Below are 561,039 nucleotides of genomic sequence, written 5' to 3'. Positions count from 1 at the left end.
GTTATGAGAGAAGAAGGGTCAAAGTTAGATTGTGTAAAGATTAGGAGACTTCAATAAAATGCTGTAGGTTTGAAGCCTGTGAGGTTCCAGTGGTAACAGGTCCCTAAAACTTAGGTGCTTTAGGTGCATGTAGTGCGGTCGGTGTCCGTCGCACTTACTTTAGTTGTCTTTAGTTGTTAGGTACCTAGGTACCTTATAAACTCCCGTATAACCACGAAGACAGACAACTTATAGAAATCTTATAATCCACTATCCCAATTCATCATTTTATAAATTAATTCATAATAATCGTAAATTTCTGAATATCCTAGACATATAGACCCATCATCGTCTCAAGTCACCCACCTCAGCAGCAATAGGCGGTACACTCACCACAACCGTCTCATTCATCTTGCCCCCACGATACGCATACGTAAAAGTCCAGCCGGACCCAGCACCACCATGATCGCCTTTACTATTCACAACCACAATACCGCTCTGCACATCCGGATACTTCCGCAGCATGCGCCGAACAGCGTCTTCGGCCGCTTGCTGTGGACTCATGCCCTGCCGCAGATTCTCAACAGCTTGGTAACAGGGCAGAAACCGCATCATGATATCCCCGTCACCCGTGGCGCCGCACCCGCCAACATCTCCGTCGACGTAGGAGCCGCTGCCCGTGATGGGCCCGTCGCCGACGCGGCCGGGTACTTTGCGGCCGGCACCGTTGGTAGAGGTTCCTGCTGCCATGGTGCCCGAGGAGTGCAGCGCGATCATCGAGATCGTGTCGTGTCCCTCGGGCTTGTTTCGCGGCTCTAGTGATGATGTATATGCGGCTGAGTTTGAATCGAGGGCAAGTGGTGTGTAAGGACCACAAGAAATAGACGGGTCGGGTGATACATTGATGCGATAGTTTGGTTGGCAATTCTCGGCCTTCCATTGCTCGCACGAGGCGGCAGAATTCTCCGTCGTCAGATTTTGCACAGTAAACCCATTTGCAACTGCAAAGTCAGTCGCAAAGTCACCAGCAAGTAGCGTATGTGTTGTATGTTCCAGCACCGCTCTCGCGACTGAGATTGCTTCCTTGACGCGCCGAAGAGCTGCGACAGCTCCTGATTTCATGCTCGTGCCATCCATTATCATTGCGTCGAGGGTTGTCTATTCATATCAGTTTGACTAGTACAGCGGGCATTTGACGAACCAAGTGTAGCTATTCCCTATCTTACCTCACAATTTTCATCAGGAGAGCCGCCATAGCCTACACTCCCATCACACTGGTTAGCCTCGCAGGCAGAACACCCAAGTTCAACAGCATCGAGAGCCGATGTCTCCGGCTTCAAAAGAGACAAGTATGCCGCATCTGTAGCTACAGTAAAAGGGCCGCCCCAAGTGTTAATTATCATCGGCAAGCCAGGCGAATTGTCAGTGTCCTGCCCACGTGTGGTGACAATTGACGTTGTCAACCAGACGATCAAAGACGTTAACCCAACTCCACGGAGGTGAGCCATCATGGCGATTAAGCATAGGGCCAGCGGGATGTACCAAAATTTAATGAGCGATACTGCCCCCTTAAACAAAGAAACAATCAACATTAATACCACATATTCAACCAACGTTGGTAGAAATCTAATATCTAAGTTGATAACAATGTTCCAGCAGCCAAGCTTTCTCCAATTCCTTATCATTTGGTGATGGGGCAGCCATATCATCAAGCTAACCCGCCAAAGCAACTGAAAAGATACACTTGGAATGCCCCCGCAATTGACCTACAGGCGATATCGATCAATCATAGTCGTTATATTACATTCCTATTTTATTTTTTGCTCATTCATCGTCTCAGGCCAACTATTCGCTTCAAGGATTTATCTTCTAGATTAATATATTCTATATAAGCTATGTTCCTTCACAGCATTAATTTGTTAGAGCTGTTCTGAATAATATACCAAGCTTGATTGAATGGCACTTCCGTGCTTCGCTGCAAAGTATGACATGCTCTATGTGTAGGTGTTTTGAGCAGTAAAGAAAATGGTGCATTGGACGTAAACAAAATACGCTATGGGTATAACTTAACGTGATTTGCTGGCCTAGACCTTCTTAATCCAATTCGACGCTAGCAATCGCTTCTTTTACGAATATATCGTCACCTAATGTAGGTTTTCGTTCAGCTTGGGCATTCGCGGAACCAGGCGTGCCTGGAATCGACTCCCGAGACTCAATGCTTGCCCAGTCGGTTTCCTCGTCAGCCTCACTCCTACTAGCCTCGCTATCTGTCTCGAGGACGGCATCAGCCCCGCGGTGTCTCATATTGCGTTTAAGTATGCACATCTCAATGGCGATTCCCGGGCCAAAGGCACACCCCACCACATAATCCCGGACCCGGCCACCAGGGGCCATTGCGTCCATATCTTTACTTCGTAGGCGGTCCATCACGCTGAAAATAGTAGCCGAGCTCGAGTTTCCGTGATTCATGTATCGGTCATAACTTGCGCGCATGTGCTCTGGCGAAATACCCATTACTTTTTCAGCACCCGTTAAGATGGTCAGGCCACCTGGATGCAACGCCCAATCAAAGTCGGATGCCTCTTTGCATTCAGCAGGGAGACCAGGAACATTTTCCAGTAGATCGACGAAACTTGGGCGCAGTATTTCGGTTGCTAGTTTTGGCACTCGAGGTGAGAGTATGACCTTCCAGCCAACCGGGTCTACGTCAAAGCCAAGATCGGTCTCTGTCTCGGGGATGATCTTGTGTTCCCACCCAAGTAATTCGTAGATTGGTTCGGCTGTTGGCCGTCCGATTCCGTTACTGAGAACTAAGGCGGACGCACAATCGGAAAATAAGCAAGCCCCAATGCGCGTTTCTTGGAACTCGTCAATGCTGTCCAGCTCGCTGCGAACCATCGTTGTGCTCACTTCAAGAGCAACACATAGAATCCTAGCAGCTTTCCGTCTCATTGCGTGACCCAAAGCTAAATTAGCAGCAGTGCGTAGTACTGCCAATCCACCTGCACAACCGACTCCGTGCAACAAAACCTTCTCTACTTGGTGGGTGACACCCAACCCCTTCGCAACGAAATGATCAAATCCGGGGTTAGCACTGTCAGTACACGTTGTTGAAACTATATGAGTAATCTCAGATAGATCGATCCCAGCTTCTAGAATTGCTTTCCTAGAAGCCTCAATGGCGAGCGGAACACCATCTGACATGAAAATTCTGTGGAGTTCTGCTATTGATGGTGCTTCACGTAGGTTTACTGACGGATGATCTGAGGTACCAATAGATGAGCGCGTGTCGATACCCGTGTATCTATTTATTGAGAGCACCTTCTGCATACTTAAGCAACCGTCTATTAGTACATAAAATGATTCATTTCCGGGGGCAACCTACGCAGGAGAGTCAGGATAGTATTTTCTTGCGATTTTGTCCACCTCAACTGATTTGAGGGAGTAAGGAGGGTATTGAGCTCCTAAGCCGATAATAGAGAGACCCAGCTCCCCGAACGTATTTGACGATGCCATTACTCTTAGTCGTACGTCAACTTCTCTTGTTCGATTAGGTATTGAAATCTATCGTGATGTAAAAACAACCGGATGGTAGTGGAAGAATGTAGGTTAAGATTCTAGCCTCGGTAACGTTTGTTCAACGCGGTAACGCTAAGCGCCGACGGTTTAGAAGAATATAACACGAAGTTCTTTTGTAAGTTATCCCCTGCCTAGACTAATAAGCTAATAAGCTAATAGAAGAAAAAGAGAGTATGATACGCCAAGAGATTTAACCACAAATATCACAAGTAGGTATATACCATAAACGATTTACACATAATAGGTTAAAATAAAAGAGGAAGAAAGTTGAGAGAGCCGATCATTTGGTAAGTACTGATAATAGAACTTTAAAGCGTCTGGTGTTTCGTCCGACAGGTGCTACTGATACACTAGGTACCCAGGTAATATGTCTAGCGTAACCCGAGGCACGATTAAAGGATTAAAGGGTATAGTGGTTGATCAGGGTCACTATCAGGGCTATTAGGGTATGACGTCCCAGTTTGAAACGATTATGACACAGACGATAGCGGGTGGTAGCAGCGAGGTAACAAGGCAAGCAGTTGCCAAGTACTTACCTTAGGTACTTACCTAGCTTATTTATATATCTGGGATCTACCTGCAAAGTACGTACATATGTTGAGAGCTAGTGGTTATTAGTGTGGTCCAGCTCGTAAACCCGGACAAGATGAGAAAGTATTTTTCATAATTGATATTGAATGTACATACTATATAAGGCAATAAGACTGCGGGTTTGAAGATCTTGAACGGGATAGAAGATTATCTAAGATGTCTATTTTGACCCGCATCGTGCGAATTGCGCTCCTCCGCCCGTACATATGCTTATACTCCATCATTATGTACCATAGCGGAGGAAGGGGGTTTGAGGGAATCATTCCGTAAACCTAAAACTATTGCACTTAGTAAAATCATTCCACCTGACGAAAACAGGGGAATCAGCTTGGTGCATTCCAACGTCATGGAATGATTCTATTACTAGAATGATTCCGTAAAATAGAACGATTTGCCTTTTCACGTGACTTTCACGTGATATTCACGTGAAAAAGTGGGGTCAAAAAGGAAAAAAGTCAAAAAATTAGAAGGACTGGTCCTCGAACCCACCACTCTTGCGTTCGTGTAACCATAAACCCCACCTTTTATTATTAAGGTTAAAGTTTAAAGTGTAAACGTTTGAGCTAATGGGACGAGGTGGCCAATCTCATCGAATTATTTCATTGTGGAATTTTTCCTGTTTTTAGGCCTTATAACCTTTACATCGGAAAAAGTAATATTTTGACTTAGAAAAAAAAAATTTTTTCATTTTATTTTTTTATTATTTTTTTTATTATTAAAATTTTGTATTCTTAGTAAAATTGTTCCAAAAGTTGGAACGATTTTACTGGATGGAATGGTTTTACGGTTATAGAACGCTTTCTTTAAAATAAAATATTAAAAGTGGGTACCTAGACCCACTATACCCGGATTCTGACCAATCAGAGCCCTTAAAACCCAAAAACGTTCTACCGCACGGAATCATTCCAGTTTTAGAATGATTCCGCCAAACCCCCCTCCTCCGCTATGGTATCCATGTAACCTCCGGTCTAGAACGGGGCAGTTACATAGTGTTTCCGTTTGCCTCGTCGATACCAAGACATATATATAGGTAAAGATGGAAATAGAGCCTTAGGTAATTCGTACAACGCTCATACCTTATCTTACTTTGAGACGGCATAACAGGTACCAATACTATTGTTTACATTTTTAAGAAAGAACTCTGGGGTAACATCGTAATAAGCACTATTAATGTTGAGCACTTCGTATCCTAGATACCAGGGTGGATTATACCTAATGCACATACAGAGTACATACAGATTCCCAACCGAATGTATATAATATTAGCTTACTGTAGCCCACGCCAATTCCAATATTCAAAAAATCATGAATCATCATTGCCGCTCAAGATATCTCGGTATCGAAATTACCATACTAGCGAAATATTGGCAAAAATACACCGCAACATTTGCACAGGTTCAAAATTACAAAGTACAAGACGTCGCTTAGAATCTAGACACCTCGCGCATGGCATGTAAGACAAGGCTTATGCAGGGGATATGCTTGTACGTGCCTAGTGCAATTCGTAGAACCTTTTCACATGCAACGTTCGAATGCACGTGCGTCAATACCCCTTCCGAAGCATGGGCTCAGGAACAATCGGCTTTAAGATTTGTATCTAGACGGTGTTTGTAACAAAATAATAACATCTCACTACCTACTATCCCACGCTTAATCACATACAACCTAAAATCTACCCGTAACAATGATTCTAGTCAAGTTACCCTTCGCCATACATGCCCTCGTCGAGACAGCGGCGGCTCTATCATTCATATTCAATCCAGAAAAACAACTCCCAGGATGTAACACGGCCGCAAAGCTCATCCTGCGCCAGTACGGCGGCTTACTGCTATCAACTAATCTTATCTGCCTTGTTATTCTCATCGAGCCCAGCTTCACTGACACGACTCGCCTACTCGCGGCTGCGTTGGGAACATATCACATCTGGCCATGCTATCGAGCTTATGTTCGAATTAGTCAAAATATAGAGGGAACAAACAAGGAAAAGCCAGTTCTAGGCGGACCTCTATTACATTTAATAGTTCACTTGACCTGTTTTGGGATGTTTATATGGACTTGTGTCTCCTGAAAGACGCTCCGTCACAATCTGCTCATCATGATGCAGTCTCATAATTACTGGCATAGCATTCTAAGATATCAATCTAAGCAAGGCGGAACTTTCGCTACATGTGTGTTCGTGTTGAACCACTCATGATCAGTGCAAACACCATTTGAGTCTACAGACCAGGTTCCTTCTTCAACTAGTGATGCCCAATGACGAAGGACCTCGGCAAGTTTAGGATCTCGAGGCGGACCCCAAGCAAACCTATGTCGAAATTCGCAAGCATTAGGCAATCCTGAACTTGCGATGAGACGTACGACATCGGAGTATTTCGTGTCGGCTATCACATACAATCCACTCTGGCGATTAACTGTGAACTTCCCGAAACCCCAGTCGCGATCGAAGGAGTTAATGTACATATTCGGATTATCGCTAACATCAAGAGGAACTGTGTCTATGCCGGGGAATAGGAGAGTAGGCCAATCCTCATCTCCGGAGTCCCCCAGCCAGCGCGTCTGGCGCGTCGATCCGGGTGCCTCCGCTGTATATGTAACGACAAATAATTCCGGCGTAAAAGTGTTGATCCCCGGTGCATTAAATGAGAATCCGGGCCGTTGCGCTCTAGTGAGGAATTCGGCAGCGAAAGTACTAATATTAAATGGAGCCAGCGACTCAGAACTCAAAGGTTCAAGTCGGTGAGGGGCATTCCCAGTCCCAGAGGATATGCGTAGCTCAATACTAGAAAGGAGTCGGTTCCAAGCCACGAGAGCCTCCTCAACATCGTTCTGCGTCCAGGATCTAATAGCCATAGAAGCCTGTCCAACGTCCCAATAAAACTTGCCCGTCTCCCACGCATCAAGTGACCTTTGGAGTAACACTTCCAACGGCAACCATTGATCAGCGGGTGGGAAAGTAAGAAAATCCCTTTCATGCCATACGGCCTTGTATGACACTATATCAAGAAAAACGCCGCCGTCCATAGGTGCATCACCGCTGTTTTGTGCATAGAGCAGGATGAAGGACGGTTCGTCCTCGAAAGGTTCGCTCCAGAAAATCGTCGGATCCGGTTGATACATATACGGCGTCAACATATCCACGACCCGTCCGGGGAAGATAGGCGTTGTGTCGAGTAGTGCGAGAAACCGGTAAAGGGGCAGCTCAGGAAGAGACGGAATCTCGGCAAATTCCGGGGCGGCGTCTAAGAATCGCGCTACGAGATTCCTCTCAGTCCGTCGCGCGGGGAGATGCTCGATGGACTTTGCCAGCAACCGATTATGCAGGTCCGCGCAACGTTCTGGAGAGAATGATAGACTCGGTAGATCCATTTTAGTGGAAGTGGACGGGTTTGAAGATTGAATATGAAAGATATCGAGATACAGAATATTTAAGAAAGTTCCCCGTTGTGCTCTTGGGGAATCCACAAAACCGCCGTCAAACCTCCAGCGACTTTCAACACGATAGCCTCTTCATATATTTACTTAGGCATAGCATTCTCCATCCCAATTAACAAATTCGTCAAATTCATTCTCACCGATATCATCCTCTATATCATCAAGCGTTCGTAACTCTCCATCGTCCTCTAGATTCGGCCAATCGTGGATTAAATCAGCAGTCGGGAAATGGCCCTCCTCGCGTGCCATTTTCATTGCTTTATCGAGCTGCGAGCGATCTTTGCCGTGGGATGCCGCGCCCGCCTTCAGGAGTATATGTACCGTATCCGTCCGCCCATTGAAAGCAGCACCTTCGAGAGCTGTCATCCCCCTAACCATTGCCGCCGGAGCATCGACTTTGGCTTTGTGGTTGAGCAAATAGCAGACTATGCGATTATAGCCACCGATTGCAGCTAGTTGGAGGGCAGTCGCGCCACTACTAACAGCCGGCAGTGCGTTGATATCGGCGCCGAAGTTATGTAGTAACTCTACCATTTCAAAACTTCCAATCTCGGCCGCCCGCTGCAATGGTGTACGTCTTATGCACCCGGTAATAGTTGGATTAATAATGGCACCATTCTGTATGAATAAATCCACCATCTGAATGTTTCTTGTGCCAACAGCTGCAAGGAAAGCTGTGATTTTTTGGGTAACCTTAGTAATATCCTTGCGCCTCTGGATAGATGATAACTCTGCCACTATACCGTTAGGATCGCAACCAGCTTTCAAGAACAGCTCTACCAAAGACAAGCTCCCAGTTTGGCTTAGACCAATCGCTTGTCCAAACGGGCTCATCATCTCGTAGACGTAAGAGTACTCTTTAGAACATCGTCCATGGTCAAGCAGTTTATTTGGATCAACTCCGTGATCCAATAAGTATTTTACCTCAAGCTCGTCATGACTCTGAATAACACTGCAAAAAGCACACGACATCGATCGTCGTCCTTTTCCGTAGCGTACATTGTCATTTGCTTTTAAGAGTAGTTCGAACATCGGTCTGTATTCCGATTGAACCTTTTGAATGGTCTTACATGATATGTGGGGATCTGCGCCGTAGGAAATGAGCAGCTTAGCCATATCGAGGTTCCGATGTCTAATAGATTCCTCAAGGTTATGTTCGTTGAATATAAAACCCTTATAGTCACCTTCGTGAGGTGTGTCTGGATATTCCTCTAGTAACAATGATGCTAGCCAGACATTATTTGCCTTGACGGCCCATGAGAGCTCGCAATGCTGTCCCGACGCTAGCAAAATCCGAACTATCGCCTCCTTACCTAGCGAAGCTGCCAGCATCACTGCATATTGAGGGGTAATATCAGATAATGGCAGGGATATATCTCTATCCTCTGTAGGATAGAGAGATATTGGGTCGGTAGGGGCTTCGAGCATATAGTGAGTAGCTGCTACCCTGTGGTAATCATGTACCCCAGAGTAATCGGTATGGTCAAATCCAAGAATTAAGTGCACAAGACTCTCATTACCTCCTCGAATAGCCTCAGAGAGCGCAGGTTCAAATAGCCTGTCACCTATTGGTAGGTCAAGTTGCGTAATGTAGTTAAGTAGCATGCTCGCAACCTCGTAATCTCCAGTCCTTGACACTTCCATAAGAGCGTGGTAGAGAAATTTGAAGGTCGTGATGGGGATATTCAAATTCCTCAATTCCTCGGTCAGCTCTATAATAAGACTTGTATCAACCTTGTCGACTGCTGCCACCCATCGGGCGCACAACACATCAAGGTTCCTTGGTGACTCTTGGTATGCCAAGACACTCCTGCTTGAACACAGTTTATTTTGAACTGCTGTCTCTACAGAAGTGCCAAGACCCTGTATGCATTCTTCAGGGGGGAATCCAAATTCAGCTTCCATAAGTTTGGACGAACCTCGACCCCCATGAATAAGATAATATAGACTGGCCTTATCAGGAACCGTACCATAGTCTAATAATATCTTAGCTAATTCCCAACTGGTCTCCAGATTGTCCATCGAGACAACCGCCGTGAATATATCCTGGTGCGTGAGATCTACTCCATTGTGATGTAAAATATGTAAAAGACGCACTAGAACATCTTTATGATTTTTCTTGAATTTCTCGATGGCACTCCTTAGTTGGTAAACTAGTCCACTGTCGGTTAACAACAAATTCTTGGAGGCTATTTGACAAGCAATGTCATCTTCTCCCAGTTTGAGGAGTGTGCTAACCGTATCCAAATCGACAATACTTCCAGCATCTAGTAGTATCCGGATAATCTCGGCACGGTTAGATTTGGACGCCATGCCTCTACCAATTTCATATCCCAAAAACGCACGTTTCAATGCACCATGCGACCCAATGCGACATCTTCGTGGGTAATTATGCTCACAACAAGAGCCTTGGTATGTTTTGTTTACATCTGCGCCATTACTCAGTAGAACCTTAATAAGGCTCTTGTGCCCCATTTCTGAGGCTCTTTCAATGAGTGTGTATTGGTTCCAACTATCGAAGTAAAATTGTTGGTTGACATCAATTCCCAAATACTTGTTCGAAAGTATGTATTTCGCAGTTGCTGAATCTCCTATTTCGATAGCCCCTTTAAGAAGATTCTGTGCAATAGAACGAGCAGAATAGCGGCTAGAATTTCTCGATGGGGATAAAATCAGTGGATAGAGGTCTGTATTGGTAGTTTCATTGAGGATCTGCAATATTTTTCCACCAGGAAAGGAGCTAAACCCGGAGAAGTTATTACAGGCAGAGTGTAGAATTTGGCGGTATAATGGTGGGCCCAGGATAGTTGTCTGGTGAATTATACAAGGGATGATAGAACTCAAGGCATTTGGATCCGCGGTGGTGAAAGTAATTGAGCCCCTCGAACTATAATATTGGGACATATCCTCGATGCTCTTCTGTCGTGGTATCAGGGCGTTTGCGGGGGTTGTTTGCTGGTCTGTGAGAAGTCGGGCGTTGACCATCACGTTGGGAGCAAGATCAGAAGCCAATTTTCTATCGCAAATAGACCTTTCAAACTGGAAAAATGGAAGATCATGAGTAAGCGAGAAGGTCAGATCCTCCGCTGGCGTTCGGATAACGAACTGTGCTGGAAGTTTTTGGTTTCCTATGCACGTCTAATAAGTATAAAAATTTATCTACTCGACGAGTTCATTTAACTCACCGATAAGTTCCAACCGTCGGAGAGTGCTGGGAGTACTCCTCGCGACTCTCTTCCTTAATTCCTCCTCTCCCAATAGCCTTCCCCATTCGAAGACATTGCTTTCTTTGCCATCACTCTTTCTCTGCTCTATAAAAATTGAAAGCATCTCCGTATCCTCGACCTTGCTGTTCTTGATCCATTTCGGACCCCATTTCTTGAACTGAGTGCGATACTGGCTTTCCCTTTTCATGGTTAACTTTGTGCTTCTAGTTCGAGACTTATTATCACTTACGTAGCTTCGAAGTCCCTCCGGATCATCTCCGTCCTTACATCCTTTAATGATTTATTAAGGGTAAGATAGAGGTACTTGATATCTGGCTTTGCGGCGGCCCATTCGGCCTCTGTGATCTTAGAGGGCATCGTAGTTCAGCGAGGGAGACTGAATAAGACAAGGCAGAATAGAGTATAGAATATAGAGAATAGAGAATAGAGAAACCAGAAATGATGGGACATGCTAACAGATATTACTTCGTATATATAGATACTCAAGCTATGATGAAATGGCGGTTATAACATACCACCGCTCCAGCCTGCAGTGGTATCGGCTCTTAGTTGGCTAATAACATTTTGCTGCCAAGGAGTCACGGCTATGTAGCATTTTGTGATGGGAAAATGACAACCACTTATATCAGGTATGCCTAAGGCAGTGCTGCGCCCAATTCAAGCGATTACAGTTTATGCAGGAGATTCTCTACGCGGATCAATCGGCGTTAAACATGTCAGTACAAGACTCCGCTATTAAATGCGCATTTTACAAAGATGATTGCATAGAGTAGCGTTTGTGTAACACCATATATCAGAAGATACTGCTCAGCCTCATAGATGAATGTAGTAAAAATAATTCATTGGCTAACGCCTAAATGTCAGTCTGACTTGGTGGTACTTAGCATTTTGACCGGAACCCTGAAACACCGTAAGTCGAGAAGTACGTATTTACATTCTGAGTGCTTACGTTGTCAAGATATTAAGTCTAGATGCTGTAGAGGATAACTATGATGACAGAGCTCATTTTTACTACATCCGTCTTGCCATTCAACCGAGTAGCCGTGTAATTGGATAGGTAAACTTTGATGGCGACCTACCTCCCTGTGTATCAGGCTCTCTCCCATTTGCATCTTGCTGATGAACTTTATATAGAAGACTCTTATTAAAGGGGCTGTTAATCATAAATAATGAAAATTAGCTATTCCTTACCCCTATGATTCACTTAAACAGAGATAATTCAACAGCAAAACTGTTTATTGCCACGAGTCCCTACTATTCTATTACACTCGCGTCGTGCGGCTAGCCTCATGGCTCTTCCTATTGCAACAATTGTGGGCATTGTTAGTATGACATTGTCATTCCTAATCACGGCTATGGCTGCTTGGGAATGTTATCGCCGTCAAGTTCAGAAGTATCGTAAATCAAGTGAGTCTATGATTCAATAATAGACCCACCTCTATATAAGATCTAGCAGCGTGTGATAACACCAGAAACCCTCAGATCATTCCGTCGAAGGTGGAATTGAGATGCGAGGCGGCAATCCTAGTGGTACAAGCGATGAAGACCACCATTAGTTGCTCGTATCAAGGTAAGTTTTCAGTTCAAATTCAAGATATATAAATACTAATGTGTGAAGACAGTCTAGTAGTGTACTACAGCAGCAAGACCTTATTATAGGTGGCGATAAGCGGCCCTACTTAACACCTGGACCATGATTACCTCTTATATGATGGATATGTCTTCAGATATGGTTATATGTTTTTGGGTTGTATTAGTATTTGTAGCACAAACATAGCACTTGACTAAGAGTTTAGAATTTAAGAGCAGACTTTGAGGGAATAGTAATAGTAGCAACTACATCATCATGATATATTCAAATATTTAAATATTATGCTACTATTAATTAGCTCCGTTAGAGCGAGTCTCCCTTTCCTTCAACGCTTCGCGTACCTTAGGTAGCACGTAGCGTCCGTAGTCAATGGCATCGTTTAGATTATCATAACCACGGATAGAAATAAGCTCAGCCCCCAAGTCGACATAGTCAAGGAGCGAGTCGACTATCGTCTGTACCGAACCCACAAGCGCTGTCGATGCGCCGCGCGCGTTAGTAGCCGTCACAGTCGGATACCACAGCGCACGGTCCTGTACTTCGCCGCGCTTCGCAATGTCGAGGAGCCGCTGCGAACCAACATTCTGCGGCGGAGGAGCACCGGCCGGTACTCGGCTTTTGCCGTCGGCCCGGTTGGCGTTTAGCGCGTCGAGTATGCGATGCGCCTTGGCCCACGCTAGCTCTTCCGTCTCGGCAACGATGGGTCGGAACGTAACCCAAATGCGCGGCCGGTCTGTGCGTCCCGCCTTCTCGGCCTCGGCATAGATGCGGTCGATCTGCTCCTTGGTTTCCTTAAGAGGTTCTCCCCAGAGACCGAAAATATCGGCTAGGCTTCCGCCGATGCGGTACGCCTCATCTGACGACCCACCGACGGAAATGGGGATACTGGTTCCGTTCACAGGGCGCACTTTGTTGCTGAACCCCTTAAACTGATAATACTTGCCGTCCCAGTCAAAGGGATCGGTGGACTGCCATGCGCGCTTCAGGATCTTGATGTACTCTTCAAGCCGAGCATAGCGCTCATCCTTGTTCAGGAAGTCGCCCTCTCTTGCCTGTTCGACATCACTGCCACCGGCGATGAAATGTACTACGGCTCGGCCCCGGCTGAGCTGATCCAGAGTGGCTAGCGACTTAGCCGCTACCGTGGGGTATACTGTGTTTGGGCGGAGTGCAATAATGACTTTTAGATTCTTAGTCGCGGCGGCAATAGTAGCGCCGGTGGTGAAAGGGTCAAAGTACGACGAGTCGTACGGCACAAGAGTATAGTTGAATTCATAATCATCCAGGTTCCGGGCATACCGTTTCAGGAAGTCCGGGTCGATAGCCGGGTTCGGGAGCGGGTTGAGCTCCGTGGATGGGTTCGGGAACGTCAAACTGATGAATTCTGTAGGCATCTTGATTATCACGTCCGGAGATTCCAATATTCCAAAGATCAGATAAGATCTAAAAAATACTTACAGGTATGGTGTTTTATACGGATATACCGGTAGCATCCCCGATGGCGACAACTGCTCTAGAATCACGCAATACCCCTTGGGCCGGTGCCGGCCGGGTATACTCCTCATCTCAACCCCGACTTTATATATAGCGGGCATAAAGAAGTTAGCATCGGCTGGTTTTTGATTTATAATCGTATGGCCAGACTGAATGGATTTAGTTAGGGGCATATGTTTGGGAGTAGGCTAGCCACATTATGTTAATGTCACATTCTATAATATTGATATCGTTTAGTTATTACTAGAGAAAAATTACACACTTCCAATCAGTTATCTGTGTAACACGCGGTCGATAGTTTTATATACTACTCCAGTTAATATATCAAAACTCCTTGTAGGGGGGTTAGAGAAATAAGCTCAAGCAAAAAGATTTTCATAATAACCTAGGATATAAATATAGAAGAGGTAAAGAGAGAACATGCTATTATGGAATCCGGATTTAACTAGTATAAGGTTGTATTTTTGGCAGCCAGATCATAAAAGGGTAACAACTAAACGGTTATATCGAGTATAATACACCTAGACGCACTGATAGTTAACGAGAACCTACACTAGCACAATCAATCCTTACGTAGGTCCTGCAACTGCGGTATCGGGAGAGGGAAATAGTGAAAATTGCGTACCACTCGAAGGATCTGCGGGATGAATCAAGAAACGAGCACGGCGCGAGGAAGCCGGAAGCATAGCTTGGTAGGGATGAGATATGGATACCTCCTCGACCTAGATAGACGATGAATGCAAAACAGGGGCTTCGTAGGGCTGTGACCCTCGTCGAAAAGTATGATGATAATTGTCAAGAATATATTCAGGGAATCTCTATATCGAGTGTAATAGCTTACCAACATCCCTTACCTCGTCTATACCCTACCTCAGCTCAAACCCTCGCTCCTCTAGCACCTCACGGAAGATATCCCTTCCGTGCAGCGACTCTACCGTCGCTATGCGATGCGCCGACCGATAAGTCCACGCCGGCGCATCGCCGCGCCCCTGTTTCGCATTAAAGTCAGCCAGCGCCTCGTCGTACGCCGCCAGGTTCGCTGCCTTTCCCTCTTGCTGCCGCGGCCCATCACCGCCGGGCTGTCCCCACGTCTCCCGATGCACCACCTCATCCTGCGCCAGCCGCGGCTTGACCGTCGCCGGCGGCGCTCCCGGGTCCGGCCGCCCGACCGCCAACCCGAATAGCGCGACTACGCGCGGCGGCAAGGAAAGCAGGGAAGCCAGCTCCCTCGGCCGGTTGCGCGCCGCGCCTACGTAGCACGCACCCAGGCCAAGTGACTCAGCGGCTACGCACGCGTTCTGCGCGGCAAGGGATGCGTCGATCGTGGCCATGGTGTACATCTCGAGGAACTCGAGGCCGGTCCCGGGAGTGCCGTGCTGTGCGCACGTGGTGGTTAGGCGCGCGAGGTCTGCGCAGAAGACGATAAACAGCGGCGCGGCGCGGATAAACGCTTGGTCGCCGCATAGTGTGGCGGCTTGAGATTTGAGGGAGGGAGTGGTGATGGCGACGGCGCTCCAGGGTTGAAGATTGGACGATGTGGCGGCGCTTTGGGCCGCGGCCGTAAGAAGCTCGAGGGTGCCCGGGGCTAGGGGTTCCGGGAGGAAATTGCGGACAGATTTGTGCTGCAGGAGAGTTTCGATGGTTGAGTTCGCGGCGGTGGGGGCCGCGGGAGGAGCAGCGCTACCGTTACTGGTGGTGCCGTACCGAGCTTCGAGCAGGGAGGAAAGGTTCGCCATTTTATGATTTGTTATTTCTATATGCTCGTTTCAGTCCCTAGGTTAGGTACATAATCTAGATTTATAACCTCCAACAGCCCCTTTTCTCTTTTCATCGTAGCCAAATATAAGAGACAATCAGTATAGACGTAGGTGGGAGATAGGCGTTATCCGGCGGCCGTATGGCATGATAGCGAATCGGGACTTTGAAATACGCCGTTTATCGGCTCGGCTTTAGACATCGCCAATCCCCAAGTCAACTTACAGTTCCCTTACCGCTTTACTTACTACCCCTCCGGCGCCGCGGAGACGGCAGTTCATATTATCAATGTGTTATCAATGGTTGTAACTAGAACATCTTAGTTTAGAACCCAGTAAATATCTTAGCAAGGAATATGGGATAAACGTGAATGAGCATATTATAACAGCACTTTATAGACGAACCCCTATTAATATAAAGCCTTGGTTGACGAAGCATAAAATACTAACAGATAGTTACTTACGAGCTTAACCGCTAGTTACACTATAAACCTTTCAACTGGAAGCCACCTCTTAATTTGGATACACTTGATTACTTAGAATATATCATATTGATTTAAAATAGAACTGAATTCGTTTAAATATTAAAGAACAGGTATATAATATTTTCTTAACAACAACCAAACAATTGAAGTAAATAAACCCCACGAGAACTGGAGATCAGGGGTTGATGCACTAGGCTCTAAAAGCTATTCCATAATGGATTATATATAATATTATATCGTAGATGAATTAGTTTATGATACCTTTCTATCATTACACCGTTTTAGCAACAGGACTATGACGTGTGCCTTCAGCCAAAGCATTAGCTGAAGCACTTTTATTTCCTCCCCTATTCCCAAGAAGGAAAATTTTCATTATCTGTAGTGGTGAGCGAGTCATGAGGCTCTACCTACGCAACCTCCGCACATACCTGAATCTATTCGGTGCCGGATAGGTCCAATTAACCGTAGAGAGAACGGAGTATAGCGTATAGACGGACTTGAATGACGCAAACACGTGGGGGCCGGCAAAAACTACCCCCAGTGGATTAAGATGAGTATTTCTTCATTACCTCTAGAATTATATAGGATTGCATGGAATTGAAGAGGTGGTAGGGATAATCTTAGAGAGTTAAGTTAAATTTTAGATTCCCGCATCCGCACATAGTTTGTTACCTAGGTATGTAGTAATGAGAATGCGTTAGGGTCGATCCGAATCCTCGCGGATATGACAATCGGATCCGACGAATTTTGAGTAAAGATATGCGAATACAAAGTTGTATTGTATAGGATATCTTGCAGGAAACATACTGAAGGCATATTATTCTTCCTTTCAAGGACGGCGTTTACAAGAGTTTTATTACAGATATCTCGATGCTTATTTTTACTTTTCCTATTCATAGAACATATTATCTTGGAACATACGAAGTACGTACGCCTGAATAAAATTAATTATTATTTGTATAGAGTAAAGTCCCCTGAATATGTGCCGTTATACACGAATTTTACCTCAAGTCTATAAAAAAACGAAATATACAAGGTCCATACTTGCCAGACCCTCAATCTATCCATAGGGCATCTCGGATCCCCTTTCTGATATACGATCAGCGCAAACCCAAACCCAGCACGGATCATTGGATAAGTCTCGATCTTCTTACCGCATCCAGGCACCCGAAGTTAATCAATTCGCCCCTTAAAGCTATCCTAAGCGGCAATTCCTACCAAAAGTTCACCCACTCGACCAGATGGGCAACTATTTTAGAGCCCGCAGTCTAAAACAGCCCAACTACCTTTCTTCAACTAGGACCGCGTTAGACTGGCAATTTGGCGTCCTTCTTTTCACTTCAAGGTTTAACGAACGACTTTCTTAGGTAATGAGAAAATACTCCGGCGCCTGAATTCTTAGTCCCCCCTTTTTTTATCATCCTCTTAGTGCTGTTGCTGAGAAGCCCCTGACGTATGATGAGCCGCAAAATTATAATAGCGGAAGAAATATGCAATCGCCAAGCATAATCCGCCTGCCACTTACAAGAGTAACCTTTCTAGTATCACTCTACTGGAGAAGTTTCAAGCACGTGTAAGTGCAGAGTTAAGTGATATTGCTGCTCCTAACCGCAGAACTAAATTGCTACGTAGTAAAAGGCCCTGGGGCCGGCCCGGTACGGCAGGTTGTAATACTCTGTAACCGGCATCATTTTGCTTGACGTATCGTTATCCAGCCCTATGCCAATGGCCGCAGCAAGTATCGCAACCAGGTGTCTGGGATGTGAGACACAACAGCCTATCTAAGCCATGAGAGACAAGGGTAGGGAGAGATGCTTCCGAAGGGAAGAGCCGACAAGGGATTCAACCTTCACGCGTGAGTAAGTAAATCTTTATGTAGCTTTTGACATGAGAAAATAGATATAGTACACGTGTATATCCCTGCATGACGCTCGTCATTACCAATATTTTCTCCATGCCGTAAGAAACAGCCCACAAGGGGGGTGGTGAACCAGGGATATCCCATAATAAGTAGGAATCAAACCTCCTACCTCGCAGATGTTGAAGAATCTAAAAATCGCCGCTACGCCCATTTTACGAGCTATCTCTAGCGCGCCGGTAATAGCCATGATATTCTTGACCGGTGGCCACAACGACTGACTCGCATCCCCAGTCTCTGCACCAAAAGCACATATGTCATCAACTAGAGCGAAGAGAAGTTTCTGAAGCCGTAGAACGTAGCTACTGGTGTCGTAGTTAGGTAGGTCAAATCGGCCTAGCGTGTCGTCCGCTTCGAAACGTCTCGATCTAGTTCTCAGAGCAGTGTCATAGGTCGAATAGACGTCACTAATATAGCCGTCGTGGGCTAGGGAGCATATTGTATATAAGAGTCTCAAAATGGCCGTTCTAGGGATATGCCGATAATTTCGAGCATTCCTCTCAACATCCCTAACCTAGGCATCTCATTGCCCATTAATTAGTTAATTCCACACGTATTTCTCCTCGAGGCACAACACGAGAATCCCAAAGAACCATGATTGCCTCTCAGACTCCCCTCTGGGCAGTCGTCCTGACGATACTATCGACCCTAACCCCTCAAGCAGCCGCCGCCGCAACCCCCAACTGCCACTGCTACCTCACCAACGGGTCGGCGCCCAAGTACTTCGCGAACCAAAAGTTCTTCGACTTCCGCAACATAGCGAACCCGCGAGTCCCGCCGGCCATCAACAACCGGGACGGCTCCACCAACGCCCCCGTGACCCACGCCTACTTCAACACCACCAACTTCACCAACACGTGGTCCATACAGAACTGGGTCGACTCGGGCGCCGTCTACAACACCTACTCCAAGAACGACGTTTACATCGAGAGCAACACCGACGCCAACCCGTCCTCCCGCACCTACCTCACGCTGCGCACGTACCGCCACCCCGCCGGCAACTTCCAGTCCTCGGCCGAGATCCAGTCCATCTCGCCCAACTACAAGTACCTCTCTATGCGGATGTACTCGCGGACGCGCGGGGCCGCCGGCGGCGTGACAGCCATGTTCACGTACCGGGACGCGGCGAACGAGGCGGACGTGCAGGAAGCCGACGTGGAGATGCTGACGTCGGATGCGACCAACCAGGTGCACTACACGAACCAGCCAGGGACGGTCGACGGCGTCGCGCGGCCCAACGCCACGCACCAGGTCGCGATCCCCGGCGCCTGGACGTCGTGGCGCACGCACCGGTACGACTGGACCCCCGGCACCAGCACCTGGTACGTCGACGGCAAGCTCGTCAACACGAACCAGTTCCAAGCCCCCGTCGACCCCGCCACCATCCTCTTCAACGCCTGGTCCGACGGCAGCAGCTGGAGCGGCACCATGGCTTCCGGACAGAGCGCCCAGTTGCAAATCCAGTGGATCGAAATCATATATAACAACACGGCCGAGCCCTCGCGGTACGCCCATTGCGCCAACGTGTGCAGCTTCGATCGCGGCACGCAGCCGGGTGTGCCGTTAGTCATCAGCTCTGGTCCGTAGAGCCTGATTTATTGAAAAAAAACCTATCTCTTTCTCCATATTTTCTTCGGTTCAAATCTAGAGGCGTATATCAGCGAATTCATGTGAGATAATGTAAGACAATAAGCGTATATTTAGATGGCATAATTATTAGAACCCCTTTTTGTATATAGTTTAGCAGCAGATGTTTTGAGTAAACCCGCGTCAGGTATATATACTTCGATGTTATAAACATATTACAACAAGCTTGATATAATTATGTTGTTTGTGACTTAGGTAAACCAGAATGTCAGCATAAACAATCCCGAAAGGGGCTATAAGGGGCTACAGAAAACTTCAAATAACATTTTAATAATGCATCGCTTGTATATCACTGGGAGACCTATGCTGCATGATCACATATTTACCCGAAGATCTCTTTATGCGATCGAAAATGCATATATCTAATCTGTCGTCAGCAAAGCTCAAGAGAAGCGAAAGTTGAGTAAGCTTACCACAGGAAGCACACAGTATCTCAACCAGTACCAGTACGGATATGAAATCAACAAGTTCAATTGATTGCTCACTGCTACATGACAGTCTTCCCAAAACCATTCGTCCGTGATCCATTCATTCATTCATCCATCCAACCTCGCAAATGCATTTTGCTTTTCCGTCGAGGACAGCACCCCGACCCAGCCAGCGAACCCGATTCGTGATGCAGGGTATCCAGTAACGACAATATCGAACGGCCCCCAGCAAATGCATAGCAGATGATCTCTAGATAGGGTATCAGAGACGACAAGATATGAAACAGGAATCAAAGGAAATAAGGAGATAGTATGCTAAAAAAAAAACCTCTCCAAGATATTGCCCGTACCCAAGGGATATATATAATGGAGTATCCACGGATCCGGTTAGTCGTCAGATTTCGTGCCTATGGCGTGACCTTGCCTCATCCCAGTCTTTTCTATTCCTACTTCATTCGCAAACCCCCGTTCTACCATGATACCTAAAAAGCTAGAAAATAGAAAAAGAGTATAAGAAATGCTCGCGTGACATCCTCAGTCACCCATGCCAGCCAGCCCAGCCATTGGGGCAAACGTATCATAATCCTCGTCGCTGCTATCGATTTGACTTTCGGGACTCTGGATGCTGCTGATGTCTGCGCTGACCATGCTGCTATATTGCTCTCCCAGAGTGATGCCCATGCCCATAGAGAATATGCTCTGACGCCTGCCGGCTTCGAATTCGATAGCGCTTCCGCTACGGCTCAGTTCCGGCTTCTCAGGGAGTTGCTTCAGCAGTCCGGTCGATATATCAAGCATGCCCATCGCAAATTCAGTGAGACCTTTGGATTCACCGGGCTTGCTGCTAACGCTTAGTGTCCAGCGATACTCTCCAAGTCTGCGTCGGTACCAGTCCGCCTCTTCGCGACCTGGAGAGGTAGCCCAGAGAAGTGACCCAAAGGTGCCAATTAAAGCAAAATTAGTCTTTGAAGCGAAGTACCAGAAAGATCTAAGATGTTGAGGCGTCAGCCGATTAACAAAGTCCATAGCGGATATCAGACGGGCTTTCGCAGCGCTACGGCAAATATGTTGGACGTAAGGGTCAACAGCCTGCGAATCCGTCTCTAAAGATCGGATAATCCGGCGATGGAGGGTGATCTCCGTTGCGAAGTAAGCCAAGTGCAGATATCCAATGCTCGACAGCCGCGTGGATGCGACGGCGGGGGCAACGGTACCAGACTGAAAAGAAGAATCCATACGGATTACGCCTGGGAGCGCAGCATACCACTCTTTGAGCTTAAGCTGTATGGGTTTCGCCAGGCCCAAAACAAGGTGAGTGCCTTGCGGTCCTGCATCGGTAACGTTCTGCATAGCCTCAAGCGTGTAAAAAGTCTCGAGGATCTCGGCTAGCACCTGAGTAAGATAGATCATTTGAACAAACAACGTTCGACCTCGTTCTATATCCATCTTTTCCTCTGGATTCTGTTCGTCTAATTCTGTCTCTGGAAAGTCATTTGATGCTAGAGGCAGCACTACCCAGTTAGAACTGAAGATATGTGACGGCCGTCCATGGACAAGAGCTCCCCATTTATCTTGCATATACAAAGCCCAAGCAAGTCTTTTCCTAAGTCCCTTCTCCCAAGGCGGTATCTTCCAGTGCGTACAATCTAGGTGGAGGCCGAGTTCTTGAGCGATCGCCACGATCTGAGCGGTCGGGGCCCATTGGTCACCCTCGGGTCGTTGCGAGAGTAAAAGTCCGGCTTGCACGGTAGAGAGCTTCGGACGCCACATAGCATCAGCCAAAGAAGACCGTATTATCCTCTCAATTTCTCGCACGTTTGGTCGCTGGGATTTGGATAGCTCCTCCGAGTAATCCCACCAGTTAATAGCAAGGATGTAAACAGCAGCGAGCAGCGGCGGCGAGAACTCCCGGTAGTTTCGATCGTATTTCTCGTAGAAGACGTTCTTCTGAATGATGGGAAATGCGGGATGTACAACTTCGAAATAAAGATCAATCAGCTTGCGGCCATAGGGAGTCACAAGTCGCTGGAGTTCGTCGATATCGTCGTATTGGCGCTCGTGACCAGGAGTCGCAGTATCAGGCAACATCAAAAAGATGTCATTGTCGCTAACTTTCCTAAGAGTCCCTCGAGCGAGAAGGCTCTCATCTTGAGGGTCAAATGGAGAGAGGTTAATCAAGGACGGCTCAAAGTCAGTGGTCGGTCCTATGTACTGGCTATACCGGTCTTCCTGGAGACCAAGCGTGCGCTTGAGTAATGTTGGACCACCAAAATTAGCCATCTCCTCGATTAAAGAAGTGCTTGCAGTTGTACTTGACAGACTAGCTTGACGTTGCCGCAGTCTTCTGTTATCAGACCTGACAGGCGAGCTATATTGGCCAATCGTATGTCAGCGATTTTTTCTCTCCTTTGCGTCGGTTGACAGTGCTGCAAGGTGATAACGTAAGGTTGGGGGTTCAGCGAATGAAAGTATCGGTGAGTACTCACCCTCTCTTCCCGTTGCTCTCTTCGGTCGAGTCACGCGCTAGCTTTCTTTTACGAGGCTGAGGGCTCTGATTTAAAGAACATGCGATCCCCCGGACTTGGCAAGATACGCAGCTGTCGTCGTCATCTCCAACAACGCACTTGAATCGCCTTCTTAGACAAGATTCACAAGGCGTTGAGTTTGCACTTACAGCAGAATCTGAATCAGTTGAATCATTACTGTTCATACTATTCAGAGATGCGTCGTTGATAGGATGGCGACTAGAAAATAGCTGAGAGGGTTTAGGCGCAATGGCAATGGGAGCCGTCCTAGGAACAGTACTAAGGTTGGACATGACTGAAAATATTAGGCGGGTTACACACAACGCCGCTATCTGCTCCTTTGAGGTCGGCTTCGCCGTATCACTATCGGGGCCCGCCTAGATGCCCAATGACGGTGAGTGAGAGAGGGGAGGGGGATGCTAGGGTAGCCGAGTACCTAGACAATCCGTGGTAGCTTCTAAAGAGACAGGGTCTGCTGCCACAGTACGACCTCTAATCGTAATAAGTAACGCTGATCTCTGCAGATAGCTCTCCACTGCCTTCAGGAAAGCCTCTTAAGGTATGTGTGATAAGGGATAAGGGAGGGTGTTTAGGGAGATAAGGCTGTTAGTGGCACGGGAGGCGTCAAGGCGATGCAGATTAAACCCACGCGAGTTCCCGCGTGCTTCAGCAATCCAGTCCAGTCTGGTGGGATCTGCTTTATCGAAATGAGAGACCGGGGAAATCAGAGATACCTTGAGGCTGGGACCTATCGGTTTCTAGTAAATATCCGTCGGATACAGGTCGCATGCAGACCCAAATGGCGCATGCAACTCGTGATTCTTCCGATTAAGGGACGGGGGCCTAGAATCTGGGAAAGCCGCCGTGCGATAGGCCAGATTAAATGATATGATGATATAATTGCTCCGGTTGCCGACGCTGTGTGATAGGTACTAGGTAATGATAGACGCAAGTATCAAATAAGCTTGGCTTACTTTCGTCATTGAAGAACCCTTTAAGGTGAGTTGATATTGAAGGGGGGAAAGGTTATCTACAAGAGGTTGTATGAAGTAATAGAGACAGATACCATGGACCATGGATCATAGACCGTGGACCATGTAAATGCCGGCCGGGTAAGATGCAGCGAAGTTCAGACTAGGTAGGTGGACTTTGAAGGCGGGTCAGACAACGTTAGTTAATGATGAAAGCCTTGTAAAGTTGCAACTAGCCTTGTCATTGAGAATTGGATATTTTCTTCTTTCTTGATCTTAATCCTTTATTCCGAAGAATAGAAGACAGATCGAAGTCGCGTACCTTTTTTTGACGTTTACGCCAAACTTGGCACTCCCAATCGTACAGTACAGAAATAATACCCCCAATGGAAGTTGTACAGAATCATCCGTAGTCCGCAGTAATCAGTGATGCTATTCCATTTATTAGACTTGTGGACTTATGGACTTATGGTTTGGATTATGGTTCAAGAAAAGCAAATGACTTGTCATTAAGCTTGGGAACAAAAACAAACGGGCGAATTATAATGGAGTAATTGATAACCCAGAGATAATCTTATCTTTGATCGAATGACAGAAAATAAATTGTAATAATGAGAGTTTCGGGAAACGCTTCCATGAAGTTAGATCAGAGGCATGCACCCTACCCGTGCTAGCTTGCGTAAGGTAAACGGTACTTTGAAAGCACATAAATGCAAGAGGGACAGCCTCAACTAAGATGAGGTGGTGGCTTACCTAGGTGATAGGGCAACTATAAAAATACTAAGGAAGTAAGGAGCTGCGGTATGACAAAGCCGCACATGGGATACATGGGATCGGAGCTCTGAGTACCTTCTCTGTATAGGGTACTTATGCACACTGATCTAATCTATGGCTTTAGGGTTTAAAAAAGAAAAGGTAAATTAGGGGAATTTCAGGGACAAGGCCAAAGCCTGTTAGAATTCACTACCATTACCAAATAGAAAAGACGTCTTTGGTGGAATACGGGCTAGCTGCCTGAATATATTTAACGTAATCGTTCGACTTATCCCGAGTCATTACAGGGTTCTTTGGGTGAGAAGGACAACAAGACAAGTGGGACAATATGGGAATTTGGGAATTGTTAATTGTCAATGGATAACTTTTTCTAAAATTTCGGCCATAACCAGAGTGCCATGTACGCAATCTACGTGCCAACAGATTAAAACTCCGTCCCGATCGGAGACTGCGTCCGCGTATTTATATTTTATTACAAATCGCAGTCGCCGACATTATAGAGTTATATAAAAAAGTATATCGCTTATCTATTACGCTTATATTTAAGTGTGGTTGTACATATAAGAGATCTGGTGGCGGGGTAAAAGTCTATTATCGTTAAAGATTTAGGTATCGTGAAGAAACAAATAGTTACATGATTTTCTGCAAACAACCTTGGACAATACAAGCAAATAACTTTAATATTTCTCTTGACGTTATAATTTTAGTAAATAATATATAACAAACATATGTTAGGTAGCGCTACAGTTGCAACACAACATCGAATAATACCTAATAAATATCTTAACGCCTACACGCAGCCAAGACTTACATGCGTATCTCATCGTTTTTTTCTTTCTTTTTCCACTCATCACGAGCTTCTATCGGCTGCAAGTCAGCAAGCATTCGCTTCCGGAGGATTCGGCTGCATTATCGGAAGAGCCAATGAACCTAGTGTTAGCGTCTTACAGGCATGAAGGAATTATGTCACCGTCTCGGGCCTAATAAGGCATGGCGTTTTCTTGGGACGTCACCGCATCGTCGGTAAAAAAAAAAGAGAGGTAGAAAGTGAGGGAGAATTAAGTAGAAGAAAACATAATGATAATCCCTAGCGTCCTTTAAACAAACTGATCTACCTTCACAGCCCCTGGACTTATCCCCCACGATCCACTATCAATCACCATCTTTATTTATCTCCCGCCTATGATCTTTCTCCCCGCGTATCAATCAAATCTAACCTAGTTCTAACCCAGTTTCAACCCGGTCTGACCAGCATGCGATCCCGCTTGTGGCTTGCGAAAGCCGGTGCAGATTTACTTTTTAACCTATCCCCTGCCGCGGGGCTCATATCATATCATATCATATCATACCTTAGGTACCTTGGGTATATATCTGATTAATGAACAATGAGCAGTGACCATACATATATGTGAGTGCACACTTACGTACATACATACCTATACTAGTACATAGTAGCATATCATATAACAAAAAAGGTAAGACAAGGTTGACTCGACATGCAACGTTTATACCTAAAAGAGTCGTCTACTCCATACGCCCTGCATCGCCGCCGACGTACTGGACGGCTCTGTGCTGTCTCGTGATGCGCTGTTACTACATATGTACGACGTACGACGTACGTCGTGGTAAATATGTAGAGAGGTAGAGAGGTAGAGAGATTTTATCCTCGACCCATGCCCGCACCCGCAGAGCCTCTTGGCGCTCAGGTACTGATGTCGGTGGGGAATCGGAAAAGCCTCAAGCCCACCTAACCTATTTATTTTGATTTGGTATGCGGGTATCATGGTATGATGGTACGTCGAATTAAGACGAGTTAATAAAGAGGCTCACATGTACGACAATGCCACAACTACCACGACCAAGAGTCATGAGCCAATGCCAGTCAATGCAAGATATAATGGTTTCCAATGTTTCTAATAACAGAAATCCATGGGAATATCTACCGGTCCGTCATTTCCGCATTGGCAACGGCGACCTTCTACATCGGTAAAGTCCATAGAATGACTGATCATCTTATGGTTTAGGTATGTTCGTGGGGTGCATATCAGCGTTGGTAACGTTGGTTACCGTCAACCTATAAGGATCTAATAAGCACCCGTCTCCAAATCATCAGACGCGATCACTTTTTACCACGCGCGCCACCGCTGCCGAAATCTATACGCAGAGACGGTCGGGCCATCTCTTGGGTTTCTTGGCCTGCTCGGCAATCAGATATTGATATGAGATGTCGACTTCTAGCTCCATGCACGTTTACGAAAATCAAACGAGAGACGAACCACACGGAACGCCTTCCAGCCAGTTATAAAAGCGAAAATTTTTCAACGAACGAGGGAATGACCTAACGACCTTTCTCAATTGTCATAATTAGTTGTAATTTTTACCAATTGGTACATCGACGACTACGCGAGCAAATTAGCCCTATTGAGATTGGCATCAGAAGAGAATTATCCAAGACACGTTCTCATATATCATAAGAATAATGAAGTGTGCATACTAGTATGTATCGAACTCACGGTAAAACTATCATCTCTTTTTATTCCATATCAGATGTCATTGACAGAGATGAAATGAGCGAGTGGCAGTGAAAGGGGTAGTTCAGCTTAGGAGAACCCTTCTTGTCGTCATGTCTCCCTATTTATTTCCAATTTCTCCATTCGAGATTCTTTGGTTTATCCTCCATAGCACAGATAAAATAACCTTTAAGTCTGACTGGCTAAAATCACATGTGTTATTCCCCAAGTATGCATATCTCAAACCTTTGTTGAGTCTTAATTTGATAAAATACGCCGGAAACTTCACGGCAACTTCCTCAGCACGTAATACCTCAAATAATTTCAATTGCCTTTATACTTCAAATTCCAATAGCTCAAGTTAGTATGTATAAATATAAGATCTTCGAGAATATGATGTCTTATAGTAGCTGCCATATCTCATAAAGTGTCGGGGTATAAGTGGGTTAGGGGTAAATTCAGGGGTAGATTTTAAGATCTTTTAAAACAACTTAATATTTACCAGTTAAGCTTTCTCTCTACAAATATAGCACTCCAATAGTGAATTAAACCATGCCAAACTCAACCGCTTAACATACTCATAATTTTTCTTTATATTAACGGCCTTATGAATGTGAAGTAAGCGTTACATCTCAACCCGAAACTCCAACCCCTATTTCTCCATCCAATGATAGTATGAATGAAATCTTGTGTCTATATTAAATATTCCCCATTATGATAGGCTTTCCATCTTCAGAAAATTATCACCTAGCTATACCCAATGTTACATATAGCATATTTGTCGTGCTAGTATAGTGTTAGGTCTCTAAGGAACCCCGTAGGCCAAGGTACTCCCAACTATACCAGTAGTGTAGTAATAGCTGGTTTAATAGTTCCTCGTATCTTAACAGTGATACGTATATTCCCTTTTTGCTAGAACACTCACATTAAGTATAGAATTTAGCTATCGACTCATTTTACCTCTAGTGTTGCTATTATCCTGTCTTTGAGAGGCATCCTAATTTCCTAGTAGTATACATATCCAGCATTGGAGTTTCCTCCTACGGATATTAATATTGACAGCTAGCCGAAACTTTACGAGGAAACACCCCTACTATAGAGAGCATGACCGACAAAGCCAGTACGTCTCGAAACTCGCAGTTACCCGAGCAACTACTTCAGCAGCTATACAAATACATCTCATCACCAAACCATATCGACCAAAGTTCTTCCTGCTATACAAGTACATACTATCAAAACTCTTACACCCACTCGATCAACATATATCTCAAATACGGAATAACAGAACGACCACACATATCCATCGCCATCCCGCCAGTATTTTCACCAAGAGCTTACCAAGGAAAAAAACATAGGTAGCCATCTCAGTACCAGTCTGTCCTCTCACCCGCACCCACAATGTAGGTACCTAACAAATAACCAAAAATGACAGACCACCACCCCCTATCCGTCCACGACTTCCATAAAGCGATCGAAACCATTTCCCTCGCCATCGTACACATATTCCAGGTAGCCAGCGTCCTATTCCCCGCCGCCGCATACGCCTCGGACTTTCAAAGCGGTGATATCGTCGCGATGTCTTCGTCCATACTTCTACTGGCCATGATAGAGTTCTCCAGCTACATACTACACTTCACCGACAACGATGACGCCGAGCAAGCAGTGCCGATGCTGTTCGCCGCGTGGGTGGGCTTCCTGGCTGCGACCTCGTTGTGGATATACACGCTTGCAACCGCTTACTGGTTCGGTGCCGCTCCAAGCACGAGTGCGAGAAAATTCGTGAGAAGGCTTGCATGGGCAGTTGTGTGGTATTAGGCTGGCTACGTGCTCGAGTGCAGGCTTTCCTACGGTTATCATTTTGTTAAATTTGTAGCCTCCTATCTCGGTATTTGAAGCTCTAAGTATAGACGGGCGACCGAGGTATTACTAGGCTATCCTGTTTATGAGCGATATCGAATAGCGGATATCTGAAAAAGCTATATCCCAAGACGTAGCTAGTCTCTTTCTTGAGAGCGACCAGTATGAATAGCCCCTAGCTAGTTGGAGTGCCATGCGTATTTAATATCTTTACTACAATCGAACTTAGAATAATACACGGATAAGTTGCAACGTAGAATTTCCATATTCAATGATATACGAGTAAACCGAATAGTAAGCCTTGAGCCGCACCCGGTTGGAACTATACCTCAAATGTAGAAGCCCACGTCTTGTACATGACATGAAAAGTGAGAAACTCAAATGATCAATAGAGTATCATGACCCATCCCATCTTGTACGGGCAAGAGACGTTGGGGAAAATAGCATTACCAATTATAATCCACTTTGGATGAATTGTCTCGTAATTTAAGGTAAATAGTCTCATCGTGTTCCCAGCCGGCTCGAGGTTATGCCCGAAATCAAACGCCTCCCTAATAGAATCAAATCAGTCCTGACTCGCGCTAAGATCCATGCTCTTGTCCCAGAGATTCCGCAGGATGCCTGCGACGCCGTCATCTTCCCCATCTGCGTAACTAGACTCGCTTATCCGCTCGTGGATTCTTTCCTCATCACCCTCAAACCCAGAATTCGCCCCGTTCAATCGTATCGATGTTCCTTGTGACGGCGTCGTAGGTCTCGATTTCGCCCGATCCGTAAGACTCTGACTTAAGCCAAGACGGCTTGCGCCACCTAGGCCTGATGTTCTTTTCCCGTTTGCTGTTCCGTTGCTTCCGTTCTGATTAGGTATATGCTGATTCTTTTTTGCGCTGGGTAGATGCGATAACCTCGCTATTGAACGCGCGATCGGATTCTGATATCGCCTAACCACAAGGTACTCCATACCCGTCCGCTCAAGTAGCTTGCCCATGCGCGGATCCCGGTTGTCGTAGCTATAACCGCTAGCTAAGGGGCCTACGCCTACGCCCACAACCCCAACGCCGCCGACCGGTTGCGATGGTTCGATAGATGAGCTCGCTCTTTGGAGGTTCAGTTTTTGCTGCGTCCGCGATTTTTCCGCTGGCGCAGGTTTATACACAGTCTTTCTTGTCCGAGGAGCTAAAGCACTGTCGGTCTCATCGTCGCTTATCGAGATTCGATAGTTTTGGTTTAGGTTACCAAGTGACTGAGGCCGCCGTACACCCTCAGGACGGTGGCTCGGATTTCGCGTTGGCGGATAGAAACCCCCATTCTCAACATTTGGCCCAGAGCCGGGACCGGAACCGTTAACAAAGCGAGAAATTAGTTCTTCCTGCCCACTGCCTACCACGGCGGTATTCTTGGGCGTCCCGTACAGGCTCGTTTGGCCGTGGCTAAGTTGGGACTCGGGCGAGCCCGATTGATGGCGCACGGATACGGTCTCAGTGGACATCTGGGGCGGAGCACCAGAAGAGGGTGTACGTTGTAATAGTCGCGAAGTTAAATATTGGTTGTGCTGGGCAGTTTCGCGACGCGGCGAAGATTCCCTTTTTTGAATTGATATATCTTCGTGGGGAGTTTGAGGTCGTGAATTATCGCGGCTGTGCGGCGCTTTTCCTTCGCTACTAACAGCCGAGCCGCGTCTTGACAAATATGGCGATGCGGATGTGCTTGCATCAACCCACTCGTCTTCTTGTTCGCTACCGAGATCGAAATGGACTTGGTTCTTTGCGCCTTTTAGCTTATTAACGTCCTTGTGGGACGAAGATCGCTTAATGCTTGTTGTGGATTTGGGTCGCTTTCCTATTTCGACATGCGAACGGTTACGCTTCAAACTCGACTGCGAGGGATTCTTGTTGAGATTAGAGGATGACGGGTCTTGCTGCAGTTTAACATCTGAATTGGAGTTACGGTGTGATTGGGCGGCTACAGGCGCGCGCTCGGGAGAGGGAGAAGAAGGCCGTCGTATCAGTTTAGAAGTGGATTTGTGTAATGTTTTAGACGATGGTACGCGAGGGTGAAAGCGTCCAGTGGCTCCTACAACGTGTTTTTGGGGTTTAGATCGGTGGTGTTGGTGGGATGCATGGTCGCTGACTTGAGAATCGCTGTCATGGCGGTTGACGGGCGGCCTTTTTGATTGGGGGGGATTTGCGGCGGAATTGTCATTATCCTTAGCCATAGTACATGCAATTTGCTAATTCGCGCCTATGACAAGATTCCGTCTGTCAGCCAGTGCTCAGCTGCCCAAGTGGGCGTGGGTGTGTTCCGTCGGTGTACAGCCAGACGGCCGGGGGAGGGGTGTCCGGGGATAAGGTCTCGGAGGTCTGAAATTTTTGGAGAAAAGATGGGTAAGAGTAGTAGAAGGACTGGATATTATGGCTTGGGGTATTGTCGTACACAAGTAGAATACAACGCAAGATGCGCAGGTTGTATGATGTACTGAAGTACTGTCGTTTGGTACCGTTCCTTGGGTCGTTATATCGTTTATGTACAGTCGTACTAATTGTACTGTAAACCTGGTTTGACAAGAAATGTGTCGGCGGGGGAATGGACGATGTGGCTTAACAGACAAGTCTTAGATGTTTCTTTTTGACTGGGCTGTTCGATAATCCCAACTCGGTTGGATACTGAATAACTGGATGAGGATAGCTATTACGAAATGGTAGTATTAATATGTGGGATGGAAGATCAAGTAACGTGCAGTGTATGCAATGCAAGCTCTATTAAGATGGCAAGCTATGTCCGCTACCACGGTAGCTGCCAAACAATTACTGCGTAGAAGGGATAGATGAAGACGAATATTAAGGGTATGGGGATGTGAAGTAATGGATTTGATGATTTGATGATTTGATGATTTGATAATTTGACGATCGGGAAAAAAAAAGAAAAATGAATTATCTAAGATTGATGTCTACCAGAAATAATTACGACGCACTGTTCACATCAATGACTTTAAGTTAGATTAGAAGTTAGACCCAGTTAAGGTTCAAGCGGTTCCTAAACTAGAGATATCCACCTACGATATAGAATTCGCTTTGAGTCTAGGTAGGTCCATTACCTATCCGGACCGATCATCGGATCCGGAATTGGCTTTGAGCTAAGATATGAGATGTATCTCATCTATCCAATTGTATTCCGTACCTCTTCTTACATCATGCAGGTTACCTCATGTATATGTAAGTAATTCCACTACGCCTCGTACGTCAGTAACACAGGGCGTTAAACTTATGCAGTATCGCCTCGAAAAGCAAACGAACATCGGTATCTCAAATCACTTAGCTAAAATGGCTGAATGCTAAATGGGAGCAATCAAATATATCACCAGGAATATCACTATTTTCGATGAGTGGCGGTGAATCCCCTTTTCCTCGGTAGACGGGCAGACGGGATTAACTTTGTTTCTTAAATTACCACGTGTAGTAGGTAAGTGGGAGACCGGCTCACTCCGAAGGTGGCTAACTGGAACGCGACGCGGGGTTTTTCTCGGATTATGAAAAGGTACAAACATGAAGACGGGACGTTGCGCACATTTTATACTTATAAGTACCTCAAATACATAATACATACAGGGGTACCTAATGTAGTGTAAGTGTTGTACTACATGCACTAACACCCGTGGGGTTCGCCCGAGAGCTTTCCCCGTATTTCCTCTTTCGGCTTTCCAGAATCGATTTTGTGTTTCCTCGTCAGTGTTTCCTTTCCTCTAGCAATTCACTACAAACTCGCTATACACACATAACCGGTTGAATAGAGCCTCATTTCGTATGCGATCTACATCTCATCCTTCCTTAGATGTTTTGTTTAATAAGATCACGGGTATACTAAGCAAACATACCCGTCAACATGGAACAGATTTCCAAGTTTCTCGAACGTGTCTCGTCGCAGCACCGTTACGCTCGACCCTCACCTCCGGGTAATTTCAAACGACAAGTGTCAATTTCGTAGATGTTTATATATGCTATTTCTTAAAATAAAAGAGCAGCCATAGTATCATTTTTAACATCATATCTCACATCTTAATATGTTAAATTAGCGTCAAGTTATAATCAATTTGTTGACGGAATCTTGACAAATTGTATATCTAGACATAATACCGTCAACATGGGCTATTACGAGACTAGCTTCTACGGTTTACTTACCCTCTGTGCAGGTTTGCTTGCCTCTCAGCCCACCCGACGGAATGAGTTGAATAAGCGTGCCGAATCGCGAAAGCAGTTATCGCGATATGATGTACATCCTGAATCAAACTGGTACAAGGCCTACGCTCTCGTTATGGGCGCTGACTGGCTTCAAGTATGTTATAAAGGAACGAGATGCTCGTACTGCCATTCCCATTAGCTAATTTGGTACCTTCATAGGGACCGTATTTGTATTCCCTGTACCGCGATGAGCATGGCGTGTCTGAACGCTTAGTATCTACTCTCTTCGCTACAGGTTTCTTATCTAGCGCCATCAGTGCATACTTCATTGGGGCTTTAGCAGACAGACACGGCCGTAAGGCAGTCTGTATGATCTTCTGCCTCCTTTACGCCATGTCGTGCTTTTTTACCGTCATTCCGTCCATAGGATTCCTTTTTCTAGGACGTATCCTCGGTGGCATCAGCACAAGCATCCTCTTCAGCGTCTTCGATAGCTGGATGGTAACTAACTTCCGGGAACGTAAACTGGTCGAAAATGGATGCGACCTGTCTAGGACTTATGCTACCACTAGTATCGTCAACAGCCTTTCGGCAATTGTGAGCGGAGTTGTCAGTGAATGGCTTGTGAGGGTGACTGGTACCAGAAAGGCACCATTTCTACTCAGTTCTGTTTTACTTTGGCTGGCCCTCCAGCTCATCTGGGCTCATTGGGTACGTAATATGTCTCTATTAACTTGAGCCTTGAGACTAATGTGCAAGAAGGTCGAAAACTTTGGTTCAAAAGCTTCCAAGTCTTCAGACGAACCCAAGACGTCCAAGCTCTGGTCTACATTGAAACAGCCGTCAATCTTAGCTCTCGGCTTTGCTTCGACTATGTTCGAGGGATCTATGTACCTTTTTGTGTTCTTCTGGACACCGACTATCAAGTCCGTACAGAAATCTACAGGGGAGCTTCCTTATGGCTACATCTTTTCCAGCTTCATGGCGTCATCAATGGCAGCAGCATTAATATTCAACATTGTCATGCAGAAACGGCCCTTTAAATATTCCCGCCTTCTTATCGGAATCCTCCTGGCGGCCAATTTCTGCTTTGTTAAATTAGCCGGTCCCAAGACCGAGGATGCTACTTTCTGGCTCTTCTGCCTTTTCGAAGCTTGCGTTGGTATGTATTGGCCCTGTACCGGCTATTTGAAAGGACGTCTAGTGGACGACGATGTTCGTGCCGAGGTTTACAGTATCCTACGAATACCGTTGAATATCTTCGTCGTCGTGGCACTATCCGTTGCTGGTGACAGCCAGCATTTCGGTAAAGTGTTTTCAACATGCTCGATGTTGCTAACGGCATCCTTTGGGGCAATTTGGGCAGCAAGCCTAAAAGAGGACATACCTTAAGACAGGGTGCGGTGGGAAGCATTCCAAGGTCGTTCGATTTTGGAGGTTTGTTCAAGTCAATTGGACTTTAGGGGCAAGTTTTTGGAGTTTGTATATATGTGCGCCTTAGACCTAAAAGTTATATTGCAATTTTTTAATAAAATCCATTATCATTAACCTAATATCGCAAGACTTGTCTAAATCACTGTTTAAGGCGAGTTTACCAAGTTCGATTTAGCATAAAAATAGCGTAGCTTCACGAAATTCAAGGTCATGTCTGCTTTCCAGCGAGACGTAATTTACATCTATCCATATAACATTATACTCATCCATACTTTAGACACCACTCGGGACTGGCTTTTTCGAATATATCAGGTACTAGAAGGTTTCAGGACGTAGTAATTACTTCAGCTACTATGCTATGGTGCAGAGGAATATAATTAATATTCAGGGGTAAACTTGAGTAAAGGTCAACCGTGAGAATGAAAATAAGGGGGCAGTTCATATCTAGGTAAAAGTCATACTTATTTCTCTATTATCTTCTTATGATATATACCTGGCCTATCCCGATCATGAGCGCTTCGTAGGTGAACGGAGTCTTTATTTTAACAATCATTTACATATATCAATAAAGGGTACCTATAGTTATAGAAACTCTGTAGACTTTCTAGACTCGCGCATATGTCGAGCAAGGAGACCAGAGGGAAATATAACCATGAATGTCGAGCTAAAGAAAGCATACAGATCCTAAGATATCAAATTGAATCTCTCTTCGATCATCTTCAGGGGGTGTATTGGAATGTATCTATGACGGTCATTATTCGACCCCTTTCTCAGTTGAACCAGCCAAGGTATTAGGACTCAGTCATAGTCAGATAGTTAGCACAGAAAAAAACTATGTTCTTAAATAATTAGATGCACCTCTAACGAGTATATAGTGCGCTATATCATCTTCCACTCTGTACACCATATATGGCATGAGACGTAAGAACTGTATCATTGGATATCTTATCCACCAACCTCCTTCTTTTTAGCTAGTTGATACATAACACTCCTTCCAGTATCACTTGAACACGTTTGCGTTAGAACGAAGCATGCACTTCTTCATCTAGTGGCTCTACTTGAATACTTAGGAGGAATCCCAAGAGCTCATCAATAAGGCAATTAACTCGGACTTATATTCCTGTAGTATAGCTTAACACTCACCGCGATGGATGAGTCTATACGTAGGCTACTACATATCAATAGCACAGGATAAATATCAATGACCCTACCAAAAACAACAAGGCTCAATAATGTCAACACCAACTACACCAACTACATTATAAGCCGAAGTCAGTCAATATATCCAAGAAAAAAAAAACATCTTAGTTACCAACCTTCCACACCGCCCCCCAAAAGTCGCAGTCCCAAGTAAACAACACGAGAACGCAATACCCGCTCACCTCTGCGCCAATCCCTCCCAACCCATTCCACTCGCCCTAGCTTACCGAACATCCCATAGGACAAATCAGCCAAGTATTCCAAGAGAAAACAAGAACTTGGCGGAACCAAGTAAACCCGAATCAAATATCTAGGCCGTACCTATTCTCGTATTATAATCTACCTAACTATTAGCCAATGATCGCCGTTTCCCCAGATCAATTACATGCCCAGACACCTTAGGTAAAGTAGTCAAGTCGTAGCGAGGCGATTTTCGCGCCAGGACGCCGGAGCTAACCAGCCTCGGGTGACCAAGCAGGCAGGCAAACACCCCCTATCCAAGACTTCAATTTAATGAGCTTGATAAAGTCCAAGCGCGAACTAACTTGGCTGAGCGAGCTAAGGAAGGATTCATTGGTATCCTGGTTAAGATGTTATTAAGTTTAGTATGGATTTCTAATACCGCCTTGTATTAACGTTCGGAACGGCTCCGTGAAAAATTCAACGTCGAAACAAGAGCTGTAATCTATCCGACAACTGATAAATCAAGTTTCAATGATATCACGATTGCGGAGTATAAAGAATGACTGCAAAATGAACATTTATATTGTCTGTACGTCTTGGTATCATGCGTTGGATGGCAGCACAGCCATTAAGCTTGCAAGATTCCGCCCAATCCTATATATATAACTCGTCCCCAAATAACCTCCGCTTAGGTATCGTCTCTTCAACTCCATATACATGCAATTAATCGTTCCGATGACTGACCCATCCCGTTCGCCGGAGCGCCGCGGCGACCGGTAGTCTGCTGGACGTCAAGCCCGGGTAATCCACGTGAACCGTAATTATAAGCAATAATTTGGATGTAAAGAGGCAGATTGTTTTTCCCGTTACCTTCTACAAGGCGCGCGGGAGGGCAATCGAGCTCTAGCTATGTGTAAAAGGATCGTTCAGAAGAAGTAAAGACGGCCGGTTCGTAGTAGTGGAAACCACAGATCACCAATTCACCAATGCCTAAAAGGGCGCTATTCGCAAAATCTAACATAAGATGCATTTATAGCACGAAAGCGGCCATCAGGCAGGCACCGATAGCACCAGCGCTGAAGCCAACCTTCATACCAGCGCCAGTAGTAGGCACGCTAGCAGGAGGAGCAGTGGCAGAGGTGCTGCTGCTGCTGGAAGGAGCGGCCGAGGTATCGCTGCCACTGGAAGATGCGGACTCAGAGGCAGAAGCGGAAGCGGAGGCGGAGGCGGTAGCAGAGGCGCTGGCAGTAGAGGTGACGGTGGCTAGGGTGCTCTTAGCAGAAGTCTTGGTGGAAGTGGCCTCGGAAGAAGTCTTGGTAGACTTGGCAGTGCTGGAAGCAGAGCTGCTGGTGGTAGTCTCATCATCGCTGCCGTCACCAGTGATAACCTTGATGCTCTGGTAAGAACCGTCGGAGCCGTCAGCCCATGAGTACTTCTCAGCGTTCTTAACACCGTTGCTGTAATCTTGGATGGTAAGGGACTTGTAGTGAGCGACGAAGGGAGCCTGGCTGAAGTCGGTCTTGCCACCAGCCCACTGGACGGTACCCTCAGGAGCATCAGAACGACCAGCAACCCAAGTACCAAGCTTGATCTGCATGGGAGTCTGGGGGAATCGAGTGCCGCCCTTAGCATCGGCATACTTCAACTCGCGAACCTGCTTGTCGTTGATGAACCAGCGGACGTAGTCCTTAGTCCAGTCGATAGAGTACTTGTAAGTAGTGTCCTGGGGATTGGCGACATCGTGGTAGGCACCACGGTCGTAGGTGGTAGTATCACCCTTGCCGAAGTAGTTGGTCTGGACCTGAGCCTTGTCACCACCAAGCCATTCCCAGTCGATCTCGTCGAGGTCGTCAGACTGTAGCACGAAGCTAGTAACTACACCGGTGCCGGGGGCAGCCTGGAGCTCAACATCGATCTTGCCGAAAAAGATGTATTTGCTGCTGGTGATGGTAGGAGCATCAGTCTCCTTGTTGATGGTGAAGACAGCACCCTTAGTGTCGTAGGTAAGCTTCGTACCATCGGCAACCTTGAAAAAGTCGTTCTCGCCCTTGGTGAAGTCAACGGTGATAGTAGAGCCTAGAGCAGGGTCATCGGGGCACTCTGATATTAGGTTAGCAATTAATACTCCTAGGTATGGTTTTGAAGCTGAACTCACTCTTCTTGGTGGGATCGCAGTCAGTATGGGTCTGAGCTGAAACGAGCTGGGTGGCTGCCAGGACCACCGCAGCGGTAGACAAAAGCTTGGAGAACATTTTGGTCGGTGCTGAAGCGAGTGGGTATCTACGATTGCTCAAGTCTGTGTGATCGTGAAAAGATGAGCAGAAGAGCACAGGGTTAAGGGAGGCAGGAGTAGATTTATTAAAAAGTTGAGTATTAGCTGAAGGGGTCTGTTTTAACGAGAGACAGAAATTGTTTTTTAATAAAACGAAGTGGACGGACCACGCTGCACAGTAAGACAGACAGCTGTAGAGAGGAATGTGTTGTTTGGTAAACGAAGGTGTGGGAATAATAGAAGAAAGGGGGACATTTTACAGGGAAGTGGGCGCGGCTATGATTTTATTTACGAGCCAACGACCGAGTAACCAGCTCTTTCCATTGAATATCCTTTCTCGTTCTTACTCTGTACCCGAGTCACTGCCTGTCATGGACCATTCTAGGACGCCGAGCCTGCTTGTTTGGGTAGGTAAGGCCTCTTCTTTCCCCTGTCTAGGATGGGTCTAGGAAGTCCAGACTCGGTAAGTCTACTAGTCCACAGAGAGTTAGAGCCGAGACTGCCCAGCAGGGAGTGCTCCAGATTTGTGGCTCTGCTGAACAGTCTAAACCAATCAAATATTTAGAATATTGATGGTCCTAGAAAATGACAGGGGAGACCCCTGGCTGCGCCCCATCATCTCGCATCGTAATAGTCCCCTGTTCGTATCCCAGGGGCTATCATGGGTCACAGTACATAAGAGAAAAAAAAATTAATAATAAACGAGCAGATCGTATCACCCCATCGCCATCCCAAGAAAGTGACGTTGCAACTTCTATAGCATCGCGGTTAAACAATGATCGTGACCTTTGTGCGCACATTGCTCAGATGACCAAATAAGCATAAGTGGACTTTATTATTGATAAAAAAATTGATAAAGATGAGCAAGGAAAAACACGTCAAAGAGTAAAACGATAGATGACATATCCTACCATCTCGCCATCTCATTAATCATCAATGCGTGTTGCGCATGTTAGTGTGTCCGTTCAACCGGGGATGAAGTGGATATAGTATGTTGTTGTCGCTTCGGCGAAGTCCAATGCTGACCTGACACTGAACAGGCCTAATAATATTTCGGCTTTTGACAAAATCCGCTATTAACACTTATACGCAGTACTAAGTCAAAAGACTATGAAACGCCGACACTATGTACGGAACAGGCAATAAACTGTGCCGCAAGTTCTAGGGTTCCTTAAGTTTCTTGGGTAAGTTAGAATCTATTGAATTCTTGTCAGGAGTTAAATGGAAGGTTTCTATGAAAAGAGCCATCATCATCTTGGATTAATTGATCCGGACCCAGAAAAGAAGTTGCCAAATGATGCCCGAATCCATCTTCCTAAATTCCCAAATTCCCAAATTCCTAAACCCGAGGTAACAATAGCCATCTTCCAAGACGACAGGGTATTCAAGCCCCATATTCCCCATATTCAACCTTTTTGTTAAGTAACAATATAAGTAACAATACATCCTTCCTCCTAAAATCGACTTCAATAGCCGTCTTCATCTCACCTTAGCCCTTTATGTTATTTAAAGATGCATACCTTAAGTATGTATACGGTTCTTGGCTGCGGCGCGGCGCTTTCTGGAACCAACCGTTTTACGGTTATACGGCAGCTATTGGGACCAGCCTAGGTTCAGCTGCAGCAGCTAATTCAACGCCAAATCTCAGCCTGCATAAGGGGTCCCCCCTTCTAGCGACCACGCCCTAAAATGGTGTAATTTATGCCAGGTACAAATGAAATGCGCGCTATGCAGGGATCATAAAGGAATAGCCTATCGCAGAATTAGCTAGCAGTAGACGGTTTAGCTTGACAGCTTCACAATTTTTGACAGGCTGAATTGTAAGGCAATTATAATTGCTACCTCTTGAACAAAATTCTAACAAGGTTTCGTGGTGTAGTTGGTTATCACGTCAGTCTAACACACTGAAGGTCTCCAGTTCGAGCCTGGACGAAATCAAATATTTCTTTTTTTATTGTAGATTTTAACTTGTATCATCTTTTTTGCATTTTTGACATGTTTGTTTCGCATTCGCAATTTATAGCCCGAATATCAAATAGTACAATTTTGTTGATTTTCTGAAATAAGTACTTTTATAATTCGTAATTCCCACGTGAAATTTGTTACCTATATGTATGTGATACCTGGAATCAATATCAACCAATTGTTGTTTTTGGCATGTTTTTAACAAGAACCCCTCCAGACCGCCAAGAAACGCCACAAACAGACCGAGAACCGATCGGTCGTGCGTTAAAGATGGCGCATGCAGCCCTGTGACTGTGCGACTATGCTACTGTGTTGTACTACCTATGATATCGATCCGACACTCTGGTTGAAACAACCCTGATTGTGTCAATCAATCCACCGATTCCCTCTCCGTACTTCCGCCAGAACTGCGCGACAATTCCGAAACCTGACTTGCGCACAGCCCCTTATTATTCACTATTATATACAATGCTATCTTCAGATTTTTGAATTATAAAAGAAAAAAAAAAGAAAAATAGAAAATTTCACACTTGCAAAGTAGCTAAGACTAAGGTGCATAGATGTGCTGACTTGCATAGGCGGTCGCCGAATAATAAACAGACAAGAAGCCGCCCACGTCGCGAGATGGTAAGCAATTATTTGATGCCGCCGGGGTAAGCTTCGTATTCCGTGTCCATATGACCGAATATGGCTGAACACGGTCTCGGGGGTTCCGCCATCACGAGAGGCTTGGACGGAGGGGGGGAAGGGAAAAAGAAGCAAAAAATGAAAAGGGCTTAGGTTAGGCAGGTACCTTAAATTAGTCATTTGTATACTACGTAGCAGCGAGCGTATAGGCCGTAACTTCAAAATATAACCGCTTTAAGCAGACTTGCCAAGGAGACGGGAAAGCGGGTAGAGCCATGTATTAACTCTAAATTTAACTTTTTCGTCATCCTTCTTTCCTACCAGCCTCCACACATCTTTATACATTCCTTCACGGCCACGCAACTTCTGCGTATTCTCCGCCAAACAACAAAGACACTAGAATTCTAACCTGCGCAACAAGTTCAACACGTCATATTATATAGTTACTCTATCTTATAAAGTATTAACTATTGCGTACCTAACTAGACTTATTTCCAGTTGCAACTATATAGTATAGGTACTTAGCACTAATTTTTACACGACTTCGTTATTGAAGCCCAAATAACTCCGCCTCGATTATGGATCTCTTTAGTTTGATTTCCCCACGATATACTATAGGCTATGCTATGTCTATACGTTAGACGGTATCCGCAAATACTTCTCGAATATTCTTCTAGGGATACTCTCTTCGATAGTACAAGTAAAATAGCTTTTCGGATATGACCGCCTTTACACGTGGCGTGACTCGTGTCATTAGCAGTAATGATCTAACTAGTATATATTTTATCGCCTTCATACTATTATTACTAGGCGCGATATACGATACATGATACGATATGGATAGTATCGGATAATACTTACCTATTATAAGGTATAGTTATTAGATATCTCATTTCACTTCTAAAGTGAGATAGAATTAGTCTCCGATGACTATTAAGAGTCCCTCTCACACAACTATTGGCTGTCTAGAATCACGAATAAACATTACCTAAGGTATATTACGAGGAAGCTTTGGCGACGAAAAACGGAGCAAGAAATAATAAATGTCGATAGCATAAGTCAGACGTTATGCGGGTACGCTCCTTTACCCTAAGTGATAATATGATGGGAAACTAGCAACGGCTAAGAATATAAACCCATACTACCCGAGTCACGAATATAGCTCGGGCTTGGTAATGTCACCCATAAAGCCCCGTCTTAACAATCACATTTCATGATCTCTTGCGTTGCGCGAAGCCCCTCACAAGTTATGTCTCGATCTAGGTGGCTTGTCTGTCAGCTGTGCAGATCAGTGTAACTACCCAAGCATTAGGTACACTTCAATACACTACTCCGATGAAATGTCTATTACGGAGGAACAGTCCGAAGAGTTCGGCGCCATGCATTAATCATGAACTATTGACCCCTTTCCAACTTGCTCACTTTAAGTCTCATGATAGCAACCACCTGCCATGAGAGTAGGATGATAAGACTCCTTTGATGAGGATGTTCAGCTCCGGCGCCCGTTATCTCAGCCATTGTCTCAGATGATGCATGATGGCAACTGCCAATTCGAAGTGCTTGATTTTAGTTCAATAAAAATTCGAATATGTGTTAAACTTGCAGTCGTTCTAGAAAATACTTATAGAAAACTAACTAATTCTAGTTGTTTTTATTTATTCCGATCGCAATGTTTCAGTATAGTTCATAAGTATATCGACGCCCGCATAATTCTAAGGCGGCGCTGTAATAAATGCTAGAAGCGAGATGCGTGTAAATGATGTTATTGTAGGAATCATGCCTCTTCCTTCTGGTTTAGCTCTCATAGATTTGTCTTCTGGACTTAGTATTATTATCCGTAGTTCATGATCAACCCCCTTTAAGGAAGACCACCCTTTAATAAAGTCCAATATGCTATTCTTCGGGCTCTCGCTATTAAATACCCGGAACCCTATGGTCTTAATGGTAGTGCGTATGGTTCTATTGATCGTACCTAACCTTAAGACAATATGAAGCTAATAGCAACTCTCGGGTTATTCGGTGCGGCGATATTAGCTGTGGAAGCGAGGTCTGTCCATTTACCACCAGATGAACCATCTAAGATACAATCTAATGACAACAGTGCCGAGATAGATATAACCGTCCCTCGCCTTCCCAAGCAGAATAACTATCCACCAAGCGGGTCTCAGCTGACAGCTAACCCACCTGGAAACAAATCCTATGAATATATCATCGTAGGTTCTGGCGCCGGGGGCTCTCCCCTTGCAGCCCGGTTGGCACTCGCGGGCCACAGTGGTATGTGTACCGTCATCTATTTTCTCTCCTCTTCGTCTTGAGATAAGAGTGCCACTTCGAGATCTTTTCATGAGCCACTAGCCCCTGTTCTCTCGACATGTCTAAAACATAGCCAACCGCTAAATCATGCCATAGTTCTGCTGATCGACGCCGGTGGCGACCACGGTAGGTTACGCGAAGTCGAGATCCCAACTCTCTATATCGGGGCATCGGAAAGGACCGAGCTGAGCTGGGGTTTCTTTACTCGACACTATGAAGACGATGCGCAGACCAAGAGAGATAGAAAGTTGACGTACCTCACCCCAGATGGAGATTATTACAGTGGCGTGAACCCCCCGGAAGGCTCCGAGGTGCTCGGGAACTACTACCCTCGCGTCGGCGGGTTAGGGGGCTGTACTCAACATCTAGCTCTGGTGCCCCTTGCGCCAGCGAGAAACGACTGGGACTATATCAAGAACCTGACAGGTGATCAGAACTGGGGCGCGGAGAACATGAGAGGTTACTTCAGAAAACTAGAAAAGAATCAATATCTTTCTCCCAAGGATGATACCACCGAGGCCCATGGATTCAACGGGTGGTTCCCGACAACTATCGAGCCTCTGGCGCTATACACCAACGATTTGAATTTCGTCTCCATTATCCTCTCAGCCGCCTCTGCTATGGGAATTCAGACAGATAGTACCTTAAGCTACATTCGAAACTCCATTAGGGGTAATGGCATTGCCGGGAAAGTAAGTGCACAACATGCGCAGGAGGCTGTAGCAAACTAATATCCTTGATGTAGGTATTGCCACCGAGGATCGCGCAGAAAATCGCAGATCGTCTTGATAAAGTGAGCATCCCTTATTTTATTTGTCTGCACCCCAACTCACCCCCCCAAGCCACACTCTCACAGCATACGCGTACACATACGCATGCGCACACGCACTACGTCTGTCTTACGCAAGCTCCACAGTATTAACTAGATGATAGCTCCTAGAGTACGACATCAACAACAACTCTCCAGACCGCGACGGCATCTCGGTGTTCAGCCGTGTCCCCCTATCTATCAGTTCCCCCGAGTGGAAGCGCTCGACGCCACGGAACTGGATCTACGACATAGCCACGGCTAAGAACGCCGACGGCTCGAAGAAGTATCCCTTAGACATTGCGCTGCATACTCTCGTTACGAAAGTGAGCTTCGATACTACGGGCGATAAACCCAAGGCTACCGGTGTCGACTACCTATATGGCGAAGCTCTATACCGGGCCGATCCCCGGTCTAGACCCACCGGAAAATCCGGTACTCCCGGATCCGTCTCGGCGACTCGCGAGGTCATCGTCTCAGGGGGAGCTTTCAACACGCCACAGATCTTGAAACTCTCTGGCATCGGTCCCGCTACGGAGCTAGAAAAACTCGACATCCCAGTTATCAAGGACCTCCCCGGCGTCGGCGGCAACCTACAGGACCGATACGAAACCGGTGTAACGGTCGCATCGTCGAGTAACTTCACGCTCTTCCAAAACTGCACATTCCTCACAACAGCCGACGACCCATGCTACGAAACATGGGCGCAGCCAGCTTCCAACGCCCTAGCACACGGCTCGTACGCCACCGACGGCATCGCCATGGGCATGTTCCTGCGATCGTCGACTGCGGGCCCCGACCAGGACCTATGGGTAGGCGGCGTCCCGGGTCTATACCAGGGGTACTTCCCGGGCATGGGCAGCACGGTGGTCACGCCGGCCGAGAAGAACTACTTCACGTGGCTGGTGCTCAAGGCGCGCTCGCGCAACAACGCCGGCACCGTAAACCTGACTAGTGCCGATCCCCGCGACACGCCGCGTATCACGTTCCGCAACTTCGGCGAGGGTGACATTTCTCGCGCGGCGGACGCAGATAAGGACTTGCAGGCTGTGGTGGTATGTAGCGCCGCGTTTTCTCCCCCCTGACCCGCTTTCCCTTGCCTTTGTCGCATTACTCGGCCTGTCTCGGGAGCTGGTGCTTCAATCAGGCAGTCAATCAATATAACCAAGGAGCCACTGCCGAGACACGCATACCTAACCTCCCAGACCAATATCTCACCTGCCAAAAGAAGGAACTGCTAACTGCTGTTATTGTAGGACGGCATGCGTCTAGCGATCTCAATCTTCGACAACCTGGAGCCTCTCGAGACTGGCGAGTCATTCGAGCGCGTGTGGCCACCTGCTGAGATACGATCAGACGAGGACTTGAAGCAGTGGGCGCGCGACGAGGCGTGGGGTCATCACGCTTCGTGTACTTGCCCGATCGGTGCGGATGACGACCCCTTGGCTGTTTTAGATGGCCAATTCCGCGTTCGCGGGGTGGATGGGCTGAGAGTCGTGGATGCGTCGGTGTTCCCGAAGATCCCGTAAGTCTTTGTTTTTACGTATGTGCGTATGAGTGAGTGGAAAGCTAATATTAAATGAGTATAGGGGGTTGTTTCCTGTGGTGGGGATTTATATGTTGGCTGAAAAGGCGGCTGATGATATCCTCGCGGATGCAAGATAAAGAGTTGTATATTTAGGTGCTATACATTAGGTACCTTTGAACAAGATGGAGTGCGTACTTAAATGCTGGCTAGGTTAGATGTCATAAGGTCTAAGAGTACTCTATCATTGTTCCTATTTAGTTCGTGTATATACCTAGGTAGATATGTCCTAACTTACTAAGGACATACTCTCTTTGAGACAATAATAGTTACTCTTCTGTATTAGATTCACCTTTATACAGTTCCACAATCCTCTTGCCAACCGACTCCCCAGAGAGATACGCGCCAGCAACAGTACCAGATTCCTCGAAAGGGGCTGCGTGTTCGCCACAGAACCACAGTCCGCGGTCGACGCATCCTTGTCGGATCGCAAGGATATCCTGATCTGCCTCTTCAACGCCGACCTGAAAATTGCAGTAGCTCGCGTTACCGCACAGGTCGTCTTTAAACCATTCGGTAGCTAGGATTGCTTTTGGAACACAGGCCTCACTCGCAACGTCGTAGCCGGGAAGCCGTGAGTAGTATGGCTGGAAGAAGTCCCGTAGGAAAGCAAACTTCTCGGCGCTCGATAGGCCGTATACTGTGTTGACAATGTGTCTTGAGCAGTCGCCGTATAGGTAAAAGAGGATAGTAGGGTGATTGTTAGGCGCGGCGAGAGCGGCCAGGTTCCAGATCTCCTGGGGCCAGCCGTGTGGATTGGTATCCTGCGCATACGATGGTGTAAGCCAATTTGTATAGGCAGGGAATGGTTCAGCCGCTGTATCTGAGATCCAGAATGGGGAAGGGAACGTAATGAAGACTTTCTCAAGTTGTGAGAGCTTCAGATTGTGGAAAGCAGAACTCAACCTCGATGGCAAAGCGGGTTCGAATGTATCCATATTCTTTTGGAGCCATCCTAACGGTGTCGCCATCACAACCTGGTCAAATTTGTATTCATTCCCGCTCTCTACTCTCAGAATGACCTCTTTCTGTGATTCATCGTGATGCGAAGTATTAATTGATATGACTTTAGAATTAAGTATGACCTTGGCCTGTTCAGTTGCTGCCTTCGCAATTCTGTTTAAAATCGCAGAGTAGTTCGACTCGACGAATACCTCTTCTATCATCTTGTTAGACCCTGAGGATATGTGTTTTTCACGTAAACTTACCACCGCCACAGCATTCTTCCATCCAAGCGAATCTTAGACTTTGCTTCCAGACAGGCTCGCCAACGTAGGCACCCCACATCTCACTCATTTGAATGAGGACTTGTCGGTCTTCCTCATCTTTCAGCTCCTCTACTGCTCTCTTACTGATGAAATCATGTAGAGACTCTTCTCGTGGAATACTCTTCCCCTTATCCCTCTCCCGAGCTGCCTCACTAGTCTTGAACGCCTTTTCGATTATCTCCCACAAGAGAGTTGAAAGCCTCTCAGACTTCTCCTCTGGCACTTTATTGCCCGACGAGTCATAGATGAGTTGCTTTCCGTTCCAATGGTGAAGAGGCGTCTTGGTTTCGACTGCAAGTTTTAGGATTGGGTGTACGTCGCCGCTATCCCAGGTGTGAATCCAGTTTGGGCCACTATACTTAGAGAATGAGAAAATCGTTTCAGCGAATGCCTTTTTTAGGGACACCAATATGGATGGTTTAATCACATGTCAACAGTGTAGCCCAACTCATCTGATTGGCATATCTAAATAGACTTGGTTAGTTTTTGCTCTAGTAGCTGTAAGGGATTCACTCACCCTCCCACCGATCCTATTTCTGGCCTCGAGAATGGTTACCTTGAAGCCGTGAGATAAGAGAATATCTGCGCATCGAAGTCCGGAGACACCCGAACCTACGATACCTATATGCGGTTTATCGCCGTTTTGACTTTCCATGGCTGAGGGTGACTTGCTAACCTACTATCTGTCGACCTGAACTGAATTATAAATATTGAGAGCTACTGTTCTCTACGTAAGATATCCTCAATCGTGGATAGAAAAGGGGAATATTCAAAGAACAACTTCATGATAGAAGCAATTATCCCGCATAGGTCTGGACGTACTCGTTATTGATTATTGACGAAAGAGGTATTAAACATCAAGGCAGCTTGCAAGGCAGATTATGCCGAGTCTACGCGTGAATCGACCAACAGGACTAAAACGCTGGCGCTTATTTGAATTCTACGGTAGGTCATAAATGCCACCAATTCTTGGCTAAGATTCAGCTCCCCGTATTTTAGATTAGACGCTATAGCCCACTCGACTACTACAATAACGGAGAGATACGTTGATATAAACGATGAAACGCTTTTTTCATAAAACGCTGAACTATGCTAAGTATGATGCAAGATAATCTATAAAACAGGGAAGAGTAATATATATAATTATCACAAGCTTAGTGACCTTTCCCAGTAATATGTCCCCTTTATACCACGTGCTATCTATATATAATAATAAGTACCTGGTATATGATTAATCCCTCCCTTTCTACCTTTCTATACACGTAACCGGCTTCCTACAAGCAAACCAAGATACGCAAGGACGCGGTATATAGAACCAATAGCAACTAATAATCCTATATTACGCCAATTCCAGTCCAGATGGAAGCCCACCTGTTGCGCAGCCAACTCCACATTGTAGAGATACCGGAACGGGTTGACGAGCTGGCCAAAATACAGCTCAGCAAGCCACGTACCCGGCGACGCTCGCCATAACCACTCCATGTGCCAATCCTTCGCACTGGATAAAGGCGGCGCGGCGCCTGATAAGATACCGACGATCAGGCTGATCATAGTCGCTATTAGAGGCGCGTCTTCTCGTCGGACTATCATGCTGATGCAGCTGGCGAGGCCGTAGATGCAGTAGAAGTAGACGAGATTTGCGAGGAAGGCCGTGCCCCACGGGATAATAGGCACGGAGAGCAGAAGGATCACCGTCGAGAAGTGCATGCAGCCGAATACCATACGAGGTAAAACAGAGATATTCTTCGCGAGGTAATATGCGATGCGCGAGTGGCCTGCTTCGGATTCTCGGCGGTATAGCAGCATCTCTTCCGAAAAGACCTTGACACCGGGTGCAGCGGCCACGAGACCAATGGCAATGGCCATTAGAAGCGCGAGTTCGGGAACCGACTTGATATCCGTTGCTAGGGATAAGACATCATACGGCGCGTTATAGATTCCAGTGAATAGTACACCCTTTTTCGAGTTCTCGGCCAATCCAAGGAGTAGCCCTGCCACTGTAGCCAGTCCCATCTCGAAGCAGAATGCCGTCTTTGTTCGCCATTGCTGGAGCATAGCTCGCGACAGACATAACCAAAGCTGTTTCCAACGCGGCGCACCTCTCTTCCTCAACAACTCTCGACCCTTTGAGTTATTTTCCGCGATAGACGTCCTCGAGTACCTGACCGAAGCATGCTTTTCCTTAATCGACGCGTTTCTACTCGACTGTGCCCAATTTGCAATCAGTGCTTCCTTCGATATGTCGCCAGTCCGCTTATATATCCTGCCATTTCCAGTAATAATATCCGTAACGACGTCGCCGAAGTTACTGTGCGGGGGGAAGCTGAATCCGACAGTTTCGAAGAATTCCTGCACGCCGGCCTCCGGTCCCTCGTAGATGATCTGGCCGTTTGCTAGTAAGATGAGGTCGTCGAGCATTTCGAAGATCTCCATGCGCGGTTGATGGATGATCACAATAACAGATATACCCAGTCGCGCAATCGCTTTAAGTGTTCGCATAATAGAGGACGCAGCCGTGGCGTCAAGACCGCTCGTAGGTTCGTCGAGAAAGATGGCCATAGGCGCTGCGGCGAGTTCCATTCCGATACTAACTCGTTTCCTTTGACCACCACTAATAACAGGCTTTCCAACGCTGCCAACTAGCGAGTCATGGACATGAGACAGTTCCAAGCAGTCGATAACCGAGTTGACGTGAGCTTTTATATCAACATCCTTCCAAGTTTGAGGTAAACGTATCCTTGCCGAGTGGAGGATATTTTCGTAGACGGTTAGTTCAGGTAATACTATATCATCTTGCGGCACGTAACCAATGAGCTTCTTATATCTCTTGATCTTCCCAGGCACGTTGTTAATCATAACTGAACCGCCGGTATTAGTGGTTTTCCCCATAAGAACGTTTACGAAAGTACTCTTTCCGGCACCGGAACCACCCATGACAGCTGTTAAAGAGCCACGTTCGATAGACCCCGTAACGTTTTGTAGAATTGGCTTTGGGTTTCCCTTGGGGTGAAAACTGAGGTCAGAATAGGCAAACGATAGACCGAAACGAGCGCCGTCGGTTACTCTCCGCATAGACTCAACAAATGCTCGTAGCTGTGGTGAGAATCCGCTTTCGGTAATGTTTAATGTAGAACTCTGCGGTGTTGGGAATTCCAGCGCAGCTTCGAAACCAGTCCACGCATCTTGACCCGGCATGTATGTCGCCTGCATCGGCACCATCTCATGGTCATTGTCTACGTCGCCAGAGATCTCCTTGTAGCCTGTGACCTTTCCCACGAAGGTAGTCCTCCTTTTCAACTTGTTGCCGATGGATTGTTCGCGGGCCCTCCAGAAGCGCTTGCGGATGTAATATAAAACGAGTAGTATAGCTATGACGATGTCGACGAGGATTAAGACGAGGATCGGGATTAGGAATGTTTCGTATGACGACCCTTCGGGGCATCTGCTTCCAACGCTGCACGGTGTAGGCGAGGGAGCACCAGGTTGACAATACGAGCCGGCTGGACAGGTAATCATTTCGTTGCGCCCGGGCGGACAGTAATACCCCTGTTGGCAAACGACGGGCTCAAAAGGGCCCATCCCGAAGTTTTTACCATTGTAAGTACAAGTGAAACCTGCTAGTCTCGCTATCTGGCACTCTGTTATAGGAGGACAGAATTGTGGTAACGAGTTTACGGTGTTATTAGTACCTAGTTCGGTCATCAGCACGCCTTCTGTCTTAAAACTATTTGGACTTCCAACTTACATAGAAAACCCTCATTACACCCGACCGTCTCCCAGCTCGACGCGTTCTGAATCGTGATCGGAAGGGCTCCGGGTCGCCAACAAGGGGCGGCATCGACAGGCGGGTCATCTTTTTCGAGTTCTGCTGCAGCCCTATAGTAAGAAGTAGAGAAAGATGTGCGATTCTCGCCCGTGCACGCTCGATCCCAGACGCTAAGTTTACTGGGGTTGAGATCGATTAAGGCATGAGTAGAATTATCTACCATGAAAGCCTTGCTAGTATCGGGATGATTCGTCGCATCTGATATGAGGAGCTCCTCAGGTATCTTAGAAGGCCCTACACTGTTAAACCACTTCCCGGTCGTCACATTATAAACACCTTGCGTCTGGTTTCCTATACACTGCCATGCTATATTACTGTCTGAATTCGTCGTTCCCCGTAGAGCGCAGAGACATGCTTGCGTATCGAGGAAAAGCGGCCCTCTGGATGGCTCTTGAGGTAAGAAGGGGTCTTGCGGGAGGGCGAGAATCGACATTGTGACAATTTCGCGTTGCGTCTACCTTAGCGGGATCCGCCTCTATGAAATAGTCGGTGTAATATCTGTGTCGAATCAACTCGATGTGATAGACCTATTCATCGCTAGTCGGTAGTACACAACAAGTTAAACACGGTTTAGTCTAAGTCGGATTTAACAAATGCTATACTTGAGTAACAGTATATAAAAATAAAAAACTTGGACAATGTTGTTACTCGACAAGTGCAGTTTGCCTGAGACAACTCCTCAATAGACTGCCTGACATTTTGGTAACTAATCCTAGAGACCATAGAAGGTGGAATAGGCGGCCACGACATTCTACATAAAGGGCCGGTATGCTGATCCCGTATAGGATGATACGGGTCCTTGGACCTGCGGGAAGTCATCCTGATCGGGAAATGACCTATCGTGGCTGCGCATGGCGATGAAGTTGAAAGGATCGACAGCGGAAGGACTTTCTTCCAACGCCTTAGACTCCTACAGCTAGGTAAAATTACAAAAACCATAACTGTCAGCCTTATCGACTCCTTGCTTCTTTGCTTCTCCCTAACATCCCTAGCGGCTCTTGTGCGGCGATGCAACTTTATAATAGCTTGGCGGTGCTGAGCTCGTGGGTCCTATTAATGGAGGTGCTACGTCAGGCTTAGCATATCGGACAGTGTGCATATTAGGCTGCAGTTTATTTTTCTTGAAGAATAAGACCTAATGTAGTGACTGAGACATGGTTTTATTAATAGCATGATGCCAGCTCTTGGACTCTTGACAAATCATACCACCACGGTTGACCCTCCATTAAGACTGAAAAGTCGAGAATATGAGAAAGACAAAGGAATGCATAAATAAAATAAAGCAACAATAATATAAAGAATTGTCCTTTGAACAAACAAACTCAAGTCATAATGTCTCAACTATGTTCGAGTTTTAGCGGGTATGCGAATCATCCGAGCTACATCATGAAATAAATTCTTCACCGCGCTAATTGAGGTGTGGCTGACGCGGGTAGAAAGACTGCGGGTTCGCAAAGCCTACCAAAACCAAACCAAACCCTTGTTGTTTTGGTTCATTTTGCTGTTGGCTCAGCATCTAATTCCCGAGCCAGGCGATCTCTCTCGGCCTGTGCTTCATCAAACAGAATGACTACTTCCGAGTGACCGCGGGTTGTAGCTATCTGCATCGGTGTGTCACCGTCAACATCGACGTTGTACAGGTCAGCCCCGTGCTCAAGGAGGAGCCGAGCTATGGCGAGATGTCCTCCATACGCACACATACTGAGTGCCGACCAACTACATAGTACGTGTCAGTGTGTCTCAAAACTGCACCCTCGGGATTTACTGACCCCCATCGATCTTTTGCATTTACGTTACACCCGATGCTGAGCAACTTGGCAACTTTGTCAATGTCTCCATCACTGGCTGCTTGCACAAGTGCATCATCCTTCACAAAGAGCTTTCGGATAAGTCTAGTAGGGTCTGTGATTGACTTCTTCCTGACCGATGGAGCGGTGGATTCAACGGTAAGTGGTTTGAAAACCTCGTCTAGAGGCCTTTCGGCCTGCTTCTTTCGCATCTCCAACTCGAACTGTTCGTTCGCTATATTCATATCAGCAGACGAAGAGACGATACTACCACCATAGCCAGAGTCGGGGGAGACTGTCTTATTTAGTTCTGCAACGGGATCCTCATTAATGAGACCCTGTGCCAGAACTGACTTCATCCAGTTCGATATATATTCGTGATGTTCTTCCATGATGGCCGGCGAGATGCCAATATCCTCGAGTTCACGCCGCAGTTGGGCCCACACATCGGGAGATTCGATCGTCTCGACAACGTCCGGGGTGGTAACAACGGATCCTTCCCGATATCCGGCACGTACTTCGCAGATGAACTTGTTTAGCTTTTTTTCGATCCTCGTCGTCGATGAGCTTTTCACCAGTGTCAGTTGCTATTTAAACGTGTGCGCATTTTGGCATTACGGACCTGACCAGAGTGCTGTTAAAGGCTGTCAAGAGTGTTGCATTGCTCACCAAGCGAGATCTAATATCAGCCAGGTCTTCTAGGCCGAAACGCATCCGGTCCCAAGTCCTTTGGGATTGTGTTCCAAGTCGCTCATATGACTTAAGCAGCTTCTGCAGATCTTCTAACGTCGCGTTGCAACCATCGGTCAAAATGTTTAAACGATTCTTTCGAGAAGTGTCCAGCTTCGAGAATTCATTGATATAGTCCTCGGTCTCTTTGAGTACGACGTGTAGGGAGGCTACTTCGCTTGACAAACGTTTGAAATTTTCGCCCGAATCTTTACATGCTTTGTATACATTCCAGGCCAGTTTGGAAGCGAGCACTAAATCACCGAAGCCTACGCCAAAACTCATATTGGCTTTGACAACCTAAAAGCTGTCTTAAGGTAGAGACCGGTCTGAGAAGTAAATAATATGATAACATGCATTTTACGCAAATTTCTTAGATGTAGGTTATGCATATCCGCTAATATTTATCACACTGGCTGGCACGCGATAATACCATAAATCATTCAAAGTTATCAGCTTCTCACGCTTCGCGAGTAAAGCTAGCCTCAACTCGGAACCACTTGGCAATCCATGAGGGCAGGGCAAGGCACTCGAAGTTATCACACCTGAAGCTCTTGCATTTGATGGTGGCTAGCTTTGCCGCCGTGGCGCTCGACTTCAAGGAATATACATATTCCTACAGAGAATGCCAACACTTGTCGACCAATCAGCTAGTCTAGACTAACCAATAAATGATAAGGCATTCTCGTCCAGCATCGGCCACGAAGGTGAGGATAGATTATCCTAATATCGAGTATATTCCGAGATTAGTAAACTTGATGTACTAGAGTTGTTATTAGTTATGGGAGCTTTAATGATAGTAAACTCGTTACTTGAAAAAATAAATGTAATTCAACCAGACCGCTAAATTCTTAGCCATGGCCGATATTGCAGCTGTGAATATTGCGTGGATATTGATTGCACTGTGCTCCATGGTGACGACGATGAGCCTTGCACCGGAACCAAACGCTTGGGTCTTGGCAGCTTGAGTTTATCAAATTCCCGCTCGAACATCCTGTTACCCCAAACTAAACGGTATTTTCTCGGCCGTTGACTGGCTGCTAGGGTATTCAGCTGGGTGGGACCGTACAAGGGAATGATGAAGCCTGGGGGCTGAAGGATCACACCCTAGGCGCAGCACGTCAAAGGGAGATTAAATAAGTTGGTAGGACTTTTTGTCAAGATTTCCATTCAGACGTATTCAATACGGACGCTAGGTAGTTTTCTGACTGCAGTTTGCAGTTTAGGATTACACCCCTGTATGTGATTCCGTAGGTGGAGTTGGAAGAAAATAGGGGAGGGTTAGGTGAGGTTCATTTTAGGAGGTAAATAATAAATGGTTATCCGTTTAAAGTGTTAACAGGGATATGATATTATTAGGTTCGCGCTTGTTCGGATTCAAGAGCGAAATATTAGCGAAAGGTTAGCGAAAGGTTAAAATACATATCACATGATTAGCACGTGATAAAAGAGAAAATATTGCCCCGCGTTTAGACGCGACCTAATAATAGGCAATTGACATTGGCGAAATCGGTGCGGTGACTCAATATCAATTCGCAAAAAATTACCCCGCCATCAACTCACAAAAAATCTACGTGGGGCCAACTTACAATAATTCTGCCAACTAAACACAATATCGCAACCACATTCAGTCACCATGGCAGATCAAGCACCTACTGCAGAGGTTGCTAACCTGCATCTGGATGAAGTCACCGGAGAGAAGGTGTCTAAGTCAGAGTTGAAGAAGAGACAGAAGCAGCGCGAGCGAGATGCTAAGAAGCAAGAGAAGGCTGCAGCTGCTCCCCCTAAGCCTGCCTCTGCAAAGAAGACGAATGCTGAAGCTGATGAGAAGGAGTTGACTCCTAACGTTAGTCAATTGAAACTATCATAGTATTAATATTAATATTAACTAATTTGAATTAGCAATACTTCGAAATTCGATCTCGCGCCATCTCCAAGCTTATCGAATCCAAGGAGCCCTATCCCTACCCTCACAAGTTCCATCGCGACTATGACTTAAACGATCTAGTCAAGGAGTACGGTCACCTCAAGTCTGGAGAGCATGATAAGTCTAAGACCCTGCGCGTAGCTGGAAGAATATACAACAAGCGCGCTTCAGGTAGCAAGCTGCTCTTCTATGATATCCGCGGCAACAATGGCGTCAAAGTGCAGATCATGTGTCAGGCTCAAGAAATTAGCGAAGGAGCACCTGCTTTCGAGAAGCAACATGATCACATAAGACGTGGTGATATTATCGGTGTCGTTGGCTACGCTGGTAGAACTGCCCCCAAGACCAAGCTCGAAAAGGGTGAAGAGGGCGAGCTTTCCGTCTTTGCTACAGAGGTGATCCTTTTATCCCCCTGTCTGCACCAACTGCCCGACGAGTACTACGGTTTCAAGGATCAAGAGCAGCGTTACCGCAAGCGCTACCTCGATCTCATTATGAACCCTAAGACCGCTCAAACCTACCGCACCCGTACCAAGATTATCAAGTACATCCGCAATTACCTCGACAATGCTGGTTTCGAAGAGGTCGAAACCCCTATCCTAAATCAGATTGCCGGTGGTGCCACAGCCAAGCCCTTCCAGTCTCACCTTAACGATTATAACATGGATATCTTCCTGAGAATAGCACCCGAATTACCCCTCAAGATGCTGATTGTTGGAGAGTATGACAAGGTTTACGAGATTGGCCGCCTATTCAGAAATGAAGGTGCCGATCTGACCCACAACCCGGAGTTTACGACTTGCGAGTTTTACGAGGCCTATGCCGACTTCAACGATCTCATGAAGAGAACTGAAGAACTTGTTTCTGGTATGGTGAAGCATCTTACCGGAAGCTACACAACTTCATTTACCACACAGCATGGCGAAACCTACACAGTTAACTGGGAGGCGCCGTGGCGAAGAGTGGAGATGATCCCCGCCCTCGAAGAAGCAACCGGAGAGAAGTTCCCTCCTGGCGACCAACTACACACAGACGAGACAAGGGAGTGGCTCAAGGGAGTTTTGAAGAAGGTCAACGTTGTTTGCCCCGAACCCCAGACTACCTCTAGGATGCTCGATAGATTGACTGGCGAGTTCATCGAGGAGACCGCAGTCAACCCGACCTTCATCACAGAGCACCCCAAGATCATGTCACCATTAGCCAAGGACCACCGCACCAAGCCTGGCCTAACAGAGCGATTCGAGGCCTTCGTCTGCAAGAAGGAAATCGCCAATGCCTACACCGAGTTAAACCAGCCGTTCGAGCAGAGACTGCGCTTTGAAGAGCAGGCCAACCAAAAGGCCCAAGGAGACGACGAGGCCCAAATGATCGACGAGACCTTCCTGAACGCTCTAGAATACGGTCTACCCCCGACCGCCGGCTGGGGTATGGGTATTGATCGACTTACTATGTTCCTCACAAACAACTACACCATCAAGGAGGTGTTGCTGTTCCCCTTCATGAATCCCGAACAGAAGAAAGAGAAGCTCCCCGCCGATATCGAAGAGGCAGGTGCAGAGGAGCCCCATGTTAAGGTTGAAGGAATTCGTACGTTTTGCTCGTCCTAGTTCTCCACCTATTGATGTATCGTAACTAACCACAACCTCCAGCTCACAAATAATGAGAAACCTTTAATATTGTTGAAGGACAAACCCCGTTTATACGGGTGTTGGCTTGGAAAGTATACTGTCTACGGTGTTTGTACAGTACTTAGCTAGATATTCCAGGCAAGATCAACGCTATGATCGGTACACCATAAGGTGGAAATGAATATAAAAAAAAGTTGAGACTCTACGTATAATACATGGTATCTGTCTAGTGAACAAACAACGTCTTAAGCATCGTACATTCGTTAGCCTAGCATATAATATGGCCGGATTACCGCGGCTGAGTTGCCGACGTTAACCTCTTCTGAACCTGCGCGATTGTCGCTTTTGGTACTCGTAGACGATGACCAAGGACGAGAACTCCGGTTAATAACGCTAGACTTCCCGCTTGATGCGCGGCGGCAAGCGAAATAGGAACCATGTAGATAAGCGTGCTAATACCAAGAGCGACCTGTAAACATACGAGATGCACAATACCCGTCGTGCCATTCTTCACATTCTTAGGTAGGACGGTGGCAAGTCGGCCAGACCGCGAGTACGCAAATAGTGCGAGAACAGCACAGAAGGTAGTTGTGGCGAGGATCCGGTGGTCTAGCTGTACTAGACTAGGGTTCTCTAATATGTTGCGCCACCATAAATCGGAGTTGTCTTCCTTTCGCGAGTAGAACTTATCCCAGAGCTCAGACTTTGGCGGGGTTAGGCCTAGGCCCATCATGGGGAACTCGTTGTAGATAAGTCCAGCGTCAAGGCCAGCGACCAGGGCCCCCGAGAGCACGGTCGTAAAAACTAGTACAGTAAGGGCTGATACGTAGCGTCGGAAGGGGGCGATGCCAGGGTTCTTCAAGGCGGAGATGACTTTGCTAGCGGCGGCGGGGTCGGCAAGGAGACGGCGGGTGCGTAGGATGCTTAGGCCTGTGAGCAGCATCCAGGAGTAACAGACGAAAGCCGTAGCTAAATGCGTAGCAAGTCGGTACTGCGAAACACGGGGATGCGATCCCGGTGCGAACAAATCGTCTTTAAGCCCGGACTTCACCATCCACCACCCTATAAACCCCTGGAAACCGATAAGCGCAGAGATACCGACGAGGTGTGCGGCGACGCGGGCGGATACACGACGACGGGCAATCAGATACACGGTCGGCACCGCAAATGTTAAACCGATGACACGTCCCCATAGCCGATGCGTCCACTCCATGAAGTAGATTTTCTTGAACTCATTGAGGTCCATTTGCGAATTCAGCATGTGGAACTCGGGTGACGCTCGATACTTCTCGAATTCGGCCTCCCAATCGGCCTCGGTGATGGGCGGCCGTGACCCAGTTACGGGCTTCCATTCTGTTATGCTAAGCCTGTTTTTGCGCAATTAGACATTTTAGTCCTAGTACAACGCGAAGGAAAGGGTAATATATACCCAGACTCCGTTAACCGTGTAAGCCCACCAAACACCACGATACCAAAGACGCTTGCAGCACTCCCAATCAGCCAATACGCCACACCCTTAGAGCTCGTCTCAGGGAACACCCTCTTCGTAACTGGCGCCGCTTCAGTCGAGACAGCTGCAGACGTGAAATACCGAGCAAACCGAGCTTTCGACTCGCCACCAGCACCGGTACTGGCCTGTCGCACCTGTAGAGCCCGGAAGATCCGCGACGAAGCAGCTGCGCGAGGCTGCTGGCGGAGGCATTGGCGGCAGACGAACTGACTAGGCGTTAGCCTGGCCGTCGCCCTGCGTATCCCCGGGAGAAGAAGCGACATTTGGGGGGTGTTGTGAGGATTCTTCCCCTTCGAGAGATCAGAGTTGAGGACGCAAATGGGAAGGTTTTCATTTCCAATCATACGATAAGATACCGAGATACAAAGGTGCTGTATTATGTAAGGAGGTAGTTAACCTAGAGGTTTAGCTTCCCGCTAAGAGATTCAATTGTTGCTAGTGTAACTTTTGTACGACGTCAGTATAATCGCCTATCGTATCAATTAAACTTAATTTCTACATCTCAACTTCTTTTCCTCTTTTCATTTTGAGTGCGCGGTCGAGATGTTGCGCAATTAGAAAGTTTTATTATTTTCTTACTACATTTATGGTATATATGTGTATATGAATCGCTCATCGCTCGTCGCTCTATTATACAGAAACTAAAATCATCGCACTTATTATAGTCGTATACTGGTGTTCGCACTGTTTGAATAGCCTCACCACACCTTTGCTTAGTGGTGTAAAACCGCGGCTCTCTATTTTCTTTATCGTCCCTCATGGCCCTCTTACCCCCCTATACCCCCTTTCCGAGATTCAAAGCGTAAAAAGTTGACGGGGGTGTCTTATCCCGACATCTCCTGTCTCCTAAGTTCCTCTTCCCCTTCTTTCTTTCGGAAGAGCAAGATGTCTTTCAAAGTTCGACCCTGCTTCTTCTCTTCGTAGAGGGGCTTGTGCTCTTCGTGGATGTCGTGGTCGTCGTTGTAGTCAACATGGACAAACGCTCGTTCGACATCACCTAAGCCTAGAAAATTCTCAGCATATTGCGTATACTTGCCCGGCTCCGAATACATACCCTCAAGCTTTCTCTGCAAAGATTGGCTCACATCGTGTGAGATCTTCAGCGGGATATCTTGATCCATAACAATATCAACTTCGACATAATATTTCTGACCGGCATGGTATGCCCGGCACTGAAACTTTTATTAGTATTATCTCTACTAGGTTCAGGCTGGCATTGACTTACCGTGTCCACCTTCTGAACTAGGGGATCGTGGGTCATGCTTATGTAGATGAGCTTAGACACGAACTCATTTGGAGCCGACTTGCCCACGAGTAGCCATACTTGCTCGAAGGCGTTGGCAATCCAGGAAAAAAGAATCAGGAGCGCGATGCATATAGCACCAATAGGATCTAGATACCAGATAAACCGGTCACCGACTACTGACATGACCAGACCGAATATGTTGACAACGATATCATTGCGATGGTCGATCTGTACCTAATCAGTAACATCACCCCAATAGTCATCAAGGGGCTAAACATACGAAGAAGACATGGACTGATGGGTATCTGCGGTACGCAAGACAGTAAAGCATCAGGCTGCCTTTTGCAAAGACTAAATCCTTGTTAACCACAATATACAAGCACGTGGATAGATTCCCTTACTGGCAATACCCACGAATACGATGGGGATGATTTGGAGGTCTTTAGATTCGGATGGCCCTCCGCCGAGAGTACGTGCCGACTCGACCTATAGGCCAAGAATTAGAACCGCAAATCCCGACGGGCTGAAACGCCATGGGGGTGGTAAACTCACGAGAAGTTGGATTGCAACGGTAGTCATCAGCGCACAAAAGAGGATAATTCCGATAGTCTCAATCCTTGTGCGGCCCTACGTGGCTATGAGCTTTACAACCTTGATGGCCATTTTGTTGATAGGTACTCACTACTGGATATTTATAGATGCTGGCTCTGGCCGCCATACGTGAAGTTATGAGCATTACAAAAGACGAGACAAGGTCCATCTATCTCTATGGTCAACCGGCAGCACTTCATCAGCAATTTTAAGAGGATTACGAACAAAAGCATCAGCAGCAGTGGCGAAGAGCTATTCAGACGGTCAACTAAGTTCACATGAAAGGACAATTCGCACCCAGGGTCATTTACCGATAGCGACCCAGTTGAGACAGCAGCGTATAACTGAATTACGAAAAGGCAAAAGTTCACCGTAAAGGAGGCATTGACGGCGAACTTGATCTTTGGAGCCACTCGGGCGTCTTCCTCCACTTGCAACCGTTCCTCATCGTCGGCACCCAAGAATTGATCGATAAGCTCATTCTGTCGGGAATAGAACTTCTTAAGCTCTTTCTTGTTGCCATTGGGATGGTCGATTTTCATCTGGCGCCGGCTGACATTTTCACGTCGATGGCGACCGAAATTCAAGGGGTCAGTTGGGTTGACTTCGGCTGCGGAAGACGTTGCCGCCCCGCCCGCCTGCGTCGCTGACGACTCCTCGACTGATGTCGAAGGCGAGCCGTCGTCCTTTTTGGAGTCACTTGCCTCCTTGGGCACTGCAGCTGCAGGCGCAGGCGCAGGCACAACGGGACCGGCGCTTGCTGGAGTAATGTTGTCTTCACCTCGGAGTCAGTTGGTATGCTTGTCTCAAATCTTTGGTCGCATTCCTAATTGGGGATAAAAGGATTCAAAACGCTTGCGCGTCCGGATGTGGATGTTTCCATGGAGCCTCATAACAAAATCAGACGAGAATGACAGTAAGAAAACGACTGACCTGATGGCTGAGCGGTGTTTCCTGGTTCCTGATTCGCCATCTTGATATTCGTGCTCTGAAAAGCCTTTAGGGTGCAATACAGAAGATGTTTCTGAATGATAGTGGGAGAGGGCGATCGCTGCAAGACGGCTCATACATAATTATATCCAACCTGGCTCGAATACAAATGTGAGGGAGCCAACCGTGGTCATAGGTTGCATTGCACTCCATCATACTCCACTGACACCTTGACGAAATACAACACCATTTCGTCTGCCAAGAAAGCTTTGCTGGTTTCTCCTCAGAAAACCCCCGCGCAGAAAGCGAAAGAAAAAAGCTAAACAGGGATTCGATATGCCGGCCCCGGTTTGTCAACTGCTCCGCTTAGACCGCAATTTTTCTCCGTCTCAAACAACAACGCTCTTGGCAAGGGATTTCTCGCATCGGTAGAGAGCCGATCACTATCAAATGCGGAATGCCCCATTGGCCCAATTTTGTTTCGATTCAGGCGGACTTAACCTTTGCCGCGACTATCATGTCCTATCTGTCACAGCTTAGATGGCAAATGCTCCTCGCCCACCAAACAACATAGCCGGGAAACCAGCCATCCAGCCATCTTACCCCGGACTCTCGTCTGCCAAGCCGCATACTGTTTTGGGCAACGTTTAATCTTCCAGCTTCATATAATAACTACGCAGGCCGCATTAAAGTAAACCCACAATACTTGATACTGCCAAGAGCCTCCCCATACATCTACGACTCGAGGAGTCTTATTCCTAACAAGGCTGCAAGGTAGTGTCGACTATCAGACAGAAACCCCGACTCGCTGAAGTCATAACAGCCGCAGCTATTGACGCCTCTTCTGCATACTGTGGAGTTGATCAGGAAGGTCGACTCTCGTACATATGTATGTGGCTACGAAGCTTACTACGAGCATACTGATATATCAAAGTAAATCCCCTAGGGTAAGTAGTGGGCCTTGTTTCAATCCTACAACCTTTACTATTTTCACTATTTTCAGCGTCATCTTAGCCACAATCGTAAAGCTTAATTATTCCTTGTGTATTCAGACAAGGCTAACAGTAATGGAGCGACGTAGTAGCCATGAGAGCGTAGTAGTAATTTATTAAGTAATGAGATGGAGCTTCACTGAAGCTGTAGGTGGAACCTCCGGGGTGAGGCTCATGCCAAGCTCTCATAAGCACGGGCGTGATCTTCCACGTCTAAATGCCTACTACAGTAGAGATTGCACTATTATTGGGTTTCTGCACGATGCAGACAATTGCTGTGAAACAACCCTGACAGCATTGACCAAGACGATCTCTCATCCAATACAGATAATGAACTCGATTAAGACAAGGGATCAAGGAGTTGGCTGCTGCCATACGTTTGTACGAGCAGAAACGTCAAGAATAGTCGAGGATTTCTATTCTAAATCCATGACAGTGCAGATGCATGCAATTTCAACATCGCGTACCATGGATCTTCGTCTCGTCCCTAGCCGAGATCGCCCGGCGAAGTCTTGTCCATAGTAATGCATATTAAAGCAAAGGCCCAGCCGGATCTTCCAAGACTTTTGATCGATATTCATATTCTTCTGTGCTGTGTCTTGGTCGAGTGTTAGGGGTCTTCGTTCTCTTTCACATTCTCTTCTTTTTTTACTTACATTCTCTTCTCTTGGCGTGGGGATTGAAGCCTCTCGTCTGTTATTTCTATTTCTACACCCAGGAGTCGCCGGACGTCTTCATATTATCCCTTTTTTTCTACTTTCTCTTAAACGGGGTTTCCAGTCGCCGGATTTTCGACTTCAGCCTTTCGCTTTTTTGTGTGCTCTATTTGGTTAACTAAGTAACTTGGGTATTTGAACATCATGTCGCAAGATATGGGAAATGCAAAGCCCGCATGTGGCGGCGGCAAGGAGGCCGGAGAGTACGATCTTCCTCTACACACGGTTGGACTGTGTAAGTGTTGAAGCCGAGATAATCCGAATCGCAATCAGCTAATAGTCTTGTAGTCCTTGTCCTGGCCGCATCAATCTTCGGTATGCAATACTTTAGATGTTCATAATCTCCATAGCGCAATATTAACAAGTCATTTTAGGGGCTGGCTTTCCCGTGGCCGCGAAGAAGATCAGTTGGTTGAAGGTACCAGAAAAGGTGTTCTTCGCCTGCAAACATTTCGGAACAGGTGTCCTAATAGCAACGGCTTTCGTCCATGTATGTTATACCAGAGGATATCTCAATATTTCTATCTAACATATATCTCAGCTTCTCCCTACAGCCTGGTTCAGTCTTTCAGACCCATGCCTTCCGGATCTCTTTACCGAGCAGTACCCCCCGCTTCCTGGTGTCATTATGATGACTTCCCTCTTTATTCTGTTTGTTATTGAGATGTGGATGAACAACAAGATGGGCGGACATTCCCACGGCGGCGCCGCGGGCTTCGAGCATCACGCACCCGCCCCAGTTATGGTTTCTCAGCCTCAGTCTCAGTCTCAACACCGTGCACAACCATCTGATGCGACTATGGTGGGCTTTGAGGCCGAAGACATGGAATACGAGAAGAGGATGGCTAAGGAAGTGTACGAAAACCCATACTCGTACCATGAGAACGACCTAGACCTTCCCCGATCCGAAATGCCTCCATGGTTCGTCGTTTTCTACGAGCAATATGTCCGCCAACGTCTCGAGCTCGTCAACATGATCAAGGCATCTGGTGGCAACATGCCAGTACAATCGGATCCCAAGCAGGAAGTAGTGGTTAGCGAAAAGAGCATGTTTGACGAGGAGGGCCAGCCGGTTGACCCCATGGTCTACAAGAGGATGTCCATGAACATTACACTACTTGAAGGTGGTATCCTTTTCCACTCCGTCTTCGTCGGAATGACTGTTTCTATCACTATTGAAGGCTTTGTCGTTCTCCTGATCGCTATCCTTTTCCACCAAATGTTCGAAGGTCTTGGTCTTGGTTCTCGTATCGCCGCTGTTCCGTACCCTAAGGGCAGCATCCGACCCTGGCTATTAGTGTTCGCTTTCGGAACAACTGCACCTATTGGACAGGCCATCGGTTTGGCTGCGCGTAACAGCTACGACCCTAACAGTGCCTTCGGCCTGATTATCGTCGGTGTCTTCAACTCTATGTATGTGACCTTTTGTGCTAGCCTGCTAAGATTTAACACTAATATATTGCAGCTCTTCTGGTCTTTTGATCTACGCCGCTCTAGTTGACCTACTCGCCGAAGACTTCCTCTCTGAGGAATCCAACAAGGTGTTGACGATGAAGGACAAGAAGATTGCTTTCATGTTTGTCATCTTAGGAGGTAAGTTTTCATACAGTCCGCTCTAATTATTCTTACCTAACTTGAAATAGCTATTGGCATGTCTATCGTCGGCGCCTTCGCTTAAAGAGCAGCCATGAGAAGTGCGAGAAGATCCGGGGGAAACGAAAACATGAAGCCACGATATTAGAGTAGTAGTATTATCATACTACTTAAGCTGCGCTACTTGACCGGGATGGCATAAGTGAGCCATCAGGCAGGTAGAGAATAATAGGGCGACGGTCATGGCAGGAAACTAGGACATTGGAAGTTGCATGAAAAGTCTCGTCAAATTCTCACAAGTTGTTTCCGTACATGGAGAGTAATTTTACAACACAGTCCTTACCGCATGCACCAGTATTAGCATCATCTACGCAAGCATTCGGTTGGTTTGAGCATAGGAATAGAAGGGTCTGAGCTCTTTAAAGAGACGCCCTTAAATTAGGTAGAACGACTGACGTCCACAGGACTTCGAGTCGAGGAGAGGGGGAAATGCTGCCGAAAAGATTTCGGGCATACGAAAATACCGAACCTCTGCCAAAAATTTCCAGAGACGACGGCGACGACAGGGCCGAGTCGGAGGATTAATTATCAAGCTATGACAAGAGCGCGGAAACACATTAACGATTCTCATTAGAGCGAAAAAATGTATTACTAGAGCGAATTCAGAGGCTACTCTGTAATTATTAGTGCGCCATCTATATAGCCATGATAGCATATGAAGAATACCAAAATCAAGTCAAACTCAATCTCTATTCCCATTTACCCCCTCTTTTTTTTTCTTTCCTTTCCTCCTCCAAAGAAGAGGGGGAAAAAAAGACCAAGACGAACTGCCAAAATAGGAACCGCCAAGGTTGGATAAAGGGTCCTATTCTATCTCCGAAATCTGGCATTGCTGGTTCGGCTGCATGCACGTAGTCAGCCCGGAACCGGGATCCGCTGGTCTGCAGACTGCAGTTGAACGAACCCCGGACCTTTCCTGAAACGAAGGGTTTCGTGGAGCCGCGCATCGTGATACAATGCCCAGAACTTTACGTCGACTACCAACGTACGACGGGGCACGTGCCGCGTTGCCTAGTTTGGGGGGGGGAGGGGGGTATTACCTTATATTTACTACCTAATAACACTACGCTTGTCTGTATGTATGTATGTATGTATGTATGTATGTATGTATGTATATATGTGTGAATGTATGTATGTATGGTTGTAGGATGAGGTTTCATGGTTCCGGTGGTGGAAAATGTACGGGTGGAAACGGAACGGGTTCTGAAGTTACATGCCATGATGGTGCCAAGATCGATGCGAGGAAGGGATTTCCGAGGAGGCGGGGTGTTTTTGTTGTTTTTTTGGTGTAGATTGATAAGGAAGTATACTTTTACGAGATAGTTTCTATTTTTATGGGTGTTTACCTAAGGGCTTGGTGTAGATGATACGTTTCGAGTTGTTGAGGTTTGCGTAAGAGGTAGGTAGGTAGTTAGGAGGTACGTAGACAACTTGAAGCTCAATGCTGGTTGGTGGATTCGTTACGATATTGGTTATAAATTCGAGGCATTCGCTCTTCTGTTATTTCCTCTCGGTCTATGGCCAAGTTCTTAAGTTATACTGCTATCGTAGTCTTCAACTTAGCTTTCGAATAAAGTAAGTTAAGGTAGGTGTCAAGTATATCATCCAGTTATGACACCCAGGATCTTATCAGTGTCTACTCTACAACTATAGCGTGTTCAGGTTAAAGCCCTGCTATAGCATCATATTTTAGAGAGCGAAAGCTTACAACTCAGTTGGAATAGTATGATATTTCAATACTAATGCTCTAAGAGCTTCCCAGATACCTAATGAGTGACAGTTAAACTCGCCCCACGTCTCCTTTACCAAGAACATCTTCTTGTACCTACCGAGCGGTTTCCTGTATGATATAACAAAGTAGTGCCTCTCCAATTGCTAAAACGAACGACTTTGGTAAGTGGTTCCAACACGATCCTTAAAAGTAAGAGCTCTCGTTATACATATTCACCACCGTCCCTCTGTCCGCCTATTCCTTCTAATATTAGCTCCTTTTTAAATAGTATCTCTTGACTCATTACAAAACTGTCATTCATATACTGCTTTCCCAGCTTGACTATAAGCTTTTCGTCGTTGGTTACCTGTTATAATGAATTGCTTTTCTATAGTTTTATAACATTTAAAACGGTTTGTATAACTACCGTATATAAATATGTATACGGTTATAGTAACTTTTTATATAAACACCAAATGGTTTATATATCCAACTATCGCATAATGTAAGCAGTTTTTTTTTTTTACAAAATCTGGTTTAAAATCACCTGAGATAATCATATATTTAAAGCATACCCCGCAATTATCTAACCAGGTAAGTTAAGAGGTAAGTATCTTTCCTTCTCAAACGTTTCTATTTAACTATCATAATTTGTTTATAAGTTTTTTCTACATACCTTAGGTAGTTAACCCATATCAAATGCCACCTATCTCCACGATGAATAGTACAACGGGACAAATCAAGGATATATCTAATCCGGACCAAGGTCAGGCAATGTTTCAAACTAGCCTTGATATCGATGCTCTCTCTATCCTATTGCTACTTGGTGAATCTACCATCTGGTCAGCGATATGGTCGCGTCTACGTTTTCAAAGATGGCATTGGACCCATATGATATTCGCCACGTCGCTCGGTTGGGCGCCGCTGGCGGGTACTGTCTTTGCAGCAATGGAAGGGAGTAGAGGTCCTCCTAATCTTATATTTGACCGAATTCCCGAAGGCATGCGTGTTCCAGGCTTGCTACTTACGAATCTTAATTCTGGTGCTACTCATCCTGCCAATCATGTTATTCTTCAGAATATATGGCAGTGCTGGAATCGCGGTCCTCGAGCAGCCTACCAGCGTTCGAAGGGGGAGGCCTATGACCATTCCAGAGAATGTGGCATTGTTGATGTCAATGTCTCAGATATCAGATCGTCTTATCGTTGGCCTTTTTTTATTCATTTTGCTAGTCTCTGTCTCCAAGTAGCTACGGGAATTGCTTTAGGGCTTTGTGGTTACTCTTTTGAAGTTTTGGTATCAATATGCGTTACGTTGGCGGGACAGTGGATTCTCCTCTGGGCGGTGACCCCCCGCAAAGATTCATGGGATAGGCGAGATCTGACGGTTCATCGCCGGCCACCCATAATGCTACATAAAGGTCTAGAAAGTACTGCTGTCTTGTTCATCAGAACGTCAACGATCGATTTTACGTCTCCTAATACGTCTGGTAATACGTCTAGTCAGAGGACGCGGAAAGAATTCAGCCTTGAAGAATATACATTTGAGCCTCAAGCCGTACGCAACTACAAAGATACTATCAAAATGCTAGCTGCGGGCTTCGCTTTCTCTGTTTTGTTATTCCAGATCATTCTCGTTGGGTGGATGAAACCTGTTAGTAGAGTCGCTTATTGTGCGCTTGGAGGGCTTGGTCTGCTGGCTAATGCGCTCGAGGGGGCTTCTCAACCGAACTGGTTTTCCATGTATAATATGGCATTTTCTGGTGAACCTTTTTGTGAGCCTCACGCCAGCACTTTGATGGGCGCTGTAGGTTTGTTGCTTGCAGCGGATCCTCCCGCAGCAGCTTCTGCTGCAAAACTACTTTATCCTGATAACCGTCGATTTGGTAACTCTACCAGTGCAATACGCCAGGTATTGCAAGACAAGCTTTGTGCATCTTGTCGAGCACATTTTAAAAAACACAGCTCCGCTCAGTGTATCCGCGAAGGTGGGAAAAATTGTGCGACTATTCTCCGTGAAGCAGTCCCAGAACAGGAAAGCAAACAGATCAAAGATGCTATAGCGTCTTGCGCGCATTTCCTTGAATGGGCTGTCGGTGATGAGCACCAACTCAAACTAGATACGAGAGGAACCTTTCAGCAACATGTTTGGGATGCTGAACGGTCTGGTTAATTATTACAAATCTGCACCCCTATCGTTTATATGTGGTACCTAGCAAGAAGCCATTAGTCTGGAACTGAGAGTATGGAGATCTTCCCAATCACAGACTGTTTTCTTGAATTCTTTCTACATAAGGGACCAAGAGGAATTACCAAACAACAGAGTTCCTCTCACCACTTTCGGAGATAACATCTCTCCTAATAATCCAGATTTCATTAGCCGTATAGGGCATAGATAGTGTCCCCTACGTACAGAGCCTTTCTGTACTTCAATCTTTTGCCCTCGATATTCAACAAGTGCCCCACGGATGTGCTGTAGGCTCGAAAAGTTATCAGCATTTATACCGTCTTCGAAACAAATCAAGTGACGCGCGCCTTGTGTTTGTCTTGTTTGTTTCCTTGTCCACCTGACGAACTGATGACCGCACAGGTTGAAATTGTCGTTTTTGACCCGGATACCGATTCGTGCTGGGTTTAGCTGCAGTTGTCGTAAATCATCATGAAATGAGCTTTCCAGCCAAAAGACTGCCATGAATGTACACAAAAGCCCGTGTCTCGACTGAATAGCCGACGACGTTCTAGTGCCGTGGAAGTCATGCTGTTGCCATATAAGAGTGGGTGAATGGAGCCATGAGAGTGGCGCCCAAGAGTAGCTATCATCTGCTAGTCTGGGCACATCTAAGAAAAGAAAGGTTTTTGGGAAATGAGTGAAGAGGCTTAAAAAGGCTTTCATACGAGTATTAGGGCTTTTCCTCAATATAACGTTTACATCCTTCGTTGAAACCCCCAGAATATTAGCCATGCAAATAGTTTCGTCCGGTGACCAGCTAGTATGTCTCCATCGAAGCAACACCCAAAGACGCGTCATGCTTTCTGCTCCATGAGGTTCTGTCTTCAAGCGGGCAATATAAATTAGTAGCCAGCTCACTTGACGCAATATAATTTGATGATACGAGATTCGGTCTCCGGCTATACCATGCCTTCTCTTGATAGTTGACTGGGCATAGCTCACCAAAGAATCCATATCGCAGATACCATCTTTGAATTGAAAGAATAGGTTGCGAGAACGAACCGATTCGTGCAAAGTCCACAGGCGACGCATCCATCCTGCCAAATTGATGCTCATTAGCACTTCCAGAACTCCCCGTCCATGTAAACTAATCTGTTGGAGCTCTTCATCTAGAACAAGAACTCTATTGGCACTTTCGTAAATATGCCGTATGCCTTCGATAGCACGCCGTCGAAGGCGCCGTGGGTAACGTGGCACACAGAGAGTGTCAAGCCAGATCAGAGTAGGCTTCCCAACGAGTCTAGATACAAGTGAGTTCAGTTTACGCAGCTGACAAGTTGGAAGTGAATTGTCGGTTGCATTTCCTATCCCGTGGGACCAGACGTGGGAAATTGCAACAAATTCGAATCCAGCGAGATGTTCTACAACTTTGACCATAATTTGACCGTTTCTTTCAGTAAGATCGATAAGCGGTATCTTCTGAGACCGGATTATTCTTCGCAATGCATTTTTGGGAGCTGCAACGTGCTGACAATTACAACCAGGTGTTGCGTGTAAAGTTGCCTTAGTTTCGTCTCGAAAATGATAAGCCCGACACTCCTTTTCGGAGCAATCTTCGTGCGTGCGTTGATGAGGTCGTTGGAAATGAGCACAGAATATGGTCGGAATAAGCCCAAAAGTTGTAAGACACATACGATACTGATTTGGACACCACCCGCTTGAGATTAACGTGTTTTGAAGAGTTTGGCCCCCAAGCGTAGCTCCTAGATAGGAGAGATGCCCATTAAGATCGAATTGTAAACTCCTTAGCCAAACATGACTCATAAATAAATACGTGCTTGAGTAAATAACTGACGACTCTTGCAAATAGTCATGTCTTTTTGCTTTATCGAGACATTTATCTTCGCTTAAAGTCGATGAGTTGCAGATTTGAAGCTTCACAAACATATTGGCATAGAGCCGAAACCTCGTATCTCTTCTGCTTTCACTATTTGACCAATACATTTTTTAAGAATGTGGTTTAAAATTGAGTTAATATGCATTCCGTAATTTCTGCATTAAGAAACAATTTGTCTTGGATACTTAAGGTAGGTGGATAATTATTTATAACTTCGTCCTTTAATAAGCATCAAGTCCAGCCTTACCTTGAGCTGAAGCTACTGTAGAACACTACTTTAAGCTCTCCCCCCCTTACCCCCCTACCCCCTCCGGCTGATGTATCACCCAAGAAAAGAAGGTGGTGCGGCATTAATTAATTAACGGAACTGTTAAGTAGGCGGGATGCCTTATGACAACATGCAGCTCGAATAGGTGCAATGAAGCTCATTTCGATCAATCAATCGAGTCTAGCAAATGATAATGCTTATAAAAATTGCTGATATATAATAAAAGTAACTTTTGTAATTTCTTATAGGTATAAACATAAATTGTTATTCGATAAACCCAGGTAAATTTTATTATAATAAAAAGAATGATGTGGTTAAAAAAAAGGACACAACCCCATAAACGAATTTCAAAAGATCTGGTCTAAGGCTAACGTTGCCTGAGATAATTTTTATAAAACGTTAAGCTTGTGACTTATAAATACAATAACATCAGCCATACGTTGCATAACGCAGGCAAGCCCAGCCTGTCTCCACGAGATCCAGTCTGAAATTACCTGAGATAATAACTTCATATTAAACACTGCGCTATTTCGTTATTCATTACTCATGAAAGAAGTACCGATTTACCCCTGAAAGCAAGAGCCTTTTCTGAACATATCCAATGCCGTCCCTCCATATGTTTGTTCCCTCTAGTTCCTCAGCTCTTTCTCAAATCCGAACGCCATCACCAGTTCAACGTACACCCATCAGATTATCTCAAGTCGTGCCAGTTGGTCTATAAGCTCTGGGTCGACTATAACATGTTTTCCTTGCGCATCCCTACATTCCATATAGTATCCACACAAACCACCTCTACAGACGTAGAACAGCTTTCCCGGATTTTTGTTATCGAACCCCGAAATCACCCGCTTGCTTGATAATCCACATCCGCAGACTGGGTTCGTCGGGTCGTTGCCGCGGGCGTCGGCGAACACTAAGAACTTACCCATCGTTGGACATGTGAAATATGGGCGTCCTGCGTTCCCGTTTATATTCGATGACGATGTGATGCCCATGGAGGCAGCTGAGCCACAGTGAAGACATGGTATTGGCGATTTTGGGTAGGGAGCCGAAGGTCGTAGTTCGCGTAGGATCAGTTGCAAGTCAGACCAGTCTGGCGCCCGGCCCTTGTGGGCGTCTATGGCAGTGTCCTAGATAGGATAATATCCGATTAGGACATGAAGTGGGCAAGCCAGGACCATTATAAGGTTAATGTATACACTTACATCTATGTCTCGACCAAAAAGGAATTTAACAACGTCTTTCAGCGTCTTTAAATGCATAGTTGTCGATGTTTCTGAACGATACTATTTGTGTATGGTAATAGTAGGATAGGTTTCTCTTGATCAAACGGTTACAAACGACTGAGAGGCCAGGCTATTATAGCAAACGGTAATCTAATAAAACTCATTGGCTACATGTACCTCTAGGTAGGTAGTTGTCCGCCACCGACAAAGCGATCTGATTGGCCTATCATTTGTATACCTCAGGTACTTTAAAGCCTTTACACTTTATTCAACTACCTAAATAGGTATCAATTCCACCAGGCAAAGCAATATCCTAGTATTCGATTTGGTTCTTGAAAAAGCCAGGCGCTGTAGTCCTGAGATATAACATGACGAGGCTGGAAACAAAGGTTACCTCTACCTAAGGTAGGTACTAATACTGCCTCTTATATTAGGTACTTAATACAACGATGTCCCTTGCTTTTTGTCATGTCTAAGATCTATATAATAACGAAAATAACTAAACTAATATTAATAGACTAATAGTAACAAGTCTCAATGAGATGTAAATCGTTCAAGTAAATCATCAAACCACATCATCTTACATCCTTGAAAAAAGATGTTGAAAAGAAAGTTTAATCTTACTGAAGGCTTTAATACTATCACAACCTAGTAATAACCTAACTATTAAAGTCATATATATTGAATTTCTAGCAGTTAGTTATTTCTAAGTTCGTACGTAAACTCCCCCCTAGAAGGCGGCAAAAGGCAAAAATGAGGTAGTTTATTTACACAACTGCTTAAACTCGAGACGTGCCCCTCGTTCTTGTTAGAGGTTTTGCTGGGTACCTAACTTCACGTTCTACTTATGCCCTATATGATAATATTCTTTTGAGTAGTATGAACTTTGTCGACTTCGTTTAGGATAGCTAATAGTATAGTTACTATGCTAAGAATACAACTAAGAAAGGGTACTATTCCAATAACAATATTCAGTCTTCAAGCTACTTAAGCAGTCCAGGACAATTTTCCTCTCTTCCTTACTCTCCCTTTACCCACCGATAGTAATAAATATCGTCATATCTCTAATGAGCATTTCCATAATCAAGATAACGAACGAATGCCTCGATGGCTGCTGAAGGAAATGATACCGGCGTGAAGCCCCCATATCTGAATAACAATCTGTACCGTTTCATTCTCTGAATGTATCCGACGTCATCCCTCTGTGCTCTTTCTTTAATCCGAAAGCCTCTCGTAGGTCTATTATATAATCCTCAAATTATACATAGCTCTACCAGGTTGCTTCGAAGTCCTGGCGCGATTTCGACTGGCGCGATTTCGATGGCTTTTCCCTGATTCATACATGGTTCCCAATGAACACATCTGCCTCCTCTACAAACATAGACTAGCTGTGCGGGGTTTGCTGTCTTCTGTCCTCCTAATATCAGTTTGGCAGGAAGCTCGCATTCACAGAATGTGTACTGAGACATGTTGCCACGGGCATCGGCGAATACAAGGAACTGTTCGCAGTCGACACATTTGAAGTATGGGCGACCCTTATTGCCATTAGGATTATTCATATTCGTGAGGCACCAGATACCACGTTTGTGGCATTTGAAGCATTGTGGCGGCGTTATTGGGTAAGGAGCTGAGGGCGATTGTGCTTGTAGGTGACTTCGTAGCCTAGTCAGTCCTAGGTTGTCTATGGTGGTTTGCTAGACTCATTAAGATATAAGCTAGGTAAATGAGAAATTGTATTACACTTACATCAATATTTAACCCCAAAATTATTTGAAGAACTTCCACCAAATTTGTAAAAATTATACTAGTAGGTGTCTCGATCATAGTGCCGTTGCCGTTGCCGTTGCCGCTACTGCTAATGATGATGAATTCTATGTGTATGATGGCAACAGGATGGCTTGCTCTTGAAAAAAGAAAGACGGAAACGCCACTACAACACATACAAGTATTAAAAGCCTTGCAGAATGGCATTTGTTAGGCATTGTTTAGGCAGCTACAACTAGCATAGCAACTTGACTGGTCAGCCATCTACGTATCTACTTCGAGATACTGTAGTACATGCCTGAAGCACCCCTCTTTTGTAACACCACTCTATCACAACACAGCAATATTCTACAAAGCGACTCGACTCTAGAGAATCATATCTTCCAGTACTAGGATAGTACCTATATAACTCGATAATGGGGGCTATGCACTAGCTATACTCATATTCTTACTACGATCAACAACAGTGGCCCTTGCAATTTATCCTTAATATCTACGATTATTATAGCAGCAAGCGCGGCCGCACAAGTATTAATACATTAACAATAGAGTCTTGAAGCCATGCCTGGGATGTCAAAATACGTAGGGATAGAATTTAGCTGTTGAATGGTATTTCTAAATTCGTACATACTAAACTCCTTCTTTTCGATACCCCTTTTCGCCCTCCCCCACAAAAAAAAGGGTGACAAAAGGCTGGAAAAGGGGTAGTTGAACCAAGCTTCTAAACAAGTAGGTATAACTACCTTAAATAAGTCAATAGTATAACTTAATTACACATTGACGATACTAAGTCCATAAAGTATTTATCTTAAGTAGGTACTTTTATAAAATTGGAAAAAACATAATGCAAAAAAAAAACACTTTCATCTACTTGAGGATAACAGGTAGTAATGGTAACGGTACTCCAGATTTAGCAAACCTAGACAGGTATGTATCAAGTATTCTACAACTACCTATCTACTTGATGACTGAGTTTAAAGTCTTCAGTCTTCACTGGTCTGCCAACTTTAGCATATTTCCACCGGAAGTATACTCCCAAACCCCCAACACAAACCCAACTTCATACCATAACATACAATACACGATAAACTCCCACTTAAACACCAACACTTAATTACAAGAAAGAGCCAGAAAATCAAAGGATAGCTCAAAAGCTTAAGATTACAAGTACAAGAGACAATGTTTTAACAAAATTCATTAGCTACCAGACGTGAGCTCTACATAATCTATTAACAAGAAGCCGCCAGTCCTTTTCGTTGCCATTTTCGCCGTATAACACCGCCGCGCCCGCCTATTTTCAATCCATACACGTACAACCGGAGGGTAAGGTCCGAAAGAAGACTCGATATCGCACTGAATCAAGGCTTGACTTGCTTGTTCAGTCTTGCGTGAACATGTACATAGAAACCAAGTCGTTGGCATGATTTGTGCTGCTTTTCCGGAAAGGGTCCTAGATGGATACTGTAACTACATCGGCAGTGTAGTTTTCCGTGTCGTATATGGGATATAACTTTTGTCGAAAGCTGATATAGAACTCTGGATACCCCCTGACCCTTAATGAGCACATTACTAAAGTAGATGTGGAAATGATAACTTTCATCGCAAAGGGATATCTGTTACTAGAAAGAGAGTGCCTACCCAGGAATGATGTTGTGGGCTGGGAGGCGCATAATACAAATTTCGGCGGTCTGCGCACGGTTGGCGACAGATTATTAGACATTTGCCGATGAGTGATGAGAATGGAAGGTTCCGAGTCGTGTACTGGGATAAATCTTTCAAACCAGACTGGACAAGGTTCATGGAAATTAAAATTGTCCCAAAACAACAGCCAGATAGATTGGTGTTATGGTAGAGTCAGGAAAGGTATGTAATACTTTTTCGAGACCATGTGGATGATTTAAGATTGAGATAATATCGGTATAGCAGGCTTTAGGGGAACTGGTCTGCTATGTAGGACTCTACGCAAACTTCGTGAAGAGTTTCGGTATTAACACAACCTATGGTAGTCCTAAGTCGAGGTGCCGATGTTGAATAGCAATGATAAAAACCAACTGGAATTTCGTGATCGTTTTGAAAGATTCAGGACCGGTACCGTGTCGTCAGAAAGAAAATCATTCCACGTGATTCTCATATGCTCATTAATTATGAATAGACAATAGGAGACCCAAGCTTTCAAAGACTTGGAAGTGATTGTCGTGGGGGGTATCTGTTGAACAATGTAACTCACGGTAGGCCTAAATGCGCTTTATAGCCCATGGCTGCTATTGGACTCCACGACATTATCAGAGAGGTTAATCAATAGCTGGGCGAGACAACGTTTGGTCGCCGCATCGTCACGGAGGACCGAGCTAAAGGTGGCATCGCGAAGCGGTTCCGGGAGGCACTGGCGGAGAGCCTCGCGAGCGCGGGCGTTATCGCTCAGGCGGAGGAAGCAGCGCACAACGTGCTTAAGGAGGCGAGCAGTCTGCTGCTCGACAAGCTGAGCAACCATATTGCTTAACACTGTTCCGACGGCATAGAAGCGTTCATACGTGGCGCAGATATAGTTAAGACCATTATCATCCAGTAGGATCTTCTGTACGATGAAAATGGCAACTGTCTTACTAAGTTCAGACCCAGTCTCCATGATTCTGAGGCAAAGGGGGATAATTTCGGTCGTGAGTAGAAAGTTGATCACCTCACTAGAGTCATTTTTAACTAAGGCTCCGATCACACCCAGCGACGTCAGACGGAGATACTCAAACGGACGAGACTTGGATGTAGTATTCAGGAAAGGGTATAAGAAAAGAGGGATATGGGCTATATTTCATCTCATTAGCGTGTTATAATTATCTTGCCCGAAGATCAACATACCATTCAAGAACAAGGTTCTAGTATCATTATGCGATGCCACGCATTGCAGGAGTGCAAGCGCATTGCAGACTCGGTTAGAAGCAGCAGCGGTCAACTGCGAAGGGTTAAGGAGGTTGTAAACCGAGATAATCTCTTGCATAAGAGAAGTCATCACACCTGGAAATTGGATTAGAATTAGCCCCTGAATCGGGTTGAATGCAGGGAGCTACTAACCAAATGAATGCCACAGGATGAGGGCGAGCTCAGGCACTTGTTCTCGCTTCTTGCTCAGTTCAAGGAGAGCTGCCTCGCGCGTAGTCTCATTAAGTAGGTCGGCAACGAAGGTCAACGTGCGACGATTATCCTCTGACACGTTTTCTAAGCCGTTATCCTGAACATGACCACCAACTGATGCGCCGATGTTCGTAGATACATTATTATGGGCACCTGCTAATCGATTATAATGCTGCTGCTGAGCTGCGGCTGCGGCGGCAGCAGCCTGTTGGGCCTGGTGCTGGTGGCTTTGCTGTTGGTGCATCCATGACTGGTCGGCATGTGGGTTGTATTGGTGGTGATTGTAGAGGTTCGGGTTTGGCAACATGGTGGCGGTTGATGATCGCGATCGTTTGAATTACTCTGGAGTACGGCGTAACTGGTTCTTGAGTATTGTTTCCTTGCTTAACTCCCTGCTTCGTCAGGCTCTCTGCACTTTTGGCCGGATCCAGGGTCTATATTTGCAGTCAGTACTCTCTCCTTTCTCTTTTGTCCCTCTCGATTAACCTACCTACGGTGTGTATTTACTGGACAGACTGAAGTTTTATGTCTTCGTAGATTTTGACGAGGCGAAAAAGAGGTTTCCGGTTGGTCGCATAAGTTTTGGGATCAATAAATTAGGATCGGTTGGAATCGGTTGATCGCGCTTCTCTCGTGTCTGTTCGCCTTAACTGTTGTAATATGAGGGTAAACCTGTAATTCGGTGACCAGCTAATTCAAGTGTTGTTAAGTCGTGTATAGAACTTAGAATTGAGTTTACTGGAAACCCGACGGCCAGGTACGCTTGGGCAACCAACTGTTAATAGCCTCTTCTCGGATAAGTAGACGAAGGTTCTCGCACGAAAAAAATACAATCAAGCAGATTAGTACCGTACGTAAGAGGGCGCTGCACTATGAAGAGAGGATATGGTGGTATGGTATGGGAAGAATTACAGGCTCAAATCTGGATATCGATAAAAGTTGAAGAAAGTTGAAGTGGTTGCAGGGCTTTGCTGTTCCCAGCGACGAAGCACCGCGTCGTATTTTGCCGAACGGAATGGGGGTCTATAGGTACGTACCTATCTACCTAAGGTAAATGGTCAGTGCTTCTTTACCTTCTCAGCCCTAGCTTGGTTGCGCCGCAGCGGGGTTGTGCACGGACTATAGATATCTACCTATGCATTCAATGATATCTATACTGTATTAATACATGAAATATCATTCACTAGGATTAATGCACTTAATGCAACTGTAGACGTCAAGGTTCCCCCCTATTCCCCTCAGGTCATCCCACCTATTAACATCGTTTTCGGTACTCCCCACCTAAGGATTCTATGTCTACGAAAATTCAATGATGCTTAGGTAGCTGACGTCAATTAACAAAGTAAGAACTTAACACAGTTAATTATATTTACCTAAATAGAGTGTACCTCTTTGCACTTTAACAGATACGTGTATAAGGTATCTATTAAATAGAGAAATTAAAAGCACTGAATTAGGCTTGTTCTAGTATTAGTATTAGTATAAGTAGACAATACACAAATTCCTTGTACATGACGAATGGACCATTAAAGGGGGAAATAAGAGGACTATCTCTAATCTTAATAGCATAGAAAACTACACAGTACCTAACTAACGTTGAGAGTAAAACGAACATAGTTCGTTTTAAGAAAAATATTACTACATTATGTCCATCGCGGATAATAATAACGTGATTAAACACCGTACGTCAGCCCAAACAGCTGCTGCCACTATGCCATTTATCTACCCGTCGCCGAAGATGTACTGTCTACATTACTACCTGTATTTGCTATTAGGAAAACATCAATCGTCGTGAAGTCCATTCGCCAAAACCTGCCAATTCCATCATATCCTTACAACAGGCTCTAGGTACAGCACATGTCCTCGAAGAGCCCCTATTGACAGCGACACAGCCCACTCTTCAAGAAGGGATCGAGAATCAAGATGTATTCCAACACTAATACACGGCCCTTGTTTCATAGGGGGGTGCCGCATATAGAAGACACGCATTATAGTACGAGGAATTCATGCGCTCCGACCCTTTCGATCACCTTCCACCAGCGGCCACCCCGAAACAAATCCAAAGAATTATCGACTCATCAAGATACTCGCAGTACGTCTTCAAATCATAGGCGCAACTCCTTTAGAATCTGGTCTGCCATGTTCTTGAACTGCCACGTATTTCCTGCCATACGCTTGAACTGGATTCCATGCAACGAAAGCAAGGGAACCTTCACAATGAAGATTTCAAATTCCAAAACCATATTACCGCCTAGGTCGCTGTGCACGTGAGTCGTTGTTTCGCCGGGAACTCTCCTCGACGAGGCGGTTGCATCCCGGTGAATACTTTCGGGGTCGGAGAGTTCCGAAGTAGAGTCGCTTCGATCGGCAGGCCCCTTTCCTGGCGTGCGTGGCGTAGGTGGAACACGATCCATTTCTCGAAGCTCCTCGCGGTCTTTATCCGTCCTGATACCAAAGCTGAACCTACGGCGGTGATTAGGCATCGGGGCCGGGCTACCTGGTGCGTCTGATGCCTTCTTGAGATCGATGCTAGGTGCGTGGCGACAAGAAAAGCCACCACGAATCTCCGTATAATCAACTCCTAGTTGTTTTAACACCCTCTTAACATCTGTACGGATAGCAGGCACTGATTTAGTCGATGTTGTGGAAACGCTGAAGAGACCCTTTAGGAAAACCGGCTTTGCTAGCTCCGAATCGTCCAGACGCTCCGCTGAATTTCCGCTTGCTTCACCAAGTTCCTGATCCGTCTCTTCGGGCACACCAGCGGCACGAGCACCTTCCCTACGCAATCTCCTTGCCTGTATGCTCTCACGACGAGCATGGCTTAATGGCTTTGCCCTCATAGATGTAGCTCGAAGGTTCAAGGAGGTCTTCGGCTCCGGTGGGACTTTATCGGTAGCTGCCGACTGATCGGATCCGCTAGTTGGTGGCGGCTCCTTGTTGATTTTGTTCGCAGATCCGAATGGCCGTCTTCTAAACTCTGCCGAGCTCACACTCGTCGACCTTCCCAGGCCCTTGTTACTCCCAGACAAGTTAGCACCGGCAGAAAGAGGCGGGCTAAGTAGATCTCGATGCTGTGGCTGGCTGCTCCCAGACCGTAACCTTGTCGGCTTATGCTCGTCTCGATCGCGTCTAGACCTACGTATGCTAAAGCTCTTTCGCGGTGATTCTAGCGCATCGGCTGGCGAATGAACTTGGACTACGGGCGGATGTGAGCGATCTTTATCGAGCCTTTCTGGTTCTTTACGACGCCTAGTGCTGAACCGTCTAAGGATACCGGCAGCAGTGCTTTCCTTCTTCGGCGGCGGATCTGTAGGTATCTCCGGAGGTGCAAGTGTGCCCTGTGGTGCCTTCTTAAGTTCCTCCGGGGCATCATCTTCCCCGTGAGTTCTGGCACGAGGTCTCGACCTTCCCCCTGTAGTCTTCTCTCCAGCCATTTCATACGTTGCCGTATTAGTGTGAGCCTCGGGAGGTGGGATAATTTCTGGCATCGGCGAGTCTGCCACATTCTTCGGTGTATGAGACTTCGGTACAGCATCTACCTTGTCTCGGTCTTGTTTCTCTTTCACTAGGTAGTATATAGATACCAGAGGGCTGAATGCATTAAGCGGATCGGCGCCGATCTGGAGCGCATCCGAGCTTGGAGTCGTCAAATTATCGCGGCTACTCCCGGAGTTGCGTCGCTTGTAGAAGTCGAATCCAAATCCACGCTTCTTCTCTACATCCTTGGGCGCAGGTAGCACTTCCTTTTCCTTCTGCAGAAGCGTCACAGCGCGTTTATAATCTTCGGATTCGATGACTTTAGTGAGCTGAGCTTTAATCAGGTCTGGAGGGCCAAAGTTAAAGCCAGTCATAGCATTGATGACTTCTGGTTCGAGAGGGAGTGTTAGAGGCTCCCGAGCGGGGAGGTAGTTCTCGGGAGGACCGCCATAACCTTTGATCATCCAAGGGTGGTTCATGACTTCGTACATAGTGGCTCGTTGTCTCGGATCGGTGACAAGCATGCGAGAAAGGAGATGTCGGCATTCTGGATCCATGTTAGAAACTAAGACAAACCAACCGAAATTAAATCACTTGCCATTAGATAGCCAGCTAGGATAATCGACAAGCCCCTTCTTAATCTTTGCGTGGAGAGCTGGCATGCTCTGATCGTCAAAGGGGACTTTACCACACACCAACACGTATAAAACAATACCAAAGCTCCAGACGTCAACCTCGGGACCAGTATAAGCCCGTGCCTGAAGGAGTTCAGGGGCGGCAAAGTATAGACTGCCGCAGAAGGTCTTAAGGTGACCACGGGGGGCAAAGAGGTTGCTGAGACCAAAGTCAATGATTTTGATATCGCCGGTCTTACTAATAAGGATGTTCTCGATCTTGAGGTCGCGGTGTACTATGCTATTTCGATGGCAGTAGTCGAGCGCACTAGCGATTTGTCTGCTGAACTTCCTTGCTTGCTTCTCCTTTAACTTCCCGTGAGAGATGATATAATCTAACATCTGTCCGCCATTAACGTATTCGAAGAGCATGTACCAATGGTAGTTAGTTCGAACCACATCACGCATACCGCAGATGTGCGGGTGCTGTAGGAGAGTCACAATGGCTGCTTCACGCGCGGTTCGTATTTCTTTCGATTGATCAGCCCTCTCCTTATCAGCTCGGCTGTGGTGGTTATCTTCGGTAGAGCCTCGAGGAATAATTTTACAAGCAACCTACGTAATCATAGTTAGATAATGGATTGGGAGATCTTAAAAGATTAAAGGAAAATAAGAATGCTAACCTGTTCTGTTCCATCTTCTTTACGAGCTAGCTTGACCTTACCCATGCTACCAGCACCGATGGTCTTGCCTAGAATCCATTTTCCAGATTGGGTAGGGATAGAGGTTCTCGAAGTTCTTTGCTTTGTAGCCCGGGCATCTACTGCTGCTTGCATAACGGGCGGGATAGCAGCAGGGCCGGCATTGTTTGCGACAGCAGTTGGGCCTGCCATATCGCTCTGAGCGTGGGTTGACCGAGTGCTGCTTCGACGGTGAACTCCTTTAGAATCGTGACCACGCGAGACTAGAGGAGGGCGATCTTTGCTAGAATTTCGTTTTGATTGATGATGAGTAGCAGCTACGTCAGAAGTCTCATAGTCTTTCTGTGGTAGAATGTCTTGAATAGGACGACCGGAAGACGAGGTCTGACGGCTATGATGGCGGTGATGATGGGAGGCCGAGGTAGAACGAGTTAAAGGTTGACCGGAATTGTGCTGGGAGGTCGAAGCAGCAGCAGCAGCGGCAGCAGCAGCAGTAGAGCTTGTCGGACGTGAACGAGCCGAGTGAGTGCGCACGGGTGGCTGGGTCTGGTGTGACCTCGGGGATGATGAGGAGGAGGAGGAATGACGGTGGTGGTGATGACGATGCTGATGTTGGTGTTGTTGTTCAGTTGCCGAAGTGGACATCGCTTGGTACTGTTATTGCTACGGCTACAACAATATTGTACAGTATAATTGTTGAATAACAAGTACAAGGGGGACCAAGCTGATGTGACAGCGCCTTATTCAAGGGCCGATGCTTCTTCTCCATAAAAAGCTATAACGAGAATTGGTTCTTTGCTGGGCAGTTTCCAGAGATTTGGGCAGCGGATGGCGGGCAGTGGACAGTGAGTGAACAGTGGGCAGTTTAGAGGAGTAACCAACCTGCAAATGGCAAATAGCCTGGGCAGACAAGCGGGCAGGCGGGCAAGAACCCCTGGTTTCTTGGTTTTGGTTCTTTTGCTTGGGGTACGCCGCAGTTATTGCAAGGTTGCTTGGTTGCTTAAATCGCTGGAGCGACGTGGTACGGTTGACGGTTTGACGGGTGGAAGCCTCGCATCAATTCGTAGTCCTCGTTACTTCTTCTTTTTTCCTACCTTCTTAACCTTCCCACCTTCGTACCTTCCCCCCCTTTAAAGAGTTGTTAATTGGCTCCGGTGATGTGTAATGCGTTAGCGTATGAGACGCTAATACACTACCTTTAGGTCTACTAGCTTATTGACCGAAGTTACTTAACACTGTAGGTGTACTACGGTATATTTAGGTAATCGGTGTCGCATGTATTGTACCTTACGGTTAGCTCCTAAACCAGGTGGGCTCTTTGGCAGGTTGGCTTGTATCAGGTGTACTTACCCTGCCTACGTGTAGTAATAAGAAACGTCAAATAAGGGACAACCTCCACCGGCGAATTTAGTACCGGCGACCGTTCTAGTACAAAAAATACGTGTGAGGTAGTACCTGGATTTACGTGCCCTGCATTCAGCATCCAGCGTGCCCCCAGAACACGAGACCAATCAACGTCCGATGATACAGTGGCAAGGAAAGAGAAGATCACAATTGAATTTCACCCCGCAGCTTGTACGGAAAGTCCGTAAGGCAAAACTGATATATCAAGATACAACAATATCATATGAGAACAGTATCATATGAGGGGAACGAAGAAAATAGGATGAGTGTCACACCCATATATTTGACTCCATCGCCTCCGTTAAAATATTCACGTAGGCTGGTAGATAACTCAATAATTCATTAGAAAGACTTGGGTGAACAAAAGCTGGGCTTGACCGAAGCTTCACTAATGCATTCTTTCCACATAGTGCATCGAACTTTCCCTAGCCGCATCTCGCTACCACGTACATGTCTTTAGTGCGGACCTTGACGAGCTTGTTAGTGGATGTTGTGGCTTAGGTTTAAACAGAATGACGAAATAAAATTTAACCCCTGGAACTAAAACATCAACTGTGCCGTATTCTTTGACATGAATTCGCACAGCTGAAGCCTCAACTAAGAATTATTATATACAATTTCATTAACTTTAAGATGGCATAATTATTAAGTGATCAATATCGTTCGAAACCCTCTTCTAAACGAGGTTTCCTTGTTACTGTGTTTCAAGTGCTGGATCCTCTACTTACCATAGCGAGCTGATCAAGTTGATTTGTACATATCAATGTGATGATTGGAGGGGTATGACGACAATACCTGAGTGCTTTCGCCCACTGGTCGACAAGGTTGTATTAAAAATCGAAGCTTAACAGATCAGGAAAACAATCCCATTTTCGTTCGGTCAGTCAAGGACGATGATAGGTTGAATATTGGCGACCATGCCGTTTCCGTTGAGTTATTGAATGGGGAGAGCTTGATTGGACAGTGTAGCGAGTTGGATCCGAAGGAAGTAATCGCAAAAAAGTACCGCTGTTCAACTGCAACAGGACGTCCTACGTATCATCATATTCTCGGTAACTGTTAAAAGATAGTTATATTTATTAACTACCTAAGTTGTCTTACGATAAACATACTAGTTATTTTTTCTATGCAAGTTTAGAGGTTATTGTTAAACGTTGTACAAGTGCTCATTTCAACTCAATATATCTCAAACTTGATGATAAGCCTAAGGATAACTATCTTGACTTGAGATCGTATAATTCATATCTATCAAATACTTATAGCCAACAAGCATCCGCGGGTAGAACAGGGGTACAACAAGCCGCAACTATTCCTCTCGGGAATCTTTTAACACGAGCTATCGGTAGAAGACAATGAGTTTAAGTTTGGCATATCTCTCTAAATAGTAATCAAGTGCATTGCTAAGAGGTAGCTATAGTGCAAAAGTAAGATTCAGGAACAAGACTGAAAGTTCTATCAATAGCCACTTACACATGATATGTGCTCAACATGAGTTGCCAGTGTACGATATTATCAATATAGACTTAGCCAAGTTCAACATAACTCCTTTCCATTTCTTAGGTTTCCCCGGCTATTTTTATATTAAGTGCGGGAGTTGCCGTTCATGATAGCTATTATTATACGGATAATGTATTCGTAGACGATCAATGGCTGAAATATATGATTCTTTTCTAGAATTAGAAGGGAAGGGATAGTATATTTTATTAATATATGCTCCTTACATTATCTCGTCCGATGATGAGCTAGGATGACCTTGGAGCGGTACGGTACTCAAGATCGAATATGGAAGCTGACTAGGATAGCTACATACTGCTTTAATCTTGTACTACAGAGTAAGCTGCAGCGGCGCGTACAGGGATGACCCGATATGAGATCTGACATGCGTTTCTCATCACGTTTCTTATTACGTTTGCATATTCTATTAGCCGTTTCCTGAGAAATATCTCGTAGGCGTAAGATTTGTCCTGCACTGTGATTCTAGATCGATACATGTAGTAGTGGCACAAACTTCCATATTCATAGGTAATTTGATATGAAGGACGGCTTACTTACTATTTGTTTCTATGTGGAGCGGCTACAATCCTCGTTTAAATTACTGCCGAAGCTATCGGTCGTTCACCCGGTATCGTCTAGATACCCGTTCTTTAGCTTGACTTGCGGGTTAATAGTTTGATATGATTTAGTTTTTCATAATTGCTAGCATCCACCGTGTTCATCCCTTTTTAGGAACTATGGACCCATTTCGCTTTTGCGAGGTTTATTATATACCTAAACTCTCTAAGTAGGGAATGAAGGAATTCCAATTGATGAGCAGTGAGTTATTGTATACGGGTGAATACTTGAGATTATAACATTGTTATACTTTAAAGGGTCAAGTTGAAGAAAGCTAAATAGTCTGATAACTTAAACTAATAACCAAGAACTACATAGTTATCTCTTATCGCCGATTATTTATCGATAAGTGAATTTAATAGATCTACAAACGCGCATGTACTTCAACTAGGTAACATGTTCGTGTACGTACCTTACCTATGTAGAATACATTCCTCTTCTTACACTTAGACATCGATTTGATAACTTCGTTCCCTCTTCTATACTTCTTTATTGCCAACGTCACTAGATTACTAACAAACCCACAAATTGCGCGAATGCCTTCTATCCCCCCTTGCAGCTAATTAGCCTCATGTCATTCAAGCGATCCCGCGCCACCTTCGAAGCCGACCTCCAAGCTCAGCAATCGCCTTACGTTCTCTTCGGCACCCCCCTACCACCTCTCGATCCCGAAGTCCGCGACGACGGTTCTTACGTCCCGGTATGGAAGCAGGAAGTGCGGGATGAGCGCGGTCGAAAGCGTCTCCACGGCGCCTTTACAGGCGGCTGGAGTGCTGGGTACTTCAACACCGTTGGGTCAAAGGAAGGATGGACGCCCTCGACCTTTGTCTCCTCGCGTGCGAATCGCCGCAAGGATGATACGGCCCCTAAGCAGCAGCGGCCTGAGGACTTCATGGATGAAGAGGATCTAGCTGATGCGGAAGAGACGCAAAAACTACAGACAGCACAGGAGTTTGCCGGCCTGGGAGCTACGGATGAGGATGGCTTGTTGCGACGAGGCGGCGGGCTTGCCGACTTATTCCGAGTTCAGGGTGATACTATGGGTGTTAAGCTTCTACGAAAGATGGGTTGGAAGGACGGCCAAGGAATCGGTCCTAAGGTCCGTCGAAAAGCTCGACTCGATATCAGTAGTAAACCTGGCAATTCTACTCAGGAAGGAGGAGATACGTATCTCTTTGCGCCGGATGACGTGGCTTTGATATCTTTCACAAGGAAGCTAGACCGCAAAGGATTAGGCTACGAGGGAGAGGCTAGATTGGCGCCGATGAAGTCGGACACAAGAGTGGAAGCCGGCTCGAGTTCCGACGAAGATTCGCACAACGGACCCTTAATACGTCCAGGCGCGCTTAAGAAAAAGAAGCCGAGTAAATTTGGAAAGGGCGGGATCGGTATTGGTGTTTTAAATGACACGGGATCCGACGACGAAGATCCATACGAGATCGGACCGCGAATATCATATAATAGAATTATAGGAGGGGATAAGAAGAAAAAGAAAGCAGCGAACATAACGACATCAGCTAATCCGGCATTGCGCTCTGCACCTGTTTTCATATCCCGAAAAACCGCCCTCGCGCAAGCAGGCAAGAACCTACGAAAATGTCACGACGGTCGGCTACACCTTGACGGCTTCGTCTTTGGAATCGAGACGGACGACCTATCATCTACCATCAACACCGAAGTCAACAAATACCCGCCTCCCGAAATACCACCAGACTGGAAATCCAGCAAGCAACGCGAATCCGACACATCAGCAGCAGACTACGTATCCACCGCCGACGCAGCCAAAGCCTCAAAACTAGACCCTAAATCGCGCGCCGCGCTCCTAGGTGAGGCTCAACTCCCTGGTAAATCCGTCTTCGATTTCCTTTCCTCCTCCGCGCGCGACCGCCTCGCCACCGCAACCGGAAAGACTAATCTTCCTCCCGCCCTGGGCGAGATCCCCGAGGGATACGCTTTAAGCGAGGAGGAGAAGCGGCAGGAGCTCTTGCGCCAGGTCCCCGAGCTCGACAAGATGACTGCCGCGGCTGCGATAGCTCGCGGCGCAAGCGGTGGCGCCGCGCCATATGCAGATAATGAGGCGAAGCGCGCGCGATATAGGGCGTATCTCGAATGGGCCGCCGGGTTTAACGCAAACCCACCGTCCCGACTCCCCAGCGTCAGCGCAGAAGATTGGCTGCGCGAGCTGCACGAGTTCCGCAGCTGCGCGCTGATTTTCAAGCCCATGACCGGCGCCATGGCCTCGCGCTTTACCACCTCTTCTTCGTCTACTGCCTCAAAACTAGCTACCGGTTCCTCCGGCACCGTCCCCTCGAGTCGCGATCTACTGTCCGTGCCGCCGCAGAAACCGGTCGATCCTGCGGAGCAGGCTGCAGGTCTGGGCATGTATGGTTCTATGACGAGGTCTGTGGGCGACTTTTACCCGACGAGGCTGCTGTGCAAGAGGTTCAATGTGAGGCCTCCTGCGCATGTGCAGCCGGACCAGCAGTCGGAGTCGGATAGGGGAGCAGCAGCAGCAGCAGCAGCGTCGAAGAGCTCGTATGGCTCGAGTGTGGGTGTGGGTATGCCTGGGTTTACAACAGGTGCAATGACGTTAGATGAGCTATTGCAGTCGGCGCAGGCACAGACTAGTAGCAACGCAGATATAGCGGTACCAGCGCCAAAGGCAATTGAAGCACCGCCACCGAAGACAGAAGAAACGATGATAAACGCCGAAGTCAACGAGGCGGTAGAGGGCAAGCGAGCGCAGGACGATGTGCTAAGGGCTATATTTGGGGATAGTAGTGACGAAGAAGACTAGACCAAACTGCCTTAGGTAGGTACTTTAGGTACCTAAAGGACGAGTACTGGGTATGAGATAGATAGATAGATAGAAGATATGTATGATGGAAAGAAATAGTTGCTGGTTGCATAGTTATACCCCGCCGAGAACGATTCTATACGATAAGAAAGCACACGAAGAATATTTACCACACAGGTCTATGAGTGCTTGGTATTGTGTATATGTTATAATACGTGATGCCGCTTTGGATATATGGTCTATTAGCGATCTATGTTCGTAAGACAGGAGGAGATTAAGATAGCTTTCCGGGCATCTTCAACCCCTTTCTACGGTATCATTGTGGTTATAATTCATGGCTTGTATAGAATCACCATCACAGATTTATGAATAAATCAATACCATATATCCATAGAGACCAACAAGCTCTGTTGCTCTATTTTATTTTTGAGACCACCCCATCATGATACCCCGTTCCTGGTATATCATATGGATATATCGACACAACCTCCCAACCCATGCCACGCAAACGCTGCTACGCATCACAACCGTCCTACTTAATGTGTAGGCTTCATAATAGGCGCAATAATACCCTGCTTTATCAAAATCCTCGGCTTCGTCGCCTCCTGGAACGTCTCCTTGGTCATCCACTCGGGGCCCACGGGAAGCCTCAGCGCGCGCTCATACTGCAGCCTGGACTCGTAAGGATGCGGTAGCTGAGAGGCCATGAACTTGTCGTTCTGTAATTAATCAATGTTAGCCTCCATTCCATCCCCGGAATATAATAGAATTGGTTAGTAAATAGGGGGGGAAAATAGCATACCTTCTTAATCCTCTTCTCATTAACAATAACGTTCTGCATCCCCATGTCCTTGCGGTCCTTCTTCTTGACGCCCTCCTGCTTGGTCAGGAACCGCCCCTGGTGCCGCTTCTTCTCGCGATTGCTGACGCCGTCACCGACCCAGCTACCCCAGCCGGGAAGCGTGTTGTCGATGATCTTGTCGTCGTCTTCCTCTTCGATTGCTGCTTTTTCTTGCTCGAACTCGGCGACTACGTCTAGGCCGCCGAAGGCTTTCTCGATGAGATCTTGCTCGCGGAACTGGATGGGTAGGTGGCTTGTCTCGTCGTCCGAGGAGTCGTCACCGTTAACAATCACTTGTTTCTTGCTTGGCTTGGGTTTCTTGGCCGGTACTGCAGAGGCTGCAATAGCCACCGAATCGATTCCAAGTTCTAGCACTTCTGCGCTGGACCCTGTCTTCTTGCCTTTTTGTTTCCTTGCCGGACCGGCTATCGTAGGCTGACTCCAAGCACCCGCTATGGAATTTGGATCTGCATCTTGTGACACTGGGGCTGAGAGGCCCTTTGATCGACCGGGCTTTGTGGCTGCGATGTTGTCCCTGGCTGTTTGAAGGTCTGTAGCTTCTGCCTTGTCCTTCTTGCTAGCTTTAATGAGCTTCTCACTAGATTTCTCGAACCTGCTTCCTGATGGCTGGCCAAATTTTCGTCGACCAATATCCGCGCCTTCGTCATCCGAGTCTACAGCGTCCTCGTCATCTGAGGCTAGGTCCCGCCGTATTTCGGCTATTAGTTCATCATTGGCCTTTCTCTTAGCTGCCTCTGCTTTCTTCATGAATTCCATATTCATTAATTTCGACTGTGGCGCATCGTCATCGTCGGAAACGTTGTTAAGCTGCTGGAGTAGTCTCTTCCGCTCGTCAACATCATCCGACCCGCCCGAGTAATCAGAGTCCTCATCTGAGTCGCCGTTCGTCTTTGCTGGTTTCCCTTCGATACGACGGCGCAACTCCTCATCTCGCCGGGCCATATCAGCTATACCCACTCGAACATCGTCGTCCCATGCGGCACGCTTATTCTTATTAGACATTTTAGCCCATTTGCTTTCTCGATGCCGGGCACCCATTCTCTCTACAGCTCGCTGTCGGTCTTGAGCCTCACGGTCATCTTCCGAATCGACCTCCCCAGCGGCAACCATGGCTTCGTGCTCCTTCATTTCGTCTCTTTCCCTTTGCTTTCGGTGCACACGATGGTAGGCCTTGCTCTTAATCTTTTTAATACGCTTTGATCTTGCATCCTCTCGGGACTTGAGCTCCCTTTCGCGACGCTTCTCCTGCCACAGAGCCTTGAGGTTGTTCCCTGACAAGCCTTCGGCATCTGCGGATTCTAGGTCCTCCATCTGCTTGGCCTCTTTCTTGGTACTTGGCCCAAGCCCACTTTCTTCCATAATTGCGAGGATAGTCTTTTCTAACTCTGTCCCCGGCGCTTTACGATTCAGGGGTTGGATTTCGGTGTTATTATGCCTGGCAAGACCGGTCTCTGTCTGGGGGAGCGGAAAGACTAGATGGTCTGCTCTTCTGTTGTGCTTCACAGTTTCGGTCCAACGGTCCAAAGATTCATTCGTCTTCTCGTATGCGACAGTGCGATCTAGCTTTGCCTGCTGGCGTCTTGCGAGGGGCACCTCTAATTTCTGCGGCTTGCTCGATTTTTCTTCTTTGGTCATAAGCTTAAGGGACTTCTTTAATTGGGGATCTTTGATTCCTAATAAGCCTAAATCTTTCAACCCAATCTTTGGCTTCTTAGTTGGCACGACGTCTTGATCGTCTGTATCTTTCACCCCTCCGAACTTGGAAACCCATGCATTAATTCCAGAGTCTGATACATCATCATCTTCGTCGTCTTCAATGTCGGAAGATTCGTTGCCGGATGCCGCATCGTCTTCATCAGATTCTTCGTCAGAACCAGACTCGTCGTCAGCTCCAGGCTCCCCATCATCCTCCGACATGGACATATCTAGAGCTGCGGCAAGATCAATGGCATCGGATCCGAGAGAAGCACCGTCAGCATCGCTAATGTCCTCATCGCTATCGTCGTCATTATCATCATTGTTCTACAAGTTTCGTTAGTTATAATTATCAAGGAGATACCTAAGCTATCTCTCATTACCTTTTTCTTCGGCTTCTTTTTACTTCCACGGAAAGCGTAGTCCTCGAAACGTTCCTGGTCGCTCTCCCCAAAAGCATCGTCACTTTCTATCTCCGAATCGTCATCTTCGTCGACGCCAACTCGCCATTCGTTCCCGCTGCTGTCGCTCCCGTACTCGACATTTTCATCGCGTTCAGCGCCACGACGCATCTTCCTAGGCGGTCCTTCATCTTCATCTTCATCCTCGTCCTCGTCATCATCATCGTCTCTAGCATGCTTGCTGCCGCTACCACTTAACGGCACATCAAGTTCGCGATTGCGGGGCGTGCGCTTCTGACGGTCGGCATATTCCTCGGATGCGATAGCGAAGGCGTTTAGGGCCTTCTTAGTAGATTTCGATTTCGACCTCTTCTTACTTTTGCTGTTGGTAGTTGTACCGCCGCCAACGGGTCGTCCGTGGGCTTGCCGGCCTGGCATTTTGAAAAGCGAGAATTTGCCTAAGATTTCATAGATTTTGAAGGTGTCTATAAGCTGTAGTATATCGCGTGCTATACTATAATTTCCCTCTCAGAAATTGAGTGTAGACGACGAAGCTATGCTCAGTCCGTAGAATAGATAACTTTCAAGGTTATAGGTTCTAATCGATAATGCGAATTCTTACAAAACGAAAAGCGGTGTCTAGACTTTTTTTCTGCCGCGATAGTGGGGGAGCTCTAACTTTCTAACTTGCAGGGTTCAATTTAAACTGCAACCAACAAACTTAGAGTCTAGTAAGTACCTAAGTACCTATGCGACCCACCTACTTCGACGATTTTCAAGATCGCGAACTTCACAAAACAGCTTTCCAACCCGTGCGACACTTATACCCATCCCCACACCGATCAATCGGGCGCATTGCCACAGATATATAAATCTCATCTAGTTCTTCTTTTCTCTATATCCCATCGAAGAGAAAACCAGCCACGATGCAGCCCACCCAAGCGCTCCTAAAACGTTATCGCAAGCTCCCTCTAACAACCAAGGATATCAAGAAGGGTTTCTACAAGGGCACGCGAACAGGCAGCATGGGTCAGCACACCAAGTTCGGAGGATACGTTATCGACTGGGACAAAGTGCGGACATATGTCGTGCCCGCGGGGCTTGAGGCTTTCAAGGTATGCTCATATATATATATATCAATCGACAGTGATAAACCGGAGATGATGAACAACAAAATGGTGGCCAAGAATAGAAAACTAACGTACTATAATAGTTAACCCCATTCATCACGAGCAGGATCCGTCCAACAAGAGGCCGATACGAGGGCTACAGCATGGGCCCTAAGAGCCCGGAGCTATATTTAGAGAGGTGGAAGGCAGAGAATGGATTAGACTGAGGGGTCTATCAACTGAAAGGATCAAAAATCAAAAATAAAATAAAACGGTTGCTACTACAGGTTGACCAGGAGGGCCTAATCGGTAGAGACGTGCTTACGACTTATGGCTAGGACTGATCGAACCCCAAACCGCCATAGTTATGGATATGGATATGGTGGTGGTTGGCGAGTCTTTATGCCCTTCGACTTATACAGTACGAAAGTCATGATGATATTAACCCCAAATTACATTTAAAATATGTACCATATAAATCACGTACATCCATATATCTATAAAGCACATACCACCATTACTTCAAGTTGAAAAATTCAAGTTCAAGTCCAATTTCGAATACAATTACTAACTAGATTATTATTAACGAGGGTATATAAAAATAAGAATCAAAGGACATGACACTATCCAAGACTGGACAAATGAGATAGGATACCGGGTATATCGTTGTTTTCCTTCTCGCTAACACCTCAATTTTAAAATGATCATTTCCTGGTAGGTAGATCCTCCTGCGCGGTAACGAATGTCTCTAGTGGTGGCCTTTGTTGGCTTGTACCGGCCCCGTCCATAGTGACTAGCGGTGTTACTGGTGTACTGGCGGCCTCGCTACCTGGCGTAGGGTAAGCAGCCATAGGAGTCTCGGGACCGTCCGCCATGTCGGCGGTTATAGAATTAGCTCCTCGTTGCTTTAGCAAGTTAGGGTCAACTACTTCATCCCTCGCCTTTTCGGTGACGGTAGCGACAACCGCGGCACTGGTTGTTGCCATAGCATCAAGCTCTAGACTCAATGGCCTAGGGCTTGCAACCCGATCTGGGTGGTCGAAGGCTGAAGTCAGTGTGATCATACTGGCCGTCTCGGCCTCCTTATTGAGGGTGAAAGGTACAGCGATGCCGCCTACAGTAGGTCGCTTGCCCGCGACACCCGTCTCATGCGAAAAGTAATCTGGCGTGAGAAGACTGCCTCTAGGAGACGGCAATGATTCGGCTTGTCTCGATTTCTCTTCCCGCTGAGCCATAAGCATATCAATGGAGGTACTTTCGTTGATTTCGTCATCATCAGCGGTCTGCTGCTCATCCCTGACTATCTTCGTCCTTGATCGGCTTCGATTATGCCCAAGTTCTCGCCTGGCTACTTCCTTCCCTTGCTTTTGAAGATCATCTGGCGAGCGGGCTCCCTCCCCTTCTTCGGTAGTAGCAACTTTGACTTCTGGGGCTCTATCTGCTTCGTCTTCTCTGATCACTGTAGCTTCGTCGTGTTTAGAACCCCAGAGCGACCATAGAGCAAGTCCTACACTCTTCGTCTTCTTCTTGTCTGCGATATCCTCAGCTCCCCTACGCCTACTAGCAAGAGCAGCTGGAGGCGGTGTCTCTCCGTCAAACCCCACGTAACCTGCGGCCATCTCCTTAAGACGCTTCTTGTGTATCTTTGTACGGATGCTACCATAGCGCTTGTTCCATTGAGCTCGCGTTTCAAGCCACCTTCGTACTGGTGTCTCCTTGACAACGCCTATGATATCTCGGTCCATGGTGCAACCAACCAGCTCGGAGGCAGGCTCTAGGTGCCTAACGACTCCATGGCGGCTGACACGCTGGCGGATCATATGATTTTTGAATGGCGGCAAGGGGTCGCCGGCCTTTCCTACCTCAATCCTAACATCACTTTCCGTTTTACTTTTCTCCTTAGTAACTGTGTCTGTAGCTTCATTATCCGAACTCAAACTAGAGTTCGATATAACAGAGATATCATCATCGTCTTGGATCTCAATTCCTGTCTTCTGGGCTCTCGCCAAAGCCCAAGCACCAAATTGGGCTATTGATCGGTACATGAATTTTGCCGGCCTAGTGAAACTCAGAGTTGGTGCGACATGACACAGATCGTCCCAAACTTGAAGCTGAACATCGGTTGGTTTGAAACGCTTCAGTTGTTCGTATGCTGACTCGTGCATCGAAGACTCTGGAGGTAGGTACTGGGATGGATTGGCACATTTATGTGCTAGATATATTTGTTCATCTCGAAGGATTTCCCCACCACCCGTCATGATAAGTAGAGGTGGTAGTCCACCAAGGGTAGGCTGCATAACAGGGCTAACCAAAGGATGCGATAAGAGCTCGTTGGTCGTATACATCTAGAAGGATGTTAGCATATATTTGCCGGCCCTTGCTTTGTATTACATACCTGAAGCTGATCTTTGAGCTTAACTTCTTTACCATCGAGATTAACCGAGATATATGAGGTTTCAGCAAGAGTAGCGCCTTGAGAGTCACTGTCTGTTGCCTTTGTCGTATTAAGCTGCGCGAGGTCTTGAGGGAGAGACTTCGTTTCCACCGAGACGGGCTTCATTTTAGCTTGGCCCTTCTTATTGTTCTTATTTACCTGCTCAACCAATTCCGCGTACTCATCTGCATTCAAAGGAGGCCACGCCTTGGATGGCCTATGGTGAAAGCCACATTGAGGAATATAATCTAGAGGGCAATCCTGAGAAACGCTAGGAAAGGAATGTGTCAAGTCCACCCAAGGACTAATAAGAATGGCACCAGCAGGCAAAGGGATACCTCTATCCCTCATGGTAATCAGCATGCTTAAAACCATCCCGCCGCCAGCTGAGTCTCCGGCAAGAATAATTGTAGTTGGGTCTTGAGTCGTAAGCAGGTATAAATACGCTGCTAAGCAATCCTGGAGGCCACATGGAAAGGGAAACTGGGGAGATAATCGATATTCGGGCGCGAAGACCCTAGCTTTTAGTTTCCGCGCATGTCGCTGCATCTGGTACCGATGCTCATCAACACTTCCAAAGAAATAAGCACCACCGTGAACATAGAGCATGACTCTCTTGCCTGGGTCACCTGTCTTCTTACGCTCATGATAATCAGCCTTCATCTCGATCCATTCCGCCTTGAGGGGGCTACCGGGCTTCCGCCATTGCCACCAATTCCGACCGCCGACCTTCCTAATACCATCCGGTCCTAACTGCGCCTGTAAAGCACTCGCAGCTTCTACAAGCTTAGGCTCGGGGATCTCTACTTGATCGACTTTAACCCATTGCGGGTGTGGTACCCATTGCGAAGTGAAGGCTTGGATATCTTCGACCGTGTGATGCGACGCGAACGAAAGGAAAGATCGTATGAGATGTAGTCCCTCGTCGTACGAAAGGTGAGCAGTTGGCCGTTCGCGTAACGGTTTACGATTGAGGTACTACAACATTATCACCGTCTTAGCATGAACTCTCCTTATGAAGACGGTAGGCAACTTCGAACGAGGAAAAGTAGGACAGGAAGGTATTCCATTGGGCACCTACGTGAGACAAAAAGGTCGACAGGACCGTTGGCGTAACCGCCATAGATACGGTAGCCGTATTCATGGTCGCGTGTCTACGAGCTTAGCTTAGATTATATAGATGTAGCTTGTAAAGAAGCAGCTTTCTATAAGCTGTGATGACTCTTGTGGTTGAAGCAAGGCATTGGGCAACTAAAGTAATGGTGAGATTAGGGGTGGGTTACAAAATATACGCGAGTAACAAAGAGATTAAGTTATGTTCATGTATCTCGACATCTATTTCCTGTAATTCCTGTAATTCCTGTAATTCTTATAATAAGTGGATAGCTACCTCCTGGATTAACCTCTGGTTTACTTGGCAGTTGCCCGAATACGCATCTTAATTTCACAGGCCGGTCATTGTTGGTGATGTCATTGCGCTGCTTGTTTCAGACGATACTGCCATTTCGTTCCTCAGCGAGGTTAGCTGCAGCTCTAAAAGGAGAATCTGCCCTGAAACGGGAACGCGCATGATAAAAAAGGTTAGCGTAGATCTAATATCGAATCTCTGCTTTGCGTAACACAAATGCGGGTCAAGCTCGGTAGAATCGATTAAAAAAAAGATTGAAGAAATTGTTATCAAATGCCCCTCTATTGTATGTAAATGCGACGCTCAGGGTTCAGCAAAAAATATATCACCACTATAAAGGTTCCCACAAGATGGAGTCGACAGAAGCAGGACCGTCGCCGGGTATGTTATATATTCCCTGATTTATCAAATTTGTCTTATTATTACGCTAAATACTAACCGGACTAAATTTTATAGAAACCCGACAGCTTCAATTTGAGCAGGGTGTAGCTATCTCGCTACACCTATGGCTCTCGCTAACAGTCGCGGTGCAAAACGGACTAGGCGGTTCCGACTCCGAGGATAAGCGCGACTGGTTCGCCGGTGCGATCGTCGACATGTTTCCTAGTTTCGTCGACCTCGCCAAGCCGCGCAAGCCTAGTCAAAAGCCCCTTGCTGAGCCCGACGCTGAGGATGTTGAAGCCACCCTGCTACAGGTAATGTGGGACGAGTTTGAGACGAATGTCGACGATGACTCCGAGGTTGAGGTGGCCGAGCGCATCGTCAAGGTCCGCACTCAATGCGCCGCCGGAGATTTCGAATTCATCGAGGAACTAAGGCGCAGATGGCTAGCTACAAAGGGCAAAACAGTCAAGGTTCAGGAAGTAGATGCCGGAGATCAAGAGACCGACTGGGAGAGCGAGGACGACGAGGATGATGAGGATGATGATGTTGAAATGGATGAAGCGCCTGCTCTAGTTGCAGCGCCTAAGGAGAAGCCACCTCCAGAGGTAGACGAGGACGGCTTTACAAAAGTTACACGAAAGAAGCGCTGAGCACGATCATGCCATGTCAAATTTTGAACTGCAGACTCTAGGGGAGTAGAGTTGCAGGTAATGACACAGCAAGTTTGAGACGAAGTATGCTTAAAATGATATAAACAGGGCAGGCAAGGCGGACAAATATATCATGCGTTCGGAACCAATCCAACAAAAGCCAGCAACGCCTATGAGAGCACCAAATCCGAACAGCCCATACCAACAGGAAGAGCGGCAGTATGCCAAGGATCAAATAGTCGCATTACTCCCATTCATCATCATCGCTGTCATCGCTATTATCCGCTTTCCGGGCCTCCTTGGGACTGTTCGGGGCCTGGCTTGGATTTCCGGACGCCGCGCCTACAACATCGTAGCTCGTATCGCTGTCAGGTTGAGATTTCTCATCGTTGGACTTACGAGGTTCGGATGGCTTCAAACGGTTCTTGTCCGAAGTGGTAACTGCCGGCGGGTGGATTGTTGTAGAGGACTCGGTAGAAGCCGGCCGCGCGGGCTTTTCAGTCGGCTTTTGCACCGGCTTAGCTGGCGCCGTATCTTCGTCGGACTCTTCGTCAGATTCTTCTTCCGATTCCTCCTCGTCGGATTCCTCGCCCCATCCAATCTCTTCTTCGGCGGAGGCGGCTAAATGCCAGTATATTAGCTAGATCCAAATAAGCGTAGAAAAAAAGACAAATCATAACAAACCCTTTAATAAATCTCGGCGACGTGCTTCAGCTGTCTCGATACTATGTCGGAGGAAACAGTATCGCCTCCAGAAGTCTGCATAGGGAACCTTGTCGGGAACAAGCTTTTCCATGTTCGCTCGTAGGTCCGGATACTTGGCCAGGGCAGCGCTGATAACCTCAGTCTTGCTTTCTACATCGAAAGTCTTGGACCATGCAGCATATTCGGCGCCGGTTGGATCTTCTGTAAAACTCTTCTCGGTCGTGTGTAAGACATGAAGCTGTGCATCGTATCTCGAAGTGTGAATTACTCGCTTTCCGGACTCATCCTTACTCTCGAACCGGCGGGGAGTTCCCTTGGAGTCGTCTGATTCTGAAGCAGGCTTTACAATGATAGCTTCACGGAAGAAGTCTCGGATGTTTCCACCAAACTTTAAGAGCGCCTCGTCGGCAGCGTCTTCGGCACGTTGGATATCCTTCAAGCGTTTTGCGGCCTCGGCCTTCAGTCGTGATATGACCGTTTCAGAGTCCTTAGCCGTCTCATCGGAACCAGACGCTTTGTCCGTTGTCGGGGTTCTCTCCGGATCTTTATCTTTATCACCAGACGGTGGCGCCCTCTCCGTAACGGGAGGTGTTGTGGTTAACGAGAGAGCCCTCGCGCGGAGGTTTGCCAAGCTTCGGGTAGCATCTACACCGAGCGATGTGACCTCTTGCTGTGCCTCTCTGTATACAGACCCGCCCTAGAATAAATGTTGGGTTATTCAATAGGTCTTATTAAATCCAATAATTAACATACCTGTTTGATAACGTTACCGACAGTTCCACCAAGCCATGTGCCCCAAGAGCTGCTGGAGAACGCACGGTATGCGTCCTGAAGGTCTTCATTAAGAGTATGCTCGGGTTTCTGCTGGGAAGATTCTGCAGCCTGATTGCTAGTGTTGCTATTCTCCTTGCTATCCTTCGGAAGGCCTTCTTCGACTATGTGGTCGTATGCGAAATCCATAGTGGCGTGGTATCAGGGGTATAAAATACTATAAAACTAAATGACTAACAGACAAGTAATCCCGTAAGACCCCTCTTCCACAATAGAGATGGAGGGGTACTACGTAAATCACAAGGAATGTTGTTAATGGCTGTTGTGGCCGAGGAAATGTACTGCCGTTGCTATCGAATGATGAAGTCGGTATCGGTGTTTCTTGAGTATTCTAGGATTGGGTGACAAGTTGACAAGGCTGACCCGTTTCCAATCTGCCGATTGACGTATCGAAAGGCTACGCGGTCTTTCCCCCCCTTTGCGAATCATCGTTCTGTACCTGTCCCGCACATTTGGCACAAGAGATACTTTTCTAACCTGAAGGTGCTTACCCCTTATAGTTTAGCTCGTGTTGGTAGAATAGGTACACAGCTTTAACAAATGCGGGGAATAGCGGACATATATAGCTCTTCACCGCGATTATTCAAATAACTGAATACATGTACCTAAGTACTACGCTGCCAATGGATGGCAGGCACATTGCATGCAGTCGTCGTACGTATAACCTTTAATATCAAGATATGGGAAATCGCTACCGCGCTTAGAGTTTTCTGCCGTCTCTCCTGCCATCTACATAGACAACCTGCCAGTCAGACTACAAATGAAAGGATCATCATGTATCACGTGGGCATAATCCCGAACCGGCCCTTGCCTATTATGCACATGTCCACTAGGTATTACTTTATTACTTCGTTCACACCTTGAGTTTGGTTATATGCCAGTATGCCAGTTACACAATGTATGTGGATTTAAGTTCAACTTACATCTTTTAAATCCGCAAAAGAATCCGCATATTTGCTTCGGGCTTTGAACTATTTAATGTATATCTTACATAGTTCTTATTTTTATATTAAAGCAGCATTTGTTATTTCGTCATTCAGATGCAGAGTCTCCAATGCTATTCACCGCTCGATATCGGAGTTGCTGCTTTTGTAAGGTATTTATAGTGGACAACTTACACTTACATGCCCACCCCGAACTCCCCACAAGCTTTCTAGAGCAGCTCGTTATAAGACCTAATATCGAAATTCATGCATTTCCAAGAATCCCTAAACGCAACTCAGTTTAGGGCTTATCGCTTATGCCTCGAAATAGCGGTGCTCATTCTAGAATTCTGGAATTCTTACCCCAACGAAAATTATTTGCAGAGAACTTGCTGTAGATCGGCCGGGTTGTTACAGTCTACGGATCCGTACACAGTACCTATTATACATAACAGTATTATGCAGTACTTGCGCAGGTTATGAGGCTGTCAGCTCGGTATTAACGTTCGTTGGCAAGTACTGTAGGCATGGCATTCTTGGGTATCCCGGCATTGATCGGTACATCGATATAATTTATTTTGTTCTACGAACTTCTCTATCCAGATCTGCCCACTGCTTTGGGCCTGGGCTGGCCGGTGGCTACATATCGCTACAGATTGTTACAATCGTACCTCATCTTAGGAAGGTATTATGCTGATCACCAGGCACCAGGTTGGAAACGAGTCATCATCCAGCCACCAGACACCAGGACACCAAGATCCATTGGATTCCCGAGCCCCGACGCCCGATGGGTGGGTATCAGTCACACAGTGAAGAATGGCGAAACTGAATCAACTTCGCCTCTCCAATAAGTACTTTAAGTACTTTAAAGGCTAAATTCGTGCATACATAGTACTATAGTACCTACTCGCCTACTACTATACTGTATGTAGAAGTAAAGAAGACAACTTGGAACGTGACTCGGTTCCATCAAACAGCCCGTGGCCGCTGAGCCGTTTCTGTCCCACAATGGGCCCCCATGTCCCCATGTCCCCAAACGGTACGACGGTACCATCTTCTCATTAGAGAAATCTCACGCCAAGATGGCCTTACTAGCGACCTACGTACCTCATAACATGTACGGATGTCCCTTTCAAAAGTTTTTACCATAGGGAACCCCTGTCAAGATTGTCGCCAGCTGTTTGATACTTGGCCAGCAACTGTCGGGTGATTTAAAGATGTATACATTATTATCCCTAAGTTTTACTACTAGGTTTTACAGCCAAATATAAATCTAAAAAAAAAAAAGAAACTATTATATTAAAATTAAGTCTTTTATATTCATAATTTGTATTTTTGGGGAATTTTGAAATTTAGTTTAAGAAAGCTATATCCTATTGAAATAGCAGAGTAAAATAAGATACACATGTTAGAAAGGTGAGCAGTTGTTGCCAAGCTTGGTCAAAGCTTGCCGGGGGTGACAAGGGTCTTCCTATGGTAAAAACTTTTGAAAGGGACATCCGTATGTACATACATACAATACAACTCTCACCTCTCACTTGACCCAACCCGAAAAGCTTGCTCGCCTGCTATTTCCCAACATCCCATATGGCATACATATGGCACATCGAAGTGTGTATTCCCCACTGGGTTTGCAACCAGGCTTACCTTGTTCCTATCGGTAGTATCGTATATACAACAATATAGGTACAATGCAAGCTATTGTAGGCTAGTAGGCTAGTTCCTGGACGAAGGAACACTTCGAGATCCGAGGCGTCCTCAGGTGGGGACGGCAAGGAGAGACATGTCCGCTTGTCTGAGGAAACATGGTGTGAACGTAACATAAAGAATACGCAAAGGGCGCGATCAGCCACAAGGTAAGCTCCGCTAAAGTCCGAGTACAAAGAACGAGGAAATGTTCCCCGCCACAATGACAGTCTTTGACATATTCTTATATTGGACCATATAGCGCTTACAAATCGGAAAATTGCCTGTCTTCTACCCCCCTCTCTCGAATTCCTTCCATCGTGAAAACGTACACTCAATCTACGCTCGTCACACAGTCCGTTCTTTGCATACACATACCTATTACACGCCTCTCACCTTGACACGCTGTACCTGTCCAAAGAGAAGGGGGGTGTGCGTAAGCAAGTGGTGGTCCCTACGTCAAGTCTCTCTAAAAGAATATACGAAAAAAAAAGACGCCTGTTTTGTCCCTTCCCAACCCTCCATCTTCAGCCTCAAGACCCTAGGAGGCGAATATTTGTCCTTTCCTTTCAGGCATCCTAGCATCACTTACAAACATTGTCCGAGACTGGTCGTGGATACCCGAGACCTTCAGGACTATCAATATTCTGAAATTTATCTTATCTGATCTTTGAAGAGTTACGTCAATCATTAAGCGCAGCAATCGCTGCATTGCGCTTCAAGCCATCTCACATCCAGCTTCGCTTCCAAGCCAGTGTCGTTAGGAGCGTCGACTCGAGCTTAATCAACGTCTTTAGTCCGTTAAGAAGAGACGTCAACATATTCAATTCATATCTACCTTGTCTCATACCTTGTCGCTGTTCCTAATTGTGATCATATTTCATATTTCTCTTAATTTATACCTATAAATAAAAAACCTCGTCACAATGGCTTCAGCTCATTCTCAAGCTCTCCAAAACTTCATCCTCACACCTCAGCAGCAGAACCTGCTCTTCCGCGCTCTTACTTCGAATCAGCCAGGAGGTAGCAACAGCCCAAACAATGCGCTGTCCCTTTCGCCCGAGTCTTCAACAAAGTCACCGGTTCAGAATCAGAAAGGTACTCCAAATATGGATGTCCAGAACGGCATCTCCAATGGCATCCAAGAGAGTCCCTACTTGGATTATGACTACGATTTGGGACCCGATACTAGTTTCGACTTCGACTTTACGCATGATGGCCAAGCAAAGATGATTGGAGATCTCCCAGGCACCTCACCCAAGGAGAATTCCAAAGCCAGCTCCCCTGAGAACGATAGTCCCGATAAGAGAAGTCATCCAGATGATGATGAAGAAGACGACATGGAAGAGGGAGGTGGCAAGCGGAGAGAGAGCGAGGGAAAGATACCCAAGAAACCCGGCCGCAAGCCACTTACGAACGAGCCCAGCTCGGTAAGTCGCAAGCGTTAACCCGGCAATCCCAAAGATTGTGCAATGTCTAACGTTTATTATAATAGAAGAGGAAGGCCCAAAACCGCGCTGCCCAGCGCGCGTTCCGGGAGCGCAAGGAGAAGCATTTGAAAGACCTCGAGACGAAGGTGGAGGAACTTGAAAAGGCGGAAGCAGCGACAAACAACGAGAACTCTCAACTGCGTTCCCAAATCGAGAAGCTGACAATGGAGCTTAGCGAGTATAAGAAGAAGTTGACGCTATTGAGCAATCCTCATTCAGTCTCTAACCCCAAACGAAGCTCAGTATTCGGTCAAGCTGCCATACAAAATCTCAATGATGTCAACTTCCAATTCGAGTTTCCCAAGTTCGGCGTTCTCCCTGGTCCTCAGAATCCCCCAAAGAACGGCTCCAATTCTTTGTATTATTCGACACCATCTAACAACAGCCCTAATAACCAGGTCAACTCACCGGACAAGTCCAAGGACCAGGCTACCCCTAACTCCACGAAGAGCCGAGAGAACTCGGACGCTTCATCCAAAGACACATCGTCCAAGTCTTCCGGGTCTCCCTACGATAGCACATTCGGTGCCAGCGCATCGAGAACCAGTCTGGACTCGAGCCATTATAGTGTGAATGGGGCTAATACCGGCTCGCCTTGTTCGTCGACAGCGAACTCTAATATGGGACCCAGTTCCTCGTGCGGAACCTCCCCTGAGCCACTGACCCAATCGCCGCTAGGATTTAAGCCGGTAGATACCTTAACTACAATCGGCGAGGAGCAACCGTCGCTGACAAGCGATTCCATGTCTCGTATGTATTACCGATATATTTGAATGTATGCTACCAAAATCTTCAGGGCTTGTAAGCTAACCCTACCAGTAGATTTCAACAACTTAAGCAATATGGATTTCTCAAGCCTAGATTGGCTGTCGCAACAGAACGGAGGCCAGTTTGACCCGCAGCTCTTCGGCGACTACAGGGAGCCGCAGGACAATATCTTGGCCAGTGCTACTTTTGATGACAGCTTCTTCAACGACGCCTTCGACGTTGACTTCACTACACCGTACAACGTACCGTCGGCGTCTAATAACAACAATGCTCACAAGAAAAACCTGATTGCCGAGATCGACGCTAGGAAGGAGTCAGAGGACACTATCCTATCCAATGGCAAGCTGCTCACATGTAATAACATCTGGTATGTTAACCCACTTCTCTCTTTGCTTTTCATCACTCTAGATAAATAAATCAATAATGATATATATATATACTGACATCACATAACAGGGAGAAATTGCAAGCCTGTCCTAGGGTCCAATCGGGTGACCTCGACCTCGATGGATTATGCTCTGACCTACAGAAGAAGGCTAAGTGTGGTGGCTCTGGCGCCGTGGTCGACGAACATGATTTCAAGGCAGTTATGACCAAATATCTCGGCTCCGACGCCGGGAAGTGTACCGCGTAGTTCCGCATCCCACTGCTAGAACTCTCCTATGTCTACGAACATAGGAGGCTAGGGGGCTCTCACACAAAAACAAACAGATCTCCCTACTCTTGTGCCACCACCATCACCGATCATTGGGTAACGGCGGAAAGGAGTTTTATCATCAGGCGGCGCGACGGGGATTACGGCGAAAGCGGGGCAATGTAAACCAAATACCCCTGGGTTACGGCAAGAGAAAGACAGAGAAAGAGAGTGCAAGGCTATTCACCACATCTCAAGATATCTGGACAACCGAATATCTAAATCTCATGCCATCTCATCATTCATCGGGCACCGGAGTTTGTTGCATGCATTTGCGACAGAGAAAGGCGGGAAAATCACTGAAATACAGTTCTCCTTTCATCCTTTTTTTTTTCCTATTTTCCTATTTCCTTGGACCGTACGTGCCCCTCGTCCGCTGATACGGGAGGATAATACGTGGCGGTGACGATATGACATTTATGTATGGTAATGAGTATGACAGCCTATGACCATACCACAACGATGATCAAGGCTAAGTACTAGGAGTTTTACCTAGGTAGCAAATAAGTAAAGGGAATGTAAGAGGTATTCTCACGAGGAAAGGAGGGAATGATGACAATGATATCGATGACCGAGACGTTTCGGGGAAGATGTGTATGCCGTGCCTGCTTACCTGTTTTTCTCGACCACTTTAATACCATTTACGTTGATTTAAGAGTGGTCGAAGCAGATCTCCTAGAAACGAAACTTGGCGTAAACACATTTTCAGATCGAGATAACGTCTACCTGTCTCTCTTTATATAGAACATTAGTAGTACATACAATAAGAGCCGTGGGTTATAACAATTACTAAGCTAGTTGTTTTTCGGTGATAGGCAAGGCAAATAGTGGTCTCGGCGGCGAGATTGGTAAGAGGTATTATTAATTCCTTGCTCCGCCGCGGAACTCTCGCGTGTAGGTCCTTCACGAAATATCCTACTATCAACGTATCCATATCCTTACCTTGCCCAAGCCTACATCGACTTGTTTTAAACCTATCTCATTTCATATAGAACGAAGTCAATACTTGATACAATAGCTCTATAATGTCATGTCATCCGAAACCATAGGCTACTAAGATGAGCAGAATATATTTTTGAAAACATTCAGCCAGAAGATAACGACTAATACCGGACCAAATCTGACCAACTTACATATACAATACCACGGCGTTACCCCCATCAAATAGTCCCAAAACAGGATCAAACAAGCGTAATAGTCTCAACAGGAACCCCACGCTCCCTAAACGCTTCCGGAAAGAGTCTCGGGTCCGAGTTAATCACCTCGCCCGTCTCCTTATTATAGAACCTCTTACAATACAAGGGGTCGGCCCGGGACTTCTCCCATTCGGTAACCTCTTCCCACCCCAGCGGCACCGGGACCTCCTGTAGCCGCTGGTGGTCTCTATACAAATCTCCGGTTTCCTCGTTGTAGTACATCACTCGGACGCGGTTGTCTTCGCCGGTTCCTATCTGCGCTGTCCAGGGTGGGGGGATCGAGCCGAAGAGGGCTTCTCCGTCCACTGGGGGGAGGGGGTTAGTAATATTTTACTAGTAGGAGGGTGGGATGTTTGGGATTTGGCATATGGGTAGATGCTATGTAAGTTAGGTAGCTTGATGAGGGGGTTTTCTGTCTGCGTTCTGGAGAATAGGGGTAGGTGAGATAACTCAAAGATTTAAATACTTACTAATACCGTGTACTGTAATTACAATAGTTAGCAAGAACTTTCTATAAAGGGGGGAGAAAGGAATTATAGTTCGAGGACCTTAACTTGAGCTCGTTCCCAGGAAAGTCTGCAGGGCCTATACTAAGAAGATAAAAGGAGTAGAAGCATCTTTAAAAGAAGAAACTCACCGTAGCAGTCTCCAATAACCTCGTACTCCCCACTCGCCGTCGGTCGAAGAAGCATAGGCATATTACACCCAAGAACCACAAAGATCTCATCGCCTAAACATCCCCTATGTCAGCAACCCAACCCATTCAACAACACCAACAAAACGACTAACAGTGCTCTCTCTAAGACTCACCCTGCTGCGGCTCCCCATTTATCATGCCCACATATCCATTCTGCATACTAAAAAGATAACACCCATTAATCCGCCCAATCGTCCAAATCTTCCACCCATCCGACAACGCCTTCTCCTTCTCCTCTGCCTCGCCGCCCTCCGGCGCAGCCACCATCGCCGCCAGACTAGCCAGACTAGGATACCCAATGCCATAATACCGATCCTCGACTCTCCCCAGCGCCAGCGTCTCCAGCCACGCGTCGCGGTACGTCCCGCGGGCCGGATACGGGGGGGCCGTCTTCCCTAAACGACCAAGACCCATCCGCCGACACGTCCTGCGGAAATCTGCGAAATTCTCCGTGCTGATTCTCGCGCCGACGCACGACACGCTGGCGAAGTATACCCCCGCGACCTCGAGACGTCCGGGATCGACGTATTTCGCGCGCGCGCTAGAGATCCCGCTGGCGCAGAACCCGACGTGGTGAGGCGCCGTGACGCGCAAGTAGTGCGACCAGTCCGGCAACCAAGACGGCCACTCCGCCGGCGCAGTCGTAGTCGTATACCTCCGACCCGCATACGGTAGCAGCGAGACGCGCTTCTCATGTCTCACAAACGCCCAAAAGACGCTCCCGAACACGTCTCGCGGCGACAATTTGTAATCGGGGGTGACGAAGGTAGTGATTTCGGGCGGCGCGAGGCTCAGCAGCCCGTAGATCTTATCGCGGGCGTTGAGGCACGGACGCATGTGGTGGTTCTTGAGGACGTCGACGAAGGCCATGTCGGCGAGGTGCTCGCATAGGAACTTGATTTCCTGGGTTTTGTGCCAGAGCGTCTGGGGCACGCCGACGTCCTTGGCGTGGATGCAGATGACGGCGCGGCGGAAGGCCGCCCACGGGATGGTGCTGTGGCCGCATTGGAGAGCTGAGTTGGCGTTGCCGAGATGGATTTCCTGCACGATCCACAGCCGGGTGAACCAGTCCCGCGAACAGGCCGAGGAGATGGCGTCCCATGTGGCCGTGTCCCAGGGCAGAGCGTGCTTGCTCGAGAACCATTGCTCTTCCGTGCAGCCGGGTGCGGAGAGCATTGTGCCGTCTTTAGTGTGCTCGATTTGTCGGCCGAGATATGCCAGCTTGGAAAATGCAAGGTCGCTGCTTGGAGACCCGGGGCCCAACCATGCTATAACCCTATGAGCAAGCGTGTATATCAACCCCATACGCTTGACCTGCTCGCTCCGCTCATCGAGGTCATCTTGGTTGATACAAAGAGCATCGATCCACATGACCCGGCCCTTATCCTCATATCGGAGGTGACGTATCGCTTCCTGGAGGTTCCCCTGAATAGGCAGACGCTGCGTCCTCAACGCCTTCAACCCTCTAACCTCCTCCTCGCCCAGAACCACCGCCTTCTCCCTAACCTTGGGAGAACCCCAAGTATACGACAACGCCTCGAACTTGACACTCGTCTTCCCGTCTTCGGGAAGTTCATACCTGTCGCGCGGGAAGTTAGGATCAGGATGGTCCCAGGAAGAATACCTCCCGTCGTAGTTCCGAAAGATAATACGGCCCTCTAAGGTCTCGCGGGCGTTCCAGCTCTGGGGAATAGTTCCCCGTAGAGCGGCCAGGGATATCCGCTTTGGTTTATCATCTTGGGTAGGCGGGATGAGCGGGGCGTGGGTGATTTTGATCTGGATGGGGTCGTCGAATTTCCCAGGGAGAATGGTGACCAAGCGAATATCTTGCGACGCTGGGTCGAGTGGTGTATACTCATACTTCATCCTTATACAACCTTCAGGAGTTTGTTTATATCTAGTGATGTAATAGAGTTATGTTGACTTCTTACTCACTTATAAGTATACCTAACTCAGCGTCGACACATTCTAGGACTATACGCCTCGTACATGCATAGAAAGCCGGGTCTTTCATTGGCTCAGCCATGATCCTAATGCTTGCAAAGACTCACATCAAACACATTCTCTAACAAATATTTTGTATTAATGATAGACGCCTCTTCTGATTGAAGCAGCCATCAAATCCATATTATTCCAAAGTTAAGAAGTTAGATGGCCTGTATTATTTTTGGTTTCGAGTTTCAGAGACTTGAAAAAGTAACCAACCAATCTAAACGCACAACTGCTATTTGTTTATATATATGCGCCGACAGTTACACCAATTATAACACGAATCCACATAGCCATGCATTATTAATATAGGATAAATCAAAGGTAACTCGCAATAGATCAAAATAAATCATTCATAATTATGTATATTTCATGTTCTCTACATATCAAGCGTAGGGGTTGGATATCCCATTCTTCACCATTATAGAACACTGATTGTAGTTGTTTGTGCACTGCACTCGCCACTACCCAAATATGGACGTTGCCACCTCGCATTCCTCGCAGATTACTTTTAGCGGCGGGTATTATAAACTATACCACCTAGGAATGTTGTAAAGCCTCTATTCTGAGGTCTTCCAGTGGAGAGTGCCTAATGCATTTGTCGTGCCGACTTCGAATAAAGCGGACAGAACCACCTAGAATTCGAATCAACTCCCAAGGAGAATATGGCCACTGGGCGATAATTCCGTATTATAACATGGCCTAGGGCGAGCTCACTTAAAGGAGCTCATGGAGCGGGTATTGAAAGGGGTCGGTTAAGTCTGTGTCAACTCGCTCCAAAAGAGTTTGACACAGCTTTTGCTTCAACGAGGCTGTTTTACTCGTTTTCATTCGTAGTACATGGTATCCGTAAAACTCGGGGCCGCTGGAAATACTGTGATCCGCCAAATCGACGAGTCTGATATGGTTCGCCAGTGATATCGAAATGATTCGAAAATGCCACCCAGCTTAGCTGACATGCCAATCATCGTGAAAGATTTCTCCCTACGATGAGGAGGAAATTGCGTTGTAATAAGCCCACAGTAGTCCTAGTGGCCCGTTCCTAATACCCAGAAGACGCCGATGCGCCCAATAATATCCAGTGCGGAGGTGACATCAACCAATTATCTGTCGTGCCCCTTCTTTACCCAAAACTCCTCTTTCTTTTGGCTTTGGACTATGGCCCCTCTTCTTTCGGCCAAAAAGTCCAAAGACGCCGCCACCCCCAGACGACTTATCCTCACTCGTGACATTAGCATCAGCCGGTAACGTCGTATCCCTACGCGCTAGATCCGACCAGCTGCCTGTATCCTCCAACGTGACCGATATGCCGCCGCTGGGAGATTTGACTTGCAGACCTGAAGACTGAGAAACGCTCTTGCTGTATGTGCGGTGATATGATGGAAGCGGCGCTGGGGGTCGAGGTGCGCTTTTGGCTGCGCCGCGGTTACCGCTCGTCGTAATACTCTTATCTGACGGGGGTTTATTTTGTACAGGTGAAGGTTGGTATAATTGCTGCGGAGCTCTATTATTGCTCGGGGCCGGTTTCGCCTCGTCGGTACTGATGGCTCGAGCCTCTTCATTGGCTGGGCTCAGAGCAGGACTATTATCTCCGGTTCCATCCGCCTGCTGTGCCGTAATTCTGATTCATGGTTAGCGAATAGGGTAACTGAGTAGTAAAAGACACTCACTTCTTATAAGCTGCAACAGTGTAATCGAACGGCTGAAATTCCCGCTCGATGGTACGGTATAGCTCCTCTTCCCGGATCTCCTTCTCGGTGGCGTCATCCTTTAACCTCTCTCTGGGTTTTTGTCTCCGCGCCCTGGCCTCTAGTGGCGCCTCCTCTAATAACAATTCTTCGAGGTCGTAAGTAGCATCGAAGTTGGTCTTGTCTGCCGATGGGATAAATACGGGTTCCAGTTCTTTTCTTTCTAAAGCCTCAAAGTCAATGCACTGAAAGAAGGACTCGTTTATGAAGCTTTCCCAGGTATGACCGAGCCTCTTGTCGGTGTTCGGATTTAGAGCAGAACCGATGGCGTACAGACATGGTAGTGAGACTGGAGGTTGAGTGACGGGGAATTTCGGGTTTGCTGCAAGGATGACATTCGTTAAGGTAGATTCCGAATTACCCTCAAATGGGCGCTATAATCACAGTAAGCACATGACTTGACCGTCAAGTTTCGAAAAGATGGGTTATCCGTACCTTGTTGTAGATACATTCGTAAAACAATACCCCCAGCGACCACCAATCGGCCCTTACATCGTAGCCTTTACCTGCATATACTTCGGGGGCGAGGTACGCAAGAGTTCCCGATTTGCTCGTGAGAACCTTTCCGGGTATAACGTCTGAGGCAACGTTCTGGATAACAAGCTGTTAGCCGTTGCGAATGGCGGGGTAAAGGTAAGGCAACTTACGAAATCAGTCAAGTGAACATGGCCGTCAGCATCTAGTAGCACGTTGTCTGGCTTCACATCTCGATGTATTATGCCTTGCCCGTGTATGTATCTGAGCGCACATCCCAATTCCGCTATCCAGAAACGCACAGCATCTTCAGTGAAAGCCTTTCTCGATATGTGAAAACGCAGGTCGCCTCCGCTCATTAAGTCAACCACAAGGTACCTATTATTGTGCAAATCGAATTAGACGGGTTGTTTTGATATTGAGGATAGTGGTTGATGCGTACATATACTCGATATCTTGGAAACTATATCGCAAGTTACAGATAAAAGGGTGGTTCACATGCTCGAGCATGCGTCGTTCTCGTATAATATTTCGGACGCTTTCAGACCGTACGACTACAGAGGCAGAGTAATATTAACATCCGTTGACTCTCTCATCATTTAAATATATATATGGATTGGTTTTTAGAACTCGACGCACCCTCATCTTTACGAATGTACTTTAGGGCAAACGATAGGTTGGTATCTTTTCTTTCGACTATTCGCACTTTACCAAAAGCACCGCGACCGACGACTCGTAATAATCGGAAATGGTTTAGGTTCACTAATAAGCAATACAAAATAGCACTCAGTTAGCTATTGAAATCAACATGGCAAACGGTACTGCCGAGACAACGGGTAGAACCCGTACCCCTTTTGGTCATTGAAGGGGGAGAAACATACCTTCGCCGTTGAGATCAACGGGCTTGCCTTGACTGTTGCCCATAGGGAAACTTGGGGGTATCAACACCCGGCTTCCGCAATTCTACTCGTGTTCAGCCGTAAGAAGACGGTGAATAGATGCCGATTTAACGATTTAACGATTTAACGATTTAGCAATGGATGATTGGAAAAGACCAAGAAAGATAAAGCAGTTATTAAGCGCAAGGAGATAAAAATAATGATAGGGAGAATGAGATGTCAGGAGGTCAGAAAGATCCACTCTTAGATCCCTACTAGGTTATGAATGTCTGAATGTATCCTCAGCCTGGCCAAACCGGGCAAGTTATTGTTATTATTAGCTGTTTTTAGGAATGTATGTAAGTAATAACTAGTAGAAAAAAACAACCAGTCTAATAGAAAGATGCAATAATAAGCAGCGCTAGGGCCCGGGGAGTAGAGTGAAATCAGGTAGTTAACAAAACAATGAACAACAATAAAGGTTTCAATGTTATGTATGTAATAATTGTAATAGGGAGGGAAGAGGGAGAACATTGGAACTAAGAGTAAAGAAGAAAAAGCACTAAATTGGGTTTGGTTCAAATCCAATAACCTTACTTCCTTGCATGTAGGTACTTCATGTAAGTACTCCATGTATGTACCGTCGGCGATTGGCAATTGGTACGGCACCGGGCAGAACAGGATAGCGTCTCACAAGTACCAGTACCGGTACTTTGTCGTATCGCGGCATAGGGAGATTACAGTAGGTCGCAGTATCCTATACAATATACCGATAAGCCCAAGTCAAGTCTAGTATAATAGGTACCTACATATAAAATCATGCAGCTACATTAAGTACTATGTATGTATGTAGGTAGGTAATTAGGGGACTTGCACCATAATACCTGCCAACCTGCAATCATGTCACTAGTCATTATTGCCTGTATGTATGTAACTTGCGTATGAGATGAGAATGAGAAACCTGAGTTTTTATGGAGACATCTTAGACCTTACTTTAGACTTTGCCTTATGAGGTAAACTTGCTGATAGGTAACATGGCAGGATCGACGCCGCTCAGCTGCGGACTTTCCATGTGCTTGCTGCCTCGTGCGTTCGAACTTGTGGCTTTCTCAACTCCACCTTCATCCCGCTTGAGGTCCAGGAGGCCACGCACTTGCCACGGAGATAGAGTACATGCATCTTGACCTAGCTTTAATGGGCAAGGTTCTAATGTCGAACAGTGTTTCAGTCTGGAGATATCTATAAGAGGTACCCACTATTTGTGGCTTCCTGCGTGGCTACCTAGTCTATCTTTTCCCCCTGTTCCCCCTTGTTCCCCCCCTATCCCATCTCTTATTTTTTGCATCTACCTACCTATGATTCTCATCATCAGAAGCCAAGATCACATAATACTGTTTGTTTAACCATTCACCATACCATCCTAATTATGCATCCTAACGTACCTAACGTAACTTATTTGAACTTCATCCCGTAAGCCTCAGCAGATTACATACTCCAAGAAAATAGTATATATTATTTTCGTCTGTCATTGTCAGAATTTCTTAATTCTTACCACTTAAATCCCGCCGCTGCATACCTTATGGTATATGCTACTCGGGATCCAAACAATTGTAAACAATTGCGCGCTCTACCATATACGATTATCGCGAGGCGGAATCTACCTGAAACAGTCTTAAAGCTACCAAGACATGGAACTATTCCAGAATGTCATCTCCAAACCCCGTATCCACGCACGTCACTGGAACCAACGTGCGGAAACAGGCTAGCTCCGATCGGCCATAAAATGATCAACGACAAATTTAAACATCCTGTCCATGTCCTGGTCTGTGTACTAACTGGGCAGTTGGAAAGCTTGAAAGATGTCAATGTCAACCCGGCTTGTTAAGATGATAAGTGACGGTTTCGAATATTCCTTTACATAGCACCACCGACACACTGGATTAAGCAACTGTTGAACGTCGTGCTCCATGCTTGTGCTCGTGCTCATGCGCATGGATTGCACGGCTCTTCGGCTTTAGTTGCCTCGTGGCGCGCAAAGACGTCAAAAATCAGCCGCCACGTGTAAGTCTTCTTTCGGATTGTCACTCTGTCGGCCATGCCGTACCACGGAGTCTAAAGTAAAGGTTGACCACGCTATATATAGCAGGTGTTGTCAACTACTCTCCCGATTCAGTATCATTCTGATACTCCGTCTTAGAGCCTCGATAACTGTTCCCCCTTGGATGACGCAAAGTCGAACCCAAATGTCCAAGTAGGATCGTGGGGATTCGTTCTAGAAGGATGAAAAAAGACCAGTGCATGGCTTCTCGCACGCGACTTCTGAAACCAATCCCGCGCGGACACAGTCCGTCTCGTGTTCTAGAAACGAAGGAATGCCATTCCCATCGCGATGGAATTTGGGGTAATCGGGTCCAAGCTTCTATCCTACATACAGGTAATTTAATCTCGTGACCAAAATAGACAGACAATAGGTCGCTGTCATCGTTACTACGCCGCATCCGACACCGTAAAGAGTAATCTGGGACGAAAGAATAAAGGCTATTGCCATCCTTTGTGTGCTAGTGTAGCCCTGTTTCAGCCCCATCCTACAGCTGAAGCTCGCCTATAGTCGAACGTTGGTCATACAACCAAATCAACATCATAACGCGAGATTATGTTCTCAAGTAGCTGAAAACCGTGCCATAAACTTCAGACAATGTCGTCTTGGCCGTATGTATATACAAAGATGCTCTATGAGGTATACATGCGCTACACATGTACAGATAAATTATATACAACCATGAGATAGATAACATGATTACCATTCCGGCGCAGTACCACACCCTCCACCGCTCGGCAACACTTCTACGGGTTTCCTCATCGACAATTCTGCGTCACCCGTCGCTGCTGGCCTCTTTCCCCGGCGCCCCTTGAACCCAATCCGGCGATCCAGCTCGCCGAACTGACCCGACCCTCCGTCTTCTTTCCGCACCATCCACTTTGTAGTTCCTAACGCCGCATCCAACTCCTCAACTGGGGGCAGCTTTAGGTACACCATACCGTCGATGCGCTCCTCCACGGCGAACGTAGCGATCGACATAGAAGAGTCGTTGCGGCATGCTCCGGAGTCTAGGTCGAAGTTGCGCTTGTGGAATGGGCATGAGACCCACGGTGCTTTGGGGTCGTTACATGGCTCTTTCTTAGTAGTGGTAGAATCGGAGGAGGGGGATGAGGGCGGTGATGGCGGAGGTGATGGCGGGGAGATGTCCTGCCCGATGAGCCCGTCCGACAACGCAAAGGACCGCTTGTGCGGACACATTTGCTGCGTTGCGTAATACTTCCCCCTAACCCGCCAAAGCGCAAGTTGAGTGTCGCCGCGCTTTATATTCGCACTAATGCCGTTGGGCGTGGCATCGGCACCAGCAAAGTAACTAGCCTCAATGACAGGCTGCCAGGCGGTAGATGACCAGCGGTCCTTCAGGCCGGCGAAGTCCTCGGCTGCCGCGTCCTTGGGCCAGTACACGGGACGTGTCTGCCCGCGGTCCTTCTCCGTCTCCACGGTCTCGACTGTGTCGTCCGTGTTGGCGAACTGCTTGAACTTAGAGGCGATTATCGGATTTCGCACGGCTTCAGCCCATTCGTCGAAAAAAGAGTCTACCAGCTCTTGCATCTGAGCTTCAAGAGAGGCGCAGATGCCAAGCTTGTCCTCTAGGATGACCTCTTTTAGGTAACGTAGACCGCCTGGTAGGTTCTCTAGCCATCGCGCCGTACGTTGGAGCTTATCTGCTGTGCGGATGTAGAACATCAGGTACCTATCTAAGATCGGAACGACTTCTGACGGCGGGACATCTTTGGCGAGAAGTTCAGAGTGTTTGGGCTTTGCGCCGCCATTGCCCGCGACGAAGATGTTGAAGCCTTTTTCTGTGGCGATGAGTCCGAAGCTGTCAAGCCGTTAGTATGGTAGTATGTCTAGGTTGTGATATTAGGTGAGATGCTTACTCCTTGTTCTGAGCCTCGGCGCACTCGCGCACGCAACCACTAACACCCCCTTTTATCTTATGCGGGCTACGTATACTCTTATACCGCTCCTCTATACGCACCGCCATACCCACACTATCTCCCATACCAAATCTACACCACGTCGTTCCAACGCAACTCTTAACAGTACGTAACGATTTAGCATAGGCGTGCCCACTTTCCATACCGCCCTCTATCAATCTAGTCCATATGTCAAGCAGATCCTGCTTCTTAGCACCAAACATATCGATACGTTGTCCACCGGTGATCTTAGTATATAAATTGTACTTCTTTGCGACCTCTCCGATAATAATCAGCTTTTCCGGCGTGATCTCGCCGGCAGAAACACGAGGGACCACCGAGAATGTGCCGTTTCGCTGGATGTTACCTAAGAATCTGTCGTTGGTGTCTTGCAGACCGTGCGTAGTCTTGTCCATGACGTGCTTGTTCCATAACGACGCAAAGATGCTTGCTACGGCGGGCTTGCAGGCTTCGCAACCGTCCGAGTTCTTGTCGTTTCCTGCCTCTCGCATCACATCGGGAAGAGTCTTCAGTCTCTTAACCATGATGATGTTATATAAATCGGCACGAGAGTAGCTGAAGTGCGCGCACAGGTAGTTTGTTACCTCGGCGCCCATGTCGGTCATAGTCTTGGTGAAAATACTTGTGACGAGCGGCATACAACCACCGCAACCCGTACCGGCCTTGGTGCAAGCTTTAACATCCCCTATCGTCTTACACGTCCCGTCCTTGACACTCTGGACTATATCCCCCTTTGTGACGTTGTGACACGAGCAGACTTGCGTGTCGTCGTCAAGATCATCGGCGCCGTCGTCACCTTCTTTCTTCGCCCCTAGAATGAGCTCGGCTGGGGGAATGGTGAGTTCTTTCTGGTTCTTGACCATAGGCACTAATTTTATATAATCGCTAGTATCTCCAATCATCATCCCGCCGAGCAGGTACTTTCCATCGGTTGTGAATAAGTATTTCTTATATACCTGAGCGAATGGATCCTTGTATATAAGAGCCTTGACCGGCGGCGGCGGAGGCCCGCTGACCACTGTCTTGACGGTGCTCTGGTCGTCCGTCTTTTTCCTGGCTGCTTTTGCTGGTAGGGAACTGGGACCGTCTCTATCGGCGAAGAAGTCACCGAAACTAGCGACGTCAACTCCGAGGAGCTTTAGCTTGGTGCTTAGGTCAGGCCTCTTGAAAGTTCTCGGTTGGTGAAGCTTGGCTTGTGTTAGGTTGAATGATAGCACGTCAGCCATCTCGACACCGGGGGCGATGAGACCGAACGTCTGGTTTTTCCAGCTCGCGCACTCCCCAATAGCGTAGATATTCGGAATACTCGTGCTTAAGTCGTCGTTGACGAGGATTCCACCGCCCCGATCAGCACACTTGATGCCGGCGCTTCTTGCTAAACTGTCTCGTGGTCGTACACCGATGGCAAAGCAAATAGTAGAACAGTCCATCTGTTCGCCATCCTCGAATATGACGCCTATTACATTATTTTCCCCGTCTGTATTTATCTTTCCCACTCTCTTACTTAGCAATATATCAAGTCCTAAGGCTGTTACTTTCTCAACGACCAAGTTACCAGCGTCAGCATCTAGCTGTCGACTTAGAACCCATCGATTCCTCTCGATTAGTTTTACCTTTTCGTAGCATTCCAGATCCATCATGGCATTCGCCGCTTCGAGACCGAGCAAGCCACCGCCGACGACGAGTCCGACTGTCCCCTTATGAGACTCTCCGAAGGTAATTAGTTTTTCTAGGTCTTCGATGGTCCGGTAGACGAAGACGCCATTGGCGTCGTGGCCGGGAGTATGCCTTGGAAGAACGGCATCGGAACCGGTTGCTAAAACTAAGATATCGTATGAGACCACGTCGCCGTTGGCGCAAGATACCGTCTTATTTGTAGAATCGATGTTGGTGACTAAGGTGTTCAAGTGATAATTTAATCTGTTGTCCGGAGCTTGCAGCGCATACTAAATCTTTTATAAGTAAGGCCGTTTGGACATAGGATCTGTCTTAAAGCAGAGACTTACCCATTCTTTCGGGTTAAGATATAAATTCTCGACTTTCCGGTGGCTAAAGAAGCTCGTGAGACCAACTCGATTATACGCGAGGTGGGGTTCTTCGCCGATGACAATAACATCATATTCACGAGTCCTAGCATCGAGTTTCAGGAGTTTTTCTCTATAAGCTGGTTAGGAAACTTGATACAGTCATGAGTTCTGAAGACAAGTATTTCGCTCACATGAATGCGATGCCGACCATTCCCAGGCCGACAACAACTAGGGTTTTCCTCTTATCGACGGCCATCTTGAAGGTGAAGCAGACAGGATGGATGGATGGATGGATTCGTCGAAACACTACGTCACAGACCCCAACTCTGCTTACATATGCCGTGTTACAATGTGTAAAAAAAGGGGGGGGGGACGTCGCTAATACGATCAACGATGTTTTTAAATATATATATATATATATATGTATAAGGGGAAGTATTACACGACGAAGGAGACGGTAGGGAGAAATCACATAAAACTACGGAGCAGGACAGGCGGGTTATCCAACGACCAAATAGACGACGGGATCACATCCCATACATAGATAGTTAGTTAGTTAGTATACCGCTGCTCAGTGAGATAGATATGTGCATCTCCGAACCTATCACTAGGAGGTAAGAAAAAGCTGACTACAGCCAAGATCTCCAGGACTCCTATTGGATATTCCCTATATATCCATACGGGAGCTAAACTAGAATTACCTAACCCGCTAGTTATTCTCGTCCGACTATGTACTAGGTATGCCCCATCGTAGATATCACCACGATATGGCAGCACTTGTATAGGTATACCATACATAGGTGGTAGGTATGTTAGTACAACTAATGTTTGTTAATGGCTAAGCCTGAAGCTCGCAGGGGTAAAACCGACAAGCTAGGTACTTAAAAAAGGGGAGCCTTTTCGATAAGACAACACGCGATTGACCAATTAAAAGAGACCTGACGGCCGCGGAGAAAGATAGCGGCGCTTGATTCGTTCCTATTATTCAACTACTTATTCGCTGGCTCTCCCGAGGAGTTCTGCATCTCCGGCGACGTTGGTTTGTTTTATTAACATATTTTGCTCTCTCTCTCTATTTCTTTTTCCCTTCTATTTCTCCCCCTCTCGTCTCATACGATTTATAACCAAGGTCGGCCTAGAATACACATGATGTTGGGCTTTTATGTATTATGTTATGGTATTATGCGTTAGGTAGTTAGACGATGTATCGGCCTGTTTACGGACTAGATTCGGTATTTGGGCTTAACCTAGTATCTATCTATCGTCGGTTGATTCGTGAGGCTTTTTATAAATGTAAATTACTCGGAGATAGATGTCTTGGAGTGGAAATATGAGGTTGGTTTCTATGGTGATGCGTTAGATGCCGAGATATATGTCTTGAATTGTCGGGTTCTCACATTAAGTAGAGTAAGACTTGAAATGAATAAATATCTGCATCCAAATATCAATATTTACAGATTTGCTTTCATCTTTTCTTTTCTTTTTTTTCATCATCTCATCTCATCCCACCCCATCCCATCCCATCCCACCTCATTAACGCCCTCTCTTTTTTATAATATCTTCATTCATCCATCCTTCCCTTCACAATTAATTATCCTCTAATAAGCACTCCCCTGCACCTGTCTCACGCCCTCCGCCCCACGCAGCCAACCAACCCGATCCTTAACATACTGCTCCACGCGCGGCTTCAGCTTCGTCTCGTGCAGCGCGAAGTCGTCCACGGTGCCGAGCCGCAGGGCGCTGTGGCCCGGAAATCCGGCGCTGACGCGGTACATGAGGGAGCCGCAGGTGTTGCAGAAGTAGTTTGTTGTGCTGGGACGAGTTGAGTTGTTAGTTACTAAGTTAGCCCAAAGTACCTAATCCAGTGAGGAGGTGCCTAGGTAGGTAGGTAAGTAGGTAGGTATGTATAAAGACGCACGTGTGTCCAGAAGCAATAGTCCTATCCTGTCCATACGTCTTCAGATTCTCCCGTCCCCGCACGTGCTTCAAGTGCGTATCCTTGACGATGAAGCCCGTCGTGAACATCGACGCTGTGATCTTCCGGCAGTCGGAGCAGTTGCACACGAACACGTCGACTAGGCCCGGGCCGTGGGTTGGCTTGGTGGTGTTAGATGAGATGTAACTATAGGCATGGCCATGTAGAAATGGGTAAGTAAGGTGGACTCGGATGGACTTACGAAGGACAGCTGCACGGCGCCGCAGTAGCATGTCGCCGTAGCTTCGTCCTCGGTGGACCAGCCGTCGTTGGCACCTCCGGCCAAGGGGAAGTGCGACGGTTTGGGCTGGGAGTTGTCGTTAGTGATGGAGGTAGCCATGGTCATATAAGTTATATATATCTCTCTCTTTCTCTTCCTTTTAAGTATTCTAGTTTATAAGCACTCTAACTAAATTTGAGAAGTGATCGGTCCGCAACTTATAAGTCAATCTTATGATATCTATTCAAGTAGGCATTATCCAAATTATATACTTGCTACATATCTACACCCGTATACAGTAAATCAGTAACTAGTTCTTTCGTGAGCAACCTACACAGGTCAACGCAATTCCATCCTGCCATGCCGCGTCTCTATTATTCAGCATAGTAATCGGGAATAAGACCCACCGACAAGCTAGCACGATGCGGAGTTTATAGTCGATTAATACTAAAAAGAAATAAGGGATATAAGTTATCCCAAGGGTGAATGACTAAGGGTATTAGATTTAAATTTCGGTGTTTACTGATAGCTCCTAAGGATTCCGTATAATTATATGGAAAGCCTAGAATCGCTTTTCTCGCTTTACGTCATGGAAGTGCCTGGTAGTAGACTTATGATTAATAATAAATCGAGAGAATCCAAGCTATTTACGCACTAATATAAATAACCGGACGGGAGTCTACACCTCATCCCAAAGATATCCTAGAACCTCAGCCCAAAGTCTAACCCGATTTGGCAAAAGCTAAGACCTTGGATCCAAAGGTTTGATTGGTTACAATTGATAGGGTTCCCGCTTTGGGGTGAGCTTTACATCAGGTGACTTTGGGGTGAGCTTTCGTGTCTTATTAAAATATAAGCTTAAATGCCTTGTAATTACAGCGCATTACAATCACTAAGTCCCTTATATTATAGCGTTTGACATTTAATCAATTAAACGCATACTTTTACCTATTCCTTATTTTTTACTTGATTTATATTAATTGATTATAAATTAATTAAAAATTAATACGTAATTAATTAATAATTAATTATTAATTAATTTTTATTATTTTAATATGTTAAAATTAAAATTTAAAAAGTGGGTTTTGCTTTTTGTTTTTCCTTCTTTTTGTTAACGTTATAAGCGTTACGAAACCTTTGGTCCGTGTGTTTATATTTGTGGGGCGTAAAAGAAGCGTTTTTCGAATTTTAATTTTAAAAACGTTTAAGGTTTTTAACCGCACCTAGTATATATTTAAAGATTTTTAATAAAATTATATTAATAATAATATAATAAATAATAATAATGTTTAAAATATCTTTTATTTTAATTATTTAAGGTTAATTTTTTGTTTTAATTACTTTTTTATCTTTTTTATATGTTTATATAACATTGCGTTATAATATTATAAGTTTTAACGTTTAAAAATACGTAATAGCTTTAAAAATATATAATAATTTTAAAACGTTATATTTACGCGTTTACACTTATACGTTTATATTTATAATTATTTATAATTACGTTTAAAATATTTTTTATTTTAATTATTTGGGATTAATCTTTTATTTTTGTTACTTTTTTATCTTTTTTACATGTTTATACGGTATTACGTTATAATATTATAAGTTTTAACGTTTAAATAGTTTTAAAACGTTATATTTACGCGTTTATACTTATAACCATTTATAACCACGTTTAAAATATTTTTTATTTTAATTATTTAAGGTTAATCTTTTGTTTTTACTATTTTCTTGTTTTTTTTACATGTTTATATAATATTGCGTTATAATATTATAGGTTTTAACGTTTAAAAATATGTAATAATTTTAACGTTATATTTATAACCACTTATAATTACTTATAATTACGTTTAAAATACCTTTTATTTTTTAATTTAAAGTTATTTATTTAATTGTTTAAATATTTTAATCTTTTTTGTATATTTATAAAATATTACGTTATAAAGTTATAAGTTTTAACATTTAAATTATAACGTTTGTTACGATTGGTGTTACGACCGGTATTATAGTTAATTTTAACTTAAAATGTATACGTTTTATTTAATAATTTATTTAAATAATTAAATTAATATTTATTTTTTATATAAAAATTTTATTTATTATAAACTTGTTAAAATTAATATTTTTAATTAATTTAATTATTATTGCTATATTAAATGTAAAAAAAATGTTTAAAGTTGCTTTAAACTAAAGATTGGAAAATGTTTTCGGGGGGGTGTGCCGGGGTGTGATTGGTTAAGGAAGGTTGTAATTAAAAAAAATATTTTTTTCCGAATTATTTTTCCAATTTTTAGTTTAAGTTAATTAAGATAAAATTTTTAATTAATTATATAAAATTATTTATATTTCATTAAATATCATAATAATGTATAAAATTATATATTTGTATAAATATAATGTTAATGAAATGGTAGTCGAGTTTTGGGTGCGCTAGTACTATTGGAGTGAAAAAAGGTCCACATTTGCTTGATTGGGTTAGACTTTGGGCTGAGGTTCTGGGATAGCTTTGGGTTGAGGTGCGCCCTCACCGGACGGTTATTCCTTTTAGTTCGACTAGAATACGCCCGTGCTCGTGTATGAAGTAGCCATACAACAGGAATTAACTTTAGAAACGTAGAAAATAATTACTAGTTGGTCTCGAACATATAGCTTCCTATCAAGATATCTATCTGTCCAAGACTGGACTAAACCTTCAAGTCAGCCATATATAGATACCTAACGCATCACCCTTCACAAGCCGAAATGGAACTGTATTACGGGCCTCACTAAATCCGAGGCCAAGAATAGCAAGTAATTAGTACAAGACGATCAATTATTGTTCTTGCTACTACTAATGAATAATTTTTCCTTTCTCTCCAGACACACACCAAAGAGGTATATCTAACAAGCCCCGCAGACAGTTCAATTGACCACGATTGATCAATTTCTTATTAAGGTACTACTATATCCATTGAACGTCTGGGTAACGAAGGGGGCGTGAGAATAGTATAGGGAAGCGGGAACCACAAAACCGTGACATGCCTTAGTCACCCATCCGTGCCGTGCCACCATTCCGTTGGTTGCCGCTTATGGATATGGGGTATATGACGGAACGCTTACTCCTCCTCCAACGGAGCCTCCTCCTCAAACTCCTCTTCCTCCTCGTCGACACCGGCATCCTGGTACTGCTGGTATTCGCTGACCAAGTCGTTCATGTTGGACTCGGCCTCGGTGAACTCCATCTCGTCCATACCCTCACCAGTGTACCAATGCAAGAAAGCCTTTCGTCGGAACATAGCAGTGAACTGCTCGCCGACACGCTTGAATAGCTCCTGGATAGCCGTCGAGTTACCGACGAAGGTAGAAGACATCTTGAGGCCACGAGGAGGAATCGAGCAGAGAGCGGTCTGGACGTTGTTGGGGATCCACTCAACGAAGTAGGACGAGTTCTTGTTCTGAACGTTGCGCATCTGGTCTTCGACTTCCTTCATCGAGACCTTGCCACGGCTAGAGAATTTAAGTTAGCAAACAAGTAGTGTATAAAATTTTAAAGGGGATATCATACAAGATGGCTGAGCACGTCAGGTAGCGGCCGTTACGGAAATCAGAAGCAGCCATCATGTTCTTGGGGTCGAACATCTGCTGAGTCAATTCAGGGACGGTGACGGCACGGAAAGAGTGAGCGCCACGGCTGGTCAGAGGGGCGAAGCCGACCATGAAGAAGTGGAGACGAGGGAAAGGAACCATGTTCACGGCAAGCTTGCGCAGGTCAGAGTTTAGCTGACCAGGGAAACGCAAGCAAGTAGTAACGCCGGACATGACAGCAGAGACCAGGTGGTTCAGGTCACCGTACGAGGGGTTGGACAGCTTCAGCGTACGCATGCAGATGTCGTACAGAGCCTCGTTGTCGATACAGAAGGTCTCATCGGAGTTCTCGACCAGCTGGTGGACAGAGAGGGTGGCGTTATAAGGCTCGACAACGGTATCGGAAACCTTAGGGGAAGGCATAACGGAGAAGGTAGCCATCATGCGGTCGGGGAACTCCTCGCGGATCTTGGAGATCAACAGGGTACCCATACCGGCACCAGTACCACCACCGAGGGAGTGGGTAATCTGGAAACCCTGGAGGCAGTCACAGCCTTCAGCCTCACGACGAACGACATCGAGAACTTGGTCAACCAATTCGGCACCCTCAGTGTAATGACCCTTGGCCCAGTTGTTTCCGGCACCGGATTGACCGAAGACGAAGTTGTCGGGTCGGAAGAGCTGACCGAAGGGACCAGCACGGACGGCGTCCATGGTACCGGGCTCGAGATCGACGAGGACGGCACGAGGAACATACTTGTTACCGGAAGCCTGCACGCGTAGAGACAATTAGCAATCATCTTCATTTATTTATATTTAATTTCTATAAATTCGTACCTCGTTGAAGTAGACGCTCATGCGCTCGAGCTGGAGCTCGGAAGTACCGTTGTAACTATTAATGATTAGTTGTGATATTCTTGGTAATAGGAATGGACAACTCGAATACATACACGCCATTGCTGTCGAGACCGTGCTCGCTGGAGATAGTTTGCCAGAAAGCAGCACCAATTTGGTTACCCTATCATCTTCATGTGAGCCCCGCTGCATTTTATATCCATGGTTCTTCGATGATCGTTGTTACTTACACATTGGCCAGTCTGAAGATGAACCTATTAAAGAAATACGATTAGCTTTGAATTTTCCGATACGTTGTTATACAAATAACAATTTGATGTAGTTGCGATATGAAATGTAGATGTAGTAGCATTATGTGTATGAGGGGCAGAGAGCTAAGGGGGGTTTGGAGGGTTTGGAGGTTTTTTCGGACGCGTTCAGGGGTTTGTTTCTCTCTAGTGATACTGGGCTTTGGTTAGGGGGTAAACAAGAATTTTGATATAACTTACGATCTCACGCATTTTGACGGTGGTTGATTATGATAGTATCGAACACGACTGAAGGAAGCTGACAAGCAAGGAAGAGGTAAGAAAAGGATGCGTTCCTGAGAATAGTAGTTGTAGAAGTTTAAAGGAAGAAAACTAAGAGGAGCGGTGTATGGTTTGAGGGAGAGAGAGTTGTGTTGTGCCTTGCAGTTTTGGGTGGAAGAAAGTTGAGGGCAGCTTTTTTTTGCTTGTAGATTTCTAAAACGGAAAGGGTCGCTCCAATCTTTCCCAATCGTTCCAATCGCTCCAATCGCTCCAATAACCTGACAAGGGGGTTGCCCCTCTTTTTTCTCAATGTTGCCCACTTCTGCCACTGCTTTCCTACTGCGCTTGCTGTTAACTTGCTGCACTTGCTTTAAGGGGAACATAGCGCACAGACCATAATCTCGGTATATAGGCGGAGAAAGTACATGGTACATATACACTAGTCTAATTACGTTTAATTTACCATGTATTGTGTACCGTAGCTGCGGGCGCTTGGCAACCATCTTTTTTAGGCTTGCATCTCCTTATCATCAACATCAACATCAACATCAACAACACTAACACCCTAACACCCTAACACTACACTACACTTCAACTAACGCGGCGGCATCAATATGAGAATATGGGGGCATACGTGATCCAATCAATTGGTTATCCTGCTGCCTGGGTTTTTCAAGTAGTATTAGATACATAAACAAGGCAAGCTATTTAACTAGATGTAAGCATCTCGGAGGCATCGATGATAAACCGATTGTCTATTCTGTTGCCTAGATTCTCCTCGATTATAACCTAATAATCACCTGATGGATACGTACATGAAATAGGTATCTAGCTAATCAATTTTCAACTTTACCAACAGTATCCTTGCCACGATATTTGGCGGTGTAGACATCTATATAAGACGTGGCTGTTCCTACGATGAGTGGGTTAAACCCCATAGTGACAACACGATCCTATCATATCATATCAAAAACAATCTGGAGTCGTACATAAGCAGGACATATCTCGAACATGAAAGATGGAAAGACCGTAGCGGAATTCCTAACAAGGTCGACCAAATCGATCGCCTAGTATTTCCTATTTTCTACTTGTTTTTGTTCAGCCAGCCAGCCATAACCCAAGCCGACCTGTCTACCTGTACAATGAATGCACTCCTAATGCCGTATGCCTGTGCCAGACCGTAGTACCATGCCAATGCCGTACCTTTTAAAAACTACGGAAAAAAAAAAGAAACAAAAAAGAACTAATCAATTCGTTTTTCTTTCATCCATGCTGAAATCAAATACAAAGTGATTCGTCACACCGAGCTGTTTTCCGGCACCATCAACATCGCAAGGTCGAGACGTCCAAAAAACTCGTGGCATGTCTTAGACAAACGAGAACGCATATATCATTGGAGGTTATCTCGGTTTCGGTATCCCTCCTTTTTTTTCATCTGCCTGGGGAAAGGCTATGCGTAATGCGAGGCGGAGGCGACTTGTCAAATCCCGTTGAAGTTTGCTGCGTTATTGGGATTAGGCCTCTGCCCACAGTCCCCATCTATGTATAGAATTAAGATCCCTTGAAAGATCCATCTCGTGCATTACGGTTGATCAGACCGTCGAATTGTGCGAGCATGGTCCGGGCATGCAGCAGTCGTAATTCGTATTCATAATACTCCGTGAGTCTATAGGTGCAATATATCGTCATGTGCAGACGTACCAACGCCAATGCATTCGGAGTCGTGGTAGAAAATTATCGGCCAATATTAATAATCCTTCGAGGAATCCGCATTAAGGTGTACCCAGGTTCAGACCCTGGGAATATGAATCAAGTAGAACAACCCAAGTTCGTACTCGGGTTAACAATCGACATCAGGCCAACAGACATCTCGTTTGGCGTTTCCTCGACGTAATTAAGCGGAAATGCAAGGTCTCCTTTGTATGTAATCTTGCAATAAAAGAAAAGCTAATAACCGACCATACGCTATGCAAATCATACATGCGTTTTCACATATACAGTTCCCATTGTAATTATACCACGAGGGTTCGAGAATGGGGAGGATCGGGGAGGTTGTCGGATGCGCGAATTCTTAGTACGGGGCTCTTTAGCTAACCGTCATCATCTGCATGCGCTGGTTTAGTCCATTAGATGGAGACGCCCCAACTGAGCCGCTACTAAGAATCGAGGTGCTGCTTTGACTATGGGGTATCCGCCTTGTAGGACTAGACGTTGGGTCGTCAAAAACTCGCGTAAATGCAGGGCTTCCGTCTGACCTTGTGTGCTTCGGAGTTCGTACGGGACTCTGAGTAAGGTGATCTGCTTTGCGGACGATGTCGGATAAACCATCTCTCAAATCGCTCGCACGCTTGACCAGTTCTTTCAGACTGTTCGTATCAAAGTTTAGTTTTCCAGATGACTCGCGGCCTAGATTCGTCCTTGAATGTCGAGGCTGCATAGATTCCATAACAGATCTAGCAACACTGATCGATCCGAATTCGGGATTGACTGCTTGGTTTTCTGGGGTCTTCGGTCGATCAGGGACCGGTTCATCAGCGTGATCCCAAGTACCGAAGATATCATCCTCTGGTGAGAAGACGGATCGACGGCGGCCAGCAGGACGATCGCGAACAACCGCATTTCGTTGGCTCTCTGTTACCTTAGCAGTTCCATTTGAATCATGCGTAGCCCCTTCAAAGTCCTGGTCGATGATTCGCGAAGTCGTGTCAGAAGAATCGGGTTTAAAATCGGCAACCTCTGCTGGATCTTCGTCGGGCGACGCCAAGGCAATGATGCCCTCGGCTTCTCGCCAGAGCTTTACAGACGACCCACCAAGCATGTCCATGTCACGACCAAGTCGACACAGTCGCTTTAGATCGTTAACTAAAAGCGAAAGCTCTCTAATCTGTCCAGAGTGAGCCTTGATTGTAGGCTGTGTAGCCTGAATCGACGCAGGCACAACCATTGAGACCTTTGATTCTTCGTTTTTCCCGACAAGTAACCCATCAATATCTTCTTCCTCAAATTCAAAGTCATCATCCCAATCTTCGCTCGCATTCTTCTGGCCTAGCCCCCAGGTTCCGAACTTAGGAGTCGAGGTCGCGGTCTCAAACAATTCCGGAACGAGGGGAACACTTTGACTTCTCACATGAGCGGGAGTGGGACCCCTACGACTCGCAGTACGCCCGCCTCTAATATCGATTTCCTGCTTGCCATGGACGGTTTTCGGTCTCATATGATTACCAATGCCGTCATGCTTCTCATGGGCTACAGGTTCAGTCCAGTCAAAAACGGTGCTCCTAGGTCGTTCGCTCGTGGGATCGATCCGCGCCTTAGGTCTCGCATTGCCGTTGATATTGGACAATGCAGTTCGGGCATTTGGACTACCTCTTCGAGAATTCATGGAACCAGGAGGAGATAAGTGGTTATATATTCCATTATCGTCCTCCTTATCCCAATCGAGATCGTCATCGTCGTCCAGCGAAAATCGAGAAAGATCTCCACGTGTAGTAAAATTGGGAGAAGCTGGCGTAGAGCCAAAACCATCCTGGTTTTCAATATCCGCTGCAAGAAATCGTGATTCGGCTACAGTATATACTCCCCGAACAGGCGTAGGAATGCTCTCATCCTCCTCCATAATCTTATTCCCACCGTCAAAAGACGGTCCTAGAATATCCTGAATCGACAATCGTTTCGGTTTGCTGTTATGAGCAGTAGTACTTGGGGGCGACTCATCAAACATTGACTCTAATGGGCTATCGAGGGCTTTTGGGCATCCTGACGCTGCTGTCCGTATCGAGTCAAACGGCGTATCCGTCTTGAAATCGGTATCATCATCATCACCAGACGTAAACCCGCGGTGGTATTCAGAGCTACCGGTTGTAGAAGCCCGGTCCAATGTCCGAGCCTGTGATGTATTAGAGACAGTTCTTGGGGTTGTCGCTGTATTGGTTCCAGATTCGTTAAATTGGGTCTGCAGGCCTGGCGATAATGAGCCGAACTTATTTAAATCGATATGAAAACTCGAAAGTCTTGTTATGGGCGGTAAAGGAGATGAAACATTTCGCTTGCGAGGTGCTGGCTGAAGTGCAACGGATAACTCTGTGCCGGAGTGGCCTAGGTATTCGACATCCTTCGAAAACTCTCCATGACCTGCCATATCGGAGAAAGTTGACGAGTCCGTGCCTGTTGCGGCCGGGGCAGATACGTGCCGTTTGGTTTCACCCACAGTCTCACCGCGCTTACGTCGTCGTATACTCCCAGTTTTCGGTATCCAGTTCGAAGTTGGACTGAAGTGCATCGAAATAGAGCGTCGAGGTTGTTTAGCGGGCGTGCCTTCGGGGGACTCTGAAGACTTGGTCGAGGACTGCGGACTGCTGTCGGTGTTAGACTGATTCTCTGATATAGGAAAGTCACCGGTCGGAACCTCCAAAGTGGATGAGCCCATGGCGAGAGAGTCGGGCGTCACTAAGTAGACTCGTCGACGACTTTGCTGATCTACACAGATTCGCTTTATACCGGGCGCACTGGCGCTGTCGTTGCCTCTCAGCGGCGATAATTTGGCCGGGCTTCGAAATATTCGAGAGTGCCAAAACGACTTCCACCTCGATGGCCTGTTGCTGGCACCGAAATTAGGCTCAACTGGACTGGTCAGTGTCTGAGCCCGAGGGCGATTACACTGCTCAAGGGTTATATCTGGTAACGGCTGCAACGTTTCGCTGTTGATCTGTTGATTTAATGTAGCGGATCGCTGGTGGCTTGTAGCTGGTCTGCGCAGCGTCATCTGTGTTTTTGACCCTCGCCGCACCAAAGGACCCGTATTCCCACCGTTGACAGCCGATGCACGCTTAACCAGTTTATTCCGAGGTGGTTGAGGAGGTGGATGTCCCACAGGCGACAGAATCGGCGCCCCAGAGCCGTGGGAAAAGGTTATGGATGGTGAGTCGGGGCCGACGCTTGACCTAAAGCTTCCGTGCTGGGAGAGCGGTCGTATAGATAATCTTCGTATCCAAGAACCGTTCGAGGACAAGGAATCTCGTGAATCTTCGACGATAGGCGTGCCGGGCGCAAATTCACCTTGTCTAGTAGATGAGTGTCTCGCGAACGAAGACTTGGTATGTATTATTTGGGTGTGTGAAGAATGTCGAGGATTTCGCGATCGGTTCGACGTACTCAATAATGAGGATTGTTGGCTCGAGTCTTGCATAAAGTCATTATTAGAGGTAACGGGGATAGCGGAGCTCGTTGTCCCAGGTCGAGATGAAAATACGCCTAGAAAGTCTCTGTCGGTTATCATTGACCTTCTCTTGCTCGTGTTTGGGCGCTGAGACTGCTCGTCCGTCAGTTCACCAAGTGCCAGACCCGTTGCCGCGGTGGCAACCGCAGTGCCGGCTCCAATGAGCTAATTCACGTCAGTAACCGTCCCAATTATAAGCCTGACAAGACGTAGGAGACCAGCAAACCAGAGGGGCACCGGGGCAACGCTAAGGAGAGTCGAGGGGTGACAGGTCGAGAATCGTCTCGCATAGCAACGAGTGACTAAGGAGTTATCTGCAATACACTGGTCCTTTACACATGGTGGAATGTAGCAAGCAAATTACTTAGGCAAACATGTTAAACTTACACTCGGAACAGTCTGCATCTTGAAATACAGGCGTTAGGAGAACAGAGGAGAGCTGCCTGCTGTCGAGAGGCGGAGGGAAGAAAAGTCGACTCTCAGTGACGCTCTCGTGACCATTGTTCATCGAGACATGAATATTTGGTGTTTAAGAAGTCCGGGGGATACAAAAAAGGCTAGTTTTTATAAAACTTCTGTATCGAATGCGTGTACACTGAAAATAGCTAGTCGGCGGTCGAAGTCCTGGTGGCCTGGCGCGACGATTTGGCAGTTGTGCGGATGGGATGGGCCAATATTTACTTTGGGTGCCCCTACGGATGGCCCAGTGAAGAGCGATTGGACAAATTGGTCGACTCCAAATTATATAGTTCTGATATAAGGTAAAGACTGCAGCCTCTCCCTTCAAAGTAAAAGTAAATGCGTTGAAAAGAATAAAATTAAGGCAGTTAAGATGTTGCTACTGTTGTTGTTGCTGCTGCTGCTGCTGCTTTGGAATTAGTCGTAGTCGTAGTCGTAGTCGTCGTTATTGCTACAACTCCTAATAGCATATATCTCTTCCTATGCTATGCAAAACAGAAGGAAGAAGAGACCTCTCCTCCAACTACAACAAGAAGAAAATAATAATAATAAAAATAAAAAGAGAGCATAGAAAACCTCTTAATCCCGGGAGGAGGGTAAGCTGCAGCAACAGAAACATACAAGGTATTGTATAGCAAGGTACTGTAGTAATTATTACGGGACTAAACCTGAATCTTGCTTGGAACGAGGAAAAGAAGACATTGGTGAGCGAGGATTGGGTTCTTTTGATTACCGAAAAAATAAAGTCCCTGGGATGTTTACGGAGCTGGATACTAGAAGCGGCCCCGGCTGGCAGCTGCAAGTATGTATTTCAAGTACATTTACCTACTGCAAGTACACTCGACGATCTAAGATTAAAGCCACAGATTCCCCAGTAAAATGAGAAAGTCTAAAAGTAGGTACATATGCTAACCCTGTCATATACATTACATAAGGTATCCCCAGATACCCATCTTCAAGTACACTCTCATGTATATTACCTAATTAGGTTATCAGTATACTCGGGCGTGTAACAACAATGAAAGGCAGGCTTCTCCAGGCAATACCTAGATACCTTAGGTACATTAATGTACGTATGTAAATGCGGGTGCTATTTTTCGAAAGAGCGCGCATCATGTATTCATGTACCTGTTACACGACACGCAATACCTCGACAAGTTCGTACAGTGCATACCGTGCGAAATAGTATCATGATCGTCTGAGACGCCTAACAAAACCAGCAAAACAGACGGCGAGACCGTGTGCCAAGGGCAAGGCCTGTAAATGTCTGTCCTGCAATATGCAATGCGGGTTTCCCTAACACGCACAGTACAATAATACAATAATACAATAAATGGCCCTGGTCAACAGTGCATAAGGAATTGTTTTAGGATACCTAGGTATTCGAAGCTAACTAGAAGCATAAGAAACAAGGCCATGTTTAAGATGTTTTAATGCTATGGATCCAACAAACGCTCAACTAAAAAAACTTACATAAGAAGATTTCAATGTTGACAATATTATTGATGTAATTGAAAAGCATCAAAAGAGTACCTATTCCCGTATGTATATATGTATGTATATATGTATATCCTATGTTACGTAAGATGACATTGACTTAGATTGATTTATGCTTAAGTTAATTCTCCTTGGCTTCCTTTTCTCGGCATTGCTGTATGTCGTATATTTATTCGAAAGTACATTGAAGATATTGAAATCATACACAATATCATACAATATATTTATTCTCTTGTATCAAAATCATACCCAAAGAGCAAAGGGCAAAGATCATAATCTTGGACTCGATCAAGTCAAGTGGACTTTTTTTTTTTGGCCTTGTCCACTTTTCGGACGCGCAACTCCGCATGCTGCTCGCTGCTTGCTGATGATGATGTTATTATTATTTATTATTGTCGCCCTTGTTGTTAGTCGTCTTGGATGGGACCGATGCAACTTACTAGCGCCATTTCACTATCCGAGACCTTTAGTCGTCTCTCATTGGCTTCAGCTACAGTACTGATTTTTTAAACGACGAAACGTACTACGGCACTGGACGGCTTCCAAGCTAAGCTTACATGCCAGTCCTAGCTGGATTCTAAGCAGGCTTCGGTGTTGGTCGGTGTTGATTCTTGAAAAGCCTCTTAATCAAACCTCTTATATATCACTCTTTAGAACTTGCATCAACCGGCATTTCGGGATAGCGAGCTAAGAACGATACTATGAACAATACTACGTGAGCACTCCGCGGTTTGAAATTACAGCCCTAAATAATAATGCATTAGTTACATATATGATCCTTGTATCTAGGTACGGTAGTTCCAGATGTTCGGTTCGTGTATAACAATAAGTCTGTATAACAAAGACCTCTTAGACGCCGCTAGTTGTGCAGACTACTGCAAGTTTACGACACTTTCTTGATTTATGCTACAGTTGCTACAATAGCCGGATATTGATACATCCTATGCTTCGAACTACCTCTAAGAAGTTGAGATACATTACACATGCAATATTTTCTTATTTCACTAACATACCTCTCCATACTCTACTGCAGTTCAAGCATCTATCTCGTCTAAGCATTGGGTTATTTTTATTATTATGATTATTAAAGAAAAGCAAAACTGCACGAATATCTATACACGCCTCATAAGTGTAGGAATATATAACCCCATAATGTAGATTAATTCCCAGAAACTGTACTTTAGTTGCGCAAGTGCTTATTCCAAGTCTTACAAACAAGGCAGGCTTATCATACTTGTCATAATATAATAAGGATCTCTCCCTCGAGTTCGCCCGGCTTTGTACGTCCGACATACATTAAACCCGGAAGCAGAAGAGCCTGCGAGATATCTCGCATTTCTTACTCTAACACACTTAGGTAGTTGATAACCACCAAACGCAAACAATCTCAACAATTAGGCCTCACCGTCACCCCTTTTTTAACTCGCAATATTCGCTGTCGGTGCCGTATTAACATATTGATGCTTGCCGCTTCAGTGTAAATTCTTGTGCTCCCTTCCAGGGAACTCCGTACCCAACCATCTACCATTGCAACCAGTAGCTTGTCGTCTATCATCGCCTGCTGCCACGAATCACGACATGAGCAAGCTGTGCCCATGGGGAACGAGCAGGTCGTACCACCAATTATCAACGACGTCTGGCACATCCCGTCATCCCATAATTACACATCACATTTACACCTACATATTGATCTAATTGCCATCGCCTTTTGTGTATCCATCCGCCTAGGAAAAACTCTGCTCGTGGTTCGCCTTATTCGTAATTCTCCGGTCTACCATTATGTATTCCTACCCTCGGAAAGGCTTACTGGAGGTCTGCAAATGAAGACAAACGTGGGAAGCTTCTTTTATCCACGTATCACAATACCTAATCCTACTTATAATTATGAGTTATTTCAAAGGATAGATAGCAACGACTGAAAAGCTGCTGGGTGGCGAGACACGCATACGAGTGTTACCTAAGTAGATTGCGGCGCATCCCAGTTGTGTATTGTAGAATAATAGCCCATGAACATTGGAGCCAATCGAGGTTGAAACACGAGACAAGGCCCTGCTTGCTTGTCATGGATAAGGCGTCTTGCCGTGCCGTCACGATCCGACGGCTCCTATCACGAATTACAGCCGTCTTATTATGCCCATGTAGTGTCTATGTAGTGTCGCTTATTCCTTTACCTCGGTCTATCAACCACACAAAACTCCAGAGCCCGCCCTTTCTACTAGGCAGTGCAAGAGTGATAGTGGAAGCTTTTGAATTCCTCTAAATTATTCAGACCACAACGGAACGGATGCAAACATTTGACACCCGAATCACATATATTTACAATGTAGCTCGCCTTTTTCCTTTAGGCACTTGACATCTTCTAAGAAGAGACTCCCTAGTTAAGTATATATCTGCTATCTAGCTAGTAAAATAGTGGGCGCGTGTAATGACCTATCAACGAGCAAGGATCGAGGCTGTTCGCTACGGACTAGTGAATAGCACTATCTAGCTACTAGCATAACAATACTATACCTCAGTTGGATTTGTAAATAAATATATACACTGATAACTTACATTAGCCGTGTGACGATGAAAGCTGGAGATGTGGGGATCTATTCCTCCTTAAAATAGCTACAAGTGCCCAGTCTTTCTTTCGTGTTACCCCTCAGCACCCCTCACTCCTATCAATGCCATTGATCAATGGAACTTTGGAGGCGTCGTGTACCTAGCACGCCGAAGAGGTTTTGACGTGATGTGGCTTATAAGCGAAACCTGCTCCGTCCCATTTTGCAAGAATATGATTTGAGACCAAAAACTCGGTAAAAGGAAGAGAGCAAGTGTAGCATGATATATCACTTGCGCCTCTGATATTCCTACATAATCTCAAAGTGCCGCATTATGTGGGCCAATTTGATAAAAACACCACCATGAACTTGGATCTATCAACATGAGCCAAGTCGAGCCACTTACTCCACAAGCGGGGGGCCGAAATCAAGAGCACTAACAGTAACAATAACAATGAACTATTTTGAAAGTCGCCTACACCAGGTCTAAGAGACAACTAAGAATTTTTTCATAATTGATCTATAAACGCCAGTGTCCGCAACACTATGTCGAAAGATAACTATATACATGAAGACAGAGTTAAATAAGAAACGAATACATCAGTCCACCAATATAATTATCCAGTCTAACACTCGGTAGAAATCAGTTATCTCAGCAAGCTCAGACCACAAGTAGGTATTCGAGATTTCATACGAATTATGGTCCGAGGCACTGAGATAAGAAATCATCCGATTTCTCGAGATCGCTGCGGAGAATAGGCAGCCTACGGTAGTTAGTAGAGTGCTAAGTGACTAGTAGTTTTCTCTCGGAAATTATCTACGAGCATGTCAAGATGCATTTTACTAAATATTAGACGGGACACCCTTGGATCAAAATATGTCAACCAAACGCCAAAGCCTGATTATGACCTCATATATCCTCGGTGCAGAAATATCGAGTTACATGTACACGGCAACGGGTTAAGCTATATTGTTAAGGTATTTCAGCTTATGCCAGTAGATGGCTCACTCGATGACCTACGGCCGAGCCCAGCTACCTCCATTCTTCCTAGCAATGCAACCGGGCGGCGTACCGACGCCGATTAATCAAAAGTTCTCCGCAGCATCACGTCACCTGCGAGCCACCCAACAGAGCAGAAGTGAAACCTGGGCTCTCCCAGGTGCGGCGGCGTCATGCCGTGTTGAGGCCCGTCATCTAGGTGCGGGCCGGAGATCATGCTACTAACAAGTTGGCGTCAGGTCGGACAAAAGCAAGGAGACGGTGAGCAGCAGTTCTCCCCCTTTATCCTGCTGTTACGACGGATTTATGACTGCGACATGACTTAATATAGCAGTTTGCTAAGTTGAAATGCCTACCTGCCAACACGGGCTACGAACCGCCACAACTCGTACTCGGTCGCTACAGCAAACACCCTAAACAAGCCTCACATGCCTGGGCAAGACAAGAGAAATCGGGTGCTTGAAGCTTGATTTACGGCTATGTCTCAAATCGATTATTACCTGATGATATGACGTTGAATCCCCCTCAAGAGGCGAAATGTAACCCCCACACGAGCAGACGTGTTCGAAGATATATTAAAAAGCATAGCACCCAGGCAAGGTAAGAAAATCGTACAACAATCCCACTTGTGCCGTTCGCCATACCTCTTTCAGCGAGAAAAGGGGGGCACATTACCGACATCCCATATTTCGTCACGACTCAATGAAAGAAAATGAAGATATCGTATATCGTAGTATAACGAGGTAGACTTACGAAAAGCGTGTAATGCGATATATACTAATACATAGATCCAGCTTCGTCCTACCCCGGACATCCAACCTAATAGGGACCAGCATAATAGATGCATCCCAGCATTACCATACTCAAATAAGCCCACCAAGGCTTCGCAACTGCCCACAAGGGAAATGATAGGGCACGACGAGACATTGGCTGGCTGAAGAATCCCACAAGTGGCTTGCGATAGCTAAGTGCGTAGAACAGCCAATGAGAATCGGGATATTTGCCCGCGACGGAATGGCGCCGCGTTTCAAGCTTCTTTCCAGGTAGGATTGCGATTTTCCGATCCCAGAGCGCGTCCGCGGTTGGTGCGTCGCGTCATCCCACGCGCTTCGCTTCTCTCCGCACGGCAACCGGGACAGGATAGGCAGAATATCCTATTGGCAGAATATCCTATTGGCACGCGCGTAGGTATGTACCTATATATGTACTCTAGTATTAGGACGAGATCGATCCGACAAGCCCATCCAGTTGCGACGCTGATAGCTTCGCCGATCACTGTGGCGCTGACAACACAATATATACATACGTACCTACCTATCTTAGCATAGTAAACTCCGAGGCTTCATATATAGTTAAGGTAACTATATAATGTAGGACTTTTTTAGTTTGTTTTGTTCTTAAGCTCTTAGGGCTAGCCTTGCGCTTCTCATCTCCCTACTGCCGATGTTGATTTATTGGCTGGGATGTCGTGGTTAAGCACTTTTTGAGATATAGCCGGGTCCTATCCCTTCACGTCGGTAGCCTATCATATTATGTTATCCCAGCATATATCAATCGGACCTAGCCGTCGACTGATCGAGAAGAATAAGGTAGGTTTTCCAACATCGTACTATGGTAAGGGATATACCCCTGAAGGAACTTAGTATAATTGAAGAGTCGTGATCTTAATGGTTAATGTTATAGCGCCGATTGATTCAAACATGACTTTGACTACCTAGTTGAATGTATTATTAATGATCGACTTTCTTATTCAAACGAAGAAGAAAAATTGAACCCATACCTCATATCACGGACACTTACATGAAAGTTGGCCGCTTTTACATGTCATGTACGTACCTCATTTGTACGATGTACTTGCTACGTGTATATTGATACAGACGTCAATAGACCGAGGATAAACCGATTAAAATGAATTACATAAGGTGCATGAATTATTTATGTAAACAATATACTCAATACAGTGTTATTATTATTTGGGTAACCATTTGCTTACTGTGTCGCTATATCCGGATCCACTCTTTTTTAATCCATACATTTCAGACTTCATTTTTTGATAATTGTGCCTATTCTATGTAATTGTACAGATCGTCATAGTCCAAGCTTTCAATCCGTAACCGCCGCTCGGGGCAGCAAAAGGAACATCCTCAACTAGGTACAATACATAGATACCGGATCGGACATTCCGTACCTTGGAAATTAAATCTTACAACCAGGGATCCACGTTGTTAGAAGCCCGTGTTTCTTCCAATTCCAGATCCCAGGGGGGGCCGGCAACGAACCAGGCTGAGAGGTCTTCGCAAATTGAGTTCCGTTTCGAGAAGTCCCACGGACTACTATTTGCTGGGATCGATAATTCCTCGATAATTCCTCCACACTAATTTCCCGTTCCATCCCGTCTTTTAAAATGGAGGCCGATATCAGAGCCGCCATCCCGGATATCGATCCCGTTGTCTCCGAATATTCGGTAGGCTATCTTAGACATGCATCCACCGCGTGGGTAGGAGACGAGGAATCCTCTGGTCTGTCTCCGCTAGCCGAGGCCGCTGCTGCTATCACTGAGCTCCTTTTGTCCGCTTCCGGTGATTCGGCTGGGTCCAACCAGGACAAGATTCGATCCATAGTCTCTAAGTGGGTTGAAAAGTATGAGGAAGTCAACAGTAGCAATGGTGAGAGACGGGGACCGTCCGCCGTGAGGCGACTAGACCAGGCCATCCAGGTTGGTGCTCAACGAAACATGTCCTCGACTCTAGCTGTGGCTACCGGGAGTGTTGACCTTGAATCTGCCAACGCTCGTAAGGTGGAGTCTAAGGTTGACCGAAAGAAGCTTGAGAAAGCAGAGCGTAAGATCGCCGCCAAGCAGAGCAAGAAGCAGTTCAAGACGGTTGAGTATGAAGCATCTAAACTCATCAACCAAGCAGAGGATGCTCAGAGCTATGAGGAGTTCTACATGGCTGTCAACCCCTTACAGCTTGGTTCCGGCAGCGGTGCCGGCAAGACAAAGGATATCAAAATTGAAAATATTGATGTCGGTATTGGTGGTACCCGTATCTTAGCGGATACGGACTTAACACTGGCATACGGGCACCGTTACGGTTTGGTTGGTCACAACGGTGTTGGTAAATCCACGCTGCTCAGGGCGCTCTCAAGACGAGAGTTACCAGTGCCTACACATATTTCTATTCTCCACGTCGAACAAGAGGTATGTCACTTATCTCAGCTAAGTAATACGTTCTATACGCTAATATACGCCAGATCACCGGTGATGACACATCCGCCTTACAGGCTGTCTTGGACGCCGACGTTTGGCGAAAGGTGTTACTCAAAGAGCAAACAGTACGTTGTCCCTTCCATGACTCTAATAGCAGTCGCTAATGTTTTGTTTCTAGGAGATAACAGCTCGTCTTGCCGAAATCGAGTCACAGCGATCGTCTATGGCAGATACTGCCGTAGATGCTGCGAAGTTGGACAATGACAGAGAAGCGCTTGACCAGAAATTGGGAGAAATCCAGGCCAAGTTAGCTGAGATGGAGTCAGACAAGGCAGAGTCCAGAGCTGCTAGTATCCTAGCTGGTCTGGGTTTCTCTGCTGAACGACAGCAGTTCGCAACCAAGACGTTCTCCGGTGGTTGGCGTATGCGTCTGGCCCTTGCCAGAGCCCTTTTCTGCGAGCCCGATCTACTACTTCTCGACGAACCGTCCAACATGTTGGACGTCCCCTCGATTGCTTTCCTTTCCAACTATCTACTCACATACCCGAGCACTGTCTTGGTAGTCAGTCACGACAGGGCTTTCCTAAACGAAGTCGCGACAGATATTATACACCAGCACTCGATGAGGCTCGATTACTACAGGGGAGCCAACTTCGAATCCTTCTACGCTACCCGAGAGGAGCGCAAGAAGACTGCAAAGCGAGAGTACGAAAACAACGTGGCGCAGCGCGCCCATCTGCAGGCCTTCATCGACAAGTTCCGATACAACGCTGGCAAGGCTGCCGAAGCACAGTCGCGTATCAAGAAGCTGGAGCGTATGCCTATTCTCGAACCGCCAGAGACAGAATACAGCGTCAAGTTCCGGTTCCCAGAGGTGGAGAAGCTTTCGCCTCCAATCGTGCAAATGTCAGGGGTCACGTTTGGGTACAGCGAAGACAAGATCCTACTACGAAACGTGGACTTGGACGTGCAACTGGACTCACGTATCGGTATTGTTGGGCCTAACGGTGCGGGTAAAACTACCATCCTAAAGTTGCTTATTGGCAAGTTATCAGCAACCAAGGGTCTCATTCAACAGAACTCGCGTCTGCGCATCGGTTTCTTCGCGCAGCACCACGTCGACGCGCTCGATCTCACCGTAAGCGCCGTCAGCTTCATGTCCAAAGAATACCCTGGTCGCACGGACGAGGAGTACCGCCGGACACTCGGCGCGTTCGGTATTACGGGCACAACCGGCCTGCAGAAGATGGAAGTCCTCTCCGGAGGTCAGAAGTCCAGGGTTGCGTTCGCATGCTTGGCCCTCACGCAACCGCACATATTGGTTCTTGACGAACCGTCCAATCATTTGGATATCGAAGCTATGGATGCCTTGTCCGAGGCGCTGCGGGAGTTCCAAGGAGGTGTGCTCATGGTTTCTCACGACGTGACGATGTTGCAGACGGTGTGTACGAGCTTGTGGGTTTGCGAGAATGGGACGGTTTGGAAGTTCCCCGGTGATGTCCAGGCGTATAAGAAGAGGATTGCGGCGCAGGCGGATGCGGCTGGTGTGGTTAAGGCGCATTAGGGGGTTGTTGAATAGGATAAGGGGGGGTATGTAGGGGACATAGGTTAGGTAGATGGGTATATGTGAATGGGATATGATTGAGATGTTGAAATATCGATTATGTGCTTGACTATTGGTGTGCCGTGTGGTATTGGTGATTTGGAGATGAGCATGGCGTAGTTGCCTATCTATTTGTAGGTATCTATGGTCTTTTACCATAGTGTAGAAAGTGTTAATTATGCTCGTATATTTAGAAAGTAACCGGCTGTCTTCGTAATACGGTTAGGAACACCCTTCCTAATCGTAAACTACAAAAGGATTACGATTTAAACATAACGATATACGTCACCTAGTCTAAGATATCGAAATAAGGTAGGAAGGGAAGGAATATAGAAGCATAAAACAGCAATACATAGGGTTATCTGTTCACTTAAAAACACGATATCTAAACTACGAAGGGTGAGCTTAAAGGTCAAGTACCTAAGTATTTTATATATAGTCACAGGAGTGTAATATCAAACCCACCCCCCCTAAATAAGCCCCTCACCAACCTCGCCGTCGCCAGGCAACCACCAACACCTGTACGTACCTACGTACCAGCCCGCATTTCCCCTAAGCAACCCGCAGCAGCCTTAAAAGACCAATTAACAAACCCCTCTATCACTCCTGACCTTTAGATACACAACCCAATGAGGCCGTGGCTTAGTGGTTTTCTAGGTATGACGGTGTAGACAAAATCCGTTCGCCGGGTTTTTCGATGGTGTTTCCGGGTTCGAGCCCAACGCAGGGCGGGCAAGATAGGCCTTCTTGCTCAGTTTAAATGCGGTGGGGTCGGACCTTGGGGCCTGCTTTTTTGACTTTTTGTTATTCTGTTACTTTTTTTTTTCGCTTTTTTCTTTTTAATTTAATTTTTTTCCCTTTGAAACTCTTTCAAGATCTACCGCTATATTCGCTTCCGGATGATATTCTATCCTTTTCATAGGTAGCTTGCTTCCTGGAGTTTCTGAGACTGGGCGTAATGCATAACACGATGATTTTTTTCTACGATTTTTAGATGGGAAAAGTCCAGTGCTTTGCTTAACCGACTCTGCGATATCTAAAGGGGTCACTCGGGTCTAGAAAAATAATATTATAGCCATAACGCCATCTTCTCTAGTCACTTTCCTTCTTAGAATCCTGGATGTTCCTTTCACTGACAACATTTGTATATAGATCAACATGGGTATCATATTATATAGGGTTAAGTGCAATATATCAATCGTTTTAGGGGGGATCTGGTTAATACATATATGACGTTCCTGAGTGCTATGCCTAGAATCGCAGAATAATAGCCAGGAACTGTAATCTCAAACAAACGGCATAGTTATACTAGTTACAAGTTAACCTCGTCTTACTTTCAAGGCTGGCCTATACTACGAGACGGTCCTAGAAAGAGTACCTATGATTATCTCTAGTGACCTCGTTATTTAAATTTGTATGTGACTAATTCTTTGCATAAGTAAACCAAAGCTACGAGTAAACCAAAGCTACCTATGTATTATCGATCAAATAACTATAGATGAACCATATATACACGTACTGACCCTTCCTAAGATACTAGACTCGATATTAAACAAGTCAAAGCCAACGCCCCTCAAAATGTCACCAAGGAGTAGTCTATATCATCTACCTGCTGCCTCATTACCTTCTGGCCAGACTCTTTAAACCCAGCGGTGTCTCGCGCTGATTACCTAGGTATAAAATGACTAAACATAGTACCGTGACTGGCTATATAAATGATACGCATACCATATATATAATCACAACAAAGAACTTTAAAACTACCGTCTTTTTAACCCCCCCTATCTGGACCTATATTGGCAAACCCAATTACAAACCGGCAGCGTGACTACGGAATAGAGTAAAAGGAAGCAAATAAAATATTTAGACGATTGCTAGTCACAAGCTGCCCATGGAAGCGAATGAATCTATGTGAGCCATGCTTGTAGTAGATACATCCCTACATGATATAGACTTATGTGGCTTCTGTTTCCACGAGAAAACTACCATACAGCCCGCTCGAATGGTAGACACAAGCAAGCAAACGCTATGCTTAGACATACAAGTATAAAGTAACCAACTGAAGTCTAGGAAACGTTACCTGTCATCTTAGATCGATCGATACTTGGATTAATACGACGTGGAACGAATCACGATGATACGGAATGCACTGGTTAACTTGATTCGAAAGGACATGGTGAACACATACGCTGAACTCGCTGTATTGATATCTGGCCCAAAAACCCCCAATGGGAAGTGGCGGAGACTGTTTGACTACTGAAAACAGACACTAGGAAATACTGACCACCTGTTTTGATTCGTTCCTCAACTGCGGGAACCCCCAAAATACGCTTATAAATGACATGTAAGAACTCTCTAATATATACCCACGGCAGATGGCGTCTTATCCGATTGCGCCGATAGTACCAACTTGATACTGCTGCCTCGCTGAAAGTGGATGGGTTGCCATCATTGGGCTACCCTCCAGTTCGTTTCGTGCAACACACATCCCATAATGTTACCAATATTAACCAGTTTGAGATTCTAGTGCTTCGCATCTCCTCTTCCAAAAATCACGCTCTTTCTCAAGACCAGCGATCTTCGCTTCAAGTTCCTCAAATCGTATCGCTTTACGCTCACGAGACTTGCGAGCTGCCAGTGTGTTTCGCGCTCGCTTCATGGCAACCGAATCGTTCGGATCATCAACTACGATAGGAGGAAGTGGCTTGTCTCGACGACGAGGATTCACACCAGAGACTGAAGAGTGTCTGCCATGATTCCCGGACGACGGGGAGTGACCAGATTTGCGACGAGGCTTAGAAGCGGTTTCCGCCACCTCTAGCTCATCAGACTGCTGTGCCGGTGACAATTCGTCGCCGGTAGAGGCAGTATTGACAACTGGGGTTTCCTCGGGAAACAAAGAAGGCCATGCCCTACTAAAGCCATGGTCGAAATCGTTATTACCAAGATTCGGGGAGAGTTCAAACTCATAATCTTGAAGCTCAGGAGACCCGTCATACATGGAAGGTGACGTCAAGTTCGTGATCGCGGTAGAGTTCGGGGCAGACGTGGTGGGGTCGAGGAACAAGTCTTGGGGCGAAATGGTCCCCATGTTGCTAGCAGTGCTAGAGGCAGAGCTCACACTCACGTCGTAGCCGGGAATTCCAGGGGAAGAGTAGGCAGTCGTTGGCCCCTGAAAGGCCGTGAGGTCTTCAAGGCTCAGAGCGTCTGGGTTGTGTAAGACAGGGATGCAATCAGAGAAAGAGGTTGAGTAATTACCTTGAAGATCCATCCTGGCCGCCTGTTGATTACTACCGCCCTGTGTGAAAAGAGGTACAGGTGGACGAGCAACACGATTTTGGTTCGCCGCAGCGGTAGAACGTAAAGGAGAAATTGATGCGTAATACTGTTGTAAGTTCTGATTATGCACAGAAGAATTAAACTGATTGGTAAATGCCGTAGAGGAAGAAGTCTGATGTCCTGTTGCCCGGATAATCTGAGCCACTCGCTGATTCTGTATTGAAGGTGAAGAACCGTTTGAGATATGCGGAGAGCGGCTAGGGTTGACGTTAAGAGATCCAAAGGCTGATACTGCTACTGAGGCAGGTGAGGATACAGAGCGGTTAACGTTCTGTCTCTGAGGCTGGGGTTGATCGAACAAGACAAAGTCCTGTTGCGGTGGTGGGAAGCTGGATTGCGCGGATTGTGCCGGCAGGCTCGGGGAACTGGAGGGAAGCCATGTTTGCTGTTGAGAATCCGTGGTGAAGACTAAAGAGTCTTGCTGGGGAATGTTGGCGGTGGTGAGGGAACTCGGAGAGCTGTGAATAGCTTCGTTTGAGTTCAGTTCTTCCTGGAAAGGGAGAGCTGAGAAGAAGGGTTGAGTGGGGAGATAATTGTTATTCTTTGGAGACTGAATTTTGACTGTTGCTACGGAGAGCACATGAGAAAGAGAAGAGACACGAGGTCTGGTTTGCTTAGCGCATTTTGATGAATGCTTTAATGTCTGCTTATGATATTGTTCTGTAATTGTGTGGAGGGGGATATAGAATAGAAGAGGGGAGAAAAGAAAAAAAAGATTCGTGCCTGAATTTCGGTGGGAGAGGTGAGACTTTAGTAATTTTTCAGGCAACAATCCATTAGCCAAGAGCGAAAGCCAAAAAGACAAAAACCCGTGCCTCGCAACTTCTCAACTTTGTAACTTTTACAACTCTAGCAAGAAACGGGGAGGGGCGCAGGGGGGTCTTAGCGTTACTTGTTAGGCGTACGCGTGGGTATATTTCTAGGAGCCAAGGATACCCGGGTGCGGCTAGTTAGATCTGACAGTCACTTGCTAACCATTAACAATTTTGATTGTAAGCAATTTCTAAGGCAAGCTTGACGGGTGAAACACATGTTTAGTTAGGAAAGAACAAAATATGTTCGCTTGAGAGCGTGTGACTCATACCTGATGGACCCATAGTTCCGTTCTACACTAACGATCCCTGCCTCCCAATGTTCCTCCTTCAACTAGCGCACAGCCTTCTTCCGTATTTCCTGCCGCTGTAATTATTAAATTTTTTTTTTTAGTGTGTGTTCCGTAGATATGAACCTTGTCGCAACTGATGGAAGTGTATATGGAATTTAAAAAAAAAAAAAAGAAAAGAAAAGAAAAAAAGCATCAATTTGCAACGGAGACAACGGTATTATGCAGCAAAAAGTATGCAATACTTTGCGAATCTAGACTTTCTCTATGTAGGTTACGTATGCAACTTGAAAAAAAAAAGTCTGACCGTTGCAAAAATTGTCTTATCACCGCGAATAGTCCCTAGCTATTGCGGATTTGAAATAACTACATATGCTAACACCGTTTTTAGTTCTTAATTCCTGTTTCAATTAAAACCGTGCATCTCTCTGTCCGTCCTGCCGGTTTCTCGGTTTCTGGGGGCTGCATCGCCAAGACTCTAAACCATTTAAAGCCAAGGCTTGTGACGGATTACGATATTCCTATTATTGTCTGTTCGCTCCTACATGTCGCAAATAAATTCTATTGGTTCTTTGGTCGTCGGCCAGCTAAATATGGAAAGGTCTTTTAAGTCTTCTTATCCATAGGAAGTAGAGATTATCCTCCTCGTGATATTTAGCGACGACAAAATGCCTCGAGAAGCCCGCTTTACATACATTGTAGTGCGCAGGTATCCATATTAGATAGAACATTTAAATGGGCCTGGAATGGAGATATTGGATGCAACTTCGAGCTAAACGCCTAGCTACATGACAATTACGAGTCTTTAAATTCTGTCAGTACATACAAGTCGGGCGTCTTTCGGTCTCGAACTCGATTTTTCAATTGTTCATTATTAATCTATCATATACGGTATACTGCCCGTTGTATATGGTAGTATATGGTACCGTATTCTTCTTTTAGAGTCTTGGATGGTCAGCTTTTCATCAAACGGTTGTTATGTTGATCAATTCGCTTATTTTCATCTCCGCTAACTTTTCTTTTTTCTCGCTTTATTTAAAAAAAATTACCATCTCACTGTCTCCACTGACGATGATCCATCGATGCAGTTGCAGGAGATTTAAGAACCAACATATGGTTAATGCTTGATGATACAGATTTACATGACGTCGCAGACCCATTGTTAGGTACAATTTTTTCGCATATGCGCAGTCGTCAACTCAATTGCGTATACTTGAGGATTCGCAGACGCGTGCGCAACGCGGGTTGCATCGAAAAATTAAAATGCCCATCCATTCCATTCTCGCATCTTTTCAACCCCACAGTGTTCATGGGCATGGGACGTTGCAAAAAGGAAAATAAGCTCCCCGCGCTCTGTCTCTGGCGGAATCGAATCTCAATTCGGATAGGCCATGGATCAGCGACATGGGTAAATAGATCAGCGACAGGAGCATTTTCAAGCAATCGGATCAACCAATTCCAACGCATAGTTGCAGTTTCAGTGTTTCTTAGCCCTGCCATTCGAATTATGACTCATACTCGATTTCAACGCTTGACCCTCCATGCATTGGACTACATATGTAGAGACTACACAGACTATCTAGACTACATACACACAGACTATACTATCGACTATACCATAATCTCTCTATCGTACATAACAGATTATTCGGTGAGGGTTGTTCTCGCCATGTCCTACCTTCTTTTCGTTCTCTAACCGCACCTTAATACATACCGAAAGTGGCTATATCGTGTTTCACGGCACGGAGAGCCGACGTACAAATATCCTGTGATTAAAAAGTTATTTGAAACGGCAAAGGAATAAAAACGGAGATATTCGTATAAATCAGTGTCTTACGGAAATCTCACCAAGATTGCCTACTTTAGGGACCCTGTCTTGCATGGTTATCCACAGTAGGGTTGCATATTAGGTGGATAGCAGGCTCAGATGCGTTTGTGCGTTTCCATCCTTTCTACAAGACGCAGGGCGCAGTCTTTTACGCCGTTGCTTTCCGGTTCTTGAGGACCCGTTTCTACTACATATGATATACATTTAGAATATCAAATGAGATAATACCATTGGTAATCCACATGGTTGAGACATTTCACGACATCATAGGAGAAAAAGGACCGTATCCGCATCTTTGCCAGGCCGACATGGCACGCCTTATCAGCCCTATGTAGGATCCCCAGTCCTGCATACACAAGTCTTCCCTTTCGTTCCTAATTCTTGGTTCACTCGTCACAACGCCAAACCAAGATGGGTTCTTCAACGAGGCCACGTCGCCTCTCTGCATATTAGGCAGAGTTCCGATCTAATACCACAAGGCGCGCGGAGCCGCATTAGTGCTCTACGAATTCATCCGTGCTTATGGGCCTAACAATATCGGGTTACGAAGGCATTGTATATTACTACCTTGTGGCCTACGTCCGTGGAAATGCTCGATACCTACCTACCTATGTATCGGTTACCTTACGCCTTATGGCCCGCTTCACGCGTCGTCCATATTACGTAGCGGCTCTCGTCAGCCGCTCATAACCTCTTAGACATGATACCAAGCATAGGTATGTACCTATAATAGATCTTGTGCATATCAGTATATGTATGCAACCCCGACATACATGCATTCAACTCCCGTAAGTCCGACCCCGAAATACATACTATACATAGGTAGGTAAGGTACCCAGCATTCGTTTTGTTTTTCTTCTTCAGTGTTCATGTAAGCCACCTGCAGAAATCACGGCAACTAACCGGGGGGTGGGAAACGCAAGACAGCCGCCTTAGGACACCCGCAGCCGCGTGGCGAATATTATATTTGAACTTTGGGTGGACGCCTTACCGCCGGTGAGGTCCGCGGGCTCCGCATTGGTTGCCTTGTCTCGTAAGTGTATGTGAACCGTCGCGGCACGGTCGGACCCGGAGCAGTCAATGCGGATACGACGCAAGGCTGCAATCCGAGTTGACACGAACTCTTTTATTGGACTCTTATTATGAGCACAGCCACCCCTTTCATCGGGTATGGCTTCTCTTGCGCCTTTTTTTGTTTGGCTACCATTTATAAAGGGGAAAGGGGTGAGCGGGTTATACGGGAATTATATTACCCCTTATTCGTGATATCGGGATCTCGGGCTGGCGTCAACGTCTCCTTTCCTGTTCCCTTACTCCGAATACTACGGTTCGCGAGCATCGGTAGCACAAAAGTGATATTTATATATGTCATAAACAAGCCTCCCCCCTAAGCATGAGGGTAATATTGTTTGGAATTAAGAGGTAAACGTGGCTCATATATAGGTAGGTATATATAGGTATATATATCATGGCGCCAACTAGAAGATATGAGAAGTACATATAGACCTATAAGCGATATCCGCATAGAACTTACTTAATTATAAGATATCATGAACTACGACTCGTAATAGGGAAACATGCACAGGTAATAATAGAACACACCACTATAGGGTATCATGATGTATGTTATTTCTACATACTAGTAAAAATCAATGCGTGCCTGTAAAACATCCCGCTCCTTAACCAGTCCTGGCTCTACTCATGAAGATGAGTCTTCGACAGCAATGGGCTTCAACGCCACCTTCTCTTTCGGTGACGGCGCCTCGGCGTCGGTATCAGCAATCAATATCAATTTAGTTAGTATTCTGGAGAGATTCAACCAAGTTGTTATCCCGAACGACCAGCTCCTGCGCTGCAATCCTCTGCATCATCTGAATGAAGCCAGAGTTCTTGAACTTATCAGACTTGTTCCCCGAGACAGAATCTAGGATCTGCTGCGCGGCCATAGCCAATTCCGAGTCCTCTTTGCCTTGAGACTGGACCGGGTCCTCCTTCTCAGTTGTTGATTCTGTCATATTGGTCCAGGGGTGCTCGGCTGCTAGGACGATCTCTTGCTCGAAGGTAGTTAGATCCGCCAAGGTAGGTTGATGAGAATCAGCCGACTGTGTAGTGGCCTGCGTGTCGCGAACATGACTGTCTACACAGACATCCTCGACACGAAGCCACGCGTTAGCTTCAGCTTGCGTCTCGGGACTGTTGGCGGCTGCCCAGGCACATAGCGCGGCATCGAAGTCGAGATCGTCTTTGGGGCCGGAGACCTGGTCACGGAGGATGCCCATATGCTGCCGCAACATGCTTTCGCCATAGGCATTCATAGGTGGTCTGAATGCCTGTGCGGGAGGACTGAAGCTTGTCATCTGGTTGAACTCGTGATGGTCCATCCTCAGCCTGAACTCGTTGGCCCAGTCTCTGAGATCTACAGGGACGAGGGGTGGGAAATGAGTCGCCGTGGAAGGGCCTACAGGAGTAGACATGATGGGTATAGTGGGAAAGGTGGGAAAGGTGGGAAAGGCGGGAACGGCAGCACCAGTTCGAGAGGAGGTATTGAAGCGCTCGGTGGCAACTCTGGGACGCGTTGAAGGATTGACAGGCGAGAAGGCTTCATCGTTGGCATAGGTTGGGTAAGGGACTACTTGGTGATTGTGGTTCCAATTTCCAATGTCTGAGGTGTTATCAAGAAGGGATGCATTTTGGAATCTTGAGAAATCCGACGTGAATCTGTTGTCGCCTAAGTTAAGGCTGCGGAAGCGCTACAATAGTGTTAGAAGAAGACATTGAATCATCTAAGCTGAGATGAATACTAACCTGCGTCGCATCGTGAAGGCCACTAGAGGGTCCGGCAGAAGAAGCGAATCGGTCTTGCTGTAGAGAACGGTCCTTTTCAAAGTGACGGGATAGTGATTTGGGAGCGGTCGAAGGACCGCAGAGATTGTCCGCCATTCTGATGGACTAGTACAAAGTGGCGATGCGATATAGAGGTTTAGTTATTGTTGAGGGTATGGTACTCGACTGGTCGGTTACTTTTTTGAGTGAAGGTCGAGTTTTAGTTGAGGAAAGAAGAGATTTGAGAAATTGGCGAAGATTTCAGTGTGCACCTGAGGTACCTAATGTATGTGCGCGCGTGGGCAAAACTTGAAAGTGGTGGTGACCTAAGAGATGTTTGCCAGGTGGACAAAGGAACAGATGAAAATAACGTTCTCAGTTGGACAGAACCTTGGTATCTTAGGTTACTGAGTCAGGTTATTAGGGAAGTTACGCAAGATAGATAGGCGCGTAGGTATAACTAATAATACAAGTCAGGGAAAAGGCGAAATTGAAGAAATAATGACGACCCTTTCCACAAATTGCAGATGTTAGATTTTGAAGTGATTCAAATCAGCATCACGAGGAAAGGTACCGTTCGGAGTTCCTTTGCGATGTAAGCTTTAGCCTCAGCAGACACGGTTCAATATACCGACAGGCCAACCATGATGTCAATTCTTCTCTTATCGGCTCAAGATTCCTTACTAACGCAGGTACGTACCTAGAAACAAAATCCCCACAGGACCCCGCCATGTGCATGTTAGTGGAACCTTACCTTGCCGTGCCCCTAAGTTAGGTCCACTCTATGCCATTGAAAAATGAAAAATATTAATCCGAAAAAGCCCTGATAGAAGTGGAGCTCTACTTAATGAAATCTGGACTGATCCACCAACCAGTAACATTGAATGCATGCCATTGATCTTGTAGTGTAACTAACACTTGATGAACTTTGGTGGAGCTTTGGAACTTGTTTACCTCAGCTGCCAAGTTAAGGTGAAGGTACGGGCGACTTGACAGCTTGAACATCAAAGCCAAGGTGACCCTATCAAGAACTAAATCAGATAACAACACGACTTTCCTTGGTCGAGTCCCGAGCTCTATACTCCCTATAAGCTATCTCTTTATATCCTCTTCTCAATATGGTATGTTGGCTAGTTAAATCTATAAGCTGTTTAGTCCATGACTTACTAATGTTTACTCTCCTATAGGCGCAAGTAATAACCAACTCTGGCCACGATGACATGATTGTATGTAAAATACCGAGCAAAACCCATACCACGCCTCGATTCTACTCGATACGATAACTCTACCTTCAACGTCCGCTGCGGCTATACTAAAGCTTTCGCTAACATCCTTTAGCATGATGCTGTCCTCGACTACTATGGCCGACGGCTTGCAACATGTTCCTCGGACAAGACGATCAAGATATTCGAGATCGAAGGCGAATCTCAACGGCTGACGGAGACATTAAAAGGGTATAGTCTATTCCCCCCTATCAAAACAACAACACCCCTAACAATCATTGGTATAGTCACGAAGGCGCAGTATGGTGTGTTTCGTGGGCGCACCCTAAATACGGCAATATTCTTGCCTCGGCAGGCTACGACGGCAAGGTCTTTATCTGGCGCGAACAATCAAACCAATGGCAAAGAATCTTCGACTTTGCTCTCCACAAGGCCTCGGTGAACATGGTCGCATGGTCACCGCACGAATCGGGTTGTCTTCTAGCGTGCGCGTCATCTGACGGAAACGTGTCCGTGCTCGAGTTTAAGGACAACAACTTCTCCCACGTCTCGTTCCCGGCACACGGTCTTGGTGTCAACTCAGTTTCCTGGGCACCTGCCACAACGCCTGGTAGCATTGTCTCTTCTGCACCCCCAGGGCCGGGCGCTCTTGGTCAGCGCCGTTTCGTTACGGGAGGTTGTGACAACGTGCTTAAGCTGTGGGCTTACGACCCTGCCACGCAAGGATATAAGCAGGAGCGGGAGCCATTGGCAGGGCACACGGATTGGGTACGAGATGTGGCATGGAGCCCGACAGTACTACAGAAGAGCTATATTGCATCGGCATCGCAAGATAAGACAGTACGAATCTGGACAAGCGATAATGCTAGTCAGGGCCAGTGGTCGTCTAAGGTCTTGAACTTTGACGCAGAGGTGTGGCGCGTTAGCTGGAGCCTTAGCGGGAACGTATTGGCCGTTAGCGGCGGCGACAATAAGGTTTCGTTATGGAAGGAGAACTTGCGAGGCGAATGGGAATGCGTCAAGACGATGGAGGAATGAGAACCTAGGCCCAGTAGATGAAGGGATCGATTACGGGGACGAGTCGAGGATGATTGTCATGAAGCCCGGCGTTCATATGTAGAAGAGGCATTGATTTGACAGGACTGTTGGTCACTAAAAAGCAGGTCTACTTGCCTCCTGCGGCGGCCTTAAAACTTAGGAAATAAACATGATATCTTATAACAGTTGTAGATATGGTAATACGAGTTTTATTTCACGGGTGCGATACTATGACTTGTTAAGGATGTGTGTGGATGCAATTTTTTATCTTCCTTCTATCCTTAGGTATTTCATGATATTCGCTACATCCGAGCTGAGAAAGGAGGATATACTTCTATTTACTATGGTATCACTTAGACCAAGACAACCACAATCGTCTATCAACATTGATTAGCTATTTAAATATTCTCTATGCTTGTTCTATTATTGGAACCTCGTATTTGTTAAACAGCACCTAGATATCTACACCCGCGCATTCACATATCTCTCTTACCTATCAATATGCTGGGTACACATATGTAAGGGCTATAATATTGGACATGTTGGTCGCCCCTATAAATATTCATAAGTCAACATACATATTTCAAGCGTATAAATGGATTGTTGCATAAACTGTTTCAACATTTTAGGGTTCAATGTTGAAACATCAAATAACAGGTAGTTACATGTACCTGTTAGTTAACCTTGAAAGTAGAATTGTTCAAGGCAAGAGTTATACAAATAATAAGATGGCTGTTTCTTTAATCGTGGTTCTGGACTTAATTATGCTTGTAATTCTAAATGTCTATCATTTTAGCGCCTAAAGCCGTTGACGTATCGTAGAAATCCATGGATAATCTAGATAGATCTCTCGGGAACCAGGTTCAATTATTCGATGGAGAATAAATCAAAGCTGTTCCAATGGACATATTATCTACCTACCTTAGGTAGGTAACCATGTGATTGATATACAATATACAATAATAGGATGTCTTATCGATTGGATATCGTTATGGATAACTCTACTAATTAAATTGATTGGATTGACTAACAATTGGCGGTTAGTCAACCAGTCATAATGTTGTGACCAAACATGGAAGGCGGCACCCCAGGCTGTTGGTCGTACCAAGATTGCTAAGTACCTTTTCTGCCAAATAAAGCTTTAAGATACATCTGTGTACTCCAGCTTCAGGGGGCCTTGCCGGTACCAATAAAATTAAGGAAGTCGAGCCTGAGATTCCCAGAATCATCAACTTCATAATTGCAACTTACCATTCTTGAACTTGTTTGACACTTTTGATCTTGTACAATTACGACCACTTTTGATCATCAAAGTGATGCTTAATATCTAAATTTAGTGTCCGATTCCTTATGCGACAGAGACATCAGTCCACTTGCTGCCGTGTGTAATCTTAAAGCGACAACACATTCGGCCGTGAATAACATCAGCGCCAACAGCCGCTCACCCAAAAAAAAGGAGCTTTCCACTTCGCAGCTTACACCGCCAAGTTGTCTGAATTGCAGGAGGAAAGTCACGGACAGTCCGTGTCCGCCGGGCTCCCACCGACCAATATCGACGAAGACGAAGGGAACCTGAGATTCGAAAACGACGAAGTAGACAATCTAGACAATCTCAGCCGGGGACGTTCACCTCCTCCGCAATATCCCTACCCGACTTCTGAAGCTTCTGCTTCTACATCGTTCTCGTTAGCCGCCTCTCGTCCAGCCCCACCGCCGTTCTCAAGTCTATACACCGTAGACGACCACTTCAAGCTTGCGCCGACTACCTGCGGACCTACTTCCGAAGCCGGTGCATCATCTGCGACTGCTGCTCCAGCCTACGCACCCTCTGACTCTGCATTTGACAGCCCTCTCGAGAGGTCTAGTTCATTCAACGACACAGTCGCAGAAACTAAACGGGCGCTCCCACAAGACGTTAAGGGCGAGTCGAGTCAGAAAGTCGACGATCCCAACGAACCGCCTCCCGCATATTCTGAAGGATATAGTCCGTTACTCTCATTTACGTATCTAATGGCGGCTGCCGGTGGTGCGTCGAGTATTATTACTCAAGTCCAGCAAGGAGGTCCTCCTGTCAATTCTATCGGAGGTAAGAGGCGCAAGAAATAGTACCCTCGAATTGAACAAGGAATATTAAAACTGGATTATAGATGTCGGCGTTGACGAAACCATCACTATGGACCTACGGTAAATCATTCTTACTAGATAATTCTTCGATTGGATACTAATTGGGTCTCCTATGTAGTGGCACGCGCTTCATACTATCTCGAGACGAACTGCTGACGCTACCTGAATTTGTCCTCCTCTCCTTATTCCCCAACGGCCTCTTTCCTGAAGGCCATATGGGCGGCTTCTCCGAGGGTGATGCCGTTCAAGTCGATGTCAGTACACTCAATGATAAACCCCCTACAAATTTCACTCAGATTACCTCAAATATTACATGCGAAGCGTCTACTGTGCCGCTTAACGCATGTCTTCCTGCTTCTACACTTCGCAATCTTGTCTCCAACATAAATATACATATCACTGACCTTATTTCCCAGTATGATCCTGCATCTCTACAGTACATGCTAGACTTCTTCCGGAATGTAGCCCAATCTATCCCCAATGAAGCCTCCCCTACTGCCTCACCGGAAGGCGGTGCTGTTCCTATCGACTCGTTAGGTGGCCGAGGTGATGACGGAAGCAAGCGAGCTGGTATTATTGTCCTGCGAGAAGACCTTGACTTTTATGCGATTCCCCCTCGACCGGACATTAACCAAGCTGAAATGATTGAGGTCAAGCGTGCTGCTGCTAGAGCTTTGCTCAAGCAAGACGGGATCTTTTCAGGCCTGAAGAGAAGTGACGAGCCTGGTACGACCGAGGCGCACTTGATCGAGATGCTGACAGCTGGGTAAGTGGCATTTCTTCGCGTCTCGTCCTGATCTAATTTATGAGTTGCTTTTTCCTAACGATTAATGCAGCGGTTTCAACCACGATGATAGGTGGGGCCATCGTGCTGGCGAGCCTAATAAAGCTGTGGTATGCAGTTTGGCCCTTGCTCGCCTACGTAGCGATATACGCGGTAACGACATGGGAAATAATGCCGTTGGAATGGCGCAGAAATTGCTGCTCTTCTGGAGAAAGCCAGCGCGGCGTTGCTGGTGGGAAGGAGTGGATCTGCAAGACGTGGAGGGTGTAGAGGGCACTCTGAAAGTGTGGATTCGGAGAGTGTGGACACTTGAGATGAGTGTAATTGGTTTGCGCTGATAATGACTTCTTCTACTAGGCGAGCGACAAGGCGTTCGAGTTACAATTTTTTCTTTTAACCATACTTTTTCTTCTTCCTCAATACCATGTAGGAAGATGAGGCTCTTACACATAGCGGCCTCTATATTCACGTCTACATTCACCACCGCAACTATTATCGGTCACCCCTTGTTTATACCGGTTTAATTGTTAAGGCTAGGATATCAGACAGCTGTTTGTCCTATGCTTATGCTTTGTTGTACGGTACACACCATAGCGCGCATATTCTATGTAGACCGGGGGGTAAGAAGAACATGGAGAGACCCTCTTGATTGCGGAATGGAAAATTAGGATTTCTTCTTAGAATTGGAATATCACTTATTATAATAGGTTTGCTTCGTGATGTGTCGGGATGTGTTTTTATTATTATTGTAGATTTTTGTATAGCTGTGTGCTATAGAAGTAGGTATGCAATGCATATATTTAATATTTAATATTTATGGGAATTTGGACAATACGGTACTTTGACAAGTCAAACAATAGGGGCCTCTCGGGTATCTTTGTTTGGTCAGCTTCTAAGGTTTGAGGCTATTTACCTTGAAAAAATAAAACGGATGGGTACAGATCCGGACATGTACCTGCGTATTGATGTTTGACCAGCTAGCCTACCCCACTATGAAGTCTCGATTTAGGTACAGAGGTGGAGCAAATGAAGTCCCAGCAGCTTCGGCTTCTATGTATGGGCATATGCATGTACGTTAGGTACTTGACGTATAATAGAAATAGATTCAATGTACATGCATGTACATGTATCCATCGTACGAATATTTTGTCTAAGACTGGAAAATATCATGCTTCAACTTCCGCCACCCATACTAATTTTATAGATATTTATCTACGTGCACAAGTTATAATTCAATTCGCCTAACTGCGTTTAATTTCATACTCTCTTATAAGGTATCTTTGCTCGAAAGCGCCACTTAAAAAGTTCTCCAGTTCTTCGAGCCCGTCTAATTTTTAGGGTCTATCGCGACTTGGCGTGGGGCTGTCCATACTGTCCATAACATCTAATACAGTAGTATTTACACTTCTCTACCATCATACCAACATACCAGCAATACATACTCGACCCGCCTTTGCCTCTAGAGCGTCAGGGATAAGCCATCGAGCACCCGAGCGATTGAGATCATCGTCGAAACTATCGTACTTACACGCCAGCATTCCAGCACGCCCGCTCTTAATATCGACCAACGCTATCGCGATACCGACGATAAACGCATTGGTACCCAAGCCGTACCGAACCATTTATTAGCACAGACATTGGTACTGACGCTGATACTCCACCGTCATAATGCGTCAACATGGCCGATGATTCTTCTACCGACTCTGCCTTCGATCCCCGTCTTTTTCCTATTTCTCTCACCGCAAACTCATCCTCCTCATCGTTACACCTAATGCCACGAACTAGAAGACTACGTCTGCTGGTTGCCGCAAATGGCCAAAGAGATGTCGCCTACGCTCAGGCTATCGCCGTGCGTCTCCTCAAGGACGCCCAGATCGAGACCCGTGCCTTAGTCGACGAGATACCCGTTCGGCTAACTCATGATATTATTGTCATGGAGAATAGGAGTTTGGCTACGTTGGCTATCGACGCCGACCAGAGGACTAGGGATGCCATAGAATCAGCCAGACAAACCGCCTTCGAACTCGTCGAGTGGGCTGACCTGCTCGTCCTAGCCCCTATCGATGCTGACCACCTTGCCAAGATGATGTCTGGCATCGCCGACACTACCCTTCTAGAAATACTAAGAGCGTGGGATGTCTCCAAGAAGATTCTGCTAGTACCTGGCATGTCGATGCAGATGTGGGAGAATCCTATGACGAAGAAGCAGCTGAGCAAAATCAAGCGCAAATGGAATTGGGTCAAGGTTATGGCCCCTGTATTATGGCATTATGAGGGGCAGAGTGCGCATAAGCGAACAGTATTATGGGATGGATTTAACGACCTCGTTGGCATAATAAAAAACCAAGCCGAGTTGATGAGCCTGGGACACGATGTCGAAGTTGCCACCCAGCAGGCCTTGCATACAACCGCTACCAGTCGATCTACCAAGACCTTACCGCCGGAGATATGGTCTATTATATTTGAACACGTTGGTGACTGGGAATTAGCTACAGCTCTTAACATATTTACGAACTTAAAGACGCCACCGGAATGGAGAACTGATCGTACAGCCCTATCCGACCCTATTGAGCTATATATACACGATCTCGAGTGGTTGATTCTCTCGTGTCCTGGAACGGAAGCGATTTGTCAGAAGCTGTCAGAGGCGCCTAAGGGGCTCCGCTTCGTGTCTTATTTGGCGGTAAAACTTATCATTAAGTTTTCGCTTACAGATGTTCTCACCTACCTAGAAACGCACCTCAGTAAGGTCTTCTGGGCGTCCTTCAGCTCTAAATTATTGCCGAATAAGGCTTCCGGAGTATATGGGCGGACGGATATTCTCGACTGGTGGAACACGTCTCCTTCGTTTCTGAAGAAGGAATATGACGCCGAAGCATTAGATAACGCTTCGCGTATGGGTTACGTTCACGTTTTGGACTGGTGGCTCCGGTCTGGCCTCACGCTTAAGTATACGGAGGCGGCGCTCGAGTCGGCCTCGGCAAAAGGACACCTTCTTGTCTTGGAATGGTGGAGGGATGCCGCGCTGAAACATGATAATATCCCGCTTAAACCCGGTCGTAGTCTCCTCACTGCCGCTCAGTATGGGCAGACGGCAGTACTACGTTGGTGGGAAAGTTCGGGAATTCCGGCAGCTCATAGCGAGGGCGTCTGCAAGATCGCTAGCGCGCACGGACAGACTGCGGTGCTGGATGTGTGGCGGGAACTCAAGGGAGATAAGCTGTCCTTTGACTCCCAGGTGTTAGTCGCGCCGACGAAGCAAGGGTACGTCGATGTGCTGGAGTGGTGGAAGCAGTATGCCCGAGGGGAGTACCAAGTCGATGGAAGATCGCATAGGGTGGAATATAAAACTTGTGATATCGAGGAGGCGCTTGAGGATGCCATCGGGGATCCTAGACCGGTCCGTAGATGGTGGGCTCGAAATGGCTTAAACTTGGGGCTGGGTACGAACGAGTGGATGAAGATCAGACGGCTATAGCTATAACTGCGAGCACGGTCATACGGTTGACCATTCGTGTGTATATGTTGATAATAATTATATGAAGTAAAAGTCTAAGATAACTGGAGGTGACATGAGGGGCGTATCTGGGTATGTTGTTGGATGTAGATGCTGCCCGACCCCCAGAATGAAGTAATGCACAGGCTATTGTGAGTATAGCAAGTTTATAGACTAACTTGGTCTGAACAAGGTTAAATAGTATAATATTTGCGCATTAACTAATACCTTTCAAGTGCCTTTATCGTGTCTCTTCTCCAGTCAGATTTCATGTATTGTTACCAGGTACCGAGGTATCTCATCCCGAACTAGGCTCATGCCACGAAGAATTTGTAAATATCAATCTTGGAATTTAGTATGTACTATTATCTGGTGTAACTCAAAGTATGCTACTGTTTTCCCTACTTAGATCTTGATATACAGTCGCTTTAGATGCAAAGTATATGCAGCACCACGATGCTTACCCGTACCTATTTAATGCTCCGCCGTAATCATTAAATGCGTAAGCCCCCCCTTTTCCCATCCAATTCTTTCTTTTCCAACCTAGGTTAGGTACCTAGGTACCTATCTTTCAAGCGAGCTTTGCCCCTTTCCAAATCTAAATCTTCTCCCCCTCCAAAATCGGCCGAGCCTCCTCGGTCCTCCACCAGCTTACCCCCTCCTCGCCCGGGTAACTATACCGATCCATGCTCTCCGCCTTCATCTCCACGCTGTACCCCGGCTCCGTCGGCGTCTGGTAGTAGCCGTCCTTGACCGCGGACGGGTGCAGGAAGTGCTCGTGCAGATGGTCGACGTACTCCAACACGGAGCGCTTCCCGCTGACGACCACGTAGTCGATCGTGCTCAGGTGCTGGGTGTATTCGGGCAGGCCCACGCCGCCCGAGTGCGGGACCACCGGAACCCCGAACTTCGCCGCCATCAGAAGCACCGCTAGCACCTCGTTCACGCCGCCGAGCCGGCACGCGTCGATCTGGCACACGTCGATGGCGCCGCTCGCGAGCAGCTGCTTGAAGACGACGCGGTTCTGGCACATCTCGCCCGTGGCGACGCCGATGCCGTGCGGCCGCAGGGCGTCGCGCACCGCCTTGTGGCCCAGGATGTCGTCGGGCGACGTCGGCTCCTCGATGAACCACGGCTTGTACTCGGCCAGCTGGGTCATGTGGGCGATGGCCTCGGGCACGCTCCAGATCTGGTTCGCGTCGACCATGAGCACGTTGCCGCGGTCGTAGCCGATGATGTCGCGCGCGATGGCCAGGCGGTGCTTGTCCTGGGCGACGGAGCCGCCGACCTTGAGCTTGAAGTGCTTGTAGCCGTGGGCGAGGGTCTCGCGGAGCAGCGCGCGCATCTTGTCCTCGCCGTAGCCCAGCCAGCCCGCGCTCGTGGTGTACGCGGGGACGGCGCGGCTCTGCAGCGCGTCGGCGAACCGCGCGTCTTTCCCCGAGTCGCGGGCCTTCGTCAGCAGGGCTAGCGCCTCCTCGGGCGTCAGCGCGTCCGTGATGTATCGGAAGTCGATGCACCGGACGACTTCTTCGGGCGTCATCTCCGCGACGACGCGCCACACGGGCTTGCCCAGGGTCTTGGCCCACAGGTCCCAGACGGCGTTGACGACGGCGCCGAGGGCGAGGTGGATCACGCCTTTTTCAGGGCCGATCCAGCGCAGCTGCGAGTCGTTGACGAGGTGTCGCCAGGTCTGGCCCCAGTTGGAGACTAGGCTTGAGAGGGTGCGGTTTTGGATGCGCGAGGCTAGGTGGACTATTGCGGCGCAGACGATGTCGTTGCCGCGGCCGATTGTGAAGGTCTGGGTTGTGTTAGTGGGTTTTGGTTTCTTTTCTGAAAGGGGGGGAGGGGAGGGTATAGTGAGTAGGGGTTAAGGGAGGATTTACCATTCCGTGACCGGTGAACTTAGAGTCCGTCTCGAGAATGCAGTAAGCGGAGGAGTAGTCGCCGGCGGCGTTCATGGCGTCGGATCCGGTCTTGTCTAGGGACGTGGGAAACCGCACGTCGCGGGTCCGGAAGCCGGTGATTGTGATCTCGGCCATTTTGAGCTGGGTAGGCTCTTATACCGAGAGGAGGGTTTAGCTAAGTAGAGTCTAGAGTGAATGTAGTATAGAGGTGAGGTAGTAAATAAGAGGGAAAGGTGCTGGTAAAAGTCAATGGCGAAAAATAATAATAAAAATGTAGTTAAGCCAAGAAGAAATAATGTTTTATTATATCGAGACCTCAAAGTCCGAGATCGTGGGGTTCGTTGGAGGGGTTGAGCTTCGTGTGGAGAAAGACTATAGATCGGATTCGGGGTAGTTCGGTCCTCTACTATAAATACGGTCCTATATTGTCTCTTTCACAAGGAGATTATTAGTTGCGGGGTTCGGTTATTAGACTGTACGTTTAATTAGACCGAGTAGAGGAGAGATTATATCGAATAGCTCCCCTCGTCCTGATTGACGGATAAATTGGAGAAATACGCCGTCTCTGAGCTTAGTATTTAGTAGCAGTATTTGACGTCTATCTTAAGCCGAAGTGCTTTATTTAGGTATTTTTGGAATCTTTCTTTTTACGAAGAGAGTCTTGAATTTATGTAACTATGGAGATTTGTGATGGTAGATATCTTCTAACTAAGACTATTAAGAAAGTTGGTGCTTAAAGTAAAGTAAAGAGGTATGTATATATCTTACATCTTGGATATTAACCTGCATCCTAATACACCCAACTGAAGTGCTTATGATTGGTCTGAAGTCTCCTAGGTCTTATAGCTTTTACCACTTCATATGTATGTAAATATGAGAGTCTGAGCCTATCGTCTCTGCCCCATTAGCACCTTTAAAAGCTCAAAGTCATCTGATATGGCCTAAATTGACTTAAGAGCCTTCACCGTAGCGACGAGGAAACATGCCCACGCCGGAATATCAACCATAGCAGTCCTCACGTGGTGCACATCCAGCCAGCTCTGAATAGCATTAACACCTCCACCGTTAGGATCTTCCTTCGCATCGATAGCGTCCTTGACCTTCCACATAATCTTCGGCACGAAAGCGAAATGAGCAAAAGCTAGAGTCGAGCCGGCCGCGTACCAGTTCCAAGAAGCAGCGTGAAATCTCGAGTAAGAGTTGACGAGACCGAAAGTAACAGACAAGCCATATGTGATGAAGATGGAGGGCAACGCGTTCCAGAAGAATGTCTCGAAGTAGCGCGGTGCGACCTCGTTGACTTTTCCTCGTTGTTGTTTAAGCGAGACGAGGGCGCTGAGGAAGATGTGCGAGTCGCCTGCGATGACGATGGAGGCTGTTGATGTGACTAGTGGTGCGACACGCAGGAGTGTTAAGGGGTCGAAGAATAGACCTGATGCCATGGTATAGAAGTATAGAATGAGAAAGATTTAATATTTCTAATGTCTAAGTAAGGGTTTATAAGCTGCTTATAAGAGGTATATAAATGACGAGCGACGGGCGAATACAAAGATGGATGAGGAGAGATGAGTTAGTGACGGGCGCCTCTCAAGGTCTTATTTATTCTTTATTGTCTGTAGTAGGTTCCGTCCATAAGGCATCGGACTGGACCGGTATAATGGCCTGGTCTAATCCATCATGATTCGATCTATGATGTCTAAATATTACATTAGGTACCTAGCTTCGCGGCGTGGAGAGGAGGAGGATGATGATATTTCAAGGTACATCGGCTCGTCTAGAAATAAGCTCGTAGATCAAAGTACCGATCTGTTGGTGCAATTCACTTTTCGGGGTTTAAATATTTATTTCTTGAGTTCTGATAGGTTGATGAAGTACGTATTGGGATACGCTAATGCAGACTGCTTACAATCTTATGCCGGGGCTTCGGGGGATGCGCGTGGAACCAGGGGTTAATGTATTTATTACTGTCATTATTAAGCCATACTCTTTTCACTCTAACATCAACCATCGATACTTAGTATTTAACACAGCGTTACTCAAACTTGAGGATACTTCATCTTCAATTCTCAATTACTGTTCCATTAGCGTAATGTGCCTTATCTCCTTGACCGTGATGCTGCCACCAGTCTAGAGGCTGTTCGAGTTCCTTAACCCCTTTAGGTTTTATCCATTCTACATACTTGGTCAAGTTCACCCCATATGCGTCGCGATAATCGACTAGCTGGTGCCAGTCTCTGCATTGCTTCCGTACTGCGATATACTGGGTTAGTGATGATAGCTTCTTAAGAAGCATAAGAGAGACTAAAGCAAAGTGAGCTTACCACTCATATCCGGAAAAGGGTGTAATTCATGTTCCACCCAGCTGTAAGTCAGAAATCCAGCATCTGCATTGCAGAGAAGATGTTCCATCATCATTCCGACGCAATGCTGTATATGAATCCAGTGGATTTTATTCCATTTAGGTACCGTTTCCCCCTCCCGGTCCCAGTACCTGAAGGCCTCATGTCGTAACACACTTAGACAGTGAACCTGATGGAAAAAGTCAAGCGCGCCAACATACGCATCGTCTCCTAGGCCCCAATAGTCGTCATTGAACTTGGCGACCGTGGCAGGATCCTTGCCCATGGCCATTATTTGATCCTTGGTTAGGGCGATGGGCTTTACATGCTCGAAGCTGTCCCAAGCTTCGTTGGTTTCGTTAGAGTTTGGTAGACCTCGCCAGATAGGTGGGTTATCCCCTAGCCAAAGACTTCCGTTAAGTAGAGTATCGGTCAGTGACATGTCTACTTCCTCGAGAACGGGAGCTAGCAAGAGGAAATATTAACAAGCCGTATTATACCTCTACAGTTGAGGTGAAGCATAGATAACTCACAATACGTAGATGTGGCCTTGAGGCACGCATTGCGCTCGGTATATTTTACCCAAGCAGCAAAGTATAGAGCTAAGGCCGCCCCGAAGAAGATGGCATTGAGGGTGGTTAGAATCCATAATGTCCGGTTTCTTTCTTGCTTCGAGGATGCATATGTGCTCATTTCAGCATCGTCTTCGAGCAGAACTTCTGAAGATTCAATCCTATCTTCTACCCGCCATGAAGTCTCGCGACAATTCCAGGGCGCCATAAACCTCGGAAAGGTTCCTATAGCCATTTGAGTAGAATTAGGAGGGAAAGTTGTCAACTTGTTCACGATGGGATCTGTTGACCCGGCAGCTATTGAAAATCATGAACTCTTTCCGGATCTATCCGCTTGAATCAGAAATATGCGCGCTTACGTTGGATTTGGCGTGATGTTGTCTGTATGTCTTATCGTTCAGATACGCATCCATCCGGAAACATCTGGTCTGAGGACATGAGACTAATATACACCCGAGGTGTTCATCTCTCTAATCTACCTTGTTAAACAAGATATCTGTAAGAGGGTTCTTGTTTAATTCTTCTAACCCAAGTGAGGTTAAACAGGCAGGGTTACCCTCTGTATCGGTCTTCTTAGGCTTGACTTTTGGTAGGATTACAGACTGTCTTCTTGACCGCTGTTTGGCTCTGTACCACGAAAGGTGGAAGCATAGTTTTGTGAAACATAAAGTATAACTAAGAGTATATTGATATTGACTTTAGAATCGAGGTATAGCATATAGGAGGTAGAAATTGCCCACACCACCTACATTACCCTTGATATTATTGGTATTTCTAATCACCTACTTATCTATTATAGAAAAGTGCGAGATCGACCTCGGCTCCGATACGGTCTTGCAAATATTAGATTTAGCTGCTATGAAATATATCTGATGTCGTCGATTCAAGGTCAGCTCTCTGTGTCACTCCTCTAAAATCCTTCGGCAGGGGCTTTTTGCAACCTGGTCGTTTTAGTGTATAGAGTGTCCCGGCTTGGACGACAAGTATCCTGGCCTTTCATGGGGCTCAAGGTGATCTCCTCTTGCACGACATAGAATATCAACTGGTAACAACTTGGATGAGTATGGACATTTGCCGTATAGGTGTGGGGGAATCTGGCCCTGGAGCCAATATGAGTTAAGATGTATGATGGCAGGGATAACTATGATACCATCATCGACTTGAGTCTCGTGGCTCCTATTATGACGCTGCTACACGAATGCTCCCGCTTAATCCCCACAAGCTTGCGGAGGGTTTGACCAAGTTAATCCTGTTATCACTTGTTTCCGACAGAGAAACGGAGTAATAGGACCCGAAAGGTCTAAGCATGAGGTGTATAAGTATCTCGAGGAGATCGTCCACGACTACCCCTAGTATTCAACGAACGACACTAAGCTCCTGGACTCATTACCTCGCGCCATATCTTCTATTTCGTCTTCAGTTTTCTTGACTAGTTATCACTTAAAGCCATCATGCTTTTCTCTAAGCTTTACCTCGCTACTACGTTCCTGGCTGGTGCCTTTGCTGCGCCCCTGCCGAATGGTATGTCTTACTATACGTCTATCCTTCACTTCTTCGTCTCTATGAGGGGTAATGAAGGATAGAGGAATTTCGGCCACATGATACCTATAGCCCTATATTAACTCAAAGATCTAGATGAGAACATCAATGGCCTAACATACAGGGTCTTTGCCTACTCCATTGGCAAAGATGCTAAGCGTGACAGCGCCATCTCCACCGATAGAAACCTAGCTCGCGCGGCGGACATAGCCCTAGCTAAGCGCGAAGAAGCTGGTGCCGAGTACAGCATCCTCCTGTACTCGATCGGGAAAGAGGAAAATCGCGAGCTGTCTGTCATCGACAAGCGTGCTGGGGCTACCACTGACGGAGCTACGTACAGTATCATCGCGTACTCTATCGGAAAGGAGGAGAAGCGTGGTGATGCTGTTCCCGAGCAAGTCTACGCGCGTGTAGTGGCGGATGCCGTCAGTAACAAGCGTAGCGAGGATAGTGCTGAGTATAGCATTCTCTTGTATTCGATTGGGAAGGAAGAGAGGGATGTAAAGGAGAAGCGAGATGAATATAGTGCTCTTGTGTACTCTATCGGTAAGGAAGGCGAGGTAGAGGAGAAGTAGAGCGCAAGGTGGGGGATATTGTATCAGGATATTGAGTGCTTGAGTTGGTGGTTAGGGGGTGGATAGATGGGTTGGCATGAAAGAAGTTGGTGCTAAACTGGAACTGAGATGCAGGTGAACGGTCTACGGTAGTATAATATAGCGTTATGTTAATGCCGATTTAATATGACTCTTATAAATGTAGTAATTTGTAAACTTGCATGGAGCTTTGCATTATACACAATAAAATAATGAGGAGGCATGTTGAAATAAGCCGGAGTATAAGATAGGTCTTAACGTATGAATTAGCTTGTTTGCTTAAATGTAATTAGCGAACTAATAAAAATAACATCTCTTTACCTTTTTCTCCGCAACCTTTTATCTTCTCCTATTACCCCTATTACCCCTATTACCCCTATCCCCCGTAGTTGAGCATATATACCACTGTAAGACCCTGTACCCTAATGGCTGTTCCGTATAAATTATGTTTAGTAGGAAGATATTAGCAAAAACTATCTTAGAGTTAATTATAATTTATATACGGGCGTAGGACCTCTTAGGCTTATATTTATCTTTGGCCATGCTGTATATGAACTGACTATTCACAAATAAGATAGAATAAAGGAAGCGTTGAACGAAAACACGACTTCTCCTTCTCATCATCGCTGTTTTAGAGCTACCATGGAACAACTTGGTCGTATTGTATTGTTTCTTGTATCTTAGGAATACTTAAGACTCTCAAAATTCCTTCAATTTTTGAATCGTAATCTACATCATCACAGTTTTTACTGAACTATTTAATACAAGCTTTCCAACATACTACTCAACCATTAAAAGGTTATTTCGTCATAATATTTATTCTATTACAGTATTTACAGCCAACACAAGCTTAAAATACGAAGCTTATCGTCTAAATCTTTTACAACTCTTTGTTAGAGACCTATTGTTAAATATCTGATCAAGATGGATGCTTTACAAGAGAGAATCCAATCAGTTTTTAAGAACTTCGTACCCGGTTTGTCACGGGGATTCCTGGCGCAAGACCCCGAAATCTTAGCTATTTTCGTCGGGGGTAATGGGCTTTATCTGAGCGATGTAGACTTAAAATCGGGACGCCATCCTTTACACTGGAACGTTGCCGTTATTGTTAAGTCTAAGCTTGATATTTTCAGGCTTGTAGACCAAAACCGCCAACGTCTCATGGAAGCAACCGGGATCGTGCAACCAGAATGCCCTCACGAACTATACCAAGTTCCCCCTCCAAGCTCCGAGTACTGGTCAGAGTTTGATGCCGTCAGATTCACGGGTTACGATAGATACTCGTCTATGCGATCAGTTGTAGTAATGAGCTGGGAGTACTTCAATAGACCCGTATCACAGACTAGCTCTTCAACTGCGCTTAACATATATTCGTACGTTGATAAGCGAATTTATAAAAACCACAATCTTGGACGTGTGGAATGTCAAATCCTACAGGCAACTAGCCTTCCAAATGGGTTTGTGATTCAACACGACCAATGGTTATACGAGGACTGGCAGGCACCCTATAATTCTCGACGGGACCCCTTAGAGGTGGTGTACGGCCAGACTGCGGAGCTGTTGATTAGCGGAGTGAACTTGTTCACCAATTCCTACAGAGAGACAATTACCAAAAAGGTACTAGGCCTCTACTATTATGTTACCGGACAATCTGCAACGGCCAAAAGTCTAACAGATTCAGACATGTTTTCGTCTTCCTATACGGAATGGATAAACCAAAGATTCGAGTCTTATATGGTCGGCAAAGAAGTTATCCAAAGCTTGGCCCCAGGTAACGTATCTGTCACCCCCCGGCAATTGGCTGTATTCGGAGACATATCAATGGGAAAGTACTGGGACAGTAATACCTATAGCACTGCTGAAGCCGTTGATAAAACGGTATTTAGTTGTTTCGAGCAAGGAGACTTCGCTTGGATTACGCAAAGGAAACCAGTCGCCGGCGAGGTCTCGGGGAAATGGGAGGTCTCAATTACCTGTGCGGCCAGAAACACCACCAACGTGCTCTGCAAGATAACTTCATATGCAAGGCGCGAGCTCGAAAGCGCAAAAATGGCTGCCCATTTCTACCCCTGGGTGCAGATCCCACGTATATCGGGCTCCGAACGATTACTCTTCCCTATGTTAGAGTACGAATATGAAAGGGAAATTAGGACCCGTTATTACAGGGGCGGCAGTAACAACTGGAACGACACGGAGGCGCTTCTTCATGCCGAAGTGGTGAAGGCCGAGATAACGCTCAGTGCCTACCGAAAGTCGTTCCGGAATCCTGATATACAAAAGCAGGATACTAGCGAGGTTATAAAATCGCACCTTGATCGCATCGCAAGGGGAGGGAGAGCATTCCGAGAGCTGCACGGCGACAAGATCCAGTTGAAAGGGGGCTCCTCAATTGCTACTAGGAGGTTCTTGGACCTGGAATGGGTTATCAATGGAGAGCGGTATCCGTCCCTGAACAAATTGCTCGATCAAGCTGCCAGGGATATCCGCAGGGCTCGGTCCAGTCCAGTGGTCTTGGGGTTAGGAGACACAAGTGCAATCCATACCATGGTATCGCCGAAAACTGTACAAGGAGGTCATAAAGTTATCTTTGATAACTATGACGCCGCCAAGTACTATCCGGTGATGCTTGATATAGCGAGAGCCTTCTACTTCGATGTGTTCTTTGAGATGGCGCGTATCGCCGATTTACCATCTCACGCAAGGCCGCGGATGAAGTACTCTGTTACCCAGACCATCCAAGTCAGCTACGCCCGGAATTGGAGCTGGCTAGCACGGACAATAGCAGATATCAAAATAAGATATCTGCTTCACCCTCTCCAAGAAGAGATGAAAGCTGCCAAGCAATCCTTTGATGATCTCATCCCTCAGCTATCCGCCAGTATATTCCTGGTTCCGACGCTATACCAGGCGTTTCGGTGGAACACAGATTCCATCATCGCGAACCTTATGATAGGGATCGTTATGTCGCGATGTAGAAACTGGGCGGATTTCGACATGGCGATCGGCAAACTGGGGCTTGGGGTATAAAGCGACGAGCAGCGGTTCTGGAAGAAAAAAAAGAAGAAAAAAAGAAAAAAAGAAAAAAATAATTTAGATAACTTATGACTTTCTTATCGCCATGAGCTGTGACTGATTCCTTAAATGATTTAATAGCATAGTTATATATAGCATGCAAAGATGACAAAAGAAAGAAATAACAGCTTCATAGAGCATGAAAAGCTACAAAGCGAACCAGGACTGTACCAACTAATATAGCCAGGAGCTCTTTGTCCGTACGTCTCAGCCACCTCAGGATCTAACACAGTATTGTGACACAGTCCTTTCGCTATACAACAGTTAGTTTATAAGCCCGAATAACAAACAGACCGTAGATAATCCCTCCGGGTAGCCCCGTGGTGTAGTGGTAAGGCCTTGCCATTATTACAACCAATACCGGTACCGGCTACTCCGGAGGGATTATATTATTTTTGGGCGGTCTTGGAAGTCGTACAGCATCAACCCCTCAGGGATTGATCCAATTACTGCTCGTCGTGTGTTATGGTACTGCAGCCACTGCCTCATATATGAGACGCTGGTTTATTGGGGTAATAGGTAGAATAAAAAAGCTTTAGAAATGCCAATTGTCACATCTTAGGAGTCATTGTTCTTTGTGTAACAACAGGTACGTTCAACAACACGGTCTCCTTTTTTTTTTTTTTTTTTTTTTTTCACAATTATCATAGTTAGGATATAAACAGAGCGAAAGATTCGTAGTATGTTGCGATGCTAATGTTGCAGAGGGCAAGAACTTGCGGGTATAGTTACGAGTAGGGACAAATAAGGGGTAAAAAGGTCGAGACAATATTACCATTAACTGAAAGAAAAGAAACCATTGTGTTCCACAGCGTGATTATAAACATGAATCATTAAGACATATGTCCTATTGAATAGTAGCAATGAAAAAAAAAAATAAGATGGATCTAGTAAATATGGAATTCAAGGGGCTTACCCCTGACCATCACTCTGGAGGATCATAGGGGCATCAGACAACAAGAACTGCATACATAGACACAAAAGCTGAATAGTATAGTTCCATACCATTAAACATGGAATAATGTTACCGCGGGTAGCTTTAACAGTATAAACCTAACTTCATTGTTACGTGAAGAACGAGGTACTACCACAAGCATCTAAAGGGGCATATAGCCAGGCACCCTTTCATTGTCAATAATGCCTCAATGTAACCTTCTGAATAGTTGTCTATCTTTGCTGACATATACCAACATACCCTCTAGGTCAGTATAGCCCCTAAAGCCACTGTCTACCTCACTTTAGCAACATTAACATCATCTCATATCCTCATCACATATACTCATACATAGTACAACAAAACAGCATACTTCATCATACAAATTAAATCGTTATTACGTACTATGGCCTAGTAGATAAAACATATGCTGCACTAGCTTTTCTGTTTCAAAAGTCCTCATATCCGGACATATAACTATCCCACAGCGCCAAAGTATAACCAAAAATTTCCTAGACATTTAACTCTTAGCCTGAGTACTTGTCTCACTACCTTTCTTATCTTCACTCGTAAATGTCTTAGCTCTAAATCCCATCCACGGCAAGCCGCTCCGTAGTGCCAAGCTACTTAGCACGACGCTGATGCTGCTTAGCGCCATCGCCAGACTAGCCCAGACGGGCGAGAGACGCACGTGTTGGCCATTAGACATAATGGGGTATAGGCACCCGGCAGCAATGGGTACGGCAAGTAAGTTGTATATGAGGGCCCAGCCGAAGTTGAACTTGATGCGACGGAATACCGTTTTGCTAAGCTCAAGTAATGTGACGATGGACTCCAGATTGCTATTTAGAAGCACGAAGTCCGCACTGGAGATGGCAACATCGGCACCGGAACCAATTGCTACACCTACATCTGCTGTCGTTAGTGCCGGTGCGTCATTGATGCCATCACCCACCATGGCGATGAATGCACGGCGGTCTGTGAGCTCGACATCTCCTCTGCGGGCCTTAAGTGTAGATTGTAGCCATTTGATCTTCTCATGCTTTTCCGCGGGAAGGACTTCGGCGATGACGTTGGATTCGGGAATACCCATGCGTAGCGCGACAGCCTTGGCTGTAATGACGTTGTCACCTGAAAGCATCCACACATCCGTGCCCCTCGATTTTAGAGCCTGAAGCACAGCAGAGGCTTCGGGCCGTATTGGATCGGAGATTGAGAGGGCGGCTGCGATTTGATATAAACCTGGCGCGGCAGGAGTCTCGAGGGCTACGAGTGCGACTGATTTAGCCTCTGATTTCCACGTCTGAAGGCCTGTAGCAACATCGAGTGGGATATTAACTGCAAAGTCGCGCATGAGCGATTCGTTACCGATAATAATTTTGAAGGGTAATGATTCAATATTATAGGTCGCCTTTAGACCCTTCCCTGGTAGCTCCTCGACATCTGAGACCTCAATGCGCTCAGATGTCCTGGAGCTGCAAAATGAGATAATGGCCTTTGCGATGGGATGGGTGCTATTCTCCTCTGTAGCCCGAAGTGCCGCCAGGAAAGCATCCCGCTGCTTTTCGCTCACTGCTTGCCCAGGGAATATCATATTATCTGTGATAGTCGGCTCACCACCCATGGTAAGAGTTCCAGTCTTATCGAAGACAACACAATCAATCCGGCTCGCCTTCTCAAAAGCTTCGCCACCGCCCTTAACGAGTATACCGTGCTTCGCAGCTAGGCCACCGCCGACGAAAATCGCAGTGGGAGCAGCAAGAGCAAGACCACACGGACATGCGACAACGAAGACAGCGATAGCGAACTGAAGCGAGAATACAACCCAGCCTCCTGATGATACATCGAGGAAATGCCCAGGGATCGCGCCGGATACGCCAACTGATAACCAAATAAGCCAAGTAAGGATAGCAATGAGAGTAACAAACGGGACAAAGTAAGCAGTCAACAGATCTGCTAGTTTTTCCATCGGTGCGCGCTTGGTCTGACCCTCTCGGACGATGTCGACGATCTGATCAAGCATCGACTGGCCAGCACTACCGGTGATTTGAATTAAGATAGGTTTACCAACGTTGATGGTACCCGCGAAGACGTTGTCATTAGTAACCTTCTTTACTAAACGGGATTCTCCTGTTAGACTGGATTCGTTAAACTCGGCTACACCACGCACGACCTTTCCATCACAAGGAGGTGAGCCTCCGTGGGGAATACGGACGAGATCACCGAATTCGAGTAGATCAGTATGGACTATTGTCTCTGCCTCCTTAGTATCTGTGACATCCTCGACAAGCACAGCGGTAGTCGGGCGAAGCTTGCCAAGAGCCTCCACTGCATCACCTGTCTTGGATTTGCTGTATGCTTCGATGAGTCGTCCCCAGAGTAAGAAAAACGTTAAGAATACAACAGAGTCAAAATAGAAATTTTCGTCATTGACCATATCTGGACGATCCACAGCAGCAGCAATCATCTGGCTAATTGACGAGATGTATGCGATCGTAGTCCCTAACGATATGAGCATATTCATGCTGCCAAATCGATAAAAACGCTGGAGAATTGGTGTCTGGCTTCGTAGTCTCCACAATGCCCTGACCTCCTTTACTGCACGTCGGTGAAATATATCAGCACCGAAAAAGTATACTGGTGTTGCCATGATACAAAGAGCAAGTTGCGCCCGGCTGATTCCGGATCGCCAAGGCTCCATGAGGTACATCTTAGATGCATCGGAGTTCGACACAAGGCTCATATACACAACGCCAATGATAAACGTTGGAATGACAACAATTGTCGTGAATAGGGCACGAAGGAAGAGTTGCTTCTGATGGCGTGCATGTATCCTCTTTGAGCGCTCTTCTAATGTGGGTGGATGGTAGATTGTCGCCTTGAATGCTGGATCGCTTGCTTCGATAGCTAAGAGGATCCGTCGGATAGTGAAGTTGGGCACTACAGGGGTATAAGCTATCTTAAGAATGGGTCGTTTTCGGCTAGGTCTAGCGATAACTTCGAGGTTTTGAAGGAATCCCTTCAGACTATTCGTGGCCCGGTCGGCGCAATGGTCGCAGTAGAATCCATCGATGCGGATCTCGACATTTCTCTGATGCTTTGGCTTATCTTCACCATCAATGTTAACAACCTGATCAAGTTCGGCGCCTCTTCCTGTATCTTCAATTATCTCAACGACTTGATTGGCGTCATCCTTGGTACCAATATACTCAACCACGCCACTGTTTGAAAGTAGATTGATCGTGGCCTTAGTGATCCATTGCTTCTCATTTAGCTGTGAGTTGATGTCGTTTACACATGCAGCGCATGTCATCCCGGTAATAGCCATAGAAACTCTCCACCTACGTCCCTCACTGGGTGACTGGGGTTTATCATCGTCATCGGCTACGAGTGATTTGGTTGATGTGATCACTTCTCGAACCGACTTCTCGTCGTCTCTTTTCTGATCACTTAATAGATCACTGGCCTTTTCCGATACTATGCTACAGCATATAGTATTGGAGGTATTAGGCCTCGGCCCGTTAGTTCGACATGATTCACAGTTATTGAGATGTTCTCTTTCCTTCTCTGCCTTTGCGATCGATGCATGCCCATGTGTAAGTTTGCTTGGCAACTTGAAGATTCGACCTAGTGGGCTGTCTCGTAGGCTGATATCTGGCGAAGTCGGAGCTGCTGAGGGGCCGGGAATATTAGATGGATCTCCATGTAACAAGTTAGCTAGAGTTTCTTCGCCATTGGTTGAGGCTACACTAGAGACCTCAAACCCCGAAGTCTCCAATTTCGACGCCATCTCGGTAATAGACGCCTTGGGATCGTGCTCGACTGCGACCCATGAGGTAACGACATTGGGCGACACCCAACTAATACCAGGGAGACGTTCCAAGACATCTTTTATAGAGGATACGCACGTGGGACAATGCAGATTAGCCAGTAGGAAATTTGTGGTGACTGTTTGGTCTGGGGTAGCCATTTTTGGATAACTGGTGTTGTCTGCCGTTTGGGAGACTGCTTAGGAGTGCGACCTGCGCATGCGATGTTGATCTCTTTGGTCCTGCTGAATACGGACAGATCTAGCAAGGCGGAGACGTACAGGAGCTAGGGTGACTGATGAAAGGTACTGTGTGCGGTTGTTGGAATATATTAAAATAAGAATCCGTTCTGGGAAGTACGGACGTCGGTACGCGGGCGATGTGTAATTCAGCCTGAAGGGGGTATATGTAGGCTGGTGCCAGTAGAAACAGGAGAAGGAGTCGACTCCACCGGCGAATAAAATCTCGAAAAGAAGCCTCAGAGAAGTAACCGTTTGTCTGTTTGTTGCTTTACACACGAAGATATGAGTTGATGCTAGTAACTCGGATTCCAAATAGGGTATCAACCGACTTTAGTTATATGAATAACAGAGAAGTTCTAGTTAATGGTAACTACCTGTTAAATTAAAAGAAGTGTTCTGGAATACCTTAAGATTCACTTTCGGAAATAGGCCAGAGTTGTCTAAGTTATATATATCTAGCAGTCCTACGCACAAAAAGCGCAACGGCTCTCCACAATCACCCAGGGTTCGGTGAGGTTTGATAGGTCATTCTAACCCTGTATAGGTTTGCAACTCCGGGCGGTGAATTGCGAGAGCCGGATCTTCGCCGCCGGGCATAGACCGACTGTGACACATGGCTCGGCATACTGCGAGTCGCCATATAAGTCACAATGAGCGGTAGGAATTCGATATGACAAAACACATAATTGTAGTTGAGTAGAATCTTCCATAAAGTGACAGTGAGATCAGGGGTCATCAGATCCGACTAGGAATTGCCTAGGACAGAATTCGAACTAGCGGCGCCGAGTGGATTATTGCCACCAGGGGTAAGACCCCGAGCCGGCGTCTGTTCGAAGCAAGCTCCATTAGTAAATGGGGCATTAAAGATGCGTCCGGCATAGATGATCCTAGTCCACGCACAAAAGCCGCAGACGACCACTGCAAAAACGTTGATTAGGCGTGATCTCGTTGGTCGCATGGTAATATTTGACATGTCTTGGATCCCCGTTTTCTTACATTAATAAGTGATTCCTTCTGCAGCTGTGAAGTGTCCAAATTAGTAAAGTGGCGATACGAAGCGACATTTGTGCGTAAAATAGTACTATGTAAATATCGGAGGCGGTTGAAAATGTTACGTTGTTTTGACGACGTGACGAACCGCACATGCGTTTTCTTTTTTTAAACTTTTTAATGGTACCCAATTACGGGCAGTTGTATACTTCATGTTCCTAGATTACCTAATAGTCAGCATAGGAAACTATCTAACTTAACATAGGTAGGTACATTATTAAATCATTATGACGGAAGCGACTGGATGATACTTACTTTAGGTACCTACATGTAGGCACGCAGCCTATGAATAATCACTATGGCTGCTTTGACCTTTGTTGCTCCTGAACGCCTTACACGAAGCTGAGAAATTAAATGGCATCTATTAACACACTCTTCGCTGATATCCTGACCTGGATGGATGTGTCGTTTATCATATATATTTACTATGAAGGCTATTGAATACGCCCCTGAAAACGAGATGGGCCGATCTCTAATAGAATAAAGCAACAGGAAATCATATTGCTGATGAGATACAGGACACAAGAAACCACCCGAAAAAACAATAGCCACCAAACGGGAGAAAGGACACCAGAGTTTCAAATTAGTACTATTATCGAATAGTTACATTAAATAAAGATGACGTGAGTAAGTTGGGTATCTTGCTAAAAATTACCAGACCAGATCCATTAGTATAAACGCCTTGACAAAATCCAAACCGTGGTGGCAAGTCTCCTTATTTTTTCTCTCCTCCTGTTTCAGGTGGGACGCTGCCCTGCCTCGAATGCGCAGTAGCTGGGCGACTTGTAGCAGTTGCTGGTCGGGATAATGAACGTCGTAATTTTACTCCATTCTTTGTGTCGAATAGGTTTTTCACTTTCCTCAAACGCGCCCATCTTTCCTTATCCTTCGCGTCTCTGGCAGTCATATCCTCTTCATCATCCGATCCTAGCATGGGCGAACGCCCATCTCCTGCTTGCCTTCCTTTCACTGGCGTTGTTGGGACGGATGCCGAGGAGCGATGGAAAAAAGAGCGCTGGTTACTCTTCTCCGCTTGCGCGCGAAGGTATGAGTTATTTTTAATCGTTTGCGCAAGTATCTCCCAAGCGGTTTTGTTGTCTACCTTTTTTGCACCAGGATTGTGCTGAACCGTGGCATTCCGCCAGGGACAGAAGAAGCGGTGCTCACGTACAGGATCAAGGTAATCCATAGGTGCCGGAACGAGAACCTGCTTTGTTTCTTCGTCTACCTCTTTGCTTTTAAACATCCACAATCCTAAGCGGCGTAGGCATGTAGCACAAGTTGCCGAATTAGGTACCGCACCAACACGCGGGTTTGTTAGGCCCTGCCAGCCTGTAAGAGCAAGGGCGAGAGCTACATCGTTTGGAACTGATGGATTCGTACTTGGTGGCGGAGGGTCGCTAAAGAAGTTTGAGGCCAATTGTGACTTGGCAGCTTGTAGATCTAAGTTTGCCGGCAAGCGGAGGTTGAAGAGATAGGGAAGAAAATATTGTCGCGCGCAAAGTTCATCGTACCGTTGGCGAAGGGAGGCTAGCGCAGTTGGTGGACTCGTTAAGGATAGTCTGAGCAAAGTGTCTGTTGTTTTTGGTTAGTATACGAATATCCCTAATATGAGGTAGTGATTGTAAGGGTCTCACCATCGCATCCGCGTCTTCTCCATAGGCAATCTTCTTGGTGCGCATCGATGATCAATTCGACAAATCTCTTTACCAAGCCCTCCTCAATATCTGAGCCGACCATGATCTGAACCTCCTTACCATCCACCTCTGTTTTATTCATCTTGACAACCAACTCTTTGTGGCATAGCGTACAACTTACGCGCTCCTTTCCATTACAGACCCAACCTCTCTTGGCCCATTCGATCTCATTGACTTTATCCGGCTTTGGAGTCCATTCTGTTAGTTCTTGAAATGTCCCAAGTCGCCTGATCAACTCGTTGCGATCGCTAGGGCAATACTTTGGTGCTTCAGTCTTTGTTCCCTTAGCTGGAGAGACAGCACTGCCATTTGGCGCCCATTTCTTCAGTACGACGTTTGAAATAATAGTTCCGCCTGGTTTTTCGTTACCTGGAGTAGACTCTAGGACACCTACACGCCGGCGCTTCAGGAGATCGCTGGGGGTTGAGGGTACGCTTCCGGAAGGCATCTCTTTATTCGGGGTCAAGGCGTTGTTGGGTAATGAACTCGAGTTTGGGGTTGAGGGTCGATTCAGAGGCGAATTTGAAGTATCGTTTTGCGCTTCTGTTGATGGCGACTGAGGTATTGGCTTCGCGCCGATCCCTTGTAATAAGGCATTGAACTTCCGCTTAGTAGCATTCATGGTTGATTCGGTTCAATGAAGAATAAGGCTGCTAGTAGGGTGGTATTAAGTATTAAATTAGGATTCTAGAGCTTGCTTAGAAGCTCTTAAGGGATTGACTTTTACAACCTCCTCTATTAGCTCCTAGAAGTAGTTTGTTGTTTACTTTGTGGAGTTTTAATAATAAGTTGGTTGATCAAGTTAGTACCTATCGTATGAGAATCCACCAATAGATTATATTTACTTTGTTTAGACTTGAATGGCCAAATTGGAGACCAGATGCGTATGAATTTGTTAGGTACATAAATGAAGAAGGTACCTACGTAACTTTGTTGTTTTCTTTGATTCTCCAATTCCTGTACAATTTACTTTACCTAAGCCACGGTCGTCGGAGGGGTGACGGACCGGGGTATGGCCCCGACAGCCTATATACCCACCTAAACTTCCCCTATGTCTTAGGGCTGGTGTGACTAGAATTGAGGCTATCGGGTTGAACAACACTTGAATCTAGCCGCTAAAAGATGGCGATTAGAGAAAATTGTACCTTGTAAAATGTCTCGGGTCCCGACATTAGTGAGGTTGAATGCTACCTGGTATGCATATGATAACCATGCATCATAGTGGGATAACATGAGGAGCTACAACGATTGTGTAAGCTAAAGCTAAAGAATCATTGAATCATTGTGCTGGCAACGAATATACATAAATCCCCAATATATATCCCACTTACAAATAAATTACATAAATCTTGCTATATGCAGACTAAAAAAGATAAAAAGATAAATTCTACCAAGTTCCTTATTTTATCCTCTCTTTTCATCGTGACACTGGCCGCCTTCTTGTTTCGAGCTTTGCCCCGCCTTACTTCATTGTCCCTGCATCTTTCTCCTGGATCCCGCCAGCAAATTCTCAGCCCTGTCATATCTAATAAAAATATGTCGTCATACGCCAAAGAGCTCGAAGTAGCACAGCTAGCCGTCCAACGCGCTTCCATCCTAACCAAGAGAGTCTTCCACGAGAAGGCCAAAGGTACCGTCTCTAAGGATGACAAGTCTCCTGTTACAATCGGTGATTTCGGTGCCCAGGCCCTTATTATTAGCGCCCTGAAGGCAAACTTCCCCGACGATGAAATTGTTGCCGAGGAAGAAGCTGCTCAGCTACGTCAAGATAAGAACTTGAAGCATACAATCTGGGACTTAGTTTCAACCACTCAGCTTTCCGACCCCGAGGCCGAGAGTCTGCTTGGAGGAGCTATCGATAACGAGGAGGCTATGTTGACTATGATTGACTATGGAAATAGCAAGGGTGGTGCTAAGGGTCGTATATGGGCTATTGACCCTATCGATGGTACCAAGGGCTTCTTGCGTGGTGGCCAATACGCTGTATGCCTTGCCCTGATGGTGGACGGTGATGTTAAAGTTGGTGTTTTGGGTTGCCCGAACCTCCCTATTGACGACACTGCTACGTTAACGGGAGGCATGGAATCCGGTCAGACAGACGAGGGAAGGGGAGTCCTATTCTCTGGCGTGTTGGGCCAAGGTGCTACAAGCCGCGCGTTGACTACTGGTGAATTGGCTAAGGAGAAGAGCATTTCCATGAGGGCAATCACCGACATCGCAGCAGCAACATTTTGCGAGAGCGTAGAGGCCGGTCACTCGTCCCACGGAGACCAAGCTGAAATCGCGAAGCTGCTCGGCATTACAAACCCTAGCGTGCGGATGGACTCTCAGGCCAAGTATGCTTCTATTGCGCGAGGCGCGGGTGACATCTACTTGAGATTACCTGTCAGTGCGACATACCAGGAGAAGATCTGGGATCACGCCGCGGGTGACCTCATCGTCCGAGAAGCTGGAGGTGCCGTAACAGATATTCACGGAAAGTCGTTGGACTTTAGCATTGGGCGAACACTATCGAACAACAAGGGTGTCGTCGCTGCTCCTGCTGCTGCCCACCCGCAAGTTCTAAAGGTGGTGCAGGAGGTGCTCTCGAAGAAATAAAATTGGCACTTCATAAACAGATAATGCATACAAGTACATAGTTTTTTTTATCGGGTATCTACCGTCATATAACACATAGATACGCGCGTGAAATGGAATAATACCATTCCCAAGATCATCTATTTGATCTTCTTTTGTTTTAGCTTGATTGTCTCGTCGTTGACGAAGATACCCTTCCCCTTGTATGGTTCCGGCACTCTCCATTTCCGTATCCTAGCCGCGAAAGACATAACTTCCTCTCGGTTAATGCCTTCGAGTAAAATTCTCGTCGGCTGCGGCGTGCTGGCCTTTATGCCGGTAGGAACTGGCTCCTCGACAGGGTGGGTGAAACCAAGCTTTAGGCACACAAACTTCTCTCCGGGGTAAGTTGCCTTCCTTGGCCGCTCCTCGACGGTCGCCCTGTAACCTACACCCACTAATCGTAAGATTGCAGTGTGTCCTTCTGATACGCCGATGATGTGTCGGTTAAGGTATGCCCATGTGGTTCCTAATTGACCCTAAGTTAGTCCTAGCTAGCCCTTGTAAATCAAGATAGTCTTCTACAATCGCAATGACTACGAGAAATATTGCACATACCCCACATCTCCTTCTGCTGCTTGATCTCATTATTCTCAATGCTGAGCACTGCCCTCCTCGAAGCTTCGTCATGGGCAATCGTAAGATAAGGAGGAATTTCGAGATCGAGTTTTCCTAATGGCCCCGCTATAGTGACTGTTCGCTTTGGTATTCTTAGGTACGTAGTAGGATCCTTCTTAACCCTAGGCTCACCAATAGTCAAGTCAACACCGGGCGGGATCGATATGGGCGTTCGGCCAAGCTTCGAGGGTCTATTCGATGTATTCGAGAATTGGCGCCGCGGGGCTGTCGTCTGAAAAGCTGGTACGAGGAAAGCCGGGAGTGTAACGGGAGCATTGGTACCTGAAAGGGCTCTATCGAGCACCTTTCCCCTACTCGGCGCCAACATTGTGGATTTTGGGAGTCTCCGCTATGAAGTCAATTGACTGTAGAACTCAAAATCCCAGAATTTCAGTTGCAGAGCTCGATGCGCGATGCTTGGCAATGCTAAAAGAAAAGCGGATCAAATCACGTGCTATATAACTTGAAGATAACGACTGTATGCAATATAGAGGCTTATGTAATTACTACAACTTCCCCTATCGTAATTGCCTTAGATTTAGTTGCTCCTTCCTCTCTTCTGAAAGATTGAATTATTGACGGAGAAAGTTTTCATAGTTCTAGTTTAATATGAATTTAGTAATCTCTCTTATTACGTCTTCCAAGGAGATACCTTCCACTTTGTCCACTCTTGATAATCGTGATATCTGCACTACTCTTAACAAATCTTGATCTGACTTCAGATAAAATCATACAGGGGTTGAACAGGATGTGTGCGGTTAAGGAGCAAAAGTTTGTCGAATTTATCGGATGACGACCCATGAGACATATTCGAAAAATTTTCTATTATTGATACCATACTTCTTTTCGTTTCTCTACTACGACTATTCCCCCCCTTCTAACTCTTCCTTTCATCACTTTTCTTCAATACTAGGACTTCACTATTCCCATACCGTAAATCTTATTTACTTCAATAAACTTTCAGTACTTCTTTTTTTTATTGCATTATCTTGCCGTCTCTCCAGAAGGCTAGAAGATTTATCATGAATAACCAACGGGGAATTATGGGGAAGGTGATCATATTCTCGCTCTTACAGGCTCACTTGATCAATGGATTTTCATGGCGCAGTGTGCCGAAAGTGGCATTAGGTATGTCACCACTTACTTACTTCTCTTACACGTTTGCTTACTAGAAATTAGAAACCGAAATGCTTACAAACTCAGCTACTACAGGCGGCGGTCTATCACAACTCCTAAGATCTGGGTCGCGATTACCCAGTTCCTATGAGGTAACCCTAAAGGAGCTACGAGAATTAGAATCAGAGCCCCTATGCCATAGGACAGCTGCACGCCTATTAGTGAATAATTGCGAAGTTCTCGAGGGCAAGAATGAGGCATCAGTTCTGACTGAAAGTGGCCGTAAAATTAGAGATTTCGTTGACTCGTACGCTGCTAGTCTGGCAATCTGCGACTTGGAGAGAGGAAGCTTTCAGATCCCAAGAGAGTGCGCCAATTTTCGAGAGTCCGTCCTAAGCCAGCTACCAATTCAAAGTTTGGGACACCTACACGTCTCTTCTGTAGAAGTTGACAGCTGCCTTTCCGGCTTAGGCGAATCCGACTCGGCCTAGAACACCTGGGTTAGTTACCGCCATAAAGCTTTGAGGTTTTGTGAAGCCGCTAGGGTGGACAACGAGAAAGGTATGAAAATAACTTGTGTCTAATTCGAGTTTATATTAATGGACTTACACCCCTTAGATCAGCACATACTTCTCTTTCAGCGTTTAACAAAGATCATGGGGCGATATACAGACGACATCGACAAACAGTTTGAACAGCGTATGAACGATCTAGATATTCGAGCACAGGCTACGGGTGGGATAATAGATGAGCTTTCCCCCAAAGTAGACCATTTGAAAGATAGTCTAAAATCCATAGAAGACTTCTTTCTTGCTCGACTTATGCACACTGTTAAGGTAACTTATTATACTTCATTCTACTTAGCTGGAGATCTCTTTTAACTTGGTTCTAGGAAACTACAGACGCGGTCAGTTTAGGGGCGCAGAATGCCGCCAACCTGCAGAAAATGCTCGAGGTTGTATTGAAGAGTGTTTTTGAAGGTCAAGCCGAGGTAGCATCTTCTTATGAACAGTCAATGCAACTCGCCAATCAACGTGCGGAGTCTGCAATTGACACGGCTATTCAAGCAATCGCGGTAGTTACCGAGTCCGCAGCGCATTTACGAACCGAAGTCGTACGTCGCACTATTGTGGTGTTCTCGGCTCTATGCTAATATAATACTCTAGGAGCTTTCGCGTCTCCAAGCAATGGAATTGGAATCGAGGCAAGCCAATTTAGAGGAGGTAAGGTATATCACTTTCACGATGTTTGTTACCCATGACTAATATGAACTCGCAGGGCATGCAACGACTTATCGGCATCACAGAAAACTTAGCGGAGAAATACGACGATCATACTAGCCTACTCCATCAGGCACGCAATATAACGAATGATATTCTCGAAACACTAGAGGATACAGCCACCGAGGCGGCTAATGTCGGCAATTCAATCCTTAAGCAGTCGTCTGTCTCGTCGTGGTGGCCCTATGTTTGGTGTCCAGCAGCATCATTGGTACTGGGCTCATACGGGCTCCCGCCTTCCGCGATGAGGAATTTAGCACTGTTGACTCTAGGTATGTACCTAATTTCTTTCTAGGGCCATAAACCTACTAACATATCGAAGGCGAGGTAGCCGGCATTACAGTATCATCTATGCAGTCGTCCGCGCCTACCATCAAGCTCTCTACTTTGCTATATACTTGGAGGAATTCATTTCCTAAAGCAAGCTCGGCTTCTAACACCGCTAGCCAACCTGAATTGCTATAGTCATCTAGACGACTTTTAATCACATTTTTGACTTCTGATTTAGTAGAAGGCAAAGGTGTTGGAGGACCTGGCTTCTTAGGTGTATTGGTCGTGATATCTTAGGTCGGGAAAGGATTCTACTCTGAAAATATTCGCTTTATTATGGTGCTTCGTCGAAAATTGAGAAGGGATCTTTGGAGTCGGGAGGAGGGGCGGCCATTCTAGAAGCTCTTATCAAATAAACAATCTATATACTGCTAAGTCTTCATAGGCATCATTCGAATGCGAAAGTGTGATAAAGTCTCGTTTCATTTTTCTCTATATTGCTCGCCGGTATGACCAAAGGTGACTTCGCTATACCCAATTCGTCTGACCGGCTCTAATGTACGTCATTCGATTGGATGCTGGCAAAGATGTTGATTGGTCTGCTCGGAAACTCTGCATGTTGATTGGTTAATTTCCCTGCATTTGTTTAAATGTGGAATGCCCCTTTTATCGTCTTACGAATACTGGATCGTGAACTTGACCTTCAGCTGTACTTTACTGTCGGACTTAATGGACCTAAGAAGTATAGGGAGTGAATTTTCGAGCTGTCATGTACGGATTTCGCATACATGCTTCGGGTTGGGGCGCATTGGAGGAGGTCGTGTGTTTGTGCTGATGGCTGGTGGTGGGCTATGGGATTCGCGAGAGCGATGGAATATAAATATCTGAGCCTTTCTCGTCTTGTTAGCACTTTGATAGCAGAATTAACAGACACAATAGTCTTCAGAGTCAAAGACATCTACTTGAACTTTTCAAACCACTTCTACCTCTCACTCATCAATTATTTGCCAATATGCCTGCTAAGCCTATCCTCCGCCACCTAGGAAAGAATGGCCCCTTGGTGCCAGCCCTGGGTCTTGGACTCATGGGAGCATCTTACTCGGTTTACGGAAAGGAGTTAGATGACGAGGAGCGATTTAAATTGCTCGATCGCGCCCTTGAGCTAGGGGAAACCTTTTGGGATACTGCTGAGTAAGTCATGATCCGTGTATTTCATTCAACTTTAGGCAAGAGGAGTATATTAAACTAATGATGGTACAGTCTGTATGGTGATGGAGAGGAACATATCGGTAAATGGTTCAAGAGGACTGGAAAGCGGGACCAGATCTTTATTGCTTCGAAGTATGGTATCATCAAGGGCAGCAAGACCTTTGAGGCCAACAGCTCTTATGAGTATACTAAGCAGGCCTGCGATAAGAGTCTGAAGGCCTTGGGTGTTGACCAGATTGATCTTTGTGAGTTGTATCTTCCTTTCTCTCTACTTAGCCTATCCGGTCGTCTCAATAACCTTGGAGTTTTTTCTTCAAGAACAAACTTAGACTCTAAAACCCTTGAGAACATGATATTTCGGCTCTTACAACTGAATACCTTTCTAACTTATGGAACGATAGACTACATACATAGCGTCAACCCTGAGACTCCTATCGAGGAGACTATGCTCGCCTTAAAAGAGCTTCAAGCGTAAGTACTCCTAACTTTAGTTGTTTCGTTACAATACAGATATCTAACCAAAAGACTAGCGAGGGTAAAATCAAATATATCGGGCTCTCCATGGTCTCCGCCGCAACCCTCCGCCGCGCCGTCAAAATCGCCCCCGTCGCCGCCGTGCAAACCGAATACTCGGTCTCCGCCCGCGACATCGAGGGAACCGCAGGCACAGACCTCCTCGCCGCATGCCGGGACCTCGGGGTCGCCATCGTAGCCGCGACGCCTCTAGGCCGGGGAATCCTGACGGCCGACTTTAGCAAAAACGACACGGCCTTCTCCGAGGGCGACGCCCGGCCACGCGTCATGCCGCAGTTCCTAGCCGAGAACCGTGAGCGCAACGCCCAGGTCGTCGCGCAGTTCGCCGCCCTCGCGCTGAAGAAGGGGTGCACGGTGTCGCAGCTCGCGCTGGCGTGGCTGCTTAAGCAGGGCGATGATGTCTTTCCTATCCCGGGGACGAAGAGGATTCGTTATCTGGAGCAGAATTGGGACGCGCAGGATGTGGTGCTGAGTGATGCTGAAGAGAAGGAGGTTAGGGCGTTTTTTGATAGTAATGGGTTGGTGGGTGGTACGATTCCGGAGGCGTTTAAGTCGCATAGGTTCCGGGATACGAAGGAGGAGTCTGGTTGAACTTGTGGTGTGGTTAGTAAGTAGCTGTTTCTAGATGGAATAGTTGTTGTCGTTGGAATGCTGGCTGGCTCTAGATGAAAGTTGGGTAAATAGGACAAGTTTCCAAATGAATTTACCAATTGGATCATTTCGTACCTCTTATTCTTATTCAGTAATGAATGATTGTCATGATTCTTTTGTATATAGTCTTACAAGACTAATGTGCTAATATCAGACTAATGAGGAATGTTTATGCTCGTGCGTTGCCCCTATTTCTCACCTGTGGTGTAACGTGAGTATTGTAGTAAGGCATTAGAGAAAGGTACCTAGACTTGATAACACTTCACGATCTCGTTGGCTATAGAGTCGATTTATCTACTATATTTTTAATTGTCTGAAAGTTTTAATAGTTAAACATTAAATATTAAATTAATTTCTAAATTTACCACATAGGCATTATTATTCAACGTCCAAAAGCAAACGGACATCCAGCCCCTATCGCATACCTTTTCATCATCTCCGCCTCAAGTAATACTTCTTCCTTCCCCGACTTCTCAAACTCGACCGGTCCCAATTCTTCCGGGACATATCCCCTGCCCTCGTATTTACCCCCGGGCGCCGTTTTGCCACCCGACGTCAGCCATAGCACAAGCCGGTTATACCACGTATCGGCAACATACCATGGCTCAAAGCCGACCCACCACGCATCGCGATACAACCGGCCGTCCTCGCCGGGCCGTGCCATGGGATCTATCGGCGCCATGCGCGGGAGGAACAAGTAACGCAATGCGAATTTGCGTAGCTGGAAGAACCCCGCCGTTAGCGCCATCGCCCACGAAGACGGATCCGGGAAACCGAGAGCATCACGGACTGGCTTCTCGTCGATAAACGACAAGAAAAGAGCTCGCACAACGCCATGCAAGAAACGCGGAATCGTCCGCATGAACAAGTCCACCGTTGCTGTTGCTACCATATAGTTCTCAGGGATAAAATACATATGTTCATCCTCATACTTCACCTTCCACTCCTCAAGCCCCTCCAGCGTCTCCGGGACAAGCTCCCCGAACCCCATGCGCCGGGCAAGTTCCCGCCAGTACACGAAATACGCGACCTTCTCGAGCCGCGTCAAGGGCCGCCAGTCGTACCTATCGATCCAGCGCGCGGGCTCGAGAACAAATAGCGCCAGCGTGTGTACATAATCGTACTCCATGATGTGCTTAGAATACAGTCCGTGGATCCAATTTAAACGAGCCGTAGCTCTGCGGCCTCGTTCGGAGTCGATATCCCCGAGGAGCAATTCGACTAATAGGATAGCCGTGTCTTCGGCTCGTCGGCCGACGCGGGTGGGGTCGCAGAGCTGCCGCGTGCGGACGAGGAGGGGTGTGCCGGTGGACATACCGTAGCTCTTGACGAGGGCCCATTGGGTGCCGAAGTAGAAGAGGAAAGGCGTGTCGTAGAGCTGATGTAGACGCATGATTTCGGCCGCCTGTCGGTAGTTTAGCTTATACGGGTCCGCGACGTAAGCGGCATACTTGCGCTCCAGGGCCCGGACCGCGCGAAATCGTAGAAGCTGCACTAGCGACAAGTAGACCAAGACGGCAGTGGGCACGAATATGTACCACGACGAGGAGTCCTTCCCTAGTAGGTTTTCAGCATCCCCTGGCGGTCTTGGAAGGTTCTGCGGCGTAGCCATTTTTGATGAATCCATAGGTACCTAAGCGAACCTGTCTCTTAGGAAAATATGAGTTTCCAAAGTTATGGCGGTATCAGTTACGGATATTTCGGAACGAAGAATCGGGGACCTAGGAATCCGGTATAAGTGGACCAAATCATGCTTGCTTGCTTGCTTGCCTAACCTCATAGGTTCTATAGTTGGAAATGCTAAGAAATTACGTGCATAGGTGTTTATGTAAGTGTTTACTGGATTCGATAAAAAGGCACATTCTTATTGGTTAGAACCCTGGCCAGAAACTCTTCAATTGAGTCTTGAAGAGACGCTGATTGGTGGAGTCAACCTTACTTGAAGTACTATAATAGTTACGTGGTTTAATATTGGAAGGCCAGGGGGTTTGTTTCTAATGTATGAGGTTGGTTGTCACTTTTCTGTCTTATCTCATGATATAAGTAAAAGAGGTCATAGAGTTGGTTATTCAAACATCATAAATATAGAGTAAATTAAGTTAATTAATTATTCATTTGATTGCTTAGCTGGAAGAGCTAACTGCTTATTTGCCAAAGATACCTCCTAATTTAACATTTAAAAGACAGAGATTTAACTCAACTTCGTCCACATACCCTTTCCTTAACAGATTGACTGGCATGTAAAGTGCTTAAATGCTCCTGGGGATTATTTAAGTAATGGTATTAGATCGAAAAAGTCCCAGTCAAAGGTAACGCTCGGCTACTAGATCCGACAAAGACTCCATAGTCGCCTTTCTGTAAGAGCCATTTCTGTGCGACTACATCCCACGTGCTCAGATCTCTTCTTGTTAACTCAAAATCGACAACTACTGATTCTCCAGGTTCAAGTACTGATTTTGAGAACCCGCGTAGCTGCTTTACGGGGCCGTTAGGGATACCGATGTAGAGTTGCGCGACCTCGGCACCCACCACGGAACCTGAGTTAGCCACTGTCGCGGAGACCTTGGCTACGATGTCCCAGAGGTCTTCATGGCCACCTTCGACGATCGGCTTTGAGGGGTACGATGACGTATCAGCGTCATCGACTGTAGAAACTATGAGGTCTGAGAAGTTGAAGGTGGTATAACTTAGGCCAAAACCAAACTCGTAGCGGGGAGTTATATTCTTGGCATCAAAGGCCCTGTAGTCGATGTAGATGCCCTCCGTGAAGTCGGACTGCGGGAATAGTTCATATATACCGTCGGGAGACGTCGCATTTTGAACTGGGCCGTAGTCTGACTCGTTGCGCGGCACTGAATACGGCAATTTGCCTGAAGGACTGACATCGCCGTAGAGGATAGAAGTCAAAGCTCTACCAGAGTCTTGTCCGGGAAGATGCGCGAAGATGAGGGCTGTTACATTAGGATGGTCTATGAACTGGTCGACAAGGCGAACACCTGCGTTGTGAAACACCACAATGGTGTTGCTGCATTGAGACGCGACATTGGTGATGAGAGCGTCCGTGAAATCGTCATGCAGCCCAGGCCTATCAAAGCCTTCTGACGCATAAGCATTACCAACAACGATACAAGCATCTGAAGACTGGTCGACTTGAGGGTTCCCGCTGTGGAAGTCCCACCATAGGCTTGTATCGTCCTCATAAGCACGCTGACTCAATGCCGCCGCGGGAGAACTGACATAGGCTGGCATGTTTGCGCCAGATCCACCACCACTGATCAGCGTACCATTAGCAGCAATTTGAGTATGAATTACATCGTCGCCATTTGGAATCAAGTCAGCTGGAGCTAATGCCTGTGAGCCTGCGTTCCAGCCACCACCCCCTGGAGTATATACGTCGAATGATTTCGCAGAGTATCCAAACAAGGAGATTAATTTGGGCGACTTGAGTGGTAGCGCATTATTAGTATTTTTCAACAAGACATGGCCTTCGACAGCTCCTTGTAGTAAAATATCCTTATTGCTTGCCGACTTTGCGATAACTCGCTGATGAGGCCTCGAGAGGTCGTACGGCATCCCTTGGCCCATAGCCGGAAAGCCTTCATCCTGGCCTAATTTATACCATGTAGCTAAAATTCTACGCTAATTAGAAGGAAGTGGTATCAGAGTGTTCAAGACAGACTTACCTTGTTGCCATGTCGTCTATTCTAGATTCCGGAACAGATCCGTTTTTCACAGCTTGTGTTAGATTGCTAGACCAATATGGCGAGGCGTACGGCATCGTCATATCTAGACCTGCAAGTGCTGTAGAAACACCCGAATGCTGAGCCCACCAGTCTGAAACGATGAAGCCCTATTGATTTGGTTAGATAATTATGTTGCGAAAATTAATTGTATATTCCATACCTGGAATCCCAGTTCAGTCTTCAGAAGTCCGTTTTGCGTCTTACTGTTGCCGCACCCATAACTATTGTTGATTCGGTTATATGAGCACATTACGTTTACGGTACCAGCCTTTACGGCATCTTGGAAAGGCCTATTCAAAAATTAGATTTGGATATCCATATAATTATACCGTCATACGTACCAGAGATATAATTCATGCATGGTCTTGTCGTCAATGTTCGATGAGACAGCGGTGACGTTACCCTCAGGGTTTCTATTAGTCTCCTGCTCATTGGCGATGAAATGCTAAGAAGATAGGTTAGCCGCTATCGCCAAGAAAGATCAGCTGTACTCTCTACCTTTGTGCTTGTCGCGACTCCCACCGACTGTATGCCCTTAATAGTGTCGGCGGCTAGAGCACCACACAGATAAGGGTCATTGGCGAAGCCTATATAGAAATTAATACACAAGGGTATTGGTTAAGTAAAGTAAATAATGCAATGCGTTACCTTCCCAATTCCTTCCACTTGATGCGATACGGCCTAAGGGGCCGACGACGGGTCCTAAAGCAATGTGGACCCCTTTCGCTCGGAATTCGCCAGCCATGCCAACGGCTCTCTTATGAGCCAATTCGCGGTTCCAGCTGAGTAGAAAGGTTAGTCAAAATAATTTCATAGAATAAATAGGATGTATCTACCTTGCACCAACCGAAAGGCCCGAAGCCCAACTTGAGGCGAAGTTGGTAGTGCGCACTCCATTACCAGCATCGCTGAGACAGAGGCCGGTAAAGTTGACTCTCTCTATAGGAAGGATAATACCAGAACATGAGCTATTAACTTCAACGCCGCCGGTAAGGTTGACCTGTATACCAAGTTAGATATAGTGGTCGTTCAAGTCGCTCTGGATTACCCCAACCTTTTCTTCTAGGGTTAACTGAGCCACAAGGGCTCGAGCTTTTGAATAGGAGTCTGCCCAATCTCCAAGTCCGGTTCCATTGGCTTTAAACCTGTAAGTATATGCTCGGACTCTCTTAGGGTGATGCTTTACGTACGTGATGGGTATACTGGAGGTGATTGTCCATAGAATGTCGTGTCATCCGCAACGATGGACTGGGCAACAGTACCAATACCGCTACCCCACGTGGCTAGTCCGGCCAGGGCATACAGAGAAGTCGACAACATGGTGTACACACTCGATAATACAGTACAAGTTATCGAGAATGCATAGTCATCTAGATCTAAAGGAGTGGCACACCATATAGACGAAACATTCATTTTTAACTCTAGTATTGCCGTGAGGGGTCATCGAGACCAAAGAAACGAATCGGTCCTTCTCCCTAATATCAGCCGGTAATGCAGGCATTACCGCACCCGGATGGCGACTTACATGGACGAGCGAGGGAGCAACAGGGGTAAGTAGTGTTAATGACGAAAGAGTTTGGGGAATGTGGGGAGTGTCTTGGAGGTAGGGGGAAGTATATCAAAGGAAAATGTAGAAATATTTTAGTAAATTAATGGTAACCTATGGGAGCCGAGGCCGAGGCCGTATAAGTCAGTTGAGATGGAAGCGGTGATTGGTAACCACCCAGTAACTATAGAAGTTTTCAGTCAAATCTCTATACTGTAGGATGTAGTTAAGATATGTCAACAACAGATTGTCCCTTGGTAGTTGATTAAGTAAGTAAAATGTGTATACACCGCTATACAATAGAACTCATACATGCCATTCACGTCCTGCTTCGGTCAAGGTCAACCCATGCACCCCGCACTTTGGATCGTCAGTTTACCCCAACTATATACGCAATAAGACTGCCAAGAGTTGGAGTGCCGAAATTGCTTATACGAAGCTAATGAAGCTTAATTCATCTTTGTGTCCGAGTGTTAATTGTGCATCATTGATATTTCCAAAGAGACGGAGTCTACATGTGACATTATATTATACTTGGCTTATATTGTTATTAGACTTCTTATTCACCTAGTTAATAATTAGTTAAGAGAAAAAACATGATAACTATAAAAATAATATCTATATAACAAAGTACATAACCATATAGGTCAACATAACGAGTGTCCCTAGATCTATCTACAAAAAAGACGCTAAACCTCCTCTCTGGAACAATTCAATAAACCCGCCCAATCTACCGAGATCCACAAGGCAACTCCCGAGCCAAGAAAACAAACGACCGATGAAGATATTAGTACGGTTTCTGACCGGTGAAGTTTCCGGGAGGAGAATATCTCCCGACGACATAAACACCACCTTTGGCGTCCTTAGCCGAGCCCATTCCGACCTTGGTAGTCGATTTCCACATACATTGAGCTAAATGGTGGAAAAATTGTGTTAGAAGACTTGCGAAGACGGCGACATGGTTGAAGACGACGACTCACTGTAATGACCGTATGATCCGAAATCGCCCTGACCGATCGGCTCACCGTGGTAGTTCTTTTCTTCGGCAATCCACAGGTTTGCAGACATGGCGAGAGGTGTGCTGGAGCTGGAAGCCCTGCAGAGATGTCCGAGTTAGACTATGCTCATATTTTCATTACATGAGCTCATTATCTTACCATGCAAGATTTTCACCCTGGTTGGGTCGCTGGTCACCACTCGAGTGTTGCAATTTGCCAATCTGAGCGAGATGCTTTGCGTAATTCTCGGCGTTTTTGGCAAGTTGGTTATCCCATGCGAGGGGCTTGAGCCCCTTGCCCTTGCGCTTGTTATTGTGGATATCTAGAGCTTTTTGTTGATCTGGGCCGAGAGCTGCAGCGATGCTAAACTGGACCAGTTCACCATTTTCCGCGACTTCGGGGGCTTCGGTGGTCTCACCGTTGGATTCGTGAGATAACGGCTCCCCGGTTTTCGCATCATCGCTCGCATCAACTTGCGAATCATTCTCCTCGATGGCGTTCAATGAAATGAAGGCATTGGTAGCAACACCGGGTGCCTTCATGGGCTGCTGATGAACATACATCTTACCTAGCTCTGTAAAGTTGCCGTTTGCATCCATGAGCTGGGCAGCAGGGCTAACAAAGCCGTCGGCAACATTACGCTGGAAATCGAAGAGACCGTATTCGAAGACCCAGCTCTGGCTGTCTAGCCAGTTGCAGATATGGACAGTGAAGTCTACGACGGCCTGGTAGTTGCGGTCGATGCATGCGATTTCGGTAACCATCTTCAAACGTGTTAGTAGTGGAAGAAAATTCACGTTCGATAGGTAATCTTGGACTTACGACTTTATGCTTAGGCCACTTGTTATGCATGTCCTGGATATACTTGATGGCATCATTGGCATTCTTTGAGTAGTAGTGCAAGCACAGAAAGTCAGGAGGATCTTTTGACACAAGCGACATAAACTTTTCGATCCACTTCCGACCGTTGTCATCCTAAGAGATATTAGTTCAATTAATTATCAATATAGTAAATAGGCTTGGGTACATACAGAGGCAACAGCCGGAGAACCGAGTTGCTTCCCCTTATTCTTCCTCAGGGGGAGCATCTGGCCATACCAGATATCCCTTGCCTGCTCTGGGCTTATATTGGCGCGCTCAGGCTCGTTGAAATAAAGGATAATAGGGTACTTTGTATTCTGTATCTGAGCCCATTCTCCGCCTTTCGTGCTCTCGAGAACACGGACCATAGGCCGGAATGGTACTCGATCCTTGAGCTCAGGGGGTACCCACGTATTCCAGTTCACCACGGAGGCAACTGGGCTGTTACCACCGAAAGGTACTTGGTTGATCTTATCAGGGACGCCTGGGTGTCCATCACCACCGGTGTTGGTCCAGTCCCAGAGAATCTGACGCTTCTTGATAACCATTTTCAAAAATTGGTAGATGTAAAAACTGTTGTGAAAATGAGGAGTTCGGAAATTTTAGGGGATTCAAGTTGTTCTGATCCTGATGTTACTTATTGTGATAGAGGAAATAGCTATGAAGAAGGCATTATATATATCTAACTTTCAGTAAAGAGGTTACCACACCACCTCATGATGAGCCCCTACAATGGGCTGAGGTGAGGCGGAGACACACCTCAAGCTGACATAAAGAAAAATACCGAGGGTACCCCTACCGGGTATTTTCTAAGTTAATCAATTATTGAGTTAGTTTACACTGCTTAATTAGTTGTATTGGTTTGTTGGTTAGACAAGTCTGTTTAAAATTTGGAATAGTCCTATATTAGATGATCTAACGTAACTGAGGCTTATATGTATACATATTCTTTATGCTCCATTTGGTTGTAAGATTTGTATTGAGTTGTCAGTCCGAGGTATGATCATGCTGACTTCGATAATAGTGTATCTCTTAAATCTCACCAGTCAATAAAAGCATACTGGATAAGTAACTTGACTCAAGTCAGTCTAGTTAAGAGTAATTGGTTAAGTTGACGTAATACTTGGCATTGAAGTAATGAGAAGATGAGAAGCGCAAAAGTCCTTTTCTGTCAGCTGATTATTGAATATTCAATAGTTCTAGTTTCTATGTATAACAGTTTGGAAAGTAGGATCAGCACGAGACTGACAAAAATGTACGGCATGTTTTATTCTCAGCCACCCCTTAGCGAATGCAAGGCTATGCAAAATCAGAGAGCTTTATTTGTATTGTATAACCTCGTTAACCATTTTAGGTTACAACTCTTGTTGGTTGATTAGAGTAACAATATTGGCCAATTACATCATAATAACTTAGGTCTCACCAACATTACTTCGCGGCAAAGCCTTCAAGTCCTAACCTCGCCATAGTATCGGATCGTATGACTACGAAAGATATTCATATGACAATATAGTGTTTAGCATAAGACTTCGTCTCTACGCTATGGCTGTTAAGGCAGAGTCCGATTAGTCTAACTCACAGCCGATCTCGTAATATGAACCTGTCCAAAGGTTGATCATGTTCTACGAATTTGATATTTTTAGCCTCAGAAGGCTGGCGAATGTAGGGGATGAGTGTAGGGAACCGATGGCCATTGGAGTATAAATTATCCCATATCTCCCTTCTGGCTTCACGAACGCATCTTCATAGCATCAAGACAAAACAACTAAGCCTAGAAAACAATAACTCCAAGCAATACTCTAATCAATATGCATTTCCTCAACATTCACAACAGATCCAACCACGAACAGACTTTCCAGTGTCATGGTTACAATGGAAATCAGGATCTAAAGATCAAAGCCAATGGACAAGCCAAGCTTGAGGCCCCCGATGGCTCTTCTGGAGCCATCATCGCCGTCCATGAGGGTGCCATCGGCGAGCAATGTGAGATAACCAAGCACGGCTGGATGGGAAACGACACCATCGATATTAGCAACATCTGCGGCGCTGGTGGCAACATGACTTGCCAACAGGTCGGTGACCCAGCTGGGAAATTCAAAGGCCACGAGACCTTCATGCAGGCTTGCAATACGGCCTACCACAAGCTCTCTCAGGATAAGAAGAACCAGCTTAAAGGTCATGTCTTCCTCGATGGTAATGGCAACGTCAAACGCATCGGGGCTCCGAAGGACTTCCAGCCGCTAGAAGAGTTCGTGAGGACCTTTGCCAACGGCCGAACTTATATCGGTGTTGGCGCATGGTAAGTTTTATTCTATTTACTATAATGTGAACCTATTTCTAACAGTTATATAGGGGCCCCAGCAATGGCAACCCTGCCGATAATGAGCAGAGCAAGGCCGGCAAAGGCAGCAAAGATATTCTAATTGTTTATAGTGTATGCCTATATCATGATAAAAAATGCATGTTATTAATCATTTGCTGACATTCAGTAGGATCATAACGCTGCCCCTGACCCTACAAAGCCATTCACCGGCCAGTCCGTTGAAGCGGCCGCCTTTGTATCGTTTGCCGCAGCCCCTGAAGGATTAGCTGAACAGTCCATAACCGCCAGCTCCTCCGGCCCGGGGATTCTCCTAACCAATCACTCCAGCAAAACGCACAAATACTTTTTCTACGAAAACTACTGGAACGGCGACGGCAAGGCTGGCGCTAACTTCGACCACCCGCTGACGAACGTCGAAGTGGGGCCAAACCGAACCGTCCACGTGCCCCTGAAGCTCGAGTTCAAGGGCCGCGTGCAGCGCGGAGACCAGCAGCCCGCGACGTGGGGCGAGTTCCAAGTCAAAGCCGCCGACGACGGGCGTGCGCACGGCGACATCTCGATTCAGCAGGGATGCGACGGCGCTGCTACCGTCGCTTCGACGGACGGTACTAACGTGTCGAACGGGTTTACCCAGGACATCCTTAAAGACGCGCCGGCGGCTGCGCTCGACAAGAAGCCTAGCGGCGAGAAGACCCTTGCTAGCACCGAGGGCAACTGGAAGGGCCCGGGAAACCAGGCTGCTATCGATTGGGCGTACAAGAAGCTTGGACATGGGAAGGCTTACATTAAGGGGGGGAGTGGAGTGCCGGATGTGGCCAGTAAGAACAATTGCCTTCACTTCACCTTTTACGTGCCGTAGATAGGAAAGTGGTATTTCAGTTTGTTTATTTGGGTGCGAACATGACTTGGGTTGTATAGGGATAGACAAATTATGTAGATGGATATCTTAGGGACGAGTAGGAACGGGCAGACCCGAGAAGGATTTGATGATAGGGTGGTATAGAACAACACAATTGGCGGAGGTTGTGAAAGGTAGCTAGCTATGCGTAGAATTTTCTTCATACTGAGCACATTCATTTGATAGTTCAACAAGTAACCTTTATTATATGCCACCCATATTCATCCGTGGACGCCCACGCGGCACGATCGCATTTGTTAGTTTATGGTGACACTGCATATTGTCGGTTAAGGCTGAAATTGGGGTCAAGTTTGGTGCCTTAAGACGTTTTCCAACTCCCCTGCCGTCTAAATTAGGTAGTTTTAGTCTTTCGATCGTCTAAATCATCGGGAATTTACTATATTTTGCATCGTTCACTTTAGCTGAATACTAGTACGACGACCATGAAGCTCTTATCTAGACCAAGAACAACGGAGAAACTTGTTGAGAGTTTAAAGAGACTAGAACTCGGCTTGGATAACGACCCGACGATTGCAAGGCAGAGGCCGACCTCAGAACACGATCGAGAAGCTAAAGCACTTCGTTCATTATCGTACTCTATGATACAAGAGTTTTACAATCATCCAGAACGATCATACGCTGTCGAGGCTGCCTTATTATCCCCATTTTGCAACGATGAGAACTATCTCGTTTTGTTCAATGCCTTTGTCAATTTGATTGCAGCCGATTCAATCGGAAGCAGTATTCCGGACATCAACGTTTTAGATTCCTTTAGCATTATGCTACAATCAACTCAGATCGAGCATATTGGAAAGAAGCTCCCTCTTGGATATGCTATTCAGTCCCTTACGAACCGGCTCACGACAGCTTGTTCGGCAGCTAATGATATGGCCCAATATGAATTACTGCGCACGTTGTCGACGATTTTAGATGTCATGAACGAAGTTAAATTCGAAGGCATCAGCGACACCCAAATAATGCAGCCCCTATTCGACCTGCTAGAAAATGCGATCAGACACCCCGAATTGCGTCTTTCTCAGGCAGCGCGATATGCAAAACAGGCCTTGCGCGGCATCCACAGCGATGTTAGCCCGTGGGAAAAACTCGGAAAGAGTGCATGGAACGTAATCAGAGGCGGCGCCACAATTGCTGGCTCCGTCGGAACCTTGGATCCCAACAAATTACTGGAAGGCTTGGAAGCACTAGGCGAAGTAGCGAACATGGTAAAGCTGATCACAGACATCATTGATGAGCTCAATAACATAAACGACATGAATAAGGATATTCAAAACCTAAGCCCAAGGGGATGGTATGTAGCGCTTCGCTATACGGACTTGGTAATACAGGGACGAAGGGACGCCCTCCTTGGATCTTTACTTAAGAACCTTAAACCGTCATTGGGGAAAGACGAAAACTTTTTATGCGGGCTCTGTGCACTTCTAGAACAGGCCATCCACGATAAATCAGATAGCAAAACCATTAAAGTCCTAAGGGAGTTCTTGACCGACCAACGCGCCATATCCAAGTCTAGGCGCGTTCGCGAATGGGTCAATTTGATAGTTGGGCCTGCGAAGCCAACGAAACCCTCTAGGACCAACCGACTGCTCTCTATACTTAAGAAACTGTTCTCTAGACTACACCGCTCACGGGAACACTCTAATACTGTGGAATACCAGAAAGTGCCATCCCAAATACCAGGAAATGTGCTGCTGGAGAAGGCATGGCCTATTTGCCATGAAGCTAAGGTATTCTACGCTGATCAAATCATACGATACTACTATACCAATGAGGAACTCGGGCGGCTCAATATCGAACGACTTGGTAATAACGAGAGGTTGCCTATGGACAAGTGCTACATCAACTTAGCCATTGTGCAACACGAGGAGAATGAAAATAAAAGTATTGAACCGTCTTCATTGCCATTCCATCGCCGCCTAGCCATTTGGGAACCAGAGGAGTCGGATCGTGTCTCGCTAGAGGACCTCTTCAGGCCGAAAAAGGACGCCGAGAAAGGTGGGTTTCTTGTTTCGCATCACTGATTACTACCCCCTTATATGAATGTTTAGTGGTCTTTTTGTTAACAATCTTCTTAGAAAATCCAGTTGACTACCAACGTGTGCTCATTCGTGGGCAGGCTGGGGTGGGCAAGAGCACTCTTTGCAAGAAGATCGTTTATGACCACATTTACAACGACATGTGGTCTGAAATCATTAATCGAATCATCTGGTTACCTTTACGTCAACTTAAAGGCCAAGACATACAGAAGTATAACATTCAACGTCTCTTATCCGAGCGTTATTTCAGTAATAACCCGCAGGATAAGGAGCTTCTTGCTGAGGCACTCTATGATGAAATATCCAAAGAGGGGAGCAGGACCCTCTTTATTCTTGATGGTTTAGACGAAGTATTACAAGAAATATCTTCGGGAGAGTCCGAATTGCTACTATCACTTCTGCATCAGCCTCGTGTTATTATTACCACGCGACCTTACGCTGTTCGCCAAACCGCGATTGGAAATATTGATCGGGAATTTGAGACTGTTGGATTCTATGCTGGGCAAGTGGGACAGTACATCGAAGCCGTGGCTTCGAATAATGCCAAAACGATCCAGTCTTTTCTAAGCAGCCACCCAACAGTTGAAGAGCTGGCAAGAATCCCAATACAGCTCGATGCCTTCTGTTATAGCTTCGAAAAAGGAGCTTTGGATGAAGGCGAAAGACCGCAAACTATGACCCAACTCTATAATGCCACCGAAAGTATTATATGGAAGAAGGATGTGGTTAGGTTAGAAAGGAGATTCCAAGACCGCCTTGAGACGATTACCAAGGAGGTGGCCTTGCAGCTAACTTTGAGGGAAACTCGGGATTTGATCCAAGGGGAAGTCAACGCGCTACAGGCCCTTGCATTTGATGCAATGAATACAAATATGGAAGAATTCGGCCAGAGATACAGGGAAAAGTTCTCGGATAGACAGGATGACCTAACGAAATACCTCGCCAAACCGAAATATCAGGCAAGGCTAATGAACTTCAAGGAATTTTCATTCCTTCGTACTTCTGATGGCCGCAGCGCAGCTAAGAATAGCAGCTACCACTTTTTACATCTGACCTTCCAAGAGTACTTTGCAGCGCAATACTTTGTGCAGCACTGGCCGGACAAGCAGTTACCGCAGTTGGGAGTAAGCGCCGACGAGTTTCTCAGGAGAGAGAAATACAACCCGCGTTTTGACATCATGTGGCGCTTTGTAGTCGGCCTGCTTCACGCCAAGGGGGACGCAAAAAGGTTCTTTGAGACGATCGAGAAAGAGCCATATGACCTCCTTGGATCCGCACATCAACGTCTTGTTAATCGTTGCCTGGAAGAAGTTGTAGAACTACAGAAGACGGCGGATCTCAAGTTTTGGGCTGATTTAGAAAATTATTTAAAGCAGTGGCTACTGTTTGGACTGAAGTGGCAAGAGGATTATATTAAATGGGACCTTGATTTCGCATATCCAGAAAGGATATTGCAACAATGCTTGTCAGAGACGAATGATGAGCGATTGCAAGGCAACATTCTATTTATGCTGGAATCATATTCCAGAGTCTCATTAAATACGGTTAACGAAGTTATGAAGTACTGTGAAGGTAGCAACCTGGATATGAAGATCTCCGCTCTTAGAGTGCTCTCATCTTACAAGGATTCATTGCCGGATAAGCATTTTCATACGATAACGAACCTAATTTGGGATTCCGACGAATATGTCCAACATGAAGCGTTTCTCATATTAAAAAAAAGGCTACCAGACTATGCAAACGTAATTCTCCTACAGTTAATGCCGCGCATGAAACAAGAGAATACATACATACGGTCTATCGCACTTAAAATCTTGAAACAGATTGAAACCTTACCAAAGAGGACTCTCCTGGACATGATTGCCATGATACCAGATCTAAATGAGGAGAATATGAAAGAAATGATGAGTGTATTCGAAAGACAACTCGATCTATCAGAAGAGATTGTTCTAAAGATATTGGATTCAATTCAACAATGGATGCAATTGAAACAACTATTGAGAAAGAAGCTGTATAGAGAAGAATTTCGACCGTGGATAGTAGCTAAACAATCGGGCCGCATTGCGCCTAAAGTTGCAGAAAGACTACTGAACATGTTGAAAGACCCAAATAGAAACGTCCGCCAAGGTGTGGTGTATGCCTTTCGTGGTTACGAGGCGGAGGACGATCCAGATTTCCTTCATAAAATTATGGATATATTTCAGGAGCCCAGCCTGCCTAATAGTGCAGGACTTGTTTTATATTTCATCGAAAATATACCGGAAAGCATCCTCCACAGATTGGTAGATTGCTTAGAGAATTATGACACGGACGATGTGCTACTATACAACGGCATCAAAATAAACAATTCTAGGATCGATTATGAAAATGAAACAGACATGCAATCCGCCGCAGCTGGTATCTTAGCGTCGAATCGTTCCAATTTCTCGACGGCTATTCTTCAGAGAATAAACAGTTTACTAGATAATTCAAGGAAGCGAGAGATTGCTACCAAAATCTTACTTTTTCAAAGTCATCTACCAGAACAAATCTTGCAAAGACTATGGGACCAATTAAAAGATCCAAGGACACGTTTAGAAGATCAAGAACGCATCTTATTCCATCAGTCAGCCCTACCAAATAATATTCTTGAGGAGCTTGTAGATTTATTGCAAGCTGAAGATGCACAATTGCAGTTACTGGCGGAGAATTTTTTATGCAACTATGGTCAAACATTGCCTAAAATACCTCTTGAAAGAATAGCAATCGCTTTGGATTGCAAAAACATACATGTTCAATCTACTGCAATGCGGGTATTGAGTAGTCAAGCATCCTTACCTAGCGAAATCCTCCACAAGATAATTTCGTGTATATGGCACTATGGAGAATTAAGTGATGAGTATATCGCGGATTTTTTGAGTGTTAAACTGGTGGAACAATTCGTTATGATGCCTGAGCTCCTGTCGGATATAATACGGCTATTGGACCATCCTAGCCAACGCGTCCAACTTAAAGTGATGAGCTGCTTGAAAGAAGTAAGACATCTACCGGAGAATATTCTCAAGGAGGTGGCACAACTATTTAACCATCCAGGAAGATACCGCTTTCCTGATGTAGTTGAAACTTTGGCCAAGCAACAGTTCGTTCTGCCGGTGGATATTTTGGAAAAACTAGTAATCCAATGGATAGAATTCGAAGGGGAAATTCACGACACTAGTATATCAGTTCTTCTAGCAGTACAGCCGGCGTTGCCAAAAAAGATTCTTCAAGGACTCATTGCTATGCTAAACCATCCGGAGAACACCGAAGGCGCAGCGAAAGTTCTTACCGAGAGCATGGCTAAATCAGAAGAAACATCCAATTTGTTGTTTGACCTACTGGATGAGGAATCATTCATTACGTTATATAAAGTCTGGGTGAAAAAAAGCGGTGGAATGCAACTGACGTGGTGTGTCGATGGAAAAAAATCTGTTATCAGCTTTCCCCAAGGAGACAGGAGCATCCCTCTTGATAAGTTCAAGGGCGCAGTCCGCAAAGCGCGAGAATCCTTAGGTTTCCCCCACCAGGACTTTGGTCAAGTGCTCTAGAGCCTTTCTTTGTTGTCTTCTATGGAAACTATGGAACTTTAGAGCCGTAAGGGATAGCCTCGGCCTAACTATTTCTGGCGTTTTTGTTTTTGACCTATTTCTCTGGAAAGGAGTATTGTGATTTTTGTTGTTTATTGGTTCTTTAGTGTCAAATTGATTTTTTGAATGAGCAAGGGTTATGTAATTGTATCAGTGCTACAGTATCTTTTTACTCTTTTGCCTGCAGTTATCAGGTGCTATCGTGAGTTCCTTTCAAAGCTTATCTTACATTAATATAGTTAGAATCGCGTCAAAGAGAAAATAAATTATAGCTAACTATCAAGAGGTAGAACTAAAAGGCATGAAAATAACTTCGTTGCCACACGAGGAATTCTAACCACATATAACTAGGAGGACCTACGGTTATTCAAACTGAAAGTCCAGTTGTCTCATCTGAATTCCCGATAGTATAAATAGACGTATATTCACTTGACAACGTGGAAACCTAGTTGTTGTGTAATGACTTGTTTAGAGAAGTATAAAATTGAGGGGTAGATTGGGTTAGGAAAAAGATGCTATAGTCCTCAAGGCTTGCGTTCGAGTATCGTTAGGTTGGAGGGTGGTCTACCCTTTGACTTCGGATTTAACCGTAGTTAATAGGTATATAAACACAACATATCTTTGTTACTATGCCGGCACGCTGGATTTCAAAGGTCTTTTACATCCCCGAAGCGTGTATTTGGTGTTTTTAACATCGTCCGTCGTCTCTAGATTCGAAAAAATCGTTAGTCATGCTTGTGCATCTCGTAAGTAGGCTACCTCAATGACTAGGATGTTCACAAGGGTCTTGTCCCGGTTGGCTGGGTATGACGAATATTTCCACAGCGTCAACCCCAGTGGCATGTCATACCATGGATTAAACCAACCGCGGGGCTCAGGGTTTCCATCGAACGGTCCGCATCTTGCGAGCTGATGGATTCTCAGGTTGGGATTGGGTGACCGAGCATAATTAAAACTAGATGAATACAAGGGTCCTAAAGAATCCAGACCTTAAGCTATGTGACACGTATCATGCCGTGACTTCTTCTAGCTACGAACTTATGGTGCTTGACGTGAAGCGCATAGGAGAAAACCCCGCCTCAAGAACTACGAAGGCTGTGGTACTGCATACGATGTGTGTGGTAGCATGAGTGGATTCTAGCTGTTTGCTAAATGGGCGGTGGGAAAGGGGTCTATTGTTTCGAAAAAAAAGTCCCTCAATTCGCCTAAGAATTATAGTATAACGACTAGTAGATCCAGACCGCTGGTTCAATAGTGACAACAACATCATCTAATTATTCACCGCAATGATAAAATTCAATAAATACAACCTCTTATGTTGATCAAAAGATGAACTATCAAGTAGTGGATATAAAGATATGGGATGGAGGGAGGAGTTAATGGGAAGTTTATGTGCCAATCTCTTGGCGTCGGGCCTATGAGAACCCTGAGATGTACATTCACGAGGAGGTGGGAATGTGGGACGTGGGAACCGCAGCTATCAAATCCACCGTTCCGTGCCGTAACCGAATAATGACACCACCCGCATTGGTGTGAAACCTCCATGGCCGTATATCCGCTTTATGAAGGTGCCCCTCTCAAGGTGACCCTCTCGAGTCCACAAGAGAGCTACCTGTGGGGCCCATTGCCGTGACACGTGTACGAGGGTCTGCATCACTTCTAACGTAAGTCGCGTTTAGAGTTACATGGCAGCTGGAGCTTACAGCAAAGAAGTTTTGTGTTACAGCATCGTATAATACATAGTGACTACCTCTCAAGTAGGCAGCCCTATATAAGCAAACCTCTTCCCCCGCGTCTTGCTCGAGAATACGAAAAACTAAACACCAACCCCATACCGACTTACCTCTTCAAGACAACTTCATCAATACTTCATCAAAATGTCTAACTTCTATACCACCTCCCAAGACATCCGCGTGGATGATGGCCACATCCTCAGGGCCCGCCTCCGAGCCGAGGACGGTGGTGAGATCGACAGCGAGGTCGATCTAAACCAGTTCATCGGAAACGACAATGGTGAGTACCTTGAAACTACTCTTCTATAATACTCCAGTACTAATACGTTTCCAATAGGCCGCTTCGAATGGGGTGGTGTCAGTAAGTAGCAACGAAGCATATCCTAACCAGACTTCCCCATCTTACCAATATAACAGACTTCTCGGAGACCGCCAGAGACATATCCTTCTCGATCGAGGGAGGCGACAGCGTGCCGGTCCTACGAGCCGAGCTACAGAACCTCGACGGCGACTGGGTTGGCGCCGACGTCAACCTCGGAGAGCGAATCAGCAACGACAACGGCCAGTTCCGATTCATTTAGAGAGCCGTGATGGCCTCTACTACCACCCAACAATACTACGAAGAGTCGTTGGGCGCGGTCCTACCTCGTCTTTGGGTCTAAAATTACACGCGAGTGACGGAAAAAATAAATAGAAATATACCCAATTGACCCAAGATAGAAGATAGGCTTGATATTTACTGAATTACCTCTGAATTCTACGTGTGATTACAATCCTCGTGAAAGTCTGAATTGTTTTGATAATGTGCTACGCCTCTAATTCCTTCAATTTCGTTACTTTTAGTCTATCTTTCGTACCAAAGCCGATGTGAGATGCCGTCCTTTTGTAACACCCACATGATAATATTTTCATGTAGTATATTTCCTGTTTCTAATTGGATACCAAAGACGCCAATTAATCCAAGATGCAGCTGAGGAGAGTTTCCAAGAGGTTCCAGTCTCCTAGGCGCGTACTTGGCTATTCGGTGTAGTGGCAATTGCTGCGTCTGTACCAATAGTAGCAAATTCAACTGGCAGATCTATGTCATTTGCTAACAAATACGAGGGTATTTGGATGACATGCATTTTCCCTTGATGACTGCATGTTAAATGAGGAGGTATAGGTTTTAATCGTCGCTTATCGTTGCATACTTTCTATGGTTTCGTGCATTGTAAATCCTTCTATATGCAACCGGATCCAGAATTGTGATTAACTTGGAACAATATTCATGCATTCTCCCCATATAGTTAATTACAGAAATACTTGTTTTCACTCATATGATTAATCCCATTCGTTTGAAATATTTTTAATGATTTTAGTATTGTAGTGTTATTTTGCCAGTGCAGTCAAGGTGTCAAACCTTCACTTTTAAATGACCCACAGTGAGCTTATAAATAATATTTTTCATCTTATAGGGATTTTCTCGACGGGATAATTTAAATTAGGTTAATGTGATTTGTGTCAAGTGTGCGTTTGAAATTCTGTGTTTTGTTTACACGGGAACTTGAAAAGGGGGGAAGGATAAGACACCTTTAACTTCGCACTGTGTAATTCATACGTACCTACAAATCGTTAGAATTAATATAGAACTTACCTAGGGTTAGGTCAAATTCTATTTTATTGATGAAATAAACTTAAGCAATGTGAAATAATGTGAAATAAGAGAACTAGCTAGATTATCTGTTATTGCCATTGCGAAGTCGGCGTTTACGTTTATCAATTTGCAACTATCGCGCTCTCGCATTTGTTTTTCAACTGCTAAAACATCCAGACACATACTAGGTACACAACAAATAACCCTAAAATCCGCCATGGATACCTAAAATCGCCGCTTGAAGGTACAGACGACGACGGTGTATGTGTGGAGGCTATAGTAAGCGTCTCGATTGGCCCACTCGTAGATTCAAACGTGTCTATTGGAATAATGGTAATGGTAGAAGCGGTGGTAGCTGATGTTGACGTCGCTACCGTTATTGAAGTCCTCTCACCAACAGAATGAGTTTTAGTCGAGGTAGAACTTTCCTCTATAGTAGTAGCGAGTGTGACTCCCATGATTGACTCGTAATTCGTGATGACTTCCTTTGGGAAATCCTTTAAATCTGTCTCTTGCCACTCAACGGTTATCTGCCCATGTTCTATCCACATATTGGAAAGTGTAGTGTAGATGTCTGTCGTAGTAATGTTTGGCAAGAGAAGAAAGGCCATCGGCGTAGTGACGGTAGAGGTACAGAAATACCCATACATGTCGGAGAACCCGCTACAACTACATGTTAGATACGCCATCCCTTAAGAATTAGATTGCCTGAACCTTTGACAACATCCTCCAGTCCATAATGTTTTGCCATCGTTTACGTTGTGGACTGATCTTGCAATGGTCATATAATTCGGACATATACCGGGGCTAAGGGTTTGTAGTTGATCGGTATACTGGCTTGGCACACATTTCGAGAACGACGGATCGACCCATCCCCTTGTAGGAGATAAGGTACTAGAATGGAAGGGATTGTTGTCGATATATACGGCGAATCTTGTCAAGCACCACGATGGCGCCGTGAATATAGTAGTAAGTGCTTGCATTATGATTTTCTCCTAATATCGTAATCTTTTCCTAGATGTTCTTCATAGAGAATCAGAAGGTATGAAAGTCGGGGTCTTTTATATAAATAAGAGGCTTACGTGGACGTACGCATTTGTGCTTTCCTGATCGAGATCTTGCCTCACTGCGTGTGGCTTCCAGCTGTGATACTACTACATGAATGTGGATACATGCGTCACGTAACATGAGTTGTTTTGACTATCGTACCTAGGTACCTAGGATATCTTCCTAACATCTAAGGAAGTTGCTAAGAAACCTCGAAGTAAAATAAAATATTTTCCTTTCATCATCCTGCGAGGCTTTCCTCGTATTTCCTCGTCTTTACAACATTATTTTGGGGCGTGCCAAGCCTCAATCTCTACGCTCTCGTCGTATTACGCACACGGCAACATTTCTTAAAAACAAAATAAGAGCCATTACTTCATCGTCACAACAACATCAACAAACATGGGTATGTTTACCATTACGGGTAGAGAAACCAAGTAAACAAATATCACCTTTGCGTTTACGAGGACATCGTTATCGGCAACCAGAAGGCGAAGAAGCTCTTCAACGAAAAGCATATTTCGCTATTCTGAATCTTTCATAGCCAAGATGGATCTTCAAGCCTCCTTCCCGTTCTTTTCGCGCTTTCCACGGGAGATCAAAGCCAAAATCTGGACTATAGTCCTCGAAGAAACACTACCCACCGCTTACTTCCTTGGAATTGAGGAGATAAAAGATCCGAGAGAGGAGGATTCAGGCCCAGAAGTTGATCACTCAAAAATCATATTCAAACGCCTCTGTCCGACACATGAATACCCTTCTACGTTGCCTCCTTGGAACGATATAGACACGCTGTTGCACACCTGCCGAGAGTCACGAGCGGCAGTGACCAGATATCGCAAACGACACCAGCATACTCACCTCTTGGAATTAGCTGTTTCGCGAACGCAGTACACGGGACCAAACAATGTCTTAATGAGCCCAACCCAATACAACCCCACTACAGAGGGCTTCCCTGGTGTCACTCTCGACGCCTCATCGGATCTCGTCATTCTAGATGGTTATTGGAGTCGCATGGTCCTGCGCCATAGTCATCGTTACGGGTTCCTCAGGCAGGCAGCAGTCCGATATGTCGCTATACCGTTTAGCAGGCCAAGTTCATCCTACCTTGACTACGTCAATGAAATGATAAACGCCTTTCCAGATATATTGGTGTTGTACGTTGTGGTTGAACCTGCACAACTTGAGACTGTCAAGGGCACCTGGCGGTATGGCACTATTCCTTCCTTTTTGGGATTACGAGCTTTCGCAGAAGAGAACTATCAAGTTGGTGAGGGTGAGAAATTCACCCTCGGTCCGGGTCCCAAGAGATTCCACTGTTTTGGTAGAGAATACTTCGAGATATCGCCTTTACAGTTGACATCACTAGGAGGGTTATTGTCTCTACTATACGACCTAGTCATGGCCTTGGACACTCTGGATTTGTTTAGGATAAGGGTTATGACTTGGCGAAATGAAGAATAGTTTCATATAGTGTTCTGGCAGACTTGGGGCATTGATGGTAGCTAGAGATACATAGGTAGATAGGTACCTGTTCGCGCCATGTGGTTGACTAGTAGGTAGCCTTTCTAAATGAAATACCACAGAAAGATGCACATATCCCATAAATTGTGAGCCCTCTCTAAATTATCTGATTCCTCCAACCTGACTAAATAGCCTACGACGATTAATGCTACCACGACGAATTTAAATCAATAGTTGTGTAACAATGACTTGTCCTTGACAATATTATGTTGGGAATTGAAATTAATGACAAAGGTTAGATAAAGGAGCCAAGTAATGAGGTTCATTGTATTACAACCAAATTTTGGGCTAGCAATGCAGCATAGGCTGATAGAAAATCTGTTTATTGGGTGCTCATATCAGTAGTTTCTCCTAGAACATAATTAATACCTATCTCTAAGACTAGGTACTAAACGTAACTGAGGAGAATACTGCTTGGTTATGATAACCCATACGAATAAAAGTGTATCCTTAAGCTGGAGTTCGCTTATTAGTACCAACTATATCATCCCCTGATACAAGAGAAACACCCTCCTCCATCGAGTCCCTTCGTAGTGCGAGTTTACCAACTTGATAAATGGGGAGAATGACTAGTTCGAGTACCGTGAGCGTCATGCGGATCCCGATAATCCGGAGTGCGTATACGGGTCACTTCCGGATTATGACTCGGACTCGGACTCGGACTCGGAGGGCTCGGAAATTTTGCTTGAGCGTTGCGCGGCGGCGCGCCCGCGCAAGAAGAAAATCCAGCTGGTGGTGGGCGCTTCGGCGGGGTTTGCCACATTACACGACTACGTATCCTCCGTGCATCCGCGTATCCGTGCATCCGTGGCTAATGAGCTCACGTGGCGATATCCAAACTGTACGTACATAGTAGAGCTTGATCTTAGATCCTTGCTGAACACTATTATACATTTAGATCTATGTGACCTTATATGATTAATCGTATTTCTACATGAATTTAATATTTAATTTTAGCTCTATCGTATTTAAATAAGCACCTGTGTCGTTGGAGTTTCAAATTTCCTCTACGATATTCCCAGATGTTGACTTAGGAAGCGAAGTAGTCGAGGAACTGGACGTTACGGAGTCACACTTTCCAAATTCAGCTTGACTATTATCAATATCTGGTTAGCATCGTCTTAAGGCAAGTCATTTCTCCAAAAAGAAGAGAAGGCCCTTTATAAAGGAGACATACCATCCTTCTCCACAGTCCGAGGGAAGAGACCCGCATTGCCCATCTTTGTTACAGCAGTTTCCATATACCACATTACAAGTATACTTGTTTTCACCACCGCATGCGCCGTCTGTCGTGTTTCCCGTTAACCACGGTATTCCTGACATAAATAGACTGTGACCAAGTAAGTGGCTATCAGGGAGCCTCGTGCAGTTACCCGACTGGCAAACACCACCACCACAGAAACTAGGGCCGGTACCACATTCGCCATCTAAGCTGCAACAGTCACCTTGTTTTCCAGCACATAGCTTATTACCGTGCTTGTAACCGCATTTTCCATCTGTGCTATATACCTTATCGCCAAAACAAACGCCTTCATAACAGGTACCAGGAGCGCAATCTTCTCTGGAAGTACTGTTAGCGATCATGTCCCAGGTACGAATAGACACGCCAGATCATTATGTACACACTCAGTATTGCCGCATGTCCAGGTCTCCGAATTGCAACACTGCCCTTGATCCATCCCGAGACAAGTGGCATTGTTATGAGGCGGACCGCAGAATCCGTCTACAGCTCGCACTGGCTCAATGACTAAAAGGTTGCTTCGGTCAGTTTCCATCGTTTTACAAAAGCCTAAAGCCGAGCACTTACACCCCGCAACGCAATACTCGGTATAAGGCCGAACGTTTCCACAATCCGGTTCGATTTCTGGATTGAGAATGAAGAACTTTTCTGTGGTGATTTGATATTTCCGGATTAGCTTCGTACAAGTAGATTTATCGACCTCATCGTATGTTCCGCCCCAATAGCGACAGTTGATTTCACCGGGTTTGATAGGTGAAGTACGAACTACACTACGGGTATGCTGGGGCCTAGGAGGGCCTGTTTTAGAGGTCGCGGAACCGGTGCCTTGCCACGTCACAGGTGAACATATACCGGTGGTGGTGGTTGTGGTGGTAGTAGCCGCGGAAAGGGAGAGGAATAGGGTGAAAGTTAGAGGAAATATCAACATCGTTGTGATTAAAGTTGTTTATTTATAATAACTAGTAGAATTGAGAATGGAACTAAAAATTCCGGTGGACTTGACATCCTAGATGAAGGATCAATACCCTCATATATGAAAAAATACTAGGCAGGAATTAAGTCTCCTATAAGGCAGTAGCTTGAATTGAGGTTTTATGTAATCAAATAAGATGTATGTTAGCAGCGCCGTAATCACCTTGTAGTCTCATAATAAAGGCTTGGCATATTTTAATAAGCGGTTTTGGGGGACGAAACAGGGTGATTTTTAACGGAAGAAATTCAAAGTGGCAGCTAGAAAAATAATGATTGAAATAGTTACTTAGTAATTAACCGTTTCTTGTTACTGCTGAGTCAAGTAACTATGAAATAAACAAGCCAAAGAGATAGATGCGTACGGGGGAGAAGTGTATGAATATATACCTAAAATATTAGGTGTTTATTCATAAAACGTGGTGATTACATAACATCTCGATATTTTGGTCTTTTATAACGAAAGGCGGTTTATCTCCATCTTTCATACAACGCTAATTAAATGCACCTGGAAACCCAAACCTGCAACAGCAATAGGCGAATTATAAAAGCTGAAAATGGCTCCTGTTCATAAAGTAGCTCTCATACAGCTGCATCCTAAGGTATGCTATCCTTCCGGTCTTAACGAGAATTGTCAGGAGTTGAAATGGATCCCGTATAGAGGATGAGTATAATTGTCTTAGATAAGAGGTGTTATAACTAGGTGGCGTTATATTTATACGAATTTTTGTTAAGATCCTAATTGCTTACTCTTTTATAGCCCCTCGTCCCGGCAGAGAACTTTGCCAAGGCTGAGTCGTTCATCAAATATGCTGCTAAGGAAGGATGCAGTTTAGCTGTTCTACCCGAATACCACCTTACCTCCTGGGTTCCGGATGAGCCAAATTTTAAGGATTCATGTGCAGACTCGGCATCGTACTTGAAAAAGTATCGGCGGCTGGCCAAAGAGCTGAGTATCTGCATCGTGCCTGGTACGATCGTTGAGTTGGAAGGCGACTCTTTATATAATATTGCATACTTCATATCTTCAAATGGAGAGATACTCGGGCGATACCAGAAGAAGAATCTGTGGCATCCGGAACGCCGTCATCTAGTGTCGTCAGCTAAGCAGCCGCATGAGGCGTTCGACACGCCGTTAGGACGTGTGGGGTTGTTGATTTGCTGGGATATCGCGTTCCCAGAGGCGTTCCGGGAGCTAATCTCAGATGGTGCGCAAATTATCTGCGTGCCTACGTTTTGGAGTATGAAAGACGTATCAGATGAGGGATATGCCCTCAATCCTGATGGTGAGGCGCTATTCTTGAACAGCACTGTTGTCAGTCGGGCATTTGAGAACACTTGTGCGGTCGTGTTTGTGAATGCGGGGGGACCGCCGGAAAAGGGGGAGAAGACTAGCTTCGCGGGGTTGAGTCAAGTCAGTGTTCCCCATATTGGTTCTCTTGGGAAGATGGGCCGGTCCGAAGGGATGTCAATTGTAGATCTGGATATGAATATTCTGAAGATTGCAGAAGACAATTACAAAGTAAGAGAGGATATGAAGGGGGAAGGTTGGCATTATGCGTATACGCAAATTAGGGACGGGAGCAAACTGTAAAGATGTGGTTGAAATGCCTTAGGTATCTGTTAGTTATTATTGCAAACGTGGTTGCGAAATCCTGACCTTAATTGACAATAATAGTGTCATCGCGGCTACTTTATTGAATTACTTGAATTACTTGATGGATCTACGAAATTCTGATAACATTTATTGAAGGCTTATTGCCGGCTCTTTTTACAAGGTAACTCTGGTAAATATCAATCGAGCGGTAATCGGAGTTATGGTTTATTCAACCTAGAATGACGTCGGAACGCTAAATGATGTTGCCATCAATTGAGTTTTTCTATTCAATCGCTATTCGCTTGTACTGATCCAAAGGAAGAATTCTAGAACCAAAACCCCTACCCACACCACTGTTGAACCGGTAATCGATAAGGCATGTTTTAGCTCATTAGCAGTTGCCGGGTTCAATTAGGGCGTCTCAATGGTGGAATATGGCATGCGAATATGCGCTAAACTAATTAAAGCTTAGATCTGTATTGCGTGATCGTCTTGTACAAAGACGAATCGCGCATTCTCGGAATCTAAATGCGATTTAACAAATTATTCGCGCCATCTTTTCCCTCGACACCCGCATGTTCGCCGCCCGGTTCACCACCGAGAACCGCTGGTTGGCGAAGAAGCGAAAATGGGTTCAAGAAAAGTATGGAGCGTATTTGGCGTGGAGGTAGGTTAAGCCTTTACTTTTTCCCGTGGGGGACTTTTAGAAGTAATAAAACCGCATCGTCTCTTTTTCGAAGTTGTCTCCTTTTTTTTGTGCTGGTCGTGAGGCTTATTTGGTACCCTACGCCAAGTATTCATCGTACTTTTTTCGTTGAGAAAGAGAGTGGTTAGTCTTGGTTTCGATCAGTGTTTTTGTCTGATTGTCCATTTCGAATTATAAGCCTCTTTAATAACCCTTCCATTCTCTGGGAATTTCCTCGATCTTAGTCAAATCGTGACGGTTTTGCCTGGTCTAATTTACTGTACCCTCGTCTCCAGGAGGAATTTGCAAATTCCTATTCCTACAAATTCTGGCTTCCAAAAAGCCCGAGAGAACCGGTTAGAATGCAATTAAAGCAAACCGAAGGTAGTGGTGGCCCTTTGGCAGATCAAGTAACAATGCCGGAATCTAAAACCTCCCGCGCCGAGTTCACCCGGCAGTCGTCGACTCTGCCTTTCGGTCAACCCGTATCCTTGTCTTCGATATCCGGCCCTACGTATGTCACCGGCCAACTACTCGTTCAGCAAATTGCCTACACCTTGTCCGATAAAATCTTCTCATACTCCCCTGAGACATTCGACCTCGATGTTGCCGTGAAGGATTGGGCTCAAATTGGAGAGAAGAACATTCATGGATATCCTACTACTGTCTTGCCTCTTCAGACTCGTTCCGGCGCTGGCGCTTTTGCCCTTGGTTATATCTTCTCGAAAGACTTCGATTTAAGCAAGAGAAATATTCCTCAAACTCTGTTGGCACCATCACTTAGTTTGCGCCATCTCCGTTCGGCCTTAGACCAGTTGGCTTTACTGTATGGAGTTGCGAGCCCCTTCGTCGCCCATGTAGCCGCTACTGATTATGTTGCCGATGCGGGTCTTGTTGCAGAATATGGCACGGCCCTACAACTTTCCGAAGAGCTCGGACTAGGTCTTATATCAAGTGGTTCCGCATATGAGGCACAGCACATCTCGCTCTTTGCCACGTTGATGGCTAAGATATTACCGACTATTCATGTTTACGATGGTGTTCGTACATCCCGTGAGACATTGAGAGTCATCGATGCTTTGAGCCAAACCGGTACCGCCGATATCTTTAAGAAGATCTCTAAGACGGCTGAAACCTTGAACAGCCGCCTCGACAGTGCTGGTAAAGTTTTAGAACTCCTCCAGGCTTTTAACGATGAGCTTGGCACTGATTACGAGCCGTTCGAATACGTCGGTCACGACGCCGCCGAAGCCGTCTATGTTGTTTTCGGCAGCGTCGAGGCTCAACTTGCCAAGCAGGTCATACCCAAGTTGGCAGCTGATGGAATCAAGGTGGGAGCCGTTATCGTCCGAATTTACAGGCCCTTCATCGAAGAGGCCTTTATCAAAGTGCTCCCTGCTTCTACAACGCATGTCGCAGTTCTGGGACAAGTCCCGAACGAACCCGCCGTGTCCGACGCTTCAGTCCAATCTATCTTGTATTCGGATGTCTTGACTGCAATTTCATTCTCGAGCAAATGGGACTCGACTCCTATTGTGACAGATGTAAAGTATGCAGCATCGCATGCGTTTACCCCGTCTAGCTTTGCTGCCACAGTTACTCAGGCTACGCTTAAGAATCCGGTTTCCAGTATCCAGTTGCCGCAGCTCGAGTCTGTAGAACAGTACATATTTTGGGATACCGATGATTCGGTTGCTCTCATTGCCCCCACTGTCGTTGGCAGCCTTTTGTCGCGAGATTCCACTACTAATGTCTATTTCAACGAATCCCACGATAATTTGGTTCAAGGTGGTGTTGTTCGATCTGATCTTAGAACCTCTAAAATCACGATTGATGCGCCTTTCGCAGCTGAAGACGCCGACGTCGTTCTAGTGGGCGACGAGAAGCTGCTGAAGGATGTGGCCGCGTCCCAAAGCGTCAAGGATAATGGCAAGTTGATCCTCAAGTTGCCCAACTTCAAGGATGAAGATGTCGAAAAGCGGATCCCCTCTACTATTCGCAAGGATGTGCAAGAGAGGAACATCTCACTTTACGTACTGGACTCTTCTTCGTCTCCGGCTTTCGAGACCGATTCCAATGCTGCGAGACTATTGGTTGAGCTCGCTTTCCTCAAGATCGCAAAACCCGACCTTAAACAAGAAATTCTAGAGAAGTTGGCTACGCTTGAAGCTAATCTTCCTACTCTAGAAGAATGTCTTGATGCTTTAGACAAGTCTCTCAAACACCTCGAAGTCCCAGAATCCTGGGCTGAGAACGCCAATGACGCAACACAAATTCTCCCCCAGGCCTTGAAGACAAATAGCTTTGCTACGTTTGATAAGCAAGAGTCGGAGCAAGATTTACAGCTTAGCAGCTGGGAGTCTGCTGCTAAGGGTCTCGTTTTCAAAGAGGCATACAATACCGACATTTCTCTACGACCAGACTTAACTGTCCAGACATACACGATTCACGTTAAAGAGAATCGCAGGCTTACACCTGGGACTTATGATCGAAACATATTCCATATTGAATTTGATCTAGGAAACTCTGGTCTTACGTACAAAATTGGAGAAGCTCTTGGAGTACATGCAGACAATGATACTGATCTGGTCAGCGAGTTCATCGAGTCCTACGGCTTGAGTGCAGATGACCTTGTTCAGGTACCTTCGAGGGATGATCCTAGTGTTCTAGAGACAAGGACCGTCTATCAATCGCTGGTGCAGAACATCGACATTTTTGGCAAGCCTCCTAAGCGATTTTACGAATCATTAGCCGAATTTGCTACCGACGAGCTCGAGAAAAAGAAATTGGCCTCTCTTGGTACTCCGGAAGGTGCTGAAGAATTCAAACGGCGAACAGAGGTCGACACCAGTACTTTTGCCGACGTATTTGATGAATTCAAATCCGCTCACCCCAGCTTCCCTGAGCTCGTTCGTTTAGTTGGGCCTCTAAAGCGTCGCGAGTACTCGATCGCCTCTGCTCAAGCGGTAACACCGAATGCAGTTGCCCTCATGATTGTAGTCGTGGACTGGGTTGATTCTAAAGGCCGAACACGTTACGGTCAAGCGACTCGCTATCTCAGTGGTCTTCCTGTCGGAGCCGCCGTTACTGCATCTGTCAAACCCTCTGTTATGAAGCTTCCAGTACGTGACGATGCGCCCCTCATTATGGCTGGCCTCGGTACTGGACTTGCTCCCTTTAGAGCATTCGTGCAATATCGCGCAATGCAAAAAGCTGAGGGCAAGGATATCGGCGCAATTCTCCTATATCTTGGTTCCCGCCATCAGCGCGAGGAGTATCTCTATGGTGAGGAATGGGAGGCGTATCTGGATGCGGGTGTTATCACCCTTCTTGGCGCTGCCTTCTCTCGTGACCAGCCCCAGAAGATCTACATTCAAGACCGCATGCGCCAGACTATTAGCGACATCATCAAGGCATACATAGAACAGGAAGGCTCATTCTACCTCTGCGGTCCCACGTGGCCCGTTCCCGATGTCACCGACGTACTGAAGGAGGCTATTGCTGCTGAGGCTAAGATGAGCGGAAAGAAGGTAGATGCGACGAAGGAAATCGACCGTCTCAAGGAGGATGGGCGTTACGTGCTTGAGGTTTATTAGACGATGCTTTTAAGTAGATTTACTTTCTTCACGAGCGATCTTCATTTACATTACGACCTTAGAGTTTACATATCCATAGACCACGAGCTTTTTTGACAATATCATTCACTTTCTAGTGACCCTTTTCATGCCGGTTTATCACGTTGACCAGTGAAATTAAACAGCATGGAAAATATTTTGCGGTTACGCGAGGAATTATAATCTAGCTACAAGAGCCAGTGCAATTAACATACTTCATCCTGATATGGCGAATTACTTATAAAACCTATAGTAATATATTTTTCAGAGCCGAGGCCCTTACTCTTCGACAATGACTACCGAGATACCTTACTGCCAGATGACGGCAATTTGAGGGATTATGCATGAAGAGCAAGATTTAAGTCCATGGATCAGATTATTATCATGCTGTCATGTTTTAATACTTTCATCTATAACAAGTAAGTACGCGCGTGTCCCGTTGTAAGACAAAGTCAACGAATCATCCTCATCAAGGATATCAACGCCACTGATAGGCGCAAAGTATTGGTATCTAAATCTTTTGCTTATCCAATTACCAAAACCTGGTGACACTAAAGTATAAAGCTAGTATGCATTGAGAGACTCACAAGGTAACTTTCTCGAAGATACGGAGCAAGCAGCAATAGTTAAGTAGGGAGGGGGTATTTTGCCTCTAATCGTCATATAACCACCTTGGCCCTCAGCTTATTTATAAGAATAGAGGTAATAATTGAAAACTCCAAATCACCGGTAATTATTCTTTGCACAATTTAAATATGGCGGAGTCCACTATTCGAATTGCTATAATTGGAGGTGGCCTCGCGGGAATGACTCTAGCCGCTGGCCTCACCAAGATTCCACATGTTGATGCTCAAGTATACGAAGCAGCGCGAGATATTGCAGGGAATCATGGTGGTTCTTATACCTTTAATAGTACCACTCAAAGAAGTTTCGAACGAGTCATTCCCTCGGTACAAGAGCTTCTACGTAGAGCTGGTGCTGTCCCTAACAAGTCATCTCGATTTATCTCGGTAAGTAAATTCATTAATGTCTACCTCCTAGATATATTTCAAAGTCCGACGGTTCTAACCCCACTCAGGGGCTGGGTCCAGACATGGGCACTGTTATTTTCGACAACTGGACTACCGAACCAGCCCCGGCGTGTTTACGTCGCTCACGGCTCTTGAGTGAAATTATCACACAGATCCCCGAAGAGACTATCCACACCGGCAAAAAGCTGGTTACTATTAGCTCTAACGGTGACGGCGTGGAAGCTAACTTCGAAGATGGCACGAAGGGACAGTTCGACGCAGTTATCGGCGCGGACGGAATATTTGGCAATGTTCGCAAGTATGTCCTAGGGGATACGGTAGCTGACAAATACGCAGCTAAGCCATCCGGATTTTGGGATATCAGAGTCCTACAACCCTATGAGAAAGCAAAAGCTCTACTTGGTGAGGAGAACTTCGAGTTGGATCGCCAATACGTATGGATTGGTGGTGGCTCGTGTATTTTGCACGATGTCCTGGAGGATCGAACTTTGGTACAGTGCATGATATGCAGCGTCGAGGCAGAAAGTCCAAAAGACAGAAGACATCATCTTACTAGAGAATACTTAATGGAAATATTGAGTGATTGGGCTGGTAACCCTGTTGCTAAGGGTATGATAGACGTAAGTTGCCTATATAATACCATTTAACAGCCCTCCTACGCGAATCAAAGTGACGACTTCGTAGCTCATACTAGACTGCAAAAGGCCATACGGCTACTCACAGTGGGAGCATAGGGAGACACCTACCTACTCTAATGGACGCATCTGTATCATCGGCGATGCAGCTCATGCAACAAGTTCATTTCATGGGTTTGGAGCCGGGACATCAATCGAAGATGCCATGGTTCTGAAGGCACTATTTAATAACATATCGTCGCCTAACGAAATCGAAGCTGCGTTCAAAGCGTTTGATAGCGTTAGGCGGGAGAGATCGCAAAGGGTTGTCAATTCTAGCAGGGAAATTGGAGAAATATGCCTTGGGCGCCACTCCGAGCCAGACAAGTTCAGACGAGCACTTGCTCCTAAGCTTGCGTTTATCGATGCTATCGATTATGAGGAACATGAGAAGGAAGCTATAAACAAGATGAGGGAAATTCTAAAGTCCCAACTGAGTAACTAGCATGGTGGGTATATCATACGACTGTAAACTAACCAAATAGAATTAAAATAAACTACTAAAGGGGTTAGAAAAGTGGGTCGAATAGGGGTCCGAATAGCCTCATTCTAGTTGATAGCTAAAAGAGGTATCCAAACAATTCAATGAGTTTGATGTGACTACCTACCCCTATTTAACTTGGTTAGTAGCCAATTGCCAGATTGTTTTCTATTAGTCAATTCTTCAATAGGAGTAACACCAGAGCCTTGAACAGTGCTCGCCGTTGAGTTTGATCCAGATGCGTGGGCAGACGCACGTGCCTGCTCTACATCTCCCTGTTTTTCTCGGGGCATATTGCAAAGAGCCATTAAGTGGTCCAATTGACCTGATAGTAAAGCCAGGGGATCTTTGCCGCCATGCGGTTGCGATGGTGCTATGGTCAGCTTTCCTATTCCACCCAAGATTCGTTCCAACGAGAATACAATCGTAAACGTTATGATAAACGATACGATAATAGCGACGACGAATCCCGGTAGCCCCATCGCCGGAATAAGTACATTTTGATCGGGCGGGATTGCGAAAATAGCCTAGACTATGGTAAGTTGGAATAGTAAACGCATCATGAAAGGGAAATTACTGTTATTAGACCTAGGGGTAGATAGCCGATAGTCAAATACGTCAACTTTTGGATAATTGAGTTTTGATCGATCGAGTTTCTGCTGTCTCGCAACGACCAAATAGTAGAGAGCTATATCTGGATGAGAATCTTTGTACAGCTGGTCAATATAAGTATTGAGACTTACGTAGTCTTTATACCGGGAGTTCAGATTGACAATTTGATTAAGCCTCGCATTTAATGCGACTAGCTGGCCCAAGTTCCTTGAGAAATCCCCTAAGGAGTCTTGACACATTTTTTCAAGTATTTCACCCCTTTTGCCTGGACCCTATGACAAGCGAATTAGTTAGGTTGGGCACCTCCTTAGGAACGTAGGCGAAAAGTGTTAACATCGCGAGCATGTTACCAACCTTACTAATCTGATTTCTCATTTCAGTTGCTGCCTCCTTGATGACCCCTATAGAATCTGTGAGGCTATTTCGCAATTCTATTAACGATTCTAGGCTCCATAAACTGAGTTTCAACTGGCCCAATGATTCCTTCTCCTTGAGCATATTTTCGTCATCGAAGATTACCTGTTTCTGTTCTAGGATAAGCGACGAAGATCAGAGAAGTGTTAGAAGAGTTCTTACGTCAATCTCAAGTGTTCGGATAAAGTAGTTCATGGTCTTTCGATAGTCGTCTTCCATTTGTTGGCATAATATCCCCAAGACGGCCAGGAAAACAAGACAACGTGCACTTTGGGGTTGATGAATAAACTTCTCCCATAGTGTTCGACAATGTTTGTCAATGTCCTCCGACTTTGGGTCTGGTCGTTCCGATATAATGGTACATTGACTGAAGTCGCCGAATTTATTTGTAGATAAAACGATAGATGAAATCTTCAATTCCACGTCACTCAGTGTTTCTTGTTTCCCACCTGGAGCCTTCTCATGAATTAAGCTATGTAAAGCTTTGAGTGGCTCCGGTACTTTGATCGGTTCGTTTGACCTTGCCTTGATTATACCATCTTGATGTTCTTTGTTTTCTTTGTCATCATTATTGACTTGTTCTGACATTGACCAACATCGGACGGTTATTCGTGCGCACCAGGTGTTACTGCTTTGACAGGAGAAGTCGGGCAATGTGGATTCATGGCTCATAAAGCAGTCACTTGAGTCTACATGGAAGGCTTGCCAAAATAGACTCAGGAGACGATATTTGAATATCTTTTCGAAAGGACTGTTATATAGTTAGTTTAGCATCGTACTTAAACTTCCACCCCCTTTTGGGAATCCTACGTTGATAAGATGATCGTTCGATGTTGAACCCCTTGGTCAACAAGCTATAATGTTTTATTAGTCTTCATTAGCATAAAATGGGTGCAGATATTGAGAAGTCTTACACTACTCGAAAGCCTTTTCTGGATTTTTTTTATGTTGTTGTCGCTGTCTTTTGCGTCAATAACTGGCAGCATATCACTCTTATATCCTTGCCAAGTGTAGATATCCCATTGCTCAGGTATGGTGGCTTTAAAATCGATAATTGACAGCGTATTCTTCTTAAGCATTTTCTCAACAGCGCATGGGCCCAGACTTTGAGTAGACTCGTTTACAGTGCTTGTTTGCCCCCGGCGGGCCAAGAAGGCCTTTAATTTTGCTTGAGTCTCCTCACAACTAAGCTTTTCTGGTGTACTCTCCAGTGAGTTGAAGAAGCTCAATGGGTGATATTTTTGGGGAGGTCTGAACTTCTTCCATCTAAGTACTGGCTGCTTTCCAGATGCTTCTAACTTGGCTAGTATTCTCTCTGTTGAAGAAGTTTTATTGCGCATGATGACCTTCGAGTCACCGATCCTGCTCAACTCCGTAGACGAGCATGAAGAACTGTCATCTACCGTGCTCGCAGAAATTGCTGAATCTAGACGCAAGTCTTTGTTATAAATACTCAATAGAGTAGATGCCAAGACGCTCGTCGCCTCCGATTGAAATGAAGCCTTATTTGTCCTTTCCCAGCACGGAACAAGGCATACCTCCCCGTTGATAAACTGGGAAATATTACGCCTGCTTTTCTCAATATTTTCAACAATTTGCTCCCGGAGACTATCATCAACCTTCGTATATTGGTAGCTGTTGGCAGACAGCTGACTATGGTGGCAGAGTGCATAGATCTCCCAAGGACCGGTAGTTGGCCCTCTGGCGCCATCTTCAAGGCGACCAGGATTAAGGCTCCTGGTAGATTCACGGCCCAAGATATATTTCGCCATAGTTATCGCGACGTAACCCTGGGACTTAGAGTTCTCTGCTTTCAATGGCTTGGCTAAGAACCCCAGTCTATCCAGAATCTCGCTGTCGGCACAAAATGGCACACTTGATGCTAGCTTCTCTGCTGCAATACGCCTAGCATATCTTTCCAATTGCTTTACCTTATTTCCAAGGTGCGAATCTTTCCATGCTCTAGGAAGAAGAGGCTTCTTTCTCTCTAATAAGTTCATAATCGATATATAATGATACCACTTCAAGAACGCCACCTTATCTTTTGCGCCATCTTCCGGTACTAGGTAATCGGGGGCGAGCAAATCGTCGAGAAGACCTTTTCCTTCGGGCCACTCATGGATCCTATTTGCCCAATCCCACGCAAATTTGAAATCCTCGCATTTACTTACGACATACCATATTGAAATTGTGACGTAATAATAGTTTGAATGGAAAGCTTTCGAGGAATGTGGTGGGAGATTAGTTTTTAGTCCCGGCCGAATAAAAGCTAGGACAATATAAGTAATAACTTGTTCTATGTGCTTTTGAAGCCGCATCATTTGGAATTTGACAACATCGTTCAGAATATACCCCTGATTCAAAGAGTATACAGAGTCGTAATCAAGTATATCTTTTCTTGGGACGTTGGGTTGGCTTGAGGCCCGTGATTCAACATTAATCGTGCCGTGATTCTCGTCTAGCTTCAGCGTTGGAGAACCCTTTTTTGATGTAGAGTATATTTTCCTTAAATGCCGATAAACTTTGACAAGGAAGCGTACATTCCAGCTAAGTAAGATGTAAGCAATCGATCTTATTTCTTCCCAGTCATGAACTACTTACAATAGCGATTGCAGGTCAATTGTTGGCCGCACGAACAGATTACTGACTAGAGCTAGGGCATGTTCTTTGAAACTAGTATCCTGTTCTTTGAGACCAGTATCGTGGTCTTTAGAAAAGGTTGTTGGTATAAGTTCAACCGTTAAGATCTTTTCGATGCAGCGTCCGATTAAATTAACTTCGGATAACTCGGAATAACGAGCAATTTGATCTTCTCGCTGCTGAAATATGACATCCCACATAGTCGCTGTAGCCATCTTACTGTACGGATCAATGCCAAGATACTTGTACGTTTCCTCGGAAGTTGGTGTTCTAGGCCAGGGCTGCTCATGTCCTATTTCCCTCAGTCTTAGTTCAGCAACAAACACAACATGTATATCCTTAGGTCGCTGTCCATTTGACCCCTGTGCTTTTTTTTCTGGTAATTTTGCGGATACATAGAATGACCCTATACGTTTGCCTATGCCGCACTCGTTCTCGTTTTCAGATGGTTTTCCGAGCTTCAATAAGCTGTACCTACCGTCGCATAGTTGGTATACTCGAAATTCCAACTGCGTCTTATTCTTATTATCCTCAATGATTCCAAGATACGACCCATCTGTAGTGTATTTGACATCTGTGTCACTGTCGCCTGTGCTGAATACCCCGAATCTAATTGATCCTCCAATTGAGAGGATGAGCTGACCATCCCAACACGAAATATCACATTTATTAACTTCCGGGCGACATCCTTTCTCAAGTCTAATTACTTGGTACAAGACATCGTTCTTGACGAATGAAACAGTTGCGCACTGTAAGTAGCGTTTGGAGGTCAGCAAATGATTTGTTTCTAATCCGGCTAAAAAAAGGGGGACAAGGGGTTATGTGTGGTAGTTTGAGAACATCTCGATTTTACACTAAGAATTTCCAATCCGATTCAACATTTAAAGGTATGCTCAGATGAAGGGTTCGATGTATGATAAATCTATACACCTAGGGGCGCTTACCGTTCCCGTCTCACGATCATCCGGTTTGCCATCTTGATTCAATAGTAGGACATATTCATGAAATGGCCAGCGATAGTTGAAGCAACCCCTTTCAATCATGTCTCCAAGTTCGAACATTGAAGGCAGGTCTTCCGTGCCATTTCTTTGCTGGAACAGCTCCTTATTATCCGGTATTCTGAGACCAAATGTAGCATTTACAACTTGCTGTCTTTGTGCGCGGGAAAGAGATGAATGGTACGTATGTTTGAAGTCTCCATGAGCAAATATAATGCCTTTCGTCTGGTCTCTGGCGCTCATATGGAGCAGGCCTCCACCATAGTCACAAGATGCGGCATATCCATTATCACCAAAATCAAAGGAACAAGCAGAATCGTTGGAGAAGTTGGAATAGTTGATATAGGTGGAACCTAGAATTTATTATTTGAATTAGTTATTATACTCGCATCAACCTGTTGTGTATTTGTTTTGCTTGAGAACCTACAACGATCCTGGCGGCGTAACCAGTTAAAGGACTTTCTGATATCTAAATCAGGCATTGAAGCCATGATTAAAATGATATGGTCCACAGGTTAGGTTTAGCATGAATAGATAGGAGAGATCAGTGCAAAAAGGTCAAAGCAATCTCGTTCTATTTACGTGGAGGAAAATATATTAGGACTGGCTTTCTATACCAAGGATGTATCGCGCGTGTCAAATTAAGTCCAGCGGTAACCCTCTATTTATTTAGCTTAACTTAACGCGAGCAAAGTTGATTAGGTAGTAGACTTCTAGCTATCGATCTCGGTGACTCGTCTAAGATAATAATCAGAAATTTCTATAATGCTACCGTACTCTTACATGTTGTAGACAGCTGAGCTCGCAAATAGGGTTACATTCGGGGTTTGAACGTTGATAGTTCATATGTATAAGAATCATAAGCGGCTGAAAATATTCCTTGTAAGGTAGGGGTAGTAATATTCATGCTCCAATCGATTTCAAGCCTATTATCATCGTAGACTTAACTGATATGCTTGGCTTACTTGCGGGAATTAATTTGTAATTTAATGCGGCTCTAATATGCTGAAAGATACGGCATATGAGCTGTAGTTGTATATTGACTTAATCTACCAACTATATGAGTGAGGAGGGAGGTCCTCCTTATATATACATTACGTACCAAGATACCATGTACTGTACCTGAAAGTAGACCCCTGACTACTCATTTCAACATAACATATGGTACTTGAAGCTTCTTAGGATGCCAATTGTCTTTAGAGACTAAGACCTAATTGAAATAGTATGCTAAATCAACTCATAACCACTTTCATGTAATAGATCAGAACATGGGATCAATACATTTACTCAGCTCTTCTTGGCGTACGCATGAGCAACAGCCGTCTCCTTCTCCCTGTTGCTTAGTATCCAAGCCATCCCAGCCCCGGGCCCCCCGATTGCTGTGATAATTACAATCGTTAAAAAGGGGTTGTTGCCGGAAGTTTTTCCAGCGACTACCTTGTCCAAGGTTGAGGCGTACTTTCCAAGAATTATAACGCAAATATTGAAAAATAGGTATCCATACTGAATGAAGTGATGGGCTGATTCAGCGATCTGAGTTGGGCTACCACGTTGTACAAGACCGGGATTTGGGATGTAGAGTGTAAGTAAACTGAGTTCCGGGGACTTCAGCGTAAACAGAACAACGGCCCAGTGCACTATGGCGCTAGAAATACCAACGATATAGTAAGAAAGAACCACTGGACTCGAGAAGATAGTACCAGTTCTGGCTATGAGATTGCTGATGAGATCATGGAACGGTCCTACGAGGAGCGGACTCAAGATGTATGATACAGTGCCGTACGCAACCTGCGTGAGGGAAGCACCAAGGACATATGGTGCTACAACGACAGGAACGAGAAGAACCTGCAGTATGGCCGTGAACGGAAGCGCCTGTGCTTGGTCGGCAGGTAGGCTCGGACTGTTCGGAAGCCGATGTTTGATATAAAGGCGTGTGAAGGTAGATACAGCTGAAGCTACGCCGAAGAAACCCCATAATATCTGCCAGAATGCAGGGCTAGACTTCATAGTCAGTAATCACATATACAGAGAACAGGTGCGTAAAGTCTCACTATCTGAGCGGTCCAGTCTTTCTATTGCGCCGATCTTCAGCAACAGCGAGAAGGCTCGGAACAGAGAGCGCAAAAAGCAAATCGACAAGAAGCAGGTACCCCTCAAGGTGGGGATTCTCGTCAAGGTTCAGCAATGATTGAAAGAAGGTTACGAGAATAACAAGAGGATGATCGAGAGGGAAGATGCCCGTCCAAACGTTTTTCACGGGAGTGCCGCTCGGAAAATAACCTCGCCAAGATATTATAATATACTGAGCAAGAGATCCTTGGACCAGCATTGTACCCCATTGGAGTAGAAAGCCAACGATAGCTAGAGGTATCAGGATGCTATTGATGTCGGGTAGCCCCGCGGCTGAAGCGTGGCTCGAAGGTGCCATGGTATCCCAGGAGAACAAAATCTACTTGATAGTAGAGGAGGAATGGTCGAGAATGATGAGAAGTCGGGATAAGGCATAACTACATGGGAACACTGTTGAATTTATGATAAAATTTTCTACGGTAACTGGAAGACATAGCTATCACCTATATCCTTTGCAGCTCACGTCTCGTGAAACGCGGTTCTTCCGCGTGGTCATGTTCTTCTTGATTAGCTCAAGTTCTTTTTGAGAGAAGCTGTTGGTTAGATGGAGATTCGAACGTTGGAATTATTATTCCTTAATTCGGCAGTTATAGATGCCGATCCTAGCTGGATCGAATGTCAATCCGCTTTCAGATGTCATTAACCATCCAAAAGCCCTTGCTAACTCCGAGGCGCATGGGCCAGTTTGATAAGAAGCTGCCGAGATGAAGCCACAAAGTTAGAATCATTGCCCTCTTTAGAAACTATCCGTAGGTATGTTGTGACTCTTACCGAAACTGTGAGGGGTTGTCGAATAGGAAAGTTTCCAAAGGCGTTATAATGGTAAACTGCAAGAAAGCGGAAGTCTGATACCAATGAACTGACCCAACGTGGGAAATAAAAATTTCGCGCGTTTCTTAACTCCGAGATGAATACTCAATCGACGAATCTTGTGATATATAGGGGTTCTGGTATACTACTAGCGAAGGAATCACTATATGAACATACTTTCCTCATTTCTACTCTCCAAAGCCTTATTTATAGAATTTTGGAAATAGAAAATCCCAGAATATGTATTAGGCGAAGTTGAATATCATAAAGAGAGGTAATTACTGTGTAACTTCGAGACAGGTACTTTCTAGTTCCCGGCATTAAGCTGAAGTCCTCTAATTAGGCTACGCAGTTACCAAAGCTACAAGATATCTAAATGTTGATTATAGTAGTGTGGCTTTAGATCAATATTACTGTACCGATTCAATAGTTGGTTCCGAGTCGTTCTAGTACTGATCTAGATGCCGGATCGAAGTACAATGCATAGTACAACTGTTTTTCTTTTAGTCAAAAAGAAAATCTAGGATAATTGTAGGCACAAACTATTATGAATCTTAAATTTCGTCTCGTTTATTGAAACTAGCGAGCATCTCCTATTCTTAACATCTACTAAAATGAGTGATGGAGAAACTATTATCAGGGATAGTACTCGGTACTTTAACAAGAACATTTATATAAGCCCAGCTTTTGCGTTCACTGACGAAGAAACTCAATTAGTCAGTGAAATAGTTGGTAGGTAGTTCCTTAGATTACCAAATAACCATAATAGAGGCAGCTTACATAAAGGGATTTAGTGAAATATAAAAGGAACGAAGGGCTCAAAAATAAATTAAGTCCGTCTATCAATAGATGCTCCATCATAATTGGCCCTCATAGTTTTGAAAGGTTTAGTCACGTTTTGATACCACTTGCAACTTCGGATCGCATTAAAGCCAGATTTAAAAGCGCTGCTCCAAACAAAGTAGGTAAAGACTAGTAACCGCCACATCGTCACACGATACGCGACACTTAGCTCACTTGGCCAATTGAAACCTGTAAGTTATCTGGTTTCAGATTTGCTAGTCTTCTGGAAAAGCTGGGGCAGCGTTGACTAGCTTCAACTTAATAGTCCAGGCGGATTTCAGCTGCATAGCGCTTCCACGTCAGCTTACGACAAATCCGGTTTAATATCTCATCCTCATGGCGGACCTATATGGAGGAATCTAGCGGTGAACATATTCCAGCTTTAGTTGGTAGATTTTGAAAACAATGGTATTGCAAACGCCTACTCCTAACAATTGACGAGGAGTTTGGTAAGTAGCTCTCTGATATCTAGCATGTATATACAGCATTAAGGGGATTTTCTAACTCATTTCTCGCTGGTGGGATATTGAGGATATCGTATCGCCGCGAGAAGTCAACGTATTCTCTACTAAAGGAACAGTCAACTAGTCTAAAATGCAGATGCATTTTAAACTTATAACCATGCAAGAATATATACAATCTCTCATGAATTACTCTAGACTACCCATTTACAATTTTAGTATATCAGATGAAGACGTCCATCGTATAATCCTTTGAAGTTTGCTTAATTTTTACTTCACTTATGTACCACCCTGGATGACTAGACTTGTCGGCTACACGGTTATACATAATATCCCGAAAATGCCATGCTACCAATAGATCTTTAGTTTAGCTCCCTCGTTCTCTTTTCTATACTAATCATTGGATGTCTTGATAGCGTCTAAGCACATAGGTACCATACCTTAGGTGAGGTACTTTTTTCCACTTGACTTCAATCCCTAGAAAAGTAACTTTTCTTTATCATCAGCGAGTTATCTCTAACTTCTACTTTCTGGTAGCTAATACCTAAGGCACTAGCCTCAGATTAGCTGCTTTTTAAGTTTGCTGGCAGTCAGAGCTGTATCTAAGAGCTGGCGGGAATCATGCGTACCTAGGTACCTCTTAAGGTTGTAGTGGACGTCAACGCGCTACTCACCGGGGGGGGAGGTTTCAATTGCCTAGCTCAAATCAGCTATTATTAGAAACATTTCAAAATCGCCTCCGAGGCTCCATAGTTGGGGGAAAGATTCAAGATCGAGGAGGTACTTGGACTAATTTGTCGCTTCAACAGAAGCACATATTAGAGACAAGGTATCCTCGAGCGCGCACAATAATTTTATATAAACCTATTTCATATTTCCCGTCAAGATTTCAAAGAGATGCCTTAGAGCTTACTACGTTGTTTGCGATTGACTATGAAGATATCGTGACTAGTCCTTCCTGGGTTAAAATCACAGCGAGACCCTTGCCATACCAGCCCCACGGTTTGGGAGCACATACGCTAACTTTCGGCCCCGCAAAGGATCTCAAAACATTGTTTAACGTTTAACTAGACCATTACAAGTACGTAATATTATTAATGGAAGAGTCAGTGGAGGTGGTGGGTTTTGATATTAGCCGCTAGTTCACCTTGTATCAGGATTCAAGAGCCTGTCAAGAAATACTTCTAGATTGGACTCAATGGAAGGATGTCGTGAAGCCTACGTGCGCTAGTCGAGCTCACGTCAGTCAATATACCCCCGCCTTCGGGCATAGAAAACTAAACGATGTATGAGAATTATAGGTTAGCTGTTATGTTTTTCTTTTTTTTTTTTTCCGGAAATATATCGCTATGAGGCATCAAAAAGAAAGCTGCCCGAACATACGTCAATACAACACGTTACTGAGCCGCTCTCTCTCTCGGGAAAAAAAAGGTAAGAAGTTCAAAGACACGTGGGTTAGCGTACGGACTGACATAAGACGAAAAGCCATGTGGGAGTGATTTAGGACGTGATTGATAATGTAAGGCGTTGCGTGGTTCGGTGCCTCGCAGTTCTCACATAAGTTATGTGATGCGAGAGTTAAATAATTGGCTCGCATACACGCACCCAATCTACATAGTACCAGTCTATGTACCAGTCTATGAGATGGCTGCTCCTTTTAAGGCAATGATTGTTACACGGAACGTGGCAGTTGGTTGTTTCGATACGACCTTCTATGCATGCCATATACCCTAGCTAACCTCTCCTGGGTACCTAATCGACTTTAACTGTGCAGGACTTTAGTCGAGATCCTTCAAGATTTGCTCTAGGTTAGTCTTCTCCGTCACTAGCACAGACCATGCCTCATCGACTAGGTACATACTAGGGACGACTAAGACAATTATACCTGACCTTACCGTTATCTCAGCTAGCTCAGACTAGATTTAGTTAAATGCGCCACTTACGCCACACCAATGTGGCCCGTGCCAATGTATCTGTGGGGTACAGCATGGCGTTTAACTAAATCTAATCTAAGGTATTCTGGTTATTTTTGGGGTTAGATTATATATTTTTACTAGTAACAATACAATACATTATAATCATAATATTAAATTATTTAATAATTATATATAATAGTATTTTTCTTTTATACCTTGGGGTTAGTAATATATATATTTAATTTCTATAACAACTTTAATTCCCGATAAACTAATAATTGAATCTTTTTTAAGCTTCGACGTTCCGAAAGTTAAGGTATACATACTTACCTAGTATATAATAATAATTTGCTCTTAAGCTATAAAATAATAACTAATAAATAAATCTGCCTCAAACTTGGGCAGTAACAAACTATTAGATAACTTTACCCCCGAAGACTTTAAACGTGAATATAACTCGTAAATATAACTTCGTACATGTTATAGCTAGTACGTATATGCCATAGCTAGCACGGTATTAAATCGTTCTTGTGTTAACAGTATACTTAAACTGCAGTCCAGGATTGATTAAATCTAATCGATTTGTTATAGCAATATTAGTAAGGTTAGCGAATAAAATCTATATATATATATGTAATTATTTACTGTTGAATGATAATTTTATATTTTTAATATAAAAAAATATGGTGAAAAAGAAAAAAAGACCAGGATGCCTTAGATTAGAATTCCGTGTTGTATATTTTAGGGTTTCAAGTGTTCTGATTGGTTAAAAACTGCTGTGGCGGGAGGGATACATCAACACGGACCATTCTAGTCTGAGCTAGCTGAGATAACCTTACCGATATTATTATTATAACTCCCCCCCACCGAAGTTAATTCTGTGCCTGGGGGGGGATTAGAATAGGCTTAGCCAATATGGGTGACTTGGTGATGCTGACCCATCTTATACACCTATCAGCTCAGATCTTGGCAGTCCAGTAAACACGCAGGGCGAGTAGGCTTTTATAAAAAGACATAGCCTGCTTACGGGGTGCTACATGATGTCACCCTACCATTTCTCAGCTGGCCTATAGTGCTGAGTCGAGCAGCTCCGTTTCGACAACTTCTTTACCCACTTACCACGTTGATTCTCATGCATGTCAGCCCGTCGGCCACGCATCCTGTCTGAGGGGCTGCCACTCCGAGTAGATGAAAATTGATTGAACCTAATGTATAGATAGAGTTCTTACCCACTCGTTCGCGGCCATGTGTCGGCTTGGGAGGACTCGTTTCTTTATAACCATTATTTGCTGCTCCGACAGCAATCTCCCGTTTTCATCTCGCTCTGGCCTTGGGACGACTCGAGCGATGTGGGAGGGGTTGTCCGGTGGGAAAATCTGAATTTAATGGCGGTCCTCTCATTGATAACCTCGGCCAAGTTGGATACGTCCCTTGACGTGCCCGCCCTCAATCCGCCGAATGATATCGCATCAAATTTTGACAATCCGCCAAACAAGAATTACATTGCCCAAGCCGTAATACCAACATGTTTGGCTCTCACGGCTATAGCTGTCCTTCTCCGGATATGTCATAGGCTGTTCTACGTTAAGAAAACTGGGTTTCCTGATGGTAGGTTCCTTACTAATTATATTCTTTTATTGATTCTAACATCCAGTTCTAGTATTAATGTTAATATCTCTTGGCTGCTATATCGTAGGCGCATACCTAAATTACCGGCTGGTAGAGAACCCTGGCGCCTTTGTTCATCAATGGGATGTTCTACTAAAGGACATGTCGGATATCCTCTTCCCCCTATTCCTCAGTGGTAGTTTCTATATCGGAGCTGTCCTGACAATAAAAGCGGCGATACTTCTGGATTGGATCCGTTTACTCATTCCGTACGGCGTGCGGAATAACTTCTTCTGGTTCTGCTATAGCGTGCTGGGCGCGAATGTCGTATTCTACATCGTAACTCTCTTCCTCATGAACTTCGCCTGCGTTCCTATTGAGAAAAATTGGAACCCCCTATTCGTCGGTGGCTCCTGTCCGGTCAACAGGAAGGTCCTCAACATTATATCAGCTGTGCTGAACCTTTGCTCGGATATATCAATTCTGCTTCTGCCGCAGCACATCATCTGGCGCTTAGACATGTCAACGAAAAGAAGAGTCGGCGTCTTTGTTATCTCTGCTATGGGTGTTTTGTATGTGCGAATAGTTATATCTTCTATACTTCTATATTTTCATCTGTTTCTTTACTCTATACTTTTCAATGCTAAGCTAGGCTTACCTTTCCAACTATCTTTTCTTTCAACACGTCTGAACTTGGTAACCGATAGAACGCTAACATTAGGAAATACTATAGCTGCTGTGCTTCAGCAGGGTTACGCCTTCGAGCGATACTCAACTATTCTAGGTCAGATGATATAATTTATCACACGGCGCCTGTGATGCTCTGGGCTCTGGCCGAGATGACTTGCATGTTCCTCATTTACAGCACTCCAAGTGCGGCTAAGATCCTGTCAGAAATCCGGTTTCTTGACCGGTTTGCTTCATCACCACGGTCGCTTGGAGATCGACTAACTCGACGCTCAGGCTCCAGAGCCGGTATACCGTCATGGCCTGGCTCGGATATGATAAATAACCCACAAGCGAGTTCATCACACGCATACTATCGCAGGATAAATAATTTCAACCGCGGCGTGGTTCTGACAACGATAGGCTCTCAGGGCAATATGCGTTCCGATTCTATAGAGCACCTCAAGGACCATGTAGTAATACAACCTCCCGAGCGCGGAAAGATAATACGGACTACACATTTCGAAACGCACGAGGAATATGGCGATTTCGAGCGCGACTTAGCTTTATGCGATGGATATGATCGCCAACATCCCTGGGCAAGGGACCGTATCTAGAAATACGGTTCTTTCATATAGATTAATAAACATTTTAATCTTGATATCGAATTTCCATATGTTCACATTACTGATAAAATGGCATTCCGTAATGGACCAGGATATAGGACCAGGAAGAAATTAACGCAATCATGTCTATGTATGGTAGACTATGCTCTAACTAACTCGCTGATCTTAAAGCGCTAACTAAGACCTTCTTAGGAGCGTACAATCGCTTTAATCTAGGCTTTCCCTTTGGTAGCGTCTGTGTCAGCCCCCGTCTTGGTATCACTACTTACATCCCACTTTGAATACAAGTCCTGGGGGAGCATCTTCTTCGGGGTCGAGAGTTTCGACAGAATCAATTTCCGCTCCCTTGCGTCATACCTCAGCGTCACACTCTCGTTGCAATCCTTTACGACTTGGACGATTTTGCGGATCAATGCAGCCAATTTTCTCAAATGTCTTTGGTTATCCTGTTCCCATCTCTTGATCTGAGCAGTAACATCTTCTACCGTTGGAACCTGGAACACCCCACGCTGATGATAAGCTCGTACCAGCCTAGGGGTCTGTGACACCCAGAGTTGTGGCGCGATCTCTCGAATCTCGAGGGGCTTGTGGGATACACGAGTTTTGATTTCAAGAGTGGAGTTGAGAGGGACTGCTTGGCCATCTTGTTGGACAACTAGCTTCGATCCCTTACTAGTAGTCCCAGCATTGTTGTTCGTCGGCGACAGAGAGAGTGATTCGAATACGCTTGTCAGGTCAACTGGTGATTGTGCTTTATTAGTAGAAGACGACGACGGGCCCGTCTTGGTATCCACATATCCATCTGTCTCATGGCGGACGATGATGCTCAATCCACCAAAGCGGTACGAGATGATTCTATGGTGTCCAGTACTACCAACGATCTTGTTAGTTGTACAGGCCTTTTCAAATTCGTGTCCGAAGCCCCTAAACTCATTGGGGCCGATGAACTCATGAGTGGCGGTTTCATCGCGGCTGAATATCGCAGTATTCTTGTTAACCTCGATGTTAATAGTGAACTCCTCGAGCCCGTTTCTCGAAGCAGTAGGATCGATAAAAGTAAGAAGTTTGCGGATATTGTTTCGATCAGTCACGACGTCAACCGATTGGATATCAAAGGATGGGTCCGTTATATAAATAGCACGGAATAGGGGTTCAAGAGGACTGTCGGGGTGACGAGCCGCATTTTGGGCAATATAAATAAGGCCGGTGTCCTTATTTAGCCTCTGAGGAACCTTTGGGGCAGTCCAAAGTGCTGGGCTACCAGGAACAGCTATGGTGGGTTTGGGTGATTCAATCCAATTATAGGAAGATAGGTATTTGACATCGGTGATTGATGCAGTAGGAGGAGCATCGAGACCTTGAAGATCTAAAGGAGAAATCTTTGCGATAACTCTGGACGACATTGTTGGATATGGATGGTATTGAAATAATTAGGTAGAAACCTTGAGGTAAACTAGATGAATGGAATATTTATGAGATGAATGAATATAATATAACCCCGCTATTTTGACCATAACAAAAAACACCTTGCCTGCTCAGCCTGCCTTCATATGGCTGCCTCAAAGGCCTCAAAAATATATGCGGTCGCACAGCATAGCCTGCCTACCTTCTATTCTTTAAAATGGTCATATTAATGCATAGGACTTGCTTGTGAGGCCCAATTAACAAACCATATGATGCGGGGAACTGCCTATGCCGGTAGCCGTCACTGCCTTGAGCCTGTCAGGAGCTGGGGTTAGGAGCGGAATTAAATTATAGTCAAAACTCATTTCCATCCTAATAACATTGAAGTATTAGTGACAGGTGACAGAATACGTATTCTGATGTAGAAGGTGCTATCACCGACGACAGGGGAGGCCTCATATGTCAAGGTTCAACTAAGAAATGGTGAAACATGTTGGTTCAATAAACAAGGCAGACTTTGGGAAGTTGCAGTTTGGTCGGGTGGCTGTTGGCTTGCGGCGTTTGGCATTTTACCAATATTAACAAAGTGCAATATAGAGCTTATATTATTAAAACTACCATTATAGCAAACAGTAAATAAACTATCTTAAAAAACTCATCAAGACCGTTAGTTGTGTCCCCCACCGCCAATTACACCCATATTATAAGATACATATATCATTTGAGGCCAATACCAAAATATCATATATCATGTATCACACCCAGTTGACGTGTCAAGTGAAGCGTAGGACAACAACCATTATTAAGAAATATTCATCCAATAAAAACTACGGAACCCCGAACAGCGTACCAATCTTTCCAACCTCATTTCGACCTAAGTAGTGATTTGATGTCTCGAACCTTCCAGGTAACTCTATTGATCGATTCAACTTAGTAGTAAACGGGATTCTCCGGATCAGTAAAGTCAAAGACAACAGCTGAGTGCGGTTTAGCACCACCACGGTTCGCAAATTCACGTTGGAACTCTATGCTGCGATTGAAGCTTAAGGACCCGTCGTCGAGGATGTCGATATACAGAGCCTTATAGTCCGCTGGGGTGTTGATTAGGCCGATATCTCCCGTCTGTACAAAGTAGTCCGTTACTACGATGTGTCTCTGGTCTGGCGTGACCTTAATGTAGTGGGGGCCAATTGTAGGTTGATCCTCATCCGGATCATCCAATCGCTTTACGTTGTCCAAATCTGAGATGTCAAGAGCAGCGATATGGTCTGCTGTTGTCAATGTGAAATAAGCGAAATTTCCATCCGCAGTAATATCAGAGCTATAAAGTAGTTAGTTACCCGAGCTGGAAGCCGTATATAGATATAATGAGGGGTCACTTACTAGATAGCAACGGTATCTCGAGCCTTAGGTCCCAGATCGTATAGCAGCTTCGCTACACCTTGCTTGCCGTTACTGTCCTTACGGAAGGGATAGATAATCCACACCTGGCCTAAGTGCACTGCAGTTGCGAGAGCAGCTCCTTCGGGATTTCCGGGAATGAACTTGACATCTTGAATACCGCCGCCCTATATTAATCATTAGAAAGAGGTCTATTAATAGTCAGGAAATTCAAAGTTGATATCACATACATCGGGTATCTCAATGGTGCTAATAATCTCGCGTGATGGAAGATCCCAGAGCCGTAGGGTGTTAGCTCGTTGAATTCCCAAACTCGGTTTTAAGATGCTCAGGGGTACAATGAAGTCGGAAGTAAGAATTATGTTCCTCTCGAAATCAATTGTTAAACCATGTGGAGAAAACTGCTCCCCGAGGATGTTAAGCAGGCCGTCCACATTCTCAGGCCACTCATGAATGATGTTGAACTCAGCATCAGTTTCAACTAGTCTTCCCGGCGATGTGCCAAGAGCAGCTTAAGTAGAGTTTAGCAGGAGTTGAGTACTTGGCGGGATCAACGTATTAACTTACAGCCCATATAGGTGATGAAAAAGCCTCTGCCGTCAGAGTTAGTAAGCCGATATTCAATACTTTATCATAATAATAGACTTACCCATCAGGTTTCGCACGAATTTCATCAACGATGGATGAAAGTATTCCACGGTTGCTCTTCTTGAAAGTTGGACGGTATGGGTCCGTAGTGTCGAAATAGAAAGCAGTGTCTTGCGTCTTCAGGAGGGATAGCAGCCCGCCACCAATCAAAGTTTTTCCATCGAGAGAAGGGCCAAGATGATGTGGGCTGTTTCCACTTGAGGGGACATCTGTGACCCAAAGGAGGGTTCCAAATGTGTCCTACTAATAGTTAGCTACCGAAGCAGCTCATGAAGCTATACCCACTCACGTCGTCAAGACTATAAGTAGCCAGAAAGTCTATAAATTATTAGCTAAGCTTACATATTTTTGTAATCGTTAGGATACTTACCTTTATGCTGATTATCACCAGATGCAGTCCAGAAGTAACCTATCTTCTTAGGCTTGATGTTGCTTGCCTCAAAGGGGGGGCTCTCTAAGGGTGGCGTTGGAATTTGCAAAATAGGTAGAGGCGGAGCATTGCTCGTCAGGGGTTCGGTGACACCAGGAATCGTAGGGATTAGTGGAGGTAAAGACAGTGCCGAAACTGACGGAGCAGCTAGAAACGCAGCAAGCAGTAAGGATAGAGAGGAAGACATTATGGAGAGTGATGTCCAACCTTGAAGGTAGGTTATCTCATAAATATTGGCTTATAAGGGAGAGACAATAAGATCTGAGTTCAATGTTGTATCGAGGTGTCAACTAACTCCCATTATATAGTAAAATCTGTCTTAGACGTTTCCATAGACCTCAGAATCATATTCCATTAACAATCACAAGCCGCCTTTCAGCTCTTGCATTTGATGCTATCCCACGAAGTGTTGACGATCCCAATTCCCCTCAGATGTTGCCATAATTCGTATGAATAGCACCACGAAGCTCTTGATCGTAGTATTATCTCAACATCGACTAGAAAATTCAAACTCTACTAGGTACGAGCTACGGACAAAGTAATCAGCTACTTCGTATGAGGTCAAGTATCGTCACGAGAATGGAAAAGTTTGAAGGTCAAGTAGCCGTATATAGACTTGATCGGCGCCTTGCGTTATTCCCTTCTACAGTTCCCAGAACCTGGGTAAGATAATAGTCTTCCAGAAGAGGTCAATCTGCATAGATATATGCCAGTTCAGGCTACAGGCTGCATGAGCCAACATTATGATGCTCCAGCAAAGCTTAGTTTCTGCAGTGCCAAGCTATCGGTTCCAATAGTCTGGATGACAGTTACCGGGACATGGGTTTTCTCTAGGTAGGCTAGTAAGGATATAATCATATCTAACTATAAGCTTTTGATCGTGGGGTGGCGACCTCATCGTCTACCTATCGCCGACTTCACGAAGTAACCTAAGGTTTATATTAGGTATAGGCAGCCAAGACATTCTTTCTTCTAGTTATGTTCAGAAGCACCTAACAGGTAGTGAACGTTGTTCTAAAACTGCGAATCACCACCTAAAGCCTTCCCCCTAAGGAGTGTAGCCCTAGACAATAGGTTATACAGTTTACCCACCGGTGCCTTACAGCTTACAGTAGTGATACGCTATTCTCACGTTCTAGCTTTATACAGTGATATTATTCATGGAAGCTAAAGGTGAGAAAGAAATAGGTAAGCCAGTCAGGTACCTGTTATTATGTCTAAATGTAGGCGTAACAGTTATCATGCATATCACAAACGTCGCTCATTTCCCCTTTTTGGACATAAACGCTAAGTAACATGCCTCGTTCTCTCCCTTAGCTCAGTTACGAATCTAGCTACTAACAACGACTACTATCTTTATGTGCCGCAACGAAGCCGCAAGATGGCGTAAGCAGTCACTAGCAATTACCAGATGATGATGAGCGTAGATAGTTCAAGATTTCGTTCCTTCTACTGCAACGTTAGAGTATCGCTCATCAAACTATGCAGAATTTATTCCCCATTGATGTCTTGCCAAGACATGACGTTATTTTAATATGGATGGTGCGTTTAGGAGCGCGGCTGATTATAGGCCCCCGCATATGAGCAATAGGCAACGTCACGCGGGAATCTCATCAAGTTCATTAACATCTCCGGGGTCAACCTCGCTTGGCGCTGCGATGCAGGTATTTGGGGTAGGTTTTTCTCGTGCATCGTAGAGGTAATACCCCTGGCTGGGCGTGAATAAGGAGGGGAGCCCAAAATTAGCTATTGCGATGGCGTGCCCTACCGGATGAAAATCCGTAGATTAAAAGGTGTATATAAACCAGTAGTAACTTGTTCTCGCTGCATGATCTCCTGGACTACATCTGCCCTGCAGCACTCTTATTTCCACTACCGTACGCTAATAGCCAATATGAGGGTTCTCCAAACCTCCTTCGTATTTCTCGCAGCATGGGGTGCTAGTGGTTCTGTTATAGAGCGTCAAAGTAAGGGTGGCTTCGAAGACGGCCAGCCGATTGACGGTAACGGAAAGGGTGCACCATTCTCAGGTACTTTTCACTATTCATATCACCGGTATTCTGAACCATCATATTGACCATACGCTTCTTAGGTGGGACGAACCATGCCCTTGACCTCCAGAATCCAGACAATCTTGGTCAGCAAAGCACCGATAATGGTGTCGTGCCAAACCTCAAGTGGAGCTTTTCAGACTCAAAGACGAGGATTTTGAGAGGCGGCTGGGTTCGAGAACAGGTTGTCACAGATCTGCCTAGCAGCAAACAGATCTCATCTGCTCAGCAGCATTTGACTAAAGGCTCAATCCGGGAACTGCATTGGCATCGAGTGGTAAGTACTGCATCAATGAGATATAATATTTCTTTACTAACAATATGACCTCAGGCTGAGTGGGGGTATGTTTATGCTGGATCAATCTTGGTTTCGGGAGTAAACCAGGACGGTCAATTCGAAGTTGCCAAGCTCGATGAAGGAGATGTTTGGTACTTCCCTAAGGGTGTAGCTCATACTGTCCAAGGTCTTGAGGACGAAAACGAATTCCTCTTAATATTTGACGACGGTGATTTCGATGCCGTGGGGTAGGCCATTATCTTCAACCTCATCACCAGTCAATCCACGCTAACAAATCCAAGGACAACTTTCAATGTGGACGATTGGATCACACATACTCCAAAGTCGATTCTTGCTAAGAACTTTGGACTTCCTGAGTCTGTCTTTGGTTCAGTGCCGTCTCCAAATCCGTATATCTCTAACGGGACTATTGACTACCATAACGTGACTGGTGGCAATGGTGAGCTCACTGGTAATGCCTCATTCGCCTATTACTCGAAAGACCATCCTCTAGAAAAAGTTCCCGGAGAAGGCGGTACACTTCGTATAGTTGACTCGAAAACATTTCCCATTGCGACGACGATAGCCGCTAGTATTGTCACCCTTAAGCCTGGTGGTCTGCGAGAGCTGCACTGGCATCCAAACGTAAGCCCTGCGTACCATCTCCCGGTTTCATATCTAACAGAGTTCTCAGGCCGAAGAATGGCTTTACTTCCATAAAGGTCAAGGACGCGCGACCGTGTTTATAGGTAGCGCCGCTGCTCGGACCTTTGACTTCAGAGCTGGAGATACCGGCGTGTTCCCGGACAATAGCGGTAAGCTTGGGTCTCAACTTTTTAAGACTTGTATAACTAACGAACCAAGGGCATTACATAGAGAATACTTCGGAAACCGAGGAATTGGTATGGATCGAGATATACAAGAGTGATCGAGTCGAAGATATCTCCCTGACCCAGTGGCTCGCTTTGACGCCAGCGGGCATTGTAGCTACATCTTTAAACATTCCGCTCAACGTGGCAGAAAACTTGCAGAAGGAGAAGCAAGTCCTCATCAAGGATAGGTGAGTGGCTTGTACGACTCGTATAAGCTCTCGAATGGAAAGATACTGTAGCCTGCTTCATGTTGGTGCGATAATTCAGAACTTAAGATGTAATTCATAATATGATAGCTTATCAGCGTTACTATTGCATCCATGTCACACGCATACATGGACTCCTCTTACTCGTCAATCGTCTTGTCCTAAGCGTGACAAATGTGTCGTGCGACAATAGTCGACAACCTCTAAGGACCGCTAGCACATGCTTCCAACTCTCTGTTGGATTTTGAACTGCACCTGCGACAGGACGTATAACTCCTAATTTACGTTCACTTACCTTGAAAATTATATATATCGAAGTAGAATAGAGAGCCTCACGACACATCGTAAACCGTTGACCTAGAAGCTATATTCTGACGGTTGTGTCTTGGCAGTAAGGCTGGCGTGCGACGAAGCCACTACTAAATCCATCGTGTTGGGTGAGACTAATGCTACTGTCATCTTATACGCACATCGCCCCCAATAACTGGCCAACAATATCTCAGCTGACATAAATAGCAAAGCTACCCAAGTAGTGCAACAAGTGCACATCACCGGCCGCCCCGACATTGTCAGCCCTAACAATTAGAGAACCTTAAGTCCCAAAAGATGAGCAGTCATAAAGTCGATAAGGCTCGCCCCATCGAGTGAGTATGTCAGTGAGTATGTTAGTTTCCTTTCTCTCCCCGGTTTTCATTTTCTCGATCCTAAGTTACCCTCCATCACCTTCAACCATACCATCAGAGAAAATCCTATAAACAAAATGTCGAGATTGTTGCTTGCTCTCAAAGTTGCTATAGGCCTGCTTATGGTCGATTCGGTCATCGAACTTGCATTTGTCAGTAGCATGGTCGCATGGTTGCATCGAACAGCTAGCAAAGGATTCTTGTTCAACTATGCCGGCTCAACATATCATCTGGCCGGCGACCCGGTCCATATAATGACTGACCAAGGGCATACGAGTAACGGCGCCGCTGGAACTGCTTTCGTTCTTATCGGGTTAGGTGGCATACTCGCATTATTACTTCGATCTCAGAATAAATATGGCGGGCCAGGAACCTTCGCACGATTTATATATTACCTCTGGGTATCGATAAATATTCCGGCAATCCTCCTTACCACCGGGGCACTCGCCTATGTGTTCGCAGTTACAAACGCGCACGAGGGGCAAAGCATCGATGTCCCATTAGCTACCACTCTCGATGGTAGCAAGTACCCATTGGAATTCTGGACGCCACAGAATTGGTTCTCGGCTGTTCTTCAGCTAGACCTAGTCGACGCGAGAGACGATATAGAAAGCTACGTACGCGTCATGAGGGGGTGGCAGTATAACCTAATTCCGATGTTCATCGTTCAGCTTGGCGTTACTATTCTTGCGGTATGGGAATTCCTCGGCTGGCGAAGGCATGAGGCCTTTATTCGTGGAGAGAAATAGTAAAAGATGGTATTAGGTCTTTGGTGCCTTTCGTGTTTGGAGTTTAGGTAGTTATGATGAAAAAAAGAAATCTGGCAAAATGTCATTATCCTTCCGTTAAAATAAAGAGGGATACTTTCGGGGTTATAAGTTTGACTTCGTCATTTATTAAGAGCCTAGCTACACTCATTATGTTCTCATGCTGGGATTCTATACAGCCATCACTGGCGCGCCATTGGTACATACCTGGTACCTAAGGTATTTAAGATACCCTTCATATTTGAGATATACAAGTAGCAAAAATAATAAACAGAATTATCTTGACATTTTCTTTTATCTTAACAACTCGGTTAGTCAGATATTATTAACACGGATAACCAATTCAAGTGTCTATAGACATTGTCGCTTAACTGCATGTAATGTAAGTTAAACATTAATATAGAACTGAGTTAGACATGGATATTTGGACTTGGAGAGCCTCGATGAATACTTCTATTACCCAACTAACCCCACATTCTCTCTCCCTAGGCACTTCGTGATACAGCACTAATAAGACCCACAAGGCTGAAGAATAGTGATACATACAAATTAATTAATGTACTTAGTGTCACGATTAGTTGAAAGGTGGTACTAAAGGAGGTTGATGTTAAACCTAGATGCTATAGACTTACAACATCCGAATAAATAACTTCATATCGACTTCCGTGATATGTAGCTCGCAATTTAGCGCGCGGGGCGGCTCAGGGGTACGATTCATGGTGCAGACGGTGGCATGTCGCGAATGACAGGGATCATCGTGTACGTTGTGTACATCGTGTACATACGTAGCATCAAGTCCCTTGTTCCAAAGTCCCTTGACCGTATTTCCCCTTACTTTTTTACCCCTCCGTCATCCTTTCATTCCTCCTCGTCAGCAAGAGGCCTCTCAAATACCCATATAAAATTCGTTCAATTCGTTCAGATCTTACCAATAGTTGCCTTTTGATCCTATCAACCTTTTACAAAATATAAACAGAAATACGTCGTCGTGATATTTTAGATATTGGGGTCTTTTCGTACCGAACATGTCCAGCCAAGATTACTACGGTGGTGGTGGTGGTGGCTATCCACCATCCCAGAACCAATACCCTCCTCAAAACTATAACCCTCAACAGCAACAGTATCCGGGTCAGAGTCCTCCTCCAAATCAGTATCAGCCTCAAGGCTGGAGCCATGACAACAATCAATACGGCGGGCAGCAGTACGGTGGACCACCGCCGTCACATACGCCGAACTCCTACGGATCACCGCCTCCGGGTCAGTACTCGCCTTATCCGCCGCAACAACAACCTTACGGTGCACCCCCACCACAAGGGAGCCATTCTCCTTACCCCGGCAGCCCGCCTGCTTACGACAATCGCTCCGGCTCGGCGCAGGGCCAAGCCTACCCACCGCAGGGTTACTCGAATCAATATCCTCCTCAGCAACAACATCAACAACACCAACAACCGCCGTACCAACAGCAGCAACAGCATCAGCAGCACCAACAGTACCCTCCCGGACAACAGGGTGGCGACTACCAGCACGACCCCAATACTGGTGATAGGGGACTAGGGTCATTAGTAGGAGGCGTACTTGGGGGTAAGCATGGGGGCGGCGCCCCACTAGCAGCCATAGGCGCAGCAGCAGCCGCGCATTACCTCGGTGGTTCTTCTCACGGAGGCAGCCACGGAGGCCACGGAGGTGGATATGGAGGAGGCCATGGCGGAGGACACGGGGGCATGGGTATGGCTTCAGCATTCGCTCCCGCTGCAGCATTTGCTGGCGCCTATGGCGGTAGCAAGATACATAAGAAGGACAAGAAACATAAAAAAGATAAGAAGCATAAGGGTCATAGCCGAAGCAGCAGCTCGAGCAGTGGAAGTAGCCGGAGCAGTTAGGTGAAGCCAAGGGGATAGGCATAAGATATACTAGACGAAGCTTGGGTGAATGGATAGGGGTCACGGTTTCGTAACGATAAATTGGATTCAAGCTTTAGGATCTAGGACATCTAGAGCCTGAGTCTTTCATCACACTGCCATATAATGCTTCGCCAAGCCTAAGATATTGAACCACTTTTGATTACGATTTTCGTGGAGGAAAACGTTGCTACTATCGAATCCAGATGTGACAAGTTCTCTTTTGACAAGTACTATTTTGGTAGGTTAAGCACCCCTATGCAAATACCAGCTCTTATTGATAAATTGTTAAACAGGTAAATCATGTATGTTAACCATCACAGCCCTCAGCTACCGACTAATCCCACATAAGGCCTCCCTTGCCATACCTCAGGTAAGAAACTAAAGTATGTTCAAGACCTCGCACATCCACCCCCGCCCACCGTCATCATTTTTCTTAGTATTAACCCCATAATCCCCATCTCCATCACTATCATGAAGTTCCAAATACTCCCGCGTACGCAATCTCATCCACTGCAGACGCTCCAGAATACGAAACTGCAGTACAAAGCGCTTCTGGCGCGCGCGAGACCAACCCGGCCGCATGTCCAGACACAGACATAGCAGGTGTGCGAAGAACCGCGGCAGCAGGCCCTTGTGCTGTCCCCCGAACAGCTCGAGCCGGTCTGGCACGATGGAGACCTGCTGGTCGCGCGCGTTGTTCATGTGGAAGAGGGCTATACTCATCACGGCGTAGATTGTATGTCGCGGCGGTACTATCAGAAAAAATAGACGGCAGTGTTAGTGATGTCGAAAGTAATCAGGTGCTTATACACGTAAATAGGAAGGGGGGCTAGAGACACCTACCAGGACTCCGCAGGGTCTCTTCCATGTGCTCGCAGATATGGTATACAGTCCGGTAGCGAATCCGGCTCATGAAGTGTTCTCGCGAGCCCTCCTCGTCGATGAACCCCGGCGCCTTGACGTGTTTCCAGAATTCTCGGATATCCTTCCTGCGCGATATCCTATCTACGTGATACGTGTCGTGCCAGGTGAGTTCGTCCCACTGTGCACACATGTTTCCGTTAGCTAGTGATAGGCAAATCGGAATGTGGATATCAAAAGTCATTCAGGGGTAGAGGAGTCCACCTTACCTCGCGATCCCAGATACTAATCGTATGCACGCCCTTCTGCGAAGTATTCTTCCGGTGGATCCGGTGCTTGTGTATGAAACATATAAAGCGGTACCGCGCGGGAAGAGAAAACTCCATCGGTTGATTACTAGGACCACCATCGCCTCTGTAGCGTATAGGCTGCCACCGCCGCTTCAAGTCCTGGCGTATCTCGAAATCTAGCTGGATTTCGGGGTAATTTGGTATCAGATCGTCCTTTTTATTGAATCGGACGGGCGGGATGATGGTGATCGGGTAGAAATACGCCCATGGCCGCTCGCCGTCACTGTCGGTCCTCTGGTTGCAGTTGTAGGCGTTTAGTGCGAGAGGCACTGCCTCCAGACGCGGGTAGCTACCCCGAGCTAGAGACTTAAGTACAGCTACCAGATCGCCGAGTTCCTCGTCGCTTAGGTCTGGGATATTCCGATCATCGTCGCCTAAGTATAGGAACGGTACTGGCTTGATCGGGAACAGATATGACGAGGACATTGCGCGTATTGTCTGTATTTGTACCTTGCTTAAAGGGGTTCAGTTTCTAGTTGGTTGCTCACGACGGTAGAGCTCCAATAAGCTAAGTCGTACTAGCAGATATATCTTGTCTTTGGGTAAGGAGTTATAACCATGATTATCTGAAGAGAATATTATTCTAATAGTGCCTAACGCCAGGACCAGAAGATTCCAACCAGCAGCCGTTCTGAAAGTCAGGATCCCGCCATCTTATAGGACTCAAAGAATTCTAGGTACCTCGTTTCATATGCAAACCAAGAGATGATATCTCTTATCTTAATATTCTAGAGGATTCCGTTCGAAGATATTTGTTCCTCTTCCCTATAAGATGTAAGACAAATCAAAGTGAAGCAAACACGACGGGCTTAAGACTCATACTTCCGCCTGGTGACTCTAACTTGGTGAGGATAACAGGTAACTATGACTTCTCCATGTCACTCACTTCTTCTATTGGTATCTCATCTACTATCAAGGCTCCCGGGAAATAATATGAACATCGGATATTTGAGAAATAAGACTCGAAACATTCCTCTTTATCAAACTATCAATAGTTGAAACATAATAATTACATTATTATCTCTATATGATACAAGTTCATGTATTCATCATAAATGAAAATCTTTCTCATGTCCCTAGACACCCCGTCCCGCAATGCATTCAAACGACTGCTCGATCCATGATACCCTTAGCCAAACCATTCCTTGAAAAGCAACCAAGCATAGAACCTTTAGGCGCTTGTGTATATAGAAAAAACCAAAAACCTTCTCAAAAACATAATACTCCCTCAATCAATCCATCCAGACACGTCCAGCTCCCTCCACCCGCCTCGCTACATGCAGGCGGGGGATCGCATCCCTCAACAAGCTCAATTGGCGTAGACGTCAAAAAGCCCCGGCTCCCGATGAACACAGACAGAAGAATCAAAGTGGCACTTATCGCACCAGTGCTGTAACTCGCGTTGTCGCTGCAGAGGCTCCGGGTCCTCAGTGTCAAGCGGGTGCACCTCGAGGGCGGCATCAACCCGCACTCCGCTGCTCTTGAACATCATGCCGATTGCTCCCCAGCGAGGTAAAAGCGTCTGATCCAGACGGCAAGATCTATCATGCTCGTCAAAGAACTGCAGGTGAGGGTCGTCCTGGTGACATCTCGCGTGCTTGAGCTGTCGGATGAAATTTGGCGACGGTCGCAAGGTGACCTCCTTCAAGTTCTGGAATCCCAACCCGCTGGCTACGTGCAGCGCCAATTCAAAAAGGCACGGTAGGAAATCTGGTGTGACGTCGTAGAGCGCGAAGGACTCGATGGAGGGGGGCAGCATGTTGATTAAGCGCATCTCGTCGCAGAAGCTGCGTTCATTTTCGAATCCCGGACACGCGTTGAACCACGGCTCCCAGAGAGTCTGCTGCGTGAGAGTAACATTCCGAAGATTAGGAAAGCCCTTTAAGTCATTGACGAAGTTATGTACGAGATCAGACTCCAAGGCAGGCGGGCGTGGATGTAAACCCCATCTCCTGACAGAGAAATGCTCGCGCATGTCGATCTCGAGCGTTTCTAACGATTGTCTTGTCAAAAGCAGCCTCAGGACAGTTACAATATCCCACGGGGAGGCATCCGATATCCTCCTGTGAACATCTCCAGGACGCGGACCTTGCTGCAGATATATGCTGTGGTATCCCGAGCGGTACACGAAGGTTCTTAGCTTAGACGCGCAGTTCTTAACTACATTAAATAAGCTATCGGTCGAAAGCCGGCAGGATAACAGGCGGATGGTGTGAACTTGTTGCAGGAAGATGGGTCGGCTACACCTCTCCATGTTCACGAACTCGATTACTTCGGCCCCTGACGAGTAGCGGGTGTTGCGCCAAAAGTTGCCTATATCAAGGGACGAAAGGATGTCCGAGTATCCCACTAGCCTGATCTGTTTAACGGATAGAAAAAACGATAACCGCCCGAATGAGGGAAACAGAGGCTCGCAAGTGATATATATATCATAAGACGATAAGTTCGGGAGATTCGCGAACAAGAGATACAGCAGATTCGCGCGGCCCCTGTGGATTATATAGTTGTGCCTCGCATCAGCTTCTGGTACCTGGATGAGGCTAGCATAATAGTAAAGCGGAAGTACAATCCCCAGCCTCGGTGCCTCTGCGCTAAAGGTCTGAAGATGGTGTTCTTCAAGTATGCCATTATGATCCGAGGGATGCAGTCTGAATGTTGTCTCGTGTGATGCTATATCCGGATTCCGAAGAATGGTGTCAATATAGGGAAGGAGCCCATTATGGAACGGATGTCCTTTACATTTGGTCAGGAGCCGTGCCGCACTTTTGTATAACGATCTGCAAGTCAGACTCAAGTTAACTAGATCCGTAGCAGATTCGCGCGCGGCATCATAGTCCCGGAAGGTTAAGTAAGGTGGTAGAATATCCGGTAAGAAGTATTCGCATATATCATCGAGCAACTCCCTCGGAAAGTTGAGCAGTAGGACCGGGACTTCGGCCATAATTGCGTGTGTAGATACTTTAGGCACCTAGGAGGTATTTATATATACTAGGTACCTAAGTAATATACATCCGGAGATCAATATATGCACGAAAGGAGAATAGCAACTTTTGAAATAATATGAAATCAAAGGCTAAAGATTTGGATATAGCGAGTGACACATGCTAGGGAAAAAGGGAAGAAAAAGAAGAAGAAACATATCCCAAGACCTATTTATAAGGTAGGTTAGGTAGATATGGTTGAGGTTGATAATCTGTTGAAGAGGTTTAGAGTTGGATAGTTGCACGAGTACAGCAAGTGTATAGCAAATACAAGAGCTTATACACCTGTCTAAGGGGCCATAGCTCTGTACATTTTATTCGTTCTCAAGCTATAGAAAATGTATGAATTATAAGAGGTCGAAATTACCCCTAGTTGGTTACTTTTGGGTCTAAGTGTTTCTATAGTTCAATATTTCCCCTTCAATAAAAAAAAAAATCTTCAAACTTATAGGCGCTCAGATGTGACATAGAGTTTAAGTACATTCATAACTCTATACTACGTGCACGTATGTACCATATGAGTAGGTATGCAATAACTGTAACAATACCAACATATAGGCATAATACCTTACAGTTAAGTACAAGTATAACCCGTGTATTACACAACTTCCCACAAATACTTGCGCCGAAGCTCTATCAATTCTGGACCGTGCTTCTTCTCAAGCCGCTCTCGAGCCTTTACGCGCTTCCTCTTCTCCTTATCATCCTTTGGAGGCTGGTTCGATATCACCAACTCTAATGCATCATCATCGCGCTGTGTCCAGACCCCATGGGTCCTCTGTGGCAGCTCTTCACCTCGCTTTAGTATTTCCATAACCTGGCCAGCATCACCGAGGCGCCATGTCGTAGCCCGTAGCGATTTGAGCACTATCCCTCTCGGATAGCCTAAAGAGCAAAAACGATCGATGATATCTTCTGGCGTTTCTTTAGGCGGACTTAAGCGACGTGGCGGCTGAGACCGCTCTAGGCGTGAGTGTTGCATATCTTCTCTGGAGGCTACTACTGAAGCGGAAGCACCGCCACCAGGCGGTGATTTTCGAGCATAAGATTTCGGCAGAGAACGGCGCTTAGGTTTCTCTGCACTAGTAACCTTTACAGAATTATCGTTGCTATGACCAGTAGTTGTTATTTCTGCCGCCTCGTCATCGGAATCTTCTCGGAAAGGATTTCGGACTAATCTTTTCGGTGTAGGGGTTCCTTGATTGGCAATCCGAGTTCCAACCTTGGGCGTAGGTGACGCATCTGCAAGGTCTAAAGATATCGCATCGGACTCTTGGTAAAGCTGCTGCGACGGAGTGATATTGCATTGTGACTCCATCTCAAAATTTACCTGGGTTTCGAAGACTGGAAGCTCAGGGTTTACATCTCGAGATTCGTTTCTTTCAGTTATCTTGCTCATAGCACGCTGGGTCGACCGCCTAGCGCTAAGACTTGTGCCGTTATCAGCTTGGGAGCGAAGATCAGAAGCTAGATTCGCATGATCGGGAGTAGATGGAATCTCCGTGTCCCGATTGATTCTTCGCCGCTTAGGTGATGGCTGTGGGTATGTATGATCGGATGGCGATTTATGTGTGTCAAATGATCGCTTTAAAGAGGGCATAATTGGTGGTGATGATGGTAAAGGTTCTTCATTGTCATCGTCGTTCGTATCGGCATTGGAACTCTCCGAAAATTCTTCAAAAGCGGCAATGTATTCCTCATAAGCGGCAAGATATTTCTCGTAACAGTCTCTGACCTCATCGTGAACAGTTTCATACTGAACCCAGTTTAACCCAAGCGTTTCCGCAATTTGTTGCCAGTCGCGTTCACTTGGATCCACCTTCTGAGAGGTGACAGCTTCCCATAAATCCCAAAGTTCGAATGTACGCCCTTTTATCGTGAGCCAGTGTACAAATTCGAGATTTTCACTTTCCACATATGCCCGGTAATCGGAAAGGAATTGCTCCTTCATAGACATATCACTAGAAAATGATTGATCAAGGTCGGCTGATAGTTCTTCTGGTTCCTGTATAGGTGCTTGGGGTATTGTCCGAACTTCGGCGTCAAGGTTCTGGTGTCCTTTACCTTTATTAACTACGTTATCCTCCGATGGACCAGTAACTACTGTCGGCACTTCACCTACGGTATGTAATGAATGCGTCGAACTTCGTATTCGAGGGCTCCTTAGCGACGTTGTTGTGTTGTGAGGCCGTGAGGCTTCTATTCGCGTATCTAGTGCTTTTGGTGTCTCTTCGGGCTCTTCTTCTGGTTCTTCTTCAAGTTCCTCTTCGGGTTCCTCTTCAGCAGGCCGCGTGATAAGTCTCGGTTCAAGTACCTTAATCCAACGAGCCCTCCATGATTGCTCTGTATGATGCGGGAACTAGACAAGGTTAGCAAGAAACGACGTAAAGGCGGTATGAAACCTACATCGTTAGCGAGATCGCGGAAAATCTTCGTCCCTGCAATTGCCTTGCCCTGACGTGCGCATTCCATGACGCGATGAATGAGTAACTTATCGTCCTCTTCTGTGAATTGCACCCGCCCCCGAGTAGCGGCAGCATTCCGAGTAGGCACGCGTCTCCCAAGAGATCCAGGAGTCTTGGGAGAGGCATGGGCCAAAGCATCAGCCGTTCGCCTAGTTGTCGGAGTAGACGGTGTTCTATCAGACTCTTTCGGCTGAGGGAGATATTGCAAAATTTTGACCCATCGATCTCGCCACGACTGATAAGTATGATGTGGGTACTAAGTTATTTAGCTTGTTGTTAACATATATATAATGTGAATATAATTAATGCTTACCTTATCTGCGAGCTGTTTGTAAATTGCATTCCCTAATACTAACTCGCCTTTTCTCTCGTTACTAGCAACCCATCTCCTAAGGATCAGGTCATCCTCGGCGGTAAACTTGGTCCTTGTAGTCTTCAGAGGAGCGGCCGAGCCAGAAGGTCGAGGCCCACCCTGTTTAGTAGGCTCACTCTGTTTAGAAGGCATACATAAGTAATTTTCGGGTTCCTTCAGAACTCCAGCTCTACAAGACTCGTCGATCCACTTAAAAGAATATGATCCAGGTGGACAAGCATTTTTCTTGGCGTGGTCGGCGATCAAATAATCGGCATTCTTCTCGAGAGGAACTACCTGGCCCCCGTTGTTCTAAATTGTGTTAGTATAAATAATGACGGATCAATGAACTGTATATTTCTACCTGAATCATTTGAACAAAATGGAGTCGCTGTGGCACACGATGTCCTACCCAAAAACGCATGCCGCTAAACAGGCCATTCTGAGAAGGGTTTTTACGGGCTATGGCCCCTTCGTAGACGATAGGGGCTGACATCCGGCTAACTCTCACTTAACCTCGTAACTTCGGAGAATTGAATATGGTCTTGTGAAGTGCAGTATAAGCGTCGATTAAAGTAACTTCCACCCGAATAGCTTAAAAATAAGTTGATAACCGTGGGGAATTAAATATTGTAAGTTCGTAATCCTGTTATTTTGATAACTTCCAGGGGTTTGGCTTTCATAGCGAACGCGTGTATGTATTATGTTCATTAGGCAACGTTGGGTACGTTTTCCGACAACATGGGATCTAAAATATAGCAATAAGAGATGAAGAGGGGTGTATCCGGGCAAAGTAGACCTTTTATTGTGGTATAAAAAAAAGGTCAGGCTTCAGTTTGTATAAAAAGTCCCGTGAATAGAGTTTCATAAGACGCGTGATGCGGATCGCGATTTCTCAGTTGCGCAAGTACTTTAAATCCAGTTTGGGGATAATCTATCGATAATCATGTGGGATTTAGATTCTATGCTTATTTCGGGGAGTTTTTATTGATTTAACAGATAATAGCCTCAGTTTATCATAACAAAAGCGGCTGAATGACTTAAGCACCGCCTCAACTTACTGACCAATCAAATTTCAAGTTTACCTAATCTACCCCATCTACCTAGGTAGGTACCTAATGTACCTGCAGCACGGGCTGACAGCCGCGACAGGCCCTCAATCATATCTTTTATTAGAACCTTAGAAGTCATACACGAACCACGTACCACGTACCAGCTGACGAGCGCGTATGTCGCTGACCGAAATTAAACAAATATAAACACATTTTATTCTATTATATTCCTTTCATCATAAGCTAAACAGAGTCAACTAGCCGTAAATAATTCTTGTGACCTTTTATCATCAGCATTTTACATACATATCAGCTTTTATGAAATGAGTCTGTATCGGCACCTGTTCTTGCACCTGATGACTTGGCCATGAAACCAGTTCGAAATATCCCTTTTTTAATGTTCGATTAACGCATATATCACCTACTATCATCATCTCTTCCGATCCGTAACAATGGGACCCCTTACTAGGATCTCCCTGGCCGTTCTCGCCATCTGTTTTATGGTCTTTGTCGCTTTTTTCGGCAGACTACCGGCTCTAAGGTATGAGCGCAACACACGGGCCAACTATTAAATATGTCATTTAATAGTATAACTACCTAGTAACTACCTATTCATTACTAACTAATTACAATCCTATTAGACATACTCCGATAGCCTGGCTGCATCGCGCAATATGGGTGTATATACCAAATACTATTCTAAGCCTTGACCAGCGCCTCACTTCAGGCCGTCTCACCACGACGTTGGGTAGATTTGGCACTTATGTCATGTACGACCGACACCCAACAGTGCTCATTTTCTTCATATTGCTACTATCCGTGGGCGAGTTTATGTTTCTACCAGGAGTATGGCCGCGCTTAAGCCCCCTTCATAAGACCCTAGGAAGCATATCCATTATCTTACCGTACCTGTTCTTATACCTTTCCGCGGCTGGCGATCCGGGTATCGTTACCCCCGCTAATCACTCCCGTTACATGTCGCACTACCCGTACGATTTTGCGCTTTTCCGGCCGGGTCAAACGTGCCGAACATGTGGGCTATTGAAGCCCGCCCGCTCTAAGCACTGCTCCGTCTGCAAACGTTGTGTTCACAAGATGGACCACCACTGTGTCTTCATTAACAACTGCGTCGGCTACGGTAATCAGCATTATTTCATCCTCCTACTTCTATCAACCGCCGTCCTAACTTTGTATGGCGGTATTCTCGGCCTTGGTGCAGTCGCCGACGCAGCGCGCATGCGCAATAAGTCGTTCGTGATGTTCCCGAAACCAGCAAGTTGGTCCTGGCACGAATATTTAATGGTTCTCACCGTAGGCATCCAGGACGACGTGGGCGTAGGGTCCATCACGCTACTCTCGCTGATGACGACACCTCTGGTTTGGGGCCTTCTTGGATATCACATCTATCTGATTTATTGCGGCACAACTACTAACGAGAGCATGAAATGGCAGGACTGGCAAATGGAGATGGACGATGGTTGCGCGTTCAAGCGTTCTCTGTCACTTGACCGTGATAAAAACCCGCGTCACGAGGCAGCCTGGACGCGATGGCCCGTCGACGCAGTCCAGGTAATCGTACGCACAGAGGACGGCACGCCGCCGGATCCGAACATACCTAATGGCGTCGGCGAGTGGGAACGTATCTGGCGCTTGCGCGATGTTGAGAATTTGTACGACCTCGGCTTTTGGGATAACCTAGTCGACGTCTTCGTGCCCAACTACTCTTTTCGACGGGTAGATGTCTCAGCGGCAGATCTGGAGAGGGGTAAGAGGAGGACCAAGAAGCCTCCTAAAGCCCCGCGAGCATCGAATTTCGTAGCTGCCGCTACGTAATTGAGTCATACTGGTATGAAGTAAAATATGGTTGAATAGAATCAAGAGTTGTGTTCGATATGTCCTTATGCTACCTATATGTGTGTGATCATAGTAGAGTATATTATATACAGCCATCATGTTAGACTCATAACGGGTACCTATCTAAGGTAGGTTGCCCATATGTCGCTATACCCGAGTGCAAAGCCAACCCAAAGGTCGGTCCTTTATACTGGAACACCAACATTATCCCCACCTAGAATTTTCCTGAAAATGCCTTGGCAAATTTGGCTTCAAACTCGTCCACCACCACTTTCTCTTTTTGTTTTGATTGTTTCTTACCGGGGTTATTCTGGCCTTTTTGCTTCTTCTTATTAGTTTGTCCTGAAGATGGTGGCGTGATATTTTTCGATTCCGGTTGCGTTACTAGAGCCTTAAATGCGTCTGGAGTCATAAGTTCATTTTTCTGTTTCCCACTTTTGCCCCTCGATGAAGGAAAGTCAGTGGGCCATTCTTCTTCATTGGCTTTTTGTTCCCGTCCTCCCTGTGGGTTCCTCCCTGTCAACCTCTTCTCGCGTATCTTTTCTGACCTAGCTACATCTTCAGGGAAGCGCTTCTTCAGGATATTATGCAGTTTTTCATCCTGTCTGCCGAGGATGTTGCGTTTTTCCGGTGCAGGAGGTAGACGTCTATCATTCTTCCGCCGCATATTTCGAACATAGCTGCTGGTCGTGTTCGTAGCCCTGATCTTTTTCATGAACTCATCTAGGATATCAACCATCTCCTGTGAATCTGGTTCCATATTGCGTGGGTCTTTCATCCTACAGCTGTCGCTGTGGAAGCTTCGAGCCTGGGGTTGGGTGATAATCCTCGAATGTAAGGAGCTAAAAATACCTGATGTGATTCCATGACGAGCCTCATGCCCCCTTCCCGCAGCCCATTCTAGTTTAGAAGATTCGGAGTTATCTACCTTCTTGGGCAAGGAATCCTTTGGCGCATACTGTAGGTCTTCAAACGAGATAACTTTGCCAGACCACTTCTCGTTTTTTTCCGAGTCCGGTCGGTTAGTTTCTATCAAGCCGGCTAAACGAGCCACAGCAAATCTCGCATGCAATGCTGTTGAATGTATAACAGCAGCATCTCTCGCACCAAGAGCAGTGACAAACACATCTCTGTCTAAATTCCAATTATAATTCTCTTGTGACTTTTCAATGTCGAGAATATTGTCCCGTAACTTGGCACATAAATCACCCAAGGCGAGTAGGCCACCTTTAACCTTATCCGCCTTGGTGAGAACGATGGAAGTTCTCATATTGACAGAGCTCAATAATTGTAAACACTGTAAGTCCAGCTCCTTGGGCCCAACTTCAGCATCGATTAAGATTATGGCTCCTTTTACGCCTATCCTCTTGGTCAGGTATAGGGTAATATTACGTCCCCAGTCTTCCAAAGAGGCGTGTCCGTATCCAGGCATATCCACAAGATAAAAGGTATGAGTTGGGATATCCTCTTTGCCTTTAAGTTCGGCAGTCCACGCGGCAATGTCTTTCGGCAGCGGTGCCGGTCCAAATCCGTATGTATTCATCTCTCTAGTTTTTCCAGCGTGCTTGCTAATACGCGCCAGCGAGTTTTGACTTCGTTGACTTCGGCCAGCAAGAGCATTGACGAAAGACGACTTGCCAACATTAGATCGGCCGAGGACACAAACTTCAGGGATGAGTGTATTCTTCTTGAGCTTGTAGAAATCTGTCTCTCCATATTGGAATGTGGCCGGGTTCCTAGTGAATAGGGTACTTAGTCCGGAGAGGAGAGGCTCATCGGGAGTTGATCGCATGTGAGATGTTTTGCAAAGTGTTTCGAGCGAGACATTGTCGACGCGACCTTGTCGGGAATCGGGTATATAGAATGCAGCGGCTTCATCGTAATTCCAAGCGGCAGTAGATCTATAAGCCTTCAAAGCAAGTCTGGCCTGACTTGGTCGTATGCGTGGAGGGGCCCCGATCACAGCGAGTCGCAGAGAGGGCGGCATAGCCAGAAAGGCGTTAAGTTGGTTCGACAATGACATTTTGCAGATTTGCTCAATTTAGGGTTGTCGTATATATAAGCGTCGCTATAGGTAAGCTACATGACGGAATATAACATGGGTGATATCCGTCTATATCACAACATGAGGGATCGCAATTGATCGCATGGAATACAGACGAGAAAAAAAAAAGATTGTATGTGGCGGCGATAAGAAACTTCAGATTGAAAATAATTTAGAGGGGTACTTTGGTACATAAAGAATCACTTCAATCTATGAATCCCGCTATAATCCGTACGTACCTGCATTATCTTATCGATCTTATCGCAGCAAACGACGCAATACATAGGTAAAAAAAGTCCCCGATGTCCCCCTGTTAAAGTTAATGTACCTAGCTGCTAACATCTCGCATCAGCATCATTCAAATAATTATCCAAGATACACATACCTAGGATCAGCATCTCCCATATTTTTACTCTGCCGGCATACTCCCAATCACCATGTCGAAGCCGTCACAGTTGCGCTCCCTCTATCGATCACTCCTTCGAGAACTTCCTCCCAAACCACTCCCATCTTCTTCTTCGCAAGTCCGTTCGCCTTTACATCAACAATTAAGACAAAGCTTCTCAAATGATCCACCTCACGAGCACGTCGTCGCCCAAGCCGACCAGTTAGTACGGTATCTTCAGGCACAAAGGCAATATACGACTCTGCTAGAGCGATATAATCCGGGCATGGGTATGGATGAGGAAGAGCGCGTCAGACTGAGTGCCCGTCGGGTCGGCATGGATTTACCAGTAGAGTATGAGAAGCAAGACAAGAGCAGTTGAAGTACATGATCATAGGAGGGGAAGTTTGCGGAACATTGCCAATTCGCCTACACAACACCACCATGAATCTCAATTAGAAACTCGGCTTCCAAAGATGTCTGGAATTTCCCCGACTCTACACGCTGAGCTTTGCGAAGAGCTACATGTTATGCGAGCATTTAATACGATAACAGGTTGGAATTTTTCATAGAATTGGGCGACACTACTTGAATTGTATATACAGTGCTCAAGTTATGAATCCTCGGCTGTCAAGTTCTAAACAAGATTTTGCGTCAAGGGCAGATATCAACAACTACAAATAAGTTTTATACATAACTTAACACATAGGATAACTAAAATCACAAGGGTCATTTTATTAGGGCTTATGCCCTGTAACAATCTTACAATGTAGGTCATCTTGATTCTTATGTGTTTTACTTCTTATTACTCCTATTCAATTTCAATAGCCTCCGGAGTAACCTTCTCAAAAAAGTCCACACAATCTATAGTTGAATAAACACTTGTCTTCCCCGTGTTGCTCCTGTCCTCTTTTACTCGACTGTTAGATCTTGTATTGATGTGGAATAGACCCAAACATGTAAATCGCGTACACAAATGAGTCGCATCGCAAGGCATCGCGCGGAGGATGAGACCAAGCGGCCCACGCCTCTTCAATCCAACGCAGTTGCCAATCTCAAATAATGAGACCTCGATTTCGCTCAATTCCCCTACACCCTCTTCAAGTTCATTTGTGTCTGGGAAGACAGTCATAAGTTTCATCAAAGTCGCCTCATTGGGGTCATCAACCTCAGAACCCTCTCCTGGCTGGAGCTTCAATATACCCACAGTCGTATTTTTATACCAGATAGCTTCCTTCAGTCGACCTTTGAGTGTTAAAATGCCTCGTCGGACTGAACCGTATCTTGCATTTGTATTCACCAGCTCGATATCAGCGTCGAGAAGTTCCGCGCGACAATCTTGATAACAGGATCGGGCGAGTAGAAAGCTAATAGGGTTGTTTATACCTGTCCAGGACCACGAAGGGCCTTGATAATGGACTGGACGTGGAAGATATCCGTGCTCGCCTGGAGTTGCCTGCCAACAAAGGAAACTTGGAAGAGTTGTTTTCCATAGCCCCGCCAAATAATTGTCTTTTATATGAGTTCCAAATATATGTGCGATCCCTGAAATCGCAAGGCTACGATCCGTTGTAACGGAGAGCTTGCGTGGAGTATAATGGCTGACGATGGTTTCCCATCGTGCCTTTATCAAATCGACAATCCACTCTTCGCTCAACCTTCTCAAGTTCATCTCTTCAATATCTTGCTGAAGCTCGCGGTAGATGTACATTACGTGAGTAGTAATGTCTGGATCCTCGCGCTTCCAACCGTCGCAATAACCATCCTTTATTCCAGTGCATGCGCATACCCAACGCATTTGCTTTCTCCCAAATTCTATATATCTATTAGATAGATATCGCTCCTGTAGTGTCCACGCCCGAGAATGGATGGGCTCGGATTCTCCGCCATCGTCGATGTAAGTGATATATGCCGAGCCTAGGGTGCCGTGTTGGTCTGGGCAACGGAATGGAAGCCTTACGGCAAGCTTCGTACTTTCAGCTAAGTCAATATCGTCTAGAAATCCTCTGCTTGCGCGATCCGACCTTGCTGCAACAATTGTGATACATGCTTGATTGTAGATCCAAGGCATATTGGCGATCTGTTCTATCTTGTCTCCCTCGTCGTCTTGGATGATGCATAGAGCATCGACCCAGAGGTATTGTAAACCCAGTCTTGATGTTACTTTAATAGCATCTTGTATAGATTGGGCAAGTTTACCGTATGGGATGTTTAAGTTACCCGACCTCATCCGTGATTTGGTAGTCTTGCAAGCCTGGTCACCTCCCCAGCAATAGCTAAGTGCTACATATGGTTCCACCTTATCATAAGTTGGTTCGAGCATAATTTCAAATTCATCTAAATCCTCAACCTTATCTATACGAAGAATTCGTGAAGGCATGGAGTTTTGTTCTGTGCGGCACTTAGGATGTGAATCTAGACATTCTTCTAGCCAGCTTCGTGCCAGTAGTAGATTTTCCACAGCGCCTGGTCGACAATTGATAGGGCGTGTCAAAATTAACTGGCTTGCTGGGTCATCTAGTAGCTCTAGTAAATTTCGAGAATTAAAGGGGCACAAGATACTGCATCTTGGGTGTTACCGACCCTGCGTCGTAAAAACATCTAGACTGTATGGGCTTCTGATTCGGCATTTTCCCAATCCAGGGTTGGTATCATGTTCCCATAGACCTATGAAAGACAGCTCATCGAATGGGTAGCGGTCAGCTAGAGACATACTATAGCTATCGGCACAAACAGTTATACGGTCAGCAGGGACATTCGCAAGCATCTTGTATCGATCGCCATAACGTTTCTCCCATGCGCCATCAAGCCATTTGCATAGGTTACAATAATGGGATGCACCTTCAAGCACATCCTGTAAAGTCGCATCAAAGAAGAATATTCCTTCTGCTGTTTTCCCATAGTCTGTGGTAATGTCGCCGGGAGGTTGCTTGTTATTGAGATTTATCGAAAATTTCTGGCAGTATTGGCATGAATGATAGTTTGTTAAGTTAGCCATCTTCCCCAGGGTAAATATATTTCAATATACTTGATGACCAACTGGTATCCTCGAAAGTTGAAGAAGAAGAAAAGGGACGTTTGCGAAAGCGCCTAGCCTTGCCTCACAGGAGAGCTGCAATATTGCTTCTCATGTGGTGTGATCCCCAAGCCACCTTGCGAAAGTGCCATTTCCATATGCTTCACAATACAAATGTACTCATAACCATCCAGAAGTCAAATTCAAAGAAAACCTTTAGTTATATTTATTCTCCAGTAGTTTAAAAATAAGTTAGCCAGAGCATAGAATTCTCGGCGTTTTTCGATTACTGAGACCTCTGCAGGTCGGGGGCTGATATTGGGGTAATTAAGGGGCTGAGAGTCTTAGCTCATTCCATAAGGCTCAGGGGCAATATGTCAGTTCACGTACATATCTCACGACCATGGCTATACATGTATTAAAAATTTTCATAACATCTCTTAGTGTCAAAACTACACTATCATATCCTCCAATCAACTATTCCCCATCTGTTCCTCGAGCCTAGCAGTATAGTAACCCAATTGCTAAGGGAGTAAATACATAAAAATGACCCAATTATATCTATGAATCAGGAACTGAGTTGAATACTATTATTGCTGGAATCAGGGCTATAATTGCCACAAATGCTGTAAGAGCAGGTACGAAGTAACCCAACATCGCAAGACTCGTCAGCGATGCGAAGATCCCCCCCGCCGGCGTGAATCCACCGAACATAGCCGACTGGAAGGCAGCGGCAATTGAGCCTTAATGCATTTTAGTAAGATATGTGCTGCGGATTTAGGGTTAAAAGAGAAAATGAAAGCGACTTCATCTCACCTGGAATGACACCTCTTGGACCGAAACCTAAGCATAGCCCAACCGTAACAACGACTGTAAACACGACCGACCAGACGACGATTGCTGAATAGACATCTAATGTTTATTCGTCAGTATATCACCATTGTAATAATCTACAGTTGTCTTAGCCTAGGAAGACATACGTGGTAGTGCGATATACACCGCAATTGACTTCCCGATCGAATCAAGGATCTCCATTACCTATTGAGACACTTGAGAGAATTCAATAGGATCCATATTGATAAATTACTTCCAGACAGAATAGGCAAATCTCTTTATTTTAGTAACGGAGTAAGAAACACCTGGAATTACCGTCGCGACGTAAAAGATCTTCCTTGTGATACTTCATATTGAGATGGGAAAGAAAGTTAAGAAGGAAAAGAAGTAAATAATGTCTAGCCTTTAGAAGTTTAAGTCTTTAAAATACGAGTGGCAATATTGCTAACCCGGAACGCTATGATGGAACCAAATAGCTACCGTAGCGGCAGTGTATGGGTTTCAGGAAGGATTCCATGCGTAAATTATCATATTACCCATAATAATGGTTAAAATGGGTAATACCATATCTTATAAAATTATAATTCTTTTGTAAAAAATCATTTCTGGAAAAGGAATAATTCCTTGGAACTGAAGGCTCTGATTGGTTGGAATAAGTGGGATTAGGGTCATGTGACCCCCAAAAACCTTAAAAATCAAAAAAGCTAGGAGGCCTGGGACTCGAACCCCAGGCTCCTAGCCAGCCCCACCATAACACACCCCACCAATGCGGGAGTGTTTTGATTGAGCTAGCAGCTCTAGTGGGTGGCCAGTCCACTAGTGCTGAAAGATTACCCGTTTTTGAACCTTATTACCTACACTTTCATTTTTTTAATATTGTAATAATATTTTATTCAATTAAGATTCTAATTCCCGTATAAGAAAAGATATCCGATATAAAAATCATTCCACCCCCCAAATATCATATTTCAAAACCACATTTTGCCGGTATGGTAGCGACACGACAGTTTGTGTAACCACCGAGAGGTTACATCGACCTACCGTATCTACCTCCTAGGTAGGCGATCAGGTACCAAATTGGATTTCAGCTCTGAAAATTAGGGTTAATAAGCTCATTTGTAGATATGTACCTTTACTTGCTTTTTGGAATATAAGCAGGGGGGACAGGAGCGACATATACTTTGGTAATATGTACCTAAGGTACTAAAGGAATATAAGTCTAGAGGAACGTTACGATATTGAAGAATCCTCGGTTTGAAATCTATTTGAATAAATAGCTAGGTTAGGTACTTCTCTTTGTGATATCGAAGACTTTTGTATTTTTCAGGTTCGGACTGCTTTGTACTTTGAGTGGGATACTATTTGTATACACTTGTTGGTTAGAATACAAGGTTGGTAGACAATATCTACCTACTTAAGCATCCAGGATAACTACCTATTGTTAGAATCATTGGATGACATGCATTACGAGGAAATGCATGTAGAATGCCAGATAAGCAACACACATACTGAGGTGGCGGCTACCTAGGACTTTGGATACGTACCTTAGACTGTCTGTAAATAGGCCTTGATCCTCTTCAAAAATAGAAGAGAGATTATTAACGACATTAAGACCTTAGAAAATTATTAGTGGTCTTGGGTGTGCGTTCCAAGCTTTTACAGGCCTTATTACAGTATCATATAGAATAGTAAGAAAATAAATGACAGCTTACAAGCATGACATCGAGCTGAAGAAATAGTGATAGCATACCTACCTACCTAGGTATTTGACTACTTCATGTATACCCCTCATGAAATGTGATTGATTACTTTTTACATAATCTAACAGTAGCCAGCTGTCTTTCCAGCCATGTATGTCATTGCCCTCTACTCCGTGTTTAAGAAAGCTTTGAAGAACATTCTATAAAAGTATTAAAATATCTCCGGTGCTATTTCATCGCTTCTCATAATTTTCGTAAGATTTACCTACCTTCTCACTAATCATTCTTCTAATAAAGCCTGTCCATCTCCTAAAATCTTCCCCTAACTTTTTCTCTTTCAATACCCATCCATGGCCACTCTGAGGTCCTCGACACGTCCTAATTGGATCCCTCGGTATGGGAACTTACCAAGAGAAATAATATATCTGTGAGCCTATTAGCTTCTACCAATATTATAGATATTTACTGATATCCGAATTAAGTTAGAGATCAACCCAATACAACCTACCACAACCAAGATTGTAGAAAGGGGTTCAGAGTAGTTTGTTTCGTGCGACTCCAAGGCGGAATTTGCTTAATCTTGATCCGGCATACTCACGTATGTCACGATGCATCTACAGTACTCAAAAGTTCAATCGAGGACAAGGCTATCGGAGCAAGCATATCGAACTTGTCACATATCATGACACGTCAGGCAGCCGTTATATCATTACTGGCTACTAACTCTGACATGCATTATCGAAATGAAGCGCATATCCAATAGCAAGATATTGACTGCGTGCAGTCTCACTATCCGGGCGTGCTGCAACAATTCAGAAGGAATAGACACTTCCCCTTCACCATTGACCCCATGTTCCAATAGTCACTTGACTAATCGTATGTTAGATTCTAGCATTCTCCAATCATGGACATTCTAAGAAGTATCGGAGAGTTTACAACCATGCTTGAACAAAAGCTCCGGGCGATCAGCAGCGTCCTTACATCCAATGGGCGCTGCCATGCTTTAGCGTCGACAGCCTACCGCTATCATCCGACGATCAAATCGAGAATGGAGTAATGGCATTGGCCTCTCCAACCAGTGTACTACTCATTCGATTCATGCAATAGGTGATTAGTGCAGAGGAAAGTCCTCTGCTGCTAATGGTTGACGTTATGTCATGACATTCCAGGAAATTGGAGAAGCTTCTTCTCGGATGCTGTTCTAACGAGGAGATTGAGTTCGGGTAAGGGACAAAGAGACATTCTTGACATATCAACGAGTTCTGATATAAATAGAGAAGCTTCGTTTTGTTACACAGCTGCATGCGAGTGTTTGCCCTCCAATTCGAACGTTAGGTGCCTATCAATTATAACTTCTAGCATCTCAATGCTCTACGTGGTACCTACCTACCCATCTTCACGCTGTCGTATACCTTTGGCCTCATTCTAAACCCCCTTTCCCCCCTTCTCTATCCTTTATCTTGTGGATATTTCATGAAGGATAATACCCGATGGCACCACTACGGTATCGATCGTGACGGAGGAAATGTATCCGACAAGCCTGCTCGATTTTGCATCACTGCCCAATTTCCCTTTATCAACACTTCCTGCAAGGTATGAGCTTTGCCCTCCTACCCCCCCTTGTCGCCTTCGTAGACTACACCCTTTATGGTGTGCATATCTTTTCTTTATGCTTGTTAGATAGGCTAATATTGCCGTCGATTTAATGCATTCACTGGCGGAGGTTAGATGAATCAAGAGGATCGTGGTCATGCGGGAGTAGGACATAGAGTCTGCAGCTTAATGGCGCCTTTCAACCCTTACATACTTCACTGAGGGTAGTATATATATTCCTTGATTTTTCCAAAAGATAATTCATGATTTACGTTTTTCTTCTGGCTCAACCACCACCACCAATCACATTCCTTCTCAATAACTATACTATATTAATATTAATAATTCGAATTATCTTTGATGCGGCATTGTGGCTATGGGTTCTAATATAGCAATTTGCAACGGGCATGTCGTCTTCTACCAACAGCTTCAAGTTCTATAATCATGTTCCCAAGAATGGAGACTAACATTCATTTGACCTCTTCAGTATAACCCCACACAAGCATGGTCACCACTACTCGAGAAATCCACCTACTGCTCATACCGTGGACGAAATGAGCTTGAGAACATACCGCCTTAATAAATTCCTCGTTGAGCCTGACAGTGCTTTATTCTTGCCAGACACAACTTGAACTGGATATTTTACTTGCTATTTCTTCCTAGTAAGCTTTTGTTCTGCCTGGACATTAATTCTAAAGCTCAAGCGTAGTAGGAATTAGTCAATATGTTCGATAAATAAGAGTTAAGAAAGCTAGACTATGAAATAGTTTAACAAGATAAGATGCGGTCTAGAGATATGACCCTGTCGTTGTCAGCAGTATCATGGTTTACCTTTTCCCCAGCACGGTAGAATAGGGGGTTCGCAGCGCAACGCGCGCAAAGTCATCTTCTACAATGACAAGATTAGCTTAATAGCTACTTCACTCTACAGGATTCATTAGAAATGTCTCTATGTTTCGGTATTGAAAGAAGAGAAATCCAATCGCTTATGAGTTTCGAAATTGTGTCCTATTTGACTCCCCTTTCCTATAATATAAGTTGTCTCCCTCCATTAGCTCTCAATCAAACATGTCGCCCACGGTTGTGGAGAAAATAGTGATTACTTCATGAAGAAGTGTAAGCATTGCAGTTCCGATATTCCCCGGTGCAGCAGATTAATATCTCGATCTCCCCAATCTCTGATCGCTCGGAGATATCGTCAGCCTGAGTCTAAAGTTAGGCAGCAATAATGTGATTTCTGCATATATGATTTCTATTGATCGGTAACTGAATCTGGATTCATTCTTGATAAGATCTCTTTGCCTTATATTGCCCCTAATTGGCCTATTGTTTGTTAACTAGATGAAACGAGCGGTTATTGGCCAAATACGAGCCTTAATATTTGCGATTATTCTGATGGGTTAGAAATACAACTTTAGTGTAGACACCATCTCTCGACTTTAAGGACTGGTGCTAGATCAATTCACATAGATATAGATTCAGAGGCAGGATAACATTTAATATTTATATTTAAGTATATAGATCCACCAGCTCATAAAGATAGACACCCCTCTAGATCCCATCTCACTCCAAAGCCGCAAAGAGTAAACAAAAACGGCCGTATCATATAATCGTCATATCCGCCATTAGCTAAAAGGGGTATCATACAAGCAATCAAGCACAAGTCTTCAGCTGCGCACACATGATTCAATTCATTACACCAACGCTCCCACCTAGAACTTTTTTCTCGTTGTTTTTGGAACCTTTGTCTAGCGCTTCACCAAGTTAAAAAAAGAGTGCGGTTATACGCCGCCGACTCCGCCGTCCTCGAGACTCTCGTCCCAACCTCCTGTCGACAGGAGCCACTCGCCCACGCGCTCCTTGACGCCTTTCATGGCCTCGCCAAGGGCGCTCTCCCATTGGTCTTGCACAAGGCGCACTTTCTCCTTGAGATCGTCCGTGAGCCTCGTCTGTTCTGCCGCACGCTCCTCCTCAATGGCACGCGGGTCGTGACCTTCCGCCTCGCCTACTCTCGCACGCGCACTCATTACTGCCTCTTTGACTTCGTGTAGTAGACACAATAGATTCGTCTGCGACTCAATGAACTGGTACGTGCTCTTTTCGGCGTGTAGCAGCAGGCTAAACAGGTACTGTAGCGGGTGGCTGTGGTAGCTAGGGTTCTCATCATACTCAGCAGGCGGGATCTGGATGCGGAAGTGTCCGTCAACCGATGCTGGGATTTTATCGAGTAGTCGTCGAAGGGGCGGTGCTAAGTCCCAAAACGCGTTAAGCTGCATATCGACACCTCGTGTCACATTCTCCTCTACCACGTCCCGAAACTCGCATGTTCGCTGTAGAACTTCGCCCGCAAATGCTCGCTGTCGCTTACATGCGTCGTCCACGAAGAAGGCTTCCGCTGTCCGTAGCTTTTCCTCGTTGCCGGAGAGTCGGTACGGGGTGATCACCATCTCTTTGTACCGATTATTGCGATCGCTCAGCAAGTCGTATATTTCGCGGTGTAGCATCTCGCGGGCTTCGAAGATCCATTTGAGCAGGGTTAATTTCTCGAGGAGTTCTGGTTGCTCGTCGCCTTCCTCTTGTGGCATGTTAGGATTGGGCGCTTGGGTCTCGACGAAAAGACGCGAACGTAGTTCGTCAAATAGTGACGTAGCCTGTGCGATGCGGCCTGTGAGTAGCTCATTAAGTGGCATGACAACTGCATTCTGAAATCGATCGAACTCCTGCTTTTCCATCTCCTTTGCCTTTGCGTTTTCAGATGCTTGCGTGTCAGCCTCGATGGCGGCTGCTTCGGCGTATGACATGTTGCCAGCGCTGATCTCCTGGTGAAGATTTGCACGTAGTGATTTTAATCTTGAAGAAGCTCCCTGGACAGCTTCTTCGCGCACCCTCTGGCTATCGAGTATAAATCGTTCCTTCGTCGCCTGGACTTCTTGCATATCGCTTAGCGACCTCACCCTTGTACGAGTAGATGCTAGTTCTGGGTGGTTATTATTTACTGCGGGGTGATGTCGTGGATAAGGTGGTGGTAGCGTTACTAGTCGTGATACATCTACATGAGAAGGGCTAGGAGTATTCGGTGCCGATGAACCTATGGATAAGAGAGAATTTCGTAATGGCTGAGGCGTACTCAACTCCTTCGACTCGTGCCACCCAACCTTTTCAGGGGGGTATTCGTTCTCCGAGTAATGCTTGCTCGACCCTGCATGGCTATCTGCAGTACCTGGCTCATCCTCCCATTGTAGGGCTTCCCGTGCCTCTTTTGGCACACCCATATACTTAGACTCGCGTTTTGTTCTTTCCATTCGGTTCGATTCTCCGCCGCCCGACTCTGTTTCCCACCAACGACTTGCTGGCCGGCCCCGTGAGCTTGACCCATCTAAATGTTCACTGACGCTCATACTAAGAATCGGTGATAATGATGGCATGTACTGCGAAGCCCAATTCCCATTCGTAGGTCCATTAATAGGCGAACTTGAGGTTGGGATATTGGCAGAAGGCGGCGCAGAGTTGGATTGTATTTGTTCACGGAAAACAGAAGTCATTGAGTTCCGTTGCGATCTTGGTTCCGACATCTGCGGTGTCCATTCTCCAGATTGTGAATTCGTTGAGTCGCGCCGCACTTTCATAGGCCGGAATAAATCCCGCGTGAGATCGAAGATCTCAGAACCCATCGCTCCGATCGCCGATGCATATCTTTCGCGACGTAATCTAGACTCGTTGACTATGAAATCAGCAAATAGCTTTACCCGCTCAGCATCCGACTCTGCAACTGCTTCATGGTTGGCGAAAGCTTGGAAACGCTCTATGCTGCTCCTGCAGAATTGCTCTGCTGTCTGACCAACTACGGCTTGTTTAGTAGTGGGATAAGTAGAATCGGCCGACGAAATACCATTCATCAAGCTACGTATATCGGGTCGTGCTTGAGAGGAGTTGGAAGCTGATCGACTCTGTGGTGGTGGTGTAGGAAGAGCTTTCGGGGCGATGGGATGGCCCGGCTCTGCGATGGGATAAGCCTTTTGCGGACGTGGGGAAAAGGGCGGCGTAGGTGTCTCTGGATGTAGTCCGGCAGAAGGACGAGGCGTCGAATTTCTAGAATCCATGTTGGCGTCATCCCCAGATCTTGGCACGTCGGCTATTGTTTTACCACCGCTTCGAGGCGTCCCTTTATGAACTGAAAATCTGCGGGATAAACCTGACCCATTAGGAACTATAATGTCAGATAAAGGCTGGATCCCATCCTCTGCTTTTTGTCGCGTCCGACTCTCGTTCCGTCTTTCGCGCAAGGACTTTTCACCTCGAACGGCTCCCGTCCGGTTTAGACCGGCGCTTGTAGAGCCAGATCCGGAGCCCGAATCGGGGACAGCCGGAGGGCTAGATGCAGCGGCAGCGGCAGTATCAATAGTTAACCCCATTGGGTTCGGTGATTTACCACGTCCTTGCTGCTCTTCATTTACCCAGTCGGCGGGGGTTGGCGGGACAGGCCCGAGCGCAGTTACTCCATTAGGAGGTGGTCTTCTAGTAGGAGGAGAAACAACAGGCTCACTGGTTCTATTGAGACTTTGAGATCTAGACTGGGTAGGAGGAGGGCCCGGAGGTGGTGGAGGTAGAGGCATACCGGGCTCCCATCTTGATTGCGACGCCGATCTGGACCGAGCTGACGTTGGGGTCTCAACCGCACTCGCCGATGCTGCTCTGCGGGAGTTAGGAGGTATGGTTGGGACATTATTTTCTGCTGAATTTAGAGGACTAGGAACCTGAATCATTAAGGTTTGAGGCCGGGATAATGAAGTAGGAGGGTGAGAATCGGGGGGTGATATGGATTCAGGAGTGCCTCGGTCTCTCCGCCTCGTTAACGACGGTAGGCCAAAACGCCTCTCACGAGAGCCGCCACGTCCATTTGAGCCCGGCGGGGGAGGAAAGCTTTGGTTGTTTGGTGGCTCTGGTGAAGGACGATGAACACTTGAAGCGGGAATTCGCGCAGCAGAGATATTTGCCGGCGGCGTCTCATGAGCCGTACTATTCGGCCTTTGACTCCGGGGAGGGGAATAAGGTGGAGGTGGCGCCGGGACTGGCGCATTCGACTCCGTCAGCTTACTTTCACCGCGTAACGACTCGAAGTATCATCAGATGAGTAGTGGCTTACCTTGTGGATTTAATGTTAACGGCGGAGGATAATGATGCGTTCGCTCAGGGCCCACCGCAGAAGTAGGCGCCCATTCTTGAGGATTGTAGGGCTGTATTGAGCTGGCTGGCGTTTGGAGTCCAGCATAAGTATGCGACGAAGTAATTGACACGGCAGAATGCGGCGTGTTTAGCTGATTATGGTAACCCCCGAGAGCTGTCGTCCGCAATGGATTAAGAGCCTGGCGAAGTCGAGAGGTTGTACCATCGCGCGGACTGGTCATCATCATTTCACTTATAGCGGCCGTAGCCCGTGTCAATAAAGGCGCGCGGGTAGGGCAACAGTAGGGAGGTCCGGGATGGATACTGGCGCGGGCGGGACGTTAATTAAATGCCCTTTATGTTTATATCCTAAATGGACTGGCGGTCGACGCTTATTGCGTTACCTTCGCCTGTTCGACCTTCAGCCGAGGATATGGGAGACTGTCTTGTCACCAATTACTCCCATGACCCGATATTCTTTAAATTGTATAGGGGCGAAGGAATATATAAAGGCCGGCGGATATGGTAAAGGCGCGGCTGAGAAGATGTTGTGCGATGTGGGAGAAGAGGGTGTAAAAGATAAAAAGTGATGGATGGACTGGATAGGGTGATGATCCTAGATCCCCTGGTCTAAAGACGTGGGGGATGGGGCGTTCTCTTGGCAGATCCCTGGATGCCTGCATAGGCTGCACAGGCTCATCAACTGGTTAATGGCTGATGGGCGTAGGTAAATTCCGAGAGAAACGGACGCGACCTTGATCTTATCCGTTTACACAAATTCTTACCTTAGTTGGGTACATATAACAAGGAGGAACCGTACGATGTTTTACCCCTTCCCCCTTTAGTGTTTGAGTACTATGGTAGGTCTTGTCTTAAGGCTCGTCTTGGCAAATCGAGATGCTAAACTGCAGACAATACATCGTATACTACCCGATGTAACAGCCTAGTTAATAGCACTGCATAAGTTCCGAATCTCGACCATTGTAGGATTTTGTTAGAAGATCCTCCCCTGTACGAGCCTCTACATAGTTCATTTTTATATGTCATCTATAAATGTCCTTAGCATGATTAAACCAAGCCGATTCCCTCACATTTGCATGCCAATGGACCCCCCATGTGCACCATTGAGGGTGCTTTTAATCAAGATGCAGTTGAACGAGCGAATGAGGAATTTGGTAGGACTGCAAAGCATCGAGGAAGTGCTGAAGGGCGGTCCCGGTGGGCCGACTAACTTGGGATTAGGGGGGCCCGGTACTTCAAACTCGGTATTTTTGAACAATAGCAAACTATTGGTTGAATCTGTGGGTCGGCCTCTGTCTATATTTGGAAACGGAAACCCATCATCACATATTATTGGTCAAGTTTTTCTTCTTCCTCGTGGTTTTGGTCTGCGGGCGCTTAAGAGTTGCAGCTTTCGAAGAACTCTCCACTTTGGGATGGAAAGTGATTGGTCCATTCTTTTGTGTTGGATCTCTACCTGCACCAGTCGGGAAAGCTATTCTGTTCTTGTTAATCTGTATAAAATCATGGTGTACTTCGTAGGGCTAACAATTATCCTCATACTTTACCTAGATACCTACCTTAGATAGTTCGTGCATACATATAAAGAGGTGAATATTGTCTGATGTATGCATTGATCGTCGACGAAATCTGCTTCCCGCTGCAGAGCAACACACCAAATATTGTAGCTAGCAGATGTGCATCAAGGATGTAAACTCGAATACGATTCAGGATATACAGTAGAATGTTCAGAATCACCGAGTCTAACTGTACGGAAGTCCATTTGTAGTTAGACTACATATTCGTATGTTTTAGATATGCTCATGGTGATTCCAGAAAAGTAGTTCGAGAAAAGTCACCCCGCATCCTGATCCCCCCGGTAGAGGACCTGCCAGGTACGGATAGTCCGACTATTCATTAGCATGGACCGACTAATATAAATAGTATACGATCCGTTATAGCCGTGGTACGTTTTTCACGTGGAAATTTTGGAAACGAATGAATTTCCTTAACTGATTCGATTCGATACTTTAAAAGCGGATAGAAGCCGACCCGAAGATGAGACCTCGAGGTGGTTGGTTCTTACTGCAAACTACAAGAGTCTAACTTTGAATCCGCCCCATTGAGAGGCAACGTCTTACATAGAGGTAAGTATCTAATTATACGCCGAGGACAATAAAATACCTAATGTACGACAATAATATAAGCATGTCGACGCTTGTTGATTGAGGGTCCAGATGTAACCCGAGTTGCATATGTAGAATTAGGGGCTAGAACCTAGCTCTCCTAGTAATTCTAATATATTGTCTTTAGTTTCACAAAGCTTGACTTCTTGGTAGAAGTAGAAGTGCAGTGGCATGTAACATCCGGAATTGAGAGGTGATAATTATTGGTGGTTGTCTGCGAACCAGAACATATTTCGTATCGTATCACCTCTCACGCATCTCGGGTGCTCTGCAATTTAGGAGATTTTACAAAGCTTAATCTCGTCTGATGGACCAATCTTGATAGTGATTCTCATTAATAGGTGATGATTTGTAAATGTGACATATATAAGTGGTAAATGCTACAGCAGCTTCTATGTTAAATATATTCCAAGATTAGTTGCTGGTATGGAAGTGATCAAGTACGGATGAGGTAAGAATATGTAATTTGATGCGGGGCTCGCCTCGATACAGCCCTCTATATATTGCTTACCTCGAATTACATAATGCACAACTTTTTAAGTTCACAAATTCACGGACCGATATTTTGCCGAACATAGGCTATCCACTCTTATTGGCAGAATCTTTTCATCTTGGACCTAAACTTCGTCGAAATTCTAGAGCTTTCCGCTGCATTTTCTTCTAACCTTGGAACCTTACAACAATCTTTTTGTTGTCGGCCGGGTGCCCTTCATGCCGATATTTTCTTCTATTCAATTCGTCAGATATGCTTGCAGATTGATTCTGTAGTCAACAATATCCCGTCCATCTGTCATCAGTAAGCTTCACCTTTTTATTTATTTCTACCTTCTTCACATTTTTCACCGTTTGTGAAATCTCTGATGATACACCAGCTGGCACCAGTCATAGAGCGACTTGTACTCCCTTTCTTTGATGACCAATAGCTGTAGTCCTTGAGACTCATATCTGATATAAACTCATTTAACTACTCTTTACTTACTTTCAACTTACGATTGTTCCCATTAAATTGACGATTGCTAACACAGCCTCGTCTCTTTAGCTTTTTCAACCAAATCCAAGCTTCGTGCGAATTATCCTTCTCCAAAATCCACCATGGTTCTCCACAACCCAAACAACTGGCATTGGGTCAGCAAGAATGCCGGTGAATGGACTAGGCAATGGTTCGAAGAGAATCTACCCAAGATCTCGGCTGAAGATGGAGAGGTCACTGCCAAGATTAATAAAGTTGTCAGCATGGACGGGGATGTTGACGTGAGCCAACGGAAAGGCAAAGTCATTACCATCTACGACGTTAAGCTCGTCTTAGAATACTCTGGTAAGCTAACTGCTACGAGTATTGGTGAGCGGGAATCCATCTAACTTGGACCAGGAGCTGCCCCCGGAGAAGAGAGCGTCTCGGGTACTATCACCGTGCCCGAAGTTGCCCATGATACTGAGGAAGATGATTTTGTTGTAGGTATCCTATAGTTAGCGTAGCAATCACGATTAGTACTAACGTCGAAAAAAAAAGTTCGACATAGATATCTACTCGGAGTCGCAGGAAAAGCAACCGGTAAAGGATCTAGTTCGCTCCAAGATCACACCACAGCTACGGAAGGAATTCGCGAAGCTTACACCTGCTTTGATTGCCGAACATGGTAAGGATATCCAACACGCTGCTGGCACAAATCCATCGAGTGGATTTACTGCGCCTAAATACCATGTGCCTTCTGGTGCTACACCGAAGGCCGATGCTGGTGCCAGCACCCAGAAGAACAGTGGTAGCGTCGTTAACACGACAACGGTAACTGATCAGGAGGAGTTCCGAACTACCGCTGCCGAGTTGTACCAGACGTTTACCGACCCGCAACGACTAGCTGCCTTCACTCGTGCACCTCCAAAGAGATTTGATGGGGCCCAAAAAGGTGGCAAGTTTGAGCTGTTCGACGGCAATGTCTCCGGCGAATACGAAGAACTTGAGGAGCCGACCAAGATCGCCCAGACGTGGCGGCTGAACCAATGGCCAGCCGGCCATTACTCTAAACAAGTGATTGAGTTCGACCAGAATGATGTAGACGGCGTAACCGTGATGAGGGTCACCTGGAGTGGCGTGCCAGTAGGTCAGGAAGAGGTGACTAAGCGCAACTGGCAAGAGTACTATGTGAGGAGCATCAAGAAGACTTTCGGGTAAGTTCGCATCCTTGATACCACTTGTATTTTGGCTCTTGAATACATGCTAACATCGAAAAGATTTGGAACGATCCTATAGTTAAAAACATTCCGGTTGGCCAACGGCGTTCTCTGGTTCAATGGCGTAATTGGTAAATGATACAGTCTACCCTCACGGGCGATTACATGGCCATTTCAACAGATGTGTAGAGTCGTAAAGTAGAAGCCTAGGCGCCGTGCAGTCTCCTCCCATTAGAACATTGCATAGTAAAAAGTGCATAAAGAAATAACGACGTTAAATGATAATAAATATTAAAAACTACCCTGACCACATTACAAACTTATTGAATATTTTAAGCTTCAGTGATTAACTGTTGGTATAAGACTATTATTGGTCTCATTCTACGCTCGGTCTCCAACCTCGAACCTCGAACCTCAAATCCCCAACCTCCACATGAGCGCGGGACAATCCGAGCCAATTAGCGAGCTAGAAGCCTACGTCACTCTAATTTCAGGCGAACATACCGCTATCCCCAACCTTCCAACACTTTCAAGACAGTCAGTCTATCATTCAAGCGGTTGATGCCGCGGCAGAGTTATCTTTCAGAATAATACCTATCTTCGTTATTTCCTACTGAAATCAATAATATGAAATTATCTAAGTCCTGAATTCCTTACTTCACCTAATATCATCCATTTCGCTGGATCTGATTTATGAGGCGATCGCATCTCATTCGCTACCTAGTTTATAATCGAGGTCATAAGATAAAAGTTCCGTCGGGTTTAACTTAGCAGTACTTTGTTTAAAATTTATAATCCCGGTCGTTAGATCCTTCGCTATGCCTTCAAATACTTCTAAGCCCTCTTCTAATGAGGTTGACTTGGTAATCCGCCAGGATACCAGCATTCATATGGACTTGCATGTCACGAGCTCTAGTTTCAGTCATAGTCAAGAATCATTACCAATTACATCTTCGATTTCCAGCCAAGTTAAAATAAACGAAACTGAAGTTCAACCAGAACAAACACCCTATTGGGATAATCTTAGAGTCATTCGTCGAAATACTCTCTCACCTCGGAGTCATTTTCATCTTTATAACAATGAAGAGGATGCTCTTTCTAGCGATGTGAGCCGATCCAGGGCTGCTCTACTCTCCGGTACTTGGGGATTTGAATTATCTCCTGGTCCCTTTAAGGGTTCCCGAGACTTCTATAAACCCGACTTCGACCACACGGAATGGAAGCTCATCAAGGTACCTGGCATGTGGCAACTCCAGGGATTTGGCAAAGGTCCACAGTACACAAATGTCAACTTCCCCTTTCCAGTAAATCCTCCGCACGTCCCATACGACGACAACGAATGCGGGCGGTATATCACGCGCTTCGAGGTACCGGATAGACTTAAGGATGGGGATCAGTGGCGGTTACGATTTGAGGGTGTCGATTCGGCGTTTACTGTCTGGTTGAACGGGAAAGAAGTTGGCTATTCGCAAGGTTCGAGAAATCCAAGCGAATTCGATGTGTCGCCATTCCTTGAACCCGATTCAGAAAACACACTTTGCGTCGAGGTTTATCAACGATGTGACGGAAGCTATATCGAGGATCAGGTATGTTTAATATATAGAACACATAATCTCTATCAGCTCTGACTTTACTCCAAGGACCAATGGTGGCTTAGCGGCATCTTTAGAGACGTTTGGTTACATTCCTTTCCTTCTGCTCGTCTTGAAGATTTCCATATTCAAACACTCCTCGACGACGATTACAGGAATGGGTTGCTCACGATAGACACTAAGCTGAACAAAACCAACGAAACTGTCACATTCAAGCTTCTCGATCGCGAAGGCAAAACAGTAGCTTCCGATTCTCACGCAATACAGGCGCAACAGTGCAAACACGAGTATCTGATCGAAACTCCCGAGAAGTGGACGGCAGAATCACCTTACTTATACACATTAGTATTATCCGTTGGTTCTACGTACATCTCTCAAAAAGTCGGATTTCGCAGAACCGAACTTATCGATGGCGTCTTCTGCGTTAATGGCAAGCCGATCAAGATCCGCGGGGTAAATCGTCATGAGCATAACGCGCAATCCGGAAGGACGGTCCCATACGCAGATATGAAATATGATCTCCAGCTGATGAAATCATTCAATATCAATGCTATCCGCACGTCCCATTATCCGAATGACCCCAGACTATACGATCTTACGGACGAGATGGGGTTTTGGGTGTTAGATGAAGCTGACCTCGAATGTCACGGCTTCGGCGAAGTTGGTGGTGATCCAGCGAGTTTCACGTCTAACAATCCCGAGTGGAAAGAGGCCTATGTAGATCGCGCGGTACAACTGGTGACGCGTGATAAGAACCATCCAAGTATTATCATATGGTCTCTTGGAAACGAAGCTTTCTACGGCAGTAATCACCAGGCAATGTACGACGCCATCAGGAAGATCGACAAAACACGTCTTATACACTACGAGGGCGACCAAGAAGCCCAGACGGCAGACATCTTTAGTCGAATGTACACATCCGTTGATGAGATGATTAAACACGCACAGGAAAAGGATTGGAAGAAACCTTTCGTTATGTGCGAATTCGCCCATGCTAGTGAGTAATATTGAAGTTTATCCCTTGCTATATTATTGACGTATGTTATAGTGGGCAATGGCCCGGGCGCCGTACAAGAGTATATTGAGGCATTCTACAAATATCCACGACTAATGGGAGGGTTTGTATGGGAGTGGGCAAACCACGTAAGTACATATCGACTTGATTTAGTTCTTACTACATTCGAACTAACAAGCTATCATATAGGGTCTTCTCACTGAAACTGAAGACGGCGAGAAGTTCTTTGGTTACGGTGGTGATTTCCAACCTGATGAGCCCCACGACGGCAACTTCGTTATGGACGGACTTTGCGATTCGCTACATAACCCAGGCCCAGGCCTCACCGAATACAGTAAAGCCATTGAACCGGTCCAGGTACTCGCCGTAAAAGGCAACGAAGTGACGATTGTAAACCGTTATGACTTCCTAACTCTAGACCATCTCAAGTGTTATTGGAGTCTCGTTTCCGACCGGCAACAGATGATTGGAAACGAAATCCTCATTCCAGCAGGGGTTAAGCCGCATACCGAAGCAACGTTGGTCCTCGGAGGCTTGCCAAAGACTCTTTCTACAAACACATGGCTCGAGTTGGATTTCATGGCGCATGCCGGGAGTAAATGGGTAACACCCGGACGAGTCGTAGCCCGAGGCGAACTCCCCCTAACCCCACCGCCATCCCTCACTCTCCTTAAGACCATCTCCGCACCAGATCGCCCGCATATTCAGCGTAAAGACGGCATGCTCTACGTGACAATTCGCTCCGGCAGCATATTCGGCTTCGACACCGGCAACGGCACGTTATCCTCGCTAACACACACTTCCAACCCCGACCACAACATAATAACCGTCCCTCTAACCCTCGATTTCTACCGCGCATTAACAGACAACGATCACGGCGGACCCCACGGCAAAGAATGGATAGACCGGAGAGTCCACCAGACGCGCCACCACTTCTCACAAATAACCACCACCGAAACAGAATCCGGCTGCATCGTCGTCGTAAAAGGACGTGTGGCTCCCCCCGTCCTAGCCTGGGCCGTCGACACAACAATCACCTACACACTAACCTCCGAGCACTGCCGCATCCGCGTGCAAGCCAAACCCAGCGGCGCTCTCCTCCCTACCACATTCGCGCGTTTCGGCTTATCCTTCGGGCTGCGCGACATCCGCGTCGTAGAATGGTTCGGCCGGGGTCCGGGTGAATCATACATCGACAAGAAGCGCGCGCAGCAGATCAACACGTGGGGCTGGGCTGCCGACGCGCTATTCAATTACTACGAGTTCCCACAGGACAGTGGCAACCGCACGGATATTCGGTGGGTTGAATTGCGGACGCGGTGGGGTGGCGAGGACGAATACCCAAATCGTCTATTACGGGCAAGGTTTGGGGAACATCAAGGTGCGAGTTTTAGTGTGACGCCGTATAGCACACGCGATGTAGATGAATGTAAGCACCCGCACGAGCTACGCAAGAGGAAGAGGGATGATCATATTGTCAGGTTGGACTGGTATCACCACGGTCTGGGTACAGGGAGTTGTGGACCTGCGACCCTGCCGGAGTACCAGCTGAGGACAGATCAGGAGTTTGACGTCGAGGTTCTACTGGATTGAGTGATGGTGGTATTGTAATATAATAGACTCGGATTGATATGCATTCATCTTCTCGCTGTATACCTAACTGGAACGACCAAGTTGTCGACATATAACTAAAAAACTAGAACAGCGTCCTTGTTTCCATGGTTCCCCTTCCAAATTATTTCCTCATACTACTACAGTATCGTACCAAGTCGTCCCAAACAATAAATCCATAAAGAGGACATGTACCTAATTAATAGCCTACTTCAGCAAAATCTCGCAATAGTATCTGCATCCAGAAGCTCGGGAAATAAATATACATAGTTCCAAGCTGGTGTAATTATTAATTTTTCCTCCCCCAAACATATCGTTGTCCAGAATAACAAGCATAATGCCAGGATGACAACGGCTCTCAGATTCGAGTTAGGCGTACTGCCAACACCCGTAATCGGCCGCAACGCCATGCAAGTTGAGGCCAACGGCATCAACGCAGCCGGACAGATTAAAGGCGGCTGTCCCAGCGTATAAGCGGTAGCTAGCACCTGTGCCGGCCATATATTCCTCGACTTGGGGACATAGCTTAATGCCGCCGGTGCTGGAGCCGTCGACGGGTAAGAAGTCGAGCACATCGCGAGTGGGATCGCAATCTGACAAGACTGTCTTGTGGAACCAACCTCCTGTTAACGAACCTGCTGGCTCGTATGCTGAGTGCGCCTGTGTGTATTCTATTTGACCTGAGGGCGCGACGTAGATGGCTTGGCCGCCGGGGACTTCAACCTGTAGGTGAATGATATGTGAGTAAAGAGAAGGTGTGGCGGCAGTAGTTAGGTAAATGGCGATGCTCGATCAAGAAGGGGGACTCACAGCCATTCCGGTTAAGCCATCATATACTAGAGATCCCTGTACATCAGGACACGAGATGCCCTTAGGACAGTAGGTTTCGGGTCCTGAGATACCAGCGTAGAAGCCCTGAGCAGCAGCATTTAGCAACGCGCCGTCGACCTCGGTATCCGGGGCGAAGACGGTGAGGAAGTATGTCGTAGCTGAGGCGAGAGTAGAGTAAGCGAGGAAGAGAGAGAGTAAATACATCGTGTTGTCTTCTCGACAACTATTCTTGAGGCTGGATTAAGTCGTTTGGTGGGACACAAAAAGGGGTTGGTTGGTAAAGAGAGACGGCAGCTGAATTGATGATTAACGAGAGTGAGTGAATCGCAATGATTTTCATAAACCTCCAATTATTTCCAATAGCACCAATTAAGTAGTATGAGGCTTTGGTTATAGTCAGGGGAATTGAGATTATAGAATAAAATGAGTTGAGAACTTTGAGACGATAGAAGGCGTACAATGGTTAGACATTGTGAGAGAGGAACGTCCTGTCTACGTACTACATCATCATACACATTTGCTCTTACCCTTCATCTTCTTTTTTTTTATACTTTTATCTAAGGGTGACACTTTCATTTCTTGGTGCTTGCACCTTCTTTCCCCTTATGATAGCGAACTGCGACCTGTGATACTCATATGCAAAATGAGGCTATTCCCACCAAAACATACTAACTTAAATTAGGTAAGTACCTCTTCAGGCACCACTACTACATTAGGTAACCCCCCTATTGACCCAAGATAGGAGGCCTGCTGTTCACTATTTGGTATGATACCAGATCATACTTAACGGTATATCCGCTTCTGTCAGCCTGGGTAGCTGATGTATACCTATATATCATTGTCCGTCAAAGCCGTAAGGGAGGGCGAATGTAACGACGATAAGAATAAATACCAGCTGACCTCGACCTCAGTCAGCGAGCTTGTTTGTTTCTAACCGCCAACGTTGGGTGAGCAGAATGGGTTGTTAAGTATAATTTATTTATGTTATTTTAATGATATTCTTCTTATTCTAAATTGATGCACATATGTGAATTGAATAATAGGTAGATCTCGATGACGCGTTAGATGCTCTATAGGTAAATGCTAGAAAAGCGCTTACATAAAGCAACAAGCCACTAAACTAATGGTAAACTGTACTAACTCCACCTATAAAGGTACCCACCAATAGCCCCCTGTCCCCTGTCCACTGCCCTGTCTACTGCTTGTATCCATAAAGTTAGTGGATCTATGGGGCATTTTACGGGATTTTACGTACCACTTCCAAGTTCTAAACGCTTTTCTTGTTCTTCAACACACATTGACAAACACCTTGACACGTAACGACGCGCCGTGATCACATTTCTTGAATTAGGTATACATATATCATTACGTTGCTTTAACCCCCTGTTCAACCAACTCCCATCACGAGATTATTATTTCATGCGGACCATAGTTGAATTCTTTACTCTACCTCTTCAGGTCATCCTCGTAACTTCAAAGTCACACCCGTCGTCATGAAACGAGATAGTTCGTAATTCCTGTCGCACGACTAATAGACGGGCGTAGCCGGTGTACCAGGCCAGGTGTAGCAAGAACACTCGGGGGAAAATACTATTTCCTTGTTTGTTCCTGTTCCAGAAATAAACCTGCATGACGAAAACTCCCCACGCCTGCCCTAGGCTTCTGACCATATTCGGACAGGTTCGAGGCAAGGGTTAGCTATGATTGGCTACGGTAGTAACAAGGCGGCGTCTTGTATTCTAAGCCCAGTGCTGATACCTCATGCTATACCTTATGCTATACCAACGGGAGTTGATATACCCTTCTCGGTAGACCACAACGGGCCATGATACCGGTAATAGTAGTCTTAGATAGACTACTATGAGGTAAGTATTCCTGATTTAAACCAAACTATCTCGGGAATAGGATATACTAGTCTTACATACAGCTATATCAGTAAGCCAGGTCATACCCTAGTACTTTACAAGTGATGTTGGTTGTGCTTTCGCCGATATCCTTATCTCATGATGCAGCTGCCCTTATGTTGTTCATGCCTGTCTCGTATCTACGGTAGCTAGAGTATAACAAACACGTCAAGGCAATATCCTTCGTGTAGCCTGCCTGCCGTCTTATGATCTACATGTCTATACTCTTCGTACCTACTTAAAGTCACTGTGGCGCTAGAGTTCCAAGGAAACCTAGCTCCATTCCTAGAATATATCCATGATCTAAAAGTCTTGATGTTATACCTAGTGACATAACTTTCAATATCGATATCCGACTAACCTCGTATTACTACTTCAAGTTTTTACTCTAGAACCTCGAGCCTACGAGTCCCTGTTGTGTCAAGATTATATATTTATTCATCTTCGTCTTCGTCTTTCAACTCATCTACTCTATCTATCTTCTCTATATTCCTACATGCCCCTATTCCGTCTCTACTCAAGACTCACACCTATCCACAAACTATCATTATCCAATACTTCCAAGATGGCCACCCGCAACCACCACTCTGTCTGCTACGTAGTCCCGCCCTACATGCTCAGCGCTATTGCCGACAGCAGCAACAACGAGGACAAAATCCGCGAGTCTGCCCGAAATGCGCTCACCCTCCACAAGAGTTACTGTGACAAACGAGAAAAGCGTTTTGCAGCACTCTGCGCGCCTCGCGGTAGCAGGGCTACTAACATTCATCAGAGACAGGGCATAGTGCCCGACCACATGCTTCAGCACATTGCCGACAATAAGGATGTTGACGATGACACCCGCGCTTGCGCTAAACGGGATTTGGAGCATATTAGAGGTATTCACGCCAAGTACCAAGAATCCCAGGGCCTTCGTGCAGAGTCGTCCGATCAGAAGGCCGATATAACTACCGAGCAAGCCGAGAAGACTACTGAGAAAACTTATCGTGCCGTGTACGATGCCAACCATGACTCCAACGAAGCCCATCTCCCCGGCAAAGTAGTCCGAGTAGAAGGCCAAAAGGCTACTAAAGACGAGTCTGCCAACGAGGCCTACGACAATGCCGGCCTTGTGCTCTCCTTTTATGCCGATATATTCAACTGGAAGTCGATCGACAACAAGAACATGCACGTCATAAGTTCAGTGCACTTCGGACAGAACTACGAAAACGCCTTTTGGGATCCGGAGATTGCCCAGATGGTGTATGGCGACGGACATGACTTTCTTACCAACTTCACTGGCTGCATAGACGTCATTGGCCACGAGCTAACTGTAAGACACATAACCCCATGCGAATTTTCAGGGATGTCGTTAACTCTTGTCTAGCACGCTGTCACCGAGCACACTTCGCCTCTCGACTACATGGGCCAGAGCGGTGCCCTAAACGAACACGTCTCGGACGTCTTCGGCATCATGATCAAGCAGAGAGTCGAGGACGAAACCGCCGACAAGGCCGACTGGCTGATCGGCGAATACTGTCTTATGCCCGGCGTCAAGGGCGTTGCTCTGCGAAGCATGAAGGCTCCCGGAACAGCCTACAACGACCCTCGCTTTGTAAGAACCCCCTCATACTAGAAATCTAAGGAGACTTAATACTAACTCACTGCTACTAGGGCAAAGATCCTCAGCCAGCCCATTTCAAGGATTACAAGCTAACACTCGAGGACAACGGAGGCGTGCATCTCTACTCGGGTATCCCGAACAAGGCGTTCTATAACGCTTCCATTGCATTTGGCGGCTACTCGTAAGTACCTGATTCACTTAACCACCTAGTCTATACCTGTAACTAACAAATCGCACAGATGGGAGAAAGCCGGCAAAGTCTGGTGGGAAACGATGCAGAGCGGCCAGATCCCCTCCCGCTGCACCTTTATTCAGTTCGCAGACGTGACGGTGGAGAAGGCCGGAGAGCTCTTTGGAGACGATGCCGCGGCTATCGTCCGCAAGGCCTGGAACGACGTGGGCGTCGCTAGAAAGTCCTAGGGAGGAGGCTGCGACCCTAGCTAAGTGGAATAATTTGTTACGTACGTGCAATGCGGATTTCGGAGTAGATGGGTTGGGTTGGGTTGGGATGGTTGGGATTATCCTAAGCGGCGAAACGTGCACTCCTTGAATTTGCAATAAGAGTCTATCTACATTATTACATTAGTTTTTTCGAGTAGAGAACATTATTAAATCAAATTTAGTTAAATATTTTCATGATTGTGTACCTGTTAGTGGGTTGGTATATTATTCAGTTTATTGTCATTAACATATGATAAAATAATAGCAACCCGTATAACTCAAACGAGACATGTCTATGTGTCTACTGCCCAGAACTCAAAACAGAAAGGAATTAGCTTTACATTCCGCCTTGAGCTCCATAATCGACTTCCCAATAAACCGAATGTCTGGGTACACACTCTCCTTGTCTAGTCCATCTAGACTCTCCTTAATTTTCTTTCTTTCAGTTTCATCATACCACCCTATCACCTCGATGATCTTGGGTAGCGCATTAAACCGGAGCCGATCCAGCACTTCATTAACTAAACGACAACACCGCGACGGACAATAGCACTCCTCGACGCTCAGTTCTAATCGAGCGAGTACCAGCACCTTCAATTCGTCGAAGATATGGTTCCAGGATTCCAGAAGATTTACTCTCATCATATCGTGGGAGTATATCGCATAGTCACTCGGCTGTAATGGCTCCGAGTCCTGAATTTCATTCCCACTTGACTCCAATAATGCCTTATATTCCCTTAATGTCTTAGATTCGTGGTACGACATCTCTAATTTTTGCCAGTCGAAGGTGAAGCTAACGTAACGGAGAAGCATAAAGGGTGGTATGAGGTGCCTCCTCTCCTGGCAAAAAATATGCCGATAATAATGAAACAAAGCTACTGGTAAATCAAAGTGGTCGTAGGAGAAGACGAAACGGTTGCAGCCATAGTATATAGCCGTCGCCTCTCCATGAAAGTCTTTGCTTACACCACATATCAACCCAATGGGATGTATCACATTTTTTTTCTTGAGGCGCAAGTTTTTTGGGAAGTCCCGATACCGTACGTTATCCCCATGGGACCTTCTAATATCGAAATCATAAAAAGCGTGTTTAATGTTGGTAACACTTGATTTTCCTAGATAGCTTGGTAAGAAAACTGAGCCCTTATAGAGAAGATACTTGTAGATCATATCGCGTAGCTCACGAGGTAAGCTCATGAAGCCGTGAAACTCGGTGCCAGCACACTTCTTCTCCTTGTAGCGAAGCAATAGCTGATCGTCATCCATCTTGATTCCTATCAATACTGCTCTCCGCTTATAGTACTCCTCTAGACGAGTTTCCCAGGCCTTAGTTCGTTCAGTGGAAAAATACACTAGGGCAGCCAGGTCGTTATGGTATAATGAACCCTCCCACTCTACTGCTTGCTTAAGTGAGACACCCATTTCGTACTAGAGCCACAGGCTACTATTAGAAACCAGGAGGGCTTAAAGCTATGATTTGCGGCAAGCTTATATGTGTATCTGGCGGTGGTAATGTCGTAAACGGATGATGAAGAAGGCAAGGTTACGTACGAGGAATAGAAGAGGAGCTCAGATATCCAGGTACCTTCGCAAACGCTTTCCTCGGTCCCGGATTAGGATCCAGTTATATATGCATACGATGCAGGCAACCATTATTGCCTCACTGTATAGATGCCTTAGTCTGTTGCTAGGGATTCACACTATGGCTATGCGGGTTTCTGCCTACCTTAGGTACCTAGATAAAGCACAAACAAACCATCGTAGACCCCAACTACACTTGGGCAAAATTCGTTTATGAGCTAGAAGCTTTACGTATATTATACTCGCACATCGATTATATCTTGGCAAAATTGCCTGTGCAAGCTTCTGTTGTAACAGATTCTTCAACACATAAACCCGATTCCCCTTGAATCAACCATGTAAGAATAAGCGATCAGCTTACAAGCGAATAATTCTATCCGTAGGTAGCTATGGCAACTACTCCTCCCTTTAAGCCTAATCCACAAAGTTTACACAGCCCCGGAGGCTGTCCACAAGCTCAGAGTCGAATTCTGACAACCAAGCAGGTTCTCCCGCACTGGACTCTGAGAAGCCCTCCGTATTCTCGCATTTTTGAAAGGAGTCCGAGTCAAAGAAAAGGGGTGAGCGATCACTCACTTCCTGAATTGAGGAAGTATTAATGACCTCACCTTGGTCTAATTCAGGTGAACTCGATTTGAGGCTTAAGATCTCCTGAGTTGTTGGGCTCAATTGTCGGTGTGTAGCATAGCTAGAAGAATTAACCGAAGGCAAATCGAAGCGTTCAGACGCTTTCTGCAACTCATCAACTGTAGTAAAGCTAAGATTCGATTCCTAACCATGATCCATGCTTTCTTTCAGGACTTGAACATTGCCAGGATATAGGGTTTCATCTCTCCTCAATGTTGTTTGAGATTTTCTATCATTGTTCAACTTCTTAGATGCGATAATCCTTTGAAGATCGGGAAATTCATCGTCAAACATGTCGCTATCATACTGCATTTGATCTTCGCTTCCACCCGAGGCCGCATTCGCTTTATCAGAAGCTTCTATCATCTTATCAAAGGATTCCTGGGCCGGAACAAGCATGGGGCGGGTTTTCGAAGTGTTCATAGTTGAGAGTAAATTGGGAGCTTTTTGACCCATCCCGTAGGAGGGCGATAAATTTGGGGGGAAGCAATTAGTCTCATAATTATTCCGAATTATAGAGAGGTCGATGCACTCAATGTCCGATACATCCATGTTTAGGCTATCATCCATAGCCTTGCTTTTTTTCTTAGCAAGTCTCACCCCTTTACCATCTTTTGTTGAGCGCTTTCTCTTTGTGTTAGGTAGAGTTGTGTCAGCCGTTTTCTTAGCACCCACATCGTGGGACTCAGAAAGAGTAGCAGACATAGGTCCTACTAATCGTTTCCCGTTAGTTCTGTCAGTATTGATATTCTTGTTGGCTTGGAAGACTTCTGAATGCTTTTCTAGGACTTTGACAGAGTCGCCTTCAACTATTTCGTCTCCCACGGCACCTTTGTCTCTCTTCTTATCTCGTGGTGGCGGTCGAGGTTTATCCACCCCCTCGTGGCAGCATCTGTGATTACAAGGCTTTCCCGCCCCGGTAGGACGGCCGTTACGACAAAGGTGGTTACACATCCATCTTCCGTTTTCCATCTTGGCAGGTTCGGAGACCAGGGGACTCTTCTCTTGGGCTAACACATTGTCGATAAGTGGGAAATCTTCAGCATCATCCAGCGGGCCCGAAAGGTCTTGTGCCTCTGCCTTGCCATTCTGGTCCACTAAGTTCAAGGCGGCATTCAACATGTCTTCATCGGAAAAATCTCCATAGTCTATATCATCCTCTGAAGATTCTATAGTGGCTGTCTGGAGCTGTACTGACTGGACTTTTCTATTTTTGAATGCTGATTTGGGTATATTAGGCTCTAGTGTTTTGGCGACTTGGGTTCCAACAATCTCTTCGCAGCTGAAGTAACAAGATATTTTTTGATCTGAACCGCTAATCGCCACAGGGAATCTCAGATCTAGGCCGGTAGCCTTGTTGATTTTATTCAGACTCCCTCGCCAAAGGTACGCAAGATTGCCATCTGTTGTCGAAGCCATGAATGTCACCGCTGGTATTTTATCGTTCCACTTCGGTATACCCTTCGTATTGCAATAGCGAAGGTTGACTTTCACTATTACTGTCACATTATGTTCCTGCTGCGACGAGTGTGCAGCGCTGGTAATGATATTAGCTCCCATGGCCAAGCGGGGAAAGTTTTCTAGAGTCTTCAATAGCCTCATCCCGTACGGAGGGTTCCTGCTTGAAATACGCTCAATCTCACCGAAGTCCCTGTCGGCGAGTCCTAGTACTGTATGGACTCCGTGGCTGACCCATTTACGAACCATTACAGGGCCAGACCCTGGGATTTGAGAAAGCTGTGATGGTTTATTCTCCCACGAATTTGCAGCGAGGGCACGGGCGAGTTCAAGGCCGATCTTTGTACCTAATCCGTCTCCATCAAATGCGCGACAATCTACGTAGCAGCGTACTAGGCGATTCATTCGATCGAATATAGCAGCTTTGTCCATCGCAATTCTTTGCTTGAGAAGGCCAATCCCCTTTTCGTTTGGCAGCTCCACACCCCTAAGGTGGACCTGGATCATGACGAATATTTTATGCCAGGTCTGCGTCAAAGTCTCCTTGATTGGATGGAGGATGAAAGGGGATTTATTCAGGTCCCTGAATACAGCGCGCTCATCAGTCTTGAATCGGTAGTCTTTGAACTCTCCAGCCTTGCAGAGTGTAGCGAGCTAATAAATTTGGTCAGCAGTTCGCCTCTAGGCATTAAAGATTGAATATTTCAAACCTACTGTCTCTTGAAGTGCCGCACCCCGAGGAATTGATAGGAGCTCTTTCATAGTCTCGAAGTTGACCATGTACCTTGACATAGCATGTCCATATTCTGTACACCTAAACGGTGCTTGCCCAGTAACTAGCCCATTTTGCTGTAGGAGCTTGAGATCACGCTCGCACCATTCTTCCATTCTCTTGTCGGCGTCTTCGGCATTGCGGACATCTTCAAGGTGATATAGCGATGGAGATTGACGTACTCGTACACTGAGGAATGTTCCTCCAATCCATTTCTTCGCAGTCTGGACATCTTGGATCGTGCCCAAGCTAATTTCAGAGTTGAGATGTTCGACCAGATTTCGATGAAGTGTACTCTCTAAAGTCTCGTCCCCAGATATCATGCTTTTATATTGATCAACGTTTGCTTTCCGGGTCATAATAATGGCCACAGCGCTATCGTCAAATTGTGGTCGACCTGCACGACCAAGCATTTGCATAACCTCCAGGTTTGAATATTCTTGAAGCTTGTTGTCGGAGTACGCAACTGTCCCCTTTAGAACCACGGTATGACAAGGAAGGTTCACTCCAACTGCTAAGGTCGATGTGCAACAGATAACATGAATCTGGCCATCGAGGAAATTCTGTGCTACCGCTAATCTATCTTGTGTGTCGAGACCCGCGTGGTGAAAAGCCACACCATATCGGGCGATCTCCTGGAGCTCTGCACTTGTTACTGAGACTCGTCTTGTCGGTGCTGGCCAAGCTCGGTCTTCCACGCTGCAGGCTGACCACCATTCAGCTAGCTTCCGAGCTGTTAGCTCACACGACTTTCTAGTAAAGCAGAATATCATGATTGGCTTCTTCTCCGAATGCTTCGCAAGTAGCATAGCCAGCTTCCCGTCGAGGGACTTCTCGAATGAAAAATCATTCGAGCAGCCCTCGTATCCGTAAACATATCGCTGTAGTTTAACTGGCCGTAGTTCCTCGCCAAATGCCTCGGTCCGGGCTGCTTCATATTGATTCGAATGGTCTCGTCCGAGCCATTTCGCAATGTCTTCGATATTCGGGACGGTAGCACTCAAAGCAATAAATCGGATATTTGCTCCAATAGTTTTCATACGAGAAACAACAGCTTCTAATGTGGCGCCGCGAACGTCTTTCAGGATATGTACTTCGTCAATTAAGACTAGACGGACCATCTCAAGTAGTTTCCGATGATCTGACCACTTTCTGGTTATAGAATCCCACTTCTCAGGGGTAGTGACGATAATTGATGCACTGCCTACTCGACTCGCCTTTGCTTGCGAAGTATCACCGGTAAGTTCGATACATCCTAGGTTCATATGACTGAATTTGTTTTGCCAATCTTTCGCCCGCTCCGAACATAAGGACTTCGTTGGCGCTTGATAGACGATTTTGTAATTCTCACTACCTGGGCTCATTACAAGCTTGCAGATAGCCATTTCTAGAATAGCTGTCTTGCCAGACCCCGTTGGAGCCGAGACGACAACATTATCGTTTGTGCCGTATACAAGTGGGAAACATCTAGATTGAACAACGTTAAAGAGCGCGTAAGGGAAAACAGGCCGAAATTTATCAGGCAGTGCCTGCCTTGGATCGATTAGGCGAGTGGAATTCACGGTAGGTGGTTCATCCGGAGCATGGTTGAGGGTTAAACCTAACCTACTTGCTCTTTTATGAGATACAAGAGGACTGTTGGCTACTTTAGCCTTTTGTTTAAGGCTCAGGCGCATAGAAGGGCTAGATCCGCCAATAATTGTAGGGGAGCTGCTAGTGAGCGAACTTTCAACCGCCGCATTTGAGTTTGGGCCTTTTATCTATGGTTAGTATACTATAAATAATTAGATACAACTTTTGACTAACCGGTGTAGAAAGGAGGTGTCATCATTTGCACTCCAGGCTGCAATTCTCCTATTCTACCCGATCCACCGCCACGCTCAAATATTGACTGGGAGCTTGGACTCGGTTTGACTTTCTCTATATGAGCTGCAATACTTAAAAACGGCGACTGATATTCTGGATCACGCGTCGCGAACGCTCTAAAGTGATGGCTTGCATCTCCTACAACACGTCTCGCTTGATTAGGGGTATTGGTAAGTGGTAGTGATATGCGTTGATCACGATGTTCCGACTCATGAATACGGGCAGGCCTATACGATCGACCGAGCAGAGTACGATCTATGTACTATTAGGAACTTCTAGTATTTCTGAATAGTTATATTGGCATGTTAACTTACCAAAATCATCTAGGTCATGATCTCCTTCAGGGTCTATGTCGTTTTCATTAATACTACTGGGAAGCTGAAATCGTGGAAATTGATAGTCGTAGTCCGGGAAAAGAGTAGTGGTATGGTCAATGATGTTCTGGATATGTCTATCATGCGCCGACTTGTACGGGAGACGATAGTTATGGCCACCTTCACTCGGCTCTGCGCCGTTAGACATGGTGTTGATTATAGGAATAGCGCTTCTCCTAGATCTAACAAATGTTCAAAGATACAGGGATAATAAAACTATAAGAACTTCTAGAGATACAAAGACAATGGTTGATGCTAGCCAGGCCTCGACATGCCGGCCGTTACTCGCGAGAATAGAAACACACTTGAAGACCCCGGAAAAGATCAATCGTGATGAAAAGATTTGAAGTTGAAGAAGGGAGGAAGGCACCTATATAGAAGTATATAGAAGGTAAGTGCATAGGTAGGCGTCCTAAAACCTGATTATCTAATTCTGGTCAAGGGCAGTAGCTACCACGAGCTCAGATAAGGGGACAAGGTAGGCGAGCATGTTATGACTAACATCTTGCCTACTCCTTCCTACTATAAATTAAAGGAGAAACCTTAACACCACGTGACTCTTCGGATAGGGGTTAGACATCTTCATAGAGCGTCAATATGGTTATAATTGAAAGTGGTAATAGGTTGACAAGAAGAATAGGTATTTACCTATGTAGTACCTATGTAGTACCTATGCACAAAATCTACTCTTTTCCTTACCCCCTATTTTTCATGACCTTATCCTTCATAACCTACTTCGATCTTGCTCACATGTTTTCCAAAGCACACGGTATCATTGCAATTTCCAATTCAATTGGATTTGTGCAATTATCAAGATTAATCAATATCTTGCAATGCATCTAATGGTCCCCTGTATATGGGAAGGGAGCCTCGTTCTAACTTCGGCTCGGCACTTATCTTAAGCAGTACCTTCTCATACTCTCAAGAGACCGCCACTCCATATTCCTCCCTTTGCCTAGGTAGTCTATAATTCATATACGCTCATTCGTCACGGTTCTTTCCTTGAGATGATGGCCCACGATTATGGAATCGCAATGGTGAAGCAGGACGCGAGGTTGAGAGACCCATCCCCTTCATGTTCTCAAGCGGATTGGGAACGCTAAGCTTGTCGTCCGTGTACCTTGGCGTATTCATCGGGTCGATAGTCGTCTTCTCAAAGTTGACAATGTTGATCGGTGGCGGCCGGCCACGCTTCCGATCAGGACCTGTATAGAGGAAAGTCGAGACGAGTACCAAAGCGGTACCAATGAGAAACTAAGAATATCAATTAGCGAGCCATTTCGCATATGATAGAGGCTACTGGATGATATAAAACATACCGTTAGTGTAACATGGACTTTGAAGAACCATACGCTGAATAGGAAGCCTATAACAATGCTAATACTCGTAGCAAAGTTCTTAGCAATGTTATCAGCGTAATTGATGCAGAGCGAAGTGAGAACACCGCCGAACGCTTGTAGGATGATCAATGCCCACACAATCCAGTTGTACCCATCGAATAACCCATGCTTCGCAATCTCTTCGCCATCCTTAAATACGATGCCAAGCAGCGCCGGAAAAAGCGAATAGAACGACAGTTGTATGTTACGAGTCCAGACTGAAGCAGGATTTTCTGTATCCTTAAGGACCTTCTCGAAGTAGACCCCCGTTAAGCCAGAAATAACCGCTACAGCAAATACAGCCGAAAGTCCGATCGAGTAGTTCATTACAGGCGCTGTGTTTTGATCTTCCTCGATTCCTTCGTACGTCGCAGACCGTTTCGCAAGAGCCTGGCCGACCTCAGCTATAGTTTCCATGCCACGCCTTGTGAGCTCTCTCGCCACGTCGCCCATTCCATTCGCTACTTGACCAAGCTCATGTACCGAACGAGGGAAGAAGTGATCCGTCATGTCGTGGATCATGAACGAGCTGTCTTTCGAGTTCGAGGATGGGATGCACACGATTGAAACACCCATGGTTAGAATGATGAGAGAAACCCAGCGCTTCACGGTCACGGATCGGCCAAGCATCGTCACAGTAAATATCGCAGTCGTTAGAATCCGAAGTTGGTAGAGAATCTGGAAATGGACCGGATCAAGGTTTCCTACTGCGACATATTGTAACATGTTCTGCAGTGTGTATAGCGTCGCTGCGATAGCTACCTTCCAGCCGTCACCCGAAAAAACCGAGTTGAATATCTGCTCGAATATAACAGTCGCAGGTGTCGAAGGCGCAAGGTTCCTCGAAACTTCGTATATGGCGAAGGTTAGAGAAATCGCTAACTTCATCACTTCGGTCAAGAACACAGCTGTCGACGTGAAATATCGGTGGTCGCCGCTCGGAGGCATCATTCGAGAGTAATGCATAAGTATGATCAGCACCGAGTTTTGGAAAGTTAACTAAGAGTAGTAACATGTTAGCTATACTGCGCTGTCGCCAGATGATACCTCTTCCAACCGCTCCAGCACATACCGTAATAAGAGAAAGCTGCTTCATGGGCACGCCGAAGAGGAGAGGCCCTCCCGCGGGTTGCGGGGCACCATCGAGGAGAGCCATGATGGTTGATAAGTTATGACCGCAGTTTGGCCAAGTTCGCGAAAGCCTCGTTCGCTGTTGTTTTCTCTTCCCTTTCTTTCTAAGCCCCTCCTAATCGGTCGAAGCTTTTGTTTAAATAATGGCTGAATTAGCTAATTGATGTCTCAAAAAGCTCTATGCGAAAATCTTTTCCTGTTATAATATTGCCGCAGTAATAGTGGAATTTCGTAATCGCGTACCGGTTGTCGTTAAATAAAAGAACGAAAAATCTTGGATTGAAGTCAATATTCAATGCGTCGCGTCTTGTTAAATAAAATAAATTAAAAAAAGATGCACAGTCATTGAAGGTATTGCCGATTTTAGCGGACGCGCTTCAACCACCCACATCCAGGTCACTCTCAAAATGGGACCAGACCTATTAAGCTCTTCTCAACCCCTGAATGTGACACCACTTAATGTATAGGTCACTAGGATGTTAAATGTTATTTGGTGGAGATGTTACTTGAAAGAGCGAAGTATTAGGACATTCAAAATATTATGGCAAAATACAACTACAAATATATCTCCTGATTTTGGGAGACTTTTATTGTCCAAAATTACCTATTCAAGCAAAACTTATGCTAGAATCTTCGAACGGTTTTGTATCTTGCCATATAAATAAAGCAATACGATACTTATTAACTGCTTCAAGTAACATCTCCACCAAATAACATTTAACATCCTAGTGACCTGTAGCAAGCAAAGAATCTGTGACACTCGGTGCCAACGGGGGTCAAGTTAACTTAGACAACTTGACATATAGCAGTCAACTTTAGAAGTTGTATTTAGATTGGGTTGGAAAAGTAAATATGAAAAGGCAGAAGGGGAACAAAAGGGTTTACAAAAGTTCTTGTTCAGCAAAAGGCCGTAGAACTACAAATGTGCTGTCATGGCTACGGGTACCTGTGCTACTTATTTAGGGCCGGACCATACATAAGTTGGCATAGGTTGATGATATCAAAGGCGCTCGAGTTTTCCCCCAATACGTAAAGATTATCAAGGCTGGGAGCTATGTTGTGCCTGGACACTACAGGGTGGGCGTACTAGATACCACGATTCTGCAAATAATAGGTACTAAAATAGGTCGCAGTAATTGTGGAATACAGCCAGATCCTGTCCTAGCCTTGATGCATCCTGTTACGTACCTGGATACCGAACCAACCATATGTAGACGGTTTAAGCTGTAGTAAATAATAATACCGATAATATCTTGATTTGAAGGTTTTCCCACGGAGGAATAGTCAATAACCATTTAAGTTCCCCGAACTCCGCCGTACACTAGTCTTCATACCCGGGGCTATTTAATTAAAGTCAGTATTGTTCCGATGACACGTATATTAATCATGTATGGTTCAGTCCGTTTAGTTCGTTATTAGTTGGTTGCGCCTTGACCTCTTTCGGCTTCCGTGATCGTCACGGAGCGATCTGATTTTCGTGGTGGGGGATATCCAAAAAAGAGCTCCAGGCTCTTGATCTCCTCCGGTCACTTCGAACGACACATGTTTCAAATCGTTTTACACACCGCTACCACTGAAAATGGTTAGCCATTTTATTATTGTTATTATTATTATTATTATTAATATATTAGTATTCGTGCCGTTGTTTGTCAAGGTCTTCGCATTATATTCGAAAGCTTTAGATGGTGTGCGGTTAGGTATTATCTAGGTTCACCATCTACTTACTATGTCTTCCATTAGTATCAAGTCATTGATCCCATGATATATAAATGTATGATTCTTCGATCATCCACGCCAGTCTAGAGTATCTAGTGGATATCTTTCACTGCCGCTCTAAAAAGCTTGACTATGTACTGTCATGACTAGCAAGCTCCCGTGAGCAAGAAGACGGCGCTAAATGGAAGGATGCGGGGTGAACAGGAAAGAAACTGATATATTTCTTGTTCTACCTGCATTACTAAAATTTAGATATGCGAGTATTCCCACCCCTTTAGAGAAAAAGAACGGAATAGCTTCGATTTGCGGGTATTTTATTAGGTCAGATCGTGGATCGCGGGGCCTGGATCTTTTACGGATCCACAGCTCAAGTGAATGCCAATCGATGTCTTCAACGTGGTCGATGCACTATTAAATCATCGCGATGTTGTAGAATGATTTACCTATTCTAGGCCTAGAATTTACCGGGAAATAAAATAATTACCTACCTCATGGTAAACTCAACGAAGACACGAAGATAGGAGTTAGGTAAAAGAGACAAATCAACATCTCCAAAAGACAAAAAGAGTAAATAAAAAATTCCAAAAATGAAGTTGCCAGCTGCAGGGTTCGAACCTGCGCATCTCTCGATAATGGTGTTCAAGATCTTTTAGATCAGACTTAAAACCACCGCCTTAGACCACTGCAAGGTATTAGCGTGTGAACATATTACGATGAAATCTTGTAAAAACTTACCTCGGCCAAACTGGCTATTCCTTGAAGTTTTCAAATGGTTTAATGCTACTTATGAACCCCTCCTTGACAATCAGTCCGCCAGCCAATTAATTTTCAAGGATACCTTCAAATTTATATCCACACATACACGAATACAAACACACACATAGATTAGCTCCTAATGTATAGCAAGTCTACAGTTGTAATTTGTATATGTATTTTCTTTTCTTTCTATTACTTCGTCTTATGTGTCCTCGAGAGCGAGAAATGGCTAACAAGAGGAATATGATAGATAACCCTTTCTTGAACATCGCGATGAATTCGAATCGTAAGGGCTCCCCTCAAATGTTCATGCACCATAACACACACCACCACCACCACCACCACCACCACACCCATACGTAAAACCCAACAAACACGCATTGCATCACCTAGTTGCACATAAAATCGTACGCAGTCCTTCCCGTCACCCCACTCGATCCCTGATATTACATATAGCTCTTCCCATGGTAGTACATAGATGCAAAAAAAGAAAGCAACCAACCCAAGCTGAATTCTCTCTGCTTTTTTTCCTTAATAATATGATTATCCCCGGTAGCCATCGAAGCCCAGACCGCGCCGCAAAGCTCGTCTTTTTAAAAATTTTAACATCCAATTAGTTAGGAACGACAAAAAACAGATTTCGAAAAAATTAGATTTTTTGACCGTCGCGCCCTCCGATGATATGGCATTATTCCGAATATTGTTGAGATGGCAAAAAGGTAGTAATAGCAGTGGGTAGGTGTGGTGTATTAGTCGTAAGCAGTGATGCCGAGCTCCCAGTATATTCGATTATGAACCCTGTGTGATTTCCCACCCGAACTCACTCGCCTGACAGTCGTGAAAAAATAAAAATAAAAACCAAGCGCCAAACAAACAACCATTTACGTCCATGCATATTTCGAAAACATAAAAAAGTTGTGGTGAGATGTTATACCAGCTCGATAACTCGGGAAGGGGTGAGAGCAATGACTGTTGCCAATTGCAGTCTTTAGCAACGAGTAAATCATACTCTTCTTCAGTCGTCGTCTCCCCACCAAGGTACTGGTGAATTAATCTGGCCCACAGCACTCAGTCTCACAGCACTCTTCTTCCCCTTCTTATGACCAAGAGTAGACGGGGGTAAGAATCCGTCTGCCGGGGAGACGGGGCTATCCGGTCTAGGGATTCCCTTCTCTGGCACCGGCTTGAGGGTAGAAAGCTTGGGTCGTCCGCCCACCATTGGGAAGTCGTCAAAATCTATATCATCGGCATCAATGTCCTCGTTGATTGAGGGGCTACCTTTCGATAGGTTCTTAATCGGGATACCCCTCGGGCTCATCGGACTCGAGTCAGGTCGTGGCCGGCCGTTGTGGGGTGATCCGTACGGGCTACTACTAGGTTTCGATCGAATCCTGCTTCGACGCTCGCCGGGTGGGAATCCCAAGTCGTCCTCCATAAACTCGCTCAAATCCGGGCTCGGTTCTGCCTCGTCGATCACATCGATACTATCAATCGGTCGATCCAGGTAGAGAAGTACTCGCTCGTGACGGGATTTGCCGGCTGGTCGAGACTCGGGCCCGGGAGAGGCTCTCATTCGAGAAGGGGCTCTATCTACCGGCTCTCTATAGCTAGCCGATGGCGACGCCTCCATACGGCGTGGTCCATTAGAATGATTACGCACTCGACCGTGCCCGCTACTAGAACTCCGACCAGCTCGCCCAACGAGTGACGACGACCTCATTGGGAAATTATTAGATTGTTTTGCCCTAGCACGAGCCTCCCTGACTTCTTTAGTCGCCTGTCTCTCGGCATCTTTTAAATGCGCCGATGCTAATTGCTCAAGATCTTCAGCGTCTTCAAGGCCAGCACCTCCAGGGCTATTCCTACCCTCCTCAAGCTCGGCGATTATATTCTCCCGCATCCTAGCCCTCTTCTTCCGCAGCGCAGCAAGAAGCATCTCCTCTTGTTTCGTTACCGCCATCATCCGTCCATTCTGTGAGTCGCTAGCTTTGCTTACAGTAGATTCTCGCCGTGAAGATTCCGGTGATTTCCTATAAAATTCCACGCTAGTTGGCGACAGCGGTGGTGTTGGCTGATCGGAAGTATGAGAATTCTGCGACCCACGCTGTCTTCCTTGCTGTGCGAGCGCATTATTTAAACTAATTGGTATTTGGTCCACTGAAACTGATGATGCGGATACTGCTGTAGAAGCGTATGGAGTGAAGGCGATCGCCCTTGCTTCCTGTACACTATAATGGGTATGTGTACTGTAAGTCGGAGACAAAATAGAGCCTACGGTGTTTACTGTCGAAACAGACCCGCGAGCAGCTCGGGGTTGGGCTTGAGGTTGAGGGTCTTGGTGATGGATAGGCAAAGAGACCCGAGTCGCCGTGCTTATAGATGAATTAGTGGAGTGGAGGGTAATAGGTGACGGTGATCGGGTGCTCTTAGTTTTCGGAGAGGCATGAGGAATGGTGAGATAGTCGTTGAGGTGCGCGTATGACGCTCCTTTAGGATTAGTCGAGTGGCTACTGATAGAAAGCCGTGATGTGCTCCGTTGTCGCTGGCTCGAAGCTACGCTAGAATCGTCACGAAAGCTATTATCGTAAGATCGCAGAGATGAGCCCGGTCCAGAATATGCAGTCTCCCCTTCGTCAGATTCCGAATCAGTGAGCGATAAGACGCTCTGCTGCTGCCTATCGGAGTCTATAGTGCTCATAATCGATGGTGTAGCTTTTGAGGTTCGTGTATGGCGACTTGATACACTTGCAGCATATTCATTCCTCGACGATGGGCGTATCTGTAAAGTACTCGGTGTCTCGGCTCTCATAGCCGTAACTTTACTTGCTTGTGAGGTGTTTCGGCTGTGATTCCATCTGGAGTTCGGGTCCCTAAGCGATGAATTCGGTAGCGGCGTGATCATATCTTCACGAGACACGTCTGAGACTGTTGGTTCGTACGTCCGAGGAAGGAGGTGTTCCTGGTTCAACTGACCCTTATCGCCTATCTCTTCTTCTTCTTCGTCCTCCTCTTTTAACGATCCATTATGCCGAAATGACATTTGTTCGTAATGATCGTACAGCTGATGTAATGTGCTAGCATTACTTATTACCTTCGAGCGACTTGTTCGTGTCGATACTTCCGGGGGCTGAGACTGGATTATTAGGTTCGGCCTCGGGGTCTGTTCACTACTCCCCCCGGGACTCGTAGGCGATCGCGTCAGCGAGACTGCAGAATGCGACGCGTGTGACATGACAGATGGGGACTTCATCACATAGTTATTTCCTAGGACGGGTCCAACTCCATTAGGTTCCGCGTGGTGTTCCTTGCGAGTCCTTAATCTAAGCTTTGAGAAATCTAACTTGGACGGCTTCTTCTTTGGCTGCTGTACCTGGCCGTAGAGTGCCCCGTCGATATCTAACAGTGCGTGAGCTTTCGTCGGGAGTCCCTTAGCCATCGCCGAATTTGATGTCTGCTGCGATATTGACAGCGGCATCTTATCCGATTCGTAATATGAATTAATGGTAGAACTCGTTTGGGGCCGGTGAGCATTGGTGTCGTCTGTCAAAGTCTCCCGGCTACGAGCACCAAGGGTGACAGCCGACCTCTTGGGCTTTAACCCCTTACTAAAAAGGCCATTAGTACTACGCAACCGCCGCGGGAGCGCCTCCGATTCATTCTCCCACAGAGCTCTACCATAAGTCGTTCTGTCGTATCCATCATCTTCTTCGTCCGGGGCACCAGATTGACTAGCGCTGCTCTCAGATATCGATATACTGATGCCGCCGGTCGATTCCGTTTCCCACGATCGGCCAGGATCCCTCGTTCCGGTAGGAGAACCAAGACTCTGTCCGCTAGTTCCCAAAATCCTTTCGGCTTTCGAGAGCGGGTTCGAGACCGCCGTGGCGGGTGTGCGCTTCGCTGAGCGTCCCGGCATGGGGAACGTAAATTTAGATTTATGACCCATTTTCGAGGAATAGTATACCACACAGACGATGGATCGATAACAAGGTTGAATAAGTCAAGCTTCGAAATGAAGCTCGTTGTTCGTGCCTAGAGCGACAGGATCAAAGAATCGGATGTTAAACCTCAAAGTCTCTCTATCTCCCGCCTCTTCTCTTTCCCACGACAATATCTCCAAGGAAATAAACATATGCTACAAGCTTCAGATGCCAAGACAATCGGATTGTTACCGCGAACTGAAACGAAGGGACCAATTCCGTGCCTATTATCGAACAGTCGCAGTGTCGGCGGTCGATCAGGGCGTCAGATTCAAGTATGCTCCAGTCGGCATATCAAAACAACTTCCTCTCATATCCTACAAGTAAATATCCCGACTATGCTTAGCATTGCATATCCCAGTAGTGCGTGTATATCGAGAAGGAGTCGTGATACGAAGTCGATAAGTTAATTACCGGATTGGCGAAGATACAAGACCACGATTTAACTTGTACGTTCGTCAAACAGCCTCGTATAATTAAGTGTCCTGCATGAACCCCCAAAAAAGTCGGTATGAAGGATCGTGATGATCGCTTTTCTCCCGTCGGCTTCTGCTCCCAAAACTTAAGAGACCCTCTTCCAATCCCTACTTCAGCTTCGTAGACACAACCCCATACGTGCGTGAAGAAAATGGAGTGTCATAAGTAAGAAGGGGAGAAACAGGAACAAAAAGGGACTGGAACGATGGTCCTGTCACGACACGGACACTTTTTTTGCCCTGGATATTAAAATTGGAGAATCCAAGAGACGTATTTCTCCATACAGTAGCCAATTCGCAACTTATTGCAATTTATTGGCACATTTGCACATCTGCATATGCGAACGGAGGGTATGTATGTAGGTACACTTGCATATGTATATGCATCCTGATGCCACCCCGAACTTATTAATGCCGTATTACCAGGAACAGTAATTATAGCTTATTTTATTATATGTGTTCCCTTTATTAGCTAGAGTCTGTGTGGTTAGATAGGTCAAGGAGAAGCTTGTCCCCCTTACCCACTCACACGTGTGCATTCCAGGTACACAGATACCGCAGATAGGTGCATCTCTTCAAGCCACCGACTCGATGGCACGAAAGAAGACTGGGTTGAACTGACACCAAACCAAAAGTAGCTCCAAGTGACATGCAGATAGATTGCAAAAAGTCAAATGAGCCGTCATGCCAGTCGACCCACGACCCACCGGAGAGGCCGGGCCACTTCGCATAGCCCAGCCCATCAAGCCACGACCGGTTTATGAAAGAGGGGGGCAAGGGGTTTCGTAGACCCCTGCCTTTCAGGCCCCTGTTACAAAGTTACAGGTTTCTTCTTTACATACAGGGCTTCGTATTGCATCTAGACCGCAATTATATGTAAGGTACGGTCGTGCTAAGCTGCATAGAATGTAACGTGGAGCTGCCTACATAATCAAACGTCCCACGACGATCAAAACAATAAAAAGGTTCAGGGCAAGCAAAGTATCAGGGAAAAGTTTCAAAATTGTTATGGTGTAAATAACAATAAATGGAGCGGAACTTCAGCTCCTAAGTTAGAGTCGTTTAATCAATCATAAAGTCGATTTATTAGAAAACGGCTGTCTACCGCTAAATTAGACAAACGGGCAAGGTTCATGGAAGTCGGCGTCAATGGTCGAAAGAATACCATTACGAAATACAAACACAAGTAGCGGGCTTAATAGCATAGCTCGAACAATCCGGCAGTTTTTTTTATTAGTAACTATACACATTTTATTAGTGACTATTACCTATTTATTTTGCAAGTGTGGGACTCAAGTCTTTACTGAATACACTAATAGGTTGTCGTTAAAGAATCCCATCCCACAAACGACCAGGATCATGCTTAAACCCTTTCAACATGGCATCTAGCCTCACCAGCCTCGTCAGCCTCAAACCCTGCTGTCTCAGACAGCGGTAACCTTGAAAGAGAGCTGATGAGAAAGATCTGACATCAACACCAACCTAACTGTCGGTAAATAGAAGCGAAGTCCGAGCTCCCATAAAGTGGCCCCTATGCCTTAAATAGTGGCTTGTCGGTCTTCGGCCAGGTTGCTAGAGTCCATAAATGGCTTGGGAAGCTTGGGGGGAGTTAACGCAAAGATTCCAGCTCTAGAGCCGTGCACTTGGGACTTGGGATGGATCATGGGATGGTGGAACTAATCTCAGCCAAAATACCTAGTCCACGGACGTCTCGCACATGGCATCCTCGTTTTCGTCACACGGTCTCTCGCATCGACCAAGACAATTAAGTTATAGATTAACCTAATACCTGCAGCTGGCCACTGCAGATGTCTCAACCTGAGGCGACAGTGACACGACATATATTGCCATGCTCGCCTCAACGTCAATCAAATATGTGGAACTTTGGAATCTTCCAAAAAAGCATGACAAGAATTCTGCAGGAAGCCGACGAAGCCCCCAACTGACGAAGGAATCCGAGAATTCCTCAGCTTTGTTAATTAATTAATTAATCCGTGCAAACGACAAGACTCATGGCCCTTTGCGGCGACCACCCGGGCTTGCCGGCATAAGATAGTGTCTAGCAACGCCGTCGCCACGAACTAGCAAAAGCGATAGCTCTCCTCGACTTGATACGAGAACTACCAGTTCACAGCTGGCTTGAGAGTCTATTGACTGTATTAAACGCTTACGATTTTAGTTATAAAAGTACAGGACGCGAACTACTGGCGTACTAAACATGACTCGCAGGCGACGGTTAGTTAGTGTATAAAAGTTCTTTTTTTTTTCCCTTTCGCCCTCGGTACTTAAGTTTTTCTCCGCATGGACATCTTTAGTAGTAGTTGTACTACACATGATGATGTTGCCGCAAAAGTGATACCTATATCCCAGTTGAGCCGCTAAGCCACTTACACAGCTTCCTATCATTTCGATCATTAATTGTATATCTGATATCTCTATGATATCATTAAAGCATTGACTGCATTGGAGAAATAGCTGTAGAGCTTTTCCGACACAATGCCGGCAACCGGCCGAAAGGATTTATGTTTGCTTGAGCTAGCCCCATGATTCCATTAAGCCCAGAACCAGGGAGGTTCGTTAGTAAATCTTCTAGCAGGTATCCGCTAGTTAAGTGCCTAGATACACATCGTGGCTAAAAATATACGATGACTACTATGTACTAGTAGCATCATTTCGGAAGCACGTACCCGTCAGTTTATTACGTGACTAAAAATATTTAATTAATGGGCTGTACATAGTATGTAGAAGCGAATGCCTCATTAGTATCATCGCCCTAACTAGTTCCGTGGTGATCTCTAAGATGGTCCAGATTACTAGTATGTAAGCGGCACGTATGTCAAAGTCTTATATCAGTACCTGTTTCCGATAGAATGTAAGAAAATCTCCGATTACTATGATGCGATCTATCATCCATGTATGATGGTGATCCTCCAGATCTTCCCTAACTACCTGCCAAATTGGGGTGCCATGTCCATAGATGTTTAGTATCAGAAGACACCGCACGTAATATTCCCTCTTGTCGCGTAGGTCATCTTTAGAAGCTGTAGTCTGAGGAGAAGTCTTGTAAGAGTTCATATGATAGAACAGAAGATCTGTGATAGCAAGAAAGTCATTCCGCATAAATCATCGGTATCAGGCAGTGCCGCGGAGTCGAGTAAACTAATTGTCGTATATGAAGGTCTCGGTAACTGAAGAGATAAGCATCTCGATGTCAAATGTTAGAAGACACCAATTCCCATCTTCTTATTCTAGTATAGCAAAGGTAAAGAATCCAGTCGCATAGTACCACTTAAGTAGTGAAGTAAGATCGAAAGTCTGCTGAAGGCGTCACTTTTGCGGAATTAGGGCCATAAGCTTATTACTTAGAAAGAGAACCAATTCGTTTGGCTCGCTTGTACTCTTCTACACCACGGGACTCGAGGATGCAAACCATTTGTCGGCCGGCGTTTTCGTCGATTTCTTGACCGTTACGGGCTCGCGTAACCGGAAGGTCTTCGTTGAGACGGTTTGTGATATGCAATACATGTTTACTGCCGACATGCATTGTATTAATCCACTCAACCTTGAATGGCTCCGAGATGTTCCACTTGACTCCGTACCACCACATAGGGCGAATATCCGCAGAGGGAAGTGACTTCATGAGGGCCTGCATTGAAGATGTAGGGTCAGTTAGCCAACGCAGTTCAGCAAGGGGATGTAAATTTAGGGAGTAAGAAATGAAGTAAGGGAGAAGGGAAGGACGAAAAAGTGCTTGATTAATCATGCTGGAAATACTGACATAGCCCTGAAACCCGTGAGACTTGTTGACGGCGAAGAAGAGGACCACTGTCTTGCCGCTGGCAAAGACCTTGCTTAGAATCTCCGCATTGGGAGTCTGAGTAGCCCATAAACCATCTTCCTGTTAAATTGTTATTTCGTGAATCGTCGGTATACGTACGGGGATACAAGTTACCATTGAGTCGTAGACATGAGACCAACTGTACGATCTCATCACAAAGAAGCAGACTTCTAGAAAGCACAACAATTGTCAGTAACCTATTATGAGGAGGCAACACATATCCTCAAATATCCGGGGTAAGACCTACCACCTTTACCCTCAAGAACAAGCTGCTTAGGGTGGCGTAAGTGCATCATCTCGCGGGTCAAATCTCGTTGATCATCTACTCGCTCTCTGTTTGGGCTGTCATAGTTCTCGATTCTCTCGGTAGTGTGTGTAGGACGGCCGCTCGGCCGGACAATATAACGTAGAGGCGATCCGCGAGGTGTCAAAGGCTGATCGTATTCATTATAGTAGACTCGGGAGTAACCGCGAATACGGTATTTGTCATGTTCATGGCGGTGGAAACGAAGGGGTGACACTGAACGGGCATGGGTCGTGGGAACAACAACGTTCCTGCTGCCTCTGCCACGATGCACTTCAATGCTATCCTTCAGACCTTCGGATTCAGTGAGACGTACCCGCGCAGGTGCCGAATCTTGAGGGATGTCAGAAAGAACAGAGTCAAGGTCTTTCTTGATAAGACCAGTGCCTAATTTAGCCTTGCCTGTATCATGCTTCTCGTCTCCAGTATCAGTGTTTCGGTAATCTGCTAGTTTCTTCTCACGATAGTCAATCTCGTGCCAGCCGGTAAGTTTAAGCCAGTCCTGGACATCCGGTGCAAGCATCGATTCCATGTTAGTGTTTCCGCTATCGCGAAGATCGCGTGCACGGTTTGGGGAAGGACGAGGGTGATCAGAATGCGCCATGGTTCTTGAGTACTTTATGGTTGGGAATCGAATATTCAGGAGGGATTTGTTAAGGAAAAGAATAATAGAAGATGACTTTCGAAGAGGAACCCTTAGATTATATACGATTGAGGAGTGCCGGTATGGCAGGAGGTGTAAAATGCGTTTTTGTTATCGGCGCACTTTCCTATACACGTCAAAAGATCGTGAGTGCTGTGTTGGTGTGGCGTGAATAGAAGGCGGCGCTTGCCGTTAGAGATTCAAATTCCTCTGAAATACTACTAGAGGATAATATCTACGCTTATTGTAGTGCCAAGGGAGAAGGCACCCCTCTGCAACAGCCTCTTGTATAAGTGCCTATACTTAAACCGAGAAAGAACGTGTCTACTACGATATAATTTCTTTACCTTGTGATTACATGTTTATATTGTGATTATGAACTAGATCCCTCTGGATGCTATAGATTGTGATATTTGGTATGAATAACTACCATCTCTTCGACGACATGGGTTATAGGATGGATACGATATAATGATGTTATGCTTTTTAACATGTCCTATATAATAAAACGACGACTATACAGTTTGGAACCTGGAGTTCACTGAAAAAATTACGCGGTAGTACATGATACATATTAGGCCGGAGGAAGGAAAGAGGCAAAGAGGGCTCCCTGAATGGCGGCGTACATGATCATAAACTTCACGACGTTTCCCCCAAATTTGGAGGTCTTTTTCTCAGTAATTACCCCTGCCAGCCACCAGTACCAGAGCGGATATCCTGATGAGATCCTCGTGATGATTTGGATGTGATAGTTTGTGATGGATAAAGCAGCTAAGATGAGCTGGGATAAGGCCATGGAACGGACTAATACTGTAAGATGCGAGTGGTTACCGGTAATGGATTCTTTAGATGCGATACTCAGAGGCCGTCTGATGAGCTCTACACTTGAGGTTATAAGAATGTAAATCATTGGCGCAGCGAGTAAGAAAAGGGGTATATTTGATGGAGTCCAGTAGTGGAGAAAGCCAACGTTCCTATCCTCGGTGTTAGCGTCGTCAACATAGAGGAATAATTTCTACTAACCAATAGCGCGCTTGAACGAATGAGTAAATACTGGGAAATGCGCTCGTGCACCAAGGTCTTAACCTGGTACCGGAAGGAACGGAGCAGAAGATTTGAAATGCAACAAGTTGTGGAATCACAAAGCTAACTGCTATCGCCAAACCTCCCAAGAGTAGGGCAAATCGTCGTCGGATACTAGATAGAGTAGGTGGCATAGTGAGTTCATGGGTCAGCGCAATTGCGAATGGGATCCCATTGAATAGGCCATTGCTACGAAATGTGGTGGCGAAGCCAAACCACATACCTGAAGCAACCAAGCTTACATCGTGGGCAAAAGTTCGTTTTGGCCCAAGTAAACCCTTTGCAAAGAAGAGATAGCCGGTAAAAGATAGAAAAGCAAAGGTGCTCTCGTTATATGGAGCTGACAAGAAAAGCCCAGCCGGAGACAGGATATGCAGTAGCGCCGCGATAAACGACAGCCGCTGATTTCTTAGGACGACGAGTCCAAGCTGATACAAGGCAAGCACAGAGAGTAGATGGGATGTGTGAGCTACCAATATCCCGATAAGTGGCTCAAGGGATTCATGGGACTGAATTCCAAAGCTAGAAAGTCCTATTGGTGCGAGTTAGAATATATAACGGGCGTAATAGACAGTATCACATAAGAAAAATAGGATTAAGGACCTTGACTAAGATAAAAGATGACAGTTGGAAACCCGATGCCAAATGCCCATTCCTGCTCAAACAGATAACCTCGACGAGAGGCCTGTATAAAGTAAATAGAATCCCATCTTGTTAACTTTGTAGCCAAGTCAAATGGAGGTTCGTGGGATGAAGTTATCTCAGGGGATAATAGAGTGCTTGAGGTGTCGTAAGCTGGACCAACGCTACTCCCGATAACAATAAGTAGGAGTAGTGATTTCCAAGCAATGAATGAGCCAACTAATGATGTAATAGGATTTTTAGAATCGAGGGAGGGCATGATTGAAAAGTAGATGTACCTCTTTAGGTACCTTTGGGTATCTCGATTCTCGATGACTGGCGTCGAATAAGAGAATGGGACAGGGGCTAAAAAAGGTTGGAATTCCCGAGCCACACCAATTTGAGCTTGGGTGTGGCTAATTAATTGTGCACGTGCCTTATCTTAGATAATCGTGGGATTAAGTACGAAGTAACACTCTCTTTATTTTATACGAATACGAATACTCTAGAAGCTATGGAAATTACATATGAAGGAATCATCTGCTGACAATGAGACGACAGTCATTATTACCTTGGCTGACATAGTAGGCACAAGTTCTCTTTATCCTAAATGAGCAATGAACACCCCGATGTGATCAGCCTCGTCGATCGCCCATCATTTTAAGAAATCCTGGCTTTTGTGGCTTTTACAGTGGCTGTTCCATGTATGTAATGGATTGATAGAATCAGAAACATGCATGAGGCATAACGGGTTGAAGCGTCTAATATTTCTACAGGTAGGTATCGCAAAAGCGAATGCGAATGTACCTAGTTCCAAGATGGGATAAACCTAGGGCGCAGCCACGTTATCATAAATGATGATAAGTGGACGATCCTTGATGTCAACTATATATCATACCTATTGTACATTAGATACGCACGTCAGATGTAAGAGTTACATAGGCAGATTATTAGGTATTTAGACGGAAATCACGGCATGTCGTCATTGTCTTAGGTTAAGAGCATTGTAAGAGTACATTACTCGACCCGGGCGAGTTCCATTTGTGCTTTGCGGGTTTGTGACATTTGAAGTTCGGCCTCGGCAAGTTAGAAGTAGCCTCTTTTTCTTAGTTCGCGGGAAGTGCTGAAAATCTTTGTTGGCGAGGTTGGGATAACTTAGCACATGAGTAATAACCATCCGAAAAAGCCGCTTGTGAATATTGTTGTGGTTCTCGGTATGTAATCGAACCTCGGTGCTGACGGAGAATATGAGGATAAACCATGGCCGAATTTGTACATCGTCGCCGACTCTATAATATTCTCAAAGAGACCATTACGGAGACGAACTGCTAATTTGAGCTACTCAAGGCACATGGCTTCATGATCATCAGACCTTCTATTTTGTTATACTCTCACCGACATATGAATAGGATTCCTTCACGAAGTCCTGATTGGATACACGTGCGGAAGGGCTACAGGCTAACTAACGAGGTGGATGGGACAACATATCTTGCATCTTGCAGCTTTCGACTATTTTTGCTTTATTGTCTTAGCGGGTTTAAGGAGGATAATATCCAAGTCACCGCTCCGCTATTGTGTTGGATTGAAGACCCTACGTCTATATCTAAGGTACCTAAGAAAGTTATCTCAAGATTCTTTATTCTTTAGGCAGACGAATAAATATTGTCGATCTTTAACCTTTTGATGTGACGTCGTCGGCGGAAATTCGCTACCTCTTATGGATAATGGATACGGTAAATTCGTCATAAATTGAAGTCGTAAATGTATCAAATGATGAAGACATCGTCAACAGAGCAATTACCAAGATTAGCGATTACTGATTACTTACAGAAAGACATACCTACATGTAGGTAACATACAGGAACGGAAGATGGCGCACATGTAGGAATGTATCGGTGTGATCGGCCCCTAGTAGACCGGTTATACAGTGCCGAGCACATGCATCGGACCAATAGGAATCTATGGGCAGACTAGAAACCGCACCAACTAAAGGGAGAAGAATATGGGAGCCTAGAACGCCGAAAACTACGCGGTGGGTTTTCTGCCCTATGGGGCGGCCTATCGAGCCTCCAATACAGCTGCCTAGACTGCTACACTACTATGTGCATAGGCCATTAGATGCACCTGTAGACCTGGTAGCATTGAAACCTAAAGAATTAAGGAGGTGTACATTCTGCCTCTCTGCTACTCTACTGTAATAAGAGTTATCTGCATAACTAACTGCCGACCAACCAGGTTAAGATGACACTATCTGATCTTTCTGCCCCTGTCGATTTTTATATACCGATATTTTGTAATCGCATCATTGTGGTACCTTATGCAGACATGGAATATTAAAAAAGTGCATTATTCCATTCCAACCACAAATTATGGTTTACTTACCGCAATAACAATAATAATAAATTGCAACATTCAGTACTACCCAGCCTACCATTTTTATTTCCTACTGCCTTTGTTATACCTTAGATTACCTTACGATCTTATCTATTAGACGTATCATGTATCGTACATTTCTTTTTTTAATTTAAACTTAACAGCTTACATATGCAATCCTGACGATCCTTTTTTTTTTCTTTCTTTGCTGACAAAATTGTAAATCTGTTTATGCCCGTTCTCGGGTTTAGAGAAAGAAAGAAGAAGAAAAAAATTAGACATCGAAGCTAACGAGTCGTTACACGTATGTATGTCATGTATGTGTGTGCATACATAGCGCAATTTACATTTTATAGCTTGGATAGCTACCTTCTAAGCAACTAAAATTCAGCCTCGGCTAGAATCTAACAAGGACTGACTGATTCGATTATTTTCTGGTGCGACTTTTTATTTTATTTTTTTCAGACGACAGCGGGTCTTAGCGAAAAAGCTCGGCCTGTATCCGAACCCGAGCTGAAGCTGAAGCAGTGGAATCAGTGGAAAGCAGTGGGACTTTACCAAGCCGACGGGGCACGCACATGGTTTAACGACGATCAAGATCCACCGCCTCTCCCGTACATATATATGTTCATACACATATATGTTTAATATATGTACCTTATTATGGGTGTATATTTGGAAATATATACATATATCCTTGGCTTGTCTTTACCCCTCGAAACCCCCCTTACCTCTTTTTACCTCCCTTAACCACTCACTGTACTGAAAAGCAACCCCCCCTAATCCTTGGCCGATACGCGCGTTTCTGGACGAACCGAATAGCGTTCAGCCTGTCAGGCCACGACTCAGCTCCCCAATACCTAAACCTTTTACCGCGTTAACAGGTATCTACCTAAGTACCTATTAATGTACCTATCGCTTTAACGCTTTAACACTGCTTCAACGTCGTATGCCATCATCTTCTACTTTACGGCTCCGGATCCCTCACAAAACTCAGCCTCCGCGAATATACCACTATTATTCCATATCCCTTAAGCCTCTTTTTCTCTCTTCCCCCGTCTAATTCCTAAAAAGTCAGCCTAGAATCTGTGGGGGCCGTAGGATCATATACCATAAGACACAGTATGATCGGTCTTGTGGTAGCGTAGGACTTGCTTGCTTGTTCATCGAGACTACCCGGCAACTACCCAGATATTCGACTTGAGCCTGTCGTAAAAGACTCCTCCCCACTCAAAGCCGTGGAAAGTGGAAGCTTGGATGGAATTTCTTCCATAATGTTCCTGCATTCGGGAGCTAGCCTACATGGCCATGAGTATTCAAATCGGCCGAACCCTCAGCCTGGTCATAGGCGCAATCCTCTTCTGCGATCTGCTTTTGCAGCACCTATAAAACGATCTTCCTCATATCACCCTAACACTTCACCCTCACTTAATGAACCTACCTCGCCTGATTTACGACGACCTCGTCCTCTTTCGGAATATATACCTAGGACCCCCGGCGCTACTGTGAAATTTCAAGAGCCCCAATGCGATTCGACGACGGCCAAGCCAGAAGCAATGAGCGAGGATGAAGGCTCAATTGCATCCGATAGTGACGCGAGCCGCGTATCGTCTTCGGCTCGTCGCAACCGAAGGAGAGTCATGCGGAAAAGCACTACCTTTCTCCTTGCACATCCGCCTCCAAGGCTGGGTAGCAAGCAGCGTCTAATACATATACGACCTAAGCTATTACTTCAGATGCAGCAGTTAGCAGCTAACAGGCGTCCAAGACCAGCTATTGACGTATTTCCATCCTTTGCCGTAGCTGGACCTTTGATTGTACCCTTGCTAAAGCGCTTTCCTCTCATCGCCCGCATCAAGCGAGAGTTGGGTATCCGGGATATCATGCTGGTCAAGAGTGAAGACTACGATGCGCAAGCTTCTGGGTTAGACAGTGATGGCGACGACGACGACTTGAAGTCCCGCGAGCTGTTAGCGATATTAAGTCCAGTCTTGACAGAAGACAAAGCCGAAATCGTGCTAGCCGACGGAACAGTCTGGACTGCAACACCACGGTTCAACGGTGCCAATTCATGTTCCTATGATTTCGTCACTGTTGATTCAAATGGAAACACCACGACAGCCAGATGGGTTCGCAAGCAAATGGCAACTAAATCCTTGCCAGTCATGCCAACCTCGCCAGGCTCCACGCCTACGATACCTGTGCCCGACTGTAAATTCACCTTCAGTATAATCGATCCTAACTGCCGACGCCATCCTATCATGGCCACCCTAACAAATTCATCGCTCGATATACTAGACTCCTATACAACCGTCTCGCAGTCCGCTAGCCGTTATCCTCCGACTTCTCCTATGTTATCTACAGCTACATCTCCTACCAACGGAGAGAACACTCCTAAGCGAACAACTCGGCAAGTTGAAGATTGGCAGAAAACTTTTATTACCATATCAGCTATATGGGTAATACTTCGTCACGGGTGGTCCCCTAATTGGAAGCCGGCAGATTTTGGTACCCTATCCCCGACTCCTCCCGCCACGCCGGTAGCCACAAGCGCATCAGCTCGGAACCGGTCTGTGAGTGTAAATTTGGAGACGACCTCAAAGCCTAGTGCTCCTAACGCCGGTAGCCGACGAAAACTCCCAGGTGCCTTGTGGATGGGTGATCAGCTTACACCAAACGTGTTACCTAGGAGGGCGACATCCACTGGGACTAGCTTTATACAGAAGTCGAACGCCACGGAGATAGAAACACGCGACCGAGTCAGAAGCAGTCCTAGGCAAGAATCAAAGAATAAGCGAGAGTTCAAAGGCGATTGGGAAGTAAGCCTCCCGGATCGGAGCCAAGCAAGTTCATTAGTAGCGGTGTTGGATTCGCCATCTACCCTCACTCCAATTGACCTTGCTTCACAAAGCAATTCCACATCATCAGCATCATCTTCTTTGTCTGCGAGGCACCGGGTTATTTCGGCATCTTATTCAGCCAACCCCGTATCCCTCAAACCCATTGAAATTGAATTTAGCGAAACCCCCAGCCTTCGGTGCAAATCCTCAGTTCGGAATATAGTTCAAGAAACTGATAGGGAAGACCAAGACCGGAAAGCAAAGCACCAGAAATGGAAGAACATGTCGCACTGGTTTCGAAAGCTGCATGGGCGGTAGGGCTGCCAGTCATGTTGTTAACGAGCGTCGAAACCAGGAGACGCAACCACATCAGTTTTGCGAACGAGAAGGGAAACTTGTATCATATCACACTCGCATAAACCGGAGTTAGGGGACATATGCGGTACGGATTGAATAGGAAACCCGCATCATTTGTTACGGCATTTCTCGGAGAGGATTGGATCTAGCCCGGAACTGGAATTTTGGGAAGCTCTAGGGACTGGATCGAGAGACTTACCCGCACGGCGTTTGAATAGAAGGACGGTTTGGTCTATTATGACTACATATATCCAACATAGAAGACACGGGAGCTGCTTGAATTATGCAGCATTCGACGGAGTGGTCAACTCTGGTAGCAACAAATAGTTACAAAGAAATCGTCTATTCTGTTGATTAAGGCAAATTTCGTTACTGGATCTATGTGACTCTTGTGCGTTCCCTGCCTATTAAATATAATAATGCCCTGTGTATGGTATAGGCTTTTGAGGCATCGTAGAACCTCGTAGGGTAGATCGATGTAGGTGAGATGGTGGTATGTGATAAGGAGTCTACACATATTCCCTCTTGGCTTTATCAGTGTATGTTCATATACATCACCTAAACTCTGTTATATTATTAAGAACCTCTAAGCGCTTAGCTGGCATTTATTCGGAATTTGAAGTATAAACTCAATATTTTACTTATCCCCTCAAGGTCGGACGTATTTGAATGCTTTTACTAGTGCAAGAAGATACCAAGGATCAGGGAGCGTATGATGTATCCACTATACCTACTATAGAACGTGTCTCTGCCGGCAACCAGCATGTCATGCCTTGAGGGTTACAAGCACACATATTTTTAGTAACATAACTAGTGGTGCCCACTACTACCGTGTGTTCTCGGGGTTGGTCAAGTAGGGCTGAGGGGGGGGAAGGATGGTATAAGCTTATGGCAAAGGATCATTAGGTCGATATAGCTGGTTATCTTTGCACCGTTAGTATCGCCTCGGCGAGTCGCTAGTGATACTTCAATGCTTAGATATCTTGAGCCTATGTATAATATATAAGACTTATTAACCAGGTTAATATATTCAGTATACTGTTGGTTGCTCACCGCAAAAGTACACACCTGATTATTTAGTCAAAATTTGACGGTACTATTTTGGATTGAAACCCTTGCCGTGGTGGAAAATTACTTGTCCATTATAAAAGACAATAGGACACGGAGCTCTTCCAACTTAGATGAACTCTATAGACTTAAAGGGAGCACTGTACTTATATGTTAAGGAATTAAAGATGTCCTAGTAATATTTAATTTTAATACATTAGGGTTCTTCTACCGCATCCAAAAAGAGATGTATTATCTAACATATTCATCTGCGAATCTGAGTTGTGATCGCGACCGCGTGCGAAGACCGCTGAGCGTCATCAACCCCCGCTCCGACATCATTGACCGGTGAGTCAAGTCGGCGAGCGACGATGAATTGAGACGAGGATATACGGCCCGAGAAGCAGATGCGATGGTAACCGATGCCGGTCTCGTTTACGTCGATGTCGGAGTTGAGCTGCGGGCGGAGATTCCTTTTTCAGGACCTATCCATCCCACGAACGGAACCTCGTAATCACCAACCACCCAATGAAAATTATGGAGTATCCGATGTTCTACCGACTCGGTTCTGGGGTCCCCGACCTGGTTTCTGCCCCATGGCCAAGAAAGAAAGTGGCGGACCTACCGCGCGCCGTCTGTTTGCTTATGGGTCTTAGTCCGCTGGAGACCGGGTCGTTGACCGAAGCTTCTCCGTTGGCACGTACATAAGTAAGTGACAAGGACGACGTGGTATTATTCACTTTCTAGGTCAAGATTCTATACTTTTGTTCCGTCTGTTTTGAGAAGTCGAAAGATCGAGGTATCTCTACTTAGTATTTGAAGACAAAGGAAACGAGCAAGCTATCTTGCCGTCATGGCAACACATGTGCAAAATGGAAGCTCTTCGACCTCAGTCCTCGAGGTAGAGCTAGAACCAGTCTATATGTCAACTCCTTTACCGAAGCAAGATGATACCAATGTCCTAGCCCGTGGACCGAGCCAACAGGCGAATAGCAATGACGGCAATACTACTCCAAGGCAGGATACGAGCTCGCTACCACCTCCGAGCACGACTACAGACGTTGTGCAGAGATGGAATTACCCTCGGAAGAATATCCCACGGGTTGCTTCGTGCTTTTGGTCGTTTGTCGTTATGGGCGCTAATGACGCTGCTTACGGTGTGAGTTATCATACGAGAATCCATACTAGATATAAACAGGCTTGCTGACAAGAACGGACTGGATAGCCTCTCATTCCATATGTAAGGCAGCTCTTTAGATTAGACGGAGCTACGATCTAGATAAAACGCATGGCTGACACGGAGTGTAGATTCAAGCACACTATGATCTTACGTATCTGATTGTATCGCTTATTTTTCTGTCACCTTTCGTAGGATACACAGCAGCAGCCTTCCTGAACAATATCATCCACCTTAGGGTAGGTCAAAGGGGCGTTGCCTTCATCTCCTCGGGGTGCCATCTGCTGGCCTACATAATCATTGCTGTCCATCCACCTTACCCAGTCTTGGTGATTACGTTTATTATTGCGGGCTTCGGAAACGGCATTGCGGATGCCGCTTGGAATGCGTGGATCGGTAACATGGCTCGCGCGAATGAGATGCTTGGTATTCTGCACGGCCTCTACGGGGTCGGTGCTGTTCTTAGTCCGCTAATTGCCACGACTATGATTACCAAGGGTAACTTGCCCTGGTATACTTTCTACTACCTTATGGTGAGTTAGTCGATGCCGAAGGGAAAAGATATAGAGCTGACTAGATTAGATCGGAATAGCTGGGCTTGAGGTAGCTGCTTCGGTCAGCTGTTTCTGGAAGGCAACAGGACGCGAGTACAGGGAATCTCTAACGAAGCATTCTGAATCGTCTCAAGGTAGTCTTAAGGAAGCTCTGTTCAAGCAGCCTGCAGCTCGTGTCACTTGGCTTTGCTCCCTGTTCCTACTTGGTTATGTCGGTCTCGAGGTCTCCCTGGGAGGTTGGATCGTCGAGTTTATGATTCAAGTAAGAAACGGCGAACCCTTCGCTAGTGGTATGACGGCCACCGGGTTCTGGCTCGGCTTGACGATCGGGCGTGTGATCTTAGGGTTCATAACACCGAGAATAGGAGAGAAGCGCGCGATCATGATATACCTCCCTATAACGATGGGCCTCGAACTCATTTTCTGGCTCGTCCCCCAGTTCTATGTTTCAGCCGTCGCTGTAGGACTTCAGGGATTTTTCATTGGGCCTCTGTTCCCTGCTGCGATCGTCGCCGTATCCAAGTTGCTTCCTCGACATCTACACGTCGGTGCTATTGGATTCGCCGCGGCGTTCGGTGGCAGTGGCGCGGCTATCCTACCGTTTGCAGTTGGAGCGATTGCACAGGCAAAGGGTGTAGAGGTGTTGCAGCCTATTATCCTCGCCTTTCTCGGTGCCATCTTCCTTCTATGGCTCGGTCTACCGGCGATAGATAAGAAGAAGGAGTAAATATCTAATAGTTAACTACCTTAGTACCTAGTTAGCTTAGGAGGTTATGAGGTGGTTAAGAATGATTGGATACTATAGGCTCGAATAGGCCACTGATATATGAGTATGTTTAGTTCCTGAATAAGTTGAAATATATTTAGACATGTCTCTTTCTCCAATCCAGAACTCTTTCAATACAAACTGTGTACATACATATGGAGACAGATAAGATCTGATGGGTTTTCTATCAGCTCTTAGTAGCTTAAATATTCTGTTACGTCACATAAATTCTGGTCTCGTTTCTTTTTTCTTCCTGTAGGCAATTATATATATACGTATGCCGCCACGCCGACGCACCCCCGAATCATCGTCTTTCGAAATCCCGCTGGTATCACGTCACGGCCATGCGTCGGGCCATTTGCTTGCTTCTAGCCTAGGACAACTTACCTTGTGTAAGCCGATATTAGGCTGCAGAGCTACAATATCGTAATTGTGAAACAGAAGCCAGAAGCATCGGCAAGGGGGATACGATTAGTGATAGGACCCCTATGAATATTAACCTATGAGCTGAAAGAAAGGAGATATCATGTGACTGTGTCGACCTGCTGTCAGCAAGAGCTTATACGAAAAAGCAATGTACTTATCCTCTGTGCCGTAAGTTGTGTAAATCGGATAAGTCAGAAGGATGTAAGTAACCGGGCGGGAGGGTTAATATATTCTCTTCCTATTAGTTTGAAGAGATAGAAAAGCAAGAGATATAAATGGCTGCTTAATTTTATTTTATTGAAGCTACTCCCAAGAAATGTGGCGAGTTTGTGATTGTTAGGCAATTCGACCCGACCGATTTACGGGAATTCAATCTATCAAATCGGGAGCGATCCAAAGACTTGACCGGATTATCCGCTGTGATTAGGTGCATGACGTCGTACAGAAGCCTATGATACATGCTAACATACATACTAACGCCTGGGTGATGAACTAGCTGAGCCTATGAATGTGGCTCCTTTATAAACCAACAACAGCTTGTTAGTACTTGTGAAGTGAAGCCATTAAATGATATGTGATAGTATAAATGTATTCGTATGATTGCATTGCTGTAAGTTTCCATATAGGGATGCATGTAATGCACCTTTTTTTTTTTTTTTTCTTCTTCGTTCAATTATACATTCGTGATTTGTTATACTTGTGGCGAGTAGTAGTTGAACTGTTGTATGGTGGTGTTACTGAGCATTATTCTGTTGTTAATAAGGCTTACAATCTGGTATTTGCACTAGATTGGGCTCAATAATGTGATTGTATTGAACAATAAAGAGAAGGGGAAAAGGGGGGGGAAAGAGGGAAAAGGAAAGGAAAAGAAATATAAATATTAGTATTCAATATTAGAAAGCAATATTAAAGATATGCGCTCGTAATTATTATATTAATTGCTTTCAGTTACAGTCACTATAAAGAGCTTATTGAATTGGGATGAATTGATAATCAATTCACAGGTACCACCTTAGGCTGCTATAGAGACTTGTCATGCGCCGCAAGTCCGTGAGTGTGTGAGTGCGTGAGTAACTAATCGTCGCAATTGCCTAATTACGTATTCGTCCTTCTGCCTCTAGCTCTTTACTCTGTGTGCCTACTGCCTACTGGCAAGACTGCAAGAACAAAAAGCTGGCGCAGCAGCAGCAATTGGCCTAAATTCAGAATTAACTTTCCTACTAAATTCCCCACTTCGACATCGACTAGTTATCAACCAGCGTCGAACCAGCGTCGATTTACATAACATCTTAGGTTAAACCACTACGGATCTCCCATCCGTACATCTTCCCCTTCTCTTTCTGACTTGTCCAACCTCCAAACTACTACTACTACTACTTACTATCCTCCCCAACATCGTTATCAACGGTGTCAGTTTCTTCTTACTACCCGTACGATAATTTATAAATTTTCAAGTCTTTCACCTGGTGCGATCCCGTGCTGGTAACGAGGCTCGGAGGGGAAAGTGGAAAAGCCATTAAAGGACCCCAATTTATTCTACCTAAAGGTTTGGTGCGGTGCATTGGGCAGATCATTCACCCTTTAGAGCTTTCTAAACTCCAGAGAAGCTAGCTACGCAAGCTCCGGGAGCTGCGACATGTCAGCGTGCGTCCTAGTTTGGCTGCAGCACGAGATCAACGCCACCATCGATTTCCACAAAGGAATTCTGTCAACTATCATCTTCATTACCAGGGTGTAAAGAAAGGGAAAAAACGAGGGATAGAAACTCTCACTCGAGACTGACTAAATAAAACAAAGGTTGTGTTACATATCTTTAATCCAACAATAGTTCGATTCGATATCACAAATTTATAAGCGGAGCTTCAGATACGATATAATACGATATACAGTATTCCCCTCCCCTCCCCCGCCATGGATGAAGCGCTCGATCCTGCGGCTGCAGCTGCTGCATTTTCTGCTGCATCGCAGTTCCTCAATACTTATGCTGTAGGTGATACTATCTCTCGCGCAACTTCGCCCGGCTTGCCACCCTCTAACTTACCCGATACCGATGATACCAAGCGTTATCGACCGCGCACCTTTGCATACTTCCAACTACTACCCTACCCGGTCGAAGACGATGCCGCCCGCGATGCCGCCTTGCAGGGAATATTGAAACAGCTCTATATAGCCGTCAAGGCTGAGGATTTCTCCCCTGGTGCTCTTCACTGGACGCGGCAGCTTCAGGGATGGCTAGGGCTCAAGTTCGATATGCCTCGGGAGTTACGCGCCAAGCTCGTACAGTTGTACTTCCATCTGTCGCTTGCGCCCGGCCTAGATAATAATTCGGCCGATCGGTTCTCAAAGATGGTTGTAACGTTGATCAGGAGGAAGCAAGCTCTTAAACCTGAACAAGACCTCATCCTCGACTGGAGACCCCTTTGGACAGAGTTGAAGGCGTTAGTATTGCCCGGTGAGGCTGCTGCGCATCATTCTTCTAGAAGGCGGGGTGGTAAGCACCTCCGGAAACTGTGCCTCTATTCGCAGTTATACTTCGACCCCAAAGAGCGGCGCGCTATCCTGGAGGAGGTACTGCCCTATTTCAGTACTTCGGACATACAAAATGCCTACATTGTTATTGGTCTCTTGAATATTCTAATGCCCACGACACCGGCTCCTCCTACCGAGCTACAATCTCAGCCATCCGATTTCATACCTACTTTCTTCCATCTTTGGTCGCTTATGACCCGCTCCAAGGTGGTAGACAATGCCTTTATCGATATATTCTCTAGAGTTGCTAGGGATTATCTGACATGTCGGCATGTACCCTTCGGCGAGCATGGTGTCTTCACACGGGAGCAGTCTGATCTAATATTTACTGCTATTCTTCGTTTGACTGAGATTCCTGTTGGACAAGCGAATTCACCATACAGTTCACTTGACTACTCGGTTGGAATGGGCATCTTCCTCGAGAAAGACAAGAAGAAACATCCAATACCCTACATTGTCGCCCGCTGGGTTATATCCTCCTTATCGCCCCATTGTCTTGGCAAGGATAATTCGATATTGAATAGCCTCGAAGGTTTCATGGAGTCGATTGATACTTTCTTCCATCCGTCGAATCACGGCTCTTGGTCTAAGATGCTGGCTCAGCTCACCTATTACCTCAGCGAGTTGTTTGTATCTCGTTGGAACAGGGAGCAGAGTGAAGAGCAGGATACCCCCGCTGATCGAAAGATTAATGATGCTCTGAAGCACCGGTTCGTCTTGAGTTTGCGAGAAGTCACTTTTATGGGACTCTTTGGTAAAAGTTCAGCTATCACTAGCTTGTACTTCAACGCTCTACAAAATCTTACCTACCTAGAACCTGATCTGATGCTGCCCGGCGCGCTCCAGAGGTTCTATCCTAGTTTGCAGGGTCTGGTTGAAGTTCACCGGACTACCTCTAGTCTCTGTGGCCTAAACATGATTGCCAATATCATGTCGAGTCAGAAAGGCTTCAGATGCCACATTACTGCTCTATTAGCATTAGCTCTACCTGGCATTGATGCCAATGATCTTAACAAGACACAGTATACCCTGAACTTCATACAAAGTGTTTCGTACAGTATCCCGTTCGTGACTTTGGCAAAAGAGAATAACCAGGTTCATGATACTAGCCTTGCCATGCAATGGGTCCAAGGGGAAATGGAGCGGATGGAGCGCGAGGGCCAAGATGTCAAGATCGACTATAAGAACGAGTTGACTGACGAAGACGAAGCGGACATTGTGCGCTCCTCAACTGCAGGTTTCGGTGAATTCATCTTGACGCTCCTAGGGAAAGTCTTTACGTTATTGGAGAATTTACCAGACTCGGCGCAGGTTCGCTCTGGATCTCCTGAAGATAATATTATCAACACCCTACCGGCTGCCTTGACCCCAATGTTTGCTTCTCTATCACCTGAGCTCTTTGATATGGCTTTAGAGAAGCTTTCTACCTTTGTCTCAAGCCATGTAGTCCACCAAGCTCGCGATGCTATGGCCTGGATCTGCAACGCGCTTTGCAAAGTGAACCCCGAGAAGACACTTAAGGTATTCATTCCTATGTTGATTGTTAATATACGCAATGAAATCGACTACAACGGCGCTGCATCCGATCGGAGTAGCGGTACCGAAGTCCTTCCTCGGGATAGGGCTCTCGTGTGGCACGTGAGTATCTTGAGCATGTGTGTTGTTCATGTGGGTAGCGAGGTGCTCAAGTATAAAAAAGATCTTTTCGAGATTGCAGAGTATATGCAAGAAAAGTGCAGAGGCCTCCCCACCATTCACATCAGCAATTATATACACCATTTACTACTCAACCTCACGCACACATATCCCATAGATACTTCGCTTTACGAGCCTGATGTCATAGAGCGTGGCCTAGACGTCGCTGATTGGGGCAAGACAACATCACCAGCGGACTTAACGATCCGGTGGCATCGGCCTCTTGAGGAAGAAATCCAGTTTGCGGTCGAACTGTTCGAATCCCAAGCTGGAGGTGCCATGCAACGTCTTGAGTCATTCATGAGTGACAATCCCCCTGTTAGTCGGAAAGGAAAGAACAAAGAATGGTCGGACGAAGTTTCTCGCCAACTAACTCAGTTGCGACTGGTCATCTCAGGCCTTGCAACCCTATTTGATCCGAAACAAGCATCTGGAGAGGCTAATGGATACCTTAATGGCAATGGGAAACCTGAAGAGCAAGAGGACGAAATTATGGCTGACGGTGGCGACGACGACGATGACGATGACAACAACCCATTAGCCGAAGTAGGGGAAGATGATGATACAAAGCCACAATTTAAGTATCCGAGCGGCTACTTACTTACACCCGACACCCCGCTTTACGACCGAATCCATAACCTCCGAGAAGATATAGGACGGTTACTCTCCCGAACACACTCGTTCCTCAACTCCCACCAGGAAGATGACGTTGCTTGCTTTACAGCTCTATACAACACGTATCGTACCTGGATTACGGATGTTGGATTTGAGAGGTCAGCACACCCATTAGACCGCCTAGTTCGACTATACAGGGCAGATATTGCCCCTTTCAAGATAAGTGGTTTGCGAAAGGTATACCCCAGACCTCTTCTTATCAAGAGGGCCGACGCATATCAACTACAGAGGGTTAAGCACAATGCATCAGTCCGGAGGAAGAGCGAGCTGGATAAGCGCTTGCTACTTGACCTTGCCGAGTCCTCTGTCTCTTCGTATGCAGACGTGAGACGAATTGCCCAAGGTGCGCAAGATGCGTCATTAAAGGCGCTAATAGGCGGTCGCCCGCTCGTTATCCCTGTCATACTAGAGCGGTTCCGCAAGGCCCTCGAAGAAGTCGACCACGATCGTATCAAGGGTGCAATGTATACATTACTCTTCACAAGCTTGCTTAGGACATTAATGAGGGATTGGAGATTTGCCCCTGACTTGATGCGATTATACATCCAATCAGCCAACGTCGACAAAACGTCAATTCAGAATCTTGGAGCAACCGCCATTTATCCGCTGATGGACTTTGGCAAGCGGTTCGAATTGATGGTGATTACCGATGAGGAAATAATTAGTTTGATCAAGCCGGCTGAGGACTGTTCGAAGGCTATCGATGCAAGACATGATTTCATTGTTGAACGCAGAAAGAGGGTCGAGCAGAAAAAGGCAGCGTTGGGGCTGGAATTAACAGAGATTGCAAAGGAATCACACTGGAAAACAGCTAGCCGTTGTGCTATATTTACGACGAACCTTTGTTTACGCTTCGAGAGCATCGCGCCACCAGAATTCATCGAGCTCGTCGTCAAGGGAACAAACGATCCCCACCCAGGCTTAAGGGCTAATTACCTAAACGCATTTTCCAATATATTCACTGCGATCGATCAGCGTGCTGTATATGGACACAGCTACCGCGACTACCTCTGCGAGAAGGAGCAAGATATCAACAAAGTTGTCATCCCAGTTCCGAAAGGTGATGCTGAATTTACGGAAGCTTTCTTGGATAGCTTCAAGCACCCTGAAAGTACAAAATACTACGTCGACACAGATCACCCTGGTTGGCTAGTCTGGGGCAAAAAGTTCAATGCCTTCAAAGCAGACCCGGAAAAGTTTGATGCTTACGACGACGTTGAGAAGGCTGCTAGGCAGCAAATTGGCAAATTAATAACGAGGCAATGGCTTTCCCAATGCTTCGATTATCTAAAGCAGGAGCCGCGAGACTCGTCTTCAGATAGGTTTAGGACCTCCAATGTTGTACTGCTCATGCACGTCTTTGACCTTATGATATACGGGCAAACCGAGCTCAAGTTTGAGGATGTTAAAGAATTGGTTGGCGAAGTATACGGCGATGGAAGCGACAAACACCAGCATCGTGCTACATCGGAAATTCTGGGTGCTTTGATGGTTGGTACTGCTTACGATCCTGTCCATATGAAGCAGGAAGTTTGGGGCTTTGCACAACCGATGATCCTCGATATCTTCGCCGATAATCTTACACCGGATAACCTCTCGTACTGGGCCACGTGTCTTCACTTTATAGTCGATACAAAAGATCCTCGCCGTGCTAGCGAGCTTGTTAGCCGCCTGAGCTCTTTCCGCCTAGATATGAACTCCAACGCTGCCTTTAAGGAATCCTCAAAAGTGCAACTTCTCGAGTTCCTCATTAACGACTGTGGCTGGCACTACCGTCACGAGGAACCCATCTTGGACGACTTCCTAGCGCACATTGACCACCCATATAAAGCCGTACGCGAATCCATCGGTCGTGTAATTGCCACTATCTACAGAACTCGGTATCACGAGTCATTCGAGAATGTCAGCGCTCTACTGGAACAGAATAAGGCAGACTCAAACATCGGTATTCGACCTTACAAGCCAAGTGATGAATTTACCGCTACCATCAGAGACGTGTTTGCTCGTCTGGAAACTTGGCGCCACGAGCGTACGCCTGGCCAGCAAACGCCATCATCTTACACGTCTGGGTCAAAGACGGTTCTCATTTGGCTAGACAACACTCTTTCGTCGCAGGAATGCATCCAATTGATTCCATTCTTCCCGGAGCCGTTTATTGACCAGCTTCTACACATGATGGACGTCAAAGAAGATCCAGAATTAATGCGTCTAGCCTACCATGTCTACCGACATCTGCCGAACATTCCCTTCCGTACTGGAGAAGACGCGCCGTTCATTGCGGCATTGATCCGTCTAGGAAGAACTGCCACAAGCTGGCACCAGCGTCTAAGAGCACTTGTCAACATGCAGGTCATCTATTTCCGGCGATTATTCCTGATGGACGCTCCGCAGCGAGAGTTACTCTTCGATGCTGTGGGTGACATGCTAGCCGATTCCCAGCTTGAAGTTCGAACTGTTGCAGGCGCGACGCTAGCAGGTATGATCAGATGCTCCCCGGCTACGATACGCAACCCCTTCATCGCTACCCTAAAGTCGCGTTTCGAGTCTCAACTAGCGAGGAACCCAATGCCGAAGAAGAGACAGCCAGGTACAGAAACGCCAGTCAATGTCACACAACAAATCGTGAAAAGACATGCTGCTGTTCTGGGTCTTGGAGCATTGATTGAAGCGTTTCCATACGCGACGCCGCCGCCAAGTTGGATGCCTGAAGTCCTGGCCTTGCTTGCAAGACGTGCAGCAAGTGATCCAGGCGTAGTTGGCAAAGCTACTAAGAGTATCCTATCCGAATTCAAAAAGACAAGACAAGACAGCTGGGGAGTTGATCAGAAGGTAAGCTCCGGTCTTTACTCTATATTAGCAATTGACTTACTGACATATTAAATAGTACTTTACTCACGAGCAACTCGAGGATCTGGAAGGAGTCCTATGGAAAAGTTACTTCGCGTAATAGAATGAGGAGTTAATATTTACCCCACCTTTAGCCGTAGCAGGATGTGCTTGGTTTGGGGACGGAATAGAAACTTAGGCATAGGCGGTGTTTTTCTTGGAATACCGAGTGTGTACACTAAGGGCCGTCGGGATGAAAACGAATATAGGTCACATGGGGGTCAGGTAGATACTTTTACATACATATAGATGTGGAAGGATACACCAGGTGTGTTCGGACAAAGAAATCATTAGAACATGCAGTGCTCAGGGGCGCTGATAACTGATAGGTGATAGCGAGTTATCACGTACCGCATAGCGTTGGGTTGAACACTAGGCTTAGAGATCAAGGCAGCGACTATAGAAATTATTAAATACAATATAGAACGTAATGTCTTGAATTTCGTTTTTATGAGCTTTAATGATTGACCTGAAACACGTTCAGTTACCTATACCTACTCGTTTGAGACCTCTAAACTTGGGTTAGTAGGCATCTATGAAACTAGGAGTATATCGTTCTATCTTGTGCTACTTCAAATACAGTATTACTCAATGGTGCTAATCCGTCTCGAGAGTTAAATCGAACGGCTGGCAAAGCATCTTAATCGTATATAGGTATGCGTAAACCGAACTATGGAAAGGGGTTGACTGTATACCTTAGGTTAGGTACCTAACCTAGGTAGATATCGTAATACTTTTAATTCGATGTAGTAAATTTTTAATAGAGTTATCTAAGAGGTAGGTTGAAGTATGAAATGTTATTTTAACGATGGTTTAACATTATTACCGGTTGACTGCTTATCCATCGATGTTTTACCAAAGTGACAACAAATATTACATAAAGACAGATGTTATAATGTAGAGTTAAAAAAGATTATTTATCTTTAGAGAAATCAAGCGAATTATTTGATCATAGGCCATTTCACTTATGCTAGTAAAACAGTATTCTGTGTCTCTTACTTACAAGATTTATACTTTAAAGATATGACTTCATCCTTAGATAATAGTCTCTGAAATGCCCATCGATTATTACCGCTTCCTATCAGAATAATTGTTTAATAATTGAGAACTGGGTTAAGGAATAAAGCTGGATTGGTACTATTTACTAAAATTCTATTATGTATTGCCATTCTCTATAGTATAGGTTGTATTTTCCAACTAGATTTTGTTCAATCAATGAAGTTACCTTAGGAAGTAGTTATTGTTATTGTTATTAACTTATAAAGCTTTGACTACCTATTTGAATGAATTTATAATGTTCATTCACACTTGAGCCCTTTTCATTTTATACTTTAAATACATGCAGTATTCCTTTTGAAATTCTAGAAGCAAAATAATATTTAACTATTTAAAAGAAGCCCCATCAAACCATCTTCCATTGCAACTCTCTCATCGTCACACCAACTCATAGAAAAGCCTTATTGGGAACTATTAGTATCAATGTATCAACGTATAAGTATCTAAACACAGACCGGCATACAGTTTATCAGAAACAGATTATAAATCGCCTTGCTCATAGGTTTAACAAATATAATCTGATCAACTTCTTATTGGTAACTACCAGTCCGGGTTGGACTAATCTCACATCGTTCGCAAAGCAGCATTGCTGCAGTTTAGTAATCGTTGACAAACCGTTTAATAATCATCTAGGTAAAGCAACTTGCGTGTGCTGCGCATGAGGTCTTTAGTCTGGTACTCACCACTTCGGGTCATGTAGCAAGTTATCATAAGTGATTTAAAGATACCATGACCAATATCTATATCTATCCCGTTTAGCGCCGTTATTCGACTAAGTAAACTTATGGTTGGTTTTAGTGCGTGCCCTTGGGCTTTAGGGTTATCTGTGGTTAATAGCGGAGATGATGTACATTGACCATTTCTAAGAATAATGTCTCGAAGAGTGTGCCTACTCCGGATGTCGTGTAGCGCTGCGCCGCAACACTTGTATCCAGAGGAGTGAAATCCCTGACCCATGGTAGACATGCTGCATACAGATGACGCCTACGAACCATTGTTATCATTAGATTGACCACCTGATATGGCCATTAATTAGGTACCCAGGGAGCTTTGTCGACTTATTCATAGTTAACTGCCCTATGGCTTTCAAACACTGTTTTCACTTACCCCTGAACCAGATTTCAACATTGCCGCCATACTAGAGCTGTTAGATCGCCTAGAAGCATTTGTGATATAGTGTCTCGTCTACACAGTCTACTGGAATGAAAGAAACTAAGCTAGGGTGGACGGCAAGGGAAGAGCGCATAATTTGCTCAAGAGAAGAGCATGAAGGCATAAATCATAGACCGGTGTTGACTCCAAGATGGTCAACCTGCCTCTCCATAGGTTAGTGTAAGAGGCAAATCGTTTCTGAAGGCGCCTTTCTAGTATAGCCGAGGGAGTGATTAAAAAAAAAATAAGCAGCGTGTTCTCCAATCAGAATCTAGAGTCGCGGAAGGGTTAGATTTCATACGAACGAGCCTTTAAGGAGTCAGATGACAATAGCCAATAGCTGTTCTCGCTGCAGTATTACAATACGTATAAGATTCTATGGCAAGGCAAGTAATTTCTCCGTACGGGTTACCTGTATCGTGTTACGCTACAATGAATCTACAATGTCGTAGTGATGCACTATATCGTAACAAGAAAACTGAGGGCCGCATGATCGCGGCCAGCAGTAACTGCCGCAGGTTAAGTAAATGAGCCAACCAGGAGAAGCTTCTCCATCTATGCATCATATCTCAAGTGCACCGGAGAATTAATTTAAAAAGCGGCTACAACGGGGGCCTCCTCATCTGGCCGCTCCAGATCCGACCGTTACAGAAACCGGCTGGGCTGCTTGTAATTACTACACCACGGGTCTAACGGCTCGAAAAGCCAACTGTCGGTTTGGTTACCATACATGATTTCCCAGGGTCTATCCCTCCCCGGGGGAATCACGATCTTGGTGCCGAGGGTCGTGTATCGTACCGTATGTATCATAGGTTTCCTATGTATGTAAGCTGGTGAGGCTATTACACGTCAAGTTCGCATAGAGTCGTACCCGGTGACTGTAACATAACCAGCGGTAACACGCAGATACGGGATATTGAGGGGAAAGGAGCTCGAACCGGGAACGACCATAGTCGAGCTCGGCGGAACTCGGTATCTAGGGCTGATCTCTCAAGTTCCTAGCTCGGCGCTAGAGACTACAGAGACTACGTAAATATGTATCATTCTGCTGGTAAGGAAGAGGCACGGGTTGTGCTCTCTATGGATTCCGGGAGATTAGGTTCCAGAATCGACTGGTAGTACCAGTACATAGAGTAAGCAGTACGACGAAAAGTTACAAGAAGATAGCTCGCAATTGCAACAGCGGCAACTTGCTTGGCAGGTAGTGTGGGTTTACATATGAAGTTCATTCCGTAGTCGTTTTGTTGGGGAATATGTTAAAAACCGGAGCAGAGATGATAATGATTGTAGTATGCTTCGATGAAGACGACTAGGATAGTTTTACAGCCAAGACTATGAAAGGATCTTCTACTCTGAGTCTGGATAACGGCATGTAGTGAGGTATGTATGTAAATAGCAAGGGCTGAACTAACAACGGCCAATGAACATTGCTAGACTTAGCAAGGCTTAAAGTTAAGGCGGATCTTCTCTAATATCTTGAGAGACTCATTTGAACAGTCGTAATTTAGCGCTTCCGATAGCCCTAGCGGTGGTTGGAAAGCTATAGTTAAGAGATAAGTACATCTAAGAAATTTCTTTTCGACACTGAGCACAAATCGGTCTTTGCACGTCCAGTTCGGCGTATAAGCGATGTAACGACGGCTCGCGGAAGTTGTACCCTTGACCTTGAAGGGATCATCTCAACGGACCCCTGATTCTCTGCTTGTAACCCTCTCGGTGCAGTACCGTGAATCCCTGAAATGCGGGGGTATAAGATAAGTATGTTAATGATCGAATGGATCTTTTCGGGAAATGGTAGTTAGTGTCGGAGATAAGCTTGAAAAGGGGCAAAGCGTTTATGACTAGGTTAGGTTGCTATGTATTAGAGAAGTTTTACTTGCGGGGTTTAGAAAATGTTAGGATATAAGTTACATATAGAATTCTGTTATTTGAATGGCGTTACAAATTCCTGATGGGTATGAGAGGAGACATGTTTTATTATTAATCCTCCGGGGTTTTGGGGTATCATGCAGTTTTGACAGCCCTCTCGAGCGCGGTCTCGAGCTCGTGAGGGGAAAAAACGTGGTATCCGGGTGAGGAGTCCGTGTATGTAGACAGGGGTTTTTAGTGAGCTGCATTTTTGTTGACGACTTAATTACATAGTTGATGTCACTTGTCTGTTGATCAGCCTGTTACGCTAACCAAAGTCCATATGAATTTCTTAACTAACCTACAGACAACGACGCGTATCTTGTATTTCGTAAGATGACTGGCGGAGTTATGTCGTAGTTGTCGCAAGTCAGCCATGCTATGTAATCTCACGCTCGGTAAATAGGAGTACTAAATGAGAAGAGCTCGCAATCCTACTCTCTTGGATCGGGTATCTGATATAGGCAGGCCGGGCTGCTGTCTCTCTCTCTCTATCATTGTGACATGGATATAAAATTCTACTTTGATTGATTCTGTCTTGACATATTATTGTGCTCGACGCCAAGGGCAAGAGGCGAAGGTCATATTGTGGATAGCATGATTATAACCTGACAACTCGTCGTTAATTATGTACTTGTTCTATGTCGAGTCATACATACTACATTAAGTAGGCTTGATGAATCTATATGCACTAAAGCTCCTATCCCGTCGTTACAATTCATGCCAGTTAACTCGGGAGACGGGTAGACCTTGTTCTATCGGAGTATTAATGTGCTCGCTACCTAACAGTTGCCTCTGAGGGTGGATTTATCTGTACTCCGCATGCAGTCAATTTACCCCCATTGTCCGGATCAAGGAAATGTGATTATTTAATTGCCTTTTTAGGATTGATGGTGTGTTAGTACTGCAACCCTCACTTCCCCTACGCGTCCTCTTAGTTGTAACCATGGTCATCCACGCCGAGTGCGGGCAGACTTGCATATGTACGCTGCTCTGAAAATAGCTCCCGTTGGTGCTGAAGCGAGATGTCATTTACTACAGCGGTTACCTGGTCCAATCTTGATGCCAAGTCTTAAACAATGTACACCACTATCAAAGTCGCGCACAACGTCGATGACTTACAATTAGTGGACAAAAAAACCGAACACTTAAAATCTTAATATATTAAACTTCATTTAAATTTACAACGCTTAATAATATTATATTAAAAAAATAATATATATAAACTAATATTTATTTTATTTTTTATATTTAATTTTAATTTTAAATTTTGAAAAAAATAATATTTAAAAATATAAAAAATATATATTTATATAATTATTTATTAAATATTTTAAACCTACATTTTAACTAAAATTATTTAATTTTTAATTTCTTTTATTTTTTATTAAAAATAACCTTTATTTAATTATATAACAATATTATCTTTATATTTATATAAATAATATTAATAAAATTATAATATTTTAAAAGTAGTAAATTTAATAAAAAAACGTTATTTTATACCAAAATTTTATAAAATATATACATTTTAAAAATTCATAACTTTACCAATTTATAAAATATAAATATATAATTAATATTAATAAATTAATAAATAACTACTTTATTTATAAAAAATATTAAATATTAAATAATATAATTATTAAAATATTTATAAATTAATTAATTTATATATAATTATTATACTTTTATTTAATATATTATAATAGTTATTTATAATATATAATGATAATAAAAATTATAATTATTAAATATATATTCTAAATAATATTAAATTAAAAACCGTATATTTTTAGTTAATTTATTTATAAAATTATTAATTTTTGAAATATGTAAGTATTGGAATAAAATGTGCGGTATTTTTGTCCACTAATTGTAGAAGGCTATGTACCTAGTTACGGTGTGATGGGACTCAAGAGGTAGAGTAAATTGCTTCTTATATTTGTTAATTAATACTGTGGCTGCGGATAGCGTCATTTGGCATATCTAATCCGTACGTATTATTCATTTTACTAGGTACCTCTTTATATTATGTATGTAGGTACCCTAGGAACTTGTCATAGAACTGCGCCTCCGGCTCCCCGGCTAGTGTCAAAGATGGCGATACCGGATTCGGCCGTTGTGGGTAGCGATTCAAGACAAATCTCGGAGAATATTTTCGGAGGCTAGGGCCGAGGAAAGATCCTCGTCGGTTACTCGGGGCTTATGGAAACTCTCTGGTATTGTATCTGTATGTATTGTACAAGAAGATATTTGGTGAGTAGGGACCTCTGTAAGGGGACAAGGGTGGCTGGGCAGAGAGCATGGGTCATAGTCGCGCGTGGACGAACAGAGAGCAGGGTATAATAGCAGGGGGGAATGGGCTCCGAAGAACTCCACGTTTCAATCATTTCCTGCGACTTGGAGAAGCAAGTCGCGCAATAGTGGCCGTGGGTCCAAAATGCAACGGTTTGAGCACATCGTAATTGACAACAGCAGACGCCGTACTGATGTGGGGATTGCAATATAGCGTATTGTTTTTGGTCTAACAACGATACGAGAGGGTTGGTCCAGATATTGGGAATGCCTGAGGCCTCAAAAAAGTTTGACAGGCGACCGAGTTGGACCACCGTTAGACTATTGGCTTGGCTACGGCTACGGCTGGGATGAGATGGACTTATGAATGCACAAGAGCAAATTACCTACGCTAGATAGATGTATGCTAGTAACTACCTAGGTACCTAACTCGTAAAGAGAATAACAGGTAGTTGTGTATAATTGTAAAGCATAATAACTAGAAGTAGAGAAAGCCGCCCAAAGAAACTGTTGTTACTTAGTGTTTTCATCATTATCTTAGGTACATGATGATTTCTAGATGATGACCTTTCGAAGACGTCTGAGCGATTTCGAAGTCTTCTAAACTTATTCTATTCGGGAGAGCCCGTCACTTAAAACCCGGGTTTGTGAAACCAAATGCACTCAGCAATTAGTGTATATACACTTAATTACCACAGAGCCTAGCGAACCCCAGTGCCTTGGGTAGAAACGTTTTGGCAAGATGGGGCTTAGAGGCTAATAGAATATGCCGAATAATAATACCTAAAGAACTGTCCGGTACAGGCCGGGACAGGGATTTCTTGTAGTCCGAGTGGCTTAGTTGTGCTATTATATCCACGTATGTATATATCTACCATACATGCCCCAGGAAAGTAGACGAGATCTAGGAGAATAAGAATATACTGGAAAAGGAGGCTCATCATCTACAAAGCGCTTAAAATACTAAGCACTAATAACACAATCCACTTTGGTGATAACTATCGAAACAAGAAGACCATGTCTTGAGTACTGTACGGAAACTCTGGCATAAGTAGAAGTATGAGAAAATACAAGTACGTAAGTATAACAATTATTTTAGATGTGCTACCCGCAAAGAATGGCTTAGCCGGCCAGCTCCGCTGAGAATAGAGTGTAAAAGTGTACCTAGCCTAGTTTAGGTAGTTTTCCTATTCGATTCTTGTCCCTTTGGCGGTAATATCATTGTTGTTGGATCGAAAGCTACTGTATCTATAAACTAATAAAGTAATAAATTGTCCAGAGAGTAAATAGTAAGAGGAGACGCGTTCGACAGGGGTTACGACGTACATATGTAGAGGTTTCTACAAAGTAATCGTGGCGAATTGGTTAGTAAACAGCACATAAAAGCTAAACACCTCATCATGCTTACAATAGCTGCCACACCTGTTGTTGTAGACCTGCTGGAGACCTGAAAATGAGACTTAATCCTAAATAGTGATACGCCTTAGAGGACGGTTAGAAGAGAGACTGTAGTAATGCACTGTACTCGTGCCTGGTAACCCTGATTTTCCTTGCGTCTGTCTCTCTCGCTGTGGCGGGTACATTCCGAATAGTTTGCAAGTCTGGTTCCGCCCCTTGCGGGGGTTAGTTAGCTCAACTACCTAGGACCTAGGTAAATATTTGTGAGGACATCTTTACCCCCCCTGTTATATCATGACATCTGACGGGGGAAGTAGATACAACCTATCTCGTAGTAATTTGACTAACGACTTCTAGATCAAATAGAGAAGCAAAAAATCTTTATCGACAGGCCTACACGAGGCTGCAGCCGAGTACTATACCGTGATGCTCGGCCCCGGCGTGTACAACATGCCACCAAGAACTGCACAATGCACTTCTGTCACACCTATCTCCTGAGTTGGCAAGCGGAGAAGCCCCAGCCGTGACACCAGAGAATCCGTAGAAGAGGCTTTATACTACGTTGGATCGTTTAGGGAAACTACAAAAAAGTTGTTCTTACTAGAAATAGTCACGGAATTAGACTCGCGGTCGATGAAGCAAGATTTGTGTATTTTGTGCCAAGCTCGTAGTAAGTTGAGTCACATTGCAGATTGCAGATTTCAAGCCTAGCATTGCAGTGATGCTTTTCATGTCTATTGTACTCTAACAATTAGGGGGATTCTTGAGGAGTTGCTCGTGGGCAGGGGTTATCGTAATATCAAAACTCCAGGGGCGAATCCATTAGCCCCTTGATGTGCGTAAACCGCAATAAATAGTAGAAACAAAGGGGAACTAGAGGGGTAGGAAGTGGTAATAAGTGGGAAAACCAATGACGCAGAATAGCCTCCATTTGGGTATCTTTCAGAGAAGTGCTTTTGAAATCCCGTATTCCCAATACAAACTCAAGAGGGCGAACCGGTGAAAATACGACTGTGTGTCAAAAATGCCCTCACCATGCATCAATTTCCCTGAAAATCAAATAATACCAATCCACGCACACACACGCACATATTCACACGCACCAACGCCGCCTTGCCTGCCTGCCTGTGAACTGGAAAATCCCACTTTGATGCAATGTCCCGTACGATGCCCAACGAATAATTTTGGAAAGTGAATTAAAAAAAAACGAATGGGTGGCCGCGTAATTGTATAAAAAAAATGCCGTCATGAAGTGCCAACGTGAGAAATTTGCAATAATTATTATTCTAAGCCGCTAAATTTTTCGTCGATCTCGAGTAAAAAAAAGGGGGTATGAACTGTTATGTTGGTAGCATCCATTATCTGTAAGGTGACGACGCTCTCGGTAGTAATTATGCGGATATGAGCAATTTGACCAACCCTAGTGGTCTTGTTGCGTCTTGTTAACCATATGATTTAGATGGTGGTCGAACGAGTCACCACCGCCAATAGGATATGATCCGTTTAGACTTTCGGATGGCATCGTCGCTGTTAACGGTGTTCCTAAGCCGTGTTCTCGAAGACTGCCGTGATCGTAAGCATTCTGCATGCTTTGATATGGTCCTTGATTAGTGTAAGGAGACTGATGAGTCGGATGTGCGTTCGATGTCGGGGGTGCTGTAGTGTACATATTAGGGCCCACTGGTGACGCGGTTCCTGATGGTGGCGCACCATTCAGCGGACCATGCGACCTAGGAGAGACGCTATGTATCGGTGAAGCCAAAGCGGATTGGGGATGAGGTGGAATCGGAGCGAGATTTAGCGGCGGATTATTTCCATTATTGGAGCCTGCTGTAAATATGAATGGATGTGATGAATTCTGAGCATTATTACTGAACTGAATCGGCGAGTGATTTATTGGCGACTGTCGTTCGAACCCGTGAGGTCCTTGGCCGAGAGGAGAGAAATGGGTATCGATACGACCGGTTGGCGGAGGCATTGACACTGTTGCCGCCGAAGTTGGCGGTCCTGTAGTTACGGACCCTAAGGCGTACGTTGGATTGGTAGGAGCATAGCTGCCCCAACGAATATCCGGGCCTCCCTCCTGCGTGGGAGTCCCAGGATTTATGGTAGCGTATTCTGGTCGATGCCTTTTTGCTACGGGTTCATCTCCATAATCGTGATAAGACCTGTCATCGATCTGCGGCATACCGCCATTCTGCGAAGCACTTCCTTGCCTGTGCGCTGTTTGCTTGTCCATCTGATCTGCTATACGCAGGTTTTTCTTTTTGTTTGCAATCTGCCTCGAATCCTTGCGTAGTCGAAGACGGACTCCCTGGTCGCTGAAAGATCGTGTGAGAAAAGTCGACTCTGCCATGCCTGGAAATGCCCTACCGGCGTGGACTTTGAAAGGATCGCTCGTCACTGAGCATATTGTTATCCAAAACTCGCCGTCATCTAGATTATCCATCGTCATCTGTAGCAAATCAAAGCGAATAACGTATTCTCCTTCGCTCTTAATCGTTAGATCCCCAAACACGAAGAATGCACCCTCTTTGTTAGTGGGATCCTTCAGCCGATGCAAGGACGAAACTGTCGTTCCCGCCATCATGTTTGCTGGTGGAGTAGCTTGGCCGTTCGGGCCTGGAGGGTGGGCATATTCGAGATACGCAACAGCTATAAGATAGGGACCTGAAGGACGTTAGTAATCTATACTTTTTAAGACAAAGCACTATACTTACTTTGCCGATATACTCCGTCGGGATCTTCGTCGCTCGGAACGTGCAGCTGAAGAATAGGAGGTGGGTCGACGGGTTTGCGGTCTAATTAAGTTAGCACTTAATCAAACGAGTTACAATAAGCTGATAATACCTTTGTCTTTGCCATTGGCGGCTTTAGCCATGGTCGGTTGCTGTAGGACTTCTAAGCGATACGTTTCGGGGCTGTTAGAGTTTAGTTTATGTTTCGTATAGAATAGTAGAGTTCATATGCAACTATTCTACATACCGTTGAGGTTGAGGGCCACTTGGTTGTGGATGTGGTTGATGGTGAACTTGAGGCCCTGACAAAGGGGGCATTGCCGGGCTCATTGCTGGCATATAGCCAGGGCCAGGTCCGTGTCCGACCCAATGGCCACCTTGATGAGTATGAAACGCCATCTCTACTTGGAGCAATTGGAAAAGTTAACAGTGTACTCGGTTTTATCATTGCTGGTTTTGAGGGCTGGCCAAATACTTACGAGGGTCCTCGTGCAATACCTCATGTGCAAATCGTGAAGCACTTTAGCTAGTCGTAGATTGGCGCGCTCCAAATCGAGAACTTGACTGGATTTTGACCTTTCTCTATTGTTAGCAAGGGAAAAAAAAACAGAGCAAGCCAATTAAGTAGAAATAGTGGAAGAGGTGGAAACTAAGAGCGGGTTTTTGCAACCCACACCAATATCTCCGAGACTGCCTGGGGAAATAGTCCCTCATTCGAACCAGACCACGAAGAGAGGTTGCTCTCCGATGGTCAAGATCTGAAGAGTTCATATAAGAATCAAAGATGAAGGTTAGAGAAACTAACTTTTACGTGTCGTATATCTCTCTCGTCCACCTACAACCCAAGTCTCGTTTTACCAGCGCTGATATTAAACGTATCCAAATCCAATGCCTCCGTACTGCAAATCTCTGGAACTCAAACACTCTGAACCGTGATTTATCTGCTCACGAGACGGCGCCGTGTAAATGGTATACTGTGTCCAAGAAAACCTTCCAACCGATCTTTCATCCAAACCGAAATTAGTATGGAACAGGCTAATAGCTGTGAGATTCCAAAGCAAGATTTGCACGAGAAGACGATGTTTGGATAACACTATTCGTGCAAAAAGTGCCTATTATCCCCTTCTTTTGCGCGACCGTTGACCTCTCTCTTGCTCGAGTTTCCAATCCTCGTAACCTCTTCGACAGCGGGCTGAAATTCTAAGCACCTCTTCTGCAAACAGTAGGCGAGTTTTATGTACTGGTAGCTTTGCCGTGAAAGCTCGATTAGTGGCTAGCAGCTTTTCCTTCACGCGATCCTAATCACAAGCCAACCTAATTAGAAAGGATTGCTCTGGCCATTCAAATACCAATTTCCTATTTCAACTTCTCAATGAGCGGCAATGACGTATCGTTATCCGCAGAAATTTGTAAATAGGCGCATGACTATGTAAATGTACTCAGTAAATGGCACCGGCGAGGAGTAGGTAGCCTCGATCCCGATCTCCTACTGTTGAAATCTGTTTCGAGACTAGACTGTCACTGGTGACTGGTAATTAGAACTGAACGCAGGATTCTAGTTCGTGACTCGTTTGTATACTCAAGCAAGTTGCTTTGATAGGTCGCGGGGTGAGACTAGGCAGGTTTGGCGGGAAAGAGCTAAAGGTGGCGGCCTGGTATACGGATGGTATACGGAGTCAAAGAGAATAGCCGGGAGTATGATACACTTGTTCGACTTGGAAGATTCGCGCCGGGTGACCTGATATCCCTTAAGAATTGCGGTGCTACTGTCTGGCTAGGGGATTAGTTTCCAAGGTCTCGCGATTTCGCATTCGTGCAATAATAAAGCCTTTGGCCGTTTTGATCCACACACGAGTTGGTCGCAGCCGAAGGTAATCGAGGTGCGCTCTGAAAACAACAGACAGTTAAGATAACAGTTTCAAGGCGGTCGGTCTCAACTGCTGTGTCCTGATGGCTGGGAGTGTAAACTAAGACCTTGATTTGTGAACTCGGGAGTTTACAAGCTTAGAATACTACCGTTGTTCGATCCGATCTTAGGGGAGGGACAAGTCCGCGGTAGTCCAGAGTTCCTCTTGCCGGTGAGATGCTCGTCCGAGTTAGCTTATACGAATTGAGGTTGGTCGTACGTATGGTGATGCAATTCCCAAATTTTACAAATCCTGAGAAAAGTTCCAACCTAGGAAGACGAAATAGAAGAGACAGATGATTCGGCAAGGTGGGCGATAGCTTCGTGGGGGTCTTTCCGCTTTCCGGGATCTTCCAGTAGCATCGATAGGGTGGTCGTGCAAAGGAGATATAGACCGTCGTTACCGTAGCCAGGTTTTCCCAAGATCATCGACAAGGCCAGTAAGGAATCGATAAATGAAGACAACACGACGTCCTCGTGGTGACTGTTCAGAAGGCGATTCTGGAGCTTGTCATGTATTTGGGTGGATTTACGATGTGGAGAAGAATAAACCCAGGTCTGTATGGTATATCATACTACCAACGGAAAGGCATAGGCTAGACAAATATGTACGGTCCAAGAATGTACAGATGGCACAGTAGATATTCAACGCAAACGATAGTGGTATGATCTGGCCAATAGCTGCAGAAAGCTCCAGAGAAAAATGCCAACATTAAGCACTGTGATTGATTGTACGGGGGAATGACGATGGTGGGCCCAAAGGTCTAGGGGATCAACCGGTAAGTATGTACTCGACCCTCGAGGGTAGACCCTAAGGAGATAGATACCCTTGATAAAAATGTACACGAAGCTCGACCACGTTGTACTGTGAGTTTAGTTTATGATTGGTATGATGAGTTATCTACCTAGGCTCCGCCTTGGCTCCTAGTCTCCTAGTACCTCATACACCTCATACCGAAAGAGCTGGCCTCTGCTGACGAAACCATGTTCGATTGTATAAAAGTACTTACATACATACATAACTACACATACTAGTACACATACTTCCTCAGGCAGGGGTTAGCTGCAGGAGGACTTACCTCGCAGCGAGGTACAGCAACGAGCCTGCATGGGGCGTTGTCGACGTTGTCAACGACGAAATAGTATGTATGTATGTAGAGAGCGACAGGGGGGCGGCCCTTCAAGCTTTTGTATCCGTCTGGAGATATATGTATTGTATGTATTGTACATATTGCACATATTTGTACATGGGCCTCCTGTTCATCTGTCTGTGCTCTGCAGCGGACAGGTGAGGGATTGATGGTGGCACTCCCGCACTAGACCTCTTGAACGCGGAACCTCAACGCGCCTACGCGCTTCTTTTATCCCCACGTGCGTAGGTATATGTATAGGTATGTATATGTATATGATGCAGCACGATATATGTAGATTCAAATGTAAGTGCTCTTAAGACTTACACGAATATTAATACGCAGACAAGGAGAAGGCGGATAAGAGTAGGGGTTCAAAATGAGTATTTTAGAATATACTGGAGCCTGGTTGGTTATATGCGGACTCTTTTTAGATTTTGAACCGGCGAGAGAAGAAGCTGGCACAGTGTGCACAGTCCACCAACCCGAACCCCGGCTTGTATGGCCTTCATTGGATGTTATGTATGTATATATGTATGGTAGGTAGGTATGGATGTATGTATGTATGTATGTATGTTGAGACAATTCCTCCAAATACATAAAAACTATACGGTAGAATACAGCTAGGTAGCGAGTAGCAGGTGACGAGACTAATAGAGAGAGACTGGTGACTAGTGACTGGTGACTGATGACTGGTAGGCAATAAAAGGTAGTGTACAAGAACCCCTTCTAGAGCCGAACAGTAAGTGCAGATATGCGCGAAAGAACTACGCCCCCTCGCATGCGAAGTGGAGGGACGTGGACGGTGAAGACAAAAAATGCTCCACTACCCATCAAAATGTGTAATCCGCGGATGCTGCCAAGTATGGTACATCAATTGCATCGTCCCTCTTTAAAGTAGCTTCGAGGAGGGCCGATGCCACCTAGCAATTAACGCCGTCCATGTATAGGTACGATTTCCGGAACCCCATGTACTAAAAAGATCTGCCATGGCCCATGGTCTAGTTCTACCTAGGTAGTGTATGGCACGTTCTTTAAGAAAAGGTGACTTGAGTGACCTGCCGGTAGAAAAGATCACTAGGTCCTGTTAAATTAACCCATCAAATTATTTTTTCGTGTTTTTTCTTTCTTCTCTATTTCATTTCTCCTTTCGTCCTTCGTCCTTCATCCTCGTCTTCGTTCTAGTCCTCTCTAGTCCTCTCTCGTAATCATAAGAGGCCGGTGCCCTGCCGAGCGTGACATGCTCCCACATTTGGTTGATTAGGTGTGGGCAATATTGAGTAGTGTACTGCGTTAGGTTGTTGTCCCGTTACATTCGTGTGATGATGGAAGATCTGAATTCGCCGAATCAGCTTAGCACCCGGTCCGCAAAAGAATGCCGCGCCCAAGCCAAAAAGAAATGCATGAGGTTAACTGGTTATGCTGGTTAGCTACGGGTCTACCGCTAACTGGACCCAGGGCTATCCCGTTTTCTCATTCCAAAGATCGGACGGAATCTCTAGCCGGGCCTGGGCCGGCCGTGTTTCAGAAGCTTCTACAGCCCATGTCCAGAATGCGCATGGAAGAGAAGCCATCAAACGCTAAAATGGGTAGGACGATCCGACCTTCACCACCTCCAGGTTAACACGCGCGGCATCCATCTCTTCCCCCTACACTACGTACCTTAAAATGCTGACATCTGCTGTAGCACGTCAAAACCTCTAGGTTGGTCTGATGTCGTGCTGCAAGGACCCCAAGAGATTTGACATGGTTCAGGGTTCTACCTAGACTAATAATAAAAGGGGGTAGCGTTCCTGTGGCGAAGTAATCTTTCGGGTTCCTGAATCCTTAAGCCCTAGCCTCGTCTAATCGCCTAGTCGCCTACCTAGGTAGTGTTCTAGTGTTGGTGTAGGTAGTGTATATAGTATGTAGTAGCAGTAAACTGACATTGCCAAATGGAGTCTCCGTGACTTTAAAGGCGGCAAAGTCCATATTCAGCATCAGACGCGCCACACTCCTTTCATCATCGTTCTAGAAAGAGTAGGAGGAATAAGAACATAATTAGACTAATGCAAGCTTGCTGGCGCCGATTCGTTCGCACTAGAGCTATACTTTATCCTTCGTTCCTTTCATCTACCCCGGCGTTGCGGAAGGGGGGGGGATATACACCACGCATCGTAGGTTATCAGACAGGTATAGTAGGTCTAGGTAGGTAGTTATACGAAATAAGACAGGCTACTAGTTATAGAATCATGCAGTGATACAATTAATACATCAGGTGTATCATGTATCATATTCAATGAAACCAGAGCACGTGAGAATACCAGGACCCCGAGTGTTAATGATGCCAGAGAGGCTTCTCCCACAAGCCACATACCATTTCAAGATAGTTCAATGCCGATTAATTAAGAAGCAATATAAAAATATCTGGATTAGGAAAGGGTCGTGGTCAAGGTTAACTCGGAATGAACCAAGAGAGACAGCTAGAAGGACAAGCAGAAGTTTGACGTTTGCCCAGATCTTGGTCGGCCATTTTAGCCATGTACGTAAGAGCGCCACGGAGCTTCGCGCAATGAGGGGAAGGATTGGGTGAGAGACGAGGATATGCGTTATCCTTGCTTATTGTGCTTTTTCTTGGAGTTGAGATAGGCTTCGGCAAGAAACCCTCAACCCAGAGATCCCTAGGTTACCTAAAGATTTGGCGCAACGCGAACCGGCATTGATGCCCTAGCAGCCTGGATAGCGGCAGAGCTAGCTACGTAGGTCAGGACTTATCCAGGAATACCTACCTACTAGGAAGAAGATGTACGCTTGTACTTTACATAGCAGCTCTGCGGTTCGTGGCCGCCAAGGCATTGACCTGCGCAATGCATAGAAGCTGCATCGCGCGTAGCTGGTCGTAACATGTGAGGCCAGCTGTCAAAGCAGCATCGGGCATCCCAAACTTGTCACGTTCTTGACCCTGCATAATACATACAATTAATGGACAAAAATACCGCACATTTTATTCCAATACTTACATATTTCAAAAATTAATAACTTTACAAATAAATTAGCTAAAAATATACAATTTTTAATTTAATATTATTTAGAATATATATTTAATAATTATAATTTTTATTATTATTATATATCATAAATAACCATTACAATATATTAAATAAAAATATAATAATTATATATAAATTAATTAACTTATAAATATTCCAATAATTATATTATTTAATATTTAGTATTTTTTATAAATAAAATAACCATTTATTAGTTTATTAATATTAATTATATATTTATATCTTATAAATTGGTAAAGTTATAAATTTTTAAAATATATATATTTTATAAAATTTTAGTATAAAATAACGTTTTTTTATTAAACTCACTACTTTTAAAATATTATAACTTTACCAATATTATTTATATAAATATAAAAATAATATTATTATATAATTAAATAAAGGTTATTTTTAATAAAAAATAAAAAAAATTAAAAATCAAATAATTTTAATTAAAATGTAGGTTTAAAATATTTAATAAATAATTATATAAATATATATTTTTTATATTTTTAAATATTATTTTTTTTAAAATTTAAAATTAAAATTAAATATAAAAAATAAAATAAACATTAATTTATATATATTATTTTTTTAATATAATATTATTAAACGTTATAAATTTAAATAAAGTTTAATATATTAAGATTTTAAATGTTCGGTTTTTTTGTCCACTAATTGTAGCATAGTACATTGCCGCATACCGCTGCGTATATATTGTGTATATAGGTTAGGTATGTATATATGTATGTGTGTATGTATGTACCGCTGGTCCATCGTGGTCACACTGATCTTGTCGGGAAGACGGAGATCAGGCCGGAGTCTGGAGCTCCAGAGGGAGAAATTTCTCAACGCATATGGCTGACAGTGTAAGATGATTCGTTACTCATGCACTCGCGGATGATCATTGCAGCTATGGTAATACTGATCGATGATGACGAGGACACCGCCGAAGGATGATGCGATATACTGCGAGAGATAATAATAGCTAAACAATAATAATGCCTCCTCTTGTCGTACAATACTTCCTCGGGAGCCACTTGACAACCTAGCGCGATGAAACACACCACACCCACCAACGTAGTAACATAATAAGGCATTCGATAGGGCTTCAGACACTTGTCTCGCTTATGCTGTTCGTCTAGCTCATGCAGAATGGCCACTGGCGTGCATGCATATTCAGGGTTTCGTCGGAGCACTGCAGATGAGAACCTACCAGTGGGGTGTATTCCGGTTCGGTGTGGATGGAAATTAGACTGCAAAAATGATTCGGACTCGACGGGCGGTTCGCTTGTTAATGTATATTACCAGAGGACCGACTAGTTCGTCACCTGTGTAAGAGGGATGATGATAATTATAATGATGAGAATGAGGATACTCTTTTTAAAGGTGGTAATAAGTAAGTTAGATCCATTACATACCTGTATAGGTCCATACCTTCAAAGGTAGGTACCTAAGATATAATATACCTATGTATACCTTACATATGTTGAAGCCGAGAAGACGATGCAAAATCTTCTCTATGCGTACACCGCCAGTATGGGGTATGGCATAAGTATATGACAAGTCAGTGGCTTGAAGTGGGGGATCGGCCTTCACTTCTCAACCAGAGGTTTGATGGGCCAAATGCTATATCCAGATGTAAGCCATTGTGCGTTATATACTGCCATGTGCCGTATTAATATTCGAATTGAGCTCTACTACCTATGGTATGAAGCTACAGCAAATTGTATGGACTCGCGCATTGTTGCAATACTATGCAATCAATCAATCAATCAGTCAATCAATATCAGCCCAACAAAAACATGACATGTTACTCTTGTCATTATCCCTGCCGCCACATCTTCTAGACTCCCGGTTTAAGAGATGGGTGCCTTATCGAAACCAATGTTTAACCTCGCGCGTCTCCTGGTAACTCTGGAGCTGGCATCCAGATGATCAGAACTCACGGTTCAGTCTAGATCCTCATCCGCTTTTAGATTGATATCCGCGATCTGGGGTTGGGGGAGTTAAGGTGAGATGGAGATGGTAAGATGGTAAGATGGTGAGATGATGAGATGCTAGCCAAAGTTGAAGAGACCGTGGTCATGTAAGGCTATCTCTACATTGTATTATTTTGAACTTACCACACATAAGCTGAGACGGGATCACACACACATACTCCGTTGCCGTACCTACATTAGACTCCACGGATCGCCCGACCATGGTTCGCGATGAGTTATAGTATATAAGCCGCATAGTAGTACCAACTCTTTATATGTATGCTAGCTTAATCAAGCCTGTTACCGCCGTGGTGTATCCTGCGAATGTTTTACCTGGATCTAAGAATGCCAAGTCAGACGGAAACTTACCCCCCCTTGTCTTTCGTCTCGACCTTCGGAATCAAGGGACCTCCCCCACGAGATTCTTCTACAAACCGCGTAACAGGTTGTTACCAACAGCCTGGCATCATCTTTAACCCCAGCAGGCTCAATCCCCGGTGCTCATCCCATCTCAAATATTCATCTCGTCTTAGTAACGCCTCCTTCGGTAGATTGTCGCCATCAATGACGCTACGCCATGACGATGTTGCAGGGTACTAGGTTCTAACAAGTAGATCATTAACATAGCTAACGACCGTTGAAAACGTGCTTATTATGTACATGTAGATAAATAACAACGCCATAGTCCACACAACTACCTAACTCTAAGCTGATACATACCTGGGTATAGTTACACTCTTTCCCCTTCGAGACATGAGATTCCTCTCTACATATGTAGGTAGATTTACATAGGTATTTATTATTAACCAACCATCTTACTGTGGCTGCTAGGAATACCGGCATTATGCGAAGGACGGATAAGGAAAAGCCGCGTAGCTTTTCAACCCACCATCCTACTACGGAGCCAACGATCGCTTCGCTCAACTCTTACCTGAAACGATCCTCGCTAGGCCACCTCTAATATGAAAGTGTTAGCTGAATTAGGCAGTGTTTTACTAGACGCTATAATAAACTTTTTAGAGAGTCTTAAATCATATACACCGTACTAGAAGTCGTAGTATCGTTATGTTGGCTCGTTCTAGGCTCTAAGTCCGATGCAAACGCACAGGCCGGTCAAGTATCCGGAACACCCTTCTGGCTCCCAGCGCCATGGACCAGACCCCAGATTTGGCAAACGGGCTAATTATGACCAGACCCCTATGACGAAGAGGCGTTTTCTATGCTCACTTTTAGAAATCCATTGTCAGACAAATACTATTTATTTCTAAATCCGGCAAGCTTGAAAGCTATCAAACGATATCGACGCCATCCTGCCGGCATATCCAATCAGAACAACTCATTGTCTTAACCGAGCGCATGTCAAAAAAAAAGAGGCTTCGGCTCAAATACATAGAGCATTGACTGATGAATTATAGCAGCCCTTGCTATAATTAATTAATACGATCCATATACTATTATCTACACGACATTTCAAGTCAGGGATGTCATTGTATCAGATGTCCGTCATTCTCATTTTCCCTGCTGTCTCTTTTTCGATCTCCGCATACCATAAGACAATTAACCATGGATGGTGTTGTATTAACCCACCGTGAGTACATCAAGGTACATATTAACAGCCTGCCTGATATAAGCCGCATTAACATGACACTTATTAGTTTACTCTTGCAGGTAATACACCCGGGCAAAATTCAGCGTGGGATTAGAGAAGAAAAAAAAAAGAAAAAGGAAAAAAAATTCGGCATTTCGTCAACGGCATTACCCTGTTCCCTAAATCCACGTGCGCTGTAACGTCTGCCATCACCCGGTCCGCCAACATAGCGGATGCGGTGTTCCTTTCCGACTCTGACAATACAACGATACCTACAGCGGCATACAAGACCCTGCTGCTGAGATGCAGTCGCTACTGCAGGTGCCATGTGCTGAGTTGTCCCACCTTCATAGTACTACATACGTCCATGAATAGGTCCCAGTGTTATTGATGCTTTGAGTGAAGTGCAGAATCTGACCGCAAGCTTTTTTTTCCTTCTCTTTTTTTTTGTCCTCCTCTCGGCCGGAAGACTGGCTGAAAGTAGAGCCGGGGAACCCTATCCTGTCCAAAAGCGGCAGGACACTTAATGCCCAGTTCGCCGACTACCAAGGACCAAACTATCAAGAGCCAACTAGAATCTTTTTAACCCTGCTCGTACTAGTATCTCGTTTCCGCTACCCGTAATCTCGACCTCCCGCTCCCGCGATCCCTTTCCACGTTTAAGATATCAAGGGCTTTCTATTCCCCACCAATATTCTACATATGATGACAGTATATATAGGTACTCTTACACCCTTACACCCTGAAAGGCCTTGGGTATCTACTAAATACAATTAACGCATTGGCTACCCAGTTCCATATAGGTAGTTCATTATATACACGTCCAAGACAGAACAGTAGCCAAACACATAAGGTGACAAAGCGGCGTAGTTAATATCTGGACCTGAGACACAAACTCAGCAATAACGCTCCTCTATAATAAGATGATCCCGGGCACATTGAAATAAAAAAGTTATATTATATTATACAGGGAATGTCATGACAGCTGCTTCGCGTTTCAAACAGCGAAATTACATGCGAAGCCTGTGTGTTTGATTGATCAAGTCTATCCATAATCCACCATGTTTGCCTCGCCGCAGAACTGCGTGCTCCTGCGTTAGTTAATACTACCTGCCTACCTACCTACCTATAACACCATCCTGTAGGCTACTCCACCTGCGGCACAGGATGTCTGTTGTAGCTATTGTAAGCTCTACTGTAGGTACAGATTGCCCATGACCTACTCTATCTGCCTTCTCTTTTAAAATCACGCCTGGGGCATAGTTCCATTCTTATCCTAAATTGATATTCTGCAGCTGTTCTGTTTCTATTTCTGGTCATACATATGCGAGCTGAATGATCATGATGCTTGTTCTATCTTTTTAAGCGTGAGCTACAAGCTCTAATGAGAATCAGAAAATTGCAATACTTATGCACAACGCACAGATCTACAGCGTATTGTTGACAATAGGACATCATTCTAGCATCATGCTATTCGTATACTTTAGGTAGGTAACGTAAATACATATCTGTCTCCTGAAATGTACACCTAGGTATGTACGAAGTATGTACCTAATATAAGTACGAAAGAAGAAGAAAAGAGGACTTTTCTCCACCGACTGTCTCTTGATCGGAGACATACCATCGATTTTAGGCGTTTAGATAGATAGAAGCGTTCCAGCCATATCATTTGTCGAAGCTGACCGACAAGTGGGCTTACGCAAAACCCTACGATTGGACGACGACCGGCGACGGCTCTCTTATTCTTCAACATGGCGAGACACACCAGCTCACCGTTACACCGATTATGAACCAGGGGCATTCTTGTCAGCGGTCTATTCCCTAACATACATGTGTCATAATTTTCCCTATAGAGAAGGGTAGTGCCTATTCGTCGACCAAGACGGACTGCAGACTTCCAAGCCTACTAGCTCTGGAATCCACCCGAGTTGGCTTTCCTCTACACCATCACCCCCCTGGTCAACGATAGCCGTCCTTACAGCGTGGAAGATTCGTCGTAGCCCATGTTTAACGGATACCTTCGCCGCAAAGGTCCAGGATGGTGCATATTGCTATCACTCACTGAGGTGACTCCTCTTCTCTATGCCGCTCAGAGTCGTGCTTCCTAAACTACTTCCTACAGCAGGTCGCTAGCAGCATACATTCTAGTACTGCTTAATGCGTACAGTATAGGGAACTGTGTGGGTGGATTACCCTTGCCACTGCCTACAGCTTGAAGATCTAGAAAAGGACACGCACACACGCATTGCTTCAACTGCAAAGATACGAAGCGGCTCAGGAAAGCAGCTTCATTCATGTGGGACTTTCGATGCACCTAGGCCTAGTCGTTAACTCCCAATAGAGCCCAAATCTTGGGGAGAGCCCGCTTAGCTACGTGTAGTCCAGTCTGGGGAAGTTTTCCCATCGATTCCTACATCGGGGATCTGGGAGCTCACGCCATCAGCGAAGGGGGTGCAGGACCGCTAATCACTAGGGTCATCACATCGTTCCCGCTCATGCGTTGTCCCTCCCGGGCATATGTACCGGTAGTTCCGGTCGAACTTCAATGCACAGAAAGAAGGATATTAAAAACAACCCAGGAGCAAACATAGTAGCCCGCAGTAGTTAGAATACAGGCCTCTAGTCGAAAGACGTTCTTTTTTTCATGTGCTACCAAGTTAGGCATACCTGTCGAATATTGATGAGGAGTAGGTAATGCGTCTCGTCAACAGCCACGTCTTCTTCCTTCACATGTTCAAGAAGCACGTCGCCGTTTAGAGTGTGCGGGTGTGGGTGCTATCATGCGCAGGTAGCCAGACTACAAACACATTTGGCGTGTGGTCGGCATTGCTCACGATATCGACGCCCTCTAAAAGAGAGTTCTCGGACAGAGTCTCTGGAAATGATCACCCGCATCACTCGAGACTATTCATGCACATCACCATTACATTAAGAATATCCTAATCCGTAGCTTCTATAGATGATCATTGAAGCAAGGGAGTTCTAGAAGCCGGATGGCCCAAAGACTATCCAGAGTAACAATTTTTGTCCCGGAGCCTACCTCGACGTGTCTCGTTCCACCTCGTAGTAGTTGTCCTGGCATTGAGGGGAGGACAGGGTCCTCCACCGCTAGTGTTGCCCGGTAGTTTGCTCGATTTACCTAATACGAGACCTGGTCTACATACATTCCACGTCTAAAACTACCCTATCCAATGTGTCCTAGCAGACATACGAAACTGACCACGCTTGCGGCGGTTGGCTGTCAGTTCACTTTCGGGCGATCTTGATCCTACGGATCCCGCCCCCCCGCTTATTCCCTAACTCCACTTCCCAATGCCTTCTCCGTGACGTTCAAGTGCCGTGACAGCTCCGCTCCGGGTGTGCCGGTAGTAGTTATTAGGGTAACTAGCTTGGTGTATTCGGTTCGTGCCTATCAATATCTATGAGTTATCAAGATAGTATAGCATATACTCTATCTGATTCAACCTAACCCTAAACGGCTATAGGTGCTTCCCAACAAGTATCCCTTATAGTATATAAGGATATAGAAAGACACCATGTCCCTAGGTAACTTGCTTCGTTTTACATGAGGAACAGCTTTTAATTTATCAGCTGACTTCGAGGGTATAGAGCAAAGGAGGCCTTGAAATATATTGGTCTTAGGTACATAACTCAAAATGGACTCGCGCTCCCATGGGTTTGGAGCGTCTAGCGCAATGCGAGCTAAGCCTCATGGAACTCCTGAGAAATTCTAGAAAGTGTTTCTAATAAATGATTTCTAATATGATGATTAATTCATGAGTTAGGGGAAGATGACAAGATAAAGGTGAGATAAGCTTGGAAGTGACTATGGCTCCCCAATGAAATATGCACAACGTTATGGGACAGGCTCTGGTTAAGGATGTTATAGAAGGGATGAGACGAATAGTATAAGATAACTTTTTGCTTAGACCTTTTGAAACGACTATTCTCCCAATGATAGATGATGTTCTTTGTTACTACAAGTATCATCCCTAAGTCTGACCTCCTAATCCATGAAGCTTAATTGGTAACCTTTAATGACGTATAAGAACTCCTGGTACCCTATAGTTCCTGATCTTATATGTGAATTTATTTCTTAGTTTATGTTAGGGGAAGAGCAGAAGGCAGTCGATGCTTTGCTTTGAAGTGACTACACCTATTAACTTATACCTCATATAGGTAACTGTGGTTATTTCACTCAACCGTGAAGCATTAGTACTTGGATGAATGAATATGAGTAGTATGGCAATAAATTAACATCCCGATCCACCATGGCCTCATCGCTGGTTGGCCCCGGAATTTTTCACTGGTGGTAGGGATTTTGATAGGACATGTCGTAACACAATATGGGAGCTTTTTACTACAAGGGTATCCTCTATCTAAGTAGGCTAGACCAAGAAGATAACCAATTATAAAACTCAACCTAAGTTGCGATCAGGTTGCTTAATTGGTTAACGGCATTGTCCTGAAAGAAGTGAGTACCTAGTTGGATATCATTCAATATAGATAGTACTAATTACCTAGACAAGCTAGTAAGAATCTAACGTATAAGATAGAGTTGAACTGTTCACATCAATGCTAACACAAATTAAGGGTAATGTTGTGGTACAAATATTACCAATGGTGGAATCTTGTCTAGTTTTAATAAAACCGAGCTCCTATTTAGAAGTTCTAAGCTGGGGTCTTGTCATAAACAACATCCAGTAGACATCGCGCCTGCTCCTGAAAGTCAGTCGGCATCTATGGTCTCAGATCCCAGATCTAGTTCCTCCGTACACTCAGCCTCGACCAGACTAACCTTCTGTCTTAGTCAACGAGTGCGTCTTGGTATCATACTAAAACAGCGCGACATATAGACTCTTTTCTAAACCCGGAGGTAAAAAGAAACAGTTAAAACACAAGCCCCGCGATACAACGACCGACATCACTACCGCTGTTTGGCGTACTTCGTATGCGAACCGTTCGCAATGACTGGGCCGGCTTCACCATCGACAACCTTGTAGATGACGACGCGAGTAAATGCCAGGGTGCCACCAACCTTATCGGCTGTAGCAGTGATCTCGATCTCATCGCCCTCCGCGGCAGACGATAAATACGTGACATGAATATCAACTGAGACGCCAGTACGGTGACGTAAATCCCATGTAGCGATTGCCATGCCGCCAGCCCAATCAACGATAGCAGCAGAGACGGCACCGTGGATGCCACCGCCCGAATTGATATGGTTCCGGGTGAGTGTCAAACGCGCCGTCATTGACCCTTTCGAGGCGGAGCGGATTTGCACATCGGAAAGTAGGAAATTGTAGATGGCTGAGTTGGGTAACTGTGCTGCGGTGAGCTGCTCGATATGGGATTTGATAACAGCTTCATCTTTGCTGGGCTCCACTACCGATGACCCTTGCTCAACGGACCCCATGGCGCCAAGCTGATAGCGCACGTAAATAGTTTAATATCGTTGGTGATTTGGAGAGAGAATGCGTTCAATAAGTGTATATCAAGTTTTAGCTTGATAGGTCTAGACCCAATAACCTTCGGTGTAGTTGAGGTGAGCAATATTTCCAGTACGAAGGTTCAACAGAAGTGAGAAATTGTTGAGAAGTGTGGTACTGGCGGTCCGACACGAAGATAAAACAGCTGGCTGAAAGAAAAAAAGACTGTGTACCAACTGCTTCACAGTGAAGAACTTCATCGCCACTTGGCATACATTTAGCATTTATTAGATAAGCAGACAAAGCTCATGAGATGAGATGAATGGTCAAAAGGAGGTCGATCAAGCTTAACTACCTAAACTTAGCTAATCTATCACGACGGAAGAATAAAATAAAACAAATGGCGACTAAGTACAAGATATGACAATCTTTTAATTAGTTAGATTACTTTAGGTAGTTAATAGTAGTTAGATGTATTAATGTTAAGTAAATAGGGTCTTTATTAGTACCTATCAGACACTACCATAGCAAATCTGACTTAGCTCATGCTAGGAAAGCTGTATTGTGTCTCGTCGTCAATGAAGGGGTCCAAAGAAGAAGCAAACCGGATAGATGAATAAATACTCTAGCGTATAATTAAATAAATTGTTGGCAATAACCTCTGCATAAAGGTCAAACTAGGCAACAGTCGCCATTGATTCTTGTCCTCGCATTCAAGGGTCAAAATTTAAACTTAGTTGCAAGATAATGTTAACTTAATATAAGTCTATATTTCTCGTCACGCCGGGAAAGATGTCAAGAGCTCGACAAAATTGTATTCACGAAGCTTTGCAGCTAGAACCTTCAGCATACGCCGAAGAAGTTGGATACAAATGGCCTACTCCTGATCGAAGGTTGGCTGCGACAACGAAGTCAGGTCGAAATCCGCTGGCTGTAAGAGGCCAGGAAGCTGGATCATTGGAGAAACTTACAGAAGAATTTACGAGCAAACTGTCCGATGTATTCCCAGGCCCGCTGGTTCTGCCCGATGATGAACTGGCGAACGACCCCAAATATCCACCTCAGTCGTTCCGATCATGGCTTAATGAACCGCTACGCAAGAACCGCAAAATTAACAAAAAGCGCAAGACGTTGTATGTTGCGAACACGCCTGAAATCACGCTTGGCGTGGATTATATGAAGAAATGGCTGGAGCCAAAGGTTAAAAAGAGTCCAAAATTGGCCAGTGGGAAGTTAGAACCGCCGTCAGATCATGCCGTCGAGTATACGAGAGCGTTTTACCATAGATTGTCTGTTGAAGCATTTCCCATCCAGTTGCAGTTCGTTCCGTGGACGGAGCCAAAGAAGTCGGCAGAGCCAAGCAACGGGACTCAGTATGTTGGGCTTCTCGCAGGTAATAACTGCACTCGCATTCGCACGAGGCCATCTCCGGATGGAATTTTTGGAGGACAGTTAAATCTCGAGGATCTTCTTGATGCCGCTATCGAAATGGTGCCTAAAGAAGCATATTCTATCATTCTACTCATTGATCACGACATGTACGAGGACGAGGATGATGACTTCTGCTGTGGTAGAGCATATGGAGGCAACCGCGTGTCGGTAGTTTCTACTGCACGATATCATCCCGCTCTAGATAGCCATGCTGGAATCGATTTCGCGCACATGTGGCCTGCCTCTCATTGCAAGTCCTATGTCGACGACGCAGGTACGGTAAAGGGTCTCCGACTACACCCCAGGGAGAACAATGAGGGGGGAACTATGTCTGGGCCGTTATGGGTCGCCATGGAGGCAGCAAGAAGTCTTAAAGAGCCCTTAACTCTGGAGGACCGAAAGGGTCTGTGGTTCTCTAGAATTGCAAGGACGGTGGTACATGAGCTTGGTCACTGCCTTGGTTTGGACCATTGCGTTTATTATGCTTGTGTTATGCAGGGCTCGTCGCGGATAGCGGAAGATGTCAGACAACCCCCCTATCTATGTCCCGTATGCTTAAGTAAAGTTTCCTACGCAATTGCTTGTGAATTAGAAGGACGGGATGAGGATGGTAAGGAAGAATACATTAAGGAGCGATATGAATCACTGGCGAACTTCTGCGAGTTGTGGGAACACGTTGGCATGTTTGCTGGGTACGGAGCTTGGTTGCGTGCAAGGCTTGAAGGCCTTGAACAACAAATGTAATAAGAGGATCTAGCTGTACTCTATTCACCTATATAGGAGCTAATTGTCATTTTTATTGGACCCAATTACTTAGTATAACCACTCGTATTAGAATGCCATTAATATCCCACTATAATTTAATAAAGCCAGGCTTTTGAATATTAGACCGCTTGTTCATGTTAATCAAAACTCGTCACCAGCATCCTGGAGTTATTAAAATATATGTGAGGGATAACTTGGGACCAGTATTTCCTAAGCGGAGATGCTTGGCCGAAATTCGGAGCCGAAAGAAAAAATCGACCGAAGTTAGGACCTCTCCGTTGATACACAGGCAGAGAGTAGAGGTTGCCTTTTTATCTGCCCACCTAGAGAGTCAGTAGGTTAAACAGACCAACAAAAGACCATACAGCTCGATATGTTTAGGAGAAGAAGTGCCTGTATTCGTGAATCGTAATTAACTATAAGCCATAGATAATACAAACACTAGAAGAAACTGGCACGCCTATCTATGGGCAATCTTCAATGTAATCTACATTGCTAGATCAAATTCCTCCTCATACGTTGCCGGATCCTCCTTCGATCTGTGACGAAAAAGGCTGCGATGGCACCAGCAACTAGTACATAGAAAGCGCAGAGAACTAAGAGAGTGCTGTCAGTCTGTTTCAGTAGAGAAGGACCCGATGGTCTGAAATCTCTTATTCCTTCGGACATGTTGGCGTAGATCTTTGTTGCATTGGCAGGTGCCATGATCTTCTGTTTAATGAGCTAGACAAGGTAAACCAATGTAGTAGCTGAAGATGGCCGATACTAGAAAGGTGGGAAACACCTTAGAGATCATTAATATATAGGTAGGTAGGTACCTAGATATCTAGGACTATCTCGCCTCACTAGAGTAAGCGGGTTTCTAAGACTATTGTAGTATCGACTGCGAATCATTAATCATTTCTTAATATAGATTATAAAAGTGAATGCTTCTACTCTTAACTAGGTGTACTTACAAGTGATTTGATAAAGATGTGGACCCATCTATTGTAAAGGACAATGACCCTGAACGAAGGTGACTTGCATATCGTTTGATGAAAGAGAATGCCATAGGATATACAATGTTAGTGTTGATCACCTGAATTGCTATATTGGAGTGTTCGGGAGGGCCTTAACCTGTGATGGGTATCTAGTACCCCGAAGCATGCTCGCGTCAAATTGCTATTAAATCTGCGATATATGGTCATTATAATTACTTATAAAACTTCACTGTACAATATTGATATTTTCTAAAATAAAGATTCTTGATACGAGCCAGTTGCCATTGGGCAGATCTTGTCGCTAACGTTGCTTACTTCTCATGTTGCATCGTATCAACATGGAAGTGTGGCGTTCTCCTATGGATGCGAAATATCCGCCTGAATAGATTTTGCGGCATGGCAAATATAATGAGCCAACCAAAGCTTCGCATGTTGACTACAGATGCACAATGGCTGATTTTATTCACATCAAGTGACCTTCGAGATCATGTCCGCCTCCTAACCTGACGCGCTAATGTAGCCGGCGCACCTTCACGTACTGACGACTATGCTAGTAAGTGCGCTATATTTTTTTCATGTCCTTCTGACAACTAACAAAATTTGAATCATGGTTTAAGGCCGCTTAAGCTAAACCCAGTAGTGAACGGGATAACTTATGTGCCTAAGGTATCTAACTAATCTTATTCGAATACTTACACGTATTGAGTAATTCACGGATATTTACCTGCAATAGATGCCCGAGTTTCTTGCTACTTATTGAGCAAAACTATACGTGTTTTAATATGAAGATGGAAGCAAAGACTTGAAGAGATATCACATATATTTAATAAGCAGCCTTAAACATGCTTATAGGTAAAATATTCATAGAAGGTAGCCTGAGACAATACCTATAACTACAATATGCCGTATCAAATTACCTTAATATTTATATATTTTGTATAATTGAATGGCTATACTACAGAAAGCCATGACAGTTACCTATTAGGTAAGTGGCTTTACTACATGTCGCATATATGAAAACGAAGATCCGAGGTTGTGAGTGCGGAGATTCGAGCCTTCCTCAGGTTTTGTTTACCAGACAGTCATGATGATGCAGTCCCGATTCACTATATCTATTTACACCTTTAGGGTTACCTAAGTATGTCGGAGATGACGTATTCTTGCTATACAGGTACTTACTTGTCACGGTCAGGAGTCACGTAGTTGTCTGGCGGAGTCAGATAATCTACGTGACTTAGTCCTGAGTCAGGCATCCTGGAACCTTATGTATAGGTATATAGCCTTGCAGCTCGCTACTTCCCCAGAACATCATAGTTTTCCTTATTGACCATTTAGTCTCGTGATATTACTTAAGGTATATAAATGGTAATGGTCCGGCACGTTTGTCCTTTTCTCCAGATGCTCATTGCAAAGTGGTAAAACTACTTCTTACTTATATCCCACTCTATACTTTATTTATATCTTCGGAAATATCTGCCAATCCTATTCATCATGACCAGCAAAGACCAACTCAGTGTCATCATAGTCGGGTCAGGGCTTGCCGGATTGGCTACGGCCCGTGTATTGCGGGAGAAGTGCCAAGTTACCGTGTATGAGCGCCGCAGCCCTTCAGTCGCGACCGGAGGACAGGGAATCACGAACTTCCCCAATGCCACCAAGATCATGAGCCAATTAGGCTACGACATGAAACGATCCGGTTCTGTTGCCATTGAGGGGTTCAGGACTTTAGACAAGCAGGGAAACATTATCTTTGACACTGAAATCACCTTTAAGGAAAGATACGGCTCACCGGCTGTGTCCCACATGCGGACTGATTTTAGAGCTGAACTTCTGCGTCTGGCTACGGCTCCGTCTAAGGATCTGGGTATCAGTGGTGAGCCCGCCAAGATGGTATTCAACAATGGTGCCCAAGACATCGACCCTGAAGCCGGTGAGATTACTCTGGACAACGGTACGAAAGTTAAGGCTGATGTGATCATTGGTATGTGCTCCGTATGAATACTGGTACTGGTGCTGCATAGTTGTCTAATGAAATTCTAGTTGCGGATGGTATTCATTCTCACCTACGGCCCCTGATTGCTGGCGCAGATTGTCCTCAGCCCAAGAAGAATGGGTTGACATGCTGCCGAGTGGCCGTCTCTGCTAGCCAAGCTATCAAGGCTCTTGGCCAGTTGCCCGACTGGTGGCAAAACTTGGAGACTAAGGATAAACGTATCCAGGTCTTTGAGGCCGGCGACGGCTCTGATCGTGTTATAGTCATATACCCCCTCCGCCATACCAGTTACATAAACATGTCCTATATATTTGCTACCAGAGAGGGGTGTGAAAGCGCGGAAAACTCATGGTACGCGGATGGAGATCATAAGGAGATAATGGAGATATTCGATGATTACCACCCAAGCCTGAAAGCGCTCATCAAGTACGTAGGAACACGCCAACTGCTCCAAATCGCAGAGTACCTAGATCATAGCTAACAAGTGTCTAGTGCATCGGCCGAAGTAAAGGTATGGGACCTTCAGGATTTAGAGCCCCTGGATAGATGGACTGCGGGTCGTGCTATCCTCATTGGTGATGCTGCTCACGCAATGACACCGATGCAAGGTCAAGGCGCCAACATTTGCATTGAGGATGCAGAAGCATTTCGACTCTTGGTTGAGCCCGGTGTAACCCGCGATGATGTCCCTGCAATCCTGAAGCAGATAGAGAAGTATAGGCTACCGCGTGCTGCAGCCATCCTTAGTAACACGAGAAAAACGAGCCGCGGGGTTAGCGGGGAAGAGAGATATAGAGTTATGAATGAGAACTGTACCTACCACGGGATTTTCGAAGCCATGAAGGGCTAATGAGTACTTTACATATTTCGATATTGTACGCTTGGGGAATATAAGTACCTCTTAGTGGTCGTATAGAACCTGCGGAGTAGAGTTTCTTTTAAGATTCTCATAATAGCTTTAGGTTAGGTACCTACCTATTATAGCCTACCTATTATAGCATAATACATCTTATAATCGTGGACCTTTAATGATAGGCGATGTTACTCTTATACGTAGGCTGGTAGGTGGCAGGGTGGATACATGTTTACATATCTCCTATATATTTCCCCCCTGAATGTTAAACTCCACCATAATGCCTGCCAATTGTCTAGATTAGTCAGTATCACGTGCCTCTTTCCATCTTTTCTATGTTACACAACATGTATCGAATCGGAGCATTGAACAAAGATTTGTCATTTGTCACTTGTCAAGAAGCTTCACCGTCTAAATTGTTCAGTAATCAACAATCAGAACCTCCCACTTCAGTCACTCGTACAGACCATTCAATAATTTTCTTAGGTTCTGTAAGCGAACTGGGTACTTGCGCGATTGTTTAACCAAATATCTGGGGAAAAAGGTGGGCTGAATTAAGGCTTAATTGAATTTCTTAATTGAATTTCTACTGTTATTACATACCGTTTAGTCCCCGGATCCGGTACGGAACACCTTAGGAGGCTTTTCGGCTTCTATATCGGCACACAGCATGGGGTTTATGATCCTATTGAAGTGTTCTCATGTCCTCAATATCCCAGTCAAACACCAACATTCGGTCGAATTCTGTTGGTGATAATCTGCAGGACTACGGAAGACAACTGAGCCAATCCGGCCAGTCAAGTCAATTCTTTCCAAGTCAAAATGACCTATCATCGCAGCCCCTCTTGACAACATCAATACCACCTTTCCAAGCCAATGTCTATACTTATGCATCTTCATCTTTGATAGACCCTTTAAATAACGTGGATAGCGACTCCAGTCGGTCTGATACGTCATTGACCCGCGACGTTTCCTGGGATAGCGGGGCACAATCCTTTTCTCAGATAGAGAATACAAACCTTCAATTAGCTACTGCTGAGACGGTGGTATCATTACCGGAAGCACCACAAATGCGGTATCTTCACCCCAATGTGGCTGTGCTTAACGCCGAGCAATATGATGGTGGGCGGCATCCTAAACGGCCCTCTTCTAAAGTTAATCGGAAGCCAAATACTACTGTCGTCCCTACTGACAATGCTCCTAACCCTAGAAAGAGGGGAAGGAAGTCAGCCGATCGTGAACTAGATGGTCCGGCGGAGGAGACGAAACGGTCCAGAGGTCGGCCGCGCCTTGAAACCAAGGACCAAACTCCCGGCGAGGTTAGTGGATGCCTCCAATTCCTCCTCCTTGCACCAATTTTCACAGAGTTCCCATCCACATTTAACTTAGTATACTCCTTTGCTATTCAAGATTCATGACGTCGTAGAACCTTCTTACTTAATGTGAAGATGTATACTTACATCTGACTTAGCGGCGACGGACACAAATTCGACTTGCGCAGCGGGCGTACCGTAATAGGAAAGAAAATGCCATCACGGACCTTCAAGCCAAGATAGACGACCTTAAGAGTGTGAACAGCGAAATCAATAATGCGTATCAAGACTTATTTAACTATGCCTCTCAGCGTGGACTCCTAGCTCAGGCGCCTGAATTCAGCCAGCAACTCCAAAAGCTCCAAACGCTTATCAAACAGACCCAAGAACAGGATAACTCTCAAGTCAATGAGCATAACAGTCCAGAAGGACACTCCGACGATGACCAAAGGGACGTACAGAATCCTGAAGACCTTGTTACCGATGAAGAACCTGTATCTACGCTACCTAATGATCAAACACCAGCTCTATTGAGTGGCATTGCAGTTTCACATGAGCCCGTGGCCCAACCAGAACTTGATGCAACATTCGGCCTGGACCCGGTGTCAAATAACGCCCATGCCCACAACTATGAAGTTATCACGGCGCCGACTTTCGAAAACGCTAGCTTTGGCCTAAATGTGCCTATCAACACAGGTTTTTTAGACCCAGTGCATTCCTCCTGGGCGAGTCATCCGTGGAACAGGCTCACTGGCCCACACACCATGTCTTTTAACGAGTGGTCGTTCGCTCGAAGGTTGCACCGCCACACGGTTGAAAGGGCTGCAGCTCTTATTTCAATGCCTAACCCACCTCCGGCTAAGTTGACGCGCGTTTTTGGGTTTGTCATGTTATTCGAAACCGTCGATGAGATAAGATCGCGGACGGTGGCTACGCTCGACAGTAATAAGGATGAACCTTTGAGTTATTGGAAGTACCCATTTCATAGGCTCGGCGGCTCCGGTACTCACTTCCCTGACCAGGCGGGACCATCCAGTCTTTCGGGCTCGTCAACCTACCAGAGTCCAGGATTCGGGACAGGACCCTTCAACGAGAGGACGACGAGGGTAAACGACACCCTACTAGGACCTTCCCAGTACATCAATATGAGCGGTTGGGAGGGCACATGGTTCGACTCGGACGAAGTAGAGACTTATCTTGCACAGAATGGAGTAATTATCCCGACGGCGGCCGATATACACACTGTCGAGATCCATCCAGGGGCGTTTTCCGACGTACAGTTACACTCTCATCCCCAGCACATGCAAGATATCCACCCGAATGCAATGAATATACCGCACATAGATGCATCATTCACTCTGGGACCACCTGCAACTATTTCGTCTACGATAGGAGATCCTTCCCTCTCGACCGGGTCTGGTATCACCACCGCCAGTACAGCTCCCCCGTTAGTGCCAACCAACTCTTGGCAGCCTATTCCCGCCTCCTCAAACTTCTACGGTGGTGCACAGCATACAGAGCAACTCACCCCGCCTTTTACCGCCTTTGACGACGTGACGGCCAATACATTTGTTAACCCTTCGTACTATTTTCCGAATCACGAAATCGAGTTACCAGCCCCGGCAATAACATCGAGGAGAGTCGTTCTGGATGTGAATCAATTTATTTCAGGTGAGATGATGTGCACTCTTTTAACAAAGTTGATAGCGAGGACTGATTTTCTTGTAACTAGGATTGATTGGATCTGCCACTTGTCTCGGACGAGCCCCTTCTTTTAGACCTAAAGACATCGTGAGCTCGTTCTGGAATGCTGTGATTGGTTAGATTTATACATATACGATAAGATACCTAAGGTTGGTGTTAAATAAAGTAAAACCAGCGCGGTTGGCTCTTATAATTAGAATTTTGGATGGCGTTGGAGTTTGCCTTATATGAATATCTTTACTCACATATCATCCTTAGTTTAGGGCTACACCGGACACAGAGTGCTATTAGTTATTATGTGTAAATAATAGGGAAGGGGCATGTGTCTATATAGGGGAGACTATTACTTATATACTTGGGCATATTTTATATTTCGCGAGGCGAGATAGCGGTCCGGGATATTAGCTAGACACTCGAGCTATCTTCCCCATCCAGGTTTGGGAAGAGTTCTTTCCACATTGCGCCGTGTAATTCTTGCATCTTTGCCTCCCAGTGCTTCCTCCTGTTGGCATCCCTCTCCGCCTTCTCCTGCTTAGCCAGCTTCTCTTCTTCTATAATCAACCTGCGCATGGCGTCTGCCCGTGCGACCTGCTCCTCTCGTTCGCGGTTTAGCACGTTTTGCGTGTATATGATGCCTTGAACGTAGACTGTCTGCCGGAATGTCTCATTCCGGAATTCGCCCCGTGCGGCATCTGCCTCGATGGATTTTATACTTGAACGAGTATCATTACCTCGTCTGTTATCTCCATCCCGTTCTTTCCTTATTTCCGCTGATCTCTGCTCAAGTAACATTGTACCCATCATCCATTCCCAGTTGTCCTCGAGCTCTGCGGCGGGGATATCATTTTCGTATAAGGTTTGTACGCTCTCCAGGCGCTGGACGCGCTTGCGGATCCTGTGTCTTAGGATATGGCTTAGATACGTCGGCTGGGGCTTCTTGGTGCGTAGGAACGGGGTATCCGACGCCAGATCTATATGTGGCACGCGCCGCCGCCCGGAGCCGCCGAGTTCAGATGCGGGCCGCGGCCGTGACGGTATTGCAAATACAGGTTTCGGATTGGGGTTCTGGGCTGTAGGCGCAGGCGTTACGTTTACGAGGAGAGGTTCTGCGCCTGGCCACGGCCCAGAGTGCGGCTTGGGTGGAGTGCGGCTGTAAGGGGGGTGTATGGCTTTTGCAGCTAGAGAGCGGCTGCGCTCGTCATGGCGATCACGAAGGAATGATAATATGGAGGCGTGGTCGGCATTGGGGCTCTCGAGGGAAGACGAGGTGGCGGATTGGAGGAGGCCGAGGATCTGGTACCCTGCCTTAAGGGCAGGATACACGAGACGAGGGCTAGTGACGGAGGTGTTCCGGCGAAAGGCTCGTCGAATTAGGTGTTTAATTGGGTTGACGGGACCCCGGGGAGTGGCTAGGTCATCGGGGAGAGGGATGAGCGGGGCTTGTCGTAGGAGTGCGCGGTAGAGAGCGAAGCCTAGGTAGGTTTTTGTTAGTTTCTTTTTGTTAACTAGTCCAACAATGTTATGTTGGATAGGAAGATATTGAATTACATGCTGTCCGATGCCTTGAGTTACGGGCTGGTATGAAGTATTGTGGCATATGGACATGGAGGCTCCTAAGTTTTGGCCACCTCTATATTTCAACCAATTCCGGGTTCGCGGGGAGATTTTAATTTTGCGATCAAAGTTGGAAAGTTTCGATAAGATGACGGAATCATTTCCGCCCTGTTTTAGCTGCGCGTAGTCACGTGTATTTAAATCAGTATTGAGAAGTATCTTGGTACCTACTTGTAACTATATGGTATCTAAGTGCAAGATATCCATGTTGTTGCATTTCTTATACATGCTCTACATGAAGTACCTGGAGCACCAATAGTAGGGAGTTTCTTTAGTGATTTAACTTCTTATTTTATGCTATGACTCTGGCTAATTCCCAAAGCTCCCTTTCAATCGACGTCTCCCGCATTAGTACTGATAGTACCTACAAAGTCATATTGCGTCCTTAGGGGTAATAGGAACTCATGACGTCCGCCCCCTTCTGTAAATAATGTGCTAAAGAGTAAAAAGCCAAGGCGTATCAAGTTGATGTTGAATATCGGTGTACCACGTGTCGGGATTGTGCATAATACCATCCTAATTGCCGGAGTATACTGATCCCTCAGGCGGCTGAGGGAGCTTCTTGCACGGGCCGGATGCCATGTATCTATTATCAAATAATAGTTAGAAATCCGTTGGAATCTAACTTGATTTGATGCTATTCTCAACAAGTTTTGTTAAACTAACCTTCGGAGCTCGATCAGGATAGTCTCCATGGTGTTCTCCCTTTTCCAATGGGCCAAACAAGGCAACTGGTTCGGATCTACCATTCCATTCTTCTGGTTGACACAGGGCAGATTGACTTGACTGACGAACTGAATCGTGGGAGGCGTGTCGGGATACTGATCACCGCAGTGCATCTTGACGGAGTAGATTCGATTCTCATGTACGCTCTACAGTCGAACCTATTAGCTTGGACTTCCTTGCAAACGAACGAACGGCACGCCGGAGTTGTAACTGACGTGGGGAGGTCCAAGAATGGTACCGTTCCAATCAGACATCAGTAGGTCTTCGGGATTATCTAAGCCATAGGAGCAAGCCTCTGTTAAAGATATCACATATCATACGTTAGCGGAGGCCCGCAAGACGCAAACAGACGGTTTAGTGGGGGCAGAGTATGTATATACCAGCTCCTAAGCCCTTCTCTCCCTTTTCTAGCTCCTCTAGAAGGCGGAAATTTCGGGGGACTTTAGCCATAGTTGACGTAGACGCTAGATTTCAAGGAAGAAAAAGACGTGGTCGAATAGGCTAGATAGGTATCTTGATAGGCTACCTTGACCTAGGTTATGTTGTTCAAATGGTGAAAACGAAGTTGACTATATGAGAAGATGAGCACGCAGCCTCATGCCGATGATAAAGATGGAATCTTATGAATGATGCGGGATGGTGGGGTTTTTGTCGGGCGCTATGTACTACGTATACATTGGTACATATATGTAGGTACCTAATGCATGGACCTGGATGGCACCCAATAGTTTATTTCAAAGCTGCTTCATGGGTTCTTTTAGTGATTACGTAGCTGTTCATTTGGGCCTGACAACAAGGTCCAGGCTACAATATGGAAGGATATGGCTGAAACCTGTGGCGCAGCTTCTTAGTCACTACCTCCTAGCGATACCTAACATAATAATTTCCCGGTATCCCGGTAAGGTAGTTACAACGAATCTGGCAGGAACCCTGAAGCTTACCAGTGAAACTTAAAACTTCAACTTAAACAGACCTAAACTTTTATTCTTTCTTTAATGCCCAATGAAATTGAGCATCTTATAAGCGCCTCACTTCTAGACTTGAGATTTGAGTAGTTTTCGTCAGATGGATTCTACTCAACCTGATTGGCCAAGATGACCACTCAGCTCCTCTCTACGGAGTTAACTAATCTCATACAAGAGAGTAAACGAAAGCATAACGATCTTAGACAGGCATGTCTTCACCCAAATTTCACTTATAACTTGATAACAGACTTTCAGCTTTACTTCTCTGCATTTTATGGATTTTACTAACTCATTATTTAGGCAGCCGAGAAGTCTTTGGAAGAGCTGAAGGGAATTCGTGCCGCAAATGAAGCCCAACTAGCTGCTGGTATGCCCTTGTTTAAGACAAGCCCCTATGTTGGAAAATACTGATAGTAAAATTAGAACTGTCCCAAAAGGTCAACTTCGTCAACCCATTCGTCATCGCATGCGGGACAAGAAATGCTAAATTTACCGGAATAGCCATTGTCTGCTTGTCACGACTTATTCTTACTACTGCGCTCCCGCGATCCAAGTTGAGTCCCGTCTTGGAAGCCTTGCGAGAGGCTACTTCTGCTGGTCTTGATGTGCAACTTAAGATTCTACAAGCTCTGCCTAGTTTACTCCAGAACTATTCGAAAGAGATCCAAGGTGATCTGTTAGTCACTGCACTGAACATCTGCTTCATTCTGCAGACGACTAAAAATGGAATTGTCAACAATACTGCTGCCGCTACGCTCCAACAGCTTGTTATGACCGTATTTGAAAAGGTAGCGGTTGAAGACAGTAAGTTTGATGTCTTCCACTTAATTGCAAAACCTGACTTGATTCAGAATTAGTATCCGATGGAAGTTTTGTTGGCGATGCCCCTACCGGCAATGGCGATGTTCAGCTCCGGGCCGCGTCTATGGATGCCTATCGTATTTTCAAGGACATATGCTTGATGACGGAGAACCAGCGACCAGAATATCTCCGATTTACCGGACTTCCTCAGACATTTGGCCTGGAGTTGATAGAATCAGTCTTAAGTCAGCACGCTGCTATTTTTGTTGAATCGCGTCACCCAGAACAAACACATATACTTCGCACGAGGGTAATGTCTTTCGTTATCAAGGCGATATCCGGAAAACCGAACTTTGCGACATCTGTTCGACTTGTACGTATTTTATATACGCTATTGCGGAAGCATCTAGATATTTTGCTATCGGAGGGTGGCGAAGCTCTCGACACTCTAACTCAGTTGTTAGATCAGGATACAGCTACTTGGAGGAGAGCACTATGCATGGAGGTCTTCCGCGGTATATTCTCTGAGCCCCCCCTTCTCAGACGTATTTTCGCATTTTACGACTCCAAGGAGGGAGAGAAAGATGTTCTCAAAAACTTGACTGCTACATTTGTTAGAGTTAGCACAGAGAAACCAGTGGTTATCGGCTTAGGCCATCAATCTACCATTCCTGTAGCCAATCCGTATGCCAATCTAGGGGGCTCGTCAGATCAGGCAATGCTAGAGGCCAGCGGGGTCACTGGAATTATTAGCGGATCTGTTGGTGAAGGCCATAACACCGGGATTAGCTCTCAATGGAGTACGGTTAGAGTTGCCTGCATCGACCAGCTAGATAAGACTGAACCGCCTGCGATCCCCGAATCATATGTATATGCGTTGACTTTATCTTGCATTACTTCATTGTCTGAGGGACTAGCTAAGTTGATCTTGCCGCTCACAGTTCCTCCCGACAATCGAGTTCGCAAACGCAGTGCAAAGCAGCAAGAGATGGGGAGAGAATCGCCAGGTCCAAATGAAGACGATAATGGCGCCCCAAATAAATTGGTGGAAAGGACTGCCACGATGAGTTCTATTGAGAGATCTGGATCGTTCAAGAAGAATCCAGTGCCTCTCAATCCCCTAGCTGTTAAGGACCATCCCTTGCATAATGACGTTAAGATATGTGCGGCCATTATCGAAGAATGCTGGCCAGCAATCCTCGCAACATGTTCTACCTTTTTATATGCCGCACTTGATTCGGAATATTATCACGGTCTCGTCCGAGCCTTCCAAAAATTCGCCCATGTTGCGGGATTACTCCATCTCGCAACTCCAAGAGACGCTTTCCTTACAACGCTTGGTAAAGCGGCTGTTCCACCGAACGTATTCAGTGCTTGCCTTAATACTAGCACTTCCAAATCTTCTACTGTTGGCCCCGCTGTAGAAGGCCCGAACAGTATTCTGGGCAATGCTAGAGGCCTTTTAAGTGTTGATAGTCTAGTAACCCCGGTGGGTGCCGCTGGTGAGAGACAAAGGCAAGCATCTATGGACGCCAACACCATACCACAGACACTGAACACTAGGAACCTCCTATGTTTACGTGCGCTCTTAAATCTAGGGATAGCTTTAGGACCGACATTAAGCTCTTCGTGGACGATTGTCTTGGAAACGCTTCAGCAGGCTGATCTTGTTTTGTTCACAACTGGGAAATCCCCTGGCAGAACCCCAATCGCCGGAAAGGGTCCGGACCCAAGAGCGGAGAACGAAGCTGCCTCACTCCTAGCTAACTTTAGTACGGAAATAAGGGCCGTTGAAACAGCAGCATCGAGACTCTTTGAAAGCACAGTTGATTTTCCCAATGTTGCTTTTGTGGAGGTTGTTGACGCAATCTGTAGTCTCTTAGATCAACAGCCTGACCAAGCTTCGGAACCATCGAGCCGACCACAGTCATCGCCCTCGTCACCCCCATTGCCAGGTCTTCGGACCCCGACTGGACCACACCGGAGACTTGTTGGCGGATCTGGGACAGGATCCACAGGGCTCAGCCAAGAGGATCAATTTGCTCTCGCGAAGATTGGTGAAGTTGCGGCTATTAATATTGAGAGACTCCTCAGCTATCCTCCTGACGTCTCAGGCTGGGCACGGATCACGTCTGAACTTATCAAGACGCTGGGCTCCGCCCCTACAGCTGCACAGATTCGCACTCGTGCCGCAGAGATACTCGTTCAACTTGTATTAGAAGCCGCTAGAGCTGCCATCAGTCTCGATGATGAGACACGTGGTAGAGTTCAGCTTCGTCTACTGGAAGCGCTTCGTGATTCTTTATTGCCATTACAAATGGAAGACCGTGCTACTTCTGTGACCACCCATTCAACGGATGTTGACATCCACAAGATCCTCCTTGAAGGTCTCAAAAGCCTACTTGATGATTGTGGTGATGCACTTCTAAGTGGTTGGGAAATCACGTTTGAAGTTATTGGCAGCATTTTTATTCAGAGGAGGTTCGCTGACGAGAGCACACGAGACGTCGAAAACCAATCCCTCATCCTATTGACACGATCCGGAAAACTTATTAGGTCCGCTTTCAATTCTTTACAGTTGATATGTTCTGATTTTCTTGGGTCATTGCCTAAGTCATGTTTTCTGATTCTTGTTGATACCCTGTATAAATTCTGCTCACAGGACGACGATTTGAATATCGCGTTAACGGTAAGTTGTCGATTGATCTTTTTTTCAACCGTACTAATACATATCTGTTAGACTGTTACCTTCTTCTGGGTGCTTTCCGATTTCCTTTCGGGGAGGAGTCGGTCGCTTCTGATCACTGATAGTCTTATTGATGATCCTAATGGTGTGTCATTGGTCGAAAAGGCCTCAAATGCAGAGGATGCATCGTCTGATTCAGCGTTATGGATGCTCCTCCTACTGAGGTTGACTACCGTAACCACCGACGAGAGACTTGACTTAAGAAACAGTAAGTTTCCGGAGATTGATTATATTCTGCTACTATGCTAATAACGCATCAAGGTGCTATCCAGACATTACTACGGATTTTTGATGCGTACGGGGATAGGCTTAGCCCAGAGGCATGGTCTGTCTGTATCAAATCTGTTATTTTCAAGCTTCTTTCGTCTATAGAGAAAGAACTTGAAAATGTTGGAAGACCGGAAATTGATGAGAAAATTCGCCATGACTGGTATGACACGGCCGTCGTTGTACTCAGCGGCATATCCAGCCTCCTTGCCAATTACCTTGATGTGTTAACAGTTCATCCCACATTTAACTCATATTGGCAACAACTCCTAGGGCATTTTGCTTCTTTACTTGACTTCCAAGTTTTGGAAATAAGCACGGCAACATTCAAAGCGCTGACCCAGATGCTCTCGCAAAGCCAGAATGGTACAAAGCAGAATTTCAACAAGACCACAATTGATCTAGCTTGGGATTTATGGTCCCGCGGTGTCCCGGTTTCTAGGAAAGGCAACACAGGAAGAATCACAGATAATCAAAATTGTCTTCTTGCCTATGTCGCGGCTCTTCGCGATGTCTATCGGCTCATACAAGTTGACCTTACCGTTGACCGTATTCGCCGAATGCTGACACTATTACGAGAAGTTATGCAAGTCGCTACTCCTGGGACGTATGTGGCGGATATTGAACATCTTACACCCCTGCAAGGGCAGGTGCTGGATGTGATCAAAATGCTCAGGACTGACTTACGAGGGGCGCCATCCGCTCTGATATCTCAGATATCTGAATTTATCTCACTGGCTTTCCTCGAAGAATATGACATGTCGAATCAACGGAATTCGCAGAAGCGTACTTACGTTGCTATGTCCAAAGCCAGCATGTCGATTCTCCAATCTCTCATTGTGAATCACGCTGCCGATGTAAATATTTACAATGACGGCGCATTCCTGACTGCGCTAACGGCTTTGTCGCGGCCAATTGTGCTTAAGTATCAATTTCCCATTATCACCAAAGGAGAGCAGCCGTGGAAGCAATCAACAACATCCGCTTTAGTCATTCTCGAGGCTACCCTCCCGCAGCTTCAGAAACTTGATATTTCACGGTCAAATCTACAAGATATTTGGGAAATAATCGTTACCATTGCGAACGGAATTATCAGTGCAGATTGTGATGCACCACCGGATCGAGTCAATATCGCAGAAGATCAGAACATCGATATATCCTCATTCTTGAAATTGCGCGAGCTCATCATCCCCTCCTTAGGTGCGGAGGTAGTAGCAGATAAGACGAGGAAGGTATTCGCAGAAAACCTATTTCGCATGTCTATTATACATACACCGGCCCCGACAGAATCTTCTCTCATATATGGGAATAGTGAAGGTGACGTGGTTGGCCTGTTGAACCTATATAAACCACGGAGTGGTCGCACCGTGGATCCAACCCCGGCCAAGCGTGAGAAGATGTGTTACGTTTGCCTCGATGAGTTGTTTGCATTAGTAACAAGCCACAACGAAACATCAACGCCTCATATCACAGTCCAGCCGCCGACTCCGGCTTTCCCGCCACCCAGCTTATCGTCAGCAGCAGGTAACATGACGCTCGAATCTCCACATGCTCTATATGTGCGGTTAGCACAAACGGCAGCACCGTACCTTATACTGAGGGCCGCTCTTACGCTAAGAGCCTATATCGCAGACCAGCCGCTGCGTGGGCATATGCCGCAGCCATTGAGCCAACGTAAGGAGCTTACGCGGGTGCTAGAAAGATTGGTAGAGCTCAAGAGCGAACCTGAAGCTATCCCGGATACACCCAATGCTGAGAGCGAGAGTCGTAAACATCTACTTAGGCTCTACCCGTTGCTAGTTAGTGCGATTAAAGTCACAGGGACTAGTGGGGATGAGAGTGTATTAATGCTGCTGACGAAAGCATTGGATGTCGTTGGGTCCGAACTGGGGATTTGAGGTTGAAGCTTTCTAGTAGGCTGATAATTAGTAGACTAGGTGTTGTAAGTTTATCAGTTATTTGGTCGGCTAGACTTGATTTACTGTTGTCGTATAAGACTAAAATAAACATCGATTAATGCCAAGTAGATCCTTACTTGTATAATAGCACCGTGATGATAAGGAAAATGCAATTCATTCGTCTTAATTTGAGAGTAGATTTATATTCATCTCGATATTCCCGGGCGAGTTTTACCTAGATACCCGATATACTACCATCACCCAGGCCTTCGGTTTGCCTCTCAAGGGGTTGTGAGTTGCGTGTGATAATGTTCTGGGAAGTTACAATCGGTATACATAAGATAGGTTAAATGGATAAGGGGGATAGAGAGTATGTTAGTGATGGAGGTTAAAGGGATGATGGGATTATGTATGCCCCCTCCGCCCTCAATGCTCGCCGACGCCATGCTCTGCCCTTTTTATAAATATTTTTTTCTTCACCACTACCGAACAGTCCCCGTTCACACTTTTCAAATACCAATTGAAGGTACAAGAGATGTTTCCTGGTGGTACAGTTGAGCTTTTTACCAGCTCCATTTAAAATTTTCATGCCCCTTCTCCTTTACCTGCCCTTCCCTCGTTGTCCCCGTAATTCATAATAATGCACCTGCTCCTCGAAATGGGATTTTACAGAATTGCTTCTTTACTTCCTCTTAGCTGTGTTGTCGAACTCGCGCACCATCGAGTCCACGACGCTCTGGCTAGTTTTAGGTCCGGTTGATTCCTCTGGAGTCGATTCATTTTTCTCCGCTAGCTGCTTGGCCATGGCGCGGTTCTGGGCCTCGCCTACCTTGCCGTACACACTGAGACCCGTAGCGATCATACCACCGATATCGCCTACGTTACCCGGGACCACGATGGCGGTACTCTCACGTGCTAGCTTGCCGAAGGCGTCAACGTATTTCTCGGCCACGTTTAAGCTGATAGCACCCTGGGCCGAAGAGCCGCCGCTGTTGATACTGTGGGCTATAGCATCAATTCCAGACGCTGTGGCTTTGGCCTTCATAAGAATAGCCTCAGCCTCACCAGAGGCGCGGTTGATCTGCTCGGAACGCAAGGCTTCGGATGCCAGGATGACACTCTGCTTCTTACCCTCGGCAATATTTATAGCGCTTTGGCGCTGACCCTCAGATTCTAAGATTTCAGCACGCTTGGATCGCTCAGCTGTAACCTGCCTATGCATAGCTTCGACAACGGCGGCCGGGGCGTGGATATCGCGAATCTCGTAACGTAGACACGTAACGCCCCAGGCTTGGGCTGCTTCGTTGATGGCTGCGGTTATGTTGATGTTGAGAGCGGCGCGCTCTTTTAGTACGTGATCGAGGGTCAGTTGACCGATCTCGCTGCGCATGGTGGTCTGGGCGAGCTGGGAAATGGCATACTCGGCATCTTCTACGCCGTAACTGGAGGGGCAGCGTATTAGTAAAGTAGGTTGGTTGAACGAAAAGATGTGGAAATATATGGTGAAGTAAAATGGTGTATATAGGATTTTAGACATACCTGGCCTTATAAGCGTCAAATACTCGGGTATAGAGTACACCATCTAGCTCTAAAGTTACGTTGTCGGCCGTGATAGCACTTTGGCTAGGTATTTCGATGGCCACCTCTTTCAGGCTCTTGACGTAGGCAATTCGGTCGAGAAAAGGAACGAGGATAGCAAGACCGGGCTCGAGAATACGGTTAAACTTTCCCATGCGCTCAACAATCCATGCTGTCTGCTGGGGTACGAAGCGTATAATGGTGTTTGCGGGGAGGGAGGGGCGTTGGAAGTAAGAGGGCGGGATGGTACCGAGGCCTGATATTCCGGGTTGTGATGGTGCTGGAGATTTCGTGGTATTATGGAAGGTTCTTAGAGTGCCCAATGTCAAGGTCGGGGTTAACAAAGCTCGAGATGTCGGGTAGCTTGTGCCTCTCCGTAAGGTGGACGAGACGACCTTCTCAGCTCTAATCAGCGACATTATTGACTGACTGCTGCCACATACACAAATTCCTGTTTGTCTATAGTTATTAATACTAACTATTGGAATGTGTTAGTGGTAGAATTACAACAGGCTAGCTGTTAGAAGCTGAGAACCACGTCACGAATCGTGCGCTGAGGTTGAATAGAATTAGAAGCTCGAAAATGCGAATGATGACATTTTTTAAGAAGCTCCCATTAATTCGAGTATTAATTAATTAATGGCTCGAACCTCGGAATCCGGAGTTTGCCTCGAGCTCGGACCGGGTGAATTGCTATGTAATCAATAATGTATAGTTGCATAGTAAACTTATAATTTATAAAATTATCGAAATATGCTTTTAAGAAATTGCAACTGCATTTTATCTCTGATATCCTTTCTTCTGTTTGACAACCTTAAGCACAGAAAGTATCTTGAAGGTTATTATATCATATCATAGGTACCTAATTAATGCCAGCACCAGTAAGCAAGCTCACTATAATGACGATTAGATTTCAACTCTATGACATATCTATTTTGCTTAGTTGGCGCAATACATGTTAAGAATCACGCAGTCGATGCCGCCAGAGTCAATCTGGAAGGTAGAATTGCATCCCAAGATGTTTTCAGCTTGGCGATTTCTCCAAAATGAAGCAAATGCCTACCATCACCCCCTAATTATTTATATTCGCACCAATTGCGAATCTTTGAAAGAGAATAGTTCATTTGCCAATGCTACCGCGTAGTCTTGAACTCGCTATCGGGGATCACATCACCTTATTATTCATGGTAAGCAAGCCAAGCCTTGATGGTATATATATAAAGGTATATTATAGAAAGGTACTTTACAAGATTTCTCTTTTCGCTTCACAAGCTCTTGATTTACTACTTCTTCCTTCGCAATGAGGCTTTCTATCTTAGCTCCAATTCTAGCTTCGCTCGTTGCAAGCCTCCCAACAGCTCCCAGGAGTGATGTCGTATCCTACGATGGATACAAGGTTTTGAGGATAAACACGCATGGGCACCCATCGGCTACAAAAGGGAAACTCTCGGGAATACTTTACGAACAGTGGAACCGGGATGTCTACAAGCACCTAGATATCCTCATTTCCCCTGATCAGGTTGCCACGTTCGAAGCACTTGACCTTGACTACCATGTTATGCACGAGAACCTAGGAGACTCAATTGCGTCAGAGTCCATTTCGAAGTCCGTCTTTTCCAGACAGACTGGAGACCTCTCGTGGTATGATTCGTACCACGACTATCAGGATCATATCCAATATTTCGAGGATTTGCAAAAGTCGTTCCCAAACAACTCAGAGCTCATTTCATCTGGCACCTCTTATGAAGGGAGAAACATATACGGTCTCCATCTATGGGGCGCGAGTGGACCCGGCAAACCGGCAGTACTCTACCATGGAAATGTGCATGCTAGAGAATGGATTACATCGCCAGTATGTCTTGGTCCTGTGTTGATACAGATAATATCAAGCTTATCTTTTTTAGGTCGTCGAGTACATAACACTCCAGCTAGTGAATGGCTACAATGACGGCGATAATCTCACTCGTTCCTTTTTAGATAAGTACGACTTCTACATCGTACCAATTATAAACCCAGACGGTGAGTATTGTACAGTCCACGTCTCATAAAGGACGAATCACTGACAAGCTAAAGGTTTCGCGTACTCTCAAACAACTGATCGCTTGTGGCGTAAGAACCGCCAACCGCCACCTGGGAACGAATCTTGTATTGGTCGGGATATTAACCGCAATTGGGAATTTGCATGGGATGCGAACCCATTAGGCGCCTCCACCAACCCGTGCTCGCAGAGCTATAAGGGCGAGGCACCTTCTGACACACCGGAGAACCAGGGTTTAGATAAGTTGGTACGTCAGTTACGCAATGGCGCAGGCATCAAGCTATACATAGACTGGCATAGTTATGGACAGTATATTCTATCGCCATTTGGGTACAAGGAGACATTATACGCGCCCGAACTTGGTAAATGGACTAAGGCAGCTGGAATCGTCAGCGAAACAATTCGGGATAGTTCAGACGCGCGAACTACGTTTACCTTCGGGCCCAGCGGAGCGACTCTGTATCCAACGACAGGTGCAGCGCCTGACCATGTTTATAGTATTGGCCGTGCCGAGTTCTCCTATACTATTGAACTCCGGGACACGGGCAGATTCGGTTTCGTATTGCCTCCTGAGCAAATTAGGCCTACAGCCGAGGAACAGTGGGAAGGACAAAAGGTGTTGCTAAGTTTACTAGACGAGGACTTCTTCGATGGTGAAGGCCCGGCTTAACCATTAGGGGAGCGAACGTTGCCGGTAGGAGCTTGAGGATATATTCGCATAGTTATAATACTATAATACACAGACTAGGTAGTCTAGGTCAGATTAACTAATTAAAACCCTAATCGGAGTGAGACTAGAGTCAACTCAAGCTGACTTGACCAAAGTTGACTAGGTCACATGGAAGGGGGAAGGCCGAGAAAGACTATAGTGAATAACCAGACTCTTTCAGGAACTTCCGATTCTATAGCGTATATACTTATAACTACCCCTAGATATAACTAGCTTCATATAAGATTGGAGTTTGACATAGTTTAGAGAGTATTATGTAGGTAAGTATCCAGGCTATCATAGACCCCTGAAATTTCCGCTTAAGTTCCGGTTGATGGGAAGTCCAAGGCTGATAGACATCCAAATAATCAAATGTAAGAACACCGAGAAGTAAATAGTAACTGACATACGGGCCTTCTTTCTAAACAAGGCGGGTGGGTATATCAATACCTCCTCATCGAGGCAACTCCCACACATCGGAGAGATAAAGTGCTAACAGTTGAGAAGTTGGAAAGATGCAACTAGTATCAATGGAAATTATAATATGCTTCCCAACTTACTATGTGTTATTTAAACAATTTATGTTCTCAGGTATCTGGTTTGCGAGAAGGTACTTGCTGTAGTTAATTCGAGAAAGCAGAATTCTATTACAGTAGTTGTGTTATTAGGAAGTAACAAGGAAATGATAATATTCGGTGCAATAGATAACCCTGACCATCAATGTGGTGTTCACTGTCATGAATTTAACTAAATAAGTTGGCATGTTTATCTGTGATGATTAATATCTTGAGGGTTGGTTTATACTCTAAGTAGCTCTCATCTTTAGGGGACTGAAGCTAGACTTGTGTGTTTGGACTCACATATTAGTGAAGCTATGAGCTTATTAAGTGCTTGGATGGCTATGAACAATAAGTTCACACTATCCTCATCAGCTTTCCCCCCTTGTAAACATCCCTGAAAGAATCTTTTCACGATGTCTTCATCAAACATAGACCAGATACCAGCTACTCGCAATGCGCTGGAGTTTTCATCTGCATCTAAACCTCCTAAGGTTGTGTCGATGTTGGATATTCAACTACGCGATAGAAGTATTCAGAAAAAGCAACACCCTTAGCTACGACATTCAATTTCCTCTTGTTACAGCGGGAATGCTATTGTACGAGCTGTTGCTGTACCTCCGGACGCCACTGGCCTCAGAGTCGGCGATCTGGTGACAGACAAGCCCATCATTAGGGCACACGACGGTGGTTGTTTCCCAGTCACGCGAATCATCGGCCTGTCAGATCAGAGGACATGGGCGGAGCTGGTGAGAGTCCCCTTGGAGAATATGATACCTTGTGGTTGCGTGTGGGAGATTTCGCGAAGTGGGTCTTACCGTGGAAGAGACTGCTCATCGCACCAGCAACTGAGAACTACGCCGGTGCGGCAGTACATGCCGCACTCGCAATGATAGCACGCGTGATAGCCATGGAACATAACGGGACTACTCTATCCGAACTTAAAGTATTAGCTCTAGGAAGAGTTGAAACGATTGTGATGAGCAAGGCCATTGGAATAGACATTGCTGTTATCGCAAAGCATGGCCCTGTTGACGCGTTCCAAGATTTTACGCCACCAATAGCAACAAATATATCGCACGTTCAAGCGAGGGCGGATCTTAAAACTAAGGGAGTCTTCAAGTTAGAAGAGGGGATAGCTGCGTTTGAGTCCGCTGTCAAGGAGGCGGGCGCCGGGAAGGCTGTTTACTTTGTCCCGAATCAGGAGTATTTCAAGAATGAACTATATACAGGCTTGTGGTGAAGCAATGGTGCGGGAGTCGCTTCTTATATACGGGGATTAACATTAATGGGACGATATTTTTTAGCTTGATGAGCTGAAACACGAGGCGTAATATTTCATAGGGTGTAAGAAGAGGTATTGCTTTTTGAAGAAATATTCATTTATTAAGTACAATGGAAACCATATTCTCATCAGATTACGGATGGCCGAGGACACATAGCTATAGGTAGGTAGGTAGATATGAATATGAATTTTAGCAATATACCATTGAATTAATACTATTAGTTTTCAATTTGGGAGAGTGCCTAATGTAGTACTTAACCCCCGTAGTTTAGAATAATAAGTGCGTCTATAGCCGAATGCTCTCACCTGCCCCCTATTGATAAAATTCTCCATCTGCTTCCTATCTACCTTAGGTAGGTAAATTCTCAGGCCTCACTAGACTTCGCAACATCAGAATACTCTACACCGCCCACCCAAACCTTAGCAATATCTCTAGTATTAGAGATATTCACTAGAGGGTCGCTGTTTAGTAGGACTAAATCCGCGCGTAGACCAGGTCGAATTGCACCCCTATCGTTCAATTTATGCGCTGTCGCAGGAACAATCGTCGCAGCCCGTAAAGCCTCTGCGGGTGTCATGCCAATATCCACTAAGTTCACCAGCTCCTGGTGGAGTGAGTCTCCAAAGGGAAAGTAGATTATGGGTAGCGTACTGCCGACCGCATCTGTCCCCGCCAGTATAGGAACGCCAGCTTCATGTAGGTGTCTTACATTACTCAGTACGTTCTCATATGTCGCATTAGCTGAGTTGTTCCCACGCAGAAACTGCAGTATCTCTGGCTGTATAGTGTACGTGCGGCGGAATATCTCTATTGTCGGAGTAGAAGCTAGATTGTATTCCTTCATAGATCCGACAACGGAAGAACACAGTACACCGTCATCGGGAATATGCTGCACGACATCTATCCGTGATGATACTGCCCGAGTGAAGGCAGAGACACTGGGCGCATGCGCGACGGCAAAGTGGCCTAACGAGTGCGTATAGTTGACTATTCCGTCAAACTGATTCTGGGTCGGCCCATCAGGTGCACCTACGACCTTGAAGTAGTCGGAGCCGTTACCGAAAGAATAGTCGACGAGGGACTTGGGGTCTGTGTTAGGATAAAGTAGCTGTTCGGGCGCTACCGGGTTGAGCTTGGAGTTTCCACCGGACGGAGTTAGGGCAGACAGCATAGTGGTAAAAAGCGACGTTAGGCCTGGGTTTGACCTGAGAGATTTGCAGAGTTCGATGTCTGAGCAGGCCATGTTGAATATCGTCGTAACACCGTATGAAGTCATGTTTTCGAGGCCTTCGACCGACACCACGTGTGTGTGAGCGTCTATCAACCCGGGAATTAGAATGCGATTGCCACCGTCAATGGTTTTCTCGATGCCCTCGTCGCAGTCGGTAATGTATCCGTCGTCGATGATGACGGTTTGTGGCTTGCCTATGGTATAGCCATTGAAGACTCGCACATTTGTTATTGCTGTTTTCACGAGTGCCGGTACATCTCGCTTGCTAAGAGCATCCTCTACGTCGCGTAGTTGAGGCGTACGAACATGATCATGAAGACAAGCTCTTGAGAAGTTAAATAGAGTAAGTAAAACTGAGGCGAGGCGTTTCAACTGCATTTTCCAAAGAATTCTTTCGAGAAGCTAGACGAGGTATCAAAGATTGGCAGGAAGTTGAACCTTACGCTGCTCACAGCATGCTATACGAATCTACTATAGTTGAAAGGACGCAGCCATGATGTGACTGCCTTATATACGCACGGCATGGCAGTTGAAGTCCGTAAAGAGATTCATTATACGATATACAAACTTTGTACGAGCAACTCCTCAGTTCGTACACTAAACCTGAAGCGTACCTGTAGATAGTTGCTGATAGAAATATGAGGTAAGATAGGCTAGGGTCGGCCCGCTCGGAAGAGTCTTGACCTGACAAAATTATCTGATTTTTACTTCATTTTGCGGAGAAGTAGATATGGCAGTGAGGAGGAGAGGTCATATATGGTGGAGTAACATAAATAGGGGCTCTTGAGGTTCTACAGGGATGCTCGTACACTAGGCCTAGAATAGTAAGAGGTAGATCAGTCTGTCGGCAGTGCCACAATGACAAGTCTGACGTTTTTAGGGCAATACTACGTAAAGGGACTGCCGCGCGTAAGATGGAATGCGCCTAAGACATCCTGGTAATATAATTTTCGATAATGATGGGAATAAGTTTCACGGGAAGTAAACGCGAAATCAACTCTATCAATAGGTGTAGGCACAGAATTAGTCTTGCTTCAACCCTTGTAGGGCTCCCATTGGTTACAAGATCTGAAGCTGTTAAGGATACCAACCTCAAGCGAAAGTCATTTGCAAACTTCTTGATTTATTTATAGGGTATCAACAGCAATATATTATGTCTCAATAAAAACTTGTAGTTGGCCTGTTATTTAAGTCCCGCTATCCATGGAGTATTCCCAAACCAACGAGCGCCGGAGCGGTTCCCGACAATTTCACAGAAAGTCCCGTAATAGCTGTGTGCCTTGTCGGAGGCGTCGCGTTAGGGTGAGGCATTCTTTCAACACATACCCTAACTCCCTACTATCTAACAGCGTGTTTAGTGCAATTTGCAGCCACCTATCTGCGCTAATTGTCATAGACGTAACGAACCCTGCTCTTATACTTCCCCAAACGCTTATGAATTGGCCCCTATTCGATTTTCAAAGTCACAGGCGAAAGCCTCCGCCTGGAAATCTGATGTCGATAATGACTCTAACGACCTTACACACTTTAGAAACACGGAATTTGATTTGAACCTCCAAGTTCTCTATGGGAATAAGAGTTTATATGGGACGTGGCAACAAATTCTGAATCCAATTGCAACGAGTTCAATGATTCAAGTCATGGAGGAGACGTATCTCCTATCGTTACTACCGAATATTGAAAGTGGAATTTTTGGTCATGAGTTCAGTCGCCTAGCGAGCACTTTTGAGTACGTACATCGAACATTCACCGCGCTCTACGAGCTTCACCAGTGGTCTCAAAGCAAATCACTTTCAAATCTATATACTTCCGCATACCAACATCATATCGAAGCATCAGTCTTGTTCAGGCACTCACAGCTGGAGGTGAATGGGACTAATTGGATGGCGGTTTTGATATTTGGAATCGGAGTCATAGTCTTCCAATTCGCCGCCTTTTTAAAAACACCTGACACGATAGACAACTATCTTGAGCTTCTCCATGTCTTGCGCGGTTCTTTCCAGTTGGCCATTGAGTTGGCGCCATTTCTACGAATGAGCTCACTAATGCTCCTCACCCAACCTCGCCTACACTCACCCAAGTTGCGTCTAGATGAACTCACACTGAATATCTTAGCCTGCCTTGATTCTCTCGGCTATCCCGAGGATACTACAGGTGAAACGAAGCACGCTTGCTTACAGTCGATCATATCCCTGAAAGAATGGATCGTTGAGGTTAATGGGTTTCCTGGAAACTGGCGTCAGTTTATGGATTGGCCGGCCGCCGTTCCAGAGCAGTATCTCTCTGCGCTTTCACAAAGACACTCAACGTCTCTTATCATATTCATTTATTGGTGTTCCATCATGCATCGCTGTCCAAAGAAGTGGTATGCTGGTTGGACTAGCAGGGCTGCATCAGTAGCTATGGGATATTTAGGGGAGGAATGGGATCGTGTATTAGAAGTACCCCGGAAGCTATTAGCTTTCGAACCTGGGGATTCCAATCCCTCTTCGCAACCTTAAGGAAGACATTCGCCAATGTTACAATATCAGAAATTAAAGGCTTTTTTATTCGTGCATCTTCAGACTCTGGGGCAATGTTCACATAATAAGACCAACTATCACTCTGTGTGGTATTTATATGCGACAAACTCCGCTTGCGGAGTTATGGAGTTAGTCCTTGCCCTCTCGATGCGACACAGCCAATTAGATTAAAGAATCATGCTCTCTATTAGGGACTTACTTCGTAATCTTGAAATTCTTAGCATTATAATATGGTAGTCCATATCAGTTAGACTTCACGTATGCCCCTATCTATATCGCTAATAAGCTCTTGTATAGAACGTTGGACTCTTCTAATATGAAAGCATATACGATATATTTAACTTGGTCGTTTGCTCGGATCGTGCTCCTTGGTGAGGGGCAAAGTCAAGAGTCATGGACTTCACTCAACATATCCGTAGACGGACGTCTCCATGCAATTCGACCATTTGCGCTGCCATGCTACTCGTTATATGACGGGAATGAAGTCGCTATCGATGAAGTGGCTTGCACCGTTGTCCGAGAGGAATATTCTACAAATTTAATACGCGCTGAAAAACCCAGTGGCTATATGAATCTCCAGGGTGAGATGTGTCTAGGAGATCCCATGAACCAGTGTACATTAGATAACACGATAGTTCCGGCAGCCCAGCCCGCTCCAGGGGCTTCGTGCAACCAAGGCAGCATTCCTTCGTACTACATTAAGGTCGAGAAAATTTCGGATATTATTGCAGCTCTAAACTTTACCCAGTATCATGGAGTCCCCTTAGTTATTAAGAACAGCGGGCATGATTACATGACTAGGAACAGCCAGAAAGGGTCAATCGCTCTTTGGGTACACAAGTTGCAAGGCCTTACTCTCCATAATGACTTCATTCCAGAGGGATGTGGAGCAGACTTGAGGGTTGGCCGGACCATTACCGCGGGCACCGGTGTCAGCACGGGAGATATTTACAATTTCGCATATGAACATGAAAGCACATTTATTGGTGGTTATTCCCCGTCGGTTGCGGCTTCTGGGGGTTGGGTTCTTGGTGGTGGACACAGCGTGTTGTCACCAGTGTATGGCCTTGGAGCTGATCGTGTCGTTGAATTTAAGATCGTGACGCCTGATGGGGTTGTTAGAATTGCAAATCAATGCCAGCACGAAGATTTGTTTTGGGCTCTGCGAGGTGGCGGTGGAGGGACATTCGGCGTTGTGCTGGAAGCTACTCATCGTGTTGAACCGTTAATACCTGTCGCTGTCGCAAGCATCAAACTACCTTCGAATATCACAGCAGACACATCTATAAAGTGGATTGAATTGATGGCGCGGGAATCCTTAGCTTGGGGTAAACAAGGATGGGGAGGCCACGCGGGAGGCACATATCTGACTTACATGAATCCTGCACCGGGGATAGCTAACTTAACCGACGATGGAACTGATGCCAGGAACTCTATGAGAAGTGCATCAGAATTTGCACTTGCCCACGGGGGAGATAGTATGGTAGAGGTTCTCCCTAACTTTCTCGACGTGTGGAACAAATACGTCTTACCAGGGGCTATGACAACAGCTGGGGTCACTCGTGTGCTGGCAACGAGGCTTATACCCCAGAAGTTATTTAGCGACGATGCTGGAATTGAGAAATTAATGGACTTCATAAAGACTACACAGAAGTTAGGATTTGACCCACGGAACTTTTATTGCCCGGCAGATACACCCTTTGTAGTAGACAACGCGACGAAGCTGAGAATGCGGAACAAGACGAGGGCAACAACTTCCGTCCAGCCAGCCTGGTATAATTCCCTCTGGGATATTTCTACATCATTAACTATTGCCTGGAACGCGTCATACGCCGACCGCTTGAAAAATCTAACTGCTATTACAAGAGGAACGCTTCTGGCGGAGGAGTTAACAGGTACCGATGGAGGGACGTACCCGAACGAAGCGAACCCCTTCACTACGAACTGGCAAGAGTCTTGGTGGGGAGATAACTACGAAGCTTTACTCCAAGTTAAAAGGAAGTATGATCCAAGGGGGCTCTTGAAGTGCTGGAAGTGTGTGGGGTTTGAAAACAAGGACATCTTTACCGACAGATTCAGTTGCCAGGGAAAGTTACAAGTGGATGTCGACCGTAACGTGGCAAATATTGTATGATCAAACTTTACCTGGGGAATGTCGCGCTCAAATTTACTCCCTAAATTAAGTAACGAGTTCCGTATGGGATCAGAATATACCTTGCATGTGTATTTGATATTTACCTCCCCTAGGACAAAAACTATATAATCTCACATATAGAGTAATGTGATCTGCAATACTAGCGCTTACTCGTGGTGAACTAAATAGTCTATGTCAGGATATAATATAAAGTCTCGTGGTGTCTTCTAGAATTCTCCAATATGCGAATGGAAAAGATAAAGGGAGTAGTTACTAGCGAAAGCTTCATATCTGACGTCCCTAGAGTATAATGCTTTGGCTGATGATAATCTCCGGAATATGAATAGAATATAGATTATGGAATGACACCGCGAATGGACTGGTCGTTTTAAGTTTTCGTATTCGCCGAGCCTTAAAGGGTTGTGTAATAACGATCAATGATATAGCTTATATCAAGAACTCGTAAAATATCGAGTTGTTATGGTTTGTTCGAAAATAACTTACTTACTAGGTTAGATAGTTAGACTGTAGGCCGTGTATCAAAAGAGTTCAATAAACACATATTCAAGCTGCTACATAATGGAAATTTAGTTTATCCTCGTAAAGGGTCTAGTAAATGATCATTAGATATAAACTATTCACGAATCATCGAGAAACTATTTCTAGACTTAGTCATAATTGGATGGTTTTATTTTACGGCTCGTGTGTGGTTCAACCGGAGTAAGCTAAAGATTCTTCGAATGAGCTGAGCGGAGCCGGACAAAAGAAAGAATGCTGAGGGACAGAGTTCGTGTTGTCAGAAGGTGGTGAGCGCTTACCTCAGGTAGGTATCCTTCTTGGTTAGGGCATTCTGACATCTCGTGTCCTGTAAGATCGGCTAAACTTGGAGATATTTTGCATATAAATGGTTCTTGCCCAACATAGAAGCCTCGGAGGCTAGGTGGTCTGGGACCTATAACGGAGTCTTTTATGCCATGACCCGTTATCCTAGGCATTAAATTAGACGACACTATTGAGATGTAGTCGTCCTTGAAGTCCTTTATGGCTAGTTAATTCTATCAAGGCGTATACGTACTATACAGTGCGATTTTATATACCTGTTAACTGTCAATAGTGAGAATGGCTGCATGGGGTATCACTATGATGTTATGCTCGAGGCCTAGATAAATGGAACTGGATAGAAATGGTCATACTTAGGCTCCAACCTGTCACAAGGTAGAACCAAACAGCATGGAAACAATTTCATTGTTCCGCAAGGAACTCTAACTACCTAAGAAGTTCTACGTCTACCTATACATATTAATCCTGTTCTTTGTTCTAGATGTTTCATCTAGAGTCCTGACAAAAACTTGTAAACAGCGGCCGTGAACATATAAAAACTAGTGTTAATTGATTTATATGTTATATAACCATTTTACGATGCTATATAGAACCACGAGTCGTTTAGAGATTCATTTAATTCACGAGGTTCACTTTTTGGTGTAAAAAGGGGGCACAAGAAGAGAAGATTTATTAAAACTAAACTAATTAAAAATTAATCGGCTTCGGCCTAGGTGTACAAGTAAACAATATGGACTTTCTTATCTCTGCATTCCTAACGGGATACAGGAATAAAGTCATCTTCGTACATGAATCTCTTCGTATCAAGCCCTAGATTGTCTGGGTTGACGTATGAGGACATATCGAACTTATTAGTAATAGAATTATAAAGGCAACTTCCGGCTCGGCAGAAGTCACAGTGAGCCCTGCCAGCTGGAGCAGAGTCTGTACAACCACAAGTACAAGAGCATTTGGCCATTATGAGTTGTTGTTGTTGTTGTCGTCGGGAAGAAGATTTCGATAGGAAACGAGGAAAAGTTGAAGTTGATACGGAAACGGTATTGGAAACCTAGTATTTCTCAGAATAAGATATTGTGAATGAGGTTTATTGAAATGGTACTATAGGTGATTGTACTGGATGGATACTAAAACTTCGAAATGGAAATTCGGATTTTGACATTCGATAGTTATATCCACTTGCAAAACATGAAAACGATAAGTTAGTTAATTGTGTTTTTAAACTAAAGGGCTGATTCTAAACTGCCATATTAAAACGCTTTCATAGATACCAAATTCTAGCTTATGATTTACTACAGTACGTCTGTTGAAAGACATACTATTTAAGTAAATTTATGTTTAATATGAGGTTCTCGGCCGTTGCCTTGTTTGGCGTCAGTCTCGTCGTCAGATCTTCGGCTTATCCCCTCGGGAGACGTGACGTCTAAGTTATATATCTCATGTTCATGGCGTTTTAGTATCGTATATCATTGAAGTACCTATCGACAGCATAGTCGTAAGTACGAGCATGTCATTTAAAACTTGAAATTAATATTGAATAATAGATGGCCATTATCAACTTGACGTTCCTAGACCTAGACACCGATATTTTTGTCATCATAATTGATTCACCGGGCCTTGCAATGATGGGATTTTGTGTTGGAACTCTTTGCCGCCTGTGGAGCATCTCAACCATCGGGTGAGGTTACGAAACATGGAAGATGTATGGAAGATGTATGGAAGTATTAATAAACTTGGCTTTCGCATAATGATATAAAATGTACCTATAAAAGGGACCTAGGGGTAATATACCTTGTTTCGAAAGATGGTGCTAATTTTTAGTGGTAACAAATTCAGGTTAGTTACTTCATGTTTTGTGCGGGCACTGTGTTTTTCCATTTTAACTTCTAAACGTTGAAAAACAGGGATATGACGTACAACACGCAAATTGTGGCTAGCTAGAACCATAGTTGTGGCTGAATACATGTACAGTCCGAGTACGGAGGTACATAGGTACCTAACCTCAGCTTCTCACTTATACGTGGTTAACAGATTAAGACTCAAAATATATTACTTCCGGAATACTTAATCAATCAAATTTAGAGGAGGTATACACGTGTGCTATTGGCGCCGGAGAACTGTAAATGCTTAAACTACCTAAGAGGAGGTACATATAGGTCACTAGGATGTTAAATGTTATTTGGTGGAGATGTTACTTGAAAGAGCAAAGTATCAGAACGTTCGAAATATTATGGCAAAATACAATTGTAAATATGTCTCCTGATTTTGGGAAGACTTTTATCATCCAAAATTACCTATTCAAGCAAAACTTATGCTAGAATCTTCGAATGGGTTTGTATCTTGCCATATAAATAAGGCAATACGATACTTATTAACTGCTTCAAGTAACATCTCCACCAAATAACATTTAACATCCTAGTGACCTGTATACGTTATGGAGGGGGAAAAATGATATGTCACTTATTACTTTTTACATACAGGTATGAGCCATCAAAATCAATAGGTGACACCAACGAGTTTCTACAGATTTTATTGGCACTTCAGTAATACTGGAAAGTTGCATTCATTTTCCCACTTGCCAAAACATCAATTTGTATAGTCCACGTAGCCCAAGTTCTAATCTACCAACCTCCCATCCATAGTATTGTCAAACTCCCGTTATCCATTCCTAAACACCAGAGTGCCATCAAAATCCGACCGAAATAAACTTCCAAAAACTGTGTTGTGTATTCGATGTCGCAGTTGATCTAAGGGGTGGGAGCCAGCAGAAAATATGCACAATAGCTTTGGCAAGTAGCATACGCTGGAGGGCCGAGGGCAGGGATCCACAGAGTTGCGGCAGCACACATAGATTGGCAGCCTGCATACGTTAAGAGCCCTGCCGTGGCGCAAGTTGAGATGGCCATTATGACCATTGACACCTTTGCTTGATGCATTTTTGATAGATAGAAGGTATATTAAATTTCGAATTTCAGTGAGGCACGTAGGCCGTAGGCTGTAGGTGGTCTGGCGATACGAAGAGCAGAGTCCGCGTTGGTGAGTTGTGTAAAGTCGACTTATTCTGCGATCTAAATTGTATTTCAGATTGAGAGTAGTGATAGAAGACGACGCAATATATATGTAAACTATATAAGAGTGATGGTTGGGGTCCGGTATGCTTGAAGTAGGTAAGTAGGAGAAGAAATGAGAGAAAGGAAGAAGAGTAGAGAACTGCAGGTTTAAATGGTCGTTTGCAGATACAAACGAGCACATAGATACCTGCCTGTTACCTCTTACTGAGGCTCCAAACGCCATGTTCTATTGACCTTATCGGAAGCAACCTATAACGTGGCGGGCTACGTTGTTACAAACGTCATGTTGGTTCGAAGATGGTTATTTCAATGCGACTGGTGACATTTGATTGGTCGATAGGAGGGTGGATATCCGAATAGAGGTACAAAGAGGTACACTCCCCTATTCTTTTTGATGCTATTGGATATTGGCACTCGTGTATAGCTGCATAAGTTTTGACCAATACTACAAAGCGAAGCAGTGATTATTCTAGTTCCTTCCTTTAGAACAATAAAGATCTGTACCTAATTAAAGCTGGCAGTGGACTTTGCGGTCTGGGTGACATTATGATTACCTAAGAAGGTAATTACCACACCTCGATATCCTAGTATCTTATTTGAAGTGTTGCAGAGATGGATATATTCATACTTCACTAGCGAGTGTAGTACAGATGGTTAAAACAATAACCATCGAGATGCTACGCAGGAAATATTACATTGCCTTGTTGACATAAAATATATATTTAAAATACCCTGAATAATATACAAAATACCTGATCATTTCGATATGATGTGAACTGCCTTGCTGCAGATAACTCATTATGTTGACAGCCTGCTCTCATCAGTACCTAGTATTATGAGTCTCTTTGAGAAAAGAACTTCAATGTCATCTGTACTGATTCTAGATTCCAGAGTCGTCTTGGTCAATATCCTGTGCTGTCTGGAATGAAGACCAGGTTGAACAGCTGTCTGTGAGTGTGTCCGTATCCGTTATAGCCGCTATTTCGCTATACCTCTCCACGAATTGCAATGCAAATCCTTCGCTTGTATGCCAACCAATATGGCACTATATCCCATGTTAGATATAAACTTGAAACGAAGGAACAAAATGGATACTTACATGCATGAGCCAAACGCCGGGGTTATCGGTCTCAAATGCTAGCACGATGTAACCACTGGCGGGTAATAAGGCAGTGTCCCGGCGGGGTGGGTTATCCAGGTTAAGAGTGACGCTGCTGGAATATGAACCTGTGTCCTGAGCGAGTATGAAAAAGTCGTGACCGTGAAGATGAATTCTAAGGATATAGTTAGTATGCGCTTATTCTTGATATTACATACGGATTGAGGTTCCAATGCATCAAATAGACTGATACTGAATGATACCTAGAGGAACTTGAGAATATTAAGCAGGTACTTACGGGTGGGGAACAGGGAGGTCTGTCTCGATCGCCAAATATACCCATACGTTCGCATCGGGCAACTCGAGGACAGAGTCGTCGACTTCAAAAGCGCTCTCGCCATTCATGACTTGTAAAAGGGTAGGGTTTGTCCAGTTAACCAGCATAGATGTGCTGTTTAGAGTCCATTTAAAGAGCCCATTGAGGGTGGCGATATCTGCTACTTCGTTTGTGACAGCCGAAGTAGTGCCTACTGTTTTGCTATGATACGGAACAATATTGTCCGACTCATCTGTGCAAGAATCAACATAGTCATATCCAGTAGTCTCTGGTGTTGAGGCGGTATCTGTGTAAGTTATAATGCCGCGGATGTTATCCTCGCTATCGTTTTCGGAGCAAGCTGATTGAGGAATAGCTCGGAGCCAAAAGTTATCAGCAGTAGAAGCCCTGCGATTCTCCGGTTAGTTTACCATAGATTCTTGGAGGTAGTATGGTTTGAAAAAGGGCACTCACTGGTCGGCAGTAACGACAATATCATAACGTTGTCCTTCAAGTGGTTAGCATAAAACGACCACAAAACGAGACGAATAGTTATCTTCATCTACTTACCGATACCAATATTAATAACCGTTGCGTTGTATGGTTGGATTGGCACAAGATCAGTCGCGATGACTTGCATTGTGTGGTTATCAATAGTGAATTTAAAGTGCGTGTCGATAGCTCCATTGATGAGTCTCATTCGATAGGAGGTCCCTGAAGTGAAAGAAGTTTGAAATCTTGAACCAGCATCGTCATAAACGTTAGTACCATTGATAAGCCCGTTTTCCATCGTAGGGGGACCGCTTGTCTGTGCTTGTGTCCAGAGTTGATCCACCGTGTCGTGACTCCAATCTGATAAGAGTATGGTCCCAAGATCCTCATCGTAGTTCGCAGTAGCTGGGCCATTGATGATTATACCTCCAGCAACGCCTTCCCACGCTTGAAGCGCAAAGTGCGAATGGTACCAAGTCGATCCATATTGGGTTGCTCTCCAGGTATACGTCCGAGTTTCCCCAGGTCCTGTTGGACATTGAGTGATAGAAACAACTCCATCATTCTCGTTTGTAAAGTTCTGACGTATGCCATGGAAGTGAATAGCTGTTGTAAAGAGTTAGCCATTGAAAATCTTGACAGTGTAAAAAAAAAAAAAAAAACGGAAGCGAGGCAACAAGTCTCAAGGAGAAGGGTTGAAGCAAATTTGTAGTTAAGATAATGTATAGATAGGTAGGTACCTATACACCTAAGATTCTACTCACATGTTCCATTGTTAGAGGTAGTTAGGGAATTCGTAACATGAACTACGACTGTATCACCCCAGTCCGCAAAGAGAGTTGGTCCTGGAATTGAGCCCTAAGACATGAAGTTAGTTATTTATTCAGTTCAAAATAATAAATAAACAGTAAAGTAGTGAAATTAAAGTTATAAGCTTTAATTGACTTACATTAACAGCCATAGCCGAGCGAGAGGTTCCATCCGGTGAAACAGTCACATCAGTGATATCCAGCCAATACTCTTTAGTTACTCCAGTATCGGGAACCTCAGTAGTATAATCGGTATCGATGGAGAAATCGCACCACTCGTTTCTGGTTGTTGCTGTGTTTCCTGCACATGCTGCCCGAGGATACAAATTCATAGAAGATGAAAAGGGGGAGGCCGCAACTGTGCCGCACAGGAATGGCAACAAAAATGTTGATATTTTCGAAGCGGCCATAATGAAAAGAGGTCCGCTATCGTTAAGTCTCGAGGTTATAAGTTAAGTTTAGGTAGTTAAAATAAGAAAGAGAATTGTAGGACTAAGCTACCTAAGTAGGTAGGTAGGTAGGGTTTGAAGTTGAAGTTGAAGTTGAAGAGGTAGAATGAATGACTGTAATGTTTCTATAATTTGTATTCACCATGAGCGCAGCTGAGGCAGACTTTATGTCCACGATAGCTTCTCCTAAGTCTCACTTGCCGGCTGAAGGAATCTGCACCATGAGAACTTGAATCGTGAGGACCCATTATACCGTAGCACTGCGTTACAATATTGAATAACTATACGGCCGACAATCAGACCACATATCCACCCCCTTAAGATTAAACTTGGCTCAGCCCTGGCGACCTGAGTGCGTGTCATGAGTCCAAGATATTCTCGTATTGTTGTAGTACGCGTAACGAAACATACTGAATTCCGCGAGTTGTGTGGAGCCTGTGGCTTGAATGTGATGAGCCGGCGTCTCACTCCCCCGGAATTGGACCGAAGTTGTAGACAAACGTCCCTCGGAAACATGACGAGAATCTAGATTCCCCTTAATACAGCATCGTTAAGCGATCCACAGCCACCTATATTGGGCGTACCTGGTGGACGGTTTCGGGGGTCACCATCTAGACGCCCTGCGCCTTATCGTCGTAATTATCAATTATCAATTATCAATTATAGAGAATAGAGATTACGCTATTTTTTGTAAGCCCTGCGATGGCTAGCTGATTATCTTGATAAATGTAGGTTATATAATCCATTTAAAATCACGGGGGGCAGTATCAAGTATAATATTAGTATAATATTAGCAATGCTATCATCTGCCGAAAGAGAGAGTGGCATTGAAGCTATGAATATAGTTGCGCTTAAGAGCTTAAAAGCTTACGCGTTTGATGCATGGGCACCCTGCGAAGTTTCCGCTTGCCGCACCCTCCCGTTCCCCCCCCGCGGGCCCACAATCCGAATATAGAGGCCAAGGCCGTAGTGAATAACTCTATCTTTAGACAAGACGTCAGTTTCGAAGGAAGAGCTGACGAATCTTCAATCGGGGTAAGTAAAGCTATCGAGGATATGAAAAGAGACCTTCTCCATCAAAAAGTTCAATAACATTGAAGCAACATAACTTTACTTATTAACCTTTTCTAAGTCTTTTCCAAGTCACAACTATATTTTTCTATATTTTCGATCAATTATATTTCAAATCTTAACTATTTCTCAAGAAACTATCTACTTCATTAACCATGCATCTATTGCAGAGCCTCATGCTTGGCATCCCAATGGCTTTAGCTGGGTCACCAATTATTGTACAACGTGCTCCTACGGCACCTTTTGGATTGTTCGCTTACGGCGATGGAATCGGTGGTGCACCTGTTTTCACAGATGGTGGTATGATATTTTCCATGTCTGTTGGAATTGGAATAACGCAATTTTGACTTCTATAATAGAAAACGCCTTTATCGGGCGAGCAACTCGCTCAAACGACAGCGAAGCAGCTCAGATTCAGTGTAAGCCGCGCAGACAACCTCTCGTATATGCAGCTATGTTAACTCCCAGTCAGTTATATCCGGTACAGACAATTCGCTGCTGGCCAGTCCCAACACCACTACCGGCAATGCACCCACTTGGTCAAACCTCACGTTCATGGTCCCGGATACGACATCTTCATCTCATCAGGTCGGATTCACTAATTCGACTACTTCTACCGATAGGTCAGGATCTGGGTTCGTATTCTATGGAGACTTTCTACTACACAAGAACACCGACGGGGATCTCAAGGCATTGTGGTATGCTGTACCATCTGATGAAGATCGTATTTGGACCTTGAACTGGAACTCAACCGACGATGATACCGAAGGGAAAGTGGTTGTCACCCTGAAGGCTACACCACCATCAAGGCCAACGGATAAGAACAATTAGGCCTAACATACCTTATACGTTGATCCATTTCCATTCTCCTTGAGAGTTGCCGACCATCTACCTCGTGGGTTAGACTGATAATCGCAAGTTTCCCACTGGTGGGATACTACTCTATCGGCATTTCATCTCTAAATCGAAGTTTTTGTGCTGGCTCGAGAGGATTGTAATTAGCTCATCGTTTGAAAAGAGGCTTAGAATTATTAGTTTCAATGCTACAAGTTATATTGCCACCATTACTGTTCAGTTCTGTATAAGTACCCTTTAAAGGAATTATTGTATCATTTCTTTAGTATTGCATTTTATAGTTAATAGTTAAATCTATTTGTGATGTATCTGAGAATAATGAGAGGTATCAATAATAAAGTCCCTGGTGAGATGATACAAAAATTTACGTTGGCGGTTATTTCAGGGGGTTCCTCGCACTTTCAACAGCTACGGAATAGCTACGTACATAATAAGGGGAAGATAACTATACGAACTTATACTTCCCAAGGTTACACATATACTGCGCCATTGAGATTAAATTAGTATCATAGAATCCATCTTACTTTTGAGTCGTCGGTCCCGACCTTCTTGCAGCACGTATATCACGCCAATCGGGACTAATGGAGTTGAAGTCAAGATAAGCAGCTGCACACGGACATTGAACGATATTATTTTTTCATACCCGGATATCGGAGATGGAAAACACACGAGCTAAGAGAGACGCCATCTGGCTTAAGCTTTTTCAAAATTGTAAATCATACGTAAGCGCCATGCATCACTTGGCGCATGATAAGCAGGGACGAGATTCAAGTGGTTACATACCGAAAGGTAAGCATCATCTGCCTCTTATTCAAAATTTAAAAAGTGAAATAATTCACAATAGCCTATTTCTGTGTTACTTGAATATCGAATATAGCTACCTAAACCGTAAACAAAAGTGAGATGAACACATCTAGGACTTTAAGAGTTGTTTTGCACAAGTCCTTAAACAGAAAATTTCCGACTATTTATACCTCTACGATATCACATCGAGAAGCACATCGGAAGGCTTCAAGCCACCAGCTGAATAAATATCTAGGAGTTAAATACAAATCCCGTTCGGAAAGTCTCAATTTCCGGCGTTTCATTCATACGCGCAGCCAAGCAGAAAATATGAGCATGCAGTCGCGTGGTCGGGTTCCCATTGAACCCCAACGTGTCGATGCTCCCCTCACCCAGACTGCTACCTTCTTAATAGTTACCATTAATAATACGCTACAAGCTGTCGGTGTGGTGCGCTCGGTTCTATCTAGCATCGATGGACTAGCTAAAAATGTCTCCATTCGAGACCTCAGCGCCGGATTTGCCTGTACAGTAGGCATCGGCAGCGAAGCGTGGGATTCATTGACCCAGTTACCCCGGCCAGCAGAGCTTCATCCATTTCCTGCTATCCATGGGCAGAAGCATACTGCCGTCTCGACACCCGGGGACTTGCTATTCCATATCCGCTCGGAGCGACGAGATTTATGTTTCGAATTCGAACGACAGCTACTAGATGCCCTTGGCGATGCCGTTACCGTCGTGGACGAGACGAACGGTTTTCGTTATTTCGATGTTCGCGACCTTCTCGGATTCGTAGACGGCACGGCAAACCCTGTGGGACCAGCCGTCCCAGCTTCTATCCTCGTGAGTGAAGAGGATGCGTCTGGTGCAGGTGGGAGTTATGTTGTGGTCCAGAAATATGTGCATGACGTGAAAGCGTGGAATGCTCTCCCTACTGAGCAGCAGGAGCGCATTATTGGGCGCAAGAAACCAGATAACGTCGAGCTAGATGACGCCGCAGCAGGTCAACAGCAGTCGCATAAGTCACTAGCCAGTATCGAAGACGAAAGCGGCAACGAGCACGATATCCTTCGGGATAACATGCCGTTTGGATCTCCCGGCTCGAAAGAATTTGGAACATACTTCATTGGATATTCGAGAAATCTGTGGGTTATTGAACGGATGTTACAGCGTATGTTTATTGGTCATCCGCCTGGTTTACATGATAGGCTACTTGATTTCTCTACCCCTCTAACAGGCACCACGTTCTTTGCACCATCTTCTGATTTCTTAAAAAGGCTGGACGCGGAGAGAAGCTAGTTGTTTTCAGACATAACTGTCTGTCCGACATATAAAATGTAATGGAATAAAATCTGTTAGTTACCAAATAACCTTTTAGTGGTGTAGTGGTACGTTGACAGTTGTCGACACAACTATCATTAAGTCCGTTTCCATATCTACTCCTGGTTGCAATGTACTTGGAGGTCTAACATAGGAGGTAGTTACCTTATATAATAACTCTGAGGTAGATATATAATTATCAGAATTATCTAGTCGATAGTGCATCCTTTTGAGTAAGGTTTTTCCATATTGTATCTAATAGGTAGGCCTTATACTGAATTGATGCATTTCAAGCGACAATTAATATAACAAAATTATAACTGCAAGTATTTCGTAAGGGGCTATGCTAGAGAAGCCTTGAGCGTGGCATCCCTTTGATTTGTCCTGAAGTAGCTGCCGGTAAGATCTAAGCCACCGTATAAGCAAATGCACATGTAACCAGTGGTTATTCTACCTCGGGGTTTCCAAGGCAATATAAATTACTAGAAGGTAGTGGCAATCATGAATTAAATACCTAGTGATATTAACTATCCCGAACTCACCCGGTGGTCGGATCTAGCAAAGTGGCTCGACATGTCTACCTTAACACCTCCTCACGAGGGGCCATATTCATACAGACTTAGCCGCGACCGCTTTAGGTTCATCATCCTCAACCGAGGAGATTGGCAATCGCCACTCCGGTGTCAACTTATATCAGAGAAATTGGACACTACATTATCATATCAAGCATTATCTTATGCTTGGGGCTCTCCATCTGTAACCAGGCCTATTGTTGTCAACAACATAAACATGATGATTACGATAAACCTCGACACAGCATTGAGATACCTCAGAAGAGAAAATGCCGATATAGTGCTTTGGGTTGATGCCTTGGTACGCACCCTAAACATTATAACTTAAAATATCTGGTTAAAGGATCACGGCTAATGTACTTTATCTACTTTCTACCTAGTGCATCAACCAGGCCGACCTTGATGAACGAGAAGTCCAAGTAGGGATCATGCGACAAATCTATCACCGTGCTGATAATGTAATCGTGTTTCTTGGTGACGGAACAACTCACACCTCTAGTCGTCTTCGGGTATCAAGGCCGCAAGAGTTCCTGTTCCACAACGACTCATACGATAGTCGATATGTTGCTCAGTTCCTCTCTTATTGCAGAGATATGCCCACCTATAAACTGTGCAAAAGTTTCGGCATATTTTGCCTCATTAGCCTGTTTGCCCAGCAGGAACACCAACATATAAAGGCATTACTATCCCTCAAAACTAGAGTATTGCAGGCAATATTTGAGGATCTTCGGATGATGCTATTAAGTCGATGGTGGAATCGCATGTGGGTTTTCCAAGAGGTTAGTTATCCGCTATTCGATTTTTCTGTTGGCCTTAGGACAAGCATGTTTCAATATATCCATCTCACCTAAAAATCATTACTACTTGAGTACCTACCTGGATTAGGTACTTAAGGTACCTTAGTAGTTAGATGCTAATTTTCAATCTATAACTCCCAGGTCATAGTATCAAAAAGGGTTCTTATCCAGTATGGCTCGTCGGTGGCTCCATTAGAGCTGTTTATTCGCGCGGCGCGGAACATCCAAAATTTGAGTGTGAAGAATTCACTATTGAAGAAATTATCCTCCGATAACATGAAAGTACTACGTTGGTTTGCGGAAAATCTTATCAATATCCAGAAAAGTCGCCTGGTACATACCCCTGTTAGCTATGGCAATACCGACATAGAATTTGCTGGTCAGTTGCTGCTCACACTGCTACGAGCGACGGGTAGCCGTAAAGCCTCTGATGAGCGAGACAGGGTATATGCGCTTCTTGGTCTTCTACCTGTCAACCTCGATATCTTCCCTAATTATCGCGTGGCAACCCCTTGGGTTTATACACGGGTCGTTCGAAGCATCATAGCAACAACTGGAAGCCTTGACGTACTTTGCGGAGACCTTGGACGAAAGAACAGGGGGGATCTCCCATCATGGGTACCTGACTGGAGCGCCATCAGCCTCAACGAAGAAGTTCGCCGCACGGAGGTCGCTACGAAGTTGTATAATGCTTGTGGAAACTACAGGTTCGTCTGCTATACTTCGCAGGAGTCTTTTTGGGGTATAGCTTGCAATGAAGTCGCTTGTAGGGAAACGCCCACTATACGAGCGCCTGTAATGCACGAGGTGCGTGAAATATTAGATCAACTCGGGTTACGCTCTTGGCATTTCAACCAAAATCGTTTAGCAATTGTAGGAGCTCCTGTTGATGAAATAAGATACTGTAGCGACCAGTTTCTTGACCTCACAGATGTGAACCGACTCAAGTCACTCTTCATCCAATGGGCTAATGACTCAAACCTGCCTCATAAAGGCGGGATATCCACCATCACTCAAATCGATACGGACAGTCTAAGAGCCTTGGTTTTCGATTTGAAATTCGTGTCTGGGAAGTTTAGAAGACTCGAAGACGAAGACGAAAGAGATCTACGGATGTGGTTTGACGCTAAAACATCATCAGATAACCAGAGCTACCAAGATATCTTAGGTTTCGATTATATCTTAAAATTCATGTCGACTAGGCGACGTTTATTCTGGACACTCAATCATAAATTAGGATGGGGTCCCGATAGTTTGAAGGCTCATGATAAAATATATGTTTTGCCTGGTGGTAGGACCCCTTACGTGCTTCGGAATGTGGCATACGGTATGGGAACATCATTGAGAAGAAGAATGGAAATGGAAATGGAAACGGAAACGGAAATGGAAATGGAAAAGAAAATGAGAATAAGAATAAGAAAGGAAATGAGAAAAAGAAGGGAAATAGAAGGGAAAGCAACAGCGGAAAAGAATGAGAAAATGAGAATGGGAATAGAAAAGAAAATAAGAAGAGAAATGGAAATGGAAATGAGAATGAAAATGGAAATGGAAATGAGAATGGAAATGGAAATGATTGGTGATTGCTATCTTTATGATGCCATGGATGGGAAATATCCAAATCCTCCGAATATCGGGACTGACCAGGCGACTACAATTATTCAAGAGGACTACATACGCGAACTAGCCGATATCCAACGCTTATTTCGACAACAACTGAAAGCTTCAATAAGCGAACGCACACCGGATAATATTCTTGAGCATTTAAGGAAAGTAATTCCTAACGTTAAAGAATGGATGTGGGACAACCTTATTTTTCTGGTATAACGAAAGAACGAGCTTGGCGATCTGGGAGGTGTATAAAATATTAGGTACCTCTTATAGGTATTTTACTTTGCTATGACTTCACTTATACTAAGTTCTCGGAGGTGTTTGCCATTTGCCATGTGACCTTTCGGGGTAGGCTCTTTCATTAGATAGGTACTTTCTTCCATAAAGATGATGCATGTGTTATGTTAGGCATGATACTCTATTGATGTTGTAAACTTTGGCGTCCGAGGATAGATATATAGTTATTGATATTTCTATATCCATTCAGGTTAACGCTATAAACGAGCATAGTAGACATCCATGGCCCTCTTCTCTATCGGCCCAATTCGCAAAGTAGATACAAACCATCTCTTACTAGTCTCTTCAAGCTTCTAAAACATGTCCTTAAAGTGTTCATATACACTACTACCTATCTCATAAGGCATTGTGACACCCCCGTTAACAGGTAGCGGTCCAGCCGGGGTCGGCGGGTCGTTCGAGTTAGTACTCTTCCCCATATATCCTTCGAATATTCGAGACATCTCGCTTGAGATTTGGTGTCCGTTTTGTACGCCGCCGAACGACGAGGACACCCCTAATACCGGCGAAGGTTGCGAACCGTAGGCGGAAGCTAGAGTTGGAGGGGCGCCCATCTGACCGGTAGCCAGTCCGGCCATCGTCAGAGCCGCCGTAGAGTGAGGATCCTGCGCCAACCCGAGATGAGGGGCGACCTCTCGAAGCGACTTGATAGTGCTCCAAAGCCGTTGCGACACCCATGATTTAGATGATAAGTCCTTTACTAGCTCGAGAGCCATATAAAACTCGTTGCGACAAGAGTCGCTGAAGTTAACTGGGGCGTGACATGATGCTAGGAAGAGTACCGCAATCGCGGCTAACAGAAATTGATGGTAGAATACCTGGATCTTCCTATATATATTCGTAGTATTGTTCAAGTGCGTCAAGTAGCAGATTGTATTTTTGGCCAGTTTGACGGCACGCTCGGCGAATTCTATATTCTCCATGATGCTGCTTTGAGTATGCAAAATAGGGGTATATAGCCATGTTCGAATCTGATTAAAGCGGAGGTAAGTCCATATCTGTAACCGCTGGATATCATATTCCTTCTGTGAGTTTACCGGGGGATTTAGATATCTAGGCAATGCCTCCCAATCTGTCAATTCAAGCTGTGTTTCTCGGGGCACTTTGGTATACCATTCCTTTATTCGACAATCAAGTTCTTCGATGGCACCTGGTTGTACGTCTGATTCTGTGCTAGGCTCAAAACTTCGTACGAGTCGCCATACGCTTGCGCTGAGCTTTGAGTAGTTAATCATAGCGACTAGATAAGGATGTGAATCCTTTAAAGCAATGTTAGAATTGATAAATTCCTTAATGTCAAACAAGGCGAGAAGATATCTGCCTTATTATGCTCGGCATGATATATCAATGACTTACGGGGTATGGTAACCGAGGGTCAATTTCATCGTCTGGGACTGTAAATGGTAAGCCAGTACCAAAAGCCCATCGATGGTCTAATACATAAGCTGCCCAAAACGTGTTGATTGCGTTACTGCGTTCCTCTTCATCGCTGATTCGTTCGATCGCATCACGACGGTGAAGCCCAAGCTCGAAACATAGACGAGCTACCTGTCCCATAGTACGCCATGCGAGGATTTCGTCATTAGCGAGGAAATAATAACCGGCCTAGTTATGAGAAATATTAGTATCCAGCGAGGCTACGAGTTCGTGAAATCCTTTATCTATATTCGAATAGGGACACGGCGAGGATGATAGTATAAGTATGAAGGCAGGTAAAACATACCACAAGAGCTAGTATTGGCATATTCTTCACATCACTCGGATCGGACATTAACATTCTATCCGTCGTCGGTCGAGCGCTGAGAAAGAGCCTATGGGCTTTCTCGCTGTTTCCGTGCTCCTCAACCTGCATAGCACAACAGATGACGAGCTTGAGCAGTAAGGTATTACGATCTTTGATACCGCCCTCCTCTCCAGACCAAGCGACCATGAAATTCTTCCTAGCCGCCTCCATCCACGAAGATAGAGTCCGCGCATGCCGGATGACTGACTCGATTTTAACCACAGGATACATGATGCCAACTTCTTCATCATGCACACGGCATAATCGCACCAATTCGTCCTTATCAAACTCCCACAACGGATCCCGAGATGGGCCTCCAGGAGTACTAGCCACCTGAGCTGTCAAGTTTGGAGACGGCGCGGGGCTATCTTGACCGAGGCTATCGAACTCGCCAACATCGGGTGAATTGCTATAACCCATTTTGTGTAATGTATTCTTAGCAACATCCAGGTTGAATCGCGTGCTCGTCGGTCCGCGGAAGCCGGGCTGTCGAGTTTGAGGCAAGTCGGATGGTTTGTGAATAGGCGTGATGGAAGGGATCGAAGAGGCTGAAGGTGTACTCGAAGCGGATGGCAAAGTCGGCGCTCGATCTTGAATGGGGGCTAGTCGGAATGCCTCTGATCTAAGGGCATTCATGTTCGCGAATAGCGCGTCGACCTGCTCTTGTAGTTGGTTGACCTTATTGGTCATCTGCTTGAACTCATCCGAGTCTTTAAACGAACCCGAGCAGCAATTGGGCGTGTATAGGCATTGGAGGTTGAGATTTCCGCATCTTTGACATGGTGTCTCGCCATTGCATTTGATCTTGCGTCGCTTGCACTCGTTGCTGGATAAGTATAGACTCGGTCAACGCGAGAATCCCCGAATTTACGTCGCGTAATCGTTATGTAGCCTACGCGCTTGAAGACGAAAGGACTGACAAGACTCACCAAGCGATAGAGATATATCTATTTCTCTTGCTCCTCTGCTGTGCCTGACCTTTCGAACCAGGCGATTCATCTATGCTATTCTTCCTCTTAGCACCGGTGGTGGTTGTAACGCTGCTACTACTGTTGTGTTGTTGAGAGCCGGGGGACACCGGGGGCACCGAAGCAGGGGCCTCGCCCAGAGTAGTCAAGTATCGCACCTCGCCGACTTGATTCTCGAAGAATTCCATGATGCCATCCCTCCGTGTCGCCCTTCGCTCTGCTGTTACTGATGCTGCTGCTACCGCTCGCTATTGCTAGCATCGTGTTCTAGTGTAGTATTGAAACAAGGAGGGTGAGGGCGAAAGTAAAGAGGACGATCGATCGCAAGAAAACTATCTGCCCCACTGCTATTGAAAGGATCGGGGACTTTATTAGTTCCTGTTATGGATCTGCTAACCAGGGACAATGCTTTTGTTACGGGGGGGTTACCTCATATGCTTTTAAAGACTCTAAGCTACGCGCTATTATTGGTCTTTACATAATAGAAAATGCCTCGGTCTAATTAAGAGGTAGTTAATGGATCGCGTAACCTGAATAGGAGTTGATTATTTTTATATCTCTAAGTATAATATATTACACATAGTTATTCCCCAAGTCGATATTCAAGTTACGCGTGTCAGTGGCTACGACCGGATATGTCGAACCGACCCTTTTAGCGGCCGTAAATGTTACTTAAGTGTTGCTATCGCGCACATCCTAGCTAGCGTCGCGAATAAACTCGTTCCAAGAGCTAGTGCTACTATAGTAATAAGCTAATATAGGTCTGCCTCTTTGTGTGCTATATCTTGATACTAGACATAGGCATGGAGGATTAGCAGGTTAGGTACAGTTCTCGGGCTTGTAAGCTAGTCTCTCGACCAAACGAGTCCTCGGAGCTTTATATCCTAGTATCTTTGAATTGACCACTTAACCTACCTCTCATCAAGAGGAATAGATCGATCATTTAAGTTTTATCAAACTACGACTCATTACTAGATTCTCCATATTAGACAGGCGTTTGTAAGGAAATAGGTATTAAAAATACGTCAGGATGTCCGTCTAATTTCACCCACACACGATGAATACCTTGGGTTAGGTACCTAAGGTAACTAACATGACCCTTTAAAGATAAGAAAAAGCATGTCGGGGTGGTGGGGAAAGCCACTCGATTACAAATTGAATCGGAAAAGGAGCAATACACATATCACCAAAGACGTAACCCGATAGTTATAATAGTAAAAAGAGCTAACAGTAGTGCCAACAACATTTACATTGATTCATTATATTGGACGATATGTTGTTGTTGGCTTCGTATGAACAAGCTGAGGTTACGCCCACCAACAAATGCCACAAGGCGAACAGGCATTTCGAGAGTAGTGGAGCAACATAATGCTTGCAAACATCGTGTCCAACCACGACATTATCCCTGACAAAAGAAAAGAAGAAGTTCTCTGCTCCCTGTATTATTCGAGAACCCGACGATATGGAACGGCGATCTGACTGGTGTTCGAGAAGAAAGGTCCTTTTTTGTAAGCGCCTTGGACCACACTTATGGGTATGATACCCCTGTAAATGTCTCGGCTTATTGCGGCTGACCGAAGCCCAATATCTACCAATTGCCCTGCGCCAACAGGACTTACGTCCTTAGCACCACAGGGGCGGTGCTGGTGTAATACAAATCCAAGTTCATAACCTAAACGAAGCCCATCATGATAATACCCATCCATCTATGGTTGTCACCCGTTTACCATTCGCTATGCGATGGCGGGATTGCCTTCACGATTTAATGGGCGTTTCAATACATAATAACGAACAGAAGCTTGTAGTTAAGGTTGCATTTCTTCTAGGGGATCTAAGAGATGTTGTGCAATGTCTGTCGTGAGGGCCTCGAGGGCATATGGGATCCCGAAAACAGCAGGAGGCTCGGGTTACTCAAAGACTTTCCCGAGGTAGTACAATTCCGGTTTGATGAACTCGGGGATGAACTTGACAAGATTTTTGGTGAGGATATTCGAATCCTAATATATTCGAAATATCACACATTGACTACGTACAGACAAGTTACAAATGAAAGAACCAGAGCGCTACGTCTTTGGCCACCACGTTGACTATGATTCATTAAAGCGATCTCAGGAGCGCGGCTGTGTCGTTTGTAATGTTCTTGATCAAGACGAAGCGAACCCAACTCTCGCAAAACTGGGATACTATTCTGTTTTTTGTATCGATTTCACTCGGTATAGATTCGACCAACCGGCGATGTACATCTATATAGGTGACGAGATGGAACAGATATTCTACGAGTTAGTTGCCTATGATGGTAAGATACTACCAAGGTAATAATCGAACTTCAAACTAACAGTTAGTGAAGAGAAGGACCCTGTTAATTCTATCATATCCTCTTCTACCTCAGATGCGAAGACGTGGGGTTTGGTCCAATCCTGGGTTGAAAGATGTTTAAAATCCCATAGCCTATGCCAGAACCAAGCAATTGCAGGGTTTTCGCCAACTCGCCTTCTTGAAATAGTCTCGATGAGTAGCGAAAAGACTTTTCGACTCGTTTCAAGAGGAGAATATGATCCAGCAGAGCGATACGTGTCATTAAGTCACTGCTGGGGTCCTGGGCCGACGAAGGATAAACTGCTTCTTGAAGACAACACTATTCAAAGGCTACGCGGTGGTCTCCCAATCAGTTGTCTACCAAAGACATTCCGCGACGCTTTTGAGATTGCCGAACGTTTGCATATTCGCTACATCTGGATAGACCGTCTCTGTATCAAACAGGGCTCTGATGACGACTGGCGGGCAGAATCAGCAGTCATGCAAAAGGTCTACAGAAACGGGTTCCTCAATATCGCTGCCCTTGGTTCTAAGGACGACGCAGGTGGATGTTTCTTTGATCGCGATACAACACAAGTCGCACCTACAATTATCAACCTAAGTCCTAGGCAAGACCTTCCATCGCATTACAGATTTGAAGATGAAACGAAGACGTGGGCACGGGATTTTCAAGAGGAAACACTAATTACGAGAGGGTGGGTTTTACAGGAACGGATGCTTGCGGCTAGGAACCTCTATTTCGGCAGAAAACAGGTCTTCTGGGAATGTTGTACAACTAATTGTTGTGAGACGATCCCAGCCGGACCACTGCTTATAGATTTGACTCGTAGGACATCAGGCTTAGATGCAACCACCTCAAAATCTGGAAGGTTCGCATGGAAATGTCTCATAAAGCCGACTGAGACGTTTATCAGAAACGACACCTCTCTCCTTACGAACTTACTAGGGGAATGGAGGGGGGCAGTCCGGGAGTATTCCAATTGCAACCTTACCTACCCAGCCGATAAGCTAATTGCTTTGTCTGGGTTAGCAAATGATATGGGGGCCAAATTGAGAACCCTTGACTTGAAGTATGATGCATACCATGCCGGAATGTGGGAGATATCAATGCCTTCAAGTTTATTGTGGAAGGTTAATGGGTGTTGCAATAGATCTTCGATTAACCGTGCACCTTCATGGTCTTGGGCCTCCATTGATGGACCTATCGATGTCGTTACAGGTGGTAAATCTTTAAATTCGGAAAAGTTGTTAGTCAAACTGATTGACGTTAAGAACAACTCCATATGCAAGCTTAAGGGGCCTCTCTGCTCTGCGAAAGGATTGCGCCCAATGAAGCCACCCCACACAGCGTGTAATGTTTACCGCATGTGTAGCCTTAACTGTCTTAACACGGGGATGCCGATTGAGGCTAATGTGGCTAATAACTCTGCCTCTACAATTAGATTTGATGATTCTCGAGATCAATACGATGAAGTGCTGTTTTTGGTGTTTTGGTCCCATCCATATCTTGAGATGTCCAAGATTGTAGCTGGGGGACTTGCACTAATACCAGATGCAGGATCTCAAACCTTGTATCGTCGAGTTGGTTATATTGATGTTTACGCTGAGGTTGATTTCGAGGATCAAGACTTAGATGATTTTAATCCTGTATTGGATGGATGTCAAATAGATACAATAGAAATCATCTAAACTAACATCTACTATCTTAGCATCTTACTGTTTACCGTAATCCTTACTGGAAGTAAACGCCCATTGCCTTAGGTTAGGAGGTACATAATCACACCAAGAGATTATCTACTAGATGGGATAATTATCATTTAATAACGACGACCCTAGTCTTGATACATGAGGTATTGTAGTTAGAACTATGCCTTGTCCAAAATGCACCGCGATGGTATCAGAGTCTTATATCGTGATATATCTGAAAACATCCTAGAACTAGATCGAGATTTAAGAAATGGGGTAGGATTATCCAAAGGAGGCACCGGATTAGAAGCGGATATACAAGAGGGCGAGGGTGAGGATGCTTATTCGGCTGCAGCTGCCTTCTTCTTCTTCTTGCTGCTAAAGTTTGAAACGCCTGGCGTCGGTGATAAATGTATTATAAGCCTTTGCCATTCTTCTTCCATCTCCTTCCGCCCCTTTTCGGTTTCTTCGTCGTATTCTCTATATTCGGGAGCCCACTCGAAGCCTTCTAGGAATGGTTTGTCAAGTTCATCGTCGGCCTATATAAAAAAGAATTTGGTTAGCTGTAGTGTTCGCATAAAAATTATACAGTATGTTTGTCCGACACCTGGACAACCTAAGAATATCATAATGGAAAGATGCTACTTGCCCTCTTCTTGTTCATCTTATAGATAGCGTCTAATGCATCTTTGATAGTGACGCCTTGGCGATTCCGTGCCGTTATCACAGAGCCAAGGTCCGTTACTAGATCAATTGCTCTCACCATTGGTGTTACCAAGGGCTTCTTTAGTATGTCTTTCTCCTCGACATGAGAGGAAGATGTATTGATCTTCCTATATTATAGGAATGTTAGAAAATACATATATAGTAGTGCTATGGCAGGAGATATAACACGATCAAACTTACCATCCAGTTCTTTGCGTTTCCGGTGCCAATTGGAGTTTCGTTCTCGTTTCCCCTATATTCATTGATCATCAGTCATGACCCGATGTATCCGATACATCATTCCAAAGGTTAGTACTTACACATGTCCTTCATACTCTGTACACCAGCTACACTTGAGCTGGCTCTGCGATGAGAAATCTTCTCCTTCGGGGGGGACTCGGAGAGACCCTGGACGGCTGAGTCTACTCTGGTGAGAGGTTCCGCCATAGTGAATTTATAAGCTGATTGGTGTATAAGTATAGGATTAGAGCTTGCAATATCCTAGCTATTTTAAAACAATGGTTATTAGTGTTAGATGCATAACAATAATATTATTAGTGAGACAATAGAGCGTGGATGAGCTACCTTAGCTAGTGGTGTTGACGATAGCAATGACTATAAGAATAGCAATGTCTAGAGAGCCAATGTCTGTGAGACGAGAGAGAAAGAGTAGAAAGAGGAGGAAGAAGAGGGGAACGAAGAGCAATTTGAAGGGAGGGTAAAAAGGGGCTTGGAGAGGAGGGAGAGGAGGAAGAGGGGTTCTGGCCTGCTCTCCTGTCCCGTAATGTGCGAGGAACCATGATGGATCGGCAACCAGCTGATCAAATTCCTGGTGCTGAATTTCGTAATGATTGGGCGGGGTTGAACTACAGTAAGGTGTTGTCGAGACACTGGTGGTGTGCTCATCGCGTGACCTTGAGCTATGGTTCGCTGAGCTCCGCCGGTGAGCGGTAACATCATACTTACGCAAAGGGGTATAGTGTTAAAGATTTATTAAAATGTAGAGGTTCAAAACCTGGGGTAAAATCCGGGGCGGGTGGATAAACTCCACTGTCCTGCATACATAAGGTAATTATCATACGTAGCCTAGACCAAGGATGTTTCTCTCGATGGTTACGTATTATGTATTACACCTCCACCAGGATGGTAACCGTTAGGGGCTCCACTGCCCCATACACAATCTACAAGTAGCGGCCAGGGGATTTTATATGGGAAATCCCCTAATTTCTACTTTTTATTCTTTTGTTGATTTCGAAATATGAAGATGCCAGGCCTCGCACAAGCCACTCATATGGGCCACCACGTATTTTCTTCATATAAATTGCCTTGTAAGTTACCTGCGGGACTCAAATGGGGCAGGATGGAGCCTCTAACGGTTACCATCCTGGCGGAGGTGTATTCGTTTGAACAAGCCTAATATGAGGTACCTAATGTAACTTGTATTAGTCGAGTACTCCGAATCTTATATATATTATTATTACTTACCCTAACTATCCTAATAGAAAAGATTAGTATAATTAACTATAACTACGAGATGTAAAACTATCTATTGGGGGGATATTAATCATGATTATTTACATGTCGTGATTGATCACCAAAGTTGCCAAGTCTCACCCGCGATGTTACCCCTAATGCCTTTCGTAATGCACGACATGAGTCGTTAATTAACTCCAAAACCCCAATCGTTTCCATATTCTTTTCCACCACGGCAATACTAGCCTTCCTAGCTGGCTACCTAAGTACTGTGCAAGTTAAAGATATGAATTTTCCTTATGCAGCAGCCGATGCATCCGGCATAGCCAAGCATTCATCCTTTGTAAATTTCCCCTCGATCTAGGTCGGTAATCATGGAGGTCAAGCTTACTTGGTTGGTCATGTCATCGTTCCGAGTCTTAATAACTATAAAATAGAATAGAGCGAGGAATTGGAAGTTGGAATTGAGGTTAGACTTCGCTTTACTAGGTATAGGTAAAGGGAGAGCACAGGCGATTAATATCTTGTGTCGCAGTAACTTAGGTACCTCATAATAGAACCCCTTTGTACCACGATTAGCTTCCCAAATTAATTCAAATGTAACCAGCGCCTTCAAGAAGCTACAATAAATGATATTTCTACCTAGGTAAAATCCTCTAGATCGTAAAGACGAATATATTTTCTAAAAATCATAACAATGGCCTGAGGTTACTTTGATAATTAAAATCGTATATCTTACCATTCGTACCCAAGATTCCGTTGTGATTTTAGGTGATTAGACGCTGTAAGACCCAATTGTTTATCGCGAAAGCCCCGCGCCTTATTGCTGCGTTCAAGGCGTAGCGCATGAATTCCAAATAAGAGACTGCTGTAAAGTGAATTAAAAGCAAACGGTATTTACTTTTTATTTCGAGGAATACGATGCACGTTTTAAACCTATCCCGAGTTGAGGTTATATGTTGTTTCACCGGCGCTACAATCTTCGCTGGCTAGTAAACCAATTATAATAAATGAGAGAAAAATGTCATCTGGTGGACATGTATTCTACTATGGTAACAAATCTCATCAATTACATCAATGTATTATTCCCATCTTGAAGACCCCCTCGTCATTCTTGAAACGAAGCATATCTCCTACTTCCGTTCCTGTCCCGAGCCAGTTACTCCTTTAACGGTATTATCTAAGGTCCCCGTGACACCTTTGCCAACGTTTCCGACTCCCTCCGTTGCTGAGCCGGCCGTGTTACCGACCCCCTCGGTCGTCTGATTGAGGGCATTTCCGGCGCCTTCTGTCGTCTTGCCGACCGCTCCACCAAGGCCTCCGAGAAGTCCTCCTTGGCCCTTAGCCTTATCGCCGCCCGTGAGGATATTTTCGACGCCCCCAGTCACGCTACCGAGGAGCCCGCCGCTTCCGCCTTCGTTTTGGTCTTGGTTGCCTGTGTTATCGGTCATGATTGAATATCTTGAGTATGTGTTTGCGGATATCTTCTTTGATGTGTCTGAATTTAACAGTTCAAATAGAAGTTCTTATAGGAAGGTGAGCTGGCAAGGTATAAGGAGATAAATTGTTCCTGAAATAGGAGGGTTAGGACCAAGTCTTGCGTTCCCCTTTAAACTCCCTGGTGCTCACGCAAAGTAGGTGTGAACTTGATGTTTTTATGACGTATCTTTATTGCTTCAAGTGTGTGATATGAAGTCACGCTTTATATATATGTACAAATTACACACGAGGTCCGATTGTAGTATGATGAACATTAATTACCTCTTTACGTCCACTTACTGTAGCTACTCTGAGCCATGTACGGATCATTCATAGAAACATCGAGCTCTCTAAAGTTTACGTAGGCCCAATAGTGCTAAATGAGTATTCATTAGGTATTTTAGCATATCTGAACCCTTCATCCTTGTCTATTAGATACATAAAGTTCTCAGATCCTTTTCTGTATACGTGTTCATGACGTTCTACTCAACTTTATTTCCTAAACATTAGCTGATACTAACACCCGCAGCGTGTATCTATTTCTGACTACTGTTGTTATCTTGATCTTTAAATTTCTTATTACCTCTTATTTGGACAAGGTCGGAGTCGGGTCAACCTTTGTATTTGAGTCTTGATGAAGCTCGGCCGACTTCGTAGGTTCTGATGATAGCTGCACGCCACTATCGATTCTTTGCCTCCCTATATGAGGCTCTACAGTGTCATCGGGCTCTGAATTCTCCACAGGTTGCTCCGTATTCGACGCCGCTTGCTTTTGCTTCTTGCCAAATATCCCGACGGATGGCCTCGGGATATTCGGCATCTGTGGCATTTGAGTAGGGAGATATGATCTGAAACTAGACCCCGACGGGATTTGAGGCATCTCCGGCATCTTCGTCGGCACGTAAGACTTGACTCCGGTACCTGCTTGTTGCGCTATTTGCATAAGGTACCGCATGTACGTCCTTTTCTGTGCATCTTGGTCTTCGCTTTCTGATGGAGTCTCGTCGTCTGGCAGTGGAACGATAGACGCTGCCGCAGTGATATCTAATGGTGACGCATCTGGAAGGTTGTTATCATCCTCTTCGTCTTCTACCACCTCCTGACTTATGTCTGTGTCTTCAGCGATGTGTTCTATCTTTAGAATCTCCTGGCCGTCTTCTGTCGTGGCCACAAGTTCTTCCACAGGCTCGGGAGGCGGAGGTGATGCGAATTGAGGATCATCGAATATGTCGGAGTCATCATTGAACCAGCGAATCACGAGGTTACTGGCCTCTTCCGTCATCTGCTCATACTCTTCGTTCTTATCTCTAATAAACATACTCATATGTGCTTGTACTTCGTCTTCTGTCTTTTTGATGACCTGACGCGAGAAGAGAGGATAGGCCAGATGATCCTTTGCTGGTATAGCGCAGAATGTACGCTCGGGGACGAAATAGCCGCCATTCCACATACCATTTTCCCCTAAAGATGTGTAAAAGTCATGGATGCCGATGCCCTTAAGCGCTGCCATACGTTCTAATCTTCGGCTTAATTCTTGTTGCTTCATAAGCGTACCAACAAATGTAAAATGGTCTGAAAGATATTCGAAGGAGCGTCCAACATTTCCGCGGTTGATATATGCTAATCCCTGGCTCAACGTATCCATGCCTTGTTGATATCCTTCTTTGACAGACTCCTTGCTTATGTTTCGCATGTTACGCATACCGTTCATAATCTGCTGGCGGTGTATATAAGCTGTAACACCTCCAGCAGCTATCGCACCAACAGTTCCTGTGCGTACTGCAACAAGTTGCCATCCCTTCCATACTGACCGCGAAGACTTTGTAGATGAAAAATTCGTTGTCGTCTTTTTAAAAGCTGATCTCCCAAGAGCCGATGGGGCTGCTGAAAGAGCTGTCATGACATTAAAAACCGTACTTACTTTCTGATAGTTTGAAAACGCGCCGTAAACGAACATCGAACGCGCAAGGCCATTGAATGGGGTGTCGAAGGTTAGAAGTCCTTGAACTAGGGGAAATAGTAGTGACCCTTCTTTCATCTCGTCTAGGATTAGAAAAAGTGTATCTGAAGCAACAAAACCCCTAAACGTAGTATGAGCAATATTTCGCAAGCGTTGTATGTGGAATTGTCTTACCCCATTGAATGCGCAACTAAGATTACCCCTATATCTCTATCATGTGGCGGCCATGGTGTCTCGGCATGCGCTTTTCTCAATTCCATTACTTGCTCCTTTAGCCTAATCTTTTATAAGCGCCAAATAGATGAGGTACATTAATCAAACAGGATAGGCTTTACCATGATAGAAAGGACACACAGCATTGTCCTAGTTCTCCCTTCGTTTCGTACTTTGGATACACTATAGACTCGACATTGTGATCAGGAAGCTTCTTGGATACCTGCTGCTTCAAATCGACTGGGAAGGTTCTAAATGTGTCGTCGTCGCCCTGATAGAATTGTTAGGAGGTGTGTTGTCATAAGTTTTGTTCAACCCTACCTTGAATCCATGTATGAAGCAGAGGAGTAACGTCCGAGGCATTTTCTTCTGGTACAGTGTCAGACCTTAATAAGAGTGAATAAATTATACGGACGAGTTGATATAATGATATTGCGTCGGAGTTGCAAGGAAGGAGTCAATATACTACTACGGATCTTAAAGGTGGGGGTTTTTAGGAATGTGAATCTTAGTCGTGATGGCCACTAGCTGTAGTTCGGACGACGTAGGTTCAAGCTCGCGATAGATGTCAACTGCGTAACCACTCCCTCCTAGGCTGTCATACCCTCCATATCATTATAAACGTCATCAATAACGTCACAAACACTTCATAATCTCGATAAAATTCCTAGTCCTAGTCCAATTGGGGATGTAGTCATAGTGTCTACTGACACGTGAGTCTGAGATTCGGTACGCAGGTACCTTTTTCATGTCACTGGCAATGAGGGCATTCCCAATGACAAAGCTAGACAAGTATTACACTCAAATTTAATTTTCTCGACATAAATGTTGAAATATTAGAAAAAAAGGGTTCGTAAGCTGCCTAACTACCTAAAAGTTACATCCTTCGATATGCTCATTACTCATTAAAGGGGGGGCTTATATGTACCTCCTTGCCCCGAATATTATTACAACACGGAGCACTACTTCCAAGAACATAGCCTAACTACCTAGATATCTATCCAGACCCGTATCCCTTGAAAATTAATAACCTATTTTTTCTTGCTTCCGGTAATAGGAGCCAAAACTGAGCCCAACCCGAGACCATCCAATACTTTAGTAAGACCAAGTCCTCCAAGTAAATTATTAACCAGGCCGCCTAGTCCAAGACCATTGAGTAGCTTGCCTACGAGTCCCAGAACACCGCTAAGAAGGAGGCCGACGGCCGCAATAATCTGGAAGAGAGGCTCAGACAGAAGTCCCCAGAGTGGGTTGATTGCTTTCTTTGCGTGCGGAAGATTCTCTAACTTGCGCTTGGCGCCTTCAATGGTTTCGGTCACGGTGCCCGTGAGCTCCTTCAACAGATCCGCGAGTCGGTACTCTTCAGGACTTGCCTCACGCGCGGCTGTCTTGTGTTTGGCATTAGCCGAGATGCGGCCGTCAGGGTCGAGTCCCCGGATCACCCCGTTGGCTTCGGTTAGGATCTTGCCGCCTTCTTCGATCAGGGGGCGGACTTGTTTGACGAGCTCTTCCTCATCACGTTCATCCTCGGGTTTGCGCTCTTCGGCGTCAATTCTCTGTATATAGAATTAGCATCCTCAAAGAGAGATATAGGAAGTAGATATGATATAAATAGAAATAGTTCTGGACATACGTCAACGATCATTTTGCAAATTGGCTTTATCTTGTCTATCGACTGCTCGATGCAGAAGGAAATTTTACCAGCAATCTTCTGGTCTTGCTCTAACTGCAAGCGGGCTTGTATTTCCTCTTCCGTTTCTTCTGGTAGCTCGGCGAGCAACGAACAGTGACCTAGAACCTTTCCTTTGCTGTCGATAACATCGCCGTCGTCATCGATCTTCTTACCTGCGCACTCGCTCAACAGGCCAGAAGTAAGTTTGCCCATAAGGTCACCATTTTCGTCGACGATGTTGCCCTCGCGGTTAACCCTCCGACCTGACATAGGGTTGATGTCTTTAGGGATTGGCTCTTCTTCCCAACGCTCAGCGTGACCTAATACGTTTCCGTTCTTGTCGCAGATATCTCCGTCATCATCAACTGTGCGTCCGAAGAGAACCTTAGGTTCACCGGAAACAAGTCGGCCAACAACATCGCCACCGGGTGTCACGACTTTGCCTTCCTTGTTGACAGTACAGCCAGGAAGTTCAGTGAAAGGGCCCTCTTTCATACCTTCACGTTCGGCTTCGGGAATTAGTTCACACTTCCCGATGATATCACCTCCTTCGTTGCGGATGAAGCCATTCTTATCGCACATCCTACCAATCAAGCGTTTGAGGTCACCCTCAATTACACGACCGTAAATATCGCCGTGACTGTCGACAGCATTGCCGGCTTTATTGATGCGCTTACCAGCTAGGGCAGACTTATCAACTTCTGGTTGCGGCTCAGGTTCTTCTTGTTCCCATCGTTCCGCATGTCCCAGTTGATTTCCTGCCTTGTCTAGGATGTCACCATCGGCATCGACAGGTTTGCCCTTAAGTTTCTTGGGATCACCCTCGACCAGAATCCCAACTTGCTCGCCGTTGGACATAATTCGGCCTTGATCACCAACGATAGCATCGGGATAATCCTCGAAGGGTGTAGGCTCCTTCACTTCCTCACGTTCGCTGTCGGGGATAGGCTCGGCTTTACCGACAACTTGTCCAGCATCATTGAAGATCTCTCCGTTATCACCGACCTTCTTGCCAACGAGGTGCTTAAGAATACCCTGAACGACATGGCCCCAAATCTGACCTTTATCATCTACGACGTTTCCTAGCTTGTTCACCTTCTTATCGCGGAGCATTGAGTAGTCGACAGGTTCCTCCTCAAGTTCCACGGGCTCCTCGGCTTCGGCGCGCTGGGCCTGGCCGACAACATTGCCATTCTTGTCAAGGATGTCGCCGTCGGCATCCACCTTCTTCCCAATTAATTTTTGGAAATCATCGCCAACAACCACACCAACTTGGCGACCATCAAAAATAACCTTGCCAAATTTGTCGACAGTCGCGTCTGGGAAATCTTCGAATGGAGCGGCTTGATTATGCACCTTTTCGGGGAGAACTTCAACCTCGCCGATAACATTGCCTTGATTGTCCCAAACCTTCCCAGTCTTGTCAGGCGTCTTTCCGATCAGCTTACTGATGTTTCCGCTTTTGACTTTACCGATTGGATTGCCATTATCATCTACAACATTGCCGGCTTTATTTATCGTCATGCCTTCAAGGATGGCGATATCGGGTAGCTTGACCTGTTCCTCTTCTTGTAGCTTGGCAGCTTCGAGCGCCTCAAGCCGGTCTGCTGCCTCGGGTACTTCTTCCTTTATACGTTCTATGATCGATCCCTCGGGAACTAAGTCAATTTTCCCAAGAATAGTTTCATTGTCGCCAAGTAGGTTTCCCTTGCCGTCGACTCCTTTGATATCTTTACCGAGCAAGTTCTCGAATTCTTGACCCTCCGCTAGCTTGCCGAGAATTTTGCCTTGCTGATCTGTAACTTGACCATTCTCGCCAATGTTAAAGGGTCCGTCGAACATGGCGATAACTTTGTCGGCGACAGACGGGGCGAACGATGGAATTTGTATTGGCGCAGCTTGTTGAGCCTGTTGTTCCAAGGCGTCAAGGCGAGGAGCAGCCTCGGGAACTGCCTCCTTAATACGCTCGGCAATCGAACCCTCGGGCGCAATATCGACTTTACCAATAACAGTGCCACTATCGGCTAGGAGGTTCCCCTGATCGTCTATACCTGTGACATTCTTGCCAACTAAGTCTTGAAGATCTGAGTCGCCGGCTAACTTGCCGATGATCTTGCCATTCTGGTCGGTAACCTTGCCGCCGTCTGCGACTGTGAATGGGCCTTCGAATAAAGCAATTACTTTATTAGCCACAGATGGTGAAAGCGGCGGGATATCAATAGGGGCAAGCCCTTGCTGGGATATGCCACCAGCCTCGGAGCCTGAGTCAAGATTCGAGCCAAGTTTGGAGGCCACGTCTTCGACATCAACTGTTCCCTTTCCTTCAGCCTGTTCCACACCCTCGGTGGCGTCTTGGGCTGTTTTCTTAGCAACTTCATCGTCGTCGTTGATTGTTGGCGCGTCAACATTCTTGACGGCATCACCTTCAGCTCCCGAGTTATCTTCAACTGTATCGCCGACAAGGCCCGTAGCATCCTTTGGCGTATTGTCGGCAATGTCTGTAGCTTCTTTAGTTCCAGTCGCCTTCCCAACAGTATCTACAGTCCCCTTTGCTGTGTCGCCGATAGCTCCAGTAATGTTCTTTGTGGCTTGGCCCAGGTTCCCAGTAGCGTTAGAGAGCGCACCGCCGCCATCACCAGCTTGACTTGGTTGTTCTTCTTGAGTAGCGATATCCTTTGCAGGTTTTAAGCTATAGTTAAACTCGGACGGGACGTCACCCAAAGGCTCAGCTCTACCGACTATATCGCCGTCCTCGTTTAGCACATCGCCCTCTTGCGTAACAATGAAGCCGGCAAATTTGTGCGCGTCGCCTTCGATTACTTTACCAATAGGGTTCCCGTCATCGTCGATAACTTCTCCTTTCTCGTTAATACGGCCTGCTGCCGGGACCATTTCGCCCTCGTTCTCATCTGATGTATCGGGGATAGATCTCGGTACTGAGTCTTGCGCCGCCGCTGCTTGGCTGTTCTTTCCTTCCCCAGGAGCAGCTTCTGAAGCCTTGCCTAGAGGAACACTCTGCGTTTCACCAAGTCCAGACATGGCGGCAGGATGTATAACTGCTACTGGATTTTGGTCGGTGATATTATACCGTGTCGTTGTAGGTACTACAGTGAAATTATGTTGCTCTTGCTGTAGTAATTTGGATTTTGGGGTATGATTATGAGAGGTAGTCATTAGATTCTGTATATCGAGATTCTTAGAGCGCGAGAAAGAGAATTTAATCTTTTATGAAGCATAACTACGATGAAATATAATAGGAGAACTTAGCCCCCAAAGCTAATATACTTACGTCACAGATTTGGAGGGCGTACTAACATCGCTTGGAACTTCGAGGAGATATGACAAGGTTCCCTTCCTCCCCTCCTCGCTTGAAGACCCTTCGTACATTATGTTCGACGTCATGAAAATAGTTTTTAACCCCCGGGGCAGAGCTCTGAACGTCATCAGTAGGGAATACCTAGGCAACAAAATCTTGGAGCGAACTTCACGATGAGGTTGAGCCACGAATGAGGCTGCTCTCCGGCCCATCTCTCTGTCGATCTCGGGCGGGTGTGTGCCACAAACAAGCACAGGGTATTAAGTCTGTGGCTTGCTTGCTTGTCCACATCAGGGTATTGGGTGGTGGTTGCAATCTATGGTTCTTTCGTAGGGGATCGAAAAATACAAAGCCGCCATTTGTTAAGGTTTACTAAAGTCTAGCAAGAAAAACAGGATTGCTCTTCCTAGCTTTAGCTACAAGTACATGGGCACCCTAAGGGGTATCATTTGCGAATCTCGATCGTAGTGAACTGTCAGCTACCACACCCTCTGCCTACCCCAACCGCATACGCGGCATGGATGATGGTGACTACAGGATAGTGATACAATAGAAGACTTGGCCTTCGTCTTAAGCCACGGAAGCCACATTAACACTTCCCTATCACTTTAAAGGTTAAGTGGTTGGGTTAGGTTAGGCTAAGTCCATCGCCGCCTGGTTGATCCTGTATCATATTTTTAAGTATGTATTAAGCAGCACTGGATACCTTAAAGCTGAAAGTGGACTCAGGGTCATGTTAAACTAGATCCGGCTTCTCTATTCGCCAATCTCTGCCAAAAGGGTGGCCAATCACCAACTCAAGTTTCGATGCGGGATGGGTACGGTGCTATTCGCCTCAACCTGTTTTCATTGCAGTTTAGAAAGCCACATTAGACATGGGTCTCCATCAGATAGACGTCATTAGCAGTATAATCCAGTGGCGTAGACGTTCTCTCGGCCGATATGTCATTAAGAGTTAGATTGCTCACATCTCATATGCATGACACAGTATTACATACTTTCTGAAGACGGTGACTAGCCCCTAGCTATGTACCTCCTATGGATTTCGTAAATACATTATTCGTATCGAGATTTTCAATTCCCCATGATATCAAGCTAATATTACTACTTAAAAGTATTGTACTTTTGTGGTAAAAGAGAATGTAAATTATAAGCTCATTAAAATTTACCATACGTTACGGGACCTTGTTTGATGCGCCATTAATCGTAATTAAAATCATGAGATGCACATGTACCTATGAATCGTGTGGCTGTCTTCCAAATGTCGTAGGGATGCGAATTGTAAGTTGAATACCGTCAGTCGTAGACTTCACATCTAGGAAGATATCTGAAGGGCTCCCTCCTGTATGAGCATTGACCTTCGGCTTTTTCTCATCAGGTTTTCTATCCTCGGTCCGAGACTCGTCTGGCTTGGACCGTTTCATAAAAGGCGCTAAATTATCATTCTCCTTGGCCTTCTCATTAAAGCGACCAATTATGTTACCATTTGTGTCGAGGATATTGCCATCATGATCTATCTTCAATCCCCCGAGCACGTTTTCGGGGATATCCACAGGGGGCGGTGGATTGGTGAAATTCTCAGAAACATATCCAATGACCTCTCCATTTTCTCCGTAGACTTCGCCGTTGTCTGCAACCCTTCTACCAACCATAGCAGGGAGGTCTCCTGTAGCGTGACCGAGTACCTTTCCTGACGCGTTTACAATACTGCCAACATCGTCGACAATATTGCCGCCAAGGCCATGTGCGAGACGGAGTAGATCAGGAGGCGGCGCCATGCCAATGGGTGTAATTTTTGGGATCTTCGGAATAGGGGTAACATTAGAAGACGGAGAGTGCACAGAAGGGTCTAGGACTTCTTCTGGTGGATCTTGCAAATCGTCTGTGCCTGGTAAATCTTGGACATCAGGTAGGTCATCAGGATCGCCGAGGCCGACTGATATATTATTTGCTTCCGGCTTTGCTTGTTTAGAGGGACTGCTAGCAACCTTTTCGGGGCGAGGAAGTGGGATCTCAATTCTTCGTTCAATATGCGCCGGTTGGCCCATATTATCTGCAACCCGCATATCATCATCTAAAACTCCCGAAGTGCTATGAGCTGGGTCTTGTTTGATAATGTTGTCCGTAGTACTATGAGCCGAAATACCTGGTCTGGGATCTCTACCAGATATCCCAATATGAGCTTCTTCTGAAATGATACTCGTGTTGGGTTCGCCGATGATATTAGTTGGCGCAGTATCAGATACTAGCTCTTGCAGACTACCCGTAACTCCTTCGGCTTTTTTAGAGACATCTGCAGGTCGGTGATTATCCGGTATTTTATTGATCATGTTATTGTCTTGACTCGGCTTCTTGATATCAGATACCTTCGGCAAATGTTCGTCAATTATATCATCATCTTTAATTTTTCCCTCAGTTAAACTCGCAGAATTAGGGGTCTTATTCGTTGCGTCGCGAGCTATTTTTTCGAGTACTTCTTTCGTTCGCTCATTCGGAGAAACGACCAAAGCATCATCATTAGGTAATTGTTTTATCGACTCAGATACCGCATTCACTAAATTATCGCCGTGATCCTTAGTATTAGTGTCGGCTCTTGGTGTTCCAACGCCATTGCTAGCCACGTCTGTCTGATCGTGTGAAGTCCTGCCAGCGAGCGCGGATACGAAAGTGCTCATTTCTAAATTTCCTTGCTCGGTGAAATATCTAGCAACGTCTGTCGGCGAATTTAGGGCGTCTGTAGGATTCGAGGATTCGGGGAGATCGCTACTCGAAGAACTGAGGATATCTCGAGGCTTCCCGCCAATACTCTTAATAAAGTTATTCTCTTGATTCGAAGCGTCTTTCCCCCCTCTTAAATGATCTACAGTACTCGTTATAGCCTCTGGCGCACCACCAAGCGTATCCGTGCTTCGACTAACTGTCTCTGTCGGAGTCAGGACTTCACGAGATTGAATACTTGAGTGAGTGGAAGTAGTCGGTCTTTGTTTTTTTGAGGGAGTTGGCGTCTTCGTTTTACTCGAAGGCTTGAATAGTTTCCTAGGTGTCTGTGGATCCATCATGTCGGCCACAGCTAAGAGAAGATTTCGAACTTGATTGGCGTTGAGGAAGATAAATATGACAAGGTATACTACCAGGATGATATGACAGAAAAGGTCAAACCCGGACCCCGGCGGTAAAATGGTCATTTACTCATGGATTACCAACAACCTAAATCGCGTGTCATGGATATGGAAAATATCGAATATAGGTGGAGGAGGAGTGATAGCGTGAAACTCTAAAGCGACTGTAGACGATACTACCATGGTACGAGACATGATGGTCAGATAGTAAGGGACTTAATTCTATCAGACATCCTACTAGACATCCTACCAGACATCATACTCGATCTCACTTACGTCATAGGTAGCAGGGGAAGGTGAATCCTAAGTAAGTCTCCCTATAACCCATCTGCCCATCTGTACACACATACCTATGCATAGACGAGTCAACAAGGATTTGAGCAAGACTCGTATACTTGCTTAGCTGGCCTGCTACCTGTTTCACATGTGGCTGCATACATGGTATGTACGTGGAAGTTTTGTTAATATAAGAGGTTGAGCAATCAGAAATGACCAGTCAGCGAAGCGCAAAACATAAGGGCTTGGGGACCAGTAGAAAATGGTGAAAATAGGTGTGATGTGTGATGCATAAGGGAGGGTGGAGAGATTCGGAAGAAGTAAAAATAAAAAGTTGGAAAACTGGGAACAAGGACGAATCTAGAAATTTGCCCGTTTGATGTGGCTTTTAACACGAAGTGATAGCCACAGCCACAGCCACATTCTCTTGTACCTTGTAGTTACGTACCTTCATTTCAAAATTCATCTTTCGTCCTTTCAACTGAAGGCTTCACAAAAAGTTCTCGGAATGTTAAGACCAACAAATCCAAATTATTAGTATCTTATAACTGATTACATCTTTATAGGAGGTAATTAGGTAGGTTAGGTACATTAGAATAAAAGCATCATAATAATTACAGAATCGTATCACTTCCAAATATTAACCCATATTAATCTTTCTAACCCATCAGCCCCTCCTAAAACACTTTTACCCTCAACGCCTACGAAGATCGAAGCGTAGCAGCGTCTCCGTTTACTATTGGCACGAGTTAAAACATATCGTCATTATCGCATATTCAGAATGACGAAGGATTCGTTTCGTAACTCCATTTCCTCTGCACATCTTACAGCCAAATGGTGCAGGTTTATAACCCTTCCCTATTAGCAGCGAGTAAGGCTGTTAGTCAATTGTTTTCTGTTAAACTGAACTAAGTATCACTTTTGTAGAGTCAGTTCAATGGGCATCCAACGTCTTTCAGACAATCTCAGAGTGTTTTAATGTTGTAGATATTCCAGGGTAAGAAGAGGGTTATCATCACGTACAAGAGAGATAAAGTCAGATCACCGTGGATCCGGGCCTTTAATGTCACTTCCACTTCGAGGTTGAGATCCAATCGCAACCTCAGCGGATTCTTTCCACCATCTTGCTTCTGAGGCTGTGACTGTACTTGTTGCATCTGCTGCTGCTGCATCTGCTGCATCTGCTGTTGGGGCTGGTACTGTAGTGATGGCTGACGTTGCCTACGAGGTGCCATCTGTTTTCCGTAGTCATTCTCCTTATCGTCATCCATCCACGCCGGTTGATTACGGCGGCGTCGTCGTGATCGACTAGGCTTCTCTGACTCGGCACGGGCCGGTTGGGGTTGAGGCTGAGCTTGAGGTTGTTTCTTCTTCTCAGGTTTGGCCTTGGGTTGGGCCTGAGGGTTCGCCTCCTCGCCCTTCTCGTCGCCGTTCTCGTTCACTTTATCATCGTGTTGCCTCGCTTCATTTTCGTTATGTTGGTCGCTATTCTGTTGCGATTGGTCCTGATTATCATTCTGGTCTTTCGCCGGTTGCTGTTCTTGTTCGGCCTGCGAAGTTGACTGTTCTTGTTGCTCCTGTTGCCCCTCGCTTTCTTCGCGGGGCTGCTGAAGTGTATTATCGTCGTTAGATGACATGTTGTATTGATATACCACTAACTCTTCGGTTTATTTTAAATAACTATTACAATTGGTATCAGATAAACCTAGGCTAAGCCAACAATTTGTGGCAATTCCCTGTGTTTTATTTTCTAGATTCAAAATAGCACTTTGGAAAATACCTTGATCTATTCATACATACACTGCGGTAAGGTCCGGTAGCAGTGACGCAATAAAGGCACTTGACTGAGTCGTATCCCAATCGAGATTTGGCATTGATGACCCCTGGTCTGACTGGGCTTCCGGCTTCTAGCCCCTGTCCATTCTCTCCGTTTACCTACATATATGTATGCACATATTGCCAATCAGCATCCTCCCACACCAAATTCGTATGCATTATGGCACATGCTATGCAGTAGAGTTTAGAGAAACTCCCTGTATTTGTGGCTTAGAGTATAACTGGTATAAGGAGAAGAGTATGTGGCGTTGGCTCAATTTCATCATCTGGAGACATTCCAAGGCCTCCACGACGAGGCTTAAAACCTGTTTCGTCACTCCACACGCTTCAGTGCTGCCAAAATTAGTCGCTACTCCGACAAGTATTCCCTCCTTTTCTGTTAGAACACGAGGGATCTTCTAAGTCTCAGTGGAGTTCATTCGTTGTACCTTTTAATCAATTGGTCTTATGGCTCTCTCCACGCTCGGGTTACTCACGGTCGGCGCCATCCCAACAGTCATTGGTGTCGCAGAAGCAATTGACGCCCAGAAAAAGCAGAACCAACAAGCGAAGGAAAGAATAAAATTCAAGTTAACGGCAAACTTTTCACACGATGACGTTGCGCTGCCCCAAGATGCTACTGTAGTCTTCAAGGACAAGAAGGTAAGTTTAGTTAGGCGAATGTGGCTATTGGAATCTATTTCGCTTCTTTAATTCACCGAAAGACCAATCCGTCTTCTAAACTTTTTGACAGCTCTATTTAAATCACCCAGCATGTCCAGTGGAGGGCTATCCGTTCAACGGCTTCTATTTTGGTTACCCCGGACCTGAAAATCACCAAGGCCTAGTAGCGCCCATAGCGGACGATCCGCCGATGCTTAATTGGATATATGCTGATAAGGACACGGGGCTACTACGTCACGGGTCAAGATCAGAGACTGTTGGCCACATCGTCGGGCCTTGGAGTTGGACAGAAGATGAAGAGTGGTTAACACTTGAGAACGAGCAGAATTTTGTAGCCGTTGAGAATAATGAAGGTTCGTGGAATATTCACTACGATAAAGAAGGAAATCTAGATGAGATCTTGGATCGCGATGTAGTGGATATAAATTTGCATCGCGAACTGCAGCTTGGAGTATCTAGTCGTTATACGAGAGACTAGCAAGCTACTTAGCCGTTCGGCCCAGGAAGAAGACATGAGAAAATAAACTAATAATATAGTACATGTTCGATACTTCGAAATACTTGTCATTAAAGCTGACTTTCATGTTATACCTAATATATACCTAGACAATAATAATAATATAATAATAGTAGAACCATCATACCTTATGCACACCCCCTGTCGGATGAGAGCTGGCGATCGACTACATAGTACCTGATCTGTGGCTTGACGTCAATATCCAAGCCACTCAGATGCTGCCACACCCCAATTACCCCCATATCAAGAAACAGGATGATGCTAGTGATGTCGGAGTATCGTTGTCTATACATAGTAAAGATAGATGCAGAACTTACGAATGCGCGAAATCAAGGTTTCGACTCTGACAATGCATACCGGGGCAAGTTTCCCGATCTAGACCACCGGTGACGTATTATTTCTAAATATGACATGAACGCGAAGACTCCTAAGACCAAGACATCTCTTCCTACATGTAGCTATGTCTTATGTATAGATATATCTTATGTAAATAGTATTCGAACCCAACGGATCTAAACATAGACAGTTTATTCCTCAACTTTCTCCTACGAAGAATAATTTCTCAAATTTATCTCCTTTAATCTATACTTTCCATTCTTACATCTTAGTCCACCCAAATAGTTCATAAGTATAGTCGAAAATGTCGTCTCCTAGTCCCTCGGTGTCCGGATCTAAATCCCGCCAGGGTCGTCGCCGCAGCCGTAACCAATCTCGACGACAGGAGGCCACCGCGCCCCAGCCAGAGCCGCAGAACCAACGGTATTCGGATGAGGAAGAAAGTGCCGAAGACGCCGAGGTAGCACCTCAACCACAACGGCGGCGGCGTCAGCGCAATCAGCAGACGCAACAACAGCAGCAGAGCGGGGGTCCGCTCGGTGGCATAGGCGGAGGCGGTATTGGCGGCGTTGATCAGCTGCTCCCCGTCAACAACGTCGGTGAAACCGCGAACAACCTGACGAACTCGGCGACCGGTACATTAGGCAACGTTGCTGGTGGTGTCCTCAACCAGGGCGGCGGCGACGGCGGAGGCAAATCTGACACTCTACGTCTCAGACTTGATCTCAATCTTGAGGTTGAGGTAACATTAAAAGCGAGGATCCATGGTGATCTAACGTTAGCTTTGCTGTAAGTAACCTATTTTCTTATTAACTACACTCAAATTTCTTACGAGCATTTTCTATTAATCATCACGATCGGATGCTCCGTTCTTACATTTCCTAAACTCTCTCTATCACCGTTACCAATACTACAGTCGGCGTGCACACTATTTGTTCCTGTCATATTTGACGTTCAGTTATTCTGATACGCTTTTCAAGGGACACTGCTTGAGCATGACAGAAATGAAAACATTTTTGTATTTTGGCTGTTTGGATTTGGGAAGGGAAAAAAAAAGAGTACTGCACACGAATGGAATGCCCGAGATGATTCTCTATGTATACATACCTCCGATCATTTAAATGTCTATCATGTACGCCAGTCATGGCATTTGTCAATTACTGCTAGTAGAACCTGCTAATATTCTTAGTAATGGATAAAGAACAAATTGATGGTACTATTTACCATTTTACACACTTAACACATACTATATGGACTTTCGATTCACTTAATACTCAAACAGGCATGGTATCATAGGGGGTTTCGTCATTTATATCTTGTAATACTGGACAGGATATGCCTTGTTTTAATAGGTATTATATTAATTATTGATCTACGAATGCATGTATATATTTAATTCAAGTTATATGGGACAATAACCAATTACCTCGTTGATCTAGTTGCCCCATTGGGGCCTACGCTCTTGTCAGTCTTACAACAGAGGCGTGGAAAGTAATTTGATAATGTCCTACCTTGAAAAACATCAAATGATAGTATAGAAAGTGCCCAATTGGGCTTTCGTCGTTGCTTGTTCTTAAGGTCATCTGCAATATACAAGGGCAACTCTCAAGGCATATCTCAGCGTAGATTACGTCGTTCTGGTTGAACCCTCACTTAGCTCCCAACATCTCATTAATCCCATCAGATATCCGGAGAAGGATTATACTGAATGTAGCGTTATATATGCTTGTTACTGCGATCCTATTGATCGATACATCTTCTTGAAAGATATTAAGAATTTGTTAGACACTAACACGTCACTTGAGTTGCCCGAAATATACGAGGTCATGCTATAAACTTGTTTAGCTCACTCCAACCATACGATATCATTAAAAGGCGGTCGGTAAGATATCCTATCTAGCCGAGAGCTATGTAAGCCCATTCGTTATAAATGCATCTAGTCGGCTAAAATAATATAAATTCTAGGCCTCTAACCCCCATCCTTCCCTCTTCTCCTCAGAAATCCATCGCATAGAAACCGGCCTATGCCGTAAGGGTAGGGTTAATATAAGAAATTTAGCCAAGATATCTGGGGTAAGACAGCTTGTTAAACATATTGGGGTTTCACTTGCGCCTATTTAAGTAATGCAATATACTAACACGCGCTTATCGGGCCGTACTCCATGCCCATGACCTGGAGTTAATATAGAGCTACACGCCTCTGTCTAGAAACCTAGGGAGGCAAGTGCATATACAGTACACCTTTTCAGCCAGACATCCGAAACCCAGACGCGCTTGCCCCAGCAATAAGCTATAATATAACCGCATTTTAGGAAGCCAAGCATTCTCCAATGTAACTAGGATGATATGTGGACTACATGGTTCGACAATTTATCGCGACAGACCAGATCCTTGACGCAGTCACTTGGACAGTTGTTTATTGTTAGCGCCTTGCGTTCGTTACCGCGATATCTGATGATCTGTGTCCGGGAAAAATTGGTGATCGCTCTCCTTGGATCCGTCATACGTCGGCAAATACATCCTTGGGCGTTTAAGACGTCGTTTCGGAGCGCTAATGAAAGCAGATAAGGAATAGCGTCATGCATAAAAGCTTAGCCGTGTGTCCACATTGGGTTATTTCTATACCTTAGACAACTAATACTGACCGCGGACCTTGTACTCCTATATATTAGAGTGAGTATATAGTAAATTTCATTCGTAGCTGATGTGACTATCAAGCAGTCCTTTGGTCCAATATCAGAAGATCATCACCCTTGGTGCGGCACTTGGCATTACCAAGTCAGAATGATGCGTGTTTCCGCGACGTGTGGTTGAAGGGATCATAGTATACTATAATAATCCGCGTTTAAACCACATCTATGGGCAGCGGTGTTTTCACTATTATTTTCCTAACTACTATAACTACCTACCTACCTCATATCACTACAACAACGTCCATCTACCTATTAGTAGGCCTTTCTATTCTCAGATCAATAGTTTCTACGAGTTACTCGGAAATCTTCAATACCCGGGGCAAACTATCCGATCCTTAGTCGAGAACTTTCAGATTGTTGATGACTTGGCTTCCTCCAGACAGCCTAGAGTGAATGGTGCCAGTTCGAAATGCATGGTAGTGAGTCAGTACCTTCCAGGTACAGGCTGCTCTTCACTGGAGTGATCTCGCAGTTTCAAAAGACATACCGTTCCAGAGTATATTCGTTCATAATACTGCCAATAAAGGGGGCGCTTAGCCAATAACATTGACGGGAATTCCAAACCCAATACTAAACTGTAAGTACCTAAACTTCTATATACAAGCATGCTTTTTGTACTTGCCTAACAGCTACCAGGATATCACTTTATTATTCCACAGCAGAGGAAACATATGGCGACGACTTATTCCTATCCGTCACCAGACGTGGCAACTGCAATGGAAGCATCTGCTGCCTGTAAAGTAAATATTATGGCTGGCATCATGGGCATCATGGGTCTCTGCTGGATCCTCCTAGCTGTTTTCTTCCTATACAACTTCTATGGTCCATTAAAAATCGGCAGTACGGAGGATTCTATAAACCTGCATCCAGTCAATGATGGAAGTGAGAAGAAGTGGTGGATCGATGACTACGATGTTGTATAGAGCAGGCATATATGGAATCTGAAGAAGCAAGCCTTCTGGGTCGCCGGTTGATGCTGGGAGACAATACAACCACCTAGGTTACAGACAGTTGTGCCTATATGAGCCAGCGCCATGACGCTTTACCTGCCTGAGGCGTACGTTCGGCGATAATTTTGAAGAAGATAATATCGATACTTATAATATAATATTCACCCTGTACTAATTTCTCCGGCGTATGCCAACGGCACAATGCAGTCACTTAGTACAACACTTTCTTGATATGCATTAAAATAATTCCATGTCGGCGGCGTGGTTTCCAACGCCCGAAATAACGCAGACCTAAATGACCTATATTTTACGAAGAGCCTTGTAGTTTACTATGTCGAACAAAATCCATGACTCTCTTCTTTTACTTAGATATAATACCCCACATATACGATGCTTGCTACGCGGGCCTTTAGCCGTAAACGTATTCTTGGAAACCCAAGGCTAAAGTACCGGGATGGAAAAATTCGAGGGCTTGGGATTGGCTAGTTCGGACACCGATCTCCCGAAGCTTGTTAATACAAATGAGAGATCTGCTCTATTACGAAGTCAGGAGCCAGGCCTGTGGAATTTGTATCTTTCATTTTCGGAATCGTCGCAACCATGTTTATTCGTCAGGTGCTGCGTTTTGCTTTATCAATTGGCGTTTGCCTTAATCTATCCGTAGCTAGTCCGCTTGACCTAGGCGACCTAGGTATTCAGGTCGAACGCCGCGCAGACGCAGGATTAGTTGGATACCTTGGGGCTATATTCCTCGGGGCAGATCCTTATGTATACTTCTACCTTAGTAACGGCAATGATCCGCTATCCTTCAAAGCATTGAACAGCGGTCAACCTATTTTACGGCCAACAAAGGGAACTGGTGGTGTTCGAGACCCGTATCTTGTACAAGGCGGCGGTGCCGAAGCTGGCCGAAAATGGTACATTATTGGCACTGATCTCAATATTGGGAAGGTAATTACATTTTAAAAGCCTATATGTTCTCTATTGCTGACAGCATTATAGACAAGTTGGGATGCATCCCAGCGAACAGGCTCAAGGGGCATATTTGTTTGGGAGAGCACTGACCTCGTGAACTTTGGCAACGAGCGGCTAGTAAATGTGGAAGACTCGACTGCCGGTATGGTGTGGGCTCCGGAAGCGATATGGGATGCTTCAAAAGGTTGGTAATCCACTTGAAACCTATATATAGGATGATACTGACAGACGTAGGCCAATATTTAGTCCACTGGGCTTCAAAATTTGTAGGTTTTGTCGTTTAAAATTTAGCGGATGCTCTTATTAATGGATTGATTATAGTATTCTGCCTCAGACAGCGGGCATACCGGTTCTCCATCCAATATCCGAATCAGGTATGCTTATACAAGTGACTTTAAGACGTTCACACAACCTCAAACGTACATTGATTATGCGCCGACCAACATTATCGACTTGGATATTGTACCGCTCGATACTCAGGGGAAAAGTTACTTACGATTCATGAAAGATGAATCAGCTAAGACTGTATTTTTGGAATATTCTACTACGGGGCTTTTTGGAAGCTGGACCAGAGCCGGGGGAAACAGTGGTATAATCACATCTGGTGTCGAAGGCCCTGCCGCATACCGTGATAACAAAGACGATGCCAAGGTCCACGTCCTCTTGGATTTCTACGGTAGTGATGGCTATCGACCGTATGAGAGCACGGATCCAAAGGGAAATAAATGGACGGCAAGCAGTCGATCTGGATTTCCAAGCAATCTGCGGCATGGGAGTATCCTCCCCATTAACCAAACTTTATACGATGCACTGAGCAAGAAGTTCAGCTCGTAATGGATATATATTTAGTTAGTGGCATATGTCGGTATTGATGGTTACATGACGACTGGATAGTGTTTTCAAAAAATACATCTATAACAGGAGAATTCCTAGAGTTCATGTTATAGTATATACGGTACCTTTACCCGGCTTTACCAACTAGGGTCAATGCGGTAATCTGCCCATTGGCCTCTATCCGCATCTTTAAATATATCTATATCCCCTTCGATGCCACTGTCTCCTACTTTCCAAATGCCAGATTCAACTAAATGCGTCCAAGCATCGAATAGCATTTCTAACCTCTGTGCCCGCCACCACTCTCCTCCGAAGGGTTTGAAGCCGTGCTGGAACAGATCCGCTACACTTTTCTTTCCTACTAGGTTCATATCGCTCTTCCTTGCGCCGTGCTCTTCGCCGAGGACACGAAGGGGAAATGGAAGCAAGAGCCGGAAACCCTCTTCAGCATTGTCTTCAGAGAAACGTTCTACAGATTCCGAGTACAGTCCGGAGAGGATTGATTGACCATCTGAGGGCATGTCCCTCTTGAATGCCCGACAGAATGGATTAAATGAAATGTAGGGATTGTTAGATGTGAAACTCACGATCCGCCTCTCTACCGATGCGAAGATAAGGACAGGTGGAATAATAATACCGTACTCAGAGCTAATATTTATAGTGGTATACCTTTGATTGGCTGCAAACACGGTTGGATTATAAGGAATAGCCAAACCCGGAGCAATTCGGTCAAATCGTGGTCGGCGAACACTTGATAAAAATGAGCGAATGAAACAAGGATTCGGAACAGAGGCTTCGTCTAGGTCAGCGTGACTGAGCAATGGCTCGTCAGAAATAGGTAAGAGCTTGTCAGGTGGGATACGGTATTCAATAGCTTTTGCGAGTCGTTCGAACGAGGCGATAGCACTAACTACTTGAGTCGGACCGTAGGAATGCCAGATCCAGGGGCCATACTTCTCATTAGGTGCACTATCCTGAGAAGCTGTGATCTTGCCTATTTGAACCATATGCCACCAGTTGCTAAGTATCGTCTCAAGCGGATGCCACAGCTGACGATGTCTCTCAACTGGTTGGGTGAAGTCGATGTCTTCAATTCCGAGAGCCATGGTGGCACAATGAAGTTGTTGGTCGTATATTAGACCCATCGCGTGCCCTACTAGGCCAGTATTTGTGTTATATAAAACGAGAAAACGTCCGGGTTCGCTCATTTCATCGTAATGTAGAGTATCATCATTATCAAACATAGATGCGGGCGGTGAGATGCCTTCAACCCAGTAGAAAAAGGGTGGCAGCTCCTCGGTTACTATGATGGATTCTAAGAAAGTCACGAGAGTAGGATCAAGTCGGCTCCTGATTTCATTTGCTTGGTCCCCATAGCGATGGAAGAACGAGTGTCGTTCCAAGTCACTTATTTCGCGCCCTTCTGCTACCCAAGCATATTCGACCAACTTATTATGCAGTGCCGCGCATCGTACATAATCCAGAGTGTTATCAATTCGTGCTGGACGAGTGGGCGTAACTAAGAGATCGTTCAGGCTTATATCCTCGGTAATGGTATTTATGCTCGCGTATTTCGTGTACATTGGATGCCTAATGAAGGCGATGGCGATTGATATTATGGCGATTAGTAAGAAGATAGTTGGATTAAAGTATCTAACGATGAAAGTCGAAGTCATCATTTAAACAATACTGATTTAGATAGTTATTATTAATATTATCAACATTCCTAAGGCACGGACTGTTTGCCGGGATTAATCTCTCGGAGCCCCTATGATATGTAAGTGCTTTATTCAGCACCTAGCTTTAGGTACCTAAGGTACCCAGATTAGGCTTTGTATTTCCCACATGCTAGGCCAAAAGTTGGTGCCCAGATGATCGATTCTATTTTTTCGGAGTTAGAATAGGTCATGGGTACAGCTTTAAAAAAATTTCCAATTGTTATAAATGGTGACGAATAAGTTACCATATTGGATTAGGTATACTACTAGATAATTAATACTTGTGTTAATATTTTTATTTTTCCGCTTATTTTCATGTTGTTTTTGAAGATAAGAAAACATTCAGTCAATCTTTGAGCTGGAATGGAATTCTGAATTAGCCTTCACCCCACATCAATAAGATACATAGGTACCTCTTAGCTACATGTACCTGGTAAATAGGTCCACTAACCTTAACCTAGACTAGGTCGGGTTTAAGCGGCTTGGCAAGGATTTCCCAATTCTCTTGAAGCTTCAACAATTTTCGCCAATCCCACGTGCAGAAAGCTTGCTCCATCACCTATCACGATCAAGTCACAAGTACCAATGACCGGCTCGTTCGGTTGATTGTGTTTAACTACGGTAGTCCGACTGGATGCCGAGACTTCCGGTAGGAACTGTCACTGGACAACAATATGTATGAGTGTAAAAAACAATATATTCTAAGAATGTCTATGAATGTCGAGAATGTCAGAATGCCCCCAATCGGTTCCCCCGGCGATATTATGTAAAGGGGGTAAAAAAGGACCCTTGGACCCTTAAGACAACCTACCCCCGGCTTTCTTTTTTTTATTAATTTGCTGCCACCCAAAGAACAAAAGAAAAAAGAAAGCTTATTATTAAAGTAACAGGTAGTCGAATGGAAAGTGGCCCCGCTAACATTTCTACTATTGTTATTAACTTTTTTAGTTATTATTGTTGTTGTTAACGTTCAGCCTCCTTTTACTTTCCTTACTATTCCCTCACTTTGTGTCAGTATTTGGCAGAAAACTTCGTCCTTACAACTACTTTACCTACATAGGCTATCAACATGATATGACACTTCGGGTAGCTAGTCTTCTTTTTCCATCCATACCGCCCCCTTCCTACCTTATTATTCCTCCCTACCGCTTTACTAAACGCCAATTATGCCGTGGGCGACAAATCCTCTCTTCAAACCGACGGCGGAGCCCCCAGTTGATGTCGAAGCTGCCGCTGCTAACTCCGGTCCTGATCCTGACACTGCCCATACTGATCCCGATCTAAGTTCGCAACAGGATGCCGTGGAAAGTATAGATGATGGATTCAAAGAGCCGACGGAAAAGTTCACTGCTCATCAGATCTTCTACATTTTCATTCTTGATGGGCTAGGTGCCATGATTCTCTCCGGTGGTATCAACTTTGCAATTGCATATGGTATATTTATTTCATTTCAATCGTCATCTCTTCATTTTCAAGTCTCAATTTTAGTCAAAATTCCTAACAGAACGATAGCCATGTATGCAACTCAGGATATCATAACTAGACCTATTCGGTTGTTCTTATTTCCGAATACCCTTGCTGGAGATGCGGCAGTCACCATCATTGTTCAGTGTCTCATTACGTGGCACATAGAACTCTTCCTCGTAAACCGGGACCTAAGAAAAGGTGGTGTGCATCCGATCGGGTTTATCCCTGAACCTAAGAGCTGGTTCGTGCGGTGGTTCATGTTCTTAGACCGTCCCAAAGAGACGCACGAAGTTAGGAGTATTGTGCATTGGTTGAGTTTCTTCCGTTCTCAGATCCTGCGGGCTCTGCTGGTTGCTGTAGCCTTCTTCCCTGTAATATGGGGGCCTACCATTGGCTTTCTCGTTCTGGCGGGTAAATGGGAGGGCAATGACTGGTACTACGACAAGGTATGGGCACCGCAGGTCTTTAAGCTCATTCAAGGAGGCGTGTTGGGACTGCTAACCACGCCGCCCATGGTGATGTTCTGGCTTACGAGGTGTGGATGGGCATTGAAGAATAATGAAGAACGTTATGGTGAACGGTGAGCTTGGCAAGTGGTGCTTATATCGCTTCAGAGGTAGGTAGGTATATACTAATAATGCATTATGGGAATCTTGACAGGATATCCTGTTCGAGTATAATCTCGCATGAGAGTTTAAGTCTGGTTTTAAATAAGGGCTAAACAGGTAGGGCAAGAGATGATGATTCCAATTTTAGGTTGTGTACGCACTTAGTCACAGTTTGATTTCTCGCAGCCGCGTAACTGATCGATATCGTGTTCTTCCATGATTGATCCTCTCACTCGACGGACATGCTCTTCATAGACAACTAGCTCCCACACCCCAATAATTCAAGTGAAAAGGCCCGCATGCAAAATTTATGTTGGAGTGGGCATCGGCACTACCGATGTAGTGAAGCCAGTGAGTGGTATCCCGCTTCTTGTTGGAAGAGGATGACTCAGCGTCACTGTCTCAATCTCGGAGATAAGAGTCGGACCCGGAATCTTGTATGTCGAAATGCCATCATATATATCCAGATGCATGCTGGGGTCGTCGGGGTCATAGAGCTCCTCGCCAAGAATACCAAAAGGCAGTTCGGTACCGCCACCAGTAATCTGCAAATTGATACACTGGGGATAGTTCTGCGCACCGATTTCGCGCGATGCATTATGTAGTGAGATGATTTCAGTCCGCAAGATGTAAAACCCTGGTTGGATCCGACGAGGAATCTCCACCATCCACGAATTGTTGTTCGCGATAAGCTGATCAGAGCCCCATAGGCCGGGTGCTTTAGAACCGTCTATCAATCCAGCCTGATTGATCTTGAAGAATCGTAAAGTATCTTTATCAACTGTCTCGCACGAGTCACCGCAGGATGCAAGGTAGTCCAACACTGGGCCCTTGTGAGACTCGGGCCAGCCATTCCATTGAATATGAACAATGTCGCCTGCAGAAACGGGAGCATGGTTCTTCGCATTCTTAGCCCCTCTATGACAAATGATTTCTTCTGTTCGATATCCGGTTTGGTTTACATAACCTTGGTCAAAGGCGGTTGTCGACCAACCAATGGCGAACGGATGGTCATCCGGCTCTGTAGGGCGGAAGCCATCATATGAGAGACGGTTAATATTGATGTTGGATACAAAACTATGCGCTAATACCGAGAACAGGTTTATGATGGTTGCGAATAAAACAATTTGAAGAAAATGCATTTCGTTAAGGTTACCAATGATCTATTCAAGGGCTGGTACTGTATAAGAATATGATCAACGAATACAGAGATGGGTGGTTTGCCCTAGGTATATACCTACTTATCTATATATTGATCCGACAACCGGGTTGCTGTTCAACATACAGATTATCTAACGTAACTAAAATAAATTACACCGTTTGTATGAGAGTCAGGTTGATTGGGAACGGCAGGGAACCGTGTAAGTACTACGATTTCGATAGCAACAGCAGCAATTCTGCCTAATATCTATGCGAGTCTGAGCTCTTCTCTTACCCCTGCTTCCAGTGGGAGAAAATCTTGTAGTTAGAAAAATACTGCGCATGGAAACGATGTGATGGCGAACATCTATTATATAACATGTAACTAGGCCTCATGGGCTTGTCATAAAATGGCGTAATGAGCTAGGTAGTTTCTACATAGTAATAAGGCAGAAGCTATACACAATAAGGTCAGGAGTTGATACTAAATAATTGATGGCGCATTTGACAGGCAAGTAAGCGTGAGCTAAAAGAGCGGGCTAGGAAATGCTCAGGTACATACGGCATATGACTCCCGTAGCCAATCAGGGCGATGATCAGCATCTAGTTTGCATCGAATGAGGCGCTATCCGCTATCCGCTATCCGCAGATCATCCAGGGACCTGACAGCCTGGGAGAGAGCCAAGAGCCCTAAAACGAGCGGGCATATTCCGCACTCCTCACTGTCACTCAGCCTGTACGCTTGGTCTGTGAATGAATGGTACATGTTCCGTACATGATATACAAAGTACTTCGTACAGCCCCTAATGTATTTACGTCATTTGTTACATAACTTTTGATATGTGCTGACTCTCATCAGTTGTCGGTCAGGGGTAACGTCAGTTGTAACATCAATCGAGAACATGCTCGAACCATTATTGAACTTCTAATATAGCCCCATATCCCCTATTAATACCAAACATGGACTGCAGGAGCAACGTCTTGATTATGTATTTGTTAAAAAACACAATTCACATTTCCCTTAGTTAATCCTTCTAACAAATACCGTGTAGCTATATATTCGTATTTAGATACCCGATCATTATTAGCCAGGTTAAGGGCTTCCCAATGATGACTCCCTTGAGATACTCCGACGGTAACATGCAAAAAGCTAACCTAGCTTTTACAGCAGAAGTAAGCATCACACCTGCTTCTAAATGCATTTTGCACTAACGGTCTTGTTCAACGAATAGTCACCATGCCTACAAGGCGACGAGAATAGCTGTAACAGACCCGCCGCCCATAATGTCAAACCAAGCACTACTGTATCAAAGAAGCGTAAGTCGGATACAGTAGAAGACCGTCAAAATATATCTGAAGTGGACGATAATGATTACCGCCTCTATGAGATAGACGAGACGTGCAACGAGATTCGCCGGAAGATTAAAGACTTCATTCAAGGTGGAAATATGAAAGTTGGAGACTTCCAGAAAGCCATAGGGGTATCTCCGGGTGCATATCAGCGATTCATGAATCATAGCGGAACCTACAAAGGCAAGGACTGCGACACATACCCTAAAGCCTTTACGTTTTTCAAGAAGCGCGAGCTGCAAGGTCTCAAAGCAGTTCCGCCTAAGAGACCTAGGAAGAGCGAAAGTGAAGCTCTTGATGTCAGCGATATAAAGCTTTATGGCGAGGATACGCAGAGTGTACCAGTGTATGATACGTGCGACGAGGTCCGCAAGAAGATCCGGGCTTTTCTACGGAAGCCTGACATCAGTCAGAGCGCCTTCTGCCGTGCTATAGCGAAGAGTTTCCCTAAAGAAACACGTATTCAATCCAGGCAGCTTAACTGCTTCCTAGATAAGAAGGGGCCTATGTCTGGGAATACAAGTTCTGTGTTTTACGGCGCTTACGTGTTTTTCGAAAAGCTACGCATCAAAGAGGGTAGGCCCAAGTCAGAGATGAGGCAAGAGATGGAGAAAGTCCACCCCAACGGTGTGAATACTACTGATCTTCAGCTGTGGTGGACATGTAGGAATGATGAGCGTCCAGTTTACGATGCCTATGGACGCATCCACTTCGTCAACCCCCGCTCCTCCTTTACCCCTTTCCGTACCTAATGTGTAACAATATGATCAAGAATTAAGGGTATAATTGCCAGCTAGAAGAGCGACTACCTATGCAGAGTTCAATCTCACTGACGTATGAACGCGACGACATATCACATAAATGACAACACCCAAGACTTCAAAACTATTCCGATTGGAGTCTTTAAACAGCAGACTTTATCCACTATGATACATGATAAGGGACTTACCATAACCAATCACTTGCATGTATGAATATGGTCAGGTTTCATTCGGACGATGTATATAGATTTTGTAAATTGAAACCAAGGCGGCTAAACTAACACGTACTAATAACGAATCTTGGTTTTGGATGTTTCCCCGCGTCAATAACATTATAAATATATGGTCGCTTCCTACCCCATGAAATTTAGGAGAATACCATGTTTGAAACTGGCATAACAGGTACCTACCCACTGCTACGAAAATGCGCTTCTTGCTATTTCTTTCTGCCGGCGTCTTAGCGCCCACTATTAGCAGTGCTGCCCCAGTTGCACATGACGATGCTCTCATCAAGAGAGAAAACTTGTGCAATTTAAACGCACCTCCTGCTCTCTGTCAACCGGATCCCACTGTCACCGTGGAAGAGACAGCACAGAGAGCTTATGATTTCTATCGTGCATTTGTAGTCGATGGAGACCCCAGAAAGATGTTTTCCTTAATAGATTCAACTTATACAGTTAGTCATTGTTTTAACATTTTAACTCAAGCATATAACTTGTATTACTAGCAGACTGGGATCGATGCTAATTATTGATTGTTCTATCACAGCAACACCATCCAGGGTACGCGTCTGGGCCTAACAACATCTGGGGTATTTTCTGCAGCGGAAACAAGCTTGGAAGCGAACAAAATACGGCTTGGTGTTTCGATGCCAGCACAAATATGTCATACGCCCGATACTCGACTACGGACAGGTGGCTCTGGCTTGATGGATGCGTTCACGAACACGTAAGTCTTCTGAATTACTTACAAGGAGGTGTGCATTGACCTGACCTAACCGCCTATTCTAGTGGGACCAAGGCGAGAGAATCCCAACGGATAAGTGCTATCAGTTGAACCCAGAAGGCACATCCTAGTGGTGTTATCTATCGAGTTTAGATAGGCACCAAGGAGTTGATGGTATGAGGAAACCCTAAGATAATATTGATAATAGTTTAGTGTACAGCGTATATAAATGTCTCAGAGATGAGCTTGTTGTCAAAATTAGTACACAAGGGACTTTCACTCTAAATTTTCAATCCATTTGATGTCTTTTTTTCCTCGATACGTCGGTAGTAGATGTAACAGGAAACTAATCAGCTCCTTTCTGGAGCCAGCTCTTCTACAAAATGATATACCAGGGAATGATAAGCTCCAGGTTAAAGGGATGGAAGGCTCTTAATCTGTTTGATTCCTTCAACACCCTTAAGCCATCCCACGCGGTTCTCAACAAAATATTCTACCGTGGGTCGCATCTTGGTCTCGTGTAAGTGAAAATCATCGATAGTGCCTAGGCGCAAGATGCTCATGCCTGGGAAGGCCTCTCCGACGCGGTACATAAGCGTACCGCATGTCGAGCAAAAGTAGTTAGCCATGCCTTTGCCTGAAGCGATAGTATGCGCTTGGGGGCCGAATTTCGTAAGATTGTCACGCCCACGAAGATGCTTCAAGTGTGTATCCCGAATGGTGAAGTTTGTCGCGAACATAGATGCTGTTATTTTACGACAGTCACTGCAATTGCATACAAATGTGCCGACGTAACCAGGACCCTGTGTCGGCTGCAGGATTTGGTGATGTTAGTAAAGAGATCTTCAAAATGGGCGTTGTGCATGAAAAAGCGATAACATAAGGAAGCAGCTTACAAATGCAAGCTGTACTGCACCACAGAAGCATGTTGCTGTTGCTTCGTCTTCCTTGGACCAGCCGTCATTAGCGAGGCCAGCTAGGGGGAAGTAGGGCTTGGATTTATCGATAGGGGTGGCCATTGTGACTTTAAATCTGTAAAGATATTATATGACACTTTTTTGAATTTCTGAAGAGTGTGAAGGAAGTTGGTCTAAAAAATTATGTTGACAACTTGAGGTTTTCTAGAGCTACCTTTATACCTCGGGTTTTTATATCAAGCGAGTTAAGGCTGCAACAAAAATATATAATTCCAGTCGATTATTAAGCCCTATATAGCATGATGTAATTTGTAATGCCTATATATTCCCAATTAGTCATTATCTTATACGGAATATTTGATCTAACTAATATGCCATCTTAAAACGTTTTGTCATGCTGTTACATCGACTAGTGACGCCGGCGTATATTTCAACCATACAATATTTAGTACCGCAGAAGTAATGGTACTACCCGCATTACCGCGCCCAAGCCAGTAACCAAGAGCTTGACCCAACATGGCCCGCTAATACGAGTATCATCAATTACCTCGGTATGTCAGCGGAGCATACAATAGTAAATAAATATGCGTGGTACCTGGATAAGTATCTGTGCCAGGCCTATCAACGCTTGCGTAAATCCAAGTGCATGGTGTGAAGAGACCCCAAACCCCTCAAAGCTTCTTTTCGAATGTAGTGCAGATGAGCTAACTGTTCTAGTAAAACGAGTTCTTCTATGGACGATTACCTTCTTTTCTCGTTCTAGTCACCTTCAGATACCCCTCATTCTATCCTGCACCTACGAAACCATCCGTTCTGTCAGGGTTCTAAGAAAGACACTTAGAACAAACGGCACTTTCAGTATGCATAGAGGTAGGTAACCATAGGCTCCTATAATTAATTAGCTTAGAGTTCCTTTCTTAATAATAAAGTATTTTCTTTGCTCCTTGCTCCATGTAATAGAGTACTTAAAGTACTTACTTACGGTCACATACGTGGATTAAACACCTTGATCTGCCGCCTAAATATTCAACCCGCCACAGAACTGTAGATAAATTAAAGTTCTTCTAAAGTTCGTAGTAAATGATCTCGAGTATAGAATGTCAGGTATATTCATCGATTCGGTTCGCCACTCTATATTACCACTGCTGCCAATAGGTGATCTTCTAAATTTGTCCCTACGGTCGTTTCGACGGTGGGTTGCAGTTCATGAGGCAAAAACAGATATCTAATGAGCAAGAGTTGTTTTCAAGCGATCGGGTAACTAAGGTATATAAAAAAATAAACGTTAATAGGATATCTTATCACTACCCATGTCGACACCATTTACTTTTAGAACACCTCTACTTGTTGTCTACCGGTGTCTTCGAAGAGGTAGAAGATCGCATCGATCTTATTGGCTGGCCACTCCCATTTCGGAAGGTGGGGAAGTATTTGGATAATGCGCATAGTTCGTCTAAGTGGCATTTTCTTCAATATAAGTCTTTCATCTTATGCATCCCTATACTCCATAACAGGATGCTTCCCACATTAACACATTAATATTAAGGGATGAATTGTCTTATCTACCCTTTTATCGATCTATCTAGCACCTTCATCTCTCCAAGAGATCCGATCTTAAGAGACTGGGTGACTGAAATCTACCCCATCGAACTAAACCTCGCTACCAACATTCCTCCCAGATCTGATTCCGCTAATGGCTCGATTAGGATCTGTTTTAATGGTTGATCTCGAGCTTAGATACATTCGATGGGGATTTAATATAATTACTATCTTCCGATACGTCAATACCTCACAGACGGGTAAGCACTAGTTTTCAGCCCCCTGTTTGGATCTCTATGCAAGAGAATATCTCCAAATCAGTACAAATACTAAGGTAAGCAGATAAGCTGAAGTCTCTTTGGCATTCTTTTCATCAATAAGGCGTTACTGGGCCTTCATGAATTTGCTTCACCAGAAGCCTAGATAGATGATGATGATGAAATCGTTTACGTCTATTTGTCTGCTATATGCTACCTAGGTATATACAACGCGCATCTTTAGCGCTTCTAAACGTCTAGAGTACTCCCTGAGGGAACAGAGCTAGAGTATCGCCTGACATAAGAAATTAGGAAGCCTAGATAGAAAAGATCCAAGATTACTGAATATGAGAAAAGCCTATTTTCCCTTTAAAGCTGATCTCCGGAAGTTTCTAATAAATATTATTAACATCGTATTATCATATTTGCAATCTTAATTTTAAGAAATAGTCCAACACCCGTAGGTGCTGCACTGATATTTATTTCAAGCTTACCCCATACCATTATATCTTACCTAGTATCCGGGTAGTTCTATGCCTCACATATTTACCTCGATATCCGTAGTATATGAATTGATACAGCTTAGAGTAACCGTGTAAATACAATATATACACTGAGTAGTTTATCAACCCTTTTTATTAATCTAAAGTTCAATTTTGTTAACCCAATTTCAGCCTAGTAAATAAGTAGCCAAAGTGATGGTAGGTACATAAGAAGAATAACTTATAAGGTAGGTATCGTCATATAATGTAGATTTGTAAGATGTACATGGTTACATGTACAAGCACTAGACCAAAGGTCACATGTTACTCAGAAATTCAGGAACATCTTGAATATTTGTAAAAGATGTTTAGTTTATATTTCAATCAAGCATCTATTATCTAACTACCTTCACTCCGTTTTAAGTGATTATTATAGCAATGTCCTTCATATCATATGATAATTTGTCTACATCTCATTATCCTGTCGGTTTCGTCCTTCGAGTTAAGACCACTGTAGATCTATTATTGAAACTTATTTCCATTTTCCTAGATCAGTTAGCCAGTTAGACTTCATAAGAGTATTATGTAGAGATTCAATATAATTATGACCAACTTGCTTAGATGACATTAGTAGAAATCACTCAAGCCCCAAATAGACCATACTTAATATAGAAGTTGAGGCCTAAGATCAATCCACCTTATCTAGTAGAGGCTGAGGATAGAACAATGTCAAGGAGAATATTTTTCTTATGTCAGGCGATACTCTAGCTCTGTTCCCTCAGGGAGTACTCTAGACGTCTAAAAGCGCCAAAGATGCGCGTTGTATATACCTACCTAAAGTAGCATACAGCAGACAAATAGACGTAAACGATTTTATCATCATCATCATCATCAAGGAGAATATTAAAAGCCTTATTATTTATGGTAGATGAATGAAAGGATTTCATTTCTTCTCTAATAATAGTTAAAACCTGCACCATGTAGTTTATTATATTCTATAGCTCAAGCTTAGTTTTAATGTTATGACAATGGTATATTGCTTGATGATGTATATTTGGTTAATAGACCAAGTTCATTACTTAATTGCAGTTGATAAGTACAATATATACCGACGTAACTAAACCAAATATAATAAATATAAGGTCAAATGGAGTTTTTTTCTTTTCTTTTTTTTCTTATATGTCGCGCACTTCGCGCACTTCGCGCATGTCACACATATATCTTCTTTTCTTTTCAAGTTTTTATTCCGGAAAAAAAAATCAATGAACAAAGATAACAAATATCCAAAACATGTCCAAATATAAACAAAGACTCATGTTCATATAAATACCTACCTATTTAACGTCATAACAATGAATGGTTTAATAATTAATTTAATTACGTTTTAATTATATTTTTATTTATTTACCCCTTTTAATTAACTATCATGACGATTCTTCATAATTTTCATCTATTATTTTATTATTTCCTTACATTATTATTTTACTACTTGAATTTTTATATCTGATTACCTATCTATTTTCCCTTATCCTTTTCCTGCCTAGTGGGTTTCTTGCCTCGTAGTTTCCTAACCTTGCCGTCTAACCTGTCGCCGCCTGCCAAATTTACCGTTCTTACCTTATTATCGTCAGATAACATATCTATCGTCGTACCTTCCGCCGTACCTTCTACTGTACCTTCTACTGTACCTCCTGCCGTACCTCCTGCCGTACCTTCTGCCGTACCTTCTGCTATATCTCCTTCCGTACCCTCTGCCGTACCTTCCGCCGTAATATTTTAATTGCATCTATTGATCTAGGTATCTGTATATAATTCTTTCCTGATTCTTATGATTCCTTTCATCTCTCGCCAACATTAATCTTTTCCTATCGCCGACCTCAATATTTTCGTCTTGCCAACTTGAACATCCTCTTACCAACTTGAATATCTTCCTTTCGCCGGTCTTAATCTTTTCCTGTCGCCGACATAGTATTTGCATCTCGCAGACCTCAATATCTTCGTCTCGCCGACTTGAATATCTTCTTTTCGCCGATCTTCATCTTTTCTTGTCGCCGACCTCAGTATCTTCGCCGGCCGACGTGATTCATATATCTTTCACCAGCAATACCTATTCGTCCTACCTGGTAGATAACTTTCATTCCTATCAATATCTAGTTCATTGCTACTGGATAGTATATGAATTATTGCCATTGGCGTTGATTCTTATCGATATACACAAGCGTCGGCATTTACAGCAACTGCTCTTTCCTATTTCGCCGACAAGCTTTCTCCCTAGAAATACCCTCTTCCATTTTCAAGACATAATATTTTCCCAAGGATATATCCAGTAAGTTATATTCTTTTCCTATTCCGTTTCACTATCCTTTCCTATTTGTTATCGACATGTTGTTAATTTGGAATTACTTAGAAATGGCTCCTCAACCCCCTAATAATAGGGAAGAAGGTGGCAAAGACAAAGCACCCCCGATGCAACCAGCTATTGATGGCGCTCAGGGCAGGGTTAATTCATACGGTAGGTTCGTATGTCAAATTCGGGTTGGCGGTAAGATTTGCGGCGCCGTTATGAAGAACGGGAAGAGGAACATCCGTTCCCACCTATCAAAGAAACATAAGGCCCGCTCTTCCTACGCCAAAAACCAGGCCAAAACCGATGTTTGGCCCTGTCCTGAGAAGTGTGGAAAGGAACACCAAAACTTCCATTCCATGCTTCGCCACATGCGCGTGGTTCATCATTTTAGGGGGGAGTCAGCCGGGTTGAAGGAAGCCTCCAGGAATATCCAAAGTTCAGCATCCCAAACAGCCGAAATCGAATCAGATACCGATTCCAGCTTAGATGAAGAATATATACCGCCACCTGACCGACCTGATCGTGGCCCGGGGGGTGGTAACAACCAAGATCCTCCTGGTGCCAGTGGAGCCTCTCTTATACCCACCGCTGCATAGTCACCCACGCCTTAGAATGACCTCGCCATTATTTGCATTACCTATCAGCTTCTGGTTGGCATCTTCCCCTTGTGTGACACATTCTCGTCATGGTAAGCCCACTATTGTGTCCGTATCAGCCAGTTTAAAATGGTATTTCTTACATTTCTTTCTAGGTTCTTCTTTTACGTATGCCAGCACTCGGACGAGTACCTAGCAGCCATCTCTTATGAGATATTTTTCCAGTATCAATTTAGTCGGAAGGTAGAGATATGACGAAGTTGCTATATTTGGATGGAATATGAAGCTGGACGAGCAGTACCTGTCTGTGCTATTACGCACTGACGATTACAGCAGACCGTTAAACTATACCAGTAGTTGTACCTAGGAAGTACGAATTCGACCTCACGATCCTAATGGGAGAGCCTATCTTAGCGGGACGGAACACCGTTGTTCGTGGGCGCGTATGCCTCATCTCAGAAGTTGTGATATCTTCTTTTATCACGATTCATATAGAAATCAATACAAGCCTTTCGCGTGTTTCATTATTCCTCTTAGTCCTTAGTCTGGTATCTAGTTGAGCGTAGTAGATGACCCCGGATATTCCGTCATTGCTACTATTCCTCTGACACGTCTTACCATCCAGATCACAAAGTTCGTAAACTATGATATATTTACATAGCCGAAGTTAAAGATAGAAATTATCCAGGTACATTATGTGACCATGAGTAGGTGCAATTAGCTGATTTTCGATCTGGAAATGCCACAGTACTCAACCATTCCACATACCATGCTTCTTATATTCATTCACTCGAGAGTATCCTGCAAATGTTTTCATACGATTTGCCTCGCTGTGCCGGTCTGAACCTCATATGCCCAACCGCTAATAACCACGTCGCCTGGCACAGCGGCGCTCCTCTTTAAGTAATCAACGTCTCCCTTTATAGCGTTATCTAAATTGGTGAAGGGGAGGAAATCGAGGGTGGCAATTTCTGCAGCGGCGCTTGGTCCTAAATTTTTCTTCACAAGACTATGAGCATCATCGTTGGAAAACGTCAACATGCCACACCCAGTGTGCTTGATAAGTACGATCTCTTTCGTCCCAAGCAGTTGCTGCGAGATGATGATGGATCGTAGAGCATCTCTCGCGCTACCGCCAGCGTTTCGAATAACGTGGGCATCACCAAGGTCGATACCAAAGGCGGCAGCCGGGTCGATACGAGCATCCATACAGGTCACTTTATATGAGTTAGTCCTTGGTTGCTTGAAGTATAGCCTTCATATAACCCTGCTCTAAAGGATTTTACGTACAGATCAGATAGTGTTTGGCTGGTGGAAGGGCAAGGTTGCCTTTAGTGAACTTGCTAGCATATTCAGCATTCTTGCTCGCGAGGTTCTTCTGAATTGAGGAAGTCATGTTTATTGCTGAAACTAGATGACGACAATGTTGAAATGAAGTTGACGCCTTTAAGTACCAAACATAGGAATAAATGATATAGCTACTAAGATCAAAAGTCAGTCCCTAAGAGGGTTCTTATATAATTTTCCAAACTTGGAGAATGACGCAAGAATTTTTATGAGTATTTCCGGTTTATAGATAACAACCCTCATTCCTCGGATACGAATTCATACTAAGTTACCTACGTATCTAACCTCTTACTGATGATAGCACAGCATATCGCCATATCAATCGTGATCACGTCATCATCGCCCGGCCTAGGGCAATCATTCTGCGGGGAATGATCGCCGACTTGGCGGGAATAGCTAATGTATGATGTACCGACAGGCCGGAACAAAGACCGATTATGTATAGAACTACAACTAACACATCCCGATCAGAAATTAGATCAGCAATTGAAATGTTTGAGTTTCTTACAATCAACATCTTTTATATTCCTAGATTGCCGGCCATAGTAGAGGATGAAGATTGAAAGTTCGATACCATAAATTGCCCACGTAAATATGTAGTACCTACCTGAAGCACCAGTATCCACATACATCGGTGGGGACTTTTACGTCTATATTTCCTAACGGCGAAAAGAGTAGAGGTAAATAATATTTATATAGAAATAGCCTGGGCCTAATGAGTCACAATCATCTCCTTAACTTAAGATCATATTAAAGAAATATACTTGATGCCTTAAGTTCTAACACGAACATTATAGACACACATATTCTGGCGTAGTTGCAGTCAATGAATAAAACAAGGGGGGCGAGTGAGTACTAGATAATAGGGACCTAAGACAATTAGGTTATTTACTACATCATAATAATCATAAATTGACAGCGATATATCTTTATGAATAGGTAGGTAGATAAACTAAACTCACACTAATTAAACCATCATTCATCTATGTACCTAATCTACCTTTCCAGGTAAGTATGGAAACTGAAACAGTGATAGACATAAGTGAATCAAAAAAGAATTCACACGTGTTAATAACAAAGTCATTGTCTTAGCTCGTTTATTCTTTGTGTTAATTTTTTCTATCGCCTCTTAGTGAATTGATTTGAAGATATTGTTCAAATATAGGTTAGTGAATGCTTTCAGATGGATATTCGTTGTTATACAACATTACGACTGAACATCTAGAAGTTACTAGTAACAAGAACAGAGTCTTTCTAACAAGGATCTAATTGAATGGAATCAAGTGCACATAGGTACCTAGGTAGGCACTTTAAAAGTACGTCATAAAGAATATGTTTTCAAGAATTTTCTAGTATATATACAGTCCAATTATCATCCTTCTCTCCCAGCCAAAAATATCATCAACAACTCCTGTGTTATCAATAAAATCAAGAAGAGCCAACATTTGAAGACCCTTAAGTCTAACCACAAGACCTATCCTCACATATTCTTACGAAAAGATTCTATAGCAAATTCAGGAAACCACCAAGATGTGTCAAAACTGTGCCGTTTTATCTCAAGTTAACCACAGTTGTGGTCATCAGCTGTTGCTCGTCAAGAACTTTTCGAAGTACTGCCTCTTCTACCCTCATAAGGATACCGAGTTCCATATGGCCGCCATCGCGTACTCAAATTATCCTACCGACTATCCTTGCAAGACCTGTGCTTTACGTGAGGTAGCTGCCAAAAAGGGCATTCACAAACAGGAGAGAAAAGACTTCATTCGCGAAAGATACGCGAATACCAAAGAGGCATTTTCAAAAGAGGATGCGAAATGGTACCTTGATACAGCAAAGAAAAGCCAGGAGGGCGTTGATGCCAACCAGATTGAGGAACTTAACGAGCGTGCGAAGAACCAAATCAAGTATTACCTCGGGCGAGGGGGAAATAAGGAACTAGGAAGACGCGACAAGGCCATTCTTCTAAAGACCATCTTACAAGTTCCTGAGGTTATCGATCGCCATGCTCTTGTGGTAACTTTTGGATCCTATGTAGGCTGGAACCAGAAGAAAAACCAGCCAAAATTCATGCATTATTCAGAGATGGGAACATATAGGGATGTTGCTCGCAAGGGAGGCATGCTTAAAGCTCTAGAAGAAGGGTTTGGGCAAAGACCTTGCGACGCGTAAGGCAATATGCCAGGAGTAATTTCGACTGTTGAGGATGTTTTTGTTTAAGCATTAAGTCTTGGCGCATATGGCCTGAATAAAATAAACAAATAAAAAGGCAAAAAGTCTGTAGTTATTGTGTAGCATTAAATATAATCCTTCCTGTTTCCTGTCCTATTTTCGTTCAACTTTTATATTGAGATTGCTTCCAACTTCGACATCAGTACTTGAAATCTTAACTATATGCATTAGGTACCTGGTCAGGTAGTGTGAACATACGGGATTCGATAGATCAACATAGTTACGAAATCCTGTCAACCTAGGCATTATATATATATTGAAGTCTTCTTACCATTCCACATCTTTTGCATCGCAACACTACATATTATCAAATCAAGCCTCCCTCTTCAGCTCAACTCTAAATGTCCTCAGGTCTACACTTTGTGCTGACCCATCATCACGAAGCAAGAAGACCCACTCATCCATAGACCGGAAGCCATACGTGAGTCGATCCATAGAACCCCACGTATGACAGCTTGCATCAGGCCAGAATGAGTTTGCGTCTTTCTCCGCACTCTCCTCTGGGGTTCCGATATCGAACACGGCCCGCCAGACATCATGGCATCCCGAACCCAGGTTTGTAGGATACAGCCGGATGGAAACCGGTCGGCTTGTTGGGCTACTCGATAGTGCCCCGAATTTACTATAGTTCTTGATTACATCGACGTCACGGACGACCCAGTTAGATACTGCGAATCCTGGCCCATCGTCAAGAGAAAGCGTGATAGTCGAATTCGTAGTGGCGTCCGTATATGTGCCACCGAATTTTGGTAACACCTCTGCTTTACCCGCATCTTCAATAGCTGGAAGCAGGCCTTGCACGACTTTCGTAAGAACCAGATCCACCAGGTCGGCATTCGACTGTGGTCCACCAGAGAGTATCGTAACAACGATATCATAGTCCGGTACTAGGCACAACATGTTGTTGTACGAATTTAGATTGCCGGCTTTACAGTAAAATTCAATAAGACGCTTATCTTTAGTGACTGTGTTAGAGCGAAGAATTTCCCAAGGTCCGCCGATAAGTAGGCCAGAAGACGATGTGGATGTTGCTGGTTTCATCCACTTTCTTGTTTTAGTAGAATCTAGCAAGGTATGCTTGAGGATGCCAGTACCAAAGGAAAGTAGGTCGACCGTGTTCGAGTAGAAACCGCCGGCTCTAGCTAACATTAGATACACCCAACGTCCAAATAGGCATTGCAACTTACACGTCCTCGTATCCGAAGCTAACATCAAACCAGGTCTCATTTACAGGGATAAATCCCCATGCGTTCTTCTCCGGCCCATTAAATATGGTCGTGTTTGTCATAGATAGGGGAGCGAATATCGATTGCTTGACATAGTTGTCGTAGGTCATATTGGTTATTGCCTCCACAGCATAACTTAGAATGACGCTCGCGACGTTTGAGTATACTGGGTTTGTGAATGGAGCGTACACCGGGTGCCGCTTGCCAAAATCTCTGAAAAACTCGGTCCTGTTACAGGGAGGGAGGCCAAAAACACCACCACACCCAGTCTTCGACGTCTCATTTAATTTAGGGAGACCAACTTCGGTCCAGTCCAAGGGAAAACTAGCCAGGTCGATTGTAACTGAGAATAATTAATAAGAGTAGTAATTGAGAGTGGCATGTATATGACTTACGGTCTGTAGAAATGCCACTCATGTGCGAAGCAAGAGCACCAAGAGTCACTTCACCCCATCTAACGGTTGTGACATCACTAACTTCATCTGTCTCTCCTTTGAGTTCACGCAGCTCAGGAACATACTGAGTGATGGGATCGTCCAGCCTCACGTGGCTCTGTTTCAGCAAGGAGAGCACTGCGAAAATTTTAGATATACTTCCGAGTCGATAGACCGTCTGTGAATCGATGGTTGATGTTCCATTAGGGTTAAGTATCGTAGGTGTATGGTGGAGTTCTAGTAGCGGATCAATTTCGTGTATCGACTTGACTGCGACAGATATGCCAGTAGAAAGAAGGTCGGCAGTGAGGTTTTGGAATGTATTGGTGACACGGTCTATTGCCAACCGGACAGACTCATGCACCTTCGGGTTCTTTGGAGCGGGTAAGACTGGCCCTAAAGGGGGACAATGTCCATTAAGAGCAGCCAAGGCAGTCTCTGTTGTCAACAATACAACTAGGATGCTAGTCAAGACACTCCGCTGGTAAAACATTTTGCGTTTAAATAAGTTAGGTAGATATGTAATCTTAATGAGTTGATATTGAACTAACATAGAGAGAAGAGAGTGCCATTATATAGGTATATATATACACGGATGATACTCTCCTAAGCTACTCATCTCCTCCCATCTCGAAAGCTGGGATATAGCTGATTCGTAGAATGATTCTAATTAAAATCATAATGGAGTCAAATGCGAGCTATATTACCTATTGGCTTCTCATTATAGAGTTGCCTAGTATTAGCGTATGGAGTTAACCTCCCTCAGCCACCATAGATAAGTCATCCATACGTAGATCCCAACGATGACCGGCGATGGGGGCTGAAAAGGAACAAAGGAATCAGCTGAATATCCTCAAATTTAGGCTTATACGGTCAAAGCAGTAAGAGCACTACTCGAGATGTGCGATGCCACGATAGATATACGTTTTTAGCAGCTTTCATTGGTCGGGTCGGTCTTTAGCCCCATACTTAAACAAGGGGTTTGGACTTAACCTCGACTTTTAACTAAAAGTTACGCCTTATCTGGCTAAGAAAGATTTGCCGCATACACGGCGAGAAGGAAGATGAATATTCCCATTTTGATTCGTAAAAAGAGAAATTTATTTATTTACCGGCTTATGATTTGCGTCAACCCGACCCTTAAATTAAGTACCTAGATACCTAACATATGACGTATATTCAATTGCTTCTATGTATGTACATATGTATCTCCTGGTATGTAAATACTCTATTTTTAGATATACCAATAATATGCCGTTTTCTTGTACTGTATCCTGCGAGGCTACGACACTGTGTTTGATAAGGTTCTGGACCCTGTGGAATTTCCTTCAACATGGCTTCAATTTAGCTTCTTTATCCATATTCCATTATGCACATCCATCACAACTAATTATAACGCCGACAACAAAAAGAATAAACAGACATACGATTACCAATCCATCTGTAATTACTGCAACTACAATACCGCCAACTCTTTCGGAGGTCCTGCATTTCCATGGCCACCATTCCCCACGCATTTAAAGGGCGTTAGATTCAAGTATGATCGCGGAGGTGATGGGTTTATCGAGAACGACATCATCCCCTTCATGCAGAAATCAATCATGCGAGACCCAAGCGTTACTAGGATTTTCAATGATAGCCACGATGATAACCCTACAGGTTTACAGGAGGTTACCGACGAAAGATCTGGGAGAAGTATAATGAGAGAGGAGCAATATCGAGATAATTCTATAGTTAGAACAACATCAAAATATCCAACTACTCCAACCGATCCGTTCCCTATTCTTGAGATTACTGCTTCTACCCCCGTCACCCCTAAATTCGAGAAACGCGAACCGAGCTATGATATGAGCAATGTAACCGAGAAACTTACTACGAATGGAAATGGAAATGGAAATGGGAATGGAAATGGTATATTGAGTAGCATTGTCAATGGACACACGTCGCCTACTACAACATATAGCAGCGCAGATAGGTCCGTTTCTGGTCGATCTACAGATACCATAGCCAAATCAGGTACACATTCAACCTTCAAGTCGGCTACGAAGAAGGGAAGCCATGAGAGTGTTAGGAAGCTTTCTGCTTCCCAGATGCAGGCCTTAACCTCGTCGCCCGATTCGCTACCCATCGCTGTCGTTCCTCCTCAGCCTTCCCAACGCAAGCCAAACGGTACCGAGTATCCTATGTCCGCTAGTATTGCCGAGTCTATATCTCGCCCATCAATGTCAGATCAGTTACGAGGCAGTACCCAGACGCCAGCCGCAGATAAGGATACATTATTGCCAGCATATCACGATGCTCCGAGAACAGCGGCAGATTTCAGACGACCTCCTCCCTCGTCACGAACGCTTTCCAGTCCGCCCATTAATAGGAGGTCTTCCACCGGCCCTCCTACAATAGAATCAAATACCACAAGGCGAAATTCTTTTAACCCTCTTCCTCGTCCTCCTCCCTTGAACCTCTCATCCGTTACGTCAAATCCTCCCGTGTCTCCTCCGAAACTAGATCGACCAGACCTGCCGCCGTCTCCCATACCACCCACCATACCTCTCCCGCCTATGTCTCTCCCCACCCATCTACAACTCGAACTCGCGGGTCAACGACCTAGTCCTCTTTATATCCATCATTCCCACGCCGCAGATGTTCCATACGAATCCAGTGCTGTCAAATTCGAACGGCTCTTGAATGCTCTTCTCTTACCCCCGTATCTAGAACGTGTCTTGACCTTCGGCACTCTGGCATGTCTCGACGCGTGGCTATACACATTCACCATTTTACCTATAAGGTTCCTAATTGCTCTCGGCGTCCTTGTAAAATGGTGGGCATACGTAATTGGGAAGGAAGCACGATGGGTTGTCGGCTATGTCTGGCAAGGAACTTGGCGCCTCTGGCAAAGAGGGAGGAGAGGTAGATTCAAGTCACGAAACCGATCTGACAGTAATCAGGCGGCTAGCGAGTCGGAAAGGAGCCAGAGTCGAGCGAGGGTAAGTAGCTCCAGCACTATTCAGAATAGTGCTACGCGACGTCGCACTTCATCTGAGACCATGGGTATGGCTACCCAGGATGCCTCTCGGCTAGGCAGCAATGGCGTATTCCATCCACCGAAGCATCCAATGCCCAGATCTGGCGGATTCCGCCATCGGAGGACAAAATCCATGCCCTCAAATCTGACCTCTTACCATAAAGCCGATCTCCTCCAAGGTTTTGTGCTCGTGTGCAGCTCCTTAGCGCTGATGAATCTTGACGCCAGCCGAATGTATCACTTTATTCGTGCTCAGTCTTCGATGAAACTCTACGTCATTTATAATATCCTCGAAGTTGGCGATCGCCTTCTCTCAGCCCTCGGTCAAGACATCTTAGAGTGCCTATTCAGTTCCGAGACCCTATCGAGAAATAGCTCCGGGCGATCTAAAGTCCTTCTCCCCTTTGGGATGTTTATTCTCTCGCTAATATATAATGTCGTTCACACCGTGTGTTTGTTCTACCAAGTCATCACGTTGAACGTTGCCGTAAACTCATACTCGAATTCTCTTCTTAGTCTTTTGATATCCAATCAATTCGTGGAAATTAAAGGGAGCGTTTTCAAGAGGATCGAAAAGGAGAATCTTTTCCAGTTAACCTGTTCGGACGTGGTTGAGCGGTTTCAGTTGTGGATTATTCTATTAATCATTGGTATGAGGAACGTCGTGGAGGTAGGAGGCCTGTCTGTGCTGGGAGCCGGAAGTGAGATAGATGGCGGAGCTGCAAAACCCGGACCGTTACATACCAGCTCAAGCTTGCCCAATAGTTTCACTGTGTTACCGTCATGGATACTCTCCGGCGAGGTACTCTCGCCTTTTCTCGTCGTCATAGGTATCGAGATGATGGTCGATTGGGCAAAACACGCATTCATTAATAAATTCAACAATGTTAAGCCGACCCTCTACAGCAGGATGTTGGATATCTTATGTAAGGATTATTATACTAATGTAAGTTTATTATGCATGGCGTGTGCTTTGAATCAATATCTCACTATAGGCGTATAGGCATTTTCGGCTCCATCTCTGACTCGGCGACTGGGCTTACCACTATTGCCATTATCGTGTCTCTTCATCCGGGCCTCGATCCAGGTATACCACATGTTCCTCGCCACGCATATCAACCCTCCGATTCCGACGTCGACCACGGAACTTTCGGTAGAGTCTTCAACACCGTCTTCGCCTGCGATGATTGCCGCACTAGAGCATTTGGACACGCTTCTTAGGAACGCTCTAGGTCGGGCGGTATATGGAAATCCGTATGGGTCGTCCCAGACCCGTTCATTTCTGGCTTTCTCTTCAGATGACGCTATTGCCCTTCTCACAATGGTTATCTTCTTCTTTCTCACCTGGATTGTACTTCTTATAGTGAAGCTCCTCCTGGGCATGGCTCTGCTACGGTATTCCAAGGAGCGGTACGCTGTGATGAAACGAAAGGAACACGCAGTAGCGACCGGTAAGGCAGAGCCTGGGAATTTTTCACAGCCGGGAAAGCGTATTGGTTCATGGGGCGCTGTCGAGGTTGGAGACGACCGTAGAAAATGGATATACGATGATGATAAGGAAGGACTGAAGAAAATGCGTGAACGAGAGCGGAAGACAGAGGAGAAATTCAAAGAGAAAGGTGACGATGGGCTTTCTAAGGTGATGAGGTACGAGATGGTGGCCAAAAGGATATGGTGAAAGGAAGCCAAGGGAATTGTTATGATTTTACCTCATTTTCGCCAAGGCATAGCGTTAAGTCTACTGCATTGTACTGTATTGTACTAAATACTACATGATATTCACATTGTATGGTTGTTAGCATCACTTTTGACCATCACAGGTACCTACCTCCTATGTATGTAGGTAGCATTTTGTTGTGATGGTGTCGGAATTTATTACCTGTAGGTTAGGTACTTCCCCCTATTCAGGGGCATACCAGTCTAGCTGTGCAGCTACCCAGGTAGGAGGTAGTTACAACATGTTAACTCTAGTATCTACATGCCTTATAAGTTTACGGCCCACTTGAATTTTAATTGGTCACCCTTCGTTCTTGCGTTATCTCATGGGGTTAGTTATGGGGGTAGTTACCTGGGCAGACGGCATGAACAGAAGAGTTCTAATAGAAGCCTAATTTATGTTCACACGTACCTTCCAACGCATCAAGAGGTAACTACCAAGTTTCCAATTAAGATTCACCAGTTAGTAAAAATAAAATATCCCAATCAAAGGAATCGGCGACTTCCTTAAAACAGTTTATTCACACTTATCTTTTTTTTTGTCGCCGATTTGTTGTTGTCAACCTTTTACATCAACTCCTTTCTATCTACTTTTTACGCCGACTCGACTTGACTGCCTACCTCTTCACCATATTTTTCTTGACTACCTTCATCGCCGACTCTTTCCTATTCATCTTTTTAACTAGAAGTCATCCTTGTCTATATTCTGTGACAACTTGTTCCTATTCAAACTTTAAAGTCAACTTGCTCTTGTCTACTCTCTTTACTCAGTCGTTCTTACGTTCTTAACTGTCTTCATCATTGACACGTACCTGTCTACCTTCATCGCCGACCTGATTCTTACCCCTTTAAGCTGAATCGTTCTTGACTATTATCGTCGCCGACAGCCAGTTGATCCTCTACTTTGAGAAGTTCCTGGTTTATTCTTTCTTCCCTCGCCGACTCATACCTACCAACATATACCTACTTGTAGGCTTGCACCTGTCTATATTTGTCGCCTCCCTATACGTTCTTACCCTGATCGCCGACCACCTTCCAATTGTCATTCGAAGCCAATTTATTCTTGGGTATTCTCGTCGCCGATTGACCAACTTACACTCTAAACATCATTCACAACCATCAACCCAAAGGCCAATTATTCCTATCGAAGCATTTTGACGCGCTGTCAAGTCGGTCTGGTAAGTGTAATCATGAAAATACTATTGCTCTATGGCGCGACGCGTCGTCTCTAGCCTTTGTTTCTATTTGTTATCAGCAAGCTAACCTTCATTTATTTACATAGACTCTTTGGGAAGCGCGCTATAAGCTGTCTATTAGGCCTTATATCATTACCTTAGTCTCCCAAACCAGTGCCTCCGCGACAATGTCTGCTAGGTAAGTACCTAATATATCCAACTTTCTAAGTTACCCTCACTGTAAACTTATTAATATGAATCCGTCAGTTCTTCCACACGAACCTTTCCTCTTCCTCTTCAGGATCCCGTGGGCTGGAAGCTTGCCGTCTTCGAGTCGGTCCAGAACTTTGAGTTGGCGACCCTTCAATGGATTGGAATTCGCAACTACAGCGAGGGTGTACTTACTAACACCCAGTTACGCCGCATCCGTCTCGTCTTGGAGTGTCGCAAGCTTTACTTCGATGTCTCCCAATATTGGGATGACCGGGTTGCTCGCCATGCTCAACTCTCTGGAGGAGCGTTCACACTATCTGCCTATCAAGTGGCCCTCAGAGAGCATCTGGAAGCTAAAGAGGAGGAATGGTTGTCCATCCTGACTCTCGTATATGAGAGTCTCCCAGAAGATATCTAGATTAGGATTGCAGATCACCTTCATGTTGCTTGCTAGGTACTCCCATATGCTGCACCAAGTGTGTATGTAGTCTCTTCGGTACCGATGTGTGAGCTAGCACCATGCGTTAGTAGCCAGAGAACTTTGTCCTCTCTCTCTACTATAGGTTGAACTCGGAGCTAATTAGGGAAAGTCAAGATCATCAATCCCCATATTAGATCTCCCTATCTTTCGTGATGATTTGTGAACCTACGTCGTAGGTGAAGCACCCTTACTATAATATTCTAAGATTGCCAATGTGTTGGGTTGGGGACACCCTCGTTCTATTCTCGTCTTCTTGTTTCGGATGGCAATTGTAATAGTACAGGGCCATAGCTTTTGCTATCATTCTCCTCTATCATACAATTGAGTTTCTAACGCAGTTTCAAACGCCCAAGATAATAGAAATATGCCAACTAGCCATTATTCAGAGCTCTGGATGTGAGAATTTGAGTAAGAAGTGAGAGCAAAACTGCATTCAAGCATAGCAAATTGAATTATGAATCTGCCTGAGATCAGGTCCCCCTTGGAAATCTAACATTGGAACATATAACAATATAAATTATTCTCCAAATTTAACGCTCTTCCTGTTCTAGCAATATGACAGGTAGGTACTAGAGCTAGAAAGGGAGAAATTGTGACTACATAAGGTAGGTAGTGGGATGGTCTCGCTAACAGCAAAACCCTTTCTCCGAATGGGTTGTTCCTTGAGCTTGTTACCCAGAGAATAGCTTGATTAGCTAGGTGATATCTTTTGCTCCCTTTCTTCACATGCTTTCCTTCTATCTTCTCCTCGATGCTATTCATATATGACATGCGTATGGAGAAATTAAAAGGCCAGATAATCTGGCCAAGAACATAGTGATAGATGCCCAGTTAACTAATAGTTACTTTGATATTGTTGGTATGCAATGCAAATAACGCCACAAGGTCTATACGGAGAAAAACTCAGTCGTACCTCGTTACCCTTCCAATGTAGTCTGTATGCTCCAAGTCCCTCAAGTCGCCTATGGATATATCCGTGAGAACGCCAACTAATATACATCAAGCTCAGTTATACATAAACCCTAGCAGTATTCAAGCCCGAAAAACTCCGAACCGTATGCGCCGAAGCGTTCCGTCGGTACTACCGTCTGGATGTATGTCAGATTCATCCATCTCGTTCACCTCAGTCCGCCACGCGGTCCCTGTTGCTTTTCCGACCTCGTTCCATAATTCTTGCCAGCTTACAGCGTTATGCAAGAACTTCTTAGAACCTCCAGCCCCTTCTCTATCGCCGGGCATTGTCGTTCCCACTTGGCGTCCGAAAATCATGACATCAGGGTCGTCCGAGTCGAGAAATCGCACCATTCTCCTGGAGGCCCGGACTTGATTTTCCCATGAGAACAGGTGGAAAAAGCTAGTCGCGTGGATGATATTCATCTTGCCGTCGAACACCTTTAACCTTTCATCGCCTTCGTCTATCTGTCCGTTCTGGCTCAACATGTCACCAGCTACAAACGTAGAATTGAGCTTGTCTCGGTCCTTAAATAAATCGTAACCCGCGTCTAGAAAGCGTGGTTCCAAATCCGTGCCGTACAGTCTCGATGAATCTACACCCTCAAATGTGAGTTGTCGCAATACCTGTCCCACGCAGCAGCCCACATCGAGAAATGTAGCCTCCGACTTGGGCGCGAGTAACCGATTTAAGGCTATCCGGTACCGAGGATCTAATGTGAACCCAAGGGAAAGGAAACGAAAGTGGCCGATGTAAACATAAGGATAAATCTCCCAGAGACGATCTCGCTGAATATGACAATAAGCCTTTGCTTAAATCTAGCAAAAGGGGAATATAACGGTACGTACTATTTCATGAACATGATCGTCGATGTCTCTAGTGCGAATGCCGCTATATTTCTCCAGCAACCTCCTAATAGGTTCTATATCCGGAGGGAGTTCTTCAATATATACCTTCCCTCTTAAGATATCATCTAGTGATCTATCAGGTTGATGCTTGCTGTTTTTATCTTCGGTTGCCATCGTGCATCGACCATACCGTCGGAGACGCAAAACCAGTTTGTGCATAATCTAAATCGGTGACGGGCGGGACGAAGCTCGCAGGACCCTTTTATTTTTTACCCAATCGTTCTCAGGATAGGGATGTGGCGTTCTTCCTACTGCTAGGAAGATCCCTGAGTCTAACTCCGAGTCTCTGGGATGTACCCACGTGAACTAATTAACACTTGTAGAATGACAAGTGCGATATGTAACGTCGATACTCGTATTTATACTTGCATAACTTGCTGATAGGTAAGTTTATCTTCTGGGCTTGAGAATGAGAAATGCTGCCGGTATACGAGTTATTTTACCCTTTCACCTTATTTATCTTGCCGGCCGAGGTAGCATATGCTGGATGCACCCCACACGGTTGATAAAATAAGGCAATGAGGTATAGAGGCATAAGCGATCCAATCGAGTTTTGCTAATGTATTGTACGACTTCTCGAAGTCAAACCGACCTATACAGAATAAACTCAGTATTAGTTCGTCTTTGCTACGGTGAGATTCCGGGGAAGGCGGCTCGATACTTGAAGATGTTCAATACATTGTATTTGATATGCAATATCATCAAGCTTATGGACTTCGGAAAGGAAGACTTACGTATTGTCGGATACCTAGATGCTATTAATTGTCTTCTTGGAGTATTTTCATATTGTAAAGGAGACAAAGTGATTATCTTCTAATTCATCGAGATGTTAAAAAGCGAAACCTCGGAGCTTGCCAGTGTATCATTCGATTTATGAGACTAAGCGATTAACTACCCTGAACGAACGGAGCCGCTAAACCTTTGGTTCAACGGGACGGACGGCCGGATGACTAGGATAGGGTTTCCTTGTTTCCCTTCAGATGGTAACGTTCTTGGACCAGAATGGCCAGAAGGGGAAATATACTTAATTTGTAGGGAACTAGACCAAAATCCCCGTGTTCGGGGGTAAATTCTTTGTCTTCCCTTTTTTTATTTAATTGGAACTCTTGAAAATCAGCGAATCGGTCAATTGTATGAGCCTGTCTGATCTCTCTATTCATCTTGAATCTGACACTATCGATACCCAAACCCAGGCAAATCAATCGGGACAGGGTCCTGTAATTAATACGGATGAAACAGAAGAGAAGCGAGTCACGTATGTATACCCCGTCAAAGTTGCAAAAGAATGACGCACCAGGAGCGGCACAGTAGTATTATTACAGTAGTATTATTGTATTGCCTCAGCCTCAGTCCCAAGATTAAGTATCTTACTCCATACATCTTTGTAGACACAGAAGCGAGATCCGTCAGCCCCAGCGCCGTTGACAACAACATTCCGGTTCAACCCTAAATAAGGTCGCCAAGAGTCAAACGAAATAAACCGCCCGTTTATCCATCCTGCTGGGACCTGTAAACTTGGCATCCTTAGCATTGATCAAGTGAAACCCGTTGTATAATAATCCAATCACTCGATCCCTTAGGAACTAACAGGGTGAAGTATTCTCAGGGGCAATATGAAAGCCCGTGGGTAACCATTATTCCAGTCCCAAATTTAATTACTATATTACTAGACATCAGTACTTATACTAATCACCTACACACTGTATCATTAAACCTACCATCTACTCAACAGCTCTCCACTGCTGTTCTAGCTGTCCGACAAGTAGAACCGCGCTACCACTTGCAGCACTAACACCAGCTTGCGCGGCTTGCTGGGCATACACAGCGCCCTGCAGGAGATTCTCATTCGCGTAGCCATAACCAACTCCGGCAGCGCCATATGTGTGCGTGTGTCCGTAAGTAATATCTTGCAGCATGCCGACCTGGTTGTAGTGCGAGCTCGTAACGTTAAGAAACCGCTGCTGATTCAGCGCCATATTTGCTTGGAATAACATCATCCGCATTTGTGGAATTGTCTGCATCCAGACTAGACGCCGCTGCACTGAACATGAGAGTAGCTCCCTGACGTCAGGAGGCGATGCCTTGCTACATTTTATATAAATGTCGCGCATGCGCGGGCTATACATTTCGCACATTGTGTTGGTCTCTAACACCGTGTTGTCGAGTTCCATATTCGCGGCCAGAGGGCTTTGCTGCGCGAAGTCTTGATAGCACTCCGGACAAATCGTGCAGTCCATCCATCCGTACCAGTGCTTGTTCTGCGCATCTTCGTCGCGAGGGCACACCGGTATAGAACAATATACTGATGCAAACTTGTCGAACGAGGTCGGATCATGTGTATGATACATCTCTAAGAGCCGTGGCATGAATTGCCTAAATCGAGGATGCGAGAGGTTAAAACAGCATCGCCATTTCGTCCCAGCCGGCTGTGCATCAGGTTTTGGTACAAAGAAACGTGATATATTGAGGGACTCTGCGATGGCCGCGTAACATCCGGCACAGATGCCGAAGTTGGACGGGTCAGAGGGCAGTGTGTACCAAATACCATCTTCGATACCGTCGTCATCGCAAAACTTCTCGTTGGCGAGCTTATGTATAGATCTCCAGAATACCTGAAAGTCATTAACGTCGTGCGCGCAAGCCATAGCCATTCTAATACTAAAGATACCCATACTACACCGGACTCTGGTATCGTATGATTTTGTAAGTTTTTCATCCACCTCCCATAACGCCTCTTCACCAGTGTGAATTACCTGGTCGCAATAGCATCCCGAGCAGAGCACCAAACCTTCAGGACCACGCTTAGGAACGAACCATTTCCTGCCGTAGGTTAACTCTAGGTTGCGTTGTGGGCAAGGCTTTATGGACATTCGCGTCTTCGTCTCACTTACGAAGCCGGCCCAGTCGTTGACCTTGCCCCTGGCCTCATACTCCTTCTCAATAAAAGGCACGGCTATGTCGCAGCTCCACTACAACAACGAGAGTCAACAATCACTTTCTAGTAAGGAATTAAGAGGTCTGGACATGTCTTAGGAGTGGCCATTACTTAGTCAACTCATGACATAAATACTGGAGGCTCCTGAGACAGGGAGAAGCACGAAGGGGGAGGAGGGAGGCAATTTTTCGGGTTTACATACGATATCCTCTGCTGGCTGTAACTGTGCCGGCTCAAAGTTCACAAAAAAGTGGTTAGTTAAAATACGGTCTTCGTAGCAAGCTTCGCAAGATACAAAATCTGGTATATCGTTTAATCTCGCCATGTACCACTTGATACCGACGTTTCCTTTAACACCTTCTATACCTTTGCAGTCGGGGATTTGTGACCGGGAGCGCATCCAAGCTAACGCCGGCTCCAATGATCCTGTTGCGAGAGCATCTTTAAGTAGGTGATTTCGCATTCTCGGCTTGCTGAACCGGCATATCCGCGGTTCACCACCGCTGAATCTCTCCTTTCGGAAAAGATTCCAAAATTTGGTCCCGTAGATGTAGTCGACGTAGCAGCGCGAACATATCAAAAACCCAGGTGCGTCAGGATGCCAGTACCAGTCTGTTGCGAACGTTACCGGATCGTCAATACAGGAAGTTACCGCAGGTGGCGCAAGAGCCGGTAGGCCTTCTGCGGATGGTGCAACAGGCTTGCCTTTAATTTCATTTTCTGCTGGTAACTCGTAAATATAGCAATCTGAACTAGGCACGGGAGGGTCGGGGAAGGTGATTATGGGAATAGTTGGGCAAACCTCTGGAGGAGATGGCAAGGGTTGAGAAGTATGATGCGAAACGGACGGCAAGTTAGTCGGCGGTCGATTTTCTACACATATACATTGGAATTGAGCCTGTGAATACTCTGAAGATGGCGACAGGAGCTGGTTAGGAGATAAAGATAATATCAGCGCATCGGCGGGCTGCGACGTCGCTGAAGAACTCGTGTTATTTTCCGACGGTCGAACATCGGGAGTTCCTATAGCTGTTGTATGCACTAGAGGCGGTATCTTGATAGTTTCCTTTGCGGGAACTTGAGGAGCAGGACTCGGCAGATGTTGTCTTATATCCGGCGGATGCGATGGGGGTATAAAATGGGTACTAGCTGGCCGTTGTAGGGCAGGTTTGTCATGTGAGTTCGGCGGAGGTAGTGGGATACTCGCTGAACCATTCTGGCCGTGGAGATTGGAGGATAGTGCGCGTGAGCAGTTGCAGCCTTGGTTTAAACTAGGTGCCTCGGGATAATGATAGGGGTATGACGGGGGGTTGGCAGAAACCGGTCTCACAATTCCTGGAGGCGGTCCCGGAGGAGGTGGGGGGGTAGAGAAATCCAAAGGGAATTGTTCATTAGAACAAGTTAGAGTAGTGATTTCATAGCCAGGAGGTCTAGGAGGGATCGGCGGAGGCCGAGAGTTGGGCACGTAGGCCGGATTCCGAGAAGGAGATTCAGGAGATAGCAGTGGATAGCCGGTATCCGGATATCCCAGAGAAGCATCAGTATACCCAGGCGGCTGGGGGGTTCGAGGTGGTAGCGACGGGCGGTATGATCCAGGAGCAGACATATCGCCTCTAAGCAAGTAACTGTGCTGGTCCTTTTACTAAGATGAGGTTCAGCTGTTCCACTCCTCGGGGCTTATATTATGCAGCGCATGGTGACGGAGAATACGCCCACGTCGACCTTTTCTTCTTAACGTAACGCGTCCACTCAAGGATAGAACGGTGATAAGTTGCAAAGGATGCGGTTTAAGCGACGAATGAGTACGAGGCATGATTTTTTTTTTCCATTTATAAACGGTGCGACTTAAAATATGTTCAGCTGAGCTGCGCTAGATAGGAGCTCGCAGCAGCCGCTCTTAAGCTATTGTCTTGGCGTTACCTTTGTGAGAGCTTACGTGTTGTATGTAGGAAGGTTGATACCAAGCCACATCAAGTTGCGTTGCTTTGCTTGAGCCCGGAATTTTTTCAGTCTTACCTATTTATATAATAGTTAGGGTAGTCTATTTCGTTACTCCGTAAAAGATGAACCCCTAGGTTAGGTATATTGTGTTAATGTGCCCTTTTTACTATGTTGTGTGTGTTTGCTGAGGTAGCTATAGAGTTAAGTTTTATAAAGAGTCGACTATATCTAGACATACTATTCAAATAGAGCCAAACGGCGTGGTTAAAATACCCAGCTGGAACTAGACATCTTTACGTTGTCTACAAGTTACCTACGTAATTATATTCTGAAGCTATTCATAACTCAACCTACCTATAGTATAGATGTTAGGCCTCTCCTTAATGCTACAACAAACAAATCATCGATGCAAACAGTTAATCAGCGTCGAGAATAAAATAGATACAAGCTTATCCTCGAAAGTAATTGGGTGATGGGCATCCCAGTTCATGCAGGCTTGCAAAGTGATTCCATGCAATTGTTGCAGCTCCCCTTATACGTTCGTAGTTGACTTTCTCCAATCCAACTCCTTTTCTCAAAACGGCCTCCCAACATATTTGATATTTCAACTAGTTAGTTCTAAAAGTCGTTATTTGATTGGCGGAACAACCTTGCATGCATGGCTAAAACGAGGGGTTCTTAACGGGCACCATAATGGTCAGGCCGTCCACTATCCTAAGCGGCGATGAACAAAACGTGTTTCTTTGGACTTGGAACATGTTATCTTGCGTGATCTCCGGATTTTGATATCTAACCAGAGCTAATCAATATGGTCTTTTGGACAGAGCGAAAAGCCGAAGAGGGTAATATATAACCCGGGGCATAGATGTAGATAAAAGTAATATAAAAGTAAACATGCTTTACACGATCTTTTTACGTTGGACGTCCATACTTCATACATTACGTACGCTAAGAATTGGAATTTATACCTAGACTAACTTGGAGTTATTAGATGTAAATAGTGCCATGCAGCCATGTAGCCATGCAGTTTCATCCCACAAGGGCAAAGTAAGAAAAGAAAAAGGAGAAAAAAGACGTACTATAAGTACCTAACCTCTGCGTTTCGTTTGTGCAGTATACGTGCAAGACGTGCAACTATTGGCTGCTTTTGATGTGACCGGGCGGATTCCTGTCTTAGCTAGGCGGATACTTATATTTTTCTCTATCTGTCAACCAACATGATACCATGCTGTCATGATGCCATGATACTCTGTGTTATGAATTCTGTTACCTCTGAGATCCGAGGCCAAATATATCAAATAGATTTATTATAAAATCAACCGCACATCTTATGATTAGGTATGTTTCCTAATTAGATACCTTAGGTACTTAACCTAAGCATATGCTGAGAGTAGGGCGAGGTTGAATTTCTCTTATAAAGAACAACACTGGTATGCGTTTACGAATAGTCTTTAAATGTTCCTCTCATCCCTCGGTAATGAGTTACATAGAATTATATGCAAGATCAAGGAATCATATGTACCCCATTAAAAATCAGTTTGACGTGTACGGGCCGAGGGATAAGGGGAAAAATATTAGAAGGAAAAAAGAATATGTTATTAAAGGTTTGACTTAATAGGTACATGTATGTAGTATGCGTGATGGTCACGATGGAAGTCAGCCATTCGGACCCCGTGGGAAGATGGAGGAAAATTAATATATTACATGTAGGTACCTTAACGGTCATCTGAATATCTGTATGCAAGGTCAACCTTTTCCCCAGGAATGGAAAACCAGGTGGTACTTTATAACTGGCTGCGGAGTCTAATATACTTAGGTACAAGGTAGTAATAGTTATAAAATACTTCATTGAACATTCCAAGTTTTTTAAGGATTGATCTAGCGCGTTGTTGTTCCTAGAATGTACCTAACCAACCTATTTAATAACGAAGAGTTCTGCTGGCTTCAAAGTTATTAGTACATACATGTAAGTACCTACCCTACCCACCTTACCTAATTAAGTTACTTTCAAGGTTCTTTTGGTCATTTTACTGCCTTCGGCTGCTAATTTTTACTTGTGGGTCTGGGGACATAGGGACATAGGTATGCTCAGCCGAAGGAGGCGCGCTTGGTAAATGGATTAGGTACGGATTACATGATGTGGGTAGAAAAAAGTACATGTAATGCTTAGCGTGCCATAGTATGGTTGGATGTACCTTCTATGAATAATACTGGGGTCGATTGCTGGCACCAACTGTTTAGCAGCGCCGGTCGACGCCTCCCCTCCTTGAATCCTGACTAGGTACTATTGCCATTGCCATTTGCCATTACCCATTACCCATAACTATTACCACTTGCCATTACCACTGTCATTAACAACCACCAAATTACCACTTTTATGTACAGTCCTTACAATCCACTTACATACAATCCGAAAAAACCTTCAACCACCCAACTGTCTAAACATACACATACACATACGAAAATACGCACACTAGGTACATATACATACCTACATACACACACACACACACACACACACACGCACGCATACTTGCGTTGATGCGCGCGTTCAAAACACGCCTACAATAAAGACACCTACGCCCCAGTCGGTTCTGTTTGGAAATAAATAAAAAAAACACTCTTCTAATCACAACATTAGAAGGGTAAAATCGAATACCATAGGCAACCCTTCGGCAACCCTTCGGCAATCCTTTAGAGAGAAAACACGCGACTATCACTGTTTGAACTACTGCGTTTCCATTTTCCTCGCATCCCTCTCTTCGCCTCCTTTGCTTAGGTATTCAAGCACCACCCCCACCCTCCTATCCTCAATTTCTGTCCTAGACTTCGACTTCGACCTCGATTTTGATTTCAATTGCGGCTCCGATTTTCGACTTGGACCTATAATCGCTCAGTTGACTTCTAATATCGAACCGAAAGCTTCTCATTTCATGCTATCACAACAAGCTTCTTGACATACATGATTTTCAGTGCTGTATAGAAATAGTATGAGGATACAGGCACCATCCGCGGACGAAAGGATGGAGTCTGGAAGGCCTCGATCCAGTCAGACGACAGTTTCGGTCAATTTTGACGACACCGACTCTCTCTCGCATCCACAGCTCAAATTTGGTGTTGCCGAGTGCATCGAGACTAAGACGGTCACTACGACTACTACTACTAAGAGATCATATCCGCCTCTTCTTGTTAGAGAGTCGAAGCCGCTCTCCTCCCTCGACTCCAAAGAATATCCTCTAGCTCAGAAACCAACCCCTCCTGAGTTAGCTAACTTCAGCTTCAACGTTGCTCACTATGGCGGCATATCTTGGCCTGTTGATGATGTCGATGTTGAATATCAGCAAGACGTATGTTCTGCCCCTCTATTCCATTCTGCCTCTATTTCGTTTTATCTAACAGTCTAAACTATACTTTAGTCCCAACAGTCTGCTAGTGATGGATCCGTCGAGGATATCAAGGCGGAGCCGGAATTAGATGCTACTCACCACCAAATTAGTCGCCGCTCATCGAAACCTTATCTACCTACATCGTCTCGCAGAGCCCATAGGGTGAACTCTCGAGCCGCCTCCCCCGTTGTCGGCGGATCTGTCCGGAAAAGTTCGCAAAAGCAGTCAACACGATCATTCGTACCAAGCCTCCCTAACGCCGTGTCAGATAAGCTGCGCCGCTCGCTAACTAATGCCTCCCGTAAGGATGCTATCAAGAACAACACAACAAGATTAACTAGTAGTTTCCCTGTTACTCCCGACACATCTGAGCCGACTCCGGTCAACGCGAACCGATCCCTCAAACTTCGAAGTACACATCTCGATTCTTTCGAAACCCCAGAATCCAATAATGCCAGTCAATCCCAGTCCTTTTTTGATGTCTCGAGCCCTTCGGGCAGCGACTCGCACACTGTATTTAGCAGCAACGTGGCCACGCCACCGATTACCGATGCGGATGCGGAGGCTGAACCATTTGGTGATGTGGACGCGGATGAATCTCTCCAGCAATCTATTCGTGCCTTGCACCACCCAAGACCCATCAATACACTCGCTGCTCAAGATGCAAGCTTGCCCAGCCCGCGCCTATCTCCAACCCTTCAGGCTTCCAAATTCCGTGGGCTCGATCAAGACGACGGAGACAACGCGGCGGACGAGGACGTGTCCGTTCTTTTCCAAGAGGAAAGTCAGAATTCGATGGATTATGAGTCCGGCCCGTCTTCAACCATGGAACCCTCGTCTCTGGTCGTCAGACGATTTAAAGATCCTTCGCAATACCAGCCTACAATCATGGACACCCGCTCGATGTTGGAAACTTTCGACTCTATGCCTGCCGAGATGAAGTCATTCATGATGTATCAGTTTCTCCGCAGATGTTCCAGAAAAACCCTCCACATCGTTGCTGATGTGGTCAACCCAGCCCTTAAATGTGACGTCTTGAAGGACCTGCCCATTGAGCTGACCTTACACATCCTTTCTTACCTAGACCATCGTGACCTTTGCCGCGCGGCTCAGGTCTCGAAACACTGGCGAGGAATTATTGATAGTAATGAGACAGGTTGGAAAGAGCTCTTCGACGACGACGGCTTTACCCTAGCCCCCGGAGAGCTCGATAGAGCTATTAGAGAAGGTTGGGGTTGGCAAGACCCGGTGGGACCTGAAGGTTGCGAGCGTGACTATAGCACCCAGGCTAGACTTACTTCCTCCGAGACCGAACTGATACGTTCCTCGAAGCCCGATCCCCCACAGAAACTACGGACATCCAAGCGTAAGCGGGCTCTGAACAGCATCACTAGCTCTGAGCGGTCGAAACGGCGAGCGAGCGCGCAAGAGATGACAAAGGATGAGAAAACATATACGGGAGAACGGGTGCACAAGTCCGAAGGTCCTATGTCTGCTGCAAACGCCGCAGCCATGGCGGTTCCTGACCCGCATACCGGCCTTCCGAGCCTTAGGAAGCTTCACTTATTCAAGTCGCTCTATCGTCGCCACTACATGATCCGCAAGAGTTGGACGAGTGGCAAAGTCAAGCCTAGCCATGTCGCTTTCGCGGCTCACCCCCGGCACGTAATTACCTGTTTACAGTTTGACGAGGACAAGATTATTACCGGAAGCGACGACATGCTTATCCATGTTTACGACACTAAGACTGGTAAACTCCGTCGTCGCTTAGAAGGCCATGAAGGTGGGGTATGGGCACTTCAGTACGAAGGCAACGTCCTGGTATCTGGTTCAACGGACCGCTCCGTCCGTGTGTGGGATATCGAGAAAGGCCTCTGCACCCAGGTCTTCTACGGTCATACTAGTACTGTCCGATGCCTACAAATCCTAATGCCGACAGATACCGGCAGGGTAGAGAACGGGCAGGCGGTCATGATGCCGCCGAAACCTCTAATCATTACCGGATCCCGTGATAGTCAGTTACGAGTTTGGCGTCTTCCCGAGTCCGGCTCTAGGAGATATATCCAGACCGGACCTCCAGCCAATGACGCCGATTGTCCTTACTTCATCCGCACACTACAAGGTCATACCCACTCAGTTCGGGCGATCGCCGCCCATGCCGATACACTCGTCAGTGGGAGCTACGATAATACCGTCCGCGTATGGCGTATTAGCACAGGGGAAACGGTTCATGTGTTACAAGGACATTCGCAAAAGGTATACAGTGTGGTGTTAGATGTAGCCCGTAACAGGTGTATATCGGGTAGTATGGATAGCTTCGTGAAGATTTGGGACCTGGAAACCGGGTCGTGCTTGCACACGCTCGAAGGGCACTCGTTGCTTGTTGGGTTGCTTGATCTTCGTGACGAGCGACTGGTCTCGGCGGCGGCGGACAGCACCCTTCGTATCTGGGACCCGGAGAGCGGGCGATGCCAGTCGACATTGACGGCCCATACTGGCGCGATTACTTGTTTCCAACATGACGGGCGCAAAGTTATTAGTGGCAGCGACCGGACCCTCAAGATGTGGGATATCCGCTCAGGCGAATGCATCCAAGACCTTCTCACAGACCTTAGTGGAGTCTGGCAGGTCAGGTTTGATGAACGCCGATGCGTAGCGGCTGTCCAGCGGGATAACTTGACGTATGTCGAGGTAAGTTGAAGCACTAAATCTGTAACGCAGCGTATAACTTGCTGACTGATAATGTAATGGCAGATTCTCGACTTCGGCGCCGTTCGTGATGGCAAACCTGCTGAAGAACTCGGAAAGCGTATCCTGCTAAATGCGCCCGAAGTGCAAAGAATCATGGAAGAAGACAACTAAACTCGTCAAGTTGTGCGCATATATTTGGTTCCGCGGCGAGGACGTGATCTGAGGTTACAGACTCTCTTTCACCCAGTTGGAACGTACATTATTGCCGGAGGATTTTTGCCAACTCGAAGCTACCTATCACGCTCCAAGTTCTTAAGCTTCAATGTGCAGCGAAAGCGCAAGGCATCGCTCTAAGACGTGTTTCTATATTTTATATCATTGATTGGAGCGGTATCTGCCGAACCAAATTAAGTATCTCACTCCAGTTATATTGATAAGGGAGTTGTTTATTAACGACGATATCGCGAGCCGATAATTTTTATGGTTGTGGTGATGGCCGACTACGATAATTTGCAACGACGAGGAGGGAAAGCAATAAGTTATGCATGGGCAGCATACGTTCACCAGTTGCTATTAATATGTACCAATCGAAGCTTTAGAGACCATCCGAATACTCGTGTTATTCGGATTGGAACATTAGGTACCCAACACTCTAGGTTGTGAAGGTATCTCTACACGATGAAGTGAACATTAATCAGGGATAAGGGGGCGATTATGGGCATCACGGCGTGGCGTTCATGTATACGAAGACAAGCAAGCATATTACGGGGCGTAATGGTCACTTTGTAGGAGTAAGGCAGCCAAGTAGCATATCAATTGATGTTAAAAAGTTTCGCTATATATGAATTATACTCATTACGAAGTAACTAGTAGTTTGGTGCGTCAAGAATGCGAATAGCATCAAGGTACCTATGCACACCTAAGTACCTAAGGTACAGGTACATATTAGGTACCTAATTAAACTTAAAGCATGGGCCATTACCGATTACGTACCTAACCTACCTGTACCTAGAGGAAGGTTGGACCAGGTACGGGTCAGTTGGCGATCACTCAATAAACGCAACTGCCTTAGGAATCTCCTGAGATTGAAGGAAAACAAATTCAAATGCAGCTGCCGCTACGGCTACGGCTACAATTTTCAAAGATACACGTACTAAACAATATCAACAATCGAGTCTTAAGTAGCAGACGTATTCCACTACGGCACTCGTTCTGTTATTCTAGCAAGCTCTGCGTGCACAAACACAACTACGATCACAAACATAACCATAACCATAACCATAACCATATACCCATCATATCCACCATGTCGGATTATGATTCCGGAGATGACTTATTGGGTGATATAAATGCGGAAAACTTGATTACAGGAATCAAGCGCGAACGTTCGCTAGATGACGAACAGAATCATCAAGCTCGACTAACCAAACAACCCAAAGTAGAACACAACAAGACAGTATTCCTCGGAGATACTGCAAAGGCGATCTTGAAGGAAAACTTCGGTTATGAAGACTTCCGCCACGAGCAGTTCTCTGCTATTGTATCCACTTTACAACAAGAGAATGTGCTCGTCGTCTTTCCTACGGGCGCCGGTAAATCGCTATGCTATCAAGTTGAGTTATTCCTTCTCGGTCGATGTTAACACGCTGACATTTGCTTGCTTCACTCAAAGATACCTGCAGTTGCGTTTGAAAAAATAGATGCTGTGGATAGTAGAAAGGCTCGCACCAATCCGGGTATAACCATCGTTGTTTCTCCTCTGATTGCTCTCATGAAGGATCAAGTAGATGCCTTACTGCGTAAAGGTATCGCTGCTGCTTGTTTGGACTCTACCAAAACTTACGAACAGCAGAAACAGATAATGGCTGGCATCAGAGAGGGCCAACTGAAACTGCTTTACTGCGCGCCCGAGAGACTCAATAATGAAGGCTTCGTCGAAAGTATGAAGCATGTTCCTGGAGGTATTCGGCTGGTCGCCGTGGATGAGGCTCATTGTATCTCAGAATGGGGACACTCTTTTCGTCCGGACTATCTCAAAGTGGCCCGCTTTGTCCAAGAAATCAATGCCGAAAGAGTTGTCTGCCTCACGGCTACAGCAACACCTCGCGTCGTTGATGATGTTGCAAGGGCATTCGACATTAAGAAATCCAATATATTTCGCACATCTCCCTACAGACCTAATCTACACTTACTAGCCGAATACACGGGAACGAAGCAGGAGAAGTATCCAAAGATGTTCCATTTCTTGCGAAAACATCCCGGGCCTACTCTCGTCTACGTGACTCTCCAAAAGCAAGCGGAATTGCTCGCGGATGATTTAGTTGACCAACACTTTAACGCAGTTGCATTTCACGCCGGCCTCAAGGCAGAAACAAAGGCGAAAATCCAAGACGACTTTATGGCTGATCGTATAACTATAGTTGTCGCTACAATTGCCTTCGGTATGGGCATTGACAAGCCCAACATACGAAACGTCATTCATTTCGATCTTTCCAGCACAGTAGAAGAATATTCGCAGCAGATCGGGCGCGCGGGAAGAGATGGGGAAACAAGTCATTGCATGTTTTATATCTGTCCCTATGACTTTTACATAAGAGAAAACTTTGCTCGAGGCGACTTACCATCATGGCAATCACTACATAGGTTGTTAGAAGATATATTCCACCGAGAAGTTGATCGCACGCAGGAGGGCGATATTATTAAACTCAATCAGACAGCCTTAGGTAGAGACTACGACATCCGAGCGAATCCTCTAGCCATCTTGCTAGCAACACTGGAGCTTCGGTTTGGCCTAGTCAGGTCAGTCACTCCAGAATATACTTCCTACAAGTTCGAAGCAATGGAGAAATATCACTACACCGCCAAAAAGGACTCTTCTCCCGAGGGTAAAGCCATCTACAAGCACGCCCGAAAGGCTAAGTCCGGTAAGCTATACGATGTCGATATAATTGATATCGTAAATTCAACTGGACTACTCCGTACCGACCTAGTAAGGAAGCTCGAGGAGTACAACAATAGTGGAATCATCATGCTCAAAAAGAGCGGCGTTGAAAACAAACTTAGGGTTCTTGAGACTCTTCCTCGCACACCACAAGAAATCAAAGCCATCACCGACAAGCTCTATGCCGATATGGAAGCTCGAGAAGAGGATGCGTTGCAGCGAACGCAGCAAGTAGCTGATTTAATCACAGGCGACAAATGCTTCGCTCTAGCTCTAGCTGAGCATTTTGGAATGGGATTACCTGACGGGAAAACCAGATGTGGACATTGCTCTCGCTGTTTAACAGGGAGACGCATCATATTACCTCCGAAGCCAACCCCAGCTGTCGACATTGCTGGCATTCAAAAGATTCTTGATGTCTGCCATGTCCGGGACGATCCGAGATTTTTAGCGCGCGTCGCGTTCGGGATCAAAAGCCCTCGGGTCATGCAGCTTAAACTCCACCAGAAAGACATATTTATGTCGTTGGCAGATCATGATTTCAAGGTGAGTTGTTGGATCTAATCTATTATCTAGGTCAAGTAAGTCCTAATCGAGCTAACAATTTATAACTTAGTCCTTATTGAGAGAGTTTACTCGAGCATGTGAGTTTGCGGGGTTTAAGGATCGGAGTGGGCGTCAGGGCGCATAGGATACAGGATACAGGCCGATCAGGTCTCACTCGTTGATGTAGAACTTTTTTTCCTAATCGGGGACTAGGTGATCGATCTAGAGAAGAGGCTCTAGGGAGAAGGTCAAAAAGTAAGTCTTCATAATCTACATGCAGGGGTTCACTTGCTATATGTAACAAGATAGGCAATCCATGTCGACCATGTCGGTTTGCACCAAGACCATGTTGAGACCATGATCCTTTATTGTGAATACACGCGTCGTATTACCCTTTATCTGGTACCGGTACCATCGAGCCAATCAAACAGACATCATTGGCCATATAAGGAACCCTACATAGTGTTACCACCAACGCGAGTACCCGTTGTGGATAAACCCAAGATAATGTGACGTCGACCGGGATATCCGACTCCGCTGCATATCATGACAAACACTTTGACACCAGGATCTTAGTCGTAGAATAGGAAGGACGAGAAAGATACTACCTAGATCGTAAGATCATAAGATCATAGGAACGGTGATTTTACCCGGACTCAGGAACCGATAATATGATAAAACTACCAATAGATCCGTACCTTGGAGGACATGGCAGATACGTTCGCTATACTTCGATTTCTTCTTAGAAATACGAATCGACAATGCCTCACCCGTGCCATCTCCTCCTAGCGCTACCGTTTGCGCAATCGTTCGTCCAAGCAGGGTCTAGTCAGGAATTATCATCCTCCAAAAAGGCACAGTCTTGTACCGAAGCGTCGACAACGACATTTTCCCTTAAAAGTGCAATTTACGTTAGGGTCGAAACATCCCCATATGCTATCGATGCATTTCCCAATTCGACGCAACTTGCATTCGAGGTGATTAACAACGCCAACGGTGTCTCAACTGGCTGCGGCCTCCAAAACGTCGAGCACGACAATGTATGGCCGGACCTTAGCAATTATTGGTTTAAATGTTCAGACCGAAACTACGAGGTTGACGGATCCGAGTACCCTATAAGCACCGGCGCAAACTTCCTTTGGGACGACAGCTGGAAATTAAGAGTAAACCAGACCTGGAACTGCGATGACCGGTACGCTTGTTTCCGCACTCTCTCACCTGTCCCTTTCCACTTCTTGCCTACTGCGAGCTGTCAGTGATAGTTACGTGACATGAACACTACTAAGTATTAATCTAGAACTGTTGTGAGACAAGTTGCTACGGCGACACTTACGCCGGACTGCAAAGAGACTTCTTCCCCTCAGCAATATATAAAGAATTGCGATATCTCTGATACTGAGGTCCCAGCAACAAATGAGTAATGGAATTCATTAATCGATGTCGCCATTCTACTTCATATCGTGAAGATCCCCGTATATAAGCCTATTCAAATACAAAATGCCAATTGTACATTTTCCGTTTTGCTACCGATTCCGTCCCATATCCATCCATACAATCGTGAGATTATAGCTAGAAAAGCTCACAAGATACCCGAAACATAAGAAGTAGAAGGGGAAAGGAGAGAGCAAGCCCTAGGGAGTACCTATCCTCGCTAGGGTTGACCAAAAGATGCCAATTTTATTTCCGGTCTGCTCGATGCCACTTTTAACCACGAAACCAGCCTGCTTAGCTACATCTACTAACCAGGTCACACCACGGTACGCTCCATACGCTCCTATGAGCGCTGCGAAAACCCAGAAGAGTATCTTTATCCTCCTCCAGGCTCTCTCCGAGTCGAACGGTACCGGAGGTGCCGAGCTCTGGTGTCCAGCTCGGGCCGAGGTTCTATACGTGTATGGCGGGTTATTGTTTGAATAGCTGCTCGGATAGCCTCCTGGATAGCTGGGATATGAACTGCGAGAATATGTATACGATGATTGGGCGAGCAGTGGATCTCGTTCGCTCCGAACAGCGGTACGAACGTACTGGGATGGATTCGTATTCGTGGTCGGTACATAGTGAGCGCGGGGCGGGCTCACTGCAGCACTTTCTAAGCGTCTCTGAGCAGACACATACTCGCCATAGCTACCGCTACGCTCCCGAGTAATAGGCACGGGTTGACCGTACCCCCATACACGACTAGGAGAAGAGACATTATTCAAGGAGGGATGAGGAGCCGGAGGTGTGAATTTGGCATAGTTGATAAGTTCTTGGTAAGATTTGCGCGATAGAATATACTCAGGTCCTCGACGCTCGTAGGGCCGTAGGGACGCGATCTGAATGCGGTACTGCGTCTTCGTCTTGACATAAGATTTCTTCCGCAGCACGAGTGTCACATCATCGAGACTGAGGAGCATTCCATTGTCTGGATGCGGGTGGCTTGGCCGGATAGGGATGTGTTCAAGCCTAAGATTTTGATCATGCTTAAAGCGAGTCTTGAGCTCTGTACCCTTTAGTGACGTGATCTAAAATTTCGGTCGTTAGAACGAAGTGGTCACGTAGATAACACCGAGACTACAGGTCTCGTATATCAAGAGGACACACCATGAGATATACCACATTTCCATCTTCTGCTTGTGGTGAGAGGATTACCACCGGATGATTACATCGGTCCGCCTCAATGTCAGACCCGGAGTCCTCTCGTAACTCAGGCTTAGGCGGTAGCCATAGTATACAGCCTGCTAGCTGCTGATGTGGTCGTGGTGTGGCGATCTCACGGGGCTCGCGTGGCCTACGAACTGAGGTTGCCGTTACCGACGATGCTGTCACGCCGGGCATTTATTCCTTGGAAAAATGCCGGGTCAAGCATGCCCCCGGACAATAATTCATAGATATGTAGTTGTAGGTGGTTACTTTTCGGCTACGATGATGAGAGAAGATCCATTGTTCTTTTAACTTGTAAAGCTAGGCGGGGTGATGTGGTATTTTGGGGATCGAGAATTCAGCCTGGGCACCTATAAGAAGTGGACGCGAGGACCTCGTTTGGCATGCTGTGCGACCAATCTCGGCGGCCCTCCGACCTCCAATACGTCGAGTTTGCACGCACAGCCACGTGTTGCCAACCATAGAGGGTAGCGGGGAATTAGAAGGAAGCAGAGCCTCGCGCGAAACTGGCAACCATTTATATCAAAACTTTTCTTTACTTTACTTGGTGACATAATAAGAAAATACAACTTAGAGTATTGCTATTAGAGTCGTAAATAATCAGAAATAGAAGCGAAATACGTCTGGGAAAGATAGCCTAAGTTTCATTTACCCCTATTGTTGGTATATGCTCTCGATCTACACTTGTTGCTTCTGACATAACACTGCTAAAGCGGGATACTCATACTTATAGTATAAACAACTGATCTGTTGCCCACGTTTCAGTATTAATCGGAATCGCATTCTCATCGTTTTTCTAAGTAGATAATGACTCAACCTCGAAACCTTTTATTTGGGTATTAACTTACAGGGTTAAGAAATACTTATATATAAATGCAGAACCCTCAACTTATCGAGTCTCTTCTTTGATACCTCTCAAGTTTTCTTTTAAGAATAGAATATTTAGTCCATACTATCAGATAGACTTTACTCAATAACGTTTAAGCCCACGCTGCTAATTATAGTTAAAGGCTTGGTTTAGACGAACGTCGTGACCTTTACCTACTACTGGCATGACTGCTTTTAGACAAGACTTGATGTAGGTAATGTGGTATATCTAATACTAGTGTTATTAGCTCTCTTAGTTTGATGATTATTATATTGTAGTACCCCTGAGAGATCTTCAAAGCTAGCTTGTCTAAGATAGTACCACCCGCGCCACCAACGTGCTTCTAAGGTTGTTCTATAGATGCTAATTACGATGGAGGCTTTAGTTCTGAGCTAATCGATTGGTTAGATTCAAGGTTACGTATATAAGAGAAGCCTACCGGTGTTAGGGGTGAACTAATTACCAATCTACCCCTCTCATGACTCATTAATGTAATGATGTTGGGAGGTGAGTGTACCTTATATATATGACATCTTGTTTACTATTTTGCCATATCTCAAATACACTGTGACTATCGTGACCTCTGTTAAAAATGACTCTCATAGTTCACCATCTCGGCGTTTCGCAATCGGATAGAGTTGTCTGGCTCTGCGAAGAGCTTGGCATTGATTACGAACTTAAGAAGTACGATCGATCACCTATTTGGGCCCCGCCGGAGTACAAGGCCTTGCACCCCATCGGATCGGCTCCCGTGATCGAAGACGGAAGCATCAAACTGGCTGAATCTGGCGCTTGTATTGAGTACATATTGCAGACTCGGGGAAATGGGAAACTCGTCGCTAAGCCGGGACAAAAAGACTTTGCCGAGTATTTATACTGGTTTCGTAAGATAATTGTTTTGTCCTATATGCTATATGTAGGAAAACTAGGTACCCTATGTTCTTGCGGCTGACGATAAGTCTAGATTTCGCGAATGGTACCTTACAGCCTGCGCTATTATTGGCTTTATCACTATCCCGGACAGGGCTAGGGGAAGATAATGAGGTCATAAAACGAAACGACTCTAGGCGGAAGCAGGTTCTTGGGTTTATGGATCAGCGTCTATCTGAGGTACCCTGGCTCGCGGGCGAGGAGTTCACTGCGGCTGATATCATGAACGTGACTAGCCTTACGACGATGCGTTGCTTTATAAAGTACGATCTTAGTGACTATCCAAATATCCTAGCCTACCTTAAGCGCGTAGCTGCACGAGATGGGTATAAGAATGCAATGCAGAAGGGAGATCCGGATCTCAATATCGACGAATTGACTGCAGCGCCTCCCCCGCCCTTACAGAAGGCTGTTGCCGCAGTGTTTCAAGCGCATGGGCACTGAGTGTTGGCTTCTTAAGACATCTCCTTTCCTATGATGGAAAAGGATCAAGCCACGAGACGTATGGTAATCAATAACCTCTCCTTTATATAGATTCCTGTTGAGATAGCTTGTTTACATGAGAAATTATAAATTATAAAATAAATACCTACCTCCTAGATACATAACCTACTTGTGTAAGTCCCCTCGGGGCGTCGGGGACCTATTATTTCCCGAAGTGCAAAGTTGTTATAAAAAGCAGCAGTTGGTTATTATTGTTTTATGAAAAAGAAAAATAAATTGTCCTCTCATAGATTAACTAGAGTTGACTAATTATTATCAATCGTCTTGTCCCTTTAAATAAGACGATAGACAAAAATATGGATATAAGAGATGGGTTTAAGACGTCGGTCCCGAATACCGTTATATACCGGGATTCATTGTTTAGCTGCAGGAAGTTTCGGTGTCTGGCATGTCAATGATTCCGCCCCGTACGTGAATATTTCGTGATACACAAGGCTTACAAGTTGAAGTGTTTGATGACGAAGCTGTTTACCCAATCCCGTTCATTTGCATCATCGTGGGGTAGTCCTAAGGTAGTTTTGAATGAGACATTTATGGATATATCTTTGGGACGATACCCATACAGGAAATAATAATCTTGGTCTCGACGGTCTTCGGATGACCGACTCTCCCGCTTAGTCGCGTCATGCAAACAAGCCACTTATGATCTAGACAACTGTAGAATAGATGACAACGGTTATATAGTACTATATATACCTAGTTAACATAGGCAAAAGGTACACAATATATATTCGAACATGGAGAATGTAATGTCGTCAAACGAGTTCACTGATCATAGGTATTTATCTGAGCTCGATGTCCGCTAGACTTGTACATCTTATACACTAGAATCTCATATATAATTTAACCATGTCACAATATCTTGAGAGCGAAGCTACGTTTGAGGGTCACTTCATCGGGTTTCTCTATCGTCAATGGCTAATCCACCGGAAACCAATCCCCAAGGGAACAACCATCTCAGGTCAAACGGCCATCGTGACCGGCTCCAACTCTGGTCTCGGATTTGAAGCTGCGCGACAGCTACTCCAGCTCGGTCTTGCACACCTCGTCATGGGCGTGAGATCAGAAACACGCGGTAACATAGCTGCAGACAAGCTCCGGGAAGAGTTCCCAGACTCAACCATCTCGGTCTGGCTTGTCGATATGGAGTCGTACGATTCCATCATGGCATTTGCAAAGAAATGCGAGACACTTCCGCGCATCGATATCGCCATATTAAACGCTGGTCTACGATGCGATAATTTCACAGTTGTCGAGGCTACGGGCCACGAGAAGACCTTCCAGGTAAACTACCTTTCAACCATCCTACTTGCCATCCTCCTGCTTCCGGTCCTTAAGTCAAAGAAACTGTCATCGAACAGTTTATTCCCTCCCCGGCTTTCAATCGTCACGTCAGATACTTCATATTGGGCGGATCCGCTCGAGGCGGGACCGGTGCTGCCCCAGTTCGACATTCCCGAGGAGTTCAAGTCGATGCGGTCTTACCCGAGGAGTAAGTTATTACAACTATATTTCATCTCTAAGCTAGCGGAGCACGTTAAAGCCGACGACGTCATCGTCAACGCATCCAATCCGGGTTTCTGTAGAGGCACACAGTTCGGAGATGGAGCTGTAAAATCCTTTATATCTGCACTGACATTCTGGATCTTCCAAAACCTAAACGGAAGAACGGTAGAGAATGGAGCCAGCGCCGTAGTTGATGGTGTCGTCACGAAGGGTAAAGAGAGTCATGGAAGCTACGTCAGTGATTGGGGTATCCGACCGTATGTGTAAACAACACGTCATGACAATAAGACACTTGAGCTAACTATAGTAGGTATCCTAAGGTCGTATACACAAAAGAAGGACAGGAAATAAGAGAGAGGGTATGGGAAGAGACGTTGGAAGAACTCAATTTTGCCGGTGCTTCTCGGATCATTGAAGAGATGAAGCGCTGAATAAAGGGGGGGATCAGAGTATTATTCTGCATAGCGAGCGTAGTTATCTCGTCTTATAAAACGATGTTTACCCAATAATATCTTAGGTACATGCTGATACCATTCGGACGAAACTGGGGTTGCGTTGCATGAAGGATAGTAGCACTATGGTGTATTGTGTTAGTTGTTAGCCTCAACAAATGATTATAGTGGTAAATATAGAATGATAGCATATACTAAGTATGAAGCTTGAAGAATGAAGTATAATCGTAAGATCCCTTTTCCTCAAATTATAATGAGATATACATATACCAGTTCCACCCTCCATTTTCCCTTTGTCTCCTTTTTGGGTATCTCCCCACCTCGACAGAATAGTCAATATGCAACCTAGATCACTGCGCTATGATCATTAATTCATTAAATCGTCAACACCTCGACCTTAATAGCAGAACGAAAGTCTACCAGGTTAAACAGCTCCCTTCCCTCTCGACGATATAGCCCTCGAATCGATGCTTTGTTCTCGCTCAATCTCATGCATTTCCTTCTCAACTTGTCGTATATCGATGTTGGCGACTGCATCTGCGCCATCGAAGATCCATGCGATCTCTTCCAACGTGGGTCCCTTCGTCTCAACGTAAAAGAAATAAACGAAAGCCAGTTCGCAGAAATCCCAGAGCTACGCAAGAGTCAGATATTAGTAAATGGTCTCGTTAATACAGGCAAACATGAAGATATGCGGATTAGGCAATGGGGAAAATAAACTCACAGTATAGAAAAGCATAAAGTTCCAGTGCTTTGGGAATTTATTCCAGGCGATCTTGTTAGTCTGATTACTCAATGCGAGGATAGCCTGCACTGTAATATTCATGATCATCATCCCCTTAGCACGTAGCTTAAAAGGTAGGACTTCGAGCGCGTAGGCTATCAACAGGCCTGAGAAGCCGATATCGTAGAATATACCGAACAACCAGATAAATACCAGCTGCGCATATCCAGAAGCGGCGTTGGTCATATTTGAATTCTCGTAAATAGCACCACAGATGGTCCAGCTCACGAACGAGACTACCATGCCCGACGTGGAAATTAAGAATAGCGGCCGTCGTCCGAACCTATCGACATTCAAGGCAGCTAATATTGTCACTATAAGGTCAAGAATTGTCTTGCCGCCGCTTAACTAGACGGGAGTGTCAGCATACAATAATGAACATCGGACTGCAACATTGACAGAATGTTTCTTACAGCAAGCTTTTGATCTTGGACCCTGATTCCAGCCCCCTCGTAGACGGTATCCATATAATTAGAAAAGAGCGCGTTTCCGCTGTACTGGGAGATGACGCCTAGGGAGACGAGGATGGCCAGCCGCCATAGGTTACCCTTGGTGCGTAAAAAGTCGAGATAACCGGCAGCGCGGGCAACTTGTTTCTCCATTCGCATCGTCTCTTTAATCTCGCGGAACTCAAACTGGACTAGAACATCATTCTTATCGCCGCCAGCGTGATATTTAGCTAAGATATCGAGCGCCTCTTCATGCCGGTCCTTCGCCATGAGATATCGCGGCGACTCAGGGATCCAATAGATGAAAATAATCTGGATTAAAGAGGGCAGGATTTGGATCAGGGTTATCGACCTCCAACTCCAATCGTTACGGATCTGCGCGGTGCCCCAACCGACCCAGGCAACTAGAAGAGCGCCTAGATTCCATAAGCAGTTGTAGACGGCCGTGACAGGTCCACGATGTTGAGGATGACAGATCTCGGTGAGCAGTAGGGGAGAGGCCATTTGCGATAAACTGTTACCGAAACCGAGAATCAAGCGACCGGCAATGAACACTAAATCATATGTCAATAAGTTCAAATTCAAGTCAGTTGAAAACTTCTCCGTTTTCACTTACTCTCGTATCCATTACAAAACGCAGATATGCAACCTCCTATTATCATAAAGACACATCCAATTGCTATCGACGTTTTCCGGCCCCAATTGTCAGCAACATATGGCCTAAAGCATATATTAATATCTTATAGAGTCCAATATGTGGTAGAGGTCATACGTGAGGAAGAAACTTAAGATGCTCCCGATATTGAACATATTTACGAGGAGTCCTAACCAGCTATCGGCTACCTCCTGGGGATTATCGGGCCCAGCCTGCGTCTTTGGAAAATATTGCTTCCATCGGTCAATCTGTTGAGACGTATTGACTAACATTCTGCGTGCGACTTGTTAGCCAGACATCCAGCGAGACACTACTTTCGGCATCCTCTCTTTGCCTTACCCATCGTATCCAGTAGTCGCTGAGGCTATCATTAAAACGCACGCCCACGCATAAAGCTTTCGGAGGTGAGGCTCCTTCGTCCAATATACATATTCGAATACGGGTCCTTCCCTACGCGCTAACTGCTCATGTTCCTCTTCATGACCCTTGGCTGCGGGCTGGCGAGGGCGAACCATTCTGATTCCTCTAGATTCTCGTTCTCATGTGTGGTCTATTGACGTATGGTATCGTTCAAGTTCGGGTTCGTGCTTCAACCTTAGAGGGCAAGTAGAGGTCTAGGTATTAGGGGGGAGACGCATGCACGACACGGGGAAGGATATGATGTTATTCAAGTACTCTATCTGCAGGGAGAGGCCGGGGTCGGTAATTAAAAGCATAACAACACAGCGCCTGTCTATGTCCTTCATGAAAGAAGACATATAGACCAGCATGAAAATCAACCCTTGTCATCCTACCCTAAACCCGCCGCTAGGTATATCGTTGCTGTTACGATAATGCGGGGATAATATAGAGAGGATCGCAGAGGGTAGCAGTTGGGGAGGACCCTCGACTAGGATTCGACAAACTAGCGGCCTATCAAACCGACAGCCCGGCTACGATCTAGTCATGATACTCACCTCCTCATACCCAAAAAGAAGAGTCTTATGGCATATTTGAGGCTCCGAGTTGACGTTTTCGGGAAGTATGCAGTAGTCAGTTGATGCGGAGTTCACTTTCGATTTTCCTACCCCGACTATACGTAGGTTGCTTATGATTCAAGACCCTTTTGCAAGGCGAAGAACTAACGCATAAGCATTCTATTACCCTTACCTAGAGCTAGTCTATGCTTCGAATGCTGTGCCTCTAGTGCGTTTATCCTTTTTATTTGATCGTCACAAGTATTGTATATAAGGACGTCTACCCTAGTAACGTATCTAGACATTACAACCCCACCGCCATTGGTCGTCGAGCATATGGCAACTAAAGTGGAATGACCCAATAGATGACATAGAAGAAATCTGCATAGCAGTAAAAGACCCGCTTCCCCAGGTATGTTATGCACGGCAGCGATGATCCCCAATGGAACATGAACGATGAGCTAGGACAGCAAGTGACAGCGCTAGACCAATCCCGTTACTTATCCCTCCGGCAGGTCGTTCAATCGCCGTTGAATAACACCCTACCTGTCCGGGTTTGGGGGACTACAAGGCCCTGCTCAGGCCGTCCAGATTTAGAAGAGAGCATCGAACGTACGGGACGCTTCAACTATATAGCATAACATGGAAGCTTCGGCAATATAACTTTCACCGCATATGTGTATGTGCGGACCGAGAACCTGGTCAATAGTTCAACTGCTATTGGGCGTATGACTCGTCTTTCCGGTGCATTACTATAGGTAACCATAGGTAAGAATAGTTGGCGGTGGACCAGAATAGGACCGGCTGGTTATTTGGCAAAAGTCGGAATGAAACATAACGAGTCTTCCTAAGGGGGAAGCTTGGCAACGGAACAAGGAACATAACCTAAAGTATTCTGGCCAACCAAACTACATTATTTACATCTTTTTATGTAAGGTAGTTCCTAAATAATAGAGAAGTCTGCTTCTTTGCTTGGCTATTTATTATTGCTATTACTTCCACCGCGTGTTATAACTCCCTCCCCTCCTTAGTTTAGTTTAGTTTAGCGGTATCCTATTATTAGCTATCACCTATTATATGTTGCAACTGACACTGAGGACAACCTATAAAATTGATGGTGGGGTTAGTTTTTCTCTTTTTTTTTTCTTAGTTGGGGGAAGGGATGTAGATGTTGGTGGGAAGGAAAACGGTACGTGAAATCCGATTAGAGCTGGTGGAAAGAAAATACACGAATCCAAGCTAAATTACATGTGTCAAACAAGCTTGGTAGTAAATGAAGAAGACTGGTAGGTACCATTATCCTACAGCAAAAGTATTGGTAAGCTGAAATCGCGTGGCAACACAGTACATACCTAGGTACCTAGGCATGGTTCATTTACATATAGGTTGCCAGCATTTCACTCATTTTATTAGTTTCATTGTTACCTAGGTAGGTAGGATTGTAGAATCAATACACACTAGCAAGCAAGCAAGCCATCCTGGGAATCCTAATGATAATTTGCCTTACCACCCTATTCTTTAAAAACCTGCAATAGTATCCAGTCGTAGAACTGTGAACCGGCATCAGTCGTACATTTGTTAAACAGATTTTGACCCAAATCAGAAAGCAAGGACAATAACAGACCGATGAGATCTCCGCCAACATAAAACAACTGCATCTCCTAAAGTCATCCATGTCCACCACTACACAACATCATCCATCTCACTATCGGAGATGGAATTTACATATGTGGGCCTGAGGCTGGTATCGTTGGAGGACCTCTCGAGATTGTTAATGCTATGCATGGCCCTCACCAGCTTATCCATTTCTCCTTTAAGCTGTTCCCGTCTTTTGGCAGTGTTCGCGTCTTCCTCCATCAACCTCTCATAAAGACCTGGCTCTACCAATTGGTAAACTATTGTTAGCATTCTTTACCAATTTCATCTGCTAGATTTATCTATGAGGGGGTTATCTTACCAGATTGACTGAATATATAGAACTTGGCGTTCAAGAACTCATCGAGCTGGCTTTCTCGATATGTGCGGAAGAGGTTTGAATTTACATTCATCGTCACACCCTCTACGAACCGCGCTGCGGCCACTACCCATATAAAATGATTAGCAAGAAGAACCGGGTCAGAATAACAATTGAGAAGTCGTACTCATATAATATCCACGAACAAAACCGGCCACCTCAATTTCAGTATCGTAGGGGTCCTTCCCAGCCTTGTGGAGGTTAGCATCAAGCATTTTTCGTTCCTTGGCCTTGTCCTCCTCCGACATCTTTTCTAATTTATTGACCTTATAACCCCAGTCAATCAAAGTCAAGGCCTTTAGACGTAGGATGCCTCGCATGCGTGTAATTTCTTCCATTTCCTGTGCTTTATAGCGATGGAACGCATCGTCGTTCATCATGTAAAGTTGATACGTTTCGGATCCGAATATCTCCTCTAGGCGTGCCCTTTGGCTAGCGACTGTCTTGTCAATAAATTCACTTAAATACTTCCTGCAGTCTTTGAAGATTAAGCGGCTGCGCAGTGACTCTAGAGAGCTTTCGAGGGCGGCATTAGCGGTCCTCTTTAGCAGTTCCGCTGTCTTATTGATGTAGGTTTCTAGTGGCGCTTCCCACTTTCTGACTGCTTTCAAGCATAAATTCTCGCGAACTTCGTCGGGGACCAAGTCTCGCGGCATGCCAGGTCGTTTCTTTGATAGAATCTCATTGCGGATATCCTTAATGTCCATTGCGAACCGACCAAGATTGTAATACTTGGTGAATGGGTCCGACACACCGGCTCCTAGACCGCCGACGATGGACGATGTGCGTGACATTCCCACCGCAATGTCTTCATTCTTTACAGGGGTACCGGCACCTTCTTGGCGGTGTCGCCTGCTGGGGGTTGCGAGGCTTCGCATAGTCGAATCAGTAGGTCGATGTCTGTGTGGTGTCGGTGTGGTAGGTTCTGAATCACCTCCAGAAATATCGATTGTCTGAAGCTCCGAATCTTTGACTGTGCAGGTTGGTTTTATTCTGAATATGCATTCTTGAAATTGGCTATTCAATGCATTCCATTCAGACGAAAACGTAGTATTCTTCATGGCGGTTTTCATCTGCTGAAGAAAATCAAAGAGGCTCTTTTTCACCTCATATTCTACATTAGGGGGAAGTTCGGGCAAGGCGGCTAATTCGCCCTCGACAACCTTGAGGCGGGTGAAAACGGTATTTTTAATTGACGGAAGACTCTCAGTAAAGGCTTCCCCGAGCTTAGAGGATAGGTACTATAACAAACTACCAGTTAGCTTCTCTTATACCCAAGCAGTTCGCAAGATTCACCAGGGGTACATCAGTAACTAGGCAAACCGAACCTATTACGAATGTGGCCACTTACCCTTAATAGGACCTCGACACCACAGCGGTCTTTAAACTCTGCAAATTCGGTAGGCCATTGAATACCGCTGATCTCGCGATTAAAGAAGAGTTCTTCCCATTTTGCTGCGTTCTCTAGCGCCTGATCCGGCGGACGCGATGTAGCAAAGAAACCATGCCCAACGAGTTGCTTCTCATTTTGGAACATAGATAACCAATTGGAAATGTTCTGAGGGGGAAGTTGGTCTGCCTTTGTCATAACACCGATGGTTCGGCCGGTCGCTTTGGCTCTGCGGATGATGCTTAAAGAGATGGAATTTTCCACATCGACGTTCATCGGAAGAGCCCACATAATAATTGCCCTGGGCCGTTTGATATAGTCAAGTGTCAGGTTCTCTACGACTTTCACCACGTACATATCCTCTTCTTTTTCTGGAGATTGGAAGACGCCAGGCAGGTCGTAGAAGCTTAGATCTGGAAGCCCAGGCCCTCTCATCTCTAAGGCTACGATGTTCGGAGAGAATTGGGCATCTGTCTCCCGAGCCGCAACTGGAGGAAAAATTGGTTAGTCTAAAGACTGGCATAGACGTGGAATTGAAAACGAAAATTCAAGATGTGAGGGTGTCGTTTAGTAAGAAGCACTTCGAGTTGCCCATAGCATGAAGTGGCCATTGACTCACCATCAAGGGGCGTTTCTTTAGCAAAAGCACCTTCACCAGGGACAAAAATCTCAAAGTTGCGATTGTGATTTAATATTGCAATCTGGGCCCAGCGAAGAACCTCCTCAATCTCGGAAGGATTAAAGATAGTCTTGAACGGTTTGATATCCCTGTGATTACTCTTAACCCAGGGAGGGAATGGCTTTGCCACGGTAACATCTGACAGCTCCGGTTTACGATCAGGATGTGGCTGGAAATCATAATCCTGTTGTAAAGAGACAGTGCATGACCAGTGATCGGTCTTGCTACTGATCAACCGAATATGAAGAGGGCAACGCGTGCACACGCCAGCACTCCTCGGGAGGTTTATACGAGCCAGACCGGACATCAGGCTTGACTTGCCAGATGACTGGTCGCCAACAAGAACAAGCTCAGGAAGGGGGGCGACGTCTAGAAATACATGATTAGCAGACACGCCTCAACCATAGGTGAGCTATTGCTTGGTTTATCCCTAACAGCGTAACGTAGGCTGCTAGAGACCTGGAGGGAAGAGTACTTACGAGACACGCCGAGCGTCTGAAGATCTCCTAATGTATCATTACAAGCTTTCTGTCTGAGTCCAATATCGGCAAAGGTTGGGTGAGAGAAACTCTGCTGGAGAAAGCTGGCATCGGCATTCTGTGATACTGGAGAGCCTTGCTGGCCGTTTCTGAAGCTGTCCGGTCGGTACCTCAGTTCCATGAACATAGGCTCTGTTTCATCATCCCTCCGATGATGTGTTTCAGCACTAGCTGTAGGGCGGAATAGATTTAGCAACGATAGAAACGATCAAGTAGGCAGGGCAAGGAAGGGAGTAATTACTCACGAGCATGGGAACGATTAAATGTTCGAGCCATGGAATGATGACTCTCACTAGGAGGAACTTTCCGCTTGAGAGGGTTGGGAGAGGGCGGCCCCATAGTCCCTGATCTCACACTCGGCACAGGTGAGCCACCACGTTCGTACTTAACGCCACCATTATGTCGCGGCATTCTGACTATGGTTAGAAATATTACTCTGTAGAAGATAGCTCAACAAACAACTGGACTTTATATGGCAGAAAGTCACCAGAGACTTTACCTTTCGTGGTGATTTGATGGTTGTGGTTATTAGAAGTGAAGCCTGAACAAATATATAGCGGAGCACAATGTTATACTATCTAACACCCAAGGTAGTAAAGAGTTAAGTTACCAAATCTGGAAATCTGGAAACCTGGGGTAGGAATAGATGCGGCTGCCAAGAATCAGTGATACTCAAACAGTGCAGGCTCTAGAAGCGTCCACTTTTATCAAGTACAGAAAGTATTAAATAGGATGAGGATTTAAATATTGTAGGGGAAAAGAGAAGGAATGATAGACTCGTGTTGGTGATAGTAAGAAGGAGAAAGAATGAAGAAAGTGCGTGAGGAAAAAAGAGAGAAAATTCACACTTTACTCGAGTAAATGTATTAATTGTGAAGTTGACTTGAGGCTACCTCCTTGAAATAATGGACGTTGTTAGGGCAACCTGCCTAAACAGGTCCAAGCACTAACAAGCACTATCTAAGTATCGAGTATCAACTAGAAATCGTTCACGCGTAAAAAGAGTAACAGATTTTAGAAAGTGGGGTTGCATGGTGGCTGGTACATATAGTGGGGTTATTATACTACTGATAAATATCTACGTATAGGGAATTTCCTGATTTATAGGAAAATAGGGGAAATTAGAGATGATGGAGAAGAAAAGGAAAAAGAAAAAGAAAAAAGAAAAAAGACTTCTACCCTCCCTCAAGAAAAAGCGAATAGAAATCTACACTATCGGAGGAACCATATATAGAAATACTCGATTTCTTTTTACAAACAAGGGGAGTAGGTAAGATATCACAAAGATTGCCCATATCCTAACTACCATCTCTAGCCTCAAGGCCTGCTTATTCTGTAGCTATCCATACCAAATCAGTATAGTTTTTACAATCTTCAATTTACATTAGGCCTTACTACTACCTCACACCACAGAGACCAACCTATAGGTTAAGCTCTGGGCCAAGATTGACTTTGACAAGATCCTATTCGGGGGCCTCATTACAAATAGATAAATATAACCATATAGTATCCAACTAAATCCTGCGTAGATACCACTCTAGGAATGGTTGAACATATATCGAACAATGGTTCATGCATATCACAATACCTATGTACTCAATAATTTTAACTTGAAGTCTCCGCGAATCGATTATCTAATAAACATGTTAGCCAGGAGTTCCTATCAAGTTGACCATCTCATACCCAGTATTTCTTCCTATGATTAAGCCGCCTTCTTCTTCATCTCGGATTCTCCCCCAGCCTTCCCTATCTTCGGTCTCGGTGCCAGGCGCCGGGTATGGCTCGTCGCACTCACGGCTACTCAGACGTGGCCAGTACCTCCGGTAAGTAAAAAGTCCAACTGTAAACCCCAGTGCTGATCCCACACAGACGTCATATACGTCATGACGATAGTCCTGACACCGACTGATAGCTATCATAGCCGCTCCAACCAGGGGCGCGAGGCAAATCAACGAACGGCCAAGATCCTTCCTATCGCGAAAAATCCTCAATTGGCCAGCTAGAAAGCAAGCTACGTATCCAAGACCGCTAAAGGAGAAGCTAGAGTGCCCCGAGGGGAAAGACCGCCAACCGTCATGGAGGGTATGGTGATCCGTCTCGGTACATACATCGATAGTCACCAAGACGTTAGGTTTAGTGCCGGCGACAGGTTTGCACCTGGCGATTAGGTCCGGCCTAGGGCGACCAACGGTGTTCTTTACAATGTCGGTAAGGAACGAACTGAGGATGAGGGCGATGGCAAGGCCAAGAATGGTGCTGTGATGCTTATGGAACGAGGCTCGGGCGAAGGTATTGTATAGCAGTAGAAATCCGAGAGGAACGAACAGAGCGTAAACAAAGTTTAACCAGACTGGCACCCGCTCGACTTCGGCATGAGGGAATGAGATATTTAAGTTATTGATATAGAACATGCGATGGAAAGGTTCGACGAGAAATTGAATTAAGAGGTAGGCCGTCAACAGGCCAGCAAATCCTACATAGTCGGGTGCATATGAATGCTTGAAATTAGTTAGACTTGCTTTAAATTCTGGTGATTTAGGTATGAAGGGATGAAAAAAAAAATGATATCACCATACAGTCCAGAACTTAGCTATCGATCCTAATATTCCTCCTTGCTGGAAAGAGTCGTTCCGCGGCGTCATGGTTGCAATAGTTGCAAGTCACCGTCCACGTATAGATTTAAAAACGCTCCACAGCATTTCCTAGTAACGACCGATACAAAAGGAGATGGCCGCGGAGAAGCAACGGTACGAGTACCTAGTTCACGATGAATTAAAATAGATTAGGGAATAGGAAATAATGATGTATTATTATTTTATAATACCTAGGTAGGTAGGTAAATACCTATGTATATATTATAGGTACCTAAATATAAGAGGTTAAGAAAGGATGAGAGTTGGAGGTCGCGTGCCAAATTAAGATATAAGATCAGAAGACATGATGACGATTAGCGATTAGCGCATTCGGGATTTATTTTAGGCGTCTACAAGGTACCTGATATGGACCTAATTCTAGCGGCATCTTTAGTACCTAACCTAAGATTAGGTACTTCACCTCGGTGACCTTTAAATTTAAAACTTTATTTTCTTTTGCAAAAGCCTTGGTCAAAATATTACGTCCGTCAATGTTAATAAGAACAACCTTTTGCGACACCGAATTTCCCGCTCTTCGTTAGCTATCCACCATCGGCTACATCAGCTACATCTATTATATCTTTTATACTATAATATGTTGAAATCAACATATAAACCCTCGTCGAACCAGCCACCACGACCACCACCTTTACCTCCTGGTTGGACAGAGCACAAAGCTCCTACGGGCCATACTTTTTACCACAACGCAGCTACAAAAGAATCTACGTATACTCGTCCAGGCGCATCGCCTCTACCTACTACTACTTCTATTTTTCAGTCTTCACCTCCTCCACAGAACCCCCACGCCAACTTCCTCCAATATTCCACCGTTCCTCAACTTTCCGATCCCGCGACCGCCAATGCCTTCCTTGCTCAGTATGACCCAGCACACCAGCGCAATGCGCAGCAGCATGGTGGCCGTGGTGGTCATCGTGGACATCATGAAGGAAAAGATCGTCCCCGCCCTCAGCCGGCAGACAAGCCAAAATCCAAAGTTGCCATTCCAGGTTGTGAGCCATGGTTGCTAGTGTACACCAAATATGGTCGGCGCTTTGCGTATAATCCCACCAAAAATGCGAGTTATTGGCGGATTCCCGAGAAGGTCATGAAGGGGGTACTAGAACTGGACATCAGAGGGATCAAAGAGAAGGCTACAGGCACGCAAGGTGAGGGGGCGGATGTTAAGACATCTGCAACTCCGTCCACGGAACCGCAAATAGGAACTCTTACAATAGATACGGTGGAGGAGACAGAGGAGCAAGTAGAAATAGGTTCTGATTATGAAGAGGTTGAGGTCACGGATGATGAAGGCGAAGAAGAGAAAACCGATGAAGCAGTGGAAGATGAAGATAAAGACAATGAGCGCCCTCCGAAACGACAGCGTACGGAAGATCCTACCGCAGACATACCGGTAGAATTTAACGAGGACGATATTGCATACCAGTTACAAGCGATGGGAGACGAGTACGGTCTGGACCCGGGCGAATACGACGACGGTAACCCAGACGCGTGGCCCGAAGGTGCTGAAGGTCTCCCCCTATCTGAGACGGATGCAATAGAGCTATTCAAAGATTTACTAAACGATTATGGTATCAACCCTTACTCATCATGGGAAAAACTCATCGAAGAGGGTCGCATCATTGAAGACGGGCGGTATACGGTGCTTAATACGATGAAGGCACGCAAAGACGCCTGGGAAGAGTGGAGCCGCGAGCGAATACAGATTCTCAAAGAGCAGCGTGCGAAAGAAGAAAAGAAAGACCCCCGGATCCCGTACCTGGCATTTCTCCAGCAGAAAGCAACGCCAAAGCTCTACTGGCCAGAGTTTCGGCGCAAATACAAGAAAGAAGCGCCCATGCGCGACACCAACCTAAACGATCGCGATCGGGAGAAGTGGTATCGTGAGCATATCAATCGACTAAAATTACCTCAAGACTCCCTTAAGAAAGATCTGGCTACACTTTTACGCAGCATCCCTCTCCGCGCATTAAATAACAAGACCCATCTAGAAAACCTCCCTGCTCAAATACTAGCCGACTTGCGCTATATCAGCCTAGATCCGCAGATTCGGGACCCTTTAATAGAGGCATATGTCCAGACACTAGGACAACCACCCGCAGATGATGGGGCTGGCGACGATGGCGAGGCGGCACGCAAGGCAAAAGAGGAACGGAAAAAGCGGGAGAAAGCGCTTGAAGAACGAGAGCGAATTGTCGCAGAAGAAAAGCGAAAGCAAAAGAGACAGCTGGAATACGGAAAAGCAGCCCTACGAGAGGAGGAGCGGGAACTAGAGAGAGCTATGCACGTGGGGAAAAAAGGCCTGCAGAGTCAACTTTTAGCCGCGAATAAGACTGATAATGTTGCTGGGTAGTTGAGTACTTTCTCAATATAGGTACCCACACTATTATAAACATGATTCGCAAGTTCACCTTCGCTATGAAATATAATTATAGTTAATATTTGGTATCAGTTAACAACTATCAAGGAATATCTAGAGTATCTCGAAGTTCCTTCACAGTCTTCCCTTCGTCGGTGTCTTCGTTATCTCTTCGTTATCCGATCATAGCAGCCAATTATCGAACCAGGTCACAGCCTGCAGGAAAGCCTGCTCCTTAGCGAAGCGCTCATTCTTTTTACTAGTGTCACAACGGACTGAAAATCCATGGACCACCTGCGAGTACAAGTTGATCTGGTAGGGTAATCCGCCTTGAGCTAGGATTTCTTCAGACCTGTGTCGCTTGTCGGCCGGGAAGATCTGATCTGTCTCAGCGGCCGCGATAGATAGCGGTGCCTTGAATCCTGCAAGCTCATCCTCATCAACAAAGGACGGGTGCGCCATAAAGCCAACCTGGATACCGTTCTTGAAGTGACGGGCGACGTACTATATAAGTTATTGTTAGCGGCTCGAACGTACAGAAACAAGACGGGATAACTAATTTAAATATACCTTTGCTCCGAAGCAGTACCCGACGGCTCCCAGCTTCTTGAAACCCTTCACAATCGTGAGGTACTGAATAGCAGCTTCAATAATAGGATCGACAGCCTCCTTAGTGTGGGGATTGTCGCCAGTAGAACCCTTAGACAGCCAAGATACGAAATCGAAACCATCGGGGCGGTTCAGCGATAAGGCGTCGCCTTTAAAAGGGTCAATGATGAGGGTAAGATAGCCATTGGCGGCATATTGATCAGCCATTAACCTGCTATTCTGCCAGATGCTGATGACGTCGGGGATAAACAGGATAGCAGCGTCTTTGGCAGTAGATGGATCGGGAGTAGCTAGGTAGGCCTGGTGTATGCCTACATTGATGTCTACACCTGTGGGCGTGCCCCTACATAACAATACGGGGTTAGTATAAGGATCCAAGGAATAATAAGATATACCTAGGTTAGATTCATATATACACATGCTCAAGTGTAGAAGTTTAAAGCATAGGAGTAACTTACTCGTGCTTGACACCCTTGACGCAGCAGTCTCCAGGAGGATTTGAAGCCATCTTGAATTCTTAGTATTGGTACCTAAGATATTTATCTTTTATATGCGTATTGACGAGTAGAGGATTACGAGGTAATGTGCAGTGAGAACTATAATATAGATATGACAGAAAGAAGAAGGTATATTCAACTTGGGATGAGTAAAAAGAAGATCAACAACCAATGTCAGGAACGAGATGAAAGAGGCTTAAATATAAAAATTGACGCTAACAAGTCCTTGGTCCTCGAGATTTATCAGCAGCAACAACATTTCTATTGTTACAGCTTGTTACAGCTTGTTCGCTCTTTCGCTTTATGAAAGGTAGGGCCCTAGTTGACCCCTCCACCCCACCTAGGTACCTCCTACCTAATTACATCCATGTATGTAGTTCCCGGTTCTACGTTCATGTACTTTCTACTAGCCGTCCGCGGTGCCGACGCCTGCAAAGCCTACCTACCTCATAGTAAGACAAACCCCACCCCGAATCGCGTCAGCATGCAGGCACATTTCGAGGCTTTTTTATTTGATATCCCCACGTGCAATGCACCGACCACCGATCATCGACCATTAACTAAACCCGGTTTCCATATCTGATAACCTTGAAACTTGCATGTCAACATTCTTTAAGAGGCACAACAAAAAAGTCGGACATTGGCCTACAGCTTCACCACCATCTTACTCCTCTATCTAGCATCGTGGAAATATAGTATTTAGGCATCTAATATACTAATTAAGGATATTATATAACAATGATCGTTACCTTTATGAAGCATAACTCTCGCACTCATTCTAACCTACAGAGCTACTCTTACGACGAGCCTCAACTCAGGAGACCTGCGGCTTCGATGACTTCCGGTCGAGCATAGGGCCATTTATCCACTTTTCCATCTCCTGCGTGTAATTCTCCCCTGCTCCCCCGTAGTCGGCTCCGGAAGATCACCCTGTCTTGACGCCTCATCGGCATTATCGTGCCGTGAGAGTCCTACCTGCGGCCGAGATGATACCCAGAATGGAACCCATGCTCTATTCTTCTGCTCTATCGACTGTCTGCCAGAAGTACGGCCCTCCCGACTTTGTCGTCCCAGTATAGCCGTGGATGATGCCGATGTACGAGTTTCCATATCCTCCCGGTCTAACTGTGTTCCTATTTTCGGTGACGGCGACTTTCCGGGACCTAGCAACAATCTTAAAACCTGAGTGGGAATCATAGGGGATGGAGTTTGATGCCTCCATTCTTCTCGAGTGACATCCTTGTGCGTTGCTACGTTGCTAGGTGTGGAACTAGTTCCGGCCGTGCTCGCACGAACCTGGGATGAAGATAAGCTCCTTCGGCGCCGCTTTGATGTCCCCGGTATTTTCGCTAGTTCCGCGTCTGTTCGTGGAGATAAACATTCCTTCTCCGTTTTCTCCGTTTCACCACCATATGCTTTCTGCGCTTGGTCGACATTTCTTTCCGACGACTTCTTCATCATCTTATCCCGTATATAACCGCTTCCGCCACCATTTATACCACTATTCCGTAATTCCTCTAGGTTGTTTCCGCCTTCCTTGTTGTGAGGCATTAATTTATCTGCTGGGCCGGAGTTCGTGTCTCCATCTCCATTATATGCGCTCGTCCGCCTCTTGAAGGACCACCAAGATTCTTGACGAGTTTCTTCTACTTGGGATTCTGGTTCTGTCGAAAGCTGGCCTAGAGATGTCGATATGCCCTCTAAAGGACTAGCATTTGACATCTTCGTTTTATTCTTGGTCAGTCCAAGAATGCCACGAAACCTAGTTCTATGTTCGTTCGAGCGCTCGAAACTGGCCTGAGATTCCGGGGTATACGTTAATTTACTCCTTCTCTGTGGTGTAGGTGCAAATATCTGATTCCGGAGACTGGAAACTGAGTTGACTCTCTTGTTCTTTCGTAATTGGTCCGGAGCTTGTGGTGTTTGTTCTCTCAAGGTCTCGGCTCGTTCCGTATGAAGAGACGCGGGTGTCAATTGTCTGCCGTCTCTAATTATTGCGGTTGTGTCTTCAATTCCAGTGTCATAGGGATGCGTGCTCTTGCCAGGCTTAGTATTTGCGGATATAGAATTTCGTATCCTAGGATTGTCAGACAATGTCGATGCGCTCGGTCTTTTTTGCTTCTGTGACTCTATTGCTTCTACATAATCGTCAATTCCGTCTTGCTAAGACTCAATCTTCATATTTATCCATAATAAGGGAATCGAGACTGCCTCAAGCGCCTTTACTCGTCGTGATTTTGGCTTGTCTTTAGCCTCTCCTTCTCGGAGTTCTCGAGACTCGTATAATGTTTGCTGAGTCGGCCAACGGTGTCTATAGTCAACTATCGCCTTCTCCCTCTTCCTCGAATGTCTTCTCATTCTGGCATTTAGGTCGCGTTTTGAAGATGATATTGGTCTAACTAGACGGTGGTGTCCACGTTGAAGGACGAGGGTATTCGAGATCCAGTACCTGTCTGCCTTATGTCCCTTGGCTTAACTTTACGTATATCAAAAATAAATATAATCTAATGCTAATGGATGTAGAATATATTGTAGCGAATGTATATAAACAGTATCATCCAAGGAGATATGGCCTGGATGATATTTTTGGTTTAGTCACAACTAATTAGAATGACGTATTTTCTGTATACTCTGGTTGCCTCCTATATACATGTAGGTAGCTAATGCATTTACGTGGGTACCTAGGTAGTTTCACCTTTTTTATACTTTTAGTTAAAGCTTCATTAGGTAGGCAACTTTTCTATGCTTAGGTAGGTACATTTCTATCATGCAAGCAGGCCGTGAGGCTGTTCAATCCGAAGTTACGCTAAGCAAAGTATAAGCAAGGTACCTACATGTAGGTAGTTGATGCTTTATCTATGTACATGTAGGTAAGGATAGACAGATAGAGGTAGATACTAGATAAAACTCAGGTCTATAATTTAGTTAGTTATATAATTTAGTTATATCTCATAAACTCGATAGCCTTGATCTTCCATAAAAGTATAGCGCTTAGTATAACTCATCTTTAAATTTGAGAATATTAAGCATTCTACCTGGATTACCTTTATCTATCATACTGCCTTTTCTTCCACTACTGGGAGATTTCAAAGCTCTATACTAAGTGTATTTACTAATGTATAGTAACCGAAACAAATAATAGCTCCCTAGGTACCCATACACCTTCATACTGGACGCTAATATTAAGCCCCCTAATATTTATATAGAATGGGATAACCACTTCAACTACCGTTATATCTAGTGAACAGATACATAAAATGCACACCCTACATTTATACCATTATAAAAAGTTCTGCCGAACAGTCTTTAAAACACAAACTTGTCCTAAGTACCTAATTATACCTTCGCTTGTAGTACATCTTTTCTACCTCATGCTGGCTCCTGTTAACCGTATATTATAACAAATGGTACAATCCTCTGCGTATAATATCACATGGACCTAAGTAATATAAGTCTTACAAAGCAAAGTCCTTGTACCGTTATCCTAACTCGGCTCGGTTGTACCCTGTCCCAGTGGCGGGAGTATACGGTGCCTCAGCAAATTGCATTGCTTGCGCTACTGGTGCTTGATACTTAGGTTGTATTGAAGTGTCGTGTTGCAAGATGGGAGCGTAGTTCCCATGGGAAGGAGTCGGATAGGAAGAAGACATTCCAGAGTCGGGAAGTTCCTGAGGTCCAGAAAGCTGCGGTGGCGGTGATGCAGTTTTATGAGTGTCCTTGTGGTATTTCTTGATGAAGAAGATTCCTAGGATAGTCAATCCAATAACAGCAACCCCACCCACAACGCCGCCAACAATAGCTCCGATAGGAGTCCCGGAACTGTTACTCGATGGTACGGAAGTAGTATCTATCGATGCTGAGGATAAAACGGACGAACTACTCGTTGCTACGGAATGTGAATTAGTAGATTCGTGAGTTGAAGAAGTAGTCGTTAAATCGTTCGTAGTCGACGATGCCGTGCTATTAATTAGGCTTAAGGGGGTGGCTAGTAGCTCAAGAACTCGAGTTTTGCTTTGCGTATCACAATCCCATGCTGTAACGGTTGAACCACTCGTCTTCGGTAATCAAATTAGTACTTCGACTCTTAAGAAAAGCTACGATGGCCGTGGCGTGGCTATCTGACGTCGGAAACCCCTGAGCCTATCACCGTTCAGGAGCTTGTCATTTTGTACTTACAGAGAATAGCCAGGTGATGCAGTATGGTAGTGCCGATGGACTATCGTATGGAGAGTTAACTTAGATCTGAAGAATGATATAGTCAAATTAGGTGCTTCCATACCAGCAACGCGTCTTTGAACTCGTGCCGCAGAAACTCGTCGGATCATAATCGTCACACTTGGTCCAAAAACTCGACGAACATGCCTTCAGCTCTCCCGTACAACATCCCCTGTAGTCGCCGATATTCTCGCATGTTCCAATACTTGAGTAACAGGTATAAGTAATACCAGCTACATAGTTAAGTTAGTAGCTAGGCCTCCTACGCAGCGCATTACTTGAAGAGCAAGGCCCTTACAGTTGAGAGCACCAAATCCGCATGTATCATGACCCATATGAAATTCATCACGCCTTAGCAGCTCGGTTGACGCGTAATATTCCGGGGCCACGGTAGGTATAGGCTGTAAGGCCGCAAACGCGCCATCTCCGGCCTGCGTGGATAAGGGCTGGAAAAGGAGTTTGGAAGCCGAAGCCGTAAGAAGCAACCCGAGTCGAACTGAGAAGAATAACAAGGCGCGCCCCATGGTTCATAAGGTTTTCTTTTATTATGAGCACGCACCTGAAGTTAACAAATTTTACACTAGTCCGACCAACAAGCTGGATGAAAAAGTTATGCTATGAGAAACCTTCAGCTTGCTGCCAAGAATATTGGTCTTTTCAGCTTCAGTGACACATTGTGTTCCTTCATCTTCTTCTCCCAATCATCTAATCTCGTGTCGGGACTAGCGACGCTAGGTAAATAAACTATCACCATCAAGGCCCAGAGTAATGTTGACGATGCTGGAGTAGGCAAAGCGCGGTCCCACGTTTACACTTTTTACAAGATTATGACCCTCAAATTCGGTATACTGAGAAACATTATAACGTTAGCAGCGTAATGTTATAATGGATGTAGGATGAGTTAACCCTCTCCTATTTAATTAATTATTTAGAAGATATTTGATGTTAAGAACTATGGTTTAACGAAGCTTAGGCCATTGTTTTGGTTGTACGAAGAAATTATATAAGAGCATGGTCGATTTACTTGGAGATAATGAATTATGAGAATAATGAATTCTAATGATTGATTGAGCAAAGAGATAAAGTATTTCAGGTACAATACCCCTACTTACCTAGATTAGGTAAATTTTGTGCATTAAGTAAATACCTTACCTAGGTACCTAAGTATGTAAAAAAAGAGTCTTAATTACTTAAAGCATATTAGAGGGGTAGAGGGACGGAGGGGTAAAGTACCTTGTACCTAATTTGGTTAGCGAATCAGTTAGGTATCATACCTTATCAGAGGTCTCCAATAAAAAATTAAAATTTCTATGCGACGAACCCCACCTAACAATTTCCAACACACCTTAAATACTTTTTTTTCTTCTCTTTTTCATCCTCATTGTTGCCCAACCCTTCATCGTCAACCGAGGAGCAGCGTTAGAAAAGGAATAAGAATCTGGGCCAAGGACCACGTCGTAGACGTAAGGTCGTCGACGTAACCCAGACCATTCTATTTCCTTACTATATCTAGCACTTGCTAGAATTCTGCGCTGATCTATACGCTCAAGAAACGCCAGAACTTCTACGTTGACTTTCTTCACCATGGATCAACAAAGGCTTGTCGAGCTGCTGCAGGCATCTCAAATTCGTAAGTAATTGATATTCATATACATGTACTTCATATATATACATAAACAGAGCCGACAATTAGCTAGTCTCAGATTTGCTAACTTTTTCTCTTCCCTAACCTCACAGCTGACACGCAGAAGGTCAAGGCCGCAACTGCTGAGCTCCGCAAGAACTTCTATCCTCACCCGGATTCCTTACTCGGGCTGCTTCATGTCATAGTTTCTCATCCTGAGGCAACCGTTCGCATGTTGGCGGCTGTTCAAGCCTTACGGCTCGTTCCTAAGCATTGGGAGAAGATTGCCGACGACCAGAAGCCTGCTGTGCGCAATGAGCTCCTTCAAGCCATCGTCCGAGAGCAAGACGCGAAGTGCCGTCATGGCCAATCCCGTATTATTGCTGCAATCGCAACGGTTGATTTCAATAATGAGCAATGGGGTGACTTACTGCCTGCCGTCATGCAATTGACTAATTCCGACAATGTCGCCCACCGTGAGGTCGGCTCCTACATCATATTCAGCCTCCTGGAAGCGAACCCCGCCTACTTTGAAGATCATCTATCTACTCTGTTTGAGCTCTTCACCAAGACTATTCGGGATCCCGAGAGCCGTGACGTGCGAGTCAATACTATGCAGTCTATCAGTGCCCTATTGATGCTGATCGACTGCGACGATGATGAACAATCTGTCAATATCGTCCAGGGGTTTGTTCCTACCATGGTTGAAGTACTCAAAGATGCTGTTGACGGTGGCGATGACGAGCGAATACAGCAGTCGTTCGAAGTCTTCCAATCCTTCTTGGCTTACGACCCTGCTCTGATATCCCGTTACTTTAAAGACTTGGTCCAGTTTATGCTTGACCTAGCTATCAACACCAACGCCGAGGACGACGTGCGAGTTCAAGCGATCTCCTTCCTCGCGCAGTGCGTCAAATACCGTCGGATGAAGATACAAGGCATCCCTGACATGGGTGCACAGCTCATGAAGAAAAGTTTGGTAATCTTATCCGAGTTGGCGGATGACGACGACGATGAAGACACAACACCCGCCCGGACGGCTCTATCTCTGATAGATCAGTTGGCTACAGACTTGCCGCCAAGACAGGTTATCGTGTCTTTGCTCGACGAATTTCCCGCCTATGCCAGTTCGCAGAACCCAGGGCAACGCAAGGCTTGTGTACTTGCCCTCGGTACGTGTGCCGAAGGTGCGCCCGAGTTCGTGTCTACCCAGATAGCGTCAGTCATGCCTATGGTCTTAAACCTCCTCAAGGATCCTGTACAAAGTGTTCGCCATGCGGCTCTCCTAGGTCTCATACGCTTAGGCGAGGATCTATCTGATACCATGTCTCCTCACCACGATGGCATCATGACCGCTTTAGTCTTGAACTTGGACGCAGCTGGCAGTGATGAGTCTGATAAAAAAAATGTCGAGATTATTCGGTCCGTCTGTGGTGCCATCGACTCTATGGCCGAGGGTTTAGGAGCGGATATCATGGCTAAATATGGAGAGAACATGATACATCGGATTGGAACGTTCTTGTCGCATCCAGACCCCAAGGTCAAGTCTTCCGCGGCGGGTGCACTTGGTGCCATCGCTGTCTCCATCAAGAGCGCATTCATCCCTTTTCTCAAGCAGACTATGGAAGCCTTGTCTTCCTACATCATGGTTGAGAGTGGTGAAGAAGAGCTCGTATTGAGAAGTCTGGTCTGTGACGCTATGGGCCGCATCGCTGTCGGTGTCGGCGCACAGGAGTTCAGCCCGTACGTCTTGCCGCTGTTAGTGGCCAGCGAGAAGGCTCTTCACCTTAGTAATCCACGCCTCCGAGAGACTACATTCATATTATGGAGCCAGCTGGCTACCGTATACGAAGGTAATTTGGGTGACTCTCTCGCGGGTATCTTCAAGGGTTTATTTGACTGCCTAGAACAAGAGGAAGAGGAAACTGAGTTCGACCTCCCCGAAGATCAAGATGGCCTTGTCGACGAGGAGGTTGTCTTGCACAGCAAAAAAAATAAGGTCAAGGGTGTTGAGGGCGCAGATGACGAAGATGAAGATTTCATGGATGACGACGACGATGACGATGATTGGGATGACCTCGTCGGCGTGTCTGCACAAGCATTCGAGAAAGAAATTGCCTTGGAGGTGCTAGGCGACGTCATCTACGCCGCGAAAGAGAGGAGCACGCCCTACATCGAAAAGGCTATAGAGCTTGTAGCTCCCTTTGCCGAGCACTCATACGAGGGGTGCCGAAAGACTTCAATTGGAACCCTTTGGCGAACATATGCTTGCGTATGGGAAGTCATGGAAAAGCAAACCGGCCGCAAGTGGGAACCTGGTTTTCCCCTTAAGCTAGAGCCGGTCGCCAACATCGCCAAGCTTGGCGAGATCGTATCTACCGCTACGTTACATATCTGGCCCGATGAGTCCGATCGGTAAGTTGTTCCTTATGTGCACCTGCTACTGTTTCCTATTCCGATTCCAATGATGACTACTTTACGTTATACCCAGCTCACTCAGACGCTTTATGCGGTTGCTGAGAACACGTATTTTGAACTAGATCTGATTTTAACTATTTCTATATACAATTTTTACCTTAAACAATGAAGACGAGACGGACGCTAACATTCATTAGGGACGCTGTCACAGAGATCAACCGCAGCGTTGCCTCCACGCTGAAAACTTGCGGCCCGGCTATCTTGGGACAGAAGGATATGATGGAGCAGGTCGTGACCATACTCGGTACCATCATTACCCGATCGCACCCCTGCCAGCTAGATCTCGGCGAGGAAGATGACCAGGAAGAGTCCCAAGGAAGCTCCGAGTGGGATTGGTTAGTAGTAGACACCGCTTTAGATGTTTTGATCGGACTCGCCTGTGCCCTAGGCCCGCAGTTTGCCGAGGTCTGGAAGGTTTTTGAGAAGCCCATCATCAAACTCCTAAGTTCTAACGAAGCCATTGAGCGATCAACCGCTGTCGGTGTGGTAGCTGAATGCGTCGCATACATGGGCAGTGGAGTGACGCCTTATACCTCAACATTGTTACGCCCGTTACTGCATCGCCTCTCCGATGAGGATAAAGAGACCAAGTCCAACGCGGCGTACGCAACTGGACAGCTCATTTATCATTCAGAGGACGCAAAGACGTACCTCCCTGCTTATAACCAAGTTCTAGGGAAGTTGGAGCCCTTACTGCAGATCAAGGATGCCCGGTTGCAAGACAACGCTGCTGGATGCTTATGCCGTATGATACTAGCCTACCCCGACCAGGTTCCGATTGCGGATGTACTGCCTGTCCTTGTTGACTTGCTGCCTCTAAAAGAAGACTACGAGGAGAACAAGCCAGTTTATCAGTGCCTACACAAACTATGTAAGTCCGCATTCTGCATACCCTGTCATCGCCGCCTCAAAATGGCCATGTAAGACTACCTCGAGGATATTATGCTGATCATAAACTTCCAGATGTGCTCTCAAACCCAACGGTGCAAGAACTAACGCCGAAGCTGTTAAATGTCTTCCAGCAGGTCCTCGGACCGCCGGAAGAACAACTTGAACCAGAGACGAGAGAAGTGGTACAGGATATGGTACGCATCCTGACCAAATAGGACGGTTATGCGAAACGGTTTAAACGAGGGAAAGGTCTTCTGGAAAATGGATATGGATATGGTTGCATGAAGTCATGAGCGAATGAAGGATGGGAGAGATGCGGTGGCTACCGTTGTTTTCACATAGATGATTCCCCCCGAATGATTGTTTTTAAGTGTCCTCCGAGAGACTACTAGTTATAGCTAAGCCCACTACATCTGCTACGACATATCAGTAAGAAATTCATGGCAGTGTACGGACTACAAGCCAATATTTCGAGACGTGCTTGTGATTATGAGGATTGCTATCTCGGAACTAGTAATTAACAAAACGTTCAGCGTCGAAGATTCGTACTTTATGCGTCCGAGCACCACATTAGATGTTATAACAGGTTGATACCAAGCCGTTCGTGGTACTATGTATACTCATAACATCAGGCTGTTATGGGCTGTTACAGAACCATATTGCCGCTCTACCGCAAGAAGCCCTTACTAAGTATTCACGATATTTCACGTGTACCTATGTTGTCCGTTCTTATGAGATTATCTTGTACTACACGATGAGTAGGCCTCCGGAGATGAAGGTTTTTTTTTCCTCTTTTTAGCTGCTACTCGTTCCCTTGATGTCATTATTCTGGCGCATTGACGGAATACATGGTAGGGTAGGACTGACATCCATTTCGGCCATATGTATCGAGGGGGTTGGGTTGGATTGACTGACGGGTTTGTATCGTAGCGCGTCACGACCGTCATCCCTGCATTTCTCGTCCCCTGCCGAGCCGAGCCGGGGAGAGACTAATCATGCATATTATAAACTACATTACAACGACTACCCCTGCGTCTTGCACTTGTTAAGCCTTGGTACTGTTGGTTTTTGTTTGAAAATGTGACAGGAACCAGTTTGGATGGAAGGTATATCCAATAGGAAAAAGAACCTGCCTGCAACAGGTTGATATTGTTTCTCATAGCCATATCTATGAACTTCATTGGACTATTAGCTCTATGGAGGGTTGCATTCTGCGAGGTCTTCCAATCACGGCTGCATTCGTGTCTATGTAGATCGTCGTCTTGATAAGCTCGTTCCTTTTGCCTCCCTTTCCTTAGACTGCGCTATCAGACCATACATTCTTATAAAATAAATTTACGTAGGTAACTAAGATATGTAACTTGCTTAAGTAGCTAACCCAGGTAGTGATATATATCGGAGTTAATTGAACGCCGGATAGGTAGTATAGAAAGTACGGTTTATGATTTTGGTATTAGGTAGGTGAGAAAAAACAAGGGAAAAAAAAAAAAAAGACGATATTTCCCACCTACATACCAGTGGGTCTAGTGGATCACTAGGGAGGGAAGATCATCTCCGATCTATGTTACTAACATTCGATTGCCGCTGTGGGACGGGAAATGGCGATTGGCACCTGGGGTTGTAGTCTTGGGGTTCCCCGGGGGAAAAGCTTGATTTCGATCCTAAGACTGGTCATGATGAAGAGATAAAGAGATATGCACTGACTTAAATAGGCAAGATATTACTATGTGAAAAAAAAAAAAAATACGTAGAAATAGTGAGCTATTAAGGTGACTCCAAGTTACCTCATGCATACCGAAGCTACCTAAGGTATGTAATCTTAATTCAGCCCATCCATTCTATCGGCGGCGATACGATGCGAAATACAGCCGCGAGGCGGAGGTTACTTGCAGTAGTGGCATGTAACACATATCAATCTTAATCACGTTGTGTAAGTTGACAGCTCCTACGTAACAATAGATATTAGGTCTTGAACAGGAAAATATTTGTATATGAAAGAAGAGAGATTTGGTTGAGTTTATATAATTACCTAGGTACCTACCTATAGTACCTTAGGTAGATAAGAGGTACCCAAGTTAGGTTCATACGATAGTTACATGAGGTATGGGAAGCGTTATTACCATATTAGCCGGTGTAATACATATAGTATTCTTATTATAACCACAATATACATTAGATCTATGTATAGGTACATATTGAAATTGAAAGATAAGAACACTGGGTCAACTATACATAACATTCTACATGCAGTACCTATACAAATCCCATGTAGGTACCAGATATATCCGTGGGTGGTTGTTGATGGAAACTTGTTTACAGATATATACATCCGTGCATACATATCGGTTCCCATCAGGTAGTTACTTCATATACAAGATATAAATTCCTTTGACCAGCAATTTTACTTATCAATGTTCGCTCAGGCCTCCGAAATGATACATTGAAAAGGTGTGTGAGTGTGACAATTGCCTCCCTAGATAGGTATATTAGGTACTAAGGACGGTTAGTTGGTCTACTTTAATACGCCTGAATAGGAGCGATATTTAAACTGCACATCACTTTTTCAAGCAAATAATCTTCCAGATATAGAAATTTAGAGAGATCAACTACAAAGTACATGTATACATAAGTGTAGATAGTTGGTTGCAAGGGCGAACTGGGGTGAGTACCGCGTACATGCAGCCTACCCGCAAGGTTGTTTAGATGCAATATGTGAACCGAAAACAATGGGATGTCGGATATGTGTGTAGCTACCTAGGTAGGTACGTACGTGGAGTACGTACGTGACCTCAAGGCATGAGGATAAATTCCAACGAATGAGATTTAGGAGTACGGTTCCAAAGGAATCCTGGCTTTGAAAACAGACATAACAATATAAAATAGGTGAAAAGGGCGGCTCCCCCCCTTCTACCTGATTCTGCCCTGTTTTCTTTCCATCCCTTTACTGTTCAGAATAGGCCCCGTAATAAGAGTAGGACGAGAGGCAAGAGTCGACGAGTGAAACATTGGAGGCAAAGTCATTCGTTACTAAAACCGGCTTGTACAATAATTCAACCACCTACTAAGCATCTATCAACTCCAACCAACCATCAGCATATACTGTCAATCGTTTAAGGAGCCTTACCCACCTTTACAATATGCGATTCACGCTCGCTTTCGTTTCCGCCTTTCTAGGCATCGCTATTGCGGCTCCTCAAGGCATCACCGACAAGTTAACTCCGACCGGTGCTGCACCAGCTGGTTGCACAGGTAGCTTCGACGGCAAGTTTGAGATCAGTGTCGCAGAGGTTACTGAGAAGCGAAGCATTTCTCAGCCTCAGGTACGTATGGGCAAGATAGGTTTAAATTGAAGCCGGATCTTGATTAGGATATACGCGTAATGGCTGCTAACGATTGTAATAGAAGCGCGCCGAGTGCGGAAGCGATGGCGTTCTTGTGTTGACATTGAAGGATGGTTCAACGTTTGACGCCAAAGACCGAACTGGTTATATCGCGTCCAACTACCAGTTTCAATTCGATGCTCCTGCTCAAGCTGGTGCTCTCTACACTAGTGGATTTTCCCTCTGTGAGAACAATATCGTGGCGTTGGGAGACTCCAAGACTTTCTACCGATGTCTGTCTGGCGATTTTTATAACCTGTACGATCGCGATTGGGCTCCCCAGTGTTCGCCTGTCTCGATCATCGCCGTCCCGTGCGGTTCAGATGACCCAGCCTCGCAGATACCCGATGGCCAAGTTGTCGGCACCAGCGTTGTTCTGACTACTATCGTCACCGCCTTGCCAGACGGCCAGCCGCAAGTTGTTACGACTTCAGTGCCTGTCCCTATCTGTCAGATCGGCGATGGCCAAGTGCAACAGGTTACTACGCCTTGCGCCTCGGTAACATCTAGCCCAACGAGCACGTATGTTCCTGTGAGCGAGCATACGGATGGCCAGGTCCAAGTCACACCACCAGGCAGCGCACCTGCTCCCCCGGCTACTCCGACGGCCACTCCCACACCCGCCCCATCCGCCCCTTCTGTTCCGGTTTCGTCAGCTCCCGGGCCCTCGGTTCCCGCACCCAGCAGCAGTGTACCGAGCTCCTATACTAGCGCCAGTGCCAGCATTAGCTCTAGTGCTAGTGCTACCGTTCCGGTGAGCTCATCGTCACCGATTCCCAGTGCTCCTAGTGAGACTTCGGCACCGCCCCAGAGCGGATCATCGCGTATCTCGGTTGGATCTGTCGGTGCGTTAGTCTTCACCGCAATGGTGGCCTTTTTCTACCTGTAAATGAAACCAGTACAATATTCGGATAAGTTTATCAGAAACGATCGTATGCCAGTAAGGGTTGCAAGTCACGGGGATTGCTTTGCTTTGCTTTGGCTTGGAAAGCTTGGAACTAATGCATGTGTATACCATCATGAGATGGTTTAATGTGAGATACGAGGGAAATGAGGAGCAACACAATGATAGCAACATAGGAGTTAGGACATAATGCAAAAAACAACAACCGTAGCATATAGATGTAATATTATGGTTCGAACTTTTTTGTCTTGGTGTATCTGCCAGTTTTCTGACGGAAAAGGGACTACTTATCTAGGTGGCTCAAGTAGTACACGATACGAAGAGATATTGATTGGATTCATCAACAAAATATACCTAATGTTAATCCTGTGAATCCAATTGTTTGGTTACCTTTAAATAAAGTTGAATGGTAGAAGTGGTTGTAAGAGGTAAGTATCTAATTAAGGTATCTCCATTTACGAATAGTGCAGTTTATTCAAGCTTGGTTAAGTGACTATCGATAACGCCAAGTAAACCTTAAGCAATACAAACACCTTTAGTTACTTACGTGTAGGTACCTAAACTAAGATATATTCCTTTTCATCTCATAATTTATTACCTTAGGTACCTACCTACCTACCTACCGTTAGAAGTGATATTCGCATCATGTCCGAATACTGGAAATCAACTCCTAAATACTGGTGTAAGCATTGTAGCACCTACGTACGCGATACTAAACTCGAGCGTCAAAATCACGAAGCTACCGCCAAGCATCAAGGCGCCTTAAAGCGTTTCCTAAGAGACCTACACCGAAATCACGAACAAGAGCAACGAGAAAAGGATCGCGCCAAGCGGGAGGTCGAGAGACTCAATGGCGTAGTTGGCTCTACCTCTTCAGATCATCACCATGCAGCGAGCACTAGTAGAATATCGACTTCAGCCTCGTCGCAAACCCAAACACAAGCCGCCGGTTCGCAACGTCAACAGCAATGGGAACAATTAGCCGAGATGGGCATTGATGTACCAACCGAACTAAGGGGAGAGATGGCCATGGCCAGCGAGTGGACCGTTACCAGCAAGAGGGTTATCGATGATACACCCAAGGCCGAAGACGACTCAGATGCCAAATCTCAAAACGTCGATGCCATCGCGTCTGGCGTACGGAAACGACCGAAACATGAAAGTGGGGTAGATGAGGAAGAAGAGGAGAATGCAGTCAAGAGTCTATTCAAGAAGCCTAGGAAATGGGGTCGCGATACAAGACAGGCTCCGGAGGATGACGAAGAGCTAGACGCTCTGCTCAGCGGTGCCTTAGCGAAACCACCCAAGTTGGAAGATAATCCTCAGAATTCTATTGATGAAAAGGCCAGCTTATCGAGCGAGACGAAAGAAAACCCAACATCTGATATAAAAAAGGAGGAAACGACCGACGACCAAGCGCTATGGTCTATTAAACCAGAGCTCCAAGAGAATTATGAAGATGCGCCCGTCAAGCAAGAAGGAAACGCGGAGACCGACCTGCCTACTGTGGTTTTTAAGAAGCGAAAGCCTAAGAACATTCGTCAGAGATGAGCCTCGTCTAACGGGATTCTATTTTAGTAGCAGTGATCTATTTAGGCATTGTGTTTCTAGGTCCTCCTTGAGGTATCCTCAACGTCGCAAAGCTGGTCGCTTGGCTTCCTATTCTTATATCTACACGGAGCGTGTACTACTATTCGCATCGTGATGTGGGGAGTCCGGATCTCGTAACTAACATCGAAAGCTGTAGTCATGTTATCTACTCAATAGATCGGTTAGCAAAGAAGCTAGACGCGAACTTGCCGCATATAATACCGACTATCCTTGGTGATATCCTCCTAGAGGATATCCAAACAAAAAATTTATTCAATTACCAAGTCGAGGTAGATGTGCGTAAAGCCAGAACTCTAACCACGCTAACATCAAGACCTGTACATGAGTGAGCCAAACATGCTAGGGGGTATACGAGTGACCCTTGATAATTATCGTTTGTGGTCCCGGTATACAACATCAGTACACTGCTTCGAGTACTCCTAGGTTGAAAGGCTACGGCCTATAGAAGATACAATTTAGGTACACAATACACGAAAACACGTAAGACTTGTAAATACAAGCATATGGACAACCAAATATGGTATGGATAGAATGGGATGGAAAAGTAAAGGATTAAGCATCTGGATGAACCAGTCTCCATGCGTCCGACAGGGTATCACAAAATAGGGGTCGGGAACCTCGTAAGCAAATGATAGAGATTCTACTACGGCCGAGCGCCACTTGTTAGCCTAGCATTAGGTAGTTTGTGAGCCAGCTAGCTGCGTATGATAGTCTACTTTTTACTTCCCCCCCCCCCATTCACAAAAGGGTGATACTATGTTTAGTATTAAGACTGCTTACCATAGAAGTAGCACTTTACTAAATTGAGAAACATGTATAGAAGAAATGACATTATCACAATACGGCTACCGGTTGTATTATTGTACATCAGGTAGGTAGGTATATCTTGGCGTGGGGCACGATCTCATGGTCTACGTAAACTCAGTAGAGTAGCCATAGGTAAATAAATCTTTGCCGTTTCTCTAGAAGGTATGCCTTCATATAGAGCCATTAGTCTACTCGATACCACAAGCAAGTATTTCCAGTTAGTTAGATATCATCAGTACTTAAAACATACTGGATTGCTCTCGTATTCCCTATACTATGAAACATCTACACGTATCGTATTGTGATTCTTATCAAATTCCTGTTAAGAGTTGAGCCCATTGAGTAGGTAGGTAGCTATTCAACCTACTTGAAGCTGCCAAGACCGAAAACTCATATCCATACACGTCTGTTGTCAGGATCTACGTATGCTAAAATAAGAGAAGTGAGACATATCTTCAGCCGCACAGGCTGTGATTACGAAATTTCACTTTCGTAGCAAATCTAGTCTTGATATACAAGCCCCCGTAAGAATTTAGAGCATTCCTTCTTTCTCGGCGTCCAAGTCGGGTGTTATTAGGGTCGTTACACATTGGTAACTCGAGGCGGGGTTTCTCAAGGACTCGCTGGCTTGTCAGCTTTGGATGATATATTGGTTGATTTTATCTCCCGTATCGTGAGACCAAACAGCGGGGTTTCGTCATCGGGGTGAGCTGCTGTATAACATACCGGGACTTATATTATGTGATACGTACACGGTATAACAGCTATTGTCGAATATTGATCGGACTTTCGCCGTGTTCTGGAAGTCTCGACTGCTTACGCACCTTTTCTCACATAGTATTAGTTCGCATCACGTATTCTCTATAATTCGAGTACCTACCTAAATAAGGCCCGGGAGGGCTTACGGAGATGACCGGTCTTCTACCGAATCCCTCCCCAAATGTGTATTTCGTCTTTCATATTTCACCGATAGCTACCTAATACCAAGTAGGTATCTATAAAATTTCCCTTCGCTCCCCTAGATAAGGCTTAATGGAGTTCTTTTCATTCCTTGCTTTTCATTAATCCACATGTAGCAGTCTTTGGCATGGATGAATCTAGCGACTGGGCTAGCCAGCCTTCTATTCAGTCTCAACACGACCGACGCTCAGATATGAAGAACTTAGTGTCGTTACCGCCGTCGGCAACTCATCGTCGAGCCGCTAGCGATGGTGTACCTCTTACCTCTAGGTCTCTGCCTGACAATACTTTTGGATCCATTCGCCCTTCCTCTGTATCGCTTAGATCGCGGGAATGGCTTCCTATCATGGGTGCAACCAGACCGGCTAGTCCGTCAGTAACGACATCGATAATGAATTGGCAAGATGATGGGGACCTCGGCTCTCAATCATTTATGCTACCACCGAACTCAACTCCAGATACCTCCAATCGATACCAGAAGCCAGGTAGCTTTTATAAGTCCTTAGAGCCTCCTCGAGCACCACGGCCAAGGCCAACTCCAATGCAGTTTGAGGATATTCCTATGGGCTACCAGTCCCCTGTTACATCCTCGCATTCTATTTTTTCTCCCCGCGACAGATTTCAGTATAGTCGTACAGACTCTCGCGCCAATCTCTTGAATACGCCAAGTACAGTATGGAGAAGCCCCCGAACACCACCCCCTTACTCTGGCGTGATATCCTCTCCTAGGAAATGGTGGCATTGGCGACCTACATGGTTTATGTATCTGTCATTCCTCTTTGGCGTTGCTTGCGCAATTGGTCATCACGTATTTTATGCGTCTTTGAACGGGAAGCCCGCCGTCGACCAGCTCGCTATGCTTCGATACGGTACGGTGATTTCATTCGCAGCTAAAGCTGGTCTTGTAGCAGCTGTAGTCATTGCTTTCAAGCAAAGAATATGGGTTACTGTGAGGAGCAAATTTCTGAGCTTGGCGGTTTTGGATTCCTTATTTGCTGCGGCAGAGGATGCGTCGGCGCTGCTCAACATTGAGATATACAAACAAGCTAAGATAGCTATGCTCTTAGCGGCGTTTGTATGGCTGACACCTATATTGATAATATTGACGAGCAATACTTTAACTATGGAATTAGCTTTGAGCATAGAGAACACGACGTGCTCAGGTATCCGGACTTTAAATTTTACGAAAGATGAACTCGAGGTGACTAGCTTCCTTTTTCAAATGGTGCTTTATCTCTATTTATGTCTAAGGAGCGTATAGGAATGGAGGAATCCTACCAAGTCCGATAATCTATACGGCTTGTCAATGTCGATATGGAATACGACTGCGTCTGATATTACCTCGCCGGACTGGTTCGATTACTACACCAGCCCCAGCAACCCCTTAATCCGAGTTGCAACTAATGCGGCATTCATGGGGCAAGCGGTGAGTAAGAGTGGCATTAACATCGACATATGTAGCTCTGGCTGGAATTGCACATACACTATTAACTTTACAGCGCCAGCGTATAAGTGTTCTGAACTTGCCAGTGGTGTTGGATCAGAGGTCAAGACGCTTGAAAACCAGAAGCCTCCGGACGGGTTCAGCACTAAACTCCTCGTCCCCGAAGGTGATTATAGCTACTATGCCTACGCGAGCGGCGGCGAATATTCCACCCAACAAATGAAAGATACTAACCCCGGAGGCATTCCGACTATGGAGCCGCCGTTTCCAGAAGCTTTAGGAGCATTCCGTACCGAACCTGTAATATGGATAGGGTATTCTGTGAAAACGAATCCGAACGAAGTGGCGCCTCTCAACAGATCGATGCCAGGTTGGAGCGACGCCTTCATTCCTAAGGTGATCGGATGCGAGCACTACGAGACTGATTACACTGTCATGTTTAACCTGACTAGCGGCCAGCAGGTTACAAAAGTGACTGAGCGTAAATTCCAACGCCGTATTATTGAGTAAGTGGAGATCAGCAGAAGGGAAATATTCAGTTCTTTGTAGGATGACCAGGCAATTGGGAGTGTCTTGCTTCGACTAAATATTCAGTTAACACGTCCGAATAATACTAACAACACCCAGTACGACTTGGATCCAAGGTACGGACGCAAACGATGGTACAAACGACAATACCACAGCGCGGCCGAAAAGCAATTATATCTACCCAAGAAATGTTCGTCAGTACCGCCGGGTTGCAGCATTTCATGCGATAGGCTCTCAGCTGCGGGGATTCCTGAACGGTACGATGAACTCAGCACAGCTCAACAATCCAATTGGAAACACGAAGGCGGATCAAACGAAGTTACTAAACCCTAGGAACGACTATTTCGCGTTCCCAACCCTTGCGGATTTAGTACAAGAGTTGTACGAAGACATGATACTTTCGTTATTTTCAAATAGGCAGTTTCTAAGCGTCGTATGGGCAGCTAAGTCGGACGTGATGTCCGGGACAGGCGCGGGAGACGAGTCAACCAAGTACCCGTGCGTCCGGTCCCGGCTTGAGAACAGATACAACTATCACTCACGAGACTTGTGGATCGTATACAGTATTGCTATTTTTCTGGCCGCGGCCGGGGTAGGGTCGGGCACTCTCGCGATCCTAGAGAACGAGGGGGTGCTGCGCAGTACGCGCTTCTCCAGCATCGTAGCAGCAACTCGAGGACCAGCATTGGAAAAACTGGGCTGGGTTGGAGAAGATAGGGGTAATTTACCGCGAGACATTAAAAACTTAAAGGTTGGCTACGGAATTGTTCATAGGATGAGCGGCCTCGAGGTTCTACAAGAGGATACACAATATCCCGAAAGACGGGTTTGGGATGGCGGTGATGTGCATTATGGATTCGGATTAGAAGGGGACGTCCAGCAAAGGAATGAGGGTAGTTAGTAAACACTAAAACGTATAAGTTAGGTATTATATTTCATCTTAATTAATTTGACCTTATTTTTCGTACATGGGAAAAGTGACTTTACGCTGCAATGGAAGCCCAGTGACCTTATATCAGATGCTTAAACGTATCATTGTATTAGCCACAATGTGGCGTTTATTGGTTGGTCTACCCAAACCATGAAAGCTTACGGTAAACCTGGAGTAAATCAAATAACGGTCCGAACAGGTCGCACAAATTCTCCAAATTCCCCAAGTTGGATCCCCTTTTATTCAACCCCCAACTTAGACAATCAACCATCATTCTGTCGTATAAGGATAACCTTAATATTACAACATTTTTGCAGCAATTTGAAACATCGGCGACTGGTTGGTACATAACTGGCCTATAAAAACAACTGACGTATCCTACTTAGGTAGATCAGCCGAGTTTGAATCGTGTGCACATCGTACCTACACTAGAAAAAGGAAAAAGTCGTGGCCGGACTGGATAGATGAGGTGGACGAGGTGGACGAGGTGGACACGAAAGAGCGCACGACATAAGATCAATACAGAAAAAGGGCGTTAAATCCCGATGATGACTGGATATGGTGAAGTGGATCAAAAGCCATCAAAGCCATTCACATCACCATTCCTATCATTCCTATCATTCTTACCACTGCTTCGATGCCTAGGTAGTAAGAGGGTCCAGCCCTAGATTACACTAGCTTCTTTCGCGGGCATATCCCGTTAGAGCCGCTGTCGCGATCCCCTCTTCCTACCAGGGCGTATCCCGGCTCGAAGGGAGGATCGTTGGCTTGATTGAGTGATTGAGCGGTCACGATAGCCGCCACTTGTCTCCATTCAAAGCCTGCATTTTTCTTCGCTACACTAGATTGACTTGATAACGTAGAAGCCAAGCAAATCGTGCGTTGCCCGATCACTCCCCGATTGACTTTAACACTGCCGTTCGGCCTCCTCCCGCGCGATCAGCAGCGATTTACAATTCACCCGTCTTCCACTCCCACTATGTGCTACAACGTAGTAACGAGGCGAGCGCGCTGGATATGATAATTTATGACTGGATTAAGACGGTCCCTTGAAATTGATCAATTGTAATAATACCTACCAAAGATAATCTAATTTATCTTCGGCTTTTTGCGTTATGCTTGTTCATGCCCTCTTTTCCCTATGTACGTATATGTATTACCTTAGTATTATACCTATTACCCCCTTTCCCCCCGTTTTTTCTTCTCCTTTTTTTTCTTTTTTTTCTCCCAGGCGGCCTCTAAGCTGGATCTTTGCGATCCGAGCCTCTGGAATTACGAAAGCGGTCGCATACGGTACGCCATTTCGTTTATACAGATGCAGCGTAAACTGGGCCTGCAAGTAAAAGATAACATCATATTGCATACTGATCTCACTTATCCCTCGTGCGCCTCGGCCGCCACAAAGTCGTCAACAACGTGGTGCAGTTGAAGCGCCTGCACGCACGCCTGATCTACCTCTTACCCAACCAATCAAACGATATCTTTCTCCGAGACCGATAGCTCGGGCGGGATGTGCTGTTGGTCTTTGGGTGGATTCTTTCCAAAATAGGTGGTTTTTCTTATTCCTCTTAATGCTCCTCTTATATTGACCGGTTCGTCGGCTCTCAATAGTACTTATATTACCTAGAGTACCTACTTACTTAGTTAACCTAAATAAAACTCATGTTCTTCTGCTCGCGAAGTTTTGTCAAGTGCATCGATGTTAAACCTCCTATTCCCACTTTATTACCCCCGTCCATGTTCAGCGATCCCTTCACCGCCGCGTGTTGGCCGGACAGACGAATGACAACCGTGCTGGTTAGCTAACCGGTTGCGTTCCCGCCTCGTCTCTTTTCCCGCTACTTCATAAGTAATTAAACTAGAACTCATCTTTGTTATTTTCATTCCCAACTTTATAGGAGAATAACAAGTGTTGCTATAATGCCTGTGGAAGTTGTTACGATCGTGAACTCGTCGGGGAAGATAATCAGCAATGTAAGTTTGCGGCTATGGCCTTTCACAATTTCGTGTTACTTGTCACTGTTACCGTCATAATATTGTATTACCGGTGCTACATCTACACTATGGATTTACTCTCTACAATATGCCCCGCAAAAATATCTTTCTTCCTTCCAGCGTTTTCAGTCCAACATAAGCAGAGATCCTTTTCATTTTATTTATTCCATTGCCGATATGTAACCTAACAATTATCGCTTCGACAGGGCAGACACCTGATCAATGTTCTTAAAGAAGCCAAGGCCTCCTATCAAGAGAAAAAGGCGGCTATTAAAGCTGAACGCGCCATCAAGCGTAGTGAGACTATCGACATACCGAGCGCATCTCGCTACTATGACAGCATCGAATATGATGGATGGCCTCGCCGGGCGTCTCACGATGACGGTGCTTCTCAAGCTTCCTCTCGTAGAAGTTACCGCTCAAAGCGGTCTACTTCTCAGGCGGGAACTGCCTTGACTGAACGCAATCTTAAGACTCTTACTGAAGTCTCCTCTACGGCTCCTTCGCGCCCTCCAGTTACATACCGTTCTCCCTATGCCGAGACAGCCCCTAGAGACATGATGTTGAGTCGACCAACATTAGCGCATGCGCCAACGATGCCTATCTACGCCGGCGAGCTGGTCAACTCGACCCCGACGCATATCGTGCCCGTGTCCCGATCAACATCGGATCCGGCCCTAAGGGAGAAGGGGAAGGACATTGACATGAACTTAGCATATGGAAGTCTTCCTCCCGATCTAGAAGAGAGGGTGGACCTAGACCCTGTCCACAAGAATGTCGAAAAAGAGCGCGAAGCAATGAGTGTAATAGAGAAGATCGAGAATCTACTAACAGAAGCTCAATGTTTACACCATACCGCAACGCATATTATTCAGCATCTACAGGGAAACCCGGAAGCTGCCGCTGCTGTTGCTCTTACGCTCGCCGAGCTTTCTGCGCTACTGGGAAAGATGTCGCCTTCTTTCCTTGCCGTCCTCAAAGGTGGAAGTCCTGCAATTTTTGCTCTTCTAGCCAGCCCCCAGTTCCTTATTGCGGCTGGTGTGACGGTCGGAGTGACGGTGGTCATGTTCGGAGGTTGGAAGATTGTGAAGCGTATCCAGGAAGCTAACTCTGCTGCTGCTTCTCCGATGGCTTTCTTGGCGCACCAACCAGCGCCTGGTGAAAACAATCGGGCTCCATATCCGGAATCGGAAGTAAGCGCGGGCTTCGACGAAGCTCTTGTGCTCGAAGAAGAGTTAAGCAGTATCGAAATATGGCGTAGGGGCATTGCACCTTTTGGCGAGGATGGTCAGGCCGACCTTGAGCTTATCAGCCCAGAAGCTGATCGTGCGATTCGCAGTCAGTACGGTGGTGATGATGCGCGGACCGAGCGTAGCGTTCGCACGAATAGAACTGGGCGCACAGACAAGACATCCAAGACAAGTAAAACGACCAAGACTAGCAAGTCGCACAAACCACCGAAGAGCCGGAAGGGCGACACAGGAGAGCATCATGACGTTCCCAAGAATGGTAGCAAAGATGTCGATAACGCAAGTGAAGCGGGTAGTCACCGAAGCCACCGAAGTACCCAGAGTCATCGCAGCCACCAAAGCGTCCAGAGTCATCGGAGCGATAAGACGGAACGTCACTCCAAATCTAAGCGATCCGAAAAGGTAGAGGTAAAGGCCATCGACGACAGTAACAACGACCGAGAAAAATCACTCAGCGTCGCGCTTCGCCCGAAGAAGGACAACATGCTTAAATCCTTATTCAAGAAGAAGAAGGACCGCGAAGATAAAGAACGGGCTTACTCGGTTGTTCGGTGATGTTGTTTATATTTGAGGGTTCGTCCATATTCGGTTACATGCATCGAATTACAAAATAGGAGGACACCAGGCTCCTTAGATTTCAAAATGTTCATTTACGGGAGTTTATGGGCGGTATTCATATTATATATTAGCATGATGCATATAGCGGGTGGTCGCCCATCATGAAATCTGTTTTATAGCAGTTAGCTACTTTAGGTACGAAGACATACGAAGATCAATGCAGAGAGTGAAATTCGCATAGTATTTCCCCAAGTTTGAGACGCCTAGGTATAGTTTGAGTTTTGAGTGCGATATTTGTTTTGCATCTTTACATCTTACGATACAAGATCGTCTAGTTATATATATGTGTGATAGGCAATGCAATATGTAGATCCGGAAGGATTCAAAGGTAGGGGCCGTTCGGTTTGAGAGTTGTTGGCATGCTTTCTGGTTTTCTGGCAGCCCGAGTAGGGATAGGACCAAAATGATCAAAATCATTAGATGTCAATTAAATACAATTAGCCAACTAAATAAATTATATATTCGTATAATAAGCATAGATATATGTTGGCTTAATAGCCTTTCATCCCTAGAGCCCTGCTCCACTAGTATCGTATACACAAACCTCAAGGAGAGAAGACATTCAATGCCACGCAGTTGCCACGTTATATTACATATGTAGGTCTAGAAATATACTTGAATATACTGTATGGGCAGTCAGCGTATCTCTTGCAGAGATGTTAGTTTATTCCCGCTTGAATCTACTCCCTATAGGCTATAGCTTCTTTCTTTACTTAGGTAGGTAATTCCTACGGGCTTATTATTCCGCTTCCCTCAGCCACCATCATCCATGTATCCCGCAGTACCTGCATAGGTTTTTGGATAGGACTGCGGTACGTACCGAACCGATCGAATGCTTATTTTGGAATAACGCCGTTCCTTAACAGACGTTCTGGACCGAAGGTTTCAAACGTTCGATCCCGCTTAGTGGCTACCGACTAGGACCATCTCATCAGCTTCTGTGGGGCAAGAAGTTCATATCACTCGTATTCCTTGAATTGCATCTGGAGTGCTATGTACATATTGTACGCTCTCCTGACTCCCATCGAGTCAAGTTGGCTAGAGGTCTATCTTTGTAGTCTTGCTGCGTTCCGAATACCTGCATTTAAGAACGAACATTGATGTAACTCATCTGGTTACAGGCTGGCGTACAGACGATAGCCACAAAATACCACCCCATGATACATACACTACAAAACAACCCATGCTAAAATCCCCCTGCGCTGCCAAGATCCTATTCTAGGAATTCTAGAAACCCACGTTGCTGGTAGCATCTAATTCGCTCGTTATTCTACATGATTCACTCTAATTGGTCCCCTTGAGCATTTCTCTCCGTTTCAATTAACTCCACCGAGGTGACGACTAGACCTAGACCAGTCACGTAGAATATCCCCAGTACACTAGGGCTCTAATAAAATCTCGGGCTGACAAGTTCTCAATGCTGAAGCAGATATTTAAAGCTGCGATGCCCAGCTCGTTTATGCGCAAGGAAGTAGGATTTGACAGGGACATACTTAAGGTCTCCGTTTTGAAATTTCTTTCTATTCTATTATTTTCACCCCTTGGATACTCAACCTCAACTTTCACCGATCCTTGTGTACCTATCCTCTCCTTCATTTTCACTTAGACAGCTTCCAGCTCGCGGCTGCGATTATTAATAAACTGTTATACTGTGGCCCAGTCGATCACCAAGGCACAACTCCTTACTGTTCTTTGTAGATCCCCATATAATTGTGCAATACTACCTACTCTTTGCCGATCACATCGTCGTCCCTCGATCTCCCCACACGTTCCCACTTCTTAAGCTTCTCTCGAGATGTCGGAGGACGCAGGTGCCACAGGAATGCCCGCTGCTCATGCGCAACAACACTATGGCGAACCGACCGCGCTTCATATCTCGACCGAGCAAGAAAAGAGACAACCTACTGTCCAGGAAGATGCATATCCTACTTCACCCCGACGGAATACGACGACGCCAAACCCCTTCAGCCGGAGAAATACCAGCATGGATATAGATGACTATTTTGTACGGTGTAAATTCCAATTATGCTGTGTAATGAGTGCTAACTCTTCCATTCTTTAGACCGGTCCTCGTGATCTCTCCAAGCACTCAAAATGGCCTCTGTTCATGCAGCTACACGGCAGCATTCTTCCCAAGATGATTGTTCCACTACTTGTCGTTGCCGCCTGGGCGAGTCTTGTAACTGTCGTCTCAAAGAAGGTCCCAGGGGTTAACTTGGGAATCAGTTCCATATTGCTCACTGTTACTGGTTTCGTCGTGGGTCTGGGCTTATCCTTCCGCAGCTCGACAGCGTATGAGCGATATGCCGAGGGCAGAAAATACTGGAGTCAATTGATATTCACCTGCCAAGGGCTCGGCCGAGTCTTCTGGATTAATGCCGTCGAACGCGAGGGGTCTTCCAAGAAGGACCTGCTGGCGAAATTGTAAGGTTCTGATTAAAGCTTTGACGTTTGTCCATATCCGCTAACTAGGGCCAGAACTGCCATGAATTTAATCGTAGCCTTCGCGGTATCCTTGAAGCACAAGCTTAGATTCGAACCGTACACGTACTACGACGACCTCGTAGAGTTAGTCGATCATCTAGATACCTTTGCTAGGTCCGCTACGGAAGAAAATGCGATAAAACCGAGGTCGGGATTGTTCAAGGCGGTCGGAGAGAATCTCGGTTTATCCTTTGCAGCTTCGAATCCCCGGAAATTAATGAAGAAGGCCCAGACCCCATTGGGCAATCTTCCATTGGAGATCCTCTGTTATCTTACGGCATACGTAGATGAACTGGCCCTCAATGGCCAGTTACCTGTTGGAATGCAACAGACTTCCGCCTGTAAGTCGTTTCCAGCTGAATGAATGCGAAAGTTTTACTGACATGACATAACCTACAGATAACCAACTTCAAGCCTTGAACGACGTCCTAGTCGGTACCGAGCGAGTTCTTAACACTCCCCTTCCTATTGCTTATGCCATCGCCATTTCGCAAATCACCTGGATTTATGTGTTCCTCCTGCCGTTCCAATTGTTTCTCGAACTCGACTGGATAACAATTCCGGCCACCGTAGCTGCGTCCTATATTATACTAGGCATTTTTTTCATCGGCCACGAAGTTGAGAACCCTTTCGGCAACGATGTCAACGACTTGCCTCTAGATCTATTCTGTCAGCAAATCGTCCAGGATATGGAAACCATTGCGGCACGACCCAAACCTCGTCTCTCCGAATGGGTCGAGAACCCGAAGAATAAGGTCTTATATCCTCATAGCGAATCGGGCTACAGCGTATGGGTACAGCGACCCGAGTCAACTATTCGGAGCGCGCTACGGAACCGGCCCCATGCCGGATTTGACAAGATGGAAGGGAGTAGCGGAACGGGAGCTCAGAGCGTATAAGATTGCGACGTCGGACTAGTTCTAGGATATAGAGCAGTTTCGGGATTGCTGCGACTCTATCTATTAACTGGAGGGCACCCCAGAGGGCTGCCACAATAGCCCGAGTTTACAGAGGTTATATAGTTAAATATATTGAATATTTTGAAAGAGGACTCGGCACCCAAGAAAAGGGCTCGGCACCCTGACCTTGATACCCTCACCCTCGATACCCTCATCCTTGATACCCTCACCCACGGCTCGGCACCCAAAAGGAGAACTTGTCACCCAGGAAAAGGGCCTCAGCACCCAGGAAAAGGGCCCGAAGCCCTTACCTATAACACCCTCGAAACCCTCACCCTCAATACCCTCACCCACCCAAAAGGAGGGCTCGGCACCCTGACCTCGATACCCTCACCCACCCAAAAGGAGGACTTGGCACCCAGGGATTCGGAAGCAAAAAGATACGTATTTTAAGAAAAAGATGAAAGTGGGGACTTTGGAAAATTCCACTTATTTTAGGGATGCACCCAATAAAAATGCCTAAAATTCGCGCACAGACGAACTTCCTACTTCGTAAACCAGACCCTAAGACAATATCCCTCGTAAACTCGGGCATAGAGAAGCAGCTCTCTCAAACATAATTCATGCTCTTATATCCCCCTTAAGAAAAGCCTATTATTTCCGCGAAGCTATATACACTTACATTTCTGGAAAATTCTTCGTAAAATCTTTTTTAATCATGGGGATAGGAAAATAAAACAGCATGCTGGCGGTATTCTTTGTGTCGTTTGGGTTTAGCGGGATTGCGTTTAAAAGAACATTCTTATTCGTTATGGGGGGTAGAAAAATAAGGACAAAAGTGCGAATTAACGATGCTATTAGGCATGAAACGTTAGGAAAAATACATATATTGGTACCTGTATATTTTGAAAATACATTGATGTTGCGGTTTTGATTTAATTCATAAAATTCTTTATTATAAAAATCCCACTTAGAGCCGAAGCTCGACATGCAATATTTCTATGCTCTATATCCGTTATCATCTTGTAACCAAATCCTCCCTCCAACTGGTTGATTGGCAAGTGGCGTTCACTTATGATGAGGAAAACGTACCACGAGCCGACTAACAATCTGCGGCTACCCTGTGATGTACGGGATATACCATGGCTCCTTCTTTAAAGCCGTACTGGCCATCTCTCCTCGATGCGTATTAAGACCATTTACAAGAATACCTCATACTAAATTTTCACTCGATCGGAGATACATAATGTCTTCAAGCGATGCCACAAGCGATGCCACGAAAGTAAAAGACGGGCTCAAAAAGCGATCTGTCGCAGGATCCTTTCTTTTCAAGTTCCCCTACGGCGACGAGAAGAAGGTCCAGGTAGCCTTGTTTAAACGCAGTGGTAAAGTCAGTACTTACCAACACAAATTTGCTCCCATATCTGGCAGTGTCGAGAAGTACGATGCTACTCCACTCGCCACCGCTTTGCGGGAGATAAACGAGGAGACGGGATTGACAACGTCCTCAATCGAACTGTTTCGCGTTGGTAAACCATACTCTTTCGTCGATGAGTCTATTGGTCGCGAGTGGACCATCAACCCATTTGGCTTCCGTCTCAAGGAAAAGTCCGAAGGAGGGAAAGGTGAAGAAGGGATCACCATCGACTGGGAGCATGAAGGATTTGAATGGTTTAATCCATTAGATGTGAATGAGTCGGACGAGTTTGGCGGCGTACCGAAGCTCGTCAATAGCTTGCGAAGGGTGTGGCCCGAGTACGATCTGGGCCAGAGAGCGGCTGAAGTCCTAACGTCCGGCCTACAACAGCTACGAGATGATCATGAAAGCGGTGCTAGACAGCTCGCTGACATGGCGATATCAACTTTGAGGAACCTTATTCTAGAGATGAATTTCGATGTGATTGATGACAACTGGTGGGCGAATATCCGAATGGCCGCATGGCATATCTGTCAAACTCGCGAGAGCATGGGAGCTGCAATCACTAGTGCTACAGTCAAGGCACTCGATCAAATTGAGAACATAATCACACAAGACATACCGACACAAGAGAAGGTCCGGATGATTGCTGATGCCCTCGAGAACCAGTTGAGCCAACGTAAATATACGACCGATCGCATTCGTGACGCATTTGTCGACTATCTCCGCCAACACGTTATGCAATCTATGGGATCGAAGAAATCTGTTTCTATCCTTACATTGTCCTCTAGCTCTACTATATCGGCATGCCTTTTGCAGGCTGCTGCCCGCCTAGACGTTTCGGTTGATCTTCGAATTCTAGAATCGAGACCCCTCTATGAAGGTGTGACGTTAGCCTCGAAACTACTTGAGGTAGAAAACGACTCGGTAGATTTAAATGTGACACTCTATACAGATGCCTCTTCGGCTCTTGCCGCTGATGGAATTGATATCGTCGTCCTCGGGGCTGACCGTATTAGCACGTTGGGCGACGTTAGTAATGTAAGTCAATACCTACCTACGTATACCGTATATCTTTTGTTGTCTTTTACCAAAACTCTGCTGGCATCTATACTCATGTACTAATCATACTCTTAGAAAATTGGATCACTCCCTGCCATTCTCTGCCAGAGATATGTTGCACCAAACGCGAAGGTTATTATACTAAGCGAAACAGAAAAGATAGCTCGCCCAGGCTTGATTAAAGATCACCTAGCGGAGGAAAACAGCTCAACAGAAGTCATACGTACATGGAAGGGGATCGCAAAAGGTGCTGATCTCGTAGAAAAGATTTCGAGTGATAGTGAGCATAATGAAGTACGAGGAAAAAAGGTCCGCGTAAGGAATTCATACTTTGAATGGATTCCCGCTACTTTCATCCATGCGTATGCCACTGACGAGGGGCTTTGGTCTGTGGAAAATATCATAGAGAGATCAAACTGGATTGGCAAGGAGACAGACAGGTTTTTCAAGAATCTTTAGTCAGGCTATATGAGAAAAAAGATTGGACCGCTCACCAGGATCGGCTCGCACATACAATTTAGTCAACTGAGAAGCTGCGTGAAAAATATCTAGTTATCGGTATGCTAATATACATGTATTATATCGTGTTTATATTTGCAGCATACCATCAACGTAGGATTTTATCCTGATTAACTACGAATAGGACTACCTGTATTAGGTAGGTAGATAGCTGCTTAAAGAACGTTGCAGTTCTCTAGCTTTAGATCATAAAAAATGAGTACCTTGGTGGACTATTTGCTATTATTAATAGCTACGGGCTCCCCCAAACCGCGGACTTTAACCCTTATTTATTTATCTAAGCTCATCCCTAAGACAAAAAGCCGTTCACTCTACTCCGCATGCGATGTAATAGAAGTCAGGGAATAAAATAATATTTTAATTAATTAGGTATGCTATCAAACGAGGCTAGCTTGCCGTAACTTTGGTATACCCTCAGTATTACCTTTGCTATCCATCTCGACTAAGAACTCCTCCGTAGCTCTAAAGCTCCGGCTCGGTAGCTCATAGACAGTGTGCATAGTTCTGGCTAAGGATTCATCTAACAGACTCCGCTAGGTATCTTGTTGCTTCCTGTGCGCCTGGTGCTTGAGTACGCAGCACCCTCACCGAGACCCCGCTTAGCGAATGCAGTCCAGCTAAAAAAATATTTGTCAGTCATTGAGTTTGTTTGAGTTTCCTGAGTTTCTAGATTTACTTACAGCTCGCAGACGTTGTCACCGCCGGTCAATGCCTCATCAGCATCAATGATGGCATCACGGGCTTGAATGAAGTTGGGGTTGCAGGGTTGGCTAGAAAAAATAAAGGGTCAGCTCGTCGTACTATTTCAAGGCGTCACGCCATGTTTTAGGTTCTGGTACTTACAGGGCCATGCCGTCAACGACAAGCTTCAGAGCCAAGTACTTTCCGTCGGTCGGGACACCGTTCTGGTCGAATTCGGGCTTGGGGCCGTCATTCTTACCGTGCTTGTCGATGAGATTCCATAATACTTCGTACAAGATTGTAGCCCACACCTCACCAATATCGTGCACTTCATTATACGTGTTAAGCGTGACGTATTGGTATGGGTTGGTGTCGAGGCTTGTCGAGTATAGATAGTTTCGGATACCCTCGGGGTTGTTATAAACCCACGCGCCTAAGCTGTAATCCGTTTCCCGAGTATCACCAGGCTGTAGGCGGATAGCTGTTGCGAAGAAGTCACCCCAGCCCTCGCCCATACCACCTGATTCAAGAGCGTTCAGGCAGTTGGAGTTTGCAGGACCACCGGTCAGGCGGTTCGACACTAATACGGGAGGAATGTCAGCGATGCTATTTCTTCGGACTACTCGATAAAGAATGGATTGTCACTTACATCCGTGGCTGTATTCGTGGATAATGACACCAGCCTCAAAGGCGCAGTCTCTATAAGGGGTCGACTGTGTCCAGATGTACATCCTCATCCGTCCGTTCTGTCCATCGGGAGGGGTGGCAAAGTTAGCATTGTTGGTGCCGGAGCCGTCCTGCGCGTTGAGGATGACGAAGTCATTGCCTTTGCCACCCTGTCCGTTGTTATTGGTTTCGAAGTTTCCGGCCTCCTCGGTGAAGCCGAGGTCATACAGTAAATCATGGTACGTGTTTGCCGTATAGAAGAGCTGAGCGACCGAAGCATCTGCGTAAGTCGACGGCGGCGTTAAAGTCGCATCCCACTTATACTCGAACTTTAGGGACGAGCTGGTTGGGCGGTAGTTGTTAAGGTAGTCTGATCCACCATCCGGGTTAGTGTGCGCAATGCCGTTGTCTGTTGATAAGATTTTAAGGTCAGTTATTATATCCTAAAAGCGCACTATATGTGTTCAAGACGACACAATATATGGTTTAGATATTAACTCACTTCCTCGTGTAGTCGTGTAGTTGGTCGTTCCATCGGATATCCACGTGAACTCGGATGTCGTGAGGTCCCACGGGTCCGTCACGACTTCTCGCTTGCCAACATCAGGGTCGTTTACTCCCCACGGGCTATCGAAGCATTAGACATGAGATTTCGACTAGATGTGCGGATTAAACTCACTAGACTAGGTACGTAGCATCGGCGACGTAGTCGACCACACCGTGAATTTCTTCGTTGGTGTTTGCATCAACGTACGACAATAGCCAATTGTCTAAGATGTCGGTCTCTACCCTCCATGTAAGAGCTAGGTTTCCGTCAGGCTTGGCGAAGTAGACTAGGCGGGCTTCGGGGTCTTTCTGAGCGCCTGAAGTTCCTTTGAGTACAAAAGTTTCGGTGCCTTCGGTCGCCTCTGCGGAGGCATCTCCGGTTACAGGCAACTCCAAAAGCTTAGTAGCCCCCGAGAGTGCTTGAGTCGGGTCCGAGAACTCCCGCTTGTGAAGAGGGCTTTCTTCGGGGATGGAACCCGTGAAAAATGAGTTACCATACGAGAAGACATTCCCATCGGCTCCAATCTAATAAGCAATTAGTTTTCAAACTCGTCGATTTCTCCCATAGCTAGGCTTCGAGGCTTACATTGACGTTGAAGTCGGCATTGTCAATGTCCAATCCATGAGCAGTCTGCTTGAAGTTTACGTGAGCAATTCCGTTCTTGCCAACGTAGTGGTCGTCAACGAGGCGGAACGTGGCTCCGGGGATAGTGCTCTTGACGAGCTCAGTCGCGGTGTCGACGTAGGAATCCCGCTTTAGAAGACGGACGGCCTTGTTGGTGCTTGCTGCAGCCTTGTTCGTATACTCGGCCGTCTCCTTTAGACGATAGGCGTTTAGGTCTACCGTTCGGCGCCGAAGCCCAGACTTGTAAGATTGGGTAGGGTGGCCATGGGCGGGAAGCGATGCGCCTAGAAGGCCGAGTAACAACAATGATCGGATCATCACGAAGGAGAAGCAGCAAAGATGACTTGCTGTGCTTGTGCTTGAGCTTGATGGTTCTACGATCGTTCAACGTCGAGTGTTTATATAGTTCGAGCTTCTGGGTATTCGGCCTCGACCCTGGTATCCCTCTTCATTGAACTTCCTCTTTCGAAAAGGTTCGTGATGGCTGACAGACATTATGCTTATCGGTAGGGTTGGAGTTTGGCATGCCTTGATTTGTCCGCCCGCTGATTACGGTCGTGTGCCTTTGACTGAACATCTCACAGATATTCTTCCGTTCAAGAAGGCCTTCAAGATTCACGAGCACGACTCTCATTGGCGGGATGCACAATAAGCTCGACAGCTTCCCCCCCCTTGCTGGATACGAGTTCACGAAAGGAAAGTGATTGTCAGTTGCAGCGACGTACCGCACGTCTTAACAGGGGCCTATGGCGTTCGGAGTAGGTCCCTGGACACGGTAGGCCGGCTTGTTGGTATGCCAAGACGTCGGAGGTTTGACTGGGACGAAATAGCGCCGGACTGCTCAATCTGTTGGGCTTCAATTTCACGTATACGGTGTACACACCGGACAAGGCTAAGCCCTTTATTCGATTAGCCTTGTGGATTTACCACTTACCATCTGGGCCAAGAATTGCAATCGCTTTCTTCAAGGCTTTAGAGTTATATCGTTCGCTCTCCCTTGCAGTATGTTTTCAATACCCCGAGCTGCCAGGGCGCCTGATGAACTACACACGACCCCCACGAGCTCGTAAATGCTATTGGAGCTTTGATATGCATTCATGCAACTTCCAATTCGAGATTGTCTTTGTTACTCACATCTCTCAAGTATATCTCGACTATGGCACATTCTTGTCAAGGCTTAGCTCCAATCTTTTGGCAATCCCGGGGGTCAGCCTTGGCGCATCGGCTGACCTCCGCTGCGCCAATGTTGCAATCTGTATCCCGGCAGACGAAGAAGCAACACTACCTCATTAGGGCGGGTGTGTGACGCGCTGAGTCCTATTGTAGGACATGTTAAGATAAGGACTCTTGGCTTGGCAGATGCAATATTCGTTGCTTAAGTCCTAAGGCTGCCGTCTGCGAGAGAGAAAGTTGTAGGCCTATCCCCTATTAAGTTGTCATTATAAATTAACCTTAGTTGTTAGATGGTCGCGACTGGTCTGGCGCTTAAACAGTGGTCGATACAACTCTTATGACCTGGTAATTGATTGGTGCTTTTATTGCAGACCTTCCTAGAGAAGTAAGACGGCCGAGACTTGGACCACGATATTGCAACTTTATCGCAATGCGAACTAGATACGAAGCAATTGTCAGGCACAACAGTTTACTGGTTCTATACTCCCTCCAACCTGTTTATCACTCCTTCGGCTTCGTCGCATGCGACATAGTAAACTAACGACTGAAGCAGCATGCAAAAGAGGTTAAGAGGTTGAAGCTCGCCCGGGTCACCTGGGTTGCTAATGCATGCGTAGCAGTGCATTGAAATCCTGGGGGTGATCCCGAAGTTTACAAAGGCCTAGATTCTCTGCAAGTTGTTGGACTTCCCCAGACAACGAGTCTTAAATACCTATAACTAACGAATACTTATAATGAATACCTATAACGTAGGGCTTTGACTAATTACTTCTATATCTGGATGTTGCGCATTGGGGACTTTTCCTATAGCAACTAATTCTATAGAGCACCTAACCTAAGGGTTGAAGTATGACTACCTAGGTAACGTGCCACTGTTCGTTCCACTCAACCCTAGTGTCATTAGGCTTGGCATACTGAACCCCCAATTGTTCGTAGCCAGGTAACACTATGCTGGTATGGGGGAAACATGCTCTGCTCTTGAGTAAGTGGGTTCTTTCGCCGATTTAGTTGTAGATATACTCACCGAGGCTTCTAGTGAGCTTGTTTCCTCTTTAGGTCATCCTTTCGCCCTAATGATAAATACATGACACGATAGCATTGACATTACCTACCTACAGTAGCGTTATACGAGGGGTTCTAACTGCCTCATCGGCTTAGCTTCAGCAGGTGGTGCTCGAGCGAACTTGGCAATCTCGTATGCGTTAATTGCGGCTGCGACAATCCATCTGGCGATGAAGAAACGGCCTCACCTATCCTGTCTTGTGCGATGGACTCTAACGTTTACATAATAGCGGGGATGTAGTATATCTCAAGAAGCAACAACCGAGCGAATCGTATGATTTTGCCATTTCAACTCCAAGGATGGTTGGTAATGCCATTACCTCGTAGGTGGTGTTAATTATCTTATACTGTCCTCGTGTAATATAGTATAAATTATAATCTGGTAGTAAACGAATATGGGTTTTAAGATAAAGGCAAAACAAGACCGCACGACGGGATGGAGGGTTAAGAATCTATAAGATAGAATCGAGAGAAAGAAAGTAACATTTTGTCGTTACTGGAAAGAGAGATATATGAAAATCGTCGCAATTAAACTAGCCTCTTAAGTCCATTCAGTCGGACTTCCTATCTGCTGTTTGTAATATCAGGAAGCAACTGGTCTAAGTCGTCTATAGTGACATTCGAAGATTTTGCTCACCGTAGCCTAATGAATAGCCTCCAATATAGTGATAATGTCCTCAATTACTTTCTGGGATTGGGACTCTGAGAGAAAGGGGGGGTTGAATATGCCAATATCCATCTTACCCTCACGTATGGCCACTTCGACATCCAGTGTATGCTGTTAATATATCTTACGTTAGCGTCGCCGCGTACCTGTTTTGGATGTATAAGAATGAACTCACCATGTACGCCTCCATCGCTTCGTTTTGTGACGTAAAGCGCCAATTTGGTCGTGGAGCGCTCCACGATGAGCCGTCCCTATCGGGGGTTGATATCGGATTATCAGATATTTCGGTCATCGTAACACTGCGCGTCGTGTATGCGGTGCTTGGACTCGTGGGGGTAGCGAGGAAGTTGACAGAACTCTCAATCCGTATCCCCGTCCAAGCGTAAATCTCCCACAAGCTCACGCTAGTATTTTCGAAGCTGCTGATTTCAAGAATATCTTTTTGAATCTCGATAGCTAAATTAAGGACTGACTGGGTCAATGGTTTTCTGACGAGAAGAGGTACGATGCTCAACGTCGGAAATGGCACATCTTCAATGCCAGTAAAGCTTGTTCTATTTGCGAGATAAACTCCGAAAATAACGTCTCTATCATGTTCGCCTGGCTCGTCAGATTGTCGTATAGCTGCTAAAGCCTTTGAGTAGGCTGCAAAAAAGAGCGCCTGCAGCGTCACCCCGTGGGCTGAACCTACCATTTTAACTCTCGACACGTCGTTTATCTCATTGCGCCTAAACAGTGATATTACTCTAGTCTTCTGAATATTTGCTGAAGTATTTTGCGGAGGCAGTATGCGCATTGGCGCTATTCCTTGAAGATATGCAGACCAGAACTTTCTCCTTCGCTGTTGTATAGTAGGGGAATAGTGATTCAACACGAACTCGTACCACCTTGGTCGATAAGTGCTTAGGGTTGGTGTCAGGTTCTTCTCGCATATCTCCGAGAAACGGCTCATTAAAATTGGTAGGCTGATGGCGTCGTATAGGGCATGATGAATCTGTAGATGCATAAGGTAATTTTCTCGGCTTAAATTCTCAACGTGAATATAGAAGAAGGGCGTCACGGACTCCTCGTAGACCTGGTGATCCTGTACGATATCCGGCGGGCTGCGCTTGGAATAATCTATTGGCTTTGATTTCATAATGATTTGGACGAAGGGGATCTCGGTGAATTTGGTCGCGACAAAGTGTGTTCGGAATGCTTGAGTCTCAGATATAAGGATTGACCATGCTTCTGAGATTGCTTCGAAGCTGGTGTTTCCATGAAGCTGGAAAGTAAATCGCGGGAAGAAGAGAAGCCCATTCGTGTTTTGCCAGGTACTTAGCATGTGCACTTGCATGGGTAGAGCTGGTAAAACAGCTTCGACATCAGCTTCATCTAACCCGGCATCCTTGAGAAGAGAATCGATTTCAACTTGTTTAAGTATTGAGTCGAGTCGTAACGGCGAATCGGTAAGGTGAGGTTTTGACTGCTTATCGTGACTTGCTACCTGGTCTATTATTTCGCGTATAGATGCTGCTTTGAGTAGATCACGGACAGAAACGTCTAGACCCCGTTTTCGGATCATAGATGACGCTTTGATCGCGCTGATAGAATCCAGACCCAGGTAATATATGGAATGATTAAGGCTGATAATGTGCTTATCTATCCCCGATAGCTCAGACAAAACTTCCAACACTGGTGATTCTAAGCTCGCGGCATTTATTTCTCGTGATGCTTCGTCATCCAAAGTTGTTTTTATTCCGTCAATAGTATCGCTGTCCGGTTCGAACGGCTCTAACCCACAAACGGACACCTTATCTGACATGTCAAACTCGAGGATATCTGCATGATCTCCGCTAAAATATCCTAGAACATGTTCAACATTGGCAAGAATTCGATTCGTATCCTCTGAGGATATATAACGCTCGTCACCGGCTATGCGCCACACCACCGACTTCTCAGTGATCTCCATTTCAACGCACACGGGATAATCCACAGCGGACGATGCACGAACTGATCGTAGAATGGCGCTATCCGACCCGACTGTATGATCTCCAGTATTTTGTAAGAGGAAGAGTGTATTGAAGATATTTTGTCCCTTAAATTTGGATAATTTCTGCACTTCTCGAAGTGGAAAGTGCTGGAATTCCATGATGTCTGACATGCTAGCCTGTAAGTAGTCGAAATACTCCGCTATTGTTCCGTGAAGTATGACTCTTAGAGGTACAGTATTCATGGTAGGGAATAATAAATTTCGAGCCTCGTCCGTGTCTCTTCCTGATAATACTACGCCGAAAATGACGTCGAGGGATTTTGAAATCAAAGCGAGCACCGGTGCCCAACATCCCTGAGCTAGGACCTGTGGCGTGATGTGGTACCTTTTACATAGCGCCTTCACGCTTCGAGGGTCCAGTGCAGATAGCAATTCCGATCGATATATTGTTGGTGTGTGGCTGCTAGGTAGATTTATAATAGGGCGGAGGATAGTTGGACGAGCCTCCATTAGGTAGTCGGCCCAAAAGCTCTCACCGGCGGTCGAGAAGCTAAAGAGTAGATGAGCAAGATACGGCTCATATGCGCTTCGAGGGTAATAGTGACCATCGTACGCTGCTTGCACGTCTCTGTGGAGTAATTCGACTGACCACCCGTCGTATAGGGCATGGGCGACCGAGAGGACAAGATAACGCCCATTTGGAGTATTTACGAGGGCGAGCTGAAATAGATCTGACGTTCCGTTGGCTGCTGCTGCTCTGTCGCGGGCCCGCTCAATCACGGTCGAGATGTCGTCTAAATCGGAAAGCTCCACTGTCGGCTCAAATTCGAAGGGTTGGTCTCGGACGATTTGACAGTATGCGGCTTTACTATTTGGGCTGTCGATCTCTGAAAACGTCGTTCGTAAAATTGGAGAGTTGGCATATACTGTAGTCCAGGCCGACTTTAGTCGGTTGATATCTGTATTTTGCGATATTTCTAGTACGTCGTGATTGAAATATCGTCTGAAGTCAGATAGCAGCATGTCTGCTACCATGAAATCTTGCAATGGCGTTGGCGGTAGAATAGCTGTGACATTATGAAGATCTTTCAGATCCTGTACCAAGCATCGCCTCAAGAAGGCGCTCGAGCTGTTTAGATTAATGATTTCGTCGTTATCGTCATCGCCGCTCTTGTCTGTTATAATATGGGAATCGACAATACTCTTAAAGGTAGGGTTTTTCATTAGCTCGCTAATTGTAATTCGAATGCCAATTTTCTTGAGCCTCGCAGCGAGCTTAATACCATCAATGCTATCCAAACCAAGCTCAAGGAACCTTGTATTTTCTTGGATTTCTTCATCTGGCAATCCAGCTAACAAGGCCACTTCATGCCGAGCTTCCCGGGCTTTGGAATTGTTGAATATTTTGGATCCATGTATTTCCGGGTTTGAAAGATTTGACTTCACCAAGTATGAACTTTGCGATACAGTGCTTGACCCACTTGACGCCGTGGGACCACTCGGAAGCGGCATATCACTGTCTGAATCGGCCAAGGTTATGAGAGCCTGGCTAAACTCTTCTAGTAAAAAGCTGATAGCATCTTCTGTAGCAATATTCTTCTGAGCGACAATATTGGTCTGCAGGGATTGGTCTCGTAATAAGACTACCTCGAGCGCCAGTGCGTAGTCAGGAATTCCAGTCGAGTGTAGCGATGACCAGAATGATGATCTATGTTCCGCTGTTGGGAGGACGTCGTCTCGGTCAAATGTCAAGAGGATGTCAAATAATGGTTTTCCTTTCGAGCACCACTTCTGTACATCTCGAAGTGGCGTATGCACATACTCTAGTATAGAAGTACTGTACTCCTGGACTTCTTGTACAAGCGAAATCCAATTGCTGTGATTAGTGAGGTCTACCCTGAATGGCAACGTGTTGAAGACGGGCCCAATTACGTTTTCAACGCCTTCAAAAACCAGGGACCTTCCAGAGAAGACAATTCCAACAGTGGGTACATACCCGAGATGTTGGTGTAATGCAACTAACCAAGCGGATAGGACTATGGTTTGGTGTGTTACACCTAGCGCCAACCGTTTGGCTTCTAATCCGCTTATACTAATCACTCGAGATAATGAGACGTCAAGTGCCCCGGACTGAACTGTAATAGCCGGCATTGGTTGAAATGAACTGTCCTTAAACATCCTTTCCCAGAAAGGCCTCGATTCAATATGCTTCAAGAGCGGTCCGTAGGGTAATACCTCAAAGAACGTAGGGCTATGTGCGGGCGGGTTTTGGAAGTATTTTTCATTGACCCTTCGGAGCAGGAGTTCAAAGCTACGGCCGTCATAAACGGCATGGAAGAGCCGAAGGAGGAGCATTTGCTTTCCGTCATGTTTGAGGTAGTCAATCTCTATAGGATTGCTAAGAATATCCTGATTTGACACAATCCAGCGGTCTCGACGCTCTGACATGAGAACTGCGATATCCTTTTCTTCTGGATCAACCTCAAACCAGGGCACAGCTGTTTTCTTGGTTGCGACTTGGATATACCCATCCGAAGTAGGGAAAAACGTCGTCCGTAGAACGGCATGTTCGACAAATATACTATCCCAACAATCTCTTAGGCGACTCACTGATACCTTAGCATCGAGATAGATCTGAAACTGATTGAAATATGCCGAATGAATCTCAGCTGCCTTTGATCTGGTGATCATTCCCTCTTGAAGGGGAGTGCACGGAGCGATGTATTCCACGTCTGGTCGATCGATATTTAAGGTCCTACACACTGTACCAATATTTCTATGGTATTGAGCGCGAATGGACTGCTTGATTTGAAGAGTTTGCCTGTTGAGAGTTATAGGGGTCGCTTGGGTGAGGGCTTGTGATAGATGACTGATTTGAGGATGTCGTAAAATAAGCGAAGGAGCTGCGAGGGCGAGTCCTCGAGATTGAAGAGCAATAGCTAGCCGTGCAACGTTGATCGAGTCGATGCCGAGTTCAAATATCGAGGACGATGGGTGGATCTCGGTATCTTTGACTTCGGTGATAGTTGAGATAGCCAGCGCTATCAATCGTTCCTTTTCATTGATCGCTCTCTCAGAGCTGATTGAGCCCGTCGTAACATCTCGTAAATAATCATGGGGTAGCTCTGCAAAGAGCTGTTTCAAGCGTTTCGTATCTGCTTTGTTATTTGCCGACAGAGGGATGAAGGGTATGCAGAAAACGTATGTGGGAACCATGTATCCAGGAAGGCGGTCTCTGCAAGCTGCGAGCGCCGCGCGAGACAAGTTCAGTGATATCTGATCAGAGGCGATTTGCAAATCGGTAGGGCGGCGCGAGCCTACGTCGGGGACTAGAAATGAAACAAGGAGATCTCTGTCTTGTCCTAGATATCTTGTAACTAAGGTGACTACATCCGTCACTTGATTAGGGAGACCGGACTTAATGGCGTGGTTAATTTCGCCAATTTCGAGCCTCTGGCCGCGTAGCTTAACCTGGTCGTCGGCACGGCCTAAGAAATCAAATGAGCCATCGTGAAGCACGCGGACTAAATCGCCTGTACGATATACACGTTCGCCATATCGCTCAAGTACCGGGAAACGCTCTTCGGTGAGGTCTTTCCGGTTTAGGTACCCTAGGCCGACAAGCCTCCCAGACACGCACAGCTCTCCGACGCCACCCTTAAGTACTGGGATTTCGGTACCGGGCTCTAACACGTAAGTGCCTACGTTCGGAAACTGATGCCCAATATTAGATGGTTTACCATTAGAAGGAACCCTTCGGGACATGGTAACACCAATGGTAGCCTCCGTGGGACCGTAAGCATTATAAATGACCCCCTTCGGTCCCCACGCTTGCAGTATCTCTTGCCGAAGTTGCTCACCTCCGGTAATGAAAATGCCTCTACATAGGCTCGGAGTTTCATCAGGATGAATAAGCTTCGCTAGACTTGGCGTTAGGTCGATATGGGTAATGTCTAGACTTGATATCGTAGCGGTTATGTCTGCGAGTATTAGGTCCTTTGGCGCCGCAACAACAGTGATGCCTACAAACCAGGACCAATACTGTTCCAAGACGGATACGTCGAAATGGAACGAAGCGAACTGTAGCCATCTAGAATGCGCGTCCCAGTGACCAGAGAAAAGCTGCTCGAAAGCAAGCATGGCCTGAACAGCATTATCGTGACTGATAAGACAACCTTTCGGAATACCTGTCGTACCGCTTGTGTAAAGACAATAGCACGGAGTTGATGGGGATATTGTAGTAGGCTCTAGCGACGCTGAAAAATTCAAGAGTTCACGCTCCGTAACCGTATAAGTTGGAACGGCTGTATTTAAATCCAAGCTATCATTCAAACACGGTTCGATAAGTAGACTAGAGGCTGCGGAATCGCTTAAGATGAACTCGAGCCGCGATACTGGGGCGCTAGGATCAAGAGACAAAAATGTGCATCCAGCCTTCAGAATCCCGAGGATTGTAAAGTAAGCTTCTGGGCACTTGTTGAAACATGTTGCGACAATGCTACCTGGCGGGGTGTTGCGATGTGATAGCATATCAGCAACACGATTTCCCATCTCGTCTAACTCGCGATATGTCCAACGCCTGGTGTAGACCGGGTTTCCTAGCTCACTAACAAACTCGAGAGCAGTGGATGTTGGTATGCGCCGGGCGGAATTTTCAATAAGCTGGTGTAAAAGGTCTGCAGGAGGTGGAATCTGCTGGTTTTCTGCCGGAAGAATAGAGAATATATCGGGTGTGAGGCGAGGAAGCTTATCGGAATGACCCCGAGGGAATGTGAGAAGGTCAGCGAGTAAGGTATCGAACTGTCGTAGGAGAAGACGTGCTTGCTCAGTTGGCAAAATATTTGCTTGGTGCGTTAGATACAGTTGAAGTATCCCCGAAGTCGTCTCAACGACTTCAAGTGCAACCGCATATTCAACTGATGCAGCCTCCTCCAATATCTCCCACGGATGCTCAATTTCGATTCTATCCGTAGTTTGATATGCTATTATAGTATCAAAAAGTTGGCTACCAGGTCGGCCGAGCCACCGCTGCACTTTAGAAAGGGGCGTACGTTCGTGCCGACGTAGACTTGTATTGTACCGCATCATGTCTTCGAGAAGCTCGGCATTGGAGTGAAAGTTACGCGCGACAACAGGTAGAGTTGTTACCATTGGGAATATTACATCTCGTTCTTCCTGCGTAGAACGTCCGTCAAGGACAATTCCAAATGTAATAGACGTCTCCCCAAGATAGGAAGAAAGCACCCGGGCCCAAGCTGCCTGTAGCGCGGCCCTGACCGTAACGTCTGCTTGGGAAGACATGCGATGAAGATTATTAGAAGACATATTGCTTGTCATAGATACTGTTAATGAAGCACCGTTAGAGACATGAAGTGGTGTCATCACCGGAAATTTACTAATAACGAGGTCGGCGGCTTTCGCTTTCCAGAATGTTTCCGGAATTGATTCCGAATGTGCGGGATCGAGGCAAGCTGATAGAGCTGAATGGATCGAAGGTGAATCCCCGCTCGCGACACCCGATAGTGTTTCAGTTAATCGTCGAAGTAAATATCGTAATGAATTTGCGTCATACAATGCGTGATGCATAGCAAGATGCATAGTCGATCGGCCGGGTTCGTGGTCTACGACGACGACGACTTGCCAGGGTGGTATCGAAAGGTTTTCGAGAACCTCTACGACGACACCTTTACGCCATTCTAAATTATCGAAGGAGCTAGATTGTCGAATCGACACGGGAGCGGAGAAGTCAGCCACGGGGTAAATTATCATCGCATAAGAGGAGTCCTTGTGATCAATCGGCGCGAATCCAGTCCGCAATATTTGGCAGTCAGCCGCAAGCTGTATCCATGCCTTGGCGATTTGGCGAGAATCAACTCCTGCTCGCAGCACCCAGGCTACGTAGTTGAAGTAGTGCGTTCCGTCGGAGTTAAGAAACTGGGATATCATACCCTGTTGTGTTGGGGTACATGGCAGCAACGCTTCATAGTCTTTGCGTAATTTCGGATCTCTATCTAGATACTTACTGACGGTATCCTGAAAGCTGCTGAAGCCATACACGAATCGCGCCTTTTCGCAATCGGGGGTCGTTAGGTGAGAGGCGATGCCTGCGCAGGTAGGATTCTCAATTACGTCTACTGCAGATATGACGCATGACTCTCGACGAAGAAGAGTTGCCAGTTGAACCGCGCCGATACTGTCTAGACCAAAGCGATATAGCGAGACGTGCCGTCCAATCCTCTGCTCCGGGATATTTACTAGTCTAGCTAGCACCGAACGAACAATCAATTCAGTTCTACTCCAGGATTCGTCGATTTCATATTTATCCGGTGCCACGGAACCTGCATCCGTTCTTGCTAGTTCCCGCGATGCTGATAAACTGGAAATCTGACTCTGCTGTTCGGCTTGCAAGCTTGAAATGGTTGGCATATGCGATGATGGGCGTTCTAGACAGGCATCAAAAACATCCTGGAAGATATCTAATATGAGCGATGAAATATGGCGCGAGAAGATCGAACTATTCACAGGTAAGCATCACACCGGAAGTGAAGTTGATGTGGGGTCTGAAGCTCACGGATCTGTGTGTAGTTGCGTAGTCAGTATATCTCGATCCTGCCAAGGGGTGATCTCGCACACAAGAGGCACCTTTCCTTGATTTAGCTCAATGGTATAAATAAGCAGCATCTAATTAATAACTTACATCCATGGCTCCATGTTCTTGTTCCAATGACCAGACCGTCCCGTCTAAAGCATAACCCTGCGGTTGTACAATGAGCACGGTATCGAAAAGATATGGTAACCGGAGTCGTGTCTGGATATGTCGTAAACTAGTGAACTGATATGGCATCATTTCGATATTGAGCCGTTGGAATTTGTTCATAACCTGATGAGGAAACTTGAAATTGGAAATATTCATCCTCATAGGAACAGTATTGAAGCATGGCGCTACAAGGGTATCGATTTGGTCTATGGCGATAGAGCGGCCGCTCACGACGTTTCCAAAACAGACATCACGATTATCTTGCAAGAGAGAGAGCGTAATAGCCCAAGCCGTTTGGCATAATGGTAATAATGAAACACCTAGTTCCTGTGCACGAGCCGCGACGGAGGAATATGGACGACGTGATGTATCTCCCGATATTACATATGGGTTAGGATGGTTAACTGAGGTTAACTTGCCAAACCGAAATGGGGAAAATGAATGCAATTGTTCTTCCCAGAAACTATCCGCTTTGGGATGTATAGGAAGCGTTTCCTGAAGGAATGATTCAAAAGGTAGAACAGCCGGTAACTGCTCGTGCCGTGATACCGCCTCAATTTCTGCAAGGAGCTGCTTCATTGAGACACCATCATAAACGGCATGATGACAAACAAATGACAGATACTCTGTGGAGTTTTCAAGTTGGAAAAGGGAGAGGGATACTGGAGGCTCACCATTGTCAAGCGCACTCGGAAGGGAGCTTCCATGCCGGGATATCAGATCCTGGAAATTAGCCTTGTCTGCCTTGACAATCTTCCACGTAGGTGAATGGGACGCCAAAATCACTTGGACCATTGGATGACGGGCATCCTCAGTTGTTACAAAACATGTCCTCAGGATTCCATGGCGTTTAAACATCACGTCCCAGTATTTCTTTATAGTCTGCGAGGGCAGGCAAAGCCGGAATATCATCTGATTGCAGTAAGAAGACCCACCAGAAGACGATCGAGAAGACGAAAGCATGGCTTCTTGTAAAGGGGTACACGGAAGAATATTCTCCACGCACCCCTCTCCCCGGTCATCAAAGCGTCTCCGAACGGCTTCCACCAGCGGCTGAGGCAGAGCGACTGTTTTTTCATTAGGTCGGACAGTTTTCATATATGTATCCTCAGCGATGGCTAAAGCAAGTCGTCCGACGCTAGGATTTGATAGAATAAGGGATAGAGGAATTCGTTTTCCTAGGATTGTTTGAAGCCTCCGCGCTAGAGGTATCGCGGAGATTGAGTCTATTCCAAGGGCAGCAAAAGAACCCCACCGGTTGATTACCTTCTTCTCGACACGCAGCGTCTCTGAAATAGCTCCCGCCAGTAAAACCTCGATTTCGGTCCACTCGACGGAATCTTCAACAACATCTTGCATAGTGCTGCATAAGTTTAATATTACGCCGGAGAGGTCGCTAGCGGAAGAACGTAGCGAGTCATGATCGATTTTCCCAGATGATGTCAATGGTAGAGTAGATATTGGAATAACGAAAGATGGCACCATGTAATCTGGCAGGGCATCCCGCAGCGTCTGCTGTATCGTGACAATTGACTTTCTTATCGGATCTGTAATAGGCAATATGCTAAAGCCGGGACGTTCATGACTAGTAGGAACGTAGAACAGAACTAGCTGCTCTGTAGAAGCACCCACGATTGTAGCAAGCACACTCGTGCAGGCCTTGGCAAGCCTACTCCTTAGAGCGATTGCTTGGATCTCCTGAAGCTCGATCCTCAGTCCTCGGAGTTTCACTTGAGTGTCGATCCTCCCCAGGATAATTAAAGAGCCATCGGGCAACATACGACCGAGGTCTCCGGATCGATATAAGCGACCATACTCACGATGATGGAAGAACTTAGTCGAGGTCAGTTCAGGCATATTAAGGTAGCCTGCAGCGACTTGGTCGCCCCCGAAACACAATTCGCCAACACAACCCAGGGGCATCAGCTCTGGAGAATCTTGAGAGAAAACAAAGGCCGAGGTGTTTTCGAGAGGCCATCCTAAGTATGGCGACGAATCACCTTGAGATACCTTTCTGACGGTACATATATTGGTCGTTTCCGACGGGCCGTAGCCTAGTAGCGTTAGTAGAATCCTGCGAGTACAGTTGGGTACTAACGCACCTTGCCATAGCCGTCGCGCCCAGGTTTCTAGCACGGCATCAGTCATTGGCTCACCTGATGTAACGAGCATTTTAACATTGGGCAGCCGACTAGGTTCTAGAAGCGAAGCAACGGTGACCGTCATACTGAGATGGGTCACTCTTAATGTCCGCACAGCGCTTTCGATATCTTCAAACAAGACATCGTTAGTAGCCGAACATAAGCACATGCCGTTCGCCCAGGAGAAAAATATCTCGAATACGGATACATCAAATGCTTGAGAACAGGCTTGCAACATTCTGTCCGAGGGTTCGTGGGGGTAGATGCGAGATAACGCTTCAATATTGCTTAGAATGTTCGCGTTAGTAACTGAGACACCCTTCGGGGCCCCAGTGGTTCCGCTAGTGTAAATGACATAGGCGAGATCGTTCTGATCCCTAGGGATTTCAAGATTACAGCCGTGATATTCAGAAAGCGTCACGCTCGACATATTAACGACTGGACAATAAACTTCTTCAGCAATCTGCCGTGGAAAGGATTCATCGACGAGGCAGATTTGAGGTTGGGCCTGCTTAAAAATCAGTTGTATCCTCTGCGGAGGGGTACTAGGAAGGACGGGGAGATACGCGCAGCCGGTCTTGAGTATCCCGAGAATAGCGCAGTACAGTAGCGGCGACTTGTCCATAACTAACGCGACTATCCCTCCTGACACAATATCGGATTGCCGTAGATAGTTCGCTATCTGGTTCGCTCTCGAATTCAATTCCCGGTAGGTTAAGTTATGTGACTGCATATCAGAAGTGCTGATCAACGACGCGAAGCACAGGGCGTCGTTAGTTGAATATTTTAGTGCTGCTTCCTCTACAAGCTCTGATAAGCTCGAGGCTATTTGAAGAGTCTTCGGAATCTCATTGTGACGGGATAGGTCATCAACCGGAAAGCATCGCGAGACACTACTAAGTGGTCGGTCTCCATTCTCAATAAAATAGCGAACTAAAGAATCAAGGTGTCTAAATAAGACGTCGACTTGGGGATGCGAGAAGGCGTCCGAATGCCATGTCAATTGGCACGAGAAACTACTGTCAGAAGGAGTTATTTCGACGAGAAGTTTTGTCTCTACCGCATCCTTGTGCCAAGCTTCATAGACGATGTTGTCGATCCGTTTGCGGCTGGCAAGAGTTTCCTGGTACGCGAATATAACATCGAAGAGCTTTTGAGCAGGAGGGATCCCAGCAGCTCGCTTAATATCAGAAAGAGAAAGACCGCCATATCTGAGCGTTTCCCGATTGAACATGTGAATGCCCTGGAGGAGCTCTATAACTGTAGTATATTCGCTCAAGATTGTTCTTATGGGAAGGGTTGTCATACACGGCCCCATTATCTTCTCAACACCGGCAATAGGAAGAGTCCGACCGGATGATACAGATCCTATTATGGTGTCACTGACGCCATTGATTGCCCCCCAGAGCCAGGATAAACAAGCCTGGAATATGACCTGGGATCCGACAGATGCTCCAAGCGCAGAGTCTCTAACTAGTATGGGATCAACCTTAATCTCCTTGTACGCTGTTATAATCTGGGACTCTCGTACGGCCGAGGTTCTAAAGTTAGGCAACGATGTAGGAGCATAGCCGCGAAGTTTCCCCGCCCAAAATTCTTTCGCGTCAATCTCATTTTCCAAGGGAGCAGCTAGATGCTGGCATACCTTCCTGAACTGAGGCCTATCCACTGGCGGCTCGTCTCGTGCTAAAAAGGAAAGATCTTCAATTAATAGATCTATTGTCCATCCGTCATATATTGAATGATGCAGGGTTATCACAACAGCGTGATACGTCGCCGATGCGTGGCTGGGTACGATGCTAATTTTGAACGGACGACGGAGGAAATGCTCAACGTCGGCACATTCAAAAGAATATATATGGTTGAGGACTTCAATCTGGCTATCTTCGAGTTGCTCCCAAACTACTTGGTATAATTTGTCATTGAGATATGCGAATCCAGTTCGTAGAATTTCATTACGTTGAGCGAGAGCGACGAACCATGACTCTATCGATTCGACCGTAAGGTGATTGGGAAATCGGAGTTCAGTCTGATTTATATATAGCCTCGCGTCCTTTAGAGTTTCCGCGACCATCGCCTCTTGAAGAGGACTGCACGGCTCTACACGTTCGACGTCCCTAGGATGTACCTGTGTCGCGGCTTCAGATGCTAAGAAATCCGCTAAATAACCTTGATCAAGCTGGTCAAGGGGAGATTGAGTCGAGCTCGACGAGTGTACCTCACTATGCCGGTCTTTGATGACACGAATAAGCTCCCGTACCGTCGTCACATCTAAAATGCTAATAGTGTCGATAGTAATTCCACTGGTCTGAATGGCTGATGCATATTCGATGGCCGCTAAGGAATCCATTCCTAAGGAGGGTAGGTACGTCGACGGAGCGACGCGCTGTCCGAGAACAACCTCGGCGGTCTCGCAGAGTTGACGCTCCAATTCATCTTCGAATGCTTCCCCCGCGTCGGAATCATGAGAAGTCGAAGTTTCGTATTGTTCGATGAGGGATCTCTTATCGACCTTGCCCGAAGGCAACCGAGGAAAATGTTCCACGATCTTCAGATCAGCAGGGATCATGAAGGCTGGTAACCAGGATCTACATTGGGAAAAAATTGCCGCCCTCATCCCTGTCGATCTTGCGTCGCGTTCAACCGCCGCAAAGGCCACCAAAACGTTTGAGATTATAACAGCAAGAGCTCCGTGACATCCCGGCGTGCGCAAGAGGGCATGCTCAACCTCTCCGAGTTCGATTCTTTGCCCGTTCAACTTGACCTGGCCGCCACCAATCCTGCCAAGACACTCTATTGTGCCATCCGGTAATATTCTAGCTTTGTCTCCGGTTCTGTACACTCGGCCCCAACTCGTATCGAGGAACGCGGCCGAAGTCTGTTCGGGTCTATTAATGTATCCAATGGCTACCTGACTACCACCGATTGCGAGCTCTCCGACTTGGCCGAGAGGGAGCACCCGAAATTCTGGAATATCGCTATCTATTATGAATGCCGATACGGTATCGAGAGGAATTCCAATGTTATTCTTGCTAGATTTCTTGGAAAATGAGGGTTGGATTGTGCTACAACCTTTCGCATGAGTATTCCAAAACGCGACAAGAAAAGTTGCGGAATACTTACCAATGAATCGTCGCTTCAGTAGGGCCATACATGCCCCAGAGCAGGCTGCCTTCGTCATCGTCACCTCCAAATTCCTGGATGACAGGTTCGGTAAGCATCTCACCGATGGTCAGCAGGAGACGCAACTCGGGAGCATTGCTCCTCTTCTTGAGTAAACTGCCAGCAACGGATGGTGTTAATTCGCACGCATCTACGCGCGAATCTCTCAAAACACCGGGAAGATCAGATAGCATATCCGCGCGACTGCTACACACGAGAGTGCTACCGCGGAACAACGGATAGAATATTTCAAACACAGACACATCAAACGTGGGCGCCGCGAATTGGAGGAAGCGAGCGAATGGTGGAATGTGGCGATCGTGGGCAAGCAAACTCTGCGTCACTGCACGGTGGGATATCGCAACCCCCTTTGGCGTCCCAGTAGAGCCGGATGTGTACATGACATACGCCAGGTCATCAGGCTCGGGTACCCTATAGCTGCAGGGTACCGGCTGTCCCGTGTTACACAGCAAGAGGTCCAACGATCGGTTGACCGGCAGGATCCTGTAAGCATCATCGTCTGGTATTCTCGTTGCAAGTTTAGAGTCAACTAGAACGAGCTCGGCTTTGACATCACTCAATATGAATTTGAGACGATCTTGCGGAATATCGACGTTCAGCGGGCAAAAGGCAGCACCGATTTTCAAAATAGCGAGGAGCCCAACGTACAGCGCCGGCGACTGTGGGATGAGAATTGGTATGACAAGCCGTTCCCGGCAGTCAACCGAATCCGGTGGTCGCAAGATTTCGAGCATACGCGTAGCCAGCGCAGTCGCTGCAGAGTGAAGTTCATGATAGGTGACGCTAAATCCAGCACCGGTGCTGCAGTGATAATCTATAGCTGGCAGGCTATCGTTGCTCGACTTTGTTACTAGATCGTGAAGTAGCTTTGGCCCCTCAAGGATCAAAGGAGAGGGATTCAAGATGGATAGTTCCCTCAAGTCCATCTCTAGCTCCATAGCGAGGCACGAATGACGTTTTTCATTAGATATGCGCTTTACGAGAGAGGATAATGGTAATAAACCACGTTACCTCTACCGTCACTTCTGAGCAAAGTAGTCACTTTGTAGTCACTGCGATGGCGTAACGGCGGATGGATGATAAGCGTATGATGGGAGTTTATGATTAAGACGATTCTCGCGTAACTGGCGAGGAAGCTGATGGAAGCTGCTAATATAGATAAGACCAAAGCATACGTTTGCTTTGTGGATATGTATTAGCCTTGCCACGTTATAAAAGTAACTGCAACCACATGTCCTTCAAACTCAAAATCTGACGCGATACCTCTATTTCCTCGTACGTACTCGTGGCAGTTACACCTCGAGATACAGATAGAGGTTAAGGTAACACAGTTGAAGTGGCTTTTGTGGCTTGACGCAGGAACAGTCCAAAATCCCGTCTACAATGTACTTGAGGACGCCTTACCCGTACGTTCGGGCCGCCACGATACGCAGATGTGCCAGAAAGGTTAATTTTGGTAAATTCGAGCGCCAAGTTAGGACGAGCCGTTACACTTAGAAGCATATGTATTAGATGAAGGAAGTTGTGGCCGGCGGTTTTCCTTATGAGGCTTTTTCTTCCCCCTCTCGACTAGTACCTAACAATTCCATTACGTTTACATTCTATTTGCGGTTTAGGTGAGTGGCTAAGAAGAGTTACCTTAATTCCTAGTACCTTGCCAAGGGTTCAAAGTACTTGACGTACATCAGACATGTATATGAATTCCAACGATTACATAGAGTACATGCATTCCCTTATAGAATTATCTAGGTTAATTGGCTCTATCTCGGAGACCCGGCATTTCTGATGTAGCTGGAGCTTTGCGGGATAGCATAGTAAACATCTATGTATCTCTGCATATTATGAAGCTGACGCTTACATATTTCACTTCATAAACTCATATAAGTACCTAACGGAAGATGGTAAGCATGTAAGAGTAAACAATCTTGGGTATATACAGACTCTAAATTTTCCAGTAAATCGGTAATGAATCAAAAGGTGACTATTTCAAAATGAGACTGCAGACCTTACCTAAGGTACCAACTCGTTAAACTGGTTCGGTAAAAATTTTAGCAACACTAGAAAATTACGTGTGGCTTTTGATCTACTGCTGTACAACCATACCTAACCCTGCCGGTCGAGCGGGGACGAATAGAGTTGACCGTTTTATTGCGCGGAGTTGCCTCCTAACCAATTCTAAGTTTATAGATCTTGAAGAGTAGTATTAGTTTTCTATTATTCCAGCATCTTAGGGGTCACGGATATATATGTACCTAAGGTATCAAAGTAGAAAGTAGTTATGGATGGTGGTTAATGCTTCATTGATTTTTTTTAGAACCATCTCAAAAATGAATATTCATTTCGTAAACTTCGGCCGCCGAAAAAAAACATTCGTCGCAAAATACCTCGTAACGTGGACATTTTAATCATACTAGGTAGCTCCGGTATTCGTCCAGGACCCCGGCATCGCCAAGGCGCCCACTTCCAGGATGAGATCTTGAGATGATCTTATCAGATCATCAGATAATTTGCATCGTGGATCTATTAAGAGCTGTTTAGCGACTTATGAACCAAAGAACCCATGCATTCCACACCCCAATCGTCTTTTAGTCGACCACCCTCCCCACTCCACGATGCAGGAGAATAAAATTTTCTTCTCGAATTCGGTTAACTTTTCCATGTTCATATATTATTCACGTGTCTTGGAACGCCGTGTGGGGTTTTTTGTGTTGATCTATGGGTTTTAACTATCCCCTCCAGGCATAAGGACTCCGCGGCGTTATATAATGAACCGTATTTAAAACCTGCCGAAAATTACATAAAGTATGGCGTGTCATTGTCGTTTAGGTAATGAATTTATTAACTAGCTAGTTTATCCCAACTTCCATTCCGTTCTGGGCTGTTGGTCCGCACCCCAGGTTACCAGTAACGAGAGAGAAGAGCTGTACCCAGCTAGAGTACCCAGCTAGAGCAACACAGGTTTCCAACGCAGCTATGTAACTATCTGTCCGGGATGTGAGTATTACTACGAGGTGATGTTTCTTCGTAAATGTAACAATAGGAGTAGCTAACGGAGCCCCGATATCTAGAACTTGAAAGAAGTTACCATTGTGTATCGATCACGGATAGAGTGGCGTGGGCGGAGCAGGTCTGAAGAACTAGTTAGGCGTATGCCTACTCTAAAACCTCTTTTATTTAAAATAGCTCGAATATATAATTTAGAATAATATTATTATAGTAATAGCTTGCAATTTGACAATTAACAATACCAAGTGGAATAGCAACGAATATAATACATAATGCTTGTTTACTTACCTACCATGAACTCCTGCAAATAGTCTCCAAGTAGATAATAATGGTGATGTGCTTAACAAGATATATTCAACTCGCCGTAGGGTTCAAAAGGATAAAAGGAACGGGTTAAAGTAACGAACAAAAACTATGGCCGTCATCGGGGAATGCCGGCACCATCTGGTCTCCATGCACAGACATCTTATCTGATCCGAAGATAACGCCGATGTCGCCAGACTAATATCCCTGCGGTCTCCTCTTGGCTGCGTCTCCCTCAGCCAGTGCCAGGTTTGAAGACCGAGGCCAGCTAAGTTCGTACTCGGTGCATGCTATTACATGTGTCACAAGTTGAAGGTACAGCGGGAACATCCCGCAAAGTCTGAGCTGGTCTTCGAAAATGCCACTGCTAGCGTAGTGACGCCAGGTTGCTCTAGTCTCGATTCGCTTCCCGTCCGACACTGAATCCTCAAACCGAGACAGGTAGGGACAGGGAATACACAGTTCTAGCTAGACCGAGTTATTTAATCACTCCCGGCGCTCAGTTACCTACGTCCTAACACACGCGGCCAAATTAGGTATTGAGTCACATCCCTAAGTACCTACCTAACCTAACCTTTCGTATCCTCCCTCATGGGTCCTAAGCAGCTGCTGATCTCCATCGTTCCCGGTTGTTTAGTACCTACCCGCTTGGTACTAGCTCTTATAGGTTTACATAGCTGTGACTATACCTCGTTCTTAGTTCTGGAACATGCCTATTCATTATCTTCTCACTACCTACTTGATGTGCATGGCGCGTCAGGCCATTCGATTTACAGCATGTCGAATTCTAGCCTTGGAACTTTTCCACGATCTAGACAAGGATGCGTAAGACATGGCCCGCTCTATATATATTCGAACGGCTGCACCATCATTCGGACAACCCAATTACGACTATTTTACTGACTCTCTCCTTCTCTAACCACTTGTACCGTGAGAAGCCCCTTATTCTTAGTCCTCTTGAACTTTTTTTTTCTGGCTCCGAAGTTCTGTCAACATAGTTGACGAGTAGTCTTCCTCGTTTGGTTTACGGGACCTCGGAACCTAAGGTCACATCATCAAATACCTGCGGAGTACTTGTTCCTCTAGTTAGGTACATGCTGACTTAGCAGAAGTCTGCAGAGTCCGTATTAAACAGCGTCGCATATTCGCCACCCGTCTTACGAACAACAGCGGGCAGTTTTAGTCCAATAAAATAACTATCATGGCACCGCATAGTCTATTAGACGGTCATGATGACGGCCCAACCAGCAATGGTTTTCCAAAGAGCGACACTGATGATCAACCAGCCCGGTTGTCAGCCTATAGCTCTCTGAATAACAAGTCGCACCTAAAGAAGACGTCAACAGAAGATGTGCATGATCTTGTCTGTGTTGGATTCGGACCAGCTAGTCTCGCGGTCGCAGTCGCCCTTCACGACGCCATCGACAATGGTAGTCTCCACAAGACGGGCACCGGGTCGACTCCGAAAGTTCTTTTCCTAGAGAAACAGCCAAGGTTTGCGTGGCACGCCGGAATGCTCCTCCCTGGCGCAAAAATGCAGATATCTTTCATCAAAGACATGGCTAGCTTAAGGGATCCTACCTCGCAGTTCACTTTCTTGAACTACCTCCACAAGAACGGCCGGCTGGTTGAGTTCACAAATCTAAATACGTTTTTACCGTCGAGGGTCGAATATGAGGACTACCTCCGCTGGTGCGCCAGCTTTTTCGACGACGTCGTCCAATACAACAGCGAAGTGGTGTCTGTCTCTCCTGTAAAGGGGCTCGAACCCAACGGATCGGTTTCCACCTTTACCGTTACGTCGAAGGATCATAAAACTGGTGAACTAACTACTTATCGATCCAAGAACGTTCTTCTAGCTATTGGTGGACAACCATCGATACCGAAATGCTTACCTTCGAATCACCCTCGAGTCATCCACTCGTCTCAATACGCGCATCTCGTGCCAAGGATTCTAGAAAATCCAGCTTCTCCCTACCGAGTAGCTGTTATCGGAGCCGGACAGAGCGCCGCCGAGATTTTTAACAACATTCAAGTCCTATATCCGAATTCTCGGACATCCTTGATCATGCGCTCCGAATTCCTGAAACCCAGCGACGATTCACCATTGTAAGCCAACCTCAGATTTTCGGAGGAGTCTCCCTTACATAGACTTAATTTCTTTTTGGGAAGCTAATTACCAATAGCGTTAATTCAATCTTCAACCCCTCGTTTGTGAACTCCCTCTATCAAAGATCTGCCGAAGACAGATACACCCTACTAGAGGGAGCTCGGAGCACCAACTACGGAGTGGTCCGGCTAGAGCTTATCGAGCGTCTATACGAGAAAATGTACGATCAAAGACGCGAACTTGGGACCGACGAAAGAAAATGGCCGCATCGCATCCTAGGTACTACAGATGTAGTCGGCTTAGACACCAAGTCTGATCAGCTGCGGCTCACAGTTCGTCCTCTAACGTCGAAGACTGCCGTTCACGACGGCACGCGGGAAGAAGAAGTCTTGGATGTCGATCTCGTCATCGCAGCAACAGGCTACCAGCGCCAGTCTCATCTGACTATGATAGAAGACGTGGCTCATTTGCTACCTCAAGCTTCCGAGTCAAACGGAGCTCTACCAAGTGGCATAGTTGGACGGAAATTTTCAGAAGCTAAGATTAACGACCGCTCGGTAAAGGTATCGCGCGACTACAGCGTGCAGTTTTCCCCTGGGAAAGTGGCGCCAGGATCCGGCATTTGGCTTCAAGGTTGTTGCGAGGGAACACATGGAGTGAGTCTATTTTAACCCATCAGAAATTTATGCGCGTCGCTGACTTTGCTTTCTAGTTAAGCGATACTCTGCTGTCTGTTTTAGCTACCCGATCCGAGGAGATAGTCGGCTCTATATTCGGCAAGGGTGTGCAAAATGGGAGCAAGTGAAAATTAATGAATTGAGGTTTCCTCGGAATCTATGTCGTCTCGAGATTCATCGGACTTTCGCGAGGATCAATTTGTTTCTCGTGAATAGTTGGCGGACGAAGAATTATAAAAGGCGTAGAAGAGAATTATATGTGGCATCAAGACACCTCAAATAGGGGTGCAAATAGGTGCACCAAAACTAAAGTTGGAATACAAAATTTGGCTGAGTGCCTGACAGTTAGGATATAATGACATAAATAAAATAACTCTTTAATTTCCTATACGTGATCGGCCTAAATCATCAAGGTAGTAAAGCTGAGTATTAGATATTCCTACTTTTAGCGGCTACTACTGATCTTGATGCCCTTCTTATTAGATATATGCACGTAGACAGTCGGGATATATAATGCGTAAATCATCAAATAAGATTTAACCAGCGGTAATCGGTTGTAATTTTATTCGTTTATGTTTGTGTATCGTTGAAGTTAATCCTCGCTCGAACTTATCCTTGATCGTGAAATGTAGCCTTGGTTTAGAGTAAGCACTACTCATAGCGAGCCACGAACAGGAAAGGCTAAAGCTAAAGTCGATTAAAAGATCATAATGGAGGGTAAACAACTTATGAGGTGCTAGGATACAAGGGGAGACAACTAGAATAAATGACACCTTTAGTGTATACAGTTTCAACTTCGATAGTTGGGCGAGAGCTCCTCGAGGAATATCCGAATTCTTTCCACATCTCTTACATTACCTCGTGATATGATATTTGAGATTAGTTTTGGGAATTCAATATAAGCTTACCTTATTGACATAAGATGGCTGCTTGGATGGTAATAGCTTGATTATAAACCGAGAGGCAAGCGTCAGCAAGCTGACCAATATTGATACCACTATTCCGAATATAAAGTATATTATTCATAGAGTTCGATGACGTTCAAAATATAAATAGTTGGGATTTTATCTGTATTGACTAATGAATTATATAGAAATCAGGTCAATTCTGCAACTTATTGTTATATCGAACATCGCATATACAATGGTTTCGTCGCGATGGATAAGTGTGGTAAGCTTCGTGGGTATTGGGTCCTGCATTCCAGTGTTTGCCGAAGAAGATTCTCTTCAAGCCTCAATCATCGATACTTCCACATTAGACGGGAAACTATTCGTCGGATACCAGGCATGGTTTCGAAAACCGTTCGAAGATAATGGTAACTCGCACTGGACAACGTAAGGCTCTAAGTTCGCATCAAGATATCCAGAGAAACTTACCTATAGTATATAGAGACACACCGACACCTGAGGTTGGCCATGGTGAGGAGTTCGCTACCTGATCCAGAACTTATACTGATTTCTTCCATAGTCGGTATTGACATGATACCTAATATCACAGGCTATCCGGAAGAGTGCCTCTTTGACACATCGTTTACTCTCCCAACCGGTAAACCCGCACAGTTCTACACGAACGACTGCAAGGGGATTGTAGACCTACATTTTAATATGATGGCAAACTACGGTATCAGCGGCGCTTTTATCCAAAGGTTCTATGGCTATATCAACGAAGCGAACGGAGGTTGGATTAACGTGCGCAGCACCTACCCTACCGCGTAAAGTTAAGAATAACCTAACTCTAAGGTAGATCCTGAACTTTGCTAAAACGGCCGCTGAGAAATATGGGCGTGGGTTCGCGATCGAATACGACCTTAATGGTGCAGCAACGGGTTCCACAAACGTCACCAATACGTTTTTAGCAGATCTAGAAGCTCTCGACTCTATAACCTCATCGCCAGCATACATGCATCATAACGGAAAGCCTGTCATTGAGATATGGGGTTTTGGCATAGTGACGGAAGTCACCGCGGATGATGGAATAGCAATAGTGACAGCGCTGAAGAATGCAGGTTGGTACGTGATACTCGGAGTCCAACAAGCGTGGCACGCAGAGCTAGCCGCGGATCAGCCTGGCGGGTTTGGACCAGTCTACAAGCTGGCACATATGATACAGCCCTGGACTGTGGGGGCTTACGACATCAATAACTATGACGAATTCCACGATGGAAGACAGGCCATCGAAGACAGAAACGCATTACAGCAGCTGGGACTAGAGAGCAGTATTGTCGTGTGGCCAGGAGGCTCGAGCAGTAACGCGAACCCAAGCGAGGCATTTGATCACTTCCCTAGGTGGAATGGCACGTTCTACCAAAAGCAATTAGACGGTGCTGTTAACTTGAAGCCTAATTTCATATTCGGTGCTATGTTTGACGAGGTAAACGAAGGGACAGCGATATTCCCTTTGCTAAGGAATAGGGAGCTACCCACGAATCAACGGTTCCTAGGAATCGACGATGATATGGAGCCGGATATTTATCTAAGGAAGGCAGGAGATGCAGCGTCAAAACTGGCAACGGCTTCGCAGCTGGATTAGTATTAAAACTACCCGGCAGTCAAGTTTCCCTTATGATAACGTTGATTAGCTTGGTAATATATTGAACCCATCGTCATTCAGATCATGTAATTTCCCGGCAGATCGATGTCGCTGAGCTACACGGTAGCACTTACGTTGCATAAGGAAAGTTATTACGGGAAGATCGTAGAATATGGCTAATAACTTATCCCAATAGTTTCAAAATCTGTAACTAACTATCTCCATTTGTGACTTGCCTTTCCTCAGTGAAGATTCCTATCTAGGTGGGTTCTCAGCCAGCCTAGTCGCATCCTCCATCTCCTGAATAGATGGCATATTGATTATCATCATATATAAGATATCCTGCGAGTGTTAGTTAATACGATAGACAATATTTATAATAAGGAAGGTCAAATACCTTTCGTAGCAATCGCTTGCGTGGTCCCTTCTCGGCTCTTTCGGGGTGCTTACGCGCCCGTTTTTCTCGCTTTCGTTCGTGCTTCTCGCGCTTGCGCTCGTCTTTCTCGAGCCTACGCTGCTGTTTCTTATGGTCTTTTGGCGTAAGTTCAACCTTTGGATCCATCAGAGGATTGAGGGCACTGGTGGGGTTCTTTCTCAGCTATTAAGTGATTGTTAATAAGTATTTGATGATCCGAAAGGGATATTAACCTTACATATTTTCTTTGAGCCTTAAGATCTTTGCGCTCGTTGAAACCATCAAACGAATTTGAAAACCCGCTCTTCGTACCGCTTTCATCCCCTTCCTCGTCGCTAGAGGTGTCCTCCAAATCAGGGAAGACCAATTCTGCGGAGGCCGGGAACTCAATCGGACCCGTTATCCCATCATTACTTCGAAACTCACTGTGAGAATTTTCCCGGTTACTAGTTCCGGCATTGAGATCTTGCTGTATTAGAGTGTTATTGGATTCCGGGCTGTATGCCATGATGAAGCAGTACAGGCCGCGCGGTCGGAAAAGCTCGTCATTCATCTTTAAGAGAAATGCGTTTTGGCTATAACCATACGGTAAGCTAATCTGATAAAATAGAAACGGATGAGAATATCGTTACGCACTTCTTACGACTCCGCATCTCCTGGTATACTCCGGCTGTTATCTGGACAGCTAGTCCAACCGTAGATCCTATGGCGGATGGAATAAAACCGGCCATGTTTGAAGCAAGGTTGATAGCGCCTACTAACGGAGAAGACGCCGTTGCCTTATCAAGTTCGTCAAGAAACCTCATAAATGTAGGCTGGTCAATGCCACATCCCATTAAATCGGGCGCGTAGGCTCTGATGAACCCGCGGGCACGTTGTCCGGGCCGCCGTTGGGGGATGATAATTGGATAAGGAAGAGAAACCGGCGTAGCTGGAAGAGAGGATCCAGGATTCCCGATTCCCAGCGTGCCGAGGTCATGGTATTGCTGCTGGCCGATATTACTACTATAATGCGCGCGTAGCCTCTCTTGAGCGTCATCAAGTGCCCACTCCTCTTCCTCGTCATACGGCTGGTAGCTGTAGACTTGAGAATCTTCGAGTCCTATCATATGGTCAACTAAAGCCTCCCACAAGGCGAATTAATATTTACTCACTTGGCACTACATTGTGCGTAGTCATGGTGTCTGGCGCAAATCCTACACAACTTGCAAAGTGTAGATCGTGAGAATTAGAGGTTGTCAAAACCCAGTTCTATGATAGAGTGGGTCCTTTTAACGTGGCGAATTAACAGAGCTATAACCTAGATAGTTGATTAACTCTAGGAGATTGAAGGCACTTTAGGCAGTCTTCCGACTTTTCTTCCTGTGAATAAATTAATATGAATCTGACGCTAGTTTCCAGCTACGAAAACGACGGCATACGGACCAGACAGATTGAAGACGAGGAAAAGAACTTGCACTTACTTGGCTTTGATGAATTATATGAAACGAATAGCTTAAGCAAGCATCTACTTAAGTTAACATACATTAGGTACATAGACTACCAGAGACATCTGGACATCCGGATATCAAGACGAGTAGTGTTGAAAAATTGGATCGTTTATATAGATTATTGATCGCAAATCATACAATTAAGATCACTGATATTGACTGCACCGCCTCATACGCTTACGCGTTAGATCATAAAGCTATAAAGGTAAGTTGTTAGCTACATGAGCGAATCATCGCAGTGTTTGGTTTCGATGTTGGTTAAATCTATACAATACCTGGCTTAGTAATTGCCTCGGCATACTTTTCGCCTAGGAATATGCCTAGGCAATTTAATATGATACATGCATAAACTTGTACATTTATACATTTAAGTACCAGTTCAACCTTGCTTATCGAAATGCGTGCCATCTAATTCCTTAACTCAAACCAGGGCCCGGAATCTAAGCCACAAAGCTAGGTACGCTTCGCTACCAACTATATCTATTCAAATTTAAATTAGAAAATGATTTCTCATTTTGTAGTTGATTTTAAGCATATACTAGACCATTAAAGCCTACATATATTAAGTGGAAAAGTTATGAAATACCTGTTGCTTTTAACATGTCAATACAAAATAGGGCAGACATTCGTTGCGAACCCCTACTCGAGCCTCTAAGAGATACAATAGCAGAATAATTCCTGTAGTTCTGATGAAAGATTTGAATAAGGCTCTTTGATATATCTCCTAGAAAAGATAGGATGTCATGCACTCGCCCGCCCGGCCCCTCTTCCACACCTTGACCAATGATTGTAGAACGAATTAAGTAGCTTCCTTTCCAGAGTCAACTTGTGTACTTCGCTCTCGATCTTCCTCCACCAAACGTAATATCTCTCGCATCATCTTGTATATATGTTCATGGTCCGTACGGACGGGTCCTTCCTCCGTCTTTGCATTCGGTACTCCAATCCAAGCTGGCGACATTCCACTTGCCCAAAACTGGACAAATCCGTTGAAGTACCGTCGCGCAATCAGGTAAACACCCTCAAGATACGGAAATACGTTGTCCCGCTTGACAAGCTTAGATTCGAAGCGCAAGAAGTACTCGCAGCGGTAAGGTAGTATTGGGCCTTCCCCAACATTAAAGAAGATGTAGGCGTTCTTGGTTTCTGGTTTTCCGATAATCTGGATAAGGGGTTCGCCAGTACTAGGATTGAGCTCATTTTTATATTTTTCGATGACCTCGTCAAGGAAAACGTCGTACAAGCCCTGCAGATCCTCGATAAGCGAGGGATAAACATCAAAGCCGCAGTCAACGCCCATATCGAGTCGATAATACCAGTATAAAAAGCGTAGAAGTATTAGTAGAGGAAGCCAAGCAGCTACGGGCTCAACAAGGAACGTGTCAAGTGTTAAAAGAAGGTGAATTAGGCACCAGCGCCCAAGCTGGCCGGTTTTATGCTTTTGTTAGAATGGTTGGTTAACACGGGCGGGGTAACCCAACAGCGTTTATTATGCGTTTCGCTGCCAGCCTCGCGGTTGAGCTTAGTATTAGCAACCAGGCCAAGACTATAAAATGGGTGGAATACCCAAGAGAAGGCGACCCAAACAAGCCCGACATACTGGAACAATAGCAAAGTGTACTCTTTTATATCAGGCATGGCTACTCTTACACACTCTCCAGCCGTCATCACCTCCTTACCCGACCTCCTCATCTTCTTGTCTTCGATCACTCTGTTTAGCACTCTGTATTTGGACTTTGAGGGTAAAAACCTCAGTCGTAATGGAACCCTTACTATATTAACCGTGCTTGTTTACCCAACACAGGTAATAAGTCTTATTGACATCCAGACCCTGGGGACCTCCGCTTTCACCACGTCAAGTACCAATGGGAAGACTCTCAAGGCCATCCTCGAGGATCCGCTCACTCCTAAGTGCATCTGGGACGTACGTAATGACGCTGACGCCCTGTGGGCCCATCATCACGTCTACCTTAGGGGAGTCATAGACGTACAGCTTCTCGAGAATGCATCCCGTACCGGCGACAAAACCTACATACGAGGGCTTAATATATGCGTCGAGAAGGATCTGAAGCTGAAGTTCATGGAACTCCATAGTTGGATCAAAACCAAAAGGGATATACAGGCGCTCATGCCTAACAACATCTTCGCGCACCGACCTTTAGACGCTGAGACAATACGATATTGTTCCAATGATGTCGTATACCTACCTGCACTACGCGAAACTTATATCCAGCGAATCGATAGCCAATGGATAGAGAAGGTAATGGACGAAAGCGCTCGCCGTGTAGTCGACGCCTGCAGCCCTTCATATGAGTCTCAGTCAGGCACGAAGAAGTTGGGACCTTGGGGTTCGGGGCTGGAAAAAGCTGAGTTGGCCTTGGAGGAATGGCTTGATAAAGTGGATAGACGTAGGATGGATGAGATGCAAAAAGACTATATGATGGATGGAAGAGAAGATGATACATCCGGATATGAGGATTGCTATCATGCTGGAAGTTATAGAGACGCGGTATGGGACGATACGTTTGACAGTTGTTGGGAAAAGTAAATGGTTAAGACCTTAAGGCTTGGCCCAATTTCTCCTTTTCGTGGCATAAGGTAGTGAGTTCATATGGGAGAGCGTTTGCCCAAATTTATGTAGGTATTACAACCCTATAATTAGGTAGGTACGTTAACTAAAGTATAATATTAGTAGAGTCTTGATTTTTTTAAGTAAATAGTAACGATACAGGTTAAGGTAGTAAATAATTAATACTGAAGTGTTCCTTAAGAAGGATTAGAGTCTTTCTCATAAATATATGTCAGATATTATGCTTAAATCAATAACTATAGAATAAATGACTAAATACACAAGGAGATTTAATTTATTTTACTTTTTACATCTTAATTGTTTCTGTTGGTTTCTGTAACACTTGTCTCTTCATAGTCCCCAAATATATTATAGCAACCGAACTTTCATTATTTCTCATAAACCTATCTAATACCGCCTCTTTATGGTCTTTATATACCTAACAGAGATTATTCGAGGATTACCTGTCGTTGGTCGAGTTCTTAATCATTGGTCCACTTTTCGACTGTCTCGTCAGAGACCCCTCATGGATCGTAACTGCTGATATAGGTACGAAGTTATCACAATCTCTGGTAACTCTGAACTTTTTTCATTTTATCAGTAACAGAGGGTTATTGTCACAGGTTCCCTCTTTCCACTTCCCGAATAGGAAGTTTATCTATATGTGGCTTTTTAAAACTTTTATTGGGTATATCCTCTAAATGTAGGTAGACTTTACCAAATCTCTGCGTCCATACTTTTCAAAATACATGATTTTTTACTTCCGAATCTTTCCCTTAAATAGTGAGCTGTAGGTGAGAATACCGTAAAAGAGGATTTACAAGGTACTGGGGATGAAGATACTAAAGGTGAAAGTTTCGAAAGTATTAAAAATTATAAACCCCTTTCCTTTCCTAAGTGCGAAGTCTTAAATACTCAACCTTCCTTACATACTAAAAGTAAGCGTATTAAATAAAGATTTAGAGGATAAAGATATAAATTTGCTAAGCCATAGATAAAGGTACAACATCCTCTTTTTAAGTGCCGAGTTATAGGTGAGGCTTTTAAGAATATTAAGGATATTTGGATTATTATGGTATAGGGGTGCCTTCCTATAAGTATAACTCGTTCCCACAATTTGATCCTTCTTGTCTTTAATTACTACAGCCGTTGCCTAGACGCATTATGATCATATTTACCTAGGTAAATAGGTAGCTAGTGCTCTTTCCCATACGAAGGCCGACCTCTTGCCTCTTTTGGTATCCAATTATTTTGGCACTCAAAATATAGCTGCCCAAAATATTCCAACCTACCGATATAAAAGCCGGCACCTCCCGCCAACATTCCTAAGAACTCTCCCTCCTCATTTTCACTTTCACTATTTGCTTCCAAATTCGCAATCTTCCCTTGTAACATAATTGTGGGAACGTTGGTTATGTGACCTGGGTGGGACAGACCCACTCATCCTGTATATATTCCCACGTATTTTAATCCAGGATTAAAATATATATTAAATATCATTAATAATAACTTTATTTATTATATATATAATATTTTTTTATATTATATATAATATTTTTATTTATTTAATATTAATTAATAATTAATAATAAATTAGTTATAAATTAATTAAATATTTAAAAAGGAAAAAATAGTTTATACATTAAATTTTAATAAAAAAAAACAAGTAATTTTAAGATTTTATACTTTTATATATAATTTTAAACCTAAAATTTTATAATTTTATATATGGTTTTGAAAAATTTTGTATTAATTTAAGATTTTTAGATAAAAGAAATAGTTTATGTGTTAAATTTTAAATTTTAAGTTTACGTTTATTACGTATAAATAGGTAATATTGAGATTTTATTTTATTAAATAAATGGTTTTAAGGAAATTTATATTAATTAATTTATATGTTTATTATATATTTTTATTTATAATATATAAAATATTAAAAAAAAGTAATAATATTATAAATTATATTATAATTTTATTTTATTAATAAATTTGATATTTTATTTAAAAATTTTCAATTTTATTTAAAAAATTTTATTTATTAATATTATTTAAAAATTTAATATTTAAAGAAATAATAATATTTAAAAATTATAAAAATATATAATAACGTTGTTTTTTTTTAACCTTTTATAAAAATAATTTATAAAAATAAAGTTAGGTAAATTTTTTTTTTTATAATATATATTTTAATAATATTATTTTTTTTATTATTTTTTTTTATTTATTTCTTTTATTATAATAATTAATATTATTATTAATTTTAATTATAATATTATATATTTAATATAGTTAAATAAATATAAGATTTTTAATAAAAATATATTAACGATAAAAAATTTAGCGTAAAGTTTATAACTAACAACGTAATAAAAATTTTAATAATTTAAATTAAAATATATATAATTGAAAATATATAAAGTTATAATAAAAATATAATTAATAAAATTTTATAATATATTTTTAAAATTAATTTTAATAATTAGATTAGAATTTATTTTAATAAAATTAAATATTTATTCCGTATTAAAATTAAAAAATATATTATATTTTATAACGTTTATATAAAAGAAATAATTAATAATTATTAAATATTAATAAATATTATTAATGTAAAATTATTTTTAATATATTTTAAAAAAAAAATATTTAATTTGTTAAAAATTTATTTTTTTAGGTTTAAATTTATAATTAATTTAATATATATATATTTATTGGAAATTATAACGGAGAATATTATAATTAAATTAAATTTAATAATAATAATATTATTATTATAATTATTTTTAATAGTTTAAATTATAAATATTTAAATTATAATTATATAAAATTTTATATAAATATTTATATAATTATAAATAAAATAGATATAATTTAATTTAATATAATTTATAAACCTTTAATTAATCTTTTAAATATTTTAATAAATTTAAATATTTTAATAAAAATAAATAATTTTTTAATTATAATTAATTTAAATGTTTTTAATAATAATAAATAATTTTATATAATAAAATTAATTTATAAGAAATATAAAAGGTTTTTTAAAAATAATATAAAAATTTATTAAAAGATTATTTATTTATAGATAAAATAAGTAAATAATAATATATAGATTTTAATTTTTTATTATATTAATTAAATTATATAATAATAATAATTTTAAATTTGAAAGTAAAAAATATAAAATATTAAATAAATAAATTTAAATTTTTTTATTTTATTATTATAAATTTGAAATTAAATTAGATTTATATATTAATATTTATAATATTATATTAAAAAGGGTAATATTAGAATTTTTTTATAAATATTTTATATAAAAAAGGTTTTAATTTTAATATAATAATTAATAAAATAAAAGGTTTTTTTTATATAAGTAAGAATTTTTAAATATATATATTTAAATAAAAAGATATAATAATTAAAAATATTATATAAGATAATTTTAAAAAAATATTATTTAAATATTTTAAAATATTAATTATGTAAATATAATATATTTATAAAAATTTATTAATTAATTATATTAAAGAAATTTATTTTAAAGAAAATTTATATTATATTATATAAAAATATTTAATATTTTTATTTATTTTTTTTTAATAATTAAATATATTTGAAAATATTTATATTAATTTTTACGTAATGAATAGAAGTAGGATAACTCCTGGAATAAAATTATATATTTAATGTATTAGGCTTTTATAGAAAGTATTTTTAATAGTTAAAGATAGTATTTTATTTTCGAATATATAATTGGGTTATATTAATTAAGGGATAAAGTATAAATTTAAAAAGAAAAGAACGAATATATTTGATATGGAAAAAAGTATATATAATAAGTGTAAATAATTATGAAATTAATAAGTATATACGATATTTAACTGTTAATTGTTAATGATGAAGGAATTAATGTTGATAATGATGATTAAGAAAATGTAACGATTTAAAGATTTTATATAGTTTTAGAAGTTAAGATTATATAATAAATTTTTGTATACGATATTATTGCAATATTGTATTTATTTAATATTTCTTAGAGTTAACGATATTGGTTATAGTGAAATAATTTTAATAAATAAACTTTATATTTAATGTAAAATTTATTAATTAATATATTTTTAATAGAAAAAAAACCTTTTAATAATTTAAGTCTTTTATATCTTTATTTTTAGACTTAATAATTTTAGCTTGTTTTTTAGCCTTTACGGTAATACGTTTAGTATAATTTTTAATTTAATTAATGATTTTTTTAGGTTTAGATTTAGTTTAATTGAGTTATATTTTAAATTTATTTTAGTTTAGCTATTTAATTAAGAAATTAAGCTACGGTCGGTTAGTAGCATTTTTATATATATTAATAACCTATTTATAAGGCGTAAACTTTTTATATTTATATTAATTAATTTTGTATAGGTTAGGGTTATAAAAATAACGTTTATTTAGGTTTATTATGGTTAAAAAGTTTTCGATTAGTATATTATTATTATTAGTAAATAATTTTACTAATTGTTTTAACGTTTTTAGTGTATTTAGGGTTTTAATTAATATTTCTTTAAGTGTTAAGGTTTAGTCTAAACGACAAGAGTTTTAAATTAGGATTAAGGTTTTAATTTAAACTTTTTTTTAGGTTTTTTACTTTTTAAAAATTACGGGCGTATTGGTAATTTTAAACTTTTGTTTAATTTATTAATTATTTTAATATTAAGGTAAATTAAAAACGTTTATATATATTATTTGAGTAAGGGGTAAACATTTATTTTATGTTTAATATTATTAAGTAAAGTTTTTGGATTTTTTATAATTAAATATATTATAAGAATATATTAATATCTGTATATTTATTTATTTTTTTATTTTATTATATTAAATATAGCTATTTTTTTTGATATATAAATTGGTTTTTATTTTTTAAACGCTATTATTAATTATTTATTAATATAATTAATTTATTACATAATTTCGTTTTTAATTATATTAAATATATAAATATATTTTTATTTAAATGTATAAATGGTAAAAAGGTAGTAATAAGTTTTGTTAATTATTTTTTTTTTTCTTTTCGAATTGGTTAAATTAGTAAATGTTAAAAAGGTTATTATTTTAGAAAGGTTTTTTAGAATTTATTTTATTTTTATATTAAAATTACCTTTAAATAAATAACCAAGTATTTAGTTTAATATTGGTTTATAAGCCTTAATATAATTAAGGATATTAAATATTATTAATTTTTATAAGGTTAATATTTATTTAATATAAAATTGCTTTTTTTTTTTATATATTTATAAGATATAAATAAGTTTAAAAAATAAATTATTTTTTTATTTATTTTTATTAATTTTTAACGGTAATATTTAAATATTAAATAAATTATTAAATTAATTATTTAAAGATATAATCTTATTAATAGTAATTATATATTATTAATTAAAATTAATATAATTATTAAAACGGGGTAATAAATTAGTATAAATAATTAAAATAAATAAATTAATATTATTATATATAATTAATTAAATATCGTTTATTTTTAATTTAATAAAAGAAAAATTAAATATTTTAATAATAATGAAATAAAAAGGTATTATTAATGAATAACGGTGTAATATAATATAATAAATTTAAATTTAATATTAAAATAAAGGTTATCTTAATTAGGAAGATAAAATATTTTTAATGATATTGTAAGAGAGAAAGTAGGATAATAATAAAATAATATAATTAGTAATCTTTTTATATTATATTTTAAAATTTTATTATTTTTAATTAAAAAAGCTTTAATTAATTAATAAATTAATTAAAAAATATTATATATACGTATAAATATTTATATTTTTTAATATAAAATAATTATTATAATATTTACAATTTATATAAATATCTTTCTTTTTTTTTTCCCTTCTATTTTTTAAGAAATATTTTATTTAAATCTTTTTAAAATAAATATATTTTTATTTTTATAATTATTTTATTTTTTTTTATTAATATTTAACTAATTTTTAATTAAATTATAAATTTATTTTACCATTTTTATAATAATATATTATTTATAATAATTTTTTATTTTTTAAATTTTATTATTTTTAAGTAAATTAATTAGGATATTTTTTTTTAAAATTATTAATAATAAAATTTTTAAAGAATTTATTATTTTTTTATTTTTACATGTTTTTTCTTTTAATTGTAATATTTTAATTATTTTATTTAATAATTACGGTAATAATATTTGTAATAATAATAATAGTAATAATATTTTTATTTTTAAACTTTATTTTAATTTAAAGGTTTTAAAACGTTTTAATTAAAGATTTAGTAAATTTTAAATAATGAAATATTAATAAATAATTAATAATATAAAAGAATTTTATTTCTTATTTTTTTAACTTATAAATAACTTAATGTTTAATAATTAGTACATGTTTTTAATAATTAATAAATATAATTATTTAAGTATATAATTATCTAATTTTTTAGTAATATAGCAATTAATTGGTATGTTTATTAGGTGATTACCTATAATTAATTTTAGATATTATTAAAAATTTTAACGTCGTATATTAATTATATTTAAAATTAATTTATGAATAGTTTACTTCTTGTATATATGGATATTTATTAAGGTAATTTAATTAAGTAGATTATATTTTAACTATAAAATTTAAAATATACTTAAAAATTAATCGTTTAAATTTATAATTATTTAAATAAAATCTTATATTATATTTATAAAAAGTATTTCCAATTTTCTAAATCTTTAATTTATATTAATATATAGTTATTCTTTAATTACTAATTAATACCTAATTAATTTAACAATAATTGCGGTAATTATTTATTTATAATAAAGTAATATTTATTTTGGGAGCCTTAATTTTATTATTTAAAAATTAACCGTAATAAAGATCTTCTTATTATTAAAAATTTAATGCTGAAAAATTTACCATATTTAAAAAAATATTATAGTAATTTATTACTATAGAAGGTTCTTAATAAATAAAATAATTTTATTATAATAAAATTTAATAATAATAAGTATATTAAATTAATTAGGTTATATTTTATATATATATTTTATAAATTTTCTAATTAGTTAATAATAAAGGAAAAATAATTAATTTAAATTTTTATATTTTTATTTTTAATAAATAATAATTTAATTTCTTTTTATTTTTATCTAATTTAAATTTATTAAATTTAATATTAATATAATTATTATAATTTTTTTTTATTTTTTTAGATATTTCGATTTAAATTTATTTTTTAAATTATTAAATTACTTTATAATTATTTTTTTTAAACTTTACTATATTTATATTAAATATTTTAAAAATAATTTAATTAGAATTATTAATAATTAATTTATTAATTTATTTATTATTTTTAGGGTTGATAGGTTTTTAATATCTTTAATAATTTTATATAAATAATTTTAAATTATTTTTTACTACTATTTCTTAAATTTTATTTCCATTTAAATTTTTAATAATATATTTATTTATCTTTAAAATATTATTAATTATATAAAGACCTTATTAACTATATTATAATTGGCGTTTTCGAAACATATCTATATGCCTAAAAATGTTATATTATAGTATCAAATTATTAACTTTTAAAAGCTTTTTTCTTAATCTATATATATTTTATTAATTATTCTTTTTAATTATTTATTATTATTTTTTAATAATAATATAAATAATTTAATTAATATTAATTAATTATTATTAAATTATTTATATATATATAATAATTAAGTTTTTTAAGGTTTTAATTTCTTTCTAATTAAATATTCTTTAAGAAGATATAATTATTTTAATTGGGAAAATAAGGCGTCTATTATAAATAATCTTATATAGATTTAATTTATTAATTTTAATAATTATTTTATTAATTTATATTATAGCGTTTAAATGTTAAATCTATCTTTTATTAATTTCTTTAATTAATTTTATAAATTTAAATTTAATTAATTTATAACCTATTTTAATTTATTTTTAGGTTTAAAGGAAATAGGGTAATCCAATTATTCTTTTAATCCTAAATTTATTATAAACTTTAATAATTTTATCCTTAAATTCTAAGCCTTTATTTATTTTAATTTTTAATAATTGATTATATTATAAAATTATCTTTTTTTTTAAAAATTTTATAACATTTTTAAATTTAATTAATTTTAAAAATATTGTTTTAAAATAATTAAATAATTATTTTTATACTTTAAAAATTGCTTTATAATTGTAGTTATTAGGTATATATTATACGTTTAAAATTTAATAAATTAAAATAATATTTAGATTTAAATAACCTGATTAATTAAATAGTTTATTATAATTAGTTTTTTAATATTGTAAATAAATTTTAATTATATTTATAATATATTTAAATATTCTTTTTTAATAGTATATAGTAGAAATATATTAATATATTAAATTTTATCCTTTATAATTATATTAAATATAAAATTTAACGATAAATCTTTACTTTATAAATTTATAATTAATAATTTAATAATTTAATTAATTTTTTTTACCTTTTTTCCAAAAAATTCTTTTAAATATAATATATTTTAAAACCTTATTCTTAAAATTTATACAAACTTTTTATCCTTTTTCTATTTAATTAATAAATAATTTTTTTAATAATTTTAACGTTATTAAAAATTGAATAATTTTTTGAAATTCTACGCTTTAATTATTAATTAAGTATAATATTATAGGTTAAAATTTATTTTATAAATTAATACTATTATTATTTAATAACTTTAAATTAATTAAAAATAAAATAATTATATTAAATTAAGTATTAATAAAATTATTTAAATTTCTTTTTTATTTCTTATTTTCTTAATTAAAAAATCCGCTTAATTTTTTTAATAAAATATTAATTATTATATTATATTTACTTATAATATATTTTATTTTAAAGTTAAATATTTTAATATAGGTAATCCATTTTAATAACGTTACGTTTAATAAATTAATAAAACTATTATTTAATTAAAAGATTAGGATTTTTATATTAGTTTTAATTAGGAATCTAATATTATAAAGATAATTTCTTAATTATTTTAATAATTTTATAATTAAGAAATATTTTTATTTTATGGTATTATATTTAAATTTGGTTTTTTTTTATATTCCTAATTTATAATAATAAAATTTAAAATTCTTTTAATTATTAAATTATCCTAATATTAATCTCTATTTTTTTCTAAATATATCTATTTTTAATATTATTAAATAATTTAAAATATAATTAATTATAATAAAATAAGATAGGTTTATTAATGTTTTTTTTAACTTATTTATATTTTAAATTTATAAAATTTCCTATATAAATAGCTTCCCCTTTTTTAATAATTTTATTAAAGGTAAGGTTTTTATAATATAATTTTTAATTTAAATATAGAAATATACTATTAGGCCTAAAAATAATTAAATTTTATAAATATTTTTATATATATCCTATTTAAAGATTTTTAAGACTTTAACTTTTTTTGGAAGTTATCTATTAAATTTATATATATATTCTATAATCTTGGTTATAAATTTATAAAATTTTAATTTAATTAGGTTTGCTATAATTCTAATTAATTTAAAATTTAATAATATTTATATTATATTTTTAATATATTTAAATATAAATTATTAAATTTTTGGGTAGATTTCTTAATTATTATATTTAATATTTGGGTTTTTAATATTAACGTTATTAAAGAATGGTTTATAAATATTTGGGATTAGATTATATAATATATAATTTATTATTTTAAAAAAATAAGTAATTAAATTTGTTATATTTATTAGAATAATTATAAATTTTAATAATTTAATTGGAATAATAAATATTATTATATTTTAATTATAAATAAAAAGGTTTAATTAATTATAATCTAAAAATAAATTTACGTATAAAAATATAATATAAATTGTAAATTCTTTTATAAATAAATTATAATTTTTAGGTAAAAATATATTTTAAATTATTTAAATATTTAATTTAATAATAAAATTAATTAAATATAATTTACCATTTTTTTTTTTAATAATAAACCATATGTTATAATAAAGGTTATAATTTTCTTTTAATATTCCTGTTTTAACTTTATTATATAAAATCTTAATTATATAATTTTTTAATAATATTGGAATAGGGATATTTTTAATTTGTTAGGTTTTATATTAAATAGTTTTAATAATATATAATGATACAATTTTATTTTTAATTTTATTAAATTTGGTAAAATCTTATATTAAAATTTTTTTATAGTAATATAAAATTTTAATAAATATTTCTTTTTTTTAATTAATAAGTTTTATATTTTCTAATTTAATTTTTAAGATTTTAAATTGTTTAGAGGTTAATTATATTCTTTATAATTTCTTAATAAATCTAAAAATAATATTATAATATAAGTTATTTATTCTAAATAGATTTAAATCTTTAATATTTTTTAAGGCTTCTTTAAATATTTTATCTTTCTAATTTAATAATTTAGGAAATATTGATTTGTTAAAAGGTATATTATTTATTAAGTAAATCTTTTAAAATTTATTCTTATATAACATATTAATCTAAATAATTTAACTATTTTATTATTTATTTCTATATTAATCTTAAATATTTTAAGAAATTTTTATTATAAATAAAAAAAATTAATTATTAAATAATATTGTTTTAACTTCTTCCTTTTCTTTTAGAAAAAATAGATATTTGTTTATAGAATAATTATTTATAAAAATTTATTTAATAAAATTTATTTTATAATAATAGTTAATATTTAATTAATTATTAGAAATTAAATTAATTAAGTTATTAAGCCTTTAATTGCTATTAATTAGATTTTAATTATTAATAGCTAAAAGTTTTCTTATATATAATTTAGTTTAATAAAATCTACTAAAATCCAATTATTTAATAATTTAAATAATAAAGATATTTTGATTATTATTAAGCCAAAAGTTATAATTCCTATTAAGGTCTTATTATTTTTAATTAATATAGTTAATTGGGATTAGAAGATAAAGTTTAAGCCTAATATAAATTTATTTATATAATATTTATTTTTAATAACGTAAATAGGTAATAATAACGTTTAATTAATTAGTTATATTAGATTTTTAATATAGCCTATTATTAAAATTATATTATTTTAACCAAAATCTTTTAAAAGTATCTTATTACATCTATAAAGTAAATTATATTCTTTAATATAAGATTAGGTTATAATAAATGATTTAATTCTTGTATTAATAATTCCAATAATTAGTTTTTTATCTTTATAAAGTTTGATTTTTACTGTTAATCTTAAATATGGTCTAAAATAAGAATTTGGACTATTTAATAATAAAGAAATTAGTTTTAAATTTTATTAATTAATTATAAGTTATTTAGATTTATTTATTAATAAAATAAATAGTTTAAGTTGTTTTAACTTATTAATCTTTAAAAAATTAATATTAATATTGGTATTTTTTTAAATTTATTCTTTAATAATCTTAATAAATAAATTAAGGGTAATCTTTTAATTTTATAAGTTCTTAATTAATTTTTAAAAAATAAATTTGTTAAATTTAGGCATAAATCTTATTATTTCGGTCTAAATTATATTAAATTTCTTCTTATTATTTTTTCTAAATTTTATTTTTTAAAATCTTATAATTTCTTTATTATATAAATTAGAAAGTTTTATAAATATAGGTTTATTATTTTTTATTTAATTAATATATTTATTTTTTTTAAAATCTTTTAAATTACTTTTATTAGGTATAATTATTTTGGCTTTTTTAAATTTGGGTAAATTAGGATATTTAACTTTAATGGTTTTATTATTTAGTTTTTTTTAATATTTAATTATATTAATATTTATTAATATAATTTCTAATTGGTTAAAGATTTTTTTTTTAATTATATTTTTAATATATATAATATTATTATTATTTATAACTTTAAGAAGTTATTTATACTTAAAAAAAAATTAATTAAATGTTTTATTATTATTTACAAACCTAATTATTTTAATCTTTAATATTATAGGTGGAATATATTTAGTTTAATTTTAAATAATTATAATATTAAAGGTGGGTTATTGCTAATTTACCTACCATTTAATTGCAATTTTCTTAATATAATATTTAGTTTTTTTTTTAATATAAAGTCTACTAATATTTTAATTAATAATATATTTATAAATTTTAATATTAATAAATTAGCTATTAATTTTAATAAATTATTATATTTAATTAAGAATATTAAAATTCTTGATTATTTCTTATTTATTATATTTATTTATAATATATATATTTTAATTACGGTTAAAATATAAGAAATCATTAACGCTTATACCATATAATATTAAATATTTTAATATTATATAACGTGAAAAAGGTTCTTCTTAAATATTGTAAAAATAATAAATATTAGGTAGGTAATTATTTAAATAAAATAAAGGTAATTTAGTTTAATTAAAACTTCTTATATAATAATTAAATAATTAAAGTAATTTATAACCTTAAATTTAATTAATTTATATAAATTAAATAAAATATTAAATAAAATTATTTTAAAATAGTATATAAATAAATATCAATAGTATATCCTTAATAACAGCTAATTTTTATTTAATTTAATTAGATATAACTTTTTATATATTAATTTATATAATATTAAAATATTTTGTTAATTTATTTATTATTAAGAAATTTTAAACCTTATTATCTTTATTAATAATCTTTAATTAAAATTAATTAATTATATTATTTTTTTTTATTTAATTAATTTAAAATTATTATAATTTATTATTAAAATTAATTATATTTTTTTTATTATTTTATTATTAATTTAATAATTTAATTTTTTTAATAAATTATTTTTATATTATTTATTTAATTTAATTAAAAAATATAACTTATATATTAATAAATAATAAATTAATAAAATAAATAATATTTTTTAAAATCTTATTAATAATTTATTTTAAAATAATATTAATATAATTATTAAGGTTAATTGGTTAAATTATATTATTTTTAATATTTTAAAAAAATATAATATAGTTTATAATTAAATTTAATAATTTAATAAAGTTATTAATTATAAATTTATTATTAAAATCTTATAACTTAAATTTATAAAATTTATATTAATAAAGGTCTTATATAATAAATTTCTTTTTTAATAAAATTTAAATTTAATTTTAATTAATTAAATTATTAATAATTATATTAATTTTCTTATATATATTATTATTAATTATTTATAATTTAATTTTTTTTATATAATTTTAATTAATTATCTTATATTAATAAAAAATATTATTAATATTTTTTAATTATTAAATAATATTTATCTTATTAAATAATTTATTTTTATAATTTTGTAAATTAAAAAAAATAATTTAATAAAAATATATAAATAATGCCAAATTAAAAATTGGTTTTTATATTAATATTTAAATAATTAATTATTTTAAAATAATAAGATTTATTATTAACGTATTAAATATATTTATATAAATAATAAATAAATAAATTTATTAAATAATTGGTTAAATATTAATTAGTTTTTTATTAGGAAATATTATTTTTTTATTTAATAATAATATAATATTCTATTAAAATTAATTAATAGGTTATATAATCTAAATTTATTTTAGGTTAAATAATAATTTTTAAAAGAAAATTTTTTATTTTGGTTTATTATTAAATAATATATATAAAATATCCTTATATATATTAAATTTTAATTAATTAAAACGAATAAATCTAATAATTAATAATATTGGTAATATAATAGGTAAAAATAATATATTAATATTAAAAGATAATAAATTTAATTAAATCTTAAATTAAAATACTGTTTTTTAATATAATAACTAATTTTAAGTAAAAATAACAATATTTTAAAATTAATTAGATATAATTTTAATAAATTAATTAATATTTTATTATATTTAAAATATAAAAAATATTTAATTTAATAATAAATAATAATAATAATTTTATATTATATAATTAATATAAAAATATAGAAAATATTTATCCTTATTTATAAACGTTTAATTAACTATTTAGTTTTTACGGAGTATTTTTTTTTTAATAAAAAATTTATTTTATAAGTAGGTAGTTATAAATTCGGCTTTTATTTACATTATTTGAAAATATAATAAAATAAATAATAATAAGGTTATTATAATAGTTTTAATAATATTTTATTTGTTTTAATTTAATAATTTAATTAATAAATCTTTTAATATAACTATAATATTAATTAGGTAAATCTTATGGTTATAAAGTTTATTTCTTATTTATACCATATTATTAACTTTAATAATATAATCATAAAACAATATTTCGGTCTATATTTTCTTTATATCAATATTTAATCGTATCTTATTTATTATTTTAAATAAATTTAATTTAATAATCTTTTATATTTATTTTATCGTAAATTATATATTATTATTTATTATTATATTTTTAATATTTTAATATTATTTAATATACAGATTTATTTTATTAATTACTATTCTAAATTTCTTAATTTATAAATAATTTTATACTTTTTAAACGCTATTTATATTCCTTCAGCATATTTTGGTTATAACTGTTTTATATTTGGTAAAAATTTCATTAATTAAATAATATTAATAAATAAAAATATTTTTTAAGGTTTTAATAACAGTTTATTATTAATGTTTAACAAATTTAGGATTTTCTTAATCTCTTTATTTTTAATTATATATCATACCAGCAAATATTTAAAATTAATTTTCTGGTTTATAAAACTATTTTAACTAATCAACATTTAATTGGTTTTTTTAAAATTAAGGTTGCAAATTCGAATCCTGTGGTGGTCGCTACTAAATAAAAGTAGGATAATTTTTAAAGTAAAACTATACACTTAACGTATTAAACTTTTATAAAAAGTATTTTTAATAATTAAAAATAACACTTTACTTTTAAATATATAACTAAATTATACTAATTAAAGAATAAAATATAAACTTAAAAAGAAAAAAACAAATATATTCGATATAGAAAAAAATATATATAATAGGTATAAATAACCATAAAACTAATAAATATATACAATATTTAACTATTAACTATTAATAATAAAAAAATTAATATTAATAATAATAATTAAGAAAATACAACAATCTAAAAACTTTATATAGCTTTAGAAGTTAAAATTATATAATAAACCCTTATATACAATATTACTACAACACTGCACCTATTCATTATTTATTTAAATTATTTAATATATAGCCTTAAAATATTTCTTTTACCCTTTTTAAATATATTTTTAATAGAAATTTACCTTATATATTTAAATATAAAATTTTATAATTTTATATTTAAATTAAATTATATATTTATTATTTTTTTAATAAATATCTTAATATATTATAAAAGAAATTATATTTTTTTATTAATATATTATAATATATTAATATTAAGGTTATTATTTGGTTTTTAAAACGTTTTAATAGAAAATTTATTATATTATATTATAAAATTAAATTTATATAATAATTATATAAAATATAAATAAGATATATTTATATAATTTTAAAATAAAAGTTATATTTTAATAATTGGGGTTAAAATATTATATAAAATATATTTTTTAATAAATTTATATTTATTTATATTAATTTATAAAAAAAATATTAAATAATTTTATATAATTATTATAAATTAAAATAATAATTATTAATATAAAAAAACTATAGTTAAGTATTTTAAGGCTTTTTTTTTATTTAACCTTAAAATAATAAAGATATAATGTTAAAAAAATTTAATAAATATATTATATTTTTTTTAAATAAATATATTTATAAGATTTTTAATTTAATATTTTAAATAAAAAATTTATTAATTTATAATAATATTAATATTTAATAATATTTTAATAAATTTAAAATTTATAATTTATTATTATTTAAAAATAGTTTAAATTTAAATTTTATAAAAAATATATAATATTAAATAAATAAATATTTTATTAATATTTTTTAAAGCCAAAATTTTAATATTAATAATTAAAATTTTATTTTAATATTAATAAATTATTAATTTGGATTTATTAGAAAATAATATTAAAAATATACCAAAATTATTAAAATAAATTATTTATATAAATAAAAATTTTATATAATTTTAATAAAATAATAATTATATAATATAATATATTTTTATATTTTTAAAATTTATATTATTATAATATTATAATAATAAAAATAAATTAATAAATTAATAAATTAATTTTATAAATTTTTAAATAATAATAATAATTTAATAGAATTAATAAAATAATAATATAATTTTAATAAATTTTATTATTAAAAAAATTAATATATAAAATTTAAGAAATTATTTTAAATTTTTTCTAAAAAATTTTATATTATTAAGGATATTTAAGGCATTAAAGAATTTTAAATATTTAAAAATAATAATATAATAAGATTTTATTTTAATTATTTTATAAGGTTATTAAATAATATTAATATTTTTATTTTTTAATAATTTTAAATATATTCCTAATATATAATTTTGGAAATAATAAGATATTATATAAATATATTTATTTTATAACTTAATTTATAATAAAATTATATTAATTATTAATTTATTATTAATTGTTTTTAATTTAATTTATTATATAATATAATTTAATTTTTTAATTTTTATTTTATAAATATTTTAATAAAATTAATAATTATTAAATTGTAAATTTATTTTATATATTATATTATAATATTAATAATTTTTCTATAAATTTATATAAAATTATTGTTAAAAGATTTATATATTAAATTATTTAAAATAAATTATTATTATAATTATTATATAATTATATAAAATTAAACCTTACGTTTATAACCTAATAAATTAATAAAAAACTAATATTAATTTCTTAAATTAAAAATTATTACCTTATAATAATTATTAATATTAAAAAAATAAATAAAATAAATAATTAATTTTATATTATATATTATAAATAAATTTTTAATATTTAATTTTATAATAATATTTTAATTTAATATTTTATTTATATTATTAAAAATTTAAAATAATAATTTATTATTAACCTTTATAATAATATATAAAAATAGTTAAAATTTAAAATTTAATTAATATTTTTTTTATTTAATTTTTTTAATTATATTATAAATTAAAATAAATTTATTATATTAAGTTTAAAAATTTATTTTTTTAAAGATTTATAAATAAAATAATAAAAAATAAAATTTAGGAAAACGCATGCACTCGCAAGCTCGCGCAAGCGTTTTCACGTGCTCGTAGGCTCGCACGGTAGAATCCGTTGGAGACATCTAAATATCTTGATGAATCTCAGCCAATTATTTTCTTTATTAGCTTATCAATTTCTTATCATTTATTGAAGAATTACTTATCAATTATTTATCAATTATTTATCATTTATTTATCAATTACTTATCAGTTTCCCATAATAATTTCCAAAAGTTTGAGCGTAAAAAATGTCTCCGACGGATTATATTATATTTATATAATTAATTTTATTTTAAAAAATAAAAATAAATTATTAATATATTATTTTATTTAATTAAAATATAATTTATATTATAATATTATTAAAATATACCAATTTAAATATTAATAGGTAACCAATTTTACGCTAATTATTATAAAATTATATTAAAAATATTAAATTAAAGTAAAATAGCGGATATAATAAATTAAAATTATTTTTAATTAATTTATTATAAAGATATTAATAAAATATTATTAAAAATTATATATTATAATTAAAAAAAAAAAAGAAAATATTAATATTATTTAATTATTGCTAAATACAATTAGGTAAATAAATAAAAATATATTTTATTATAATTTTAATAAATAAAATAAATTTATTAAATGTTTAATATTAATTAAATATTTAAAAATAAAAATATAAATATAATAAATTAATTATTTAACCATTAAAATTTTTAATATTAATTAATAGTAAAGATTAAATACTTTTTATAAGTTTAAAATTATTATTTTAAGATTTATTATTATCTTTTATTAATTTATTTTATTTAAATATTTAATTTTATTAATTATATATTATAATAATAAATAATATTTTAATTTAATATTTATTTTAAATTTTATTTTATATTAAAATTAAATATAATAAATTATTAAAATAAGTAATAATTAATAGTATTATAAATAAAAGAAATAATAATAATAAAATATATTAATTTAAAAAATTAAATTAATATAATAAAAAAAAATTATAAATATAAAATAATAAATTTTTATATTTATTAAATATAATATAAATTATATATTA

The 561,039-nt window shown here is 44.3% G+C and overlaps 146 protein-coding genes across 151 annotated transcripts; 68 read left to right on the top strand and 78 right to left on the bottom strand.

Annotated features, from left to right (window-relative positions):
- Positions 1–324: 324 nt before the first annotated feature.
- On the bottom strand, positions 325–1,490 carry GL218_08394 (putative isoaspartyl peptidase/L-asparaginase 3; the record flags this gene model as incomplete). Its single annotated transcript, XM_033585195.1, has 2 exons — positions 325–1,137; positions 1,206–1,490. 2 exons carry the CDS (start codon positions 1,488–1,490, stop codon positions 325–327), a joined length of 1,098 nt encoding a protein of 365 aa, XP_033440736.1.
- Positions 1,491–2,073: 583 nt separating this feature from the next.
- GL218_08393 (putative polyketide synthase 1) lies at positions 2,074–3,495 on the bottom strand (the record flags this gene model as incomplete). Its single annotated transcript, XM_033585194.1, has 2 exons — positions 2,074–3,310; positions 3,365–3,495. 2 exons carry the CDS (start codon positions 3,493–3,495, stop codon positions 2,074–2,076), a joined length of 1,368 nt encoding a protein of 455 aa, XP_033440735.1.
- Positions 3,496–6,285: 2,790 nt separating this feature from the next.
- On the bottom strand, positions 6,286–7,515 carry GL218_08392 (uncharacterized protein; the record flags this gene model as incomplete). The annotated part of the gene is made up of 1 exon (XM_033585193.1): positions 6,286–7,515. One exon carries the CDS (start codon positions 7,513–7,515, stop codon positions 6,286–6,288), a length of 1,230 nt encoding a protein of 409 aa, XP_033440734.1.
- A 153-nt stretch (positions 7,516–7,668) lies between these two features.
- Positions 7,669–11,165, bottom strand: GL218_08391 (uncharacterized protein; the record flags this gene model as incomplete). The annotated part of the gene is made up of 3 exons (XM_033585192.1): positions 7,669–8,318; positions 10,767–10,987; positions 11,038–11,165. The coding sequence occupies 3 exons, from the start codon at positions 11,163–11,165 to the stop codon at positions 7,669–7,671; spliced, it is 999 nt and encodes a 332-aa protein (XP_033440733.1).
- A 1,524-nt stretch (positions 11,166–12,689) lies between these two features.
- On the bottom strand, positions 12,690–13,793 carry GL218_08390 (Alkanesulfonate monooxygenase; the record flags this gene model as incomplete). Its single annotated transcript, XM_033585191.1, has 1 exon — positions 12,690–13,793. One exon carries the CDS (start codon positions 13,791–13,793, stop codon positions 12,690–12,692), a length of 1,104 nt encoding a protein of 367 aa, XP_033440732.1.
- A 966-nt stretch (positions 13,794–14,759) lies between these two features.
- GL218_08389 (FMN reductase (NADPH)) lies at positions 14,760–15,629 on the bottom strand (the record flags this gene model as incomplete). Its single annotated transcript, XM_033585190.1, has 1 exon — positions 14,760–15,629. The coding sequence occupies one exon, from the start codon at positions 15,627–15,629 to the stop codon at positions 14,760–14,762; it is 870 nt and encodes a 289-aa protein (XP_033440840.1).
- Positions 15,630–18,644: 3,015 nt separating this feature from the next.
- Positions 18,645–19,637, top strand: GL218_08388 (uncharacterized protein; the record flags this gene model as incomplete). Its single annotated transcript, XM_033585189.1, has 1 exon — positions 18,645–19,637. One exon carries the CDS (start codon positions 18,645–18,647, stop codon positions 19,635–19,637), a length of 993 nt encoding a protein of 330 aa, XP_033440841.1.
- A 1,022-nt stretch (positions 19,638–20,659) lies between these two features.
- GL218_08387 (Transcriptional activator protein DAL81) lies at positions 20,660–22,943 on the bottom strand (the record flags this gene model as incomplete). The annotated part of the gene is made up of 2 exons (XM_033585188.1): positions 20,660–22,493; positions 22,612–22,943. The coding sequence occupies 2 exons, from the start codon at positions 22,941–22,943 to the stop codon at positions 20,660–20,662; spliced, it is 2,166 nt and encodes a 721-aa protein (XP_033440842.1).
- Positions 22,944–28,330: 5,387 nt separating this feature from the next.
- GL218_08386 (uncharacterized protein) lies at positions 28,331–28,720 on the top strand (the record flags this gene model as incomplete). Its single annotated transcript, XM_033585187.1, has 1 exon — positions 28,331–28,720. One exon carries the CDS (start codon positions 28,331–28,333, stop codon positions 28,718–28,720), a length of 390 nt encoding a protein of 129 aa, XP_033440843.1.
- Positions 28,721–29,327: 607 nt separating this feature from the next.
- On the bottom strand, positions 29,328–30,977 carry GL218_08385 (uncharacterized protein; the record flags this gene model as incomplete). Its single annotated transcript, XM_033585186.1, has 1 exon — positions 29,328–30,977. One exon carries the CDS (start codon positions 30,975–30,977, stop codon positions 29,328–29,330), a length of 1,650 nt encoding a protein of 549 aa, XP_033440844.1.
- A 1,922-nt stretch (positions 30,978–32,899) lies between these two features.
- On the top strand, positions 32,900–34,329 carry GL218_08384 (Molybdate-anion transporter; the record flags this gene model as incomplete). The annotated part of the gene is made up of 3 exons (XM_033585185.1): positions 32,900–33,091; positions 33,157–33,648; positions 33,700–34,329. 3 exons carry the CDS (start codon positions 32,900–32,902, stop codon positions 34,327–34,329), a joined length of 1,314 nt encoding a protein of 437 aa, XP_033440845.1.
- Positions 34,330–36,784: 2,455 nt separating this feature from the next.
- Positions 36,785–38,006, bottom strand: GL218_08383 (putative glycosidase crf1; the record flags this gene model as incomplete). The annotated part of the gene is made up of 2 exons (XM_033585184.1): positions 36,785–37,854; positions 37,910–38,006. The coding sequence occupies 2 exons, from the start codon at positions 38,004–38,006 to the stop codon at positions 36,785–36,787; spliced, it is 1,167 nt and encodes a 388-aa protein (XP_033440846.1).
- A 4,600-nt stretch (positions 38,007–42,606) lies between these two features.
- Positions 42,607–45,404, top strand: GL218_08382 (Oxygen-dependent choline dehydrogenase; the record flags this gene model as incomplete). The annotated part of the gene is made up of 7 exons (XM_033585183.1): positions 42,607–42,665; positions 42,720–42,892; positions 43,028–43,623; positions 43,677–43,724; positions 43,865–44,794; positions 44,996–45,264; positions 45,329–45,404. 7 exons carry the CDS (start codon positions 42,607–42,609, stop codon positions 45,402–45,404), a joined length of 2,151 nt encoding a protein of 716 aa, XP_033440847.1.
- A 189-nt stretch (positions 45,405–45,593) lies between these two features.
- On the bottom strand, positions 45,594–50,851 carry GL218_08381 (putative white-brown complex like protein 30; the record flags this gene model as incomplete). Its single annotated transcript, XM_033585182.1, has 4 exons — positions 45,594–46,483; positions 46,533–46,945; positions 47,860–50,281; positions 50,338–50,851. 4 exons carry the CDS (start codon positions 50,849–50,851, stop codon positions 45,594–45,596), a joined length of 4,239 nt encoding a protein of 1,412 aa, XP_033440848.1.
- Positions 50,852–51,911: 1,060 nt separating this feature from the next.
- Positions 51,912–53,219, bottom strand: GL218_08380 (uncharacterized protein; the record flags this gene model as incomplete). The annotated part of the gene is made up of 3 exons (XM_033585181.1): positions 51,912–52,134; positions 52,188–52,772; positions 52,828–53,219. 3 exons carry the CDS (start codon positions 53,217–53,219, stop codon positions 51,912–51,914), a joined length of 1,200 nt encoding a protein of 399 aa, XP_033440849.1.
- Positions 53,220–54,570: 1,351 nt separating this feature from the next.
- On the top strand, positions 54,571–56,468 carry GL218_08379 (Lysine-tRNA ligase, cytoplasmic; the record flags this gene model as incomplete). Its single annotated transcript, XM_033585180.1, has 2 exons — positions 54,571–54,780; positions 54,837–56,468. The coding sequence occupies 2 exons, from the start codon at positions 54,571–54,573 to the stop codon at positions 56,466–56,468; spliced, it is 1,842 nt and encodes a 613-aa protein (XP_033440836.1).
- A 310-nt stretch (positions 56,469–56,778) lies between these two features.
- Positions 56,779–58,262, bottom strand: GL218_08378 (Electron transfer protein 1, mitochondrial; the record flags this gene model as incomplete). The annotated part of the gene is made up of 2 exons (XM_033585179.1): positions 56,779–57,856; positions 57,919–58,262. 2 exons carry the CDS (start codon positions 58,260–58,262, stop codon positions 56,779–56,781), a joined length of 1,422 nt encoding a protein of 473 aa, XP_033440835.1.
- Positions 58,263–58,823: 561 nt separating this feature from the next.
- Positions 58,824–60,809, bottom strand: GL218_08377 (Metal tolerance protein 4; the record flags this gene model as incomplete). Its single annotated transcript, XM_033585178.1, has 10 exons — positions 58,824–59,002; positions 59,054–59,171; positions 59,225–59,473; positions 59,526–59,596; positions 59,647–59,731; positions 59,798–59,872; positions 59,928–60,005; positions 60,062–60,088; positions 60,148–60,611; positions 60,770–60,809. The coding sequence occupies 10 exons, from the start codon at positions 60,807–60,809 to the stop codon at positions 58,824–58,826; spliced, it is 1,386 nt and encodes a 461-aa protein (XP_033440767.1).
- Positions 60,810–62,618: 1,809 nt separating this feature from the next.
- GL218_08376 (Zinc-regulated transporter 2) lies at positions 62,619–64,152 on the top strand (the record flags this gene model as incomplete). Its single annotated transcript, XM_033585177.1, has 6 exons — positions 62,619–62,709; positions 62,763–62,789; positions 62,849–62,964; positions 63,016–63,887; positions 63,940–64,067; positions 64,118–64,152. The coding sequence occupies 6 exons, from the start codon at positions 62,619–62,621 to the stop codon at positions 64,150–64,152; spliced, it is 1,269 nt and encodes a 422-aa protein (XP_033440766.1).
- An 11,255-nt stretch (positions 64,153–75,407) lies between these two features.
- On the bottom strand, positions 75,408–76,595 carry GL218_08375 (Cell differentiation protein rcd1; the record flags this gene model as incomplete). The annotated part of the gene is made up of 3 exons (XM_033585176.1): positions 75,408–75,961; positions 76,016–76,171; positions 76,229–76,595. 3 exons carry the CDS (start codon positions 76,593–76,595, stop codon positions 75,408–75,410), a joined length of 1,077 nt encoding a protein of 358 aa, XP_033440769.1.
- A 1,798-nt stretch (positions 76,596–78,393) lies between these two features.
- GL218_08374 (Protein kinase kin1) lies at positions 78,394–81,728 on the bottom strand (the record flags this gene model as incomplete). The annotated part of the gene is made up of 3 exons (XM_033585175.1): positions 78,394–80,315; positions 80,367–80,997; positions 81,066–81,728. 3 exons carry the CDS (start codon positions 81,726–81,728, stop codon positions 78,394–78,396), a joined length of 3,216 nt encoding a protein of 1,071 aa, XP_033440768.1.
- A 3,442-nt stretch (positions 81,729–85,170) lies between these two features.
- On the top strand, positions 85,171–87,396 carry GL218_08373 (G patch domain-containing protein 1; the record flags this gene model as incomplete). The annotated part of the gene is made up of 1 exon (XM_033585174.1): positions 85,171–87,396. The coding sequence occupies one exon, from the start codon at positions 85,171–85,173 to the stop codon at positions 87,394–87,396; it is 2,226 nt and encodes a 741-aa protein (XP_033440770.1).
- Positions 87,397–87,932: 536 nt separating this feature from the next.
- Positions 87,933–90,792, bottom strand: GL218_08372 (the record flags this gene model as incomplete). Of its 2 annotated transcripts, none has more annotated exons than XM_033585172.1 (3): positions 87,933–88,115; positions 88,199–90,280; positions 90,337–90,792. In XM_033585172.1, the coding sequence occupies 3 exons, from the start codon at positions 90,790–90,792 to the stop codon at positions 87,933–87,935; spliced, it is 2,721 nt and encodes a 906-aa protein (XP_033440753.1). The 2 variants fall into 2 exon arrangements, with proteins under 2 accessions (XP_033440753.1, XP_033440754.1); XM_033585173.1 differs by lacking the exon at positions 87,933–88,115 and having other exon boundaries at positions 89,787–89,880; positions 89,955–90,280.
- Positions 90,793–91,280: 488 nt separating this feature from the next.
- On the top strand, positions 91,281–91,690 carry GL218_08371 (54S ribosomal protein L27, mitochondrial; the record flags this gene model as incomplete). The annotated part of the gene is made up of 2 exons (XM_033585171.1): positions 91,281–91,469; positions 91,568–91,690. The coding sequence occupies 2 exons, from the start codon at positions 91,281–91,283 to the stop codon at positions 91,688–91,690; spliced, it is 312 nt and encodes a 103-aa protein (XP_033440838.1).
- A 477-nt stretch (positions 91,691–92,167) lies between these two features.
- Positions 92,168–95,041, bottom strand: GL218_08370 (AB hydrolase superfamily protein C4A8.06c; the record flags this gene model as incomplete). Its single annotated transcript, XM_033585170.1, has 3 exons — positions 92,168–93,808; positions 93,859–94,875; positions 94,979–95,041. 3 exons carry the CDS (start codon positions 95,039–95,041, stop codon positions 92,168–92,170), a joined length of 2,721 nt encoding a protein of 906 aa, XP_033440837.1.
- Positions 95,042–95,655: 614 nt separating this feature from the next.
- GL218_08369 (Pre-rRNA-processing protein TSR2) lies at positions 95,656–96,339 on the top strand (the record flags this gene model as incomplete). Its single annotated transcript, XM_033585169.1, has 2 exons — positions 95,656–95,686; positions 95,762–96,339. 2 exons carry the CDS (start codon positions 95,656–95,658, stop codon positions 96,337–96,339), a joined length of 609 nt encoding a protein of 202 aa, XP_033440658.1.
- Positions 96,340–96,583: 244 nt separating this feature from the next.
- Positions 96,584–98,004, bottom strand: GL218_08368 (BSD domain-containing protein C22A12.14c; the record flags this gene model as incomplete). The annotated part of the gene is made up of 3 exons (XM_033585168.1): positions 96,584–96,960; positions 97,024–97,741; positions 97,798–98,004. 3 exons carry the CDS (start codon positions 98,002–98,004, stop codon positions 96,584–96,586), a joined length of 1,302 nt encoding a protein of 433 aa, XP_033440752.1.
- Positions 98,005–101,410: 3,406 nt separating this feature from the next.
- GL218_08367 (AP-1-like transcription factor) lies at positions 101,411–103,376 on the top strand (the record flags this gene model as incomplete). Its single annotated transcript, XM_033585167.1, has 4 exons — positions 101,411–101,914; positions 101,980–102,724; positions 102,794–103,109; positions 103,199–103,376. 4 exons carry the CDS (start codon positions 101,411–101,413, stop codon positions 103,374–103,376), a joined length of 1,743 nt encoding a protein of 580 aa, XP_033440667.1.
- A 2,644-nt stretch (positions 103,377–106,020) lies between these two features.
- Positions 106,021–107,195, bottom strand: GL218_08366 (Heterokaryon incompatibility protein 6, OR allele; the record flags this gene model as incomplete). The annotated part of the gene is made up of 2 exons (XM_033585166.1): positions 106,021–106,026; positions 106,092–107,195. The coding sequence occupies 2 exons, from the start codon at positions 107,193–107,195 to the stop codon at positions 106,021–106,023; spliced, it is 1,110 nt and encodes a 369-aa protein (XP_033440668.1).
- Positions 107,196–108,413: 1,218 nt separating this feature from the next.
- Positions 108,414–110,464, bottom strand: GL218_08365 (Serine/threonine-protein kinase 32A; the record flags this gene model as incomplete). Its single annotated transcript, XM_033585165.1, has 7 exons — positions 108,414–108,939; positions 108,989–109,440; positions 109,502–109,657; positions 109,714–109,918; positions 109,983–110,094; positions 110,180–110,302; positions 110,422–110,464. 7 exons carry the CDS (start codon positions 110,462–110,464, stop codon positions 108,414–108,416), a joined length of 1,617 nt encoding a protein of 538 aa, XP_033440665.1.
- Positions 110,465–113,215: 2,751 nt separating this feature from the next.
- On the bottom strand, positions 113,216–116,739 carry GL218_08364 (Nitrite reductase [NAD(P)H]; the record flags this gene model as incomplete). Its single annotated transcript, XM_033585164.1, has 4 exons — positions 113,216–114,338; positions 114,397–116,402; positions 116,463–116,613; positions 116,675–116,739. The coding sequence occupies 4 exons, from the start codon at positions 116,737–116,739 to the stop codon at positions 113,216–113,218; spliced, it is 3,345 nt and encodes a 1,114-aa protein (XP_033440666.1).
- A 1,342-nt stretch (positions 116,740–118,081) lies between these two features.
- On the bottom strand, positions 118,082–118,804 carry GL218_08363 (Mss4-like; the record flags this gene model as incomplete). The annotated part of the gene is made up of 3 exons (XM_033585163.1): positions 118,082–118,295; positions 118,402–118,580; positions 118,661–118,804. 3 exons carry the CDS (start codon positions 118,802–118,804, stop codon positions 118,082–118,084), a joined length of 537 nt encoding a protein of 178 aa, XP_033440661.1.
- Positions 118,805–121,773: 2,969 nt separating this feature from the next.
- On the bottom strand, positions 121,774–123,597 carry GL218_08362 (Tubulin beta-2 chain; the record flags this gene model as incomplete). The annotated part of the gene is made up of 6 exons (XM_033585162.1): positions 121,774–122,164; positions 122,223–123,013; positions 123,080–123,134; positions 123,193–123,260; positions 123,328–123,351; positions 123,586–123,597. 6 exons carry the CDS (start codon positions 123,595–123,597, stop codon positions 121,774–121,776), a joined length of 1,341 nt encoding a protein of 446 aa, XP_033440662.1.
- A 2,095-nt stretch (positions 123,598–125,692) lies between these two features.
- On the bottom strand, positions 125,693–129,226 carry GL218_08361 (uncharacterized protein; the record flags this gene model as incomplete). Its single annotated transcript, XM_033585161.1, has 2 exons — positions 125,693–128,986; positions 129,209–129,226. 2 exons carry the CDS (start codon positions 129,224–129,226, stop codon positions 125,693–125,695), a joined length of 3,312 nt encoding a protein of 1,103 aa, XP_033440659.1.
- A 7,498-nt stretch (positions 129,227–136,724) lies between these two features.
- On the top strand, positions 136,725–139,092 carry GL218_08360 (Protein GCN20; the record flags this gene model as incomplete). The annotated part of the gene is made up of 3 exons (XM_033585160.1): positions 136,725–137,519; positions 137,573–137,653; positions 137,707–139,092. The coding sequence occupies 3 exons, from the start codon at positions 136,725–136,727 to the stop codon at positions 139,090–139,092; spliced, it is 2,262 nt and encodes a 753-aa protein (XP_033440660.1).
- Positions 139,093–141,637: 2,545 nt separating this feature from the next.
- On the bottom strand, positions 141,638–143,567 carry GL218_08359 (Cross-pathway control protein 1; the record flags this gene model as incomplete). The annotated part of the gene is made up of 3 exons (XM_033585159.1): positions 141,638–142,338; positions 142,390–143,130; positions 143,555–143,567. 3 exons carry the CDS (start codon positions 143,565–143,567, stop codon positions 141,638–141,640), a joined length of 1,455 nt encoding a protein of 484 aa, XP_033440790.1.
- Positions 143,568–147,193: 3,626 nt separating this feature from the next.
- On the bottom strand, positions 147,194–148,340 carry GL218_08358 (uncharacterized protein; the record flags this gene model as incomplete). Its single annotated transcript, XM_033585158.1, has 2 exons — positions 147,194–148,150; positions 148,206–148,340. 2 exons carry the CDS (start codon positions 148,338–148,340, stop codon positions 147,194–147,196), a joined length of 1,092 nt encoding a protein of 363 aa, XP_033440789.1.
- A 1,001-nt stretch (positions 148,341–149,341) lies between these two features.
- GL218_08357 (Protein transport protein sec13) lies at positions 149,342–150,484 on the top strand (the record flags this gene model as incomplete). The annotated part of the gene is made up of 4 exons (XM_033585157.1): positions 149,342–149,344; positions 149,411–149,449; positions 149,562–149,677; positions 149,734–150,484. The coding sequence occupies 4 exons, from the start codon at positions 149,342–149,344 to the stop codon at positions 150,482–150,484; spliced, it is 909 nt and encodes a 302-aa protein (XP_033440784.1).
- Positions 150,485–151,358: 874 nt separating this feature from the next.
- GL218_08356 (WHI2-like protein P4H10.16c) lies at positions 151,359–153,730 on the top strand (the record flags this gene model as incomplete). The annotated part of the gene is made up of 5 exons (XM_033585156.1): positions 151,359–151,410; positions 151,959–152,570; positions 152,632–152,668; positions 152,727–153,374; positions 153,445–153,730. 5 exons carry the CDS (start codon positions 151,359–151,361, stop codon positions 153,728–153,730), a joined length of 1,635 nt encoding a protein of 544 aa, XP_033440783.1.
- Positions 153,731–155,070: 1,340 nt separating this feature from the next.
- Positions 155,071–156,870, top strand: GL218_08355 (uncharacterized protein; the record flags this gene model as incomplete). The annotated part of the gene is made up of 1 exon (XM_033585155.1): positions 155,071–156,870. The coding sequence occupies one exon, from the start codon at positions 155,071–155,073 to the stop codon at positions 156,868–156,870; it is 1,800 nt and encodes a 599-aa protein (XP_033440782.1).
- Positions 156,871–157,486: 616 nt separating this feature from the next.
- On the bottom strand, positions 157,487–158,927 carry GL218_08354 (L-galactonate dehydratase; the record flags this gene model as incomplete). The annotated part of the gene is made up of 2 exons (XM_033585154.1): positions 157,487–158,686; positions 158,772–158,927. The coding sequence occupies 2 exons, from the start codon at positions 158,925–158,927 to the stop codon at positions 157,487–157,489; spliced, it is 1,356 nt and encodes a 451-aa protein (XP_033440781.1).
- Positions 158,928–159,733: 806 nt separating this feature from the next.
- On the bottom strand, positions 159,734–160,234 carry GL218_08353 (uncharacterized protein; the record flags this gene model as incomplete). The annotated part of the gene is made up of 1 exon (XM_033585153.1): positions 159,734–160,234. One exon carries the CDS (start codon positions 160,232–160,234, stop codon positions 159,734–159,736), a length of 501 nt encoding a protein of 166 aa, XP_033440788.1.
- Positions 160,235–160,851: 617 nt separating this feature from the next.
- On the bottom strand, positions 160,852–161,824 carry GL218_08352 (putative tat pathway signal sequence protein; the record flags this gene model as incomplete). The annotated part of the gene is made up of 3 exons (XM_033585152.1): positions 160,852–161,042; positions 161,114–161,596; positions 161,665–161,824. The coding sequence occupies 3 exons, from the start codon at positions 161,822–161,824 to the stop codon at positions 160,852–160,854; spliced, it is 834 nt and encodes a 277-aa protein (XP_033440787.1).
- A 1,330-nt stretch (positions 161,825–163,154) lies between these two features.
- On the top strand, positions 163,155–163,817 carry GL218_08351 (uncharacterized protein; the record flags this gene model as incomplete). Its single annotated transcript, XM_033585151.1, has 2 exons — positions 163,155–163,224; positions 163,339–163,817. The coding sequence occupies 2 exons, from the start codon at positions 163,155–163,157 to the stop codon at positions 163,815–163,817; spliced, it is 549 nt and encodes a 182-aa protein (XP_033440786.1).
- A 2,067-nt stretch (positions 163,818–165,884) lies between these two features.
- GL218_08350 (uncharacterized protein) lies at positions 165,885–166,862 on the top strand (the record flags this gene model as incomplete). The annotated part of the gene is made up of 1 exon (XM_033585150.1): positions 165,885–166,862. The coding sequence occupies one exon, from the start codon at positions 165,885–165,887 to the stop codon at positions 166,860–166,862; it is 978 nt and encodes a 325-aa protein (XP_033440785.1).
- Positions 166,863–168,361: 1,499 nt separating this feature from the next.
- On the bottom strand, positions 168,362–171,169 carry GL218_08349 (putative copper-transporting ATPase HMA5; the record flags this gene model as incomplete). Its single annotated transcript, XM_033585149.1, has 1 exon — positions 168,362–171,169. One exon carries the CDS (start codon positions 171,167–171,169, stop codon positions 168,362–168,364), a length of 2,808 nt encoding a protein of 935 aa, XP_033440681.1.
- Positions 171,170–173,657: 2,488 nt separating this feature from the next.
- Positions 173,658–175,261, bottom strand: GL218_08348 (mRNA export factor rsm1; the record flags this gene model as incomplete). The annotated part of the gene is made up of 2 exons (XM_033585148.1): positions 173,658–174,517; positions 174,580–175,261. The coding sequence occupies 2 exons, from the start codon at positions 175,259–175,261 to the stop codon at positions 173,658–173,660; spliced, it is 1,542 nt and encodes a 513-aa protein (XP_033440682.1).
- A 914-nt stretch (positions 175,262–176,175) lies between these two features.
- On the top strand, positions 176,176–177,237 carry GL218_08347 (3'(2'),5'-bisphosphate nucleotidase; the record flags this gene model as incomplete). The annotated part of the gene is made up of 1 exon (XM_033585147.1): positions 176,176–177,237. The coding sequence occupies one exon, from the start codon at positions 176,176–176,178 to the stop codon at positions 177,235–177,237; it is 1,062 nt and encodes a 353-aa protein (XP_033440677.1).
- A 119-nt stretch (positions 177,238–177,356) lies between these two features.
- Positions 177,357–178,201, bottom strand: GL218_08346 (54S ribosomal protein L6, mitochondrial; the record flags this gene model as incomplete). The annotated part of the gene is made up of 2 exons (XM_033585146.1): positions 177,357–177,724; positions 177,814–178,201. The coding sequence occupies 2 exons, from the start codon at positions 178,199–178,201 to the stop codon at positions 177,357–177,359; spliced, it is 756 nt and encodes a 251-aa protein (XP_033440678.1).
- Positions 178,202–179,588: 1,387 nt separating this feature from the next.
- On the top strand, positions 179,589–180,734 carry GL218_08345 (uncharacterized protein; the record flags this gene model as incomplete). The annotated part of the gene is made up of 5 exons (XM_033585145.1): positions 179,589–179,825; positions 179,882–180,103; positions 180,156–180,212; positions 180,268–180,541; positions 180,592–180,734. The coding sequence occupies 5 exons, from the start codon at positions 179,589–179,591 to the stop codon at positions 180,732–180,734; spliced, it is 933 nt and encodes a 310-aa protein (XP_033440679.1).
- Positions 180,735–181,551: 817 nt separating this feature from the next.
- On the top strand, positions 181,552–182,873 carry GL218_08344 (Aldo-keto reductase yakc [NADP(+)]; the record flags this gene model as incomplete). Its single annotated transcript, XM_033585144.1, has 4 exons — positions 181,552–181,730; positions 181,800–181,993; positions 182,150–182,219; positions 182,279–182,873. 4 exons carry the CDS (start codon positions 181,552–181,554, stop codon positions 182,871–182,873), a joined length of 1,038 nt encoding a protein of 345 aa, XP_033440680.1.
- Positions 182,874–183,315: 442 nt separating this feature from the next.
- GL218_08343 (uncharacterized protein) lies at positions 183,316–184,545 on the bottom strand (the record flags this gene model as incomplete). The annotated part of the gene is made up of 1 exon (XM_033585143.1): positions 183,316–184,545. One exon carries the CDS (start codon positions 184,543–184,545, stop codon positions 183,316–183,318), a length of 1,230 nt encoding a protein of 409 aa, XP_033440673.1.
- Positions 184,546–185,216: 671 nt separating this feature from the next.
- On the bottom strand, positions 185,217–187,996 carry GL218_08342 (putative beta-glucosidase M; the record flags this gene model as incomplete). The annotated part of the gene is made up of 9 exons (XM_033585142.1): positions 185,217–186,567; positions 186,617–186,783; positions 186,837–186,966; positions 187,018–187,121; positions 187,175–187,263; positions 187,325–187,458; positions 187,513–187,676; positions 187,731–187,813; positions 187,867–187,996. 9 exons carry the CDS (start codon positions 187,994–187,996, stop codon positions 185,217–185,219), a joined length of 2,352 nt encoding a protein of 783 aa, XP_033440674.1.
- Positions 187,997–189,009: 1,013 nt separating this feature from the next.
- On the bottom strand, positions 189,010–190,629 carry GL218_08341 (Pathogenesis-related protein 1C; the record flags this gene model as incomplete). Its single annotated transcript, XM_033585141.1, has 5 exons — positions 189,010–189,134; positions 189,203–189,318; positions 189,380–189,984; positions 190,043–190,195; positions 190,252–190,629. The coding sequence occupies 5 exons, from the start codon at positions 190,627–190,629 to the stop codon at positions 189,010–189,012; spliced, it is 1,377 nt and encodes a 458-aa protein (XP_033440675.1).
- Positions 190,630–191,889: 1,260 nt separating this feature from the next.
- On the top strand, positions 191,890–196,836 carry GL218_08340 (uncharacterized protein; the record flags this gene model as incomplete). The annotated part of the gene is made up of 6 exons (XM_033585140.1): positions 191,890–192,380; positions 192,434–192,515; positions 192,574–193,222; positions 193,930–195,315; positions 195,396–196,731; positions 196,800–196,836. 6 exons carry the CDS (start codon positions 191,890–191,892, stop codon positions 196,834–196,836), a joined length of 3,981 nt encoding a protein of 1,326 aa, XP_033440676.1.
- A 4,002-nt stretch (positions 196,837–200,838) lies between these two features.
- On the top strand, positions 200,839–201,275 carry GL218_08339 (Cyanovirin-N like protein like protein; the record flags this gene model as incomplete). The annotated part of the gene is made up of 3 exons (XM_033585139.1): positions 200,839–200,974; positions 201,032–201,055; positions 201,112–201,275. The coding sequence occupies 3 exons, from the start codon at positions 200,839–200,841 to the stop codon at positions 201,273–201,275; spliced, it is 324 nt and encodes a 107-aa protein (XP_033440751.1).
- A 4,619-nt stretch (positions 201,276–205,894) lies between these two features.
- On the bottom strand, positions 205,895–207,066 carry GL218_08338 (uncharacterized protein; the record flags this gene model as incomplete). The annotated part of the gene is made up of 4 exons (XM_033585138.1): positions 205,895–205,991; positions 206,076–206,459; positions 206,525–206,645; positions 206,706–207,066. The coding sequence occupies 4 exons, from the start codon at positions 207,064–207,066 to the stop codon at positions 205,895–205,897; spliced, it is 963 nt and encodes a 320-aa protein (XP_033440750.1).
- A 598-nt stretch (positions 207,067–207,664) lies between these two features.
- Positions 207,665–208,701, top strand: GL218_08337 (Hydrolase MtnU; the record flags this gene model as incomplete). The annotated part of the gene is made up of 2 exons (XM_033585137.1): positions 207,665–207,709; positions 207,868–208,701. The coding sequence occupies 2 exons, from the start codon at positions 207,665–207,667 to the stop codon at positions 208,699–208,701; spliced, it is 879 nt and encodes a 292-aa protein (XP_033440747.1).
- Positions 208,702–209,751: 1,050 nt separating this feature from the next.
- GL218_08336 (Sulfite reductase [NADPH] flavoprotein component) lies at positions 209,752–212,985 on the top strand (the record flags this gene model as incomplete). Its single annotated transcript, XM_033585136.1, has 1 exon — positions 209,752–212,985. The coding sequence occupies one exon, from the start codon at positions 209,752–209,754 to the stop codon at positions 212,983–212,985; it is 3,234 nt and encodes a 1,077-aa protein (XP_033440746.1).
- Positions 212,986–213,758: 773 nt separating this feature from the next.
- On the top strand, positions 213,759–215,153 carry GL218_08335 (Salicylate hydroxylase; the record flags this gene model as incomplete). The annotated part of the gene is made up of 3 exons (XM_033585135.1): positions 213,759–214,013; positions 214,082–214,654; positions 214,719–215,153. 3 exons carry the CDS (start codon positions 213,759–213,761, stop codon positions 215,151–215,153), a joined length of 1,263 nt encoding a protein of 420 aa, XP_033440749.1.
- A 12,245-nt stretch (positions 215,154–227,398) lies between these two features.
- Positions 227,399–228,633, top strand: GL218_08334 (uncharacterized protein; the record flags this gene model as incomplete). The annotated part of the gene is made up of 4 exons (XM_033585134.1): positions 227,399–227,621; positions 227,674–228,193; positions 228,355–228,534; positions 228,585–228,633. The coding sequence occupies 4 exons, from the start codon at positions 227,399–227,401 to the stop codon at positions 228,631–228,633; spliced, it is 972 nt and encodes a 323-aa protein (XP_033440748.1).
- Positions 228,634–229,125: 492 nt separating this feature from the next.
- GL218_08333 (uncharacterized protein) lies at positions 229,126–230,316 on the bottom strand (the record flags this gene model as incomplete). Its single annotated transcript, XM_033585133.1, has 1 exon — positions 229,126–230,316. One exon carries the CDS (start codon positions 230,314–230,316, stop codon positions 229,126–229,128), a length of 1,191 nt encoding a protein of 396 aa, XP_033440743.1.
- Positions 230,317–231,247: 931 nt separating this feature from the next.
- On the bottom strand, positions 231,248–232,983 carry GL218_08332 (putative 56kda selenium binding protein; the record flags this gene model as incomplete). Its single annotated transcript, XM_033585132.1, has 7 exons — positions 231,248–231,638; positions 231,701–231,885; positions 231,949–232,229; positions 232,286–232,311; positions 232,368–232,606; positions 232,656–232,684; positions 232,737–232,983. The coding sequence occupies 7 exons, from the start codon at positions 232,981–232,983 to the stop codon at positions 231,248–231,250; spliced, it is 1,398 nt and encodes a 465-aa protein (XP_033440742.1).
- Positions 232,984–234,690: 1,707 nt separating this feature from the next.
- On the top strand, positions 234,691–236,188 carry GL218_08331 (Oxalate decarboxylase OxdD; the record flags this gene model as incomplete). The annotated part of the gene is made up of 6 exons (XM_033585131.1): positions 234,691–234,826; positions 234,889–235,124; positions 235,179–235,372; positions 235,427–235,769; positions 235,819–235,939; positions 235,989–236,188. The coding sequence occupies 6 exons, from the start codon at positions 234,691–234,693 to the stop codon at positions 236,186–236,188; spliced, it is 1,230 nt and encodes a 409-aa protein (XP_033440745.1).
- Positions 236,189–236,962: 774 nt separating this feature from the next.
- Positions 236,963–237,634, top strand: GL218_08330 (uncharacterized protein; the record flags this gene model as incomplete). The annotated part of the gene is made up of 1 exon (XM_033585130.1): positions 236,963–237,634. One exon carries the CDS (start codon positions 236,963–236,965, stop codon positions 237,632–237,634), a length of 672 nt encoding a protein of 223 aa, XP_033440744.1.
- A 1,043-nt stretch (positions 237,635–238,677) lies between these two features.
- GL218_08329 (uncharacterized protein) lies at positions 238,678–239,532 on the top strand (the record flags this gene model as incomplete). Its single annotated transcript, XM_033585129.1, has 1 exon — positions 238,678–239,532. The coding sequence occupies one exon, from the start codon at positions 238,678–238,680 to the stop codon at positions 239,530–239,532; it is 855 nt and encodes a 284-aa protein (XP_033440646.1).
- A 399-nt stretch (positions 239,533–239,931) lies between these two features.
- On the bottom strand, positions 239,932–241,190 carry GL218_08328 (uncharacterized protein; the record flags this gene model as incomplete). The annotated part of the gene is made up of 3 exons (XM_033585128.1): positions 239,932–240,305; positions 240,397–240,595; positions 240,684–241,190. The coding sequence occupies 3 exons, from the start codon at positions 241,188–241,190 to the stop codon at positions 239,932–239,934; spliced, it is 1,080 nt and encodes a 359-aa protein (XP_033440647.1).
- Positions 241,191–242,073: 883 nt separating this feature from the next.
- On the bottom strand, positions 242,074–242,739 carry GL218_08327 (uncharacterized protein; the record flags this gene model as incomplete). The annotated part of the gene is made up of 1 exon (XM_033585127.1): positions 242,074–242,739. The coding sequence occupies one exon, from the start codon at positions 242,737–242,739 to the stop codon at positions 242,074–242,076; it is 666 nt and encodes a 221-aa protein (XP_033440644.1).
- Positions 242,740–244,343: 1,604 nt separating this feature from the next.
- Positions 244,344–247,058, bottom strand: GL218_08326 (uncharacterized protein; the record flags this gene model as incomplete). The annotated part of the gene is made up of 4 exons (XM_033585126.1): positions 244,344–246,104; positions 246,152–246,466; positions 246,524–246,874; positions 246,927–247,058. The coding sequence occupies 4 exons, from the start codon at positions 247,056–247,058 to the stop codon at positions 244,344–244,346; spliced, it is 2,559 nt and encodes an 852-aa protein (XP_033440645.1).
- A 1,008-nt stretch (positions 247,059–248,066) lies between these two features.
- GL218_08325 (Palmitoyltransferase SWF1) lies at positions 248,067–249,447 on the top strand (the record flags this gene model as incomplete). Its single annotated transcript, XM_033585125.1, has 2 exons — positions 248,067–248,155; positions 248,256–249,447. 2 exons carry the CDS (start codon positions 248,067–248,069, stop codon positions 249,445–249,447), a joined length of 1,281 nt encoding a protein of 426 aa, XP_033440642.1.
- Positions 249,448–249,682: 235 nt separating this feature from the next.
- On the bottom strand, positions 249,683–251,491 carry GL218_08324 (putative GTP-binding protein EngB; the record flags this gene model as incomplete). Its single annotated transcript, XM_033585124.1, has 1 exon — positions 249,683–251,491. One exon carries the CDS (start codon positions 251,489–251,491, stop codon positions 249,683–249,685), a length of 1,809 nt encoding a protein of 602 aa, XP_033440643.1.
- Positions 251,492–251,949: 458 nt separating this feature from the next.
- Positions 251,950–252,279, top strand: GL218_08323 (uncharacterized protein; the record flags this gene model as incomplete). The annotated part of the gene is made up of 1 exon (XM_033585123.1): positions 251,950–252,279. One exon carries the CDS (start codon positions 251,950–251,952, stop codon positions 252,277–252,279), a length of 330 nt encoding a protein of 109 aa, XP_033440640.1.
- Positions 252,280–260,821: 8,542 nt separating this feature from the next.
- On the bottom strand, positions 260,822–263,666 carry GL218_08322 (uncharacterized protein; the record flags this gene model as incomplete). Its single annotated transcript, XM_033585122.1, has 2 exons — positions 260,822–263,411; positions 263,656–263,666. The coding sequence occupies 2 exons, from the start codon at positions 263,664–263,666 to the stop codon at positions 260,822–260,824; spliced, it is 2,601 nt and encodes an 866-aa protein (XP_033440641.1).
- A 3,815-nt stretch (positions 263,667–267,481) lies between these two features.
- Positions 267,482–268,637, top strand: GL218_08321 (uncharacterized protein; the record flags this gene model as incomplete). The annotated part of the gene is made up of 4 exons (XM_033585121.1): positions 267,482–267,704; positions 267,759–267,841; positions 267,900–268,555; positions 268,619–268,637. The coding sequence occupies 4 exons, from the start codon at positions 267,482–267,484 to the stop codon at positions 268,635–268,637; spliced, it is 981 nt and encodes a 326-aa protein (XP_033440638.1).
- A 739-nt stretch (positions 268,638–269,376) lies between these two features.
- GL218_08320 (Beta-galactosidase) lies at positions 269,377–272,758 on the top strand (the record flags this gene model as incomplete). Its single annotated transcript, XM_033585120.1, has 4 exons — positions 269,377–270,144; positions 270,199–271,147; positions 271,199–271,293; positions 271,355–272,758. 4 exons carry the CDS (start codon positions 269,377–269,379, stop codon positions 272,756–272,758), a joined length of 3,216 nt encoding a protein of 1,071 aa, XP_033440639.1.
- Positions 272,759–273,145: 387 nt separating this feature from the next.
- Positions 273,146–273,811, bottom strand: GL218_08319 (uncharacterized protein; the record flags this gene model as incomplete). The annotated part of the gene is made up of 2 exons (XM_033585119.1): positions 273,146–273,499; positions 273,587–273,811. The coding sequence occupies 2 exons, from the start codon at positions 273,809–273,811 to the stop codon at positions 273,146–273,148; spliced, it is 579 nt and encodes a 192-aa protein (XP_033440763.1).
- Positions 273,812–276,076: 2,265 nt separating this feature from the next.
- GL218_08318 (Protease PrtS) lies at positions 276,077–277,534 on the top strand (the record flags this gene model as incomplete). The annotated part of the gene is made up of 4 exons (XM_033585118.1): positions 276,077–276,823; positions 276,878–277,105; positions 277,165–277,295; positions 277,354–277,534. 4 exons carry the CDS (start codon positions 276,077–276,079, stop codon positions 277,532–277,534), a joined length of 1,287 nt encoding a protein of 428 aa, XP_033440762.1.
- A 2,373-nt stretch (positions 277,535–279,907) lies between these two features.
- On the bottom strand, positions 279,908–283,114 carry GL218_08317 (ATP-dependent DNA helicase MER3; the record flags this gene model as incomplete). The annotated part of the gene is made up of 2 exons (XM_033585117.1): positions 279,908–281,875; positions 281,936–283,114. The coding sequence occupies 2 exons, from the start codon at positions 283,112–283,114 to the stop codon at positions 279,908–279,910; spliced, it is 3,147 nt and encodes a 1,048-aa protein (XP_033440765.1).
- Positions 283,115–285,214: 2,100 nt separating this feature from the next.
- Positions 285,215–286,768, bottom strand: GL218_08316 (UDP-galactose transporter; the record flags this gene model as incomplete). The annotated part of the gene is made up of 3 exons (XM_033585116.1): positions 285,215–285,487; positions 285,553–286,611; positions 286,685–286,768. The coding sequence occupies 3 exons, from the start codon at positions 286,766–286,768 to the stop codon at positions 285,215–285,217; spliced, it is 1,416 nt and encodes a 471-aa protein (XP_033440764.1).
- Positions 286,769–290,230: 3,462 nt separating this feature from the next.
- GL218_08315 (uncharacterized protein) lies at positions 290,231–293,161 on the bottom strand (the record flags this gene model as incomplete). Its single annotated transcript, XM_033585115.1, has 1 exon — positions 290,231–293,161. One exon carries the CDS (start codon positions 293,159–293,161, stop codon positions 290,231–290,233), a length of 2,931 nt encoding a protein of 976 aa, XP_033440761.1.
- Positions 293,162–297,029: 3,868 nt separating this feature from the next.
- On the bottom strand, positions 297,030–298,417 carry GL218_08314 (YTH domain-containing protein 1; the record flags this gene model as incomplete). The annotated part of the gene is made up of 4 exons (XM_033585114.1): positions 297,030–297,317; positions 297,450–297,569; positions 297,624–297,679; positions 297,757–298,417. 4 exons carry the CDS (start codon positions 298,415–298,417, stop codon positions 297,030–297,032), a joined length of 1,125 nt encoding a protein of 374 aa, XP_033440760.1.
- Positions 298,418–299,030: 613 nt separating this feature from the next.
- GL218_08313 (GPI mannosyltransferase 2) lies at positions 299,031–300,440 on the bottom strand (the record flags this gene model as incomplete). The annotated part of the gene is made up of 3 exons (XM_033585113.1): positions 299,031–299,430; positions 299,480–300,071; positions 300,143–300,440. 3 exons carry the CDS (start codon positions 300,438–300,440, stop codon positions 299,031–299,033), a joined length of 1,290 nt encoding a protein of 429 aa, XP_033440759.1.
- A 3,367-nt stretch (positions 300,441–303,807) lies between these two features.
- Positions 303,808–305,195, top strand: GL218_08312 (uncharacterized protein; the record flags this gene model as incomplete). The annotated part of the gene is made up of 2 exons (XM_033585112.1): positions 303,808–305,106; positions 305,160–305,195. The coding sequence occupies 2 exons, from the start codon at positions 303,808–303,810 to the stop codon at positions 305,193–305,195; spliced, it is 1,335 nt and encodes a 444-aa protein (XP_033440758.1).
- Positions 305,196–307,630: 2,435 nt separating this feature from the next.
- On the top strand, positions 307,631–309,235 carry GL218_08311 (Bypass of stop codon protein 6; the record flags this gene model as incomplete). 2 transcript variants are annotated; one of them, XM_033585110.1, is made up of 4 exons in its annotated part: positions 307,631–307,936; positions 308,003–308,017; positions 308,086–308,487; positions 308,537–309,235. In XM_033585110.1, 4 exons carry the CDS (start codon positions 307,631–307,633, stop codon positions 309,233–309,235), a joined length of 1,422 nt encoding a protein of 473 aa, XP_033440756.1. The 2 variants fall into 2 exon arrangements, with proteins under 2 accessions (XP_033440756.1, XP_033440757.1); XM_033585111.1 differs by lacking the exon at positions 308,003–308,017.
- Positions 309,236–311,611: 2,376 nt separating this feature from the next.
- Positions 311,612–317,546, top strand: GL218_08310 (Proteasome activator BLM10; the record flags this gene model as incomplete). Its single annotated transcript, XM_033585109.1, has 2 exons — positions 311,612–317,428; positions 317,484–317,546. 2 exons carry the CDS (start codon positions 311,612–311,614, stop codon positions 317,544–317,546), a joined length of 5,880 nt encoding a protein of 1,959 aa, XP_033440755.1.
- Positions 317,547–326,717: 9,171 nt separating this feature from the next.
- On the bottom strand, positions 326,718–334,018 carry GL218_08309 (developmental regulator; the record flags this gene model as incomplete). The annotated part of the gene is made up of 4 exons (XM_033585108.1): positions 326,718–327,967; positions 328,018–328,098; positions 328,148–328,218; positions 333,873–334,018. The coding sequence occupies 4 exons, from the start codon at positions 334,016–334,018 to the stop codon at positions 326,718–326,720; spliced, it is 1,548 nt and encodes a 515-aa protein (XP_033440656.1).
- An 8,582-nt stretch (positions 334,019–342,600) lies between these two features.
- Positions 342,601–343,089, bottom strand: GL218_08308 (Acyl-coenzyme A thioesterase 13; the record flags this gene model as incomplete). Its single annotated transcript, XM_033585107.1, has 1 exon — positions 342,601–343,089. One exon carries the CDS (start codon positions 343,087–343,089, stop codon positions 342,601–342,603), a length of 489 nt encoding a protein of 162 aa, XP_033440657.1.
- An 805-nt stretch (positions 343,090–343,894) lies between these two features.
- GL218_08307 (Archaemetzincin-2) lies at positions 343,895–345,277 on the top strand (the record flags this gene model as incomplete). The annotated part of the gene is made up of 1 exon (XM_033585106.1): positions 343,895–345,277. One exon carries the CDS (start codon positions 343,895–343,897, stop codon positions 345,275–345,277), a length of 1,383 nt encoding a protein of 460 aa, XP_033440648.1.
- Positions 345,278–347,769: 2,492 nt separating this feature from the next.
- Positions 347,770–349,121, top strand: GL218_08306 (6-hydroxynicotinate 3-monooxygenase; the record flags this gene model as incomplete). The annotated part of the gene is made up of 3 exons (XM_033585105.1): positions 347,770–348,259; positions 348,319–348,697; positions 348,764–349,121. The coding sequence occupies 3 exons, from the start codon at positions 347,770–347,772 to the stop codon at positions 349,119–349,121; spliced, it is 1,227 nt and encodes a 408-aa protein (XP_033440649.1).
- Positions 349,122–350,194: 1,073 nt separating this feature from the next.
- GL218_08305 (putative bzip family transcription factor protein) lies at positions 350,195–352,261 on the top strand (the record flags this gene model as incomplete). Its single annotated transcript, XM_033585104.1, has 3 exons — positions 350,195–350,443; positions 350,596–352,108; positions 352,170–352,261. The coding sequence occupies 3 exons, from the start codon at positions 350,195–350,197 to the stop codon at positions 352,259–352,261; spliced, it is 1,854 nt and encodes a 617-aa protein (XP_033440650.1).
- Positions 352,262–352,546: 285 nt separating this feature from the next.
- Positions 352,547–353,746, bottom strand: GL218_08304 (uncharacterized protein; the record flags this gene model as incomplete). Its single annotated transcript, XM_033585103.1, has 1 exon — positions 352,547–353,746. The coding sequence occupies one exon, from the start codon at positions 353,744–353,746 to the stop codon at positions 352,547–352,549; it is 1,200 nt and encodes a 399-aa protein (XP_033440651.1).
- A 525-nt stretch (positions 353,747–354,271) lies between these two features.
- GL218_08303 (Ubiquitin-conjugating enzyme spm2) lies at positions 354,272–354,931 on the bottom strand (the record flags this gene model as incomplete). The annotated part of the gene is made up of 4 exons (XM_033585102.1): positions 354,272–354,341; positions 354,422–354,627; positions 354,697–354,776; positions 354,862–354,931. 4 exons carry the CDS (start codon positions 354,929–354,931, stop codon positions 354,272–354,274), a joined length of 426 nt encoding a protein of 141 aa, XP_033440652.1.
- Positions 354,932–355,575: 644 nt separating this feature from the next.
- GL218_08302 (Protein MON2 like protein) lies at positions 355,576–361,158 on the top strand (the record flags this gene model as incomplete). Its single annotated transcript, XM_033585101.1, has 6 exons — positions 355,576–355,653; positions 355,747–355,813; positions 355,870–356,250; positions 356,304–358,936; positions 358,988–359,201; positions 359,255–361,158. 6 exons carry the CDS (start codon positions 355,576–355,578, stop codon positions 361,156–361,158), a joined length of 5,277 nt encoding a protein of 1,758 aa, XP_033440653.1.
- A 682-nt stretch (positions 361,159–361,840) lies between these two features.
- On the bottom strand, positions 361,841–363,155 carry GL218_08301 (uncharacterized protein; the record flags this gene model as incomplete). The annotated part of the gene is made up of 2 exons (XM_033585100.1): positions 361,841–362,600; positions 362,698–363,155. The coding sequence occupies 2 exons, from the start codon at positions 363,153–363,155 to the stop codon at positions 361,841–361,843; spliced, it is 1,218 nt and encodes a 405-aa protein (XP_033440654.1).
- Positions 363,156–364,036: 881 nt separating this feature from the next.
- Positions 364,037–365,444, top strand: GL218_08300 (uncharacterized protein; the record flags this gene model as incomplete). Its single annotated transcript, XM_033585099.1, has 3 exons — positions 364,037–364,588; positions 364,641–364,755; positions 364,810–365,444. The coding sequence occupies 3 exons, from the start codon at positions 364,037–364,039 to the stop codon at positions 365,442–365,444; spliced, it is 1,302 nt and encodes a 433-aa protein (XP_033440655.1).
- Positions 365,445–367,690: 2,246 nt separating this feature from the next.
- GL218_08299 (putative amidohydrolase protein) lies at positions 367,691–368,935 on the bottom strand (the record flags this gene model as incomplete). The annotated part of the gene is made up of 1 exon (XM_033585098.1): positions 367,691–368,935. One exon carries the CDS (start codon positions 368,933–368,935, stop codon positions 367,691–367,693), a length of 1,245 nt encoding a protein of 414 aa, XP_033440778.1.
- Positions 368,936–371,395: 2,460 nt separating this feature from the next.
- GL218_08298 (putative isoamyl alcohol protein) lies at positions 371,396–373,213 on the top strand (the record flags this gene model as incomplete). The annotated part of the gene is made up of 1 exon (XM_033585097.1): positions 371,396–373,213. The coding sequence occupies one exon, from the start codon at positions 371,396–371,398 to the stop codon at positions 373,211–373,213; it is 1,818 nt and encodes a 605-aa protein (XP_033440779.1).
- A 4,788-nt stretch (positions 373,214–378,001) lies between these two features.
- GL218_08297 (Laccase-2) lies at positions 378,002–380,247 on the bottom strand (the record flags this gene model as incomplete). Its single annotated transcript, XM_033585096.1, has 7 exons — positions 378,002–378,166; positions 378,221–378,395; positions 378,519–378,944; positions 379,011–379,044; positions 379,107–379,634; positions 379,793–379,886; positions 379,978–380,247. The coding sequence occupies 7 exons, from the start codon at positions 380,245–380,247 to the stop codon at positions 378,002–378,004; spliced, it is 1,692 nt and encodes a 563-aa protein (XP_033440773.1).
- Positions 380,248–381,512: 1,265 nt separating this feature from the next.
- GL218_08296 (putative cytochrome p450 protein) lies at positions 381,513–382,188 on the top strand (the record flags this gene model as incomplete). The annotated part of the gene is made up of 3 exons (XM_033585095.1): positions 381,513–381,657; positions 381,717–381,776; positions 381,830–382,188. 3 exons carry the CDS (start codon positions 381,513–381,515, stop codon positions 382,186–382,188), a joined length of 564 nt encoding a protein of 187 aa, XP_033440774.1.
- Positions 382,189–383,325: 1,137 nt separating this feature from the next.
- GL218_08295 (putative deferrochelatase/peroxidase YfeX) lies at positions 383,326–384,294 on the top strand (the record flags this gene model as incomplete). The annotated part of the gene is made up of 1 exon (XM_033585094.1): positions 383,326–384,294. The coding sequence occupies one exon, from the start codon at positions 383,326–383,328 to the stop codon at positions 384,292–384,294; it is 969 nt and encodes a 322-aa protein (XP_033440771.1).
- Positions 384,295–387,882: 3,588 nt separating this feature from the next.
- GL218_08294 (uncharacterized protein) lies at positions 387,883–390,528 on the bottom strand (the record flags this gene model as incomplete). The annotated part of the gene is made up of 4 exons (XM_033585093.1): positions 387,883–388,848; positions 388,946–389,194; positions 389,313–390,198; positions 390,302–390,528. The coding sequence occupies 4 exons, from the start codon at positions 390,526–390,528 to the stop codon at positions 387,883–387,885; spliced, it is 2,328 nt and encodes a 775-aa protein (XP_033440772.1).
- A 1,650-nt stretch (positions 390,529–392,178) lies between these two features.
- Positions 392,179–393,558, top strand: GL218_08293 (putative heterokaryon incompatibility protein; the record flags this gene model as incomplete). Its single annotated transcript, XM_033585092.1, has 4 exons — positions 392,179–392,320; positions 392,376–392,636; positions 392,688–393,351; positions 393,501–393,558. 4 exons carry the CDS (start codon positions 392,179–392,181, stop codon positions 393,556–393,558), a joined length of 1,125 nt encoding a protein of 374 aa, XP_033440776.1.
- A 1,125-nt stretch (positions 393,559–394,683) lies between these two features.
- GL218_08292 (putative homogentisate-dioxygenase protein) lies at positions 394,684–395,494 on the bottom strand (the record flags this gene model as incomplete). Its single annotated transcript, XM_033585091.1, has 4 exons — positions 394,684–394,881; positions 394,992–395,175; positions 395,249–395,300; positions 395,368–395,494. 4 exons carry the CDS (start codon positions 395,492–395,494, stop codon positions 394,684–394,686), a joined length of 561 nt encoding a protein of 186 aa, XP_033440777.1.
- Positions 395,495–397,653: 2,159 nt separating this feature from the next.
- On the bottom strand, positions 397,654–397,971 carry GL218_08291 (uncharacterized protein; the record flags this gene model as incomplete). Its single annotated transcript, XM_033585090.1, has 1 exon — positions 397,654–397,971. The coding sequence occupies one exon, from the start codon at positions 397,969–397,971 to the stop codon at positions 397,654–397,656; it is 318 nt and encodes a 105-aa protein (XP_033440775.1).
- A 614-nt stretch (positions 397,972–398,585) lies between these two features.
- Positions 398,586–404,883, bottom strand: GL218_08290 (putative late embryogenesis abundant protein; the record flags this gene model as incomplete). The annotated part of the gene is made up of 6 exons (XM_033585089.1): positions 398,586–400,080; positions 400,134–400,235; positions 400,295–400,443; positions 400,494–400,541; positions 401,342–401,728; positions 401,806–404,883. 6 exons carry the CDS (start codon positions 404,881–404,883, stop codon positions 398,586–398,588), a joined length of 5,259 nt encoding a protein of 1,752 aa, XP_033440839.1.
- Positions 404,884–406,395: 1,512 nt separating this feature from the next.
- Positions 406,396–407,226, bottom strand: GL218_08289 (uncharacterized protein; the record flags this gene model as incomplete). Its single annotated transcript, XM_033585088.1, has 1 exon — positions 406,396–407,226. The coding sequence occupies one exon, from the start codon at positions 407,224–407,226 to the stop codon at positions 406,396–406,398; it is 831 nt and encodes a 276-aa protein (XP_033440637.1).
- Positions 407,227–409,520: 2,294 nt separating this feature from the next.
- On the bottom strand, positions 409,521–410,192 carry GL218_08288 (uncharacterized protein; the record flags this gene model as incomplete). Its single annotated transcript, XM_033585087.1, has 1 exon — positions 409,521–410,192. The coding sequence occupies one exon, from the start codon at positions 410,190–410,192 to the stop codon at positions 409,521–409,523; it is 672 nt and encodes a 223-aa protein (XP_033440690.1).
- Positions 410,193–410,838: 646 nt separating this feature from the next.
- GL218_08287 (uncharacterized protein) lies at positions 410,839–411,532 on the top strand (the record flags this gene model as incomplete). Its single annotated transcript, XM_033585086.1, has 2 exons — positions 410,839–411,033; positions 411,125–411,532. The coding sequence occupies 2 exons, from the start codon at positions 410,839–410,841 to the stop codon at positions 411,530–411,532; spliced, it is 603 nt and encodes a 200-aa protein (XP_033440684.1).
- A 679-nt stretch (positions 411,533–412,211) lies between these two features.
- GL218_08286 (uncharacterized protein) lies at positions 412,212–412,700 on the top strand (the record flags this gene model as incomplete). Its single annotated transcript, XM_033585085.1, has 1 exon — positions 412,212–412,700. One exon carries the CDS (start codon positions 412,212–412,214, stop codon positions 412,698–412,700), a length of 489 nt encoding a protein of 162 aa, XP_033440683.1.
- Positions 412,701–416,150: 3,450 nt separating this feature from the next.
- GL218_08285 (uncharacterized protein) lies at positions 416,151–417,359 on the top strand (the record flags this gene model as incomplete). The annotated part of the gene is made up of 4 exons (XM_033585084.1): positions 416,151–416,501; positions 416,553–416,709; positions 416,760–416,791; positions 416,847–417,359. 4 exons carry the CDS (start codon positions 416,151–416,153, stop codon positions 417,357–417,359), a joined length of 1,053 nt encoding a protein of 350 aa, XP_033440636.1.
- Positions 417,360–420,243: 2,884 nt separating this feature from the next.
- On the top strand, positions 420,244–421,128 carry GL218_08284 (uncharacterized protein; the record flags this gene model as incomplete). The annotated part of the gene is made up of 2 exons (XM_033585083.1): positions 420,244–420,511; positions 420,590–421,128. The coding sequence occupies 2 exons, from the start codon at positions 420,244–420,246 to the stop codon at positions 421,126–421,128; spliced, it is 807 nt and encodes a 268-aa protein (XP_033440685.1).
- A 332-nt stretch (positions 421,129–421,460) lies between these two features.
- On the bottom strand, positions 421,461–422,294 carry GL218_08283 (Endoglucanase-4; the record flags this gene model as incomplete). Its single annotated transcript, XM_033585082.1, has 1 exon — positions 421,461–422,294. One exon carries the CDS (start codon positions 422,292–422,294, stop codon positions 421,461–421,463), a length of 834 nt encoding a protein of 277 aa, XP_033440687.1.
- Positions 422,295–423,432: 1,138 nt separating this feature from the next.
- GL218_08282 (uncharacterized protein) lies at positions 423,433–424,394 on the top strand (the record flags this gene model as incomplete). The annotated part of the gene is made up of 2 exons (XM_033585081.1): positions 423,433–423,465; positions 423,525–424,394. 2 exons carry the CDS (start codon positions 423,433–423,435, stop codon positions 424,392–424,394), a joined length of 903 nt encoding a protein of 300 aa, XP_033440686.1.
- Positions 424,395–424,827: 433 nt separating this feature from the next.
- GL218_08281 (uncharacterized protein) lies at positions 424,828–425,479 on the top strand (the record flags this gene model as incomplete). The annotated part of the gene is made up of 3 exons (XM_033585080.1): positions 424,828–425,079; positions 425,172–425,351; positions 425,414–425,479. The coding sequence occupies 3 exons, from the start codon at positions 424,828–424,830 to the stop codon at positions 425,477–425,479; spliced, it is 498 nt and encodes a 165-aa protein (XP_033440689.1).
- Positions 425,480–425,761: 282 nt separating this feature from the next.
- Positions 425,762–426,367, bottom strand: GL218_08280 (uncharacterized protein; the record flags this gene model as incomplete). The annotated part of the gene is made up of 2 exons (XM_033585079.1): positions 425,762–426,160; positions 426,245–426,367. The coding sequence occupies 2 exons, from the start codon at positions 426,365–426,367 to the stop codon at positions 425,762–425,764; spliced, it is 522 nt and encodes a 173-aa protein (XP_033440688.1).
- Positions 426,368–432,299: 5,932 nt separating this feature from the next.
- On the bottom strand, positions 432,300–432,882 carry GL218_08279 (uncharacterized protein; the record flags this gene model as incomplete). Its single annotated transcript, XM_033585078.1, has 2 exons — positions 432,300–432,703; positions 432,777–432,882. The coding sequence occupies 2 exons, from the start codon at positions 432,880–432,882 to the stop codon at positions 432,300–432,302; spliced, it is 510 nt and encodes a 169-aa protein (XP_033440831.1).
- A 1,481-nt stretch (positions 432,883–434,363) lies between these two features.
- GL218_08278 (uncharacterized protein) lies at positions 434,364–435,002 on the top strand (the record flags this gene model as incomplete). Its single annotated transcript, XM_033585077.1, has 1 exon — positions 434,364–435,002. One exon carries the CDS (start codon positions 434,364–434,366, stop codon positions 435,000–435,002), a length of 639 nt encoding a protein of 212 aa, XP_033440741.1.
- Positions 435,003–435,374: 372 nt separating this feature from the next.
- GL218_08277 (putative beta-lactamase family protein) lies at positions 435,375–437,215 on the bottom strand (the record flags this gene model as incomplete). Its single annotated transcript, XM_033585076.1, has 3 exons — positions 435,375–436,200; positions 436,250–436,631; positions 436,684–437,215. 3 exons carry the CDS (start codon positions 437,213–437,215, stop codon positions 435,375–435,377), a joined length of 1,740 nt encoding a protein of 579 aa, XP_033440823.1.
- A 1,597-nt stretch (positions 437,216–438,812) lies between these two features.
- GL218_08276 (Endoplasmic reticulum membrane protein 65) lies at positions 438,813–441,422 on the top strand (the record flags this gene model as incomplete). Its single annotated transcript, XM_033585075.1, has 2 exons — positions 438,813–440,690; positions 440,748–441,422. 2 exons carry the CDS (start codon positions 438,813–438,815, stop codon positions 441,420–441,422), a joined length of 2,553 nt encoding a protein of 850 aa, XP_033440824.1.
- A 2,939-nt stretch (positions 441,423–444,361) lies between these two features.
- On the bottom strand, positions 444,362–445,303 carry GL218_08275 (putative porphobilinogen deaminase protein; the record flags this gene model as incomplete). Its single annotated transcript, XM_033585074.1, has 2 exons — positions 444,362–445,069; positions 445,130–445,303. 2 exons carry the CDS (start codon positions 445,301–445,303, stop codon positions 444,362–444,364), a joined length of 882 nt encoding a protein of 293 aa, XP_033440825.1.
- Positions 445,304–446,910: 1,607 nt separating this feature from the next.
- On the bottom strand, positions 446,911–449,730 carry GL218_08274 (uncharacterized protein; the record flags this gene model as incomplete). The annotated part of the gene is made up of 3 exons (XM_033585073.1): positions 446,911–448,158; positions 448,327–448,847; positions 449,010–449,730. 3 exons carry the CDS (start codon positions 449,728–449,730, stop codon positions 446,911–446,913), a joined length of 2,490 nt encoding a protein of 829 aa, XP_033440826.1.
- Positions 449,731–453,088: 3,358 nt separating this feature from the next.
- GL218_08273 (Cell division control protein 4) lies at positions 453,089–456,313 on the top strand (the record flags this gene model as incomplete). The annotated part of the gene is made up of 3 exons (XM_033585072.1): positions 453,089–453,412; positions 453,482–456,142; positions 456,206–456,313. 3 exons carry the CDS (start codon positions 453,089–453,091, stop codon positions 456,311–456,313), a joined length of 3,093 nt encoding a protein of 1,030 aa, XP_033440827.1.
- A 1,135-nt stretch (positions 456,314–457,448) lies between these two features.
- GL218_08272 (ATP-dependent DNA helicase RecQ) lies at positions 457,449–459,774 on the top strand (the record flags this gene model as incomplete). The annotated part of the gene is made up of 3 exons (XM_033585071.1): positions 457,449–457,754; positions 457,815–459,629; positions 459,700–459,774. 3 exons carry the CDS (start codon positions 457,449–457,451, stop codon positions 459,772–459,774), a joined length of 2,196 nt encoding a protein of 731 aa, XP_033440828.1.
- A 1,486-nt stretch (positions 459,775–461,260) lies between these two features.
- Positions 461,261–462,446, bottom strand: GL218_08271 (uncharacterized protein; the record flags this gene model as incomplete). The annotated part of the gene is made up of 2 exons (XM_033585070.1): positions 461,261–462,133; positions 462,213–462,446. The coding sequence occupies 2 exons, from the start codon at positions 462,444–462,446 to the stop codon at positions 461,261–461,263; spliced, it is 1,107 nt and encodes a 368-aa protein (XP_033440829.1).
- A 1,286-nt stretch (positions 462,447–463,732) lies between these two features.
- GL218_08270 (Glutathione S-transferase 3) lies at positions 463,733–464,514 on the top strand (the record flags this gene model as incomplete). The annotated part of the gene is made up of 2 exons (XM_033585069.1): positions 463,733–464,024; positions 464,105–464,514. The coding sequence occupies 2 exons, from the start codon at positions 463,733–463,735 to the stop codon at positions 464,512–464,514; spliced, it is 702 nt and encodes a 233-aa protein (XP_033440830.1).
- Positions 464,515–465,423: 909 nt separating this feature from the next.
- On the top strand, positions 465,424–466,511 carry GL218_08269 (WW domain-containing oxidoreductase; the record flags this gene model as incomplete). Its single annotated transcript, XM_033585068.1, has 2 exons — positions 465,424–466,337; positions 466,391–466,511. The coding sequence occupies 2 exons, from the start codon at positions 465,424–465,426 to the stop codon at positions 466,509–466,511; spliced, it is 1,035 nt and encodes a 344-aa protein (XP_033440664.1).
- A 445-nt stretch (positions 466,512–466,956) lies between these two features.
- Positions 466,957–468,935, bottom strand: GL218_08268 (Lactose permease; the record flags this gene model as incomplete). The annotated part of the gene is made up of 6 exons (XM_033585067.1): positions 466,957–467,166; positions 467,257–467,664; positions 467,730–468,319; positions 468,382–468,485; positions 468,538–468,693; positions 468,760–468,935. The coding sequence occupies 6 exons, from the start codon at positions 468,933–468,935 to the stop codon at positions 466,957–466,959; spliced, it is 1,644 nt and encodes a 547-aa protein (XP_033440663.1).
- A 2,556-nt stretch (positions 468,936–471,491) lies between these two features.
- On the bottom strand, positions 471,492–474,409 carry GL218_08267 (Interferon-induced GTP-binding protein Mx; the record flags this gene model as incomplete). The annotated part of the gene is made up of 5 exons (XM_033585066.1): positions 471,492–472,631; positions 472,742–473,268; positions 473,400–473,828; positions 473,939–474,169; positions 474,244–474,409. The coding sequence occupies 5 exons, from the start codon at positions 474,407–474,409 to the stop codon at positions 471,492–471,494; spliced, it is 2,493 nt and encodes an 830-aa protein (XP_033440714.1).
- Positions 474,410–475,644: 1,235 nt separating this feature from the next.
- On the bottom strand, positions 475,645–476,640 carry GL218_08266 (Diacylglycerol pyrophosphate phosphatase 1; the record flags this gene model as incomplete). Its single annotated transcript, XM_033585065.1, has 2 exons — positions 475,645–476,496; positions 476,575–476,640. 2 exons carry the CDS (start codon positions 476,638–476,640, stop codon positions 475,645–475,647), a joined length of 918 nt encoding a protein of 305 aa, XP_033440672.1.
- Positions 476,641–477,226: 586 nt separating this feature from the next.
- On the top strand, positions 477,227–479,002 carry GL218_08265 (Pre-mRNA-splicing factor dre4; the record flags this gene model as incomplete). Its single annotated transcript, XM_033585064.1, has 1 exon — positions 477,227–479,002. The coding sequence occupies one exon, from the start codon at positions 477,227–477,229 to the stop codon at positions 479,000–479,002; it is 1,776 nt and encodes a 591-aa protein (XP_033440713.1).
- Positions 479,003–479,191: 189 nt separating this feature from the next.
- GL218_08264 (Protein AIM2) lies at positions 479,192–480,125 on the bottom strand (the record flags this gene model as incomplete). The annotated part of the gene is made up of 3 exons (XM_033585063.1): positions 479,192–479,512; positions 479,579–479,960; positions 480,076–480,125. The coding sequence occupies 3 exons, from the start codon at positions 480,123–480,125 to the stop codon at positions 479,192–479,194; spliced, it is 753 nt and encodes a 250-aa protein (XP_033440712.1).
- A 4,252-nt stretch (positions 480,126–484,377) lies between these two features.
- On the bottom strand, positions 484,378–484,853 carry GL218_08263 (uncharacterized protein; the record flags this gene model as incomplete). Its single annotated transcript, XM_033585062.1, has 2 exons — positions 484,378–484,562; positions 484,628–484,853. 2 exons carry the CDS (start codon positions 484,851–484,853, stop codon positions 484,378–484,380), a joined length of 411 nt encoding a protein of 136 aa, XP_033440671.1.
- Positions 484,854–485,913: 1,060 nt separating this feature from the next.
- GL218_08262 (putative importin subunit beta-4) lies at positions 485,914–489,537 on the top strand (the record flags this gene model as incomplete). The annotated part of the gene is made up of 4 exons (XM_033585061.1): positions 485,914–485,959; positions 486,067–488,368; positions 488,569–489,302; positions 489,395–489,537. 4 exons carry the CDS (start codon positions 485,914–485,916, stop codon positions 489,535–489,537), a joined length of 3,225 nt encoding a protein of 1,074 aa, XP_033440780.1.
- Positions 489,538–492,459: 2,922 nt separating this feature from the next.
- On the top strand, positions 492,460–493,591 carry GL218_08261 (Cell wall mannoprotein CIS3; the record flags this gene model as incomplete). The annotated part of the gene is made up of 2 exons (XM_033585060.1): positions 492,460–492,642; positions 492,725–493,591. The coding sequence occupies 2 exons, from the start codon at positions 492,460–492,462 to the stop codon at positions 493,589–493,591; spliced, it is 1,050 nt and encodes a 349-aa protein (XP_033440670.1).
- Positions 493,592–494,251: 660 nt separating this feature from the next.
- On the top strand, positions 494,252–495,157 carry GL218_08260 (uncharacterized protein; the record flags this gene model as incomplete). The annotated part of the gene is made up of 1 exon (XM_033585059.1): positions 494,252–495,157. One exon carries the CDS (start codon positions 494,252–494,254, stop codon positions 495,155–495,157), a length of 906 nt encoding a protein of 301 aa, XP_033440669.1.
- A 2,173-nt stretch (positions 495,158–497,330) lies between these two features.
- On the top strand, positions 497,331–499,857 carry GL218_08259 (uncharacterized protein; the record flags this gene model as incomplete). 2 transcript variants are annotated; one of them, XM_033585058.1, is made up of 3 exons in its annotated part: positions 497,331–498,185; positions 498,246–498,934; positions 499,056–499,857. In XM_033585058.1, 3 exons carry the CDS (start codon positions 497,331–497,333, stop codon positions 499,855–499,857), a joined length of 2,346 nt encoding a protein of 781 aa, XP_033440821.1. The 2 variants fall into 2 exon arrangements, with proteins under 2 accessions (XP_033440821.1, XP_033440820.1); XM_033585057.1 differs by having other exon boundaries at positions 497,526–498,185.
- A 1,950-nt stretch (positions 499,858–501,807) lies between these two features.
- Positions 501,808–503,687, top strand: GL218_08258 (uncharacterized protein; the record flags this gene model as incomplete). The annotated part of the gene is made up of 2 exons (XM_033585056.1): positions 501,808–501,861; positions 502,089–503,687. 2 exons carry the CDS (start codon positions 501,808–501,810, stop codon positions 503,685–503,687), a joined length of 1,653 nt encoding a protein of 550 aa, XP_033440727.1.
- Positions 503,688–505,545: 1,858 nt separating this feature from the next.
- Positions 505,546–507,133, top strand: GL218_08257 (uncharacterized protein; the record flags this gene model as incomplete). Its single annotated transcript, XM_033585055.1, has 4 exons — positions 505,546–505,755; positions 505,813–506,174; positions 506,229–506,575; positions 506,634–507,133. 4 exons carry the CDS (start codon positions 505,546–505,548, stop codon positions 507,131–507,133), a joined length of 1,419 nt encoding a protein of 472 aa, XP_033440818.1.
- Positions 507,134–508,379: 1,246 nt separating this feature from the next.
- GL218_08256 (uncharacterized protein) lies at positions 508,380–510,071 on the top strand (the record flags this gene model as incomplete). Its single annotated transcript, XM_033585054.1, has 2 exons — positions 508,380–509,591; positions 509,688–510,071. The coding sequence occupies 2 exons, from the start codon at positions 508,380–508,382 to the stop codon at positions 510,069–510,071; spliced, it is 1,596 nt and encodes a 531-aa protein (XP_033440819.1).
- Positions 510,072–510,651: 580 nt separating this feature from the next.
- GL218_08255 (Extracellular metalloproteinase mep) lies at positions 510,652–512,967 on the bottom strand (the record flags this gene model as incomplete). The annotated part of the gene is made up of 7 exons (XM_033585053.1): positions 510,652–510,748; positions 510,812–510,901; positions 510,975–511,392; positions 511,462–511,887; positions 511,981–512,105; positions 512,158–512,549; positions 512,611–512,967. The coding sequence occupies 7 exons, from the start codon at positions 512,965–512,967 to the stop codon at positions 510,652–510,654; spliced, it is 1,905 nt and encodes a 634-aa protein (XP_033440815.1).
- A 2,560-nt stretch (positions 512,968–515,527) lies between these two features.
- GL218_08254 (Hydroxamate-type ferrichrome siderophore peptide synthetase) lies at positions 515,528–530,542 on the bottom strand (the record flags this gene model as incomplete). 2 transcript variants are annotated; one of them, XM_033585052.1, is made up of 6 exons in its annotated part: positions 515,528–515,662; positions 515,727–524,037; positions 524,095–524,165; positions 524,221–526,334; positions 526,383–529,486; positions 529,545–530,542. In XM_033585052.1, the coding sequence occupies 6 exons, from the start codon at positions 530,540–530,542 to the stop codon at positions 515,528–515,530; spliced, it is 14,733 nt and encodes a 4,910-aa protein (XP_033440817.1). The 2 variants fall into 2 exon arrangements, with proteins under 2 accessions (XP_033440817.1, XP_033440816.1); XM_033585051.1 differs by having other exon boundaries at positions 524,221–529,486.
- A 3,572-nt stretch (positions 530,543–534,114) lies between these two features.
- GL218_08253 (L-ornithine N(5)-monooxygenase) lies at positions 534,115–535,828 on the top strand (the record flags this gene model as incomplete). The annotated part of the gene is made up of 3 exons (XM_033585050.1): positions 534,115–535,022; positions 535,100–535,679; positions 535,736–535,828. The coding sequence occupies 3 exons, from the start codon at positions 534,115–534,117 to the stop codon at positions 535,826–535,828; spliced, it is 1,581 nt and encodes a 526-aa protein (XP_033440814.1).
- Positions 535,829–536,843: 1,015 nt separating this feature from the next.
- GL218_08252 (uncharacterized protein) lies at positions 536,844–538,229 on the top strand (the record flags this gene model as incomplete). Its single annotated transcript, XM_033585049.1, has 4 exons — positions 536,844–537,034; positions 537,090–537,118; positions 537,168–537,388; positions 537,444–538,229. 4 exons carry the CDS (start codon positions 536,844–536,846, stop codon positions 538,227–538,229), a joined length of 1,227 nt encoding a protein of 408 aa, XP_033440726.1.
- Positions 538,230–538,484: 255 nt separating this feature from the next.
- Positions 538,485–539,823, bottom strand: GL218_08251 (uncharacterized protein; the record flags this gene model as incomplete). 2 transcript variants are annotated; one of them, XM_033585047.1, is made up of 5 exons in its annotated part: positions 538,485–538,571; positions 538,627–538,827; positions 538,883–539,237; positions 539,281–539,746; positions 539,799–539,823. In XM_033585047.1, 5 exons carry the CDS (start codon positions 539,821–539,823, stop codon positions 538,485–538,487), a joined length of 1,134 nt encoding a protein of 377 aa, XP_033440811.1. The 2 variants fall into 2 exon arrangements, with proteins under 2 accessions (XP_033440811.1, XP_033440812.1); XM_033585048.1 differs by having other exon boundaries at positions 538,883–539,219.
- Positions 539,824–540,933: 1,110 nt separating this feature from the next.
- Positions 540,934–541,434, bottom strand: GL218_08250 (uncharacterized protein; the record flags this gene model as incomplete). Its single annotated transcript, XM_033585046.1, has 1 exon — positions 540,934–541,434. The coding sequence occupies one exon, from the start codon at positions 541,432–541,434 to the stop codon at positions 540,934–540,936; it is 501 nt and encodes a 166-aa protein (XP_033440813.1).
- Positions 541,435–541,770: 336 nt separating this feature from the next.
- On the top strand, positions 541,771–542,682 carry GL218_08249 (uncharacterized protein; the record flags this gene model as incomplete). The annotated part of the gene is made up of 1 exon (XM_033585045.1): positions 541,771–542,682. One exon carries the CDS (start codon positions 541,771–541,773, stop codon positions 542,680–542,682), a length of 912 nt encoding a protein of 303 aa, XP_033440731.1.
- Positions 542,683–561,039: the final 18,357 nt, after the last annotated feature.

The sequence above is a fragment of the Daldinia childiae genome (genome assembly GCF_008694065.1).
Source record: "Daldinia childiae strain JS-1345 chromosome Unknown Scaffold12, whole genome shotgun sequence".
Taxonomy (NCBI): Eukaryota; Fungi; Ascomycota; class Sordariomycetes; order Xylariales; family Hypoxylaceae; genus Daldinia; species Daldinia childiae.
The sequence above is the reverse complement of the archived record's forward strand: the minus strand, read 5'-3'. Positions and strand labels throughout refer to the sequence as shown.